The sequence below is a fragment of the Peromyscus maniculatus genome, chromosome 10 (genome assembly GCF_049852395.1).
Source record: "Peromyscus maniculatus bairdii isolate BWxNUB_F1_BW_parent chromosome 10, HU_Pman_BW_mat_3.1, whole genome shotgun sequence".
NCBI classification, from domain to species: domain Eukaryota; kingdom Metazoa; phylum Chordata; class Mammalia; order Rodentia; family Cricetidae; genus Peromyscus; species Peromyscus maniculatus.
Genome location: NC_134861.1, coordinates 100,325,769 through 100,875,995, shown reverse-complemented (window position 1 = coordinate 100,875,995; position 550,227 = coordinate 100,325,769). Strand labels below are relative to the sequence as shown.

Sequence of the window (550,227 nt, the reverse complement as noted above, 5' to 3'; positions counted from 1 at the left end):
ATGGAACAGCAGTTAAGAGAGCACCTGTTCTGCAGAGGACCTAAATTCAGTTCCTATCACCCGCCTCAGGCTGTTCACAACCACCTGCAACACCAGTTTCTGTGGGAATGGTTTTTCTGAGAAATGCTGTTGGAAGCTTGTCTTTACAAATCAGACTTTCAATGTGTAACCAATTTACTAATGTGCTTCGAGATCATTTATGACTATGTACTCATTCTGCTCACATACTGTGTATTCAACTTATACAATAAAGACTAATTGAGTTCTAAGAGAAGGATTGTAATCAATCTTACTATTTTTTGGACTTCCCATGTAGTTCATCCCTACAAACTCAAACAAATGCACAGCTTTGACTGCACCATGCTCCCTCTTTTTCCTTTGGGACTCTTTCTCTCGTGAGATGTGGTGACCAGGCCTAAGACCCATGTAGATAGATACAAAGTGATCACGTATCTAATTGTGGCTTCGTGTGCTGCTCTGAGTTAGGAGGGCCAGAAAGACATTATTCTCCCTTACGAGACTCCTGTGAAAGATTAAGAAAAAGTTTCCTCATTCCTCCTCATTACCATATTTCAGTCCTGCTCAAACAGAGAGAGGATGCCTTTGTTCAGCACTACTTTTTAGATCAGGACTCCCTTAGATTAGAACATGAGAGACCAAAACTCTTCTGAATAACTCAGACCCACCCTTGGGTAAATGAAACCAAGAATTAGTCTTCCTTTACATGGCATTGCCACATATTCAAGGGCTAGATTTAACATCCTCTTCTAATCTCAGGGGGCATCTGCACACATGTGCCGTTCACTCACACAGACCCACACATGTACACAAAAATATAAATAAAACTTTAAGACAGACTCACAGCACAGCGCTTAATAAATATTTTAGCTTGGCTTTTTTGTTTGTTTGTTTTTGTTCTTGTTTTTGTTGTTGTTGTTTTAACACAGAGCAGTTTAACGACCCACCACCATCCTACATTGTCGTTCCCAAATGAGGCTGTTGAAGGCAGGTTGGTCTCAGACTAGTGTCTCCAGTGGGAATTCCCCTCCAGCAGCTCTCAGGATTCCCAGAGTCTCTAAAAATTAGCTAGTGTTTTTAACTCATATCTAATTGAATGGCCTTCATAAATAGAGATCATCTCCACAATTATCTAAGAGAAGTATTTAAATAGTATTTTATTTTGTTAGTGGGATCTTGTCCTAGCCAGCCGGAAAGTCTCCCATAGACCAGGCTTGCCTTAAACTTGTTTCTTAAGTCCTGGGACCACAGACATATGCCGTCATTTCCAGCTCAGTAATAAGTTCATTATAATGCTACCTAACTAGAAAATACTTCCATTAGGTTCATTTAATAAAGCAGAGAACAAGCGTTCTGTAACTGTCATAGAGGTCAAAAGCATTTGCGGGGCTTGGGAGGCGGCTCAGTGCATAGAGACACTTGTCACTCTACACCCCAAACCCACCAGAAGCAGGCCATGAGGACTTGCATCTGTAATCCAGTCACCTCGACTGTGAGCTGAGACAGGAGAGTTGCCTGTAAGTTGGTGGGCCAGCCTTCTTGGAATACTCAGCACAGAAAAACCTCAACAAGGTGGGAGGTGAGAATCAACTCCTAAGAGCTGCCCTCTGACCACCACATGTGTGCCTTGGTGTGAGTGTATTTCCCCCTCATAATTTAAATAAAGAACTGATATAGTTTGTTTTTTTTTTTTTTTTTTTTTTTGTTTGTTTTTGTTTTTCGAGACAGGGTTTCTCTGCGTAGCTTTGCGCCTTTCCTGGAGCTCACTTGGTAGCCCAGGCTGGCCTCGAACTCACAGAGATCCGCCTGGCTCTGCCTCCCGAGTGCTGGGATTAAAGGCGTGCGCCACCACCGCCCGGCAAGAACTGATATAGTTTAATGCAATATTTACTGGTTTTAGAACTAGTACTGTTGTGATTTGAATGTGAAATGCTCCCAAAGGTTCCCTGTGTCTGAACGCTTGGTCTCCAGCTGGTACTGCTAATTTTGGAAGGCTGTAGAACCTTTAGGAGGTAGAGTGCTATGGGATGGTCTGTATGTCTAATTGCTCTGATTGGTCAATAAATAAAACACTGATTGGCAAGTGGCTAGGCAGGAAGTATAGGTGGGACTAACAGAGAGGAGAATTGAGAGAACAGGAAGGTGGAGGGAGTCACTGCCAGCCGCTGCCATGACAAGCAGCATGTGAAGACGCCCGTAAGCCATGAGCCACATGGCAAGGTATAGATTTGTGGAAATGGATTAATTTAAGCTATAAGAACAGTTAGCAAGAAGCCTGCCACAGCCATACAGTTTGTAAGCAATATAAGTCTCTGTGTTTACTTGGTTGGGTCTGAGCGGCTGTGGGACTGGCGGGTGAGAGAGATTTGTCCTGACTGTGGGCCAGGCAGGAAAACTCTAGCTACAGGTAGAGCTTTACTGACCAAAGTGCATCACTATGCAAAAGACGACTCCAGGGTTCATAGCAGGGCCCCAGTTCCTGTCTACTCTCTGTATCCTAACTGTAGACACAATGTAACCATCCCCTTTCCTTCCTACCACCATGTTCTCCCAGCCAAAATAAACCTCTCCACACTTAAATTTCTTACCAAGTGTATCATTACAGCAATAACAAAGGTAATAAATAGAAGTATCGGTTTTTGCTGTTGGCTGGTTGGATACTTATGTTTGTGGCACAGAGGTCACAGAACACTTGCAGGTCATTATATTTGGCAGCAAGCACCCTTACCTGCTGAGACATCTTGCAAGTCCTGATATTTTTACTTTTAGACCCTTTCTCTTTTGTGTTTATAAAGTAAACTTTTATTGTCTTCCTGTGTCATAAGCCCTTCTCTAAGAACAGCCTAATCTTTTGATAACCACAAGGTACAAGTGTAAATTTTATCCCTGGGCAGATGGTTGATACACTACTGATTACAAAAGGGGTGGATGCAAGGGAAATGCGATCTCAGATCAACTTTTACTACTTTAGGCACAGAACAATCAGCCCACCTGGGATCTTCTGCACCAGGACCATTCACTGTAGAGATGATTGACTTAGCCTTTAAAACTGATGGTGCATTCAGCATGGTTGATTTTTTTATTTTTTAATGATTAATGTCAAAAATTAAGATTTTTTTTTTTTAAATCTACCTCTCAAATAAACTTCCTAGGGATCACACTGTAGGTTTTCCTACACCTACTTTCCTATTTCCTTTACTTGATTTGTATGAATTCTCATGGTATTAGAGCATGTGTTCAGGGACTATTATTAATTATTAGTATTTATTATTAATTTAATAATAATAGTAATCATTAATATGATAGTAACAGATGTTATTAATTCGAACCTACTCATAAGATTCCTTCTAAATACTTTAAAAATTCCACGTATGTATTTATTTGTGAGTCCGTGTATGTGTACTGAGGTGGGTGGCATAGGTGTTCAGAAATTAAACTCAAGTTGCTGGCTGTGCTGGCAAGCACCGCTACCCACTGCGCTTTCTCTCCGGCCCCCATGATACACTTATTTCTAAGACTAGAGTACTGGGTCTCAGCAAGGTAGGAGGCACCTAAGATTCTTTACCGTAAGAATTAAGCCTAGCTGGGCATCTAGTCACTACTGTAATCCTAGCCTTTGGGAGACAGAGGCGGAAAGATCAGAAGTACAAGGTCATTCTCAGCCACATTATGAGTTTCAGGCCAACCTAGGATACATGAGAGCCTGTATCAGAAAACAAAGAAAGAAAAAAGAAAAGAAAATGCACACCACACACACACACACACACACACACACACACACACACACACACACAAATAAGTAACTAAAAATCTTTAGAAGAAAGAAAATAACAAAAATGGATAGGGCTCTGGTGAAAAAAAAGCGTGGTGGTGGAATGTGATTTGTACATGCCTCTAGGACTTCCCAGAGCTAGATTAGGAAACTCCCAGGCAAGGCTAATAACATTGGCTAAGTGGATTTTTTTAAAACATTTATTAGCATAGTCTAAGTGGGGAGAGGCTCACACACGCCACAGTGCATATGTAGGGCCCGGGACAACTTGAGGGAGTTGCAGGGCAGTGACTCAGGTCATCGGTCTGGGTGGCAGCTGCCTTCACCTGCTGAGTGAGTGCTTGCTGCCTGGCTGACTTTCCTCAGCATCCACTGTCTCCGGTCACTGTGCTGCAGGTAGCCACCTGTCTCAGGTAGCCACCGTTTCATCTTTCTGTGAGAAGGAAGTCCTTATCACCATAATTTTGTAGATAAACTAAAGTTCGTGATCACACCACAGTAAATAAGGTAGCCTGAGTACTAAGGTTTCCTGACTGAGAATTCAGGAGTGGGCACTGGGGTGAGCAAAGCAGCCTGACTCCCAGACATCCCACCTAGACGAAGTACTCTGGCCTGCTCTCTACCCACCGACCCCTACAGCCTACACAGCCCCCACACGTCTCCATCTCTTGTTTCCTCCCACTCACCTCTCCCCTTTCCCAGTCACTCATCTGTGGCTTCTTTTCACAGTAAGCCCTTTGATCAAACTTGACGCCTTGTGGTTAAAACACAAGTTTTACTCCGTGATGTTCCCAGCACCTCTCTGATGGAATTAGATACTTTTACTTCTCACTCATCTTTTTTTTTTCTTTCAGTTTGGTGATGTCCCAGGTGTATAGCCACAGAATGCCAGGTGTCGGACAACAGTTGGTACTACAAAATTAAAAGTGAGCATCAAATGTATTCTTATTATTCTCATCCTCTTCCTCCTCTCCTTCTTCCTCCTCCTTCTTGACAGAATCTTACAGTAGCCCAGACTACCTTGAACTCACTATGTAGCTGAGGCTGCCCTTGAACTCCTGATCTTCCTGTTTCTACCTCCCAAATGACAGAATTACAGGCATATGCCACCATTCCTGTTTTCATGTGATGTTGTAGAATATTATTTTAAAGTATGTTATTTTTGTTTATGTTGCATTTGTTTAACTCTGTGAACCCATGTTACTTTGCCTGTCTAAAACACCGACTGGTCTAATAAAGAACTGAACTGTCCAATAGCAAGGCAGGAGAGAGAGATAGGCGGGGCTGGCAGGCAGAGAGAATAAATAGGAGAGATCTGGGAGGATGAAGAAAAAAAGAGATGGAGGACTGAAGAGAGAGAACTAGCCAGGGAAGGAGGAGAACTCCAAGGGCCAGCCACACAGCCACACAGCCACATAGCCACACAGCCACACAGCCACACAGCCACACAGCCACACAGTCACCCAGCCACACAGCCACACAGCCACACAGCCACACAGCCACACAGCCACCCAGCCACACAACTACACAGCCACACAGCCACACAGCCACACAGCCACCCAGCCACACAACTACACAGCCACACAGCCACCCAGCCACCCAGCCACACAACCACACAGCCACACAGCACACAGCCACCCAGTCACCCAGCCACACAGCCACCCAGTCACCCAGCCACACAACCACCCAGCCACACAGCCACACAGCCACACAGCCACACAGCCACACAGCCACACAGTCACCCAGCCACACAACCACCCAGCCACACAGCCACCCAGCCACACAGCCACACAGCCACACAGCTACACAGCCAGCCATGGAATAAAAGTAAGATTTACAAGGGCAGGATGGTGGTGGCAACACCTTTAATCCCAGCACTCAGGAGGCAGAGGCAGATGGATGTCTGTGAGTTCAAGGCCAGCCTGGTCTACAGAGTGAGTGCCAGGGCTGTTACACAGAGAAACCCTGTCTTGAAAAACCAACCAAAAAAAAAAAAAAAAAAGAAGAAGAAGAAAAAAGGAAAACCAATACACAAAAGATTTACAAATGTAAGAAAATGGGAAAAGCTCAGGGACAAAAGGTAGATGGGATAAGTTAAGTTAAGTAAAGCTGGCTAGAAACTAAGCCAAGCTAAGGCTGGGCATTCATAAGTAAGAAAAAGCCTCAGTGTATTTATGTGGGAGCTGGGTGGCAGGCTCCCCAAAAAAAGGCCCCCCAAAAGAGGAAAAACTCCCAACAACAATGTGGTGCTAGGTTGAACCCAGGGCTTTGTGCTTGTTAGCATGCTAAGCAAGCATTCTACCTGGTAAGTTAAAACTACAATGCCATATTTTAAACTATTTTATTGTATGTGTACAGGTGTTATTGTTTTTTGTTTAATTTTTCCCTTTATTTTTATTTTATGTATATGGGTATTTTGCCTACGTGTGCCTGTTCATCTGTGTTTTGCCTGCATGTGTCTGCACATCTGTGTACCACACTCATGCAGTGCCTGAGGATGCCAGATGGCTCTGGAACTGGAGTTACAGACAGTTGTGAGCAGACATGTGGGTGCTGAGAATTGAACCTGGGTCCTCTGGAAGAATAGCAAATACTCTTTACCACTGAGCCACCTCTCCAGCCCCCATTTTTTTTTTTTTTTGTTTTGTTTGTTTTGTTTTGAGATAGTGCCTGACATAACATATCCCGGCTGGCCTCAGACGGCCCCGGTGTTTCCATTTGCCTTTGGCAGCCCTCTTGCTTTGCCTGTCATTAGGGTGTCAGGTTGTATAACAATAGCATTTCCAGCTTGGAGCTAGTGAGGAGAAAGATGGAAGAGTATGGCAGGAAGAAAGCCAAATGTCACCTTAATTATGGCAGAGGCTAATTGAAGGTTGCAGTTTAGCAGACAGCTGTACAGACTGATACAGCCACTCACAGGCAGCCCTAGGTAATCCTGGGGTTACTGGGTAAACTTCAAGACTCACACCGCCCAGGAGCAGCTCAGGATGTGTACCCTCTCTGTAAAGAGAACTAATCATGATAATTTTATTTATTATCAATTATCTATTAATTACCAATCAGGTAGTTTTGTCTCCTCTAGAGAAGGGGGTAGAAGGAACAGGATATGAGGTGAGAACCTATGCAGATGCCTGGAAGCAGCATCTGTCAGGAACTTGAGGGGAAATGACTGGGAAGTTGGAGACACCAGAGCAGGAGCATATGGAGGGGCACAGAGAGTGAGCACCAATGTGGTGAGTTTCTGGTCATGCGTTAATAGCTACTAGAAGCATAGAAATGCTGAGCAAGATTTCTAAACTGGTTAATGTTAGCCTGCCTTAGCCTATGTTAGTGCCAAGAGAGGCCTCACAGATACAAATACAGCCTGGAGCCAGGCTGTAGTGGCGCATGCCTTTAATCCTAACACTAGGGAGGCAGAGCCAGGCGGATCTCTGTGAGTTCGAAGCCAGCTTGATCTACAGAGTGAGTTCCAGGAAAGGCCCGAAGCTACACAGAGAAACGCTGTCTTGAAAAACAAAACAAACAAACAAAAACAAATACAGCCAGGCCCAGATGGACGAAGTATGGACCAAGGCATGGACTCCTTATCCCCAGGGCCAGTTACATTTTCAGTCACATAGACCAAACTGGGGTCTCATAAGGAGCTTTATGGAGGCCAGGTCTCTTCTATTCTGCAAGGGTTAATGAGGTATCCTCACAGAGAGATGCTCATTTCAGAACTGGGTTTGCCTTTCCTGACCTTAAACCTGAATCTCATCCAACAAGCCTTTGGTCAGGCAATTCAGTGCTTAAGGGCAGAGGTTGGAAAATGGCCTGTGACTTTGTCCCTGTTCGGATGGATGGTCAGAAAATAACATGAATTTTTTCATTTTCTGTTGCCAAACTAGACATTGTGGAGTTTCTACATGTTGTTTTTCTTCTTGTAAATTAAAGTTCTCAGAAAAAAAGGCACACATTTGATAAAGATTTCACAAAGCCAATTGATTGATTAGAGCTTCATGATTTATGATTGTGGAGAGTTGGAACACTGCAAATCCAGAGCCACATTATCTTGGACTACCTTTGTTTTTTATTTTTGTTTTTTGAGACAGGGTTTCTCTGTGTAACAGCCTTAGCTGTCCTGGAACTCACTCTGTAGACCAGGCTGGTCTTGAATCCACAGAGATCCACCTGCCTCTGCCTCCTGAGTGCTGGGATTAAAGGCGTGTGCCACCACTGCCAGGCCATCTTGGACTATCTTTAACCCCCTCAATCCCCAAATCTGTCTGACCTAATATCCTTGTGACTACCACGCAAAACCTGGAATGTATTAAATGTAACAGATCCTAGCTTCCACCAATCCAAAAGTTAAAAATGCCAGATACAGATGGCATCTGAGACCTATAATAGAGATTCCTCTCCACATTGTAGTTTGATCTTCTAACCTGATATGCTGTCCAGAGTATTTGAAAAATTTATGACTTCCTTGTTATGTAACTAAAAACTTAAGCCATCACCATGTTGGAACATGTTGCTTGGCCATGGTATTCATATTTGGCTCAAAAATAAACTCTCATATTGTCTTTGAGATGACAGCTATGTTTTCTTTTGTTTTGGTTTGCTTTTTTCAAGACAGGGTTTCTCTGTGTAGTCCTCGCTGTCCTGGAACTTACTCTGTAGACCAGGCTGGCCTTGAACTCACAGAGATCCGCTGCCTCTGCCCTCTGAGTGCTGGGATTAAAAGCATGAGCCACCACCACCACCACCGCCACCTAGAGAAGTTCTCTGCCAGCTGACAGCTGTGTTCTATGTGGACATCATATACTATTAAAGCTGCATTCCTCAAAATCCATATGTTGAATTCTTCTTTCTACTTCCTCAGAACCCCTATGCTTCAAGAGTGGGCTTGAAAGGCTTAATAAAGGTAAAATAAAGTCATGTGGGTAGGCTCCAATCCAATAGAAGCTGTTTTTTCTTTCTTTCTTTTTGTAATGTGCATTGGTGTTTTTGCCATGGGTGTGTGGTCCTCTGGAACTGGAGTTACAGATAGTTGTGAGCTGCCATGTGGGTGCTGGGAATTGAACCCTGATCCTTTGGAAGAGCAGTCAGTGCTCTTAACCACTGAGCCATCTCTCCAGCCTTAAGGTATTCTTTCTTTCTTTCTTTCTTCCTTTCTTTCTTTCTCTCTCTCTTTCTTTTTTAAATTACACTCATGATATTCATTAATTACACTCATGATATTAATTATATGTGTGGTATTCATAGATTACATTCACAGTATTCATTCAATTATATATATATATTTTAATTTTAAATGTTGAATGTCATTTCTTGAAGGGGTAGGAGGTCTTAAATACAGGCTTACAGCACAATAGGAGGACCCCGGAGGGCAGAAGTTCGCTACTGATGTTTTACAATCTTGCATCTAAGCTGTTAATGCCCATTATTCAGGATACACAGACAAGGAACTTCCCTTAAGCATTCAGGAGGGTGGAACCTGTCAAGGAATTAGCATAGGGAGGATATCAAGGTCAAAGTCTGCAAGCAAGGCAACAGTTACCCAAAATAGGGGCCAGGGCCCTACAGGTCCCCCTTTTATTACAAAATGAACTTCTGACTTGGGTTGCGTGGGACACCAGCAGGTCACCTTACCCATCACGGAGACGCCTGCCCAGGCCACACAGGTGCTCTGTCTTAGGTTGGTGAGTACCCCCCAGGCATTGCCCGTCTCTGAATACTCATTATCATACCGGCTCAATCGTGTGTGAGCTGCCAAAGATCTCAAAGTGGCACTGGGCTTGGTCTTTTCTTAAATTACATGTATTTATTTATTTGGAGGAGGGGGCTCAGAGAACAACTTTTGGGAGTTGGGCTCTTTCCTGTCTCCATATGAGACACAGGCATCAGGCTTGCTGACGAGTGCCCTTACCCACTGAGCCATCTCAATGGCCTAGCCGTCTTTCTAAGAAGCACAGGGTTAAGACACAGGCATATAGGAGAGACTATTTGCAGATTGATGGAGAAGATGAACTGTAACACGAACTGCTAAATGATCCTTTAATAAAAAACTCTGAGCTTGATGTTGGGGAGAATGCTGAAAGACCAGAGAGACAAAGGAACAAGCCACCTCTTACCTCTAGGACTACTCAGCCTGAAAAGCTTTCCTCAGCGGAAAGACTTTAGCTCCTGTCTCCTCACGCCTTATATACCTTTCTCTACCCACTCATATCATTTCCTGTCTCAACTTACCTAGTGCTGGGATTAAAGGTGTTTGACACCCAAGAACTGAGATTACACTGCCTGGCTCTGTTTCTCTCCTAGGCTGAGTCAATCTCATGTATTCCAGGGTGTCTTTGAACTCACAGAGATCCAGACATATCTCTGCTTCCCTAGTGCTAAAATTAAAGGTGTGTGTCACCACTGCTTGGCTTCTGTGTTTAATCTAGTGGCTTGTTCTGTTCTCTGTCTTCAGGCAAATTTCTTAGGGTACACAATATATCACCACAATGAATATCCACAAGAATGAAATCTGCTGGTTAACATCTCAATCTCAGACTTCCAGACTAAGAACTTTGAGAAAATACATTTCTATTGCTTAAGCCACCTGGGCAGTGGTGTCTGTGAGGAAAGTCCTAGCAGACTAATACATATGCTAACTTAATAGTAACTGGCATTCATGGTTAGCGTTATACTCCAAATGCACTTTCAGTGATACAGTTTGCTGGTATTTGAATCATACAAACCTCTTATCTCACAATTCTCTGAAGTGATTTGACAGGATGCATGAACTGAAATTTTCAGGAAAAAGCTACACCTATTGTGATGAAAAACAATGACTGTGCAGAGTTGGAATGTCACAAGACCAGAGACAAATTATCTTGTTCTATTTTAGCCTCCTTAACAGCGATTTATTGCCTGTCTCTGTTTTACCCGGCATTCTGGAATGTACAAACAGACTCCTGTTTCCACCAACCCAAAAGCTAAGAAGGTCATCAGATAGTATCTGAGGCTCCATCTCTCTTTGCTGCAACCTCCTTACCTAATATTTCCACCAGTTATCTGAAAAGTGTCTGGATTTATGCTTTCTTCTGTTATTATGGAAAACTTCATAAAACTGTTGTTATATTGGAACATAGCATTTGTAGCAATTTAAATTGTGTTCATGGGTCATGGTCTCTCTGCATCTCTCTTCTGCCTTTGTCTCTCTGCTTCTCTAGTTCTTGACTTTTTACACAGGGTATGACTTTATAGACCAGGATAGCCTTGAACTCATAGAGACCTGCCTGCCTGGGCCTCCAAAGTCCTAGGATTAAAGGCATTGCCACTATGCCCAGTATAAATTATCTATTATTCCCTTTAAGATAAGAACTGTGGGCCGGGCGGTGGTGGCGCACGCCTTTAATCCCAGCACTCGGGAGGCAGAGGCAGGCGGATCTCTGTGAGTTCGAGGCCAGCCTGGGCTACCAAGTGAGTTCCAGGAAAGGCGCAAAGCTACACAGAGAAACCCTGTCTCGAAAAACCAAAAAAAAAAAAAAAAAAAAAAAAAGATAAGAACTGTGGTTTGATTTTAGTTGTGTCTTTTTGGTTTTTTTTGTTTGTTTGTTTGTTTGTTTCTGTTCATGTTGTATGTTTTGCATGGCAATATGTACCATTTTCATGTAGAAAACTAAGGACATGAGAATCCCTAAGATCACCCAATCACATAGCAAACAACAAAATTAGGTCTTGAAGCCAGGCTTGGTGGTGCACACCTTCAATTCCAGCACTGAGAGACAGAGGTTGGCAGGTCTCTGGGAGTTCAAGGCCAGCCTGGTCTACATAGAGAATTCTAGGCCAGACAGAACTATATAATAAGACCGTGTCTTAGGAAATAAAAATTTAGCCAGGCAGTGGTGTGTAGGAACCCACAAAATCTTCCTACTGAGATTTGAGCTTGCTTTACACAGCAGGGCTGCATTAGCGGATGGCTTGATCAAGTGCATGGTTACCAGGTGTCTGGGATGGTTTGCACTTGGCTGTGCTGGGGGAGGTCTTTTGTTCCACCCTTTGGCATTCTTTTAAAAGCCCTTTAGAAGAGACAGAAGGGGCTGGTGGGTTTTGACCCAGGCCCTCCCAAGGTTATCCTGTGTCTCTAACTTTTTCTCTCCTCTATATTTCTATCTAAATCTCTTATCCCTCACTCCTCAAGGTCCCTGGAGTAAATAAATGGAGGAGCTGGCCTCCCACAGTGGTGGTGCATGCCTTTAATCCCAGTATTTAGGAGACAGAAGCAGGCAGACCTCTGAGTTTGAGGCCAGCCTGATCTACACAGAGAGTCCCAGGACAACCAAGGCTACACAGAGAAACCCTATCTTGAAAAACCAAAACCAAACAAAAACAAAACAACAAAAATCCAGAAAAAAAGAAATATAAATTTAGGTATTGAATTGATATATTCCAATTCCAGTCCTTTCTACCAAAGTGAGGTATCTTTGTTTAAAACTGTCAATAGATTTACATCACCCCAACTGCTTACTTCAAATACTGTACAAGGTCCTTATATTTTGGTGTACCTTAGCTTTCTGGTTCTATCTATTATCATTAATCTCTTTCAACCTATGCTTGATAATGGAATTATGCAGCAGTCCTCATAAATCAAGCGCACCTTGCTCTCTCATTCAGTATGGTGAGCTGTTTTTCATCCTTCAATGCTTTCTCAAGTCGGCAAATTACTATGCAGACATCAAGATCCATCCCAAATATCACCTTCCCTGTGAGCCTCATCCTGACTTTCTCTTGTTTGAGCTTCCATGTTTTGTGTCCCTATAATTGTACCTATAAGATTGGGGAAACAATTTACAGTGTAGGAAGGACAAGATTCTGGTATGACAGAAATACCAGAGCTCCAACTGTCACAACAAATGCCACTGAGCAGAGACATGAAATGGATGGTTTTTAAAAAAAATTAAAAATTCTATAACTTGACCTTGTGTTTCTCCAAATGTACAAAATTAAAATCAGTTTCTTCATAAAAGGAAAAAATCAAGCAAAAACATTTATTCTATCTATCTATCTATCTATCTATCTATCTATCTATCTATCTATCTATCTATCTATACACACACACACCTTTGTGTGTGTGTGTGTGTGTTTGTGTGTACAGCTTTCAGGAGCTGGTCCTCTCCCTCTACCTCATAGATGCCAGAGATCAAGCTCAGGTCGTCAGGCTTGGCAGCAAGTGTCTTCATCTGTTGAGTATTCTTCCAAGTGTCTTCATCTGTTGAGTGAGTATTCTTCCAAGTGTCTTCATCTGTTGAGTATTCTTCCAAGTGTCTTCATCTGTTGAGTATTCTTCCAAGTGTCTTCATCTGTCGAGTTTTCTTCCAGACCTGGGAAAGGAATCTTTAAGCCAAGTTTTGTTCAGAGAGCCAGCCATCAAGGAAAGTAGAAGATGGTCACTCTAAAAACCATGCCTTAAATCTTATCCCCAGCCAGCAGCTTCCTGAGCAGTCCCTTCTGGTCAGTGGTCAGCTTTGTCCTTGATGTTGCCTGTCTCACTGTCTGTTTATACTCTCCACTCTTCTTGAAACACTGCTGAGTCCAAGCAGCATCTGCCAGGGTCAACCTTGTGCTCCTCCAGGGACATCTAGACTGGAGAGTTAACTCAAAACAAGCAAGCCATCAACAGTATGTATGTGCTAAGCTATCAAAGCATTAACAATAGGCGGGTGATGGGATGGCTCACTGGGTTGATGTCCCTACCTCCGAGTCTGAGGATCTGAGTTCGATCCCCAAAATGCTCATGGTTGAAAGGGAAACCAACTTCTAGCAACTTGTCCTTTGGCCACTGCACTTGCCCCTCAAAACATACACATACACACACACACACACACACACACACACACACACACACAAAATAACATAAGTAATTGTAATAACTAAAATAAAAGACCTTTAACAATATTTGTGCGTAGATTCCTTCTCACAGTATGGTCTGCAAATGTGCTCCTGCGGGGAGCATCACATCTGAATTCTGATACATTTTATTTAATCAAGTAGCTTTCATTGGGCATGACTTACATGAAAGGCACAAAACCATGCTCTAGGAGAGAAAGGCAACAAAGCTGATCTTCTGTGTTATAATCCTTGTGCAATTTAGTTGAAGGTGCAGACAAACAGGAAATTAAAATGTAGAAAGGCAAGCATGAAAATGTCCCAAGGGAGAGTGACAGAAAGGCAAAGCCACTCCCATCTGCAGAAGGCTGGTGTGCAGCTGTCTCAGGACTGGTGGTGGATTAAATGGGATGGCACATGGAAATTGTCTACAGTGCCCACAAAAAGTTCCCAAATACTGGGGCTATTGTTACTAGGCTAACGTTATCTCTGTGTCAGTGTCTATTTTTTTTTAAAGATTTATTTCTTTGTTTTATATACAGTGTCCTGCCTGCAGGCCAGAAAAGGGCACCTGATCTCATTATAGATGGCTGTGAGCCACCATGTGGGTGATGGTAATTGAACTCAGGACCTCTGGAAGAACAACCAGTGCTCTTAACTTCTGAGCCATCTCTTCAGCCCTGCAATAGGGCTCTATAACCCCAAGGCTATTTCTGTTTCTCTCTTGCTTGGCTGTGGAAATTCCTCGAAGCAAAAACAGACTTCTTCATCTTGGTTTTATTCTTATCTGTTGCATGAGCTCATGAATGCCTCAGAGAGGAGAAATGTGTTTCAGGCTATTGTATTCTAAAAGGGATGCAACAAAGCTATGACATCCAAGAAACTCTAAAAAGTCCTCAAAATACTCTTTTCTAAATTCATAGAACACACGGGGCGTTGGGGAAGGGGAGGCGTGGTTTTAATATGAAAAGGAATAATACGTTGTGTGAATTAGACCAATAATTAATACAAATTCCCTGATCTTTTCCTTTCTATCAACTACCAATACTTGTTATAGAGATCTCAAACAAATATTTGGGGGTTGGGGAAATGGTTCAGAACCCACATCAAAGCAGGTGGGGGTATCCTCCTGCGTGTGACCCCAGAACTCAGGATTGGAGATGGGTGTCTGGGACAAGCCAGCTATCAAGACTGACAGTAAGCTCTGGCCTGCACAACATGTGCACTCACATGCATGCCAGCACACGTGTGTATGCACACACATCATGTACAAAATGGAAAAAAAAAAAAAGAAAGAAAGAAAAAAATAAAAAACATATTGAGGAATCCAGAGGAGAGATGGGTCATCAATTAAGAGCACTGGCTGCTTTTCCAGAGGATCCAGGTTCAGTTCCCAGCAACCACATGGTGGGGCACAGCCTTCTGTAACTCCAGTTCCAAAGGATCTGACATTCTCTTCTGACCTCCAAGACCACTGCATGCATGTTGTGCACAGGCATACATGCAGACAAAACACCCATACCCATGAAATAATTAAATAAATAGAACCAGAAAATAATAATAATAATAAATTCTCCCCTCCCCCATTTGAGACAGTGTTTCTCATTACATAGTCCTGGCTGTCTTGGAACTCACTATGCCCAGCTAAAAAACAAAACCTTTTTTGTTTTGTTTTTTTCGAGACAGGGTTTCTCTGTGTAATTTTGGTGCCTGTCCTGGATCTTGCTCTGTAGACCAGGCTGGCCTCGAACTCACAGAGATCTACCTGCCTCTGCCTCCTAAGTGCTGGGATTAAAGGCGTGTGCTACCACTGCCTGCACAGCAACTCTTATAAAGGAAAATATTTAATGGGGAGGCTTACAGTTCAGATGTTCAGTCCATAATCATCAAGGTAGAACATGGCAGCATGCAGGCAGACATGGTGCTGGAGAAGGAGTTGAGAGTTTTACGTCTTGATCTGCAGACAACAGGAAGTGAACTGTGTCACTAGGTGGGGCTTGAGCAAATATGAGACCTCAAAGCCTATCTCCACAGTGACACATTTCCTCCAACAAGACCGTACCTACTCCAAAAAGGCCTCACCTCCTAATAGTGAGGGCCATTTTGGGGGCCATTTTCTTTCAAACTACCATAGTATGTATAGAATTTGTGTTTCTTTTTAGTTTTGTTTTGTTTATGTGACAGATTATTTATGTAGCCCTGGATGGCCTAGAACTCACAGAGATCTGTTTGTCTCTGTCTCCAGAGTACTGGGATTAAACCATTATGCTTGACAAATGCAATATTTTTGTAGTTCTCAGTTAACCAATGTTTCTAGACTCCCCCTTAGAAAGGGCATTCTCAGGTACTAATACTTGACTATGATTGACCAACTCCTCAGTTCAGGATATATTTTGTTTTAAGGTTTTGTTTTAGCTGGGTGGTGGTGGCACATGCCTTTAATGCCAGCACTCGAGAGGCAGAGGCAGGTGGATCTCTGTGAGTTCAAGGCCAGCCTGGGCTACAGAGTGAGTTCCAGGACAGGCTCCAAAGCTACACAGAGAAACTCTGTCTTGAAAAACAAAACAAACAAACAAAAGAGAGTTGCTGTGCAATGGATGGAACTAGAAAATATCATCTTGAGTGAGGTAACCCAAACCCAGAAGGACAAACATGGTATGTACTCACTTATAAGTGGATACTAGCTATAAAGCAAAGAACAATCAGACTGCAACCCACAGAACCAGGGAGGCTACATAGCAGGGGAGACCCTAGGATGACTGTGGCTTATAATAAGTTTTGATTTTACTCAATCACTGGACAAGCCTCAGTGAAACATTTCACTATTAGGATAAGAATTTGTACTGTATCAAGCTGATAACAGAAAAATAAATAAATAAATAAATAAATAAATAAATAAATAAATAAATAAATAAAAATGGAAAAAAAAAGAGCTGCTGTGCATGGCGTCTATTCACAGTAATAGAAACCCTAACTAAGAAAGTTACCATGTGTATAAATATAAGCCTCTAGATTTTCATCACAATCTTTGTTTGCGTTTTCATTGTTTTGTGACAAAGCCTTGTGTAGGCCAGGTTGGCTTTGAACTCCTCTCCTTAAAGGTGCCCCAGCTGTAAGTGTAATCTGAATTTATGCTCTAAATCACCTAATTCAGCTTCTGCTCTCTCCACACAATCTATTTTCTTCAGTTTGTATGCAGATTCTGCAAAGCAGGTGGTTTGTAGCTTGCAAATGACAACATCTACCAGCTGTTAAAATTACACATGGCTCTAATTTAAATGCTTAATTGCTCTCAGAGCACTTAATTTACAGCTCATAAAGCCCTCCCAGATGGCAACACTGAGGATTTTCTTTGAATTTACTTTGGAGAGAGATAAAAGCTTAAGTTCACAATTGTTCCCATAACACAGTTGTGTTTGAATCTGGAGCACCAGGGTGAGACTTGACCTGTATTTGGTGTCCAGGTTAACCAGTAACAATAAATGACTAAGTGATTACAAACTACCCCGGGGTCCTCAGGATTATGACAAAAAACGTAAGTATTGTTAATTCCACCCATTGAGAATAAGACTACTACCACAATTTGAGCCAAATTTGAACCAAGCTTTAATTAAATACTGGCCAGGATGATAGACTCTGGCCAGATCCATTTCGGGGTTCCCAGAAAATGGTGATGAGTCACATTTTGCAGAGACTTATATGCAAACACATAAGGCTATGTATCTTCCACCAGGTCCAATGAGGGGCAAGAATTATCTCCTGCCTATATCCAATCAGGGGCAAGCATGTATCCTGATGTACTTCCTGCCAGATATCTCCTGCCTACATCCAATCAGGGGCAAGCATGTATCCTGATGTACTTCCTGCCAGATATCTCCTGCCTACATCCAATCAGAGGCAAGCATGTATCCTGATGTACTTCCTGCCTGATATCTCCTGCCTACATCCAATCAGGGGCAAGCATGTATCCTGATGTACTTCCTGCCAGATATCTCCTGCCTACATCCAATCAGGGGCAAGCATGTATCCTGATGTACTTCTGCCTGTGAACCTCCTGCCCACATGTGATCAAGAACATTGGTGCAGTTGAGTCAAACAAACTTGTTTAAGGGGAGTGAAAACATGTGGCTTATTTCTTATGTAAACAGCCTCCAGCAGTTCAGGAAGTATCTGTCCTTGGGCAGGGGCCTTACAGGTCAGAGGTACTTTTGTTTCATGGATCTCTTAGGCACAGTAATTAAAACTTAAAACTTGACTTTTTAGCTCTGAGGATATCAACCCTATCAGCTGCATCGGGAGATGGTAACTCTGTGCTGTAGCCACCAGGAATTCTTTCAAAGACCTCTATTCAATAAAGCTGGGATTTGGTACTCGTTGAAACAGGGTCTTGTGCAATATACGCTGGCCTCAAACTCAGTATGCAGCTGAGGATGAACTTGGATTTCAAACTCTGCTGCATCTACCTCCTGAGTGCTGAAATTAAAAGGGTACATCATCTCAAAGAGCTTATCAGGATTCTTTTTTTTAAATTTTGTTTTATATGTATGAGTGTCTTGTTCACATGTGTATCTGTGCCTCGTGTGCATGCCTGGTGCCTGAGGTGGTCAAAAGGGAGCATCAAGTCCTGTGGAACTGGAGTTATGGATTGTAAGCCACCACGTGGGTTCTGGGAATCAACCCCTGTTCTCTGCAAAAACCAGAAGTGCTTTTCACCACTGAGTCACCTCTCCAACCCCAGAATTTTTTTTAGATTACATTTATTTATGTGTGTATGTGTTTGTGTATGTACATACTCAAACAACTCAAGAGAATTTGCAAAAATCAGTCTCTCCTTCAACCATGTGGGTCTTGGGAACTGAATTAAAGTCATCAGACTTGGCAGAAAGTGCCTTTAATGGCCAAGCCATCTTTCTAGCCCCATGATTCTAGAAGCCCCATGCCCTTAAGAAGAGGATTTCAAGCCATGTGTGGTGGCCTGTGCCTGTAGTCCTAGCACTCAGGAGATGGAGGCAGAAGGATTGTAGTGATTCCAGAGCCAGCCTGGCCTGCACAAGCTAGTTTGAGGCCAGCCTGGACCCTGTCTCATAAAATATGACACCCTGCCCATCACCACCACCACCCTAAAAAAGGAAAAGCTTAAAATCAGGCATAATGGCATAGATGCATAATGTCAGCATTGGCTACATTAAAAGAGGGAGGCCAGCCTGAGCTGCATGAAACACTGTATCAAAAAAGCAACATGTAAATAAAAATAAATAAATAAATATTGACTTTTTTAACCTTGTAAGGTTTTGCCGCCCTCTAGTGGCTAATAATAATTCTATCCGCTCATTTTTTTTTCTTATGTCAATAATGGTGGGCTAGACTTTTACTTAAAACCATTTTCCAAAGTTTTCTTTGAGTAAGAGAAGCTATACAATCTAGAAGTAAAGCACATAATCTTTAGAGTCAGACTCCCTGGATACAAGCTCTTATTGGCCGTCTGAACCTGTGCAAGTGTTGTGTGACTAGCCCAGATCTCAAATCTCTGTCTACAAAAAGGCAACACCCTGGCTGGAACTCTCACTCAGTGGTCCAGTTCTTGCATGTACCAGGCCATGGTGCCATTCCCGCATTGGAAAAATGAAAGGAATAATAGATTTCACTAAGTTAACATGTATAGGACACTTAGAATAGTATCTATCACAGCTGAACATCATGGGACCTGCATTTAGTCCAACACTTGAGAGTCAGGCAGATGGATCTCTGAGTTGTCCAGTGCTACACAGAGAAACTTTGTCTTGAAAAACAACAACAACAAAAAAAAAAACAGTTTCTATCCCATAGTAGTATTATATAAATGCCTGTCTAATTAATTAGAACAATTACAATAAGGGCTGAATGTGATGGTTCACCCTTATAATATTTTTAATTTTCATTGAAAATGGATTTTGTTCATACAATGTATTCTAATCATGGTTTTCCTTCCTCCAACTCCTTCCAGATCCTCCCCACCTCCCCACCCATCCAAAGCCACACCCTTTCTCTACCTCTATCTCATTAGAAAACAGACAACTCAGTTCCCACTCAGTTGCCCAGGCTGTCCTGGAACTCACTAAGTAGCTCCAGACTGGTGTCAGACTCTCAGAGATTTTCCTCCCTAGTCTTTCAAGTGATAGGATTATAAGGGTGAACCATCACATTCAGCCCTTTTTATTTGTTTCAACCTAATGTCCTTTTATTTATTTATTTAGATTTTTCAAGACCATGTTTCTCTGTGTAGCTCTGGCTGTCCTGGAACTCACTCTGTAAACCAGGCTCGCCTTGAACTCACAGAGATCAGCCTGCCTCTGCCTCCCAAGTGCTGAGCTTAAAGGCATGCGCCACCTGGCTGGAGGCATTTGAGAGGTTCCCACCTCTCAAATGACTCTAGACTCTATCAAGTTAACATAAAAAGTTGTTCAGCACAGTCTCTCTCAACTAAAGTGAGTTCTCATGAGCAATTGCTTTTGCCTTTCATTTTTGGCTTCTACACATTTCCAAAGCTACTTAAGGTCAGTGCCTTCCCCCACGACCTCCTACAGTGAGAAAGCTTCACATATTTTTAATATGCTAGGATTTACTCATGATCTGCTTTCTTTCTTGGAATTCTCCTACCTTTTAAATAATTCTGTTTTAGTTTGGATACATTAAGTCTCATTTTTCAAGTTCAAGAATCCTACAGGTACATGGAGTGTTGTGGGGCGTTTACCCACCACCCCCACAGCTTCCCAGAGTTTTCTTGAGTGCGAGCAGCAGGAAATATTAGATAGAAGGATTTATAGCGGAGAATCTTGCGGAGATAAACAGATAGAAAATAAAGGATAGCCTCGAGAGGGCCTGGAACCTATTCCAACGGGCCCAGACTGTTTCTGGTCCAGGGTTTTTATAGAGACGCCAAGGGGTGGAGCAAGAGACCTCCTCCCCCAGCACAGCCAAGTGCAGACCATCTCAGACACCTGCACTCAGGCCCGTGGTCCTGATCATCCTCTATTTGGACCTGCTGGGTAAAGCCACGAGGAACCCCAGAACGGGCTCCCACAGGTCCCCCCTTCTTAATATATAAAAAAATAACTATTAATGGCTTACAGCAATCTCCATAGCTGTTACACCTCCCAGTATGGGAGTAGAGGATGATATAAATGGCATTTCTCTTTTGAATTAGGTCCAAGGTGACCACAGCAGTCTTAGCTGCCTCAAGCCCTTTCTAAACCAAAACTCTTAAGGCGACTACAAACTTAAAGAATCCCTTAGCTTCATCATTACCATTAACAGGTTAACATAAATATTGCTATACATAGTCACAATTCTCTCAATCTTACAACTCAAAGCAAACTCTTAACAGAACCATTAGAATTAGCATATATGGTGCTATATATAGTTAACAATTTTCTCTGTCTTACAACTTTAACTCAGGAAAAACTTCAATGTATTCACATCAAACTTAAACATTTCCTCAATTCCACCAAGCCAGGGTGCATTAATATCAATAGGTTTCTGCAAACATAATTCAATCTCATAGCTCCTCCTTTTCTTTATAATTTTTAAGCAAAATCTCAAGCCTAGTTAGAAAACCCAAACTTTTCTGTTTAAACAGTTCCATTTGTAACACAAAACCAGTTCCATAAATAATTTCATTTTTACATAAACAGTTTCACAAAACTCATAAATCACCAGTTAATAAAGCATATACGCATACACAAAATTGCATCTTGATTCTAAGTAGAAATACATTTCTTCATTTAAACAGTTTCATTTTTAACCCAATTCCAGAAAACCATTCCTAGGTCATTACTATAAGTAAGCTCAAAATTGTCCCATTGCAATGAAATCTCTATTGTTCATTTCATTTAAGTACCAAAATTCAAATGATAAATATTGGTACTAGCCTTCCAAATTTGAAGAAATCCATAACCAAAATGTTTTTGTAATTTTATCTCATTTTAAGTTCAAAAAGTTTAAATAAGAAATAAATTCTGGTATCAGGCTTTTACTTCCAAATATGAAGAGACTTTTTTAACCAAAACTTTTTGCAGTTAATAATTTTTGTTCAAACAAGCGTCTCTGCAACTTTTGTTCTCACAGACAGACCTTTTTAGTTATAGTAAGATTTTAAACCGCACCGTTTTTGCTGTTAGCTCAGGTTTTTCTGTGCTGCGTTGATATTCCACGGATCTCAGCTGCGGATGCCTTGTGCTGGTTCTGGCGTCCGCCATTCTTAGCTTCTTAGCGGCTTCTGGAGCTTTTGAAATCATTTAGACTGCCTACTTTGCAGTCTACTAGGACACTATTCTCCTGTGTCTCAGGTGTTTTCACCATATACATTAATAGACTCACACTTAACATTTACACTTTTTCACAAACTCACATATAACATTTTTTTGCCTTGCAAAGCATTTAGACTCATATTCAACATTTACACGTTTTTACAAACTCACATACAACATATTAACATCTACTTATTTATACTTTATAGAACTACTTTAGCAAATATATTTCCTATTAATTCTTATATACTTATCTTATTTCTTATTTAAACTTACATTTACAACTAGCATCTTACAAGCTTATTACTACATGTCTTAAGACTACCTTAGATACTTCTTACAAGCTTATATTCTTAAAGGAACTCTATTGATCTATTTTACAAACTTATATAGGCTACCATCAGCATATATCTAACTTAGCAAACACCTAAAGATTTCTTAACACAGATCTAACAAGACAATTTCTACAAACTCACATATCTTATTTTTGTCTTTCTACTTCTTACTCTTAATTATTATCACCATCTCTATCAGAAAGATTCTCTTAACTAGACAGGAAGTACATACATCATTTCTAAAGTTTCCAGTTTCTAGTTAGCTTTGTTATAAAGCACTGGGATTTAGTGAGTGTTGTCATTATAGAGTTGTGATACTTGTTGCTAGGGGATTGTAACATTCTCCGGACGACGCCACACTCCAAAGTTGCCATTTCTGTCAGCCGTTTGGACCGGCAGAGATGCACTGTCAGTGGTAAACGGTTTTTAACTAGAGGCTGTCCCTTCACCCAAATTCATAGTAGTTCCCCTAAAAACTTCAATTCAAACAAACGTTTCTATCACAGCAGTACTTTTGGTTTATTCTACTGAAAAACTTTATGCTGAGGATGAAATTATCATATTTAGCTGTTGTAAAGCTCTTCGCCAAAAACTGCACAGCTATTAGGTGATATTTTAAGGATTTTAAAGTGACTTGTTTGCGCTTATAGGTAGCTTTTTGTCATCCAACTACCGTAAAAACTTTGTACAACTATTAGGGTAAATAAGGCATTTTACCAACAGAGCCCCAAACTGCGAAGCGCCTAGTTCTGTACCCTTTCAAATTTTCACTGGAATTGACACTTAAACTCTTAGACGATTTTTCCTCCTTATTCTTAAAAAAGCTGTATTTTAAGTTTACCATGAACGTATTTTCGAGCTGACAAAAGTGTTTCAGGGCAATGTCGCCATCTTTAGCAGAAAAACTACCTTTCCCAGAATGCATTTCCCTTATATCAGTCCATAATAATATCAGTCCCATATCAGTCCCTTATATCACTTCCCATAGTTCTTTTTGGATCTGAGAGTCAACGGGTTCTCTTTTACCAGACTTGTTTACAAATTCTTGCCCGGGAGGTTTGAACAAAGTCTCTTGCTTTTGCAACGGGAGATTTGAACAAGCATTTTACATTTTCAGCTATGGCTCATTGGGAGATTCCTATTCTCCTCAGCTGGCTTCAACAGGTGTCTCTCCTTCATTTGACACTGGCCCAGGAGCAGAACCACACCTGCCTCGTTAGCGCGCATTGAGGCTGGCATTTCTGATCGCAACTTTCCTCGGGGCTTGTGTTTGTCTTAGCCAGTCAGTGAAAAACAAGATCATGTACAACAGCTTTTCCATAGCTCCTTCAGAGAGATTTTCTCCCACTGATCTTATTCTCATTTTGCTTGTTCCTTTCCCCTCAGATGCAGAGCTTCAGGTATCTGTCTGCGGCTCTGCACCTCTGCTAGCTGCGTTTGGAGGTAGGGGCTTCTTTTTCTCCCCCCGAAACTGCCTCAAACTCTAGCAGCTTTGTCAGGTCATGCATTTTCTGGGGAGGAATCTGTTCCCTTTGTTTCTTCAGAGTATTTCTCCCTGACAGTATCCAGTTTGGTCTCAGTTTATCCCCTCTACCCCAGAAACAGTTTCCGAAACTACAGTGGTGGCTTTTTCTGCTACTGAAGGTAGGGGCTTTTTGTCCGTTTCTGTTTTCAGGGTCTGTGTGGTTTGCGTACAGACTGAAAAATTTAACAAGGGAGGTTTTTGCCATTTCTAAACTCCCATTAGGACAGGTGCTTTGCCTCATCAGGCCTTCACCTGGCCCAGTCCCCCAGTGGGTTGTTTTTACTTGTCTGGGTGCTCAAGGACAGAGCTTATGCCAGAGGCAATCACCCCCCTTAGGGCTACACTCCCTCATCTCACCGGGAGTCAGTTGAAACAAAGCTTTTCTCAAAGAGATGCTTTCTCTGACAGAAAAGAAAGCTTTACTCCTGGATAGTTCTGTTCTGCCCTGGCTGGGCTCTTTCCCCAGACAGCGTTCTGACTCGGCAGCACGACTTCTTCAGACCCAGTTCAGCTTTACTGTTTTCCCAGAAAGGTCCTTTCTCTGATAGGAAAGCTTTTTCTCAGGTTTCTTTTTGTAGTTGTGGACCTTTCAACCCGGGACTTGTAGGAGAGTGGACAACTGTGCCGTTCCCACCGGCTTTAGCTTTGTTTGTTCATTAGCAATCTTCCCCTGGGTCCTGCACCTTCCTGCCTCAGCTCTGTGCTCCAGGAAGTTTACCACTGCAGGAACCCTAGTATCCCCGAAATGCACTCCAACTCAGAGACGCTGGCCAGTCGCCTCTGGGTTTTTGCTCAGGAGCGAGGATACAATGCTAACAGTTTCAGGGAATCTTTGCATAGGACGATTAGGAGCACCTTTTCATTCTGAAACGCTCACTCAAAACCTTTGCTGCCTCAGCTCGGCTGTAACTGAAAAGCCTGTTTTTTCTGCTTTTTTCAGGTAAAGTTTCCTGCCCTTTTGGGCTCTCTATAGCTAGCTCTTCACCCTTACTCTCCCCAAGCGTTTCCCTCAGGGTACTCTGACCCACTGTCTTTTACTAGCTTGAAGAGACAGAGCTTAGAAGGGGTTTTTAGAAATTTGTCCTTGCCTCCTGCATTGCAGGGAGGATTTTTAAAGCTTGAAAGAACTTAGGTTTTGCTGTCTTAAGAGGTTTGTTGTTTTCCCTTAGAGCTAATCACAGGTGGTCCCCATATTAATATCTTCAGGTGATTCTAATTTTTATCATCTCCCAGAAGGACAAATTTAGTTTTTAAGTTTAAGAGAGCTTTTGAGAAAGATTAAGGCTTTTTAGAGAGATTTTTTCCCCCAAATTTTCCAAGAAAAGCTTTATAGTTCAAGAGAAAGATTTTTTCCCCCCCAGGAGAAAGACCAACTTTTCCCAAAACTTCCCAACTTTAAACTTTGACTTCTTACACCCCCATTTTTGCCTCAGGGAGAAATCACTTTCTCCTGCCACTTGGATTTAGCATTTCAGCTGTCCCCAGGTCAAAAGCTTCCATAGGAAACTTTTTCTTCCCCATAAGCTCAAAGAAGAGCTTTTTTACTACCCGTAAAGCCCAAAGAAAGATTTTTTCCCCAGTTTGCTTTCAAAGCCCCCAAAGTTAGAAAATTGAAGAGTTTTTCTGTCTAGTTGCCTTACTTATTTTTTCCTACACAATCTTATACTTCTAAGTTTTCCCTAAACTATATTACTACCCTATATCTTATACTTATCACAGATAGAAATTGAGAAAGGGATAGAAGATAGAAAATTTTGACAGAAGAGAATTTCGCTGCAGCATCGGACATCCTTCCAGTCCGCTTTCCTTTTCTCTCGAGGATAAAACCCCTGCCTTCCCAAAAAAAATATATATAAAAATATATATATTCCATAACACCGGCATGCCTTTCCACTGGCAGGGCTGACTCAGCACTTTCACCAAAAACTCTGTAATAAAACTATTATTTTCCTTTATCTTTAGTCCCTATTACTTTGTCTTAAGTCCCTGTTCATTTGTCTTTAGTCCCCCCTTTTTTTTGTCCCTTTTTTCTTTAGTCCCTTTTTTTCTTTAGTCCCTTTTTTTCTTTAGTCCCTGTTCACGGCGCCATTCTGTGGGGCGTTTACCCACCACCCCCACAGCTTCCCAGAGTTTTCTTGAGTGCGAGCAGCAGGAAATATTAGATAGAAGGATTTATAGCGGAGAATCTTGCGGAGATAAACAGATAGAAAATAAAGGATAGCCTCGAGAGGGCCTGGAACCTATTCCAACGGGCCCAGACTGTTTCTGGTCCAGGGTTTTTATAGAGACGCCAAGGGGTGGAGCAAGAGACCTCCTCCCCCAGCACAGCCAAGTGCAGACCATCTCAGACACCTGCACTCAGGCCTGTGGTCCTGATCATCCTCTATTTGGACCTGCTGGGTAAAGCCACGAGGAACCCCAGAACGGGCTCCCACAGAGTGTACTCACAATAGCAATAGCACACAGAGTAGCTCCACCTGATCAGATACTTCATGCACTTTGTCTCTCTCTTCTGTCCCCACGCTTAACTCCTCGAAGCAACTCAGGTTTTCCTGTCTTTATAGTTCTTTGTTGGTTTTATTTTTGAGACAAGTTTCTCTGTGTTGCCCTGATTTTCCTGGAACTCATTCTGTAGACCAGGTTGGCTTTGAACTCACAGAGATCCACCTGCCTCTGCCTCCTAAGTGCTGGGATTAAAGGCATGTGCCACCATCCAGTTTGTCTTTATAGTTTTGTCTTTTTATTTTTTTTATGTGTGTAGTGTGTGTGTGTGTGTGTGTGTGTGTGTGTGAGATGAGTGCATTCCCCAAGGAGACCACAAGAAGACATCAGTTCCCCTTAGAGTTTTATGTACAGGGTATCATGAACCACTTGATGTGGATGCTGGGAATTGAACTTGGGTCCCCTGGAAGAGCAGTAAGAAATCTTAACTGCTGAGCCATTTCTCCGGTTTTGTCTGTCTAGAATATCATATAATTGGAATCATACAGTGTGTAGCCATTTTGCACTTCTTTCATTTAATACATACTTACTTAAAGTTCTTCCATTTCTTTTCATGGCTTGATAGCTCATTTCTTTTTATCTCTGGGTATTGTCCCATTGAGTAAAATTATAGTTTATTCAGTCAAGCAATGTTTTAATAATTGAAAATGCAAAGGTAAAGAGGAAATTATTCTTCTCCCCAGTGAAATTCACACTCATTAGGCTGTGGCACATGAGTAAAGTACAGTTCTTCTCTTGCAGCCTAGTAAGAACCTTATGCACCTGCAGGTAGAAGCAAATTGCCATGGAAACTCATAGGAGATGATGGAGATCTTCATGGGAATGTGATGAGTAGATGTCTAGGACCTGGGAGATCCAGTAGGTGTTTGAGGTGGGAAGATAAGAGGTAGGTGGTTGGAAAATGAACCAGCCAGCAGGCATTGCAAGACAGTGACAGATTGTTTCATGTCCTAAATAAGTGCATTTTTGTCATCTGCATATATGACTCCACAGCTGGATCTGCACCAGGAAGAAGGATGTGGTAGCTTCCCTTTACTCTTACCACTGTCACAAGCTACACTGGGTTCTAGGCACACATGTTTCCCTTTCAGAAGGAGATAGATATGTGTGTGTGTAAAGTGGTGGAAGAATTCTATCATTCTCTTGGCTGGGAGCTGCCACTGCTGATGGGATTGCTGCTCACAACTGATAGGGTAGGGAGTAGGGGCTGACTGAAGAGACTAGCTGTCACTTTCTGTCTATCTCACCCCAGTTCCTGGTCTCAGGTCCCAGAACTTTAGAGATGCTATTGTAGGGTGGGAGGTTTGTGTCTTAGTAGAGATATTCCTTCAGGTCCTGTAACTCAAATTCTAAATGGTCTTTTAATAAAAAAAAAAACCCAGAGCTTGATATTTGGGGTAAATGTCATTTTAAAGGCAGGGCTGTTGGTGTCTTTGAAAGATCAGCAGCTGTTGTGCCCTGTTCTTGGATGGTCTGTGACTGTTCTTTATAATACCTTCTAATATTTTTCTCAGAAACATATGTTGTTAGTTTATGGTTTGTTTCAGAGACTGAAGGAATGTTAATCTGAGTATTCCATTGTTGTAATAAATCTCGGTCCCATAAATTCATGGCTATATCAGCCACATATGGCTTTAATTTTCCTCTCTGTCCTTCTGTCCCTATACATTCGACCCATCTCCTGCTCTGTTTCACTTGGGATAATGTTCCAACCCCTAAAAGCTGAACATTTACCTCCTGAAGAAGCCAATTTGGATGACAAGATTCTGGTGCAATTATTATTATATCCACACCTGTGTCTAAAAGAACTTCAATGACAATGTCATGTATTCATATTTTTAATTTTGGTCTTTGTTCATTTATAGAAGTTTGCCAAAACATTCACTTTATGGTTTCTCCTGAATTTTTTGTTCTCTCTTCTATAGCTGTTTTATCACTCTGAGCAGTATGGTTTTTTACACTGGGTATTAGGTTCTTTAATTGTTCTGGGAAGGAGTTTCTTCCGTGGTAACAAGAAAGGACTGAACTGCCGGGCGGTGGTGGCGCACGCCTTTAATCCCAGCACTCAGGAGGCAGAGCCAGGCGGATCTCTGTGAGTTCGAGGCCAGCCTGGGCTACCAAGTGAGTTCCAGGAAAAGGCGCAAAGCTACACAGAGAAACCCTGTCTCGAAAAACCAAAAAAAAAAAAAAAAAAAAAAAAAAAGAAAAAGAAAGGACTGAACCAAATTTGACATGGTGGTCTGTGCCCACAAGAGGCCCCTCAGGAAGTTTCCTGACAGCAAAGGCAAAGGATTACCTTGTCTGTCCCTTGCTGACCTACATTCGTTAGTCCAATGTCTCCCTTTGCCACACCTTGCTCATAATCCAGAAGGGAGGGGCATTCTGTTGGGATTATTCCTTGAAAAAAAAAAACAACACTGTTTCTAGGAACCCCCTGGTTACAGTCCCTGTTTAGGTGACCTTGTTTACCACAGTTGAAACATTTGACATTACTATTTTTCTTCAAACATCATCATAGTCATGAGATTCAATATTAATTGTATCTCAGATCCATTCCTCTAAGGGTGCTTATCTTGCCTTTAATGGCCTAATTACCCTTTGGATTGTGCATTAGCGTTTTCAAAACCCAGAGATTCAATAATTATTTGTGTAGCTTCTGAATTTTGGATTATTCTATTTACTGCTGAAGTCAGTCTTTATAACAAATCAATGAAAGTTTCTTTTGGACCCTGTATAACTTTTGTAAATGACTTAGTTTTCTTTTCTACTTCTTCAATTCTGTGTCAAGCATTCAAGGCTGCCATGTGGCATAAAGCTAGGGTGTGGTTATCATATAAAGACTGTCTTTGTATACCAACATTATTGCCTTCTCCAAGAAGTTGATCTTGGAGATTTCCATACCTCTAGCTCTACTTTGTTGTTCAAAGATCTTAGCTTCATCCTTGTACCAGGTCCTCCAAAATAATTGTGGAGAAGCCTCTAAGACTGCTGTAACCAAATCTCTCCAGTCTTGAAGGATAATTCTGTTACAAGTTGACCATGAGTTTTTTTTTTTTTTTTTTTTTTGGTTTTTCCGAGACAGGGTTTCTCTGTGTAGCTTTGCGCCTTTCCTGGAGCTCACTTGGTAGCCCAGGCTGGCCTCGAACTCACAGAGATCCGCCTGCCTCTGCCTCCCGGGTGCTGGGATTAAAGGCGTGCGCCACCAACGCCCGGCTGACCATGAATTTAACATCTGCTTCACAAAAGATGAGTGGATGCCATATGAGACTATTGCTTCTTTGAATATCCTCAAATCTAGCATTTGCACAGGAATGCAGTCATCTTGAACACCGTTTTGGGGATATCTATCATTTGGCAGTTCCTGTAAGGTTACTGGATTAATTAAGGTTGGCTGTTTGAAAGCCTTAGGCTGTTTTTCTGTAACCTTATAATGCAATGCTGAGATTGGTTCTCCTTTAAATTCCTCTGTCTGAATCTGAATATCTTTTTTGTTGTTGTTGTTTTTGTTTTTGTTTTTGTTTTTGAGACAGGGTTTCTCTTATGTAGCTTTGCGCCTTTCCTGGAACTCACTTGGTAGCCCTGGCTGGCCTCGAACTCACAGAGATCCGCCTGGCTCTGCCTCCTGAGTGCTGGGATTAAAGGTGTGCGCCGCCACCGCCCGGCCTGAATATCTTTATGATCTGTTTTAAGAGAGTTTTCTATAACTTTTGTCTTGGCACTCATATTAACCAACTTTTTAAATGCTAAAACAGAAATGATCAAACAAATAATATTTATAATTGACATCACATAAATCCCATCAACATTAATTATCCTCTCATTTAATTGTTCCTTTTTTTGTTTGTTTGTTTTGTTTTTGAGACAGGGTTTCTCTGTGTTGTTTTGGTGCCTTTCCTAGATCTCGCTCTGTAGACCAGGCTGGCCTCAAACTCACAGAGATCTGCCTGGCTCTGCCTCCTGAGTGCTGGGATTGAAGGTGTGTGCCACTGCCACTGGGCTTGATTTCTTATCTTAATTAGGTCACAAATATTACTTTTTTCCTGGTTATAAACAAAGTGCTATGCCTGGTTGTTGGGAGGGCTTTCATTCCAGTGTGGAAGCAGACACACAAACAAATCCCAGTTCAAGGTAGAAAGTGGTAACACTGTGACAGAGACAGAAAGTGTAACAGGTTCAAGGGATGGAGTAATAAGCAGAGGTAGTATCAGGCTCTCTCTTTCTCTCTTTTTTTCCTGTCTCTCTCTCTTTTTTTTTTTTTTTTGGTTTTTCGAGACAGGGTTTCTCTGTGTAGCTTTGCGCCTTTCCTGGGACTCACTTGGTAGTCCAGGCTGGACTCAACTCACAGAGATCTCCTGTCTCTTTTTTAAAGCTAGTTTTAAGTTATATTCCAGGCTGGCCTCAACTTACCAAGTAGTCAAGGGTGACTGAACTTCTGATCTTCCCGTCTGCACCTCCAGAGTGCTGGGATTTCTAGGCATGTGTCACCACATTTGGCTAATTCACTGCTGGGGATTGACTGCTGGGGGTGAACCCAGGGCCTCCTGAATAGGGGTCACTTTACTATCTGAACTACATCTTCAGTTCACACCATTCATTCATTGTTGCTTGTTTTTTAGTTATTGTTGTAGATCTTGGTGGCTCCCATTTATAATTCCAGCAGCTGGGGAAGGAAGATTACTCCAAATTTAAGAGCAATTTGGGCTATAAAGCAAGACCTTTTCTAAAAAAAAAAAAAAATATTGCAAATGGTGAGATATCAAAAACAAACAGGTTGGAGAGTTGGCTCAGCAATTGAGGGCACTGGCTGCAGCTGGGTGGCAGCACACGCCTTTGATCTCATCGTTCAGGAGGCAGAGGCAGGAAGATTTCTATGAGTTCCAGTCCAGCCTGGTCTACAGAGCTAGATTTTGGACAACCAAGGCTACACAAAGAAACCCTGTCTCGAAAAACCTAAATAAATAAATAAATAAATACCCCCTAAAATACAAAACAAACAAACAACCCACTGGCTGCTCCTCCAGAGTATCCAGGTTTGATTCCCAGAAGCCCATGGGAGCTCACAGCCTCATCTGTAACTTCAGTCCCAGGGGATCCAAAGCCTTCCTCTGACCTCCCCAGGCACGAGGCACACATGTAGTACTCCTACAAAATAATCAAGCAAAACATTCATACACATAAAATACTAAGATAAATAAACCTAAAAAAATAATAAAAAGGCAAATGAGACCAAGGAGCTTTAGAGCATTAGGGAAGAGATACATACAAGAGGACGTCTCGAGGCAGTGTAATCCTGAACTTGTAGCTGGGCAGGTGGCACATGACATAATCTCAGCACTTGGGAGGTTGATACAGGGAGATCAGGAGTTCAAACTACATAGTGAGTTCAAGGTTGACATGAGACCCTGTCTCAAAACAAACAAATGAACAATAACAACAAAAAATCCAAAGCCAAAAAGTTTTCTTACAATACTCTCAAAGGTCAAATATATGCCAGGCGGTGGTGGCACTTGCCTTTAATCCCAGCGTTCGGGAGGCAGAGGCAGGTGGATCTCTGTGAGTTCGAGGCCAGTCTGGTCTACAGAGCGAGTTCCAGGACAGGCTCCACAGCTACACAGAGAAACCCTGTCTCGAAAAACCAAAAAAAAAAAAAAAAAAAGGAAGAGCAGGAGAAAATGCTCAAGGCATTGAACCAACTTGGCTGCCCGCATACCCCAACCCCAGTCATTATTTTTCCCATTTATCTATTTATTACCGTGTGCACTTATGTGTGAGAGTGAGTGCACACGTCATCACATGAGTGTGGAAGTCAGAGGACAACTTTCAGGGGTCTCTCTGTCCCACTGTGAGCTCTGAGAATTGAACTCAGTGTTTCCCTGCTCAGCCATCTCACCTCCCTTAGACATTATTAATGGAGGAAAGAGGGTTCCTTCCAAGCATCTGTAGTGTAAACCCTACAGGGTTTATTTTGTTTATAACAGTTTTTCAATATTATTATTTTCGCAGTGGTACAGGGTTTTGTTTAAATGAAAAAAAGGAATAAGAAGGAAGGAAAAGGATATGACTGCTCCTAGGTAGAGTGGAGGAGAAGGTTTACTGTAGATATGTGGGAGAGCAGAGCCAAAAAGCAGGGATATCTGGTTGAATTCAGAGTGGACGTGACCAGACTGAGCTAGGCCATGTGGGAAGAGTGGGAAGAGATGGGAACGGGGAGAGGGGGGAACCAGGTACAGCAGCCAGGAGGTCAATGGTACAAAATAAGGAGGCAGGTAACCAAAATGTCTGGATCATACAGGGAAGAGCCTCTGGGGTAAGGGAAGGCCAGCCTCTGGGCTGGAGAGTTCAGGGTAAGGGGCCGGGTATGCCAGCCATACCCTGTAACAGGTAGGGACTGAGGGATGCTGGAAGAACCTGGAGATCAGGTCCAGCTTTGGTGTGTTAAATGCACACCTCAGCCATTTGTTCCAGGCTTGAAACTTAATACTGTTGTTGTTTATATGTTTCTGGTTTTTTGGTTTTGTTTCTTCAAGACAAGGTTTCTCTGTGTAGCCCTGCCTGTCCTGGAACTTGCTCTGTAGACCAGGCTGGCCTCTAATTCAGAGATCCACCTTTCTCTGCCTCTAGAGTGCTGGGATTAAAGGTATGTGCCTGGCTGGATCACTGAATCTTGCTGGCCAAGGGCTTGGCTCTTGGTTCAGTGAGAAATTTGTCTCCAGGAATTAAGGTGGAAAGTAATGGAGCCGGATACCTGAAGTCCACACCTGTGTTTCTGGTTTTAGTTAATTAATTAGTATGTATGTATGTATGTATGTATGTATGGGTCTGTGCATATAAGAGTGCAGGTACCCAAGGAGTCCAGAGGACAGTGTTGGATCCCTGGAGCCGGAATTATGGGTGGTTGTGAGATGCCCCACATAGTTACTGGGAACTGCACTTCGGTCCTTGAACTCCTGATCCTCTCACCCCCACCTCCAGAGTACCGATGTTACAAGTGTGCACCATCACAACCAGCCCTGGACTCTGCCTCTTCAAAGTTACATTCGTTCTCTCAACATCACCACCACAATGAAGTCTTGGGAAACACTCAAACCACATCCAACCTGCCTCTGTGACACTGGGTTGGCTCCTTTTTTTTTTTTTTACTATTATGAATAATACTATGGATAAACATTTTATCTGGCCCTCTTTATTATTCAACCAGGAGCAAACTGCTTGGTCATAAACAGACCAATTGCAAAGCCAAGCTCCAGAAGGGTGTAAGGGCCAAAGTTAACCTGTGAGCCCTGCTTGCCCAAGGACAGACGACTTCCAGCAATGCCGTGGTTCTTGTGAGATAACAAGCCACGTGTTTTCACTCCAGGTGTGCTTGATCACAGGTAGGCAGGAGGTATGTAAGCAGGAAATACATCAGGATGTATGCTTGCCCCTGATTAGACCTGATTGGAAATACGTAGTCTTATGGGTTTGACTTTTTAAGCCTCTGTAAATGTGACTCATGGCCATTTTCTAGGAACCCTAGAATGGTCCTGGCCAGAATCCATCATCTTGGCCAGTATTTAATTAAAGCTTGTTTCAAATTTGGCTCAAATGTTGTGGAACTGGTCCTTCTCCTGTGATTCTCAGGTTTAACAGGGGCTCTTCTGTTCTTCTTCTTCTTTATTTTCTTTTCTTGTGAGGTTTTTTTTTTTTTTTTAACTATGTATCTCAGTGTATGTGATTACAGTGCCCTCAGAGGCCAGAAGAGTACATTGGATTCTCTAGGTCCCCTGGAGATGGAGTTTCAGGCCATTGTGAGCTACCTGATGTAGGTGCTGGGAATCAAACTCTGGTCCTCTGCAAGAGCATTAAGTGCTGTTAACCACTGAGACACCTCTCCAGCTCCTTTTCTGTTTTTTATTTTTTTAATTTAAAAACACTTCTTGTATACCGTATTATTTAGAACAGTTTAAGCTCACAGCTCCCTGTTTCAGCCTGTGCTCATCTCCCTGTTATCAACAAAGAGAAACTTAGGAGTTGCCTCTATCTCAGTGTGAATTACTCTTGTAGCCAGTTGGGTTAGTTTCTCCCAGGACTTTAGAGAGGAATTTTGTTTAGCAAGGGAAGAGGGAATTTAACTTAGAACTTGGGTCAGGGTAGAGGGAGATCTTGTACTAGGACACTTTTCTCAGGACAGAAATGCAACTAGGTTAGGCACAGGGAGGAATTTGGCAGCTTCTTAGAATCGCAGTAGAGTTAAACAGGAATCCAGAGATCCCGGAAACTGGAGAGCTAGCTCCACTCCCTATCTTTGAGATCCCGGAAACTGGAGAGCTAGCTCCACTCCCTATCTTTAGAATCTCTCGGCTCTTTTCAGCTGCAGGCCTTGTACTGGGCCCACACTAGAACAGCCCGAGTGTGTGGCCCTTAGAGCATGTAAGAGACTTGGGGGTGGGGAGAGGCAGAAGTCCTGAGAGAGGGGTAAGAGTACAGAAAGCAACTCCCAATAGCTATAGTTGTTTTCTAGCTCTGGAAATCTTTTTTTAAAAAAGATTTATTTTCACCAGGCAGTGGTGCTACATGCCTTTTAATTCCAGCACTCAGGAGGCAGAGGCAGGCAAATCTCTGTGAGTTCAAGGCCAGTCTAGTCTGCAGAGTTAGTTCTAGGACAGCCTAGACAGTTCTAGTTCCAGACAGAGAAACCCTGTCTCCAAAAAAAATTCTTTTTTGTTTTTTTATTTAAATTATTGACGTGTATGTCTGAGGATATGGCACCTGTGTAGGTGTCCACAGGAACTAGAACTGCATATCCTGGAGCTGGAGTTACAGGTGGCTGCAAACTGCCTGATGTGGGTGCTGGGAACCAAACTCAGTTTCCTGCCCCCAGGCCCTAGAAATTTTAGCTCAATTCACCCTCCTCCTCCAGAAGTCATCATGGTTAATGCCCCAGGTAGCATCACAAACCATGTACTTCTTGAGCTGCGTTCCTCAGAGACCTCTTACCCTCTTAATGTCCAAACAGTTGAGAAGGTAACTTAAGAAGATGGTTCCTCCTTGCTAAGAGGAGTCATTCTCCTCATCACCACAAAAAGGACATATGGCTCTTCCATTAGCCTATGCCTGTAAGTGCTCTTTGGCATATCAAGGCCTACACTAGCCTCTAGGCTCACAAGTACCTGTTACAGGGTCATCCTGGCTGGCATAACCCACCCCACCCTAAACCCGTCCAGCCCCCGAGCTTCCCTTCCCTTCCATTTTGGCCATGTGCACTCTTGTTCTGTTTAAACACCCCCACCTCCTGCCCCCTTCTCATGGTCGGGTTCAGTCTGTACCCTTCCAGATGCCCCTGGCTGTGATCTCCCTCATAGCTACAATAAAGCTCCTCAACCATAACTTGGAGCGGTCATGTCCTCATTTTTCATTCACCACCAAGCCTGAGTTTGATCAATAGATATGCATATAAGTATATTTATTATCTGCTGTGGGGCATGAGAGTTAGTAATTAAAATTGGAATAGAGAATCAAGAAACTGCATCTGCCTTGGTGAGGTTACCAAGCTGGTGGGATTATATGCCAAATCAATTGCTGTCATCAAAGCCACTGAACATTTTTTTTCTGACATCCTGGAAAGATACAAACACGTTCACCTATGTTACTGGCAGTGGATGCTCACGACAATAAAAATAAAAATCACAGTATTTGAGTTTGCTCTGTATTCAGGATCTTTTCCAACTCCTTCTTCACCTGGATTCACAATATTTATTGTGTTCATATGGAAGGTTCTCTCTTCCAAAAACCACCCCTCTCCCACCCAGACACACTCATCTCATTCTCATGCCTGATTAAATTTGCTTTGTCCCACTTATAATTAGTTGATACCTACCTGTCTCTTAAAACACAGGCTCCATGAAGGCAAAGAGTTGGTTATCAAGCCCTGAACCCAGAGCAGTGTCTGTGTTATGGTGAGACACAATGAAGGCGTCTCTGTAGTTGGAAGTTTTCCTGTGTTCTGCCCAGTCCCACAGCTGCTCAGACCCAAGTAAACACACAGAGGCTTATATTACTTACCAACTGTATGGCCTAATGGCTCAGGCTTTTCACTAGCTAGCTCTTATAACTTAACCCACTTCTATTAATCTATAGGTTGCCATGTGGCTTCCTGGTACTTTCACATCTTGCTTCTCCTGGCGATGCTGGTGTCTCCCTGCCTCTCTGCCTTTCTTCTTCCTGTCTCTGTCTTCAATTTCCTGCCTAGCTATAACCTAACTTACCATAGGCCAAACAGCTCTATTTATCAACCAATCAGAGAAACACATATTCACAGCATACAGAAAGACCTCCCACAGCACATCTCCGTGGCCTTCATACTCATCCAGGTAAGATGATGGGAAATCATGATTTTCTTTATGGAGTCATGAGGTATGCCATTTTATTTTATGGGAGAGAAGCAGTTTTCTTACAGAAAAAAATGGCTGTATGCATATCCTTTTGGTGGGGATCTGAGCCTGATCTAAATTGTAATTCAGACATAGCATCAAGGCATGTGTATCCTACAATTGTCCTATCGTATCTGAGATCAGCTTTGGGTAAAAGATGTAAGGATATATTTTATTTCTGTACACACATAAAAGTATACAAAATAGAATAAATTGATGCTCTTTAAACTTGAAACAGATATTACCTCTGGCAACCAAGAAGGATAAGGTTCAAAAGGGAAATTAGCATCAGTTTAATTTTGGGGGTGTTTTAAGACAGGGTTCCTCTGTATAGCTCTGGTTGTCCTAGAACCCTCTCTGTAGAACAGGCTGGCCTCAAATTCACAGAGATCTGCCTGCCTCTGCCTCCTGAGTGCTGGAATTAAAGGTATACACACTATTGTGCTGTGGGATGGTCTGTATGTCAAATTATTCTGATTGGTCAATAAATAAAACACTGATTGGCCAGTGGCTAGGCAGGAAGTATAGGCGGGACTAACAGAGAGGAGAATTAAGGGAACAGGAAGGGAAAGGGAGTCACTGCCAGCCGCCGCCATGACAAACAGCATGTGAAGACGCCGGTAAGCCACGAGCCACGTGGCAAGGTATAGATTTATAGAAATGGATTAATTTAAGATATAAGAACAGTTAGCAAGAAGCCTGCCACAGCCATACAGTTTGTAAGCAATATAAGTCTCTGTGTTTACTTGGTTGGGTCTGAGCGGCTGTGGGACTGGCAGGTGATTTGTCCTGACTGTGGGCAAGGCAGGAAAACTTGCTGCGGGCCGCAGGAATATCATAAGAACTCAGCTGGTTATGGCAAAGTCACTACCTGAAGGAATCAGGGAATTCCTCCAGAGGAAGCCAAATCCCAAGGAGTTTTTGGTGTTACTTGGCTTGTTATATATCAGCTGTATTCTGTTATGAAAATCATGTGTGCCTTCATAGCTTTCCCAATTGACTTTTCCCTAAGTAGGACTAACAGTGTAGACTGAGCACTCTCTGGACATACACATTCCAGGTAATTTGGAGAACAGCCTCAGGGAAAGGCTTTCTCTGGAATCAGATATCTCCCTTGGCCACTTTCAAGGACTACAGGAAACACCACCCAGGTGGGCGCCCATTGTTAGTTCCAGGTGGACTAACAATGATAACAACTCACAGGCGAGTCTCCTGACTTAAGATAAATTCCACAAGGGGACACCGCCTAGGTCAGGTAGACATTAAGTAATAGCTTTACACAATTTAGCTCAGACCCCTCCTTTCTTACAGCCTTACTAACTTTATAGACCTCTAACTCCTTACCTAACCACTTCTAGGAATATTTAGATAACCTTCTGTGCTAACAGCTATGCTCAGCCAGAACTCCCAGTTCAAGCCTCCCTGTAATTATCATTATTGGATAGCATCCGGCCAGGTCCATCACCGGATGGAGGAAAGTACCTTATCAGAGATACCTCTGTACTCTCTAAGAACAGACTTAAGCATCCAGGCTACCTGTTTGAGAAGGCCTGGTGGATGTGCTAATTAAACTTAACTTCCTCCTTTCCCAAATCTTACCTCCAGTTCCAGATCTCCCTTTAACTATCACCAGGGGCATCTAGCTGTACACAGGTTGCCTAGAGACTGAGCACACCTTTCCCCACTCTGCAGAAAAACGGCAGACAGCTTGGACAGATAGGAGCCACAGGAAAAAAGAAGACAGTTTTATTTTCTCCCATTGACCTAGCAACTTATAGATTTTTAACATCCTTTACCAAACACATTTAAGATTATAGTTGTGCACGTAAGATCCCTCTTCTTAGATATTACCCATATTTAGCCTTTAGTTAATTCATTAGTCACTTCCCCTTTGGGTCACAAATGGTAATTAACAACTAGTGCCCCTCTTTGTAATTCTTATCAACCCTCCATTTGATCCTGATAGCGGACAATCACTGCCTGAGGAAGTTCAGGCTGAGTGTCCTGGGTGGAGGGGAGGATTGTGATTTTGGGGAGATATATAACTGTAAAGCAGAGGACAGGAGGAGGAGAAGAGAATGGAAGAACTAGATGGGTAAGAACTTGAGAGGAACAAACTGAGATGGGAGAGAAGTAGATTGAAGGGCTACAGCAGAGTACTAGAGGAACGAGATGGAAGATGAGGAAGAGCCAGATGAGAGAGAAGGAGACGGGAGAGGAGATGATATGGGAAGGAACAAGATGGATGAGAACCTAGAAGGGGCAGAACTAGACAAAGGAATTAAGATAGAACATAGAGGGGACAGTAGATAAATATAGAGAGAAATCAGGCAAGAAAGGAGCTAGACATGAGAACAGAACTGAAGCTGTTTATAAAGGATGCTATGCCAGAGGAATTAAAGCAAGTGGACTATAGAACTCGGTGTGCTGAGATTCAATTTACAGAAAATAGTCCTCGCCGTCAGTAGTTCTCTCTCCTGAGCCCCTGGGATGTATAATATTGAGGCTGGTTCCTCCAATATTATACAAGAAAAACTCTAGCTATACTATTGCCTGGCTATCAGTTTAATTTTTGTGTGTCTTGTCCTCTCAGGCTCATCCTCCAAAACAGGGTCTCAGATAGCTGAGACTAGCTCTTAAATTGACTATTTTACTTCTACCTTTCAAGTCCTCCAACTACTGCCATGCACCAGCACATCTGGGGTTTGTTTGTTTGTATGTTTTTAATTTTTAATTATGTGTGTGTGTGTGTGTGTGTGTGTGTGTGTGTGCCTGTGGGGACATGCATGTACCTTAGTTCATGTGTGGACAACTTGCAGGAGTTGGTTCTCTCCTTCCACCATGTGGGTCCCAGGGGTTAAACTCAGGTCGTCAAGCTAGTGGAAAGTGCTTTTACCTGATGAGCCATTTGGCTGGCCCTCTTCTGGGTTTTGATAGACTGGTTGATCTTGTTTCATTGGCAATAATAGGTCTCACTATGTGGACCTCGGCTGGCCTGCTTCTGCTTTTACGTGCTGTGTGGTTACATCATGTACCACCATATCTGAATTTTTTCTGTTTTTTTTTTTTTTAATAATTTACTTATTTTTATTTCATGTGTTTTCACGTTTTACCTGCATATATGTTTGTGAAAGTGTCAGATCCCCTGAAACCAGAGTTACAGACAGTTATGAGCTGCCATGTGGGTGCTGGGAATTGAACCCAGGTTCTCTGGAAGAGCAGCCAGTGCTCTCAACCACTGAGCCATCTCTCCAGCTCCTTTTTCTATTTTAATTTTTTGCACTGAGGCTTAAACTTATGGCCCTATGAATTCAAGGCAAGCACTCTGCCCCTGGACTATATTCCTCATCCCTGCTTTAGTAGATTTTTGTTGTTGCTGTTGCTATTGTTTTTTTCATTTTTATTTTATATGTACAGGTATTTTGCATGCATGTATGTCTGCACACCACTTATGTGCCTAGTGCCTGTAGAGAAAGCAGAGGGCATCAAATCCTTTGAAATTAGAGTTACAGATGATGTGAGCTGCTATGTCAGTGCTGGGAATCAAACCTAGGTCTTTTTGGAGAGAAACCAGGGCTTTTAAATGCTGAGCTATCTCTCCAGCCCTAACTTTTAATAGTTTCTAGAAAACAATACTCAGATGGAGACAAAGAGTGAGAAAGGCACAGGAGATGGAGAAATATTTATTAGAAGTACCACAGTCATGAGGAAAGACTGAAGGCAAATACGCCAAAATAGAAATAGGAATTAAGTTTGCCAGGCATAGTGGCGCACATCTTTAATCCCAGCACTTGGGAGGCAGAGGCAGCAGATTTCTGAGTTCCAGGCCAGCCTGGTCTACAGAGTGAGTTCTAGGACAGCCAGGGCTAAACAGAGAAACCCTGTCTCAAAAAGCCAAAAAATAAAAATAAAACCTCTAAAACTTACTAAATAAATATTTAAAAAAATAAATAAATGAGCAGGATAACGTAACCATCTTTTTTTTCCTACAATACCAAACCCATATTTGAGTGATTTTTGTTTCTAAACCTTGAATTTCTTGTTCTCTCTTTTTAGACCATTTCTTTTTAATGGAGTTCTGGTATTGTGAAAATATCTGGAGAGGAACGATGTGCGTGTGATCTTGTGTTGCATCTGCAGTTCCAGAATCATTTCAGATTCTGAACTGTTTTTTTTCCCTGAACTGTTTATATATCATTTCTAACCAGCAGGGTGATTCAGACCTTGGAAATAACAGAGTTTTAATGTCTCTTTCTATTAACCTCTAGCATTTTTAATATGCCTTGTAGAGTAAATTAGCCTTAGAATCCACAAAATCCTTGGTAAAACTTACTTGATCACAGAAGTCTTTGATAGAACCAGTAGATGCTCGTACCTCTTTTTAGGTTGGTTTTGTTCTGTGGCATTGGGTATCAAACGCAGGGCCTCGTGTATGCAGATCATGTGTTCTCCCACAGACCTGTAGCTCCACCCCTGCACCTTCCTTAGCATTGAACTTGAGCGCTCCACGGTTGACGATGTGGACAATGTGACAATGTCTGAGCACAGACAGGGCAGGTCTCTTGTCAGTTCTTTCCTTGAGTCCCAGAGCATTTGAGAAGTGGTATAAAAAAAGTGCTAAATAAATGTTGAATAAAATCAATGGACTTAGCCGGGCAGCGGTGGCTCATGCCTTTAATCCCAGCACTCGGGAGGCACAGCCAGACAGATCTCTGTGAGTTCCAGGCCAGCCTGGTCTACAGAACGAGATCCAGGACAGGCACCAAAACTACACAGAGAAACCCTGTCTCGAAAGACCGAAAAAAAAAAAAATGGACTTGAAGCATTTTAAGAAATCCCTGTGCAGGAGGCATGCCTTGATGATACTTACCTAGCACATGCAAAGCCCTGGGCTTCATGGCCAACACCCAAAGGAAGAAAAAAAAAAAAAAGAAGAAAGTAGAGGAGAGGCAGGAAGTAGAGAAGAAAAGAGAGGAGGGAGATGGGGAGAAGGCAGGGAGAGAGAAGTCATGGTATGACAGAGCCACACAAGATGCCCTAGGTCCACTGAGGAGTAATGAGTGGGACCAGTAGCAGACCCAGTAAGAGAAAGTCCCAAGAAAAGGAACCTCGAAAGAATTGTAATGTTTGCTCAGCAGTCTCAGTGGAAGAAGCCAAGGGAAGAACCGTTCTCACCTTTTGGGCCCCTGTGGGGGTAGGAATTCAAACATTTAAGTTGGGAAACAGCTGGCTAGGTGTGTCATTCACACCTGGAATCCCAGCACAGAAACAGAAGGGTCAGTGATTCAGTCACGCTCCACTGCATAGTCAGTTCAAGGTCAGTCTGGGTTATATGAGACTCTGTCACAAAAAGCAAAAAATTATGCAATGAAACAAAATAACCCTGGAAACAAAACAAGGAAGTGTCAGAAGCAGTCTGTCTTGCAGTCAGCGCTGTGAGAGAGTCTCCTGTAGTTTATGAGGCCTCAAACTTACTATGCAGAAGGGACTGGCCTTGAACTCTGTGATCCTCTTGCCTTTCCAATGTGTTTTTGTTTCTGAGACAGGATCCTGCTAGCCCAGAACGCACTGTACTGCTTAAGCTGTCCTCGAACTCACAGAAGTCCTCTTTCCTCGGTTTCTTTGGTGCTGGGATTACAGGTGTGAGCCATCATGCCCAGCTAAAGATGACCTTGACTCTTGATTTTCCTGCCTCTAGGTCCAAAGTGCCAGAATTGCAGGCTTGTTCTTTTGTTTATTTGTTTGTTTGTTTTCTAGAGACAGTGTTTCTCTGTGTAGCTTTGGCACCTTTCTTGGAATTGCTCTGTAGCCAAGGCTGGCCTCAAACTCACAGAGATCCGCCTGCCTCTGCCTCCTGAGTGCTGGTGTTAAAGGCTGCGCCACCACCGCCCAGCCTTGTTTTTAATTAAACTGTAGCAGGACTATCCTTTTGTGACCTAGTGGTTAGGATTCTGTCCTCTCACTACTGTGTGGTCCACACTGGATTTTGATTAGGGAAGTCTCTCTTCTTGTCTCAGACTCTCAGGTGCCTTCTGACCACTCACACACACAAATAAATACACATGAAAAAAAATCCATTAGAGGCTAGAGAGATGGATGGCTCAGCAGTTGAGAACACTTGATGTTTTTTTAATGAAAAAGTATTTTTCACTTATATGGTTATTTTGCCTGATATGTATCTGTACCGCATGAATGCTTAGTGTCTGTTGAGGTCAGAAGAGGGTGTCAGCTTCCTTGTGAACTACCATGTGGGTGTTGGGAATCTAACCCATGTCCTCTGGAAGAACAGCAAGTGCTCTTAACAGTTGAACCATCTCTCCAGCACATAAATGCTTGTGGCTCTTGCAGAGGTCCTGAACACCCACATCAGGTGACTCACAACTACCTGTAACTTCAACTTCAGGGAATCTGACACCTCCTTCTGTCCTCTGAGGGAGCCTGCACACATAAGCACAGGAGAATACACACACACACACACACACACACACACACACACACACACACACACACACATAAATAATATATATTTCAAAATTTCACTAAAGTGCAGCTGGCAAATACAAATTATATACATTAATATTTGTAGTGCACAGTGTGATGTTTTTGCTTCCTGCATGCTGGGATTACAGACATCTGCCTTCACATCTAGTTTAAGACAATGTTTTTCATTGTGAGCTCTTCACCTATCCTTATGTTTTTCAGGAGATTTTGTCCTAAATTCTGATGAAAGTTTGGGATCTGTATCTTTCCCCAAACATGCAGTTCACAGCCTATAAAAATGTGACTTGTTGCTTGCAAGGACAGTTGAGGCAACTCCTTGTAGCTACCACCCTGTAAGGGTGGGGACTCCTAGTGAGATCACAAGATTCTGCCGTATTATTAATCTGGATTGCCTAAACTCTCTGCCTCTGTTTGCGCATTATCCTAGTTATGGTAATATATGTGATTCTAAGCACATTGTCTTTTTAAAAAAACATCCATGACAAATATTGGGAAATGGTAATTTTTGCTTAAAATCCAGTGGGTCCTAACATCTTCTATCTGCCTGAAACAGGTTACACATGTATCATATTTCTTTGTCCTTGAAAATTTTATGATAATGGAACAAGCTTTTAATATTTTCCTTAATGGCTCTCGCTTCCACAGCAAGTTAACAATGATTACTTGTGGGCTGACAGTGTCCTTGGCACCAGACCAAAAACAGAAGCAAGAAAGCATCTTCTCAGCCAAAGAGACTTAACATCTAAGCCAAAGGTTCAGCTGAGAACCCAGATTACTTCTCTCCTGTCCCCCTCCCTCCCTTGAGAAAAAAATGTCGTCTGGCAGGTTCATTGGTTCCCTAACCCCAAAAAGCCGTTTGAGACTCATAATTCCCCAAAAGAGTCACTGACCTTTCAAGTCGTTATAAATGTTCATCTGTTTTCTATGGTAGAATATTTGTCTTCAAGTTAAAATCCTCTAGAAAACTAAGGCTGGGGGCACAGCTCCATGTTAGGACGCTTTCCGAGCATGTGCAAAGCCTCGGGTTCAACGCCCAGAAGAAGGGGGGGGGGGGACACGAAACGGAGTGGTGGCACACACCGCTAACCTAGTACGCAGTTCAGAGTGCTGGCTGCCCTAGAGGACTGTGGTTTCATCCCCAGCATTCACATGGCAGCTCACAACTGTACTCCAGTCCCAGAGGCTCCAACATCCTCTTCTGTCCTCCTCAGGCACCACACACATGTGGTGGACAGACGTACACGCAGGCAAGACACTTATACACATTAAAAAACAACACCACCAAAAAAAAATAAATAACCCTCCACACATGGAATCATTTTATGGGTGAGATAAACTCAAACAGGGTCCCTTTCCCTCTCTTGCATGAATTCAACTTCAAAATGCTAAGAAAGCTTGCAATCATCTTTGGTTTCTTTCACGAAATCTGAATATCCTCAGGCCTCTAGCTTGTAAGAACAGATGAAGTCATAGATATTCTTATGTACTATGTCATGATTCTCACCTATCCATGACTTCACCCCCCTATAATGTCTTCCGTCCAACCCTCACACAAGAGTTTCTAGACGTCTCCAGACCTCACACAAGAGTTTCTAGACGTCTCCAGAAAGTGTGCCATGTGTACTCAGGAATAAGTTCCCAGTTCTGGCCCATTAGGCTTCTCTGGGAATTGCCTATCATTTGGAGGCACAATGGGCTTCATGTGGGCTCTGGTTTCCCTCTAGATGACTAGAATCAAATCATTCTCCCCTCTTCAAGAATCTAGATGGGGAGCTGGAGAGACGGCTCGGTGGCTAAGAGCACTGTTTTCTCTTCCAGAGGACCCGAGTTCAATTCCCAGCATCCTCATGGTGCTTTACACCTCTCAGTTATTCCAGTCCTAGGGAGTCCTACACCCTCCTCTCATACACGGTGCACAGACATACATGCAGACAAAACATCTACACATATAAAATAAAAACAAATAAAAGTTTCAAAAAATTTTTTAGCTGAAAAAAAAAAGAAAGAAAGAAATCTAGGTGGTTGTGTGGTCATGTGTGAGCACTGCCATTTGGGCTGTTCTGCCCTTGGAAAGCCCAGGAGGAAGATGAGTGTCGTGGAGGGAATGGTGACTGGGTTAACAGTGAAGAGGAGCCCTACAGGAAGGGCTTGGGGCTGGCTCTCCTATTATGACAGGAGAATAAAGGAAACTTTTGTAGCTTCCTTGGCTTTAGCACAGCTCATGAGAGTAACAGACAAAGTAGATGGTGGTATTAAATTCTGGATCAAAGCCAGGGCGAGTTGGGCTGGCTTCATGCCCTAGGCATAGGTATTTCAAGGTCTTATCAGGGCCATGTAGCTAGGCAGTGGGCCTCACAGATTATACACAACACAGCTGACTTTGTATGGCTTGTGTCAGAGATTCCCTTGAGAGAAAGTCTAAGTACCTTTTTTCATTATTTTACTTTAAATTTCCAGCAGCAACCTCAGAAGTCTCTCAGGACAATTGAACACATTGATACTAATTCCTCCAACCATGAAGCAAGTAAGCCAAGAATATGAAAAGAAGTTTTATTTAAAAAAATTTGAGATGTGGACTCATGTATCCAAGGCTAACCTGAAAGTTGTGGGTTATCCAAGGGGGCGGAGGGTAATCTTATTGATCCTTCTTTCTCCATTTCCTGAGTGCTGAGATAAGAGGCAAGTGCTCTGGTGCCAGGTTTGTTTGGTATTGGGGCTGAACCCAGAGCTTTGGGAACACCTTATACATACAAACACATATGCACACACCAATAGGAATATATATATATCACCTACACATAATTGATTTTAGGGCTGGGTATGTAGCTCAGTTGGTAGAATCCTTGGATACCATTCCCAAAGCTCTGGGTCTACACTGCTTATCTACCTTGTTTCTGGATTTTCTTTGGTTTATTTGTTTGTTGGTTGTTTTTTGTTGTTGGTTTTAGAAGGGCATCCTGTATTCTAAACTGGTCTAGAACTCACTTTGTAGCCCAGACTCACTTTGAACTCTCAGCAATCCCGTCTCAGCCTTTTGAGTGATGGGGTTATAAGTGTAAACCACCGTGTCTGGCTCATGCCTTGCTTTTCTAGCTCTCATTTGCTTACCCGAGTTCACTGTGACACCTAGGTCAGCTGTCACGTGCGGGAAGAGTGGCCAGAGTCCACAGACCAGTCGGTGGATATAGTAGAGGCATATGTACTTCTCTACAGGTCTAGAAGTGAAAGAGTTAAAAAACCAAATTACAGAGCTCAGTCTCAAAATGAGAGCCAGTCTGAACCAGAGATGTGGGGCTACGGAAGAGACGGTATGGATTTCAGAGGGATGCTTCTGGGATGTCCACATGCTTTGCAAAGTTTTGAACCAGCAAGGACTACCATGTAAGGGAGCGTTGTGGGAGAATCAGTTTTCTGACTCTCATTCTCCACCCACACATTCTGCCAATTTACCAACTAATCAGCTTCCCAGAGATTTTGATTATTTCCTAACTCCATCAACCCTCAGTTTTCCCTTTTGTCAAATGTGGACAATGAAATCACTGTGAGGATTATTTAAGACCCTATTCATAAAACAAACTGCATAGTATTTAGCACGGTGGTTATGTTTTCTCTCCCTTCTTTCCAATCTATCCTACAGAGAGAAGTGAGGGGTGAAGGCTTTGTGGGTGTCTACAGCTCTGCTTAATATCTCTCCAGGAAGAGAAATGGGATTCCCTTGGTTGATAAGCCATCTAGTAACTGAAGTTCCTGGCAACCGGTGGGTCTTCAATGTCTCCGTCTCTAGATTGAGAATCATAAGAGAAGCAGTGTCTATGAGGTTACTCAACACCACTGGGACCTTCAGTCAGATCTCAGTCATGATGCCTTGCTCAGAGTCCTTTTCTTTTTTCACTTGGCAAGCTGTTGTGGCCTAATTTTTTAGAAAGGGACTTGGATAGAAGAAGAAAAACCTTGAATATTAATCAGTTCCCAAGCTTATAAATAGTAAGTAGAATTAAAATTGTCTGATGAAGTTAATTCACTGAGAAACAAACCTCTTTCAAGCTGGGCTTGGTGGCACAAGCCTACAATCACAGCTACATTGAGGCAAGAGGACCAAGAGCTAAAGGCCATCCCGGGCAACTTACTGACACTGTCTTCAAGTAAAAAGGTCTGGGCATGTAGCTCAGGAGCAAAGCACTTGCCTAGCACGCATGAACTCCTGGGTTCCATTACACCACCACCACTGCCACCGCCACTGAAAAAACAAAACAAAGATGGGCCTGGTGGTGCACATCTTTGATTCCAGATCTTGGGAGGAGAAGCAGGTGGATCTTATTCTACAGAGTGAGATCCAGGACAGGAACCAAAACTACACAGAGAAACCCTGTCTCAAAAAAAAAAAAAAAAAAAAAAAAAGTATGGCCGGTTAGGAAGGCAAATAAAGGCAAATGTGTATAGTAAGCTTTCTGAATATGTTGTGTATAAATTGTAGTCAGATAAATAGAGAAGGATCCATCAAAATCACACAGGCACAAAGACCTGCCTTAAGGAGGCATTTGGTGCCATGTATGGTGGCACACTCCTGGCACACTCCAGGACTTTCCAGGCAGAGGCTGGTGGATCTCTGTCTATGGCCTATGTAGATGGTTCCAGCTGGGGCTACACAGTAAGACCCTACCTCAAAACAACAAATAACAACAAACAAGAAAAAAATTACGTGCTAAAGGCAAAACAAGGTGGCTCAGAACTCAGAAAACTGAGGCAGGAACATTGCCAAGAGTTTGAGGTTGACTTGGTCTACATAGTGAGTTCCAGACCAGCAAGGGCTACATAACAAGATCCTGGCTCAGAAGCTCCAACCAAAACAAAAGGTCTTGTTTTGTTTCAGACGCTTCTTACATAGTGCAGGCTGGCCTCAAATTCACTACCCTGTCAAGGATAACCTTGAACTTTTGATTCTCTTGTCTCTACCTCCCAAGAGCTGGGACCACAGGGGTATACCACCATGTCTGCTTTTATGTATGGCTGGGAATTGAACCCGGGGCTTCATGAATGCTAGGCAAGCATTTACCAACTGAGCCAAATCCCCAGACAAAAGAAGTTGTGCTGATGGAACTGGGATATGACAAAACCAGTTTAGGCGCTCCTAGGTCTCAGGTCTGATCAACAGAAGCTTCCTGAATGCCCCTGTGAGAAGGTAGGTCCTCTTCTGCTCTCCTTGCTTGGTCTTACGCAGGAGAGCCTGGTTTCCCAAGCCCTGTTTAGAAGTCAAGATCCTGCTTTCTCACCTCATTCTTGTTATCTTATTTTCCAAGAGCAGGGAGCCTGAGTTTTGAATAGATTACTTTGAATGACCCTATTCTGCCTAGATTACCTGGAAATCCATGTTAAGATTAGTGAATCCCATAAACACAGCTTCACTTCTTTTGCTATAAAATGCGTTTCTCAGAGGGATGTGCTGGTTAATTTAACCATCAACTTAAAAACAACCCAGTATCATTTGGGGAGAGAGTGTGAATGAGAAATTATCTAGATAAAGTATACAGGTATGCCTGTGGGGAATTGTCTTGATTGTGTCTTGTAGAAGAGCTAGCCCATTGTGGGAGCACCATTTAATAACAGGCTGCCCTGAACTGTGTAAGAGTGAAGGAAGCTGGGTGGGCATAAGAAGCAATCACGGGACTGGAGAGATGGCTCAACAGTTGCTCTTGAAGAGGACCTGAGTTCAGTTCCCAGCAACCACACAGTGGTTCACAACCATCTGTAACTCCGGTTCTAGAGGACCGGATGCCCTCTTCTGGCCTCCACAAGCACCAAGCACAAATGTGGTGCACAGACATGCATGATGGCAAAACACTCACACTTAAAACAAAATGAATAAATCTAAAACAAAAATTGAAAAGGGAAAAACAAGCAAGCAAGGATCCATGCACTTGTCCTTCTGCTCATCTGTGGATGTCATGCACTGAGTTTCTGTTTGACTTTCCCACAGTCATGGACGGTGACCTGGAATTGTAAGTCAAACAAACCCTCTCCTGCCCTGTGTTGCATCTTGTTGTGGTATTTATCACAACAACAGAAATGAAACTAGAACACCGGGGATGGTCGTACACACCTGTAGTGTCAGTATTGGGGGGGAGGCAGAAGGGTCAGGAGTTCAAGGCCGTCCCTAGTCACATAGAAAGCACAGAGCCAGTCTGGGCTACATGAGATCCTTTAAAAAAAAAGTTTCTTGATATTTAGCAGTATGGTTTGGGGAGATGGCTCATTGGTTAAGAGCATTTGCTACTCTTCCAGAGGACCTGAGTGCAGTTCATAGTACCCACATCAGTCAACTCACAACCATCTCTAACTCCAGCTCCTGAGTAATTAATCCAACTCCTTCAAGGGCAGCTGCACTCGTGTGCACATACCCACATACGCGCACACATAACTAAATTTTTAAATTAATTTTTTTAAATTACAAATTACTTAGTAAAAGGTGCATCACTACCCACCTGCCACGTGGTGGCAGGCTTTTCCTGGTGAGCATGGTTATAACAGTGGGCACAAGGTGGATGGTCTTGAGGACTCAAGGTCAGGCTGACATTTCAGTGTCAGTGAGATAAGCCTTGTTGAAGGGAAGACTGCAGAAAGTTCATGGATAATTAAATGTGTAAGTCGTTGAGAAAGAACTCTGAGAATCATCAAATAGGTAATCTTGACCCCCACTATTTAGAACATCTCAACCTCTAAGGGGTGTGTGTGTGTGTGTGTGTGTGTGTGTGTGTGTGTGTGTGTGTGTGTGAGAGAGAGAGAGAGAGAGAGAGAGAGAGAGAGAGAGAGAGAGAGAGAGAGAGAGGGAGAACAGTCAAGCACTGAGCACAAGCCCAAGACTGGTCTCATGTGCCTTCCTCAGTTGTTTTCCACTTTATTTTCATTTATTTGTTTCTTGTGGATGTGACTGATTGTTCCAGAGAACATGTGTGGAGGACAAAGGATGGCTTTGTGGAGCTGGTTCTTTCCTTCAGTCTTTATAGGGATTGTGGTGGTATTCTAATTGTACTGAAATGTGATTTTGATTGTATGTTAATAAATAAAGTTGCCTGGGGGTCAGAGCTATTAGAGCCATAGCAAGAGTGTGGCGGTGGTGACACACACCTTTAATCCCATAGATCTCTGTGTGTTCAGGGATACAGCCAGCATTGGAGACATCTCTGTCAAACTGAGGAAGCAAATATTCCAAAGCAGATGTTCTGATGCCTCCTATTAATTTTCTTAGGGTATAAATTGTGATCCTATGGGGATGTTACTCATGGCCTCTTGTTTCCTTTGAGGCCTTGAGGGACAGGCAGATTTCTTCCCAGCTGTCTTACAAAAACACAAAAAAGCAAGCAGCGCTTTCTATACTAAGAAGCTTAAAGTAAGGATTTTGTTTTTTATATTAGCTGTTGCCATGTAGCCCAGGCTATCTCAAACTCATGATCCTCCTATCTCAGTCTTGAAAATGCTAGAGTTATAGATGTGTGCTATCCCTCCCAGTTTAAGGTAGGATATTTATGGATATTTGAAAAATTCTTCTCTCTTTATTGTGTATAGTGGGACTGTTCAAGTTTCAGTGCCAGAATAGGCTTCATGAGTCCATGACTCAAAAATAAAACAAACAAAAATATAACAGCTACCGTTTGTTCATCTCATCTGCTCCCCACAATCATGAATCCTTGCATAACAGTGTTAGGAATATCAGGTCCCTCACCAGGTGATAACTGCCTTAAAGGTCTGGAAGTAAGGGTTGATGAGGTGGCTCAGCTGACATTCTTGCCACCAAAGCCTGATGATCTGAAAGGTAACTGTTACCAGAGGAGCTGTTAGGGTCAAAGCCTGGGCCCCAGCCGTCCTAACAAACGGGGTTTGGCTATCCATTCTCAACTGGCTAATTACAGAAACGGAGGTTTATTTGATATGGTCACCTTGGGAAGAGGAACAGAATCCACCTTCAGGGATGAGGTTCAGGTTTAAATAGAAAGCAAGGCGCAGGCATAACTAGGCAGCCTGGTCAGGGTGTAGTCCGTACAGTCAGTCTCAGCTCCTCTCTCTTGCAAGGTGGTGTGACAAGTTGTCAGCAGAGTGAAACTTCTTTCCAAGAAGAAAGTTCCCCTCTGCTTGGCACTGGGCTCCAGGCTTTTCCTTTTCCCATCATGAGATTCCTGGGGAAATTCCAACTTCTTGGGGTCCATTGTTTCAATAGCCAAAGGGAGGGGGACCAGTCTTTTTAGAGTTTCTTTACTCCCACCAGGGCGGCTGCAGGAGCCAGGGTCAGCATCAGCCAAGGCACAAGGAGCAGCCTGATTAAATGTTTGGGACAGGGTTTCATGCAGCCCCAGCTGACCTTGAAATTGTTATTCAGCTAAACATAACTTTAAACTTCTGATCCTCCTGTGTCGTCCCCCCCTCCAGTGCTGGTGAGCCACCACATCCATTTTATTTGATGCTGGGAATCGATCCCAGGGCCTTATGCTTGTTTGGTAAGATTGTCTAGATTTCTAAATTCCACCTTTTTGAAAGCCTTATCTTCCTCATCCATCTCTTTTGCCTCAGTGGGCAGCTCCAGGGGCTTCTTGGACCTTCTCAGGCACACACAGCACCTGCTGCTCCTCCCTTGATCCCAATTCTTGCTTCATTTTTATTTTCTGGACACTGTGAATCTTGTAATAGATTTGTTTTTCCTTGGCCACTAGGAAATGGAGTCATAGTTTTGCTTCTCGGTGTCTATTCAGTGTCTATTACCTTTATTAAAGATTGTGTTTTGTGCAGCCGGGTGGTGGTGGCGCATGCCTTTAGTCCCAGCACTCGGGAGGCAGAGGCAGGTGGATCTCTGTGAGTTCGAGGCCAGCCTGGGCTACAGAGTGAGTTCCAGGAAAGGAGCAAAGCTACAAAGAGAAACCCTGTCTTGGAAAAAAAAAAAAAAAAAAAAGATCGTGTTTTGTATTGTGGTGTGTGTGTGTGTGTGTGTGTGTGTGTGTGTATGCGTGTATGTTCCCATGTGCCACCATGTGCATGTGGCGGTCAGAGAACCGCCATATGTGGGAGTCTGTTCTCTCCTTCTACCATGTAGGTCCCAGGGGCAGAACTCTCAGATCAACAGTGTTAGTTCTGATACTTTGTTGTTGTTGTTTGTTTGTTTTTAGAGACAGGGTTTCACTGTGTAGCCCTGGAACTCAATCTGTAGACCAGGCTGGCCTTGAACTTACAGAGATCCACCTGCCTCTGCCTCCAGGTGTGTGCCACCACTGCCCGGCTTCTGAGCATCTTAAAGAGACAAAAAGGCAGAAATGGAGAGGCACATCTGACCTTAGCTGGGTCCGTGTTTATTGACCACACGGCGAGGGGGCATAGTGTCTCACCTACAGGAAATTGTGCCATATACCCAAAGCCAAGCAAGTGGAGGAGAGGACACCAGTGGGGAGAAAAGGGGGAGTGATCCTTTAAAAGGAAGGAAAAAAAGGATAGGAGGACATTTCCTCCTATAGTTCCTGCCCTTCCAGCTAGCTGCAAGGGAAGCTGGGAAAGTGTAGTCTTTTAACAGGAAACTAACATGAGACTTGACAGAAACGCTTTTAACCATTGAGCCATCTTTCTAGCCCAAGATGCTATGTTTTTAACCCTAGGTATTGTTTTCAGCAGTGAAGGGATAAGGCATAGCTCCACACTGTCATCCTTAGCATCCTGACGTTCTCTCTTGATTATTTTGGAACCTCAACTTCAACCAAACAGAGCTTTATGGTTCTGTTGTAGAAAAGAATTTCAGAACTAGTGGGCATGAATCAGAGTTGGGGTTTTACTAAAAGTAGAAAGAAAGACACCCCAAAAAGAGATAAAGGCACACCTAAGAGCAAGGTCATAGCCTTCGCAAAGAAAAGCAGAGGAAGTCCCACATACAAATGGGGTTCCAGGCTCCTCAAGGGAGAGCCCCATGTGACGGTTTTTAAGTGACATCTCAGAAGATCGATAAGAACTGCCCCCTACCCTGGCCCCTTCCCTTTTTCTCCTTCTTGATGAGTGAGATTATAGGATGGCTCTGGATATGCCTTGGGTGGATTATAATCTGATAAGGTAAAGCCAGGAGCCCCTGGGACTGCAGGAATTCTTCTCTTACTGTAAGTGGAGTTTTCAGTGAGATTCCTAGAAAATGGCAGGTTTACAGCTGGGAAGGGAGGAAGGTCTTAAACGTTGTTAATTGTGCTGGGAATTCTTGCTTGTCCATTGGTAAAATGAAGCTTCAACCACAATCTGTGGTCAAGAGCTCCTTTCCTTCTCGTGTTCCCATTATTTTCTCTCTTTCTATCCACGCCTCTTTATCACTCCTACCTTCTAACTTTCCCTCTGCCTAAGGTCTCCTTTCTATCATCACCTCTAACCTTTCAGAATAGTTTACTATGTTGCTATTATTGGTATGTGTGTATGTGTGTAGGTGTAGGAGAACTTTCGGAAGTCGTGCCTCTCTATTTTAGCACTGGTTCCAGGGACTGAACTCACGCCGTCAAGCCTGCTGGGCCGACTTACCGTTCCTATCTTAACTGTTAAAGGTTTTGTTTTATTAACTTAACACATTAATTATGTGTATCAAACAGATGTAGCATGATCTTCTCCTGCTTCTCCCTCCACAGCCGTGCTCCAGCATGATAGGGTGTCACATTATAGCCCAGGCCAGCCTTTAACTTGTAGCAACCCTCCCACCTCGGCCTCCCTGGAGTAGAGGGTGTGAATCGTTACACCCTGCTGACACATTTCTTTTTTTAAGTCAGGGGTGGAGCATCAAGTTCAGCAGTGCTGTGATGATTTTCTTAGCTCCCCAAAAACACAAGTCAAATTATGTATTATGATAAGACAGTCTCAGGGGCAGACAGCCCTGTGATCAAAACACTCAAGGGACAGTTTTGATAGAACATTTACAATATGTAAGACACTCTGTATTCTTTTTTCATGGTAGAAGTGGAATCCAGAACCTTGTGCATGCCAGGAAGTGTTTCTCCAATAAAATGCATCCCCAGCTCTTAAGACACTTTCAGCTGCTGCTTGGGATTTAACAGTAACATTTTAAACTAGTTTAGAGAATAGAACACTAGAACCTACCTAAGGTTACCTGGTCAGAAAACTAGAGCTGGGCTCCAGGCTCAGGTAACCTGATCCAAATCCATTTAAAGAACCCTCACCAGGGATCTGAGAGAGAGAGAGACTGCTGGTTGACCAGAACTGCCTTTTAGAGTTTGCAGCAGAGACAATGTTAGGAGGGAAAGATGGGATTCATCAGTCTTCATCCGTAAATCCTATGGCAAAGGAATCTTACCTTGTAAAGAAATGTCCTCACTTTTGCAAGTAAAGCAGGGGTAGAAAATAATTTCCCTATCAAATAAAGATAGGTTTTTGAGATAGGTATGAAGACTTAAGCCTGCAACCTCAACACTGCAGAGGCAGGGGGATTACTGAAAGTTTGAGGATATCAGCTACATAGTAAGTTCCAGGGATACAGCCTAAGACCTTGTTTCAAAAGACCAAACAAAATGAAACCTAGATCCCCTATACTATAGTGGATAAAATGAAAAGCTCTCAGCTTTAAGTCAGGAAATAAACATGCATCCCTCTGATTTGGGAGATGAGAGATTTCGTCCCCAAATGGCCTGGGAAGGGATAGTGTTCTGTGAAATTTGTGCTTCTCAGAAAGAGGAATGTCACCAGACTTTCAGAACTATATGACTTTGTTAGTCTTTCAAGAGGAAGAATATAACACTATACCAGCTGTCACTACTTCTGTTTCAATATGAAAGTCACCTCTGGAACAAAACCAGACCCATAGATAGATAGAATAGGATGTCCTCGACACTGACGAGTTCTAACTTGTTGTAGGATTAAGAAGCAAGTCCTCCTGTCCTGCTGAGTCAATGGGCAGGATCTATTTCCAGTTCTCAACTTGTCCCCAGATGCTCGGAGTCTCTTGCCAAATTGAATCAGTGCAGAAGCATCTGCCGGTACCAATTAAGAACTTCAAGAACTCTACAGTACCCAGGAAGAGAGCAGCAGACAGTGTCCAAAAGTGAGGGAAATCAGCAGCTCTCATGTCATGTAGCCAAACCATTTGTTAGCAGTAGGAAAAGGAAAAGCCAGTCCTGGGAGCCTAACTACATGCTCCTTGCGCAAGAAAGAACGTTATTTCCAGACACTGTTTAGCCTGAGAGTCAAGATTTCCGTGGAGAATTCTCTGCCTGGTACTTAACCTCTGCTGCCTAGACCTCTTGCTGAGACTACACTCAGACAGGATAGAAATACGGGGGAAACTGTAGGGCACAGCAAAGAAAAATCTGGTTGAACCTCTTCCTTCCAGCTGACGGGCAAAAACTGAGACACAATTGACAGCTCAGCCTTCTTCCTCTCAAACCTGCGATTGTCTAAAAATCTCACCAGAAAACCTCTTGACAGGGAAAGGACACACAGTGAACCCCTGGCAGCCCTACTGGCTCCTGGTGTTAGTCTATCAGATACAATCCATCCCAGACCACTGGAGACACCTATAATCTCACATATCAAAAAGTAAAAGAGGGGGTTCGGGATTTAGCTCAGTGGTAGAGCGCTTGCCTAGCAAGCACAAGGCCCTGGGTTCAGTCCTCAGCTCCGGAAAAAGAAATAAAGAAAAAAGTAAAAAGATGACTCAGGAATAGCTCGGTGAGTAAAGACCTTTTCCAGCAAGCCTGATGACCTAGGTTTGATTCCCTGGTCCCACAGGGTGGAAGAAGACAGCAGATTTCTACCAGGTGTCTCTGGCACACGCTGGTATCCTGGTGCAAACATACATGTACACAAGATAAAAAAATGTAAAGGAAAATAACTTTTTGAAGTATTTAAAAAAGAAAAAATTGAGGGTGGGGAGGTTCAAAACCTTTCTGAGACATGATTTGAGAAGCACCAACCACAGAGGTCATAGGGCTAACACAGACATTTGACTGGGACTACCCGTCTTATTTCTCCAAATGTTTCTTTCTTCTAACCCCTATATTTTAAAAAAAAATTGTGTTTAGCCTGACAGTTGTGGGACACACCTTTAATTCCAGCACTCAGGAGGCAGAGTCAGGCTGATTTCTGAGTTTGAGGCCAGCCTACTCTACAGATTGAGTTCCAGGACACTCCTGAAAAACCAGAAAACAAAACAAAACCTATGTTTAAAAAAGTCTTTTGATAACTGTGAGTCTTCTCTGAGGAGTCACATCCATGCTCTTGGGATGCTTCATTTCTTGGTGCCTTTCTTTCTATTAAAAGAAAAATACACATATATTTGTTTGGCTTTTCGAGGCAGGGTTTCTCTGTGTAACAGTCCTGGCTGTCTGGGAACTTTCTTTGTAGACCAGGCTGGTCTCGAACTCAGAAATCTGTCTGCCTCTGCCTCCTGAGTTCTGAGATTAAAGGCATGCACCAGTGTAGCCTGATGTTTCTCTGGTCCTGCCTTGCCCAGCAGTCCAGAGGAATCTCTCCCATCCGAGGTCCCACAGCCACTTATAAAATAATCAATTAGAGGCTTAATATTAATTACAAACTGTATAGCCTATGGCTCACGCTTCTTGTTAGCTAGCTCTTTCATCCTAAATTAACCCATTTCTACAAATCTATATGTTGTCATATGGCTGTGCTGTTACTGGTCTGCTGGCTTCTTGTTGCTCCTTCGGTGGCATGCTCACATCCCTTCTTCCTTCTCCTTCTCCTTCTCCTTCTCCTTCTTCTTCCTCCTCCTCCTCGTCCTTCTTCTTCTTCTTCTTCTTCTTCTTCTTCTTCTTCTTCTTCTTCTTCTTCTTCTTCTTCTTCTTCTTCTTCTTCTTTTCTCTCTCTCTCTCTCTCTCTCTCTCTCTCTCTCTCTCTCTCACTCTCTCTCTCTCTCTCTCCCCTCTGTCTTTCTGTCTCTCTCTCTCCCTCTCTCTGTCTGTCTCTATCTCTCTCTCTCTCTCTCTCTCTCTCTCTCTCTCTCTCTCTCTCTCTCTCTCTCCTTGGATTTCCCTCCTAGCTGTAAGCTTTCTTGCCATAGGCCAAAACAACTTTATTTATTATCCAATGGGAGTCACATATATTCACAACATACAGAAAGACATCCCACAGTACACCACTATGCCCAGCTTATTTTATTATTTTAAAAATTATTTTTGTTTCTGTTTATGCATCTGTCTGAATGAATGCCTAATTTGGGTGGATGCCTACAGAGGCCAGAAGAGGGTATCAGATTCCCTGGAGCTAGAGTTAACAGGCAGATGTAGATGCTGAGAACTGAACTCCAGTTCTGTGGAAGAGCAGCAAACACTCTTAACTACTGAGCCATCTCTCAAGCCCCTTTTCTTTCTATTTTGTTTTGTTTTGTTGAGACAGGGTCTCACCGTATAACTCTGGCTGGCCTGGAACTCCCTTTGTAGACTGGGTGGCCTCAAACTCACAGAGATCTGCCTGTCTGTGCCTCATGAGTATTGGGATTAGAGGCCTTTGGCCTCCTAGTGTCTTTGGTCACCATCTGCATGCCTAACTTCTGGCACACACAGAATTCTGTCTGTCTTTAGTTTCTGGGTGACTCTTCCTGTCACTGTTTCCTGAGTGCCTGTTGCTATATTGTAAACAGTACTGAAGATTGAACCAGGGCCTCACGCATGCTAGGCAGGTGCTCTGCCTGAGTGACTTCTGTGGCCCTTTGGTGTCCTTCTTGACTCTTATTTTACCAGGCTGGCCCAGTGCCTAGCCAAGACTCTTAGTGACACAACTTGATTCCTTCATGTTTTTAATTGTATATATTTTTTTAATTTTGGAAAAAAACACTGTTTTTCACAGTCCCATAAGTGATGTGTATTTAGAGCTTGAGGTGGACCAATTAGAAGGAATGCTTTTTTTTTTTTAAAAGAAGAAATTGGGGATTAGCCTGGAGGCAGTTTAGCTTTCCAAATTTTATTTCCTGTTTTTTCAAAGACAGGGTTTCTCTGTGTAACCTTGGCTGTCCTGGAACTCGCTCTGTAGACCAGGCTGGCCTTGAACTCACAGAGATCAGCTTGCTTCTGCTTCCTAAGTGCTGGGATTAAAGGTGTGCGCCACCACACCTGGCTACAGGAGTTGTTCATAGGGATCCTAAGAGGACTCCCCTACTCTTTTCTGTAAATGAGATGATACAGGATGATAAGGCCACTGGGTCAAAGAAATCCTCACTGCACTGAGCCATAAGGAGGGTAAATGTCTTTCTATTATCCCTTGACAATTTCCTATGTGCATGTAATGCATTTGGTTCACTTCACCCCCTTTCTCCCATCCCTTTCCCATGTGCGCTGAAGCTCTTCTTCCTTCCCAAGTGCTGCTCCTAATTGTATGTCTTTTGTTTGTGACCCACTAGTTTTATTAGGGATGCTTGAATATACGTGGGGATGTCATTTACTGGAACACAGGTAACTGAAAAGTAGCAAGTGTTATGACTTATTACTCGGGGGTAGGTGAAGGGGTGGGGAGTCCTGAGAGTATCCCGCACATGCAGGGAAACATGCTGGCATGCTGGACAGGGCAGCAGGTAGACATTCACAGCCCAGAGGCTGCATCTGAGGGGAAATAGGATAGGAAAGAAGAGAAAATGAGAGAGGGAAAGAGAGAGGGAGGGTTGAGGGGTGCACATCTTGTGGTAGTGGAGGGAGAGAGAGAGAAAGGGGAGAGAGAGAAAAGGGGCAGAGTTTTTCCTTAAAAATAGACTTTTAAGTCAGGACACAGGGTGGCACCAAGGGGCAGGATCAGAATATTAATAGCAAGACCATTGAAGAAAATGATCGAGGTGGGTGCTGAAGAGATAACAAGATAAACAAGAATGCTTGTCGTCAGACATAAGCATCTTAGTTTGTACCCCAGCCCTCAGGTGAAGCCGTGGCCTGGCAAGTGTACACACTGCAACTCCAAAGTCATGGGAGACAGACAAGATTATCTCTAGGGCTTGCTGGCCACGTGTGCAATCATGGGACACGCTCACCACACCAAGAGCATGGGTGTAAGTCCTCAGAGAAGAGTCACTGTTATCAAAAGACTCTTTCAAACATAGGTTCATTTTGTTTTGTTCTGTTTTGTTTTTGTTTTTCAAGACAGTGTTTTTTTTTTTTTTGTGTAGCCCAGGCAACTTCAACTGTATTGATCTTGTTGGTCGCCACTATATTCTGTTTCTGATAACAGTATTAAAAGCTTGATTGCTCTCAATGAAATTACCACACCCTTAGTTTTGCCGTGAACCCTCCAACCAGCCTGGTTTCATTCTTCTCGGCCATATCAGGTGACCTTGCTCCAGCAAGTAATCGTGGGCACTTACAGGACAGCATGGGCTTCAGTGTCAAGAAAGAGACTGTCGGCTGGGCAGGGTGATGGTGGCTGCCTTTGTTGATATAATTCCTGATGAATCCATGTGTGCCTCAGGTTTCTCTGGCTGCTGTCCTCTGGATCATCTGCCTGTTTATCACATACAACAGAGAATTGCTGTGGGTGTCATTGAGGCAGTAGACCAAAGGCTGCCGGAGTTGTCACACTAACAGAGGTGTCAAGGAGCATCATCCTTGACACTTGCCCGCCCCAGTCTTAGTCAGTGATGGAAGCGTGGTCTCAGAACTACTTGACTCAGTTGGATACTTAGAGCTTGAGGATGCAGCTCTCAGCTACTTCTCCAGCACCAGGCCTGTGTGCTGTCATGTTCCTGCCATGATGATGATGGAGTAACCCTCTGAAGCTTGTAAGCAAGTCTTCAAATAAATGCCTTCTTTTATAAGACTTGCCTTGGTCATGGTGCCTCCTCACAGCAACACAACAGTAATTAAGACAGCAACTAACTAGTTTTATTTGTTTATTATTTATATTTTTTTGAGATAGGGTTTCACTATGTAGCTCTGCCTAGCCTAGAATTCCCAATATAGACCAGGCTGGTCTTACACTCATATATAAGTCCCCCTGTTTCTGCCTCCTGAGTGCTGGGATTAATAGACCAATTTAGACAATATTTAACCAGAAAAAATGTTTTTATCTATCACCTATCAATCATCCATCTATGTGATGTGTGTGTTCATGTGTGAGTTTGGGTGCAAGAGTGCCTGCTGCATATTGACATCCGAAGATGACCCCTGGGTATTGACCCCTGCCTTCCAGCATGTTGAGCCTCTTTGCTCTCTTCCTGCTTCCTTGCCCACCATAAGTTTCCAAAGACTCTGTCTCTGTATCCCTGTATGGGTGCTGGGATTATAGATACAGGAACTAAGGGTCTGGGTGTGTTGGTTTGCATCTGTGAGTCTCGCCTTTAGGAGGCTCAAGTAGGATCATCTAGGAGCTCCAGGCCAGTCCAAATCACATAGCGTCACCATCTCTCTCTTTTTAAAATTGTATTTATGTGTATTTGTGTATATGTATTACATCTGGTGCCTAGATGGTGTTGGAATCCACAGAGATAGAGTTACAGGAAGATCTGAACTGCCTGATGTGGGTGCTGGGGACTGAGCTCAGGTCCTCTGGAAAAGGAGCAATTGTTTTCTCCAGTCCAATACCTTGTCTTATTTGTTTGTTTGTTTTTTGAGGCAGGGTTTCTCTGTGTAGACCTGGTTGTCCTGGAACTTGCTCTGTAGACCAGGCTGGTCTCAAACTCAGAGATCCACCTGCCTCTGCCTCTGAGTGCTGGGTTTAAAGGCATGTACCACCAATGCCCAGGACACTCTCTATCTTAAAAACAAACAAGCTGGGTGGTGGTAGTTCATGCCTTTAAGCCTAGCACTTGGGAGGCAGAGGCAGGCAGATCTCTGTGCTTTCGAGGCCAGCCTGGTCTACAAAGTAAGTTCTAGGACAGCTAGGATTGTTACACAGAGAGACCGAGTCTTGAAAAAAAAAAAAACCCAAACAAACAAACGGGCCGTCATGATTGCTATTTGGGTAAATACACCTGCCGCACAAGCCAATGACCTGAATTCAATACCTGGAACCCACATTAAGGTCAAAGGAGAGAACCTACTCTTCAGAAGTTGTCCTTTGACGTTCACATGGGCGCCATGGCACATACATGTACACACATACAAATAATAATTAAAAAGATCGAGAACTGGGGAGATGGCTCCGTGGTTAAACTGCTTGCTAAGCAAGCAAGAAGACCAGAATTTAGATCCCAGAACTCATGGAAAGTCTGGGTGGGCATGGTGGTCCTAGAGCAATTGCAGTCCTAGAAAGTGGAGGCAGGGGATCCCCAGAGCAAGCTGGCTGCCAGAGACTAGCTATATCAACAAGCTCTGGGTTTGACTGAGAGAAATTCAGCCTCAAAGAATAAGGTGGAAGATACATTCAGGAAGAGGCTCAGTATTAACCTTGGGCCGCCACATGCACACACACACACATGTGTTCCCATATAGTGTGCCCATATGCATTGGAGCATGACTACACTCACATACATCATATATATGTACACTTGTGAAAAAGAAAAAAAGGTAAAAATTAATTTATGTGAAAATATAAACAATGGGAATCATTTTAGAAGGTTTCTCTGGCTGCTGAAGGCCCTCCATGAACTTTTTTTGTTTGTTTGTTTGTTTGTTTTTCAAGACAGGGTTTCTCTGTGTAGCTTTGGAGCCTGTCCTGTATCTCACTCTGTAGACCAGGCTGGCCTGGAACTCACAGAGATCCACTGGCTCTGCTTCCCAAGTGCTGGGATTAAAGGCATGCGCCACCACTGCCCGGCTCCATGAACTTTTTTACAGTAAAAATAGTAATCATGTGTGGCATAGGAGGTGTTTCAGAGATGTGTTTGTTACCTGAAGCAGGAACCTGAAGGACCATCTCGCCTTGTTTTGGCAAAGTTCAGTGGTCACCTTCCTAGGGGTCCTGCTTGTCCAATTTATGCAGCATCCTGTCTAGCATTTGAGGCAAGAGCACTTTTTTGCCCACTGGCTACCTTTTGCCACAAAGAAAGCAAACTCCATAATGAATTTCTTCAATGCCCATCATCCTCTTTGAAGTAATTGGTGTTGCCAGGAGCAGACATGTCTCACTGTCTAGAAAAATCTAAGTTCTTAAAATATTTTAAATGCCATATTCTGCAGGTCTTTGAAGTGTTTGATTACCTACCTAATTGAAATATATCTTTGAATGCCTAAAAACTTAACTGACATGACTATAGGTTTTAATAACTTAGACTTTTCATGACCGAGACATGTCCGCTCTTGGCAGCACCATTATAGTCCAGAAAAGATATGGGTATCAAAAAAACTCCATATGAAGTTTGTTTTCTTTATGACAAAAGCCAGCCATGTGGGCAAAGAAACTTCCCTTACCACAAGTGCTGACAGTTGCTGTCCAAACTGGACCAGCAGGATGCAAGAAAAGTGACTGCTGAACTTTGCCAAGACAAAGAAGGACAATCCTTCAAAATTCCCTGCTTTACAGAAAAGTCTGTCAGATATACTAGGCCTATGGGCCAAAGATGGATGCCCCAAAGTTACAGAGAAACTCTGAGTGACTGTCCAGGCAGCCAGCTGTTTCTGTCATTTCTCACATTTTTTGGAAGTCACTTGCCTGAACTTCTTACTTACCCAGGTAATATTATTCTTTCTCAGGTCTTTGATGGAGTTGAAGACTAGATAGTTATAATTATATTTTTCCTTAGTTATGATAAAAAGTAAGTTAGATATAAAACTTTTAAGCTCACCAAAATAAGATAATTGGATGTTTTCTCTGAGTGTTTTGTCAAATACAAATAGAGTAGATATTTAAGTATAATTTTTGCTTGATCACTGTTTTGTTGTATGTAATTTTACTATGTTAAAGTTAAAACCTTCCTTTTTGATGAGACAGCCCCACCTCCCTCAGACAAAGCAATGGGGCATGGAAATAGCTATGTAAACCAGGAAGGTCCTGAACTCACAAACATCTGCCTCCCTCTTTTTCTCTACTACACCTGGCCTTATCCCCTTTCTTGATTAGATCAATTGTTTTTATTTATTTATTTTGAGACAGGGTTTTGTGTAGACCAAGTTTGCTGGGTTGAGGCCGGTCTTGTATTCTTGATCCTCTTATACCTCCCAAGTACTATGAGTGCAGGCTCTTACCAAACTTTTCTACATTCACTGTGTTTATTATTTATTGCCTGTGTCCCATCTCCAAAATGTAATACCTATAAAGGTAGGGGTTTTGCCTTTTTTGTCTTTCTGTGTATACAGCAGAACAAGTTGAAGTGTCTGGGTACTAAGAAAATATTCATGAGGGGCTGGGACGATTGCTCTGTTGTTCTGAGGGCTTCCTGCTGCTTCATAGTTTGGTTCATAGCACCCAAGTTGGGCAGCTTAAGATCAACTGTAATTCCAGCTCCAGGTGATCTGCCACCTTCTTTTGGCCTTTGTGGGCAATCACACACATATTCACATATAAATAAAACAAATTTAAGATATTAAACGAAACCAGTAGGATCCATCCTTCTTTCCTTTTCTCCCCTTCTTCCCTGCCTCCCTTCCGTCTCTGTCTTGAGTAGCCCAGCTTGGCCTTGAACACCTGGTCCCATTTACACTTCCCAAGGGCTGGAATTGGAGGCACAAGTCACCATGCCCTGCTCATATTCATCTTTATCTTAGAAATTACTGAAGTCACTTAATTAAAAATGTAAGTCAGTGGATAATGTATTTGCAAGCAACAGATACTTCCCAGGTTAAAAACCTGTCTTTAGAAACTGAAAGCACTGGACACAAACTTAGAGGCCATCAAGGGAAAGCATGGCTTACAAGGAATAAATAAAGTAGGAACTGCATCTTCCTGCGTTAGTTACTCAGATCAATAGCTGTGCTCCTTCAGGGGTGACTTTTTCCCTTATTTGGCCCTCAGTGTCAAAGAAGGGCGCCACGCCCTGCGTTGTGTAGCCTTAACTGAGTTGCTCTGCCACGTCCCAGGGCTCCTGCCTTCAGCACTGTATTTAATTCGCCATTTATTTATTTACTTTTTTAACCTTCAAATCAGGATTCTGTGTCAGGGGCAAGAAAACTCTGAAGCTGTTTTGCAAACAATGCAAACTTAAAAAAAAAAAAGTCGAATTTGTAAAAAATAAAAAAAAAAGAAAGAAAGTTGAAGGTACGCAAAGCGGCGAAGTGGTGCAAGGCCACGCAGCACTGAGCGGGAAGGAGCCCCGTCCTCCTCCTTTCCCTGGAGAGGGACTATGAGCCAGTCCCCTAGCAAGCAGCTCCAGGCGTCCTCGGAATTCAGACGCAACCCGCTCGCGCAGGTCCCGACTCGAAACAGGAGTCCAGAAGGGAGCGCGGACCGCGGCGGGCTCAGCCCGGGGAGCTGCGGGCCCGGCACAGCCAAGAGGGCGCTCCAGCGAGCCCACGCTCCGCGCACCCCCGCGCCGCTCGCGCCCGCGCCCGCGCCCCTCCCCCGCCCGCGCCTCCCCTTTAAGCGCCCGGGCGCAGGCGGATTTGTGTCGGCGGAGCCCGGCGCCCGCGCCCTGACAGCCGCGGCGGCCGGGGTGGGGGCGGGGCTGCGCGCGCAGGGCCGGCCTCCGCCACCCGCCGCCCTCGCCGCAGCGCGGCCGCGGGGAGCGCGCGCCGGGGGCGGGCCGGGGGCGGGCCGGCGAGGCAGGGGCGGGGAGGCCGGCCGGCGGGCGGCCGCGCTCGGGTCCGCCTCCGACTGCGGCGCGGCGGGGCGATGTGAGTGCCATGGCGAGGAGTCTCTGCGCGGGGGCCTGGCTGAGGAAACCCCACTACCTCCAGGTAGGCCGGCCGCGGCCCCGCCACGCGCCCCCCGCCACGCGCCCCGCGCCACGCGGGACTCCGCGCCCCGTTCTCCCTCCGCGCGCGCGCGCGCCCCGCCGCCTCCCGCGGACCGGCACCTGGCGGCGCGCCCTCCTCGGGTCCCGGTTCGCCCCGCGTCCCGCTCCCCGGGCGCCGCCCCAGCCCTACGCCCCCTCCGAGTCCCGGTCCGGGACGAGCCGCGGTCCCTCCTCTGCGTGCTCCCCCTGTCCTCCAGGGCCCCGAGACCTGCCATTCCCGACTCCGCGTCTGGAGTAGGAAAAGGTGGTGTGTCATCCCTCCATATTTCAGAGAATCGCGACCAATGGTTACACCGGTGGGTTCCCGGGTCCCCGCCGGCGGCGGCGCCTCGTGCAGAACCCCCCGGGTTCGGTGTTCCCATCGCAGCCCCGGTTTAAATGGGAGGGAGGAGTCGGCGAGCCGAACCGAGGCGATGGGCATCCCGCTTTGGTGAAAGGAAAGGCGATAGTGACCGGCGCGCGGCTCTCCAGCCAGCTCCCCAGCAATGCGAACGCGATTCTCAGTCACGTCGTGTGTACTGTTGGCGTGTTAATTTTTCATGATTTTCTGTTCCGCTGCCAGCCGGCTTTAGAACCCCGCCGCCGCCTTCCTGCACTGTTTGGTCACCAGGGGGACCTAGTAGACATCGTGAGTAGCTGATCGCAGATCCATCACTCCGATGGAAAAACAACTACAAATCAGTGCCGCACACACTGCCCACAGGGATGTGTTTCCACAGGACACTGCTTGCACGAAAAGGCCTGGCGGGGTATGGGAAGGGTATTTTGGGTCAGCTGGTGGTGCTGCTTACAAGTATGAAAGAAAAATAAAAAGTTGAGGAGGAACCATCACAGTCCAAGTGAATCTTACATTTTTATTTGAAATTTGCATGTGTAAGTCATTACTCTGAAACGAGTGACGTGCTGCAGATTGAAAAGATGACTGGACAGCTCGTGGTATTAAGAGTGTGAGACTGAATGTTCTGTTTGTAGCAGCGACCACCAGAAATAGTTGTGCCTTGAGCGCCAGTGTTAGAACCCAGTTTAGAATTACACCCTTGCCAGATGACCCTTGATTGTTGAAGTATCTTGTCATATTTAAATCTTTTAACTTAAACTACCTAGCTTTCTATTATTAGCCTTTTTTAGGTCTGGTAGAGCTTTAGACTTGAGTTGTTTTGGCTCTAACTGCTTTCCACAGATGTGAACACAATGACAACCCTGTGGCACTACAACACAAGGGTTTTCTGATTTGGTTGAGGCTGTAGCTCAGAGGCACCTGGGTTCAATCCCCAGCAGCACAAAAAATTAGTTTTAGAAATAGTTGTGCTTCCATTCATGGCAAACAGCATTTTTAGCTTTCTGAATTTGCATCATTGTCAATAATCAAATTAGAGTAAGCTTGCCAGTGGGAAAGAGAGACCTCATCTCAAAAAAAAAAAAAAAAAAAAGGTAAACTCAAGATTTCTTTTTAAAGACAAGTTCTCATGTAGCCCAGATTGGCTTAGAAGTAGGCAGGTAGCTGAGGATGACCTTGAACTTCTGATCCTCCTCCTCTGTTAACGGTGTGTGTGACTACAGGAGTGCAGAGAGCACAAATCGGCTTTCGGTGTTGTTCCTGAGGGGACACTTTCCGGGCTTGTTTTGTTTTCCAGAGGGTTTCTCTGTGTAGCTCTGATTGTCCTGGAACTCACTCTGTAGACCAGGCTGGCCTCAAACTCACAGAGATCCGCCTGCCTCTGCCTCCCGGGTGCTGGGATTAAAGGCTGTGTTTTTGAGACAGGGTCTCCAGTAGAGCTCTCCAAATAGGTTAGGCTGACTGGCTGCACCCAGAGGTCCTCCTGGCTTACCAGCCCTGGGATTTCTAGAGTGCAGGTGCTGGGCGTCAGTTCAGTTCCTCATGTTTGAGCAGCAAGCCCTTTACAGACTGAACTAGCTCCATAGCCTCAATGTCTTCTCCCGTTTCTCCTCGGCTTTCCTTCTTCCCAGTTGCACATCACCCCTAGCAGTGGATTAACTAACTAAATTTGATTTGTCATGGAGAGGGTTTATTGTGCACTATCTCCTTTAGCAGAACAAAAATAAAAACACGTTCCCCTCAACAGCTTGTCTACCCCTCCCTCTGTCTTCCCCCCCTTTCTCCCTGCCCTCTCTCTGCCTCCCTTCCCTTCCCTCTCCCCCCCATACACAGCTAGTAACCCAGGCTGGCCTTGAACTCTGACCTTCCTGCTTCTACCTCCCAAGTGCAGGGATTACTCGTGTGCCCCACTGTATCTTGCTTCAGGGAAACCAATTCTGATTCTATGTTTTGAGAGAATGTCTTATAATACAAATACCTTTTTTGAGGGGTTTTCATTTTCACTTCTGTGTTCTTTTGAAATAAGGTCTTGCTATGTATCCTTGTAGGCTGGCTTGGTACCTGATATATAGTTCAGGTTGGCCTCAGATTCATGGTGGACCTTCTGCCTTAGTCTCTCAAGTACTGGGATAAGTCATGCCCTGTCACACCTGGCCAGATCCCTGATAGTAGTAACATTTCTGCACACATACATTTCAAGCACAATGAGGTAATCATTCAACAGGTATAAGAGATACTCTTCCTTTGTGGGCAGGAAACAGCAGGGTACTAGATTTATTTCTAAGAGGAAGGAAGAGGAAGAGGAGATGGAGTTTTTAGAGACCAGTTTTATATACTTGATAGTTTTGCTGTTTGTCTCAACTTGGTGGGGTTAAAGATGATTTATGTTCCAATTTAGACCTTAGGGCTTGCAAAGTTTCTTCCCCCTATTTTTTTCTTAGCAATTTTCCTTTCTTTCTTTCTTTCTTTCTTTCTTTCTTTCTTTCTTTCTTTCTTTCTTTCTTTCTTTCTTTCTTTCTCTCTCTCTCTCTCTCTCTCTCTCTCTCTCTCTCTCTCTCTCTCTCTCTCTTTCTCTTTCCTTTCGTTTTTTGGAGACGAACTTTCTCTGTGTAACCACCCCGGCTGTCTTGTAACTCTCTCTGTAGACCGGCCTGGAACTCAGAGATCCACCTGCCTCTGCCTCCCGAGTGCTGGGATTAAAGGCATGCGCCACCAGCCGCCGCCACCACCACCCAGTGAGAACATTTTTTTTTATTTTATGTGTATGATGTTTTGCCTGCATGTGTATGTGCAACATGTATGTACCAGGTATCTGTGGAGGGTAGAGGAGGGTGTCATATCACCAAAACTGGAGTTATGGGTAGTTGTGAACCAATATGAGGGTTCTGGGAACTGAACCTGGATCTTTTTTGCAAGAGCAGTAAGTGCTTTTAACTGCTATGTCTTCAGCCCTTTTCCCGATAATTTAGAAAGGGAAACCTAATCATTTGACTTGCCAAGGAGCTTCACTCAGTTTCCATTAACCTTGATGTCAATGTGGTAGCTGCTGCCACTTCTAGAAAATTAAGCATCTTGAGCTAGTTAAAAATAAAACAAGGGCTGGAGAGATGGCTCAGAGGTTAAGAGTACTGGCTGATTTTCCAAAGGTCCTGAGTTCAATTTCTAGCAACTACATGATGGCTCACAACCATCTGTAATAAGATCTGGTGCCCTCTTCTGACCTGCAGGGATACATGCACGCAGAACACTGTATACATAATAAATAAATAAATCTTAAACAAACAGACAAACATACAAACAAAAAACAGGGCTGGGGATTTAGCTCAGTGGGTTTGGTCTTCAGCTCTGGGAAAAACAAAACAAAACAAAAAAACAATAATTGAGTCCCTCCCCTCACCCCCAAAAACTTAGTATTTTGTGATTAATGTTATAATTTCTGCCATAATCTATAATAGGAGTCTGTGAGTTCCTAACTACTGTGGTCATCTTTGTTGATACAGCCAAGAGAGTCTACTACTTTCCAAGAAAAGAGCTTAGGTGCCGCGTCGTGCAGTGAGATACCATCTAACAGTAAAGACTGACATAGATCAGAGGTTTAGGTGCTGTGTCGTGCAGTGAGATACCATCTAACAGTAAAGACTGACATAGATCAGAGCTTAGGTGCTGCGTCGTGCAGTGAGATACCATCTAACAATAAAGACTGACATAGACCAGAGGTTTAGGTGCTGTGTCGTGCAGTGAGATACCATCTAACAGTAAAGACTGACATAGATCAGAGGCTGCTTAGAGTCGGGTGGAAAATGAAGTGTCTACTAATGGGGTAGTTTTTTGTTTTTTTTTTTTAATTCTGTGGTATCTGAATTTCAAGGAGTAAACTCTATAGTATATGGATTATAGTTCAGTAAAACAGAACAGAAGGAAGAGAGGAAGTGAAAGGGAAGTGATCCATGGAGCTGGTCCTGTGGACACTGGCCTTTTCCTTCCTCCTCGCCACAGCTTCCCCGGGGCCAGCTTTGGTGAAGGCAGTGGTTGCTTCCAGGACAGCAGTGCAGGCGCAGTGCACAGCCTCCGCGTGAATTCGCTAATAACCACGCACCTCTCACCGGTCAGCGCATCGTTCCCAGAGCAGTCTAGTGTACCGTAGCGCCTTTTGCCACTGTTTTGTTGAAAAATTACCCAGGAAATAAATAACACTTCCTGTATGTGCCAAGTGTTACAGTATATTCAACAGAGTTAGACTCTTGGCTCAGAAACTTGTTCTGTCACCAGCTTAAATAAACCACTCTTGGTTGGTGTTTCTCTTTCATTTGCCATTATAGCTCGAACGTCTCAGGACCTGCTGGTTGTGGTAACTGCTTTGCACCTGCACGTGTTTTTAGCGGTGTGTTTTTTACAAATTGGGATCTATTTTTGTTTGGGGTTTACTCCGGTTGACTAACCTTATAATTTGTTGGCTTTAGAGTAAGGATGATAACACAGTAGACCTATAATTTGTTGGCTTTAGTTTAGAGTACTTGTTTTCTTCTATCATTAAGCTCTGGAAGAATGAAAGTTAAAACAGTTTGGGACTGCTGGTCGGTGGTGGCTCACACCTTTAATCCTGGCACTCATGAGGCAGAGGCAGTCCTGTTCTATAGAGTGAGTTCCAGGGCTGCACAGTGAAACCCTGTCTTGAACCCCCCTCCCCACCCCCCCCTCCCCAAAAAAGGTAATTTAATATGCTTAGATTATAAACATTCTCCATTCCAGTCATTCTGCTCATACTCTGTAACATAGGAAAAGATTGTTCAAGTCTAATGATATTTGAAATCCAAGACTTCTTCCTTTGAAGATTTTCAAGCCCTTTAGGTAGAAAGGTTTTAAATTTCGACTGCCCTGGCATTTTTAGTATGTGTTCAGTCAGGGCTGTCACAAATGAATGGACAGACATTTTTGTTGTTGTTGTTGACTCTTTGAGAGAGTCTCCTGGACCACCGTAATTATATATCAGAGTGGCCTTGAACTTGTGGCAGCCCTCTTGCTGCTGGGATACACCTGTGCACCACCATATCAATGGCCTGATCAAATAAGACTGTTAATACTTATTCAACATTTCTTTTGTTGTTTGTTTTTTTGAGACAGAATTATATGTTGGCTGTCCTTGGTTGTCCTTCCCTTACTTCCCAAGCGTTGGTATTATAAGCATGTCTTCTATCACCCAAAATTTCTGATAACCTGGAAATTTGGCTTACATTAGCACCATTTTTCAAATAGTTTGGTTCTTTGTGCCTTAATATGGGTAATTTGTAGGACTTGGTTCCAGGGAGAGTTACTGACATGTCAGTGGTAGCTGTGACAGTGTTGAGAAATGCTAGAGTAAAAGTGATAAGGCCTCCAGAGACTTGTGAATCAAAGGGTGTTTGGAATAGGTAGTTCTGTAATCCCAGAAGTTGGCAGCAGAAGCCCATGCACTGACTTTAGCCTGAAATTAAATCTCTAGAGCTGTGATTAGCTCTCTGAAGTTTAGTGTGTACAGAGACCAATAATGCTTTAAATTCAGTGTATACCTACAGTTCCAGGATTTAGGAGAATGAGGAATAAGATTAAGAGTTGTAATATATTGTGGGCTACCTAGTGAAACACCGTCTCAAAAAACCAAAAAAAAAAAAAAAAGAAAAGAAACCCGACTTAAGCATAGAGGTGGCATGTAGTCATTTGATATTACTATGCTTCTTGAGATCTTTAAAAAAATGAAAAAAAAATGATAAATTTGCTGGGCAGTGGTGGTGCACGCCTTTAATCCCAGCACTAATCGGAGAGGCAGAGGTAGGCTGATCTCTGTGAGTTTGAGGAGACAGAGGCAGGTGGATCTCTGTGAGTTCGAGGCCAGCCTGGTCTACAGAGTGAGTTCCAGGACAGGCTCTAAAGGTACACAGAGAAACCCTGTCTCTAAAAACCCAAAACAAAACAAAAGGAAATGATAAATTTTCTAGCAAATTCCATTCTTACTAACTTAAAAACTATTTTATTTTTATGTGTATTGGTGTTTTGTGCCTAGTGCCTGTGGAGGCCAGAAGAGGGTGTTGGATCTCCTGGAACTGGAGTTGTGGATGGTTGTTAATCACCATTTGGGTGCTGGGAATTGAACCTAGGTCCTTTGAAATAACAGCCAGCATTCTTAGCTGCTGAGCCATCTCTTCAGTCCTCACAATACTTTTTTTGTTTATTTATTTGTTTTTTGAGACAGGGTCTCACTATTTAGCCCTCGATGTCCTGAAACTCACTATGTTGTCTAGGATGGCCTTGAACTCACCAAGACCAGCCTGCTTCTGCCTCTTGTGCTGGTATTAAAGGTGTGCAACAAGACATCCAGCAACCTAAATATTTTTGAATGTACTTTATGCACTTTGAGTGTATCAGATCTCAGCCTTTTCATCTTGCAAAGCTGAGACTCCACCCACTGGACTACTCCCTATTTCCTTCTGGCTCCTACCCCACCCTAGTCCTTGGTAACCACATCCTATTTTCTGTTTCTATTAGTTTGACTCTTAAAATACCTCATGTAAATAGAACCCTGCAGTATTTTTCCATCCATTATCTCCCCTCCCCCCCTCTTCTCTCATCTCTGCTCCTGTTTCTCCCTCCACGTCTTTCCTGCTCTCTTCTCCCTTGCCTTCCTATCTCTCTTCTTCTCCTCCCCTCTCTTTCCTTTTTCCCCTCGAGTCTCACTGTATCGCCCAGACTTGTCTGGCACTCAAGATCCTTGTGCTTCCACCTCCTGACTATTAATGATAGTAATAATAATGATTCTTAATTTTAAGTTTTATCTTTGAGAGTTTCATACATGTATGCAACAAAATATGGTCACAACTACCTCTTACCCCCTATTTTCTCCTCCAACTCCTCTTATATTTTCCCCAACATGGTCCCATCCCGGATTTTTTTTTTTTAATAACTCAATAAATTCAGTTGGTGTTACCCATATGTACATGGGGTATGGGGCCATCCACTGAAGCTCGGAAACCTCCCAGTGGCCACTTCCTCAAAATAGAATGAATAGCTCCTCAGTAAGAGTTGGGATCTGTCGATCATCTGTCCCATCTATGATGAGATTTGGCTGGCTTGATCTTGTCCAGGGCTTGTGCAGGTGACTACAGCTGCGGTGAGCTCCTGGGTGCAATGGCCATGTCATGTCCAGAGTGGGCATGTCTCAGACCTCTTCCCATCCTCCAGCTCTCACATTTTTCTTACTCCTAACGTTCCCTGAACCTTGCTGGTAATAGGGTTGATACAGATGTCCTGGTTAGGACCGAGCAGCTCAGCCTCTTAGTCCCATCACTTTGATCAGCTGCACATCTCTTCACTGTCTGCTGTCAGCTGCAAAAAGAAGCTCCTCTGACCAAGGCTGAAAGCAGCCCAGCTCTGTCGGCACCAGAAACTGGGACATGGGGTGACTGTACTAGTTCTGTTCTGTTTTTTCCTTGTGGTACTTGTGCTTGAACCCAGGACCTTACACATGATATGTAAGTTCTCCTAGTACTAACTACAGCCCCAGCTGGCTGTGGTGGTGCATGCTTTTAATCCCAGCCCTCAGGAGGCAGAGGCAGGGGAACCTCTCAGTTTGAGGCCAGCCTGATCTACAGAGTAAGTTCCAGAACAGCCAGGACTATACAGAGAAACCCTGTCTTGAAAAACAAAACAAATAAAAAATAATAACACAGCCCCCTATTTTAATGCCTTTGTACATAGTTAAAATTTAATATTTTAGTTAGCACATAGAATAAAAGGTTTCATTGTGACATTTTAATCCTCATTTATCGTATGTATAATTTACTTTGTTTATATCTTTCCCTCCACCAGCCTTTTTTGTTTCCTTCCTTCTCTTCTGTTTCCTTTTCTGCCTCCTAAATATTGCCTCTTTTGCTTTTGTGTGTGTGTGTGTGTTTCTGTAATCTGAATATGAGGGAAAATGTGCAATACTTGGTTTTTCTTGTCTCTCTAGTTCCCCTCTCCTTGCTTCAAAACCCTCCTCCCTCTTAACTACATCACAGCCCACATGTAATAAACCTTCATGCTGTACTTCATAGTGGCCACGTATTTTTTGCATACCTACCAATAGTGTGCAAGGATTCCATTTTTTCCATACTCTCTTTAGCACTTTCTTTTTGTTTTGAGCATAGTAGCCATCCTAGTGGTCGTGAGGAGATAGCTCATTCTGGTTCTGATTTTGTTTCCCTCATGACTAATGATATTGAGCATCATCTTGTATGTTTGCAGAACATTTGTAGATCTTTTTTAAGGAAAAGTTCCTTCTTGATTTATTGTTTCAGTTTGATATTTTTCAGTGAGGTTATGGGTTACTGTAAACATATTCCTCTTTCTTTGCAAATAACAGAATAACTATCTCTGGACATTCCTGAAAGAAAAATTTTAAATGTACTTACAGCCTTCTGAATTAGTGCACAGACATAACAAGTCAATTACTAGGTTATTAGATCTTACCATTAGTGCCACATTTCACTCCTTGCTCTGTGTTTTTTGAAAAATCAGGCAGGCAGATCTCTGAGTTTGAGGCTAGCCTGTTATAACACAGAGAAAGGAAGAAAAGAAGGAAGAAAATCAGAACTTCCTGGTCAACATGCCAGTTTACAACCCTTAGATCTAATTTATATTTTAATTTTTAAATTTATTTACTTTTATGGGCATTGGTGTTTTGCTTGCAGGTAAGTCTGTGTGAGAGTGTCAGATCTGGAGTTACAGACATTGTGAGCTGTCATGTAGGTGCTAGGATTTGAACCTGGGACCTTTGGAAGAGCAGTCAGGCTTAACCTCTAAGCCATCTCTCCAGCCCTATATTTAATTGTTTTTAAGACAGGGTTTCTCTATTATGTAGCTATGGCTGTTCTGGAACTCACTATGTAGATCAGGCTGGCCCTCTGGGATTAAAACAATGCACCACCACCTAGCCTGCTTTGGTGGGACATGTTTTTAATGCCAGCACTTGGGAGGCAGAGGCAGAGAGGCAGTCAGTTCTCTGTGAGTAGGAGACCAGTGTGGTCTACATAGTGAGTTCCAGGATAGCCAAGGATATGTAGAGAGACCCTGTCTCAAAACAACAAAACAAAACAAAAGCAATGTACCACCAAATTTGGCCAAGAGCAATGTTTCTTTTTTCTTTCTGGTTTTTTGAGACAGGGTTTCTCTGTGTGGTTTTTGTGCCTGTCCTGGATCTCGTTCTGTAGCCCAGGCTGGCCTCAAACTCACAGAGATCCGCCTGCCTTTGCCTCCTGAGTGCTGGGATTATAGGCGTGCGCCACCACGCGCCACCACCACCACCCGGTGTGCAGTGTTTCATAATGTGAATATCAGTGACATTTTGGACTAGGTATTTTGTGTGTGTGTAGAGTTCTGTACTGTAGAATATTTAGCAGCATTCGTGGTTTATATCCGTTGTATGCTACTGACATCATCCAGTAGGGGCAGTCACATTTCTTCAGCACTGCTAAATTTCTTTGGTGGGAGAAAAATAGCAATTGAATATAGTTATGAGAATAAGAGGATTCACTGTGCTTTTCTTTTACATTTTATGTAGGTTTTTTATACATTTAAAATTTTGTATGTTTGTTTGTTATTTAGCTCTGGTTGTCCTGCAACTTACTTTGCAGACCAAGCTGACCTTAAAACTCAGAGATCTACCTGCCTCTGCTCTCTGAGTGCTGAGATTAAAGATGTGTTCTACCAAACTTGGTTTATGCATTTTAAAGATAAATTTAGCTGAAAATTAGTTTCATAATAACTAAGCCCCACCACACACACACACCCAGGGTTTCTCTGTGTAGCCCTGGCTGTCCTAGAACTCAATTTATAGACAAGGCTGGCCTTGAACTCACAGAGAGCTATCTGCCTCTGCCTCCCGAATGCTGGGATCAAAGGTATGTACCACCACCATGTCCACCCCACAATAACTTAGTATGACTAGAAATGTATGAACTGTCGAGTTATATTAAAGGACAGAATGAGATTGAAAGGGCCTTTTTTTTTTTTTTTTTTTTTAAAGATAGAGTCTCTCTGTGTTCGTTACCTTTCTGTTGCTGCAACTGTTGCTGTAATAAAACCCACCATAACCACCCTGGCGGTGGTGGCACACACCTTTAATCCCAGCACTCGGGAGGCAGAGGCAGGTGGAGCTCTGTGAGTTCTAGGACAGCCTGGTCTACAAAGTGAGTTCCAGGACAGGCACAAAGCTACACAGAGAAACCCTGTCTCGAAAAAACAAAACAAAAACCCCCACCATAACCAAGGTGATTTATAGATGGAAGGGTTTGCTTAAGGTTTCAGAGGGAATAGGAGTCCATCACCATCATAGAGGAGATCACGACAGCAGGCAGGCTTGGTGACAGGAGTAGCTGAGAACTCACATATGGAGAGAATAAGATCAAAATGGCAAAGGTCTTCAAGCTTTCAAAACCTACTCTACAGTGGGAATCCCCCCCGCCCATGACCTGGGGCTATCTGGTCTGATAGAGGCAGTACTTCTTATCTGCCTATGTGACCACTTAAAAGGGAGGAGAAAGGGGGTCAAGCTCTTTTGGGTGGTGAAGACCACATCAGGAGGCGTGAAGCAGCATGTGATCCGTCCCCAGCTTTCCAAGTACTCTGCAACTGGATTTACCTTATCCTGTATCAGTGAGTCTGTTTTTCTCATAGAACCCCTTAATAAATTGATGTATATAGATCATTGAGTTTCTCATTACAAGTGGCACCCAGTGTGACCTGAACCTGAACCTGATGCCTGTGGCTAGTCCACATGGCCTGCCTGAGCTTCTGTGGCTACCTGCCTCCTGCCTGGCACTTCCTGGCACACACACAACTGTGCTGTGTGCCATTACCACCCTCCAAGCCAGTCTGCCCAGCTCAGCTCCATTCCACCCCACTCACATCTGCTTGTGGTGCCTGCGTTCCAACGCCTCCCAAGTTGCTTTCCGCCCCATCAACAGGCAACAGTCAGCTGCAGCAGGCTCACTCAGACTCACCTGAGAGGCTCGAGCACTCAATGCATGGAGCTGCAGGTCCAGCCGAGCTCCCAGCAGTTAAGATAAGCTCCCAAGATAAAATAGATAAATATTTTCTCTAGTTTTGCAAAATGCAAATGGATTAGATATTGTTACTGTAATTCTTACTTAATAACTGTTTTTGTTTTACTATATTAAGGTTAAAACCTTCCTTTTTAATTAGACAAAAAAGGGGAAATGCTGTGGGATAATGCTCTTGTACACTGTAAAGATTTGTCACTCAAATTGGCTTATAAAATGTTGATTGGCCAGTGGCCAGGCAGGAATTGTAGTTGGGGTGACCAGACTAGAATTCTGGAAAGAGGAAGGGCGGAGTCAGGATTCACCAGCCAGATGCAGAGGAAACAAGATGAGAATGCTGCACTTAGAAAAGGTGCCAAGCCACGTGGCTAAACACAGATAAAAATGCTGGGTTAATTTAAGTAGAAGAGCTAGTTAGTAATATTTGAGCTGCTGGCCAAGCATCAGTAAGTAATGTTAAACCTCTGAGTCAATTATTTGGGAACAGGCAGGTGGGAGAGAAACTTCCACCTACACACTCCCAGTGACATACCTCTAGTAAGGCCATACCTCCTAAGCCTCCCTGAACAGGTGAAACAAGGGCCAGGCACTCAAATGCCAGCGACTATGGAATATATCTGTTATTCAAACCACAGCTCTCAAAGCCCAGGCTGACATTGAAGTTGCAGTGTAGCAAATGATGACCTTGAACTTCTGACCTTCTGCCTTTCCTTCCTGAGTGCTGGGTTATGCTTACGGTTTGTGAGGTATTGAACCCTAGGTCTCATGCATGCTAGGTAAGCATCCAGCTGAGCTACATTCCCAGTCCCATGAAAAGTTACATTTGAAGTAATTTATGGAAATGTGTGTAACCAATCACCACAGATTTAGCCACTGAAAGATCAGTTATTTGTACCCTGATGTCACTTCTCCCATGTCTGGGCACAGTGTGACTCATTTGGCTCTCTGCTCCAGGTTTCACAGGGATGAAGATCTCTAGGCCTGTTTCTCTCCGAGTTGTAAGAATAAATTGGTTTTCAGACTCCGGTTAGCAGTTGTCAGAACTTATTTCCATGTGGTTGTGGGACTGAGCTCCCCAGTTCTCCATGGTGGCTGCTGGGTGGGGGTTCTTCACCTCTACATTCATGATGCTCTCATCTTCAAACTCAGCAACAGTGGATGGGACATTGTTTCAAGTGTCTTCAGCTTCCCTTTCTTCCTCATCTTTTTTCTCCCTTTTCGTCTCACTAACTCTTCTTCCATAGTCCTCTGCTCTCAAGGCTTGTGTAATTCTGTTGAGTCCACCAGAATAGTTTCTTTCCAAGTCTTCTGATTAGCAACTGCAGTTCATCTGTAGAGTCCTTCCACAACAGTTCCTAGATTGGCGTTTGGTTGAATAACCAAGGAATAGGAATCCTGGAGGACATTTTTGGAATTCTTTCTGCTAAAGAAAGATGTGAGTGAATGATAACAGTTTAAAAGAAAACATTCATTTCCAAAAATGTTTTGTTTCTTTCTCATTGTGGTAGCAGGACTAGGGATGTAACTCTGTAGTAGGGTGCCTGCTAATCATGCACAAGGTCCTGTTCCTTGAAGCATTGAAGGGAAAGGTAGTACTAAAGAAGAGATTTTAGAAGAGAGCTATGTATTTTGCAATGCTGTTCACAATAACTAAGTTATGCAACCAGCCTAGATGCCAACAACAGATATACAGATAAGAACAAATTTGTTATGTGTATACTGATTTTTTTTTTTTTAGCCATAAAGAAGAACCAAGTCACCAGGTGTGGTGCATGCGTTTAGTCCTAGCACTAGGGAGGCAGAGGCAGGCAGATCTGAGGTTGAGACTAGCCTGATTTATAGTGTGAGTTCTAGGAGAGCAAGGACTATACAGAGAAACACTGTTCAAAAAAATTGAAGAAGAGGAGGAGGAGAAAAAGAAGGAAGAAGAAGAAAGAAGAAAAAAAGAACCACCACCACCAAGTCATATAGCTTGTAGGAAAATGGATGAAACTAGAGGTCATCATGTTAAGTGAACTGAGACAGTCTCAGAAAGTCAAATATTGACTTTTTTTCTCTAATTTGTGGTTTCTAGATCTTCTATAGCCATGTAAAACCATGTATGTATTGTTTTAAAAAGAGAAAGAACTGTATGTTTATCAACCTGGCAATTACTATGGGAAAGGTTTGGGGTATTTATTACAAGAGGAAAAATGCAAATACTAAACTTGGAAACTCTTGTTTTTTACAGTAGTCAGTGCTCAAGTCTTTTGTGTATCATGCAGACTAAATCACAGATGAATGCATCGTAGCGTTTTGTTCTTTTGCTGGCCAGCCTACTAGAAGGGCCTGCTCTACCAGTTCAGAGCCATCCTCCTTACATCCTGCTTCAGCATCATCTTTACCAAAGTGCAGATCTGACTGGGCCTCCCTCCTTTTATACTCGTCCTTCAGTGGACTCGCTTTTCTCCCCTCCTTTAGTGGCCTTCCTTTACTCTCAGGAGGCCTGTTCTGTGGAGAGCTTGGCCTTTATGCCTGCCACTGCCACCACAGATGCCATTTGTCCAGCAGTCTCGAGACACTTGACTTTTCCAAATATACCAGCATGCACTTAGCTCTCATGTCTGCCCTATCCTTTCTCTTTGTTTTATTTTATTTTATTTTGCAGTGCTGTGGATCGAACCCAGAGCATGTACATGCCAGACAAGTGCTCTATCATATAACCACTTCCCAGTTCTACCATTTCCTCTTTGTCCCTGGTGCTCTTTATATCTGCTTATCTGTTTTTTTGTTTGTTTGTTTTTCAAGACATGGTTTCTCTGTGTAGCATTTGGAGCCTGTCCTGGAACTCACTACCACTGGGCTGCTTATCTGTTTTATTCTCACTTATCTTTTAAGTCTCAATTCAAAGAGGAAGTGACCTTTGAATAGTCCCTCTCTAATACCTCCCGGTGTTAGTCATCTTTTGTTTGTCCCAGGCTCTAAACAAATGATAGCCAGCATCCGTGTCTCTTACCTGATCCTGAAGCATCATCAGGGATTTCCTACCTTTTCTCAAAGTTGTCAACTCCTTGAGAGCTAAAATGTCAGTTTCCTCTCTGTGTCCCTTATGCCTGGCTCAGAGCAGGGGGCCAATAAATGTTTGTAGAGTGCAGTGAATCTGCTTAAACGTTTACAGAGATATGGAGGGGGGTTTCCTGGGGAGTGGAGCAGGGGTGTTTTATTTGTTCATTTGCTTGGTTGAGAAAGGGTTTTGTGTGTATACCAGGCTGACTTGAACTCTAAGTGATCTCCCGCGTTGGCTTCTTGGTGCTGGGATCACACACGTGCACCACAGCAGCAGGCTGAAGACACAGAGTTTCATGGAACTGGTTAGATACATTAATTCCTTATGTCAGAGACTGTGGATATAGTAAGGAAAGTGCGTGGCTGATCGTATACTGCAAGCCATGAGTTCTTCCTTCCTGTCTGACCTGCTTTTCTCCCAGACCATTTGTCTCACTTGCCTGGTAACTACACCGCTAACTTCTGTGTCTCTAAAGAATATTGTATGTATCCTAAGAGCTTCCTAAGATGATGAATGAGGACACTGGAAGAAATTAATAAGATACACAATAAGGAAATTTTCAAATACTTTTATGATAGCTGGTTTTATGTGTTATTTTATTAATTTGGGGGTTCCGATTTTTTTTTGAGGCTGGATATAGCCCTAGCCCTGGTAGTCCCAGAACTTTATGTATACCATACTGACTTTTAACTCACAGAATTCCACCTGAGTCCTCCATGCTCATGTGAACAATGCTACTTAATTTTAACTTTTTATTATATTTTTATTCAGATATATTTGTGTATATATGTGTGTGTGGTTGCATACATGCAGTAGCATAGATATGAAGGTCAATTTGTTGCAGGATGTATTTTTTTCCTTCCACTTTGGATTCAGAGACTCAAACTTAGATTATCAGTCATGGTAGCAGGCACATTTATGTGTTGAACTATCTCACCAACTCCAGAAACCTTAATTAGATTCAACGAGGCACAAAAAAACATTGAACAGATATGAAAGGTAGCAGGGGGACTTGGGAAGAAGGGGCTTGGAAGGTAACGGAGTGGGGAAATGATCAAGGTATATTATGTAGCTGTATGAAGTTGTGAAAGATAAATATGAAAGCTAAAAATGGTATTACATTATCATAGGTTTTTAATTTTCCATGAAATAAAACCTCCCTTTTAAACCTGAGACCAGTAGACTAAAGCTTGTAGTAGTCACCTGAAGTAACGGACCTTAACAGTTGCCTCTGTTATTAAGCCCATTATTAGGAGGATTTTTCCCTTCCCAGAGAACACCACACATCTGCCACTAGGGAAGAAAATATGGCATTTGCAAATTCCCTAGATTTGCTTGCTTTTTGACATTTCTGTTAAAGAATAATGATTTAAAACTAGTCCTAATAAAATACAAGTTATGTTTGAGAGCATCACAGGCCTTTTTCTCTGAGTTTTCTTATTGGATGATTACCTGGTTACACTCAGTGTAGGTGAAGACATTTTTTTCTTTTATTTGCCCTAACTCCAAATGAACTGGGCTAGTTGAAGAGCATCAACCATTTTAACAATGAAAATGACTCTCACCTCCAGAGAGAGAGAGCATCGACAGGGAGACCTGGGTGTCAGTTGATATTGTACATATTTTAAAAAGGCAAAGTCAATGTTCCTAGCACACTGTGATTTATGTCTTAAGACCCAACATAATCAAAGTTTGTTCTGGCCTAAGATGAAAGCCATCTCTAATTTTAGAATCCCCTAAAATGTGATCCTATAAATACTATTCAGTTCAGACCTAGTTTGCATGCTAAGATTACATTTCTTCTCTCTAGGGGTAGGGTAATGGCCCTTGGGATCCCAGACTTCCAACATTAAAAGCAACTGGATACTCTTTTCTCATATACCATCAATTCTTCATAATCAGGGTAATGGTTGTCTTGCTATAATGTCTTTATTTTCTTTGGGTGTGAAGTGCGGTTTTGTTTTGGTTCATTTTTTTAAAAAAATGAAAAACAAAACAAACAAACAAACAAACCCAAGGTATTACTTTGTAGTTCAGGCTGGCCTGGAACTCATGAAAAATGGTATTACATTATCATAGGTTTTTAATTTTCCATGAAATAAAACCTCCCTTTTAAACCTGAGACCAGTAGACTAAAGCTTGTAGTAGTCACCTGAAGTAACGGACCTTAACAGCCTAGGCTGATCTCAAACTCCTGACAGTCCTGCCTCTGCCTCCTGAATGCTGAGATTAAAGGAGTACATCACCGTACCTGACTTTCCTTAAAAACAAATCCCAATGCCTTGCCCTGTGCTGTAGACTGTACTCGGGTTGCTGCCCAGCTCTTCTGTCCTCTTTCAGTAAACTCAGTAAGTACAAATTTTTTTTTCTAGATATTTTCTGATTGCCTTGATTCTTTTTTTTCCTGGCACAGCATGCCTTTGTCAAAGTGCCACTTTCTTTTCTGTACTCTTTCTTATATTTTATGTTTTGAATAATCCCCTCTTTTTAAAATTAGAACCAATACTCCTCCATTTTTCAAATCACATGGATTTTCTGGGCTTGCAACACATCGTCTTCCTGGGATTCCCTCCTCCCTCTGTGTTGGACTCACTGTTTTTAGGATCCTGAGTTTTCCTCTGTCCTGGTTTATGCCGTCATCTTGCTGGGGCACATCCTGAAGTAAGTTCTTTAGGAAGGATGTGAGGGAAGTGAGCCTTCTGAGTGCTTTCATGTCTAAAATCGAGTCCGTTATATTCTAGTTCCTATTTGTTATGGAGCTGGGTGCAGAATTTGGGGCCAAAAGTTTTGGTTTTTTTTTTCCCTAAAAATTTGGAAACACGGCTTCTTATCTACTAATATCATCTTTGTTGCCAAGAAGCCAGTTTGAGTCTCAGTCCTTTGTATGTGATCAGGTGATCCCTTTTCCTTTTTTATAGTTGTTTTGAAATTCCCTGAGAGTTTGGTACAGGCTCTGTATTAGTTGTATTGGGCTTTAGCTGTGCCCTTTGGATAGTCTTTTTGTTTGTTTTTTTGAGATAGGGTCTTACGATGTAGCTTTGGCTGGCCTGGAACATATGTCAACCAGGCTAGCCTTGAACTCACTTCTGTGAGTTCGCTCATTTTTGTCTACTTCTACCTCCCAAGTGCTGGGATTAAAGGCATATGCCATCTTGCCCAACATCCCTTTGGGTCTTGAGACTTACAACTTCCTTTCCTCAGCTCTAGGATATGCTGACTGAATAGTTTATTGTATTCTTCTGTTTCCTCTAAGGCTTTTGTCAGATAGTATGTCTCTTGTATTACTTCCATGTGTCTTATGTACTTTATTATGTCCGTCTTTGTATCCTTTTTCATAACGTGTCCAAAAGTAACTTGGGGAGGAAAGGGTTTATTTCAGCGTACAGGATTAAGTCCATCGTGAAGGGAGGCCAGGCCAGAATTCAAGGTAGAAATCTGAAGGAGGGCACTAAAGCAGACACCACGGAGGATCGCTGCATCCTGACTTGCCTTTCCTGGCCTACTCAGCTTCTTTCTACAGTCCAGCGCAACTGCTTAGACATGGCACTGCCTGCATGCGCTGCACCCCTCCTACATCAAAGAGTAATTAAGAAAATGCCCCACAGATACGCCCACAAGCTAATTTCATGGAGGCAGTTCCTCACCTGAGGCTCCCTTTTTTCGGTGTGTCAAGGTAACAACCAAGAATAACTGTCACACAGGGTCTCATGAATCCCAGGCTGGCCTTGAGCTTGCCATATAGCTGAAAATGACATGAATCCTTTTCTTTAAAAAAAAAAAAAAAAAAAAAAAAAGTGGGGGGCTGAAGAGATGGCTCAGAGGTTAAGAGCATTGACTGCTCTTCAAGAGGTCTGGAGTTCAATTCCCAGCAACCACATGGTGGCTCACAACCATCTATAAGATCTGATGCCCTCTTCTGGTGTGCAGGCAAAACATGCAGACAGAACACTGTATACATAATAAATAAAATAAATCTTTAAAAATAAATAAATAAATAAAAACAAAATAAAATAAGTATGTGTGTGCGCGCACTCGTGTGCATGCTCTCACATCACCATATGTATGTAAGTGGAGGTCAGAGGACAATTTTCAGGAGTTGATTCTCACTTTCTACCGTGGGTTCTAGGGATCAAACTCAGGTTGTTAGTCTTGCACTTTGTAAAAAGTGCTTTTACCCACTGAGCCATCTCCACAGCCAGACTTCTTAACCTTAACCTGAACTTTTTAACCTCCTGCTTCCACCTCTAGATGCCGATTTTATATGTGTCAGCACGTCTGGGTTATGTAGTACTGGGAATCTAACCAGTGATTCATGCATGCTAGGAGAGTGCTTACCAACTGAGCTAAATTCCCAGCACTCTGATTGTTTTTAAATTTATTTCCAGATCATCTCTTTGCTTTCCTTATTTTTCTTTTTTTGAGACAGGGTTTCTCTGTATAGTTTTGGTGCCTGTCCTGGATCTCACTCTGTAGACCAGGCCTGCCTCGAACTCACAGAGATCTGCCTGGCTCTGCCTCCTGAGTGCTGGGATTAAAGGTGTGTGCCACTGTCGTTCGGCCCTTATTTTTCTAAATGCTTCTGAAATTCCAAGTATTTAAAATTTGTTAAAAAGGGTTCTTCCAAGTTTGTTTTGTTTGTTGGAATACTGGGGATTGAACCTAGGTCGTCACATGCCACTGAGCTACATTTCCAGCCCTGTTCTTTTTTGTGGATTTTCCTCTCTAGTATTTTGATTACAGATGTTCCTGCTCTCCCTCCGCTGAAGACCAAAGCTCAAGTTTGCTAGGCAAGTACTCTACTGCTGAGTGTGTTCACAGCTTCCATGGGAGTTTTTTTTTTTTTTTTTTGGTTTTTCGAGACAGGGTTTCTCTGCGTAGCTTTGCGCCTTTCCTGGAGCTCACTTGGTAGCCCAGGCTGGCCTCGAACTCACGGAGATCCGCCTGGCTCTGCCTCCCGAGTGCTGGGATTGAAGGCGTGCGCCACCACCGCCCGGCTTCCATGGGAGTTTTGAAGAATGTTTTATTTCCCTTTATTTTAATGTTTGTTTTCCTAACTCTTCTTTTTCATGCCCCTGGATTTCCTCGTGTGCCTGCTGATCTTTGGTTGTTGGTTTCAGAAAGGGTTGGGTAACTGGTGTGGTAGAGGTGGTTCTGTTCTTTCAGTAGACTCTTGACTGTTGGTGGCTGTTGTTTGCTGTATGGTCTTAGGCCCTTTGTGTTACTGGAGTACTTTCCTCTGGTCATCCTGCACCCACATAGAAGCTTTGGCTTTCTCAGATTCCTGTTTTCTTCAGAAAGTCCATTTTTCTTTTCTTTTCCTTTTGGTTTTTAGAAACTAGCTTTCACAATGTAGCTTACCCAGAATGGCCTGGTATTTACTGTGTAGCCCAGGCAGGTCTCAATCTCCCAGAAACTACTGTCTCTGTCTGCTGAGTACTGGGGCTACAGGCATGTATTACCAGGCCCAGCCAGAAATCTGTTTTTTGTTTTTGGTTTTTTTGGCTAACCTCTTGAGTCGGGGAAGCAATCAGGCTGCCAACCAGCAAGGTCCAGGTACAGCTCCTCAAACATTCCCACTGTCATCAGGCTCACCTGCTCAGTCCTGTCATCTTTGCTGCTGGTTGGCACCAAGCCCAGCGCCCTCAGGTGTCCTAAGGAGCCAGGTTGGCTCTGGATTCCTTCAGGCTTCCCACAAGCAGTCTGGCTTCCAGTCCCTTTAGGCTGTCTGATGGAGTGTTCTGGGCTATGGCTTTCTCTACTTCACTCCTTCATCGGCAGAATTATGTTTGCCTTTTGAATTCTACCATTTCATTAGGCCTTTTATACAAGTGAATGTCCTGCTTTCTCTTTAATGTTAGCAGTTTATTGCTTCTCTTGCTTATTTGAATATAGTATGGCAAGCTGTGTAAATAGCAAACATATATCTTCAGTCTAATGTCTTGAACTGAAAGTTCTGAGATAAATTTTAGTCTTCCTCCTTGAATATTTACCTGCCCTATTTATCCTCATGCCTCCAGTGTGTTTAGTTGTTACAGATTTAGTAAGGTTTTTCAACAAGATAAGGCAAGAGAATAGAGTAAATAGCCCTAGATTACATCAGACTGGAAAGCTTGATAGCTAGGGGACTGGGGAGGTGGCTTAGTGTGCAAAGTACTTGAATGATGGCCTGAGTTCAGATCCCCAGCCCCACATTAAAGCCAGAGGTGGCAAAGTGCATCTTTCACTCCGTGCTGGCGTGGGGGATGGGGTTAGTGCTGGGGTTAACTGGCAAGCAAGTCTGGCTAGAACTGTGAGCCTCAGGCTCAGTGAGATACCCTGACTAGAAAAGGTGGGGATTGATAGGAAGACACCAGATGTCATGTCAACCTCTGTGTTCCAAATGTGCATCACGAGGGCACACACATGTGCTTTCTCTCTCTCCCAACCCCCCCCCCATGGCCCCAAACTCAAATAACTCAATAAACCTAAATAGATATTTTTCAAAAGAGTATATACAGGTGCCCAATAGGTATAGGGAAAATGCTCCATGTAACTAAATGTTATGGTTAATACTGATGTCAACTTGACAGGATCTAGATAGAATAACCTAGGAGACAAACCTCTGGGCATGTCTGTAAGGAGTTTTCTAGATGGGTTAATTGAGGTGAGAAAAGTTTAAATGTGGGCAGCACCATTCTGAATACATTGACTAAATACAAAATAGAAAGGAGAGTGTGAACTGGCACCAGCATTCACTTTTCTCTGCTTCTGACTGTGGACACAATGTGATAAACTTCTCCAGCCTTCTCTGCCATGATGGACTACCTTCCAACTGAAGGTTAAAATAACCCTTTCCTCAAGTTAGGTATTTGATTACAGCAGTGAGTCATAATACACTAACGCCAGAGAAACATAAAACAAAAGCACAAATGGGATATGACTTCACTTCAGGATTGGGGAGATAGCTCAGTGGTATCTTGCTTGCCTCACAAGCATGAACACCCAAGTTTGATTCCTAGAACTTGTGTAAAAAGTTGGGCGTGGTGATGTATACTTGTAATCCTAGTAACTAGGAAGGTGGAGACAGGAGGATCCTTAGAGTTTGCAGACTAGACATTTTAGCTTGGTCTGTGAGCCCTATGTCCCAGTGAGCAACCTATTCCAGAAAATAAGATGGGCAGTTCTGAGGAGCAACATCCAAGATTGATCTCTGGCTTACACACACACACACACACACACACACACACACACACACACACACACACACAGTAGGGTCTTAAATTTTTTTTTAAAGATTTATTTATTTATTATGTACACAGAAGAGGGAGCCAGATTTCATTACAGATGGTTGTGAGCCACCATGTGGGTGCTGGGAATTGAACTCAGGACCTCTGGAATAACAGTCGGTGCTCTTAACCTCTGAGCCATCTCTCCAGCCCCCAGGTCTTAAAATTAATAGGAATGTTCTGCCTTATTTCTATGGGCAATAGTACAGCAATACTTCCCATTTTACTCATAATGCTACTTACACTTTGGTTCATATTTATCCTATGAAGGATTTTTATATTAATAGAATGAATTGTTTAAGCATTTCATCACTTTTAAATAGCACTGAATGAAATGGACTCATGAGATAATTTATTCCCCCAGGACAGAGAAGGAATAAACAAACCTTCTTAGTCCATTATAGCAGGGAAGTTTGGTGAATTTATAAACTTAATTATTATAATTTAAGCAACAGTCTAATTTGCTTCAGTCTGATTCTTAGCTTTCAAGTGGAGTTGCTCCTTTGATGGATATTGTTTTGCTATTTTAATGCACCTACTTTTGAAGTTATCCTGTCCTCATCAAAAAAAATTCATTGTTCAACTGCTCACTTGCATGGATTCCCTGTGCAAGTGTACCTTGACTTTTTTTGTTTTGAGATAGTCTCTAGTCCAGGCTGGCCTCAAGATTAATATAGCAAAGGATGACCTTGACCTTCTGATTCTGCTTTAACCTCCCAGGTGCCAGGATTACTGGTGAGTGCCACCACACCTGGTTAATGTCACTATGCCAGGTGGTTTATATGGTACTAGAGGTCCAACCATGGCCTTCCTGCATGCCTAACACCCTGACAGTTGATCTGCATTCTCAACCTACTTTGACTTTTTTTGTGTTTTAGACAAGGTCTCACTAGGAAGCCCTGCCTGGCCTGGAACTCACTAGGTAGACAGGCTGACCTGGCTCTCACAGAGATCTGTCTACCGCTCTCTCCCAGGTGCTAGAATTTCAGGCTTGTAATACCTCACCTGGCAATCCTACTTTGACTTTTATCTTGAAATATGGGTGTACTTTTCAGCAGAGAATGGCGCATGAATCGTTTACAGAAATCAGTTTCCAGATCTTGGAGTTCCCTGTATGCCTTTCCCCTGAGTGTTTAGGCCGTCCTAATGAACATTTAGGCCGTCCTACCCTTCTCCTCTGCAGTTGCTGCTTTCCCACTTTAGCAAAAAGAAAGTCAAGAGATGTACCAGGGTCTTATAGAAAGGTTCCTTGCCCTGTTGAAAACTCTACCAGAAAGTCAAAGGGCAACTGAAAATATTATTGTGGGGTGGGGGATGATTCAGCAGGTAAAAGCACTATCTGGGAAGCCTGATGGCTTGATTGGGTGCCAGGAACCTTTGTAAAGGTGGAAGAAGGAAACTGACTCCAAAAAGATGTCCTCTGAACATACGTACACAAAAAAATCTCTGGACTTGACAAAGCATGCTCTATAAAAAGAAAAATTGGTAAGTTAGATTTTATCAAAATTAAACTTTTGCTTTGTAGCAAACCTTGTTGAAAGGATAAGAGAGCCAAGAGTTGTGACCCATGTTTACTGAGGCAGGGAGATGGAGTTTGAGACCAGTCCAGACCCTATAGCAAGACCTTGTCTCAGTTAATCAGTCAATGAAAAGACAAGCTACAGACTTAGAAGCTACATTTCTGACAAGGGACAGTGTACTATATGTTATTCATGGTGTGGAAGTTTGAATGAAAACGGCCCCTATAGGTTACATATTTTAAACAGTCCTCAGCTGCTGGAATTGTCTGGGAAGGATCAGGAGGTGTGGCCTTGTTGGAAGAGGTGTCACTGGGGGTGGACTTTGAGTTTTCAAAAGCCCACACAATTCCAGTTGGCTCTCTCTGCCTCCTGCTTGTGGATCAGATGTTAAGCTCTCATCCACTGCTCCACAGCCATGCCTGCCTGCCTGCTGCCATGCTCCCCACCATGATAGTCAAGGATTCATTCTCTGAAACTGTAAGCCCTTAATTAAAATTTTTTTATATAAGTTGCCTTGGTCTCTTCATAACAATAGAAAAGTAACTAAGACCAAGACCAAAACAAGGCATGGAGCCTTTTTAAGATCCTAGTGGATCTCTTGACTTTGTTTTGCAAAAGAGGAAAACTAGTAACTGCACAGAGGAAGGGAAGGAGAGCCTAAATGTTCGTTGCATTCAGTGAGGAACATGGCAGCAGGCAGGCAGGCAGGCATGGCACTGGAGGAGTAGCTGAGAGCCTATATCTGATCAATAAGCAAGAGGCAGAGAGGAACAGAGAGAGAGAGGATAAGAGGGTGGGAGGGAGGGAGAGAGGTAGAGAGATAGAGACAGATGGATGGAGGGGCACATACACACACACACACACACACACACACACACACACACACACACACACACACACACACAGAGATTGGACCTGGTATGGGTTTTTGAAAACTCAAAGCCCACACCTCAGCGACCCACCTAGTCCAACAAGACCACACCTCCTACTTCTTCCCAAACAGTCCACCAACTGGAAACCAAATATTTAAATAATACGAGCTGACAGGGCTGTTCTCAAACCACCACAGTTTTAAAGCTCTAACATATTGACAAATGTGATTTAAGTTGGCCATGGTGACACATATGTATAATCCCTGATATGTAAATCTAATCTTGTCAATAAAAACCAGGAGTCACATATCAGGGTAAAACCTGAAAGATCAGAGAAGTAGGAGAGCAGCCACAGTCACATCCTTCCTCTTCTGTTCCTCCAGTCCAAAAGGGCCCAGATCCTGTCTCCGCCTCACCTTGTCACTTCCTGTTCCTCTCTCTACAGACCTCCAGACCTCTATGGTTATCTAGTGGCTAGCTCCACCCTCTAACTCCAAGCAAGCTTTATTTGTCAGAACACAAACAAAATATCACACAACAAATCCCAGCACTCAGGAGGTAGCCTTGTATGAACATAGCTGAACTTACTCATTCTACTGGTAATGAGGGTGGGTAGTTTTCAGTTTTAAACTGTTTAAGTTGTGGACATTTCTGGGTTTTTTGTCTTTGGTGAAGGTATGTGAACATTTCTGTTGGAATGGAATAGCTAGGTCACAGATATTCCATATGTGTATGGTTTTTGGTTTTTGAGACAAGATCTTTTTTGTTTTATTTATTTGTTTTTAAATTTATTCTTCTCTCATATATTGCATTCCGACCTGGTTTCTCTCCCTTCTCTCCTCCTAGCCCCTTCCTCCTATATCCCTCTACCCCAGATCCACATCTCCTTTCCCTTTAGAAAAGGGCAGTCCTCCCAGGGGTATCAACCAAACATGGCATGTCAGGCATTCACATCCCCTCATTAGGGCTGGACAAGGCAAGCCAGTGGGAGGAAAAGGGCCCCCAAAGCAGACAGGAGAGTCAGAGACAGCCCCCGCTCCCACTGTTAGGGGTCCCATAGGGACACCAAGCTACACCACCATAACATATATACAGAGGACATAAGTCAGACCCATACAGGCTCCCTGATTGTTGCTTCAGTCTCTGTGAGCCCCTGTAAGCCCTGGTTAGTTGATTCTGTGAGATGTTCTATTGTGGTGTCCTTGACCCCTCTGGTTTCTACAATCCTTCCTCCCCCTCTTCTACAGAATTCCTCAAGCCCCGCCTAATGTTTGGCTATGGGTCTCTGCTTCTACTCCCATCGGGTGCTGGATGAAGCCTTTTAATGATGATTATGTGTGGGAGTCTATGGAGATCAGCTCTGACCTGCCCCCACCTTTCAAAGGGTTCTTGGGTGGAGGAGAGAGGAATTAGAAAATATTAGGTAGAAATGTAATTGGAGACCAGAAGAAAGACAGAGACACAGGATAGCTTTGGGAGGGCCCTGGAAAAATAGCCAGCTGCTCAGAGGTTTATTCAGAAGGGCTTTTTATAATATGCCAAGGGGAGAGGTGAAAGACCTCCCCCTTGCAAGATCAAAGCACACCATACAGCCAAGTGTAGACCCTTCCAAACACCTGGTAAACACACCTGTGGCAAAAATCATCTCCTTATGAAGCCCTGCTGGGTAAAGCAAGCTCAGATTCTCTGACCCTGAGTAAGATCTCCCTGGGAAGCTGGGTTTCCACAATTATCTAGGCGCTAATCTACAAGTATAGAGAGTATCATTAGGAATCATTTCATTGACTCACCTCTCCCCTCCTTGATTGTGTTTGGTTCTGTCTTGGGTCTCTGGGCTATCCAGACTCTGGGTCCTGGCCCTCAAGGCAGTGACTGGCATGGTTTCCCTCTCATGGCATGGGTCTCAATTTGGACCAGTCATTGGTTGGCCTCTCCCACAAGTTCTGCTCCACTTTTCCCCAGCACATCTTGCAGGCGCAACTGATTTTAGGCCAGAGGTTTTGTGGATGGTTGATGTCAATCCCTCCACAGGAAGTCTTGCCCGATGGCAGAAGACGGCCGTCTCAGGTTCTGTGTCACCATTACTGGGAGTCTTTGCTAGGGTCACCCTTGTGGGTTCCCGGGAGTTTCCATTGCACTACATTTCTACTTCGCCTCCAAAATGTCCCCCAATACCAGTCATCTCTCCCAGGACTCTCTCCCTCCACAGCCCCCCTGCCTAATACATCCTGTTCTCATCCCCACTCATCTCCAGCCCACCCACAAAATCTATTCCATTTTTCCTTCCCAGGGAGATCAGTGCACCCCCCTAGGTCCTCCTTGTTACTTAGCCTCTCAGGGTCTGTGGATTGTAGCATGATTATCCTTTACTTACAGCTAATTGCTACTTTATAAGTGAGTACATACCATGTTTGTCTTTTTGGGTCTGGCTGGGTTACTTCACTCAGGATGATTTTTTTCTAGTTCCACCCATTTGCCTATGAAAATTTCTTGATGTTATTTATTTATTTATTTATTTATTTATTTATTTGAAAACTGAGTATTCCTCCATTGTGTAATGTACCACATTTTCTTTATTCATTCTTCGGTTGAGGGACATCTGGGTTGTTTCCAGTTTCTGGCTATTGTGAATAAAGCTGCTATGAATATAGTTGAGCAAGCGTCTTTGTGGTAGAATAGAGCATCTTTGGGTGTATGCCAAGGAATGATATAGCTGGATCTTAAGGTAGATTGATTACCAATTTTCTGAGGAATCTCCATATTGATTTCCATAGTGGCTCTGCAAGTATGCACTCCCACCAGCAGTGGAGGAGTGTTTCTCTTGCTCCACATCCTCACCAGCGTGAGCTGTTGTTGTTGGTATTTTACTCTTCTGGAGGGTCCACCACCCAGCTCCCAAATAAATCACAGAGGCTTATTCTTAGTTATATATGTCTGGCCTTAGCTTGACTTGTTTCTAGTTGTAGCACAAATCTTAAATGTTCTTATTAATAAAAACAAACCCGCCGGGCGGTGGTGGCGCACGCCTTTAATCCCAGCACTCGGGAGGCAGAGCCAGGTGGATCTCTGTGAGTTCGAGGCTAGTCTGGTCTACAGGAAAGGCACAAAGCTACACAGAGAAACCCTGTCTCAAAAAACCAAATAATAATAATAATAATAATAACAACAACAACAACTGTTGATCTTAGTACCTGCCCTAGTGGTGTTCTTCTTAGGAAGTTGTCTCCCATGCCAGTGTGTTCAAGGCTGTTCCCCACTTTCTTTTCCATCAGGTTCAGTGTATCTGGTTTTATGTCGAGGTCTTTGATCCACTTGGACTTGAGTTTTATGCAGGGTGATAGATGTGGATCTATTTGCATTCTTCTACACATCCATCTAGACCAGCACCATTTGTTGAAGATGCCTCTTTTTTTGCATTGTATGTCTCTGGCTTCTTTGTCAAAAATCAGGTGTCGTAGTAGGTTTACTTCTAGGCCTTTGATTCAGTCCCACTGACCAGTGTTTCTGTTTTTATGCCAACCCCATGTGGTTTTTATTACTGTAGCTCTGTAGTACAGCTTGAAATCAGGGAAGGTGATACTTCTGGAAGTAATTTTATTGTACATAATTGTTTTAGCTATCCTGGTTTTTTTGTTTTTCCATATGAAGTTGAGTATTCTTTCAAGGTCTGTAAGAATTGTGTTGGAATTTTGATGGGGATTTCATTGAATCTGTAGATTGCTTTTGGTAGGATGGCCATTTTTACTATGGTAATCCTACCAGTCCAGGAGCATAGGAGATCTCTCCATCTTCTGATATCTTCTTCAATTTCTTTCTTCAAAGACTTGAAGTTCTTGCCATTAAGGTCTTTCACTTGCTTGGTTAGAGTTAGACCAAGATATTTTATATTACTTGTGGCTATTATGAAGGGTATTGTTTCCCTGATTCTTTCTCAGCTTGTTTGTCATTTGTATATAGGAGGACTACTGACTTTTTTAGTTAATCTTGTATCCAGTGACTTCGCTGAAGGCACTGATCAGTTGTAAGAGTTCCCTAATAGAAAATTTGGGGTTGCTATCGTATCGTATCATATCATATCTGCAAATAGCTTTTTTTTTAAGATTTATTTGTTTATTATGTATACAATGTTCTGCCTGCATGTATGTCTGCAGGCGGGAAGAGGGCACCAGATCTCATTACAGATGGGTGTGAACCACCATGTGGTTGCTGGGAATTGAACTCAGGACCTCTGGAAGAGCAGTGGTTGCTGAGAATTGAACTCAGGACCTCTGGAAGAGCAGTCAGTGCTCTTAACTTCTGAGCCATCTCTCCAGCCCCCTCAAATAGCTTTTTATATGTGTACGGATTTTGGTTTTTGAGACAAGATCATTTTTTAAAGTTATTTATTTATTTTGGTTTCTCTGTGTAGTCCTGGTTGTCCTAGAACTTGCTCTGTACACCAGGCTGGCCTCAAACTCACAGCTTCCTCTCAGCCTATTAACTGGTCACTTAGCATACAATTTGTGCATGTTACTTGGTAAGCTATATTTCCTCTTAATCCATGGGACTTTCAGTGTGTGGGGATCTTAAAGGAAACCCCCACCTCTTTACTTAGTAGAACCAAATGGTGAATCAAGAAAGAGGCCTCTAGACATCTGTAGGCTTCTCCTGGGGCCAGGACTGAAACTTACTCTAGAGATGAATGACTCAGTGACTGCTGTGGTATTGCTGTTGCTTAAAAAAACTCTCAGCCCAAGATCATTGTATTATTTAATGGGGCATGGTGGGGGGCATCTCTAACTCAAATTATACATTATAGTTTTTTGACAGACTATAGTACTGAATGTGAAAGAAAAGCAATAAAGTTTTGATAACTATAGACAAAAGTTGTAGACAAAAACTCTACTAACCACAACAGAAAAACTGATAAATTTGATTACATTAAGAATTTATGGGGGCTGAGGCAATGACTAGGTGGAGCACTGACCTGAGTTTGAATACTTGGCACCCACATAAAAAGCCAGGCATGGGGACAAAAAAAAAAAGGCAACCTAAGAGCTTGTTGGCCAGCCAGCCTCTCCAAACCTGCAAGCTTCCAGTTCAGTGAGAGACCCTGCTTCAAGGCAACGAAGACAGGGAGAAATAGATGATATCCACGTCCTGTTCTGGTTGGTCTCTGTATGCAGGCACAGGCAGAGGCACCTATACATTAACATGCACACACCACACCCACATCACACCACAAACAATAAACTACCAAGAATTTATGGCTAGCAATTGTTTCGAGAATTGCTATAAAATATGGTTGATAAATTGAGCTGATTAACAAGTAAATTTTATGTCTGTTCTATGCAAAGCACTGTGAAAAAAAAAAGAGGAAGAGGAGGAGGGTAAGAGGGAGCACGAAGGGCTAGAGAGATGGCTCAGTGGTTAAGAGCACCGACCGCTCTCCCAGAGGTCCTGAGTTCAATTCCCAGCACCCACATGGTGGCTCACAACCGTCTGTAATGAGATCTGGCACCCTCTTCTGTGTTCAAAATAAATAAATAAATAAAAAAGAAGAGGGAGCACGAAGAGAAGGGACGCAGAGGCAGCAATGGGAGAAGGAATGAATGAACAAAGTATAATGACAGTGAAACCTGCTACTCTGTATAACTTTAAAATTGTTTTAAAATTGTGTGTGGCTGGAGACATGGCTGAGCTGTTAGGAACCCTGGCTGCTCTTCCAAATCACCCGGGTTCAACTCCTAGCCCCCATCAGTCAGCTTCATCAGATAGTTCTGGGCAGACTGACCCAGAGGGACAAAGACCCCAAAATTACAGCTTAGTCTAAGAAGGGTTAGAAAGCTTTAATGTTTATTAAAAAACAAAACTTTAGGTCTGACAGATGAACTGGGCTTGCTGGCAGTTCCTGTTTGGCTCACAGGGCAGGGTAACCACTGTCCTGTCACCTTCCTCTGCAGCGTCAATTAGATTTCCTTTTTGTCACCTGAACCCTTTCCTCTAGTGCTTTGCAGATTTTCTGCTTTGTGTCTGGTAGGTAAGAAACTGTGGTGGTTTGGATGCAGTTGGCCCCCATAGTCGCAGAGTCCCATAATCTGATGGGGAGCAGCACTGTTAGGAGGCGTGGCTTTGTTATTAGAGGAAGTGTGTCACTGTGGGGGCTGGCTTTGAGGATTCTTCTGGTTAGGACACCACCCAGGGAGGCAGTTCACTTCCTGTTGCCTGCCTATGAAGAGGTAAGTACTCTCAGCCCTAGCACCATGTCTGCCTGCATGTCACCATGCTCCCCGCCATGATGGCTGAACCTTGAACTGTACACAATTAAGTGTTTCCTTTATAAGAGTTGCCGTGGTCATGGTGTCTCTTCACAGCAATAGAAACCCCTACTAGGACAGAAGTAAATGTCTGAAATACAATTAAATTTATTTTAAATAAAAAACCAAAGTATGAAAACTAGAAAGAATGTAACCATGTACTTCAAGGTTATCACATTGTATATTGGCACTCAGTTGGGAAGTCTGGGTAGCTGGTTTGGTGCAGGGACTGCATTTTACTTCTTGATTTTCCAAGGGGACTCCAACTGTGAATTTCAAGCAACATGTACTATAATTTGTGGGAACCAACAATGTATGTATTTACATATGAGTTTATAGTCATGGAATTAGAAAGGAGATCATGAAAGGGGATGAAGAGATCTTAAGAGTGAAAATAGGGAGGGTAGTGGAGTGTATGCAGTGGGAAAACAACAGGGGAGCTAATTAGGAGAAGAAGGGGAAGAAACTTGAGGAAGTGGGGAGGGTAGAAGGGACATGATAGAGGGAAAGAATGGGGACCAAGTGTATTGAAATATAATGTATAAAGAAGTCACGGTGAAACCCATTCCTTTCCATGTTAACTTTTTTTTTTAAGATTCAGGGCTCAGGGGCTGGAGAGATGGCTCAGCCATTAAAGGCTAGGCTCACAACCAAAAATATAAGATTCAGGGCTCAGAAGATGGTGTAGTGGGTAAAAACACTAACTGGGGTTTGGAGAGATGACTCAGCAGTTAAAAGCACTGGCTGCTCCTCTAGAGGACCCGGGTCCAATTCCCAGCACCCACATGGCAGCTCACAGCTGTCCAGATGGATCCAGTTCCAGGGATCCATTGCACTAGGCATGCATGTGGTGCACATATCTGTGCATGCAGGCAAAATACCCATACACGTAAAACTAACAAACTAACTACAAACAAAAAACCACTGACTGATCAAGCCTGACAACCTGAGTTCAGATCCCTGGAACCCTACCACATGTGATGGCGTAACCCCAGCATTTCTGTGTTGGGATGGCAGGTGGAGACAGTTATTGTCAGGATTTTTTGCACACCAGCTAGCTTGCTTGTTGTGTGTGGTACAGAGGAAATCAGAGACCCTGTCTCAAATGAGGTATGGTAAGAAACTGTCCCCAAAAGCTGTCCTCTCTCTTCCACATGCCCACACACATACACGTCTCTTAGGCACACATATACAAAGATCTAAATGACTTACTCACTAGACAGAATCAAACGTAAACCATTAGGTTCCACATGTGTTGGCACTAATCAAGTCAGGACACAGGTTCTTGATACCTGGAGCTATGGCTGGTACTTGATGTGATTGGACGCAGACAGCTGACCTGACCTTCTTTACACTTTTCTGTTTCTCCTTCAGAGCAGCCATACTTAGGATTTAAAAAACCGTCTGCTTAGATAAATGATTGCAAAAAGATGAGATTCAAATCTCCATAATGCCCACTATATATTATGTTTTTTGTCAATTTTTTTCTCTCTGACTATGCAGAGCTAAGTCTGTAACTTAAAAAAAAAAAAAAACAAAACGAGAGATGATATTTCCTGATCAGATATGGAACAAGGATACAAGATAATAAGGTTAAAGTAAAAATCTTGTCCTTGAATTATCTGGGACCAATTTTAAAATAATGCTATTAATTTTCATGGTTCTGTTTCTGTTTGTTCATTGTATAGATGAGGAGGAAATGGCTCAAGTTACATAGCTGGTCAGTTACCTAGGAATTTAAGTCTGTATTAGCCAGTTTTTCATCACTGTGACCAATACCTGAACTAAGCAGTTCAGAAAAAAATATGTTTAGCTCACAGTTTCAGGGATCTCCATCCATGGTCAGCAGCTTCATTATTTCTGGGCCATGGTGAGATATAAAGTGTGTGAAGAGCAAAATTGATCACTTCATGGTGGTCAGGAAGAAGAGAGAAGATACAGGAAGGGGAGAAGGACAAGATGTAGGCTCTAGGAATTCACGCCCTATTTATTTATTTATTTATTTATTTATTTATTTATTTATTTAGGTTTTTTGAGACAGGGTTTCTCTGTGTAGCTTTGTGCCTTTCCTGGAACTCACTCTGTAGCCCAGGCTGGCCTCGAACTCACAGAGATCTGCCTGCCTCTGCCTCCCGAGTGCTGGGATTAAAGGCGTGTGCCACCACCGCTTGGCCTTCACTCCCTTTTTATAACTATGTCCCATCCCCTAAAGGTCAGGTGCCTTAGGCAGGCAAGGTGAAACAGCAACACATCTTTACATAATTAAACAAATGCAGCATAAACAAATGTAACACATCTTTGTCTAGTTAAAGTGATATTTCACAATAGAGACAGGGTTTCTCTGTCTATCCCTGGTGGTCCTGGTACTCAGCTCTGAGTCCAGGCTGGCCTTGAACCCAGAGATCTGCCTGCCTCTGTCTCTTGAATGCTGGGTTTAAAGGCATGTGCCACCACTGCCTGGCAGATTTTCTTGCTTTTAAACCAATTCTGATTTGTGTGTGTGTGTGTGTGTGTGTGTGTGTGTGTGTGTGTGTGTGTGTGTGTGTCTAGAACTTAAAATACATAGTCTATTTCTTCATTCATTCATTCAATTATTTTCAGATATGGTCTTGCTATATAGCCTAGGCAAGCTGTGAACTCATGGTCCTGATACACAGTCCATTTGAAAGCTGTTGTGAGCATCAACTGAAATAACCGAGCAGGTAAGGCAGCTAAGTAAGACTGGCAACCTGAGCTTACTCTCTAGGACCCATGTAAAGGTGGAAGAAGATAACCACCTCCACAAAACTGTTCTCTGACCTTCACACATGTACTGTGGTATGCACATTCACACCCAATCATCATCATTACTGAATAAAATAAAACAAAACTAGTTTGAGCCAGGTGTGGCGTTTCACACCTGTAATCCCAGCACTGGAGAAGCTAAGACAGGAGGATTGCCACAAGTTCAGATTTAGCCAGGGCTACATAGTGAATCCCAGGCTAGCTTGAGGGGAATCTTATCTTTATTAAACTGATATAAAATCCAAACCAAACAAAATAGAAACCTGCTGCGCACAAGGTCTTGCCAAAGTAAAAGTTATTTTGAGTATTAATAGGAAAGAGTCTGTGACTTGGGGTTTTGCGGTGACTAAGATGAAAAGTGCTTTTATTTAATATATGAACATCATGTTTTCTTCTATTTTTGGTTATGTATATTAACCCATGCATTGCAAGCTGTTGCACACGGTAGCACTTTACTGGTCTTTCCCTTCCTTCAGCCCTCTGGTGCAGACCTGACTGTCACAGAGGATTGGTGGTGTAGGTCAGGGGCCGCCAGCCACGGTTTCCATTGTGGAGCCACAGTGCCAGATGCCAGCGACTCATCCTCATCTTGCCACAGATGGAACAAGCATACTTGGTGTGTTCGCTGACTTCAGTTTTCTCCACCGTTTCCCTAGGGAGGCACCGTAGCGGGTCCCCTGTTGGTGATGGTCCCGACCTTCTCGGCTTTAGCCATGTCGCTGGAACCCGAGCCCAAGTCCGCAGAGTGCATGCTTTTTTTAAATGATCATCTGGGAGGCAGTACTGCTCAGTAGAGAGGTTAACCGTTACTGAGCTGACTCTCAAGACCTGTATTCTGTCCTGACACAAGCAGGTGTGTGATGTGGGGCAAATGGCCTGTGCTTTGGGGCTTCAGTCACCTTGTCTGTAACACAGGAGCAGGCCAGGGATGCACCACCTCTGCAGTAAAAAACCCTCATTATTGGTGAGCCTGAGAGGTCAGGCAGAGCAAGTCCATGTCGGAAGTCTCTGGGCACCAAACGATATGTGCCTGATATCCTTCATCCTGACACTAAGTAGCCACAGACCAGCCGGTCATCCGTCTCCATCTGCAGTGTAGCTGACTGGAGAAGAGCCAGGTTTTATTTTTGCCAGGAACTCTCTTGACGAATGGGTTTCCCTAGAGACGACTGTTTAATTTTGTGGTGTAGTGCATGGCTTGGTGTGGGAAAAGAGGGATGCAGAATGCTCATTTGTTCTATACTACCTGTATCTCCAGATACATTTAGAAAATAAGAAAATACATAGGAATTTAAATTAATTTGAATTAATTAATATATTCATAATATCTCAGTTAACATGTATATTTTAATTTGTTTAAAAATTTATCTTAGAACCAAAAGTTTGTTGTTTGTTTGTTTGTTTATTTGTTTTTCAAGACAGGGTTTCTCTGTGTAGCTTTGCGCCTTTCCTGGATCTCACTCTGTAGACCAGGCTGGCCTCGAACTCACAGAGATCCACCTGCCTCTGCCTCCCAAGTGCTGGGATTAAAGGCGGTGCCACCACTGCCCTAAAACCAAAAGTTATGAGTTGAAATTAAATATTTGAATTTCTTTTCCTTTTTGCTTTTTTGTGGGTGGGGTAAGGTAGGGGGACAGCAGCTCACTTTGTGTCCTAGGCTGGCCTTGAACTCAAGGTCATGCAGCTGGCTTCACTTGTGGCGATCCTCCTATCTCAGCCTCCTGAGTGCTGACATTTCAGGCATGAGCCACCAGGCCTGGCCGAACACACCTGAAGTTCTTACATTGTAGGTTAGATCCAGCTTAGGTTGCATCTAATTAAATGTCATTCTTCTACCACTGACCTTATCCTTCATTATCTTCATTTTAAATAAATATTTTAAATGCATTTAACATCCTTTGCTTCTAATGTCCATGTCCACGTATTTGCAAATCATAATAGTTTGACTTTAATGATGCCTCTGAGATCATTGTTTGCCTCTATTGAATCTGACACATCCTAATCCAGGCAAGGTCTGGAGTGCGGCAGAGCTTCCGCACTAGTCCTCTGTCCTCACAGGCCTTTCAAAGCTACCACATCCACATCTGGATTAATTTAAAATACCAGTTTTTCCAGGATTTGTTTATTTATTTAGAAATCTTACAGCTTCTTCATTCTCAGTACTGTCAAACATATAAAGTCATATTTATACGTATATGGTTATTTCTTTTTTTATCCAATTTAATTAATTAAACAAATATTGTTATATGTAAGATACTGTGAAAACGTAACACATAAAATCTGCTGGGTGGTGGTGGCGCATGCCTTTAATCCCAGCACTCAGGAGGCAGAGGCAGGTGGATCTCTGTGAGTTCGAGGCCAGCCTGGTCTACAGAGTGAGTTCCAGGAAAGGCACAAAGCTACACAGAGAAACCCTGTCTCTAAAGAAAAAAAACAAAAAACAAATAGAATCTAGCTTTTGAAGATATCTAATGTCAACAATATTGTTACTCTACCCAGGACCTATTCCATTTGGAAGTTTGTCCTACTTCACTGCATTCTGCTGAAGCGTGCTGAGGCTGTGAATGATCTTACTCCAGACCCTTCAGGCAGTTTTCATCCTAACAGCCTTTGCTTTATGTATTAGTGACTGTGGTGGTTTGTAGGAAAATGCCCCCAGAGGCTCAGGCGTTTGAACATGTGGGCCCCAGCTGGGATACTCTTGGGGAGGTTTAGGAGGTGAGGCTTTGCTGGAGGAAGTTTGTGTCACCTTTGAGAGTATATAGCCTCACCCTACTTCCAGTTCACTTTCTGTTTCCTGCTTGGGATTGAGATGTGATCTCCCAGCTTCCTGCTTCTGCCCACATGCCTCCCTGCCATGATGGACTTTTATCTTTTTGAAACCATAAACTCAGATAAACTCTTCTTTCTATCGATTGCTTTGGCCATGGTGTTTTATCACAGCAATAGAGAGGTAACTAACACATTGACCATCCTGTCTCCATATCCTAGCAGCGCAGAGGTAACTAACACGTTGACCATGCTGTCTCCATATCCTAGCAGCGCAGAGGTAACTAACACATTGACCATCCTGTCTCCATATCATAGCAGCGGAGAGGTAACTAACACATTGACCATGCCTGACTCTAGAGTTTTTAGGTAAAGAAACTTTACCTACACTTTTCTTTTGTTCTTGGAATTTTTAAAGGAACAAAGTATTAGTTTTGTTGATCTTTGTTTTTGGTCCCTCCCCTGTCCTAGGTTGAATTCCAGATCACTATGTGGCTATGGATGGCCTTGAATTCCAAAACCCTTCTGCTTCTACCTCAATTCTTGGGATTACAGAAATGTGTCACCATGCCTGGATATTTTAGGTTGTTTTCTGGTTTGTTAGTTTCTGTCTCTATTATTCCTCTCATTCTACTTTGTTTTGTTTTTGTTTTTCTGCGTCTTTTCTGACTTCTTGAGTTTTACAAACTCTTTAATTTTAAAGATTTGGTTTTTTTTATTTTATGTGTACAAGTGTTTTGCCTGAATGTATATAAATGCATCATGTGTATGCAATACCCATGGAGGCCAGAAGAGGATGTTGCATCCCTTGGAACTGGAGCTATAGATGGCTGTGAGCCACTTGTGGGTGCTGGGATAGAACCCAGCCCTCTGAGACCATCAAGTGCTCCTCAGCACCAAGCTGTCTCTCCAGCCTTGAGCCTCTAATTAAAAAAATACTTTTGTTCAGCTGTGTGTCTGTTGCATACGTGCAGGTGCCATGCAGGCCAGAGGAGAGTGCTGGTCCCATGCAACTGGCATTGTGGGTAGTTGTGAGCTGTCTGATGGAGGTGCTGGGAATTGAACTCTAGTCCTCGGAAGATTTCACACCAACATGTACAGCAGCAGTGATATGGAAAACACATTAGAGATGAATCAGAGGGGAAAAATAGAGGACATGGTAACTGTGGGAGTGATGGCAGCTACGGATGACAGACTTTTCTAGAAATGAATGTCAGGAAGAGTTGTAAGGCATGGCTAGAGTGATGGCTCAGTGGTTAAGAGCACTGGCTGCTCTTCCAGAGAACCCAGGTTCAATTCCCAGCACCCACATGGCAGCTCACAATTGTCTGTAACTCCAGTTCCAGAGGATCTGACATCCTTACACAGATATACAGGCAGGCAAAACACCAATGCACATAAAATAAAAGTCTTTAAAAAAAATTATGGGGGCTGGAGAGATGACTCAGAGGTTAAGAGCACTGCTTGTTCTTACAAAGGTCCTGAGTTCAATTCCCAGCAACCACATGGTGTCTCACAACCATCTATCATGAGATCTGGTGCCCTTTTCTGGCCTGCAGGGATACATGCAGACAGAACACTGTATACATAATAAATAAATATATTTTTTTAAATTATGAGACGGGCTGGAGAGATGGCTCTGAGGTTAAGAGCACCGACTGCTCTTCCAGAGGTCCTGAGTTCTGGTCATACATGCTGTATACATAATAAATAAATCTTTAAAAAACACACACACACAAATAAACAAAAAGAAGAAATACCTTTTTTCCCTTTAAAAAAAATTATGAGACAAAAAGGTTGTGACTAGAGAATATGGCATGTAGCTGCATTTTTGTGGACAGTAAAACAAACAAAATTAAGTTTGACTGAAAAACAAATGAAAATGAACTTAAGAATAGAATATATGTTGGGAAAGACCTGCAGACTTCAGAAAGACTACCAGGAGGGAGAAAGCCATCAAGTTGTTAGTAAACGTTTGCCCAGCCACACAGTTAAACCGAGTCCACTGTTGAGTCGGCAGAAATGTGTACCAGGCATCTGGGTTAAATTCAAATGCAGTTTCCTCATGGCTGGTTGTTCCCTGTGGACAGATTGTGTAATCAGGCACAAACAATTCATCTGGAAAATCTTCTCCCTCGGGCCTGGTTTACCACAAGATTCAGAAGTTCACTTCTGAGAGGGTAGCAGAGTTTTGTTAAACAAAACAAAACAGAAAGAAAAACTTTAAAAACAAAACACTGAAAGGAAATACTTTTTTTTTTTTTTTGGTTTTTCGAGACAGGGTTTCTCTGTGTAGCTTTGCACCTTTCCTTGAACTCACTCTGTAGCCCAGGTTGCCCTCGAACTCACAGAGATCCGCCTGCCTCTGCCTCCTGAGTGCTGGGATTAAAGGTGAAAGGAAATACTTTTAATGATTCAGGAAGCAGAGGCAAGAGGATCTCTGTGAGTCCAAGCCCGTCTGGTCTACATAACAAGTTTCAGGACAGCCAGGGCTACATAGAGAGACCCAGTTAAAAAACATTTTTTTAACTTTCTTGTGTCTTTGAGCTTTTAAAATTACAGTAAATTTTTCTCAATGGGAAAAAAAAAAATGGGTGAAAGAAATTGATGAAAATGTCATTACTAAGCAAAAAGAACATGGAATAGTAGAGTATGAGAAAGCCGAAAGTTAAGATCTATTGTAACAGGGTCTCTCGTAACCCAGGCTGGGCCCTTTTTTTTTAATTTTTAAATTTCTTTTGTATGACTATGTATGTTTCTCCCACATAATGCAGTGCCCATGGAGGTCAGAGAAAGTGTTGGATCCTCTGGAACTGGAGCTATGGATGGTTGTAAGCCACCATGTGGGTGCTGGGAACTAACTAGACATGAGTCTTTTGCAAGAACAAGTGCTCTTAACTCCTGAGCCATCTCCAAGCCCCACATCTTCCTTCACCTCCCAAGTGCTGGAGTGACAGCCAGCATGCTCAGGCTCCATTATTAAACATTAATCTTTTTAGGTGTGAAATGCTTTTTGTTTATTTTTTTATGGTGGTGGTGGTGGTGGTGGTGGTGGTGGTGGTGGTGGTGAGGATGATGGAAATCAAGTTTAGGGCTTTGAGCATGCTGGGGATGTGCTACAATGTTACACTAGCCCCTGACTTAAGGTTTTGGGTCCGCGCCCCCCCTCCCCCAGACAGGGTTTCTCTCTGTAACAGTCCCCTGGCTGTCCTGGAACTTGCTTTGTAGAGCAGGCTAGCCTCCAATTTACTGAGATTCACCTGCCTCTGCCTCCCAAATTCTGGGATTAAGACGTGAGCCACCACCACCCGGCTAACTTTTTGTGGTTGTTTTCTTTTTTCTTTTTCTTTTTTTTTTTAAAACAAATTGGCAAGATTAACATGAGACTTTAATATTCTTGTGCAATAACTATCACCCAGCTCATAATAAGCACAGTCTGGTGACCAGCAAGCCTTGTGATGTTCTAATCAGTTCTCTGTCAACTGAGACTAGAACTCTGTTCCTTGCCTTGAGCATTTTATAGATGACTTGCTCAGTGTCTGGAAACTGAGGCTCTTCCCCTGCCTTGTGCATTTAACAGATGACTTGCCTGCACTTCTTAGTCACCATCCCATTTGAAGTAGGCAGGTTCATCATCCCTGTTGGGGCCCCCGCTAGCCCACCCAATACCTTTTCTCTATAGATACCTGGAGAGAAAAGTGGAAATCTGAAAATCTTGAAGGCTCTGGACAGGTGTGTATTCCCTGACTGTCAACACTGAGTTACATAAAAGGGATTCCACTAAAGTGCCTTCCTGGTGCTGGAGTGATTACTCATCAATTAAGGTTCAAGTTTGTTCCCATGTTGGCCAGTTCACAACAGCCTCTGCTCCAAGGGATCTGAGACCTTGTTCTGGTATCCATGGGCACCCCCCCCACACACGTGCCTATATCAACATATATACGCATGAATAAAGATAAACTTTTTAAAATGTCCCTTTTTGGGGAGCCTATGACCTGTGCAAGCTGGGACCTTCAACAGTGCCTGTCCCTTACAGATGGCTTCAGGAGTTCCCTTTATGTACAAATCCTGAACAAATCTTTACTCTGGATTTTGTTTTTACTTTCTTCCCTACCCTAAGGAACCATCCTTTCTAGACTGTTGTCACCCTTGAGACATCATGCTCAAGACAGGTACCTCCTCATGAATCTTTGTTTCTTAGATTCCATTGCCCTGTCCTCAAGGGGACTGAAAGTACAGCAGCTTCAGCAGTGGCGCACACCCGTAATCCCAGCCCTCGGGAGCAGAGGCAGGCGGGTCACTGTGAGTTCCAGGCCAGCCTGGGCTACAGAGTGAGTTCTACAACAGCCAGGGCTACACAGAGAATCCCTGTCTTTGCACTCCACCTCCCAAACACCTCTGCCTCACTTCACAGCGCCCTACCTCACTTCACACCTTCCTGCCTTACTTCACACCGCCCTACCTCACTTCATACCGTCCTACCTCACTTCACACCATCCTGCCTCACTTCATACCAACCTACCTTACTTCAAGGTTTTTGGTTTAGCTTTTGCACATTATATTGTATGTCTGCTAGGTTTAATCTGATGTGCTCATTTTTAAGAATATTTTTTTCCATGTTCTTTGTCAGGGAAGAATTTGTCTTCTCTGAAATTTCTTTCTTGAAAATTTCACAATTTGTCTGTCTAGAGTGTTTTTCAGTCACACTTAAAAACTAGAACACAGAACTGCTTTCTCAACACAATTGTCAAGCTCTTGAGATTATTACACAATTTAGGACAAGCAACCTGGTATTTTTTTATTTAATGTTTTTAAAATTTATTGGTAACAACAGCAAGTAATCATTAGTCTCTCAGTAGTGGAACTCTGGCTTCCTCTAAACCCTTCCAGAAATGGCTCAGATCAATGTCTTCCCGTTCTCCAGGCTACCCTGTGTGTAATTACCTCCCTAAGCATGTGTCCGTGAATGTTTTCTTCATTTGCCATGCCCTACGCCCTTCCTTCCTTTCACAGGCTACTGCCTGTAGGAGAAGTTCCCACCCCCATGCTTGGATGCACAGTGTGTGTGAGGTCTGGGCTCTCAGCTTGGTTCTCTAGCTGGTCAGTGTAAGCAGCATTATTGCCTTACCTCTCCAACACCAACCCACCATCTTTATCCCTGGCTTTGTACTAGGGTTTACTCCCTTGGAATGTGTTCTCTCCTACTACAAATCATCCCCTTCATCAAAGACTGAATTCAATGACCATCTCCTCTATCACCTCCAGATACATGATTTCTTTAGAGATCCTGTCCTGAAAATGGTTTTTATTATGTGCTTTGGTAATTGTTTTTACATCCTATCTGGACTGTAAGCTCTTTGAAGGAAAAGCTTATGTCTCATGCAGAGTCTTAGGCGGGGCCCCTTATACCATTTGTGTCGTAATAGACTTGGCTCAATAATACATTATTTTGATGGATGGCGGTCTTCCTTCAGATGAGAATTTTGTGCTGAATTGTCTGATACTTTTTTATTTTAAGATTGCTGTTAAATCAATTTATCAAACACTTGGTGAGTTCCTATGTGTCCTAATTATCACATAATCCCATATATATAATATATATTATATATTATATGTGTATATAATATATAATATATATTATATATATACATATATAAATACATATGTATGTAAATGAATGGCTCCTTCTCAAAGGTCCAGGCACTTTCTTGGGTCTCCCTCTAAACTGGATAATTTTAACTGTTTGCTTGATACAACCTAGAATTAACTGTGAGGAGAGTTTTAATGGGAAATTATCTAGATCAGGTTGTCCTGTGGGGATTGTCTTGCTACTTGATGTTGGAAGACCTACCTCATTGTGGGTGGTACTGTTGCATGGGCTAGGCCCCACACTGTATTTAAAATGAAGAAAGCTGCCTACATAAGCAGGCAGCATGGCTCTTTTCTCTCTGTTCTTGACTGTAGATGTGATGTGACAAGCTAGAGTTCCTATCTTACCCTCTTTCCCCCTCCCACTTCTGCTGATCCCCTTTCTCTTCCCAAGTAGTCCTTTTCTACTTTGATATTTGTTTCTGTGTTGGTCACCCAGTGAGTGTAAGCAGGGTTATCTACAGGAGCATGAGCAAATTACCAGTGGTTACAACAGTGAAGAAAATGTCTCTCCTTCCCCCAGCAACCAACTTTGTGAGTCCCTTTATGCCCATCACAAGCTGATGAGCCTGATATTGTACGTCTTATTCAGATCATTACTGCTGTTGCTGCTGGTAGTTCAAGAGTGCAGTGGGCATCTCCTGCCCAGAAGACAGGGGTCTGTAACAGTCTGTCTCCTCTCTACTCTAGCATTCGTTCTGCCTCTGTTCTGTGTGGTTCTCTGACCTTGAAGGGGGTGAATGAAGTAGTTTTCCCACTTAGGACTGAGTAGTTACTTATCAGAACTTTGACTAGTTATGAATCTCTGCAGTAACCACTGCCTACTAAAAAAGAAGTTTCTTTGATATTGGCATAAACATAATTATTTAGAAGGTAATTATACAGACACATGATGTCCATTTGGCAAAACAACGGTAGTTTCCCTAATATGGCCTGTGACTTTCCCAGACGTGTGCTTTTGACCAGGTTTACAGTGCTAAACATGAATTCCTTCCTGTGGAATGGGCATCAAATACAACCATAAAGTGGTTGGTTATCCCCACCACGGTCACACCACTGTTGCACAAGCGGGCACATCTTGCTTGAAGTTGGCACACAGAATCCGTTGTTGAGGAAGACTGTTGATGACAGTTCTCCCATAGCAGCCTGCATGTCACCTTCTAGAACTATGAAAGGTATGGCTGAGATTGTTATATTATTGTTTACATAAAAGGAGTTCCTAAATGGACACCCAGCAAATACAAACCCAGCACCCAGGACACCTGGGAAACTGATGCTTAAGAATTGCCGGTTCAAGACCAGTTTGGACGAGGTAACAAAGTGGTCGGGAGGGGAGAGAAAGGCTTTACTGTATTTCTGCTAAGCTGCTCTCAGTCAGACCATACTGGAACTGTTACCTCCTCCATCTCTCACTCCCAGAAACACTCCATGTGTGCTGTTTTCTTTCTTTCTTTCTTTCTTTTTTTTTAAAAAAAGATTTATTTACTTATTATGTATACAGAGGAGGGCGCCAGATCTCATTACAGATGGTTGTGAGCCACCATGTGGTTGCTGGGAATTGAACTCAGGACCTCTGGAAGAGCAGTCGGTGCTCTCAACCTCTGAGCCATCTCTCCAGCCCAGTGTGCTGTTTTCTTATGGAGAGCACTGTCATTGCCCTCTGTTTGAATCTTCTTTCTTCCATCAGCTGTGCAGAATTTCCATGAGCCTTTGATCATCAAATACATTTTACACTTAGATAAACTCAAATTTAGGAGAAGTATGTTTTAATCAACCCTCCCAACCAGGAAGACTTACCTTTCACTTCTGTTTGTATACTTTATAAACTGTTCATTTTTTACAGTGAGCCTTTGCAATTTTTATAATTAAAAGGTGGATATAAGCTGGGTGGCGGTGACACAAACCTTTAATCCCAGCACTTGGGAGGCAGAGCCAGGCGGATTTCTGTGAGTGAGGCCAGCCTGGTCTACAGATCGAGATACAGGACAGGCACCAAAACTACATAGAGAAAACTTGTCTCAAAAAAACTTTAAAAGAAAAAAAAAAGGTAGATATAGATCTATTAGGAAAAATAAAATTCAGCAATAAGACTTCAGTGCTGTTTAAGTCTGTTTAATTAAACTATCTTTGTACATGCTCCCACATCATCCCTACTACTACTGTTAACAACACTGCAAAACAGTGTTGAAAATATTTTTGGAGAGTAAGAGTCATGTTGCATGACTTGTAAACTGTTGTTAAAAGACAGCCTAAGAAAACAATTGAATGAAACATAGTTGAATAAAAGAATGAAACAAAAATCTGTGTAATCCTTGCCTATACACAGCAGAGTGAAGGAAATAAAACAAAAGTTAAGAAAGAGAAAGAGCCGGGTGGTGTTGGTGGTGGTGTTGGTGGTGGTGTTGGTGTTGGTGTTGGTGGTGGTGGTGGTGGTGGTGGTGGTGCTGCATGCCTTTAATCCCAGCACTCAGGAGGCAGAGCCAGGCGGATCTCTGTGAGTTCGAGGCCAGCCTGGGCTATAGAGTGAGTTCCAGGAAAGGAGCAAAGCTACACAGAGAAACCTTGTCTGGGGGCGGGGGTGAGAAGAGAGAGAGAGAGAGAGAGAGAGAGAGAGAGAGAGAGAGAGAGAGAGAGAGAGAGAGAGAGTTAGTTAAATAGCCATCACTTGGCTGGATAGATAGTATATCATCAGCGCTGAAAACACTGTTAAAGACTAGGCTCACATCATTTATGGTGCAGGAAGAGTGCGCACTGGTTATAATTGATGGCTAGAAAAGCAAATGAATAATGAAAACCACTTTTCTAGTATAATGAAATTATAGACACATTTTAAAATATTACTGTAATATAGTAATTTTAAAATATTACTGTTTTTCAGTGTCTAAAACTGGAAAAATCTAGAATTTCAGATTGTCTGTTAATTCAGATTATTGTTGCCCTGGGAAATTTGAGTGAAAAAGGAAACTCTGGAATCTGAACTCTTTCTCCTTTCTTCATTGGCTCAAAAATTGTGCCCTAGGAATGAAGAAAACCTCTACTTTCTTACAGTTATAAAAACAAACATGCTCGGAATGTATGATATTAGAATGGTCTTCTGGGGAAATGCAGGCTCCATTCTCAGAAGCAATGAAGACAAACTACAAATTTGTCCCCACTCCAGCCCCTGACAACTACTAATCCATTTTATGTCTCCAAGGATTTGCCTATTTTAGACATTTCATATGAATGGAAATCATACAATACGTAGTTTTTTGAACCTGGTTTCTTTCACTTGTATAATGTTTTTAAGATTCACCCTTGTAGTATGCACCAGGATGCCAGGGTCTCTTGTAGCCCAGGCTGACTTTGAACTTACTGCGTAGCTGAGGAGGATGAACTTTAAATGTTGATCCTTCTTCCTTTGCTTTTTGAGTGCTAGCATCATAGGCATGTGCCTCTATTGAATCCAGAGCCTGTGCGTGGTAGGCAAACACTCTAAGCTCCGTCTGCATCCCTTCATTCTTTTATGGTCAAGTAATGGCCCATCAAATCGGAGAGCACACTGTTTATCTACTCACCACTTGATAGGCATTTGGATTGTTTCCATTTTTTAATATTATAAATAATGCTGCTATGGGCACTTGGAACACATCCAATTCCTATGTGGACATTTGTTTTCAGTCCTTTTAACTGTATACCTAGAAATGGAACTGCTGGGTCATATGCTAAGTTTTTCTTTAACCTTTTGAGGAACTGCCAAATTGCTTTCCAAAGCAGCTGCTGCAGTCTTTGTCTCTGCCAGCAATGTACAAGAGTCTGGTGTCTTTTGACATCGTTTCCAGCTCGCGGCGCAGTGCTTGCTTTGTGGTAAACACTGAGTAGATGCCAGATTTCTACTGATGTCCTCACATCAGGGAAAACTGAAGTAAGTAAAGTGGAGGAGGATATCTTCTAAGATCTCCAGTAGGTAACTGAAACCTCAGGTACTATTAAAACTCTGTGGACATGGCCACAGTTTGGGTATGGCTGGCCCCTGAGTTTCATGAACTGTGGTCCCCACTGCACTGTCATGGTGGCAGGGGAATGGCAGTGCTGATGTGTCATTTATCTGTCTGTCTGTCAGGACTGGAAGAATGGTGCAGCTCAGAGAAAACAAGCAGAGAGGAGCAATGTCAAAAGCTCTGCTAGAGCGGGAGCTGTACGGCACGGCTAAGGCCTCTGGTACATACGTGTTCTACCGTGTGACAGCCTTTGAGAGCAGTGTGGGGTGGGCTTGGGGGTTCCAGCAAGTGAAACCCTTTTGCAGGTACCTAATGCATTGTAATGCTTTAAAGTTACTCTTAGGTGCTAGGGAGATGGCTTGGTGGTTAAGAGCACTTGTGCTTTTGCGGAGTGCCAGGGTTTGGTTCCTAGCACTCACGTGGCAGTTCACATGGATCTGTAATTCAGTTTCAGGGAATAGACCTCTTCTTCTGGCCTTACATGGGCACCAAACGTACACATGGTGCACAGATACGCATGCAGGCAAAATACTCATGCACATGAAATTTAAAAATTTCAAACAACTTAAGAACTTTCTCTCTCTCTTTATAAAAATATTATTTGCTGCTGGGCAGTGGTGGTGCATGTCTTTAGCACTTGGGAGGCAGAGGCAGACAGATCTCTGTGAGTTGGCCAGCCTGATCTACAAATCAAGTTCCAGGACAGCTAGGACAGTTACACTGAGAAATCCTGTTTGGAAAAAAAAAAAATGTGGTAAAACCTCTCTGCAAAATAGTTGGGCAATTACTTTAAAAGTTCATCATGTAAATATCACATGACCTAGCAGTTATACTTCAGCTTTTTATTCCAGGGAAATGAAAACTTGTTTTGACACACAAGTCTGTAAATGAATGTTGGTAGCAGATCTGTGTGTTACCCAGTACTTTCAGTAGGAAAGCATAAGCAAGCTCCAGTGCATGTAGATGTGGGGCACCTCTCAATAGTAAAAAGGAAAGGTACACCCAGGCTCCAAATCCAGTCATGCTTTGTAAATGGCGGTTATTTCTCAGGGCTTAGAGGTCTGGGAAGCCCCAGATGAAGGTGCCAGCAGAGGCGAATTCAGTGTCTAGTGGAGGACTGCTTTCTGAACAGTGGAATGGTGCCTTCCAGCTTTGTCCCCACATGGAAGGAACTAAAAAAACACTCCAGGGCCTCTTATAAGGATATTAATCCCATAATGAGGGCTCCAACTTCATGGCTTAGTTGCCTTTCAAAAGTTCTTTCCCCTGATACCATCAGCTTGGTTGAAATTTGTAGGGATGGGGGCACAAATATTTAAACCAGCATGACCATAATCTCCAGAAAATTATGCTGAGTGAAAAAAAATTAGGAGCCGAAGAGATGGCTCAGTGGTTAAGAGCAGTGGGCACTCTTCCAGAGGACCTGGGTTCAGTTCCTATCACCCACATGACTCCACACAACTCCAGCCTGCAACCCCAGTTCCCGGCCCTCCAACATTCACTTGGGCACTGCATGGGCATCAGGCATGCACATGATTCACTTACACACATAAAAAAAATTACCAATCTCAAACACTTTGTCAACTGTATGAATCCTTTTATATGAACAGTCTTGAAATTGTAGAGATGAGAACTGATTAATGTTGCCAGAGAGTGGGAGGGGGTTAGAAGTAACTGTGATTATAAAAGGCTGCATACTTCTAATGACAGAACTCCTTCATGTTTTGACTATAGTAATGGATTCCCATCCTGGCAGATCATAAAATTGTATAGAAATAAATATAACTATCCCCATACCATCCACACATACATGATGTATATAAGTAAAACAGGAAGTCTGGGACTAGCAAGATGGCTCAGTGGGTAAAAATGCTTGCCCCAAAGTTCTCTCCTTGGAACCCACATGGTGGAGGTGGTTTTTTTTTTTTTTTTTTTTTTCCCCCCCCCCGAGACATGGTTTCTCTGTGTAGCCTTGGCTGTAGACCAGGCTGACTTTGAACTCACAGAGATCCACCTGCCTCTGCCTCCTGATTGCTGTGATTAAAGGCAAGCACCACCACCTCCCAGCCACAAGGCAGAAGTGTGTCTCATATATGCAAATAAATAAAGCAGGTGCAAGTTGGGTGTGGTAGCACTTACACCTTTAATCCCGCACTCTGGAGGCAGAGGCAGGTGTGGATATCTATCTCTGTGAGTTCAAGGCCAGCTCGGTCTATTTAGGGAGTTCCAGAAATGGCCAGGGCTACATAATGAGACCCTATCTACAAAAACAAAAATAAAATAGTGAAAGAATTTAAAGCAGGACATCTGGATAAATTCACTGGATTGTATCAATATTATAGTTGTAATAGTAGGATTTTGCAAAATGTTATCATTGGGAAAAACTGGGTTAAAGGATTTTTTGTTATTTTTCAGCAGCTACAAATGATCCTACAATTATGTATAAATCTTAAAATCCAATATTTAATAAAGTATTCAGACTTGTAAAAAACATTCATTTATATGAGGACACATGGAGACAGGGGTCATAGAGGATAACTTGTGAGAGTTAGGGTTCCTTCTACCATGTGCGTCCTTGGGATTGAACTCAGGTGGTCAGGTTTGATGGGGATCCCCTGTACCCACCCCGCTGTCTCACTAGCCCACAGCACTGTGTGCCCTGCGTTGTCATTAGCAGTGATTTATTACTGTAAGTCATGTGTTACTAAGTGAAATGTTGGCATGGGAAGGACTAAGGTTGGTCTTCATCCTGTTGCAGAGGCCCTGCCCACTTCTTAACTATTCAGCCCAAATGATCCCTCACCATTTCTTTGTTATGAGCAAAACAGACTCCAGCTTAATTTCCTATACTGTGTAAAGGCTCTGCTAGGGTTAAAACGCAGAAGCTCTTTTATAAGCTCTGAAAACAACATGCTCTTTTAATTCCATAGTTTTGGGAAATGGAGTTTAGTAGACTAAAGCAGTTGATTCTTGTTCTTGTTATTATCAACTCCCCCTCCATCACTACCACCATCACCTCCATCACTAGCACCTCTCTTCTGTCCCCACCCCCTCCTCCTCCATCACCTCCATCAGCTCCATCACTACCACCTCCTCCATCACCTCCATCACTACCGCCTCCTCCATCTCCTCCATCACTACCACCTCCTCCATCACCTCCATCACTACCATCACCTCCATCACTACCGCCTCCTCCTCCAACACCTCCACCACTACCACCTCCTCCTCCATCACCTCCACCACTACCACCACCTCCTCCATCACCTCCACCACTACCACCACCTCCTCCATCAGCTCCACCACTACCACCTCCTCCTCCATCACCTCCACCACTACCACCTCCTCCATCACCTCCACCACTACCATCACCTCCATCACTACCGCCTCCTCCTCCAACACCTCCATCACTACCACCTCCTCCTCCATTATCACCTCCATCACTACCACCTCCTCCTCCATCACCTCCATCACTACCACCTCCTCCTCCATCACCTCCACCACTACCATCACCTCCATCACTACCGCCTTCTCCTCCAACACCTCCATCACTACCACCTCCTCCTCCATCAGCTCCATCACTACCACCTCCTCCTCCATCACTACCACCTCCTCCTCCATCACCTCCACCACTACCACCTCCTCCTCCATCACCTCCACCAACCACCTCCTCCTCCATCACCTCCATCACTACCACCTCCTCCTCCATCACCTCCATCACTACCTCCTCCTCCTCCATCAGCTCCATCACTACCACCTCCTCCTCCATCAGCTCCATCACTACCACCTCCTCCTCCATCACCTCCATCACTACCACCTCCTCCTCCATCACCTCCATCACTACCACCTCCTCCTCCATCAGCTCCATCACTACTACCTCCTCCTCCACTTCATGCTCCTTATTTTTCTTTTTCTCCTAAAGCCTGGTATTTTCTTCTGGGTTTTTTGTTCAGGGGTTTTTGTTTATTTTTTTTCTCTGTTTTTTAAGACAGGGTCTCTGTTGTCCAATCTGGCTCATACCCACTTGACTATGAACTCCTGGTCCTTGTTCCCTATCTTTCAGCCTTTCTCCTTCCTTCCCTTTCTTACTGCAAAGCTCTAGTGTAATAACTTCCTAACTGGCCCTTCTTTCTTAACTCTAAGAGATAGACATTTTTCAGTATTTGAAGTTTAGATGTGTTTAAATCTAATAGTATTTCTTTTTTTTTTAAAGATTTATTTATTTATTAATGTATACAATGTTCTGGCATGCATCCCTACACACCAGAAGAGGGCACCAAATCTCATTATAGGTGGTTGAGAGCCACCATGTGGTTGCTGAGAACTGAACTCAGGACCTCTGGAAGAGCAGCCAGTGCTCTTAACCTCTGAGCCATCTCTCCAGCCCAAATCTAATAGTATTTCAATACTTGGTATATTTTTAATATTTCTTACTGAGTTATTCTTTTATTTTTTAACTTCTTTTTTTTTATTCTTTGTGTCTTTCACATTATGGATCTTGATCCCATTCATTTCCCCATACCTTCCTATTCAGCCTCTGCCCTTGCAACAACCCCCCACCCCCCAGAAAATAGAATAAAATTTAAGAGAAAAAAAAAAGAGAGGAAAAATCTCATCATGGAAGCTGTAGTGTGACACAGTGAGTCAGTCACACAGTGAACCCTTTTGTCCATATGTCTTTACTTGCAAGTGTTCATTGCAGAGAGTCATTGGTCTGGTTTAAGTGAGGCCTCTGGTGTCTGCTACACTATAGATGCTGGACGCTCACTGGAACTCCTTGGTTATCCTGCTGGTGTCCTGTGTTATGGAAATGCGGCAGCTTTGGGTCTACAGGACCAACCCCTTCATGTGCTCCCGCAGATCATAGATGGGGTGGATATCGGGGTGGGCTAACTCATAACCCTGGTTCTGGGCCTGGGTAGTTGCAGGGTTGGTCAGCCCGCCAGCTCTCCCCTGTCCTCACCACCAGGGTGAGCTCTCCAGCACTGCCCCCGGCTAGTTCACCTCTTGCACCAATGAGCAAGGGGCAGGGGCAGTTCTGCTTTCATGCCCTCAGGGTCGGCTCTCCCATACCTGAACCACCAGGGCCAGCTCTACTGTGTTGCCCAGGCAAGGTGCAGGGGTCACTGTCCTGAGTGCTGCAGCTGGTGAGAAACAGGAACAGCTCTCCAGCTCTTATGACCTCAGGGCCAGCTCTCCTACCCGCTTCAGGCGTGGTGGGTGGAGGGCATCTCTTCCCTGCCCATGCTGCCATATGGTAGGTGAGGGGCAGGGCCAGATCTCTCATGCTCATCTTCTCGGGCCAGCTCACCTGCACCCCCATAAACAGGATCAGCTTCACTGTGCTGCTCAGATGAGGTGCAGGGCCTTCTTTCTTGAGTGTTGCAGTTGGTAAAGGGGAGGGTCAGCTCCCTCGCCATTCTTACCTAGTTATGATTAATGTACAATGAACTATTATAGTATGACCAATTTAGACAAATGCATTCATAGTATAACCCACACCCAAATTATGTTGATATTTCCATCTTAAAAATTTCTCATATGACCCTGTCAGTTACCCCTGCAAAGCAACCACTCAACTGATGTGAAGAAATGTTTAGTAGGCCAGATGGTGGTGGCACACGCCTTTAATCCCAGCACTTGGGAGGCAGAATCAGGTGGATCTCTGCGAGTTCGAGGCCAGCCTGGTCTACAGAGCGAGATCTAGGACAGGCACCAAAACTACACAGAGAAACCCTGTCTTGAAAAACCAATTGAAAAAAAAAATGTTTAGTATCATTTTTAAATTAGTAACACCCCAGAATAAAACACAAAGTAGTATTTTAAAGCTTAAAAATAGGGAGAGGCTACTGGAAGATGCCTCATTCAGTAATATCAAGAGATATACAGAACCCACATATCTTAGTGTTTCTATTACTGTGAAGAGATACCATGACCACCAAGACACCAGCAACTCTTAGGAAAACATCTAATTGGGTGGCTTACAGTTTCAGAGGTTTAGTCCATTATCATCATGGTGGGAATTGTGGTGGCATGCAGGCAGACATGGTGCTGGAGAAGGAGCTGAGAGTCCTCCATCTTGATTTGTAGGCAGTAGGAAGTAATCTGTCTCACTGTGTGTGGCTTGAGCCTATATGAGACCTCAGAGCCAGCCTCCACAGTGACACACTTGCTCCAATAAGACCATGCCTACTGCAACAAGGCCACACCTTCTAATAGTGCCATTCTCTTTGTGGGCCATCTCACCACATTAAATAAATAGATAAATAAGTAGATAAACTATGGGGATGGGGATGTAGCTGTTGGTAGAATACTTGCCTAACAAGCATGAGGCCCTAAATTCAATTCCCAGCATTTCACAAACTGGACTTTGTAGTGCTCACCTGTAATCTCAGCATGTGGAGAATCAGAAAGATTAGAAGTTTAAAGGTCATCCTTGAAGGCCAACAGAGGATACTTCATCTCTTGCTCTGTCACATTCTGTCTTTTGAGACAGTCTCACACTAAATGTGAAGCTCACTGATTTGGCAAGGCTAGATGGGGAGCAAACTCCTGGGGTCCCTTTCTCAACCCCTCAGCACTGGGTTACATGTACATAGCCATGTCCAGCTTTATGTGGGTATTGGCAGTTCGAACACAGGTCCTCAAACTTGTTCAACAGGTGCACCATACTTCCAGCCCCTTGATTCATTTTTAAGTCTTTTGCCTATTAGACACATGCTGCATATTTAAGAAATTTATAGCAATTCAGATTTAATTTATATCTATCCATTACCTTAATTAAGCATTATAGATGTATTCTGTCAGTGTATTTTCATGAGGGATCAAAACAACTCTTTTTTTTTTTTTTTTAAGAACTTTCTCTAGGTTTTATTTTGGTTTTGGCGTTCTTTAGAATTTGAGAATTGAGAAGGCAATTTTGGATTAACACCTGTCTTAAAAGTTCCAAAATTAGAGAGGACCATGTTTGCATGGTTTGAAATATCTCAAAACTAAGATTTTGTTTGTTTTGTTAGAGTCTCACTGAATAGCTCTGGCTGCCCTAGAACTCTACATGTAGACTAGGCTGGTGTCCAACTCACAGAGATCCCCCCTCCTTCCCAAGTAGTGTGATTAAAGGTGTGTGCTCCTATCCCTTACTAAAAATACTTTATCATTACAAGCTGATTTTCTTGTTGTTGTTTTCTCTGTGTAGCCCTGGCTGTCCTGGAACTGGCTCTGTAGACCAGGCTGGCCTTGAACTCAAAGAGATCCGCCTGCCTCTGCCTCTTGGGTGCTAGGATTAAAGGCATGTGCTACCATGCCCAGCTTACAAACTGTTTTTTAAAGATTAATTTTTACTGTTTTTATTACATGTATGTGCCTGTGTGCAGTTGCCCACTTAGGCCAGAAGTGTCTGATCCCATGGAGCTGGAGTTTTAGGCATTTGTGAGCTGCCTGACTTCGTCCCTGGGAACCAAACTTAGGTCTTCTGCAAGAGTAGTATATGCTCTTTTAGCCCTACAGACCGAATTTTTTAGCCTATTCTAAAAATTACTGCCACTATGAACATTTTTTTTTACAAATGTCAAAATAGATAGATGTGAGTGATAATCACTCCAAGAACTTTGAAGAGCTGTATATGGGCAGGGTTGTGTTTTTATTCCATGGGTCCCTATAACTTAAATAAGGCCCAGTTTAGATTGCTCTGTATTTTCATTATTCTAGTCAAGCACAAAGAATTCAGCCTTGGTAGCTCTGAAGATATGCAATGTTGACCTAGGTCAACCTTCCTTTGAGGGTACTTTAAGAGTGAGCTCTGTTTCTTACCTTCTTTGCAATAGTTTTCTAGATATAGCCCTGGCATACTCTACATTTTAGAAGTCCTGAGGAGGTTATTCATGAGGTCTGTTTAGTGTCCACTTAACCTCAGTGTCCCTGGACTTTTGTCAGGCTTCATGCTAAAAATTCAGAGAGCATATTTTAAAATATGCCATTGTCAAAGAAATGAAACTGTAGCTGCTTGTAGACCTGGATTCTGGTGAAAGTAAAATAAGTACATTTGAAAAAACAGTGAATGTTAATTTTTATAAGCTTTTGGGAAAACAGAGTAACATTATGTTATCATAAACCTCTTAAAACTGCAAAGCTTTTGACCTAGAACTGTCACTTACTGAAATCTCCTCTGAAGAAATAATCAAATACTCAGGCAAAGATTTATATATTTAATAGACTGTAGAGGAGAGCAATTACAGGTCCTGAAGCCAGGTTGCCTCCATTCAAATTCAAGGTCTCTTACTTGGAGCCATTATGGTTTGCTTAATCTTTATTTGTTTCTCAGTGTCTCTATCTGTAAAATGAGTAATAGTTCCAACCTTGTAAAGGTCTTGTAAGAGAATAATGGTGGTCCCTCAGTCTCAGTCAGTTACCACAGCAGGTGTGTGTAACACCACCCCCCAAACTCTGTGGCATACAACAAGCACTTATTCTCCCTCACACATGGACATACAGCAGATATTCTCTGCTGAGCTTGCCTCTAGGACATGGGTATGGTGTCATGTTTTGTTACTCTTTAGAGGTCAGTAAACTACCAGGGATGTGTTTTTCTCTTGGCAAATCTGCTGCACACTGTCTTTGCACTGCATTCACTAACAAACACTAGTCAAAGCACATCACATGCTGAACCAACAACCATGAGGCAGAGGAGAGAATGAATCTTCCAGGCAGTATGAGGTTAGCAGTTTCTTTCTGTAATGATCCAGTGATTTGTAAACATTTGCTTTGCTGGCATATGGTCTCTACAACCACTGGACTCTACTGTTACAGAATAGAAGCTGCCTTAGTTAACATGTCAGTGAATGGGGTAATGACTGTAATTTATAAAATCATGTTTATAAAAGCAGGTGGCACCTTGGCTAGTAGGCCAGAGTTTTCTAATCTTGACTAACTTATTCTAATGGTTCAGAAATTTTAAGAGGATTAAATAAATTAGCATATCTAAAGTGTTTATCGGTTCCAGATGTGAAACAACACTAGCAAATATTGATCATCATTAATGTTGGTTTTATGTGGTGGCGCAATGATATTCAGTAAGCAGTGCTGTTACCTTTCGAGAAAAGCCACGAGGCACGACAAAAACCACTATCAGAGTTTTATTAGGAGGAGGGAGGGACAGGACAGAATGTGATCAGGCCTATGGAAGAGAGAGAGAGACAGAGAGAGAGGCAGGGTTAGAGAGGCAGAGGAAAAGAAGAAGAGGGAGGAGTCTGTGATCTGCTTTTTATGGATTCCCCTGCACATGTGCATAAGGGCTTACAGAACTACGCCATGCATGTGGATGGATTTCGTAGGATGTAAAGCCCTGGAATGACTAAGCATCTGAACAGCACATGTGTAGTCATGTAGCTGGGAGTGGCCAGGAATTCCAACAATTAATAGTATTGTTTTTGTTACTACAGCAGATATTGGAAAAAATAAATGTCCAATGTACAGATAGGGTCAAATACATTATGTTACACCCATACTTAAATGGTTATGCATTTATTTATATTTAAATAGCATTTAAAAATAACTAAGGGGAGGGGCTGGCTCCCTGGTGAAGCATATTTGCTGTGCAACCATGAGGGCCCGAGTTCTAATCCCTAGAACTCAAGTAAAAACCTGGGCATGGTTGCGCTCACTCCTGGAACCCCAGCCTAGGATAGGAGAACAGAGATAAGAGGGTTGTTAGGGATTGCTGGCTCTAGCCAAGCCCCAAGTTCAGTGAGAGACCCTGTCTCAAGGGAATAAAGCAGAGCGTGACAGAGCAAGACACTTGGTGTCTTCCTATGGCCTCTGCTTAGGCAGGCACACACACACATGAATTCACGTGCACGCACATTCACAGCATGTATACACTACACACACAGACACATACACTAAAAAAATCATTTTTTTAATCTAAGAGGAAGGCTGGAAAGATTACTCAGTGGCTAAGAGTGTCTCCTGGTCTTCCAGAGGACCCCAGTTTGTTTCACACTGCTCACATCATCAGAGGGCTTACAATCACTTTCACTCCAGCTCCAAGGAATTCAACACCCTCTTCTGGCATCCAGACTTGTGGGGGGTCCCTGCAGGTGTCATGGGGGAAGCAAACCACAAACCACGGCAAGAGATAAGAGTAAAAACCCGGTGTAGATTGACTTCATAAGCCTGGATCAGACTTCAGGGAGTCCAATGCCAGGCAGTTCAGTGTCAGCATATTTAAACACAGCACAATTTGGGGGAAGGTTTCCAAGCAACAATCAGTCCAATCAGTCCAGTTCCAGGTGCACAAAAAAGCTTGAGGTGTGACTACACAGAGACTCTTTCACACAGTACATGCTTAGAATCTAGTGGGGTCTCTGGCCGAAAACATAGAGGTTAACAGGCCATAAAGTACTTGTGACATCTACCCTCCCTGCCCTAATGCTGTAGGGAGGGAAGAATCTGGCATAGTCATCCCGGGGAATTAGGGTGAGGTCTGTCCCTTTAGATAGCAAAAAGGTCAAGAGTACATTAACAACCTCTGCTCTCACCTCTCTGGATGGAATGCAGGTATTTGATTTGTATCTCCTCCATTGAGGAGACACCCCTGCATAATTAACATTCCTGGTTCTCCTAGTGCTTGTCCATGAGTATGAGGACCTCTGCGCCCCCAGCACAGACATGCGTGGCACACACTTACACCGACGCCCTCAGTGAGCCGCCCTCCTGGCAGTCGTGCCCATATGTGATTCTGTCCTTCATTTTCTTCTCAGCTGGTCTTGTGTAACCAAAGAATGCTGCACACATGGTATAGCTTCCACTTGGACGTTTTAGAACACTTGTTTCAGGAAAATCAGCTCTCATGTAAGAATTTCTTTAATCCCAGTACTCTGGAGGCAAAGGCAGGCAGATCTCTTAAGTTTGAGGCCAGCTAGGTCTATATAGTCAGTTCTAGGACAGGTAGCTATGTAGACCCTGTCTCAAAAACAAACCACAGTAATGTCAGCAATAGTTTAAAGAAGAAGCAAATTGCTATTTTTTAATCCCTTTGGGGTTTGTGGGTTTTCTGTTTGGCGTTGTTGAGGTGTGTGTACATACGTGTAGGCATTCCCCACCATGCGTGCCCTTTGTGTGGAGGTCATAACATGACTTGTAGGAGGGAGTACATTTTCTCTTTCTGTCATGTGGGTTCTAGGGCTTGAACTCAGGTCAGTGGCAGGCTTGGTGGCAAGCCTGAACCATGTCACCAGCCTTGCCCCCCCCTTCATTTTTCTTTTATTGGATGAGTGTTTTACCCACACACATCTATACACAACTTGTACACAGTGCCTGTGAAGGTCAGAAAACGGTGTTGGCTCCTCAGACAACTGGAGTCACAGATGGTTGTTACCTACCACGTGGGTGCTGGGACTTGAACCTGGGTCATCTGGAGAGCAGCCAGTTCTCTTAACAGGGTCTCATGTCACCCAGGCCCCAAACTTGCTGTATAGCTAGCTGAGTTTATCTTACACTCCTGATCTTACTGCCTTTACCTCCTCAGGGCTAGGACTACAGAGGTGCTGGGGATGGCTATGGGCCTTGTGCCCAACCACACCACTGTGTAGTATGGGACTGACAGAGAAAGGTTGTTTATTATGTGCATATTTTCCATCTCCAGTGACTTCTTTTCTTTCTTTCTTTCTTTTTGGGGGGGGGGGTGGGGTTTCAAGACAGGGTTTCTCTGTGTAGTTTTGGTGCCTGTCCTGGAACTCACTCTGTAGACCAGGCTGGCCTCGAACTCACAGAGATCCACCTGATTCTGCCTCCCAAGCGCCTGGATTAAAGGTGTGCACCACCACCGCCCAGCCTCTAGGACGTAATTTTAAACAGTTAAGCATAAACAAAAATTTCCAACTATATTTCTTAATCAAAGTCTAGATTTCTAGGTAATTGTTATAAATCAGACCACCAGAAATATTTTAGCAAATGCCACGTGGGGAAAATCAGTTTAGTAGAGATGTAATTTGTAGCTATTTCTATGTTCAGTCATCATTTTAAAACATAAGGCTGCTTATCTGCAGATATTAAGGGATACATAAAGGTCATTGCACTATTTTTATTCATAAGACCCAGTAATTTCTGGAGCATGCTGGATAAAAACGTGTTCTGCTTCTTTGGTCATGATGTCTACAGCAGGTGATGGTCAGCACCCTGCTGGGGACACCATTAGTCTGACTTCCTCTACAGCATGCTTGGCCTTCTGTGTGTGGTAAGCATTAATACCTCAGCTCGAACATATGCCAGGGCACGTGGGAAAATATAGCTCATGGAGCCTTCTTTTCACATCATTGAGTATTGTGTCATTCTTCAAATTACCACTTGTCTCACAAGTATTAGAGGTGCTTTGGTGGGTTTGGAGGTTAGTTTGGGGACAGAGTGCTTGTCTAGCAAACACAGAACCTGGGTCTAGTCCCCAGCATAAACAATTAGAGTGGAGGAGAGGGGCAGGGGGGAGGGAAGCATGCTGGCAGAATGGCTTGGCCAGTGCAGGTACCTGCTGCCAAACTGAGGACCAGCCCTGGACCACCATCCATGTGTGTGGCACTCAAACACACATGCACACTCTTAATGGGGAAAATGTAGAAAAAGGAGAACCTTTGACTTGTCTCACAAATACCATTTTATCTTTGTTTCATTTTGTTTTGTTTTGAGACAGGGTCTCACTATGTAGCCCTAGCTGGTCTAGAACTCTCTATGAAGACCAGGCTAGCCTTGAACTCAGAGATCAGACTACCTCTGCCTCCCATGGGCTGGGATTAAATTGTGTTTAATTTATCAATACCGGCCTTCAAATTTAATTTTCTTAATTTTTTTAAAATTAAAATTTTACCATTTTTCCTTTTCCCTTACCTCAGACCCTTCCCATGTACAACCCCCCTCAAATTCATGGCTTCTTTTTCTTTAATTGTATACATATATGCAATATATTCCTAAATATATAACCTGCTCAGTCTGCATGTTATGTGTATGAATATGATTTCAGGATTTACCATGTGATATTGTGATAACCCATCAATGTAGCTGTTCCTGGGGAAGACTGTTTATCCCACCCAGCATTCCTTAGCTGCCTGTAGGTCTTTCTCTGGAGCTTTCCCTTCAGGGTTAGCACGTCTGTTGGTGTCCTCCTTGTTCAGGTCTTTGTTCTTTGGTGTTTTGTTTTTTTGTTTGTTTTGTTTATTTGGTTTTTTTTACAGTTTTTTTTAATTTGAGTCAGAATTCTAAAAAGATTCCTATGTTGTAATCATTTACTGTATATTTGCTTAAATATCTGCTTAACAATTTTTTCTTCTCTCTAAGTTTCTCCTTCTCTTGCTCTACCCCTTGTGATTTGTTGAAGAAATTACTTCTCTGTATTGCGATATTTCCCACATCCTGGAGTTTGCCTCAAACTGTCACTTGCTTCAAGTTCTACCTCTGTCTCCACCATTTCCCGTGGACCGGTGGTTGCAGCAAGAGACTTGATCAGACCCAGATCTTGGCTTCTTTTTGGCAGGTCAGAGAGAAGGTTGTAGCCAGTGGCAGCATTGTTGGTCTCTTGCACTGTGACTTGAAATAGGTTTTAGCTTATGTTTTTTTAGTATTTGCTCTGTGCACAGCAATGTGCTCATGTTTTGCAGTCATGTGTATTTAATCTTAGTGGAGTCTAATGCTAGCACATGCCAATTTATAGCTGATGATCAGACTTCCTGTTACAACCAAGTAATCTCAAAGTTTTTTAGACAGACCTCTTGGTTCCATTGTGTTGCATGTGATCTAGCTTTTTTATGAGTCCACCTAGTGCTACATAAAAATATTTTGCGTTAAAAGCTCTCTTATACCATACTTCTTTAATCTCAGAGAGGCAGATGCAGGCAGATCTTTGTGAATTTGAGGCCAGCTTGATCTACAGAGTTCCAGGACTATACAGAGAAATCCTGTCTTGAAAAACAAAAACAAACAAACAAAAATCTCTTTTACATTTAGTATTAAGACCCAAAAACCTACCATCTAACTGAATTATTGTGCTCAAGCTTTTGGTACAAGGATTTTCACTGTCTGAAAACTCATAAGGACAGATATGTGACAGAGTTTGGTATTTTTCTTTGAACTCACTGTCTTCTGCAGGTGCACCTTGGCTCTCTCATCTCGCTCTGCTTTTTTTTTTCCATGCTCATAGTGCTCACAGTATTCTATTGTTTCCCAAGTGTGAGAAACTGGCTTGGGATTGTAAAAGCAAAACTAGCTTTTCATTGTCTGTGTGCGTCTTTAATTTATTATGCTCAGTTCTCTCTGTAGACCTCAGTTCTACTGTTTATTAAATCAAGCCGAAGGAACTCTCGATCTAAAAAGTAAATGTCAAGCTATGTTGACCAAGTGCCACATTGGAAGATGAAGCAGCTTGATCTGTGGTGATGTAGAAAGGCACCAATAGCTGCGGCCAGATATCAGAGCAGTGGACACAAAACAACGCAAAGAGGATCCTGTTGTGTGGCTTTACTAGTTGACATGCAAGGAGTAATTTATGCTTTTCTATTCATTTTCCTTTTTTGTTTGTTTATTTTTTCTTCTTTTGAGTCAGAATCTTATATAGCCTAGATTGGCAACTCAGTGTAACTAAAGATGACCTTGGACTTCTGATTCTCCTGCTTCCTCATCCCAAGTGCTGGAATTACAGGCATACACTGTACCTGGCTAACTCATTCCTTTTGTTATCATTGTTGTTTTTTGTTTTTCAAGACAGTTTCTCTGTGTAGTCCTGGCTGTCCTGGAACATGGTCTGTAGACCAGGGTAGCCTTGAACTCACAGAAATCAGCCTGTCTCTGCCTTCTGAGTGCTGGGATCAAAGGCTTGTACCACCAGCAGCTGGATAAAATATCTTACTGTTACTATGTTTATTCATAAAGCCCTTTAAAATTCTCATATGAAACAGTGTTTGGTCAGTTTCTAATAAAGGGAAGCTGTAGCTCTCATTTCCTGGTCTCGGAGTATCACTATGCTGTGCTGAATAAGTCGCTCTGGTAGTGACATTTGAAGGCATCCTAAAGGGTATTTTGTTCCCTTTTCCTTGGCCATATATGGGAACTTGCTTTTCTCAGACCTGTGTTTGGGCTCCTTGAAAATACACTTTGTTCTAGAGTGCCATATGAAAGCCTAGACTGTACATTGAGCCTCTCTAAGCAAGGAGAGTGCCCGTTCAGGGCGTGAGTGCTGACTTGCTGCCGAATGAGTGATTGTCACGTGTCCTTCCCTTGCAGGCTCGTCTCTCATACGTGCGGGTGAAGTATCTTTTCTTTTCCTGGTTGGTGGTTTTTGTGGGAAGCTGGATCATATATGTGCAGTATTCAACCTATACAGAACTGTGCAGAGGGAAGGACTGTAAGAAGATCATAGTGAGTATTTTAAATTTTTTAGTTTTTTGAAAAACCTCCTGTAACCAACTATAGTTACTACGTAAGGACTGACTAATAAATGTCTTTAACAGTAAAGGAAATTTGATCTAACACTTGTGCTGAACTCCCTAACTTTTTGATAAATTTAGTACTCAATTCTAAATATATAGTACAGGTAAGTCAGTGTATCACTGTGGAAGCAACTTCAATGTAAAAAGGGGTTTTGTTTTAGGTTTCAAATATATTTGAAATTTGGGTTATTATATATTAAATTTTTTAAGTGTTTAGGGTGTAAGTGTGCTATGTATAGACTTTCTAGAATACTTTTGTTTGTTTTTTGTTTGTTTTTGAGACAAGATTTTTCTGTGTAGCCCTGGCTGTCCTGGAACTCACTCTGTAGACCAGGCTGGCCTTGAACTCAGAGATGTGCATGTCTCTGCCTCTCAGATGCTGGGATTAAAGGCATGTGCTGCCATGCTCATCTTAGAATACATATTTTTAATAAATGGAATCATATCAAGCACAAAATTTTATCTAAAGGGTATATATTTATCACTTATTTTTTCTCCTAGTGATTTAATATAGTTTATGTAAATAATTTTATCAATTCAAGATTAATAGCAGTATTTACTAGTTGTAGAGCACTCATTTTAAATACTTGAGGTTTTGACTAAGTTAACTCCTTATTTTCTACTAATACCTTTCAATATACATCAAAACACTTATTTCAGAACCATATATTTATTTTTGTTCTTTTTTATGGGACTCTGGCTCAAACCAAGGACCTCAGGCATCCAAGCAGGTGCTTGCCTCAAACTGTACCCATCTTATAAAACTGCAAAATTTTTAGAGGTGGGGGAGCACACACATGCGTGCGTGCGTGCGTGCGTGCGTGCGTGCGTGCGTGCGTGCGTGCGTGTGTGTGTGTGTGTGTGTGTGTGTGTGTACGTACATGCATGTGTGCATGCTCCTGGGGGTGCAAGCATGTGGCTTTGAATGTCAGAGGATGACTTTCAGTTTTCTCCTTCCTCCATGTTCCTGTTTCTGCCGTTGCTCTATGCTATGCTGTCTGTCTGAGCTTCTGGCTAATTCTCCTTGTTCTCCCTTAGCTCACCTTAAGAGTGCTGAGGTAACTGATGAGTGAGCTACTGCATCTGGCATTTCACATGTGTTCTGGGATTGAACTTAGAGCATCAGAGTTATTTGCCAAGCACTTTTACCCACTCTTTACCCATCATTGCTGGCCCCATCATATAACTATATTTTTAATAATAATGGCTTGCGACTGCTGAGCATGATGGAGACTGAGGCAGGAGGATCATAAGTTCAATGCAAGACTGGGATACATGATGAGAAACTATCTCAAAAGAAGAGGAAGAGAAGAAAAGGAAGAAGGAGAAAGAGGAGGAGGAGGACTAATTCTTAAGATTCCAGTAGTTATAAGTCATTAAAGGTTCTGTAATAAGTAGATGTCACTTTACCCAGGCCAGTTGCCTTGGTGTGTGTGTATACAACAGGAACAGTATATATTGCTCTTACAGAGCTAGTAGTTGACCAGAGATGAAAATAAGTAAATGTAGTGAAATAAGTTATCAGGCTGGGAGATGGCTCAGGGGGTAAAGCTCTTGAGTTTGGATCCACAACACCAATATAGAAAGCCATGCACAGAGATGCAGGCCTGTAATCTCAGTCAGGGAGGCAGAGAGAGGACTCGGGAGCTCAGTGGCCAGTCAGTCTAATCCATGTGATCAAATAAGGGAGGGAATGATAGGAGGAGACGTCTAATGTCACTCATGGTCTCCGTATGCAGGCATACCCACACTGTTTAGTCTAAAGTACATCCTTTTCTTACAGCTTTTTTTAATGTAGTTACTTTGCATTTAGCTCCTGAGGAATAAAACTTGAGGTAGTTTTCTGGCCTCCAAAAGTATGCACCTGCGCACACACACACAGAACTCTGGAGCTAGGATGACCTTGCAAATGTCCTTCCAGCCCTTTAACCCTGTTACTGGCCAGTTTGTGGACATGGAGTTCCACCCTCACAAAGAGGTGTGGAGTGAGCAAGGTCCCACTCTAGCTGAAGCAGGTCCTAGAACAGAGAAGGTACTACTTCTACTCCAGCAGCTGTGTGGTTAACTGCTCAAGTACTGAAGGAGTTTTGTGTGGCTCACTATGGGATCATCTGCAGTATATTTAAATTTGCTGTTGGTAATTACATTAAATGTAAATGGACCAGGTATTTTCAGTACAAAGTTTGTCGGATGTATTCTAAAAATCAAAAATCTAAAGTTCAGTGTAGTAGTGCTAGCCTGTAATTGGAGCACTTAGAAGGATCAATGTAGAGTGTGGAGCAAATTCAAGGGCAGCCTGAGATACAGAGTGAGACCCTGCCTCAAAACAACAAAAAACAAATAACTGTTATTTGAGAGACATATCTTAAATGTTTTAAAAGTTGAAAGTTAAAAAAAAGAAGAAGAAGCAGCAGCCAGTCAGTTGTGGCACATGCCTTTAATCCCAGCACTTGGAAGGCAGAGAGAGGCAGGCAGATATCTTTGAGTTTGAGACCAGCCTGAACTACTAAGCGAGTTCCAGGACAGCTAGGACTGTTACACAGAGAAACTCTTTCTCAAAAAATAAAAATAAGAAAAGAAAAAACTATTCATGCAAATATTAAAGTTCTAACAATGTATATGTAGAAAAAATCTGAACCAGGCCCTCACTGCCTTAAAATGTAATACATTTTAGATTTGTCCTCCAGTGTTTTAGTTGTACAGTATTTGCCTAAGGAGTTGCCTGGTTTTTCAAAATTTTCAGCAGTGTATACACCTTATTCTGTCCTGGTCATTCTTATTTTGAAATGTGGCATCTAAGAGGATTGTCTCTCTCTTGTATATTACTACAACTGCTGTTCTTTTACTTAAGTAGACTGAACTGAGCCTGGGATGGATGAGACTCTGTTTCAAACGTAAACAAACAAAACCCATAGGGTGGGCTGTGAGGAAGGGCAGGCTGGAATTCAGGTGTGGACTGAAAATGCTGTCCACAGGCAGAACTTCCTCATCACAGAAGGTGCAGAATTGCTTTTAAGTCCCTTCATTTGACTGAATCAGGAACACTTTAGTTAGATAGAACAATACCCCAAGGTCAAATGATGACGGACTTACCTACAACTAACCTTCACAGTAACACCAAGACTACGTTAATAGCTAGCAGCTGTAGACTGGCCAAACTGACCAAAAAAAAAAAACCCACCATAGTCAGGTATGGTGGCACCCCTGTAATCTCAGGACTCAATACTGGGGCAAGATGATTTCAAATTTGAGCTAGCCTGAGGTACAGTAAGGCCCTATTTTAAAAGTGGAGTTTAGGTAGGGAGGGGTATAACTCAGTAGGGAAAGTACTATCCATGTAGGCCTAAGAATCTGAGTTCAGAGGGCCGGAGAGATGGCTCAGAGGTTAAGAGCAATGCTTGTTCTTCCAAAGATCCTGAGTTCAATTCCCAGCAACCACATGGTGGCTCACAACCATCTGTAATGAGATCTGGTGCCCTCTTCTCGCTTGCATGGATATGTTCAAGACAGAAGACTGTATACATAATAAATAAATCTTAAAAAAAAAAAAAAGAGAATCTGAGTTCAGGGCTGGAGAGATGGCTCAAAGGTCAAGAGCACCAACTGCTCTTCCAGAGGACCCTGGTTCAGTTCCCAGCAACCACATGGCAGCTCACAACTGTCTGTAACTCCAGTTCCTGGAGACTCAACACCCATGGCAAAACAACAATATACATTAAATAAATTAATTAAAAAAAAGAAAGAATCTGAGTTCAATCTCTGGGACTCATGGAAAGATGGGAGGGGAGAATTAAATTCACAGTTATCTTCTGACCCTCACACAATTGCCATGGTGCTCATGCACCTACCCCCCTCTCAAATAACAAATAAAATATATTTTAAAAAGCACTTGGAGAGTGAAGGCAGAAGAATAGAAAGTCTATCTACTTGGCTCCATAGTGAGTTTGAGGCCAGCCTAGGCTACATGAGATCCTGTCTCAAGCACCAAAGTTCAGCAACAAAAGACCATCAGGTTAAGATGACTTAGTTTGTACTACAAATAGTTGTACTATAAAAATCTAAAGAAAGAAGGCTTTGCAGACAAAGAGACCATTGTAGATAGAAGGGTAAAGAAAAGCTTATAGAGAAGGTAGTAGTACCTCTTGGGAGGCAGAGGCAGTGGATGTCTGTGAGCTGAAGGCCAGACTGGTTTATATAGTAAGTTCCAGGACAGCCAGGGCTGCATAGTAACACCCATCAGAACAAAACTTCCCAGAGCCTTACAGAATAGGAAGGATCTGGAGTCACAGTAGGGAAGCCACTTCTAAAAAATGAGAGCAACCACTAACCCTGGTCAGAAGGAGCCTCTCCTTCTCCAGTTAGGCTCCCTGTCCACTAATATGAATTCTAATTCCCTAACTGCTTTATATTTCAGTCAGTCCTGTTTGGTGCCCAACCATACAGAAATCTTGTGTAACTGGACTCTGTAGGCAGGATTTCCTAGACATCCCCTGTTTCATTAGCTGGAGCAGGAGAAGTACTTCTCTTCTGTGCATTTCTCAGGACCACAGAGCTCCGTCCTGAGTCCTCTGCTGGGAGTTCAGGGTCCTGTCTGGAGTTCTTGAAGTGTGCCCCGGCACACTTTAGTGGGCCTCTGTGAGGTGTTTTTGTTGTTGTTGTTTTGTTTTTGTTTTTTTTGTTTGTTTGTTTTTTGAGACAGGGCTTCTCTGTGAAGCTTTGGAGCCTTTCCTGGAACTCACTCTGTAGACCAGGCTGGCCTCGAACTCACAGAGATCCACCTGTGTCTGCCTCCCAAGTGCTGGGATTAAAGGCGAACACCACCACTGCCCGGCTCCGAACATACCTTTTAAACAGAAGCACTAAATGATAGCAGGGACTCTAAATTTAATCAGTCTCTTTTGAGATTCAATTCCCAAGGATAATGGTTTGTTACTTAAAACAATAATCATAAGATATACTAAATTGAGGCCATTAGGAGCCATATTATGCATAACAGTATTTCATTTAGCTTTGCCTTGCTTGGGCATCTTTAATGTGTGAGAGGAAGTCAGTAGAGTTAAAAATGGAAAAGCTCAAGACAGAGTACTGGAAGTGGTGAAGACTGGCAATGCTTAGACAGAGGCTAGAGAAAAAAACCTAGCTCTGCTTTCTGTGTCTGTGTGTCCTTGTGCTTCCTGTGTGTGTCTGTGTGTCTGTGTGCCATTTATCTATGTCTCTGTGGGGGTGGTTGGTATCTATCTGTATTTGTGTATATGTGTGCCCATATGTGTCTGTGTCTTGTGTGTATATGTCTCTATGTGTGAAATATGAAAGTGACATCTGAAGTACATTTTTAGAACATAGATTTTTGAAAATATTTAAAAGCCAAGTACTATACATATATTTCGTGTTAGTGCCTCCTTGTGGTCCAGTCTGTAGTTTAGGCCAGGAATCCCTGAAGCCAAGTGGTTTTTATAAAAAGAAAGGTAAATAGTGCCCTCTTCTGGTACTATGAGATATGTGCAAGCAAAGGCAAAATATGCTGTTTATTAGAATAGTAATTAGTCTTAGGACTTTGAATTATTTAAAAATTATCTAATAACTTGGTTATTTTGATGTACAGCTGAACACTTTTGTAGATATTACTTACAGTGGTTGTAGTTTTATGAAGCCAACTGCTTTTTCACACTGTGTGTGGGACTTTGCCTTTGATTTATGATAGGAAACCACAAGCTGAAGAGCCTGTTCTCTGTGACTGCCCCTTTGATGCAGGACTGGCTTGAGGCCCGTGTTCACAACAAGAAATCTGATTCTTACAGCTGAATACTGGACTAGTCGCTGCTTAGTGATTTACTAATGAGAGACTTTGTACTAAGAAAACAAAAAGGAACTTAGATATTATGGGAAACTAATAAATTTTTCTTAGTGATTTTTTAAAAAGGGAATACAACTATATTGTCCCTTCTCAGCTGTTCACTTGAACTCCTCAGGGAACAGCTGGGACTGCAGGGACACACCCCTGTCTTTGACTCCCATGGAATTTTAAAGTCAAAATTACTACATTCTTTATGTTGGAAACTAAACAAACATTTGCTGAGTACTTCCAGGATTGTGCAGTGCACTCCAAGGGCTGGGGTTCTTCAGAGATGCCCGAGACAGTTTGTACCTTTAAGTTATCTTATGTTCCAGTAGACAAGATAGCCAGGCTGCAAATGATGTTAGGTTTGGGGATGCAAATAAAAAGGGGAGGTAGGACATAGGCCCAGGAGCATGTGGCGATTATTCATTTGGAAAGGGAAGTGTTCAGAAAGGGCAATATTTTAAACTGAGTGACCTTGGGATTGGAGAATTGAAGGTCAGGACAGCGGGAGGAGGCAGCTGTCAGTCCTGCCCCAGAAGTTCTCTGTGATAGAATTTGCTGTGCCTGGGGAAAGCACAGCACGTGTTCCTCAGGTACTTCCGTCTGTATTTGAGGATGACGTCAGGTATGGCACAAAGCCCTGAAAGACAGCTTGAGACTTGTGGCTCCATCTCGGGTGGCTTGTGTGAAGGGAGGGAGGGAGGTGACCAGAGACCTTCTGTGGAGACTCTAGGAGGGGCGCCTGACTGAGTTGTCAGCCTAGCTCTTTACCTTGCTGGTTAAAAGCACAGGCTCTGGAGGCTGACTGTTCCAGGCTCCATTTCCCATGCCCCCAAACAAAACTTTGTGGCAACAGACAGAGGATCTCCTCGACCTGTTTTCTTTGGAGCAAAAGAAAGAGTTTTGGTTACTGATACAGTTTTTGTTGGGTATGCAGTATTGGGAATGACTCCTCATACATGCTAGGCAAACACTTCACTATTGGTTCAGGTCTGTGTGTGTCTTCTTTTTTTTCATTAACTTCTTAGGGTAGTTTCTTAGTTACCTTTTTATTGATATTATAAGACACACTTATCACATGACCAAGGCAATTTATAGACACGTTTATTGGAGTTTATGGTTTCAGAGGGTGAGTCCATGACTTCATATTGGAAGCATGGCATTAGGAAGGCAAGCATGGTGCTGGAGCAGTAGCTGAAACATTACAGTCTTATCCTTGAGTAACTAGAAATGGCATGGGCTTTGAGATGTCAAAGCCACCCCTACCCCCCGCAGTGACACACCTCTTCCAACACAGACACACTTCCTAATCTTTCCCAAACAGTTCAATCAGCCGGAGACCAAGTATTCAAACGTGTGCATCTATGTGGCTAGGTAGCATACAAAGTAATAGGTTTCTCATGGCATCTTCATACAAATGTATCATATACTATGTGCTAATTCTTTCCCCTCATTACTTCCTTGTGCTTACTCCTTCAGCAATGCCCTTTTCCCTGCCAGTTCTGATTTCATTATTGAAAACATTCATTAGTAGCAGGTTGATCGTGCCTATAGCCCCAGCACTCGGGAGGCCAATCAGGAGGATTGCCCCATGTTCAAGCCTGGGTATTTACTTAGCTCCAGGTCAGCCTGGATTACGGAGTGGGAATCTGTCTAGGACAGATTTTCTTAAATGGTTTATTAATTTTGTTCAGCTTTGCTGCTTCTTGTGGCATTGTTTTTGTTACTTATTTTTTTCTAAAAAATTGTTCAAATATATTGCTGTAAAGTCATTTGTATTTTTCACTACTGCTACCCAGCGCTTCCCTGTTCACGCTTATTCTTCCTCCTCTCCTGTGTTCATGGTCAGTCTTGCTAAGGCTTCTTTATTTTAATTTTTAAAGATGGAGCTTTGGATAATCATGGGTTTTCCTGTACTTGTTATTTCTTTGCTCCTGTACCTCTGCATCTTGAGGAGTCTACTCTGCTGCCATTAGTGCTGGGGTTTTGTGAGCCTCTTTAGACTTAACGTAGTTTAAGCTTAAAGTTTGAGCATCTTTTTTTTGCTTGTTTGTTTGTTTTGTTTTGTTTTTTGTTTTTTCAAGACAGGGTTTCTCTGTGTAGCTTTGCGCCTTTCCTGGAGCTCACTTGGTAGCCCAGGCTGGCCTTGAACTCACAGAGATCTGCCTGGCTCTGCCTCCCAAGTGCTGGGTTTAAAGGCGTGCGCCACCACCGCCCCGGCAAGTTTGAGCATCTTTAATGCTTAAATTTAGTTTCATGTTTTTTCAGCCTTGCATTTAAAGCTGTAAATTCCCCTCTAAGAGATGCTACTTGTATCCTACAAGTTTTAATTTTGTTCCATTCTGAATATTTTGCATTTTCATTTTGAATTCTACCTCAACCCAAATTATTTAGGAATGTGCCTTGAAGTTTCCTTTTAGATTTCTTCTTCCTCCTTCCTCCCTCCTCTCCTTTTCTCCTTCCTTTTCCTCTTCCTCTTCATTTTCCCCCTTCTCTTTAAAAGTAGGGTCTCATTCTAGTCCGGACTGGCCTAGAAGTCACCTTGTAGCCCAAGTTGCCGTGATGAACTCTTACTCCAAATGCCCATCTTCCTTTACTTCTCTCTACATAGCCTTTCAGTAAATTTTATTTTCATCTCTTTTTAAATATTTATTTATTCATTTATTTACTTAGTTATTTTTGCATTGGGCTATATTTGAACTATGGGTCTGTTTTGTTGAAACAGGGTTTCTCTGTATATAGTCCTGGCTATCCTGGAACTCATTTTATAGATCAGGCTGGTCTTGAACTCACAGAGATCCACCTGCCTCTGCCTCCCAAGAACTGGGATTAAAAACGTGCGCCGCCACGCTTGGTGAACTACGGGTCTTTAATGACTTCTGTTTTCCCTCCAATATATTTATTCATTTGTGGTCAGAGGATATGTGGTCTACATGGTTTAAATCCCTCTGTAGACTGTTCCTGAGGAGGCTTCCTTCACTTTATACTGTGAGGCCTCAGAGTTCCCACACCTTTACGTCTGCATCAGGAAGAAGTGTGCCAGTGAGATGGTTGGCTATCTCCTGCCAAACAGATACCCATGCAGATGTCTGCATTTCCTAAGAAATCTCCAGAGGTTGACCAAACCAAAGAAGGGTATTGAATGTCACTCCACCTCCATGGCCTCCCAAACTTGAGGCAGGGACTAGATTGCATTACTCCTTCTATGAAGGTAGAACTCCACGTTCTTAGTTACAGCTAGAGCCAAAGGAGAAAGCAGGACACAGCCAAAGGCTTATCTCAAAATCTTCTGCTGTTGGTATCTAAAGGTAACATATCCAGGTACTAGCACTTTGCTCTGCACGTGGGAAGGGCTCTCAAGCTCTTTTAGGACCATCCTTGTCTTCACAGCAAAGTGCACCAAATGCTGGTGGTAGTGAGAGCAGGTATCAGGAGCCTGGAGTATTCCCAGTTGACACAGGACTGGTTGAGAGCTAGGCTGCTATGTTGGGATCCTGGCTTTTAAAAGTTCCTTAACTAACATTTCTGTTTCCTTAGCTTTACAGTGGAAGTGGTAATAGGTTCTGTGTCACATAATTTGTCACGATAAAGACGCTGTGTGGTCCCGGGGCAGTGCTTGCTGCGCAGCGGACACAGGCCTGGCAGGGCTCCATGAACAGCTCCTGGTTTGTTGCCGTGGCTGTTTTCATCCCAGACCTGCTTTTCAACTGGCTGCCACGTTCCGTTTTCCCATTCATCCCTTTATTGGCTGAAATTTATCCTTAATAACTTCAAGAGACACTAGTGAGAACTCTCTTTTGTGAAACTTAAATGTTCAGAAATATTTGATGCCTTTTTGGCTATGAGCCTAACCTTCGATGGCTGAGCCATCAATCCAGCACTGATGCTTTTTACTTGGAAGAAAATTTGTGTAAAGTAAGGTTAGGTATCATGCAGTACTTATTGAAGTTCCAGTCAACCTGTAGTTACCATACTGTTCAGTCTTCACAATGATGCCATGAATCAAACACTGTTGACATCAGCTTTTACAAAGAACCAAGACACAAGCAAATCATACTACCTTTTCCAAAGCTTCCAGCATTGCCCTACTGCTGTCCACCCCTAAAGTAGCCTGGGAGACACTTGACCCCATTCCGACTCCTTCCCCGTGAAGGAGCTTTGATCTTTTTGCACAAGTCCTCAAAGGATTGATTGATGCTTTATTTATATGTTTATTTCTTTACTTACTCATTTATATCCATAGTCTGAATTATTCTTTTTTTCTGTTTGTTTTGTTTTGTTTTTTGTTTTTTGTTTTGAGACAGGGTTTCTCTGTGTAGCTCTGGCTGTCCTGGAACTCACTCTGTAGACCTGGCCTCAAACTCAGAGATCCGCCTGCCTCTGCCTCCTAAGTGGCTGGGATTAAAGGTGTGCGCCACCACTGCCTGGCCCTGTATGAAGCTTTTGAAATCCACTTAAAGTATGTTTCCCACTTTCCCACTGTTTCCTGTTCTCCCTCGTGTAGTATGTTCTTGTCACGTTTGTGTCAAGGCAGGTGATAGTGCACCCAAGAACAGCTGAGAGGAAGGAGAGTTCTTGTGATTCACTGCTTCAGAGGCTGTGGTCCATGGTCCATGCCTGTTGAGATCCACTGCTTTGGGCCTGGCTGGAGGTAGAACATCGTGTTGGCGGAGCCTGTGGTAAAGGAGGCTTCATAGTTGCCAAAGAAGCAAAGAGTGGGAGAGAAGGAAGGACAGAGAGCAAAACATTCCCTTCAGAGTCTCTGCCCGGTGGCCTGTGTCCTCCAGCTCAGCTTTTCGTTGTTTGTTTGTTTGTTTATTTTTATTTCATGTGCATTGGCATTTTGCCTGCATATACATGTCTGTGTGAGGGTGTTGGATCCCCTAGAAATGGCATTACAGACAGCTGTGAGTTGCCATGTGGGTGCTGGGAATTGAACCCTTGTCCTCTGAAAGAGCAGCCAGTGCTCTTAACCACTGAGCCATCTCTCTAGTCCCCAGCTCAGCTTTACCATCTGACATTTCCACCACCTTCCAGTGGCCACCAGCTGGATACCATGCTTCCAGCTCATGAGCCTTTGGGGGTGATCCAGATGCAAACTCTGACACGTGAACATGCTTTTATCTCCTATGTCATCTACAGATTTATCTCTAATTCCTTTTCATTGTTTTCAGTCCCTATTCCATTTCCCCCAGTTTTCTCAATATAGCTCCCATAAGTCTTTCTGTATTTTTTCTCTTATTTATCCTTCTGCACTACCTTTTACAATGTGCCTCTTTTTTTTAATGGGTAGGTATGTGTGCCTGCTTGTCTGTATGTATACCGTGTACATGCAGTAGAAGCTAGAGAGGATATCAGATCCCCATGGTTGGTGTTAGTCAAGGCTTGAGTCACCATGTGGTCCTGGGAACTGAACCCAGGTCCTCTGTAAGAGCAGCAAGTGCTCTTAACCACTGACCCATCTCTTAACCACTCTCCAGTCTCTACAATGTGGCTTTTTTTCTATGTTTTTGTTCCTTTCCTTTCCAAGTTCCATTACTGTATTTTACATTTCCTTCTGTTGTTCCATTGTTTCTGATGCTTTGAGGTCTTATTTAAGGGACATCAGTAAATCCTTTGAATTCATAGCACTATTTCTGCTCTGCCTCTTCACAGCAATGTTGTGGATATTTTTTTATTTGACATTTGCTTTTTGTATTCTTTCATAAACAACTGAGCAGTAAAACAAAGTAGAAGTGAAGCTGTGTGTGCATATTCATGTGTGCGTTATATATGAAAAAGAAAAGGTGAGGCCAAGAGACAGCTTGGCTACCCTGTGTGTCTCCAGCAGCTGCAGGGCTGCCTATGACAGTCCCTCCCAACTCTAGTCCACCAACTGCTTGCGTCTAACAGAGACAACAGTTTAAGGATTTTGCCATTCAGCCTTGCATTGAAGAAGCCAAATGGAATTCTGGACATTCCAACATCTTGTATCCCTTAAACCTTGCATACCACAGTGATGGTTTTGCTCCTTAGCTGAATTCCTGTATGGTGCCCTCCCAACTTTGATGCCTAGCAGGAGTTTAATCTCAGCTACTTCTGGCCTCTGACATAATCTTTGACTTTAGGAGGTCATCTTCATTTATTGTGCTTAGGGTTACATTCATGTATTTTTGTTTGTTTTGAGGCAGGGCCTTGCTGTAGCCCAGGCTGTCCTCAGACTCAGGGTCCTCCTGCCTTTGTCCTGTGAGTGCTGGGAATACAGGCACATACCACCAACCAGCTTTGAATATGATTTTGTCAAAGATAGAGTAGATGCTTCTTTTTCTCATTTTCTTTCTTGTTTTTGTGTGACCTCAAGGATGTCAAATTATTAAGGTAATACAATTTTGTTTTTTTAAAACTTTTAAATTTGGTTAAAAATCAGAACTTTTTAAAAAAAAATATAGTACTTCTCTTCTTGGATAGAGTAGAAACCATACTGCTTCAGACCATGTTGAGTGGGAAAAATACTTCCAAAATTCTATGTGCACTCCAGTAGCATGCAGCATGCTTCTCACAGAGCTGGTAAATAACAGCACCTGGGTTCAAATCCTGGTAGGTCTGTCTAAATCCAAAACCTGAGTTCCTTTCATGAGATCTCTCTCTCTCTCTCTCTCTCTCTCTCTCTCTCTCTCTCTCTCTCTCTCTCTCTCTCTCTCTTTCTCTCCCTCCCTTCCTCCCTCCCTCTCTCTCCCCCTCCCCCCTCCTCTCTGCGTGTGTGTCTTTTTCTCTTTTTTTTTTCTTTTGAGACAGGTTTCTCTGTAGCCCTGGCTGTCCTGGAACTCATACTGTAGACCAGGCTGGCCTGGAACTCAGAGATCCTCCTGCTTCTGCTTCCCGAGTGCTAGGATTAAAGGTGTGCAACATCACCTTCTGGCTTGAGAACTTTCTCTTAAATACTGTAACTATTAATTACTCAGAACCTTCCGATATCTCTGCCTATGAACACTTACTGCTTTTTTATTTCCTGGTCTCCAGTGTGATAAATACAAGACAGGAGTTATCGACGGGCCTGCATGCAACAGCCTCTGCGTCACAGAAACTCTGTACTTGGGAAAATGTCTGTCCACCAAGCCCAGCAACCAGGTATGGACAGTAAATAAGTACTCCAGAACGTCAGTAGCTCCAGCCACCACCACCATCATGAATTACTGTTTTGCTACAGTCTTGTGCAGCCAGACTGGCCTTTGACTCTGGCTGTAGCTTTTCTTAGTCATTCTGTCTCCATCTTCTGAGAATTGTCCCTTCCGTCGTGGACCCTGTACCTGACCAGTAAACCCAAAATTTCCCTTAAACGAAAAGCATTATTAAGAAATTCTTGAAGCTCCAGGTGTTGGTGGTGCGAGCCTTTGTAGCAGGAATCTTAACAGGTCTTATTAATAAAAACAAATCCAGGCTGGGTATTGGAGTGAATGCTGGAAGATGAGAGAGACAGAACAAGCCACAGCTACCTCACCTCGCCAGTTCCTCAGCTGATCCTGTTTCCTCAGACTGGATGCCTCTCAGCTGAACTGTGCTGCTCTAAGCCTAAAAGCTTAACCAGGCCAAAAGCTTCTAATTTCTGGTCTTCACGCCTTATATACCTTTCTGCTTTCTGCCATTACTTCCTGGGATTAAAGGCGTGAGCCGCCATGCCTGGCTGTTTCCAGGGTGGCCTTGAATTTACAGAGATCCAGAGGGATTTCTGCCTCTGGAATGCTAGGATTAAAGGCGTGTGCTACCACTGCCTAACCTCTATGTTTAATATTGTGGCTGTTCTGTTCTGTGACCCCAGATAAGTTTATTAGGGTGCACAGTATTTTGGTGAACACAATATCACCACAAGCCTTTAATCCCAGCACTAGGAAGGCACACGTAGGCAGATACAGAGTCCCAGGACAGGCAGGACTCCACAGAGAAACCCTGTCTTGGAAAGAACAAATTCTAGGAGAGAGAGGACTATATAGAAAGATCCTGTCTTAAAAAACAAAACATCTCGCCGGGCGGTGGTGGCGCACGCCTTTAATCCCAGCACTCGGGAGGCAGAGGCAGGCGGATCTCTATGAGTTCGAGGCCAGCCTGGACTACCAAGTGAGTCCCAGGAAAGGCACAAAGCTACACAGAGAAACCCTGTCTCAAAAACCAAAAAAAAAAAAAAAACAAAAAAAAAACAAAACATCTCAAAAACATACACAACTAAATATTCTTGAATCAAAGCTTGAGGAATTTTATGTATTTCCATTTGTATAGTTTGATACATTCATTCAGTAGGTATTTATTAAGGAAGGCATGGTGGTGCTTGTCTATGATCCAAGTACTTGAGGGCTGGACTACCTAGAAAGACCCTGACACAAATGAAATAAAACAAAGACTTCTCAACTCCCTTCCCCAGCATCTTAGACACCATTTGAGCTATGAGGAGTGTGATGGTGATGAAGACAAGTGGGATGACTTTCCTTAAGCACCTTGCATTACCCAGAAGGGTGGGAGACAAACAGCTCATAGATAAACAAATAATAAATACATAAATAATAAAATCATTATAAATATAGTATGTCCTATCTGGGAAAACACAAGGTGATGTAGCAAAGGAGGTGGAGACGGGTGTCCTTGGGAGTTGGTACTCAGTGCTGGGAATGTGGCTCAGTCATTAGAGTGAGCATTTGCCTACCCTGCACAAGGCCCTGGGTTCTGTCCATAGCGCTGCAGATTCCTGTAATCTTAACTCTCAAGTAGGTAGAGCCAGGAGGGTAAGGTTACCTTTGTCTACATAGCCAGTTTGAGGCAGCTTGGGATTCATGAGATCTTGTCTCAAAAATAAATAAATAAATCAGCACCATAAATCAAGTTGGTATTCAGGAAAGATTTTTTTTTTTTCAGGGAAGCTTTTTAAAGATAATGTTTGGGCTGGAGAGATGGCTCAGTGGTTAAGAGCACTGGCTGCTCTTCCAGAGGTCCTAAGTTCAATTCCCAGCAACCACATGGTGGCTCACAACCATCTGTAATGAGATCTGGTGCCCTCTTCTGGCCTGCAGGGACACATGCAGGCAGAACACTGCATATATAAAAAAAAAAAAAGACTCTTAAAAAAATAAAAAGATAATGTTTGAACTTATACTTCAAGAGGAATTAAACTATAGGGATAGGAGAATGAGCTTAATCACAAGTAAACCACAAAGAACTGATAAATACAATGTAGAAAAACTTATCATCACTTATCATCAAAGCAATATAAAGAAAAAAATAAGATTATGGCAGTTTTCCTGGATGAGGTTCAGGACAAGTGACTGCCTGTGCCTGTCAGGCTTCAGTCTTGAGGTTCGGCTTTTTTGCAGTCCCCTGTGAGGAAGGACTTCCACCTGGTGTAACTGAAAGTCCATCTGTTTAGTGTTCCTACTATGATTTGGTGTATTGTGATGTGCCATTATTTATTGGCACACACACAAAAAAAAAAAACCTGATCGATCAGTTGTTGCCTCCTTGAGTGCTGCAAATGGTGGTCGGTTATTTGTAGGAATAATATGCAGAATTATTCTTTGTTAGCACTTGCCCTCAAGCTGGAGTAACTCAGAGCAAGGCTTTATAAAATGGAATAATCCAAGGGTAGTCACAGCCTGAGCTGCTGTTCCATAAACTCAGCTCTCCAGGGCAGATCTCTTCTGTTCACCTTATAGTGACATCCACAGCCAGAGTCCCAAAGCCTCAGCTGCTTTAGTGAAGAAAACTTTAGGGGCCCTCTGTTAAAATCATATTCAACTCCAAGGGTATAATGTCCTGGGGGTGAACATTCCCATCTGTGCCGGGTGTGTTGGAGCACACCTTTAATTCCAGCGTATGGGAAGCAGAGGCAGGCAGATCTCCATGAGTTCAAGGCTGGGAATTCAAAGTACTAGGCTGCTAGTACTATGTAGCATGTTCCAGGACAGCCAGAGCTACATAAAGAAAAACCCTGTATCAAAAATCAAACTACAGGTCGGGTGTGGTGGTGAACGCCTTTAATCCCAGCACTAGGAAGCAAAGGCAGGGGATCTCTGAGCTTGGTCCACAGAGCGAGTTCCAATAAATTCAGGGCTACACAGAGAATCCCTGTCTTAAAAGGGAAGATAAAACAACAGAAAATACAAAAAAAAAAAAAAAAAAAAAAAAAAAATCCCATCCCAAATGGAGGAATGAGGGGACAGAAAGACGAGATTGGACATTATCAAGGTTAAGTCCTACAGCTGCTTCTCTGGCATTCAGACACACTGACCTGCGGGCTCCTGAGGGCTCCAGCAGACCCACCCACCTGGAGTCACTGGTAGAAGACTACTTGTTATACTGCCTGTAAGACCCTCAGCACACATTCCTTGTTCTTCGCTGATGTCTTCTTTGAGTTTCCATTGCAATTGACTTTACTCCAAGCTTACCACACCATTTAGGGAGCTGTTGCAGGGAACTTAGCCTTGCATAAATGTAGTAAATACTATATAATGTTAATTTGATACATACCCACTTAATGTCCATTATTTGCCACCAGCCTAAACAGCTTAGGGAGACCCTAAATCTTAGCTGCACATTTTTTGTGCATTATACAAAAGTACAAAATCTCCTCCCAAACTAGGGACCAGAGAAATAGAACATAGTGGACCTTACTTTTGTATCCTTCTAATTCTACTTTCCAAAAACTGTATTTAGGTATGTATTATGTTCATCTTTTAAGTCGTTTAAAGAAAAGGCTTTGGGAATATTTCAGATTTGCATTTAGAAATGAAGTCAGGAGCTGGGTATGCTGTCATGCACATAGTATTCAGGAGATTAAGGCAAGAGGATATGAGTTTGAGGCCAGCCTGGGCTACACAGTGAGAGTCTCAAAAAGATAAAAATACAGTCACAGATCTAGCTGAGTGGTTCAATGCGTGTTTATGTTTTGTAGAGAAGGGGGCCCTGAACAAAATGCAGCTGTATGCTCTGTACAGTCTCCTCTCATATGACACTAACTTGCCATTCTTTTTCACAAAGATGTATTTAGGAATTTGGGATAATCTACCAGGTGTTGTGAAATGTCAAATGGAACAAGCTCTTCATCTTGATTTTGGAACTGAATTGGAGCCAAGAAAAGAAATAGTGCTGTTTGATAAACCAACCAGGGGAACTACTGTACAGAAATTCAAAGAAATGGTCTACAGTCTCTTTAAGGTGAGTGTGTCTAGTCCTACACCTCCAGTATGAAGCTGCATTCTTACAGAGGAACCCACAGGCCCGTCTTCCGTCATTGTATTGTTGACATTCTTTTACTTCCATTAGAGACTCCATCCTGAAGAAATGATTCCAAAGAAAGGGGGAAAAATTGAAGGATGTTAACCTTTATATTTATAATAGGTATAAATAGAATTGAGGGACACTAGATTGCTGCACATTTTGACATTCAACTGATAACCAGAGCCAGGCACAGTGGCTTATACCTGTAATCTAAGCTACTTGGGAGACCAAGGCAGGATAGTTGCCTCAAGTTTGAGGCCGGATTTGTTGGGCTACATAGTTAAGTTCCAGCCCAGCCTGGGCTACAGTGTGAGGCCACGTGCATAAATAATAAATCTGATACCAAAAAAGTGAAATAAAATTAATGTAGTCTAGATACCTGGATTCCCATCCTGTCCTTTCCTCTTATATGGGGAATGAACCAAGGACCACTAAACTATATCCCTAGCCCTTCCTTTTTATCTTTTTAAAAACTTATTTTGAGCCTTTAATCCCAGCACTCGGGAGGCAGAAGCAGGCAGATCTTGTGAGTTTGAGGCCAGCCTGGTCTACAGTGTGAGTTCCAAGACAGGCTCCAAAGCTAAACAAAGAAACCCTGTCTCAAAAAAAACAAAAAACAAAAAATATCAACAACAACAACAACAAAAAAAAAGAGCAAAAACTTATTTTGAAATAGACTAAATTGACCAAACTTACTTTGAATTGGAATCTTGCCTCAGCCTTCTGAGTAACTAGTACTATAGGTGTGTGCCATTACACTGGATTTGAAATTATTATTTAAATCTAAAGAAATTCATGTTGGGGAATGCTTATAATCCAAAGTCTTGGAAGGGAAGAGGCAAGAGAATCAGTTCAGAGTCTGTTGGCCTACATTTGACCGTCTCAAAAGAAAGGAAAAATACCTGTTTAGGTTTTTCTTAGTTTCAGAAATCTTTAGGTTTTATTTTCAAAACCAAAAATGGTAGTTAGAATTTACTGTTTTATTCTAGGGAGATGACTCAGAATAAAGTCACTTGCCACCAAGTCTATTAACCTGAGTTCAATCTCCAGAACCCACAGGGTGGAAAGAAAATTGATTTCCACAAGTTGTCCTCCAGCTTCCATCACCCCACCCCCACACCAAATTCATACATACTGCCTGTGTGCACAGACATACACACACAACGTACGTGTGTAATAATGTTCAGTATTTGGGATATAGGGAGTTCTTTGGTTCTATAGCAAGAGAACTGCTAGCATGGTGACATGACCTACAAGAACTCTTTTACATGGATACCTAGGGATTAAATTCAGGACCCTGGCACATAGTACTCTAGACTGGCAAGGAAGAACTACTTTTCAGCATGTTTTTTAGACTCAAGACTTACTTGCTAAACTACACAAGCTTAAAATCAGGATCCTCCTAGTTTTTATTTCTTTTGCATAACTCAACAAATCCTTATCTTGACAGGCCAAATTAGGTGACCAAGGAAACCTCTCTGAATTGGTTAACCTCATCCTGACAGTGGCTGACGGAGACAGAGATGGCCAGGTCTCCTTAGGAGAAGCCAAGTCAGCATGGGCGCTTCTCCAGTTAAATGAGTTTCTTCTGATGGTAATACTTCAAGATAAAGAACACACCCCCAAACTAATGGGATTCTGTGGTGATCTCTATGTGATGGAAAGTGTTGAATATACCTCTCTCTACGGAATAAGTCTTCCATGGGTCATTGAACTTCTTATTCCATCTGGGTTCAGAAGGAGCATGGATCAGTTGTTCACACCGTCATGGCCTAGAAAAGCCAAGATAGCCATAGGACTTCTAGAATTTGTGGAGGATGTTTTCCATGGCCCCTACGGAAACTTCCTCATGTGTGATACTAGTGCCAAAAACCTAGGATATAATGAGAAGTATGACTTGAAGATGGTGGATATGAGAAAAATTGTGCCAGAAACAAACCTAAAGGAACTTATTAAGGATCGCCACTGTGAGTCTGACCTGGACTGTGTCTATGGTACAGACTGTAGAACTAGCTGTGACCAGAGCACCATGAAGTGCACTTCAGAAGTGATACAACCAAACTTGGCAAAAGCCTGTCAGCTCCTCAAAGACTACTTACTGCATGGTGCTCCAAGTGAAATCCGGGAAGAGTTGGAAAAGCAACTCTATTCTTGTATTGCTCTCAAAGTCACAGCAAACCAAATGGAAATGGAACATTCTTTGATATTAAATAACCTAAAAACATTACTGTGGAAGAAAATTTCCTACACGAATGACTCTTAGTTCATTTGGACTGCATTGCCATCATTAAGAATCTACTTATGACTTTAAGAGCATTTAAAGGATGGCTTCTGTCCCCTGGGCCCATGAAGCCATTATCTTAAATTTGTAATGACAGTAATGGCAGGTATAGGGCCAAGAGATGTCCACAACTCACTCCTGTCCTTCCTGAGTTCACAAGTACATCCACTGTTAACTGTTTTGACTGACTCAAAATTAATGCTGTGAAAAGCCTCATTCCATACAGTGAGTGCTCTGTAGATATGTTAGCAAATCCCATTGCTGGATACATTTGCATTGAAGCTGCTGTCTAAACAAGGAAATTTATATGTGAATTTACTAATGTTTTAGCATGGTAAGAGTTTGCACCTTAACTCAAATTAAAAATGCCACAGGTAAATTAAAATGACTCCTTCTATTAAAAGGTTGGGTTTTATAGCATGGTTTATTATATTGTACTTACATATTTTAGCTTCAGATGGAGGAAATGGTTGGAGTGACTTAGCTTCACCATGTATTCCACATGTCAACATGCAGTTACCACTGTGACTGAAATTAGATCTGATGGTACCATCTTAGAAATCAACCAGCCAACAGACATCTTAGGCTGGGGATGTAATGACTGTTTTTGTGAAGTCCCAAGTTCCACAAAGCAGAGCCTGACATTTTAAGACCAGAGGTGATCAAAACCCAAACCACCTCAGCTAAATCCAGACTGGTATAAATCACAATTTTTACTTCTTGTGGGATGAAGGGCTATTTCTTAAAAGGCATAAATGTATCACCTAGTCCTTTTCCTTGTAAATTCAAGGTTTAGTATTTGACCCTTCCAATTTATTTTCCTATGTATATTCAAGTCTGACACATACCTTTCAACAGTTGCATAAAATGAAAACTAGAAAAGCCACAACCCTTTCAGCTCAAATTGTTAAATCTGTCAACTGCATTGTCATTCAACTGCATTGTCATGGGTCTGTTGCTTACCAGATTTGACAAGCTAAAAGACAGTGACTCCTTCCAGGAAGACTAGAAACCCAAGAGCTCTGTCATGTAAGATGGCTTTTTCTGGGGGCGAGGGGGAACTAAGCTTGTTTTGTGGGAGGAAAAAACTTCTCAGCCAGGTATGGTGTTACTTGCCCTTGATCCCAGCAAAGGCAGATGGATCTGAGCTCCACTCCTTGGCTTCCATGCCTTCACGCTATCCCCTAAGGTTTCGTAATAACAGCTGAACCAACACAGAAATGGCTGCTTAGTCAATAAGTTTATTATCTTTATGAAAAAATCTTCATAGAAAATTGCTTTAGCTCTCAGCAGCCCTTTCCTGAGCTCTGAGGAAGCTTGCCTTCTTTTGAGCAACCCGATCTTTCTTCTGAGCAAGAGACATTTTGGGTCGGTTCCACCTACAAAGCAAAATAAAAAGACAGGAATGTATCTCCCAAGTTCAGCTGAACAATGACAGATTTTGTAACTGGGTAGAGGTTGAAAATCTCTATTTGGAGGGATGATTTTCATAGATACATCCATCCTTTATGTGGCCTTGAACTCATGGCAATCCTCATGCCTCAACCTCTAGGGCGCTGAGATCACAAACAGTGCCACCATATCCATCTCAAGCTCCAAGCCCACTATTCAAGACTGGGAGGCACAATTGTTATGAATGTTCTGTGGGCTGTGAAGAAGCATCCATAACTACACCTCTATAGGTAGCCAGTAAAACATGCATGACTGTTCTGGGACAGAATGGGCACCTCAGTCGTTTCTGAGGTTGGTACATTGCCATCACCACAATTGCTCTAGCAAACCTGGTTCCCTTAGCCGCTGCCACATTATGCAGAGCTAGTGATCGAGTTTGCACAGCTGCTTTCAAAATCTGACCAGCAAGATGAAACTTGTTTCCCAGAGAATGGTAGCACACACACCTCTTCTTCTTCACTTCTCTCTTGGGCTTCTTCTCATAGACTGGATTCTCACGGATAGCAGCATGAGCTTTCTTATACATCTCCTCCATCTGGAACAAAGCAAAGCAAACAGTATTTGCCTTCACTTCAGATGCCCTATTATTAAGGCACAGTACTTTATTGCCTGCTCTAGTTTGTCCTGCTAAGTTCTCTAAGGAAGCCAATGTTCCCAGCTTAAACCCCAAAGTATAATCCACCTTTTCCTTACAGCATTCCCAATGTCTATCGATGTGAGAAAGCAGCCATGCCTAGAGCCTACAATAAACTTTTTATAGAAATACACCGTACTCTGTAGTCTACTGCCTGACCTACATTCTTTCAAGAGAAGGTACACACCCAAACAAGAGGATGTAAGATGCTAAACATACAGGGATAAGGAAGACACACCGATCGACAACTGAGTCTAAGGACAAGGACATGAGGTGGGGGACCCCACCAAATATGGAAATTACTAATTTTATCTCATATACCCTAGATTTACAATCTACTTTTACATGACAGACCTTTTAAAGCAATTCCCAGCACCAAAGACATACTCTACCACTGCCAATTTTTATGAGGCAGCAAGTACAGCCTCTAGAACCCTGAACATTACACCTATTTGATTAGGTTTTGTTGCGGAAACTTGGTTCTAAAGCTTGTTTAAAAAAATGAAGTCCAAGGTTGTAACCCTGAATGTCTAGTATTAACTGCAGCCCCCTGAAGTAGGTGTTCATGAGCTTGATCCCCAGCATGTTTGTTCGAGTGACTGTAATCCAGCTTTCTACACTGACTCATTCCATATGGACAAAGGGGTTTAAAAAGGAAATGCAGGAAGGCCCAACTGCACTTAGACCCCAACAATTTCAATTCATTCCCCACCCCTTTGAGAAAGTCCCCTATGAAGTGCAAACTGACTCAAACTCCAAATCCTGCCTCAGTCTCTCTAATGTTGGGATTATAAGGCAGGTCTCAAAATCCCCTCTAAAAGTTAATTTCTTGCCAGGTGATGGTGGTGCATGCCTTTTATCCCAGCACTTGGAAGGCAGAGGCAGGTGGATCCCTGTGTGAGGCCAGCCTGGTGTACAGAGTAAGTTCTAGGACAACCAGGGCTATACAGTGAAACCCTGTCTTAAACAAAAACCACCACACACAGACCCCCCACACACACACAACCACAACCACCACCAACAACAACAACAAAAACCACCACCACGACAAAAAAAAAAAAGTTAAATTTCTTGGCTGAATGTAGTGGCCCAAGCATGTGATCCCAGTACTCCTTATATATGCTGAGATTCCATCTCAGAAAACAAATTCCCCCTTCAATCCTCCATTATACAGTCCACCACAGCTAGCAAGCCTATCTGAAAACTGCAAATGGTCAAAGTTAATAACCTGGTTCTTCCCAACAGAGAAATGTAAATACAGCTTCACACATAGCTGAGACTGATTTAGGTAAAAAAAAAAATCACTCACACTGAAAAACATGCCTGCAGAGAATTCTACAGGCACACAGGAAGAGAATGCTGCAGATAAAATGAACTACAGGACGCAAGCTCAGTGGTTGAGCATGTATGCTTAGCCCTGCAAAACACTCCGGGTGTAATTCCGACCACCACAAAATAAAAAGTATTAGCCAAAGAGCAAAGTGGCATGAACACAAGGCGGCATTAAGAAATACACATCTCAGGGCTGGAGAGATGGCTCAGGCTCTTCTAGAGGTGAATTCAATTCCCAGCAACCACACAGTGGCTCACAACCATCTACAATGGGATTCAATGTCCTCTTTCTGTCACGCAGGCATCCAAAGCCCAGAAATCTGAAGTTGTGAACAAATATAACGTAAGTAGGTCAGTACAAGACCCAGGAAGACTGAAGTATAATATCACTGTTCATGCTTTTCCTGTCCTAAAAGCTCAAGCTATGAATTTAGTCTTAAGATGATATCCAAAGCACAGAGGACAGAAAATGATTTTCCAACCGATACTTCACAGTTATAATAGCTTTGTAATGACAATGTGATGTGCTCTGTATTTTTACTAAAAATTCAAAAACCATGGTCTTCAATTATTCCACTGTCTTAATATACATCATCCCAATTTTCTAATATCAAATTCACTGTTGCAAACACAATTCCTCCCGTGAACCCTACAGCTCCCTAGGATTTTAATAAACTCTAAAATGTATTGTACATTCCATCTAAAAAGTAGCTCATGCTTTTAACTCCAATACTAGGGGTTTGGGAGGTGGAAGCAGGCCTATCTTAAGTTCAAAGGCAGCCCTGGTTTAATATCAACTCCCTGTTTAATTGTTTAAGTTCAGGAGAAAGTGACACCCAGTCTCCAAAAAAAAAAAAAAGCAGAACTGTTCTGGGACAGAATGGGCACCTCGGTCGTTTCTGAGGTTGGTACATTGCCATCACCACAATTGCTCTAGCAAACCTGGTTCCCTTAGCCGCTGCCACATTATGCAGAGCTAGTGATCGAGTTTGCACAGCTGCACTGAATCTGACCCTTCTGGCTACACCTGTTTGCATCCAAGGCTTTAAGTGCTGGAAGCCCACTTACATCAGCACCTAAAAATCCTTTTCCCACCCAACATGCTAACTCCACTTAAGGCAGAAGCAGCTCAGGAGCCTGTCCACCCACACAGCAACATGCAACCTTCCATTCTGCAACTGAAATAAGCCTACGTTTAAGAACAACCCACTGAAACAAGTATTTAAGTGAACAGGCATGCTCAGGTAAATTTTTACCACGTCTGGAGTCACGTTGTTCTTGAGGTACTGAGAGAACTGTTTCTTGTAAGCATCTTCGTCTTCCTCCATCAGGTAGCGCATGTAGTCTGCGACATTCTGACCCATAATGTGCTTTCGGTGTACTTCTGCGTTGAACTCCTTGCTTTCAGAATCATAACCAGGGAATCGTTTGGTACTAAAATGAAATTTCTGTATTTTAGTGTATGGACAAATTACTACACTCCCAGGAATTCACCTCTGGAGCTGCCGTCAGTCCCGTCTTGAAACAATTATTGCATCATATGCAATCAAAGGACCAACTACTAACTGCTCAGTTAGTGGGATGTCATCACTGGCAGCTCGTCTCTAATTCCCCAAGATAAAAACTCCATAAACAAAATTTTGCTTTTCATCTTCATGGGGTCTAACTATATTGCCCAGGGCAGTCTCAAACTCCTGTGCTCTAGCCCTCCTCTTTCCCCCAAATATTCACAAAGCCAGATCATCACTTTTAAAAAATTCAACCCTCAAATCTTTTTATTTCTCAGTGGTACATAGAATAAGGGGAAATTAGTGATTTATCTAAAGTCACAATCGATGATGCTATTCAAGAAGAATTTTATAAGTGAGTATGCACTAACGTTGAGGAATTACACATTAATTACTTAATTTCCAAGAATGTCCAGCAATCTTATTAATGGCTGAAAGCTTTTGTCCCTAAATGTATATTCTTTTTTTTTTTTTTTTTTTTTTCCCTGAGACAAGGTTTCTCTATATCACAACTCTGGCTGTCCTGGAACTTGAGCTGTAAACCAGGCTGGCCTGGAACTCACAGAGATCCGCCTTCCTCTGCCTCTGGAGTGCTGGGAGTAAGGTGTGTGCCACCACTGCTAGGCTTAAATGTGTATTCTAAAAGCCACATTTCCCTATAACTCAATAAATCAACTTCTACTCTAACCAGAAAAACAAAATGCACAGGGCCAGGCGGTGGTGGTGGCGGCACATGCCTTTCATCCCAGCACCCAGGAGGCAGAAGATGATCATCTCCAATTCCAGACTAGCTTGGGATAGACAGGAGACCTTGTCTCCTCTTTTCTAATACCGTTACAGAGCTCTTCCCGTTCTCAGGTTCCTGTGCACAGCACCAAACACAGAGCACATACTGAGTGACTGCCAGAGTCCAACAGGAACAAACAGGAAGTACTGGGGTCAAGGCAGAAACCTTGAATACTGTTTATTACCTATGAGGAATAGACAAGCCTCCATCCACAGCTCCCTTCAGGGCCCCAAAAACTTTATTGCCAGTTGTAGTTCGGGCAAGACCTGCATCCAAATAGCAAGTGAAGGCACCAGGCTGACCGTCAATGCTTTCCACATTGTATTCATCTCCAGTCACCTCCACTTGGCCTTCATAGATCTTGTCCATACCAAACCTATTGAGAAGCTATGAACAGAGAAGTCAACATCAAACCCTGTCTCAAAACATTCAAACCACTAAATGTATTTCACGTCACAACAATGTAATGATTTAATCCTTATATTTAGTCATGTGATTTCTCTATTTCTTCAGTCTTATTTTGTTACAATTTCAACACCTAAATACTGAATGTCATCAGTTGTAGTTTAGGAATACTAATACTGTCTGTAGCTCTGTGATTAATTTTGGGGACTCCTCTGCTGGTACACTATGTGGCTATGGTGAAACCACAAGCCAAGGCCTTACACCTATCATAGCAACCTTCCCCCTAAAAAAGCATATTTTAGCAACCCATGATGATGGGGTCAACACCGATGCATATGCTTGCCAACTACATGGCCAAACAGTGAGCTCCAAGAACACAAAAGTAAGGCAAACTTTGTATTTTCACCTCCTGCTAGTAGATATGTCAATCTCATCAAACAAACCTTGTTAATGTCCACCCCCAAAGTGGTGAGGATATTTTCTCAAACTTTAATGTCCATATAATATATAAACTTCCTGTGGTAGAGATCCCATCGAAACAGATTCTAAGGATCTGGAGTACCCCCAACCCTACATTTTAATCCACCAGGCCTACTGATCAAAGACCCATCCCTGGAACACACAGGGTGGAAGCGAATCAACTCATGCAGTTGGCCTAACCTCCAGTGTGTGTAACAGGCATGTGCCCCCACACACATGCACACAAATAATTAAAGTTTAGTTAACCACATAGCCCCACCACTGAAGAAAATTCTATCAGAGCTGGTCTAGACAGATCCAGAAACAATAAAAAATGTAAGACAGACAAAACCCCATCCCTTGCCAACAGTTGACACTCTCCAAAAGCCATAGGGGTACATACCCTGCGGGCCAGCAGCAGGCCAGTGCAATAGGCGGCAGCATAATTTGTCAGGCCAACCTTCACACCGTACTTGGGCAGCTCGTGTGCATACGCTGCGCACACGATCATGTCCCCTTCTATGCGGGCATAGGCGATCTGCAGTGAGAGAAAAGCCAGGTTAGTAACTGGGCGCTTCAGTACTTGTCTAAGCGCCTCTCAACAAGACGTGGGGAGAAGAGACAGCTCAATGAACACCCATCTGCGTGGGTGTCGCCCTTGCGCACCTACAACTACACTCAGTCAACTACACAGACGCTTAGCAAAAAAAACAGTACGGCTAAACACACACACTAGAACCTAATTACAATAAATAATGAAAAATAAAAAAGCAGGGCAGTGGTGGCACACGCTTTAAACCCGCACTGAGAGGCAGAGGCAGGTGGACCACTGAACTCAGGCCAGCCTGGTCTAGAGTGAGATCCAACTCAAACCCCCTAATTCCAAAAATCAAGGCAACAACAATTACTTAAAAATAACTAAGTCTTAATCCATGCTCAGTTATCAGAAGACAACCCCGCCTTCACAGCCAATACATTTGCACAGAAAGCAAGTGTACCTATCTCCTAACCAGCAAATTCCAGCTCCCTATCAGCTAAGCTCTGAAGATTCTGAATACAGGAACTGCTACTGGCTTCCAAAACAGAAGACATTTTTGTACATTTTTTGTTGTTTTTTTTTTTTTTAAGCTAAGGAACCCAGGGCCTTGCGCTCTACCACTGAGCTAAATCCCAACACCATTTCTGTACATTTAAAACCCGTTTCAAACAAGAAATAGCAAGCTCGTTTTTTCAAACCAGGCTCTCACTCTATAGCCCAGGTGGTAATCACCCTAACAATTACCAGCCTTGGGGGCTGGAGAGGCGGTTCAGTGGTTAAGTTATTCTTCCAGAGGACCTGGGTTCAATTCCCAGCATCCATATGGCAGTTCACAGCAGTCTGTAACTCCAGTTCCAGGATACCTGACAGCCTCATGCAGGTAAAACACCAATGCACATTAAATAAGTAAGTAAATAAAATTTTGAAAAGTGGGTCTTCCCACTTTGAAACAATTACTGGAGCCTCTTTAATGAGTCAAGTGGCATAGAGTAAAAGCCAGGGGCTAGTGCATGACAAACTCTACTCCGTAGTAACTGGGAGACTAGACCTCATACAGTTAAGTTTATTAGCATGCACAATATTTGGGGGAATACAATGCCACATTTCCTCTCTTTTTGTCTAAAATTTAAAAAGCTTATAACTAATACAAGAAAAATTATATCCAGTAAGTATATACAATATACACAGTCAAGACTACATTAACGATGTCTAGTCCATTAACATCTGACAGATTCAGATAAAAACTCCATTATATATATATATTAACAATGTCCAGTCCAGTAACATCTGATAAACTCAGACCAGCCTTTCTCCTCAACTCAATAAAACTGAGTCAGGATTTCCAAACCAAAATAGCAATTTTGAAGTCTCAGCTTCAAACTTACTAACTGCAAGAAAATCTTCTCTAGCACACGACTAAGAGCTGTGGAGTCGGATCACACAATGCTCAAATCCAGAACTCACCTGGCAGATGATATCTCTGTTGGTTACACGAACTATCATCCTGTATTTGGGTGTGTTGTACTTATTTTTGTCTTGGATCACCAATCGTTTCCGAGCATAGTAGTCAGTTTTACCCTCTGCAAGAAAAAAAAAAAAATTAAGAAGGATGTTCCACCATCAAGTTGATTCAGAAACTGAAACAGGAAAAGCTGCTCATACCTCGCCGCCTTCTAAATCTCACTTGGTATCTCTTAAAGTAGGCCTTATTCTTGACAACTTTCACAAACCCCTTTAAAGGAAAAACAAAAATGTTGTCAGTTTTACTAAATGTTTCATTCAATGATTTTTTTTTAGATAGGTTGTCACTATATAGCCCAAGACGACCCAGAGGTTGATAGCTTTTGAGTGCTGTTAATAGGCTTTAGTCTATACCTCTGACTTGAGTTAACCATGTAACAATATAACATTCAAGAGCAAATTAACACAACTGTCAACTTGTAGCATGTTTCTAAGCTGACTGGAGTAAGAATCACTCTAGAGCAGTGGCTCTCAACCTTCCTAACGCTGTGACCCTTTAATATGTTGTGCTGACCCCAACCACAAAATTATTGCTGCTACTCCGTAACTGTTACTGTTATGAATCGGAGCATTAAATATCTGATATGTGACCCCCAACACACAGGTTGAGAACTGCTGCTCTATTTTCCTCGTGAAACACACACAGCCAAGCTTTAGAGAACGTGCAGATGGCTGGCAGGCGCAAGGCCCTGACCTCAGCCCTCCACAACTGCAGGTTCCTACCGACACTTGACAGGTACCAGCTCTCTTTAAACAATCTTCCAATTCCTGTACCCGCTTTCCCGTGCACTGGTACCAACTGATCCCTGTGCCCACCTTCTGGGAAGAATTCACCTGTGCAGCGACCTGAGCCCAAAACTGCGCCTCACCTCGAGACTTTAACCTCACCATGCTCACTTCCCCGCTGCCGTTTGTGAAAACGCAAACCGAGGGCTTGGGTGCTACCGCCGGGCGCGTTCAGGCGTCACTCCCCACTAACCAGACCTGCACGCCAGGAGAGGCCACGTCCGCCCCCACCCCACCCTGAGAACGAGGCCCGGCCACCAACTAGGGAGAGGAGTCGCCGAGTCCCCAGCGGCGCGAGCTCCCTTCCGGGACGCGGGACGCCGGCCTCCGACCTCCACTGACGTCCCCGGCCCCGGCCCGGGACGGGCTTGCACACCGCGGCCCTCCGGGCAGGCGCGGCGGCGGCCGGGGCTCCCCCGCGGGCCGCCGCCCCTGCCAGCCGGGCCCCGGGCCCCCTCCGCCCCAGCAAGCCGGGCCCCCGCGGGCCGCCGCCCCAGCAAGCCGGGCCCGGGCCACCTCCGCCGAGCCCCTCCCCCCGGCAGCCATGCAGGCCACGCTGGGAGCGGCGGCCGCGCAGCGGAGGATCCAGTGCCATCCGCCGCCCAGGCCGCAGCAGACGGGCCGCGAGCGGGCACCAGCGAGGGGGCGGGCGGGCCCCGCGCGCGCGCGGCCCCGGGGCCCCAGATGCCCACTCACCATCCTGCGGAACGGCAACCCGCGACCGCGGCTCCACACAGACCTGCGGGCCCGGCGGCGCTAGGGGGAAAAAGACCGGAGCGCCGTGCGCATGCGCAGTATGTAGCGCCGCCAACACGCAAGCGACGCGGGGAAGAGAGCGGCTGCAGGCCTCAAGGCGCGCGGCCGGCCTCCCCCTGCTGGCCGGAGGATGAATGTCAGCTTTCTGCCTTGTCTTACTCAACCTGAAATCCCAGTGCACAGGCAGGAAGCCCAGCCTGAGAGCCTCAGACTTGAGGGAGGAGAGATTCCCTGACTCTGCTTCAAGCGCACTTTTCATTCTCCGGCGCGTGCAGAGTGCCGACCTCCAGTAAGCTCTCAGTTACACGGAAAAACAAACGAAACCTACGGCACTCTCCAGTTGCCTTATACCTCCCTTGTCCGTCTCCCTGGATTCCTGCCATAACCACTCGTTTTCTCTACCTCCATCTCTCTGAGCTAGTAATCTGAGTTTATTTAAGCCCCCTTCCTCAAAAGTTTTCCTTCTAGGGCTGGGGATGTAGCTTAGTGCTGCTGTCTCCACACTTGGAAGGGAGAGGAAGGAGGGTCAGAAAAGTTTACTCTGGGCTGCATGTGAATCGGAAGCCAGCCTGGGTTGCGTGATACCTGAAGGGAAAAATGTAAACAAACATTAAACATATGAAAAGAACAGTTACAAGGGTGAGAGATTTACAAACTCAACAAGAATGCAATTTGATGGAGAGGATGTGGAGCAAAGGGAACACTCCTCCACTGTTGGTAGAAATGCAAGCTTGTACAACCACTGTGGAAATCAGTATGGCGGTTTCTCAGAAAATTAGGGATCGAACTACCTCAAGACCCAGCCATACCGGTAACTCTTGGGCATATACCCAAGGAATGCTGATTCATACCACAAAGATACATGCTCAGCTATGTTCATAGCAGCACTATTTGTAATAGCCAGAACCTGGAAACAACTTAGATGCCCGTCAACTGAAGAATGGATAAAGAAAATGTGGTACATATACACAATGGAGTACTACTCAGCAGAGAAAAACAATGAAAGCATGAAATTTGCAGGCAAATGGATGGAACTAGAAAAAAATCATCCTGAGTGAGGTAACCCAAACCCAGAAAGACAAGCAAGCATGATATGTACTCATAAGTGGATTCTAGATATAAAATAAAGAACAATGAAACAATCAGACTACAACCCACAGAACCATGGAATATATATATAGCCTAGGGGACTCTAGGATGACTGTGGCTTATAATAAATTTTGGTTTTACTCAAAAAAAAAAAGAAAAAGAATGCAATTTGAAAACTGCTCCCCATAAACAAATTCTATGTACCCAATTATTTTTAACAATAGCATTTTATTTACGTGTTTTTTGGTTTTTTGAGACAGGTTTCTCTATGTGACCTTGGCTGTCCTGGAACTTGCTCTTTAGACCAGGCTGGCCTTGAACTCACAGAGCTCCACCTGTGTCTGCCTCCCGAGTGCTGGGATTAAAGACATGTGTTAACCACTGTCCAGCATAGTAATAGCATTTTATGACTGACTCTACTACCCTGATTTTGCCGGGGTGGGGGGGTGGGGGGGTGGGAAGGCACCTAAAAATATTTATATCTTGCTGGATATGGTAGCACACACCATTAATCCCAGCACTTGGGAGGCAGAGGCAGCTGGATCCTCTGTGAGTTCGAGGCCAGCCTGGTTTACAGAGTGAGTTTTCTCTCCCCCCTTTTATTCTCTCTCTCTCTCTCTCTCTCTCTCTCTCTCTCTCTGACATTTATTTATTTATTTTGTGGAGGGTGGACCATGTATGCCATAACAAACATTTAGAAGTCAGAAGATAACTTGCAAGCAATACTCAATTATCTCCTTCCACACAGTTCTGCTGATCAAATTCGGGTTATCAGCCTCGGGGACAAGGGTGTTTATCTGCTGAGTCACCTCATTCCTGTCCCTGCATTGAGTCAGGTGCCCAGTGCTTCAAACTGGCAGTAATCCTCCTGCCTCTACCTAGTCCTGAGACCACAGGTGTGCAACACCATACCCAACTAAATTTAATTCCTTTTAAAATTCAGATTCTATTTAGGTTATGAACATTTGTATTAACGTAATTCAGAGCAAGCAATACTACATAAGTAGATATCATTAACTCAAAATTCATTTTTCTGAAAAGACTGATTTGCTCTTTATTTGAGCAACTTTATCGTCTCTATGTGTGTATGTACACGAGTGTACATGAGTGTAAGCGTAAATGTGGCTTCTGTGTGTGGGTGTGCACACAAAGTTTATAAGAGGGTGCTGGGTGTCTTCCTCTGATACTCTCTACCTTATATACCAGGCTGGCCTCGAACTCAGAGACCCACTTTCCTCTGCCTCCTGAGTACTGTAATTAAAGGTGTGCACCACCACTGCCCGGCCTCTACCTTATTCTTTTGAGACAGAGTCTCTTACTGACTCTGGGACTTAACTTTTTTTTTGCCTGGGCTGACACCCAGCAAAGGCTAGTTATCTTCTTGTCTCTGTCCCCACAGTGCTGAGGTTACAGGATGCCTGAGACCATACCTGGTTCCAGGTTCAGGCTCAGTAAGAGACTGCCTCAAAAGAATAAGGTAGAGAGAGTGATGCAGGAAGACACACAGCATCGTCTTGCAGCCTGTGTGTGTACACCCACACACATATGCACGCTCAAGCTGACACTAGCAAGGCAGTGAAGGTGTTCAAGTAAATAGAAATCAGTCTTCACAAAAGGGAGTTTTGAGGACGTGGGTTCCGTCAATGGTAACAAACTGGTCCTGGCAGCACACTTCTATAATCCCAGCACTTGGTAGTGGTGGCAGGCAGGTCATTCAAGGAGGCCTCTGGCTGCACAGGGAATTCAAGGCCATTCTGGGCTAGAGATAAAACAATAACAACAACAGAGGTGGGTTGTGCTGTTTCGATATGACACTTGTTATTTAAAAATCTTTCCCACGGGGATGGAGAAGTGGTTCAACAGTTAAGAGTACTCACTTACTGGTTTGATCCCCAGCACCCACACAGTGGCTCACAACACCCTCTTCTGACAGACCACGGTGGTCATGTGTGCAGGAAGTGCACATTCATTCATACACACAAAACAAAAATAATTTTTAAAAATGAATCTTTTGCATTCATTGTCAGAAAGAAAGAATTCCAGAATTTAATTTTCTCTCTTGTGTTAAAAAAAAAAAAGTATTACTCGAGTCCTGCTGCATGAAAAAGCAATTTTCAAATGTCAACAACATCAGAAACCAAAGTCTTCATGACCTTCAGAAACAATTGCCTTCTGTTTTGAGGACACAGCACAAGAAATCTGTGTTAGCGTTTTCCTGGGGCCTAGGAGGTGTCAAATCCAGGGTAGATGCTTGGAGCCTCTGGTTCAGTGTATTCAGTGATAGCCATGGCCATAACCATGTGTTGTCACCATACATTATTTTATAATGGACATTTTTTTATATTTGTTTCTGTGTATGGATTTGTAAAGTTCCAGGCTGGAGCAAGATGCTTCCCTGCTGCCTGGGTCAAAGGGAAGTTCTTCTTGGAAACATACATACTCCAAAGATCACAGGATGTAAAACATCCGTGCTGTCCCATGCCTGCTGGACTTTCACTGGCTTCCATTGATCTATTGTTGATCTCAATGACTCAGATTTGAGTGGGAACTAGAACATGAAAAAAGAAAATGGGTCCCTTGGGTTTCTGTATATTAAAAATAGCATAAGCAAATGTACAACTCAATGTTAGGGCATTTACCTAGCATGTGTGGAGCCCTGGGCTTGATCAAAACCACTACCCTCTGCCCTGGATAGTTTTATGTCAACTTGGCACAAGCTAGAGTCATCAGAAGGAGGGAACCTTAATTGAGAAAATGCCTCCCTAAGATCCAGCTATAGGGCATTTTCTTAATTCAAGACAAGGTCTTGAATGCCATTTGTGATGGAGGATGACCTTGAACTTCTGATCCTCCTGCTTCTGCCTCTTAAATGCTACAATTATAGGCGTCTTGTTTTATGAAAGACTGAGGTGTTGTGTGAGAGACTTCCTTCAGAGACATAGCATACACACATCTATTTCTCTCAGAAAGAGAACCTACCACAGAACAAAGTAACAACTGCATTGTGCTGGATAGTTTTATGTCAAGTTGACACAAGCCAGAGTCATCAGAGAAGAGGGAGCCTCAGCTGAGAAAATGCCTCCTTAAGATTGGGCTGCAGCCTAGGTGGTGGCGGCACGCCTTTAATCCCAGCACTCATGAGGCAGAGCCAGGCAGATCTTTGTGAGTTACAGGTCAGCCTGGTCTACAGAGCGAAATCCAGGAAAGGCACAAAGCTACACAGAGCAACCCTGCCTCGAAACCCCCCCCCCCAAAAAAAATGATTGGGCTGCAAACACCAATGCTTTGCAAAGCATTTTCTTAATTAGTGATTGATGTTGGAGAGCCTGCCCTACACTCTCTCCATTCTGGGTGGCACAACCCTGGTCTGTCCCAGGTTCTATAAGCAGGCTGAGCAAGTCATGGGAAGCAAGCCAGTAAGCAGAACCCACTCATGACCTCTGGATCAGCCCCTGCCTCCAGGTTCCTGACTGCTTGAGTCCCTGTCCTGACTTCCTTTGATGATGAACTGTGATGTGCAATTGTAAGCCAAATAAGCCCTTTCCTCCCCACCAATAGTAACTGTGAGTAAGACATGACTGATGGGTGGTGGTGGCACGCTTTTAATCCCAGCACTTGGGAGGCAGAGGCAGGTGGATCTCCGTGAGTTCGAGGCCAGCCTGGTCTATATTGTGAGTTCCGGGAAAGGCGCAAAGCTACACAGAGAAACCCTGTCTTGGGGGGGAAAAAGGTATGACCAAAGTCCAGTTTGGAGTCACTGACAGGATAATGGGTGAGGGGACTGACAGACATGGGTGAGGGAACTGACAGACAGACATGGGTGAGGGGACAGACAGACAGACATGGGTGAGGGGACTGACAGACAGACATGGGTGAGGGGACTGACAGACAGACATGGGTGAGGGGACTGACAGACAGACATGGGTGAGGGGACTGACAGACATGGGTGAGGGGACTGACAGACAGGACATGGGTGAGGGGACAGACAGACAGGACATGGGTGAGGGGACTGACAGACAGGACATGGGTGAGGGGTTGCTCCAGGCACAGAGATAACTTGAAAGCAGCTCCTTCACCAAAAAGCCCACCCACCCCCCAGAACTGCTTACAACCCAAGAGCACTGCATCCTTCAAATTCTCTGAACAGTGGCCCGAGAGGTTTTCTCTCCGCAGCTCTGTAGCTCTGCAGGTCAGCGTCTCCCCGCAGCTGTTCACTCTTTTCTATAAAGCTAGGGGAGGGGCCTTCAACAGACAACCTTGCAACTTTCTCAGACACGTGGCGTTTGTCAACCTGAACCTCACTGAGCCTCTCCCTCCTCCTGGAGGAAGTATTCCAGTTAGGAGGAAACTTCAACAGAGATTGAACCCACCGCCTCATGCATGTATGCTAGCCTGACTTTGCCAACTGAGCCACATTCCCAGCCTTCCTAGACCCCACCCCACGCCCCGCCCCACGCCCCACCCCGCCCCACCGCCTTTTTTGCTTTTTTGTTTGTTTGTTTGTTTTTTGTTTTTTGTTTTTTGAGACAGGGCTTCTCTGTGTAGCTTTGCGCCTTTCCTGGAACTCACTCTGTAGCCCAGGCTGGCCTCAAACTCACAGAGATCCGCCTACATCTGCCTCCCTGCTGAGTTTTAATTGGGCACGTTAATTAGGTGAGCCAAAGGGGGCTTCTGATTGCTGGACTTTGGTAGTCAGCCTCTGGAGGTTGAAGTGGCCGAATAAGGGCATAGACCTTGGTGGCTAGCTTTAGGAATGTAATCCAAGGGTTTAGCCAGGGAGAAGGGATGGGGGAGAAGGGCGAGGCCTGCCAGAGCCAATGCTCTAGTGGGCCGGTGTCTCTTCACTCAGTTCACAGCTCAGGGTGGACTTGAATTTGAGACAGTCCCACCTTCGCCCCCCAAGTGGAGGCATATAACTTTTTTTTTTCCTCTCTTAGATTTGTAAACTGGATGTGGTGGCACATGCCTTTAATCCCAGCACTTCGGAGGCAGAGGCAATGGATCCCTGAGTTCAAGGCCAGCCTGGTCTACAGAGAGAGTTCCAGGACAGCTATACAGAGAAACCCTATCTTAAAAAAACAAAATATGGGCTGGAGAGATGGCTCAGAGGTTAAGAGCACTGGCTGTTCTTCCAGAGGTCCTGAGTTCAATTCCCAGCAACCACATTGTGGCTCACAACCTTCTGTAGTGAGATCTGGTGCCCTTTTCTGGCTTGTGTACATAATAAATAAAATAAATCTTTAAGAAAAACCCAAAATATATGTATATATATACTTTTCTCTTATGTGTATGAGTGTTTTGCCAGTATGCATGTATATGCATCACATGTGTGCCCTAATGCGGAAGAGAGCATTGGATCCCCTAGGACTGGAGTTACAAATGGCCACGAGCTGCCATGTGGGTGATGGGAATCAAACCTGGGCCCTCTTGTTGTGTAAGACTGAAGCAACCCATCATGCAGGGAAGCTCTGTAAGTAGGAGGTAAACAACCCAAAATAATTTCAGGAAGTCCCTGAAACCTACCAGATTCACTAGGCTCCTGCCCTCCAGAGTAAACAATAAAAACTGAGAATCCCCCTCAGACTAATTTGAGGCTGAGCTGCTAGGAAGAAGCAAGAGGAGAAAGCAAGAGGAGAAAGACTGTACAGAGGAGGACTCTGAGACCAGACCAGCCTTCTGGAAGAAGCAGAAGCCAGCTGAGCTGCCTGGAAGAGGTTTAGATCAACTGAGGCACCTGGAAAGGACGCTCTCCAACCTGTTGAGTTGCCTGCAGCTGTGCGTTCCCAGCTTTGTGAGCTGTCATCCATGCTGGGGTGGGCTTTGGTGTCCAAGACAGGGCTTCTCGGTGTAGTTTTGGTGCCTGTCCTGGATCTCTCTCTGTAGACCAGGTTGGCCTCGAACTCACGGAGATCTGCCTGGCTCTGCCTCCCGAGTGCTGGGATTAAAGGTGTGTACCACTGCCACCCAGCTCACCCATATTCTTGTAAGTAATGCAAATAAAACTCTATGGTTCACCAAAGGCTGAGGGGCCCCCAACTGGATCAGGCCCTCTGAATAGGTGAGACAGTTGATTGGCTTGATCTGTTCAGGAGGCATCTATCTAGGCAGTGGTACCAGGTCCTGGGCTCGTTGCATGAGTTGGCTGTTTGAAACCTGGGGCTTATGCAGGGACGCTTGGCTCAATCTGGGAGGAGGGGACTGGACCTGCCTGGACTGAGTCTATCAGGTCGATTCCAGTCCTTGGGGGAGACCTTGATCTGGAGGAAGTGGGAATGGGGGGTGGGCTGGGGGGAAAGGGAGGGGGGCAGGAAGGAGGAGAACAAGGGAATCTGTGGCTATTATGTAGAACTGAATAGTATTGTAAAATAAAAAAAAGAATGAGTATATAAAGAAAATAAAAATAAATAAAAATAAAACTGAGACAAAAAGAAAAAAGAAAAAAAAAAACTCTATGGTTCACTCTTTTTCTTCTCCTAGAAAAAATTTTGTCACACAACACGAAGGAGACAGAATAGGGTGTCAGATTCCTGAAATTGGAGCGTGACAGTTCTGCCCTTATTCTGGTTTTCCAACTGTTCTTTCCTGTCTTCTCTTGGATCTGCTCTAGCAGCCTTCACTTCCACCATTTCATGGTGATGGCTCTCATCATAGTTCCAGGAGATTATTGTTCCTGATATCTGTGGTCATTTCTCTTGACTTGTGACTAAAAATCAACCCAGTGCTCCTTTTTGTTGTTTGTTTGTTTTTGTTTTTCTGAGACAGAATTTCTCTGTGTAGCCCTGGCTGTCCTGGAACTCTCTCTGTAGACCCGACGTGGCTCAAACTCACAGATTCAAATCACCTATCTCTGCCTCTCCAGTGCTGGGATTAAAGGCACATGCCACCACCGCCCAGCTTTGTACCCACAGTTTATGTAATTAATATGGTATGGTCCTATAAGTGGATTTTTAAACAGATGAAAGGTGTAGAAAAAACTCACCCAATAACCATACAGTGTTCCCTTCCCACCCGAAGCCTCGGAGCACAATGGAAGGGAGTGTGAAGCTCGAAAAGTTAGTTTTCTAAGGGTGGGAAAAGACCTTAGTCTACAAAAACTGTCTCACGTTGCCTGCATGGTCTAGGATGGAGTCAGTGAGTGTCAAGGCTTTCCCTAAGGCAGTGGTTCTCAACCTGTGGGTCAAAACCCCCTTGGGGGCCAAACCATCCTTTTATAGGGGTCATATATCAGATATCCTGCATATCATAATTTACATTATGATTCGTAACAGTAGAAAAGCTTCAGTTATGAAGTAGCAATGAAAATAATTCTATGGTTGGGGGTCACTACAACATAAGGAACTATATTAAAGGGTCACAGCATTAGGAAGGTTGAGAACCACTGCCCTAAGGTCAGCAGGAGGCCCTATGACCCGAGGGCCCTGGTTCTTTAATCTTTAGTCTCTGGGATTTTTGTTTTTTTGTTTTTTGTTTTTTCGAGACAGGGGTTCTCTATGTAGCTTTGTGCCTTTCCTGGAACTCACTCTGTAGCCCAGGCTGGCCTTGAATTCAGAGAACCGCCTGGCTCTGCCTCCTGAGTGCTGGGATTAAAGGCATGCGCCACCACTGCCCGGCCTTTTCTTTGAAGTAAATTTTAAAAAAAAAAAAAATCACTAAATGTTTTTTTTAATCTTTTTTTTTTTTTTTAAAGATTTATTTTATTATGTGTACGGTGTTCTGCCTGCATGTATGCCTGCAGGTCAGAAGAGGGCGCCAGATCTCATTACAGATGATTGTGAGCCACCATGTGGGTGCTGGGAATTGAACTCAGGACCTCTGGAAGAGCAGTCAGTGCTCTTAACCACTGAGCCATCTCTCCAGCTTTTGTTTCATCAGCTTGGATGTTTTGGGTATGAAATGTTTTCTGGAAAAAAAAAAGAATATTTATGTGTAATGAAAGTTAATGAAACAAATGGCCTTGAATCTAGAACTGACTTCGTCCCTCATTATGACCACCATTACTGCACCTACCTGGGCCATTCTTTTCTCAACTTCCCTGGAGTCAAGAAGCACTCATTGAACATAGGTATTCTCATGTCTTTTCCCTATTTCTTTCTTCCTTCCTTTCTTCATTTTTCTTTTCTTTCTTTTTTGAGCTGGAGTCTCATGTAGTCCAGGCTGGTCTGAAATTCACTATGTAGCACAGGCTGGCCTTGGCATCCTGATCCTCTTGCCTCTACCTTCAAATATTACAGACATGTGCCACCATGTCTGGCCCCATATCCCTTTCAACAGTTTGGTTAGGTAGTGTCTTTCCCAAGGTGTTACTTAGTTCTTTCTAAAACATTGTCTCGGGCTGGAGAGATGGCTCAGAGGTTAAGAGCACTGACTGCTCTTCGAGAGGTCCTGAGTTCAATTCCCAGCAACCACATGGTGGCTTACAACCATCTGTAATGAGATCTGGCACCCTCTTCTGTATACATAATAAATAAATAAATCTTTAAAAAAAAAAAAAAAAAAAAAAAAAAAAAAAAAAAAAAAACATTGTCTCAGGTCTTTAAAAAGTCGGTCTGTCCTGTTTGCTTTCTGTTGCAGTCATAAAACAAGGACAAAGAGCAACTTGGGAGAGTACAAGTTTCATTTCAGCTTACAGATTGTTATAGTCTATCATTAAAGGAAGCCAGGCAGGAGTCCCAGGCAGTAGAGACCGCAGAGAACCCTGCTTACTGGCTTGCTTCCCCTGGCTTGCTCAGGACCACTTTTTACAGCAATCCTCCTTCATAAATTAGTGATTAAGAAAATATCCCACAGCTGGGAAGTGGTGGCACATGCCTTAATCCTAGTGCTCAGGAGGCAGAGCCAGGCTAACCTCTGAGTTGAAGGCCAGCCTCATCTACAAAGTGAGTTCCAGGACAGGCTCCAAAGCTACACAGAGAAACCCTGTCTCAAAGAACCAAAAAAAAAAAAAAAAAAAAAACCATATGTATTTTTTTAATTAGGAATACAAGCACACACATAAACACATATGTAACAACAAGTAATGAAAAAAAGAGGTCATAGAATTGAGAATGGGGTATATAGGAAGGTCTAAAGGGAGAAAAGGGAAGGGGGAAATGATATAATTATATCATTATCTCAAAAAAATGTGTATGGTAATCATCAAGTACAGGAATCACCTAAACAGTCTGAATAAAAGAATGAAGTGAAGTGTGATAAATTAAAAAAAAAAAATTAAGAGGAAATCAGAGAAAATGCCTCACAGTCATGCCTATGGACCACAAAGGCATTTCCTCAACTTATTCTCTTTCCAGGTGTCTCTAGGTTTGTTGACAAAACTGACCAGCACAGTGACCTCACTTGGTTGCCCAGATTGCCTCTGAGTCCCGGGGTTCAAGTGATCCTCCAGCCTCAGCCCATAGAATAACATGGAAGAAGCTTGAGTCACCATCACTATTTAGTTTTCAGATCTTGAGACCCTTTCTGCAAATGGCTTTGCAATTCCCTGCTACATTTCTAAGATTCATTAATGATGTCGGTTGAAGCTTAGTATGTTTTTACTGTTACATAATATCGTGTTAATATAACACACACAATCTGTCATCAATGAGTATTTGGATTGTTGCTGCTGTGAATATTCTTGAGCCTATCTTCTAAAACACGGGAAAGAATTTTTCCAAAGCAATTGTTTTTATGCAATTTCCACTACAACCCAAATGACCACTACATTTTGTCCCAATTATTTCATGACACAGGCAGCTAGCAATCATACCCTTCCATGCTACAACTACCCTTCCATTACTACTAAAAATGGTAATTATTTAGTTTGCTTTCAAACATCAAGATGCCTAGAGATTGAATTGGTAGCTTTTCTTATGTGTTACGGTTTGACTCTGAAATGTTCCTCATGGTTCATATTTTGAATACTCAGACCCCAGCTTGTGGGGAGCTTTTAGGAGGGAGAGCATGGTTGATGGAAATAGGTCACTATTAAACCCTACCCTGGTTGTGGTTTAACTCTCTCTGCTTCCTCGTGCTTCTGTAGATACAAATGAAGTTGCTTCACCCTAAACTATGAGCTTAACAAATGTTCTCTCCCTTTTGTTGTTTGGTCTGTGTTCTGTTACAATGACTCCAAGTCACTAGTATACTATCTTAAAAAAAGAAAGATATAAAGAGATAGACAGCCTTTGTTGTTGACTTCTAATTTAATTACACTGTAGTCACAGAAAACATTTCATACAGTGCTGAGGAGATGCTCAGTGGATAAAGTGCTTGCTCTGAGAGCCTGAGGACCAGGGTTCAGATCCCAGCACCCATGTGAAAAGCCGGGCATGGCTGCACATACCTGTTCCAGGTTCAGGGAGAGACCTGAGCTACACAGTGATTTCCAAGTCAGTCGGACTGCTGAGTTAGGCCATCGCAATAAACAAACAAACAAACAAACAAACAAATAAAAGAAAAGCATGAAAGCTTGTGTGCAATTTTGCCTTGGAGGAAAATGTAAATGGAAAATTATCTTTTTGCTGGGCGTTGGTGGTAGTGCACGCCTTTGATCCCAGCACTTGGGAGGCAGAGGCAGGTGGATCTCTGAGTTCGAGGCCAGCCTGAAACCCTATTTTGAAAACCAAAACCAAAAAAAGAATCTTTTCGGGGATTATCACAGGAGAGAAGGCAGAAGGATCATAACATCCAGAGAGAGGAGACATCTGCTGGCCTGACCACACAGCGGCACACATGAACTCATGTGCTGGGATTTCATACACAAGACCCGCCCACCCAGGATCAGGATGGCCAAAGTCTCAGCATAGATGGGGGGAGGGGGAGGGCAACATGTGAAGTCCTACCCTTATTGAGCAGTTGATGGCTTCTGGGGGTGAGGAGGAGTCGGTTTTCTTCAGAGATGTGGGTGGTCTCTGAGAGGCTACACCTGCCCCAGCAGATGATCACACACCTATGCACACAGGCAGACTTAGGCTGGGCGGTGGTGCACGCCTTTCATCCCAGCACTCGGGAGGCAGAGGCAGGCGGATCTCTGTGAGTTCGAGGCCAGCCTGGGCTACAGAATGAGTTCCAGGACAGGCACCAAAACTACACAGAGAAACCCTGTCTCAAAAAAACCAAAGGAAAAAAAAATAGACTTAGTGGATATTTTGAAGAGAGAGAGCACGTGAAATTGGGAGGAGAAAGTGGTGGGGAGACAAGAGATGCTGGAGGGGATGAAAGGGAGGGTGGACTTGATCCAAACACATTATATATGCATATGCATAGTAAATAAAGCAGTTTTTAAATAGACTAGCAGCGGATGAATCAGATGGGAGTTTTTCAAAATGAGTCCTTGTTGATACAGCTGCTACAGTTTTCTTCCTCCAGGATGATCTTCCTCCAGGAGCCCGGTGGTGCCACAGATGGATGCACATATGCTATAGGCAGCCCGGGGTCGGTGAGACCATGGAAGTCCAGCCAGCCATCAGTTACCCACCACATCCTTCATTCCACTACAGAAACGGTGGCTGGCATCTGCCTCTGATGCCACCTTGTGAAAATTCCTCCAACCACCTGCGTATCAGTCAAGTCTCTTGACTGCGGATAACAGAAACTCAACACTTGGTGCTCACCACTCCCTGAGAGGGGTCTTAGTCTTCTCTGTGCTAGGAAATGGGAATTCTGTCTTGTAAGTGTCTGGGCCACAAGTTTCTCTTACCCTCTTATCCAATAGCCCATCTGAAGGAAATCTTGTTGGCTGAAGTTCTATTCACATTCGGTAATTCCTCAGCACTGGCCCTGGGCTGTCAGCAGCTCTCAGTGGCTGCTGCTGGTCTCTGCTTCTGCCCTTGCCTCTCAGTGTCAGTTCCCTGTGGAGCAGCCAGTCGTAACTTTTAATCCTTATGGAATCAGATCACTGTGTCTAGAATAAAAGCCAAAGTCCTAAAATGGCCTAGAGTCCCTGTGTCATCTGGCCGTTCTCTGACGTGTATGTTAACAATGTTTCTAATCCTGCTCATTCCGTTCTCACCAGACTCTTGTCTGCTCGGTGTTCCTTGAATGCATCAGTACATGGGTGCTTCCAAGCCTTTGTGCTGTGTTCTCCCTGTAATGTGCCCCCCTCTCTCTGTAGACAGAGAAAACCAGCCCCCCCATATACATATGCATAAATATATACATGAATATACAACTTATTTCAACCAAGTCCAGTTAAGACCATCTTTCCGGGCTGGAGAGATGGCTCAGAGGTTAAGAGCACTGCTTGCTCTCCCAAAGGTCCTGAGTTCAATTCCCAGCAACCACATGGTGACTCACAACCATCTGTAATGGGATCTGGCACCCTCTTCTGGCCTGCAGGGATGTGTGCAGACAGAACACTGTATACATAATAAATAAATCTTTTAAAAAAAAAACAAACCATCTTTCCATTTTCTCTAAGTTATCTAAATTCTCAGGAAGTGTTTTGTTCCCTCCCCTTCCCTTCTTAAAAAAAAAAAAGACTTATTTTCACTTATGTGCATATGTGTGTATCTGTGTAACTGTATGTCGTGTGTGTGTGTGTGTGTGTGTGTGTGTGTGTGTGTGTACTCCAAGAGGCCAGACAAAGACGTCAGATCCCCTTGAACTGCACCTGAAGGCAGCTGTGAGCTGCCTGATGTGGGCACTGGAAACCAACCCTGAATCCTCTGAAAGAGCATCCAGCACGGATAGCTGCTGAGTCATCTTTCTGGGTCCTCCTCCTTTCTTTCTGCAGAGGAAAGTTAGGCATGTTAGGCAAGTGCTTTATTATTTAGCTGCTGCATCATGACTACCTTTTTATTTATATATCTGTGGTGGGGAAATAAACATAATCTGACGTTTACCGTTTTAACCACCTTGTGTTATAATTCAGTAGCACTGACTGCACACATCGTTTTGTATAATTCTCACTACCACCTAGTTCCAAAGCCTTTTCATCATCACCCCAAGCAGAAACCACACCATCAAACACCAACTCCTCACTCCCCTCCTCTCTCCTGTAGTACCTTCTAGTCTTCTGTGTCTCAAGCCTGACTAGGTAAGGGAGATCACATGGTGTTTGCCCTTCTGAAAGGGGGGACAAAGGGCAAACTCTGAGCCCTCAACCCGTTAAGGATTAAAAGCACAATGTGTGTTTTCCTCTGCTTTCTTGGTGCTTGTCCTAAAACACAGATTAAGTCATGAGGTCGAGTGTTTACTAAGAGCCCCTTATGACCAAACCAAGATAAAGCTAGGGTGAAGATGACTAGACAGATAACAAACAAAACGGAGGAAGAATTATCACCAGAAAACCAGTTCAAACCAGACCAAGCATACTTAAACCCTCTAACTTCACCACCTCTTAGTCAACTTTAAAGTCACAAGTTTGGGGGAACTGGAGAGAGAGCCCAGTGGTTAAGAGTACTCATTGCTTTTGCCGAGGACCTGGTTCAGTCCTAGCACGTGTGTGTGTGTGTGTGTGTGTGTGTAGTATATGTATAATACATATTATATATGCTAATAAACACAAACGTGACATCCAGACGTCCTAGGAGATCCACCACTCACTTTTTTTCTTTAATAATCAAATAATTTATTAGCACATAGAAGCCTACAGCAAGAAAATACAATTGCTTTCTGATCAGTGTTGGGAAGGAGCAAAGGCAGTGTGTTCTCGGTGTGCACGTGTAAATCCCAGCCCAGGTGTGTGCCGAATTCTCACAGCTGCAGAATTATGGCACGGGGTCTGATGGGAAACTCTGGAGCCCAAGCAGTGGTTATTACTTTAATCAAACTCAACAAGCAGGCGCTAAGCTCTCGGAGCTGTCTAAAAAGTACCCTCTCCCACGGGAGCAGTAACTAGAGCACTTCTGTGGCCACTTTCCTGGTCGGCAGGAGGAAGAGCAGACAGGCAGGCATGAGGCACCAAGTCTTTACTGGGCTCACACCAGGAGTCCACTGGTCTTGAGGACCTCTGCTGCTTCTGATAGTGGATTAGTGGAAGCCTTTTCCTTCCGTTTCTCCTCCAGAGTGGCTGTTGCTGCCGGCTCCTTCCTCCCGACCTCGTGAGCCGGGCGCCCCGGGTAAGCAAACTTCCTGGTAGGCTTCAGCGCACAGCCTTGAGGGCGGCAGGGACCACCGTCCGCTTTTTCTTGTCTTAGGGTGGAGGGATCCCATCCAACACCTTGAGGCGTCCCAGGGCAGCCTGGCCTCGCTTGGTCTGGTGGGGCAGCATGCCTGGCACAGTGCGCCAGAAAATGCGGCTCGGGGCTCGGAAGTGGTAGGGGCCTCGAGGGGGCTCGGTGTTCATCCGCCTTCGGAGAAATGCCAGGTACTTTGTTTCTGTAGACATGTCCAGAAATGTTGGTGCCCTCACAGCGCACAATCACCACCTTCCGGCCCAGCAGTACCTGCTTGGCCACAACGGCCGCCAGGCGGCCCAGAAGATGGCCCGGGCCATCCAGCACCTACCCCTCCAAGCCGCCTGGGGGAAAAAGCTCTAACCGCCTCAGGCAAGCTGGGCGGCCGTGGTGGCACACGCCTTTAATCCCAGCAGCACTCGGGAGTGGGAGGCAGGTGGATCTCTGTGAGTTCGAGGCCAGCCTGGGCTACAGAGCGAGTTCCAGGACAGGCTCCAAAACTACACAGAGAAACCCTGCCTCGAAAACAACAACAACAAAAACCACAACTCCTCAGGCACCAAAGAGGTGCATGGTGCATAGACACACATGCAGGCAAAACACTCAGACACATAAAATGAATAAATCTAAAAATAAAAAAAAAAATTTAAGCCACAAATTTTAGAAGGCATGTAGCTGAGCAATCAGTAAGTTTCCCACGAGCTTCCCTGCAGATAAGGTCACTGCGGAGTGGGCGGCGATGCCAATTGTCTGTGTTACTTTACAGAAACCAAGGCCATTTTTGCTTAAAATATTGAATCTTTTCTAGAACCTAAAGATATCGAACCTACAGCTCAGGAGGGTTTAAGGCTCCCTCGGCATCTCCGTTTCCTTTCCGTGGTCTTGTGTAGCCCAAGCTGCCGCTGAACTTCTGAGCTTCCTGGTTTTACCTCTGAAATGCCGGGATTGCAGATGTGCTCTACCACATCAGCTGGCACCTTCCTGTTTGTATGCGATCTACTCCTCTTTTGCCTCAAAATCTGAGTCGATTATATCCAGCTCTGCACATAGATGGACGAATTACCAACCGAGAAATGTTTCACCTAAAATGGTAATCCAGGGTTGATTTGGCCCGATGGATGTGTGTTTCTCCTGTTGTTGCAAGGTGACAATATTAGCTGTAATTTAGCATTTCCCAGATGTAGTTAACTGCTAGCACAGTGTAAGCCAGGATGCTTGCACACAGAACATCTTCTAAAACTGCTCATGACAAATGGATAATTAACCAAACTTTAGCCCTCCCAGGAGAACAGTAAAAGCCTACTATTTACTTTGTTCAAGTAAGCAGCCTGGTGTCTCTGGTCTGTGCTAGCTCTCTTCAGCTCAAGTTGGCTGGCTTCAGTTGAGGTCATATGAAGGAGTCTTGCCTATTATGGTTGGGTCTCATTTCTTTTGTATGCTGCAAGATCCAGTCATCTAGTGTCTCTTTTATTACTGGTTTATTATTTCACTTAATGGGGTGTTTTCAGCGTTCATCCATGTTGTAGTAGGTATCAGAACTTCACTTATTTTAATGACTCAGTAACATTATATGGATGTTTTACATCTTGTTTGCAGGGGGTGGGTAGGTAGGTTATGCCACGGTGTATATGTAGAAGCCAGAAGATAACTTGAGGGAATCACTTCTCTCCTTCTACCATGTGCATTCTGGGGACTGAACTCAGGTCATCAGACTTGGCAACAAGAGCCTTTACTTGGTGAGTCATCTCCCCCGCCTTGAAATTTTTCATTTTCAAATAACTATCCTAATAAGTGTAAAGTACTGTTTTTGTTTCCCTAACCATGCACAACTTTTCATATGCTTGTTACATATCTTCTCTGAAGAAATGTGTGTTCGATTTTTTTTTTTTTTTGGACAGAGTCTCTCTATGTAGGCCTGGCTGTCCTGGAATTAACAGAGATGCACATGCCTCTGCCTCCTGAGTGATGGGATCAAAAGTATGTTCGAATCCTTTGTCAGTGGATAAACCTACCTGATGATCTGAACACAATCCCTGGGTCCCTCATGGTGGAATGAGAGAGTCAACTCCTGCAAGTTGTCCTCTGACCTCCACATGCACACTGTGGCATGTGTGCACTCTTCACACACACACACACACACACACACACACACACACACACACACACACACATCCACACAAAAAATAAAATGTAATTTAAAAATAATTTGCCAGAGGGGGATCTGTGGTTGGTATGTAAAATGAATTAAAATTTTTTGTTTGTTTGTTTGTTTGTTTTTGGAGACAGGTTTTCTCGGTGTTGTTTTGTGTCTTTCCTGGATCTCGCTCTGTAGACCAGGCTCGCGTCGAACTCACAGAGATCCGCCTCCTCCTGCCTCCTGAGTGCTGGGATTAAAGGCATGAACTGCTGCCGCCGCTGCTGCCGCCGCCGCCTGGCTTAATTTTTTTTTTTTTTAATAAAACAAAAACAAACAAACAAAAAATCAGTTGCCAGCTGTGCATGCTGGCTCACACCTTTAATCCCAGTACTCCCCAGAGGCAGGTGGATCTCTGTGAATTCAAGGCTAGCCTGCTCTACAAAAAGACTTCCAGGACAGCTGGGGATGTTACTCAAAGAAAGTATATCTCGAAATGCACCCCCCCCAAAAAAAGTTGCCATTTTTTGATTAAATTGCTTATTTGTGTGTTTGTGGAATTATTTAAATATTCTAAATATTATTTTCTTATCAAATATATGACTTGCACATATTTTGTCCCATTCCATGGGTTGCCTTTTCATTCTCTTGATAGTGTCCTGGTTAAGTTGTCCACAAACTGTCCTCTGACCTCTACACACACACACCATGGAATGATATATATATATATATATATATCATTAAAATATATATATATATATTACAAATCTCTAAATGATTTTTTTGGGTAAAATTATTTTATTACTTTACAAATATTAAGAAAATTGAGGGGGCTGGTGAGGTGGCTCAGAGGTTAAGAGCACTGACTGCTCTTCCAGAGGCCCTGAGTTCAATTCCCAGCAACCACATGGTGGCTCCCAACCATCTGTAATGAGATCTAGTGCTGTACGGGCATATATGCTGTATATATAATAAATAAATAAATCTTTAAAAAAATTAAACTTTAATGACTCCTCAAAAACATATATTCATATGCAAATACTTTCTTTTTTCCTTTTTTTTTTTTTTCTTCTTCGAGACAGGGTTTCTCTGTGTAGCTTTGCGCCTTTCCTGGAGCTCACTTGGTAGCCCAGGCTGGCCTCGAACTCACAGAGATCTGCTTGGCTCTGCCTCCCTAGTGCTGGGATTAAAGGTGTGCGCCACCACCGCCCGGCTTCCTTTTTTATTATTAAGAAATTTTCTATTCATTTTACATACCAACCACAGATCCTCCCTCCTCCTTCCTTCTGCTCTCCCTCACCCTCTCCCCCAAATGATTTTAAAGGGAAAGCACTTATTTCACTCATCATTTCATCTCATAGTTATCTGGTGCTATTGTCAGGAGGACACGGTGGAGCAAAAAGCAAGGGACAGGAAAGGGTTAAGGAAATGACCACGTCTCAGTAATGCTATCTTATTATGAATCCAGGGAGGGATTAAACCACTGCCTGAGTCAGAGCCTCAGGAACAGCGCCTCTCAGTGATTGGTCCCCACCTCTTTGGAGGATGTTTCATATTCAAACCACATTTTCTTATAAAAGTCCTATAATTTTGACTTTTAATTTTAAGTCTTTAATCTGTCTTGTGTTAGTTTTTGTATATAGTGTAAGGTAACAAATGGTCCAACTATTCTTTTGTACATATTTAATTTTCTTTTTTTTGAGATATTTCATCATTTATTAACATTTATCAATTGTTCTTTTTTTTATTTTACAAAAATATGGAACACTTCACAAATTTGCGTGTCATCCTTGCGCAGGGGCCATGCTAATCTTCTCTGTATCGTTCCAATTTTAGTGTGTGTGCTGCCGAGGCGAGCACGTATTTAGTTTTCTAACTATGTTTTAAACGTCCGTATTTGTTCTTGTCTCTTTCCTTCCACTGTAATGTAAGCATCGTCAAGGCAAACAGTTTCTGTCACTGGCTGGTTATGGTAACAAGTCACCCTGACAGTTAATGTACTAAAACAACAAGAAGCACGTATGTACCCTTAAAGTTTCTAAGTCAGGAAGTGGGCATCAGCTTTCAGATTCCTTCTTCCTCCTGAGACGCAGCCAGTTTGGGGCCAGGACTGGAGTCATGGAAAACATGACCCGGACTGGGTCTGGTTCCAAAGTGCTCATTGACACAGCTGACATTTTTTTTAGATTTATTTATTTTATGTGTGTCTGTGTATCACGTGTGTGTGTGTGTGTGTGTGTGTGTGTGTGTGCTGAGGATGTCAAAAGAGGAAGAGACATCTCTTGGAACTGGAGTTATGCTTAATTGTGAGCATCATGCTGGGGAATTGAACCAGATTCTCTGCAAAAAACAAAACAACAAAACAAAGCAAAACAAAAAATCCAACAATCCCAGCACTCGGGAGGCAGAGGCAGGCGGATCTCTGTGAGTTGGAGGCCAGCCTGGTCTACAGAGTGAGATCCAGGACAGGCACCAAAACTACACAGAGAAATCTGTCTAGGAAAAACAACAACAACAACACCGCCCACCCCCCCCAAAAAAAACAACCAACCAACAAACCAAGTGCTCTAAATTGTTGAATTGTTGAGCCATCTCTCTTAGCCCAGATTTTGAATGAAAACAAGATTATCTTCAACATCTGTGTATGTGGGGCACACATGCTGTGGTGTGCATATGGAAGGTCCAAGCACAACTCTGGGAGTCAGTTTTCTCTTTTCATGGTGGGATGTGGAGAGGACTGGGGTCGTCAGGATTTCCTGGCATTGCCTTTACCCGCTGAGCCATCTTGCAGGACTGATTGTAAAATCTGATGGGATCTCTGTGTGTTCTTTTCTCACAGAGCAGGTCCCATGTGCTGAACCTAAAAGAACAGGCTGAAAAGTACAATAACCCTTACCCTCATCCTTCTGCCATGTTTCATTTGTCATAAAGACTAGCTTTTATTCCATGTGAGACACTATACAAGGATATGAATAATGAGCAACAAAGATTACTAAAGGCTGGATTAGAGGATTGTGTCATATGTATCTAATCCCAGTGCCTAAAAAAATGCCTAGTGTAGCATATTAAAAATATTTGGTTGGGCAGTGGTGATGCTTGCCTTTAATCTCAGCACTTGGGAGGCAGAGACAGGTGGATCTCTGTAAGTTCCAAGCCAGCCTGGTTCCAAAGAAAGCTAAGTTCCAGGACAGCCAGAGCTGTTACACAGAGAAACCCTGTCTCTCTCTCTCTCTCTCTCTTTTTTTTTTTTCAAGACAGGGTTTCTCTGTGTAGCTCTGCACCTTTCCTGGAACTCACTCTGTAGCCCAGGCTGGCCTCAAACTCACAGAGATCTGCCTGCCTCTGCCTCCTGAGTGCTGGGTTTAAAGGCGTGCACCACCACTGCCCGGCGAGAAACCCTGTCTCAAAAAAATGAAAAAAAAAAAAAAAATGGATAGGGGCTGGGGAAGTAGCTCAGTTTGTAGAGTGCTTGCCCAGCATGTATGATGCCCCAGGTTTGATCCCCAGCAATGCATAAACTAGGTGTGGTAGCTCAGACCTGTTATTCTAGCATTTGAGAAGCGGAAGCAGGAGTTTAACATCATCCTTAGTTACATAATGGGTTAAGGCCAGACAAAGCTACATGAGACTGTTTGAAATATCAAAGCTATAAGTGTTACAGCTCTGAGGGGAAAGGTATCCTGATAGTGGGGAGCCAAGAAATACCACAAAGTTACACTGCACAACAAACCTCACGTGAGACTTATTGGAAAAGACAGCCAAGAAATACCACAAAGTTACACTGCACAACAAACCTCACGTGAGACTTATTGGAAAAGAAGCAAGAGGGTGGCTACTTCTGCTTGGATGAGAAACAGTGAAGAATTGAACAGGAGACAGGCTTTATATAGGGCTTCGTGTGTGTGTGTGTGTGTGTGTGTGTGTGTGTGTGTGTGTGTGTGTGTGTTTGTAGTTTTCCAGGGTGGGGATTGGTGGGATTCCAAGTCCTGAACTTGGGGCAAGCCAGGGATTGGTGGGTTCTAAAAATTCAGAAGTGAGTTTGGTTACTCTTTAAAAGCCAAACCAACCAACCAAACAAAAAAGCCCATAGTGAGACCTCATCATAAAACAAAAACGACAAAAAATAAAAATTACAAAAAATAAGCCTGGTGGTGGTGGTGGTGGTGGTAGTGGTGGTGGTGGTGGTGCATGCCTTTATTCCCAGCTTTCGGGAAGCATGTGATTCTCAGAGTTCAAGGCCAGTCTGGTCCACAAAGTGAGTTCCAGGACTGCCAGGGCTACACAGAGAAACCATATCTCAAAACAAAAAAAAACAAAAAAAACCAAAAAAAAACAAAACAAAACAAAACAAAAAAAAAACAAAAACAAAACAAAAAAAAAAAAACAACCAACAAAATACCCACACACACACAAAAAAAAAATAAATAAAATAAAGAGTGGATTAATGAGCCATTCAAAGGTTGTTGGGATGTTTATGGCATTGAACAAAGAGAAAAGCAAGGAAAGCGTAGGAAAGACAACTGTCTGGAACCAGGTAGCTTGTGCTGTTTTCCATCTCGTTTTGCTTCTCTGAGAACAGCTGGGATGTCTGGGTTCACATCCTTAGCTTTTCCTAATGAGAGGACAAGGAATTCTATGTTTCTAGCTGTGGTTTGCAAACCTTCAGAGTAAGAATCTCCCAGGCTTCCATCACACCTTCTCCTAGCACTTCAGTTCCGGCTTGTCATTGGTCTTCAGCCGCCACCTCCACTCGCCATGGACCCTAACTGCTCCTGTGCCACAGATGGATCCTGCTCCTGCTCTGGGTCTTGCAAATGCAAAGAGTGCAAATGCACGTCCTGCAAGAAAAGCTGCTGCTCCTGTTGCCCGGTGGGCTGTGCGAAGTGCTCCCAGGGATGCATCTGCAAAGAGGCTTCGGACAAGTGCAGCTGCTGCGCCTGAAGTGGGACCCCCTCAGCCGCGTGTAAATAGAGCAATGTGTAGAAACGTCATTTTTTTTTTACAACCCTGGCCTATTCTCCACACCTTTCTATGAAGGCATGTAACTGATAATAAAAAGCGTTGACTTAAAAAAAAAAAATAGAATCTCCCAGGCTTATTTCCTAGAACCAACTGTTGTGGACAAGGAGCTAAGGTTCTGTGTGAGGCAGCTGCACCCATTACAAGCACGCAGAAGGGATGTAGACAGGTGAATAGTACAACTCTCTCTTCCAGGGGAGGTGCTCCCCTTCTGTATTCCCCACCATATCAATCCTCCACATTAGAGAACATACATGCTTTTTTTTTTTTTTTAACTTATGAATGCCCGACCTTAGCTTGGCTTAGTTTCTAGCCAGCTTTTCTTAACTTTAAATTATCTCATCTATTCTGTAGCTCAAGCTGGCCTCGAACTCACAGAGATCCACCTGCCTCTGCCTCCCGAGTGCTGGGATTAAAGGTGTGCACCACCACCACCACCACCACCACCACCACCACCACCAACCGCCCGGCTGGGAGGAGGTCTTAAATACAGGCTTACAGCACAATGGGAGAACCCCGGAGGGCAGAAGTTTGCAATTGAGAGAACATACATACTTTTATCCATTTATTTCTTAACATTTGTCTTTTATAAAATATTTATTTTATTTGTATGCGATTCATGTTCTGCCCGAGTGTATGTCTGTGTATTATGTAAGTGCAGGAGTCTGTGGAGGCCGGAAAAGGGTGTCAGAGTCCCTGGAACTGGTCTTACAGGTGGTTGTAAGGTACCATACAGGAAGTATAACCTGGGTTCTCTGCAAGAACAGTAAGTGTTTTTAGCCATCTAGCCATTTCTCCAGCCCCTTCTATTTGTCTTTAATATCAAATTATATTTTCTTATATCAGAGTGTGAACCCAGGTACCACATTTTAATAACTCCAAATGACACAGATTTTATAGTCCAGGGAGACCTAAACTTGGATTCTGTGCTTCCTTTTACTATCAGTTGTGACTATGGGTCAGCACAGTTTTCTCACCTTTAAAAAGTTATTTTTGTGTAGGAGTGTTTTGTCTGCATGTATGTCTGTGCATCATGTGTATGCCTGCTGCCAGAGGAGGCTAAAAGAGTGTGGGGTGTCTCCTGGGGCTGAAGTTACAAGAGGCTGTGAGTGGCCGTGTTGCTGGGAATTGAATCTGGGTCCTCTGAAAGAACAGCCAGTGCTCTTAACCACTGAGCCACCCACCACTAGAACACAACCTAAGATTGGCCATTTTGTGTGAATGCTTGTAATATTACTACATTATTATAGAGCTGAAAATGTAGTCACTACTGCCCTTTCTCTTAGGTCAGTGTTTGGCACAGCTGAACAGCATATAGATACCACACACACACACACACACACATACACACACACACACACACACACACACACACACACACACACACACACACTCATACATCTTCAACAAGTTTATTGGGGTAATTTACAGAGGAGCATGGGCGACTTAAAGGTAGCTAAAACATCAGAACTTCCCTCCTCACACACAGACCTTTACAGGCATCTGCAACATCAAAAGCCCTGCCTCAGTAAATAGTTTGTGTCTCCTGTCATTTCAGGAGGGTCACATGGGCACTGGTGAAGGATGCCCAGCCTCTCAAGCCTCCCCTTCCTTCTAGGGGGAGAGACACAGAGACAGGGAGAGACTCAGAGAGACAGGGAGAGACACAGAGAGAGAAGTTAACAATTTTATCTGAGGTTAAAATCCAAGCTCAGAGTAACAAATTAGAGAAGCCTCCAGCCAGCGCCTCAAAATCGGCACCTCAGACTTGATCATTCTGACCCAAGTCAAAAAGGAAGGAGGGAGGGAGGGGAGGGAGAGAGGGATGAGGAGAAACCGGCATCTGTTAGCATGCCTAGATTCTCAAAAGGCTTTGCTTTCCTAATCCTCCACATTCCCAGCTTCCCTTAAAGTTACTGCCTCACAGACGCACAGGCTGGAGCTGAAAGGGTGTTAAATGGGTGGAACCCAGTGGCAGCATCGATGTAAACACTCCCTATGAGTCAGCTGTAAATTCAATTCAAATCCCCAGTCTCCTTGTCTTCCCGGCTCATCATGGTTACCACTAAAATGACTGCTGCTTTTAGAAACCCCAATAGGAGACAGGTAAATGTATAAAATTTTTTTTCTCCCTTTTTACTATAGTGCTTGTGAAAATGCAATTATTGCAGCAGGGAATTTCAGTTTTTACTGAATTGGAATTTGCGTACCTCGCTTAATCTTTAAAGCACAGTAGCAGTTGGTGAATATGTCTTCAGTTTTATTTTAAGAATATTATCTCATTGTAGTGTGGCCATTCACGTAAGCAACTAGGAGTTATATAAAGTGGTAGGTTTAAATTCCACACCTTCAAGAGAGGTGTTTTAATAATTAGCTTTTGTACTTCAATACTTTCTTTCCCTGCTGTTATTGGCTGCTGGTATTTATTCTATTTATTCAGTGAACAGAGGCCTACTTTTTCTGTTTAGGCTCTTAATTTCTCACACGGAGAGAAAGATTAGTCAAGGAAAATGGTTGCCGTAATATTTATTCACAAATTCTAGCAATCTTGACAGTTGTTTCTTTCCTTACTTGTTCCTTCTGCTTAAGAATGCAGGCCACTAAAAAAGCGAAGTTTATTTTCCTGTAAGGTTATGAGGCATGGTGGTACCTGCCTGGGAAGCAGAGGCAGGAGGATTAGTTCATCAAGGTTATCCTCAGTTACACAGCAAGTTTGGGGCCAGTCTGGGTTGTATATGGCTCTATCTAAAAATACTACACAGCGACAGTGGTTTTGATGGAAATGAAGACAGGGCTAATTTACATTGAATAAATTTTGTCCCTGGCATTACCGACACAGACCATTTCATGTGAAGTAGAAGCATATCTCTCAACACATCTGTCACTGGGGACTTAACTTTTTATTTTTTCAGGCTTCCTTACTTGTGGATGATGTGTGTATATGAGTGGTAAATGCAGGTGAAAGAGCGCCACTGTGCACACATTGGGTCAGAGGTCAGCTGCGTTCTCAGCTTCACCTTGTTTGTGCAGCTGTTGTTCCAGGCTAGCTGGTAGGTGAGCCTTCTGGGCGACTCGCATCTCTGCTTTCCATCTCAGAGCAGAAGTTCAGGGATTACAGATGCATGCCACGGCTTTTTGTGTGGGTCCCAGGGATGCAGGCTGTCAGGCCTGTGTGGCTAGTGCATCTGTCCACTGAGCCATCTCCCTGGCTGGGCTCTCAGCTCTAATTGGCTGATGATGAAACAGAACTGTACAAGATTAAAATCCAAATGAGTAGCATGTGGTAGAGTCAGGATTTTTTTTTTCTAATTCAGAGTCTTTTTAATATTTGCACTGGTACTTTGTGACTTTGGAAAACAGCAATTGCAATAACTACCACTTGGTGAGTGTTTACATGCCTTGCATATTCATTCCATTTAATGATCAGTTCAGTGCTTAAGTAGATATTAGTAACTGTTTTATGGAATAGAAGAGGAGGTTAAACATACTTTTGCCAAGTATGCTTAAAATTGTAGATTATAGCTTCCAATCATTTGCTGTATGAAACATGGAAGTTACTAGTTCTCAGAAAATTTGATAGTTTAAGTGAAATTACTAATTATAGTTGCATCAAATTTTATCTTGCTTTAAAACAGATACTTAAGGAAGTCAAGAAACAGACTTCTCCTTTTATCAGGTGATATAGAAACTGGCACGGCATTGGTGTCCTATTTGGCAGAATGCTTTCAAAAGCTGTTGTTTTGTTGGATGGAGTTGAAAGATAGAGATAAAGTGGGGCTGGGGCTATAGCTCAGTAAGCAATGTTGTTAACCCTCAAATGTGAAGACCGATGTTCAGATCCTTAGAACTGAGTGCCTAGGCAGCTTGCCGGTAATTCCAGCTCAGAAGGCCCAGACAGGATCCTGGAAGCAAGCTGGCTAGCTAGATTAGCTGAATCGGAGAGCTCTGGGTTCAACCAAGAGACTGCCTCAATTATTAAGGAAGAGGGTGGTTGAAGAAGTTTCCCAATAATCAGCCTCAGGCCTCCACATGCATCCACACACATGCACATACCCATGTGAACAGGCGTATAGACAGGCACACAAACCACATGGACACATGCAGAAAGAGAGGGAGAGGAGAGGAGGGGAGTGGAGGGGAGGGGAGAGGAGGAGAGAGGTCAAGAGGTAGCCACAAGAGTGTGTGCCTTGCAGCATGCTTTCCTAAGGTGGTGCTCATGTCTTATAATCAGTGGATGTGTGGTGATGGTAGCGTGGTAAAGCTGCAGCCATTTTTAGAACCCCAGTAAGTGGAGAGGCCCCAGCTTTGTGCCATGAGTATCTTAGATTCCTGTTGTGGTAAGTGAAGAGCCTAATGGGGCGTGCTGTAACTCTTTCAGTATGAGCCTTCATTTTTTCCAAAGCAGAAAGTTTTGACTGACCGCTGTCTGGTACTCTTGGTGGCGTGTCTTCCTCTTCCTCCTGGAACAGTGCCACGGATATAACTTCCGACAGACGGCAACGTGCTGTGTCTGTGGGCTCCTGGCCACAGGTGCTGTTACTGCACTTGGAATGTGTGAGTGTGACTGAGAATCTGAAACTGTTGAGATGTGGCTAGTGGCTCTCATGGCCCCCGAATTAGACAGTGCAATCCTAGAATAGAAACGAGTGCCCTGCTTTTCTAAGGAAACTCAAGGTGCTAGCTGCTCAGGGTGACGATGGTGGTGTTATCTGTGGATTTGACCTGGCTGATGAGTTCTGACCTCTCTGAAGAATGCCTCCCTTGTTTGCTTTGGTGACCAATGGGTCTCATGTGGCCGGCTTGAACACCTTCAGCAGTTAACGTCATGGTTTTTTTCTGTGACTTAACTCTTGGCAGGTTAGAGGAGTTTCCTTCCTAGATAGTGACCTAAATCCATGCTGAGAGTATGCAGCATGGAACACAGAGAGCTTTGAATCGCTACCTGAATTGACTGTAAATGAAATGGCCTCTGAAGACAGTGCTGCTGCCCACGGCCACACTTCCTGTCTCCTCCCCGTGGGCATCTAGACTAGACTCTGGAGTGTAAGCGGCAGAGGGGCAGGAGCAGAGGCGGTGTCAGAGTAGAAGTCACACAGTGGAATATCACTTACGAAAGTGCCTGAGCACTCGGTAGTGTTAGAATTAGCAATTAAAGTGGGGCATTAATGTGTAAGCTCTTCTACCAAATAAACTGGCACATTTGGGGCAAGAGAAAGAACGGCACAAGCCAGCACATGCTGGAGCACAGAGCCAGTGGCTCTCTTCAGGACCACTATTTAGAGATCAGTATCTCAAAATGATTACATCGTGACATGCTGAGCACAGTAAGATGTACCTCTAGGGCTGATATGTTCTCACTGCATTCAGTTTTGCCTTTTCTGGAATTTTGCATATATGGAATTGTACACTATACATCCTGTTGCCATTCATTTTAAAATTGATAATCCATTCACATACTTAAAAATGGAAAAGTACGATTTTAAGCCTTTTGGGTGTTCGTAAAAAAGTCCTCTTCCCATCTCTGGAAATGCTTCACTCTTAATCCCCGCCCCCTTCCACTTCTGAAACAACAAGTGTTAATAGTTTCAAATAGTTTCATGGTGTCCACAGCTACAGCTATACTTTTGTTTGTTTGTTTTTTGAGACAAGGTTTCTCTGTGTGTAGCCTTGGCTGTCTTGGATCTCGATCTGTAGACCAGGCTGGCCTCGAACTCACAGAGATCTGCTTGCCTTTGCTGCCGAGTGCTAGAATTAAAGGTTTGCACCACCATTGCCTGGCATATCCTTCTTAACTGAGAGGTTTGAGCACTCTGTTTTAAATATTATCCAAGGAATCTTAGGACACCCCAATTAAGAGAACTTAAAATCTATTTCTATAATAACTAGTGTTCTGACTCCAAGTGTGAAAGTGTGACATTACCTGTGACATCAGTCACTTTTTAAGCCATATCTAGTTCAAGTTCTCTAATCTATGATAGTAGAATTCATTGAACAAATATGAAAATATGACCACAGATCAAGTAAAGCCAACCTCCTCTTCTTATGGAGCCAGGTGCTTAGTAGGAGAATCAAAAATTCCCAAAAGACAACAAAAAACAAACCAAAAAAATTCCCAAAAAGAGTCCTATAATTACCGTTTCCTGGAACGTGATTGAGAGGACTATCAGGGGGGCAGTCAAAGAGCCCGCTCAGACCCAGAGACCAGGGCCTGGGGAAGATGAGGGCCAGAGAACTTTCCAGGCAACCCAAGTATGAGAAAACTCTCGGGCCGAGGCGCTGAGTTTGCTCAGGATGGAACGTGGGCCTGGCAGAGAGGAGAGAGGTGGGCAAGGTGCTTGGCCCTGAAGGGCTGGCTTAGGAGCCTTTGTCTAAGGGAATAACGCGGGACAGGGACAAGGTCACAGGACACAGTATTCGGAACAAACATTCTTCCTGAAATAGGAGGAGATTTAGAGAAGGGTCGGAGGGATGTGGATAAATTAGGTCAGCGTCCTTAGAGTCTACCTGCAGGAGAGAGTAAGTTTGGCTAGGGTGGTTGGAGATGGAGGACATAGGGCAGATTCAAGGAAACTTTAGCAGATAAGAGCAACAGGATCTGCAAATAAATTGGAGACGTAGTTTTAAAAAAATGTTTCGTTTTGTTATGCAAGATGCATTAAGTTACAATGAAGCTGTTAAATTGACTTTAATAACATGACCTGAAGTTATGCAAAAAATTGCCTCAGATTATTTTGAAATTTTTAAAGGTTTTAGCTGGGTGGAGGACATGGTTTTACTTCCCATTTCTTATTTCCTAGTTTTGTTGAAAAATACTCTTTTCTAGAAGTGCTTATAATAGTGGAAATTTTTCTGGACAGGCCTTACAAATACAATTAAACAAAAAACAGGGGTATCCGATTAGTAGACAATTTTGGAGCTTTTTTGACTGCACGATGATAATTACTATAATTATGATCACTTCTAAGTGTATAACAAAAATGACTTATATTGCCTTTATTATTTTTCTTGCCTGCCTCTTTCGGAGACAGGACCTGAATGAACAGGCTGTTTTTTTGTCCAGAACTAAGTAATTTCCTTCCAAGAACTTGGCTGGTGTTGGGTAACTGCCCGCCTTCTGCCCTCCGTGGGACTCCGAGTGAACCCACGGTGTCCAGAGGATGGGTGGAAGACCCGTTTAACCACCGCGAGTGCCATTTGAGTAACGTTTTTGAGAGTTGGACGCGGGGCAGCGGTCGCCAGGCTGCGCGTCCGCTCTGCGCGCCCCAGGCCTGGAAGCCCGCAGCCAGGCGCGGGGCGGCCGCCGCGGGGGCTCCGAGGGGGCGGCGTGCCTTCGGCTGCCCGGACTGGCACCGGGCGGTTCTGGCGGCCGGGGAAGTCAGCAGTTTGCAGGGCCGAAGTCGGCAGGGTGCTTGGACAGAGGGGCGGAGGACAGGGATCTCCCCGCCTCCGCTCCCCGCGGTCCAATCCCTTCGGTTTCTGCTTTGGCTTCGCCAACCCGGCCGGGGCCCTAACCTGCTCGAACCCATTATGCCGTAGAGGCCGGCCGGGGCTCTTTAAGGCCCTCGCCGCGCCTGCGCCCTGGGCTTTCCTGAAGCGGCCCGGCCGGAGCCGGGCGGAGCTGGCGGGCGGGCGAGCGAGCGAGCGCGCGGACGAGGGGCTGCGCGAGGTTCGCCCGAGTCGCGGGCGGGCAGTGCGGCGAGCCGCTTTCCTGAGGGTCGCGGGGGCGGCCCCGAGGTCCCGAGCCCCGGAGCGGGAGGCGCGCGCCGGGGGACGCGGGGGAGCGCGGCCCGCCCAGGCCGGCCCGGGCCGAGGCGCTGGGAGGCGGCGGCGGCGGCGGCGCGGCCGCCGGCTGGATGGGAAGTTCATGTTGACGGCGACGTCCACCCCAGGTTTCCAAGGTGAGCGGCGTCGCGCCAGGCCGGGCGAGGGACGGGGCGAGCGCGGCGCCGCCGCCCGAGGGCCGCGCCGCCGCCCCGGGCCGCTGCCGAAGTTGCGGCGGCGCGAGGCGAGCCCGCCGGGGCCTGCGTTCCCCGCGCCCGCCTGGCCCGGGCGGCCCCGGGGGCGCTTCCTCGAGGACACCCCGGTCCGCCTGCGCCCTCGGCCCCGCGGTGCCTTCCTTGGGAAGTTGGCGCCGGTCTTTGGCCTCCCGCTTCTGCGCGCGGCGGTGGCTGCAGGCAGGTGATGGGCAAGCCAGGTGTGCGGAGCGGGGCCAGCCTCGCAGTCACCGCGCGTTTCCGGCGGTCGGCTCGTAGCGGTGGAGGTGTCGGCGCCGCTTTCCCTGGCCCGAGGTCATCTCAGGGGGCGTCCTTTCGCGGGAGCGAGAGTTCGGCCCCACTTTTGGACTGGTTCCCTCACTTTCCTCCCGTTTTTGCTGGAGGGAATTTTAAGGAGCAGCAAGCGGTTTCCTTTGAGCTGCGGGGGAGAATGGTAATCGCTCTTCCCCGCTGAGGGAAGAAGGAACCCCAGAGCTTCCCGAAGTGAGGGAAACACCATCTTTTGGTAGTTTTTAATCTTTGCATGGTGTTTTGTTTTTAAACTTTGTAAGTTAGAATTCCTTAGTGTTCTAGGAGTTTGCTTTCTGTAAAGCAGATGATGCTCGCCTCCTCTGAGAAGTTTGTGTCAAGGAAATTGTAGAAAATGTATTCAAGTGTATCTGCAGAAAGAGATCACAGTCCTCTAAGTTTGCAAGTGAAACACCAGAGACCAAGAAGAAATCGACATTACTAGGCATTACTAAGTTGGGATATATTCCTCTGAGGCGTGGAATTTGTTTGTTTTTTTGTTTTTTTTTCTGGGTGAGAGTCTTTCTGTGTGGCTCAGGCTGCTGACAAACTCCTCCCTCCTCCCCCCTTCCAGGATATTGCCACTATTACTGGTAGATACTGTTTTGTTTTTAAATTTCTAACTTCAGGTACTCTGGGGTCTTTCCCAAGGCGGTTGTACCACTTAGTACTCAAGTGAAACTCCAGTGAATCCAGTACTTCCTGATGATGCTTATCATTTCTTAAAAAATTCTGCGATTTGGGCGGTAGATACAGTACTTTATCAGTGTGTGGGTTTATTTTGTATTTTTGTAGTGATTGAAGTTAAGGTTATTTTATTAGCCATTTTTCTATTAGAAGTGCCTCTTTTACGGATTATGCTTAGTTTTTCCTTTTTCCTTTTTTTTTTTTCAGTGCTGGGGACAGAACCTAAGTCCTTGCATGAGCAACTGTGTTACTTTCCAAGGTTTCTTTTATCAGTGGTATGAAAATATCTGCAGAATTCCAGTAATACACAACTTAGAAGTCTTAAACTTTTTTTAAATTGAACTTATTTAGGCACTCTGGCTGTCCCCATTTTGAGCACTTGATACACATACACTCCTTAGTGTTCAAGTTTTAAATTACATGCCATTTTTGAGAGGCTGAACACTATCCAAGTGGGATGCCACTTACTCTGTTGTCCAGGATATCTAGTCTGTCACAGAAGTTAGTCAGTAACCCTTGGGGTCATCAGGTAGGCTGCATTGGTATTCCAGCGCTTGTGTTCAAGTATCTCTTACTTTACTTAGAAATGGTTCCAAGTGCAAGAGCACTTCACTTTTGAATGCGCCAAAAGTGGGGCTGTAAAATGCCTCTTTGAAGTGAAAACGTGAATGTTCTTGACTTAATAATTAAAACACAGTGTAGTGATGTTGCTGGGATCTGCTTAAGAACAGTCTTCAGCCTGTAAAATGGTCAGGAAGGATCCAGGGGTTGTGATAGTTTGCAGTAGCACTCAGCCTGCCCAGCACAGCCGCAGTGTGATGAGTGGTGGCGAGAAGGAGCTTCTGGATATCCACTGGATGTCTTGGAATGTGTCCCCTGTGGGTAAGGGGACCTGGTACGCCTATCTGGCTGCCAGTGTTCTGAAAGCTGGGCAGAGGAAATGGGCAGTGGGTGGCTGCTGTTTGCCAAAAACACTTCTGCTTAATCCCTTGGCTTTCAGCCTTCAGCCTCACTCTACTTGAGTCTGGAGTCGCTCCAGGTCAGTGTTTCCAGGAATAAATTATGAGAGGATAGGAATGAGAACCTAGAAAGTCTAACTGTACCCCTTACACAGACTAAGTGTCTTAACCTCCTTACCGCTGACCTTGAGTCCTGCAGGTCCTTAGTCTTTTGGGGCTTTTGTGAGTGGCCCTAGTTGCTTCTTGGCCACATTCCCATTTGTAAGCGTGGGCTGTGTTCAGCTTCTTCCTCTTGTCAGTCACTGATTCATCCATCTCTTGTTTTGTGGATGCCCTGTCTTCTCTGGTCTCTCTGAGGACGTTAAGGTTAGTTTTATTAAGCCTTCTTTTCTTTGCCTGATTTGCTTCCTCCAAGTTAACTTTCAACTTAATACAGCTTGATTAGTAGCAGATCTTCTCAAGACTGGCTGGCAGTAACTTGTTTTTCTGTTCATGGTTAAGAGAGAGCACCTGATAGCTAATTGTAAGATCCAACAAGTTTATAAGTAGGATTTACTAATGTCCAGTGCTGTGGTATGTCATCTGTATGCTGTGAATATGTGTTGTTCTCATTAGTTGATAAATACAATGTTTGGCCACTGGTGAGGCTGAATAAAGTTAGGTGGTACATTCAGACTGAAGACAGATGAAGAAGGGCGGAGTTGGGGCAGATGCCAGCCCGTCACTGCAAAAGCAAGACTTGTAGAAAATGAGGTGACAAGCCACAGACCACATGACAAAGCATAGATAAGAAATATGGGTCAATTTAAATGTAAGAACCAGCTAGTAATAAGCCTGAGCCTTCGGCCAAGCATTTATAATTAATGTAAGCCCCAGAATGGTAATTTGGGAAGCGACTGCTGGGTATAATTATGTGTATGGGACAGAAAGCTCCGCCTCAGGTTACAGTCCAGGTTTACCCTATAATCTATTCTCAGGCAATAGTTCTCAGCTTTGGCTGTACATTAGAGTCTCATGGACAGCTTAAAAAAATTATCCTTGTCATTGCTAGACCGAATACATCAAGTATGCACTAGTACCTCTAAAACCTGATGTTATTACTTATGATAAAATTAACAGTATTAAGCCTAGTGTGGTGGCGTACGCTTTTAATCCCAGCACTTGGGAAGCAGAAGCAGGCAGATCTCTGAGTTCCATGTCAGCCTGATCTACAGAGTGAGTTCCAGGACAGCCAGGGCTACACAGAAAAACCTTGCCCCCAAAAAACAAAATAAATAAATAGAATAAAAAATAAAATTCGGGGTTGGGAATTTAGCTCAGTGGTAGAGCGCTTGAGGCCCTGGGTTCGGTCCTCAGCTCTGGGAAAAAAAATAAATAAATAAAATTCACAGTATTAAGTACATGGTTTGATGATTTCACCATGTAACTGACACAGAATCAGAGCTTGGTGGGAATTCTTTTGTGCACTTTTATTCAGTGTATTTATTCTCTGCCTAGTGGTATATGCTATTTTGATTTCTATTTCAGACATTAGCATCTGGATTTTTTTTTTTAATTTTTATTGTTTTGTTTTTTGAGACAGTTTCTCAGTAACAGCCCTAACTGTCCTGGAACTCTTTATAGACTAGGCTGGCCTTGAACTCCCAGAGATCAGCCAGCCTCAGCCTCCTGAGTGCTGGGGTTAAAGGGGTGCACCACCACACCCAGCAGCATCTTGATTTTTTTAATTAAATTATTGTTAGAGTTTGTATGTCTGTTTGTGTGTACATGGGTATGCATGCCGTGGTGCGTGTGTGGCAGTCCGGAGGGTAGCTTTGTGGAGTGGGTTCTCCCTTCTACTTTTGCAAGGGTTCTGGGGCTTTGAACGCATGTTGCCAGGCTCGCATGGCACACATTTACCACTGAGCCATCTTTCAGGCCTGTATCAGTGGGGTTTTATGTTTGTTTGTTTGCTTTTGTTTCTTCAGACAGGGTTTCTCTGTGTGGCCTTTGCTGTCCTGAAACTAGTCTGTAGATCAGGCTGGCCTGTAACTCAGGGATCCGCCTGTCTCTGCCTCCCTAGTGCTAGAATTAAAGGTGTGTGCCACCACCGCCAGTTTTGGGGACAGACTCTTTGACTAAATCTGGAGCTTGCTAGGCTGGCCAGCAAGCCCCAAGGGATCCTCTTGTTTCCCATCTCCAGTGCCAGGATTATAGGCTCATGCTGCTTTGTGTCCAGCTTTCTATGTGGGAGATGAAGGTTTGAACTGAGGTCCTCAGGCTTGTGCTGCAAGCCGCTTGGTCAACTGAGCCATCTTACCAGCCCCAGCATAACTAAACATCAGTGTTGTAGTAGTGTTTGTATGAAGAAGCCAAGGAGGTTGTGTGTGCAGTCTGCACTTTAGCCTGTGTTCTACACGTGTGTTCTCATCTGCCTCCACTGCTGTCTCGTGCTTCCCACAGTTGATCACTGTGTGTCCGCTAGGGTGCTGGGGAGATGACCGCCTTTTTGATCAAGCTGAGACGCACAGTCTTCATTGTTTTGTTTGAGGCAGACTCATAGCCCAGGCTGACCTTGAACTCCTGATCCTCTTCATCTCCCACGACTGAGATTACTGGCTTTTGTCACCAAGACCATTCATCTCTTCTCATGTTCCTGCTAGAAGTGCTCATTGTTCCAGAATCATACAGTGTCAGAATTGGAAATTATTTTTTTCTTTAACATATTTATTAAGTGAAAATTTACCCATCACCAGTGCTTCAGATCAATTGAATTTTATCTCACTTTTTTCTTTATTAAGAAATATTTTATGCCGGGCGGTGGTGGCGCACGCCTTTAATCCCAGCACTCGGGAGGCAGAGGCAGGTGGATCTCTGTGAGTTCGAGGCCAGCCTGGGCTACCAAGTGAGCTCCAGGAAAGGCGCAAAGCTACACAGAGAAACCCTGTCTCGAAAAACCAAAAAATAAAAAAAAAAAAAATAAGAAATATTTTATTCATTTTACATAACAATCACAGATCCCCTCTCATCCCTCCTCCTGCTCCCCCCTCCAGCTTTCCCTCCAACCCATCCCCCATTTCCTCCTCCAGAAAGGTGAGGCCTCCCTTGGGGAGTCAGCAAAGCCTGGTACAATCAGTTGAGGCAGGTCCAAGCCCCTCAGAATTGGGATTTTTTTTTTCCTTTCTTTTTCTTTTTTTTTTGAGACAGGGTTTCTCTGTGTAGTTTTGGAGCCTGTCCTGGATCTCGCTCTGTAGACCAGGCTGGCCTTGAACTCACAGAGATCCACCTGTCTCTGCCTTCTGAGTGCTGGGATTAAAGGCATGCGCCACCACCGCCTGGCAGAAATTATTTTAAAGATAATTCAGCCTAATGAACTATTTGATACTTTTTCTCTAAACACTTGTCCATCCTAAATGTGCAAAAGTGGAGGCCAGCCTGGGCTACAGAGTGAGCTCCAGAACAGACTCCAAAGCTACACAGAGAAACCCTGTCTTGAAGAACCAAGGGGAAAAAAAGTGTACGTCCCGACGCCAAATGATAGTTTTTGAGTTAGTGTTTTTACTCGGTAGTTCCTGATAAAGTGGACATAATATATTTAGGTTAAGCTTATATAATTTAAATATACATCTTTTGTGTGTATGTAGTATGTGGGTGTGTGTATCCATGTGTGCATATGTGGGCGCGTGCGTGTGTGCGTGCGTGCGTGCGCGTGCCCGTGCGTAGCTTTGGGGGCCCTCCTCATCACTTTCCACCTTATTCCTTGAGGCATGGTCTCCACTGAACACAGAGATTACTGATAATGGCTAGTCTAGCATGCGGGAATTCCGTTTTCTTAGAGTACTGAAATTTCAGGCAGGCCTCTGTGCCCACCTGGCATTTATTTGGGTGCTGGGGATCCAAACTAGTCCTCACACCTGTGGTAGGCATTTTACCACTGGGCTTCTCCCCAGCCCAAGATACACCTTTACATTATGTCTTGTCATTTCCTATATCCAATGCTAAGTAGATTTTTTGGGGGCAATATTTAGCCACAGAACCTGTGAGTCCTCTGCCACTCTTCATAGTATTTTTAAATAAGCTTTAACAACACAAAGGTGCTTACCACTGCACAAAATCCTTACTTTTTTGCTACATCACAATTGCTTTTCTTTTATGTTTATATATGACGTTCAGGATGTCAGTCAGAAATGACCTTGGCAGTTACTGTTATCGTGGTGGTATAATAGTCTTTCCTCCTTAGAAAAGTCAGATGGTTTTGTGTTTTGCAGGTAGGACATGTTCACTTTGGTCTCTCATCACTGCAGCTCGATTGCTCTGATTACTTTTGTATTTCCAGCTGTCTGTTGTAATTGTACTAGATCTTCCCCTGCTTGTGCAGTCTACAGTTGTTTGTCGCTTGGCACATGGTAGCCAAGCATTCTGTCATTGCAGTTCATTTGCCCTTTTAAGAGACTCAAGACAATGCGGGTTCAGTACTTGTTCATTGTCCTTTGTACTCATCCCACACTCAGCTGTGTTCTGAAAAATGTTCCTAAAAGCTGGTTAGACTGGCCTTGATCTGGGCTTTCTTTGTTGGTTTTACTCTTGATTGTCTTGCAAGCTCATTATTAGGATTCCTAAAGGACCTACTGGTTCTCTGTGTTCTAGATCAGTGGTGAGAATTAGGATTGAACTGACTTTCCTGTGGATAATTGCTTTCTGACTTTTATTCATGGGGGAAGTCCCCTCCCTGCCAAGGTTTCTTTGTGTAGACCTGGCTGTCCTGGAACTCACTAAGTAGATTAGGCTGGCCTTGAACTTAAAGAGATCCGACTCTGCCTCTGAGTGCTAGGATTAAAGGCATGCCTCACCACTGCGGGGCTTATGGGGAAGTTTTATAAAGCACTGGTTAGAAATGCAGATGCAGATTTTGACTCTGATTGGTGCTGAGATGATAAGTTGTTACCTTTGGCTTGGTGTAGATATTTTGTCATGTTAAAGATAAACTCAAAGGTTTTACAAATGAATTTGTTGGAACAGTGTTAGTGGATACTGGATAAAATTGTAGCTTTAATAAACAATTATGTAACATATCTTGTGAAAGATAAATGTATCTTCAAATATAGCATAGTAGTTTAGATGACTTAACCTATAATTTGATAGTGAGAAGACAGAACTTGAAGTTTATTAAGTATGGGTTTTAAATTAAAAATATTTAAAATTTTATTATTTGTAAGTTGTATGTATGTGATGTATGTGGGCATGTGTGTTCTGTGGCACATTTATGGAGGTGAAGAGCTGCGTGGATTCCATGTTCTCCTCCACCTTTATGTGGGCTTCAGGGATTGAACTCAGGTAGTCAGGCATGTGCAGCAAGCACCTTTATCCTTTGAGCTGTTTCACCAGCCCGGGGATGATTTTGAGAGACTAAATGTATGGGAAATATTCTTGGATAGTTATTTGGAATTCCTGTAATGGATGAGAACAAAATTAAATACTCAACTTTATTGCTTTTTTGAAAATATGAAGGGCTGAGATAAAAGAGGTTATAGATGTTGTTGAGTAGACATTTGTAGTCACATATAGGTTAGACTAGTGTGTTAGGAAATGTGGTCAAGCTCAGGAAAGCCAAGCTGTCTCAGCATCATCTGTTTGTCAGCACAATGCTAAGTGTGTGTGTGGTGGGCTCTGTATGCATGGACAGAATTCCTTGTTCACAAGACTTAGAAACTGAGGGAAGACACTGTTCATGTTGTATCCATGTTTCTAAGCAGGAGGATGTGTAGATGTAACCAACCGTCTTATTAAAAAAAGAAACACAGGGCCAATGTAAAAGAGAAAGCTGAGAGGTCAGAGCTCAGAGCTAAAACCTTACCTCCTGCAGTGCTCCTAGCTTCCCCGAAAGAGAGCTACTTCCTGTGTCTGTCTCTAAATAGTCTTTCTGTTCTGCCTTCTCATTGGTTGTAAACCCAAACACATGACGGCCTCGTCACTGCCTGTAAGTACCGCCCTCCAGGTCTTAAAGGCATATGTCTCCAATGCTGGCTGTATCCCTGAACACACACAAATCTACCTAGCTCTTCTACCAAGTGCTGGGATTAAATCCGTGCGCCACCGCCACCACCACCACCACCATGCTCTTGCTATGGCTCTAATAGCTCTGACCCCCGGGCAACTTTATTAACATACAATGAAAATCACATTTCAGTACAAATAAAATACCACCATAAGGATGACTTTTTTTTTTAAAGATTTATTTATTATGTATATAGCATGTATGACCAGAAGAGGGAACCAGATCTCATTACAGATGGTTGTGAGCTGCCATATGGTTGCTGGGAATTGAACTCAGGACCTCTGGAAGAGCAGTCAGTGCTCTTAACCTCTGAGCCATCTCCAGCCCCCAAGGATAACTTTTTAAAGTGTGATTTAGGGCTGTTCTTCCAAAGGTCCTGAGTTCAATTCCCAGCAGACACATGATGGCTGAAAACCATCTGTAATGAGATCTGGTGCCCTCTTTGGGCCTACAGGGATACATGCAGGCAGAACACTGTATACATAATAAATAAATAAATCTTTAAAAAAAATAAAGTGTGATTTAGTGTTTGTTTGATTTTATTAAGGCTTTCTATAACTAGTCAAAGAAAAAAAAACCAGTGAACTAAAAGTTTTACATCTCTTTTTAAATTTTATTATTATTATTATTGTTGTTACTGGTTTTTTTTTTTGAGACAGGATTTCTCTGTGTAGTTTTGGTGCCTGACCTGGATCTCACTCTGTAGTCCAGGATGGCCTTGAACTCACAGAGATCCACCTGCCTCTGCCTCCCGAATGCTGGGATTAAAGGTGTGCGCCACCACCGCCCGGCCAGCAGGGTCTTTCTTGTTTTGCCGTTCTCTGTACTCCAGGGTGGCTGACCTGGGGCTTCCAGGTCTTCTGTTCCCAAATCTTGTTTTAGGAATTCTGGGGTTAAAGATTCAAGCCACCAGATCTGGCTTTTTGGGGTGGAGCTCAGGTGGTTAGATTGACTTGCTGAGCCATCTTACCAGTCCTGAGGAGGCCTTCTCTAGATGACAGTGTTTATGTCTTCTGAGTAATATTTTATTTCTTAAGGAATAATAACTAATACAATAGTACAAGTACAATACGAGACATACCGCATTGTGGGGATTAAATTAGGAGATAATACCAAGTAGCATATAAAAAGCGCTCATTTATGTTTTTACCATGCTTGAATTCAAAGTGTTAAATATAGCCAAGAAGTGTCTTGGACCGGGGAGGAAAGCGTGACAGGAACAAACAGCTCAGAGAGCAAATGCTGATAGACAATAGCTTTTCCAGAGTAAGTTTTTCAGGAAAAAATGAAAAAAGGATTCCTGATTAGACAGGTTTTGAAAGTACAACATGCCTTTATCTTCTACTTGTTTTTATTTAATTAAAAAACTCACTTGTCTGGAGAGATAGCTCAGTGCTTTAGAGCATTGGCTGATCTTCCAGAGGACCTGGGTTTGGGTCCTAGCACCCACATGCAGCTAACAACATCCGTGACTTCATTTCCAAGGTCAGATGCCCTCTTCTGGCCCTTGGGAAACCAGTCAAAACACCTGTACATACAAAATAAAAGTAAAATATTTATTTATTGAAAAAATGTTCACACAATATATTCTGACCACACTTTTCCCCTCCCCGACTCCTCCCAGATCCATCCTGCCTCTCCCCATCTGACACCTTGCCTTTTCTTTGTTTTTCACTTTAGAAAACAAACCAGCCAACCAGACAAACCCAAACAAACCAAAGAGGGTGGGGAGGGAAGGAAAATAAAATTTCAGACCCATACACATACTACAAAAACACACCAAAAAGTAGACACCAAATATGCAAGCGTAGGACCAATAAGAAAAGAAATGCCCAAACAAAGCCATTTGAGACAAAAAGTCTACAAAAATACCATTGAGTTTATTTTGTGTTGACCATCTATGGAAGGGCTTGGGGCCTACCCTTAAGTGAGATTAATATACCCAGTGAGACTGGAGAAAACTGATTTTCCCTTCACAAGTGCATGTCAGTTGCAGATAGCTTCTTGGTTGTGGTGGGGCCTATGCACACCTCCCTCTGACAGTGGAATCTCTGCAGGCCCTGTGTGTTGCCACAGTCCTGTGAATTCATGTGTGCATCAGTCCTGTTGTGTCTGGAGGACACTTTTTCCTTGGCATCATCCATCCCCTATGGCTCTTAACATTTCTCCACCTTCTCTTTCACATATCTCTTTGAGTCCCGAGAAGGTTTGATGAAGGCATTCCGTTAGGGCTGAGTGCTCCAAGGTCTCTCACTCTGCATATTGTTCAGTTGTCCATTCTGACTGGTATAAGATGAAGTCTCAAAGTAATTTTCCCTGATGACTAAGGATATTGAACATTTGTTTAAGTGATTCTCAGCCATTTTATGTTTCATTTTTTGAGAACTCTCTATTTACTTCTGTACCTCAGTTTTCAGTTGGGCTATTTTCTTAGTGTTCAGGGTTTTTTTTTTTAAGTTCTTTATATATTTTAGATACTAGCCTTCTATTGGATGTGTTAATTGGTGAAGATTCTTTCTCGTTCTGTAGCCTGCAACTTTGCCAGAATGATGGTCATGCAGAAGCTTTTCAGTTTCATGAGATCCTATTAATTGTTTTAATGTCTGTGCTAGATGGAGGCAAACACCTATACTTAGAAAATAAAATCAAAAACATTACAAACTTGATAGGACTTTAACTCAGTAAAATAGTTATTGGGAAAACTTTTGTTAAGGAAGGGAGCACATTCTTTTATATACAAAGTTGTATTTTCCCCCCTTTTTCTTTTCTTTTTTTGACAGGGTTTCTCTGTGTAGCCTTGGCTGTCCTGGAACTCACTGTAGATCAGGTTGGTCTTGAACTCACAGAGATCCTCCTGGCTCTGCCTCCCAGTGCTGGGATTAAAGGCGTGCACCACCACCACCGCCTGGCTTGTTTTTTGTTTTTTTTTTTTTTGTTATTTGTTTTTTTTGGAGGTGTGATATAGATGTAACCAACCGTCTTATTAAATAAGAAACACAGAAACAATGTAAAAGAGAGAGCCGAGAAGTCAGAGCTCAGAGCTAAAATCTCACCCTTCCTCCTGCTGTTCCAGCTTCGCGTAAAGGAGACCTACTTCCTGTCGGTTCGTTTTTTTATAGTATGTTGTTCTGCTTTCTCATTGGTTGTAAACCCAAACACATGACTGCCTTGTCACTGTCTGAATGTACAGCCCCCTAGGTCTTAAAGGCATATGTCTCCAATGCTGACTATATCCCTGAACACACAGAGATCTTATGGGATTAAAGGCGTGTGCCACCACCGCCACACTCTTGCTATGGCTCTAATAGCTCTGACCCTGAACACACAGATATCTATGGGATTAAAGGCGTGTGCCACCACCGCCACACTCCTGCTATGGCTCTAATAGCTCTGACCCCCAGACAACTTTATTTATTAACATACAATCAAAATAATATTTCAGTACAATTAGATTACCACCACATTTCCCCTTTTCTATTTTAATAAAAAGAAAAAAAAGCAAAAGGTTATAACTAACAAAAGAAAAACTATATACAAAAGTACAATAACTATATACAATATATACAAGTAATAAATACCTAAACAGGTATTTGACAAATCAGAGAAAATAATTCCATTATCTATCCTATTTTGGTAAATCCAAGATGTATCTAATGCACTTTCTATCCTAATTAATTTTCAACTATAACTAACTAATCTTCAACCATAACTAACTAATCTTCAACTCCCTCAGAGACCCAAGAAGGGAATAATATTAGCTAACAAAAATAAAAACAGGAAGTGCATGCAAGCAACTTCCAAAAAATTTTTGTGAGTTGACAGAAACAGCCAGCTGCCTGGGCAGTCACCTGAGGTTTCTCCGCAGTGTTGGGGCATCATCTTCAGCCTATAGGCTTAGTGTATCTGACAGACTCATTTGTGAAGTAGGATGTACACAAGGTCAACAGTTCAACCTCACATTGGGTGAGAGCAGTCCACGTACCAGAAACACCTGAATTCCACTAGTGTCCTGTCATGATTCAGGATTTTAAATTCTGGAAATTGTTGACAGTTTTTTAATTCAGCTGTCCATTCTTCTTGGCTGTGTATATATGGCTTCATCTCAGCATCCCCTTCTTCTCCACATCCCTCTATTAAATGCCAGTCTACTATTGAGAGGCATGAGCTTTCAGCTGCTGTTCCATTGTACAACAGAATCCATCGGCCCTCTGCCTGTTAAGCTGCCTTCGAAGAAAAGGGCACCGTACCTTTTCCGGATGCGAAGGCCACTTCAGGGATGGGGCCATATTGTCCTGGCCTCAGAAGATGCCTTTTGATAAAGCCATAACCACACTTGTTTTGGCAAGAATCAGTAGTCCCTTGTTTCGTGATCTGTCTGTCCATTTTGTCCTGTTGATTCGAGGATACTTTGTTGTCCAGTGGCTAACTTTTGCCAGAATGAAAGTTGACTCCATATGCAGTTTCTTCAATGCCCATATTTTCTCTAAAGTAGATTGGTACTGCCAGGAGCCGACATGTCTCAAAAAAGAAAAATTTTCTAAGTTATTAAAACATTGTAAATGCCATATTCTGTAGATCTCTGAAGGGTTTGAAGATGACCTGTCTAAAACATCTCTGCTCAATTTTTAAAACATATCTAATATGACTACAAGTTCTATTGTAATGTCTAACTACTAACTTTCATTTCTTTATATCCTAATAGTTGATAATAATAACATTCAAGGATCAGAAATTTGCATTACATTGTTAAATGAATGGTATAAATACAATTAGAAATATACATATAGCATTTTCTAACAATATCAATTTCAAATTTGTATACAATATAAAACAATCCAATCCATTGTAAAGTATTTAAAATTAGTAATTGTCTTTTTCTTTTCTTTCTTTCTTTTTCTTTTTCTTTTTTTTTTAAACAAGAACCTTAAATCTAATCTCCTTTGCTTAGCCTTTTTCCTAACCCTTGACAATAACTTGTAACCAACCCCCCTAAACACTGAAAATTATCCCAGACCCAAAACCCATTAAAAAGACCAAAAAACCACCCGCCCCACACCACCTCTTTGGGAATGTGGGCGTCGTATTCTTAAAATTGCTTCCTGCTGGGTATGGGCGAAGTTTTCTTTATCCTGAAAGAAAAATTTTAGGTTAATTGTCAAATTCTAGGAGAGGTAACTATATCCTTCATTATCCAGTCTGTGTATAATGCCAAAGTTGAGGGTTTATCTCAAGTCCTTATTCAAGTAGTCTTTGAGACTGGATCATCTCAGCTAGTCATCTCAAATTTGCTCTGAGCACCTTGTAGTTCAAAGCTGATCTATGGATGATGTTTGTCAGCTTAATGATATTATTATTGTCCAAGTGGAATTGTTGTTGTTGTGGGGCCCCATCTTCTTTCTGGAGACTTCAGTTGATGTTAGGCCTGGCCATGATTTCCTGCAGAAAACTGATAAGAGACTCGAACACAAAAACATATATATGCAGCTAGCCTTTTTTCTAGAATTAGTTAGTACTCTATGTGACCATTCATATCTTAACAAAGTTTAAAATGTATATATATATATATATTAATCTTGTAAATTTTGATATAAAATTTATACTTGGAGAAAAGTTTAAAGAATCAGAATAGAATCAAAGAGTTGAGATTAGTAATAGAATAGTCCCTTAATTAATTTTGCTTTTGTCCTGTACCATAGCAGAAGATGGCTCTTATTCTGGCATGATACAGGGAGTTTGCATTTTCCTTTTAACAACATGCTTGATTTTAAAGAAGGAGAGAGCCATTCTCCAACTCCAAAGTCAGCTTTAAATTTTAATTGAACTGGGACTATTAGAAAACCAAGAGTGTTAAATCTTTAGAGAAAAGCAGAAACAAACATTTAGGAAGACATAAAATTTTTTTAGATAATATATACCCATACACCGTTTCACTCTGTTTCTTGGGATAGATGATTTGTCCCTTTTCTTCAGTTGTCTCATTTGTCCAGTGTTCTTCAGATTCCTTAACCTTCATTCTCCTAAAAGACAAAAACAAAAACCTTTCCCCAAGACTAATTTTGGGGATGTTCCTTTTTGGCAAGTTATTATCTGATGAAATGAAAAGGCATGTTTTATTGATACAAGTTAGTTTAAATTGGATGTTCATGCTGGTTGATGAACTATCACCTCCTCTAATTAAGAGGTCTCTCTTGTTCAAATCGAACCTTTATCAATTTTGATGGTACCCACAGCTTATCTTCTCCTGTAGAAACAAAAGCAAAACCACGTCCCCAATGTAATACATACCCTGGTTTCCATTCTGAGGTCAGCACATCCTTAAAGTATATAGGCTGATTTAATTCTGTAGTTTTTTCTATTATCCAATGTCTCTCTGCAGCTGTTGTTCCTTTCTCATTGGCATTCAGAAAATTCAAAGTTAGAAGAGCATTATGCAGTCTATTTCTGGGGGTTTTTGTTACCCATTTCTGTTTATTTAGCATATCCTTTAGAGTTCTGTTTGATCTTTCTATAACTGCTTGACCTGTAGGATTATGTGGTATGCCTGTAATATGCTTTATATTGTAATAAACAAAAAACTGTTTCATTTTAACAGAGACATATGATGGAGCATTGTCAGTTTTGATTTGTGCAGGTATACCCATGATGGCCATAACTTCTAGCAAATGAGTGATTACAGAATCAGCTTTTTCAGAACTCAAAGCAGTTGCCCATTGAAATCCTGAATAAGTATCGATAGTGTGGTGTACATATTTCAATTTTCCAAATTCTGCAAAGTGAAACACGTCCATCTGCCAGATTTCATTTCTCTGAGTACCCTTTGGGTTACATCCTGCTGGTAATGGCGTCTGATTGTAGAAGGAACAAGTAGGACATTTCTTTACTATTTCTTTGGCTTGTTGCCAGGTTATGGAAAAATCCTTTTTTAAACCTTTACTATTAACGTGATGTTTTTTATGAAATTCTGATGCCTCCAGCACACTTCCTATCAATAATTTATCAATCTCATCATTGCCTTGTGCTAGAGGGCCTGGCAGACCAGTATGGGATCGAATGTGAGTTATATATAAAGGATGATTCCTTTTCCTGATTGTATCTTGTAATTGAATAAATAGTGAAGTTAATTCTGAAGCATCAGGGATAAATTCTGCAGTCTCAATATGTAATACCACTCTTTCAGCATACTGAGAGTCAGTTACTATGTTGAGAGGTTCTGAAAAATCCATTAATACCAACAGAATAGCATACAATTCTGATTTTTGAACTGAATTATACGGACTTTGAACCACTTTACTTAAATTTTCTGATTTGTAACCTGCCTTTCCTTCTTTGTTGGCATCTGTATAAAATGTACGAACTCCAGATATGGGTTTTTGCCGTACAATTCGAGGCAAGATCCAATCAGCTCTCTTTATAAGATCAATTCTATTGCTTTTGGGATATTTGCTGTTAATTTCTCCCAAAAAATTAATGCAAGCTCTTTGCCAAGGTTCACTTTCTGTCCATAATTTTTCAATGTCCTCCTTAGTTAATGGTACGACAATTTCTGCTGGGTCTATGCCTGCTAATTGACGAAGTCTCAGTTTTCCTTTGTAAATCAAGTCAGAGATTTTTTCCACATAAGTTTTTAATTTTTTATTTGGTTTATTTGGTAAAAATATCCATTCCAATATAATATCTTCCCTCTGCATTAATATTCCAGTAGGAGAACGCCTAGAAGGTAAAATAACCAAAATGCAATCCAGCTTTGGATCAATACGATCCACGTGTCCTTCATGCACTTTCTTTTCTACCAAGGCCAATTCTTTCTCAGCTTCAGGTGATAATTCTCTTGGACTATTTAAGTCCTTGTCACCTTCTAAGGTTCTGAACAAATTAGTCAGTTCATCATTTTTTACCCCAACAATAGTTCGTAGATGAGAAATATCTCCAAATAATCTTTGAAAGTCATTAAGAGTCTGTCGTCTATCTCTCCGAATTTGCACCTTTTGGGGTCTAATTTTTTGTAGCTCTATTTTATATCCTAAATAATTAACAGAATCTCCTCTTTGTATCTTTTCAGGAGCAATTTGTAATCCCCAGCAAGGCAAAATTTTCTTTACTTCTTCAAACATTATTTCTAAAGTATCTGCATTTGAGTCAGCTAGTAAAATATCATCCATATAATGATAAATTATAGATTTAGGAAATTTTTTATGTATCACTTCCAATGGCTGTTGTACAAAATATTGGCACAGAGTTGGGCTATTCAACATTCCCTGTGGGAGGACCCTCCATTGAAATCTTTTAACCGGTTGAGAATTATTATAAGTAGGCACTGTAAAAGCAAATCTTTCTTTGTCTTTTTCTTGTAAGGGTATTGAAAAGAAACAGTCTTTTAATTCAATAACTGTGAGAGGCCATCCTTTTGGTAACAGAGTAGGCAAAGGCATCCCAGATTGTAGAGAGCCCATTGGCTGAATTACTTTGTTAATTGCTCTAAGGTCTGTTACCATTCTCCATTTACCAGATTTCTTTTTAATAACAAATACAGGAGAATTCCAAGGGCTGGTTGATTCTTCAATATGCTGAGCATTTAACTGTTCTTCTACCAGCTCTTCTAAAGCCTGGAGTTTCTCTGTTGTTAAAGGCCATTGCTGGACCCATACAGGCTTGTCTGTTAACCATTTTAAAGGTAGAGCTGTTGGTGTCTTTGGAAGATCATCAGTTATTGTGCCCTGTTCTTGTATAATATGGATGGCTGGTGACCACTCATTAGAACAATATCTTCTAATATTTCTCTCAGTAACATGTGCTAGTTTATGATTTGTTTCTGAGATTGGAGGGATGTTAATCTGAGTATTCCATTGTTGCAACAAGTCTCGACCCCACAGGTTCATAGTTATGTTAGCCACATATGGTTTTAATTTTCCTCTCTGTCCTTCTGGACCTATACATTCGAGCCATCTTGCACTCTGTTTCACCTGAGATAATGTCCCAATTCCTAACAGTTGATCGTTTACCTCCTGAAGAGGCCAAGTTGGATGCCAAAATTCTGGTGCAATTATGGTAACGTCTGCACCTGTGTCTACCAGACCAGACAACAAAACACCATTTATTTTTATCGTTAATTTTGGTCTTTGTTCATTAATAGAAGTTTGCCAAAAAATTTTCTTTATGTTTTCTCCTGAATTTTCTATTCTCTCTGTTTCATCATCCTGACCAGCATGATTTATTCCAATAGGCATTTGGTTATTTAATCGCTCTCCAGAGCAGGCATTTCCTCTATGGCTGCAGGAAAGGTTTGAACTGGATTTGCACTGGGGGCCTGCCTGAGGCCCCTCTGGGAGTTTCCCGAAGACTGAGGCAAAGGATTACCCTGTCTGTCCTTTGTTGATCTACATTCGTTGGTCCAGTGTTTTCCCTTACCACACCTTCTGCATACTCCAGAAGGAAGGGGCATTCTGTTGCCATTGTTCCTTGAAGAAACATTGTTTCTGGGAATGACCTGTCTACAGTCCCTTTTCAAATGTCCTTGCTTTCCACATCCAAAACATCTAACACTCCTCAAACCTTTTGAAATTACTTCTCCTACCCATGTATCATCATGCTCATCAGCTTCAACATTAATTGTTTCTCTAATCCAATCTTCCATAGGTGCAGATCTTGCCCTTAATGGCCTGATTATTCTTTTGCATGCTGCATTCGCATTCTCAAAGGCCAAAGATTCAATTATTGCCTTACCAGCTTCTGAATCCGAGACCATTCTCTTTACTGCTGAAGCCAGTCTTTGTAAAAAATCTGTAAAAGACTCTTTTGGGCCTTGCTTCACCTTTGTAAATGACTCAGATTTTTTTCCTGGTTCCTCAACTTTGTCCCATGCATTCAAGGCTGCCGTTCGACATAAAATTAGGGTTTGGACATCATATAAACATTGTGCTTGTGCTGAAGCATATTGGCCTTCGCCCATAAGCTGATCCTGGCAAACTTGTACTCCTTTATCCCTCCATTGTTTTTCTATGTTTTTAGCCTCCTCCTTAAACCAAGTCAGAAATTGAAGTCTCTGGCTGGGTTCCAGAACACCTTGTGCAAGGTCCTGCCAGTCCTGTGGTACTATCCTATTATATGTTGACCAAGTGTTTAACATTTGCTTTACATATGGGGAATGCATGCCATAAGATACTATTGCCTCCTTAAACCTTTTTAAATCCAACATTTCAATTGGAGCCCAAGTATTTTGTGTAGCCATTTGATCAGGCATCTGCTGTACAGTTACAGGATAAATTAAGGGTGACTGTGTGAAAACAGGCTTTCTTTCTGCAACCTTATGATCCCGACTTGAAACAACTTCACTGTTAATTTCTTCTGTCTGAATTTTTACAGGTTTAACAAGTTCTTCTAAAGCTGTTATCCTGGCACTTAAATTGACTATCTTTTTAAATATTAAAATGTGGATTATTATAGTGATAAGGTGCATAATTCCACCAATACTAATATTATATAGTTGTTCCATTGCCAGACTGCCTAAAATTTCGAACAAAAACCAATTTTCTTCCAATGTACACAAAAAACCCATTTGTTTTTTAATGTGGAAAAAATTCTCTTTTAGATAGTTTCCTTTAAAATATCTGATATATTATGACTTACCAAATCTGCGTAGAACAGTAGAAATCCGAGGGGATTTTCAAAGCAGCCACCTAGTGTCCCAGGTGTAAATCCAGAGAGAGAGAGAGAGAGAGAGAGAGAAAAGAGAGAACGCACAAGAAAGCGTAGCCGGCTAAAGCTTAAATGCAGCCACGTGTTCCCTCTTGTGCCGAGTCAAGGCTTGGGTCTGGCTTCCTTAAGCTCCGACCACGTGCGTTGGCTTTACAGGCAGGGCCCTGTTCGGCAGGGCAGGTCTGAGTTGTTTGTAGCACCGGCTTTAGGCAAGCTGCTCACAGACCTAGGCCCGGGCTAGAAGTTGCTACCCGGACTAGGAAGCTGGCAGCTCAGACTAGGAAGCTGGCAGCTCGGACTAGGAAGCTGGCAGCTCGGACTAGGACGCCGGCAGCTCGGACTAAGACTCCGGCTGCTTCCTGCCGCTTCCTCCGCCGCCTGCCACCGCCTGCCGCCCTTGCGGGAAAGCGGACCTGCCGTCAAGCCAAGCAGTTTTTAATGGATTCTTGTCACGTTGGGCGCCAGATATAGATGTAACCAACCGTCTTATTAAATAAGAAACACAGAAACAATGTAAAAGAGAGAGCCGAGAAGTCAGAGCTCAGAGCTAAAATCTCACCCTTCCTCCTGCTGTCCCAGCTTCGCGAAAAGGAGACCTACTTCCTGTCGGTTCGTTTTTTTATAGTATGTTGTTCTGCTTTCTCATTGGTTGTAAACCCAAACACATGACTGCCTCGTCACTGTCTGAATGTACAGCCCCCTAGGTCTTAAAGGCATATGTCTCCAATGCTGACTATATCCCTGAACACACAGAGATCTTATGGGATTAAAGGCGTGTGCTACCACCGCCACACTCTTGCTATGGCTCTAATAGCTCTGACCCTGAACACACAGATATCTATGGGATTAAAGGCGTGTGCCACCACCGCCACACTCCTGCTATGGCTCTAATAGCTCTGACCCCCAGACAACTTTATTTATTAACATACAATCAAAATAATATTTCAGTACAATTAGATTACCACCACAGTGTGAGATCTCATTATGTAACCCAGGTTGGTCTTGAATTTGGGATCTTCTGCCTCAACTTCCAGAGTGCTGGGATTACAAATTTACACCACCATGCCTTACTTATTTGCCTTTTGGACTTTGTTGAATAATCAAAAGAAATTTTAAGTAGCTATATTAATTTCAGACAAAGCAGACTTGAGGAAGTTACCAGGAATAAAGACAGTCCTTACATAACAAAATACAGCCATTTCTTCAAAAAGACATTGCAGTAAGTGAGGCAAAGCAAAACTGAGGTAGAGGCCAGCCCAGCCTCCATATGACCCTGTCTCAACACAAAGCCAATCAACAAGCAGAACCTGGAACTTGAGTAGAATATCCAGACCCACTCCTGGAGTTGTAGACTCCAACACCATCTAAGAGTGGGTTAACTGATGAGTGCAGAAAACACCGTCTTCTAAGCTTGTAAGGATTAGCCCAAAACAGACCACGTTCTGGGACATGAAATGGCCTTGACTTGTGCTCACAGGCCACAGTAGAATTAAATTAGAAACTTAAAGTTAGAAATAGCTGTATCATTGTATAACTTACATTGTAAAGTTAGAAAAATAGTTGGAAATTATAAAAATTTCTGGAGATTAAACAGTATCCTTCTAAAATAATATTGGATAAAGAAATTTCAAGAGAAAGTAAAAATGTTTCAAAGGAAAATTAGAAGCAGTGAAAGCAGGCTAAGAGATAAGCATGAAGAATTGAACACGTGTCAGAAATGAAAAGTGTCAAGTCACTGGGCCAAGAGCTTCTAGTTCAGAGAATGAGAAAAGGCCTCAGTGTAAGCCTAAGGCAAGTGGAAGAAAAGGGTAAGAGACGTTATAAAATTGAATACAAAGATGTAGAAGCCATTTTAGAATTTTGTTCTGTATTTTTTTAAATTTTATTTTACAATACCATTCAGTTCTACATATCAGCCACGGGTTCTCCTATTCTCCCCCCTCCCACCCCATCCCCTTATCCCCAGCCTACCCCCCATTCCCACCTCCTCCAGGGCAAATCCTCCCCTGAGGACTGCGATCAACCTGGTAGACTCAGTCCAGGCAGGTCCAGTCCCTTCCTCCCAGACTGAGCCAAGTGTCCCTGCATAAGTTCCAGGTTTCAAACAGCCAACTCATGCAATGAGCACAGGACTTGGTCCCACTGCCTAGTTGCCTCCCAAACTGATCAAGCCAATCAACTGTCTCACCTATTCAGAGGGCCTGATCCAGCTGGGGGCCCCTCAACCTTTGGTTCATAGTTCATGTGTTTCCATTCATGTGGCTATTTTTTTTCAATAATTGAGTAAAACCGAAATTTATTATAAGCCACAGTCGTCCTAGGGACCTCCATGCTATATATATAGCCTCTATGGTTCTATGGGTCTGTATTTTTTTTTTAAAGACAGAGTTTCATGTATTTTGAGGTTGGAATCCTGGGCTTGAACTCTGGTCATCAGGTTTGTGTGGTAAGCACTTCTACCTGTTGGTTAGCAGACCTGGAACAACTGTCAGATGCTGCTGCTAGGCCAGGTCTTGAGCAATGGACAGTGTCATGCCCACTATGGCTGTTTGGATGCAGAACATCCAGCTTGTCCAACCTGCCCCTCAAAGGCAGCCACACTGACAGTGTTATAATAACTACATGTTGGCCTCCATGGTCTGGTTCATCATTCTGGTCCATCTTACCAGCAACAGTTGTTGATCACATGAAAGTGTGACATTCACATTGAGAACATGTTGCAAGTCTTTTAATGTATGGACTTGGTTTTTCTTTTGGTTGTATGTTTTAAAATTTTTTTAAAAGGATCTGTTTATATTTTATGTACATCGATGATTTGCCTGCATGTCTGTCTGTGTGAGGGTGTCAGACTCCCTGAAATTGGAGCTACAGACAGTTGTGAGCTGCCATAAGGGTGCTGGGAATTGAACCCGGATCCTCTTGGCACTCATGTGTCTGCCACTTCCATACCAGGGGCATGCCATCTCTTTTAGCAGTATTAGGGCAAACTAGGCAGTCATAGGTTTGCAGTCCTTGACTGTTACCCATTTGCTAGTTGTGCTGGTCACCTAGAGCCTATTGGTCTCTTGTCCTGATGGGCTAGGACCTGGAGCCTTTACTTTCCACAGAAAACACTGGCTTCCTCTTTTTGTTGCTGGCATCTTATTTGTTGATACTCATATTGAACTTGAAGGAAGGTGTGAGGTTAAGGTCAATTGAAACCCTTCAAGATGGGCCAGGTGTTTGCTGTGAGTAGCACGAATCTTAAAAGGTATTATTAATAAAAACAAACTGGATCCAGGTATTGGAGTGAATGCTGAAAGATCAGAGAAGCAGAACAAGCCACAGCTAACCTCACCTCGCCAATTTCTCAGCTGATCCTGTTTCCTCAGACTGGAAGCCTCTGAGTCCTCATCTGAATGGATCTCAGCTGAACTGCTGCTCAAAAGCCTAAAAGCTTAACCAGCTCTAGTTCCTGGTCCTCACTCCTTATATACCTTTCTGCTTTCTGCCCTCACTTCCTGGGATTAAAGGCATGAGTCACCATGCCTGGCTGTTTCCAGTGTGGCTTTAAACTCACAGAGATCCGCATGGATCTCTGCCTCCAGAAGGCTAGGATTAAAGGCGTGTGTGCCACCACTTTCTGGCCTCTGTGTCTGTGTAGTGGATGTTCTGTTCTCTGACCCCAGATAAATTTATTAGGGTGCAAAGATATATTGGGGAATACAATATCACCACAGGTGTGTTGAGTTAGTTCTTCCAGAGCTGATCGAGCTAGTTGCTGTTGATGGCAGATTTGACCAGTACAGATTGTAGCTCTCAGTACAGAAGTTCAGATCCCCAGACCAGAACACAGGGCTGTTCTGTGGTGGGAGTCAATGTGTTCATGATGTGTAAAGACTAAATCCATATCCTTCTTGGCCCTCATCCCAACTGACAGCTCCGGTGCCTTTAGGGAGGCCAGGGGTGGTGGGAGGTTGACACAGAGTTAAACCATCAAGAAGTAGAGGGGAGTGGAGGAACAGGAAAGCAGGTTTAGAAAATTGAGCTAATTTAAAAATATTGTGGGGCCAATGGGTACTGGAGAGATGGCTCAGCAGTTAAGAACACTGGTTGCTTTTCCAGAGAACCAGGGTTTGTGTCCAGTCACCCATTTGTGGCTTACAACCACCTGTACCTCCAGTCCCAGGGCATCTGACACCCTCTTTTGGCCTCCATAGGCTTGCATACATGTGGTGCACAGCCACACATGCAGGCAAAACACTTACCATACACATAAAATAAAAATATAGGTTAAAAAGTTAAAGACAAAGCAGACCCCGATACTGTGTATGTCGGCACACACTGTGCTGCCCCAGCACTTGTGTGGAGTCGGGTTTATTCTCTCCTTCCATCTGTACAACTCAGATCTCTAGGCTTATGCAATAGATGCCATCACCTGTTGAGCCTTTTCTTCCGCCCTTCACGCCTGTAAAGTATATTTTGCAGTGCCGTTTACCATGTTCATTGTGACGCTCTTCACCGTTAACTTAGGGTGAGTGTTGCAGCAGCCTCACCAGGGGCCGTTCTTCAGTCCCTCCTCTCCTGTAAATTGGTGACTTTCTGACTCTGGATCTCCCATTCTGGAAGGATTATACAGATTGAATCATAATATGTATCCCTTTATGCATGAGTGTCCTTTTGATATTTTTAACATTTTCTGTGTTCACTTTTCAGAATAAATGTTTAGCATGTCTATGACGTGGACAAGAACTTCACAACATGTTTGGGTTGTGAGGTTCATGATCTAGGTAGGGTTAAAAAAAGAGGTTCAGAGGTGGGAATTTGAACAAGTAGAGCCAAAGGGAGAATAGAACATGGTCAATATGAAAGATAATTAAGTCACATAAGATGTGTGAAACCATGAAACTAGTAAACTATAGTAATGCGTTATTTAGTGCTTAGGCTGAATCTCATTTCTTTAAGGTTGAGTGGATGTCAGAATTATGCCTTTGGTTGTTCCAAACTCTAAATGGAAGCCTGTTGCTACAGTGTACAGAAGGGATATGATAAACTAATTCATTTTAATAAATCAGGGTAAATAGTAGATTGCTTTTGCCTTTGCAGTAATTAACTTTAGTGAGGGTCTTCTAACAGGAATATAAAGATTCAATTTGGATTGGAATTTACTAAGTATATTCTAAGTTAATGGTTGGCATTAGTGAGATATTCCATCTATGACAATTTCATACATGTATATAATGAATTTTCTTTCTTTTTTATAATTTATTTATTTGCATTGGTGTTTTGCTGCGTGTATATAGACTGTGTAAGGGTGTCAGATCTTTGAGTTACAGACAGTTGTAAACTGCCATGTGGGTGCTGGGACTTGAACCCAGGTCCTCTGGAAGAGCAGTCAGTGCTCTTAACCACTGAGTCATCTCTCCAGCCCTGAATTTTATTTCTTTTTAATCCTCCTTTACCTCTTCTTACCTCCCCTGCTTAAGTCCTTCCAGCAAGTCCTCCTCCTCCACTTTGACATCTGTGTGTGTGAGTGAGAGGAGAGCGATTGAGAGAGAGAGAGAGAGAGAGCGAGCGAGCGAGCGCGAGAGCGAACGAGCGAGCTGGAGAGAGTTTAATATTTATTATTTAATAATAATTGAGAAAAAGAGTTTAAATATTGTTGTCTGTATGAGCATGAGTGTCAGATTATTTTGTGGAACATGCACAACTTATCAATGGCTATACAAATAAAGAAAAGGACACCTTCTTCCACCTACAACCATTAGTTGAACCCTGAGTGGTGGATCAGCTTCATGAGCCCCTCCCCCTGCATGATGAAATGCTGATGGGTGCGATGTTGGGCAGGCCTCTTGTAGGTGATCACAGCGGCCCTGGGTTCATGAGCGCAATGACCGTGTCTAGAAGACACTTTTTCATACTGAATGTGTTTTTTATATGTGTGTGGGTGCACACGTGACACATGGCCTGTATGGATTTTAGAGCTTGAACTCAGGTTGTTAGGATCAGTAGCAAGCAACTTGACCTGCCAGGCCATCTCACTAGCCCTGGAAAACATTGTTCTTCAGAATGTCCCTTCTCTGCCTCTTACATTTTTTTTTTTTTAAACCACATCTTTCATATGTTCCCTGAACTTTAGAAGGGATTTTATAGATGTCTCCACACTTAATTATTCCCAGCACTTTGACTAATTGTGAGTTTCTGTATTACACTGTCCACTGCAAAAAGAAGCCTCACTGACAAAGCCTGAGATCAGCACCCTTCTGTGGGTATTAGTATTTAGAAGGCAGTTGGGCACTATGTCTGTTTAGCAAAATAACAGTCGTAGGTTCTTTGCTAGGGCCTCCCCAGCCATGAGCTCTTGACCAGATTTACAGTGTTAGGCATGAATTCTTTCCTGTGGAGCAGGCCTTAAATCTAATTAGAAAGTGGTTAGCTACCCTCATAATAGTCATGCCAAGACTGCACCGGTGGGCACTTTCCCTGGCAGGTTGGTATTGTAGCATACAGGTCCACCCCTGGGTAAAGCTGTTGATGACATTGTCTCCACCCCACAGCAGCGTACACACCACCTTCCAACTGTGCAGGTGAGCTGCAGGGAAGCAGCTTCCAGCTCATTTCCAGCTTCAGTTCTCCGTCCTGCTGCCCATGTGCTGTCTTCAGCAGTAGGTTCCTACAGTTGAGCTCTGGTGGGTGATCAAGAGCAATGACAATAACCATAAGTTAAGTCTCCTGATTTTAAATATTATTCTGTGCTTTTGGAATGCAAATTACTGTCCTTTTCACAATTAAATTTGTATATTTTTCTTTGTAGATAGGGTCAATAGGATAACAACATTTTGTCTTGTTGCTTAGTTGGGTTTCTATACTTCCTTGGCTTTAGTGGTTGTCCCCCCCCCCCTTCTTCCTAAGACAGGGTTTCTCTGTGTAGCCCTGGCTGTCCTGGAACTCACACTGTAGACCAGGCTGGCCTTGAACTCATAGAGAGCCACCTGCCTCTGTCTCCTGAGTGCTGGGATCAAAAGTGTTTGCCACCAATGCCCGTCTGGCTCTAGTATTCTTTGATTTCTCTAGTGAACTGGGCTGATCTGTGAATTGGCAACAGTTGTTTGAAGGTGAGGGTGAGATATCTGAATAAATAATCTGCTCTATACTTCTTTCCTTTGGGTCCCATACTTCATCCTTCTTGTTTTTCTTGTGAGCTTTTCCTCAATAACCATGGCCATAAGGCCTCTTCTGTAATACTATTCCAAATAAATTCTAGTAGGGAGGGGTACTAAAAGCAAGAGGTAGCTTGGGGTGAAATCCTTGCCCATCAGTACTTGAAGCTGGATCTTTGTTTTATTAGATGCTTCGCTGCTATGTTGAATGGCTTAATATGTCTTAGGATTTCTTTTCCATATTATCCTTTCCCTGCCTAGAATTTTCACTCTAGGTTGACATATAGGATGTGGGGAGAGACCACCATTTTATAGCTTTGGACAATCCATAATGAGAGTTCTGTCTACTGTCAGAAGTTGGAGCAGATTTTTGTGTATGCATTGGCGTTCTAGTGTCTGTGAATGAATTAACTGTACATAACTTAAGGGTGGCTGGCCTTATGTTAATTCAGAAGTGTGTGTGTGTGTGTGTGTGTGTGTGTGTATACTCATGGGCATGTGTGCCATGGTACATGTGTGGAGGACACACTGGAATTTTGTTCTCTCCTTCCATCTTTTATGTGAGCTCTGAAGATCAAACTCAGACGCTTGACCTACATGGCAAGTCTGTTTACTGGCTGAGTCGTTTTGCCAGCTCAGAAGCTCTTCCTAAGAAACATTATTTGTGCCGGTAGTGGTGGTGCACGCCTTTAATTCCAGCCCTTGGGTGGTAGAGGCAGGCTGATCTCTGTGAGTTCAAGGCGAGCCTGGTCTACAAAGTAGTTGCTGTTTTTGTAGAGAACCTGAGTTTGGTTCCCATGGCTTACATGGCAGCTCACAACCATCTATAACTCCAGTTTCAGGGGACCTGACACCCTCTTCTGGCTTCTGAGGGCAACAGGCATGTATGTGGTGCATGTACATATATGCAGGCAAACACATAAGATAGATCTTCAAAAAAAAAAAAGATAAGAAAGTCCCCAAATCTGGATATTAGAATAATGGTAACAAAAGCAGGTGTAGTCGCCATCACCTCATTGAGTTTTGAGTAAAACTTAGCAGGATTGCCAAGTTTGTGGTAATAACTTCAATACAACTAAAATATGCCTTCTGTTCTATCCTTAGGTGGCGACAGACAAGGTGGCAGAGAAGCTGAGTTCTACTCTCTCATGGGTAAAGAACACAGTGTCGCATACAGTCAGTCAGATGGCCAGTCAGGTGGCAAGTCCATCTGCTTCATTACACACTACATCCTCGTCTACCACCCTGTCAACACCAGCGCTTTCCCCATGCTCCCCATCAAAGTTGAGTCCAGACGACTTAGAACTCCTGGCTAAGCTGGAGGAACAGAATCGGTGAGTGAAATTCAGTCAGGTTTAAATATTCATTCCTACTGAGACTGTTTCCTGGTTTCTGACTCCTTGTTTATCAGAATTACTAAACAGACATATTCAGGCATTTCTTTGAGGAGGTTCGTCTAGGACTAGGATTTACCTTCAGCTAATAGCACTCCAGATTAATTTTCTTGGTATAGCAGACTAAATTCTCCTGGAGTTTTATGAATTATTAAGGCAAGACTATCATTTTTACTTTATTTTTCAGAGCTGGGAATTGACCCCCTAGGCCTTGATATACGAGACAGACGCTGCCTATTGGCCTATGTTCCTCCCAGTGTATACAGCATGTACACCTGCAGTCCAGAAGAGGGCGCCAGATCCCATTACAGATGGTTGTGAGCCACCATGTGGTTGCTGGGAATTGAACTCAGGTCCTCTGGAAGAGCAGCCAGTGCTGTTAACCTCTGAGCCATCTCTCCTGCCCCTTATTTTCAATATTTGAAGTAGTTCCCTTTGGTTAAAGTATAAAAGAATTCAGTCTAGTATGGATATGTGATTTGTATTTTAGAGTAGGAAATTGCATGAGAGACAGTCATGTTCCTTCTTTTGTCCCTGTTTAGTCTGTTGTTAAACTTTGAGCTCTTTGGAGCAGGGTGTGGGTGCATGCTTGTAATCCCGCACTCCAGGAGGCAGAGACAGACAGGTCTCTGAGTTGAGCCTGGGTTGCTCTGCGTAATGTGTTCTAGGACTCTTTGGACCATCATCCACAGAAGAATGTGAGGAACAGCAGTCTTCTGTGCCTGGCCAAGATACATAATGCTACAGCTTTAAGGGTGACAAGGATCATTTTGAATAGCTTTCTTTGATGTGTAACTCATGTGATACACACATATTTAAAATGTACAGTTTAAGGTTTTATTATTTATTTGTTTTTTTGAGACAGGGTTTCTCTGTGTAGCCCTAGCTGTCTTGGAACTCACTCTGTAGACCAGGCTGGTCTTAAAATCAGAGAGATCCACCTGCCTCTGCCTCCAGAGTGCTGGGATTAAAGGTGTGCACCACCACCGCCTGACTGACAATTACTTTGACATACTTTCTTCAGTTATTTTAGTTCATGTTCATATAAACATTATTTTTGTTAATAGAGCTGAATCATGATCAGGGTCATGGAAATCCCTAATGTGTTTCCAAGGCAGCCATCACTGTTGTGGGGTAGAGGGCTGAGAAGTGTCTGAGCAGACCCAAATGGAGTCAGGACAGGATGGCTTTGCCTTAGTCACTTCAGGTATGATCAGACATTTTTTTTTTTATTTTTATTTTTTTTCTGAGACAGGGTCTCATGGAGCCCAGGCTAAGGGGGATCTTGAACTTCTGATTCTCCTGCCTTTATCTCCTGAGTGATGGTATATAGGTGTGTACTACCACAATTTATGTGGTATAGGAGGCCAGAAGAGGGCATTGGATCCCCTGGAACTTGAGTTAAGATCCATCTTGTAGGTGCTAACCATGTTCTCTGGAAGAGCAGTCAGTGCTCTTAAGTGCTGAGGCATCTCTTCAGCCTCTTTCTCAGGAGGTTGGTTCTCAAATCTTACTTTCCTGTTGGTGGCTTATCATTCTCTTAAAATATCTTTTGGGGGCAACAGAGATGGCTCAGTGGTTAAGAGCACTGACTGCTCTTCCAGAGGACCTAGGTTCAATTCCCAGCACCCACATGGCAGCTCACACCTGTCTGTAACTCCAGTTCCAGGGCTTCTGACACCCTCACACAGAATACATATAGGCAAAACACCAATGCACATAAAATAAAAATAATTATTTTAAAAATGTTTAAAAATATTTTTTGAAGAAGTTAAATTTGTGTGTTTGTGTATTTGTGATATGTGTGTGTGTCTGTGTGTACACATGTATGGAAGTGAATGTGTGGAGGTGGAGGCCAGAGATTGATGTTGAATGTTTTCTCTGTTGCTTTCCACATTCCTTCCTTCATTCCTTCCTTCCTTCCTTCCTTCCTTCCTTCCTTCCTTCCTTCCTTCCTTCCTTCCTTCCTTCCTTCCTTCCTTTTCTTTCTTTTCTTTTTTTTTAGGTTTTTCGACACAGGGTTTCTCTGTGTAGTTTTGGTGCCTGTCCTAGATCTCACACTGTAGACCAGGCTAGCCTTGAACTCACAGAGATCTGCCTGGCTCTGCCTCCCGAGTCGTGCTGGGATTAATGGCGTGTGCCATCACTGCCTGGCTTCCACTTCTTTTTTTTTGGGTCAGAGTCTGCTGAACCTGAAGTTTATTGATTATCTAGCTAGAAATTTCCAGGGATCTGCCTGTCATTGCCCTTCTTTACCCACCCTCCACTGGGGTTACAGGCAAATGGCCACATGCCCAGCTTTTACATGAGTGCAGAGGATCCAAGCTTAGGTCCTCCTGTGTGCACAGCAAATGCTTTACTGCCTGGGCTGTCTTCTCAGCACCTAGTTTTAAATTTGATGAAGGACTAATGTAAAGTTGTACTTCTGTGGGTTGTGCATTTGGTAACCCAAGATCACACCACCTATCTGCTGTATTTTCTTCTGGTTTTACTTAGTTGTGAAAAGAGATGGCTCCTCACTGTATTGCTAGGCTGCCCTCAAACTCTTGGGTTCAAGTGATTCTACTGGATTTACTTGTATATGGTACAAGATCAGAGTTTGAGAAGTTCTTTTTAATTTTATTTTTATTTTATTTTATGTGTAATGTGTATGAGTATTTTGTGTACATGTATGTATGTGTGCCATATATCTGCCTGATGCTCACTGAGGCTAGAGAGGGCCTTGGATCTCCTGGAACTGGAGTTACAGACAACTGTGTGCGTGTTTGATTGTTCTATGGCATTTGTTAAAATAACTTTTTTTTTTTTTGAGACATGGTCTCTGTTGGGTAGCTCTAGCTGCCCAGGAACTCCCTATGTGGACCAGGCTGGTCTCCAAGTCTCAGAAATCCCCTGCCTCTGCCTCCCCAGTGCTGGGATTAAAGGTGTGCGCCACACCCAGCTCCTTTCTTTGCCTAATCATTTACTTTTTTCATAATTACTCAGATACTCTAGTTAAATATCAGTTATTTATAGGTGTTTGAGTCTGTATCTGCACTCTATTTCATTCTGTTCATCTATTTTTTTTTTTTTTGGTCTTAAGGTTGTACTGTATCGCCTTATTTATTATGGTTTTGTAATAGGTTTAGAAATCAGGTATTATTGGTCTCCTATGGTAGTTTAAAAAAGAATGTCTTACAGGTTCATATATGTCAATGTTGGTCCCTAATTTGTAGAACTGTCTTAGAAAAAATTAGGAGATGTATCACTGCAGGTAGCTCTGACTTTTCAAAAGCCTAGCCTAGCAGAAAGATATATTTAATTTTATTAAAAACAACAAGTTTTTAATAACCACCCAAGTACAATGTCGTACCTGAGGATCTAGCTTTCTTCCTCCTATTTGGCTTTACCACCCTATCATTTCTCTGATCTCTGCAGTAGTTGGTAAGGAAGTTGTGTATTTTACAAATCTAAAGTAAAAAGTACTTGACAAAATTGCTACTTTGATACCATAGTAGACACTCCTGTTTATCACGTATGATTCCCTTCCTCACATGGAGATACCACTCTGATTGTGTCTGTAACTGTCTCATTTAAGAGGTAGAAAAATGGGGGCAATGTTTTAGAAAGTTAAAATGTAAGAAACATGAGAATAGAAATTATTTTCCTTTACATGGTTGCAACTATTTCTTTAGAAAAGTAAGTGTGTGTGGCAACACCAGGAAAATGTGAAGAAAGGTGCAGTACAATATCAAAGATTTGTTTGAAGAAAGTTAATAATTGATGGACTTGGGTTAAAACAGCACAGCTTTTTTTGGTTTGTGTTGAAATGTGTTTTTCTTTTTCATATTAAAAATACAAAGGCATTGGCAGAGATGAATTTAAGGAGGTAAGTTTCAAATGTGATGGTGCATTTTAGTTCAATGGGGAGTATTACTGTTTTAAAGTGTGAACTACCTATTTGTGATGTTTATTTCCCTTTACTTAATTTTGCTTTTTAGCATATTCTTCAAGGAGAGATACTACAATGATAAACCATTTTTTTTTTTTTTTTTTTTTTTTTTTTTTTGGTTTTTCGAGACAGGGTTTCTCTGTGTAGCTTTGCGCCTTTCCTGGAGCTCACTTGGTAGCCCAGGCTGGCCTCGAACTCACAGAGATCCGCCTGGCTCTGCCTCCCGAGTGCTGGGATTAAAGGCGTGCGCCACCAACGCCCGGCTATGATAAACCATTTTTATACTAAGTATATTTTATGTTTTTAAAATATAATGACCATAAATCTTTGATATCCTAGTTTAAATGTCCACATTAGATCTGCACTGTGGAGTGTTTTAGCCACTAACCCCATGGCTGCCAGGCCCTCGGAAGGTGCCTCATCCGACTTAGACATGCTGTTAAAGGTAGAATATACCAGATTTTGAAGGCTTGTTCTGAAAAAAGTAATATAACATTAATTTTAAGAAAACTTGAGTACATTTTAAAATGACATTTTTCTCTTTTGAAATGACATTTCTTTATATTGGATAAAGCAGCTCTAAGTGCTGGTTCATGCTTTTGTAATCCTAGCACTTGGAAGGCAGAAGGATCACTACAAGTTCCAGGTCAGCTTGGGCTATAGAGTGAGACTCTATTTCAAAATAAACAAAGAAACCCAAATAAATAAAACAATATATCATTTCCATTTTTAGTTCTTTGTGTAAAGGAGTCTTGAACTTGAGCCATCATTTTAAAGAAACAAAGCAAAGAAAGAAATTGGTTTTTCAGATCTATCATTTTGACACTTCTTTTGTGTTGTTTTCTATGCTAAACTCTTGTGTTTTCTGTTAATTCTCTGTTATTTTTTATTGATCAGGGGAATTTGGATGTGTTGATAGGAAAGCATGTGACTTCTCTGAGTCAGGCATGTAGTTTTGCTGGGGTCTGAATGTTTGTGACTACAGAATTCCTGTGTTGGACTCTAATCTGAAATATAATAAGTCTTTCGGAAGCTCTGTTCTCATGGATGGATTTAATGTCTTTTAAAAAAGAGGTTTAGGAGCCTTTGGCAGCATCTGTCATGTGTGAACACATCAGTAGAAGGCACCATTAGTGAGACATGGCCCTCGTCAGACCTGAATCTTAGTGCTTGGATTTTGGACTTCCCAACTTCAAAACTGTGAACAATAAATACCTGTTGTTTATAAATTACCTAATGTAATTTTGTTATAGCAGATCCAGATAGACTTTAATGAGCCAGATTTTACTGATTTGCTAACTATTTAGTTGACAAATTATTCTCTTTCTCCCAGCATGCTTCCCGTCTTGTTTTGTTATTATATTATTAGAGACCTTGAAACCTTAGACTGGATACACTGTTCAGTTTGTGATAAGACTCTGCTTGAAGTGCCAGGATATTTAGCTTTCCATACAGTTTTCTAATACAGCGTTTTCCTGCCTGAGTTCTTTATAAACTATCTTGGCAACTTACAGATGACCGGTTGGTGTGCTGACTTGTTGCTGTTGTATTTTGCTCTGAAAACCACAGGGAAACAGTGAGCCAAATCTCATCTAATATTCAGAGTGTTTAATGTCATCTGTTCACAGTTGCTGAATTTCTGTAATCTTTACCTTTTTCTTCCCTCAACTTTATGTAGGCTTGTGTTTCAAACTGCCGTTGGTTCTGTCTATAAGGATGTCTTCCAAGTACGTCAAAGCCAAATACTGACTCCTGAAAACCTTTCTTCTGTTGATGCTGTTTTAATTCTTGACAGTTTCACACATGTATGTAGCATAGCTGCACCACATGTATCTCCTCCTTCACTAACCCTCTCTCCTAGACAGGTTCTCCATCTACTAGAGTTTCTGAACTGCTGAGGAAAGTGACTCCCTTGCCCTGTAACCATCACCTGCCAGTGGCTCCTGGGGGAGTGCAGCCATGGGCACCTCCCTCACCCTGGGGGAGTGCAGCCATGGGCACCTCCCTCACCCTGGGGGAGTGCAGCCATGGGCACCTCCCTCACCCTGGGGGAGTGCAGCCATGGGCACCTCCCTCACCCTGGGGGAGGGCAGCCATGGGCACCTCCCTCACCCAGTCTGCTGTGCTTCACAGCACGCCCTCTCCCCTTGTCCTGCCTCCATAGATCTCTCTGCTCTTCACAGCGCGCCCTCTCCCCTTGTCCTGCCTCCATAGATCTCTCTGCTCTTCACAGCGCGCCCTCTCCCCATTGTCCTGCCTCCATAGATCTCTCTGCTCTTTTCTGTGGTGTTCCCTGGGCCTTAGGAGGGGTACTAGAGACATCCTGTTAGGGCTGAGCACTCAGTAGTCACTCATGCTAACACTTGAACATACATGTTTCTCATTGCTCACGTAAACATGCTCACGTGCATGCACATGCACACACAGTAGAAAGAAGTTTCTCTAAGGCTGAGGGCAGCAATAGGCTGGTTGCCACCTGCAGGGTTCTGGTGGGATGAGAGTGGCATTGCCAGGGCCCTTTGTACTTTTCAGTTACACAGTGTTATATGAGTTTTTGTTTTTAATTTTTTTTTTTGCATGCAGGCTTCCATATGCAAAGTAAACAGCCTCTGCTTTCAAAACAAACAGACAAACAAACAAACCTAAACCAAAGCCCAAACCCCAGAAGAGCCCAACAAAACAAAAACTGCTACTGTATATATGGCCCACGAAGCCTGTGTTGTATACCCCTTTCCTGAGGAAGGTAATAACTTGGTGCTGTTCAGTTCTCAGAACCAGAGATATAAAGTTCATCTGTTAGAGAGAAAACCTAAACTACCTTCCATTTTATAGTATTTCCTGATTCTCTACTTCATGTAGGATGGTGAACCCATGTGGTGAAGAAAATAACTGAGTAAGTTTTAGAGGAACTTTCAGTGGCCACAGACTTTTATCTGATGCTGCATCCTAGTTTCCAGGCTCCGGTCTAGAAATTATTGACTTTCAGGCAATATGTCCTTTACCACTAATGTAATTTCTTAATTATGTTGAAGTTGTTAACCCCATTTAACAATAAGAAATGAGAATACTTGATTCTAATAGTATATATATATATATATATATATATATATATATATTTTTTTTTTTTTTTTTTTGTTTTGTTTTGTTTGAGACAGGGTTTCTTTGTGTAGCTCTGCGCCTTTCCTGGATCTCACTCTGTAGACCAGGCTGGCCTCGAACTCACAGAGATCCACCTGCCTCTGCCTCCCGAGTGCTGGGATTAAAGGTGTGCGCCACCACCGCCTGGCTCTAATAGTATATTTTTATAAAGTCTGCATATTAAGGCATTTGTAAATGCTTTTCTTGAATGCCACATCCAAATATAATCCTGTGTCATTTGTGATGTAGATCTAGGAAAGGCTCTGTTGGTGGTTTTCTGATGTGTGAGCATTAGCGTGTGCTCATACAGACTCGCCTGCTGCTCCCTGGCTTTAATCTGTATATTGTATAAATCATATAGTTAATGATAAGAGGCTCTAAATCTGTATATTGTATAAATAATGTAGCTAATGATAAGACAATGGTATTTGTGTTATTCCAACAGAAAAGGCACACAGAAAAATGCAGCATCAAAGTTAACAGTGGTATGCTTGTGTATGGCATTTACCACAGCAGATCTTGCAGGCTCTGAGCCAGTGAGTAGATGTGAAGGCGCAGTATGCTAGCTGCATTGTTGCAGGGCCTATGCACACTTACTACAGCGAGTGCTAAATGCCTTTGAAGGCCCAGGAGGCTACAATGCAGTTGGCTATATGTAAATATATATATTATACTATATACTATATAATAAGGTTTAGGGGTTTTTGTTTTGTTTAAAAACAGTCTCACAGCCGGGCGGTGGTGGCGCACGCCTTTAATCCCAGCACTCGGGAGGCAGAGCCAGGCGGATCTCTGTGAGTTCGAGGCCAGCCTGGGCTACCAAGTGAGCTCCAGGAAAGGCGCAAAGCTGCACAGAGAAACCCTGTCTCGAAAAACCAAAAAAAAAAAAAAAAAAAAAAAATAAAAAAAATAAAAAAAAAATAAAAACAGTCTCACATATAGCCCTGACTGGCCTGGTGCACTCTATACAGGCTGGCCCTGAACTTCTATTGATCTTTCTGCTTAATTTTTTGACTCTTATGCATGTAAAAACTGGCTTAAAACAATGTGCAAGTTACCAAAGTACCTTTTTTATTTACATAAACTTTATTTAAAATTTAAAAATTTACTTAAAAACTTCAGTTAAAAAGACACATATGTGCACATAAGCACACAGGCATACATGCATGTATACATCTGTTAGTCTAGGCCAAGTCAGGATTGTCATCATTTCTTTTATTTGTATATCCTGTCCCACTGGAAGGACTGCAGAGGCAGTTAAAGCATGTGAAGCTGCCCTTTCCACACTCACAAACACACACATTAAAAAACAACAACAACAACAACAAAGCAGTGCTTTTCTTCTGGAATCTGTCCTGAGCTGAGGCTGTTTTACAATCAACATTTTCCCCCTTTTACAAAGGTAAGTAGGAATAACAGTGTGCTTTAAAATGATGATAAAAGGGTTTAGTGTATTCAGTATATAAGCCACCAGCACAGCTTCTGTTTTGCCTCTTTATTCACAGCGATCAAAAGCAGTGGAGTTTATTCAGGTTGTTTTTTTTTTTTTTTTTTTTGTGGGGACAGTGTAAAGATTGACTTGGTATTTACAATTACAATAGGAAAAGAATCATGTTTCAGACAAACACAGTTGATATGTTTTAAACAATGTTTAGTAAATGTAAGAGTGTGAATGGAGGAAGACTTTAAAAATTAACATACACAGCACAATTAAAAATTGGATGAACATCCTGTAAAAGTTAGTGCAAGGTAATTATGTAGACATCTTACTGTGTGATGCTGCCATTTTCTAAGTTTAGTTAAAAATATTCTTTAACTCAGTACCAGTAATGTTCCTGTGTTTATGTGTGTGTGTGTGTGTGTGTGTGTGTGTATTTATGCAATGGCTGAAACACACACACACACACACACACACACACACACACACACACCCCCCAAAGAGTGTCACAAGGTTTTGGTTTAATGCAGCTTAGTTTCATTAACAAAGCAAGTTTCTGATTTAAGTTTTATTCCTGGGAGACTGTATATTATTTCATAAGCCTTATGCCTCTATTATATTTAATACAATTACTTTTTTTTTTTTTTTTTTTTTGAGACAGGGTTTCTCTGTGTAGTTCTGGTTGTCCCGGAAATCATTCTGTAGAACAGGCTGGCCTCGAACTCATAAAGATCCACCTGATTCTGTCTCCCCAGTGCTGGGATTAAAGGCATGCACCACATTGCCTGCCTAAAATTACTTTTAAACTGTCTTTTAAACTGTAAAATGGAATTGTTTCATGATTTAAAAATGTGACCAATCTAAATAAAAATGTCAAGGCTGAGTGGAAATCTACTAGTTTCAGCCAAACAAGTTTCTTAAAGCAAAAAACATTCACACAAAATTTATGTAATGGCTGGAGCAGTTGGTTTATTACACAGGTTATTTATGTAATGGCTGGAATAGTTGGTTTATTACACAGATTATCATTTATGCAATGGCTGGAATAATTGATATATTACACAGATTAACATTTATGCAATGGCTGGAATAGCTGGTTTATTACGCAGATTAATCATCTTGAATTTGTACAAGCTCCAGAAGAGCAATTGGGTCTTTATACACATTTTTTTCAACAAATGAAATTTTTACCCTTACATCCAAATGGATTAATCAGTTAACATAAGAAAAATAAGAGCTATTAGTGATGTATCTACTGAGAAACCACAAATAAATCAAAGAATATGGAGAGAAAGACTGAGAGAAAGGAGGTTGCAGAGTCGGGGGGAGGTATAAAGGATTTAGGAACAAAGCTAATCACACTTTATGGACTAACAGCACCAATCTATTTTTTCTTGACCGATTAGACCTTAAAATAAAGGAAGTGGATTTAATCTGGTTGGCTTTAATGTTCATCTAAATTCTAGGTGTTATAGAATAAAATGAGTACAGAAACTTTCATGTTCTTCACCTAGCTTTTCATAACTTTTAAAATGTAAATGGCCTCCACTTAAAAGCAGTCTTACAATCTCCTACAGGTTGGTGGCACTTTACCCCTTCTAAGCAGTGTTGTGTACCCACCACCCCTCACACTGTGGTTATTCAGATTTAAGTCAGTTAGGAAACTTTTAATCTCACATCTTGGTTATGCCTGGAGAACGCTCCTGTGCTAGGAGAGAGTGTTGGAAGGAAGCACAGTATTTCTGGTGCGTACAGCTTGCAGCAGTCCTGTGTCAGGTGACGAACACCGGGAGGAGGAAGCGGTGCAGCGTGGGTCATAGCAGACAGTCAGGTGGGAATCAGAAGGGCTTTCTAGAGTTCCCGAGCTTTTATTTGTAGAGGATATCCAATAATCTCTTTAGTCACATGGCGTACTTCTGAGTCCATTCCCGAGCTGTCGTGTTGTACTTTTCTCTGTCTGTTTTGTAGATCTGAGCAATCTCAGGCACTAAGGGATCATCTGGATTGGGATCACACAACAGAGAACTGATGGACAAAAGTACTTTTGAAATAGTTAGTGCTGGAGACCACTGTGAGCGAAGAATATCAAGACAAATGCTGCCATTACTGTTAACATTTGGGTGATAAATTCTTGTTGTAAATTCAACCTTGGGTGGTTTGAAGGGGTACTCTGTTGGGAAGTCAATTGTCAAGAAAAACGCCCCTCCCTGATAGGGGCTGTCATTTGGCCCCATGATTGTAGCTTGCCAGTGGAACATATCTTCCCCGACAGGGCCTGCCGAACACTGTGCTGGGGGATCCTGCGCCAGGTCGTTCAGTTCCTTATGGATTCTCTTCAGAGCCATGGTGGAAGGCTGTCTTGGTGGCCCTAGTGGAATGAGGCAGGGCCTGAGGGCCCGAGGCTGCCTTGTTGGTTGTGGATCAGCTGCAGAAGAGGAGGTGGGCACTTCTGGCCTGGCCCTGGCACGATGTGCTGAGGGCCGAGGCCCACTCAGCTTCCGGGCCAGCCACTGTGCTCACAGTGTCCGTCTTCACATCCGTTGGCACATCACCCTGCAGCCGCCCCTTTTTGTGCCGCCGCAGAAGCGGTCTCGTCTTCCGAGACCGTAGCCTCCGCGGATCCCTCCGCCGGAGCCTCTGCCCGGGCTCGAGCCAGACAGCCTGGCTGCAGCCTGGGACCTCAGATCGACGCGGATGGACAGCCTCGGAGGGTGACAGTTGACCAGGGATGATGGGATTGGCAGGTTTTGTAACATCGCCATCATCACAAACTCATAATAGATTGTGCTGTGATATCATGATGCAGCTGTCACCGGGATACCAAGTACACCTTTGGTTCACTTTGAACAAACTATCGACGACTGCAGTTCACTGAGAAGAGACTTGATGTATCAAGTATTCCACAGATGCTTCAAGTCTCAGACAAAAGGACTTTTCATTTTTTAAGCAAAAAATTTTTTTAGAATTTTTAAGAGAAATTTTCTGGAATATACCAGAAACTTGAGAAAGCGGATAAATGTTCACAATCTTCTCTTTACAAAGGGTACCAAAATAATCTTTCACCAAGTAATTCACATTATTTCAAACACATTTTGGAAAGTTTATAGTAATAAAAGGCAGTTCTGCATGTACATTCCCAGTGTCAACTCCATGCCTTCTCCATTTTTTTTTTTTTTTTTTTGGTTTTTCGAGACAGGGTTTCTCTGTGTAGCTTTGCGCCTTTCCTGGAACTCACTTGGTAGCCCAGGCTGGCCTCGAACTCACAGAGATCCGCCTGGCTCTGCCTCCCGAGTGCTGGGATTAAAGGCGTGCGCCACCACCGCCCGGCGCCTTCTCCATTTCTTAGGAAACAAACAGGCAAGTAAAAAAAGGAAAAACAAACCAGAATAAACAGCAGCAAAAACTAAAAGTCACAAGAAATACAGATTCAAAAACAAAACCCACAATAACACAAAATTGGAAGCCATGATACATAAGCAGAAGACCGGTAGGGTAAAAATGCTCCAGGCAGCATGAGACAGATGAGACCACACGACATCGTAAGTCAGTTTTGATTGCCCTGCTGCTGAGCATGGCCCTACCCTTATGGCCCTACCCTTACGTTTGGTGATACACCCAGTGAGATTTCTTTGTAGAAACTAATTTTCCCTCTGCCAGTGGTTGTCAGTTGGAGATAGCGTCTAGGTGAGGGATTGGAGGTCATGTCGCTCTCAGCCTAGGACCTTATCTGCAGACTGTGCGTGCTGCCAGAGTCTGAATTGACATGTGCATCAGTCCTGTTGTGTCTAGAAGGCCGTGTTCCCTTGGTGTCCTCTATCTCCCGTGGCTCTTAAAATCTTTCTTCCTCCTCTTCCTTATAGCTCTCTGAGCCCTGAGCAGAGGGGTTTGATGAAGACATCCCATTTAGGACTGAGTGTTCCAGTGTCTCTCAGTCTTTGCACATTATCCAGTTGTAGGTCTCTGTATTAGTTTCCATCTACCACAAGTGGAAGCCTCTCTAATAATGGCTGAGTGAGACACTGATCTGTGTGTATAGCAGAATGTTGTTAGGAATCCTTTTGTTTCTGTGTTACTGTAGCAGAACAACAGTGTTTGGTTTTCCTTAGGCCCATGGCCTATCTAGTATTAGGTTCTTGGCCACCTGAGCAGTGTCAGGCGTGGGTTCCATCTCATGAAGTGGGACTTCAATCCAGTCCAGTAGTGGCTGGTTACCTCCACAGCTTGTGCCACCGCTGCACTAGCATTTACACAGGCAGGTCACTAGTGACCAGCTACATGTGACCCATTCCTGGCACTCCATTCATATATATTACTTGAAGTAGCTTCTATATGACCCTTCAAATGGCTCTTAATGTTAGGTGTCCTTCCTCAGCATTCCCTCCTTTATCCCACTCATCCCTCCATGTTCAATCTTTTCGTTTGAGCCCCCTACACACACACACACCGACTGTCTGTCTCTCCATAACTATATATCTTGGTTCTACTTGGTGTAGAGTTTTGTGCAGGGGACTAACTATAGATTTATTTGTTTTCTTCTGTATACAGCCATCCAGTTTGACCAGCACCATTTGTTGAAGATACTGTCTTCCTTCAATGTGTATTTTTTACTTCTTTGTCAAGAATTGGGTGTCTGTAGGTGTGTGAACTTATGTCTGGGTCTTCAATTTGATTCCGTTGATCAGTGTGTTTGTTTGTTTTTTTAAAGATTTATTTACTTATTTATTTACTTACTTATTTATTTATTTATTTATTTATTTATTTATTTATTTATTTATTTATTTATTTATTTATTTATTATGTATATAGAAGAGGGCACCAGATCTCATTACAGATGGTTGTGAGCCACCATGTGGTTGCTGGGAATTGAACTCAGGACCTCTGGAAGAGCAGCCAGTGCTCTTAACCGCTGAGCCATCTCTCCAGTCCCCAGTGTGTTTGTTTTTATGCCAAAACTGTTTTTATTACTATCAGTCTGTAGTACAACTAGAAATCTGGAATGGTGATAGATACCTCAGCAGTTCTTTCATTATTAAGGATTGTTTTAGCTTTCCTGGTGTGTGTATGTGTGTGTTCCTATGTAGGTAAAAGTTGTGTTTTCAATTTCTGTGAAGAATTGTGTTGGGGTTTTGATGGGGATCGCATTGAATTTATAGATTGATGTTAGCAGGTTGGCCATTTTCACTATATTGATTCTACCTATCCGTGAATGGTGGAGATCTCTCCTTCGTCTGATATCTTCTTTGGTTTCTTTCTTTGAGGTCTTAAAATTTTTATTATACTGGGGTTTCACTTCCGTGGTTAGAGTTATTGTAAGGTAATTTATTTATGTATTTATTTTTTGAGGCTATTATGAGGGTACTGTTTCCCTGATTTCTTGCTTAGTCTGTTATTTGTATATGGGAAGACTTCTGATTTTTGTGTGTTCATTTTGTATCCTATTACTTTGCTGAAACTGTTTATCAATTGTAGAAATTTCTTGGTCATTTTTTAGGGTCATTTGCATATAAAATCATACCTTCTGCAGATAACGATACTTTGACTTTCTTTTCCTATTTGTGTCCCCTTGGTCTCTCCTCCAGTTGTCTCATTGCTCTAGCTAAGACTTCCAAGTACTGCCTTGAAGAAGTGTGGAGAGAGTGGACAACCTTGTCTTGTTCCTGATTTTAGTGGAAATACTTTGAGTTTCTCTCCATTTAAGTTGAGGATGACTGTGGGTTTACTGTAAATTGTCTTTATTGTGTTGAAGTATATCCTTTGTATCTCTACTCTCTCCAGGACTTTCACTATGAAAGAATGTTGGTTTTTTGTCAAAAGACCTTTCAATCTAATGAGATGATCATGTGTTTTTGCCTTGTGTTTGTTTATATGGTGGATTTTATATATTAATTTACATGTGTTGAACCATCTCTGCATCTCCGGGATAAAGCCTACTTGATAATTGTGAATGATCTTTTGATATGTTCTTGGATTTAGTTTGCAAGTACTTTATTGAGAATTTTTGCATTTGTTCACAAGGGAAATTGATCTGTAATTCTCTTTGTTTGGTCTTTATGTGGTTTAGGTATCTGAGTAACTATGGCCTCGTAAAAAGAATTGGGCAATATTCCTTCTGTTTCTCTTTTGTGCAATAATTTGAGGAATATTGGGGTTAACTCCTCTTTGAAAGTCTTGTAGAATTCTGCACTAAAACCATCTGGCTCTGGGCTTTTTTTGGTTGTGAAACTTTTAAAGACTGCTTCTATTTCACTAGGGGTTATAGATCTGTTTAAGTTGCTTATCTGATCTTGATTTAACTTTGGTAGGTGGCCTGTATCTAGAAAATGATCCATTTCTTTTAGATTTTACAGTTGGGTAGAGTTCTGGTTTTTAAAGTAAGTCCTTAAATTTTTCTGGATTTCTTCAGTGTCTGTTCTTATGTCCCTCTTGTTCTCTAATTTTGTTAATTTGAATCTTCTCTCTCCACATGGCAAAGGGTTTATCTTACTGAATTTTCACACAAAGCAACTCTTCCTTTTATTGAAGTTCTGTATTTGTTTGTTTTTAATTGGATGATTTCAGCTCTGAGTTTGATTTAATCATTGCTGTCTATTTCTTTTTTGTTATTTCTTCTTTCTGTTGTAGACCTTTCTAAGTTGCTACTAATTTGCTAATATGAGATCTTTCCAATTTTTTTAGAAAGGCACTTAGTGTTAATGAAACTTGCCTTTTAGGGACTGCCTTGATTACATCCCCTAGTTTTGTGTATGTTGTATTTTTATTTTCATTCACTTCTTAAACATTTTAAATTTCCTTCTTGATTTCTGTCTTGATCCATTTTTCAGTAGTGAATTATTCAGTTTCCACAAGTTTGTATACATTCTGTTGTTGATATCCAGCTTTAGTCTGTGATAGTCCATAGGATGCAGGGTGTTATTTCAGTTTCCTTATGTCTGTTGAGACTTGCTTTGTGTCCAAGTGTATGTTCAATTTTGGAGAGCATCCCATGGGCTGCTGAGAAGAAAGCATATTCTTTGGTGTTGAGGTGAAATGTTCTGTAAATATCTGTTAAGTATATTTGGTTTATGATGTTATTAAACTCTAGCATTTCTGTTTAGTGCTGTGGGATGGTTTTTCTGTACACTGTGAATATGTGTTGCTACTATTGATTAATAAAGAAGCTGCTTGGCCTATGGCAAGACAGGTTATAACCAGGTGGGAAATTCAAGCAAAGATACAGGGAGAAGAAAGGCGGAGTCAGGGAGAGGCTGCAAGCCACCCAAGGAGCAAGATGCAGTAGAACACAGGTCAGGCCATGAGATGTGTGAAGATACATAGGTTAATAGAGATGGGTTAATTTAAGATGTAATAGCTAGCAGTAACCCTAAGTCATGGACCAAATAATTTGTAATTAATATTAAGCCTCTGAGTGATTATTTTATAAGCTGCTGTGGGCCAGGTGGGATACAGAAAAGCTTCCAGTTACAGTTTAGTTTTCGTCTAACTGGCGAGAGTTGGATATTGAAGTTACTCTCTATCAGTGTGTGTCAGGGTCAATATGCGATTTTAGCTGTAGTGGTCACACACAGAGGGGAAAGCTGTGTCTGCTGTTGTGTTTGTGGGGTCCCCAGGACATGGAGGTAGAGTGAAAGGAGGGATCTGCAAGTCCTTTTTATACTTCTGATTCTGGTTTGTGAGAGTCACGTTAGCTCCGTGCTGGCTGACATTGTGTATGCTGAGACTTTAAAGTTGTAGCCATGCTGATGTGTAGTCAGTGTAGTTTACACTATGTTTCTGTGTTGTCTGGAGACATTGAACCTTCTTCAGGTGCTTATTGCCCATTTCATTATCTTCCCTTCTCCCTTTCTTCTAACAATATTAGGGAAAAATTTAAATTATTTAACTTATTATTGCTATGGAAATACATTAATTTTTCTCCAAATAAGGACAGAACTTGTTTTTATAATATATAATATAGTGTGATTTGCTGTGGCATATCTAGAATACACAGGGTTTTTAAAACTCTAGGATTATAACTTTCTTTTGGCTTAATGTGCTTGCATAGGGCTAAATGTAAGGGACATCAGCATATGTTATAGCTCTGACTTCCAAAAGGTACAGGAGTTGACTCATGGTTTTATATTTCTTAAAATAGTACTGAGAACATTTGTACACCCAAAAAAAGATGATTGTTCTTGAGAATTTACTGAAGTGACATTAAATAAACAAATACACATTTTAGGACTCTTCTTATCTGAACCATTTATAATTTTTATTTTTATAGCTCATTTTCTAGACTTCCTTTACAGCCTGTGCATATGTAATTGAAATTAGGGACTTACTAGTGTAATGAGTTATGGAATAGATATTTTACATTTCCTTTACCATCTTTCTTTGGAGAGGAGCCTAAAACAGGACTGCAAGCTCAAAAGTCAACAGGGATCTTAAGAGAAAAATCCCAATTTGACAGGACTAGCTCAGTGGTAGTCAAAGCTGTCAGTTATCCTAGACTGGGCAGAGGGACTGTGGAAAGTGGGGGCTCGCTACACCTTCTGCTTGCTGTACTATTGCTGCTGACTAGGAATCCGGGCTGGTTTGCCACATCGTGGTAATGTATACTTGTGAGCTTGTATGTAGATACTTTGTTTGGATAGATGAGTTATACATGTGTGAAACAAGAGAAAAGAAGGGATTTGGTTAATACTTTTTAGGTCTGGTCACACAGTAAACTTGATAGGATTTAAGGATTAGTAAATCAACCAATTTTCTTGAGTCTTTACAAATATATGTTCTTTCTCCCTTGGAGCCACCCCCCTTCCATTTCCCTAATTTGAATTTAAAACATTTATTTATTTATTTATTTATTTATTTATTTATTTATTTATTTATTTATTTATTTATTTATTTATTTATTTATTTATCTATTTATCTATTATTTATTTATCTCTATCATTTATCATCTATATCTATCTATCTATCTATCTATCTATCTATCTATCTATCTATCTATCTATCTTATCTATCTATCGGAGGGGGGGCATATGTGTGGAGAGCAGAAGACAATCTGTGGGAATTGGACTGAACTCAGGTCACCAGCAAGTACCTTTACCTTGAATTGTTTTTGAGATAGGTTTTTCATTTGTGTTACCCAGACTGGTCTTAAAACTCTTGGGGGTTTAAGCAAACTTCTTGCCTTAGCCTCCTGAGCAGCTGAGCCACCTATGTGCTGGGCTCCCTTCGTTGTTTTCTTTTTTTTTTTTTAAGTATTTGTGTGTGTGTGTGTGTGTGTGTGTGTGTGTGTTACAGCACACATGTGGAAGTCAGAGGAGAGCACTGGTCAGTTTTGTGTGTGCTGGGGATTGAACTCAGGTTGTCAGATTTGGCAGCAAGTACTTTTATCCTCTTAGTCTTCTTACTGGCTTCTTTGTTATTTATTTTCAATGTAAATGCATATGAATGCATAGAGGAAAAGTGCAACAGTTGCTGATTTTAACCAAACAAAAATTGTTGAAACTGTGTCTGAAAGCCAGCATGATGGCACATGCCTTTAATCTACTTGGGAGGCAGAGGCAGGAGGATCTCAGAATTTGAGGTTAGTCTGGTCTATAGAGTGAGTTCCAGGACAGCCAGGGCTACACAGAGAAATCCTTTCTTGAGGAACTAATCAACCAACCAACCATCCAACAACCAACCAAACAAACAAACAAAAGAACCCATGTCTTTTTTTTTTTTTTTTTTTTTTTTGGTTTTTTGAGACAGGGTTTCTCTGTGTAGCTTTGCGCCTTTCCTGGAGCTCACTTGGTAGCCCAGGCTGGCCTCCCGAGTGCTGGGATTAAAGACGTGCGCCACCACCGCCTGGCTAACTTTTTTTTTTTTTTTTTTTTTTTTAAGAACCCATGTCTTAAAGACTAATTATTGTAATGAAGCTTTTAATGCAATCCCTACTTCATCTAGTTTCATGTGAGATGATACCTTAAACAATTTTAATTCTGTTTTAGATTGATAGAGACTGATAGTAAGTCTTTAAGATCTGTAAATGGGTCAAGAAGAAACAGTGGCTCTTCTCTTGTATCAAGTTCATCAGCCTCCAGCAACCTCAGTCACCTGGAAGAAGATTCTTGGATTCTTTGGGGAAGAATTGTGAATGAATGGGATGATGTACGCAAGAAGAAAGAAAAGCAAGTGAAGGTATTTGCATTATTTAATGAAGTTCTTTTTCTTATCCCAGAGAGTATCAGGCATGGATTAGTATGGCATATGGAAAACAAGTATTCTAGTAATTTCTGAGCTATGTTATGAACAGATTGGTTTTATATGTCTTTATCATCTGTGCTTGATAGATGTTCCAGTTTGTGGGTTGTTGTAGGGGTCCTGAAAATGTAGAAATTCACAGTTAAAAATATTTTTAGAAATTAGTTAAATTCCCATTTTGTTAATTCAGAAATGAAATCAGGACACTCTATATCAGTATTTTGCCTTTTCTCGTCAGCAGCCCTTTGGATATGACGGGTGTGGTGGTGTGATATATAGCTCTGTGGGCTGTCAAGTCCTAGGACCTTTAAGGGCCACATGCTCAGTGAAATGACAGCTTGTCCATGGCTTTGTAGCTCCTAATCAGAACTGACCCAAGGGCCAATCTTAGACTTCGTTAGAGAATTCCATAGTTTATTATTAAACAAGCTTTGTAAATTATAAATTTGATACATTTTCCATTCCAGCACTCCCCTCCCCAGAATGCTTGGATATCTAGGTATGAGACATTTAAAAGTTTTGTTTTCCTTTTGTTTTTAGGAGCTTGTTCGTAAAGGAATACCCCACCACTTTAGAGCAATAGTTTGGCAACTTTTATGTAATGCACAGAGTATGCCAATTAAGGACCAATACTCAGAACTCCTGAAAATGACTTCACCTTGTGAAAAATTGATCCGAAGAGACATTGCTAGAACTTACCCAGAACACAATTTTTTTAAGGAAAAGGATAGCCTTGGACAGGAGGTTTTATTTAATGTAATGAAGGTAAGCTCTATTTATTCATTTTTTTCAAGTGAAATGAATTTGTAAGAGGTTGAAATTACACATTTCCATAATGAAGTATGAACTCCCATTGTAATAATCAGGTTCTTGGGCAACAGATTTAGTTTTAGCATACTTTCTGCTTTCTTTCTTTCTTTTTTTTTTTTAAGGTTTATTATGTATACAATGTTCTGCCTGTGTACCAGAAGAGGGCGCCAGGTCTCATTACAGATGGTTGTGAGCCACCATGTGGTTTCTGGGAATTGAACTCAGGACCTCTGGAAGAACAGCCAGTGTTCTTAACCTCTGAGCCATCTCTCCAGCCCTCTGCTTTAATTCTGATGCTTCATCGTCAGTAGTTTGGGGAACTAATTAGAAAATTCATCACAATATTTAGCATTAGTTGATAAATCACCTACTCTCACCGACCATTGCAGGTTTCTTTATTAGAGTAGATAATTCATACTGTATCAACTTCATGATCTGTGATAGTGGCCCTACTTGCTAAGCATGCTCAACCCTTTAAAAATTTCCTGTTGCCTCTGTCATATTGCATTTTCATAGTTTCTTTTTCTGCCGTCTACCTCTGTGAAATATCAATTTCTTAAGTTACTTGAATTTTGTTCTTTACCTTAACTGTACTGTGTTTATCTCTATCAGATACCTATCACTTTTCTGAGTGTAAATTGCTTTATTTTCTTTGTCCTTAGGAGCTGCCACTTTCTAATTGGGAAATTGTCAAAAGAAATTTTATGTAATAAACCATTTGCTTTTTAAATATTTATAGAATAACATCTGCAACAAGTAAGCAAGAGCTTTTCTAAACAAATAAATGGACTTTTAATTTAACTGTTTCACCAGTTTTAGGTTTTGGAGAAGGAAGATGCAGTATGCACGTTGAGGTATTTTGAACACCATGTTTTACTTTTTAGGCGTACTCCTTGGTGGATCGTGAGGTTGGCTACTGTCAAGGCAGTGCTTTTATAGTTGGATTGTTGCTTATGCAGGTGAGTTAATGGATGTAAGTAGTAGCTGTTTACGTGTCTTAAAGTCAATTGGAGAATTAAAAAACCATCCTCGGTTTTACCAAGTTAAGCAGATTTGTGTCACCTTTCTAAACATAACGTACATATTGCACATTACTTTTGTGCTTTGATGTAAAGCGATGCACGGTGATACGGTCTTGCCACCAAATGGAACTGCAGCTCTTGTGCTCTTCCTCCCTTCTCCCTCTGTTCTTCCCCTTCCTCCTACTTCCTTCTTTTTTGGAGATGCAACTCAGGCCTTCTATGCTGCATCCCTGAGCTGCAGGCCCAGCTTCCTGCAGCTTCAGTGGCTTTCATCCACCTTGAGTAGTGAAAGCAGAGCAGGGGTCAGGATCTGTTTCCTGGTGTTTCACTTCAGTTTCCTTACTGTCTGACTTTTAAAAGCTCTGGGTCAGGACTCCCTCCTGTTTACCCCACTCTCTTCTTTGTGTCTGTCTTTTGCTGAGGTGCTCGGGATGGAGCCCAGGCTTCGTGCACACTAAGCACCTGCTCTTCTCTTGTTGCCCCCTGGCCCCCACCCCTCCTTTCCGGGCACACTGGTTTATAGACAAGCTGACGGCTACTTACTGTGTGTGATAAGAACTGCTAGCAGTGGTGATTGTAGGATGTTTTCCTGTGTTAGATAAATCGGGGATATTTTATATTATATTTATATTTACAGTTATATATACCATGAAAGTAGATATGTTAATGTTGATGTATTTAGAGCTTCCACAAAGTTCTGATTTTCCTATTTATAAATGGTTGTCACTAGTAGATCTTTTTACTATTAAAGTCAAATATCATTATTATCAATCCAGTGATTTTTTTTTTTTACCATAAATCTGTTCCTTTTTCTTTTATATTAACTTTACAATAACAGTATTCATCTCTGCTGAGTATCTAGACTCTAGATTCTAGAGAACAGTGTTTCCCTCCTTGAAGAATGAGTCTTGAAACAGCTTGCAAAGCTGTATTACTGGAGTTTCCTGGGACGCAGCTATACCACCAAAGTCTGTTTGTGCTCCAGTTGTTTACTGATTGTATAACATCGGGAAATATATAAGTGGCCTTGAGTCTTCTGAGTTTGTTTCATGAGACTCCTGCCCACCCCACAAGAGAATATTTTAGAGTTGGAGAAAACAGCCACACAAGAAGTAGAAAACAGGTTTCAGCCTTTGGTGTGGCTGTGGAGCCTGAGATAGTAACTTCCCGCCAGGCTCACTGGAGGAAAGGAAGTCAAAAGCTAGAGAATTTATCTCAATGAAAATGACTAAGGAGTTGTTAGAGCAGTGACCCAGAAGTTTGTGGAGGAGCAAATGAGTAGCAGTGGTTGGCATGAGTTTTAGGGAGCAGAGGTTTATTCTGTGGAAGGGCCCTGAAGTTCAAGGAGATACTCTGCTAACTCCTGCTCTTTGAGGTGGTAAGGTAGAAAACCACAACTGCCCTGAGGTTAAGCGTCTTTCTACTTAAAGATGAGAATCCTGGGGAATGAGATTGAGGATAGAAGTGGGAGTTTGGAAATAGAGTCAGATGAGGGGACCAAGAGAACTGTATAGGATGGAGAGTTCTGGGATCTCAGACTTCTTACAGTGACTGACAAGTCAGTGGGGCTTTAGGACTTGTATTAATAGGGATGATCTCCACAGCATCACTATGGCTGTGTTAGGGCAGAGGAAGGACATGGAGGTTTGCGTTCTGTCCATGACTGTGTTGAGCTTGGGGAACATGTATTTTGTCATTTGCAGATCTCTTCAGTAAGAGATCCTGAGCAATCTTTTAGGGATATCCTCTTTTGAAATGCATTTATAGACTGTAAATGAAGAGTAGAAAACTATTATTTTGAGAAAGTTATCTAGCCATGTGGGTGATATTGTCTAAATATTTTGAATGCCTTTTTATTTTTTTAATGGATATTTCCTAGTGATTTATACTTTTAAAACCCGATTACAGATAATTTTACAACATAGAGGTTCTTTTGGTATTTACATCATGTATCACTTCTGTTCAGACTCCCTAAAGCTTTCCAGCTGTTTTAAGGTAAAAGTAAGAAATTACAGAATGGCTTTCAAAGCCTGTATGTTTGGTTTCATTTTTTTCCTTCTTTATAACTTTTTTACTCATGACATTTTTTATCCCCAAGACAGGGTTTCTCTGTGTAGTTTTGGTGCCTGTCCTGGATCCTGCTCTGTAGACCAGGCTGGCCTCGAACTCAGAGATCCGCCTGGCTCTGCCTCCTAAGTGCTGGAATTGAAGGCTTGTGCCACCATCACTCGGCTTACTCATGACCTTTTTAAATCAATATAAATTTAATCTGATTAACTTTATATTCTCTGCTTGGCATCTGCTAAGTACTTCTTGTGTAGATTTTACTTTATTCAAGGGATAACTGGACTTCCACTTTAGTGGTCTCCTGCTTGTTAATCAAGCATGCCAGCATCTTTTACTTTTCTATTGCTGTGAAGAGACACCATGACCAAGGTAACTTAAAGAAGTGAGGGGGAGGGTGGAGAGGGGAGGGCAGGAAGGAGAGAGGGAGAAAGAGAGAGAGAGAGAGAAGACATGACAGACCTATCGACCGACCAACCGACCGACCGACCGACTGACTCTGGGTCTGGTGTGGGCTTTTGAATCCTAAAAGCCCACAATCAGTGACACACCTCCTCCAACAAAGCCACATCTTCTAGTCCTTTCCAGATAGTCTACTAACTGGGACCAAGCATTCAAATGTATGAGCCTATGGAGGCCATTCTCATTCAGACCACCATAGGGATCTTCTTCCATCTTAAGGCCTTTGTAGTCTGTCTTCCAGGACTGTTTTTACCTCAGATGTTCCCTAATTTCCTTCTCTTGTTTACTTAAAATTTACTTTATCAAGTTTTCATTTCTGACTTATATAAATAGCAGTTTGTCTCCCCAGCATTCCCTCTTGTTCCAATTTATTTCCACAACGTTCATCACCACTGACATAAATATGACTTAGTCCATATATTACCTATTTATCTCTAGAAAGTTTTAAATTCCTTGAGAGTAAAGTTTATATGTTTTTTTTGTTGCTGTTGTTCTTATATTTAGAAAGAATATAATGAATTCTTTCTGTAAATAAATACTTATTGGTTAGATGAGATAGGTTCAGTTCAGGGTGGTATGGCCACATACATAGATACGTATATATGTTAATTAAGTTAATGAATAAGACAAGTTGAGGCAGTTAGTCTCAGAGTTTGCAAGAGTCATTGTCTGATTCTCAGAATGGAAGCCTAGAACCTCCTGATTCTTATTTCATTGCTCTTTTTACTGTACTCTGTAGCCACTGAAAGCATTATTGGTAGGGCTAAGTTCAGTGTCCAGAATCCATGTGAAAAAGCCTAGTGTGGTGGTGTGCATGTGCAATCCCAGTGCAAGGAAGACTTACTCAGTGAGTCCTGGGACAGTGAGAGATCCCGTCTCAAGAAAACAGGATCTATAGAGACCAAGGAATAGCACCTGGGTTATCTCTGGCCTCTGTGAGCATTGTACACACAAACACAGACACATTAAAGGAAAGAAAGAAACAGCACTTGTTATCGTGTGGTGCTTTGTTTAAAGTGATTTGGCTTATTTTGAACTGTGTTACTATTTTTTTTTTCTTAAAATAGATGCCAGAAGAAGAAGCTTTTTGTGTATTTGTTAAATTAATGCAAGACTACAGACTTCGTGAACTTTTTAAACCAAGTATGGCGGAATTGGGCCTTTGTATGTACCAGTTCGAATGCATGATACAGGTAAAAGTTCACTTTTACCTTTTTTAACCCCCTTTTCTGAATGTCATCTCAGCAGATTTTGTGTCGCAGTCATAGAAGCAAGTGCTGGAGAGAGAGCTCAGTGATTGAAAGCACCTTTGCTGCTCTTGTAGAGAGTCTAGATCAGTTCCCAGCACCCACAGAGTGGCTTACAACCTTTATAACTCCTGTTCTCGGGGATTTGGTGCCCTCTTCGGATCTGTATGGGTAGCAGGCACAACAGTGCACATAGGTACACGCAGGCAACAGTGGTCTGAGTACTCGTGGGGAGAGCCGGGGCCCTTATTGCTGAGACTGTCCGTGCTCTGCTCATTCTTTCCCTCCTTCCTCTTGGCCTCTTGTCCCCACCCCCAGTCTGGTGATTTTCTGCATGTTTCCGTAGTTTTATGTAACCAGCCTCAGGTTCAGAGTGTCTAGAAGCCACCGCGTAAAGATGAAGAGAAGCGGAAGACTGGAGTCAGAGTCAAGTGGAAATCGATGAGTGTTTTTTTTTTTTTTTTTTTTTAAAGACAGGGTCTCACTAGGTAGCCTTGGCTGGCCTAGAACTCACTCTGCAGATCACAATGGCTGTAAACTCACAGTGATCTGCCTGCTTTTGCCCCCTGAGTGCTGGGATTAAAGGTGTATGGCATCATACCTGGTAAAAACATTTTTGAAAAGTTTTACTTTTCTGGATTTAATTTTTATTTTTTTAATTTAATTTTAAATTTTATAAATAAATAATCTTACTGTACTATTCTTTAATAGGAAGGTAGGAGTATTCTCCTTTATTTATATTCCAATTAGATGGAAAGAATTTTAGACTGAGTCATCATTTTGGCTGCACAAGAAGCAATTTTCAGAGTCACCTTTCTCTGGAATTATGAAAACCTGTGTTATATAAAGAATGAGAGATGAAAATGTTTTTGTGTTTTAAGAAAATCACAATACATCATGTGATAATTTTTTTTTCTGAAATAGTAATTTTGTTTGTTGATACAAACCTTAAACTCTCCGTGCTATGAGTTAAGACATTGTTGAAGATCTTGTATTTTTCCTACTCCGTAGGAGGTGAAGATGGATTACTGATGGTATACGGTACTTGAAAGTTTTCAGCATGGCATTTATTTAGAAATTTTAAGAAATATTATAGTTAATTAAAAATAGAGACAATATTGGACAACTACACTCACCAGCAAGATAAAAAAACATTTTATTTCTTTGCTGCTCAACACAGTGATTGGATGGGTATTTGATTTAAGTTTAATTTGGCTATGATGCAGTTTTCTTATTAGTGAATCAAATGTTAAGATGTGTCCGAGGTTCCCACTCCAGGTCATTTCTTTGCCCTTCACTGTTAAGGTCAACATTTCAGTTTCTGTATTTGAGTTTTTCCTGTGACTGTAGCTCTTGGTGTTTGCCATAGGCTCACCTACAGATAACCTGGCTTGAATCCTCAATTTTGTTTTATTTTAACTAATTCTCTTCTCTTCTCTAGGAGTATCTTCCAGAGCTCTTTGTGCATTTTCAATCTCAGAGTTTCCATACATCAATGTATGCATCATCCTGGTTTCTGACTGTCTTTCTTACAACTTTCCCACTACCAATTGCAACAAGGATATTTGATATCTTTATGTCTGAGGTAAGCTAATGAGCAGATTAGGAATGAAAACAGAATAAAGGAGTCATTGGGTTAATTAGAGCAGGGCAGTGGAGTAGAAAGGAGAGGGCTGCCTCTGTGTCTCACTGCACTGCTTCCACAAATCAGTCTCCTTTAAACCTCCTGACGGCCTTCCTGGTTGGGTTCTGGTAATATCCCCATTTGTTGGATGATAGATGAGGAAGCTGAGACTTACAGGGAGTTTAATGGCCTGTCTGTAGATGATATAGGTACTTAGGGACCTTCTCCAAGTGCATCCTCTTTATCACCTTTGATACAGTGAGGGTAAATGAGAAGGAAATTCTGCCGCACAGTTAATACTGTCATAGTGCATCTGTTTCTCAAATAATAAGACATAATTCCTATAGTTGAGTTGCCTCTGTTCTGTGAAGGCTTTTCCATTGTTCTTGAGTTGTCATTGACATGGTAGTGAGTGATCTTTGTCTTCTGTTGTCTGAACATAGTATTGTTAGTTACTTCTTGGAAGGATCAGTTTATAAGATTTATCTAGTTTAGTTTGGACTGGAGTCGGCAAACAGTTCATCGATTACTCAGCTCTGTGATCTCCATGGCCAAGCTGTCCTCTCCTTTGTTTTCAGGAATACAGCCCTACCTATTTGTGCGTGTGTTTGTGTCGACCGTAGGGCCTCGTGGTCGGGATGAGTGGCTGTAAAGGGACAAGGGGCCATCAAGTCTAGATGTTTGTCTGTGTCTGCCAGTTCTTAGTTAGACCCTTAAATGCTTACCTGGGTATTATTTTGAATGATTTTTTTTTGATGGAAGAATAAACAAATTTGGCTTTATTTTATTTGTTTCATCAGGGTTTAGAAATAGTGTTTCGAGTAGGATTAGCGCTTCTTCAAATGAATCAGGCAGAATTAATGCAACTTGACATGGAAGGGATGTTACAGGTAAGTCAGTTTGTGATTTCTTGTATGTTTCTAGATTTGCCACTAATTAATTATTTGTAGTAATAATGCTGCTTTTCATTTGTTATGTCTTAGCATTTTCAGAAGGTCATTCCACATCAGTTTGATGGTGGCCCAGAAAAATTAATCCAGTCAGCTTACCAAGTCAAATACAACTCAAAAAAAATGAAAAAGTAAGTATTTTGTATGATCTCATGTAGTTATGGAGCTTATTGAAGCATGTAGGCAGGTCAGTGGACATGCGAAGCATTCTTGTGAAAAGTACCACGTTTTTCCTCCTTAGGCTATACAATTTTTACTTTCTTTGGTAGTAATAGCTTCAGTACAACAAAGGTAATGTTAGACTATCATCCCGCTTTTAATAGTAATACACAGGACCACTGCACACTACTTTGAAAATACCCCTTCCTTTCCATTCTGATGGGAATTAGGAGTATGGCATGAATATGTGTGTAAGTGTGCTATTATTTTTAGTAGTTACTATTATTACTCTTGGTGCTTGGCATTGAACAGAGGGATTGAGCATGCTCAGTACACACTCCACCACTAGGTTGTACAACAAGCCTCCCATGGCCCAGCCACTGCCTTAGTGTTCCTCTCCGCCCTTCCCAGGGTCCCTTAGCAGCACAGCTGGCAGCACTGAGGAGAGGTTTTCATCTCTTTATTGTTATTTCCTGGAGACGATTTGTGTGGCACAGGTTCCTTAAAAAATGTTCAAGATAGGCAGTCTCAGTTCCTGGCTTAATTTTTTTCTCTCTTAAAAATAAGGTTAGGGCCAGGCGGTGGTGGCGCACGCCTTTAATCCCAGCACTCGGGAGGCAGAGCCAGGTGGATCTCTGTGAGTTTGAGGCCAGCCTGGGCTACCAAGTGAGTCCCAGGAAAGGCGCAAAGCTACACAGAGAAACCCTGTCTCAAAAAACAAAAAAAGAAAAAAAAAAGGTTAGTATACTAATGAAGAATTATAGCGATTATAATTCTTTTCTAGCTTCTACTACTTGAATGATTCTTAGTCTAAGGTCATAGTTAAAATTCACGTCACTGGGGCTTCCGTGGTATAAAGTGTTCTGAACTATAGCATGCTTACAGTAGCAGGATGTTTGTTGTTCTTTCGAGACAGTGTCTCACTTTGTAGCTCAGGCTGGCCTTGAACTCTGGCAGTCCTACCTGACCTCCCATATAATAGAATTAAAGGTATATGCCCCCTTTGTCTGACTTCCTCCCTTTTTCTAAATAAAATATATTTTGTTCCTTTATAGTATTAATTCTGAGTAAAAGATACTCCCATCTCCTCCAGGTCCTAGCTCTATTAATTATTACTTCTGTATTTTATCTTTAACGTCTATTTAGTTTTTTATTACATTTATTTATTCTGTGTGTTTGCACTCATAAACAGGTCATCAGGCTTGGTAGTGCCTTTGCCCACAAAGCCATGTCACTAGTCTTCTCTCTCTCTGCCTTATTTGTGACATGGTCTTACTGTGTAGCCCAGACTCATCTCCAGCTCACTGTTCTGAGTCTTCCTCTTGGGTGCTGGGATCCCAGGTGTGTGCCACCACGCCTGGCCTTTTTAACCTCTCTTTTATTGTATTTCCTCTAAGAAGGTCAGTTTGTACTGAGTTTTGACTTAAAAGTACCAAAACAAAACCAATAGAGCTTTCCATTCTTTTTATGAAGTTTAATTCTAAAGAAATGAATAGTGGGCTGGAGAGATGGCTCAGAGGTTAAGAGTACTGACTGCTCTTCCAGAGGTCCTGAGTTCAATTCCCAGCAACCACATGGTGGCTCACAACCATCCGTAATGAGATCTGGTGCCCTCTTCTGACATGTAGTCATACATGCTGCATACAAAATAAATAAATGAATCTTTAAAAAAAAAAAAAAAGAAGAAATGAATAGTTTATAGTCATTAGCTTAGCTTCATATCATATATTAACTATCCTTTTTTCAATCATGAAAATACTCAAATATACAGAAAAATAGATTAGAATGATAAAATCCATATTTTATATCTAGCTTTAACAATTGTTAATACTTTGCCACATTTATTTTCCTTCTTAGAAATTATAAAGCAAAGTGCAGAAACTATGATGCCATATTCCCGGGTATCTCATGTCTGTTGGTATAAAATAAAGTTGGCTGCTTCCTTGACTTTCACAGCTTACCAGTGATGTTAAGTGTGTATGCCAAAATGTTTCTGCCTATATCTGCCTGCATCACATGCAGTGGTCCTGCATTTATCCCTGTCCTGATCTTTCCTCCGCTGCCCATTTGACTATTCTGCTGTTTTTTCTCATATAAATTATTTCAGGTTATACCTTGAGGAAAAATAAAGAAATTGTGTTTCATGTTAATATGTCCTTTTAAATTAAATAATTACTTTTGAATGAAAATATAACCAACTTTCTCCTTTGTTTTTAGACTCGAAAAAGAATACACTACAATAAAAACAAAAGAAATGGAAGAGCAGGTTGAAATTAAAGTAAGCATTTTGGGTTTTTTAAGATTGCTCTGGATCAGAAATTTGATAGTAGATGTTAGAATGAAATTTGTATTTACTGGCATCCTCCTGTAGTTGGAAGTAGGATGGTTTGACTGCTGTCCGTCAGGTGTGAAAAGAAACAGATCTTTCTTTCCTTGACTTGTTCCTCTTTAGGAGAAAACAGACCCATGGAAATTGCATTCTGCTTTAACATAACTGTCAAACTTGCAGAAAAGGTAGTTGTGTTGTGTTCTGGAGTCTAGAGCAGAGTCATCTGAGGCCGGCTACGTGGGACAAGTTATCTATGAACTAATTGTGCCTGTTGTCGCATGCGGGAAGCCTTTGGCCAGTGCAAATTTTTCTTCTTTAAGCAGAGATTATACGTTTGAATTATCCTCAGGAAAACAAGTAGATTTTCAATTTGAAGGACAAATAAATATATTCTATGTACTCTGGAATTCTTTTTTTTTTGTTTGTTTGTTTGTTTTTCGAGACAGGGTTTCTCTGTAGCTTTGGAGCCTGTCCTGGACTAGCTCTGTCTCCCGAGTGCTGGGATTACAGGCATGCGCCACTACCGTCCGGCCTGAAATTCTTATTTGTATCTCTTGTAAGCCAAGAAATTCCCTTTTAATTTATAAAATACTAGTTTCTGTAATAATATAGATAAGATCATATATATCTAGTACAGTGAGTTGACCTGTACCAGTAGAAAAACTAAGTTTGACATCTTTAGACCAATATAACAATTAATATCTATCTGTACAATGCCAGCTCAGCACAGTAAACTCAGATACATTTTCTCAAAGTTTTGAAAAAGCCTGGAACTTTTGTTTATTTGAGATAGGCTGGCCTTGACCCCCTCTGACCCTGCTGCCTTCATCCCCAAGTGTTGAGACTGTAGGCATTTGCCACCAGGCCTGGCAAAGCCAGACAACCCTCCTTCTTACTGTACTTGTGTATTTATTTATTTCTGTGTGACTGTGTGTGTGTGTGTGTGTGTGTGTGTGTGTGTGGGCATGTGTGCATGCACACATCATGGGCGTACTAGGGGATGACTTGCAGTTGGTTCTCTTCCTTCTACCATGTCTGCCTCAGGGATTAAACTCAGATCATCAGGCATGGTGGCAAGTGCCTTTATTGAGAGAGCCCATCCCTCTGGTTCAAGCCAAAGAATTCCTAAGAGCCGTTGGTGCTCTCAGAGTTGGAGTTTTGGAAGTTGGATTTTCTTCTGATGCTACAGGGTAGGAATAAGTGAATTATGCATTCCGATTGGCTGATCCAGTATCTAATCACCTTACATGCAATCTTTGGAAAGCCAAAATTCAAGCAACTTGAAGAAATGTTATTGTGTGCTTGGCAGTAGTTGGCACATGACTTTAATCCCAGCACTTGGGAGGCAGAGGCAAGCAGATCTCTGAGTTTGAGGCCAGCCTGGTCTAGAGAGTGAGTTCTAGAACAGCCAGTGTCTCGAAAAACAAAACTGAAAAAGAACAACCATAAAAGAAATGTTATTTATTTATTGGCAAGAGAGACAGCTTCATGGGACTCGATTCTTTCCCTCTCTTCTGTGGGTCCCAGGGATTGAACTCAGGTTATCAGACCTGACAGCAAATGCCTTACCTGCAACTATTTCCCCACCCCACAAAATAACCTTTTTAAAACAGACTTATTTATTTCATTTATGTCTGTGAATGTTTTGCTTGCATGTGTACGTCTGTATACATTGTGCATACCTGATGTCCTCATGGCTCAGAAAAGGGTGTTGGATCCCCTGGAACTGGATATAAAGCCAGTATGTGGGTGCTGAGAATTGAACCCAGGTTCTCTGAAAAAGGAACAAATGCTGTTAACTGTTAACTTGAAATAATTTTTATGGAATATCTTCTTTCCCCCTTTAAAACCATTTAAGTGTGTTTGGGTTTGACTTGGACCTGGTAAGGCATCAGATGATTACCATTAAGTGTTATTGAGCATGGCTCTAATACCACTTCACCATCCTGGGCTCTAAAGGGCTTCAGTTGAATGAGTGCTCATTTTTGGTTTAGTTTTCCTCAGAAGCCTTTTGAGTATGATTTTACTGTTTGCTAGGTGATCTTCCTCATGTCAGCTGTCTTCCATTTTCTAGATGCCTTATTCATATTGCTGCCACCTAGTCCTTACTAACAACAGTCTGAACATTTTCATAAAGAGAACTCTATGGTTCTCCTCCTCCACCTTTATTGTTACTAAGCTGCTGCTTTGGAGTTTGCTTTGCTTTTAGGGCCACGAGTGATGTCATACCCCACACTGGAGCCTACTGAAAGGAGAAGTTTTTTGTTCAGATGTGTGGGCATAGAATGTGGGTTATCACATATTTCAGACATTTGATACTGCAAATCAAGGTTCTGAGGATGAGGACCAACTTGTATTTCACCATGTTAATTTATTCATAGTTCTTTGAAATTAAGTCATGTAATATAGAATCAAAATGGCATTCACAGAAAAAAAGATCATTAGCTGTAACTGGAAGGTTCTCTCCCACCCACCAGTTCTCAAATAACTGCTCAGAGGCATATATTAATTGTAAATGTTTGATTGATGGCTCAGGCTTATTTCTAGCTAGCTCTTACATTTATATTAACCCATAATTCTTACCTTTGTTTAGCTACATGGCTTGTGGCTTGTTACCTCATTTTCTATATGTCTTACTTCCTCAACGGTTACTGGAGTCTGCCCCAACTCTGCCCTTCTTCATCTCTGTCTTTAAAGTACCACCTAACCTTATTCTGCCTTGCCACTGGCCAAGCAGCTTTATTTATCAACCAGTGAGAGCAACACATATTCACAGCATACAGAAAGACATTCCATAGCATTTCCCCCTTTCTGTCTAATCAAAAAGGAAGGTTTTACCTTTAACATAGTAAAATTATATACAACAAAAAGTTATCAAGTAACTATTTATATTTAGCAAAATTAAAGAAAATATTCTTTTATTATAACTAAGGAAAACTATAACTATCTAGTCTTCAACTCTATCAGAGACCTCAGAATGATATAATATTACCTGAGTAAACAGGAAGTGCAGTGCAAGCAACTTCCAAAATTCTGGAAATGACAGAGACATCTTTTAGCTGGAAGATTTCCTGTCTCGGCTGGGACAAATCTCTCCTACTAGCATCCCCCAAGTAAACACACAGATGTTTATATTCATTATAACTGTTTGGCCATTGGCTCAGGCTTTCCACTGACCAGCTCTTACACTTAAACTCAGCCCATTTCTGTTAATCTGTATGTTGCCACATGTTCCGTGGCTTTACCTGTGTGCCATTACATGCTGCTCCCTGGATGGCAGGATAGCATCTCTGTGTGTTCAAGGCCACACTAGGGAACAAAGCCAAGCGTGGTGACACACGCCTTTAATTCCAGTACCAACCATAGAGTCCTGGAGGTCTGTACAGACAGACAGTGACAAGGAAGTGAAGTAGCTGGGCTAAGATAGCCAATGAGAGGGCAGAACAGCAAGGCAATAAAGGTGTGGGTAGACAGGAAGTAGCTCACTTTTGGAAGCTGCAGAGCTGGAAATTTAAGGTTGGTGGCTCTCACTATTTCCCTGATCTCTAAGGCTTTCACCCCTATATTTGGCTCTGTTTTTTATTTAGTAAGACTGTTTAGAAATTTGTCTACAACATCTGGCTGCCTGGACAGTCACCCAAAGTTCTTTTGTAAAGTTGGAGTATTCGTCATCAGCCAACAGGCCTAAAGTATCTGGCAGACTTTTTAGTTAAACAGGAAGTTTGAAGGACTGTTCTACCTATTGGCAGAGTTCAGCAGTCACTTTCATCTGTGTCCTGCAGAATGTCTGGCAGTTTGTTCTATGAAGCAGGAACCTGAAAGACCATCCCACCTTGTTTTGGCAAAGTTCAGCAGTCACCTTCCTATGGGTCCTGCATGTCCAGTTTATACAGCATACTGTCAAGCAGTCCAGGCAAGAGAAGTTTGTTGCCCAAGTGACTAGCCTTGCCACATTAAAGCAAACTCCATAAGGGGTTTCTTCAATGCCCATCATCCTCTTTGAAGTAATTGGTGCTACCAAGAGCAGATGTGACTCACTGTCAAGTAAAGTCTGAGTTCTTAAAACATTTTAAATGCCATATTCTGTAGGTCTTTGAAGTGTTTTGAGATTATCTAATTGACATATATCTTTGTTTACCTAGAAAACTTAACTAATATGGCCATAAGTTTGACTATTAATCTGTATTTCTTAATTATACATTATATTTTTAAATGAGCTTCTTAAACAAGATAGAAATATACATACAGTATAACAAAATTGATCTTAAATTTGTATCAATAAACTAAAATCCATATCAATGTAAAATATTTTGAAATTAACAGTTGTTTTTTGGATTAAAGCAGATTCAATAATCTCTTTTTTATCATAATAATCTACTCTTTTCCCTATTATTTCTATATCATATCCCCCTTTCTTCTTTAGAACAAGATTGACTATGACCATTAACAATTTATAACCAATACCCCTTAAATGAAAACAAACATTCATAAACAATATTTTGGGAATTTGGGCATAGTTATTTGTTGATTGAGAGTGCTGAGAAAATTTAGAAGTATGGTCAAGTCCTGATTGAGGTATGCTGTACAGTTGGGCCATCTCAGCCGGCAGCCTTGAAGCTGTTTTAGATGTAGAACTCAGAGGAAACTGTAATAGAGGTGTATTGAAACACTGGATCATCTGGGCCATCCATTTTTATTAGTGTCTGGCCCCCTTGTTCTGAAAATACATAAACTTTTAAAGGTAAAATATATATATCTGTACTAATATAAATATGAACTGTATATTGTACATAAATCAGCCAAATAATTTTTTATGTCTGAGCACGTAAAATACACATCACGTGTTTTGTAGTCACTTTGGGTTGATTTTTCCCATGTCTGTAGTCAGGATTTTCAGGAGTCTTCCTCAATCAAACCTGATTTTTCTTAACTCAGAAAGAATCCACAACCTCTTACTTTCTGTGGAAACGAAAGCAGAACCTCTTTCCCAAAGCAACACATCCCCAGACTCAAATTTTAGATATTTCTAAAGTGTATAGGTTGGTTTAATCCAGTTTTTATAACCAAATGTCTCTCAGCAATTATCATTTGTTCATTAGTTATCAAAAAATTTAAAGACAATGCAATAACATACCATATCCAGACTCTGTATATTTTCCATCCTTAGGTGGATTTTTTTTTCTTAAAGTTTTTTTTTTTTTAAATGGTTTTTATTATGTATACAGAAGAGGGTGCCAGATTTCATTACAGATGGTTGTAAGCCACCATGTGGTTGCCGGGAATTGAACTCAGGACCTCTGGAAGAGCAGTCGGTGCTCTTAACCTCTGAACCATCTCTCCAGCCCCACCTTAGGTGGATTTTTAATATATATTTTTTATCCTGTTTCTTTTTAAAGTACTTTATTATTTTGTTCTTAAACGATTTTCTATATATTCTCTCTCTCAAGCCCACGCATGTTCTTTAAACATACTGTGACCTGTTCTTACTGTGTATTTCTAAATCCACCATGAAGCTTGTGGCTATATCATGAATCCTAATTGGTCTTAATAATAAAAATCTGGAATCAGATATTGGGTTAAATGCTGAAAAATCAGAGAGGCAGAGCAGCCAGCCAACAGAGAGTTCTTACCTCTACAACTCCTCAGACTGAAAAAGGGGTGAGCTCTTGTCTCCTGCCTTACATTCCTTTCTTGGCCCAGCCATATCACTTCTTGTCTCCACCTCCCTAGTGCTGGGATTAAAAGTGTAAGCCACCACTGCCTGGCTTGTATGGTTAACCAGTGCTAGCTCTGCACTCTGATCTCCAGGCAAGCTTTGTCGGAGCACAGAGTGTCACCACACATGGCTGATTCACCACTTTGTACCAAGGCCTTTGTGAGACTCTGGAAATCCACCATGCAGCTTAACTCATGGTAGCTGGCAGCTGTCTAGAGACTCATCTCTGCTCTGTTGCTGGCGCCCAGTGTGGCTCCATTCCTGTGCATTTAGAACCTTTCTTTTTTAAGCTTCCTCAGGTCTTATGTGGAAATTCCTGCCCTGAGTTGAGCCCCATAATTCTTATCTGTATTTAGCCATGTGGCTTGTGGCTTGTTATCTCATTTTCTGTATGTCCTGCTTCCTTGGAGGCTGGCTGGAGTCTGCCCCAACTCCGTCCTTCTTCATCTCTGTCTTCAAAGTACCGCCTAACCTTATTCTGCCTCACCATTGGCCAAACAGCTTTATTTATCAACCAGTGAGAGCAACACATATTCACAGCATACAGAAAGTCATCCCACAGCAATTAGCCAATGATTTAATCTCTATATTTTCAGAATTAAAGAAAAGCTTTGTTTCTTGGGGAAGTTGTATCATGTCTCACATAATATTTTTTAGTCTTAGCTACATGTGTGCTGTGCAGGTGGTAGGTAATTGTGGATTGAGAACCAGCTGGGTTAAAAAGTGGAACATACTAAGTAAATAAAGTATATGAAAGGAAAAAAACAAGTAAAATATGTTGATCTTTAAGGTATTTTTATCTTAAAATATTTATTGTGTGCTTGCATGTGTGGTAAATGCACGTGAGTGTTCAGGAGGAAGACAGAGGACAACAGAAGTCTTAACCCACTCTCCACGTTACTTCCCTGGGTCTCTCACTGAGCTGGAAGCTTGCTTACTGTTCAGCTAGCTGGCTGGTTAGTAAACTCTTGGAATCCATCTTCTCTCCAACCCCCAGTTCTGGGGTTATGGGCACATGCAGCCATGTCCAGCTTTTTACATGGGTGCTGCGGTTCAGAATGTTTCCATAGCAAGTGTTTTCACCCATTTCACCAACCTTAACTTGTTCTTCTCCTTCATGTTTGGGCCCTTCCTTTGTCCTCTTACTTCCTGTTACTTCCATCACTGCCTTCTTGTATGCTGGCTATTGCACCCAGAGCCTTACAAACTCCAGGATTCTTGCACTACCATGGACTGAGCTAGATCCTCAGCCTTTGTGTTTGGCTTTTATTTTGAGGTAGGTGATCACTGAATTGTCCATACTGGCCTTGGACTCACTTTGTAGCCCAGACGGCCTTGAACTTGTAGCTTCCCTGTTCCCAGCTTCCTGAGTAGCTGAAATTATAAGTACAAACCATAGGTCTGCCTGGCTCACATCCTGTTTTCACCTCTTCATCAGGCAGTGAATGGTCTTGTCAGGGGAATAAAGCAAAGAGTGGGAGAGCAGGGCACCATTTGTCTACATGTGCACATGGGTGTGCGCGCACACACATTTATGTATTACATTTAATGTTTAAAGTTTAGTCACAGCTGGGATGACAAATGGGATTGTTTCCTTTGCCATGATTCTTATACTAAGCCTTTGATAGTTCAACACAGGATAATATAACAGTTACAGTTATTTCTTACTCCTTTTTATTTTGTATGTCCATTGGTGTTTTGCTTGCATATATGTCTGTGTGAGGGTGTTGGATCCTCTGGAACTGGAGTTACAGACAGTTGTCCACTGCCATGTGGGTGCTGGGAATTATTAAATCAGGGTCCTCCAAAAGAGCAACTAGTGCTCTTGACCTCTGAGCCTGTCATTTCTTATTGTAAAAGGTGCTACATTATCAACACTGTGACTTAGGGGTCTGTTTTTTCTCTCTCAAGATTGCTTGCAAACAAACATTTTTTTTCTTTTTCTTGGCAGAGGTTACGCACAGAAAATAGGCTTTTAAAACAGCGCATTGAAACATTAGAAAAAGTAAGTAAAATGACTCTTGCAAGTTTCTGTTGAATGCTTATTGTTTAAATATAACAACTCGAAACAGAATTTGGCGTTTCCACCCCTAAGTTGTGGTGCTGACCTCAGCCTTCCTGGCTTACTGTGCTGGCTAGTTATTAATAGTGAACATCCGTGGTAAGGCTGAACTGAAGTTGTTATTAGAGTGACATACTGATATTGTTTGCTTTTTTTTTTTTTTCTTTTCATGAAACCTCTGGAAGTATGACTTAGTTGGGAATACATTCTGACAGAATGTTTTAAAGATGAATTTCAAATGTTACTGAGTTTTGAGCCTCATGTTTTCATTGAAGTGGCTCTTTTAGGCCTATAGCAGCTTTATATTTCGTCCAAGTGACTGATTGCCCATTTTAAAATCTGTTTTCATGTTGATTTTCAACACTAGGTAGTTTTATAACTCTTTGGTTTTTAGAATTGTCTTGTTATCTACTCATTAGTGTTTCCTTTTTGTTTCATGTAAAATAAATAACAAGTAAGAAAATTTTCATATTTTTCTTATTGTGCTTTTGATAGAATGTGTTTTGTAGTTGTGTTTTTCAGAGTGAATTGACTAATATAGTTTAAGAGTCTTCTTGGACTAGGCATGTAGCACAAAGTCCTGAGTTCAATCCCAGCACCATGTAAACTGGATGTGGTGATGCATGTTCATAATCCCAGCACTTGGGAGGGGGAGGAGGGCGGGTCAGAAGTTCAAGTCATTCTTGGCCGTATTGTGAGTTTCAGGCCAGCCTACTGTCTCACACAAAAACAACCAACCCAACAGATTTCCTTAATTGAAAACAGCTGAATCCAGAAGCTAAAGGTTGAGAGTAAGTTGATGTGAATCTGCCCCTCAAGATATTACCAAGTATATTTAAAATCTCTGAAAATTTATAGATTAATATCCAAGAAAGAAATAACCAGAAAGGGAGATAGTTGCAATGTTTGTCTTCTATTCTAGAAGCCTCCATGATTTTATATTAAGTAGTGGTGCATAAGGACATGATATTCATTACAGGTCTATTGATGGTGTAATGATTGCACATACTTTATACCAAGTCAAATGTAGTTCCTCTTGTAAGATTGGATTGAAGTGGCTTGGAAGGCAATTTTACTTTTTGGTGATTCTACACGTATATTGAGCTTATTAAATCCTTTTAATTTATATTATCCCTGCCAGCACCAAATACCCAGCTTGCAGTAAAATATGCAACTTAAATGATTTTCATTATTAGAGTTAGATATTTTCACAGAGAAAGTGATATTTCATCAAATCTTTAGAACAAGAAAGAACTAAGAAGGTGTAGTTTAGTTTTATGTCTAGAAGGATAAGTACCCATTCTCACTGGCATGGGACCTTAGTTTTGACTTAGCATTTAGAATTCTCTAAGTCCATAGGTCTCAGTTGAATTCTTGAACCAAAAGTGTACTTCCTTTCTTATTGTTAAGAGTTTAAGTTGAACTTACGAATTTCTGTTACCCTCTTTCCTGCCTTGTTTCTTGGATACTGACGTTGCACCCAGTTGCTGCTGCGTTTTGTGGGTTGTGTATTGTTGTGTATTCCTCCCTTTCTGGAAGTGGTTTGATGATTATGATTAGGCCTAGAAATAAAGATTTACAGGTATATTAAAAAAAAAAAGTTGTTTGTCTTAAGTAATAAAAGATTTATCTCTTCTAGAGACATGATTGTCTGTAATGTCCCTATTTTGATTTATTTTAAGATTTAAAAATAAAAACACATTTATTAAAAAGTTTTAATTTAAATGTCCATTTTAATTACCAATGAAAAGTAGATGAAATTTGGGTCTCGATGTTTCTTCTTATTCCTAATTTTAACACTTTGATATCCTGTCTTTTATATTTCTATCTAAATTTTTCCTTTTATAGGAAAGTGCTTCCTTGGCAGATAGATTGATACAGGTATAGTTTTTTTTAAATTTTATCTTTTTTATTTATAGTGTTTTCACTAACCTCTAAAGAAAATCCTAAACTTAGAAATTCATACTTAATGCATGCAATTTTACATGCATTTTCCTACAAATAATTCTTTGGGCTGGCATATGGATTTATACTTAATGTTTTGATAAATGTATTGTTAATTGGATGCCTATCTCTCTGCACGTTTTAAAGCTAACCTTATTTTTAAAGTATTTATTTCAAATAGCAAACAGTGGATTCTGTGACATTAACCACTGTTTATTGAACATTTTAGCCCTGCATGTACAACTCAGTAATATTGCATGAATTGCATTTTTTATCAACTAAGAGAATTATTCTTAAGACTGTCAGATGAAAATTTCATTTAGTTTCCTCAAATTTGCTAGAGCAAAATAACAAGCTTCTAGCTAATAATTACCTAGGCTATTCTGTTCTCTGAGGTTTTTTTTTTTTTTTTTTTTTTTTAACATTTCAAAAAATAACTAAACCTCACAAAGGCAGTCTTTCTTAAATCTATTCTAAATTGCTTTATACACACAAAAAAACTTATGTCCTAAGGGACAAGTGACAAGAGCCCAGGAGGCTGAGGAAAACTACCTCATAAAACGGGAGTTGGCCACCATCAAACAGCAGAGTGATGAGGCCAGCGCTAAGCTGGAGCAGGCTGAAAGCACCATCAGGGAGCTCCGGCACCATCATCACTGGGTAAGGAGTTGGCAGCCTCTTCATCTTCCCCGTAGATCACATTTGTGGAAGCACAGCGCTAAGAGAACTGTTAGAGCACTCCTCTGTGTGTTCTGTAATTCAAAGGAGTCCTATTGTGGCCACAAAGATTTCTGTTCTTTCTTATTTTTTGTCTGTGGTTTTGTTAGAAATAGATAATATTTTCTTTTATATTATATTCTAAGTCATAGAAAATAAGTAATGTGCAGCTGCTTTTTAGATTTTTAGATATCTTTTATAGGAGGTGATCCTGACATCAACTAGTTTTTGATCATTGTAAAGTGATTACTCATCATTTAGAATATGTGCACTTAAAAACTTTCATAATGTTGACAGTTTATATTTTAGCTTAAACTTCCCATATCAGAACATTGAATTATGAGTTATAGTAAATGCTTACATTTACTTGAAGAGGAAAAAAGTTGTCAGATGGGGGAGTAATTCTTAAAGAATATAAATTGCCACTGGGTGGTGATGGTACATGAAAGAGCATTACTTCCCCCCCACCCCCAAGACAGAGTTTCTCTGTGTAGTTTTGGTGCCTGTCCTGGATCTTGTTCTGTAGCCCAAGCTGGCCTCAAACTCACAGAGATCCACCTGGCTCTGCCTCCTGAGTGCTGGGATTAAAGGCTTGCACCACCACTGCCTGGCTCTAGGGCATTACTTTTATTCAGTAAAATTAAGAAACATCGTCATTTGTATTCAGAAGTTAGATGACTAGAAGTGAAAAGAGCAATGAAAGCCATAAACATGTATTTTTTTTTTTTTTTTTACTATTAGTGAAGGCAGTTAAGAAAAATGGGCATGTTAAAGTAGTATTGAAATGACCACAGCTGCAATAGTTTGTGAAGCAGAAAAAATGGAATTCTTAACAGTGAGACGGAAATGATTGGTCAGTGCAGTGTGGTCTGTTTGGAAGGAAGTAACTTACTGTGTGTGCATTGGCTCCAGCTGCAGCTCTGAGGCAGTAAAGCCACAAAACATAAAAGACCAAATCAACAGAATGCTGGTTTATAGTAAGAGTGGCATTTGTAGACTAAATGTGACAGAGAATCTCCAGACTCAGTTTTGAAGGCTAAATAGACCTGCATTATGGAGCTAAAATTTACCAACGCAAAAGCAGATCCTCACTTCAGAGTTTCCCTTTCCCCACAAAGAGGATGATCTCTCAAACTACAGTAAACTATAGGTCATGGAGATAAAGCTATGAGGGTGTACAGAATAAGTGAAATTTAGTAGCATAGCCTTGAATGAACTTCCAAGTTCAAATTGTATATCTGAGATATTAAAATGCCTTGCAAAATAATTGTAGAAATTGCATTTTCAGAAAATGAGAGATACAGCGGGCTTTGGTGTAGACACGTGCATTTCTCACAGAAAGCAGTAAGTGAAGGTTAGGTTTGTTAATGTGGCTTTGCTTATATGCTTCATTGAGAATTCAAAAAAATCTATTTTATGGCTTAGTAAAAGCTAATTTTCTGTGTCAAGACAGAAAAATGTTATTTCTAGAGCTATAGCTGAAGCTTTATAAGTTATTTGATAAGTTATTAATGGACCTTTTTCTAGTCAAGACAGAAATAAGATGAGAGTAGTCAATGTAAGTGGTTAAATATATCAGAGACTCCTGGGGGTTAAAGGCTTTGTTGCTCAAACCTGTGCACAGCACATCATATCAGACTGTCCATGCGCATAGTGTTCAAGAACGTCATACACGTTTAGTGAATTATTTTAAAAATGGAGCCAGTGTTTTAGATGATAAGCCAAGACTAATTCTAATATTAAGTGTGGTGGTATTGTGTTCCCCGAAATATTGTGCACTCTAATAAATTTATCTGGGGTCAGAGAACAGAACAGCCACAATATTAAACATAGAGGTTTGGCAGTGGTAGCATACACCTTTAATCCTAGCATTCCAGAGGCAGAGATCTACCTGGATCTCTCTGAGTTCAAGGCCACACTGGAAACAGCCAGGCGTGGTAACAAGAGCCTTTAATCCCAGGAAGTAATGGCAGAAAGCAGAAAGGTATATAAGGCATGAAAACCAGGAACTAGCCTGGTTAAGCTTTTAAGGCTTTTGAGCATCGGTTCAGCTGAGATTCATTCTGGATGAGGACTCAGAGGCTTCCAGTCTGAGGAAACAGGATCAGCTGAGGAATTGTCAAGGTGAGGAAGCTGTGGCCTGTTCTGCTCTCTGATCTTCCAGTATTCACCCCAATACCTGGCTCTGGGTTTTGTTTTTATTAATAAGACCATTTAAGATTTGTGCTACAGTTAAATATTACAAACATTTCATTTCTATTTAGAATAAGAATAAGATGAAAGATTATTTCACAAAATTGATAGCCCTGCCCTTAGAATTAAGATTGAAATATTTATCAATGCCTTATGTAACAAAAGTATAAGAGATGTGAATTGAAAGAATCAGAATCTTGACGTACATTGCAAAGTAGTAGATATGCTAGTGATGGGAAGTGAGTACAGTGTGTTGCTAGATATTTTGCTTATAGTCTTCCTTTAAATACAACTTTTTGAATGTTTGAATTCATATAATAGTGTTTAAAATCCATATCCCAACAGGAGATAATGAGTTTCTAATACAACTTCCTACTACTTACTTCCGTGTTAGTAGCATTTTATATGACATGAAGAGCTTTAGGTTTTATATATGGAACTAGGTTTTAGTCCTATTTTGCTAACTGTGATCTTTGATATTGAATGTACTTTTGTTTACTTTCAGAAATGATTTAAGTAGAGCTAGACAATTCCAGGTCTCTGATTTTCCCCCTACATAATTTGTCAAATTTAAGTATGTAATTTGATGTGTTTTAAATGTAGAGGCGTTGTGTAACCACTACAATAAAAATGACAATTCCATCACTCTCATAATGTCCTGTGTGAGGGTTCATTCTCCACCCTCATCCCAGCAACCTGTGCCTAAATACTTTGTTTGGACTCCTCTAGAGTTTTCTATAAGTGGAATTGTAAGATAGACTTACATGTCTAGTTTCTTTTAGTTAGCATATCCATTTACTTTCATTTGTATATTTTGTGATTTTTTTTCTTGTGATAAAATATATACAACATAAAATTTACCATTTAAGTAAGTGTGGTTCAGTGGCATTGAGTCTGTTTCCATTGTTAGTAACATTACCACTGTTTATAAAAATTTCTCGTGGTTTTAAATTCTATACTCATTAAATAAGAAACAAATAAGCTTACTGTAGTGAAAAGGCTTACAAAAAAAGGATACATCGGGTTGGGAATTTAGCTCAGTGGTAGAGCGCTTGCCTAGCAAGCACAAGGCCCTGGGTTTGATCCTCAGCTCAAAAAAAAAAAAAAATAATAATAAAAAAAATTTCAAAAAAAGGTTACATTTAGTCAGCATGACTACAGTAAATATGTACTGACAGAGCTTGAGAGATGGCTCAGTGGTTAAAACACTGGTTGCTTTTTATAGGGGATACAGATTGTATTCCCAGTGCCCCCACAGTAGCTCCCAGCCATCTGTGATTCCACTTCAATTCCCTCTTCTGTTTCTTCGGGCACCTGGCATGTGCGTGGTGTGCATACATACATGCAGGCAAATGCTCACTATTTAAAACAAAAAACAAGATGTGCTTACAGGAGCACCCAGAGTTCCTGTGCTGGAGCAGCAGGGTGATCAGGGTGGGATCAGAAAGAAGCAAGTGAAAACCCCCTCAAGGCTGGCCTTGGATCCACCTTAGTAAGGACGTGCTTCCCTTTAAACTAGGTGAGAGGTCTGGGACTAGAGAAGTGAGTTGCAGCAGGTCACCCGTCCCAGGGCTGTGGGACTATAGCCCCCAGAGCATTTGAGAAACAGGGAAGGTAAGGATTTGTAGCATCTGGATTTTCACCGATTGATGGGGAGAGAGTATATTTGGCAACTGGTGGCTATAGAGGCTATAACTCACAGCCAAGCTTTCGTGTGATTTCAGGATATGATACTTGAATAGGCCAATTCAGTTTGTTGTGCAAGAGGACAGATTTTATGTTCACCTACTTAGGAATGTGGTGAGTGTATTATCCAACTTTCAGGTTACTGTGACAGGTCAGGTGGAGCATATTGACTCTCAGGGAGGAAGATTATTTGGGTCATGGTTTTAGCTCATAGTTAATTGGATCTGCTTCTTTGGGACAGTGGCAGCATTTACATCATGATGAGAACTCAAGGTGTAGAAAGCCTGTTACTCAGGGGCTGGAGAGATGGCTCAGAGGTTAAGAACACTGGCTGTTCTTCCAGAGGTCCTGAGTTCAATTCCCAGCACCCATATGGTGGCTCACAAACATCTGTAATGAGATCTGGCTCCCTTTTCTGGCCTGTAGGGTTACATGCAAACATAATACTATATACATAATAAATAAATAAATAAGTAAATCTTAAAAAAAAAAAAAAAAGCCTGTTACTAGCAGCCAAGAAGCAGAGAGAGACACCCGGAACCCAGTGTCTCTTTGGAGGGCACACCCCTAGTATACCTCCCCTGCCCCAACTGTAGCCCTTTGGTTGGTTTTTACTCTTTGCTCTTTTGGGGCCCACCCCCAGCTTCTGAATAAATCCACATGAAGACTTATTCTTTCTTATAAAAGCCCAGCCTTAGCTTGGCTTATTTCTTGCCAACTTTTCTTAAATTATGCCATCTACTTTTTGCCTCTGGGCTTTTCCCTTTCTCTATTTCTGTATTTCTTTTCTTTCCTTTTTATTCTATGCCTGGCTATGTGGCTGGGTGGCTGACTCCTTTTTTTGCTCCTCAATCTCTCCCAGATATCTCTTCTTATTTATTCTCTCTGCCTGCCAGCCCCACCTATCCTTTGTCCTGCCTTGCTATTGGCTGTTCAGCTCTTTATTAGACCAATCAGGTGTTTTAGACAGGCAAAGTAACATAGCTTCACAGAGTTAAACAAATATAACATAAAAGGATATAACACATCTTTGCATCATTAAAACAAATGTTCCACGGTATAAACAAATGTAACACATCTTAAAATAATATTCTACAACATACCCCATTTCCTAAAGGTTCCATATTCTTCCATGTCATTTTCTCTGAGGGACATTCAGGATCTAAACTACAGCACGTGGCCCCTTAGGTGAATGAGGTGGGTTTAGTTGTGGAGATCTGGAAGGAACAGGCTTAATAGGCTGCTGTATGGCCACTGAAAGTTTGTGTAACTTGACAGCTGAGAATGACTCTTGCCCACTATGAATTTTCAAGAGTTAAAGATAGAGCCAGTGTGCCCACAATTTTATGCACAATGTGCTAATTAATTAAATGGTGGTTTGAATGAGAATGGCCCTCATAGGCTCGTATATTTGAATGCTTAGTTCCTGTTTAGGAAGTATTTAGGAGGTGTGGCCTGTTGGAGAAGGAATGGCAAGGGGTGTGGACTTGGAGAATTTAAGCCTAAGCCAGGTCCAGCCTCTTTCTCTGCCTCCATCTTGCTGATCAGATGTGAGCTTTAAGCTACTGCTCCAGAGCCATGCCTGCCTGCCTGCCCCCATGCTTCCCTCCATGATGATCATGGACTAACCTTTTAAAACTGTAAGCAACCCCCAGTTAAGTGCTTTCTCCTTTAAGTAGCCTTGGTCATGGTGTCACTTTACAGCAATAGAATGGTAACTAAGACGTGTGTGTGTGTGTGTGTGTGTGTGTGTGTGTGTGTGTGTGTGTGATGGAAAGTCATAGCATCTGTATCAAAGTAGACTTCAGAATCAGATAGTATCAGGACTGTTCACAAAAGCAAGTGTCAGCTCTCTAGTGTAACAGTGTAACAATCTAACTTAAGATTGTGTATATTTAGGAATATATAGCATTCAGTGTTCCTATAGAGGGTTTTTGATTCTTAATTAATAAAACAGGTGATATGAACAAACTCACAGTTGTAGTCCTTAAGAGTTTGTTTTTTAATTATATATACTGTGTGTGACTCTGTAGGTTTGAACATATGTGTACAGTGTCTACAGAGGCCAGAAGAGGGCTTCTGGAGTTGGAGTTACAGGCAGTTGTGAACCTCCTGATGTAGGTGCTTGGAATTGAACTCAGCTCCTCTGGAAGAGCAGTGCTTACTTTTAAACCACTGAGCCATCTCTCCAGTGCCAACACAGTTGTAGTCTTTAAATACTCTGTTCCAGTAACTGGTAAAAGCCAGTTGGTGACAGATCATTACTGAATAGTAAGTCTGAAGAGTTCTGTCGCTACATTGAACTGATAGGCATTTATAAAACAGCATCAAACAACTCAAAATACACATTATAGTATGTGAGGAGTGTTTATAAATCTGGCTCATAAAGTTTAAGATATTATATTTAATATTTTTACATGCATATAATGTGCTTTGAACTCTTAAATATTTAAAAGAATTAAAATATCTTCTACTTTTATCAGTATTCAGTTAGAAATTAGTAATAGAGGGGCTGGAGAGATGGCTCAGTGGCTAAGGTATTTGCCATGCAAGGGTTTGGATACCTGGAATAAATGCTGGGCAGGAGTAGCATTCTGTCTGTAATTCCAGCACTTGGAAGAGGGAGGTGGAATCCTGGAAACAAGTTATAGCCAGACTAGCTTGTATTGGCACAATAAGCTTTTGGTTCAATTGAGAGATCTTGCCTCAGTAAATAAAGCAGTCAAGGAAGGCTCCTGTCGTCAACCTTGGGCCCCTACACGCACACACTTGTAACACACAACACTTGTAACACACACACACACACACACACACACCACTTAGTAATGACACCTGGGAAACATTAGTAATAGACACCTGGAAAATCCCTAAATGTTTGGAAGTTAATACATCTTTACATATGAGTCAAGAGGGGGTCTGAAAAGAAACTGGAATATACTCTTAATTAACTGAAGACATAACATATGTACACTTGTGAGCTCCATCTACTGTAGTGCTTAGTAGAAAAATGTAAAACAATGCTTGTGTTATGAGAGGCACTAGGTCTTACACCAATACTTTGTTTTTCCCTTAAAAATATAGGTATATGAGAGCAAACTGAACTTAAAGCAAACAAACAAAAAATAAAAATATCAAATAGAAAGCTACACAAAGCAGAGTCCAGAGAATCTGTGTAACAAAAAGCCGAGTCTTTGAAATGATCAATGATGTTGATAGTCCTCTGTCTATAATGACTCAAGAGGAGAGAAACAGTAATCAGGATCTAGAATAACAACAACTTTTTGCAGATAGAGCTCAATTGTTTTATTTCATATTCAGAATTTTTCTCTTTCCCAGAGTGTCATTGTGTGTGTGTGTGTGTGTGTGTGTGTGTGTGTGTGTGTGTGTGTGTGTGTGTGTTTTGGTTTTTAGAGACAGGGTTTTTCTGTGTAGCTTTGCACCTTTCCTGGATCTCACTCTGTAGTCCAGGCTGGCCTCAACTCAGAGATTCGCCTGCCTCTGCCTCCTGAGTGCTGGGATTAAAGGCATATGCCATCACTGCCCGGCCATTGTGTTTTTTATAAACAAGATTCATTTAGACGTTTAGATGAGAGAAAACATTGTAGACTAATTCATCTTGTTTTTAATCAGAGAGTGAGTTGTGTCCTAGACCAGTAATGAATTTGGTGACCAGGCTTAGGTTGGTTCCTGTAGCTTCCCTGTAAAGATGTGTCTTTGTCTTTGCAACTGTTAAGCGGTCTGTTGCGAATACTTTTGTACCAAATAACTACAGCTAACTACAGCTGTTTCTTGGTATCTTTAGGATTATTGATTCTAGGAAGTCCACTTAAATTTATGGCTGCTCAAATCCTTACATAGCATGGCATCATATTAGCATAAACCCTTCACATACCTTCTGTGTACTTTAAATGGTTTCTAGGTTACTTATGCCTAATTCAGTGTAGTTAACATGTAAATAAATAGTTGTTATATATTGCTTAGAAAATAATATTAAAAAGATATATTTAATATAGTTGCAGATTTGTGAAACTTCCCATCCTTGGGTTGTGTCCATAAATACGGAGCCCACTGGTGTGGGGCTCCATCTATCTGTCTCCAACTGTCTTTTATCTAAATGTTTGGACATCCGTGGATCTCTCTAAAGTTGGTTATTTCATTAATTTTCCAAAGTGGTGGTTTTCATTTTTTCCTCACTTGTTCTGCACTTATGAGTGTTCTTCTGAAAGAATATATTTCTTTCTTCCTTTACCTCTTTTTTTCCCTCCCAACCCTCACCAGAGCCTCTTTTGTATCACTCTAGGTTCATAGACTTTTGGTTATTCAATATTTCACATGCTCTTTAATGGTTTAATGCAATTGGTATAATGATATGTTATACTCATTTAAATTTAAAAAGTGTAAGGCTTGCCTTTTACTTGTTTATCGTTGGAAGTTGTGAATTTTCCTTAATAGTTTGAGAAAATATGTTCAATAACACATCGGGGTTTCTCATTCCTGACTTGTTCATTTGATTTGTTTTCTTTGTAAAATTGATGCCCTCTTCTGGTCTGTGAGGGCATGCACACATACGTCATGTATTTTTTTTTTTTTTTTTTGATAGGGTGTGGGTTTTATTTTTTTATTTTTACTTTATTTAAGATTTATTTATTATGTATACAGTATTCTGTCTGCATGTGTCCCTCCAGGCCAGAAGAGGGCACCAGATCTCATTACAGATGGTTGTGAGCCACCATGTGGTTGCTGGGAATTGAACTCAGGACCTCTGGAAGAACAGTCGGTGCTCTTAACCACTGAGCCATCTCTCCAGCCCACGTCATGTATTCTTAGACATACACATGTAAACTTAAAAAATAATCATCTTTTAAAACAATTTTGGCTTTGATCCAAAGGTTAAATATTTTATATTTATATATAAACTTTGTCTTTCATTTTTAATAACAAATAAGAGGTCACCACAGTGAGAATATTTGTTTCCTTAACATTTCTTTATCATTAACAGCAATTAAAAATAACTGGAGATAAATTTCCATTTTAGAGGATTTATGATTTTTTTTAAGTATTAGAAGGAAATCATATTTAAATGATAGATTTTTTTAATAGTATTGGGATTTGAATGCAAGGCTCATGCATGCTGGACGTGTGGTCGGTCTAACCAGCTAGCAGTATCCCCAGCCCTCTTTTTACTTTTTGTCTTGATACATGGTCTTACTAAGTTGTACATAGTGACCGGAATTTACTCTGTAGCCCCATCTAGCTTTGAATTTTTAATTCTCCCCCTTAGCTTCCCAACTGCTTCAGTTATATAGGCTTGTGGCACTATGCCTGATAGATTCAAAACATACGCACGCGCGTGCGCGCGCGCGCACACACACACACACACACACACACACACACACACACATTTTGGGCATATGGATAGCAATGATTGTGAACATTTTGGGGGGCCATGTATTGGAGGAGATCAGAATATGCATTTTTGTTACAGAAACCTGTTGTGTAGTACTCTGCCTTTTGTAATTGTTTATTTCTTCCCAATGTTTGTGAATGTGACAGTCACATGTATTATCTTACTATTTTAGTTTGTATTTACATGTACTATTATATGTTGTCTTGGGAATAAGTAAAAACAATATATCATTTTTAAAAGTAGCTCTAAATTGCTAGGTGGACATTTGAATAAAATTAAAACATAGAAATGAGGGTGTTTACCAACACCCTTAGCTTTATTTATTTATTTACTGCTTTTCTGCTGCAGCTTTTGTATGGAGTGGGCTTTAAGAAACTGCAGGTGGCCTCCTGGCGCCTGTGACACCAGTGGAGTCGAGAGGGGAGGGAGGAGTCAGGCCTCTGCTCTTCTCCTCTTACACTAATCCATGCACGTGTTGTAAAGAAATTGGCATGTCTAAAGCAAATGCAGTTTTGCTGCTTTAGGGTTTAAGAACTTCACCTTGTTTGATGTGCCATTTTTTACTTTCAGTTCATTTAAATAGAATTTTTAGGCTTTAAATGCTTCTGTAGTCTAGTGAACTAAATAATCAGTCTTAAGATACATTATCCATACTGAAAAGAGTAAAAGGGAAGTTAATGTTTTTTGTTTACCTCAATTTTAAATAATATTTCAAACATGCCATCCACATGAAAATCATTGAGTTATTTTATGTGCTTATTTAATTTGGTCGTGGTGCTGGGAGTTCAGAGCAAGGGACTTGCACTGAAAGCCAGTTTGTGTCTTTTAATAACCACACTCAGCAGGGATTAGGCAGATTTCAAGTACTAAGTGACCATGTGAAGCTAATGGTTACCCTGCTGTCTATAGAGTCAGAACAAATTCTTAGTATCTGGAGAGTGGACGGAAAGAAGATAGATGCTTTGTATGAACAGGGTTGAGGAGTTGGATAGCTTGTTACCAAAACCAAAGACACTAGAACTGGGCTTTTTTTCCTTTCTTTCCTTTTCAAACTCATTTGTTGGGAAAAAGGAAATAATTTGGAATACTGGGTAGATCGAATTTTACTTTTTAGTTGCCCATGATACCCACATTATGTCATTACTTTTCCTGTATGTGTATATTTACATGCTTGTGTTCCCATAAGGTTTCAGTCTATGTCTGTACCTTTAGCATAAATGCAGCTCCACCTACAACGAAGATTTTGTGCTGCAGCTGGAGAAGGAATTGGTCCAAGCCAGACTGAGTGAAGCCGAGTCTCAGTGTGCACTGAAGGAGATGCAGGATAAAGTGTTGGAGATAGAGAAGGTAAGAAATGGCATAAGTACTTCTGCTTCCACATCTGACAGGAGCCGTGCTAGGTACCTTACTTGCTGAAGAACTGAATTAGACTGGATGGGAGGAACTATGTATTAGTTACTGGATCAACAAATAAGGAGATGTTGCTGGTTGGTAGATGGTAGAGTGCTTGCTTAGGACATGTGAGGTCCTGGCTCCAGGCCCCAGCTCCACATAGAGCAGGTGTGGTGGCCACATCTGCAGTCCCAGGACTCAGGATGCAGAGGACATAGAGCAGGTGTGGTGGCCACATCTGTAGTCCCAGGACTCAGGATGCAGAGGACATAGAGCAGGTGTGGTGGCCACATCTGCAGTCCCAGGACTCAGGATGCAGAGGACATAGAGCAGGTGTGGTGGCCACATCTGCAGTCCCAGGACTCAGGATGCAGAGGACATAGAGCAGGTGTGGTGGCCACATCTGCAGTCCCAGGACTCAGGATGGAGAGGTAGCAGTTCAAGCTCAGCTTTGGTTATGTGGTGAGTTGGAGGTCAGCCTGGTGCACATGAGACCCTTTCTAAAGGGAGAGTGGAAAGGCAACAAATAAAAATAACTTTAAAGCTGCCAATTCAGAAATTCCTTTCATGTGTCTGTGAGTTCAAGACTGTTCTTTACCTCCTCCTCTTCAATCAGGTTATTACTGTAGCTCTGAGTACAGCTTAAGAAGGGAGTGCTGATACTTCAGCAGTTCTTTATTTTCAGTATTGTTTTAGCTCTTCTGGGATTTTTTGTGTTCCCATATAAAATTGAAGATGGATTTTTCAATTTCTTTGAAGAATTGTATTGGAATTTTTATGGGGATTGCATTGAATCTGTAGATTGCTTTTGGTAGGATGGTCATTTTTACTGTGTTAATCCTACCAATCCATGGGCATGGGAGACCTTTTCTTCATCTGATGTCTTCTTCAATTAAGAGTGCCAGTTCTTCCTGGTAACTTTCATACAAATCCATACAAATTTCCATATTTAAGAATACAAAATAGAGATGAATTCTATCCCCAGAGTCCACATGGCGGAAGGAGAGAACTGACTCCTGCAGGTTCTCTTCCCACCTCCACAGATGTATGCGTGCACACACACACAGGCATACAAAACTCGTTTTTAAAAAAAGTGGTAAGTTTAAAAAAAGAAATCTCAATTTTTCTCTGACTTTAGAGGAACAACTCATTTCCTGATGAGAATAACCTTGCGAGGCTCCAGGAGGAGCTCATCGCCGTGAAGCTGAGGGAAGCTGAGGCCATCATGGGTTTGAAAGAACTTCGGCAGCAAGTCAGAGATCTGGAGGAGCACTGGCAAGTATGTCGGACTGTCTGTGCTCTTCCAAAGGAGCTGGAGCCAGAGTACTGAGTTTGTGGGGATTTGAAATACCTGGTGACCAGTAGTGGGTGATGAAAAGCAATCTTGCTTAGTGTCACAATTGAGAACATTTACAACTTGAAAGTACATTAAAGATGTGCTTTATGTAATTCTTAAAGTGAAACAAAGGATAAAATAGAAACCAAATCATGTTTTTATTATTGATTTGAACTCTTGCATTGTTCTACTTTCCCTAGAGAACTGTAAAGAAATATTCCTCTTACATAGTACAAACTTTTCTTTTTTAGTAAATATAATTTTTTTTTCGAGACAGGGTTTCTCTGTGTAGTTTTGCGCCTTTCCTGAGTAAATATAATATTTTTATTCTTTGAGAATGTCATACATGTGTGCCATGTGTTTGACCATATTTACCCTCGTGACTCCCCAATCCTCCCAGACACACAGTTTACCTTCCCGTCCAACTTTAGATCTCATTTTTCCTTTAAACTTACTAGTCCAATTTATGCTGCCCGTATACTCACGGGTGTGGGGTCATCCATTTGAGCATAATTGACCCACTAGGGGCTACATTCTTAAATGAAACTGACTCGCCCTTATCCAGGAACAGCTGTCAGTAGTTCTTTAGCTGTGAGTGGGAGCTCAAGAGCCTGCCCCTTCATGCTGGAGTGCTGACTGGCTTGATCTTATACAGGTCCTATGCAGGTCATCACAGTTGCTGAGAGTTCATGACTACAGTGCTCATGTCCAGAAGACACTGTGTTGTCCTGGGTTTCTCCAACCTTTGGCTCTTAGGTCCTTCCCATCCCCTCTTCCACAGTGGTCTCTGAGCCTTGAGGGGAGGGGCATTGTTGCATGAATCCTAAATGATCTTACAGTAAAAACCTAGAGCCAGATGTTGAGGTAAGTGCTGAAAGATCAGAGAAAACAAGCCACAGCCACTTCTCACCTCACCAACTCCTTAGCCGAAAAGAAAAGATCCTGTCTCCATAAAACCTCAGACTGAATGCCGCTGAGTCCTCAGATGAAAGGGACCTAATTCCTGTCTCCTCCTGCCTTATATTTCTTTCTCTGTCCAGCCATTTCACTTCCTGTCTCAACCTTCCTAGTTCTGGGACTAGGTGTGAGATTCCCAAGTACTGGGATTAAAGGTGTGTGCCACATTGCCTGGCTGTTTCTCTTTTAATCTGGATTAATCTCGTGCAGTCCAGGGTGGCACAGCACTCCATCACTTTGATCAGTCCTCAGTTTCTGTGTTGTTGTTGCCCACTGCACAGACTAACCCTTGGCATAGAGATGGGACTTAGAGGACAGTTTGATACTCTGTTCATTTAGCAAACAAAGACTTGGGAAGTGTGAAACAACTGAAGGGGGACACCAATGTGTATTTTTAAATTTCTGACTTCTTTTGAAAATGCTTATCACAAAATAAATGACACTTTAGGTATAGTCCCACAGAAGTATCTACTAGTAAGGGAAATCTGATAAAGAACAAAGTGTAGCAACATGTAAGAAGGAAGGAAATTAGTCCCTGATATTGTCATGGCTTTTAAAAAAATGTATTTTGAAAAGTACCCAGCTGCAACAAAATATCAGTTAAGCTGAGCATGGTGATGTGTATCTGGAATCCCAGCACTTAGGAGGCTGAGGCAGGAAAATCATAAGCCCAAAGCCTACCAGTAGTACAAACCAAAAGCTTCTCTCAAACAAATAAAATGATCTTGGACAATACTTAAATAAGTGATCTGTAAAGTTAACTTTTATTTTGATAAAGTATTTGCTGCAATATTATGTTTTATGCTTTAGCGGCATTTGGCTCGAACTTCTGGAAGATGGAAGGACCCACCCAAGAAAAATACTGTGAATGAGTTACAAGATGAACTAATGAGCATTCGTCTTAGAGAAGCAGAGACTCAGGCAGAAATAAGAGAAATGAAGCAAAGGATGATGGAAATGGAAACACAGGTATGATGGGCAGGCCCAACTGGATTGAAAGTAGCGCCAGATTGGAGTCTTACACAGTTGTTTTCTCAGATTTTTTATGTAACTAAAAATAACATTGAAGAGATACTATGAAGTTATGAAGAATGAAAATATAGGCTTTAAATGGGAAATTTAAATTTCATGCCATTATGTTTAGGGGGTGGTAAATGAGTCAAAAATTTAACATTGTATCATCCTTAGAATTAAGGTAAAAAGTGAAGTCTAGACAGCAGTTTTCTAGTCCTCATAGAGAAAGCTAAAAGTTACCTGTAGCTTCCTGCCATTCTCTTGAGATAGGGTCTGTCATTGAACCTGGAACTCCAGCAATTTACCATGTTTTACAATTAAGCTCCAATGATCTTCCTGCCTGTGTCCCCAACCCCCCAGCTCTAGGGTTACAAATTTGAGCGCGCCTTCACCTGAGTGCTGGTTATCTGAGTCTTCATGCCGGTACATCAAGCACTCTTGCTCACCGCCATTGCCCGAGCCTTGTTTTGTTTGTTTTGGGTTTTGTGGGATTTTTTTGAGAAAGGGTGTGCAATATCCCTGGCTGGCTTTGTTACTTACTCTGTAGCCTGGATTAGCTTCAAACTAGTAACAAACCTACCCCAACCTTCCCAGTGCTGGGATTATAGGTATAAATACTTTTCCCAGAGATTTAATCTCTACTTTGACCCATCAACAAAATTCAAGCAAACCAGACTCCATTTGGGTTTATTAGGGTTACCTTATTGCACAAATTAAGAAGGGAAATTTGTGTAGAACAGGGTTCCTCAACCTGAAAACATAACATTTGGGCTAGAAATTCTTTGTTTTGTGTAGCTAGCCTGTGCATCATAGGGTGTTTAGCAGCACCCTGGCCTCTGCTCTTCAGATGTTCTTCTCTGCAGTAACTAGAACTGTCTCCATACATTCCGGTAGAGAATCACAAGTGCCAACTATAATGTGCATTTTACCTTTCCAAGTTATGTCATGTGATACTGAGTAATAAGTTTAAAATTTAAGTCTAAAATCATCCCCTCAGGTCCCTTTTCAGTGTTACATCCCTATCTTAAATGTATTTGGCCTAAGATGTGCAGATTGTTTTGCTTACAAAACTTGTTTGCATTGTAAAGGTAAATTTGGCTTTTCTGAATTACATTTATATGAGCTGTATTTCATGTAAAGTTGTCCTGTTGGGATCCATGGTACAGATTGTAGGATCTCTGCTGATGCTGAAGTGTCTTCAGATGCCCAAGTTCCTTAAATAAAATGGTTTATTATTTGTGTACAACATATGTACCTTCTCCAATATACTTCAAACCATCCCTAGGTACAATGCCTAATATAGCACAGAAGCAATAGAAATAATTGTTACACTATATTATTTAGGGAATAATTACAAGAAAAGTCTGCACATGTGCAGTACAGATACAATTTAAAAAATTTCAGTTCTTATCAGTTTGAATTCAAGGATACACAGGGAAGAGCAACAGTGCATTTTACTGATTTTCAAAGTATTCATTCAGTCAGTAGGGGGCATAGTGTACTCATGTCTCTGTATTCTAGCGAACAGATAGGGTCATTCCATGTCAGGCATGCCAGTGTGAATATGCAGTGTCTCTAGGATAAACATTTATTGTTTCATATAATCCAATTACTTTCTCAGAAAGTTTTATTGATATTAAAAAATATGGAAGAGGTTAAAATTATGAAAAGTAAAAATCAGATTTTATAGTGGGAAGTTTTATTTTTTTTTTATTTTTTTTTTTTGGTTTTTCGAGACAGGGTTTCTCTGCGTAGCTTTGCGCCTTTCCTGGAGCTCACTTGGTAGCCCAGGCTGGCCTCGAACTCACAGAGATCCGCCTGGCTCTGCCTCCCGAGTGCTGGGATTAAAGGCGTGCGCCACCACCGCCCGGCTGGGAAGTTTTATTTTTATGAACAAAATTTATATACATGTCTGTGTATATTTGTGTATGTGTATATATATATGGGGGATGAATCAAATTCAAAGCATGGTTTGGAGAACCTTTGAAACCTGAAGCATTATCCAGCCATTGAAGGACTGACCGCTGAGCAGTTAGACACCAGACCACGTTAAGTGTGACTCAGAAACTGAATCCAAGTTATAGTGAGAGAGAAGCTGCTACCCCAAACAGGAGAGAGCATTTAGCTACAACTGGGTAATTTGGGGAAATGCTTTCTAAAGGATTTGTATTTCAAACTGCTGGACTAGTAGCTGTGACTTTTGCTAGATTTTTCCATGAGTCACTGGTTTGAAAATGCTAGATCTTGGGCTGGAGAGATGGCTCAGAGGTTAAGAGTACTGGCTGCTCTCCCAGAGGTTCTTAATTCAATTCCCAGCAACCACATGGTGGCTCATAACCATCTGTAATGAGATCTGGCGCCCTCTTCTGGCCTGCAGGCAGAACAGTGTATACATAATAAAAATCTTGAGAGAGAGAGAGAGAGAGAGAGAGAGAGAGAGAGAGAGAGAGAGAGAGAGAGAGAGAGAGAGAGAAGGGGAGGAGAGGGGAGGGGAGGGGAGGGGAGGGGAGGGGGGAGAGGGGAGGGGAGGGGAGAGAGAGAGAGGAGAGAGAGAGAGAGAGAGAGAGAAAGAAAGAGAAAGAAAGAAAAAGAAAGAAAGAAAAAGAAAAGAAAGGAAGAATATGCTAGATCTTGGACTGGTAGTAATCATGAAGTTTTATGTAAAAAAAAAATCTGAAAAGTCAAAACAATAAAGCTGTGGTATAATGGTAGTAGTATATAGTTAGCTACAGTGTTATTTTACAATAAAGCTGTGGTATAATAGTAGTGGTATATAGTTAGCTACAATGTTATTTTAAACACCAAGTCACTGTCCAGAAGTTTGTTCTTGTTGGTTCGTGTAACTTCATTTCCTTAGCTAAAACACTTTCAGAACCTTGACTACGGAGTACACTCCAGTTTATTGAGCTGCTCTCTTCTTGTTATATGCACATTTTATCTGCTGCAAATAGTTCTACTCTGAACATTCATGCATATGTTTCCTTGTATTTTATCTAAGAGTTTATTGAGTGTGGTGTTCTCTTGTTCTCTGTGCTGTTGACACTGTTGCCATCTGAACCATTTGGAGCTCTTACCTTGTCAGTGATTTTTGAATGCATAGAGCAAGATACATGATTGCAAAAACAAAGCACTTACACTGAGGTAGAATTATCAAAGTACTAAAACAGTTGTGTGATATAGAACATATGTACAGAAATACTCAATAAGCAAGAGTCCCTATTTCTGGATAAAATTTTCCGAGTTGGGGAACTTATTCATAAGTCAAACTGCACTGTAATTGTCTCATCTTTTGTCTTTCTGCCTTACTTGCATGCTGACTTTTCTGGTAAACACACAGGTACTTTATAACACTGAGTTTGACAAGTTTTTTTTTTTTTTTAATGCAGTATTTGCTAAAAACTGCCAAACTCAATGTATACTTGAAGTGGTGAGTCATATAAATGAGTTTTATCTTGGTAAAACTATAAAAATCCGACCTCACAGTTTCTTATAACTGCCCTGCTTAGTCCATATTTTGTGGTTCTGTTTTAATTAATTCCTGTCTGTTGAGTCTTTTTATTCTTTCCTTTTCTTTATCTCCTGGGTTTATTTTGGTTTGACTTTATCTTCACAGATGACTTGTTTAGTGTCCCTTCAAGCAGACTCTTAGTGGTTGCTTTGTGTTTTACAATAAACATCTTTAAATAGCACTGCCTTCAAATAATAAACGTTGAATTAGAGGCAATAAGTTGTCTGCTTTGAATTCATACGTAGTAACTACAGGGACCTTCCTCACCTTTAAACTATTATTGTCATATATATTATATGAATAATTTTGTCTTGATGGTTATATTGCCCTAGTGAAATGCATTTTTCTTTCAATTGATTCCCCTTCGTGTAAACTGTGTTTCTGTCTGGTGTGTCTTTATTTCTTAATTTCTCTTGCTTATAGACTTTGCTTTTTGAGACAGGGTCTCTATGCAGTCCTGGGTCTCCTGGAACTTGATACTTGATATATAGACTAGGCTGGCATCGAATTCACAGACATCTTCCTGCCTCCCAATTACTGGAATTTGAGGTGTGCAGTATTACACTTGGTTTTGAAGACTTTTTGTGCTCCTCTGCTGGTAATAGATTTTTCTTTGTTTTTTGTTATTTGAGGAAGTATTCATTTATCCAAGTTTTATGGTTTTATTTAATTGTGTATATGTGCATGTGAGTGCAGGTACTCATGGAGGCCAGAGGTATAGGATCCCTTAGAACTGGAATTACAGGTGGCTGTGAGCCACCCAGTGTGGGTACTAGGAATTGAATTTTGGGTCCTCTGCAAGAGCAGCATGCACTCTTAACCTCTGAGCCATCTTTTTGACATTTATTTCTCCGATTTTAAAAAGGACAGACACTGCTTTTCATTTGCAAATGTTTTTCTGGACTCTCCTTTTCCTGATGGCATTGCTGGTGTGTCTGTACATGTACCTCTCTCTCTCTAACTCGTAACTCCATATCTATGCTAAGCTCCCCGTTATCAGGTAATTCAGTTTCTGTGTCATATGCAGTACTGCTTCTGTGCGTTGTTCTGTCTCTTGTTACATTTTTTTCTTTGCTTTTTCACATGCTTTGTAAATTTTTGCACATATTTTCATCATGTGCCCCAACAAATATACACCAAAAAAGATTGGCTATCTTGAAAAAGTTATCTATAGCACAGGGAAGGGCACAGCAGCAATTGGGTATTCTGTATAGGGCAGTAACTAACTAAGTTGTTTCTATGCCTGAACATGGGTGCACACTTCTTCTTGCCAGGCCTTTCATGTGGCATTTTGAGTTAATGCAGTCAGATGCTGAATTGAGGTTTGCTCCGTGGTTATATACAGTGCACCGCAGGGTTCAAATCCCTTTGGCAATACCTCATTTTTAGAAGGGCTGGTTTCCCAGAGGGCTCTTCTCAGAAACTTCATGTCCACCACACCCTGGAGTTGGGACTATCTCCAGCACTATTCCTCTATTGTTGCTGGGAGTTGGAGGGGCAAAGGTATTTCCCATTTCCCGATAAAACCTCGGCCTTAGCCTCCATTTTACATTTACATTTACATTTGTATCAGAGTGTTTGGCCTTCTAATGCTTCTGCCCACCAATGGCTGTAGTCCTTGGTCCAGAACATATTACTGCCTCTTCTTCCAGATACAACGTGTTTTATAACCCCAGAGACAGCAGTGTGTGCTGGTCCTGTACCAGATGAAGCTTTCATTCCTTGGAAGAGATAGGTAAGGTCAGTGCTTCTTCCTACAGTAGCTGCTTTCCCTCCCTTCAGCCTATCCTGTGGGTATATTTCTAAGACTGGCCAGCCTCTGTTGTGTATACCCATGGGATATATGACAGGAATGTATAAGAGAATCTGTGACTCTTTCTAGGCCAACACGTGGCCTCCATTAGTCTGATGTTTATTCTAGCTGAATTTTCTTTACAGCTTCTGCCTTGGTAAGAGCTAAAATCCCCTCCCTTCTTCTCTAGGAGGCTTCTGGGTAGAACTTAGAGTTCAGTCTTGGTCCCCATCCCATCCCTGCCCTTATTTAATCAGAAGGTTGGAATCAGCATTCTAGCTCTTCTGATCCCCAATCAAAAGTCCTCATTATTTGTTGGTTTGTACCTTCTGTTTCTGTTCTTCATTGACTTTTTTTTTCTCCTTTCCTGGTTTTAATTTTTTTCTTTTACTTTCTCTGTATTAGTTTGAATTTTATAATTTTTTTTTAAATTTAATTTTAAAATTAATTTATTTTTTATTGGTGTTTTGCCTGTATGTATATCTGTGTGAGGTATTGGATCCTGGAGTTACAGAGAGTTGTGAGCACCATGTGGGTGCTGGGATTAAACCCAGGTCCTCTGGAAGAACAGCCAGTGCTCTTAACTGCTGAGCCATCTCTGCAGCCCTATAATTATTTTCTATTAATGTTTATTACCTGAAAAATTCTAAGTAAGGCCCTCAGAACTTGCTGTGTTCTTCCATACTATACATTATTCTGTAGACGTCTTTTAAGCCTCTAGATTAGACACTTGCTGTCTTAGAGTAAGTGCTCATGTGAACTTGGTACAACTGCTGTATCCTTTCTTCCTTCTTTCCCTCCCCCTCTCTTGCCTCTCTCCCTTTTCTTTCTTCTCTCTTCTCTGTCCTGTTTTGTTGCCCAGGCTGGTGTCGAACTCAGGATCCATCCCAGTAGCTAGGATTACCATTGTGTGTGTCCTGCACTTGGCTTTCTTTCACTTTCTTAAATTGAGGTTGCCTTTACTCCTTTTTTCCCTTTAAAAACAGATCTTGCCTCAAGTTTATTTGTAAAAACAGCATGGGGTCCTGATCATTTGCAAATAGTGTGTAGGTGTGTCACACCAGTCCATCTGTCTCCACAGCAGCAGACAGAAACCTTTTCTATGGGGCTTTCACAGGGGCCTGTGCACCTCTGGGAGCCTAAGCTGGAACTGAGGCCTGGGCCTTGGTTTAATTCTTGTACTTTGGTTGGTAGCTTCTAATCCGATTCCCAAGCTTGGAGTGAGCAGTGAAAGCAAGATGGCTGAGTTTGCGGCTAGAGTCCTGTGGAATCTTGGGCTTAACCACCTTGGGCTTCACAGGGCCTTGACCTCTGCACACACTTCATAGCCTTTGCACTGTGTGCCTGCGTCTTCTTCAAGCCTTTTTCCTGTGCTTCTTGGCAAAACTTAGGTTCCTCAGGAAGTTGGGGTTGACCCCCTTAAGAGATTGTTATCTTTATGATGGGGTTTTCTTGATGCGGTTTCTGTGCCATTTTTGGGATTGGTTGTGTGTGGTGTGGTTCTTGGACTTGGCCATGTCTGAACAGTAACCCATGGCTCCTGAAGTGCTGGAGACCCGAAGAAAGTGCCTTTACTCTATATGAGCACTTAATTGAGTAAACTTTTGTAGGCTGAAAATTTTTTTTTAAAAATCATTATATACATTTGCTGGTAAAATGCTGTCATTATCTTTCCTTCATATACACTGTGTTTTCCTTTACTTGCCTGTTTCTTCAGTACTCTGAGTCTTATTATAATGTATCTTGGTGAAGATTTATTTACCTTTATCATCCTTGGGATCAAATGTGCTTCCTGACTGTAGGCTCACACCCATGTGTTTATTTTTTGTAGCATTGGAGATCAAATCCATGATAGTCAAGTGCTGTACCACTGAGCTGCCATCCAGCTCTCTTCTTATTTTGAGGCATAATCTCACTAAGTCATCTGGGCTTGCTCTCTTTCACATTATAATCCAAGTTGGCCTGGAATTTGTGGTCTCCCTGCTTCAATCACCTGTATTACAGCCTTATATAACTAGGCTTGCTCACTGTGGTAGTTTGGATGTAATTGGCCCCAATAAGCTCATAGTGAGCAGCACTATCAGGAGGTGTGGCCTTGTTGGAGTGGGTGTGGCCTTGTTGTAGGAAGTGTGTCACTGTGGAGGTGGGCTCTGAGGTCTCAAGCCAGGCCCAGTGAGACAGACCACTTCCTGTTGCTTGTGAGTCAAGATGTAAGAACTCAGCTGCTTCTCTAACACCACGTCTGCCTGCATGCTGCCTTGCTTCCTGGACTAAATCTCAGAACTATAAGCGAGCCCTAATTAAATGTTTTCCTTTATAAGAGTTGCTGTGACAGTTAACTCTGCAGCTCACACACGATGGAGCCTGTATGATAATGAGTATTCAGAGACGGGCAATGCCTGGGGGGCACTCACCAACCTAAGACAGAGCACCTGTGTGGCCTGGGCAGGCGTCTCCATGACGGGTAAGGTGACCTGCTGATGTCCCACGCAACCCAAGTCAGAAGCTCATTTTTTAATAAAAGGGGGACCTGTAGGGCTCTGGCCCCCGTTTTGGGTAACTGTTGCCTTGCTTGCGGCCCTTGACCTTGATATCCTCCCTATGCTAATTCCCTGCCAGGTTCCACCCTCCTGAATGCTTAAGGGAAGTTCCTTGTCTGTGTATCCTGAATAATGGGTGTTAACAGCTTAGATGCAAGATTGTAAAACATCAGTAGCGAACTTCAGCCCTCCAGGGTCCTCCCATTGTGCTGAAAGCCTATATTTAAATAAATGACATTCGGCATTTTAAAAAAAAAAAAAAAAAGAGTTGCTGTGATCATGGTGTCTCTTCACAGCAAGAGCCCTATAGAAACTCTAACTAAGACTCATATATTTTTTGTGGGGAGAATAAAATTTTCTCAAATATTAACATACCTTACCACAGCTTTTTAAAAACATTTTGTCCTGAAGTTTTGGATCTTCTTTTCTTTTCTGTGTCTTATGAACTCTCCTGGAACTCTGATATTTTCCAGTATTCCAAATCTTGTATTTCATCCTTTCAGTGTATGTGTGTGTACTACACACATATACATGTTTGTATGTGTTTGAGTGTGCATGTGGAGGCCAGGGATTGACTTTGGGTGTCTTCCTTCATCATTCTCCACATTATTATTTGGGACAGGTCTCCGTTTGAACCTAGAGCTCACCTGTTGGCTAGGCTAGATGCCAATGAGCTCTAGAGGTGTGTTTATCTCTGTCCCCCCTTGCTATTAGCTCCCCAGTATTGGGCTTGCAAATATGTGTCACCATGTCCTGCCTTTACTTGGATACTAGAGATGCGAACTCAAGTCTCCATGGTCTTATATGACCAGCGTTTAACCCACTGAGCCACCTATATCCAGTTCCTCACTGAATTTTTTTTTTTTGTTTTTTTTTTTTTGTTTTTCGAGACAGGGTTTCTCTGTGTAGCTTTGCGCCTTTCCTGGAACTCACTTGGTAGCCCAGGCTGGCCTCGAACTCACAGAGATCCGCCTGGCTCTGCCTCCCGAGTGCTGGAATTAAAGGCGTGCGCCACCACCGCCCGGCTCCTCACTGAATTTTTAATATTGGCAGTTATATTGATTTTTTTTTTTTTTAGAAATTTTATTTAGTTAGCTTTTAAATTTGTAAAATTTAGCCAGGCATGATGACACACATCTATAATTACAACACTCAGCAGGTAAGATCAGGAAGGTTGTGAGTTTCAGACCAACCTGGGTTACATAGCAAGACTCTAGCTCAAAAACCTAAAACCGTTCTTTTGGCCAGTGTTAGAGACCACTAGGTTTCCTAGTGGCTGTACCCAGCGGGACTGCATGGGAGGTTGATTGGACCACAGGCCTGAGTACCAGGTGACTGTAACTATCAAGGGGGAGGTCTTTTGCTCCACCCCCTTGGCATTGTTATAAATAGACCTTTGGAATAAAGTTCTGGGCCCATGGATGAGGATCCAGGCCTTCCGAGTCTATCCTCTGTTAGATAGACTCTCCCCCTCTATTTCTAACCCAGTCTCTTTCTTATCCCTCATTCCTCAAGAGTCCCTGGGGTAAATAATAGTGGGGCTGGTCCCCCACAAGCTCCTCTTCCTCCCCTCCCTACTCTCACTTTAAAATGGCACTATGTACTGCAGGCTGGTCCTCCTGACTTAGCCTGTCAAGTACTGAGATATGGTAGACGTGCTCCACTGTGCCACTTCTGGGTGTTTCTCCTAGTGACTTCTAGTTTGCTTAATGCTTTTTCTCCTTTTTTTTTGGGGGGGGGGCAGGGGTTGAGACAGGGTTTCTCTGTGTAGCTCTGGCTGTCCAGGATCTCACTCTGTAGACAAGGCTGTCCTCAAACTCACAGAGATCTACCTGCCTTTGCCTCCTGAGTGCTGGGATTAAAGGCGTGCACCACCATGTCCAGCTCTTCTTCTTCTTCTTTTTTTTTTTTTTTTTTTTGTATCTTTAATAATTTTAAGCATTTATTTTATGTAAAGTGTTTACATAATTTTCTCATTTCCTCATGAGGAATTCTTTTATTACTATTATTAAGAGATTTTCTATTCATTTGACATACCAACCACAGATCCCTCTCTCTTCCCTCCTCCCTCCCCCCAGCCTTCCTCCTCAACCCACCCCCCATTTCCACCTCCTCCAAGGCAAGGTCTCCCATGGTGAGTCAGCAGAGCATGCTACATTCAGTTGAGCCAGGTCCAAGCCCCTCCCCGCTACACCAAGGCTGTCTATGTGAGGTGTCCCACCATAGGCACTGGTCTCCAAAAAGCCAGTTCACGCACCAGGGACAGGTCCCGATCCCACTGCCTGGGGGCCTCCTAAACAGTTCAAGGTAAACAACTGTCTTGCCTATCCAGAGGGCCTAGTCCACTAGCATTGGGGCTCCACAGTTATTGGTCCACAGTTCATCAGTTTCCACTAGTTTGGCTAGTTGTCTCTGTACTTTTCCCCATCATGATCTCGATGTCCCTTGCTCATAGAATCCCTCCTCTCTCTCATTGATTGGATTACTGGAGCTTGGCCTGGCACCCGGCTGTGGGTCTCTGCATCTGCTTCCATCAGTCACTAGATGAAGGCTTTATGATAACAGTTAGGGTATTCACTAATCTGATTACCAGAGTAGGCCAGTTTAGGCACCCTCTTGACTATTGCTAGTAGTCTAAGGTGGGCTCATTTTTGTGGGTTCCTGGGAACTTCCCTAGCACCCTGTTTCTCCCTGTTCCCATGATGTCTTCATTTATCATGGTATCCTTTCCTTGCTCTCCCACTCTGTCCCTGTTCAGCTCAAACCTCCCGTTCCTTTATGTTCTCATCCCCCATCCCTTGTCCTCCATAGCCCCTCCCCCCATCCCCAGTTCGCTCATGTAGATCTCATCTATTTCTCCTTTGCTGGGCAATCTCCTAGGGTCTTCCTTGTTAGCTAGCTTCTCTGGAATTGTGGGTTGTAGTCTGGTTATCCTTTGCTTTACAGCTAGTATCCACTTATGAATGAGTATATACCATGTGTGTCCTTCTGAGTCTGTCCTTACCTCACTCAGGATGATATTTTCTAGTTCCATCTATTTGCCTGCAGATTTCATGATATCCTTGTTTTTTTACTGCTGAGTAGTACTCCATTGTGTATATGTGCCACATTTTCTTTATCCATTCTTAGGGCATCTAGGTTGTTTCCATGTTCTGGCTATTACGAATAATGCTGTTGTGAACATAGTTGAGCATGTATCCTTGTATGATTGAGCATTCCTTGGGTATATGCCCAAGAGTGGTATAGCTGAGTCTTGAGGTAGATTTATTCCCAATTTTCTGAGAAACCACCATACTAATTTCCAAAGTGGCTGTACCAGTTTGCACTCTCATCCAACTGTGGAGGAGTGTTCCCCTTGCTCCGCATCCTCTTCAACATAAGCTGTGATCAGTGGTTTTTTTTTTTTTAAATCTTAGCCATTCTGACAGTCATAAGATGGTATCTCAGAGTCATTTTGATTTGCATTTCCCTGATGACTAAAGATGTCAAGCAATTCCTTCAATGTTTTTCAGCCATTTGGTATTCTGTTGAGAATTCTGTTTAGCTCTGTAGCCCATTTTTAAATAGGATTGTTCAGTATTTTGATGTCTAGTTTCTTGAATTCTTTATATATTTTGGAGATCAGCCCTCTCTCACATGTGGGGTTGGTGAAAATCTTTTCCCATTCTGTAGGCTGTCATTTTGTCTTATTGACCATGTTCTTTGCCCTACAAAAGCTTCTCAGTTTCAGGAGGTCCCATTTATTAATTGTTGCTCTCAGTGTCTGTGCTACTGGTGTTCTATTTATGAAGTGATCTCCTGTGCCAATGTGTTCAAAGATACTTCCTACTTTCTCTTCTATCAGGTTCAGTGTGACTGGATTTAGGTTGAGGTCTTTGATCCACTTGTACTTGAGTTTAGTGCATGGCAACAGATATGGATCTATTTGCAGTCTTCTGCATGTTGACATCCAGTTATGCCAGCACCATTTGTTGAAGATGCTTCCTTTTTGGTCTTTTTTGTCACATACTTACTGTTTCTAATCCACAATTCAGTCTTGAATTATGGTTTTGTATTTAGTTGTGGGAAGCGTGTTCATCTTGAGAATTCTTCGCAGCTGTGTTGAAAGAATATCTGTCTGAGGTGTAGTCACTTGTTTGAGTTGTAGCACATAAAGACAAAGGCTGTAGGACATTTTCAGTTCAGTACTGCAAAGTCCATTTAATTTGTAGTCAGAATTCAGTGAATAAAAATTAGAGTAGACTCACAGGGGATAGACTTGATAAGTATTCTTCTGAGCATGGGAGGAAGATAAGAAAAAGTCAAGAAGTTAGGAAGGAGTAGGAAGTTTTAGAGTCTGTGCATAGAATTATCCACTTTCTTCCCCATTAACACCGGAGGCAGTGCCCTTTTTCATAAATGAGGTAGAAAGAATCAAATGACATGCCAACTGAGCATTCATTGTGCCTGTAAACTTCTTTTTGCAATATTCCTTTCTTTTTCTAAAAAATTATTTATTTTTATTTTATGTGCATTGGCGTTTTGTCTGCATCTATGTCTGTGTGAGGGTCCTCTGGAACGGGAGTTACAGACAGTTGTGAGCTGCCATGTGGGTGCTGGGAATTGAACCCAGGTCCTCTGGAAGAGCAGCCAGTGCTCTTAACCGCTGAGCCATCTCTCGAGCCCCCATGCAATATTCCTTTCATAAGCTTTTCTTGCATAATCTTCCTTACACAGCCAGAAGGCAAGTGATAGTGTCTACCTATTTTTCCAGTATACTGAAATTTGGTAGGATTAAGTAGCTTATCAGAGAACATATGTTCATAGAGATCTTGCCACATATTTGCTGTTCATGTATCATCTCCTTTAGTTCTGGAGACATCCAAGTGAAAAACAAGTAGTTCTGTGTGGACAAGAAAACTATAGACTTGGAGATGTTACCTTCTTAATCATCAAGGGGCAAAGCCAGACTCACAAGCAGCCTGTGGCTGAATGCTCAGACACTGAAGCAGGAACATTAGCATGAGTTTGAGGTTATATAGTGAAATCCTATCTCAAAACATAAAGCAGGAAATCCCACTAGGTGTCCTTGTAAAGAAGCCATACTGGACATTGGGAAATGTAGGACACATGACTCATAGGGTGATGGGAGAGAGTTTACAGTTCACTTTTTGCTTTATTTCCCCATGTGTATCCCCAGTGTTTCAGAAATAACTGTCTCTAGGTTGTATGTGAAAGTCCTTATAGTTTATAGATTTTTTTTTTGTATAAATGGTACATATAGGTTTAAATTTTTACTTATTTAAGTATTTAATGTTTTGAGGTAGAGTCTCATGTAGCCCAGGCTAACCTCAAACTCTGTGTTATAGAGACAAAGCTAGCCTAGAACTCCTGGTACTCCTGCATCCACTTTTCAAATACTGGGATTATAGATGGATGTCACCATGCCTGACTGATATGTTGATTAAGAATTTTCAATATTCTTTGTAGAATTCAGTTTTTTTGTTTTAAAGAATTTTTGAGACAGAGCCTTACTGGGTAGTATGGGCTATCCTCAGATTCACAGTGTTGCCCAGGGTGTCCTTAAACTCTTATTGATCCTCCTTCCTCATGCCACACACTTAGCTGAGGATTTGTTTTTATATCTTTTTTCCATTTTTAATAAACATTTTATAGATTGTTGAAGTATAAGATTTACAAGTAGAAGTTTATTAAAAATTTCCAGTCTCATCTATAGTGAGTCTATTTATATTTCTCATTAGAACCAGATTAATAGTAACCAACTTCGAAGAGCAGAACAAGAGGTGAACAGTCTTCAGGAGAAGGTGCATTCTCTTTCTGCGAAGAACAAAGGGTTGCTTACCCAGTTGAGTGAGGCAAAGCGCAGACAGGCAGAGATTGAATGCAAGGTAAGTGTCAGTGTAATGATATCTTTTATATATTTATTTACCATGAACATATTTTGTCTTTTTGAGACAGGCTTTCAGTATATGGCCCTGGCTAGCCTGGAGCTTGCTATATAGATCAAACTAGCCTCAAAAATCTCATTAATTCTTTTGCCTCTGCTTCTCATTGCTGGGATCACAGTCATGTACCACACCTAGCTTAAAATTTCTGACAAGATTAGATTAGCTCATCTTGTTCAAAGGGTGATTGAAGAAACCTCATTTTTAACTTTGGATTTGGTTAAGTTAATGTCTTCTTACATTGGCATTTACTAGTATGACTTTTCGATGCTTCTTTTGACTAGTGTCTCTTTAAAACTTAGCTTGTGATGTCTCACCTGAAAATGCAGGTGATTGGAGAGGGTGAAGCTCACTCCCTTGATTCACATCATGTTAGCAGGCAGTCAGTACTGATAACGCTTTCTGGGTAACAGAGAAAGAGAAATGTGTATGTACAGGTAGATTAAGAAAAATGAGTACAGTTTCCTCTCTTTTAATCAGTTTTTGTTTATATGAAGCTTTGTGTTCAAAAAGCATTACAAGTATTTGAAATAAATTGAATTTTTTCATGAAAGGAGCTTATAGTAGCTTTAGCTAATGAAAGGGACAGATGGTTGGGGACATTGGATAAGAGGAGAAGAGAAGTACGGATGTACATACGTAAATGTGTGTGAGAATAACTAAAGTGATGCGTGTAGTCTTAGCCTTAGAATAGATTACTGGAGAGAGCTGTGATATTTAAAGGGGAACTACTCATATCTTTAGCATAGCTCCTTTAATCGTTACAGTGCCCTTCATGTATTCAAGCCTATGAGAAATAAGACTTTCAGTGGCACATATAAAGCTGTAATTCCATCAACTTGTTCTGGTGTCATTAAAAACCAAGAGTGAAGCTTGAGTGGTTTATCAGTGTCACTGAAATCCAGAGATGAAATTACATCCTAATAAATATTCATGGCTGTTAGAATTTAGACTGAAGAAATCTGTAGGCAGTACTGACAATTGTATTAACTCAAGAATTGACCCTTTTAAAAGATACAGCTGGACTAGTATAAAAATAAAGGGGTATGCAATGAGGTACCCTATGATTTGTCACACTTAGAGCTGATAGACTGTTTAGGATTTCACATTGCCTTGTGATCTGTCTTTAATAGAGAACTAAATGTAATCTTTTCTATATGAAAACCAGTTTTCCTTAAACATTTTGATAACAGTATTTCTGAATTTAATATTGTTTTGGCACCTATTAGCAAAATAAAATGTTCTTTGGAAGTATTTGTGGAACTTGACCATGAAGATACTTGTTTTGAGTTTTTCTAAGTAATGGATACTCAGAACAGTAGAGGACTGGGCAGACTGATGCGGGATTTTCACTTAGTTTGTATTTGTTCATTAGTACCCTGTAAAGGGTACCGAGGATACTAACGCTGATGTGCCTTTTGCAGATCCTGGTCACTGTATTAGTGTACTAATTGTTACTCTAGCTCCTAGTCCTTGGTCACATTCCCTGTTAGAGTACAACATTTCAGTAACAACTGTAACATTTTCAAAGAAGCCAGTCCCTTAGTTACATAAATTAGATTTGTTTTCATTAAGTTTTATATAATTAAAGCTTATGATTTGTTGATGAGTAATTTTTAAAGCTCGTTTTATTTTTCATTTACATAAACTATCTGAGTATTATCTGTATTATCAACATTATTTTTACTCTGTAAACAAGTTTGAATAGTCTCACTTAAAATAGTACAAGCCTATAATCCCCAGTTTCAATAGCAAACACTCTGAATCCCAAAAGTTTTTTCATAATTTTCACACAGGTTCATTAGGAGGCAACAACTGATTTGAACTGATTTGAACTTGAAGTTTTTAATCCCTTTGGGTGTGTGTGTTTATAGCTGACTGCTTCATTGTAGATGCCATCTCAGACACTGATGGGTAATACTAATGTGCAGCTTTTGTACCTGAATATTTTGTACAGTCTGAAAAATCTCAGTTCCAAACTCAGCTGGCTTCTCACTGTGTTTTGCTTGGTGCTGTAGAACAAGGAAGAAGTCATGGCTGTGAGGCTCCGGGAAGCTGACAGCATCGCTGCTGTGGCTGAGCTGCAGCAGCATATCGCCGAGCTGGAGATCCAGGTACGGCGTGTCCGCCTCCTGCTGACTGGAGTTCTGTTTTCAATACTTCATCCATCTCAGAGTGCTTTGTGGAAGCCAGAGGTTGAAGTTCAATGTCTTCCTCAGTGCTCTCCACTTTATTTACTGAGTCAGGGCCTCTCATTGACTGGGCTAGTCTTGCTAGCTGGCCTGCTCCAGGGATCCCTCATCTCCTCCTGCTTGGAGTCTCTGTCTGCATGGCATTACAGGCAACTGCCATGCTCAGGTGACACTTATGTGGGTGCTGAGGATATCTAAACTCTGGTTTTCTCACTTGGATGGTAAGTGCTCTACCCACTGAGAAATCTCAGCCCTCAGGTGCATTTTTATTTATACATAACATAAAACTTAATTTACAATTCTGTTACATTAAGAATATTTATGGTGTTGTATGGCCACCAACACCATCGACCTCCAGAACATTTTATTTCCTGCATGAAACTGCGTGTGTCCATTAAATAATAACTTGACATTCCTTCCTTTTGTAGCCCCTGGCATTCACCATCTAGCATCTTATCTCTATGAATTTGACCACTGTAGGTGCATTCTATCAAGAATTATGAAACATATGTCCTTTTGTGACAGACTGATTTCACTTTGCATGAAGTTCTTAAGGTTCATTCATGTGGTGTAGATCATAATTTCTTTCCCTTTTAAAGTTAAATGCATCCTTCATTTCATGTGCATACTACATTTTTCTTATCAATTCATCATTTATCTGCTTTGGATGTTGTGAACGGCACTGCTATGATCAGAGATGTGCAAATACCTGCCAGAGTCCCTGCGCTCTCTTCTTTGGGGCATATGCATCATCTGGAAATACTGGGTCATAAAGTAATTCTGTTTAATTTCTTGTGGCATTGCAATGCTGTTTTCTGTAAAATGTACCATTTTGCATTCCTAACTGCAGAGCACAAGAATTCTGTCTTTTTCACATCTTCACCACTACTTACTAATTTTCAGGAAACCTGAAATCCTGGTGTGTTTTAGGTGGCATCACCTTCTTATTCTGATTAGCGATTTCCCAGTGGGTAGTAGTACCTAGCATCCCTTTACTCGATATTTAGCATTTACTTATCATCTTTGGAGAAAAGTCCATTCAAGTTCTTTGTCCACTTTTGAATCTGTTTTTCTGGTTGCTGATGAGTTGTAGGAGTTAATTGTGCATTCTCAGTAGCAATCCCGTGTTAAATGGTGTGGTTTTATAAATATTTTCTTCTGTAGGGTACTCTTTTCTTTTTAAGATTTATTTTTGTGTATGGGTGGTTGGCCGACATGTTTATCTGCACCATGTGCACCATGTGCATGTAATGCACACAGAAGCCAAAGAGTGTGTCGGATCCCTACAGATAGTTGCTAGCCACCATATTGGTGCTGGGAACAGAATTTGGGTCCTCTGCCAGAACAACATCTGTTCTTGACGGATGAGCTGTCTCTCTAGTACCAGGTCTTTCTTTGGACCGCCAGCTCCTGAATAATGACACAGAGACTTTTTATTGATTATGAGAGCTTGGCCTTAGCTTAGGCTTGTTCCCAACTAGCTCTTAAAACTTAAATTAACCTGTTCAAATTAATCTGCGTTTTGTGACGTGGCTCATCACCTCTCCCCAGTACCATATGTCCGACTGCCACCTCATCTGGCTGGCGAATCTCCCGCCTCAAGATTCTTTCCCAGAGTTCCTATCTCTTCCCCAAAGTTCCGCCTGTCCTCTTTTGTCTAGTTGTCAGCTGTTGAGCTCTTTATTAACCCAATCAGAAGGTGCCTTAGGCAGGTGAGGTAAACAACAACATGTCTTCACATAGTGTACAGAAAGATTATCCCAGCACCAACGGTGACCCTTTTGCTTTGTTGATAATGTCTTTTGATGCACAGAAGATTTTTATTTTTCTGAAGTTCAGAATCTTAGCAGAGAACTTGGATTTTGCTTTTGTCAGTGTTCTAAGTCCATTTTGAGTGACACTTCATATTTCTGCACTGTCACTTCTATTTTAAAAAGAAAATTTAGATTTTTAAAAGTAAATGTGGGCCAGACATGGTGGCAAATATTATTCCAGTCACCTGAGAGGCTAAAACAGGAGATTGCAAGGTTGATGTTAGGCTGGGGCACCATATTGAAGTCAGGCCCCACTCTCCACCCACAAAATAATTTTGAATATCCTACTTTTTCCCCCTTAGGAATATTTTGTTTTGTTTTATGTTTATGAGTACTTTACCTGCATGTGTATCTTTGTACCGTGTACAGACAGTCCCTGTGGAGTCAGAAGAGGGTATTGGATGCCCTAGAATCAGAGCTACAAATCCTTAGACAGGGTTCTGAGAATGAACCTGAATCCTCTACAGGAGTAATAAATGCTCTTCACTGCTGAGCTGTCTCCTGGCCCCATGTCCTACACAAGCAAAGTATTACAGGGTTTGTTTGTTTGTTTATTTGTTCTGTTGCTGTGATAAAACACTGTGGTCAAAAGCACAGTGGAAAGGAAAGAGTTTATTTCATCTTATGGCTTGTTGTTCATTATCTAGGGAAGTCAGGGTTTGTTCAGCATGCTTTCTCATAGTACCCAGGACCACCAGCACAAGGGTGGCAGTACCTACAGTGAGGTGAGCCCTCCCATATCAGTCACCTATCAAGAAAATCTACCACAGGCTTGTCCACAGGCAAAACTGGTGTGTGTGTGTGTGTGTGTGTGTGTGTGTGTGTGTGTGTGTGTGTGTGTGTGTATGTGTGTTGTATGGGGGTATCTTCTCAACTGTAGTTCTTTCTTCACAAATGTCTCTACCTTGCCACCTTGTGTGGAGTTGACATAAGACTGGCCAGCACAGTTAGTTTTTTGAGACAAAGTCTCCATATGTAGCCCAGGTTGGCCTGAACTCACTGTGTAGTGCTGGCTGGCCTAGAACTCCCATAAGTACTCCTTTCATGCATCCAGAGAACTGTGATTATAGGTGTGAGGCACCATGCCTGGCTTTAGTTACTTACATCATGCTGTTATATGCAATTCTGTATTGACTTTTCCAACATCATGACGATTATAAAAAATTGCCATCTATCTTAGTTACTGTTCTCTTCTTGTGAAGAGACACCATGACCAAGGCAACTCTTATAAAAGAATATATTTAATGGCAGTGGGGGTGGTGGTGTAGTCAGTTAGTGGTTACTATGGTGGGAAGTGAATAGGCACAGTACTAGAGTAGCTGAAAGCTTTACATTCTGATTCACAGGCAGGGAGACAGGGGAGGGGATAGAAAGTCAGAAATCCAGAGATCCTGGCAGGAACTTTTGAAACCTCAAAGCCTACCCCCAGTAATGTACCTCCACTAGGACCAAACTTATCTTAACAAGGCCACACCTCTGGATCCTTCCCAAACAGTTCCACTAACTGGGTACCGGGCATTCAAACCTAGGAGCCTATGGGGGCCATTCTCACCCAGACCACTCACTATCTTTTTAAACACCCTGATTACAAAGTAGCAAGGTTTAAATCATAGTTTTCAGCTAGGTGTGGTGGCCCATGCATGTAACTTCAGAGCCTCTCTGTGTGTTATACACATGTGCATGTGTAGGTGTTCATGCACACACAGAAGCCGGAACTACACATTGGGTGTCTTTTTCTATTGCTCTTTGTGTTTATTGCCTTGAGACAGGGTGTCACACTGAACCAGAGAATCACTGTTTTGGTAGATTGACAGGCCAGTGAGCTCCTAAGATACGCTTGTGCCCCTCAATGGTGGGGTCACAGGCATGTGCTTTTTAGGTGGGTACTGGTTTAAACTGAGGTCTTCATCATGCAGAGCAAACTGTCTTATCCACTGAACCATTTCCCCAGCCCTCCAAATCAATTCTTGTTGATTTTCAAATACTTACTAAAATGAAGAACCTCATTCTGTATGTTTTGTTTAAAGTGAAAGCTACATATTGCATCATTTTGTGGAAAATGAAATAAAGATGCATGGAATATTCTTAAACTTTTCTCTGACTTGCTGTGCCAAGTCCTTGGTAATCATTGTATTGTTACACTGCTATAAAGTCGGTTTTCTTAGATTCCAGAATAAGTGAGCGCATGGGTTTACCATGTCACAAATGACAAAATTTCTTTTTGTTACTATTTATTTATTTTTGGTTTTCTAGGTGGAATCTTACTGTGCTGCTCAGACTAGCCTAGAAATTTCTGTGGCCCAGGCTGTCCTCTAACCCATGATCCTGCTGCTTCTGCTTTCTGCAAGTTAAGATTGCAGGGTGCACCCTCACAGCTAGTGCAGCTCCCATCGTTTTAAGGTTAAGTAGCATTCCATTGTATACATTGACATTTTCTTTATCCACTCATCAACTGATCGACATGTAGGTAGGTTCCATGTTTTGACTTCTGTGAAATCAGATGTTTTACTATTCTACCCCAAACCTTCTGTGTTTGTATCTCGAATCTTGGTGACTGGGCCATTTGTTAGCACATTTTAAGCCTGGAGTAACTTCAGGTACTTCTTTCTACCATCTAATCTATAATGCATGCCAAAGATGCACATGTAAGGTGTTCAGGTTTTCAGCTTCAGCAGCTGACATCGTTTTACACCTTGAGTTCCTTCCCTGACAGTGTTTGCCTGCTGCGGGCACTAGTGCTACCGAAGGCGAAGCAGTCCTTCCTCACACTGCTGCTTTCCCCGCCGTCCCGAGTTCACCTGCTGACTGTCTTTTCTGAAGTGGTAAGGATTCTCCCATCCAGTTTCCTTTCCCAGCCTCCACTGTTGCTGTCTCTCCAGCAGTTACCAGAGCTGCCTCTCCAAAACAAAAGCATTTGTTGGTTGCTTTTACCTACCAGTCACGTCAGAACTCTTCAGCATGAAATGCTTGTCTTTTTATTATTCCCCCAAACACGTTTCCACTTTATCTCTCACCATCACGCCTCCATCTCCCACACAACACTGTGCCCCTGTTCTCCACAGTGCCTTGTGCCCTTCTGCATACTGTTGTCTTCTTACATTTTTGTAACTTCTGCTACTTTTGAGGCAATTTCCTTGTTCTTCCAGGACTGAGGCCTGTGTGCTCTTGATCTGACTTGCTGTTAATTCACTCAGGAAATATATTTTCAGTAAATGTCTCAGTGGCTCAATGTTTATTTATTTAATGCAGATTAAGATCCACAGATAGGCAGCAATTCCAGTACTCTGTAGAGAGTGGCATGGAAGATTGAAAGTTCAAGGCCAGCATGAGCTACTATATAGAGATGTGTCTTAAAGGAAATTAAAACAAAAAATAAACAAACAAAAAAAACCTCTTAAATTATTTTTGTTTAAGTCTGAAACTCCTTTTTCACTTATAAAACATTACACTTTAGATCATTTACAGTTGTGGAAATATGTTGAATCATTTTTTTTAAATTCCACTAGGGGGGGACTAAGACCCTGTATTTTGTATTTCTCCAGATTAATGCTTCCACTTGATGTTATATGTAAACCTTGGCTAGACTGAAACTCACAGAGATCCTCTTGCCTTTACCTCTAGAGTGCTGGGATTAAAGACATGTATACCACCATTAGGATTTTGGCATTTGTTAACTTCTCACAAACTAAGTTCTCTGAAGTTCTCCATATATATATATATATTGTTATATAACATGGCTTTAATTTTGTGATTATATAATATATAATCTGTTATTCTTTTTTTTTTTTTTAAAGATTTATTTATTTATTATGTATACAGAGGAGGGCGCCAGATCTCATTACAGATGGTTGTGAGCCACCATGTGGTTGCTGGGAATTGAACTCGGGACCTCTGGAAGAGCAGTCAGTGCTCTTAACCTCTGAGCCATCTCTCCAGCCCATGTTATTCTTATAGTTAAAGCCTATTTTTTTAATATAATTATGAAAATATACTTTGGGAAATATACTAGAGGAAGAAATACTCATCTTTATAAATTCTTTAACATTCTATAAATATTTTAACACATATATATATGCATGTATGTATACATACATACCTATGAGACTAACATTTATTGAATTGATTTTAAAGATTCTTCAGCCATTGTGAATCTTATGAGTCGATCTGCATGTTATTGACATCATGACATCTGCATTTGTCTATTATTGTTTGTAATACTGCCCCTACTTTTGAAGCAACTTTTAGTTTAGAGTTTGACAGTGAACTTAAATTAAACCTTTTCCTGGAACTGTTTTGTTGTTTGTTTGTTTGTTTGTTTGTTTTTCAAGACAGGGTTTCTCTTTGTAGCCTTGGCTGTCCTGAAACTTGCTCTATAGATCATGCTAGCCTCTAACTTGGAGATCCACCTGCCTCTGCCTCCCAAATGCTGGGATTAAAGCATGTGCCGCCATGCCCCTGGCTCCTGGAACTGTTTTAAAACTATTACTACCTACATTTCTTGTTCTTAAACAGAATGACACTTACTAATTGGTGATTCTAGTCACTATTCTGCTATAGTGCTAATCTGGGAACAATATATTTTCTATCTATAAAAGTCAGATGTTGAATTCCAGAATGGCATCAGGTTTAAGAAGTTAGTGTATCATGTATGTCGTTTTAATGTTTGGGCTGTCATTAGTCATTATACAGTGCTCTCACTTTGTTCAAGTCTCTGTTACCTTCTCAGATAAAGCTCATTTGTTTGTTTTTCAGTGCTAAGGATTTACCCCAGGGCTGTGTGTGTGTTATAGTCAATCTGTCATGAAGTTATACTGGTCTAAGCTCTTTTAAAACTTAATTAGGACGGGGTCCTACTGCGTTTTCCATCATGGCCTCTGACTTTTGATTCTACCGCCTCCAAAGTGTCTGGGCTTACCAGGTGTTCAGCACCAAGTCTGGGCCCAACCTTCTGTCTTAGTAACAGTCCCATCTTAAAAAGTAAAAGGGTTTTGTGCTTGAGTATTTTGCTTGTATGTATAGATGTGCACTGCATGCCTGATGAGGCCCTGAGTGGGACTAGAGTTACGGAGTTTTCGGATCTGAGTGAAGCAGGGTCTGCAGGATGATACATGCTTTTAACTACTGAGCTGCCTCTCCAGCCCTTAACATTCCAATCTGAACTGCTGTGCTTTAAGCTGCTTTATTTATCTTTTAAACCATTAGTTATTATAGTTTTAAATCAAATTTATTCTTATTGGATACATAAAACCACAATTGAATTATATTTATGGAATACTATGCAATGCTTCCATATGTGTACGAAATCAAGTTAAACAATCTATATTCTCAGACATTTATTTGTTCATTTTGAGATAGGGTCTCAAAAGGTCTCAAAAGCCCCAGATTGTAATTAAAACTAGGCATCCCCTTGTCTCTGTATTCTGACTGTTGGCATTACCGGCCTACTTCACTGTACCTGACACATGTTCTTTCTTTATGGTGAAGATTTTCAATGTCATTTCACCCCTCTAGGTTTTAAAAGCATACAGTGTATTTTTATTATCTGAAAGTCCTGTGCTGTGCAATAGCACATAGGGATTTAGTACTTCTTCCTAACTATAGCTTCTCTCTCCATTTTTATTCTTTCCTCCTTTTCTTTCTCTTGTCCTCCCACATCTGTACTAGCGGTCAAATCTTGGGCCTCAAGAATGCTAGGCAAATATTCTACCACTGTTACATCCTCAATCTTCCCCACTTTGGCTAGGGCCTCAAATTTACTAGAGGATAACCTTGAAGTCCTGATCCTCCTCTACCTACCAAGGGCTGGAATTATAGGCATTTACAACCATACCAGGCAGCCCACTCCTTGGTCTGTCTGTGTATGTGCACACCAATGCCAGCAGACACCAGAGGATTGTGTTGGATCCCCTGAACTAAAGCTAATTTCTGAGCAGTGTAAAACACTGTTTTAGCATTTTGTTTCTGGATTTATTGTACTTTGAAATGTATTCATACTGGTAACTCTAAATATTTCAGCATACCAAAAATAAAAATACTAGTAGCTGGCCCTTGTGGACACAGTTGTGTCCAGCTGTGCTCTCATCTCCTTAGTATATTCTCTAGTTTAATCTTCATAGAAGCTATATAAGACAGGAATTACTAAATCTTTGTAGTTGAAGGAACTGAGACATAGAAAAGATTTTAAAATGAATTGGTATATATAAGTGTGTGTGTGTGTGTGTGTGTGTGTGTGTGTGTGTGTGTGTGTGTGTGTGTGATTTGGTATATATAAGTTCTTTTCAATTAAGACAGAATTTTTCTTTAGTATAGAACATATTGTTAGGGTAGTTGAATTTTTTGTTTCCTTCCATCAGACAGTGGCTGTAGTTCTCGTCTTCTTTCCTCGGGGTATGTATGCTGAGCTCAGGTCTCAGTGTCACGCAGCCTCTCTGATCTGTCTTCCTGCTTCACTCCTCTGCTCTGACCGCCTCGGTCATCAGCATGTCTAACTTGCTGTGAGTGATGCCTGCTCTTCTGATACCCTGGGTTCTGTAGCTCCCTTACACTGTCTCACACCACTGTAGTTAAATGTTTTTCAGCTTTTCTGTCCCACTGAAGTTCATTGTGAGGAAGAACTGTTACTTGGTTTCATTATTTCCAACATCATATAGTGATAGTCAAAATAGTCTTATTTATTGAAAAAGTGTAACATTTTATTTCTTGAAATACCATTGTTTATCTTAAATGTTCCCATTTAAAAGTGTAATGTGAAAAACAAGTTAAATTATGAATTTGAATGGGGTATTGACTTTAGTTCAGCCAAGATTTATGGAGTGTTTATGATATGCCTGTCAGTATTCATATCACTACCTGGATTAGTAATCAAAATTCAAAAATTTCTCCTCATTTAACTTAATGGTAGAGAAAAAATTAAAAGAAAAAAAAAAGTGAATCATACAGTATACCATTTAGAAGATGATGAATGCCATGATGAAAAGGGAGGTGTTGGTAATATGACTGTTGGTCCACCAGGTAAGGTTCATAGAAGGGCATTAAACAAGGCTTTAAAGTAAGGCATGCAGGGCTAGAGAGCTCAGTGTAAAGAGCTTGCTGCTCCTCCAGAGGACCCAAGTTCAGTTTCTCGACACCTCTGACCTTCATGGGCACCTGCACTTACACGCGCATGCGCACGTGCACACGCGCACACACACACACACTCTTTCTCTTAAATATAATAAGAAAGAAAGTAACACTCACTCACTCACTCACTCACTCTTAAATATAATAAGAAATGAAGTAACACACACTCACTCACTCTTACATATAATAAGAAGCAAAGTAAGACAGGCAGATTTGAGCAAAGAATTCACTGCTAAGAGTAAGGACAAGGGCCCTTCCAGAGTAAGGAGCATATGTGAGCAGCCTCTGGTGTAGGACAGGGGAGAAGGAGGAAGTCTGAGAAATAAATGGGACCTGTTACATCGAACCTAAGAACTTCGGCTTTTCTCTGAGTAATATGGAAAGTCATTAAAAGGCTTTCAGTGTATGAGTGATCAGTGAGGTAACGTTTAGCCTAACAAATGCTTACTTAGCCTCTAAGCCTCGCTCAGATACCGCGTGTAAGAAACCAGCTTTCCTTCTGTTGTTAGTGCCGTCTTCGCAGGCTGTTGATCCAATGTTGTCTGAACTCAGGTTCTGCATTGACACTGTACAGAACTGTCTGCTTTTCAAGTAGTGGGACAAAGCATAGAAAAGTTTATTTTCGCTCAGTTAGTTGAGGAAAATAGGTGAGGATTAAACCCGTGTGATACTTAACCCTGGAGCTGAATTTTATTTGGTTATTAAAACAATAAGCATGTTGGTTTATCGAAGACACATTGAAGACGGTGCTGAGTGAGTCTTTAAGTTTGTGTTGCTTTGTCACAGGTGACGGAGGCTGGTCATTTAAAACGGGGTGGTTCCACTCAGATCCAGCATGGGTCCTTTTCCTGGTACTTCGTAGCATTTACCACTTTTGCTAGTTTGCCCAACAGATAACCTCTAGGGATGCCTCAGATGGGCAATACCCCAACCACTGATGGCTTAGAAAACGCCCACTCAGAATTCTGTTCTGACGGCGAATGTGGGATCTAGGTTTAAATCAGTGTGCCCAGAGCAGTATGCACTTTTGACAGAGATGGAAAGGAAGTGATAAGGTCTTTACTATCACCTTTAAAATATTAATTGTGTGAGATATAGTGAGGTTACTGAATCATGGAATTCACCATAAAGCTTTGAAATAGATTTGTACTTTCCAGCTTCCTAAATTAATAGCTACATAGCAGGTGATAATTTAAATGCTGTGTGTTAGCTTTGTTTGCTAAGATACCATTTGACCCTCAAAGTATATTTATTGTTTCCATTTTGAACAACTTAATTAAACAAGAAAATATTTGTCTTTCAGGACTTTTTTACTTCGGGCATTTTTAAATTTGGAAATAGCTAGTTTGTAACTGTATCACAACAAAGAAAGTTGGGTATAGAGACTGTTCCTCTCTGCTTGCTATCTAGTTATTAGGGTTTGTATATGACACAGAATCCTCTTCCTGCAGACAGATTCCAATGTGTACATTCTGCAGACACTTGACTAGTATAGCTCAAAACCATGAAAAACACAAAGTCTGAGAAACTGTCACAGCCAAAGGAGCCTAGGGACATAACTAACATAAGGCAATGGTAAAAAGGGCAGGCCTAGAAACAACAGGAATTTAATTAAACATGGATTTAATTCATGGTTACGTGTTATACTGACTCATGAATCTTTGTAACAAACATAGCTCATGAATGTAAGATGCTAATGGGAAAGACACTGCTTGGTGTATGGAACTGTCTTCTCAATTTTTCTTTAAATCTAAGACTATTCCAAATAATGTCTGATGTAAATTATGTGGTTTCATACTTTTTAGGAACTCAAAATTATGTAGAATTCTAAATATCTGTAACAAAATTAATTCATTACCAGTTCAACTGCACTTTATTAGAAACATTTTCCAGCTCTGTGTATGAAGGCTGGTCTTTTTACATGTATATTTATTTGTCCAATATTGTCAGAAATACTACTCTAAAATACTCGGGTGTTTCTCTTTGTAAGTCAAACTTAGCACTGAAAAAAAAATGCCAAAATAATGAATGATTTCTTTTCTTCCTTCTGTACTTTTCAGAACATTATTATATATATATATATATATACACACATTTCAGGACATATATCTATATTTTATAGATATATAAATGTATTTTCATTATCTTCTGGTTACTAAAAAGACTATTCAAACTTTGTCTATGACTTTAAATTACAGGAAACTGCTTTGAAGATTCATCAGTTGTACATGAGATTAGTGTGATTTGTTTTTAGATGTTTCAAATGAGTCATCTTGAAGTCATGGAGAGGCTACCACTTACCACATTTACTGTTCTGATTAATTTTTTCTTGGGGGTGAGTTATAAATCAGTAATAACTTACTAAAGTCTAGTGGTTATTCTTGATGTTTCAGTATTACTCGGTTCATTAATCAGGGCGCGACTTGTCAACTGTCTTATAGTCATTTCATATGCAGTTACAGTTCATGAGACCTTTGACCTTAATAGACGAATTGAGAATAACAGATTAGAACTTAAGAATTCAACCATGCTGTAAGCAACATTGTGGCCTCTCTGACCGTTGAACCTAGTTTCATAATGTAGCCATTAAAATGTTATTTAACCTTTAAAATGGTAAGGAGATGGCTTTTGAAAGGATTCTGTGAAGGAGTTTGTCTTTAATCAGAGACAGGGCTTGCCTGTCTTGGTGTGCTCCAACCTCTTCTGTCCTCGAGTTTTTCAGCTTTAACATAAATTACTTTTAAAATGTAAGCTCTAAACTTGCATTTGAGACTAAGTAACCTGCATTGTGTCATGACCCTGCTAATACCACAGACCTTCTGTAATACTACTCCCAGAGAAAACCCACATCCTATGCATAACCTTAGATTTATTTTGAAATCTTTATGAAAAGAACAAGGGGAGATTACTAATTGTTTCTGTTACTTCCTTTAGGGCTGTGATGTCTACTTATAGCAATGTTTTTCATTGTAATTAACAGGATTAAAATGTCAAAGTCTATTAAGTAATTATTTCAAATTCTAAAAGTAATACATAAAATATTAATAACTGTTTCAGGTGAAAAATTTAATTGTGTGTTAGACATCTGATGAAAACTCAGAAAGGGGAAAGCCAGTAGGACTTAGGGCAGCCAATACACACATGTAATCTGGAACCATCGGCTGGTGTGGACTTAGGGCAGCCAGTATACACACGTGATCTGGAGCCATCGGCTGGTGTGGACTTAGGGCAGCCAATACACACATGTAATCTGGAACCATCGGCTGGTGTGGACTTAGGGCAGCCAATACACACATGTGATCTGGAACCATCAGCTGGTGTGGACTTAGGGCAGCCAGTATACACATGTGATCTGGAACCATTGACTGGTGTGGACTTAGGGCAGCCAATACACACATGTGATCTGGAGCCATCGGCTGGTGTGGACTTAGGGCAGCCAGTATACACATGTGATCTGGAGCCATCGGCTGGTGTGGACTTAGGGCAGCCAGTATACACATGTGATCTGGAGCCATCGGCTGGTGTGGTGCTAGTGAACCACTGAAGGCTGCACCCTGAAGCTGTTTTTTTTTTTAATGTGCATTGCTGTTTTGCCTGCATGAGGGTGTCAGGTACCCTGGAACTGGAGTTACAGACGGTTGTGAACTGCCATGTGGGTGCTGGGAATTGAACCCAGGTCCCCTGGAAAAACAGCCAGTGCCTTAACTGCTGAGCCATCTCTCCACCCCCCCGCCCCCTTTTTTTCCCCTGGAGCTGAGGATCGAACCCAGGGCCACTGAGCTAAATTCCCAACCCCCTTTTTTTTCCTTTTGAGACATGATCTTTTGTAGCCCAGTCTGGTTTTAGACTCAGGATCCTTCTGCCTCATCCTAAGTGCTGAATTCAGGCATGTGTCACCATGATCGTCTCCAAACATTTTTAAACTTATTACTAATCACTGTCTATATTACTCTTTCTATTTTAGGTTTGTTTTGTGTTCTTCTAAGATTTTTATTTACTAATTTATTGTGCATGGGTAGGTGTGAATGTGGGTGTGTGCATACCACAACATGCACATGGAGAACATGGAACAACTTTGTAGAAACAGTTCTTTCCTCCTACCAAGCTCAATCCCAGGCCTTCACTGCAGACACTGTCACTTGCTGGGCCATCTTGCAAGCCTTTTGCTTCCTTTATGGGAATTCTTTTTTTAAGATTTATTTATTGCCGGGCGGTGGTGGCGCACGCCTTTAATCCCAGCACTCGGGAGGCAGAGCCAGGCGGATCTCTGTGAGTTCGAGGCCAGCCTGGGCTACCAAGTGAGCTCCAGGAAAGGCGCAAAGCTACACAGAGAAACCCTGTCTCAAAAAACCAAAAAAAAAAAAAAAAAAAAAAAAAAAAAAAAAAAAAGATTTATTTATTATGTATACAGTGTTCTGCCTGCATGTATGACTGCACACCAGTAGAGGGCACCAGATCTCATTATAGATGGTTGTGATTCACCATGTGAGTGCTGGGACTTGAACCTGGGTCCTCTAGAAGAGCAGCCAGTGCTCTTATCCTTTGAGCTATCTCTCCAGCCCTTTTTCTGAATTCTTAAGATAGATGCATAGATACAAAATTAATTTTAACACAATGTTTTTATTTTGTTTTGTGGTATATATGATACCTAGATACTTTTAACACCATATTTTTATTTTGTTTTTATGGTGTGTATTTGTATGTATATAGGTTTTAGTGTTAGAAATTGAATCAAGTTACCATATTTTTAACAATTGGTAATCTTACCCCTCAGAGTGGTTCGATTTCAGTATTCTCTGAAATCTGCCACATCTTTTAGGAAGAATAAATACTACTGACATAATAAATGGAAAAGAACAAAATTGAGACAGTGTATTACCATTTAATGTGTTAAAAGTGTATTACAAATGTTTCATGAGCACAAATGTTAAATATGTGCATACTTACGTGATCATTTAAAAGTTGGCACACTTGGCTGGAGAAACGGCTCAGCAGCAAAAGCACTTCTTGCCTCTTCCAAGAACTGGAGTTTGAGTCTCAGCACCTTCATTACATTAGGCAGCTTTCAGTACCTGTGACTAAAGCTCCAGGAGGTCCAGCACCCTCTTCTGGCTTTTGTGGGTGATAGCACACATGTTGCGTATGCAAACACAAGCATACTTTTTTAAAAATTGTATGTATTATGTGTATATGAATGTACATGTTTAAATAAATTTGCATATGACCATTCATTTAAAAAAGATGGTGTGTTTGCCCTAAAATTAATTTGAAGTGTTTATAGTGAACTCCATTAAAAATGTTGCAATATTGCCTCTTAGGAAAACAGAAGGCTTGATGATATAAAAAAAATAGAGACTAAAATGTCTCTTTTTACTGTGTATGAGTTATCTGATGCTGTAACTTTTAAATATTCATATATTTGTTACTTTAAGATAATCACTGCTAGAAAGAAAACAAGAATTATAACCTCCAAGTGAAAGGAAAAGCAGCAAAGGAAACTGTTAAAAGCAAAACTGCCACACTCCCTCTCTTATCTAAAGTCCTGGGGTTGTGTGGCTTCTGCCTAATTCTCTGGTATGTGTTTACCACATTTACCTTCACAGCTTAGTCCAGGAATGCCTGCCTTCTCTCTTCTTTGTATTTATTTATTTATTGAGACAGGAGCTCACTGTATAGCTTTGGCTGTCCTGGAACTCACTATGTAGACCAGGCTAGCCCCAGACTCACAGAGATCCATCTGCCTTTACCTCTCCAGAGTTCTGGGATTAAAGGCATGCACCACTATGCCTAGCTGTTTTCATTTTTATATGAAGGCTATTTATTTGCTACTTCTTACAGTTTCAATTCTTTGCTGCTTGATTTTTTTTCCATGGCTGATTCCTTTTCATCATTGACATTTCAGCCTAGGGTCTCCCATTGACTCATAGATTTCCCCTATCATCTTTGTAAAGTAGCCTGTTCCCTCCCCCAGTTATTTTTTTATCTCATCATTATGTTCTAACTGTGTGTTAAGTGTGTGCTCAAATGTGCTACCTTACATGTGTAGGTCAGAGGACAACTTGCAAGGAGTCTGTTTTCTTGTCTACCCCCTATGGGTTCCTGGGGTTGAAATCAGTCTGCAGCTTGGCAGCAAACACCTGTACCTATTGCTGTCTCAGGGCTCTATATTTATTGTATAGGCCCTTATCAGTATTTGAATTATCTTGTTTTTTAAAATTAGCTGTTGTCCAGCATGGTGACCACACCTCTAATCCCAGCACTCAGAAAGCAGAGGCAGGCAGATGTCTTTGAGTTTGAGGCCAGTATACTCTACATAGCAACTTCTAGAACAGCTAGGGCTATATAGTAAGACTCTGTCTCAAAAACAAACAAAAAATAAATAAAACAAAAAGCCCTCAGGTACATAAATTAGAATTTCATCTCATTGAATTCCGACTGCCAGTTACCCTAGTCTTCTGAATGTTGAGATTACATCTGTTTGCCTCCATGCCTGGATACCAATCTTTTTTTTTTTTTTTTTTTGAGTACCTGCCATGTAATAGGCATTATATTTGGTTTACTATGGTTTCTCTTTGTTTTGAAAGATGATTTCAAAACAGTATTTTATTTGGAGTTTTATTAGAATTCAGAGTGCTATTTTAACTAAATAATGCACAGGTTTGCATTTAAACTCTTTTGAAAGTTAGCAATTAAGAATTAAAAATGCAGAAGGACTGTTGTAGATTTAAAAAAAGACTAAAAAGTAGTAAAGTACCAGCTATAATTATAAACTTTCGTTTGATTCTAGACAGTAATGAGGCATGTTTAGTCCTTTCAGGTAAATTTGAATAGGAACAGGTTTGATACACAGAGTTACTATTAATTTAGAGATTTGTAATGTGTGTAGGCCAAATTATATAGAGCAGTTCCTTATCCTCAGACAATGCATAATAAAGTATGTGATAGTAAATGTCATAACAGCTGCTATTTATGTCTGAAAGACCCCCGCTCCATTATGAGGATATGGGGCGTTGGGCCGATGTTATGCCCCCCCAATAACTTGGCCTTAGAAACGCCATTCTGCAGGAATCAGAAAAACAGGAGTTCACAGCCATAGCCAGCTACCCGGCCTTGACAGAGATAGCTATGGCCAGCCTTGAGAGAGATAACTGTGGTCAGCAGCCTTGGGAGTAAGACAGTTGATATTTTATGGCGGGCCCCTGGCCTTGAGGAATAAGCAGCTGGCCTGGACAAGGCCAAATCAGCCACACACATATGACCCCAAGTTCACCCTGGCCTTCTTTGAAACAACCAATAGGGACCCTGTAACTATGCTTCTCGCTTCTGTAACCGCGCCTCTGCCCCTGGGATCCCATAAAAAGTCCCCCTTGCCCTAGGAAAGGGCGCAAGTCCTCCAAGAGACTTCGCCCCAGGTACCTGGTCTAAATAAACCCTCTTGCTTTTGCATCTGATCTGTGGTTTCGGTGTGTTCCTTGGGTTTGGGGTCTCTCCCGGAGAAAGATCTCAGCCGGGGGTCTTTCATTTGGTGGCCCGTACGGGGAGTGAGACCCCTCCCTGGGACCACCGACCCACCATCAGGAGGTAAGCCGGCCGGCCTTGATTTATGTCATCCCTGTCCAGTCTGAGGGTTGTCTGTTTGTCTGAGTGTTAAATGTTGTTTGTTTGTCTCCGCGCCTGCGTCTGATAATCTGTCTGTGTCAGTGGATCTGAAAGGGGGGACCGACGGGTCTGGACTTCGCCACTGAACCCTGGGAGACGTCCTAGGGGAATCTGGGAACCTGGAAGACGTTCCACGGTTCATCTGAAGTGCCCTCTGTGGCACGGTCTGAAGACCCCTCTGGGGGCACGGTTTTTCTGGTTTTGCTTTCGGTTTGGAACCGAAGCCGCGCAGCGAGTTTTAGTCTTATTTATATTGGTCTGTCGTTTTTTTTTGTTTTCTGTTTAACCGTTCTCCTCTTAAAAACAGCCATAGGACAGACTGTCATCACCCCCTTGAGCCTCATGCTTAAACACTGGTCAGACGTAAAGAAAGACACGAGCCAACAACAAAGGAGTCGTAATCAAGAAAAAAAAAAAAAATAGATCACTCTTTGCGAGGCCGATTGGGTTAAAATGGATGTAGGATGGCCTCGTCAGGAAACCTTTAACCTCAGTCTTATTTCACAGGTGGAAAAAAAAAAAAGTTTTTGCTTCCAGTCCCCATGGCCACCCGGACCAGGTCCCATACATTGCCATGTGGAGACTCCTGACAACAGAACCTCCCCCATAGGTTAAGCCGTTTCTCTTCCCCTCAGCCCCCCGGCGGCAGCAGCGCTCGCCGAATCCCGGGGCCGAGGAAGCCAGATCGGCGGATCCCTCCCACTCCCTGTTCCTCCCTAACCCCACACCAGCGAGTCTTTTCCTCTCCCCGCGGGCCGCTGCTCCGGCGCAGGCGGGCGCGCGGGCAGGCTTGCAAGCGGGTGCGGGAGAAGAGAACGCGCAGGCGGGGCCGCCGGGAAGCTAGGGCGCCGGGACGCCCCCTGCCCAGTCCCCGCAGGCCGTCAGCGGTGATGGCGGCGGCGGAGGGCGCCGGGGTTTCCCCGCGCCTCCTCCCGTCCGCGCGGCCGCGGCGCGGTCGCGGGGGCCTGGGGCGGCGCGGACATGGGCGCCAAGCAGAGTGGCCCCGCCGCCAACGGCCGCACCCGCGCCTACTCGGGCTCGGACCTGCCCTCCGGCGGCGCGCGGCAGCCCCAGGCGCGGCCGGCCGAGACCCGGGCGGCGGAGAGCCTGCGGCGGCAGCGCCCCACAGCCTCTCGCTCGGAGGGGCGGTGGATAGTGCGATGGGCGGCCGAGCGGCACAGTCGGCAGCGGCGGCGCAGGCGGACACGGGATGTGGCAGGGGCACGCAGGCGGGGCCGGGGATGGGGTCGGCGAGGGACCGCCCCCTGGCCGGCGACCCGCAGCGATGTGCCACGACCGGCTCCGGCCCAATATGGGGAAGGTGACTAGGGGGCGGCGTCACCCATGGACGCCGAGTCACCCCGCCCCGAGTGTTACAACCCCCCCGACAGCGCTGGAGGGACCGGCGGCTCCTGCAGCGGCCCCCAAACAGCGGAGGATGAGTTCCTGCTTCCTCCCCAATTGCCGGTCGCCTACGAGGAAGGCGGGACAAAGCAGCGAAGGTAGGGAACACCTACATCTCTGGCCAGTTGCTCTTAGCGGGTCTCCAGGGGCTCTAACCCCCTACCGATTGGGCTCAGGTTACCAGAAAGAGACGCCGGCAGCGCGTTTTTAAAAAAAGAACTTAGAGAGACACGGAGGGAGAGGAAAAACAAACAAAAAAGTCCTGGCCACTGTAATGTCTCAGGGACAGGTCAGAGAGGGAGTTAGGAAGTTAGGACGGGAGATCAAAAAAGGACACTGCTTGACAAAGACAAAGTGCTTACTGTAAACAGAGAGGACATTGGGCTCGTGACTGATCAAAAAAAAAAAAGCCTCAAGGGTCTCGGAGACCTAAGCCAAGGGTCCTCAATCTGGAAGATTGGGAAGGTCACGGCCAGGAGCGCCCCCCCCCAGCCCAGACTAACTCTCAAGATGGGGGGGCAGCCAGTGACCTTCCTAGTGGACACCGGGGCTCAACATTCAGTCCTGACCCATACCGGAAGCTCTCTCAGTGACCGCACAGCTTTGGTCCAGGGGGCCACAGGTAACAGGAGGTATCAAAGGACCACCGAGAAAAAGGTTCAGCTGACATCTGGACAGGACCCAAAGGGACCCCCCTACAAGTCCTAGCCCTTTAAACTGTTCGTGGACGAGAACTCAGGCTTTGCAAAAGGAATGCTGGTACAGAGACTGGGGCCATAAAAGCCCGGTAGCTGCAGGATGGCCCGCCCCCTGTCTGCGCGGGGTAGCCACTATTGCTGTTTTGCTCAAGGATGCAGGGAAACTGACTTTGGGACAGCCATTAACTGTGTTATCCTCCCATGCGGTGAAAGCTCTGGTCCAGCAGCCCCCAGACCGAGTGATGTTCAGACCAGTTGTCTCCCTCAACCCCGCAACCCTGCTGCCTGGCTCACGGATGGGAGCAGCTTCCTCCAAGAAGGAGAACGGAGGGCCGGAGCAGCCGTCACCACCGAATCGGAGATAGTTTGGACCTCACCACTGCTACCTGGAACATCGGCCCAAAAGGCAGAGCTGATCGCGCTGACCCAGGCCCTCCAGATGGCGAAAGCCCGGAGGACCAGGAACTAACAAAAGAAAATGGGGGCGGAATGGAGCCCCGAGCGACAAGCTTACATCATAGATGGACAGAGGCCTTGCCTACCAAGAAAAAGACCGCTAACGTGGTAACCAAAAAAAAAAAAAAAACTCCTAGATGACATCTTTCCCAGGTATGGAATACCCCAGATATTGGGGTCAGACAATGGGCCCGCCTTCGTCTCCCAGGTAAGTCAGGAGGTGGCCAGGCTACGGGGGATCGATTGGAAACTTCATTGTGCATACAGCCCCCAGAGCTCAGGACAGGTAGAACGTACAAATAAAACCATTAAGGAGACTTTAACCAAATTAACGCTTGCAACTGGCACTAGAGATTGGGTGCTCCTACTCCCCCTAGCCCTTTACCGAGCCCGGAACACTCCTGGGCCTCATGGCCTAACCCCGTTCGAGATCATGTATGGGGCTCCCCCACCAATTGTAAATTTCCTTTACTCTGATATCTCCTCTTTTGCCACTAGCCCTCCAACTGATGCAAAAGACGGTGCAAAAACCCCTGCCTGCCGGGAGCAACTGAACCGCCCGGTGGTGCCTCACCCATTCAAGATTGGGGACTCTGTCTAGGTCCGACGCCATCAATCCAGGAACCTAGAGCCGAGGTTGACGGGATAGCGGCTTGGGTCCACGCGTCGCATGTAAAGACTGCCAAGGAACCCGACGAAGCTGAGGGCACCGAGACATCTAGTTCAACGCTCTCCAAACCCACTAAAGATAAAACTCACCCGGGGGTCCCCTTGATCCCCCTAATAGTCCTCCTGACATTGGGAGGGGCATCACCAGAGAGCCTGTTTCCCTGACGCTGGCCCTGTTACTGAAAAAAATTACCATGGGCGGAATAGCTGCTGGGGTAGATACAGGGACTGCAGCCCTTATAGAGACCGGCCAATTCAGACAGCTCCAAGTAGCCATGCTCAACAAAAATGATTTAAAAGATAGTTCCAAAGGTCACCGTGGTTTATGACCCTTGTCTCCACCATTATGGGCCCCCTAATCGTCCTCCTGCTCATTTTATTGTTTGGGTCATACATCCTCAACAGATTGGTGCAATTCATCAAGGATAAGGTTTCTGTTGCCCAGGCTTTGATCCTAACCAAACAATATCAGAGGCTCAGACAGTCAGAGATAGAGCTAACCCCTTATTCTCCATCCTAAAATGAAAGATTTCATTTGGTACAAAAGAAAATGGGGGAATGAAAGACCCCCGCTCCATTATGAGGATATGGGGCGTTGGGCCGATGTTATGCCCCCCCAATAACTTGGCCTTAGAAACGCCATTCTGCAGGAATCAGAAAAACAGGAGTTCACAGCCATAGCCAGCTACCCGGCCTTGACAGAGATAGCTATGGCCAGCCTTGAGAGAGATAACTGTGGTCAGCAGCCTTGGGAGTAAGACAGTTGATATTTTATGGCGGGCCCCTGGCCTTGAGGAATAAGCAGCTGGCCTGGACAAGGCCAAATCAGCCACACACATATGACCCCAAGTTCACCCTGGCCTTCTTTGAAACAACCAATAGGGACCCTGTAACTATGCTTCTCGCTTCTGTAACCGCGCCTCTGCCCCTGGGATCCCATAAAAAGTCCCCCTTGCCCTAGGAAAGGGCGCAAGTCCTCCAAGAGACTTCGCCCCAGGTACCTGGTCTAAATAAACCCTCTTGCTTTTGCATCTGATCTGTGGTTTCGGTGTGTTCCTTGGGTTTGGGGTCTCTCCCGGAGAAAGATCTCAGCCGGGGGTCTTTCATGTCCAGTGGGTCACAAATCCTGTGTGCATAAATACATAGGTAGAGAAAGACGGAGAACAGCTGAGACAGAATGTTCATTGCATGTAGCTGAAGGACAGACACACATTTATGTATCCGCTCTTTTGTTGGTTTGAAAATGGGAAAACTAAGGTAATTCAGGTAGATGTAAGTGAGAGACTAGTGCCTTGCTATTTGCCTCCTGGTCTTTGAGCTTTCTGCTACCTAGGCTATTGGAGCTAATGGATCAAAATCCCAAAAAACAAAAACTTGGTGATCTGATTGTGTAGAATATTTTAAAACCTTTAGATTGAAACATGGCTTTTTAAAATCAGCTATCTTCCTGTCTAAGGAAGTGCCCTTCCTGTGGCAAGATAGGGTAAGTTCTAACCAACATTGAAACAGATAAAGAAACAAACAAGAATGGCCTTTTAGGCATACCCATTGAAATTTATCTTAAAAATCGGTCTGGCTACATTTCTAGAGTTGAACAAGCTTGAAGCGCCTGTTTTTTCTTTCTCTTACCCCCCAGTAGTTTTAGTTTTGCCTAAAACTACTAAGCTCACCCTTTTCCAGCCACTTGTCAAAGCAACTTAATGCTGTCTCTTTGTTTTGCTGCACTGTGATGTGCAAACTCTTGTCACCTTAAAACATTCTTTTCAACATGGCTTGATGCACCACATTTAATTTTCAATTTTGAATGATGTGTTGGTGTGCAACAGGTACAGGTGACGATACTTCTGAATAAAACATCCACTCTGTGCCTGACATTATACACAACTGAATGTACTTGTTTTCTCACTTCTAGTGAACTAGCATTTGTTAATTTTTTCCCAATAAGCTGTGATACATCCTTCATTCTGTCTCTTCCTCATGCTTCCTCTGATTAGAGCTTCCTGTCATTAGGGGGATAAAATAAGGGAATGTGTGGTTGAGGTCACCACCCAGCAATTGGGGGTTGAACATCAGCATCACATCGTAGTAGAGTAACCCATCTAAGACACCTGGTGTGTTGTACTGTTCACTATAGCAGTCCACTGTGTATGAGTTAGACTGTCCCCTTCATTTATTGTCATTTACACGGACACTGGTGCTTTTGTGTGACCAGAGAATTATTTTGTTTATCAAATCTTTGGTTTTTCTCCATTCTTTAGACTAGTTCTTAATTTTTAGTCACAGGATTCATGTGTGGACATTTCTTAGATCCTAAAACAATTTTTTTTGTACCTCATTTTATATTATCAAACTTTAATATTTTCCGAGCTTGGCTGGGTGGCTCACACTTTTAATCCCAGCACTCAAGAGGCAGAGGCCGGTGGAGCTCTGTGAGTTCAAGGCTAGCCTGGTCTACAGAGCAAGTTCTAGACCAAGAGAAACACTGTTGAAAGCTAAGTTGTTAACTAAGAGATTTGAGTTAAAAATTGAGCTAACTCTGTAGAGAGGGAACTGACACGAAGTGAGACTAGCAGCAGAACTGGGAGAGCATCAGTTGCTAACAGTGACTGGAGAGTGTTAAGAGTGCATTTCTCAGTGTAGCTAAAAGAAAACCCAGTCAAACTGGCTTAAGTAATAAAGATTTATTTCCTCTTAGAACTGAGAAGTCTAGAAGCAGAGTGTGCTTCAGGGATCTTGATTTGGGGTCCACATTGCTGTTAACCATGGTTCTGTAGGCTCTGCCTTCTACTTTAGATGAGCTTTGTATCTGTGTACACAGAGTGTTCGTCCTCCAGTTACATGCATTTACAAGTAGAATTCCCCTTGTAGCTGCATGTTAGTGTTCAAAGAGGTCAATTTTGGAGAATTTTGGGTTTCAGGTTTTTTTGTTTTTTGTTTTTTTTTAATTCATTTATTTATTATGTATACAGCATGTATGACTACAGGCCAGAAGAGGGCACCAGATCTCATTACAGATGCTTGTGAGCCACCATGTGGATGCTGGGAATTGAACTCAGGTCCTCTGGAAGAGCAGTCGGTGCTCTTAACCTCTGAGCCATCTCTCCAGCCCCCTGTTTTTTTTAAGTTTAGGGATACTTAGCCTGTATGATGACTAAACTATATAAATTAAGGAATTAAAATTTCTTTAGTGTGTGGTGTTTGTTGCTTTTCTTAAAGCACCGCTGAAGCTTGAGCTAGGCGTGCACCCAGCTAGTACGCTGCACATCCAGCTCCCCCGAATTTAGTTTTAGAGTAGGCTGTCATACTTCATCTCTGTAATATTTTGGAGTAGATTTTATGGTTTTAACTTGTTCCCATTAATGCAGTGTGGGTGGGATTGGCATTATCACATCCTAACCTCGTACGTAGGCTGGTAGAGTCTAGACCAGACACATCCATCACACCTGGGTGGCAGCGATTGGTTCAGTGGCTGCTCACATAGTGTGACTTTCAAACTTTGGCTGAAGGTTTACACTGCATCTTCTTCTTCTGGGTGTTTGATACAGGTTGGGCATCTCTAATCTGAAAATCTAAAGTAAGAAACTTCTTTGAAGAAGAGTAACAATGCAACAAATGGAAACTTGTGCATGTGACCTCATGACAGGTCTTAATCAAATGTAAATGCATTAAAAATAACACTGAAAAGTATTTTCAGCATAAGTGAATAATGAGTTTATAAAGTGTGTATGACTGAGGTGTAGTGGTATACTCTGTAGTGTAGACGAGTTTCTAAACAGTCTTATTAAATAAGAAACACAGAGCCAAATACAGGGGTGAAAGCCATAGAGATCAGGGAAATAGTGAGAGCCACCAGCTAACCTTAGCTCATCATGCTGCTGTAACTTCCCAAGGGAACCAGCAACTTCCTGTCTAACTAACCTGTCTAACCTTTATTGCCTTGCTGTTCTGCCCTCTCATTGGCTCTTAGCCCAGCCACCTCACTTCCTTGTCACTGCCTGTCTGTACAGACCTCCAGGTCTCTATGGTTGGTACTGGGATTAAAGGCGCGTGTCACCATGCTTGGCTGTTCCCTAGTGTGGCCTTGAACACACAGAGAATGTACTGGGGGATCTATCCCAAGTCTTCTCCCCGAATGCCAGCCAAGTACTGTGTCACTGAGCTGTATTAAACTCCCAGCCCTGTGACAGGGTCTGTCTACCCCTGTCTGGTCTTACACTCTTGCTTCCAGCTGCCAAGTGCTAGGATTATAGACATGGGCCGCCATACTTCACACAAAAGGTAGATTTTAAATACAAAGTCAACACCATTGGAGGGTAGGTATTTTTTCACCAATGTAAACGAAATATAGTGTAAACCATTTGTACTTTTTTAGCAAGTGGTGTGAGGAAATAAGGAATGAATTGTTCTGAATTAGAGTGATTTCTTTCCTCTGAGAATTATGAAATGCACAAACATATAGACAATGAACACATCGTGTAATTATCACACACAAGTCACCACCTCCATCCTGTTAATGCTTTGTTTACTTAATTTCTCTGTTGCTTTACCAGATACTCATCTATCTATCATTCTAGCCTCCTTATTTTTTGATGCATTTCAGAGTAAGTTTTGTTATTCTTTGCTCCTAAACACTTAAGCACTCATATTATTAACAAAGTGATTGTTGACCCTTTTGTTAAAAGCTTCATACACAGATTCTTTGGCTTAAGGCTTAACTCAAATCCTGATGTAGATGTTCTCATGGTAAAACTAATGAAATGTGTATCTGTGCCTGTTAACAAATACTACTTTATACCCTTTTGAACTTCATTTATGATCTGACGAAAAGTGTGTGTGGAAGGTATCCTTGGTGAATGCGTGGATTACTGATACACCAAGCTTCTTTCTTTACCAATTAGTTTTACTTAGTAAACCAATGAACTGGAAATCTGTTGTTATCAGCTAGACCAAAAGAAAACCTCAAGAATGCAAGTCTCTGGGAAATTTATTAGTGTAGCTGACATTTTCCACTTGCTTATCAGAAACAAACATATGACACTACTTGAAAGTAGGAAGCCGTAAAAATACTTGGAAAAAACATAAACATTAGATAATCGAATGAACTATTTCAGCAGTGATATTAAATTTATATGTAATTCTTAGAATATGTAGTTCTTTAATATATTTTACATTGTGAATATATGTTCTGCTTTTATACTGAAAGAGGTTCTTTGCTAAAAGTGCTTTAAAGTAATACTTAAATGAAAGCCTGTTTGTAGAACATTAAAAATCAAGAATTTATAGGTTATTTATACATCTGTCATAAATAGCACTTAGGATCTTTCTGACTGACTCTTTGTTTCCACCTTTATTTATTCACCCATCCACCCACTCATTCATTCATTTATGGTTTTTCAAGACAGGGTTTCTTCATGTAGTTTTGGTGCCTGTCCTGGATGTTGCTCTGTAGAGTAGGCTGGCCTCAAACTCACAAAGATCCGCCTGGCTCTGCCTCCCGAGTGTTGGGATTAAAGGTGAGCGCCACTGCTGCCCGGCTGTTTCCACTTTTAAAGCATCAGTGGTTTCTCCTCTAAGTGGACTATTGGATCCACCTGCCCAGTAGAGCTCTTTGACAGGTGTCTGTAATGCTGGGCACTGTTGATATGTGAAAAGTGTTTTGAGATAAAAATGCTTAATCACTCTTTTCTCCCCTGAGTTTACCCTGCTTGCATTAACAGTTGTTACTCATTTTCTAAGTCATATTTAAATTTAAATGTTATCCACTGATCCACTATAGACATTAGATTTAACTGAATATAGTGTTTTGTTTTGTTTTTCTTGGAATTTCTTTTTGTCTGGTAAGCACAAGTTCCAGGGACGTGCGTTTGGTTTGGTTATTGTTTGGTTTTGTGGGACTGAGGATTGAACCTAGGACCTCACATGTGCTAGGCAAGCACACTATCTATCACTGAGGTTTATCTTCACCCTTTGTTTTTATGAATGTTTTGCCTCTATGTATGTATGTAGCCCATGTGTTTGCATGGTGCCTGCAGAGATCAGAGAAGGTGTCAAATTCCCCTGGAACTGGAGTTACAGATCATTGTGAGCCACCTTGTGGGTATTGAGAACCAAACCACAGTCCTCTGCAAGAACAAGTGCTCTTAACCACTGAGCCATGTCTCCATCCCTCCATCTTTTTTATTGTAAAGATTTTTCAGATGCCCTATTTTTCATCAATGCTGTCTTTCCTTCAGAAAAATCAACTTCTCTAGAAAATTTATTTTTAGCTAAACCCTAGTGCCCAACTTTGGATGAAATATCTTTGGACTCAATTGTTTTAAACTGACTGACTGATTCTTGCCTGGCCAGAAGAGTTTCTCCCTTGCAGGTGTCCCCATAGGGGAGGGTAGATGAAAATGACTGTTCATGCCCATTCTCCAACCTTTCAAACCTAAGATCTTTTTGTATTCCTCACCTCCTTCCTCACACTGTAAGAGCTTATCTTGGGTTAATCATCTTATTTGTTTTGAATTTTATATCAGCTCATATCTTCCTACTTAGGGAGTTTACTTCTTATTTAATCAAGATTGTAAATATGATAGGATATGAAGATTAGACACACACTCCAAAGGATTGCTGAAGACATCTGACAGTGACTGTTACCAAGTTAGTCTCCTGTGGATGAACAGCGGCTCCCCCCAGTGCTGCTGGAGTTGGGGATTACTTTCTCTAAGAGCGGTGGTGTCATTGACTCATCTTAGTGAGCACTGGCCCTCCTTACAGCCTCTTCTCCAGTGCACTTCTTCCTGCTCGCTCACTGGCTCCCCTTTGCTCCACTTTTTCCTACTTTGAAGAGGTAGCAGTTTGAAGTAAAGTTAATGTGGAAGATGACCCACTGGACTGATTCAATGTAACTCATACTCAGATTCAATGTAACTCATATTAACTTAAAACTTAGCAATCTCAGTTTGAGCCAATAGCCAGAGAAAAGACAGACACTACACAGAACAGCAGAGACACTAAGTCAGAATCCCAACAAAATCATTTCTGAAGTCTTCCATCTTTTCCCATTTAAGTAAACAACAATGCCTCTTCATTTCTGTTACTTTTCAGTAAAAATAGTAGCTAATACATTGAATATATATGAGCCCTTCTCATTTGAGGTTCTCCAAGGGAATTGAGCTCCAACGCCTACAGCATTATCATATGTAAAGGTTTAATAATGCTCCTGGCACCTGGGCTGGTACTAAGTACCATCAAGAACTCATTCAGATAGTTAATGTGGAGCCAAGGAAGACCTTAGGATAAGGTAGCTATGTAACGCACTGAGTTTTAGTGGTATATTCACCAGTTGTTTTTCTTTTCTATGTTGTTTTTGTTCTGTGCCTTTGAAATATTTAAAAAATGGAATGAATAAAAAAGTGATTAATTTAAACATTTATAAATTATCAAATGCCATGTTTTCATAATATTTAATAGCACAATCTATATGAAATATTAAATAAGTTTAGTAAGCATAGAGTATGATCTATGTTTTAAATTTATATTTTAAGCATGAATTTGTAGTTGTAGATGTGAAAATATTCATATGTGTCTGCATATAAGGTTACATTTCGAAGGCTGCAATCAAAATGACATTGTCTTTGGAAGTTCAAATTATGTATAAATTGTTCATTTCAATTTGTTTTAATTTTGAGCAATGAGAAATCAGTAAAAACAAAACAGGTTTAAAAACAAACTTTAAGAGCTAGAGAGTTGGTTTAGTGGTTAAGAGCACATCTAGCTCTTGCAGAGGAGCTGAGTTCTGTTTCCAACATCCACATAGCGGCTCACAACCACCTGTAACTCCAGCTCCAAGGGATCCAACACCCTCTTTTGGACTTGGTAAACACTTGTAGTCATGTGTATATACTCACACATAGACCTGTAAACATACAAATTGTAAATAGTTCTCATTGAGAGAGGAGGATGGGGGACTAGGTTCCTGACTATAGGATAGCTACCCATTTTTGTTGTTGGAAGTTATAGTTATTTCTACTTTCTGCCAAGGATATTTGAGGAACATATATAGGCATAAAATGGAAGGTGGGCTGTGTACACTTTGAGGTCTGAAGAAGAGGTCCAGGGTCTCATCTTCTTGTGATTTTGAAAGGTAGCAGAAGGGATTGCTATACTGGAAAATTTTCTTCCATGTGACCCTTTTTTCTGAAGGTGCAATACCTAAGACAATATTAAAACTGACTTTAAAAGCCTATAAATACCCAAATAGCATTAAGGCAGCTTACAGGGGCTTGCAGAGTTCTCTGAAAACACAGTATATGCGTTGTTGCTCTGTTGAATGTCATTCAGCTTGTACTGCTACTCTCTGTAATGTGGTAAAAATAACTGTGTCCATGCATGTTGATCATATGTGTACAGACTGTCATAGGAAGACTACACTAAAACTGTTCCAATGATGGTCTCCATTGACACAGAAGCAGGAGGATCTCTGAGTTTGAGTCCAGCCTAATCTCTATAGTAAATTGCAGGCCAGCTGGGGTATGAGAAGAAAAGGAAAAGATGGCTTCTCCCTAATAGCAGTAGCCTTGGAAAATGGCCCCATTCCTACTCAGCAACTACTAGGACCAGGAGCACTATTAAAGACTTACTCCACTGTGCTGTTTGTTCCTGGTTCTGTGTGTGCGTGTGAGTCTGCGTGGGTGTGTGTATGTGAGTCTGAGTGGGTGTGTGCATGTGAGTCTGAGTGGGTGTGTGCATGTGAATCTGAGTGGGTGTGTGCATGTGAGTGCGGTTGCCTGGAGAGGCCAGGGGAAAGTGTCCGGTATGTCAGATCTTCTGGATCTGGAGCTGCAGGCTGTTGTATACCACCTGACATGGGTGGTGGGAATTGAACTCAGGACCTCTTTAATGCAGTACATGCTCAGAATTGCTGAGCCATTTCTTCAGTCCCAAGAGCATTTTTAAAAATCAGCTATATCTAGGATTCCCAGTGCATAGTCCTGAGCAAATGTAATAGGAGACTCACAGTTAATTATCCCTTTGTAAAGTTAGAGGATTTTTTCTGTTTCTTCAAAACAATTTCAAGTATAACTGGGAGTCTCATCAGCTTTTGACTAGGCACTGGCTTTTATGGTGTGGGTAGAAAAACAACTGCATATGAAAATAATTTCATAAATGGCCTTGAAATTCAAGGGTAATTTTGTCATCAGAGGACCTGTTTGGTCATTAATTTCTAAGACTTTCTCAAGGGTATATTTTATAAAGTGTATGCTTTGTCATCATTAGGCGTATTTTAGAAACACTCAATTTACTTCATTAAGAATTACTTTTCAGAGATAGAATGGATTTGATCATAATTTAGCTCCCTAAACTACTGCCCTGTGTTTTAAAATACTTTAGTTCATGATGTAAAATCGTCTGCTGATTTTTCTTTTGCCACAAAACAGAAAGAAGAGGATGAACTACAAGGACAGCTCAGCAGGTCCGACTCTCACCAGTACGTTAGGGAGCTGAAGGATCAGATAGCAGAGCTGACTCATGAGGTGAGTGATAAATGTTGGTCTTCACATAGTTCTTCCTTCCTTCCTCTCTTGATGTAACACTTCATTACTGACCTTTTCATGCTAAATGTTGACTCTGAATTCATGAATTCATGATTATAGTTAAGAGCAGCTTAGAAGATTGCCTTTTTAAGCAAAGATTTTTGTGTTCAAATATTAAGGATTTGCCTTTCTTAAACTTTTAATAACTGAAAAGGATCAGTTTCTGGCATGTATCTTATTTTTTTAATTGTGATCTGAAAACACTTGGTCGTCACCCACGTCTTCAGTATCCTGCAGTTATATTAAAATTTCCTTACACCTAACTGACTGGATCTGTGGTGCTTGCCGTTGGGTGGAGGGAAGTCTTCTCTCCCTTCATGGTGCTCCTACTGAGATTGCAAAAAAGGACACTTGCCTAATATCAGTTAAACAGATTTCTTAGTATTTTAATGTTTTTTAAGCTGGCATCTAGAATCTCTGACATTCAGCCAATGAAATTTCCCAGAATTTGACTAGCTCTTAGGCTAATTTAAGTTATTTAAACTAATCAATGTGACTGGAGAGAATCTTTTTGTTAGTGCAGCTTAGGTACAATTTTCTGGTCTTCACTATTTTCTCATGATACATATTCAGCAATACAGATAAAACTGTATTTCTTATTTTGAATATTTGTAAAATAATATTTATTCACAGTAAAGAGATTTGAAAGGATAATATAAACTTGATTTGCTTTTAAAATGAAGAAAGGAAACTCCTTGACCACTAGATGAATCTAAACCTCCAAGGAACAAGTGTGGACATTTGCCCTTTCCTGACCTTACATCCTTCAGTTGAGGCTGAGTGTTGGCGAAATAACTTCCTGCAGGTAGTTAGTTTATGAGTGAATTCCTAGTGAAGAGGAAACAAAACTTAAAACAAAGCTGACAGATTCACATGTGGTTGATTCAGTCCAGTCTCCTGTGGCGTATCAGGGCCATTCCTATCAACATTAGTATTATTATGCATGGTAACATTGGAGGGGATCTTATGTATGCCTTTAACTGTTAGTAAACCTTTAACAAATAACATGTGTTTTATCTCTGTCACTATGGGTATTCTGCAAATCCTCCCTCTGGGAACTTCTCTTTGTTCCCAAAGTGTGTTCTTAAGAAATTATGACAGAAATAAAGCAATTTCCCGTAAAGTGTAAGAAAACTAATATTGGATTAAGAAAATTATATGTAAATTGATTATATTTCTAAAACTAGCCTAAATCAACAGGAAATAATTTTGCCTGTCACATGTGACAAAAAAAAGTTGTTTTTTTTTTTTTTCATCAAGACAGAAAACTACCTGAGATTTAGCTGTAATGTATTGATTGTTCTGTGGAAGCAGGATCTCAAATTGTCATCTAGATTGATATCAAACTTTCAATCCTTTTGCTTTAGGTTCTGGAACACTAGAATTATTGAGTGCTCCACTGACTAATTATGTATGCATGTGAAAGGGGTGTGTGTGTGTGTGTGTGTGTCTATAAATTAATAACTTTGAAAGCAATTTATTGTATAGACTTGAAGAGAAAACTAATTTTCAGAGTAGAATGTTCTGCTAAAGAGCTAGATAGATCCAAATTAAAGACTATAAATTTGTGATGAGAAATAGTTCAGAATAGCCAAAATCCTGAGTTTAAGAAGGTCCCTGGTAAACCGGGCATAGTGGTGCACACCTTTAATCCCAGCACTTGGGAGGCAGAGTCAGGCTGATCTCTGTGAGTTCAATGGCTATTGATTTTGATTTCTAAGAAAATTGTAATGTTTAAAATTAATACATAAAGTATAAGTTGTCATTTGTTTTTACTATAAAAAAGATTAGTTTTCCCAGAGTAGCAGCTTCTAACTACAAAGAAGTAAAACCTTAAAATTGGCCTTTCTTTCATTGGATCAGTGTAGGAGCTCATGCCAGTCTCAGGGCAAGTGAGTACTTTTTCTTTGCTGACTAAACCGTTTCAGGAACAGAGTAAACAATCATATTTGTGCCTGTGAAAATTACCTTAAAATCCTTAAATGTTTGTGTGGCTTATAAGTCTTAGAACTTGTATTTATACTTTTTAGATTAAGTTTAATTATTGTGTCATGTATAATATTTTTATTTAGAATAATATTGCTATATGAAATGCTCGTTTTGCATTGTTTGGACCTGGGAATCAGACCCAGGCCTTGTGTACAGTAGTCAGCATTCTACCACTGTATTACATCCTAAAAGACTGAGGTTAGCAGGTCCATCACTAATGAAATGCCTAAGGATAATGAGCTTGTGAAGACAGAACAGTTATTTTAGCTCAACAGATGTGTAGGTACCAGTCAGTGATGGTTGGTTCTGTTCCTTGGAGCCGTGTTGAAGCAGCACATCATGGCAGCAGTGTGTGGTGGGACAGAATCCCTCATCTTGTGGCCAGGAATGCCAGGGTACCACATTCAGCATGCCTTTAGGGACACTCCCACAGTGACCTTCTGGCGTTTGGATGTGCTCTCTCCATCTCTATTTCTGATTGTCCCCTCTCCTCTGAGTATGTGTGTTTGGCATTATGGGTACTAAGCAAGCACTGTATCACTGCTACATCCTTAGTCTAACACCATCTCATAAAAGTTATAGAACCACCTGTTAGCGTCATCCCTGGAGACCAAGCCTTTAATACATGGACCTCTGGGGAACATGTAAGACCCAAACTATAGCAGTACTTAAAGCCAAGATTTAAGGTTCATGTATTTTTAGGCCTGAAGTGTTTTTAAAATTTATGTAGCATTTCACTAGATATGTGAAAAAGTTAGGGCCAAAGAGTCAGGGAACTTACTCATAATTATACAGTTGTTGGTATATGAAAGAGACCAAATTAATGTCCCTGCAAAAGGCTTGACATGGAGCATCATACCCCTTCTATAACCCTGATGATATGACTGTGCATGTCATTAACCTACAAAAAGTTCCCTGTTTGAATTAAAAATGAACCACTTCTCTCAGGACACATTATATCCAGGGAATAGAAGTCTAGTTTCACTTTGTATTCTTTCCTTTTCTTCTACAGATTTTGGATTTTTATTTCATTCAAAGCAAGGAAAATTATTTAACTTGGCCTTGCACATTCCTCAGTTTTTAGTGGAGTATCCTAAAATCTTGAAGATAAGGTGACTTTCTAGACACAGGCAACTGTTGTTTTCTAGCCAAATCTGATATTGTCAGAAGCAGAAATAGATGAAAATAGTCACCACAGTTCATATATATCTGTTACTTAACAAATAAAAGCATAACTGCAGATGAGTTAGACAAATTAGTTTAGCTGTTGACTATATTCTGTATAAAGAGTTCGCATTTTAACTGGTGGCCAAACTCCTGCTAGATAGTTCTATTTCTCCCTTATACAGGACTGCATATCTTTCTGCTCATTCCCTGCCTCAAAAAAAATAGCATAATTTACCACATTCAAGGAAAAACTATAGTTCTACACAGGCAAGCTTGTCTTAACCAATTTTCAGACTTACATTCTATTGTGTGAAAAGAACATCTGCCCCGTTATGTACACTGTGCATCTCATTCATGCTGTAGGTCACGGGGACTTTTAACTTTGTAATGAAGTATGTGCATCTGTGGTATTGATCTCATTTAAAACTGGGGTTAATTCATAAGAATTTTTAAAAATTAGGTCTGGTGGGAGGGGCTAAGATCATCTAAAAACCACTTAAGATTCAAAATCAGAAAACAAGAGGAAAGGTGCCAGAACTTAGAGAAAACAAGGAGATCTCTTGGGAATATACAGATTTGCTGAGGATTTCTAGATAGGTCTGGAGAGATGGCTTGGGTTAAGAGCACTGGCTGGTCTTTCAGAGGCCCAGAATTCAATTCCTACCACCCACATGGTAGGGTATAGCCATTTGTAACTTCAACCTCAGGGGATCCAAACACTCTTCTGACTTTGGAGAGCATCAGGCATGCACATGGTGCACATACATACATACATACATACATACAGAAAACATATATATAAAATAATATAAATCTAAAAAAAATTTTTAAAGAAATCAATAGGATAAACTCTGAGCAAATGGCCAATTTAGAGAATACGGGATTTGGATCTAATACTTAGATTTAAAGGGTCAAATAAATACCTTCAAAAGACAGCACACTAGTCATAGAGCAGGACAAGTAAGTGTACATGGACTAGAATGTTGAGCTGTTTTGATGGGCCAAGGAAGGGGAGACACAGCATTTATTTCACTACTATACTTGCCTGTGTATATTCCTAAAGTGGAAATTAACAGCGAAAAAGAGTCTTGATCAGCTTTCTAAGTCTACTGACTTGTGAAGGTCCTGCCATTGTAGTAGCAACTTGTTTTTGTAGCCACTTGTCTTGGAGATCACATTGTCCCAAATTTGGCTAATGGGAATTCTCTCAAGCAGGTTCTATGTTGAGTCTCCCCCCTACCCCTCTACCCACCTTTCCCCCATAATCTGTCACTTCTGAGTTTGTGAGCATCTAAATAGTATTTTACACTACATGGGAATATTTATTCTCCAGTGTATAGTACCAAAGCAGTGTTTATTAGTGCTGATCAATAAATGTCTTAAGAGATGTTCCTAAAATTATCTGTGATAGTTAGAATGGCAGTGTAAAGGTTGAGAAACCTAGGATAGGTGTGGTGACTTATAACCCCAGTGCTCAGGAGGTTGAGGCAGCAGGATCACTTCAAGTCTGAAGCCAGTCTGAGCTACAGAGTAAGATGAGAGAGAGAGAGGGGGGCGGGGGAGGGGAGGAGAGGAGACAGGAGAGAGAGAGAGAGAGAGAGAGAAAGAAACTAAGGCACATCACTTAGAAGGCTGGGTGCAGTGGTTCACATCTGTAATTCTAGCACTTGAGATTGAAGCAGGATTGCCAAAAGTACCAGGCCAGCGTGGGCTACAGAGTGAAACCTGTTTAAAAAAATAAAAAATAAAAAGATATGGCAGTCAGTATTTTTTTGTAAGAAAACATAGTCATCTCTCCAGCCCTCACTTTGTTTTTAAATGGAACTGAAAAGAGCTCTCATAGAGAGTAATTGAGTAAAGGCAGACATCTTTCTTTCATCCCCCACCCCTGAGCTGGAGCTGGCACCCAGGGTCTTGTGTGTTCTGGGCCCTACCTACCCCTGAGCTACATCCCCAGCCCAAGCAAAGCTCCATAAGCAAGAGGAGATCCACAGAGGCAGCCTATTTCCTGGGTTACACTCAGAGGATTTTGAGTTCCATTCCTTTTGAGATCTTGGTCCACAGTGTGAGTTAGAGAGTCTCAGAGCCAGTTTGAATCTTTTAAATTTAATTGTGACGTTGTTACCATTATCCACTAAACCACCTAATACTTGACACTTAAAGTTTTTTTCAGTGTTTGTTTATTTTTATCTTATGTGCATTGGTATTTTGCCTGCATATATTTCTGTGTGTTAGATCCCCTGGAACTGGAGTTACGGTTGTGAGCTGCCATGTGGGTTCTGGGGATTGAACCCGGGACCTCTGGAAGAGCAGCCAGAGCGATCAACTGCTGAGCCATCTCTCCAGCCCCCATCCTAATTTCTTCAATGTTTATTTATTTTTATTTTGACACTTGTTTTTCATGCTGTGTTCTTAGATTAAGGGGCTGGTTTCATGAACTTCGATTTTGGAATATGATTAGTCGTTTTTAAAATTTTGTTTTCTTTTAGATCTTGAATTTATGGAGATCTGCCTACCTTTGCCCCTCTAGTACTGGGATTAAAGGCATGCAGCTCCACGCCCAGCAAGTAACTTAATTTTTATGTTACTTTTAAAAAATAAATTGCATAGTGCTAGCTTTTTTCTTTTCTTTTTTCTTTTTTTTTTTTCAAATTAAGAACATTTACTAGGAGCTGGGGAACAGTTACTAAGTATCGGTTAAGGAGCTTTGGTAAAAGCTGAACTGCTGGCTCTCAGATTTACTAAAACACAAAGTTTTCAACTGTGGCTAAGGCTTTTAAAACAGTAAATCATGTGCTTTTCATGAACAGTATCTCACAGATGCAGTTGGACGTGAGATAATCAGATTTTCTCTCCCCACAAACAGAACAGCTGGAAATGTCGACCCATACACATATCACAGACTTTATGCTGCTCTGCTGCCTGTCTGATTTAAGTTGTGGTCAGTGTGAGGAACCTGTGATGTGATAAGATAGCATTCATGAGGTCATGTGGTTTGTGAGTACCCAATCTTCACTGAGCAGCCTGCAAGCCTCAGGATGAAGAGGAGTCGGATGCTGACCCAGCTGAAGGAGGAGGTTTTGTGCTCCCTGGTAGCGGGAGGGGTGGATGTGTCTTACATGTTTGAAAATTACATGATCAGGAGTTATAGCTCCAGAAGGAATGAGCACTACAAGCCATTCATGAGCCCTTCTTTATACTTAATACCTCAGCCTAAAACATTAAGGAAATGCTACTGCAGCATTTCCTTTCTATTTAAGACGAAGTTGAAGGAGATAGCCATCATTTAATTTTTATTGAGAGAAGAACTATATATAGAAGAAGGTTTACATTGTTGGTGATTTTTCTTTTATCAGTTAGAAATTGCTTTCCAAGTAGACTTACTTATTTTCAACCTGTCAGTATCTGTGTTTGAATCACACACAGACAAAATGACTACCTGGTTTTAATCAAATAAATAAATCATTTTATCCAGAGTCGTGTGTGCTCAAGTTTACCTGTGTAAGGTCTATAGTTCCTTGGACTTCCGGTATATTCACAGAGTAGTGCAGTGGTCGTCACAGTCAGCTCTTAGAACTCTTCCGGCCCCTGTAATCGTTAGCGCTCACTCTTCATTACCCCAAACTCTTTCCCTACCCTAGACGGCCACTGTCCCTTACGTCTCTGGAGAGTTCCTTGATGCTGGACATGTAATATAAATAGAAACGTATGTATACTTAGCATAATATTTTCAAGAGTTATCCATATCATATTAGATGTCTTTATTTCATTCTTTTAGATTCCCTAATATTCAAAAGTATGAATATACCACGGTTTTTTTTTTTTTTTTTTTTTTTTTTTTGGTTTTTCAAGACAGGGTTTCTCTGTGTAGCTTTGCGCCTCTCCTGGGACTCACTTGGTAGTCCAGGCTGGCCTCGAACTCACAGAGATCCGCCTGGCTCTGCCTCCCGAGTGCTGGAATTAAAGGCGTGCGCCACCACCGCCCGGCGAATATACCACGTTTTATTCATTGACTAGTTGATAAACATTGGCTGACTTCTCTTTTGACTTTCATGAATAATGTACTGTAAATATTCACACATAAACTTCCGTATGAATCTTTACATTTGAGCATATACTTAATAGTAGATTTGTTGGGTTATAAGTCAACTCCACAGCTGGGCAGTGGTGGTGCACGCCTTTAACCCCAGCTCTCAGGAGGCAGAGGCAAGTGGATCTCTGTGAGTTCGAGGCCAGCCTGGTCTACAGAGCAAGATCCAGGACAGGCTCCAAAGGTACACAGAGAAACCCTGTCTCGAAAAACAAAAAACAAACAAAAAAGTCAACTCCATGTTCACCAGCTGAAGCAATGCCATATTGTTTTCCAAAACTAACAGCTCCTGTCCTGCCAGGTGTCTGTGAGGTTTCTGATCTCTTGCTAACCCTAATCCGTCTTTGTGGTGAGGCCATCTTGCTAACTATGAAGACTAGTCTCATGTGTAGCCCAGATTGGCCTCTAACTCAAAATTCTTCTTTGGTCTCTCAGGTGATGAGATTCACGGTGGTTCTTATGGGCATTCCTTGCATGGCCTAAAGAAGTGGAACATCTGCCGGGCGGTGGTGGCGCACGCCTTTAATCCCAGCACTCGGGAGGCAGAGCCAGGTGGATCTCTGTGAGTTCGAGGCCAGCCTGGGCTACAGAGTGAGTTCCAGGAAAGGTGCAAAGCTACACAGAGAAACCCTGTCTTGAAAAACCAAAAAAAAAAAAAAAAAAAAAAAAAAAGAAGTGGAACATCTTTGAAAAGCCCAGTTGGCCATTTATATCTTTCATGAATTTCTGTTTGGGTTCTTTTCCCATTCTGAACCCTGTTTCTGGTTTTTTTTTGTTTGTTTGTTTGGCTTTTGGATGTTTTGTTTTGGTTTGATTTGGTTTTTTTTTTTGGGGGGGGGGTGGTTTCAAAATTGAGTTTTCAGAGTTTTTTGTATTTTAAGTATACTACTATTGTCAGATATATGGTTGCTGGTTTTTAAATGTATTTTTAAGCATATTTGTTAAAGATGAGCAACTTTATCTCTAGAATAGTTTTCAGGCTGTCTTCTGTAGAATATGTCCAGTACCTGCTTTTCTAGATTAAAGCATGATTTTCAACAGGAAAAGAAAATGGAACTTACTTTAAAGCTTAGTCTCAAATGTGACACCATTAGCAAGGTGATAAAGAATAGGTAAGCTATTAACTGTGACCTGTGACCTTCACATGTACATGCTTGTGCACACCTGTGTACACGCCACACACTTGGATGGATGGATGGATGGGTGGATGGATGGATGTGTAAACATTTGTCTGAAAAATATACAGAAAGGTTTCAGTTTCAATATAAAAAGATTAATACCTCACTAAGCAAGTAAAGAATCTCAGACCATTTTTTAAAATATCTACAAATGGCCAATAACCACAAGAAAAATATATTCAGCATTGTTAACCATCAAGGAAATGCAAATCAAAACAGCAGTACATTTCCACTTCTTACTAACCAGATAATAACTAAGCAGATAATAACATTGTCACGGATATGGATAAATCTGAACTCTGCACACAGTAGGTAGGAAAAGAAAATGGTACATACACTTCAGAAGATAATGTTTTATTTTCTTAAAAGGCTAAACATATTTACCCTCTGCCTATCAGTTCCACTTCTGTCTTTATACCCAAGAAAAATGAAATGTCCACACTGAAACATGTGTATGAATATTCATAGCATTGTTTATAGTATTTAGAAAATAAAGCCAGTTCAGACATCTGTCTGCTGACAAGTGGATAGATACAGCATATCCATATAATGGAAGGGGACTGGGCAACAAAAGAACTCTGATGATGTATGTATGCTGTAACAGACAACAAAAAGAAAAAGTCACAAATTCAGTGTTACAAGTTACCTAAGAAGCACAGGAGAGGGAAATCTGTAGAGACAGCCATAGATCCATGGGTTGTTGAGAAGGGGGAGGGGGACAAGGGCATGACAGTTGAGAGGGTGTGGGTGTGTGGGTGTGTGTTTGTGTAATGAAAATACCCTAAGGTCGATTGTGGTGATGGTTACACAGCTCTATGGGTGTAGTAAAACCTATCCAAATACTTGGGCTATGCTCTGGGTTGCAGTAGACCTGTCCCCTTTTTTTCTTCATTTTGAGACAAAGTCTCACTGTGTAACCAAGGCTGGCCTCTAACTCACAAGCCTCCTTCCCAAGTTCTTGGGTTACAGTGTGTGTGCCACAGGTACATGACTGACTCAGTAGCCATATTTGAAAAATGATGCTATTTGTCTTTTGGAAATTCTCTGAGGTCCACGAATTGGGCCTATTACAGTGTTTAAAGATATTTTGTGCATAGAGATATGTACATCTTTTGAGAATGGATTCATAAGTGTACCATGTATCTTGAGTGTAATTGACCTACTAGAGGAGACCATGGCATTGAGCAATTGAAATATGTCATCCTCAGACTTGGGTCTTGATTTTCTGTTAACTTTGTTTACCATCCCATATCCCATTTTATTTGTAGCTCTTTAGCTGTTTATGCCTGTCTGAATAGACAGTGTGTTTGTGCCTGCCAAATAGAGAGTATGGGACCTGCAACAGAGCCAGGGGTGTAGTTGATGCCTAGCTGTGTTAGTGTGGGCAAATCTTTTTGTCCCTCATTACTTTGTAGGAATTAGTGGTGGAATTAAATTCATACCAGAAATGTACTGCAAACAATTCCAAGTACACTGTAAAGGCCAATAGGTTCCTATCAAGCCAGTAGACCACAAAGAAGTAAAAATTATATTGTCACGAGCAGTGTTACAGGTGATTATGTAGACATAATGATATGACTCCCCAGCTTCCATGGCTCCTCAGAGCTTTCATCAAGTCATTCTTCAGCATAGATTGAGATTCTTCCTAGTTAGTCCCTGCTTCTCTTGTTTACTCTCTCAAGACCTGGACCAGCCCCACCAAACCACTTGTAGTTTCTCAACACATAATACATTCTCAGGCGTCCCGGTCACTCACTGTGACACCTATACCTGGATTCCCCTTTGACACCTGCTTATCCTTGAAAACCCAGCTCAGGCACCATCATCTTGCTTCCTCCTTCAGCTTCTCCCTTTGGGGCAGTACATGGCTTCTCCTGTGGGTTTGTTGTGCACCGGTGTGACACCCTGATAACATGTGCAGGCTCTTCCTCCAGACACAAGGTCACTGATGACAAGGGCCGTGTTTGCTCTGTTCTTAAGCATCTAGTGTACTGTTGGTCTTGATTTGATGGACTGAGAAAAACCCATCATAAGGCTTTAGCAATTTCTGTTAACATAATTCAGTTTGAGTGTTCTTTAATGCTTCAGCTAAAGGTTAAATCAAATGAAATGTTCGTGGTACTTTGATCTAGCCTTAAAAGTTCAGAGTGAAACAAGTGTGAAGTGATTTATTTCCTGTGATTGGTCATAATTTACATAGAACCTCATATATTCCTAGCCTCATTGCCACTGGCATTAGGCTGCCTAAATATTGCTAATAGTTTCAATTTTGTTAAGATCCATCAGCTGCCAGGAAGAAGACGCTTAGCAAGTCTCACCTTGCTTGCCCACAGGACTGCATACAGCTTCCCCTCTGGGACAGTCAGGGTCTCTGTGATGGCTCCCCCCCTCCTGCTCTAGAAACACATGGACAGGATCAGTTTCTCCAGCTCCAAACTCCTGCCCTCTCCACATGCTGGTGCACACCTAGCTCTTCACTGCTTCTGAATGTGAATAAATCACTTCATTTATGAAATGCTGAGTGTTTCTTAATGACTTACTTACTGCTAATTCTTTTTTAAGCTTTAAGTTACTTAGTGTTTCAGTGAAATGTCTTAGTGTTGTAACTTAGACTACTTAAGTACTGCATGTTAGGATTTTGGCTTACAATGATTAAGAAGTCATGACCTCCAGATGATCACTTTTATTGGTTTCCTGTTTGAGTTCTCTGGAAATCTTTTGGTTTGGGTGCTTGTTGCTAGTTTTAATCTTTGTCATGTTTATAATACAGCTTTTTTTTTTTTTTGGTTTTTTTGAGACACGGTTTTTCTGTGTAACCTTGGCTGTCCTAGAACTCACTTTGTAGACAAGGCTGGCCTCAGACTCACAGAGATCCACATGCCTCTGCCTCCTGAGTGCTGACATTAAAGGTGTGCATCACCAGTCCCAGCTATAATACAGCTTTTTAAAGAAGCTGGTAGAAAATTTTAGTGCCTGGTGGTACATACACTTGTAATTCTTGTGCTTGGAGGACAGAGGTGGGAAGATGAGGAGTTAGGGTCATCCTCAGCTTGACAGTGCTGAAGAGAAAAGAAAGAGAAAATGTAGCATGTCATTTCCCATTTTCATCTGTTTTAAATTCTAAAAGCTGGAAAAACTATTGAAATATTCTATAAAGAATTCAGAGTCAGGCGGTGGTGGCACACGCCTTTAACCCCAGCAAGTTCCAGAACAGGCTCCAAAGCTACACAGAGAAAGAAAGAAAGAAAAAAGAATTTGGGCCAGGTGGTGGTGGCACAGGCCTTTAATCCTAGCACTCAGGAGGCAGAGCAGGCCAGTTTTTGAGTTTGAAGCCATCCTGATCTCCAGAGCAGCTCAAGACAGCCAGAGCTGTTACACAGAGAAATTCAGTCTCCAAAAACCAAAAACAAAACAAAACAAGGAATCGAACAAAATTATTGACCAAACTTTTAGGGGAAGGGAGTAAAATGTTTATAATTTAGCAATTTGTGACTGTTGGGCTTCACCCCGCCTTCCTATATGAAGCATAATGTATAGCTAATTCTTGGTGTTATGTATCACCTACAGAAATGTTATTCAGCTTAAAAAGATCGGTGCTTTGCAGACGTTGATGTACAAACACAAATGTACAGATGGAGCTCTACAATCTGATGTGACTCAATCTTGGAAACTTACTGCAACTGTTTTGCAGTTCACTCACTATCACATGACTCACTTCAATAGTTCAGACCTTGTCTAGTAGTGATCAAAGTTCATTTGGTTAGGGGTTTTTTTGGTGTGTGGATGGCTTTTTCCACTTTGTTGTGGATTGATTTTCTTTCAAAATACCCAATGCTCTTTCCTCTTTTTTGAATCTCAGAACGTGGTACTTGTCTGCACCATGCAATCTCTGTTCACATACAAAAGATATTTTAACTTGAAGTAATATGCATCATTATCTATAAAGTGCCATGTAAATATATTTTTATTAATATCTTCCTAATTGTATGAATTGCTTTGTTCAGATGTCAAAATTAGAAAAATCACTCCTGTCTCTTTAAAATCAAGTGTAAAAATGAACCTTAACCTTTGACAAGCTAATGATCTCCTATAATGTGCCTAGATGAAAGCAAACACATAGAGAACGTGTTATCTCCTTTGACCCTGTGGGCACTTGCCCAGGTGATCAAATTTTCTCAGCACGGATTTTTCTGATATTTAGTTATGGTCTATATTTAGAAGCTTCAAGACTCTGAAATTAGGACATTTATTTGTTTCACAAAAGAAATGTATCTTAACATGTAGTGCTCTAGTTTAGTCTAGAATAAACTAATGTCGAGTTTCAGCATACTTACACACACTCAATGACTATAGAGTCCTGTGGAGCTTTAGCATGTCCGTCTCAGAAGCCCCTTCCTGCTCCGAAACCTTAGTGGTGACTTTAATGTGAAATGGCTATAGTGATTGCAGTAGCTTTTGTGTCTGAATTTTTGCTATCATGCAGTTAGAAACTCGCTGTTTCCTGTCACAGCCTGCATTCATCATACGAACATAACAGTTTCCTGTTTTCTTATTAACTATAAGCATTTTGAGCCATATTCTTTGCTGGTTATATATCTTACCACTTTCCTTTGCCAATTGCCAAATGGTTGGAGTTTCCATGCTTACAGAGAAATTCTGAATTCTGATTTCTTTATTGCTAATGCAAGGCTAAAGTTTTTCTAATTTTTGAAGTGGCTAAGTATATTCAGTGTCATAGTGCAATTTACGTACATTCTACACGGTCTTACTTTCCTTTACTCTGTTTCTTAATGCATAACATGGTGAAGGCGTCCACATCAGGTAAGAACCAGTGCCCTTGGTCCCCAGTTAGTGCTCACCTAACTACTTACTGATATTTGCATCTAACATGTAAAAGTGAATGAGTGGAAAAGTGAATGAATGGTCAGGGTCATTTCAGAATCCTACCAGCTTTTAGTGTAGCTCCTGAACATTGTGTCTGTCTTTATTGAATCAGAATGCTGAATTACTCAAAGCTGATTTTAAAATCATCTCTGCAGTCTAAGGAATAAAGATAGAGATAGAAATTATGTTCAGCAACCATTACTCCATTTTTCTGGAGTTGATCCACCCTCAGACCTATCTATAAATATGTTCTGAATCATGCACAAGGCCCCAGGTTCAATCCCCAGGAGCTAAATGAGTAAATGTAGCTTTTTATTTTTTGTTTGAGGTAGGGTCTCACTCTATTGCTCAGGCTGGAATTACAGGCCTGCGCCACTGCCCTTGGCTAATAAGTGGGTTTTATTTGTTATTTTGTTAGTTGGGTTGCATGTGAGCAGTCAAAGATCAAATTACAAGTCAGTTTTGAAGCATATTTGAATATTTAGGGCTTAATTTCACTATTAAGGAATTTTTGTTGCTTGGTGTCATAAGGATATTTGTGTTATGTTTATCCAAGAATTAATAAAGACAGCCTCCAAATAGTTTGCTTAAACTATGTGTACTTTTCAAGACACATAGTGCCAGGTGTCGTGATCCAGCCTGTGAATCTCAGCACTTGGTTGGCAAAGGCAGGAAGGTCGTGAGTTCAAGACCACCTGAGAAACATAGTAGTGTTTATCAATTGTTTTTATTCTGTGATTGGTCCAAAAGACTATCTGGTAAGACCAGAAACCCAAAGGGAACACATTGCCCGGAGCAGCAGTGTGTCACTTTGACATTCATTCCCAGGGCCTGCCTGAGTCTCCAAAGGAAACAGCTGGTGCTCCTGGGGCCCCTCCGGGGGTTGAAAAGCTCACAACAGCCTGCCTGGGCAATGCAAGATGCCGTCCACGGAGGTGTCAGCCAAGACAAGGCAGGCTCTCATTGTTTGGAAGCATGAAAATCCTGACATTGAGTTTCCTCTCAGCCAGATCAGCTTCTGGTTAGCTCAGCCCCACTGGGTGTGAGCCGAAGGTCTGCCACAGTGGCATGAGTTTTCATTCATTCTCCTGTCTCTCAGGATGGAACCCAAGGCTTCCTGTGTAGTAGACAGGCATCCTACCTCTGAACTACACCGCCAGAACTCAGCAGCCATCCTCACACTTTGAATATATCAGGCTCTCCTGAGACATTTACAAGGAAAATACAGATCTCAGTTCCTTAGATGGGAGGGGTCTCTGTTTCTAAGATCATTTTCTTGGGAAGAGTGATGGGCTGTTAAATATTGTTAACTTCTGAGAATCTGATAAGGAGGGTCACAAATACTGTGTTTACAACAGAAGACCAGTGCCTCTGTGCTGCAGGAGGCCTAGGGTTGGCCTTTTACCCAAGCCCCTGGACATGATGGAGCCTTCCAGCAGATTTGTGTATACTCAGCCCTTTCGAAATCATACTCAGTACCCCGAAATTCCCTGCCCGGGTGCTCACTTACAGTCCCCACCTAGCCCTTCATCATAACCCAGTGTGCCCGTTTCTTAGTCCAAGAGAGAGGTGAGGAGTAGCTTCAGTCTCGTAACGTCGTCCTGTACCTTTCTTGGTTTCTTTACGCAAACTAAAAATTCCTTTCCTTCATTATGTCAGCAGTTCTCAAGAGGCATTAGGCGTTACCTTTGATGTTGAGAAACTGAGTCCTCAGCCCATAGTTAATTTTCTGTAGTTACATCATCTGATAAAGGGCTACAACATGTTAATTATAATACATTTTGTTAGAGCAAAGGAAAACCACAGCTTTCCAAACAATTGAGAAGTTGTGGTTCTACCGTGCCCTACCTCTGTAACAGCCGGGAAGAAGGAAGCCACGTGCTCCATAGTATTTCCTCAGAAGGATCTGGGGAAGAAAAGAGAAAGGAAGAGATTAACTGAACTGAACTCAGCACTCAGAGCTATAAATCATGTGTCGCAATGTGACGATGGGATGTTGCCTCAGAGCATGGCGGTTGTCATAAAGCTCTGGGCTGCACACCGAGAAGTGGCTGTGGCGTTGGGCACCTTTTTGCTGAAGATTAGGTGCTGAGTTTAAGTTCCCTGTGTCATGCCAAGGGGCAACGTGTTTCTTCAGTTCCCTTGCCCCTGTGTGATTTTCTTCTCTCGCTGTAGGGCAGGGACGTTCTTTACAGCTGAAAGAACGCCTGTGCCGGGCGATTGCGGCACGGAACCCAGCTCCCTTGTTCCTGTCGTTACGTGCAAGAGGGAATTGCTAACGTGTCTTCACTTCTTGGAAGTCTTGTCAGGAAAGCTGGGAGGCAGCGTGGCAAGGCTGTAATGGCTTTCCTCTCAGAGCCGTTAATTTTGAAAGTGTTTGTAACATTTCCTGCCTATTTCGCATTGCCTTTATCTCAAGATTTGAAAGATAGTGACTAGGGGTTTGTCACGGAGAACAAGGATAAAGGCTGGTAGGAGAGATGAGGGTCAGGGCGTGAAGTGTATGTCAGCATGCCCTTTAATCCTCGAGATATTTGGTGGCTAATTAGTTGTTTTTTTCTGTTCTTAATTCTGCTTTTTTATAGGGAAAAAATGACCGAATGTACAGGACAAAAGTAAAAATTAACTTTATATTTGCAGCAGAAATTCTCAAGAGCAGGACTGGTGTCTAATTATATAGTAAGGATATTCGTGCTCAGGGTGGTGCTGAGTGTGGGGCTTTGATGGTATTTAAGCAAAGCAGCAGCAGACCTCCGAGAAAGACACTTTGGAGAATGTAGTTTAGGGCTAGAAGAGCTAACAGTTTCCCAACACTGAACTCAAGACTTAGACTTGATGACTTTTTACTTTCTCAGCCTCCATATGAGACTGACCCTGAAAATCTCTAGGGAGAGAACAGAGGCCTGGTTGCCAAAGAAGAAAGAAAGGGGGAAGAACTAACCCCTTGAGAAGCAGTCATTCTTCCTAAGGAGAAGCAGAGACAGATGACACACAAGGTGGGCATTTGTGCCCTGAATTTGATTTGAATATTAGTGTGTGGTGGCCTTTGGAATTGGAGACAGTCTCATATGTTCCAGGCTGGCCTCAAGTTTGTTATGTAATTGAGAGTTAACATTAAACTCCTGATCCTCCTGCCTCCACCTTCCAGTGCTGCAGTTATGAGGTACACCACCAAGCCTGGTTTATGCAGTGTGGGGATAGAACCCATAGCTTTGTGTATGCTAGGGAAGCACTCAGACAAGTGAGCTATGCCAGCTCCAAGACTCAAAAATTTAATGATTTCTGAATCATTTTTATCATTTACAGAATTGTGGTAACATGTTTTCAAATGGTGTATGTAATAGTGAAGAGTATGGTCTTTAAGTTCACACCTCCTAGAAATACAGCTGGTTATGCAGGTGAACTGACAGGGCATCTGTGATGCCTCAGGATAAACCAGGGACAGAATGGTGTAATTTATGATGCATCCAGACTGTCTCTCTGTGTGTGGATATCAGGTGATGTATGCACAGAGTTCATATTATCTCTAGTAAAGTTTTAGTCGAAATTGAAACTCTGCTATTAGCTGTGAAACCTCAGCAGGTTCCTCTCAGGTTTCTATTTCCTAATCTGTAGAATGAGAATAATAAAATCTAGTACATAGGACTGTCAAAGTCAGTTAGTGAGTTATGTCCCATTAGAAAGCATTCAAAATCATTATGTCTGTAGGTAAAAAGATCAAGGCATTGTCTCCCTTGAATACAAACTATATGCTTTTTTAGGGGCAGTTGTGTTTGCCTCTGTTTGAGTATGTCTAACAATCTGGATTTTGTTTTCAACAGCTCAGGTGCCTAAAAGGCCAGAGGAACTTCTCCAGCCAGCCACCTTTTGATGGCATCCACATTGTCAGCCATTTGATAGGAGATGACGAATCCTTCCACTCCTCGGATGAAGACTTTATAGACAGTTCCTTGCAGGAAAGGGGCATTGCTTTTCCTTCGCACAGGAAACCTGGCTCGACGTCTCTGGATCCCACTTTGGCAGATGGCAGTGAGAGCGAAACAGAAGAGAGTGTGCTGGGAGCGCAGCGAGGTGACCGCGAGCTCCCAAAGGAGCAGCCCCCTCAAAGAGAGTCCTACTCAACTACTGTCTGAGTGTCACTGTGACAGCCTGGGGGTCGTAGGACAGCGGTGTCCCGTGAGGAGAGTCCTGCGTACATACATGTCTGATTTTTACAGCCTCCTAGACTGTCTTTGCCAAATGTCCGCGGAGTTTCCATTACCACAGTAGACTGGGGTGTGCTAGTTGTTGGCAAATGGGTTGTAACCGTATTACAGAATATTAATTTTTCTTATTTAGAAAATACTGCTAGGTTTAATTGTAAGAACCATTTTAAAATTCAGGACTGTGGGAAATTGGATTTTCTTTAAACAAAACTGCTCTTGTGCAATATTTTATCCTCATTGAACAAACTGTACATTTGTGTTTATCAATTTGTTTCCAAGGTGACTGTCTCTAGACATCTGACCAAAACATACAGGTGATTGAGCTTGTATTTTGAGTTTTTTTCTTCGCTAAAATTGCAGCTCTGTTAGTAGGTCATTGAATATTGTCAAACACAAATAATTTTTTTCCTGTATAATTTCTAAGCACAAAGTAATTGTTGTCTATTCTGAAAGTTTTTGTTTCAGTTTCTAAGTTTTATGTGTATTATACTTCTGTGTGTTAGTCAGAATAGTAGCAGGTTAACTACAGATATATTATTTGTACATATTTATAAATCTGTGTCACCCAGCATTGGACATCCTCTACATGAGGAGCAAATGTTGACAATGACTGCTTTCAGCATTCTAACAGGACTTCTGTAAATAGTAGGTTAAAAGAGAACTAAGTAGGGACCGGACACTACTGTTGTAGCAGCTGTAGTAACCTTTACTCGGCATTCCACACTAGCGGACTCGTAACTGATTGCTGTTCAAACACTACTGGTGAAGCCCTTTACTCCATCTGTAATAATAAACTTGGAGATTAAAGAGGTCTAGCGCGTGCTATGTCACGGTAATCTATGTAATATAATTTAGCTCTAGGATAAGTTCCAAGATTGGAAAAATATCTATGAGTATTGTATTTAAATTCTCTAGTTTCTAATTGACAGGTAAAGCCATAAGAACTCTTCTTCTTAGTCCTTTCTTTGTATTAGACTTTTTCTCTAGAAAACTGAATGCTTGTTATTTGTAAACTGAGAAACAGCACTCACCTGTGGAAAGGCTGCCAGCGTGTGTTGACTGGGTGTTTTCCACCCACATTTTTTGTTAGTAGCCTGAGCCATGGAGGAAAAGAGAATTTAGTATGTATGGAAGTACATTTTTGCACAGAATGTTGCGTACATAGAGAAAAATATTTTATGGAATGGAGAAGAAGAAATGGAAGTAGTTTTCGTTCTAAACCTGTGTAACGCCTTACGCTGCACTGTGGCCAGGCTTTCCCAGCAGGGAGTCCTAGCTGCCTTCTGTGTCCATAGCACCCACTTACCTGTAATTACAAGCTAGTTAATTAAGATACTAATTCAGATCTCTTTCTAGACTTCTAAAGATCTAGCAAATGAGTTTTTCAGTTCCCTGCTCCCTGGCGGTGTTACTTAAATAATTTGCATTTAAATCTGTTTCCCAAGTATCTCCTGTAGAGATGGGTGCTCATTAGCAGTCAAGTTTCTCAGTCAGTGAGAGAGGACACAGCACTACCAGAGGCTAGTCCTTTAGGGTTCACCCTTGTGGTCCAGTACTGTGATTCCAAGAGACTGTCAATAGCCCAGTGAAGGAAGAGGACTTGTAGCCCTGTGCTTTTTTGTTTTTATCTAGACCCTCTCCCTCGTCAAGAAACCTCAGTGGGCTAGAAGTATAGCTTGGAAGTTAGAATGCTTACCTAAAATGCCCAAGACCCTGTGTTCAATCCCAAGCACCACCGAAAGACAGACGAGCTCAGAGAATTTTCTAGTACTCTTTCTGGTTTGGAACTAGGTGTAAAAGAACCCTGGTCATTGAACCTTAATTCATTGATGCTCTTGTGCTTTGTACAGTGGAAAATTAGAAGCAACATCCATTCAAGGTCTCTGAGTCAAGCCAGGTGCAGTGGTGCAGACTCAGCTACTCAGGATGCTTGAGTACAGGACCACCCTGGGTAACACAGTAAGATTCTGTCTCAAAAATTTTTTAATTCACATACACCTTAGACATAAATCTTTCTGGGTTCAGTAGGATGCTGTGCCTCGATCTGACTCCATTTCATTCAAATTAATATAAGTATATTGTTTAAGACTTTGTAGCATTGGACTGATGAATTTGTTTCATTGAAGGATGTTTGTGGGAGTAGATGGGATGGCAGGTGATGGAAAACCTGGCTCTCTTGGGATACCTGGTCTCCTTACCACTCCAGGTGACACTAAGACAAGACTGTAAGCCCAGACATGAGGATCAAGAAAGCACTTCAGCAGACTTTTATTTTCCTAGTACTGGGGATGGAACGCAGGGCCTTACACAGGGTGGGCAAGCTCCGCCACTGAGCCACACCCAAGTCTGACTTCTTCAAAATCAATGTATACATTTTTTTTTTTTTTTATGGAAAATGAGGCCAAAGAGATTGTTTTATACAACTTCTACTCTAGTTTTTGTTGTTTGGATTTTTTTGTTTGTTTGGCCCGTTGGTAGCCCCTTGGCATTCCCTGATTGATTGAAACATTGTATTCCAGCTAACTGGCCATTTATGTTTAAAACAAAACAAAAAAACCTTCCCCAGCCCTGAACACAATGCAGCTTGTTAATTTCCAGGCAGTGCCTTTGATTGAAAACAACGTCTGCTTTTGAAGTATGTCATTCCTGGCATCACAAAAAGTCATCTGGTTCCTCATTCACCATTTGTATAATGCACTATAATATTCAAATTTTTAAAAATTAAGGATATCGATTATTTTTTGTTAAGCTTTTCATGGCTAGCGTGGTTATCACATAGTACCAAGTCACTGATGGCCAACGTTTGTAGAATCAGTAGTTTCCTTTCTAAAGCAGTGAGTTTTAGCCTGAAAGTTTTTGCTGCTCTAGATTAGCAAGCAATTATAATTTAAAATTAATTTCTTTTTAATTCTGAAATTAGTTAAAATTTCTGATTGAAAGTAGGGTAGATGCTATTTAAAATTCAAATTTTTACCATCCATAGATCTGCATACCTCTTCACTTCAGAGAAGAGATAACACAGTAATACAGTGATAAACAAAGTTATAATTGTGTTTCATTGAACTGTTGGATTTTTTATTGTAACACTGTATGATAACCTAAAAATGTTTACTTGTGCCTTTGCTTTAAACAATTAAAGTTTCTCGTTTTACAAGACTTTATTTCCTTAAATTATTAACTTTAAGAGGGAAGGGGGGTCAGAGGTCTATTGAAGAAGAACATTTGGCCACAGAGAAGATTAGCACTGCTGAGGTCTGTGCTCTCCGGTGAGGGTGTCACATCCACCTGCTCCACACACACAGTAACACGCAGTCTGGATGAGTCTGACATCCAGTAGATGTTTTCAGTTTCATAGACAGCCAGATGTCTAGACTTGTTTCCTTCCTGAACATGCTATTTGTTTTAATTATCAGTGGCAGTATTTTCATCACAAATGTAGTTCATGTTATTGAAGGCATTACCAGTGAGTTCAGTAATGCATTCGAATATGTGTGTTTTAGATACCACGCCAAGGCTATTGCAGAATGAGCTTTGTGACTTCTGCAGTGTTACTGCATGTCAGTTTCATTAATTCAGAAGCAGCGATGCACTGTTCTGGCACTTCATGAAGATACATGAAATTTACAAGAGTTATAATCCAGGCTTCTCTACCTTGGAACTGTTAGCATTTGGATTCTGATCTTGGTTACAGGACATCCTGCCTACTGCAAGATGTTTGCAGTATCCACAGCCTCTACCCACTACATGCCAGTAGCTCCCATGCCTTCAATTGAGGCAAAATATCTCCATGTGTGGGGAGTAGAGGAAGCCCTAAGTGAGTGAAGTACCGAGTGAATGTGTGCTGTTGACATGGGCACCTTGTTAAGGACCTTAAGGACCCCAAACCATTAGACCCATAAGAAAAAGGCAGAACTTCCTCTGTGGTGTGAGGCTCAGAGAAGTGGAAAATCTTTCTCTGGCTCCAAGTGTGGACACTGACAATGCATACAGAACACATCACCATAGCCTTCTCCCCACAGTTGTTTATGGCCTCAGATGGCTTCCCTACAGACTGTTCCTAAGCCTGTTCTTTGATCTGTCTGTATGTCAAAGACCATGCCTCCTTCATCTGTGTGTAACAACCCCGCCTCTCTGTTCAACTGTGTATAATAAACATGCTGAGCTTCCAGGGTGCTGAGGTTTCTCCATCAGAGAGCTCAGTCCACTTGGCCCCAGCTTTTCTGTGTCTTTTTCTTCATTTTCTTACCACCCAGTCAGGTCTGTCCCTGGAACCAGATCAAGGATGTGGCTTCCAGACATTGTCACAAAGAGGACAGAGAATGAAGTCATTATATGGTCAAGAAATGCTTAGGAATTTAGAAGATGAAGAAAATCAGTAGACTCCAGTATAAGAACATATATACACCTTGAAGACACAGCGAAAATTTGAATCTATTTTTAGTAGTCAGTGATAAAGAAAATGTGAACCACAGTAGGTACCATTTCACATCTGTTAGGATGGCTATCCAAAAAGAAAAAGAGCTAGGCATGGAGGCATGTACCAGTCCCAGCTCTCAGGGTTCTGAGGCAGGAGGATTGTTCCAGCCCAGAAATTTGAGACAAACCTGGGTAACTTAGGCAAATCCCACCTTGAAAAAAAGAAAAAGAAGAAAGGGAAAATAACTAAAAGGTTGGCAGTGGTGTAGAAAAATTGGAGCCTGTGAATCACTTACTGGAACGACTGTGGAGAACAATTCGGTGCTTTTGGAAGAGTTCAGCAGTGTTACTATGCAACCCAGCAGTTCTAGACAAATGCTTGGAGCAGGGACTCCAATACTTACGTCCACAACATCCACAGCAGGAGCATTCACAGAGGCGGAATGGTGACAGCAGTGGCTTCAGCTGGAGGAAGGTTGGGTGTGCACGATGTATGCCTACAAGGCAACTCTGTCCATAAATAATGATACGTGTGCAGTAAGAGGGGGACCTTAAAAACATTGTAGTGAAGTAGCCAGTGATACCTAGTCCTTTTGGAGGAGACACTTGACTAGGTGATGGGATAGCCCAGGAGGTTATTATCTAGTGGCTGCAAAGCTGCTGTTTGGAATGACAAAACGTTCTGTGAGTGGGTGATGCTGATGCTTGTCCAGGCTTCAATGTGCCTGTTTGGGTTTGTATGTGAAATTCTCCCTCCCCATGCTTGTGTGTTTGAACACTTGGTCCCTGGGTAATGGTACTGTTTCAGAAAATAGTATAACCTATATGTCGTGGGGCCTTACTTGAGGAAGCTGAGAGGCAGGACTTGAGGATAGAGCTGGTGTCCTATCTAGTCTTGATCCACCAAGATGTGAAGGAGTCACCAGCCACACTTGTACTGCCTCAGTGGACTAATCTGCTCTAATTGTGAGCCTAATACACACTACTTCCCTTGAGTTGCTTATTTAGGGGTATTTTGGTCACAACAGTGTGTAAGTATTAAATACAGAAATTTGGCACCAAGAAGTGAGGTCGTTGCTGAGATGAACATGATCATGTGACTTTTAGGCCTTTGGGATTATTTACAGGAGGAACATAAGCAAGACTGGAGCTGCAGGTAAAATGCTATAAGCAGGGCCTGATGGCCATGGTGGGAGCATTTAAGACCAGCATGCGAATAAAAACGTGAACAGGAATGGTTGCCAGGCGTGGGGCTTCAGAGGGGAGCAAAGACTCTTAGCCAGGACTGGACTAGGGGCCATTCCTGTGACAGGCTGGAGCAGAACAGGGTCACATGCCACCATGTTCTGAATGAATGGGGAATCTCAAGGCAGCATAGCGTTCAGGTGTGGTGTGGTTTTTCCTCACTCCTTTTAGCCAGATTGACACAGGGAGAAAGAAGTAGCGCAATGTGGAAAATGGGCGGTTTTGTTCAAACGAGTGTGAGCCCAGTAGCAGACGAGGCAACTGTGGGCGAAGCTGTAAGTTCTAAAGGGACGTTGCAGGGACAATGGAAATGGGGTCTTGGGGACAAGGCTTCACCAGTAGAAGGTATGAAGAGTACAATAGTATAAACCCAATTTTTAAAATTTCTGTTTAGAAAGAGTGCCTGAGAAGACAGCTTCCAAATGCCCTGCTCCAGCATGGCCACCAAGGGAAATCTGTTACCTGCTTCAGCTGCACAGGTTCCTAAAGGCCACTGCAATTATGGCCCAAGGAGGCCAGGCACCACCTCAGACTCTCAGGAGAGCTTGTTGTCATCCACACAGTGCTGGATTTGCAGGTTTGCAAGAGTGATGGGATAATGGAGATTGTGTCTTGGTTCCACAGAAGCAGCTGGGTGGTACGTAGTAGGATGGCCCTACAGTAAGAACTTACGAAGCTGTGCAGGGGAAGGGTAAGTTCAGCGGTGATAACAGGACAGTGCACCAAATGGAGGCAGCTCAAGAGTTAGAGGCACCTGTACTTCAGGCCAGAGGACAGTGGGTTGCTGGCTCTCCCTAAGCTCTCAGAACCCATACGACGCCACCAAATCCAAGACACTAGACACAGAGGTTTGTTATTTGCCCTGCAAAGGCCTGGTCTTGCTTTATCAAATCTTTCCTTGCTGTGTTTCCATCTCCCTATCTTGGAATAAGAATGTTTACACCATGCCATTGTGCATTGGAAGTATGTAATTTGTTCTAACAGTGGCTCAGAGCTAAGAAAAAGATTGTCTTAGGTCTCAGAACAGACTTTGGATTTGGAATAGTGTTCGAGTTAGTACTTCAGGGAATTTTACCAATGAGTAGTGGCACATCCCTGTAATTTCAGTAGAGGCAGGAGGACCACTGCAAGTTCAAGGCCAGCCTGGTTTATGTAGTAAGTCTCAGGTCAGTCAAGGCTATGTAGGGAAACCTTGTCTTGGGGCAGGGGCTGGTTGGGGGAGACTACTGTGGGGATCTTAAAAGTTGAGTTGTATGTACTTTTCTTTAAGAGATGACCATGAGCCTTTGGAGGCCAGAGGCCAAACATTACAATTTGGATATGAAAATGTACCCCATGGGCTCACATGTTTGAACACTTGGTCCTCAGCTGGTGGTGTTGACCTTAGTCACCTGCCTTCACTACCATGGGCTGTACCTTCTCATCTGATGTGCATGTGGAAGACACAGTATTCTGCACTGTCATTGTCTACCTTATTCACTTATAACACGGTGTCTCACTGAACCTGGAACTCAATCTGTAGCAGGGATCTTAAAAGTTCTTATTAATAAAATCAAACCCGAGGCGAGTTATTGGGGTCAATGCTGGTAGATCAGAGAGACAGAACAAGCCACAGCTAACCTCACCTGGCCAACTTCTCAGCTTGTCCTGTTTCCTCAGACTGGAAGCTTCTGTGTCCTCATCCAGAATGAGCCTGAAGCTTAACCAGCCACATGCTTAACCAACCAAATGCTGCTAGTTTCTGGTCCTCACACCTTATATATCTTTCTGCTTTCTACCACCACTCTCTGGGATTAAAGGCGTGTGTCACCATGCTTGGCTGCTTCCAGTGTGGCCTTGAACTCACAGAGATCCAGAGGGATTTCTATTTCTGGAATTAATGGTGTGTGCTATCACTGCCTAACTAGTGGCTTTTCTGTTCTCTGACCCCAGATAAGTTTATTAAGGTACACAATATTTTGGGGAACACAATACCACCACATCACTCCCCATTGAACCTCCTGTCTCTAGTCTCCAGACCACAGAAAAAAGATCTGTGGCCCCTCCAGGACCTTCCATCCCTCTCCCACCAGATCCCACAAGGCTAGCTCCTGCTCCCTTCAGGACCCTGCTTGGGTATCTCTTCCTGCTTTCCTATTGGAGGGATGGCACCCACATGCCACAGTACCTGTGTAGAGTTCAGAGGACAACCTGTAGGAATTGGTCCTTACCTTCCATTTTCTGCATCCCGGGAATTGAACTTGGGTCCTCAGGCTTTGCATCAAGCACCTTAACCCACTGAGCACCCTCCCTGGCCCTCAGCTTGACCTTTCTCTGCAATGCTGCTGGGCCCTTTTATCCTTCGTTTCTATGTTGACCCTTCCCATACTCGAATGCAGAGTGTTCCATCTGCCCCTGAGATTCACAAGTGCAGTGCCTTTCAATCAGTACTCGTGAATGAAGAAATACTTGAATAGTTAATTTTACCTCGGTTTCTAGGAAAATAAAATAACATCAGTGAAAGGGAGAAAGCAGAATTCCAGTACAACTGGTCTACCTCTGAGCTGTGTGATCACTAAATCCTGCCCAAGCCACAGCTGAGAAGATGAAGGTAGGCCAGACTCCTGCCACTCAGATAGCGTGGTAGATACGGAGGTGCTGTTGTAAGATTAAATCCACAGGATTTCAGAGATTGAATCTGGTTTGCCAGGAGGCTGGGGGTATAACTCAGTTGGTACAGTTCTTGTGTAGTATGTATGAAGTCCTGGGCCCCACCCTGTGGTGGTCTGAATGAGAATGGCTCCATTGGGTTCATATATTTGAGTGTTCAGTTTGAAGTTGGTGGAACTGTTTGGGAAGGACTAGGAGGTGTGGCCCTCAGTTGGATTTCTTCCTCTATCTGTTTGGTACCTGAGGATCAGCTGCAAGCTCTTAGGTGATGTTGCAGCATAGTGCCTGCCTGCCACCATTCTTCCCACTGTGGAGGTCATGGACTTACCCTCTGGAACTGTGAGCCCCTAAATTAAATTCTTTCTTATATGTTGTCTTGGTGAAAAGTGACTAGGCCACATTCCCAGCACCTCATACACCAAATGTGGTAGTATAAATCTGGACTCTGAGCACTTGGAAGAAAGAGGATCACAGGTTTGCTGTGGGTCGATCTTTCTGTATGCTGTGAATATGTGTTGCTCCCCTTGGTTAATACATAAAGCTGCTTTGGCCTAAGGCAAAGCAGAATAAGAGCCAGGCAGGAGATCCAATCAGAGATATGGGGAGAAGAAGGGCAGAGTCAGGGAGAGACCATCCAGCTGCCCAAGAAGCAGAACACCAGCAGACAGGTAACACCACAGCTACATGGCAAAATATTGATGAATAGAAATGGGCTAATTTAAGATGTAAGAGCTAGCTAGCAATAAGCCTGAGCCATAGACCAAACAGTTTCTAATTAATATCAAGCCTCTGAGTGATTATTTTATAATCAGCTGCAGGACTGAGGGACTGGGCAGGACCGAGAAAGGCTTCAGGCTACACAGGTTCAAAGTCATCCCCCACTACATAGCCAGAGACCAGTCTGGGCTACGTGAGCCTGCCTCAAAAAGCAACAGAATACCCAGCAGCTCCAGGTGAGTGGCCTCTTCTGAAGTGTGCCCAGCTGCAACTACACACCGTATCTCATTCACTTTGTATGTAGATGCTGACATCACCTAATTGGGTATGTAACTCTATTTCCAATGTGTTGGAAATATATCTAAGTCCAGTGTGTACTGAGGGAGGGTTAGATTCAGAGAGCCTTCCTCAGATGTCCCTCAGAGAAGCAGCTGCTGTGGCTACAACGGCCCCTACCCCCACATTGCCAAGGATAGCCACTTTTTCAGACCATCCTCACCAAGTGGAGAATGGAAAGCCGCTGGTTGATTTGAAAGATGTTTCTCTGATTTGTTTTACAGGAAGTGCATTCTGTACACATGAGAGGCTCTGGGGTGAGAGGCATGTGGCAGTTGAACTGCACCTGGAAGCTTCTAACTGCTCCTGCCTCTACCACAGTGCACAGCCCTGCAGAGCAGGCCGGAGCAGGCAGCCAGTCAACTGCTGTGCCTAGAACCATGTCTTCCCTGACCGTGGGGTTCCTCCTCCTCAGGTTGTCTGGGCTCTGGATAACCTCTGCCCTTCCACTGTAGGTCTGGGCTAGGTGTTCCTTCCTGGTGCTTTCTGAATAGTCAACCTCCAGATACACGGTAGGGCCCACCCCAGCCAGACTGAGTCTTCCTTGTGGGTAGAAAGGACAGCATCTCAATCAGTACTGACCTCTGTTTTATCTTCCTGGAAATCCAGACCTTGAGGCAGTTAGTGGAGTATGGGGTTAGGCCAACCATACTTTGTTAAGAGTTTTGGCCTGCAGACACAGCTCAGCTGCTAGAATACTTGCCTAGCATGCACAAAACCCTGAGTTTGATCCCCAGCACAAATAAACTAGGCATGGTGGTATGTATGTACCTGTAATTCCAGCACCTAGGAAGTGGAGGCAGAAGAATCAGAAGTTCAAGGTCACCTGTGGCTACATATTGAATTGGAGACCTGCCTGGGCTAACTGAGACCTTTTCTCAAAAACAGTGAAAAGGGAGTTTTTTAAAATCTTAGATGAATGAACAGTGCGTCTTGCAGCCTCTCTGCCACTATCCACTCCAGCTGCTCACCCTAGATCCTCTGAGCCACATTCTCCTACCTGCCCACCCCAGCATGGCTGAGCTCTCTTCAGAACTGAGCATTTCAGGTGAACTGGTGGTAACCACATGTATGCAGGTGCCCACAGAAGCCAGAGGTCATTGGATCCCCTGGACCTGGAGTTACCGGTGGCTGTGAACTGCCCAGTGTGGGTGCTGGGAATTAACCCGGGTCCTTTGCAAGAACATCTGGAGTTCTTAACTGATGAACCATCTCACAAGCTACCGAACCATGCCTTTGGGGCTCATCCATGTTTGGATCCACTGCTTTTTTTCTCCATTATTTCATTGTGTAGGCGTACTTGGTTTGTTATCATTTATTTGCTAATGTAAGTGATGTTAATGCAATTACCCATGCACACTTCCTGTCAGGACATAGACTTTCAGCTCGGTGTGTAGGAGGAGTAGAATTAATGGGTCATATATAACTCTATCTTTAGCATTTTCCAGAAGTTTCGAGCTAACCTAAGTGTCCCCAGTGCTTCGCAATGCCACAGCTACCATGAGGTTTCTAGCTGCCATCTGTCTTTGTTATCCTGTGGTGGCATCTCCTGGTGAATTTGCTTTGCTCTGTGGCTGGCCATGCTGAACACGCTTCCATGTACTTATTGCCCTTTGTTTATCTTCTTTGGAAAGTGTGTACTCAAGTCTTTTGCCCGCTTTGAAATGGGTTGCTTTTTTTTTTTTTTTTTGGTTTTTCGAGACAGGGTTTCTCTGTGTAGCTTTGCGCCTTTCCTGGAACTCACTTGGTAGCCCAGGCTGGCCTCGAACTCACAGAGATCCGCCCGGCTCTGCCTCCCGAGTGCTGGGATTAAAGGCGTGTGCCACCACCACCCGGCTTGAAATGGGTTGCTTTTATTAGTTTGGTTTTCGTTTGTCTTGTTTTTGACTCTTGTCTTTTGATACAGCATCTCACGTAGCTCATGCTGGCCTCCATGAAGCAAAGGGTGACCTTGAGTTCCTGATTCATCCCTGCTTCCACCTCCCAAGTGCCGGGATTACATATGTGTGCCACTTTGCCTGGCTTGGTTGTCACTTACTGCTGAATTGTAAGAATAATTTATATATTCTGTATACGAATTTCTTTGTCAGATCAGTCCCATCCAAATTTAGCAAATATGCTTCCTGTTCTAATTAGTAGTTTTCCCACTTTCTTAATTCGTTCTTTGAGCTACAAAGTTTTCATTCTAATGAAATTCATGCTGGTCCATTTGTTTTGTTTTTAATTAATATTTTTAAGTGTATGTGGAGAACGGAGGAGGACCCCTTTCCGGCATTGGTTCCCTTTCTACTCTGTGGTCCTGGGGATCAGCCTTCCATCAGGCTTGCTGGCACACACCTTACCCACTGAACTATCTTTATGATGGAATCGTTTCAGATTGGCAGGGATTTGCAGCCACGGTGCCGAGTACCTTGTCCTTCACCAACCCCTTGTCTCACATGCACAGTCTGTCAGTTATGTGTGCCAGCATTAACAGGGCTTTATTCAGGCTTACACTTGCCCACTAATGTCCTTTTTAAATTTATTTTTTTCTGTCCCAGGCTCTAATATAGAATAATACATTGTATTTAGATAGGTGCTATCCTCCAACTTGAACCTTCCCACCTGCCTCCAAGTGCTGTAGGTGTGTGCTATCATCCCACGTTTTGAATATGTTGAATCATTCAATCCTCACGTGTAGCATGAATCTTAACAGGTCTTATTAATAAAAACAAACCCAGGGCCAGGTATTGGGGTGAATACTGGAAGATCAGAGAAACAGAACCAGCCACATCAAACCTTACCTTGCCAGTTCCTCGGCCGATCTTGTTTCCTCAGACTGGAAGCCTCTCAGTCCTCACCTGAATGGATCTCAGCTGAACTGCTGCTAAAAGCCTAAAAGCTTAACTAGGTTCTAGTTCCTAGTCCTCACGCCTTATATACCTTTCTGCTTCCTGCCATCACTTCCTGGGATTAAAGGCGTGAGTCACCATGCCTGGCTGTTTCCAGTGTGACATTGAACTCACAGAGATCTGGATCTCTGCCTTCGGAATGTTAGGATTAAAGGTGTGTGCCAACATTTTCTGGCCTCTATATCTAGTGGCTGTTCTGTTTTCTGACCCCAGATAAGTTTATTAGGGTGCACGATATATTGGGGAACACAATACCACCACACTCATGACAGTATCATTATCTTAACTTTATAGTTGAGGAAATTAAAGAGCAGGGTTTAAAAAGCTTGCCCAAAGTTTAGAGCTAATAATTGGTGACTTTTTTTCTCATTTTATAATAAATTCCAAATTCTGGGTCCTATATGTTCAATCATTCCTTTTCTGAAAGATGGCCAGGGTGTAGTTGGATGCTTTCGGGCATAAGTGACTGGAAACCCAACCCAAAAATTAACAAGAAGTGGAAATCCGATGCACTCTTGGGATTTTGACAAAAATCAGCAAATCTCTTTTGCCTGCTCTACTGAGTTCAGCAATGACTTGTTACAAAATCCTCTTGGTGTCATCAACCATGTTGGTGGCTTTTCTTCTTGGTGAAAACATCTGACAAAAGCAACTGAAGAAGAAGAGTTTATCTGGGGTCACCGTGTGAGGGGTCGGTCCGTGGCAGGAACACGGCTGGGGTCGGTCCGCGGCAGGAACACGGCTGGGGTCGGTCCGCGGCTGGAACACGGCTGGGGTCGGTCGGCTGCAGGAACACGGCTGGGGTCGGTCCGCGGCAGGAACACGGTGCTGGCTTGGGAGTCGTGTTTCGTCCCCCGCAGGAAGGAATGGGGGATTTTCTGCTTTCTGTTTAACCCACGACACCAGCCCATGGATGCTGCTGCCCACATCTGGGGTCTTCTGTCCTCAGCTAACTCTCCGGAACGCCCTCACAGATGCTCGGCAGTCTAGCCAGGTCGGCAAGGCTAACCATCCTTTGCAATTCTCCGCGGTGTGGTTCTCTTGTCGTGCTCTCTCTGCAGGTTCTCAGTACAGTGTTCTGCATTTGGGTTGTAGCTGTAGCTCAACTGGTAGAGTAATTGCCTAGCACGCAAGTCCTGGGTCCAGTCCCCAGCACTGCACCTACTGAGGATGATGGCAAGCGCTTTTAATCCCACCTGTAGGGCTAGTTCGAGGCCAGCCTGGGATACAAAAGAAGACGTGGCTTTCTCTAAATGTGCTCTAATAAATAAAACTGCGGAGGAAGGTGCCTGGTTGTCATGGGGTGTGTGCTGTTTCCTGTCTGGAAAGAGTTTTATTTTACTTGATTGATGGTTTGGAAGTGTAGACAAGACTTCCTACTCCTTAGGAGCTCTACATTCTGAAATTTCAGTGCTGTTCCTGCATAGAGGATTTCCCCCCACCAGAGCCTTTCAGTCAGGACTGTGTTAGCTCTAGAGACACTCCCTTAGTTAGGGTTACTATTACTGTGATGAGACACCATAACCAAAGCAGCTTGGGGAGGGAAGGGTTTATTCAGCTCTCACCTCCACATCATAGTCCATCATTAAAAGAAGTCAGGGCCGGGCAGTGGTGGCGCACGCCTTTAATCCCAGCACTCGGGAGGCAGAGCCAGGTGGATCTCTGTGAGTTCGAGGCCAGCCTGGTCTACAGAGCGAGATCCAGGAAAGGCGCAAAGCTACACAGAGAAACCCTGTCTCGAAAAAAACAAAAAAAAAAAAAACAAAACAAAAGAAGTCAGGACAGGAACTCAAACAGGGCAGGAACCTGGAGGCAGGAGCTGATGCAGAGGCCATGGAGGGAGCTGCTTACTGGCTTGTTCCCCATGGCTTGCTCAGCCTGCTTTCTTATAGAACCCAGAACCACCAGCCCAGGGGTGGCACCACCTACCATGGGCTGGGTCCTCCCCCATCAATCACTAATTAATGATTACATTACAGGCCTGTCTACAGCCCAATCCTATGGAGACATTTTTCTCAATTGAGGTTCCCTCCTCTAGGATGACTTTAGCTGGTGTCAAGCTGACATTAAACATCCAGGACAGACACCTAGTCAGGACAGACACCTTCTTCTCCTTTCCTCTCCTTCTCCCATCTTTCTCCATAATTTTCTTAATGGGATTTCAAGACTTCTGAATTACAGTGCTAATTTTCCCAGGATATTTTATCACAGCAACAGAAAAGTAACTAATACAAAACCAAAATATATCCTTTCTTAGGCCAGGCATGGGGGCACATGCCTTTAATCCCAGCATTTGGGAGGCAAAGGCAAGTGGATCTCTGTGAATTCAAGGCCAGCCTGCTCTACAGAGTGAGTTCCAGGACAGCCAGGGCTACAAAATGAGACCCCCCCCCAAAAAAAAATCCTTTCCTTCCTCTTGGATGTTTTGGCCTAAGCAGTGGATGAGTTATATCATGAATTATTTGTTCCTCTGTTAACTAATACAGAAAACTGGTCATCAGAACTGCTGTGAATTTGCAGGACTTGAGAATGGTTTTATGAGGCAAGCATGTAAGAGTTTGGACAAGGGGAACCTAAATCCCAGGAAACAGAGATTAATGCAGGAGACTGGTGGGAGTTCAGAAGACCAGATGCTGACGGAGAACTGGCCTTCAAGCTGTTTACTCTGGTTACACTCTGGAGAATCCAGCTGTGTTCTGCCTGTGTCCTTAAATTTTTTTTTTTTTTTTTTTTTTTTTTTGGTTTTTTCGAGACAGGGTTTCTCTGTGTAGCTTTGCGCCTTTCCTGGAACTCACTTGGTAGACCAGGCTGGCCTCGAACTCACAGAGATCCGCCTGCCTCTGCCTCCCGAGTGCTGGGATTAAAGGCGTGCGCCACCACCGCCCGGCGTGTCCTTAAATTTTAAGTAAAGGTCAAGATGCTGAATTCAACTTACTTTTTGGCAAAAGAGATTTCATGATAACAATATGGTATTGGGAATGTGCCATGGCTATTACTCACCACCTTTAGCCAGATTTATGGTGAAATTTGAGAACAATAAACAGAAAGATGTAAAAAATGTACAGTTTAATAAGGAAAACTTTCATGGGCAGACTTTTATTCACAAAAGGAGCATCCTGGACAAAGAGGGACACATGGGGAAGTGTCTTGCCTGGTTTAGCCACACAGAGGCTGCTGTAGCCATGGTTCTCTGTTGCCTGAGTATATCTCAAGCTGGCAGCAAAAGCTGGCATCGTCCAAGTGGTGCTGACTTTGTAGGCTTGCCAAATGCATGAGTTCTAGGGTCAGGGAGGCTTGTGCCAGGACACCAGGATGAAAACCAAGAAGGCCCCTCAGAATGGGCAGCAGAGCTGCTAGCTTGGTTTGATATCTGTTGCTGTGATAAAACATCATAACCAAAAGCATGCCTTCTCTACCATGACAGGCTGTACTCTGTAAAACAGTGAGCCCAGTAAACCTTCCTCCCCAGCCCCTTGGGAAAAGGGAGATTTTCATAGAGATCTAACTGTGCAGTCTAACATATACTTTGGAGTTTTGTTTAGTAGCCACACAAAAATGCTAGGTTACACACAAAGACCAATATTAATGGCTGTCAAAGGTCCTCCTAAAGTCCCATACACTAATGTTCTAATTCATGATACTCCATCTCCCCATGGTATCACAGAGCCCCTCCCAGTCAGTGAAACAGAAATGATCTGGAAGCTTGAATGTGGCCTTCATGAAGAAACCATTTGTGCCTGGGAGAGGTGCTACCTGTTGCCATGCTTATCGAGGAGGAAACCAAGCCACAGAGAAGTAAAGCCATGGTCCCCAGCACCTGCCAGCCTGGCTCAGTGCCTGCCCCGTTACCATCCTCTGCTGCCTCTCAGCCACCCTGAGATTAATCATCTTTCCTGGAAGAGGCACAACAAGTACGTGCCTTCGGGAAGATGACTCAGCGGTCTGTGTTCACAGACCTGAGGGGGTCTCAGCCCTGATCCCACAGTGCACTCACCTCCGGTGAGCAACCTTTTAAAATACCTTTAAATTTATTCTTTGAGAATATATGTATAGGTGTATATATATTGAGATAAAGTTTCTTTGTGTTGCCTGGCTGTCCTGGAACTTGCTCTGTACACCAGGCTGGCCTCGAATCACAAAAATCCACCTCTGCCTCCTGAGTTCTGGGATCAAAGGCATTTGCCACCACTGCCGGGTGGATACATGTATATTTTGGTCCACTCCTTATTCTTCCCTCCCCAGCCAACTCTGTGGTGGTATTGTGTTCCCCCAAAAGACTGTGCACCCTAATAAACTTATCTGGGGTCAAAGAACAGAACAGCCACTAGATACAGAGGCTAGAAAATTGTGGCACTCACACCTTTAATCCTAGCTTTCCAGAGACAGAAATCCCTCTGGATCTCTGTGAGTTCAAGGCCACATTGGAAACAGCCAGGCATGGTGACACACGCTTTTAATCCCAGGAAGTGATGGCAGAAACAGAAAGTTATATAAGGCGTGAAAACCAGGAACCAAAGCTAGTTAAGCATTTGGCTGGTTAAGGTTTTAGGCTTCTAGCACAGTTCAGCTGAGATTCATTCTGGATGAGGACTGAGAGGCTTCCAGTCAGAGGAAACAGAATCAGCTGAGGAACTGGCGAGGTGAGGTGGCTGTGGCTTGTTCTGCTTCTCTGATCTTCCAGCGTTCACCCCAATACCTGGCTTCAGGTTTGGTTTCTATTATTAAGACTGTCTAAGTTTCATGCTACACAACTCCTTCCAGATCCCTGCCTTACTGAATCCCCCTCCTAACTCTCTCTCTCTCTCTCTCTCTCTCTCTCTCTCTCTCTCTCTCTCTCTCTCTCTCTCTCTCTCTCTCACACACACACACACACACACACACACGTGTTAGTGCTGCCCATAAAAATGTGGGTGTGAGGTCATTCACTGGAGCATGGGAAGCCTAACGGGGGCCAGAGGCCCTCTTCCAGGAGCCATCATTGCCAACAGGTCCTCAGATAGAGGTAGAGCCTTGTGAGCCCCTCTCCCGGCCAGTCTGGAATTATTGGCTTGATGCCAGCAGGTAGCCACAGCTGCTGTGAACGTGTAAGCACAAGGCTAGTCATACATAGAAGACACTGTTTCCTGGTGATCAGTCTTAAACTTTTACAAAATCCATTAGGAACAAAAGAAGTAATGCTGGAGGTATCACAGGACTTAATTTTGGATAATGCAGCTGAGTTCACAATGACAGAAACCAGCATGGTACTGCCATAGGCAGACATGAAGGTAGGTCACAACCTTATTAGGCATGTATGTGGTGCATATTCATACATGCAGGCAAAACACTGTGTGCATAAAATAAATCTACAAAAAAGGAAGGCAGGGGGATGGCGGGGATGGGGGAGAAAGATGGCCTCTTTAACACATTGTGCTGGGAATTCTTTATGCAAACATGTAAATGACTGGCATTAGATCCCTATTTTTCACTATGGACAAAGGTCATTTTTGAATGGGCTAAAGACGGTAACAAACTTGGAAACACAAAAATATGGGGGAAGGATTTAGGATGCAGGTATTGGCAACAACTTGCTGAATAAGACTCCAGTATCTCAGGAAGTAATTAGAAGAACTGACAGGTGGGGTCGTACCAAATTAAAAGCCTCTGCACAGAAAGGAAACGCCGAGTGAGGAGACTGTCGATATAATTTCTCAGAGTGAGAAATTCTCCCAGCCTTTTATCTGACTGGGATTAATATCCAGAATCTATATAGGACTAACCAATTAAACAGCAAAAGAACAAATAATTAAATCAATAAACGACAAATGAATAGACAGCTCACAAAAAGTAATTACATGGGAAAATGTTCAACCTCTGTAATAACAAGAGGAATGCAGACCAGAGCTACATTGAAATTCTTTCCCTCTAGTCACAGCGGCTGTCACCAAGAAAAGAAAGCAAAAGACGAGACAAAAATGCTGGCGAGAACACACGGGGCTGGGACATTTGCAGATGACTGGTCAGGATAGGAACTGGTTTTGCCATTATGGAACTCAGTATGGAGGTGCCTAAAAAAAAAAAAGCTGAAAATAGAACTACCAGCAATGCCATTCCTGCATATATGTCAGAAGTAATAAAAGCATCACACAACAGAGACACCTGCACATGCATGTTTATTGATCCAACGCCCACAGTGGCCAAAGTTATGCAATCAGCCTGGGTTTCCATCATTAGTTTAAGAAATGTGTTGCAATTTTACCATGGACTATTACTCAGTCATAAAGAAGAATAAAACTATGTCACGTGCAGAAAGATGGATGGAGTGGGAGGTAGTTACATTAAGCAAAGGAAGCTAGACTCAGAAGACAAACATCAAATGGTTTCTCTTGAATGCAGAATTAGGACATGAGGATAGAGTAGGGAGAGGAGAGGGAAGAGGAGGGGACCAATGGGGGGGGGCGCTAAGAGAGAACCACAGGTGCAGGAAAATGATCTAAGTAGATTACATACGAGCATGAAAACGCCACAATGAGACACATTAAAATGAAAACATTTAACATTTTAAAGTTCTACTTTCAGAAAAACGCAAGCACACTTTTTTAAAGTCACAGTATAATTTATAGTGGAAAAAGAGAGAGAGACTCTAACGTCCCAGTAATAATAAAATCCCAGCACATCATCTAGATGGACAAGTATATAACGTAGTCACAGTGTATGAGATATGTATCTAGATGTTTTTATAAAGACAACACTCAAAAATGTCCCAAGTGTTCGAACTAAGATAGTGAAAAATGGGTGTATGTTTTACATTTTCTCTTCTCTCTGCTTTGAAAACAAATGTTTTCCTGGTGTTCAGGATTAGATCAGTTGGTAGCATTCCTTCCTAGCACTCATGAAGCCCTAGGTTTAGTCTCCAATACCGAATAAAATCAAGCATAGTGGCACACAGCTTCAATCCGCGCACTTGGGAGGTGGAGGCAGCAGTATCAGAAGTTCATGGTCATCCTCAGGTACACAGCTCATCTGAGGCCAGCCTGGGCTTCATAAGACACTTTTTTCAAAGAAAGTAACAAAGAGAACGTTCTATCATATAGCTATGCTGTTTTGGGAAGTTTAATGCTATTATTTTCTGACCTGTTGAGAGTACACAGAATAAGCCTGTGTGGCTGGGGTCTTTGTGGGAGCAGAGAAAAGAATTTCCTCTGCATATCCATCCTCCTCATCCCCTCTCAAGCTCATGATGGCCACATGACTTTGAGTGTAAACCTTTTCCACTCTGGTACAAAGAAATGAGATTTTGAACTAGCAGAATCTGTTAGACTTTAAAAAGTCATTTTATTATTTTTTTAATTTTAATTTTTTGGTTTTTTTTGAGACAGGGTTTCACTGTGTAGTTTGGTGCCTGTCCTGGATCTTGCCTGTAGGCCAGGCTGGCCTCGAACTTACAGAGATCTGCCTGGCTCTGCCCTTCAAGTGCTGGGATTAAAGGCGTCATTTTAATTTTTTAACTGAACTAGAAAAGTATAAAGATGCACATGTTTACAGGGCTCTGTGTGTGTGTGTGTGTGCGTGTGTGTGAATACACAAACCAGGACTTTTAGACCACTTCTTGGTTAGGGATCCATGAAACAGAACTGCTAGATCCCTTGCTTGGGGAGCAGCCAGGCATCCTCTTCATGAGGCAAAGGGCAGTTGGAGCGGGAGGGGGCTGCATCTGTGGCCACTGGGCCCCAACGTCCTTCTACTCCAGTCCTCCTTTCCGAAGGTAAACCTGGTGTAAGGGAAGTTCAACAGGGCTGATCCCCAGCTTTGGGCAGTGCCTGGAAGTTCTCAGAACCCTGGCTTCTAAGTCATCTCTAGATACTGGGTCAGACATTCCTTCCAGAGGAACTAGGCTTTGTGAGTAATTTTTTTAAAAGTTAAGATACCATAGACTCTTTCATTTAGAATACAATGTTTCACCAAACATCCTTAGAGGAAGTGATGAAAACTAGAAAGGAAAACAAATGCTTTTCTCTCTCGTTACTTTTTCCATTCACTAAATAAAATTGACTTTTTTCCATGAGAGTTCACACTGGGTCTATCTCTATAAGAGTCACACTGTTCAGCCCACATGTTTTGTCATATGTTATTTACTCAGTCTCTCCTCAGGAACCATGCTCACACGTGAATGCTGAGCACCAAAGCTAACAGCACCCCCCTTCAGATGTGTGAGATCTGTGGTGTCAAAATTTACGTGATATCATATTTTATAAAGTAGTGAGATTTAAACATACAGTCAGAAAATGTTTGTTAAGGGAAAATAACATTTTTTCTTCATGTTTCAAAGATTCATAGCATTGATATATGATGGGGTCTCGCCCAGCATGGCAGCTCATCCTGTAACACCCGCACTGGGGACTGGGGCTGTCATCACAGTTTTGAAGACAGCCTGGTCTACAGAGTAAGTTCCAGCCCAACCCGGGCTACATAGTAAAAACTCATCTCAAAAAGGGGGGGGGTCATGGAGGGGTCTGTTAGACAAACTAATTGTAAGGTTTATAAATGGAAAAAGCTAAGATTTGTCAGCAAATAAATAAAGTTGATTCTATGTTACAAAGGACAAAGGGGGCAAGGGGAGAAGTGTGTAGATGTGGCTCAGGAGTAAAGGTGTCTGTCTGTCTGTCTGTCTCTCTCTCTCTCTCACACACACACACACACACACACGCACACGTCGGGGATATACAGTAAAAACATTTACGAGGGGCAGGTCTCACTAGTGGTGGACATGGTGTATTAATTTGTCTATTGCTGAATTTCTCCTTAACTTACTTCCTGGCTTTGCATTGCCTATGGACCATGAGTGATGACCATCAAGTCGTACTCTGACTGATGTCATTATTTGAATATTACTTTGATATGTTGCTGCTCATAAAAGGAGGGTTTTTAATTATATATTTGTTTATTGTAGGGGCATGTGGAAGTCAGAGAACAATTTGTGGGATTCAGTTCTCTCCTTGCCCCATATATGTTTCAGGGATTAAACTCAGGTGTGGCCAGCACCCTTCTCCACTAATCTATCTTGTTTGCTGTGGGTAATTACTTATCTGGTGTCTAAGTTCAGGCATCACACAATTATCACTTTATATTTAATTTCTTTGAATTTAAATATTTTAGAAAAAACATGCACTTTATATTCTTTCTGACTGCACTCACTAAGACTGTTTATTCAAAGACAAAAATCAAATAGGCTTCTTTTTTAATACCAGAGAACAGCTATAGCAACATGACAGGGTGTGGCCACTGTTATAACAAACACTTACACTAAAATAAGGACCAGTTCTGCAGTGGTTTCTACAGTGGACTTTCACAGTCTTTTGGCTATTTATTGAATATGAATTCTTTAACTTATGTATCACCCAAGATTCTACCTAAAACACTCTTTGTATTTGTCAAAGGCCACTCAAATATTCACTGTTGGACTTAGAAACTCCACTCTTTAAAAATAGATCCTATAGAAAGACTTTGAAATGGGTTCATCCCCAGCACCATGCACAAAGAGAAGTGGGAAACAGTGTTAAGAAAACTTACATCATATTACTTAAAAATAAGGAGGGAGGGAGGGAGGGAGGGAGGGAGGGAGGGAGGGAGGGAGAGAGAGAGAGAGAGAGAGAGAGAGAGAGAGAGAGAGAGAGGAGAGAGGAATCTTGAGGACTTATGAGGAATAGGATGGGTAATGCAGATTAAATGTTTGTGTGTGTGTGTGTGTGTGTGTGTGTGTGTGTGTGTGAGAGAGAGAGAGAGAGAGAGAGAGAGAGAGAGAGAGAGAGCTAAATGCTTAGGCAAGAGTGGTTAAGAAAATTACAATTAACAGGTCGTTTACAGCATTTAAAATGATAGCAGATTATTATAGTCTAAAAATGTGTTTTTACTGACACATAAAATATAACAATTATACATATCAATAATATACTATACAATGTTTCAATGTCATAATTTTTTAACTTAATAAATTTAACTCTAAAAAGTTTGTGTTGTATAAAATAAATATGCTAGGGTAAACAACAAAAATGATAGCTATGACTTTTTGAAGTTATAACTATGAGATTGCTTTCTTTTTTCAAGAATGGAGAAAAACACCTGGAGAGTTCTTTGACTGGGTTTTGTCTTTTCCTTATCAGATTGCACATAATACACTTTACAATGCTTTTAAACATCTTCTTAAGCCTCAGGTGCTCTTACAGCAAGTAGCTTTCATTCTCACTCCCCACAGGCACCCGTGAAGACAGAACATTAAAGGACTTTCCCAACACCATTCTGCAGTACAGGCTGATGGTCTGACTTCCTGGAGGGAAAAAGCTGGCGAAGATGAGCTAGCTTGCCCACGGTCACACGTTGTTTTGGGGAGAATAGAGACTGATAATCACATCTGCCTGCAAAAGGCATGAAGTCTTCCCCCCTTTCTTAATGTTTCTGAGCTACTCCAAAGAGGCAAAGGTACCAGAATGCATGCTGGGAGAGCGAGCAGGGCCCTCTCTAGGGTTTCTCTATTCCCACTCTTCTCAAGCCCTCTAGCAGAGCATTATAGCAGTAAATCTTAGGGAAAAAATAAGCAGCGACGAATAATATCATCTCATTGCTTTTCTTTATGTCTCAAATCTTTTGTTGTTTGAAACCAAGTCTAAATTTTTGCTTGTGGCCCTCCTGCCTCAGCCTCCTGACCACCGAAATGATTTTGGGAGCCAGATCCTCACTGTCTTTATTACCAATAGACATATGAGATGTTCCTTCAGATAAACAGTAGTCTGGCCAGACACCTGAAATGTTTGGAAGATGAAATCATTTGGCACTAGGCATCTACAGGCACATTATTAATGTTACTTTGTAAAAAGTCAGTAAATTTGCTTGAAAAAATAGTAAATGTATTTTTTTTCAAGTATCTTTTGTCCTCCATCAGATCTCCGTTTCTGAAGGAAGATGAAGGGGAGGATTCCTTCTAGCTCTCTCTGTCTCTGTCTCTGTCTCTCTGTCTCTGTGTCTCTCTCTGTGTCTCTCTGTCTCTCTCTCTCTGTGTCTCTCTCTGTCTCTCTCTCTCTCTCTCTCTCTCTGGTGTGTGTGTGTATGTGTGTGTGTGTGTGTGTGTGTGAAGCTCGTGGCAGGTTGATACTTTCTTAACCTTCAGTTTAGTATAAAATAAACAAGAGGTGATTGTAACATTGTAACATCACAGACAGGTCCAACTCCCAGTAAACCCCTTCATCTCTCTGGGTCCCTTCTCCCTGCCTCCTCCTCTGCTCCCCAAGTGTGGGTGTCATATCTCAACATATACACCTCAGAGGCATCCTTTCCTCACATGTTAGCTGATTTAATGTGTATATTTAGATTAATCATACAACTATGCAGGTGATTCAATGCCACTTGCCTCCTACCCGCTCCAGAGGACCCCTGCCCCAGCTCCCAGTTTTATTTGCCAAGTCAGAAATCCCAAGAGGCGACTGACAGCAAATGGAAAGTAAGACCACCCAGGTTAGTCAAAGGAATGGCTTCAGTGTTGCTTGAGGTGGTAGTGTGCCTTCCTGGATCCTCCAGCAGTACTTAACTAAACTGCTGACTAGTCATAGAGCCTGAATGGCAAAATTTGACTTTGAGCTTGCTTCTATGAAAAAAGTTTCACCTTTTTTTTTTTGTAATTTGGTTAATAACAAATACAATTTTGCTACATTTGTCATTGTCTTCTAGAATGTTGATTTTCCATTGTCAAAAATAATACAAAATAACAAGGGAAAGATTTGTCTTGGAACTGCTCTGAGATATTCACAACAGGATAGGACAAAGCATGCAATAAATAAATTATTAATAAAATATGCCTGATTTCCTTTTATCCAATTCAGTATGTGTGGCCCTTCTAAGCTAGCATACCTCTGCATTCATCTATAAAGAAAGGGTGTGTTGAGCATCCTGTACCTGAGGGCAGCTTAGCAGACAGGATGTGTGTCCTAGTAGATAGCCACGGTACAGGCCCAGGAGGTAGATAAGATGCCCAGTTTGTTAAAACACGGGAAGTAATGCTATGCTAACCAAGTGTTTTCCACATTTTACAGTGAAAAATATCACTTTTTTTCCTATGAAAAGGGATTTTTTTCCTTATAACAATTTTGGATTAATCTAAAACATGATAGTTACAGAACAGGGTTAGTTCATGGTCACGTGCTTGGCAAGTGCAAATCCCAGGGCTTCATTCTCAAAGAACCAACAAGACAAACGCGTGAACATTTTTTTTTTTTTTTGCAAGGTCTGCGGGGCATCCGTGGCCCTCCAGTGTCTCACTGCAGAATTATAGTGCACGAAATAGCGCTCAAAACCCAGCCCCACTCACTTGGAAGAGTATGGAGCACTCAGCGGCTTCACCTCTGCAAGTGTGCGCTGTGCACACCCCACTACACGCCTCCATTGACATTATTCTGAAGCCCTCACTTTGCAATCACCTTCGGGGCTGTCCTTTCAGGACAGTGTCCCCCAGGCTGCGGCCCCAGGAGCCAAATCAAGTCTCCCCCCTCCAGCCTGGGCCCCGCAGGGAGAGCTCAGGAGAGCCGCGGCCTCGCCGGCCCCCGCACCGCACCGCCTTTAATTTCGCAGCTCCGACCACCGGAAGCTAGCGCCAGGCGGGGGCCGGGGCAGGGAGGACGCGCCCACCGATGCCACCGGCGCCCGCGGGACGCGCCGCCAGCCCGGCCCTTCTTCGCCGGGCTCGGCGCTCGCCCACCTCTTCCAAATTTAACCGTTACCTAAATCCGAAGGGAAATGAGCAAACCTCTGGGATTGGGTGTCAAGGTATTTTCAGCTTCGTTGGGCGTATTTATCCTCAAGTGTTTCCATAACAAGCTATTTCGGGGCGCGGCGCAGGTTTCGCTCTGCGGACGCGGTGGCCACCAGCCGGGCTCCAGGCCGGCGGCACCGGGGTCCGGTGATTCACGGCCGCGATCCGGGGGCGACGCTGCCCAAGCAGGCGACAGGGTTGGGGTGCCCACAGCCGGAGGGCCAGGGAGGCCCAGTGCGCGCCCTCCGCTCCCGTCAATCTGTGTCCTGAATCTGTGACTTCTCGCTGCGGAAGTCTCCAGGAGCCAAGAATACTTCGATTTTCTTTCTAGTTATTTCTAGGGCTGGGTACTCAGACCTCTGGGGTCCTCCATAGATCACCCCTGGCCCCGCAGACAAACAAACGGGGAGGGCTGCTCAGGGGTGCCCAGGAAGCTCGCTGCAAGAATACCCCCCCCCCCCCCGCCCCGTCGCCTCCTGACCCCTTGCGCAAAGGAGGCTCGTGGCCCGCCGCCCCACTGGGGGATGGGGATTGGTCTGAGAGGGCTAGCGAGCGCCTCTAACGCTCAGGAAGTAGAAGTTTGTGGTTTTGGGGGCTGAGCTCGGAAGGAGATTAAAAAAAAAAAAGTCAGAAAGACAGATCAGTCTCTCCCGAAAGCAAGATTCAGTTTGCACACTCTCGGAGCCCGGTGCCCGCGCCCTGACCCCGCAGGTAGGTCTGCTGAACTGCTGTGCCTCCCGCCCAGGCGGGGGTGGACTGGTACACGTCGGGGACGTCCCGAGGGCGCTGGCGGGTCCCCACCTGCTGCAGAAGTCCGGGGGCTGGGTTTTCTCTCCAAACTGGTGGAGAGAAAGATCGGGATAGGGGCACACGGTTTGGAGGCCACATCGGGGAGTGGGGTCCACGTGGGAAGGGACCATCTGGTGGGCATGTGGCGGCAGCTGGGCTCTGGATGCCGGTTCCTGAGCGCCTTGCCTTCAGGTCCCTAATTCCCGGCCTCAGGTGACCAGGGGAAGCCTGGCGGCCGCGGTGCCAGGACCGTGCCGCCCCGCCCCCTGGACGCCAGCTGCCGCACGAGGTTGCCTTCCCACGCGCTGGGCCTTGGGCCTCGCCATCCCCCTGCCCCTCCTACCCGGAACCAGCAAAGCCCTCCAGGGTGCTAGAGGGGCGTAGGTTTGTGGCTGGAGCGGGGACGTGTCTGCCGTGTCCTGCGAGGTTGCTGACGCGCAGACCCAGCGCGGGATCACACAGCCCTTCTGCTTCCCACGGGTCTTGTTCCTGGCCAGCGCGGGCCTGAGCGTCACCGAGGCCCCCGGGACCCCTGCTCTGTTTCCCTTCTCTTCATGCTTTGCTCTGAGAATGGCCCTTTGGTTGGAGCGTCTGGCTGTACAGTCAGTCAAGGGGGTGCAGGAAAACTTGAAGCGGCAGAGCCCGGGTCCTGGGCGTGGAACCTGGCCGAGGAGTGTGACAGGCTGGCCCCAAGGTCCTCTGGAGTCTAGGTCCCTAGCAGCAATTCCCTGCATACTTTTCTCCCCACTCCTCGGGGAAGGCCACACACTAGGGTTGGGGATCTGGAGCGGGGATCCCTAGGCTCCTTTTGAGTGGGGGTGTCAGGAGTGTTCTGTACCATGCCGTGGGAGCGGAGCGGCTCCGGTTCCGCCGTCTAAACCGCACGAAGCCCAAGGACCAGAGGCGTACATCAGCCTGGACTTCCCCGTGCCCTGGTCTCTCAGCCCGCCGCAGCCGTCCAGGCGGGCTTGGGAATCGACCCCCCATCGCCTTGGACCTTGGAGGCAAGCAGATTCGTTTAACTGAGGCCTCCTGGGGTCGGGCCCCGGAGCGGACCTGGAGCTGGGACGCAGGGGCAGCCCCGCCTCCCGCCCGGGCTCAGGTTTCGACCCGAGATTAGGTGAACTGATTGGGGGTTAATGAGACCGACGCCAGCGCTCGGTCGTGCTGGCTCGAGGACCCCGGCCTCCTGGCCACGGCTCGCTCGTGCGCGCTCCGGTTTCATCTTGCTGGCTCCCTAAACCGTTGATTTGGGGCGCCGCAAGATTGGCAGTCTGTGCACACGCAGTTCAGACTCAACTTCCCTAGGACAAGATAACTGGTGAGCAGTTATCGAAAAATGCTTCTTCCCGGGACACAGTTGCCCTGGCGGGGCCTACGGGGTCTGGGAAGCTTCACAGCGGTCGCTCCCCTGGCCAGTGCCCGCACCACCGCTGGCTTTGAGGCTAACTTTTTCCAGTGGGCGTTTCTCCTGGGGCAAGTGTCGGTCCTTTGCCACCCCCCTCGCTTTCCTGTCCCTCTGGCTTCCTGCCTCTCTGCTCCAGCCTCAGCTGCACGCAGTCCTTCGGTCCTGCCTAGTACGCCCCTCTTTCGCTTCTGTTTGTCCCGGGGCTCTTGGAGGTCTTGGCTCCATGCGGCTTCCGGGTGCCAACCACTGCAGCAACCTTACCGCCTAAACCAAGCTAATCCAACCAGTCGCAGTCGCTCTCCGCAGCCCCGAAGGGAGCTGGCGAGCATTGCAGGGTTGCGTTGGGATAACGGGCCAGTTGCGGACTGCCGCTCTCTGGAGAGTGATGGGAGAGCTTTGCTAGGGAAGGGGAGGGGCTGGGGCGTGGGCAGGGCCGAGCAAAGGGACCCGAGCCAGAGCCCGGGGACAGGTTTTACCACTGAGCCGCGGCAGTGGCAGCGGAGGCCCGGACTCGCGCCACCTGTCCGAGTGCCACCTGGTGAGCGCGGCGCCTGGGGGCCAGGCCCCTCCTCCCGCGGGCCTCCCTCTCTTCTCCCTGGCCCGCGCTCTCCCTTGGCCTGGGTGCGGTCTACAGCCGCCATCCGCGCCGACCCGCATCTCTACCGGTCCTCCCCTCCTCTCAGAACTTGGAGCAACCTCAGGCTGACCGAGGGTCCAAGCGTTCACCGAGCGGCCGGCCACCATGCCGCGCTCCTTCCTGGTCAAGAGCAAGAAGGCGCACAGCTACCACCAGCCGCGTTCCCCGGGGCCAGACTACTCCCTCCGCCTGGAGACCGTGCCCGCGCCCGGCAGAGCAGGTGCGAGGCGCGCAGGGCCGGGACGGGCAGCTGCCGGTGACGCCGCCGCCGCCTCTGCTCCAAGCCACCTCGCTTCCCAGAACCAGGGGAGGCTACCCCAACGCCCCTGGGGTGCTTGCTTGCTTGTTTGCGTCCCGGTGCTCCGGGGGTTCTGCCCCTGCCCCTCAGAGCCGGCCCTTGAACCCGGGAGGGCTCCCTGGGTCTGAGTGGACAGAGGAGGACGCGGCCCCCGCAGTGCAGCGCCTTCAGCTCGGCCAGGCTTAGGTTGACTCCTCTCCCGACTCCTCTCCGCAGACGACCCTGTGAACGCAGGCGGAGCGGAGGTGGAGCCCCGAGACCGTTCGTCCCCCGACTCTCAGCTAACCGAAGCTCACGACCAAGCCTCCGCGTCCCCCAACAGCTGCGAAGGCAGCGTGTGTGACCCGGGCTCCGAGTTCGAGGACTTCTGGAGGCCTCCCTCTCCCTCGGTGTCTCCGGGTAAGGACCCGTTTGTGGGGTCTTATGGCAGAGATCGGGACCCCGCAGTGCAGTGGGAAGCCCGCAAAAGAGAAGCCTGCTTAAGGGAGCCGGTTCCTAAGAGGACGGGGTCCGGGGGGCGGGGGTCCCAGCCCCTCTGTACTGGACACCTCGTCCTAAGTGTCCTCTGCTTCCTTCCAAGGCTGTTGGCTCCAGGCTGGCGCTTAATTCGTTTGCCTGGAACTGACAGGTGCGACAGATGAGCGGGTCCTCTCATCTGGCTGGCATTTCTTTTTCTGACCAGAATTCATTGTTTAGAAAGTGTCAGAGCCCAGAATCCAGGACGCAGACACGAATAACCTCAAACAGGACACCCGGGCAGTCTGAGCCGGACAGAGCTGGGTGCCACGCTGGAGAGCGAGGTTGCTGAGGAAAATCTCAGCTCCTGGCTCTGTTTTCAAAGTTTAACCCCCCTCCCCGCCCCCCGCCTTGCTAAAAAGTCCCAGAAGGAGCCAGCAAACAGGGGTTCATTTCCAGGGAGCAACTGAGCTTCCTGTAAACCACGTGACTAGGGTTGAGTAGGAGTATCTGGGGTCCGGGTAAAAGTAAGAAGGGAGCAGATCAGTCCAAACCCTGCCAAGGGTTCTTATTTTCAGGTCATGGTGCTGGTTTTAAAAGATAGCTCATCCATCCCCGCAAGCAAAGGGTTCTTCCCGGGAGCGAGTGACCAGCGGTCCCGCACCCCAGAATGGAGTGTGCGGTGCATTTACTCATATCCATCCAGTATCCAGTCTCAGCAAAATTCACGTGTGTGGGGCGGAGGCAGGGGAGTTCTCCTGAAGGTGGTGGCTAACTCTTAACTGTAAAATATTTTTCTATCAGAAATTTACCAGGGATGGGCGTACTTGGAGCCTTGCTCGCTGCCCCTTCTAGCCACATTAAACAACTTCACGGCTTTGAGAGCTTAAGCCATTCTAGTTTGTTCGGTCTGATACTTCTAGACAGCCTCGGCCCCAAGTTTTTTTCCCCCTTCTTCATAATTTATCGCAAAAAAGATAAAAAGAAAAAAAGATTGAGTGGCGACATGAAGGGATCTAGAAGCAGGACCCTAGGCCTGCGTTCCAGGCGTCTTTCCCAACAGGACTGGCAGGTGCTGGGGATGGGGGTCCAGCCAGAGAACCCTCATCACACCGAATTTACCAATCTTCTCACCCTATGTCATTTCAAGCATCACTCTGCTGTCCTGCCACTGGCCCCGGAAGCCCCGCGGGGCCTACCTGAGTTTTACCCAGGGTGTCCCGGGTACTTAGCGTTCTAACCATCTAGGAGCCTGACCGTAGTGACCACGCAGTGCGGGCTCCTCCGCCCAGCAGCCTCGAACCTGACCCCACGGCCTCCTGTGCCTCCGCAGCCTCCGAGAAGTCGCTGTGCCGGACCCTGGACGAAGCTCAGTCTTACACCCTGCCTTTCAAGCCCTACGCGTGGAGCGGCCTGGCGGGGTCCGACCTGCGGCACCTGGTGCAGAGTTATCGGCAGTGCCCCGCCCTGGAGCGCAGCGCCGGCCTGAGCCTCTTCTGCGAGCGCGGCGCCCCCGAGCCGGGACACCCGGCCCCGCTGTACGGCCCGGAGCCGGCCGCGGGCGGAGCCGGTGCGGGGCCACCCGGGAGCTGCGGCGGCGCCGCAGGAGGAGCCACCAGCGGCGCGGGCCTGGGGCTCTACGGAGACTTCGGGGCTGCGGCGGCGGCCGGGGTGTACGAACGGCCGAGCGCAGCAGCTGGCCGGCTGTACCACGATCGCGGCCATGAGATCCACGCAGACAAGAGCGTGGGCGTCAAGGTGGAGTCGGAGCTGCTGTGCACCCGCCTGCTGCTGGGCGGCGGCTCCTACAAATGCATCAAATGCAGCAAGGTGAGGCTCCCGCGCGCCTGGCCTCGTCAGCCCTGCGCCTGCGCCCCCAGCCCGTGACCCTCCGGCGTCCACACCCCGAGACCCCCCCTCAGCGGCCTTCTCCCTGGCCCCACTCGCCCCCAGGTGTTCTCCACACCGCACGGGCTGGAGGTGCACGTGCGCCGGTCCCACAGCGGCACGAGACCATTTGCGTGCGAGATGTGCGGCAAGACCTTCGGGCACGCGGTGAGCCTGGAGCAGCACAAGGCCGTGCACTCTCAGGTAAGCTGGGCCCTGGCGGCCTGACGCTGCGGTGGGGACCTTTCAGCCACGTTCCCATTGCCTCCGGACCCCTCTGCTGCCCCTTCTGCTTGCCCTGATGTAGGTGCCCAGAGAAACTTGGGTGATACAGGGCCGGGGGTTGCAGCGATCTTAGACCGTGGTGTCCCACCGCTGTGAGCTTCCAGCGGGAGAGTTCTGTTGGGCATGAGGAAGGTTTGCTGGACCGCTGTTTGCTGCTCATGCATTGGCTTTACTGTTTATGTCCTCATCATCCTCCCTGACTGGCAAGGAAGGGTCTCAGCTCACATACAACATCCGGTGTACGTGATAGTCGTTCATTCGTTCATTTATAAGTAACTGTTGCCCAAGTCCAAAGCTTCAGGCACCCGAGAATCACGTAGCGCGCGCGACGTCCTTGACGGATGCGTGTATGGTGATTAAAGACAAGAAAAATACTGCCCAAGTGTCTGTGACAACAGGCCATCTCCTCCAAAACCCACAGTGACTAGGGGGGCATCTTCAGTGGCTTAAGGTCCTGCTGAGGAGGGTGCAGAAATCTGCCGATGGGTGTCAAAAATGCAGGGTGGAGCTATGCCTTTGCCCTGGGGTGTGGAGGGTTGTGGCTGAAAAGTGTTTTGGTAGAAAACATGTTAATAAGTAGGTGTTGAAGGATGGGTGGAGATTGAAACTAAATGGAGGGAGGGAGAATCAGAGGACTCCTGGCTTTGAGGGGTTTGTCCGTGGCATTGAGGGCAGCAGCTGCAGAAAGGGCAATGCATTCCTCCTCTCCCTTCCTTCGCCTCTGCAGGAACGAAGCTTTGACTGTAAGATCTGTGGCAAGAGCTTCAAGAGGTCGTCCACGCTGTCCACACACCTGCTCATTCACTCGGACACCCGGCCCTACCCCTGTCAGTACTGTGGCAAGAGGTTCCACCAGAAGTCAGACATGAAGAAGCACACCTTCATCCACACAGGTGACGTGAAGGGCCTGGGCTTGTAGGAGATGCCTGGAGGCCAACACGGCTCCCCTCTGATATTTTGGCTCCAGCGAGTGGTAGATGAGGTGCCCCCCCCCCCCGACCTTGCTTTGGCATTGGGTCTGAAGGAGTATCTTCCTCTATGTTAATGTTAACAGCTTTGCTGCATCAAGCCCTCCCAGAAGGTCACTGTCAACGTTTACTAGAGCTATCGGGATTCGTGTGCGGCATCCACATGTCATTTTTATAAGAGCTTGCTTTGTTTGGGTAGAAAAAGAAACGCAAATGCTATCAAGCTTTCTGCTAAGTCTGTGTTGACAACTCCAAGAGACAGGAGCTGTTCTTTAGCCCCATTTTAGAGATGAGGAAATCAAGGCACTGAAGGATCGGATAACTTATCCAGGGTCACCTGAGGCTCAAATCCAGGTCCATTGGTCTGAGCTCTCAAATATATATAGTCTTGACTTGTTATATTAGACTTTCAGTTGTGGGTGTTGGCTAATGTGGGAAGCGTCTGTTATTTGTTGTTCTTTTCAAAACATCAACAATTTTCTTCGCTAACAGTGACAATTCCTAAGCTATTATAATGCTTTAAAAAATACCCAAGTGTTTCAGATTGTCCATTCCCTTTGGCCTTTTCCTGCTGCTCCATACAGTAAAATGAGGTCCCTTTATTGTCCGGACATCCAGTGATCTTTCAAAGTCAGTTTGAGTAAATCTCAATGCTCTAGCTTTCCTCCTGGGCTCCTTCCTTAACACTTCAGGTGCAGATGGGCACCTTTAATGTGGAAGCTTGTGAACTAAAGCAATTCTCTTGCACTAAGAACGTTTCCTGTAATAGTCAACATGACAGTTACATGAGACCATATCTCTGACTTCACTGAAGGACATGAACATTCCTTTAAATCAAATCACATTGGGCGTGGTGGCACATGGGAGGTAGAGAGACAGGCAGATCCCTGGAGATGGAGAGGAGCCCTGGCTTCATGATGAACTGTAGGCCAGCTAGGGCTTTGTAGTAATATCCTGTATTTTAAAAATATCAGTAAGCAGCTGGGTGGTGGTGGCGCATGCCTTTAATCCCAGCACTTGGGATGCAGAGGCAGGTGGATCTCTGTGAGTTCAAGGCTAGTCTGGTCTACAAAGCAAGTTCCAGAACAGCCAGGATTGTTACACAGAGAAACCCTGTCTCGAAAAACCTAAAACAAAAACAGTAAATCAATACATAAAAATACAAAAAATAAAATATCACAGTGCCTTCCAGGAACCCACAATCAATGTTTGTAAACATTCGTGAACAATGTAGACATTTCTATCAGAAAACTCAGGAAAAATCCCCTTTGATCATGCCCCCTTGCCCAAAACTTCCATTTATTAGTTATTTAAGACACATCAAAAGCGACTAGAATCTTGACTGAATGGCACATTTAAGCCTTTAATTAAACATTTGTATTATGGCTAGAATTCATCTCTCAAATATGTTTGACTCTAGAGGGACAGGGTAAGTTTTGTTGGGTGAGTCTTTATCAGGAAGTCTTAAGTATGAAGAGTGAGGGAAGAACACAGAGGAGTTCCTTAAAAACAGACAGACAGACAGACAGACAGACACTTTTTGTTTGTTTGTTTGTTTGTTTGTTTGTTTGTTTGTTTTATCCCAAGGCCAACTCTCAAGCATAGAGCCATGAGGGGACTATTTGGGAATGTGTTCATTTACCCCAATTTTAACCAGTGCAGAAGCCAGGGAAAGACAAAAGCTGTTGGTTTTCTTCCCTTTACCTATCTTTAAAATTTCCCCTCCTGTTATCTACTGATCTGTCGTGAAGAGTTGTTGGTATATTGAGAATCCTGTGATTTAAAACCTCGAAAAAGGGAAGAAAGTAAAAGATAGAAAAGAATAGACAATCGTAAGAAATGATTTGTGGCTCTAATGTGGATTTTAGAAAATTAAGACATTGGACAAACCTGTGTTCTTCAAGAGCGAGAAAGAAGACAGCTTCATTGGCCACACAAAACAACACCCACTTGGAAACTAAGATTTGAAAGCTTCCTCTGACGAAAGCAGTCACAGGGTCTGTAGGGCAGCCCCCCCACCTCCTGCCGAACATCTGCTGGGGGCCCTGTGCTTCTAAAAGTCTGGCGGGCATGTCCTCCGGGGCGGATTCAGCTGGGGAGGGCACGTGGCCTTTGCTCAGTTTCCGTTTAGCAGGAAACCGTTTGAGAGCTTTGGCTGGGAGCCTCCACTCAAAAAGTCTCCCTTCCACCTGGTGTACCCGTGTTTTACGGGTACCAAGATGCAGCCCAGGAGTTGGTTCGTGTTGCAGCCCATCACCCTCCAACGTCTTGAAGGTTTTTAGCCAGCTGCTAGCAAGAGCGTGTGGGTAGCAACGGGTCCTTCCCGGCTTTATCATCGGCTCTTACTTCCTGTCCTTGGTCCTTCCATCCCTGCAGGTGAGAAGCCCCACAAATGCCAGGTGTGTGGCAAAGCATTCAGCCAGAGCTCCAACCTCATCACTCACAGCAGGAAGCACACGGGGTTCAAGCCCTTTGGCTGTGACCTGTGTGGGAAGGGCTTCCAGAGGAAGGTGGACCTCAGGAGGCACCGGGAGACTCAGCATGGACTCAAATGAGCCCCTCGGCCGGCCGTCTGCGATGCCAGCTGTGAACACTACTGCGGAGGATGCCTTTCCTGCCTGCCTCCAGCCCATTCTGAGTCCAGTGTGCAAAGCTCACTCTGGCTATTCCCCTTCCCTTCTTTCCCAAAGCTGCTGGAGGAGATGAACTCCCTTTTCAAAGGTCAGCCCGGAGTGGGAACCACAGCAATTGTCTGGGCTCCAGCTGAAGATGGGGATCAGATGTAATCTGTACCTCCCAGTCCTTCCCTTTTCTGCCCTGTCTCACAGGCAGGAAAGAACTCTGGGCAGCTGCTAAAAGCAGGCATCCCCTCTTAGACTTTGGACAGTAGCTGATGCTTTACTTAGAAGGAACGAGCATTATTCTTCTGGGGAGCCTGCTGACCCCTTTCTTCAGACACCGGTTTAGCGAAGGGGCTGCATTCCTTTGAGATCACCAGATGCACCATCAGCTTGTCAGAAGGTGGGCTTGGTGAGGAGAGGGAGTCAGCGGTCCTCTGAGGTGCCATCAGAGGAGGCGGGACTGTGCGCAGGCTCCTGGGGACAAGCTGCCCTTCGTTTACTCAGCAAGTGTTTATTGACCACAAGTTATCAGAGTAAGGAGCCATGCCAGGTACTGGGGAGCCAGAGATTAAAGTCACCGCCCGTGACCCTCAAAATCTTTAAAGTCACCGCCCCTGCCCCTCAGAATCCATCAGTGGGACCTCAGAGAGCTAAAGCCTGTGTTCCTGCCAAGGGAGTTCTGAAAAGGCCACACAAATGTTCAGACTTCCTTTTTGACACGTTTGGAGCTTTTCAAGTGTAAAGAGCAACTGGAGGGGTATTTCAAAAATTCATGAGCAAATCCAGTTTTTATTAAGTGGATATTTTATAAGATGCCCAGGCTGGTAGATGTGGGGCAAAGGCTATGACCTCAACCCTGCTCTGTGTACCATGTAGGAAAAAAGCATTTCTACCGAGAAAGTTGTAAATATTTCTAAATCTTCTTGAGTGCATTATGTATGTTAGATCATATTTATTAGAATGTTGTTTTAACTTAATAAAACATTAAGACTATTACAAATCGCCTTTCTTTAGGCCAGGAATTCAGGGGATGGACACTGGTGTTTTTATTTTTTCTCCTGTGGGGGAAGCTGGGACTGGAGGGCTGCTGAGGCACAGGAAAGAGCAAATGCCGTTTGCTCCAGCTGCCATGTTTCTCCCTTTCCTTGATGCCTCAGAGATACTTATTTCTTTTAAAAAGAAGATTTATTTTTATTATTTTAAGTTGTGTGTCATTGTTTGTGATGGATGTGTAGACGTGAGTGTACATGCCCACTGAGGCTAGAGAGGGCACTGACTCTCCTAGGACTGGAGTAGTTATGAGTGGTTGTAAGTTGCCAGACTTGTGTGCTAAGAACCAAACTCAGGTCCTCTGGAAGGGCAGGAAGCATTCTAACCTGCTGAGCTAGCTCTCCAGCCCCCAATCAGTCCTCAGTCAGTCAGTCAATCAATAAATCAATCAACTTTTCTCTCTTTCTTTGAAACAAGGTCTCACTGTCTCTCTATAGTAAACTCATAGAGATCTGTCTGCCTCCCAAGTGCTGGGATTAAAGGTGTGTGCCACTACACTTGGCTACTTTGTTTTAAATTAAAACTTAGGAGGTGTGTAAAACGCAACCCCTAGCCATGTAGAGTACTGGATGGTCTCATAGGGACATTGGTTCTTCCCTCTGAGAATTTCACTTAAAAAAAAATAGGACATAGGCTCCTAGATGAAAACTCATAGGCCTTTGATTTAGATATGAGTGTTTTAAAAATGTTTTGTGTGTGTGCCATAAATGCACGTACATGAGTGTACAGGGCCTGAGGTGGCCAGGAAAGGATGCTGGAGCCCTTGAGGCTGGAGCTACAGGCAGTTGTGAACTGTCGGACATGGGTCCAACTCAGGTGCTCTGCAAGGGTAGCAAGCGCTCTGAACTTCGGAGCCATCTTTTCAGCCCAGGTTTGAGTCTCGCTGCCAACTGATGCATCCTGAGAATTGGCAAATGTTTTCACTTCCTCGTTTCCTTGACCATAAAACATAGCTGTGGTCCTACCACACCAAGCTAATTCTGACTACTCAGATTCCATGGAGACTGGAGAGGAGAGGGAGAGAGAGGGAGGCAGGGAGGGAGGAGGAGAGAGAGAAAGATTGATTGGCTGACTGCTGTGTCAGAGGCAAATTACAAATCTAAAATGTGTGAGGAAGAGTGAAATGGGGATCTGGGTTTGTCTTAGGGTTACGATTGCTGTGATGAAACACCACCAATAAAAGCAACTTGTGGAGGGCAGGGCTTATTTGTTTATTTGGCTTACATATCCCAAGCTGTATTCCATTGAGGAATGAGATGATGCAGAGGCCTCCGAGGAGAGCTGCTTACTGGCTTGCCCAGTCATGGCTTGTTCAGCCTGCCTTCTTATAGATCCTAGAACATCAAGCCTAGGGCTGAGACATCCCCCCTGCTTCCTCCTGCAGTCAGGAATCACACAAGACTTTCTAAGTGGGGGTTCGAGGGTCTTTGGTGCTGCTTCTCCTGGGTCTAAGTCCTTGGCCATCCTTGTTTGTTTCCAAGACCAATCTTTCCATGTGGGATTATTCTCATTCAAAGTTTACTCCTGTATGAGGTTTGAGAAGGTAGCTTCTCAGAAACTGGGGGTGATGAAGAGTCCAAGGGTGGGGCACTTGCTTCACAGTATCTGGGGAGGTAAAGGCCTTTCTGAATGAAGATAAGAAGATATCTTGCTCACAAGTCAGTGTGTACACTGGTCTGTTAGTTCCAACCTGATTGGAAAGTAAAATTATAATGAAGGGGAGTGGAACTGATTGAAACCTATGGGTTCTGTCTCCTCCTCATCTTGCCTGGTGACATTTGGAATATTTGCTGCACTTGTTATTTTCCATGTTTATGCTGTTAGGGGTGTTCTCTTTCTCTCTGTTTTTGTTTGTTTGCTTCGAGATAGGGTCTTGCTAGGTAACACAGCCTGAACTTGAACTGGCAATTCCTCTGCTTTAGCTCCTCAAGGAGCTGGGATAACAGGCATGTTCCACGACGCTTAGCCTAGAAATTATAATTTTGATGTTAACTATGTGCTCCCCCCCCCCAACCGGGAAAATACTTATCTCCATATCCCTCAGTTTAGAATCAAAACAAATTACTGTGCCAGTTGCCCTGTGAAATTTGAAGATTGCAAATATCTCTCTTAATGTTATTACTTGGCGCCATTAAAAATGGATTGTGAATATTCCATGTCACATTATTCATGAGGTGGGCTCTATGCCTTTTGTCTGCCGGGGTAACCGTAGAAAGGGTAACAAGAGACGCCCAGCACACCTTTGTTTCTTTCACTAAATTTTTAATGCCACCTCCAGCCAGCCAGTTGGTGAAGCTCAGCTCTTGCACAAACGTGGAAAAGCACAGCTAACTCTGAGAAGCGGAGTCTTTCAGTAGCTAATTTGAGTTTGTGTTCATCTACACCAGACATGATTAAATTACCTATCAAGTGTGCTGAGCTATCAGGATTCAAGCGCGGTAAAGGTGAATTCCATCTGATTTGAGACACAAATGGAACAGCTGAGTTTTCCAAGTACTGCCTTAATTAAAGGGACAGCGGAGGATCGCTCTCCTGTGACTCGTGACGGCCACGCCCTTGAAACTTGGGTGTGTATAGTCATTTTGTTGTGTGCCTATACGTTTAACCAGATCATTTAACCCAAAGGGCTCCCCTGTGTTTTCCTTTGCATCTCTAGAGCTCTGCTTGGTTAAATCTGCACTTTTGAATTATTACCAAAGTCAAACTTTCTATCAAGTTCATCACATATTTGTTTAAACAACTCCTTCATCCATTAAGCCAAATCTAAAACATAAAAACTTCAAAGACATTTCACCCAAAGCCTTTTGTAACTTTAAAGTTCATGGGTTTGTTTTTAAATTGATTTCCAATCCACCATTCTGTTGTATGAAGCATTAATCTAATTAATCTTTATTAATAAAAAATCAGGACTCGGATATCAGGGTAAAAACCTGAAAATCAGAGAAGCAGGGGAGCAGCCACAGTTGCTTCCCACCTCTCTCATCCCTCTGACCAAAAGGCCTAGATCCTCTCTGTTGTGCTTTACCACTTCCTGTCTCCTCTCTGTACAGACCTCCAGACCTCTATGGTCAACTAGTGGCTAGCTCCGCCCTTTAACTCCAAGCAAGCTTTATTTGTCAGAACACAAACAAAATATCACACAACAGTTGTATTTACTTCACACTTTATTTTATTCATTTAAAACTTTTGTTATGTCTTTATTTATATATGTGGGGGCATGTTAAGGTCAGAGAAAAATTTGTCTTTAAACTCTGTAGATTCCGACATCAGGCTTTGTGGCGAGCACATTGACTGGCTTTGTTTTTTAAATAAAATATCATAGATAGGATCCAGTGTCACTGGACTCTGCCCCCTATCTTCCAGTCAATCTGTTTTCTCCTAAGAGGCATCCACTATACCTAGATTGAGATATATAATGGGAATAATGTGATGCTTTTAATTTCTTTATATTGCCATAGGCTTTTTATTATTATGTAGCATATTTCCTCCCCATAGAAATGGCATCTTGGTTTATAAATCTTTCTACATTTTTATTTTAGCTCAATGTTTTGTTTTTGAGATTTTGTGTTGTTGCTTGTGGATTCATTTTAACTGCTACATATGGAGTCCCATCACTGAATGTTTGATGGTTTGTCTGTTTTGTGTAAGGAGAGTTTGGATCAATTCTGATTTTCTATATTTTTTATTTTGCAGCACCTACTTTTTTTTTCTTGGTCTGTGCTAGCATATATTCCGATAGGTTCAATGTGACCTTTCCATACATGTGGATCGTGACCTTTCATCAGTTTATCCCCTCTGTTCATGATTGTGTGGTCTTCCCTTTCGTATCTCCTGTGAAGGAGATGTTTCAGGTCGTATGCCTAGGAACAGGAATACTGGGTCTCTGAGGAGGCTAAACCAATTTCTATCCCCAAGACAGCATGGGAGAATTCCTGCCCACGTCTTCCAAAATTTAAAAATCTTTAAAAATTGGTTGTAGAATGCCGTTGTAATCTGTATTTCCTGGCTATCTCTTCACAAGTTTATTGACTTGACAGGTCTCCCTTCCTGAGAAATGTTTGTTCGTGTACTTTGTCTGTTTTTCTACCAGGTTGCCAGCTTTTTATCAGTTTGTTCTTTCTGTGTGCACTAACCACTCAGTTGTTAAAGCATAGGCTATCGGCTGAAATGAATCTGCCAGCCAACGGTGCCGTGTGGATCCCAAGTGCCTTTCACTTGAAGAGAGGGTCAATTGTTTTGGTCTTGTGTTAGTGTAGCCAGATGTACTGGCACATCCTGTGCTGGTTAGTGTTTTGTCATCTGGACACAGCTGGGGTCATCTGGGAAGAGGAAACCTCAGCTGAGAAAATGCCAGTACCAGACTGGCCTGTAGGCGAGTCTGTGGAGGCATTTTCTTGACTGATGATTGGTGTGGGAAGACTCAGCCCACTGTGGTCGGTGTCACACTGGGCAGGTGGCTCTGAATTGTGTGAGGAAGCAGGCTTCTCAAATCACAGGAGAAAGCCAGTAAGCAAATTTCATTCCAGGTCTCTGCCTTGAGTTCCCAATGTGCTTGAGGGACGCCTTGGATTCCCTTACAACGGCCTGTGATCCTGACATGTAAGCCAAAGGAAACTTTCCTTTCCTACATTTTCCAGTCACAATTATACAGCAAGAGGAAGCAAAATAGGACAATTCCTCTGTGGTTGTTTTTGTTGCTGCTGCTTTTTGTAACTTAGTTAAGAATTTCTGGGGCAGGAGAGACCGCTCAGTGCTGCAGAGCACCTGGGTTCAGCTTCCTTCCCTCCAGGTTGCGGTACCTGGTAATATATAAGCTTCTACTTCCTTCCTTCCAGGATCACACCCTTCCCTAACGACACACCCAGCCCAAGTTTCTGTCTCTGGGTTTGCCCGTCTGGGCCACTGGGCCTTCTGTCTACCTCTGTGCTTAAGCCACGGTGCCATAAATAAAATGATAATGAACTGCTAACAACTAGAAGAAGAAGCCTCCCTCTCACCTGCTTAATTCTCTTCAGGAATAACTTGGCTGGAATTTTGGTGTGTGTCACTGTTGTGACTCTGAGACAAACAACTGCCGTCTTTGGGGTTCAGTTGTGCCCCTTGGCAAAAGGATGATCCCGTCTGAGCGTGTTGACTGTTTACCCCTCCTCGTGGAAGTGTGGGTCATAACCGAGAATACTATTATCTACGGTTTGCAGACCGAGAATACTATTATTTACGGTTTGTAGTGCTCCCTTAATTGTTGGTGGCCCCAGAGTATATAGGAGGAGCTAGAGCATGTAGGTGGGGAGACTAGGGGACGTGGGCTTCATCTACGCATGTATGGGAAAGCCATCACAGCTGGGTAAAGACGTCCCAGTGTAGGGGCCTCAGGAGCACCCACACCCCTGTACCTCACCAATGCTCTGTAAGGAAGTTCAGTAAACTCACTGATTTCCCTGAGTGAATCTTGGTGGAATCATACCTCAGTTAGTTAGTTTGTTGTTGGGACCTTGAGAAGAATAGTAAATGTTGTTTATAGCTCCACTTGGGAAGGAATTTTCATTAATTGTTTACCTTGAGAACAGAAATCATTGATACTAAATGTGACATAGCAATCATTTATCTAGGTTTTTAAAAAGCCTTTAAAATGTTTTCATCGTATCTGTATTTATTTATTGTTCACTGCTCTCCTAGCACTTTTTACTATGCCTTATTTGTTTATTATTTGTGTGTGGCCGTGTACACATTGGCACATGTGTGGGAACAGGACAACTTCTTTCCACCATGTGGAACCTGGGGATTGAGCCTGTCAGGCTTGGAGGCAAGTGCTTTTCCTGGGAACCATCTTGTTAGCACTCATAATCCTTTTTAAAAATGGTATTTTCTGCCCAGCACTCGGGAGGCAGAGCCAGGCGGATCTCTGTGAGTTCGAGGCCAGCCTGGGCTACCAAGTGAGCTCCAGGAAAGGCGCAAAGCTACACAGAGAAACCCTGTCTCGAAAAACCAAAAAAAAAAAAAAAATGGTATTTTCTGCATCAGAAGTTGTGGCTATTAAACCCAGCACTTGGGAGGCAGAGGCAGGTGGATCTCTATGAATTTGAGGCTGACTTGGAATAGCAAGTTCCAGGTTAGCCAGGGTTACATAAGAAAACCCTGTTTCTGTCGGGTGGCGGTGGCACATACCTTTAATCCCAGCACTCAGGAGGCAGAGGCGGGTGGATCTCTGTGAGTTCGAGGCCAGCCTGGGCTACAGAGGGAGTTCCAGGACAGCCAGGGCTACACAGAGAAACCCTGTCTCAAAAAAGGGGGGGGGGGCGGGGAAAGACAAAGAAAAAGAAAAAGAAAACCCTGTCTCAACTGAACCAAGCTCAAAGGAACTCACAAACTTTAGACCCACAGCTGTGGAACCTGCATGGGACCAGTCTAGGCCCTCTGCATACCAGAGACAGTTGTGTAGCTTGGTCTGTCTAAGAGGTCCCTGGCTGTGGGATCAGGATCCATCCCTGGTGTATGAACTGGCTTTCTGGAGCCCATACCTATCATGGGATGCCTTGCTCAGCCTTGACGAAGTGGGGAGGGGCTTGGTCCTGCCTCAACTGTATGTACCAGGCTTTGCTGTCCCCCCATGGAGAACTTACCCTGTTGGAGGAGGGAATGAGGGGTGGAGGGGAAAGGCAGGGGAAGGGGAGTGGGAGAGGGATGAGAGAGGGATCTGTGGTTGGTATATAAGATGAATAAAATAAAAAAAAGAAAACCCTGTCCTAAAGAGAAAAAATGTATTTTCTAACTATCTGCTACAAATGTATAGGAATATATATTATATTAATAATTAATTTATTTTGTTTTTTTGAGACAGGGTTTCTCTTTGTAGCTTTGGAGCCTTTCCTTGAACTCACTCTGTAGCCCAGGCTCACCTCGAACTCACAGAGATCCTCCTGGCTCTGCCTCCTGAGTGCTGTAATTAAAGGCGTGCGCCACCACCGCCCCGCGGGAATATATGTTATATATTCATGTACTTACCTATGTCTATAAACATATGTAGATATGCTGATCTCACAACTTTTTAAAAGCTTTTAAGTTTGCTGTATATAATTTTAAATCCCCTGTGTAATACTAAGATACGCAAATGATTATAGCTTTTGTTGCCCACCTTTTAAGTTATTCTTCCTGTCTCAGTGGCAGCAATGGCCAGTGCCGTGTTGAGTGGGAACAGGCAATGCTTTCAGTTTCTTGAGTTTATTGTGTTGGTTTTGGTAGGCGGTTGTCAAATAACCTTTAAGAAATCAAGCTGAGGGGTGGTGAGGTGGCTCATTGGTAAACTGCTCTCTGTGCAAGCAGAAGGACTTGAGTTCAGGTCCCAGAATCCATGGAAAAGCCGGGCAAGAACCTGGGGACTGGGAAGTCCCTGGGGCTTTCTGGTCAGCTTGTCTTGTACAACCTGTGAGCTCCAGGCTCAGTGACAAACCCTGTTTTAAAATAATAAATAATAGTAATAATAATAATAGTGAGGGTAATAGAGGAGGCACATGGTGTTGCCTCTGGCTTCCATACTCAGGCTCATCTGTGTGCACATACATACGCATATAACGCATACACACATAAAAATAAACAAATTGTGGTGGCCGATCTTGATTGCCAGCTTGACACAGCTGGCCGGAGGGAACCTCAACTGAGGAACTGCCTCCAGCCGCGTCTTAGTTGTTGATGATGCAGGCGGTCCCAGCCCACTGTTGGCGGCACCATCTCTAGGTGGGGGTGCCTGAAAGGTACCTGGATGTGGGCCAGGTGGCCAGCCAATGAGCAACACTCCTCCACGGTCTCTGCTTTAATTCTTACTTAGGTTCCTGCCCTGACTTTCCTCAGCGATGGACTGTAATCTGTGAGATGAAATAAACTCTTTCCTTTTCACGTTGCTATTGGTCATGGCGTATATCACAGCAACAGACACCAAAACAGAACAGAAATAAATGTTTAAAATATTTTACTTGCACCAGTCACAGTGGCGCACGCCTTTAATCTCAGCACTGGGGAGGCAGAGGCAGTGGATCTCTGTTCTAGTCTAGCCAGAGTTACATTGTGAAAACCTGTCTCAAAAACAATGTTCTGTTTGTATTACGGTAAGAAATGCTATTTCTCTTCTTTGTCAGTGTTGGGAATGGAATAAGGGTTTTTGTTTGTTTCTTTGTTTTTGGTTGGTTTTCTGAGACAGCCCTAGCTGTCCTGGAACTCACTCTGTAGACCAGGCTGGCCTTGAACTCACAGAGATCCACCTGCCTCTGCCTCCCAAGGGCTGGGAGTGTGTATGTGCCACCACCGCCCAGCAATGAATATGGGGTCTTATGCTGTGGAATAATCCTTCTGTACACTGTGAAAATGGGTTGCTCTCCTTGTTTATTAAAAACTGACTTGCCAATAGGTAGGCAGGGGCAGAGAGAATGCTGGGAAGAAAGGCAGAGTCAGAGGAGTCGCAAGCCAGACTTGGAAGAAGCAACATGGTAAGTTCATAGATGAGGTAAATGAGCCTTGGGGCAGCACATAGACAAATAGAAATGGGTTAATTTGAGTTGTCAGAGCTGGCTGGAGACAAGCCTAAGCTATCAGCCGATCATTTATAATTAATATTACGTCTCTGTGTGTTTACTGGGGAGCTGGTCGTCCCAGAAAAAAATGCCTGGAGTCTTAGATTTGCAGCACCCACTGCTGAGCGACAACCAGCCCTGGAGTATGTTCCCTTACTCGATTACATTCTTAAGAGATATGACCTTCTCTGTAGCTCAGCTGGCCTTGAACTCTCGATGCATCCGACTTAGTGATGAGAGTTCAGGTGAACAATTGCCAGACACATGAGTTCGAATGAGTATTTTTCTTATTGTGTGGTTTTTATTTATTTTCAAATTTCTTGAAAAGTTTTATGGCCCTTTTCCTTTAATTTGTTTATATAACAGATATTTACAGACTAAAAAATATTAAATTATCCTTACTTCATTATGACCACCCAAGTGTTGGCTGGGGTTTAGGGGTGTGCTAACATGCTCCACTAAAATGTTAGTTTTTTTTTTTTTAACTCTGTTTGATTGTCTATATACATGTTTGCTGTTCTCTAATTTTTAATGAGCATTTACCAATGAAATTTACACACATGTGAGAAAGAAAGAGAGACAGAGACAGAAAAGGAGAAGAGAGAAGATTGGTACTCTGAACTATTTTGTCCAGCCCTAAACAACTAGACAATGCTTTATTATGCCGGTTCATGTTCTGGTATTTTTGGAAGGATCCTAATTTGCAAGGCTTTTTAGTGCCTGATTTGTTGTAACTGTGGAGAAGCAGTGAAAACAGGAAGCCAGATTTACTTCTTAAAGCTTTACAAACTTCATTGAGAAATTTCTTATTTGGTTAAATTAAGAATCCTAGTTTCAATTCTGTTTTTTTTTTTTTTCACATGAATCAGACATTTCCTAGGTGGCCCTTTCTGAGAAGTAGAGACAACTGGAATGTCTGTCTAAGATCTGCAGAGACAATCTTCAGGTGTCATTAGGGTCAGCCAGTTCTGGGGAGAGTCAGGAGCCATTCTTTCTTTAACATTTAGGAGACTTGTGTATATTTCACCTCTTGAATTTACCTTCCCTGAGATTTCACAGAAACTCGACTTCCTCTTTCCCTGCACTGACACCACTATTCATGGGATGATAATACTCTCAGCCTGAGGGAGGACCACCACAGCATAGCGCTTTTCTACAGCGTGTTTGTGACTTACTTTTGCCTGGTGTTTGCTTATGCCACGCAGGATATAAAAGAATGCATAAAATAAAAAGTAAAATGAAGTTAGGACTAGATGATCTTCAAAACTCTTATTTATAAATCCTCCCCCTTTTTAACCATCTAAACATGACAGCTATCAAGGCATGCTCAAGATGTATTCAGTCAGGTCCTCTCCCCCCAGAAGCTGTGGAAAAAGAGACTGACATTATTCTGTTGTTCTGTCTCCCCATGTGTGGTCCACAGAGGAATGAGCAGCAGATGCCTATACATTTTTGTGAAATGGTTGTGTTCTGTGTATGTATCACACATTTCTTATCGATTTTTTTAAATAAGCTGTTAGCAAAGGCATAGGGCACTAAACATTGACTTAGTATTTATTTGATGATTCACACACTTCAGCCTGTTGTGCGACTTCTCCAGAGGAGCTGTGAGCAAGCATCTGTTCACCCCAGATATGACACCAAGACAGGCCAAAGGAAGGATCCCACTAGCTCAGGCTTGTGAATCTGAGCTTAGCTTGCTTGCTCACAGGCATGTGGGTGGCCTGGGCAGCTGCATCACTGAAAAGCCCAGCACGGGTGACAACTCCCCTTTCAAGCTGTGTCCCTGGATTTGCCAGCGGTGCCACCCAAGAGTCTTTTCTCCCCTCAGATTGTTTGTTGATTATATGATCTCTGGGAGGCTGTTGGTCTTGCTATTGTGAGTTCATATAACTTGCCTGTTAGTCTCTCCCTTTCCTGTACTGAGGAATGTTTCAGCAGAGGAAATATAGAGTGCAGTTCATTTCAGTTCATCGTCAGGTAAGGCAGGCACTGGTGAGGACAGATTTTGGCTGACAGACCCATACGCACTCATTTTCAAATCAAGTACATGGGAGGTAAATCAGCAGTGGACTGTGAGATACTTAAGAGCCCCAAAACTAGGCCCAAACAGCTAACTGGCCCAGGAAACTCACGAATACCCTCTGTGCATCACTAGTAATTCCCGTGTGAGTGTGTGTGTGTGTGTGTGTGTGTGTGTGTGTGTGTGTGTGTGTGTGTGTGTGTGTTTTGAGGACTCTTTTCTGCTAGTCATCATCAGTCCAAGACTGGGAGGTTTCAGGTCTAGGAAGTAAATCTGAAATTTTCTAGGAAATTTTCCATTAGTTTGGAGGAACATAACTGTTTGAGTTAAAGAACATTGAATTGTGCTGGGTATGGTGATATAGGTCTGTAATCCCAGCAACTAAGGAGCTGAAGTAAAAGGGTCATTATTTCAGGGCATGCCAGGGCTACAGAGTGAGTTATGCAAGACTGATTCAAATAAAAATTAAAGATGTCTGAGGATGTAACTCAGTGTCAGAGTTCTTGCCGAGCATCCAGAGGACCCTGGGTTCAGTTCCTAGTACCAAAAAGAAAAAGTGCAAAACGGCATTGAGTTGGAAGCAGGAGGATTGCCTTATACTCACTTCTGTAAGTAACATTATATTGGGTTGGCTCGGACGATTATGGAGGATGGGCCGACATCTGCAGTGAGGGGCCAGAGGCCTGGGGTTGCCACTGGAGGCTGAGGGCTGAGCGCTGACGTCTCAGATCTTGTAGACCGGTGGGACCAAGATTCCTCCTAACTGTTTTACTCTGATCCTTAGCTGATTGAGTGAGGCCCACCCACAGTAGAGAGGACATTAGACCTTTGCTTGGTATAGTATAGATCTGAGCCTTGATCTCATCCAGAGAGGCCCTCGAAGACACACCCAGAGTAATGTTTGACCAACTCTCAAGCTGGCATGCAGAGTCAATCATCATGGTCTTCCAACTGCCAATGTGCTTGTCAGAGCAAACAGCTCCCTGGTTGCTGTACTACATGCCTCCAAATCTCAGAGGCTTACACAATAAAGTTTATTTCTCAAACATCACGGTGGATTTGGGTTGTGTGCACACAGCTGCCTTCACATGCCGTTGAGAAATCTTGACCTCTTCCTTCTTGTGGTGCTCCTAGGGAATTCTGGGAGTCCTTTGCTGGATTTCCTGCATTTAGCTAGCTGAGAAATGAAGATGGGGAGCATGTGGAGGATAACATGAGACCTTTGTCAAGACTGGATGATGCTTGGGTAACGCACGCTCACTTTCCTTGATTGGGCTGCAACATTAAAGGGAGGCAGCAAAGTGCACCCCTCTGTGCTAAGAGAAAATCTAACTGGTAACCACACTCTTCTGAGGCCTAACTGGCTTTAAGTGCAGGCTCATCCCTTCTGGTAAGTTTCCTTTTTTTGTAAACTGAGGAAGATGGACCAGTTGCTCTCAGGGGACTTTCCAGCTCTGACCATCTAGTTCTGTGATTCTATTAAAACCCTGACTGGGCCCTGGAAACACCCACTGCAGAGATTGACTTTTCCCAGACTCAGAGGAAGGAACATTGAGCAGAGGCTACCTAGCGCCAAGGGTCCTTCTTAGGCTACGTCTGCAGCCTCTGGGCTGAGTCTGCCCTTCCTGACGTCCCCAGGATTATGCTGACAGCCTGACCTAGGGTGCAGCCTTACCTGAGGTCATAGGGTCCTCACCTTTCTGGTCATGTGTGAGTGGAGACTAATATGGCCATGATACTTCCTCTGTTTCCTTCCCTTCTCTTTTTCATGCTGTGAAGAGTGATGATCCTCCGGGGTCCTTCCTAAGAAGCTTTTTAGAGAGGGGTGAGTGTCGTATACATCCTGATCCCAGACAGACCCGGAGAGAACACCATGATAAGCTGGCTGTGTCGGAGTGATTGTGTTTACAAGCTGCCTTTATTTTCATGATGGTTTCTTTTGTTTACTTTTTGGCTACCTGACTTATAACTCAAGATCCTGTCTATCTTATCTATTACTCCATCTCCAGGGTCTTTATCACCGCAAGGCGGAAAGTAAATACTTTGCATGACTATTGCCGGGGCTGGGGTGTAGCTTAGTGTGTATAAGATCCTAGATTCAATCCCCAACACCCCTGAAAATTACCTTAAAAAGTTTAAGTTCAGAGCAATTGGATTTCCAGGACGGTTATGTTAGAAATATATACACACATTTACTTACATATTAATGTTTGTGTCTGTGTGTGGTGTATACACATATACTATATATGTGCACAAATGTATGTGCAAGCCCTGTGCAAAGCCAGAGGCTGGTGCTGGGTGTCTCTATCACTCCCCACCTCCTTCTCCCACCAAACCAGGAGCCCATCATTGGCTGGGCTGGCTGGCTACTGAGCCCCCAGGATCCCGTCTCTGCCCCTTCGCCGACAGGTGTTATACACGCCCACTGCATGTATGCCAGCTTTCTCATGGGCGCTGGTGTTCTGAACACGACAAACACTTTAGAGATGTCTCCCCGGCCCACTGATGCTTTGATATGATCTAAGCCTGACCTGTTGGCAGTAGGACTTTTGGAAGAAGGAACAAGAGGCCTCCACTTAGGGTCTCAGAAAGGTTAGAACTAAGAGTTTGGCTGCAGTTTCCGCATATCACAACACCTCTGTTGTGAATTTGAGTGGTGTGTGTGCCTCACGGCCAAGGCAGGGATGGTCCAGCCTGCACTCAGACAATAGCTGACCATAGCTGATTAGGAAGAGACAGGAGCTGATTTCAGAGTCAAGCAGGCAGAGTGTGGCTGTCTTGTTTTAGTCTCACTTTTGTTGCTGTCCTTCGGGTCTCACAGATCCCAGTCGGTCCTCTTGCCTCCACCCCAAGTGCTGGGATTACATCAAAGTGTTGCCATGCCCTGCAACTAATTTCATGTTATCAAATAAAAAAAGATCTGAGTGTCCTGATGCTCACTGTCCCTGAAGCAAATGGTACGATAGATCTTTCCTTAGCTGGTGTTTTCAGTTTCACTATGACTGTTGGCTCTCTAAAACATCTGGTTTCCTTCACTCACCATCCCACTTTAAAAATTAAACACAGTTCAGAAGCTGATTCTGCAGCAAAAAAAAGAAAGAAAAGAAAAAGAAAAAAGATTACCACATCACACATGTCAAGAGTCTGATTGATGCTAGCCAAGTCTAGGCTCCTACTGTAACCCAGCACTTGGGAGGCTGAGCACAGTAGTCATGAGTTTTAGGAGACCTTGGGCTACAGAGTAAGACCATCTCAAAAAAAGAGAGAGAGAGAGAGAGAGAGAGAGAGAGAGAGAGAGAGAGAGAGAGAGAGAGAGAGAGAGGAAAAAAGAAGGGAAAAGAAATGCAGGAAGATAAAGAGAGAGGGGGGTTCTGATAGAGAGTCGGCATTCAATGAATGGTCCATCATTATGATTTTTGTTATTGATGTCTTTTTAAAATTTGAGACAGGCTTTAATGTATCCTGGCTGGCCTCAGATTTCTTCATCACAGAGGCTGACCTTGACCTCATGAGCCTCTGGACTCCATACATCGGGAGACCTGGGATTATAGGTATGTGCCAAATGTCCAGTTTATATCTCCTGATATCTGTAAATACTACCACTTATTGAAACTTATGTCAAGTGACAGGGGCCTACCCCTGGGTGTGGCCCTCACTCACATTAATGGCCCCATTCTTTAAGGTTAGCACATGTCACTAGTTGATATTATTTCTCAATTAGATTGTGATAAATTTTAACACTGATCAACTTAGCAATAAGTCACACACACACTCCAATAAGTCTGCTCTATATTCTTCCTGTCAAACAACTCACAAGGATTATTTAATAATCCTTACTGATGAATTCATTGCTAATGAAGCCCAGAACTATTCTGTCTTATCACCTAAAGTACCCTTACCTGTGTGGTGGAGGCCGGACAAGGAACTGGATTCTCTGTGTCCTTGAAGAAATGCAACTGCCTGAGACACCTGGTCCAGCAATGCACTGCTGTCCAGAGACAAAGCTCTTCTTTCTTTGTTCACTGAGACTGTATTTTTTCCTCTGCGCTTGTTTGCGTGATATGCATGTGTATATGCATGTATGTGTGTGTGTGTGTGTGTGTGTGTGTGTGTGTGTGTGTGTGGTTGATGTGCACCTGTGTGTGTGGTTGATGTACGTGTGTGTGTGTGTGTGTGTGTGTGTGTGGTTGATGTGCACCTGTGTGTGTGTGATTGATGTGCACCTGTGTGTGCACACATGTTGATTTCATGCGTCTTTCTCAATCACTCTCCACTTTATATATTGAAACAGAGTCTCTCACTTGACCCAAAAGCCCATGGGTTTAGCAAGTTTAGAAAGCTCTCTTGTCCCCAGGGTCCCTTGTTTCTCCCTCCTGAGATCTAGGATGACATATGGATCACCACACCTGTCTGGACTTTACGTGGGTTCTGGGGATCCAAACTTTGGTCCTCATACCTACTGATACATCTCCTCAGGCCCTAATCTCTGATTCTTAAATCAGAAAAGCAAATACGTCTCCTTACTGACTCTGGGGACTGGCAGTCTACATCCCCCACCGACAGCAGAGTGTGCTCTTTCAGATAGTGACTTCTAATTTTATTGTGAAACTCCTTTCCTTAATATCGGTCTCTAGATTTACTTAGACATTTTTTTTGAGGTCTCATGTAGCTCAGTCTGGACTTGAATTCACCAGTGTAGCTGAGTGACTTTGAATTACTGCTCTTCCTGTCTCCATCGTCTTCGGAGTACTGGGATTACAGGTGTGTGACCATGGCTGGCACAGAATTTTATTCCATAGCATTTGCCATGTGTGAAGGAATATGTGTCATGAAATTATGACTATGACATATCATTATTAGCTATGAGTATGCTAATAACATCAAGCAACCCTACCAGTTTGAGCTTAAAAACTAGAATTTGATTGGGGCTGAAGAGCTGGCTTAACAGTTAAGAGTACTTGCAGCTCTCCCAGAGCATCTGACTTCTGTCCCAGCACATATCAGTCAGCTCGCTATTTATTGCCTGTAACTCCAGCCTCCGGGGATCCGATGCCTTTGGCCTCTATAAGCACTGGGGCTCCTGTGCACAAACCCACACACAGACACATAATTAAAATAAAATCTAAAAACAAGACAATTAGAATTTTATCAGTGCCCTTGATTTTTGCCTATAACACCTAGTCTGGCCTTGAATCCTCATGATTCTTTTTCTTTGTATTATCATTATCTTATTATTATTACTTATTTTGCTAAGACTGGAAAGACCTGAAATGTTTTCTAACAACAACAAAATAATCAGTTTTGTTTCTCACCCCAAACTTGGAAATAAAAAGCACCATTTCCACGGAAGGCACCCTCCTTCCCAAGCTCTTGCTTTTGTATGACTGAAATATCAGTACACTGTTACTTCTCTATTTAGAGATTATTGTGGTTTCAGTTTTCATTGTGTCCTTGTGGGTTTTTCTGTTTTGGTTGCCTTAAAAATGCCTCTTTTAGCCGGGCGGTGGTGGCGCACGCCTTTAATCCCAGCACTCGGGAGGCAGAGCCAGGCGGATCTCTGTGAGTTCGAGGCCAGCCTGGACTACCAAGTGAGTCCCAGGAAAGGCGCAAAGCTACACAGAGAAACCCTGTCTCAAAAAAAAAAAAAAAATGCCTCTTTTATTATTCCCCCCACATAGTCACTTTCTTAGGTGCCTTTGTTAGCATGTCTTCAGCAGAGCGTGGTTTGACTGTTGATGCCTGTGGGCCTCGGGATGTTCTGACACTTGTTCTACTCCAAGTATAGAAAACGCAGTAGTTTGGGATGTATGAAGAAAGAGGACATAGACGTCTTAAACACCTATTATGTGTCACATGAGCTGCTAGTGTTTTCCCAATTCAGTATTCCTGTTCGGTAACTTGTCATTCTGTTTGCATTGTGGACGGGACACTGAGGTGCAAAGCGGAAGAACCCTTCCCATCATCAGCAGCCTTATTTCTAGACGCCCCCCTCCTTCTCTCCCTCCCTCCCCACCCGGAGTCAGTTAGAAAGAGTAACTCACTTCACAGTAATGTAATTCCTATTCACAGGGCCCTTGTGGGACTCAGGGAGACAGCCTTTACACTTCAGAGGACAGATAACGATAGTCACCAGATGTGTTATTTATATTATTTGCTATTTTTAGAATGCTCACAGAGCCAGGCGGTGGTGGCGCATGCCTTTAATTCCAGCACTTGGGAGGCAGAGGCAGGCGGATCTCTGTGAGTTTGAGGCCAGCCTGGGCTACCAAGGGAGTCCCAGGAAAGGCACAAAGCTACACAGAGAAACCCTGTCTCGAAAAACCAAAAAAAAAAAAAAAATTGAATGCACACATGTGTATATGTTAATGTGTGTGTGGGTGCGTGTGTGAATGTGGAAGCCAGAGGACAGAATATGTCTGGTGTCATCTTCAGAGATGCTGACCTCTTCCTTCAAGGCAGGGTCTCAAACTGACCTGTCCAGTGAGCACCAGGGACGCCCTGCCTCTGCCTCTGAGCACTGGGATTATAAAACGTCATCACCATGCCTCACAGTTTTACTTAGGTTCTGTAGACTGAACTTGGTCCTCATGCCTGCAAGGCACCTTACCCACTGAGTCACCTCTCCAGCCCCATTTGTGTTATTAAATGACCCTCAGGTGAGTGGACACTTGGTTCTCTGTGTCATTGTTTTGGAGATCAGCAAAACTCATCAACCTTAACTCGTGCATGATCCCAACCCCCAGGCCAGCCCTGTTCTCAAGCGTTTTCGTTTTCCAGATCTACTCACACACTCTGACTTGCATAGTTGCCCCTGACAAAAAGACATGACTCTGGAAACAAGATTCCCAATACACAGGCTCAGTAACAATGTCATGACACACAATATCTTAAAGGGAGATAGAACATTATATCAATAACCACAGGTTAACTTATCAGAAAGGTGTAAGCTGTGGCCAGCAAGGAAATTACTTGTAATTTATTATCTATTTCTCTCTACGTGTGTGTGTGTGTGTGTGTGTGTGTGTGTGTGTGTGTGTGTGTGTGTATACCCGTATATTCTCTCTCTCTCTCTCTCTCTCTCTCTCTCTCTTTCCGGGTGGTGGGCATATGCGCAGGTACCACAGCACAGATGTGGAGGTCAGAGGGCAATTTGTAGAAATCAGTCTTTCCTTCCACTATGTAGGGTCCTGGGGACCAGCCACAGGCTATCAGGCTTGGCAGCAAGTATCTTTACCCACTGACTCATCTTGCTTGGCCTAGTTGTTGTTTTTTAAATAAATAAACCAGAGTTTCCCTGTGTAGCCCAGGCTGACCTGGTAGTCATAGCAATCCTCCTGCCTCAGCCTGCCGAATGATGAGGTCACAGGCACAAATCAACATCCTGAACGAAGAAATAACTTTTAAACGAATGGCGAGGCTCACGGCTTGCGGATGGGGGGGGGGGGTAGCAGTGAGGGAGCCCTGGGTTGTACGAAGCACCCTTGCTGCGTTCCCGACTGTTTCATAGTCGGAGGCTGCAAATCGCCAGAGATAATGATTCTCTTGTGACTCCTCTCTTCCCTCTTTCCTCTTCTGCGGGTTGAGTTCTCTTGCAGCCTGTTGATTGGTCCTGGCAGTGAGAAAGTGTGCGAGCACCTGTTAGTGGCGGGAGCACAGTGTGGAGACTTCCACCAAGTTGGTGAATGCCCTCCCTGCAACATCCTCCCCCACAACGGTTTTCTAGATTCCAATCCCAATCATCGCCTTCTTTCCAAATTCTCCAGCCACACTGTTCAGGAAGCGCAAGCAGTGAGAAACCACAGGGAACTGTTGGACTCCACCTGTAGAAAACTGGATGGAGGTCGGGCCAACTCCAGGGTGAAGAAAGCGAACTCATGTTGTGTAAATTGCACCCAGCGCTGTCTCAGGAAGTCCCATAGCTTCCTGATTGCGAATGCAGATAATAAACGTATAAGGCTGTAGCAGCTAAGGATGAAAGCCTCCAACCCGCCAAAACGTAGAAAAAGACATCTTTAAGCCACAGGTGCAAGAAAGGCCTCCAACAAGGGATTGGTTTTGTGACCACTGGGAGCTTTGGGAAAGACTTAACTGCTGATGTCACAGGTGCTGGGTTTCCAGGGATTCAGGTCGACCACTCGCCACTTCTTCCCCTGTTTTCCAAGAGAAATTATTAAAAAGAACCTCAAAAAAAAATATCCACTTATTTACAGTTTGGTAAAACTGGAGAGAAAGAACCTTGTTTCTCTCCTCCGTGTTTGTGATTAGGATTTATCAAAAACCCTGAGACACAGGCCAAAAGGTTGCAGATTTAGCTTTGACAGTTTAGCTGGTTTTGATCTAGGGGCAGAGTGAATCAGCCCCGGGTTGCCTGTATTCTCAGCAGGCTGCCTGGTGCTACTGCCTCCTTCATCTGCACAAGCATTCATGCATACGCATGTATCATACACACATGGGTACTGAACATTTGAAATAAGACAAGAGTGACTGAGGAACTGGATTTAAAATTTTAAATTAAAAATTTATCATTTACAATTTTAAAGCAGTTTATTTTTGAGGAAATATCTTGCTTGTATATCTCTAGCTGGCCAGATGTTGTGTGATAAAACTTTCCCTGGGGAGATGCAACAGCTGTGCCTACTCACCCCAGCTAAGGAACCCATGACAGACCAAAGTACGAATCCCACCAAAGTCCAACTTAGTGAACCAATGAGTTTTATTAGAGTTACTTACAGGAGCGGAAACGATTCAAAGGCAGCTGCATTACCAAAGCCCACCCCAGCATGAGTGACAGCTCAGAAAGCTGGGGGCCTGGAGCACAGTGCACAGCCTGCAGGCAGCTCAGCAGGCTGGAGAGCGTCCTTTCCAGGTGCCTCGGTTAGGCTAAACCTCTTCCAGGCAGCTGGGCTGGCTCCTGCTTCCTTCAGCTGGCTGCTCTGTTCTCAGAATCCTCTTTGCAGCTTGACTGGTCTAGGAGGGAGTCTAGCTTTGGTCAGTTTCAGGGACTTCCTGAAGCTATTTGAGTAGTTTGCTTTCCTTAAGGAGCTTCTCTGCAGGATGGAATGTTTCAGTCTTGGAAGAAACTGTTGCACACACACCAGGTTTCCCACTGTAGTCTGTCTGGCTTTGTTAATATTTTTATAATTGCATTTTAGTGTGTGTGTGTGTGTGTGTGTGTGTGTGTGTGTGTGTGTGTGTGTGTGTGTGTGTGTACGCAGGCTCATGAATGTGCACAGGTAGAGGTTAGAGGGCAATTTATTAGAATCAGTTCTTTCTTCTCATCATGTGGAGCTTGAGGATCTGAACTCAGCCCATTGGGCTTGATTGCAATCACCTTTACCCACTGAACTATCTTTCTGGATCCCATAAAAAATTCCATTTAAGCATACAAGCAGATTAAAATTAAAAGGATGAAAGAAGACGGGTTGGGGAGATGGCTCATCGGGTAAATTGCTTGTTGTGCAAGTGTAAGGAACTCAGTTTGAATCCCCAGACCCACACAGAGCTGGATGTGTGCTCTCCTGCAGCAAGGCAAGAGGCAGACAGGTGCATCCTTAGTGCTCACTGGCCAGCTCACCAGACATACACAGCAGCTAGCAATAATGAGACCACTTTCAGGTCTGTAGGATGGCTCAGCTGTTAAGAACACTTTGGCAGAGGACCTGAGTATAGTTCCCAGCATCTACTTGGCACCTCACAACCTTCTGTAACTCCAGTTTCTGATCTGATGCCCTCTTTTGGCCTCTGTGGGCACCATGCATGCATGTGTACCACATGCATGCATGCAAGCAAACACCCATACACATAAAATAAAAATTAAAAAAAGAATCACACACACACATATGTATACACCACACACACACACACACACACACACACACACACACACACAGAGCTTTTTTCAAACAGATTGGTGAGGAGAGACTCTCCAGGTTGTCTTCTCACCACTGTATATATGCTCTAGCATGCACCACCATCCCCATGCACACAAGAATAATTCAAGGGTAACACCACCTACAGCCAGGTTGGAGTATATCAGTATCTGACAAGACAGTTTGCAGAGCCAAGTGTTGCCAGTGATAAAGAATCATTTTATGAAGACAACAGGGGATGGCGGCTAGAGAGAGGTCCCAGTGGTTAAGAGCATGTATTTTCCTCCAGAAGGACCTGAGTTCAATTCCCAGTACTCATGTTAGGAAGCTCACAACTGCTGTGGGATGTTCTTTGTGCTCTGAGTGTGTTGCTCTGATTGGTTAATAAAGAAAGTGCTGATGGGCCAGTAGCCAGGCAGGAAGCATAGGTGGGACAAAGAGAGAAGAGAATTCTGGGAAGTGGAAGGCTGAGGCAGGACACGCTGCCACCGCCATGAGCAGATGTTAAGAGACCGGTAAGCCATGAGCCATGGTATAGAATTATAGAAATGGGTTAATTTAAGATATAAGAACTAGCCGGTCGGTGGTGGTGCACGCCTTTAATCCCAGCACTTGGGAGGCAGAGGCAGGTGGAGCTCTGTGAGTTTGAGACCAGCCTGGGCTACAGAGTGAGTTCCAGGGCAGGCTCCAAAGCTACACAGAGAAACCTCTGTCTCGAAAAACATATATATATATATATATATATATATATATATATATATATATATATATATTAGATAGCAAGAAGCCTGCCACAGCCATAATATAAGATTCTGAATGATTATTTGATATTTGGGCTGTGGGACTGTGGGGGTTTGGCGGGCCCTGAAGAGAAACTTTCCAGCTACACACAACAGCTTGTAACTCAGCTCCAGGTGAACCACCACCTCTTTGCAGGTACTCCACACATGTGGTGCACGTGCACATGTACACCCACATATGCCAATTGAAAATAAAAACAAATCTTTAAAAAAGATATAGAGGGCAATTCCTCAAGATAACCTCACAATCTCCAATATGTTTTAATCAATTTTTTTGAAGTAGGATTGACATGAAAAAAACTATACACACTTAATGCATACAAGTGTGAGTTTAGAGATAAGGGTTCACCCCTGAAAACATCACCACAGTCTGCCATTCCCATTCTCGTCACCGTCAGAAATCCCTCCCTCCTTCCTCCCCTTCCTCCTCCTTTAGAGCCTGTCGGAAAAAACTTTTGACATCGGTTGACTGAACCCTTGACACGTCTTTAATGCGGTACGACACTGGTCATGGTGGCATGATACCATATGCTAGATCTCTAGGACATACTCATGCTGCATAAACAAAACTGCACCCATGACCGGGGCTTCCCCACTTCTCCATCCCCCCTGACTTGGGAACTCAGCTTTCAGACTCCATGCTGCCATCCTCTGGCTCCCATATTGAAGGTTTGGTGCCCAGTCTCTATGGTAGGAATGCGGCAGGTGGAAGGAAACGAGATCGTGGATGTGCCCTTGAAAGGGATTTTTGGAACCCTGACCTCTGTCTGTCTCTCTTTGCTCTCTGGCATCCGTGAACCGAGCAGTCCTAAGGTCCCACCATAACCCCAAAGCAACAAGGACAAATGACTTTGAAACTTTGATCCCAAACAAGCATGGTTTGTTGTTTCTGGCTTTGGTCTGAGATTGTTCTCACTTTATAGCCCAATCTGGTCTTGCCTCAAACTCAGGACCCTCCTGCTGTCTTAGCCTCTGAGTCTCTCAGGTGCTGGGATTACAGGCACACATCATCATGCTGCCTAAATTTTCCTGTTTTTAAGTTGATTATTGTCACAGTGATGGAAATCACATATAATAGCATTTGTGCTTATTTATATCTTGCTTAGTATTATGTCCTCCCAATTCACTCATGTTATTGCAAATGCTAAGATTCCCTTCTTGTTTGAAGGCCGAATGCTATTCTGTTGTGTGTGTACCACGTTTCCTTCACTTGGTCATCCCTCAGTGGTGTCTATTCTGGCTCTTGGGAATACTGCTGCAGTGAACTTGGCTTGCAGAAATCTTTTTGAGAACCTAATTTCAATTCCTTTGGAAACTGTGGTGATATTTGTAATCTAGGAAATAAAGCTTGCCTGAGGACCAGAGGACAGAGCCAGCCACAGAGTTAGCTACAGAGCCAGGCAGTGGTGGCGCACACCTTTAATCCTAGCACTCCAGAGGCAGAGATCTGTCTGGATTTCTGTGAGTTCAAGGCCATACTGGGCTACATGAGTTTAATCCAGTTTAAAAGAGAAACAGAGCCAGGCAGTGGTGGCACACTCTTTTAATCCTAGCACTTGGGATCACACACCTTTAATCCCAGCACTAGGAAGGTTGAGACAGGAAGTGATATGGCTGTGCAGAGAAAGGAATGGAAGGTAGGAGGAGACAGGAACTTGCACTCTTCTGGGCTGAGGAGTTGGTGAGGTAAGAGCTGGTGGCATGGCTGCTCTGCTCCTCTGATCTTTCAGCTTTCACCCTGATGTCTGGCTCCGGGTTTTTATTATACGACCATTCAGGATTCGTGCAACAGGAAGTAGCTCCAGGAGTGGGTTTCTGGGCACATGGCAGTTCTATTTCTTGTTTTGTGAGGAACCTCCATGCTCCTTCCCACGCTGGCTGCACTGCACGGCCAGCAACATGCAGCAGGTCCTTCCCTCCACATCCTTGACAACATTTATCTTTTGTTTATTGATAATAACTACATTCTCTGTGGGGAGGTGTTAGTGTTGTGGTTTTGATTTTCATTTCCCTCATCACTGGTGATTTGGGCATCTTTTCATAGATTACTTTAAATAGAATAATAATTTTCTGTGGTTCAGAATATTATCTATCTAAGCAAATAGTTCCCTTTGTCTTTTAAAAGAATGCATATTCACCCTCTGCCCCATTTCCCCATCTCTCTCTCTCTCTCTCTCTCTCTCTCTCTCTCTCTCTCTCTCTCTGTGTGTGTGTGTGTGTGTGTGTGTGTATGTATGTATGTATACTGAGGATCAATTTCAGGGCTTCATACAGGCTAAACAAATGCTCAACTCCCGAGTTACAACACCGGTCTTCGGTATGTACTTAACAACAATATGTGTTTTACTACTGTTGGATAGAATGTTTTGTATTTATTAATTAGGAAAAGATTGTTGCCAGTCTTACATCCGTTTGCTCTATCATGTACTGAGAAAGTAGTATTGAACTGTGAGGCTTTCAATACTCGTTGCAGTTTTATGAGTTTTTACTTCACACACATTGAAGCTGCATCAAAGCAAATTTTAGCTGGCAATCAGAATGGGAAAGAACAATATTTCTCAAGTGCAGGAAACCAGTGAATCTCAAGCAGGATATATGTGTGTGTATACAGTTCTCACCTAGACACATCATACTGAAACTGCAGAAGACTCACATTTATATAGAACCTTCAAAGCAACCAGAGAAAATACCAGTTTAAAAAGTAAACACTAATAGGGTGACAAATAGCTCACTGGGTAAAAGTAATTGCTGTATGTCCCTGATGACTTGAGTTTGGCACCTGGAATCCATGTAAAAAATGTTAAATTTAGTGACTCACATTTGTAATCACAGCCCCAGCACTCCTCTGGTGAGAATGGGGGTGGAGGCAGGAGAATCAGAAGGAAACTCTCATAGCCTCACAGCAGCAGAATAACAGGAAAAACTGCCGGAAAACCAACTTGGACAGAAAGAACTGATTCTTGAAACATTGCCCTGTGACCTTCATGCATGTATTGTGACATATGTGCATCTGAACACACACACACACACACACACACACACACACACACACACACACACAGAGCAAATAATTATTTTTAAAAACCTGATAGATAGTTCACATTTTTCAAAAATCGTTTGTTGGGGCAATGCCATCTCACTTTGTAGTCCAGGCTGACCTCAAGCTATAGTCGATTCTCCTGCCTTGACTTCCCAGTGTTGGGAGCCACACACCTGGCTAGTTCACCTCTCGAAAACAAACAACAGAAGAGGTTGTTTCACAGTATCTAATGCATGAAGAGAAAATAACTCTCAAGCCGGCACTCAGCTACAGTGAAGCTGTAGTAAGTCAGGTAAATAAAACACCAGAAGCACCTATTCTGCCCAATAACCAATGTTAAGGATTTGGCACTTGGATGGGACAGGACAGGTGGCTCACTGATTAGCACTTGTTCTTGTGGAGGATTGGGGTTCAGTTCCCAGCACCCACATGGAGGCTTACAACCATCTGTAACTACAGTTCCATAGGTTCTAACACTCCCTTCTGTGAGGATCAGGCACACATGATACACATACAGACATGCAAGGCAAGCACTCATATACATTAAAAATCCACCAATAAACAAATAACAAAACAACCCAGGAGTATTTCTCAATGGCACAGGCCTAGCCAAATGTGGGTAAGGCCCTGGGTTTAATCCCTAACAGTGCAAACAAGGCTTCATTTCTACAAGATGTTTAACCTGAAACTAGGCGTGTCATGCTCTGGCCTCATCTGGAGAATGAGAGAGCTTAAGTTCAAACTCAATGGTTCCTATGGCTTGTTAACCAAAAGGAAGAGGAAACCCGTCTCTGGCTAAGAGAGGATGCGAGGAGTACTCAGAAAGTTTGTTGAGTGAGTTCTGGGTTTGATCGAGAGACCTGCCTGGATAAGTAAGCTGGACAAGTGATCAGAAAAAAAAAAAAAATCCAACACCAACCCCAGGCCTACACACACACACACACACACACACACACACACACACACACACACACAGATATGCATATATACCCATACACATGCAAAATCACACAGACACACATGCACACTACACCTCACGTACAAAAACAAAATGGGGAAACATTGCTCTGGTGGCGAGCCTAGACGTTGCTTGGCCCTCCATCCTCAGAAGCTGTGGAGGAGGTTCAGCAGATGGCAGTGATAAAACAATCAGTGAGAAGAGAGTCTTCTAAAGCCAGATTAGATGGAGACTGGAAGGAATCACAGTACAACCAAATTCCAGGTTGTGTCCCCCCCCCCCCCAGGTTAGTCTTGCTAGCCCGCTAGGACTGTGAGGATCCTCGGTCTCTGCCTTCTGGGATTTAAATCCCAGTCTGCTCACCTGGGATTTAAACGGGCTTCTGAGGATCCGAACTCTGGTCCTCATGCTTTCATGGCGAGTTCTTAACCGCTGAGCGGTCTGCCCAGCCCCAAGAGCATTGTTGAGAGCAGTGGGGTACAGGGAAGAGCTCACAGGAGTCATCAGACATTCAGCTACTGTGGCTAACAGACCCTAAGAAGCCGCTTTTGCTAATTAAAAAACAAAAGGAAGCACTCCTCACTTGGGCTCACAAGATAATGAGAAGCTGGAAGGAAGCCTGACATCTGTGCCTTCATTTGGTGCCTGTTTCCATCACTGTGGGTCGGACTCCCTATGGACTCTGCATGAGCATGATAAAGTGGAGAGTCTAAAGCCCAGTGATCCCTACCCTCTGTCCTTACTCATTAAGACTAAATGCCCATGAGTAGTCACCCTGGAGTACAGAATAGCAAAGCAGGATAGGCTGCCCCCAAGATGAGAAGTTATGTGTGGGAGAGATACACCTCGGCTGTCTGACTAGCAATTACTTCTTGACAGCCTTGTATGACTAGGCTTGGACAATGATGAGCAGAAATGTGCCTTGACCAGGACTGCTCAATTGTGAATACCTCTTGTCCCCAGTCCTAGCTTTTCTTTTTAAACCAAAAGTTCGTGTTGGTATCCTAAAGACAGACTTGGGATTATTGGACCCCTTTATCTGCCTCTCTTCCCAGTGGATGTTGATTAAATTTCCCCTTTCTTTGGTTTAACTGATGCACTGGGATGGGTGGCAGAACCTAGATGTTGGGGCTGCTGAAGGCAGGGCTTCTGGACAAATACTCTAGATGTATTTTGAGTATAGGAATTTGACATTCGGCAAGCTGAATAGTAGTATAGAAAGTCTGGCCTCATTCTGATAAAAATCAATGATCACAACAGTAATGCGAGAACACACAGGGAAAATTCAGAGAACCGTGTGTGACATGTACTTAAATGTTTATGATTTGGGAATAGGGTGAAGCACAATGGAACTGGGGGAGGCTTTGATGTATGTATTACAAATTTTTACAGCGTTTAATTCTATATGACTCTGCATTTCTTTTGGATCCTACAGGAGGGAAGGAAAAAGGACAGCTTCAAAACAGTCATTCTTGGGCTGAAGATGGCTTAGTGGTTAAAAGTCTTGCTGCTCTTGCAGAGGACCCAGGCTCTGTTCCCAGCACCCACAATGGGCAGCTCACATCCACCTATAACTTTGGTTCCAGAGGTCTGATGCCCTCTTTTGGCCCCTGAGGGCACCTGTACACAAGTGATGCACAGACACAAACTCAGGCACACACATGAACATATAAAAGACACATTTAAAAGCCACCCTGGGTCTTCTTGTCTGATGCTCTTACCTTTTCTCTAGCCAGGGTGAGCATTTGACGCAGTTTGCATTCATAGCCAATTGCTTTTTGTTGAGACACAGAGACAGTGTCTTCCCGTGGCTGCTGATCTGACTCCACAGTGCATGCCAGCCGCTGAGTGCTTTTGTTCATTTCCGATGGCTCTGTTTCCAAGGGCATGTTGTACTTGTAGGCATTTATATATTAAAATACTTGAGATATCTCAATATAATACTTGGTCACTGACCTTAAATTTATTTACACATCACTTTAAATTGATAAATGAATCCAACTTTTTAGATATTCTTGGGTTTCATCACTTTGAGGTTATTTATTGCAGCAGGAAGAATGAAGAATTTCAAGGTGAGGAGATTAAAACCTGATGTAGACTGATATTCAAAACTTTACTGTTCCTACCTTGTTCTTAACAAAATCCCAGCACTTAGGATGGTGAGGCAGGAGGATTAAGACTAGCCTGGGCTATATAGCAAAACAAAACAGAATTTAAAAACTCCCAACACATACACAGCTTTTCTCAGAATACCTGATGGTATATAAATATGGCCTATTGATCAATAGGGGATAAGACTGTTGATCATGCCGTTCCTTAGCTGAATAAATGACAGTACCAAGAAAACCAAGAAAGCTTCCTCTGAGAGTTGGCATTATATCTGAGTCTTTAGAGGAATTCTCAAAAAAAAAAAAAAAAAGCAGAAGGCAGAGGTGGGGATGTGCAGGGCCTCAGGAGGGGGTAGGCATTGAGACTGCAGCACATGCTACAAGGAAAAGCTACAGCCATACATATCAAGATAGCCAGCTATAAAGGCCACCACCTCATCCCAATGACCTTATTCCAAAGACAAAGGGGAAGGAAGCCTTCCCAGCTCCCAGTGGTGGAGAGTCACAGACCTGGGGCTCCTCTGCATCTTGCTTGAGTTCCTGGAAGGCTGACACAGATCTCGAAGCCTGGAAGCCAGGTAAGAGTGAGGCAGTAGCCTCAGTGTAGGGTTGCCTTGCACAGGATGTATGTTGAAAAGGTGAGGCAGGAGCTAAAAGATGATTTCTACGGCAAGTGACTGAGGAGCTGGAAATCCATTTTGGTAACTCTAATTTTATATTACAGAGCTTATGTTAGCACAGAGAACCAAGTGTTGGGAGAAGACAAACCGGTCAGCCAGATGGTTCAGCGGGTAAGGTCCTCACTCTAAGGTCCTGAGTTTGATTCCCAGAAACCACAATGTGGAAGGAGAAAACTGACTCTCAAAAGTTGCTTCTGGTGGTGTTGCATGCCTTTTAATCCCAGCACTCAGGAGGCAGAGGCAGGTGAATCTCTGAGTTCAAGGCCAGCCTGGTCTACAAAGTGGGTTCCAGGACAGCCAGGGTGGTTACACAGAGAAACCCTGTCTCAAAACAAACAAACAAACAAACAAACAAACAAACAAACAGTTGTCTCCTGATATACACACATATGAAATAACTAACTAAATAAATGAAGTGTTTTCAAAAAGCAAAAACAAAACCAAAAACAAAAAAACAAAACCAAAAACAAACAACAAAACCCAATACCAATCAGGAGCCGAGATACATATAGTTCAGTAGCAGAGTTCATGGTTATTTGATATGCACTAGAACCTGGGTTTTATCCCTAACACTGAAGATGAAAAATGTCAGCGGCTTTCACAGTTATCATTTAATAGAAGAGGACTAGGCACAGATTACAATTTTATGAAGAGCATTAACCAGGGCTGGGGAATTCTCTCTAGTGAGCTCAGCAGCTCAGTTTGCCTCCGGTGAGTCTGTCTCTGTCCTTGTCAGAGTGGCACCATCCCTTGAGGCCACACCCCTGATATATCTTTTATTTATTTACTTTTTCTATAGGGAGGAATTATTTGTTTTTGCTCATGCCTTGTATTCTCTTTACCTTGGAAAAAGTCATCAAACGATGCATTTCCCCTTTGGGTTCTTCGTTCAAGGTTTATGGAGTTGCGCTTGTCTCCAGTCTCCTTCCCTGACAAGCAGCTTGTGTTAGCATGCCCATGACAGTAACATCACCACCTTCAGACACACAAAACAGGCCGGGCAGTAGCAGAGTCCCGCCGCCCTCACCTGCAGGTTCTCCATTAGGAACAGAGCCAGTGAGTCCTGCTAGCCGCACTGGCTGGGCAGAACAGCGCAGCGGCAGGCTTGCAGGAGGGACCCGGCCATCGCTCCCACCTGGCTTCCTCAGACTTGTCAGTATGCAAGGATTCCTTCCTCAGCTGAGAAAGACAAAACCACCTCCCGGTGAATTTCCCCACGGGTAATTGTTTTGAGAGCATTTCTGAGAGCTTTAAGGAAGATGTGTATTTCCACATCTCTGATTTATGTAAAACAATCCGCCCTAAACCAAAACAGACCCTTTCCCGCTGCGGGCCTGGCCTGCCTCCCAGCTGTTGGCATTCTCGGGGATCATTCGCAGCACCGGCTGCTCCACCGGAGCTGGCGCAAAGTCAACAGCTCCGCCAGGAAGGCGCCCCGCCCGCCATTTGATTTTGCTAAATCACTCCTTTGGCTAATATTTCAGGGACAGACACGCGACGCATCTGGCTTCGGCTAAATATTTTCAGTCACTCGGATCCCAAGGTAAATATTTGCTAGGTCGATGGCAGCAACGTAGGCGAGCGTGAAGCGGAGCCCGGCACCAGCCTTCAATCAAAAGAGGCCTGCGCAGCTGCCGCAGGGCCCCGCCCACTTCCCGTGAGCCCCCGCGCGGGCCCCGCCCCCTCGCCTCGTGTCTGCAGCGCGTGGCCTGAGCTCCGCTCCCGCCAGGCTGCTCTCGAGGTGAGGCGGGTGTGACCCCCGTTGCTCCGTCGTCATGCTCCTGTTTGAACTTTGGTTTGTTTTCAATCTTGTATTTTAGTAGCTGCCACCCTTGTTCTCTTCCCACCTCTGCCAAGCAGGGTGGTGGGCGTGGTCAAGTGGTGACGGGCGACGCCAGGGAAAGTGGTAAGGAAGCGTCCAGAGAAACTGGGACGGGTTTGGTTTGAGGGGCCAGGCAGGGAGAGAGATGCTCCCGAGTGTTTGCATGCATTACCGAGTGTTTGCATGCATTACCGAGTGTTTGCATGCATTACCGAGTGTTGGCTTGCATTACCGAGTGTTTGCATGCATTACCGAGTGCTTGCATGCATTACCGAGTGTTGGCATGCATTACCGAGTGCTTGCATGCATTACCGAGTGCTTGCATGCATTACCGAGTGCTTGCATGCATTACCGAGTGCTTGCATGCATTACCGAGTGTTGGCATGCATTACCGTGTGAGGAGACTTTCCTGGGCAGGGCTTCCACCATGCCGGCTTTTCCTACAGACTGAGGCACATTTTAGGAAGATAATAAAAGGGCTTGGGACCCAGGAGAAGGCAGATTGGGTTGGGAATATATCAGACATAATCGTCTTTATTCTGTGGTGGGGTAGCCAGTCTTTCAGGAGTAAGGGAAGGAAGCCCATGTGGATACCCCTGCAGTGTGGATGGTAGGTTCATGCAAGGAAAGCTGCTAATCCAGGTTTGGCGTGCCCGAGACCTACACTTCTTTGAATATATAATTTAAGTGAATATTTAAATGTTATAATAAACAGTTCTGTAATGATAGGCTTGTGGTTTGTTGCCCCCCCCCCACACACACACACTGTTTTGGAGGGCAGGATTAGGGTGAGATGGGTGATGTGGAGTCAGATGCCATCCTTATGTGAATGTTCCTATTTTGTTCACCATGGATCCTATAAAACATTTAACGATGTACCTACTACACCCAGCTAGGGAAGGGTATTCTCAAAAAGTGTTAGCAAAAGTAAATAAATAGAACGTGTACACGTTCTTCTGGACTTAGCAATGAGGTTGAATCCCAGGCATCCAGACTCCAGGCTCCGCCTTTAACCTACACTGAGTGGACGGATCTAGCTAGGCCATGTACTGCAGCTAATACATTTACTGACCACAGGCCCGGGTCCTGCTCCTCCTCGGCTGCTGGGCCCTTCCCGGGAGGCCCTCCGCTGTTCTCCTCTACAGCTAATTGACTTCCTAACTCCCCAGAGCAGCTGCTGGGAACCTTTCCCACTCTCCCGCTGTTGACAGAACCAGTGGCAGGTAGCTTGTACTGGCGGCCGGTTCCGGTTCCCACCAGTCTCACCCGATTTCCCTGGGCCTTCAGATCCCCCCCCCCCCCCCGCATCTTTATAGTTCTAATGCTCCCTTTTCCTTTTCCCTGTAAACAAGCTCAGATCTTCCTCAGCCTGTAGGTGCTCCAACCATATTTTCCTCGAAGCTACTAATTTTCTCCTTTCCTCATTGCCAACCAAGCTCTTAAGGTTTTTCCCCATTCTAAAAGTGATGTATATTTGTAGTAGAAAACACTATAGAGTGGGGGAGCCTGGGGAGACGGCCCAAGTTCAGAACCCCAGCAACCGTATGAAAAACTAGGTGTATGGCACAGGTCTGTAACCCCAGTCCTGGGGCCAGAGACAGACAGATCCCAGGGGGCTTGTCTAGTCAGCCCAGTTGAAATAGTAAGCTCCAAGTTTAGTGATAGACCCTGTCTAAAAAACGGGTGGAGGAGCAGTTGAGGGAGACATCCCGATGCCAGCCTTCCTCCACACACGCCCGTATAGTGAGTATACACATGCGCATGTTACCTCCACACACGCCCTTATAGTGAGTATACACATGTGCATGTTACCTCCACACACGCCCTTATAGAGAGTATACACATGTGCATGTTACCTCCACACACGCCCTTATAGTGAGTATACACATGTGCATGTTATGAATACAACACACACACACACACACACACACACACACACACACACACATCAGAGAGCATAAACATGTTTTATAGACAGAATTGTACTTCTCGAATTAGCCACCACTATCAACAGGCTTTCTATAAACTGTAAGATGGTTACAGGCAAGGTGGAGAGATATGTAGGCTTTATTGTCTCCTGTGTGTGGAGGCCAGGGGACAACTTCAGGTGTCATTTCCTAGGGGTCTTCCATCTTTTTTCTTTTTCCTTTCTTTCTTTTTCTCTTCCCCCCCCCCCCTCTCTCTCTCTCTCTCTCTCTCTTTCTTTCTTTTTTGGTTTTTCAAGACAGGGTTTCTCTGTGTAGCTTTGGTGCCTTTCCTGGAGCTCACTCTGTAGCCCAGGCTGGCCTCGAACTCACAGAGATCCACCTGCATCTGCCTCCCGAGTGCTGGGATTAAAGGCGTGTGCTACCACTGCCCAGCCCATCTTATCTTTTGAGATGGGGCTCACTAAGACTTGGGGCTCACTGGTTAGGGGTAGGCTGGCTGACCAGTGAGCCCCAGAGTCTACTTGTATCTTCCATCCAAGCACTGGGATCACAGGCGTGCACCAGTACAGTAACTTGTTTGTGTGGATTCTGGAGATCTACTGAACCATCATCCCTAAACTCTGTTTTGAGCTCCTTGTATTGGTGTCTCTCACTAGAATGTTGCCTCATAGAGACTCCTTCATTTCTTTTGTTCTTTGCAGGTAGCATAAGAACTGACAGAGAATAATCATTTCATGGTTGAGTGAGTGATCAGGGCTCAACTGACTGGTTCTCCCTCTCTGAAGTACAAGTGCCTTGTGTTGAGAAACTATTTCAAGAAGTCAGGACTCTGCAGCTTCCTCACAGTTCAGTACACAGCAATAGGAGACAGGACATATGGGGGGCAAAATGACCCAAGAGTAGAAAAGGAGCTGGTGGCATGAAATGAAGGGAAGGGGCTGACATTTATGAAGAGTGTGCACACTTACCACTTGGCACATTTCCATGCCCATTTTGCAGATGAGAAAGTTGAGGATTAGTATGTTCAATACTTTGCTCAGTCACATAGCGAGTACTAGAACAGAGGTTCAAACATAGTACTGTATGAGTTCATACACTAGGAGCTCTTGTGTCTTTTGCACATTGGTGATTAGGCAAGTCTCGTCTAGATACTGCCCAGAGTCCCTTAGACCCTTTAAGGGCACCTAGAAAGGGTCTGTGTTCAGCAGTTTCTGAACAGACACACCAAATGGCCTTCAGCCTCTTGGCATGAAGACAGTAAGCGACAGACTGGCACCTAAATCTTCTAACACTGTGAACCTTCCAGATGCCCTGCAGGGGTACTGAGGATGTACATTTATGCTAGTCTCCTGTACCTCTGGAGGAGGCCAACAACAGCCACGTTTGGGGGCATTCTGCCCAGCTTACTCACATCTCTTACATGACCGTTACCCATCTTTATCCCTCCTGGTCCTTCCTCTGCCTGTGTCAACCCTGGTTGCTGTGCCACTTGAGGACCTGCCAGTTGTTCTCACCACAGGATCAGAGCTACAGGGCTGGGTGACTGGCACTGAAACCTCCGGACCTGTGAGCAGAAGCAAACCTTGCCTCGTTGTAAGCTGTGGTCACAGGTGTTTTGTCCCAGTTACCGCGGACTACAGGGAGAACTAATGAGACAGTTTCTGAATGGTGACTAAAAACTCGTAATGTACTGGTTGGGTACGAGGATCCACACAGATTTCTGGGGTCAGATTTATCGAGAGAAGACCTGTGCCGTGCCCTAGAACAGCTCCTGCCGTGAGGCGAGGCTGCTGCCTTGTGTGCTGACTTAGGGATGGGCCCTTGTAGTCAGAGGCTACACTAATTTCCAGAGAACTACGCACGGAGCAGTTGTGGGCCATAAAAACATCCTCCTCCTTGCACCTCACAAGCCTTTCTTGCCTTCCTCCTAAAGCACCCCAAGCTCTGGCCCTACACACCCACCACCCGCTCTCCATCGCGGAGACGGCTCTGGTACACAATAGTGCCAGGAATTCTGCTCTTCTGACATTCATTTTGATTTAAAATCTTTCGTGTTTGAGATGGACTTTTCTCTGTTGACAATGGGCAGGGTTTGGCCTACTCCTTAGGTGTGGTGCTTCTGGCTTGTGGTAAATCCTGATTGGAATACAGTATAAAGCCATTTCCTTGTAAATGTATAAATGTATATGGATGTTGGCTGTTCTCCTCCTTGCCACCAGCATACCTTGGAGAAGTAGCAATTTAAAGCAATTCAGACATGCTCCGCATCTGGCCCTTATAAATGGGTGGGTGCGTCACGAGTCTGCGCCAGTTCGTCTTGCTTATGGAGAGTTGAATCCACCTATATGATTTGCCTCCGAGTTTGGCTGTGAGCTCCCTATTTCTTTATGACAATCAGTGTGATTTGTGTACAAAGACACAGGCAAGTAAGAATTTGGGAAAGGGGAGCAAGGAAAAGAGGAGTGAGAGCCAGCATTTCCACACCAAAGCAAAAATAACAGTTTTGAAGACCACAGACTTATTTTACTTTCAAGGAACAGAGGGAAGGGAGAATTGTAAAACAAACAAAAAACAAACAAACAAACAAACCCACTTGGTTTATATCTGTGGGGACCAACGACACAGGCTTGGACCACTTCTGACAAGTGGGCCAGTAATGGCTGCCATATGAAGTGGGCAGAAAGTAAGCTCTTTGTTTCAGAATACCATTGAGTGCTGGTTCTGAGGTGAGTTCCTTATATAGGAAGATTACATTAAACCCAACTCCTTCTTAAAGACCTGGGAGGCTGAGTGCTTAGTCCAAGGGCACAAACATTAGGACTCAACACATGTCTGTCAGACTCCCAGTTCCAGTTCTCCCATTATTTGGTGAGGACATTGATTTCAAAGAACAGACACATGGTTTCCCCTTGGTCCACAAGATGGCTTCAGTACTCCAAGGCCAGGGACATCCCTGTGTGCTTAGCCTCTTACAGAAGGGTCAGCTAAGCCTAGTTCTGTCACCGTCTGCTACGGGAGCAAACAGGTTGTTAATCTGGTAAACAGCTTCCTGCTAACGTGTGTATGTGTGTGTGGGTGGTGAATGTAAGTGTTGCTGTATCGCCCTGGCAAATAGCATGTGGGAGAGAGGATGAGGTCAGTCAGCCCTGGGTGGGAGTCTTTGCTCTGCTTCTTGTTAGCAGTGTGACCTTAAGTTGTATGAAGTTCAGCTGCTTCTTCATTAAAACGTGGATAAGAACATTTACTGTGAAGGGTGAGTTGTTTTGAATATTAGATGAGATACTGTGGGAAATATGTCTAGCACCATTATAACAACCAAGTTAAAAGCAATGTTTCTGTGGTGGTGTGGGCACACCTCCAGGGAAGTTATTTTAATATTGGGTAGTTTTGAGTTCCATCTCCCAGATTCTCATTACGTCCAATCATTTATTCATTTTTTTCAGTAAATGCATTGTAAATATTCACTGTACCTGCTACTGGGCATAGTACTGTGAGAGTGTGTTCACTTTTTTATCGATCAGTGGAAGTGGGACCATATAGCAGAGAGAGTACTTGTATGTCATAGAAGGGCATTAAAGTATAAGCCTCCCACTTCAGTGGGGTCTGTTAGAGCCTGGCACTTAGTGGTTGTATGTGGTGGAGCAGCGTAGGGCGGGGGAGGAATGAGGAAGAGGAGGGACAGCTGGTACAGCTCAGCCACAGCTTTCGGGTGGGTGGTCAGTCTGGGGGCTATGGATACAGATTTCCGACAGTGTTTGAAAACAAATATTTCTGAATATCCGCATGTCAGTCCTGAACTCCTACTTACAACATTTTCCACAAAAATGGGTCCAGAGAGTTTCTCTCATTCTACCAAATATTAAAAAAATACCAACCCTTCATCCATGCAGAACTTTTAGAAGACAGAATTGAATAGTATACTTTCCAACTCAGGTTTTGAGGCCAGATCACATTTATGACAATTTACACAGTGATATCTTTAATGAACATGAGAAAAACTCTTAGTAAAGTAACAGTGGATGAACAGCCATATACAAAGAAGGAAGCACATTGTGTCCAGTACGGCTATTTAAGGTGCAAGATTACGTGAAACATCTATAAGAATAGTTTTCAACATTAACAGAAAGGAGAAAAAGAAAGATTGCAGATGTATGAATAGGCTTTGGTAAAATTCAACAGTCACCTATGATGTAAAGAGAAAAATCTCTCCCACAAACTATGACCACCAGGAACTCTCCAATTTGATAAGTCCCTTCTCCTTCCATTCCTCCCTCCCTCCATTTTTTTCTTTTGAGACAAGATTTCACTGTGTTGCCCTGGCTGGTCTGGAACTCACAGAGAACCCCTTTGCCTCCTAAATTCTGGGATTAAAGGTGTGCATCACCACACTTGACAGGATAAAAGATAGTTACTTAAACTTACTGCTGATGTCATGTTTAATAGTGAAAGGCTTTCCCCTGAGAAGGTCTAGTAATTGAGTTAATTTTCCAAACTCTGAAACCTTTCAAACAAAAATCAAGAGTCTCTGGGCTTCAACTAACTCCCTGTGTATTCTGACTCAAACCCAGACCTGTCTCTCAGCTCAGCTTCCCTGTGGCCACACCCCCTGTGCAGGGGACCAGAGAGAGGGAGACATTCTCAGTTTACCTCACCCAGACAGGATGGCTGCCCTGGTCCCAGGGGAGTTTGATTGAGAGAGTCCTGTCTTGAGCTGCTTCGTTTTCAAGGCTCATTGGGTTTTTGTTTTTTGTTTTTTTAAACTTATGCATGAGAACCTAACATTTTTGTACATACTAATGTAGGACCATGAGATTTTTGTTGCGTAATGTTTGAATTAGGTTAAATATAGCTATCGTTTCAAATAGTTTTCTTGATGATATAAGTGAAAACAGGCTGTCTTGTCTTGTAGCCTTTTGAGGTGTACAGAAGCCAACTTATCCTTAGTTATAACACTTATTCCTTTTTCACTGTTAAACTTCCCGATCCAGCTCCTCCCCGCCGCCCCCAGGCTCCCTAGAGTCTGGTACTCACTATTCTGTTTTCAACTTCTGTGAGATCAAGTTTTGAATATGTCACAGGTGGGTATGAGATCACGCAACACTTGTCTTTCTGTGCTTATTTCACCTCACAAATTACAAGATTGATTCCCCTCCCCTCCATCCTCCTCTTCATCCTCTTCCCCCCCCTCTCCATTTATGTGTGTCTCTGACAGAGTGTCATATAACTTAGGCTTTCCTGGGACTTGGTATGTAGTCACAGGTGACCTTGAACCTCCGACCCTCCCCGCTGCTGGGGTTACAGGTGTGTGCTGAGGACTGTACTGTTTCCTACACGCTGGGCAGACGGTTCTACCAATGGGGCTATGTCCCCAGCCAGGAGTCCATTCTTCAAACGACTGAACAGTGTAATTGTCTTTCACTTTAAATGACTAATACTGCATTTTCTTTGTCCATTCCTCCGTTGATGGGCACTTTGGTTTTCGCCACCTCTTGGTTTATTTATGAATAGTAATAAATGTGGGAATACGGGTGTCTCGACAGTCATTTCATTTCCTTTCGATATAGATCTTGTAATAGGACTTAGATCAAATGACCATTCTATTTTTATTTCCATTTTTTTTGAGGAATCTTCATGTTGTTGTCCATAATGGCTATGCTATATTTCCAGAGTAATGTTGCCATTGCACCTTACCCCCTTTTATAATATCTATTGTTTCTGGAGTGAGGCAGTATCTCATTGTAGTTTGTTATGTGCTTGTTGGCCATTTATGTGTCTGTCTTAGAACTACTGCCCATTTTTTAAATTGAGTTAGAAGAGAAATCACTATCAAGCTTTTAGAGTTCCTCCTGTGTGCTGGGTATTAACTTGTTAGATTTGTCAGGTGTATAGTTTGTAGATATTTCCTCCTGACCTGTAGTTGTCTCTACTATTTTCCCCCTGCCACTTAGTAGGGTAAAGCCGTAGGCAGGGAGTGTAAGAACTGGGGTCTAGCAATTGCTCTCGTGGAACTGGCTGACCTTGTGTCAGATGAACCTCTGTGGTTCTTAGCTTTCTGCTCTTTTCCAGTGAAAGATTTAGACTAGAGCTTAATGGCTTTCACTCTTCGTCAGCAGCAAGACTCTGGACAAAGTGGATGTTACCAGATGTTGACTGGAAAGGGGTTGTAGAATTCTGGATAACCATGGCCATGTGACCACAGTGAAAAAGGCTTTGTATAAAATGCTGTGCATTCATTTCCCTAGCTAAATATAGATGTTGTGTTAATAGGGCAGTGAGAGGAGGACAGGAACTAAGGGGGTGTGTGGGGTGGTGATACCGTTTTTCCATCTTAATAAAATGAAGATTGAGACTATTGCAGATATCATTAGCAAGGGTTTGCTCTGATTGAGAGTATTGCAGACAACATTAGCAAGGGTTTGCTCTGAAGATCTTACTGTCATGAAATTGTGTGGTGGTTTGTGTGCTGATTCTTTTGTTTCGTTTTCTTGTTTTTTTTTTTTTTTTTTTTTTGAGACAGGGTTTCTCTGTGTAGCTTTGGAGCCTTTCCTGGAACTCACTCGGTACTGTAGACCAGGCTGGCCTCAAACTCACAGAGATCTGTCTGGCTCTGCCTCCCGAGTGCTGGGATTCAAGGCGTGAGCCACCTCCCCCTAGCTTTTGTGCACTGATTTTAAGATATTTTTATTATTTAGACTAGCTTTACCTGGTGATCTAAGTAGTAAGAGCTCTCACTGTGGCCGAGTGTGTCTTGTTGTTATCTTATTCCCGCACAAGCCTCGTGAGGTTGGCTGACTCAGGTCAGGCAGAACATAACTGGCTTCCACTTTCCTTACTTATGCAAACGAGAGGTGGGTGACTGAGAACTTGCTTTTGCTCTACAAGATAAGGGGGGTTTCGCAAGCCCTAGGGGAGTGCAGAATTTCCTGAAGATGTTGTAAGGTGGCTGGCTGACTTCTGAAATCATGTAGTATTCTCTTCTTTGGTTATGACTGCAAAGGTACTAGGAAGCAAACTCAGAACTAGTACCTCCTTGAATTGGGATTCTCTCCATGGACCCCAGGGTGAGGCTGGCTCATTGATGGGAAGTCTCCTGTCAATGCTTTCATCCACAGTTCAATTGGTAATCAGTTTTCCAAAACAAGTATTTTTCCTGGGGGAATGACAGGCATGGAGGGTTTTCATAAGTTCCTGTTTTGCTAGCTTCATTTGGAAAAAGAACTTTATTGGAAATGCCATGTTTCACCAGGATATTGCCTGGGGAATAAGTCTGTGTTCCCAGGCTGTGCTGCATGAGACTGACCAGGACCCTCCACTATGGGCTCTGCTTCCCAGCCTGGATGGCAGTTTTAGTACTGACCTCAGACTTAGGCCTCTAGGTGTATCACGTCTTAGAGAGACGTCACCTTTGCCCCACACCTGCCTTCAAGCTCTCAACCTTCCTGACACTGTGACCCTTTAATACAGTTCCTCATATTGTGGTGACCCCCAACCATAAAACTATTTTGTTGCCACTTCATAACTGTAATTTTGTTACTGTTATGAATTGTCATGTAGGTACCTGATAGACCGGATATCTTCTGATATGAGTCCCCTAAAGAGCTTGTGACCCACAGGTTGAGAACTGCTGGCCTAGTAGCAATGTGAGCTTCTAGACACCCATATTCTTTTTTTAAAAACCAGGGTTTATAGCATGAGACAAAGCCAAGAGTCAGGATGGTGTCACTTTCCTTGGGCATAGGTGAATCTTTAGAGACGTGACCCTGTCCCTGATGTGAACAACAGCTGCAGTTGGCCATGACTTGCCCCAGGATCCCACTAAGTAGGTTGGGTCTGGAACATTGTTCTGTTTAAGAAAGGGTCTTGTGTGTTAGTTTTGGGTTCTTTTCCTTGTTGCTGGGGATTGAGCCCAGGGCCTTTCCACCCCAGGAAAGAACTCTACTGAGCTCCGGCTCCAGCCCTTGCCAGGCTGCCAGTTATATAAGCCAGGCTGGTGTTACACCTATACTTCCCTGCCTCATTTGCTGGAGTCCTGGGATTATAGGCATGTGCCCCTACTCTTGGCTTCTAGAAGGGTTTTTAAGTTTGAGAATATCACAGGAATGGGAATATTCAAGATTTCTTACAAAAAAAAAACCTCACTGTCTGAATTTTAACAGTATGCACACTTAGTTCCTAAAGCATTTAGAAGGAAAGTGAAAATCACTGTCAAAACTACCCAGAATTCAAGACTTCTTCCCTGAAGGGCATGGGGTTTTTCTGAAACATTTCTCCCTGTTCTCTGCAATCTTGAATTACAAGAAAACTAGATGCTGTGCTTGCTGAAGACCACAATGCTTTAACAGTGAAGAATGGCACACAAGACCAGGGTTTGGAGATGTGGAGGGGAGACAGTACAGGCGCCAAGTCCACATGGCTGAATGACACTGTGTCACCCACCTGGGATCAAGAGCTGGCTTCTCAGACCTTGTCAAGGTTGAGGTCTCAGCAGTGGCAGACTTAGTGTTTAACGGGATCTCATGAGTCCTTTGGGAGTTAGGCTGGCTTAGCTGGACTCGAAGCAAAGTTATAGGAAAATAGGAAACCTTAGGGAGATAATGTAGGGGGCAAGGCGGGTCTGGGGGGAACCAAAAAAGTTAATTTCTCAAGTTTTATAGTTTCGTGTAGTCATCCTCCCCATCTGCTTGAAGGTGCCTTGCTCCCGCGAATCCCTCTCCTTTTGGTCAGCTCCCAGCACGGACTGGTCCTCTTCTCAGTCGTGACCACTGCTGTCGGTAGTCTTCTTCTTCTACAGACTCTTGTCTCTTGAAAAGAACAAACCCTGGTGACTCCTGAGAGTTCTTGGGCCTGGGCTGACCCCTCCCTGTCCTGACTCGCACCTCATGACCCTTGACCTCACCTCTCTTGCCTTTGCAGAAGTCCCTTGCCATCTCTGTCACTAGAGTCCTGCCTTTTAGTCTGTGCCTTTTAGGTGATGTGACTATACAGGTAAGTGTCCAAACCAGAATGCTTTTGGGAGTAAAGGGGGGTGCCTTTAGACTGACGCTGGTAACAGGTGTACATTAGGACTGCACCAGCTGGAGCAGGGAGCGTGTCCCTCTTCAGGGCATTTCCCTCATCTTTGCAGCCAATATCGGGGTCTGGCCATTTTTGGCGTGCACTATGTGTATGCTTGGTGGATACAGAAAAGGACATCAGATCCCCTGGAACTGGAGTTACAGATGGGTATGAGCTACCATGTGGGTGCTGGGAACCAAACCTGGGTCTTCTGGAAGTGTAGCCGGTGTCTTCAGCCTCTGCTTTGGCTTCCTAAGACAGACTTAGGGTTCACTGCTTCTGTCCACTGATGTCTTCCTTCTGTTCTAGTTCTTCCTTCTATTCTTGAGCAGTCTACCATATTCTGTTTGGTTGATATGATAACAAGCACTCTACTGCTGAGATAACGTCTGTAGTTTTTTTTGTCAGGGAGGGGCCCATGTAGCCTAGACTGGCCTCAAACTCACTGTGTAGAGAAGGATGGCCTTGAACTTCTGACTCCCCTGCTTCCATTTCCAGAGTCCTAGGACCACAAGTATGCTCCACTAGTGGTCCTATTTTATATGGACCCATTTTTATGATGCTGAGGATCAAACCTGGGGCTTTGTGTATTCTAGGCAAGCACTCTGCTAACTGAGCTGTATCCTCAAATCCTTCGATGGTGACTTTATTTTTTTTCCTGGTGCAGAAGTTTCATGTTTTGGTGAGGTCTCACTTGGCCTTATATCTGTGGATTCCACTTAGAGATTTTTTTTTAATTGTAAAAAAATTACTTTCTTATTTTAAGTGCATCGGTGTTTTGTCTACATGTATGTCTGTGTGAGGGTGTCAGATGTTGGAGTTATAGGCAGTTCTTAGCTGCCATGTAGGTGCTGGGAATTGAACCTGGGTCCTCTGGAAGAGCTGCCAGTGCTCTTAACTGCTGAGCCATCTCTCCAGCCCCCCTCTTCAGAGATCTTAAGAATTCTTTTTCCAAGACAGTTTGTTTTCTCTTTTCCCCTAAAAGCTTTGTAATTTCGGCTTTTACATATATGTCTCTGTTCCATTTTGAGTTTATTTTTGTGTAAGGTAGTCAGGGCTTAAATCTTTATTGTATCCAATAACCAAATATCCTTGTGTTATATGCTGAAAAGGTCATTTCCCTCTCATCGAACTGTCTTGGCATCTTTGTTGAAAATCAGTTGACTAAAAATGTGTGGCTTCATTTCTAGAATCTCCTGTTCCACTGATTTCTGTCAATATATACTATTGCAATTACTGTAACACAAATATTGTGACAGTATAGTAATTTAATAGTGATTTTATTAGAGTATATTATTATCCATAATATAGGTTTAATTTATTATTATTAATTTATGACCTTTTCTATATAATTCATACATTGATATATTTACCCCATTACCTTGTCCTCCAAGCTCTACCCCTTTCTTCTAAAAAAAAAAAATCTCTCTTCAGCTTCCACTCTCTTCTCTCTCTCTTTCTTTTGAGACAGGGCTTCTCTGTGTGACTTTGGCGCCTTTTCTGGAACTCACTCTGTAGACCAGGCTGGCCTCAACCTCACAGAGATCCACCTGCCTCTGCCTCCTGAGTGCTGGGATTAAAGGCACCCGTAAAGGCATGCACCACCACTGCTCGGCTAAAGTCAATCTTTGTTTAAAAAAAATCAGTGAAGGTTTCTTTTGGGCCCTTTATAACTTTAGTTCTCTTTCCGACTTCTTCAACTCTGTCCCAAGCATTCAAAGTGGCTGCATGACATAGAGCCAGGGTGTGGCCATCATATAGAGACTGTCTTTGTATATCAGCGTAATCACCCTCTCCAAGAAGTTGGTCTTGGGAAATTTCCATACCTTTAGCCCTGCTCCGTTGTTCAATGGTCTTAGCCACATCTTTCCACCAGGTTATAGGGAGCAGACACTTAGGAATGGGGATGAGCTAGGAGGAGGGCTTAAGAGGTCCACAGGAGGGAGAAAGCAGGGTGTTCTGAATAGTCCCTTGGGAAAGGAGGCACAGAGTGTGGAGGGGAGAGGTAAAGATCTGCAGTTAGCCTACCTGCTTCCCTTGGTTGTTGACCTCTCTTGGATTTAATTTTGGTGATTTGGGTGAATCTAGAAATTCATCCATTTCTGTTAGGTTTTCCAGTTGCTGGAGTACAAGTCTTTAAAATGCTCCCTTGTAAAGTTCTGAGTTCCTTTTGTGTCTGTTATAATGTTTCCCTTCGTTTCTGTTCATTTGGGTCATTGCTTTCTTTTGGTTAGCTGGTTGAATGGTCGGTCAGTCTTTTCAAAGAAGCAGCTTTTAGATTCATTGATTCTTTGTGGTGTTTTCTGTTTCTATTTCGTAGGTTTCTGCTCTGATTTTTATTATTTCTTGCCTTAGTGGGTTTGCATTTGTTCTTGGTTTTTCCAAATTCTTGAGTTGTATCATTAGGACATTTATTTGGCTCTTGGATTAAAAATTTTTTTCTTTCTGATTTTTTGTTTTGTTTTGTTTTTCAAGACAGGGTTTCTTTGTGTAGCTTTGTGCCTTTGCTGGAACTCACACAGCTCCGCCTGCCTCTGCCTCCCAAGTACTGGGATTAAAGGCGTGCACTACCACCGCTCAGCATCTTTTCTGATTTTTTTTAATGTAGGCATTTAGAGTTACACATTTTCATCATAGGACAATGTGCCTCAGAGGTTTTGTTGCGTTTTCATTTAGTTCCAGGAACCTTTTTTTTTTTTTTAATTTCTTGAATTCTTCTTTGTCCCATTAATCATCCAGCAATGACCTTTTTTTAAATTATTGTTTTTTTACATCCTGACCACAGTTTCCTCCCTCTTCTCCTTCCAGCCCCTCCTCCCCCAGAAAAGGGCAGGCCTCCCATGGATATATCAAACATGGCATATCAAGTTGCAGTGAGACTAGGCACCTCCCCTTGTATTAAGGCTGGGCAAGGCAACCCAGTATGAGGAATAGGGTCCCAAAAGCCTGTAAGAGTCAAGAGACAGCCCCGCTCCCACTATTAGGAGTCTCACAAGAACACTAAGCTACACAACCATAACATATATGCAGAGGACCTATGCAGGTCAGCCCCATGCAAGCTCCCTGGTTGTCGGTTCAGTCTCTGTGAGCTCCTATGAGCCCAGGTTAGTGGATTCTGTGTTTTCTTGTGTCCTTGACACCTGTGGCTCCTACAATTGCCTCTCCCACTTCTGCAGGATTCTCCAAGCTCCACCTGGTGTTTGGCTGTGGGTCTGCATCTGTATCCATCAGTTGCTGGATTGAAGCCTCTCTGAGGACAACTGGGCTAGGCACCAATCTGATATAGCAGAGTATTACTAGGCATCATTACACTGACTTTTTTTTTTTCCTTTTGCCAGTCCTGTTTGGTTCTATCCTTGGTCTCTGGACTGTCCAGCCTCTGGGTCCTGGCCATCCAGGCAGTGTCAGGGGTGGGCTCCCTCTCGTGGCATGGATCTCAGGCTGGACCAGTATTAGTTGACCACTCCCACAGTTTGTGCCCCCTTTGCCCCAGCACATCTTGTAGGCAGGACAGACTGTAGGATGACAGTTATGTGGATGGGTTGGTGTTCCAATCCCTCCATTGGAAGTCTTGCCTAGTTACAGGAGATGGATGGTTCAGCCTCCATATCCCCTATTCAGCAGTAAATTCTTAAATCTCTATTTACTAGATGTTTTTGCTGTCAATTTTAAGTTTTACTGTATCATGGTTAGATAGGATACCTTGAATAATTTCAGTCTTTTTGAATTCATAAAGATTTACTTTGTGTCTAAGGATGGTCCATTTTAGAAAAATCTTCCATGTGCTGCTGAGTAGAATGTGTATTCTTTGGTTTGGGTGGAATATTCTGTAGATATGTTAAGTCCATTTGATGTATAATGTCAATTAATTCTGATGCTCCTGTTTTGTCCAGATGACCTGTCTGTTGGAGAAAGTGGGTATTGAAATGACCTGCTGTTATGGATTGAAATCAATCTTTAAATCCAGTAGTAGATTTAAAAAAAAATAAAATTGGGAGCATCACAGTTTTGTGCATACATGTTTAAGGTAGTAATGTATTCTTGTTTAGTCTCTGATTAGTTCAATTGAAGTCTTATTTCATCAGATACTAGGACAGCAATGCCTGCTTGCTTCATGGTCCCATTGGGTTGTAGTACTTTTGTCTACACTTTTACTCTAAGGCAGTATCTATCTTTAAAACCAGATGTGTTCCTTTTTCTTTTCTTTCATTTTTTCCCCTTGGTTTTTCAAGACAGGGTTTCTCTGTGTAGCTTTGGAGCCTGTCTCAGAACTCACTCTGTAGCCCAGGCTGGCCTGAAACTCACAGAGATCTGCCTGTCTCTGCCTCCCAAGTGCTGGGATTAAAGGCGTGCGCCCGGCACCAGATGTGTTTCTTTTTTCAGATGTGGTGTTTTTGTTTTGTTTTGTTTTTTCAAGACAGAGTTTCCTGGATCTCAATGTGTAGACGGGGTGGGTGTGTGTTGATTCTTGGTGTTCTCAGTGGAAATTTGTCTTTTAATTATCATGGCTCTGTATTTTTCTACAGGCTCTCTGTTATGCTCAGTCCCCTCTCTTCAGCATGAAATAATGCTTCCTGTATTGTCCTTAGGTTTGGTTTGTTTAGCATAATTTTTTTTTTTTTAGGCAATTTACTGTTGTGGTAATTAATTCCATTCAGCCAATGGCTTTTAAGGCATGTGACCTGATGGGCATGGTCTTGTCTGCGTATGTGACTGCTTAGGAGCGAGGGGCTGTGCTCTCTCATGGGTAGTGAGGACCAGGTCAGCTTGCAGTTGGTGCCCATCACCCTTGGACGGGATGGAGCCAACAGCTGAATAAGTGGTGGTGTTTATTTCATTCTGTATCCGTGAGTGTATTAGTCCCATTTCATACCTTAATAAATTCTTGAGATCCTTTAATAGACTCTTAGGGATTCACATAACAGTTTACGTTATGGAAAGATGTTTTTTCCTTCAATCATGGCAGATAGTTTGGCTGGGTATATTAGTCCCATTTTGGCCATAATAGTCTTTTAGGACTTGGAATGCATTGCTCCAGGCTCTTCTGGCTTTCAGAGTTTCCACTGAGAAATCAGCTGTTATTCTGATGGATTTTCCTTTATATGTGACTTGTAGCGTTCAATACACTTTGTTTTGTATACTTAATACTTCAATTATGATATGCCTATAGGGATTTTTTTTCTGGTCTTATTTGGTGTTCTGTGTGCTTTTCTGTATCTGTCTTAGTATGTCTTTGCTTAGTTTGGGTAAATTTTCTTCTATGATGCTGTTTAAAATCTGGTATATGCCATTGACTTGGGATTCTATGGCTATATTTCAAGTTTGTTTTTGTCATGGTGTCCCACCTAACCTGTTCCTTTCCTCTGTGTGTGTGTTTAATTTTTCATATTCCCTGCTTATTTGGTCTAAATCTTCTACTTTGAATCCTGACATTCAATCTTCTGCTTGATTCATCCTACTTGTATGGCTTTCCTTTGAGCTTCCTAGTTGAGCTATTGGGTTTTTCAATTCCATCGTCATTTAACCTTGAGTCTTCAATATTTTTATCTCCTGATTGAATTTCATTCTCAAGTCTTGGATTGTCTTTGTCATTTCGATTAGCCTTATGTATGTGTTTTCTTGGGCATCACTCTGGCGTTTATTCTCCTTAGCTCTTTCTCCTTAATTTCATTTGAGCTGTTTGTATCTTCTGTAAATTCCTTGAATTCTTTGATAAAGGTTATGATTTCTTTAAATTTCTGTGTCTTGGAGTTCATCTAGGTAATTCTCATGGGCAAACATTTGTACAGGAATGATAGGATTTGGAGAGAAGATACTGGTTTGATCTTTCAGATTGTTGGTATTTTTTTATTTTTGGTTTTTCGAGACAGGGTTTCTCTGTGTAGCTTTGTGCCTTTCCTGGAACTTGCTCTGTAGACCAGGCTGGCCTTGAACTCAGAGATCTGCCTGCCTCTGCCTCCTGAGTGCTGCGATTAAAGGTGTGCGCCACCACCGCCTGGCGATTGTTGGTATTCTTGGGATAAGATCTGGCATGTGGATTTCTCTTGTTCTGGACAGTGCAGGTTGGGGCAGAAGAGAGGAAATGCAGGTGGGTTGAAATGGGTGGAATGAAGTCAGGCTGGAGAGCGGGGCCTGGGTTGGCATGTAGGATGTGTTTCCTTTTCCAAGCATGGAGGCTAGGGGGTAGCTCTGGCTGTGTCAAAGGGTTGGATATGGCCTGGGAGAGTCCTGTGGTTTGAGGGATAGTTAAGAAAGATCCTGGCCCAAGTCTAGAGCTCCTTTGCAGTGCAGGCAGGAAGATCAGACTAGGCTGGCGCACTGGTTGTGGGACCCAGGCTAGATTTGGCCAGTTGTAGAGGAGGAATGGATGGGAGGTCAGGGGAACTCACCTGGTTAGAACCTGGAAGGAGGTCGTGGGAAATTTGGGTACTGAGTTGGAAGCTGCTCAGAAAGGTTCTGTGGGTGGGTGCAGGTTGGGGCAGGTCCTGGTGTAAGTCTAAAGCCTGGCTGTGGCACAGGCAGGGCATGGGATGGGGACCTAGGCTAGTCCTTGGAGGAGATGTGAGGAGTCTGGTTACCAAGTAGGGTGGTTGGAAGCTATGCAGAAGAGATCTGTGGGTGGGTGCAGGTAGGTCAGGTTGGAACACAAGCTCTGGCTGCATCGTAGGTAGGAGTGGTCAGGACAAGGGATGTAGCACCCTGTGGAAGCCAAGAGAGTAGCTGCCGTGCAGGTGGGGGTCAGACTGGGCCGGGCACTGGTTTCAATACTCTGACTAGATATGGCAGGTTGTGGAGAAGGTGTGGATGGGGAGCTCTGGTACTAACCGGGCTAATCACGGAGGAGAACATGACATGTCTCAGTACCACGTGGGGTGGCAGAGGCGTTGAGGGAGGGTTCTGGTGGGAGCTTAGCAGCAGGCAGGCGGGTGGTCAGCATGGTCAGCGTTTGAAAGTGACCAGACTTGTAAAGGACTCCATTGAAGGTCACATTGAGATCACATTTATTGACCTAACCTTTGCTGTTATTTGTATGATAGAGTTAACAAATGGCCAAAATTAAAATTTTTATTTTCTTTGCTGTAATCAACCAGAAAAAAAATAAAGGTAATTGCATTTTCTTGAATATTCCTTCAAGTTTCAATTTATTTTTTCCTTTGAAAATAAAAATCCTGTGTTGTAAGGGCTTACTTCTTCCTGCTGGAGTCACGGCTCTCTTGTGCCTGAGGAAGTTATGCTCTTAGTCAGCAGTCACTCATGACCCTCGTTGGCTAAGATTCCAGGTATGGTGAGTAAAAATTCATCTTCTATCTTCCTGAATTATATCTGGGAAACAAAAAGAGCATCTTCAACAAATGGTGCTGGTCTAACTGGATGTCAGCATGTAGAATAATGCAAATAGATCCATATCTATCACCCTGCACAAAACTCACGTCCAAGTGGATCAAAGACCTCAACATAAAACCAGATACACTGAACTTGAGAAAAGAGAAAGTAGGAAATAATCTTGAACACACTGACTCAGGAGACAACTTCCTGCGGAGAACACCAATAGCACAGTCACTAGGATCGACAATTAATAAATGAGACCTCATGAAATTGAAAAGTTTCTATAAAGCAAAGGACTCTGTCAACAGGACAAAATGGCAGCCTACAGAATGGGAAAAGATCTTCACCAACCCAACATCCGGCAGAGGGCTGATTTCCAAAATATTTAAGAAACTAGACATCAATCAAATGAAAAAATGGGGTACAGATCTAAATAGACATATTTCAACAGAAGAATCTCCAATGGCCAAGAAACACTTAAGGAGATGTTGAACATCCTTAGCTATCAGGGAAATGCAAATCAAAATAGCTCTGAGATTCCATTTTATACCTGTCAGAATGGCTAAGATCAAAAACACAAGGGACAGCTCATGCTGGAGAGGCTGTGGAGCCAGGCGAACATTGCTGCTGGGAGTGCAAACTTGTGCAGACATTTTAGAAGTCAGTGTGACGGTTTCTCAGAAAACTGAGAATCAACCTACCACAAGACCCAGCTATACTGCCCTTGGGCATATACCCAAAGGATGCTCAATCATACCACAAGGACACTTACTTGCTCAGCTATGTTTATAGCAGGTTTAGTTGTAATAGCCAGAACCTGGAAACAACCTAGATGTCCCTCAATCGAGGAATGGATAAAGAAATGTGGTACATATACATAGTGTAGCATTACTCAGCTGTTAAAAATAAGGACGCCAGGAAATTTGAAGGCAAATGGATGGAACTAGAAAAGAATCATCTTGAGTGAGGTAACCCAGACCAAGAAAGAAAAAACATGGTATGTACTCACTCAAAAGTGGATAATAGCTGTAAATTTATAATCCTTTATAATATGAGAAAGTTTGGGCCAAATGAGCAATGTACATAAAGTCTACATGAAACATCCTTACTTGAATGTCCTTAAGCTACTTGAATACCACCTGCTTAAAATATGCTAATTAAATCACTTTTAACTGGCATCCATTAATTAAAGGAGGTCCAGAAGGACCTCTAATTAAGCATTCTGTATTTTCAGCATGTCTAATAAGCCTTCCCACCAATGGACGTGGGTATAATGAATTGACAACTGGACTTAAAATTCCAAATTAACCGTATTTTTAAGAACTTCTGAAAGTGGTGCTTATGCAAGCCAACCTGAGCTCCTCCCTTTAAGTAAGAGCCCTCACATCAATCACTTGAACAAGCACTGAGTATAAGCTGGGACGGAGTGACTGTACCAATTCCTTATATTTGTTTTTTTTAACAGATTTGACAACGGGTTACCAGCAATCACTCCCTCCTTTGCCCAGGGCTTCACACATAATGAGATACCTTACCACTGAGCAACACTTCTAGGCCCTGTTCTTGCTTTCCTGCCAAATATCCTTCTTGTGTATTTCACAGTTTGTTTGAAAATTATTTGATAAAAATCAAATAATAAAAAATAGACACCTATAGGCCCTACCTCAAGACTGTGGCTTGCGAGCCAGCTTTGCCCAGTGAGTACTGCCAACTCCCATCTGTCCTTTCTGCCACTTCCACACAAACAGGCCTAGCTCTAGACCATGGCTTGCCTGGTCTAGACCCAATCAAACAGGGCATGGACCAGCTTTATGCCATGCAGTTCTTACACTGGCCCAATCAAAAGCTGGCTGTATATTTCATACACACATCCAAGGTCAGATATCCAGGCCACATTGCAAAAGCAAAACTGATAAGAAAAGCCAAGACATGATGCCTCCCATAAAACCTACTACTCTAGAAATGTTCTCTCAAGAGAATTACTTAGATGAACCCCAGAACACAGAACTTAAAAGAACAACCATAAATTTTGTCAAGGAATTTTAGTAGTTTAAGAAAACACAAAAACACCTCAAATTCAAAAAGATAATAAATGCTTGACTGTTGGCCAAGAAAATACATAGAGCTGAATAAGTGGAATCAAAAACTCAAGAGAAAGCCATACAAGTAGAATACAGAATATCAGGACTCAAAGTAGAGGAATTAGACCATACAGCAAAGAATATGATTTTTTTTTTTTAAAGCACAGGAAAGGAACACAGAGGAACCATGGGATGCCACTACAAAACCAAACCTGTGGTGATATTTTAATTGTGCTGAAATGTGGTTTTATTTGTATGTTAATAAAGTTTGCCCAGAGATCAGAGGTCATAGCGAGCCAGGGACAGCAGTCAGGCGGTGGTAGCACACACCCTTAATCCGATCACATGGCAGGCAGAGTCTCTGTGTGGTCAAGTACACAGCCAAGCGTGGTGGCACCAACCTTTAATCCCAGTACCAACCATAGAGACCAGGAGGTCTGTATAGACAGGCAGTGATGAGGAAGTCATGTGGTTGGGTTTAGAGCCAATGAGAAGGCAGAACAGAAAGGCAAAAAAAGGACAAGTCAGACAGGAAGAAACTCTTTCGGGAAGTGAGGGCAGCGAGTGGTAAGATAAGGTGGTCTTGGCTTTTCGCTAGTGCTCTGATCTCTTGGGCTTTTAACTGTGTATTTGGCTCTGTGTTTCTTATCTAATAAGACTGTTTAGAAATTTGTCTACACAAACCTTCAAATAATAGGCATAGATGAGGAAGAAACATCCTAGGCCAATACACAGACCAGATCTTCAAGATCATAGAAAACTTTCTAAACTAAGGGAAAACATACTTACACAGATATAAGAAGTACATGAAACCCCAAATAATAAACTCATGGCATATCAGTTAAAACACCAAATATGGAGAACAAAGAATATTGAAAGTTGCAAGAGAAAAAACACAAGTAAAATATACTAAGCAAAACTATCTGCCATAGTTGATGAAGAAAGAAAACCTTTCCATGATCCAAATTGTATGAAAGAATTCATATCCTGCAGACCAACCCCACACAGAATACTGGCTGCAATACTTCAGACTGAAGAAAGGAATAAGCACACCCAAGAGACTGTAGAAAGAAAACAAATGAAGCTATAAATACTGAAACATTAAGAAAATACAAGTAAGAAAACAACAGAAGACAGAAACCAACATACACCTTTGGATAATAGCTTTCTCAATTCTCAAATCAAATGACAGGTTGGCTGAAAGAATTAAGAAACTAAATCTATCTTTCTGGTATTATTTATTATTATTATTATTATTATTATTATTATTTTTAATTTTTTCCAGAGCTGAGGACCGAACCCAGGGCCTTGCGCTTGCTAGGCAAGTGCTCTACCACTGAGCTAAATCCCCAACCCCTCATCTTTCTGTTGTTTATAAGAAAATCAGCTTTCAAGACAGGTACCACATTAGACTAAAAAAAAAAAATGGAAAAAAGTACTTCAGTCTACTGAGACTAGGAAACAAACAGTATTGCTATCCTAATATCTGACAAAATGAACTTCAAACTAAAACTAATCAGAGATAACAAGAGATACTTCATTCTAATCAGGAGTATGGTTAACTAAGAAGACATTACTAAACTAACAATCATGCATCAAACACTATGTCACTCACTTTCATGAGAAAATCTACTACTAAAGACAGATTAACATCAATCCATTAATAGTAGGTGATTTCAATACCCCCTTTCTCCAATAGGTAGGTCATCTGTACAAAAAAGTCAGAGAAACATCAGGTTAATTGACATCATACATCAAATGGACTTAGCAGATACCAGAATATTCTACCCAAACACTGAAGAATATACATTCTACTCAGCACTCTCCAAAGGCATATTTATAATAGACCCCTCCGGGGATACCAAACAAATTTAACAAATTCAGAAAATTTGAAACCACTCCTTATACTCTGACCATTGTGCAGGAAAACTTAAAATCAATAGCAAGCAAACTCATGGAGCTTAAATAACTCATTACTAAATGATGAAAGTTCCTAGAAGAAATCAAGGAAGACAATTACCGTAGCTAAATGAAAATACAGCAGAACCTCTGGGACACATTGAAAGCAGTCCTATGAAGAAAATTTATAGTTCTGAGTTAAAAAAAAAAATCAGAAAGACCACACATAAATGACTTAATGATACAACTCAAGAATTTGGAAAAGCAAGAACAAACTAAACCTAAATCCCACAGATGGCAAGAAATAAAAAAGATGAATTAATAAAATTGAAGCAAAGAAAACAATACATAGCATGAGCCTAAGAGCTGGTTCTTAAATAAATATGCTCCACAGACCATTGGCTCAGCTAACCAAATGAAAGAAATGACTCAACAGAATCAGAAATGAACAGGGAAGCATTACAACAGACACAAAAATTCAGAATGCTATAAAGGTATACTGTAAAACCTGTACTCTGGCCAGGTGGTGGCACATGCCTTTAATCCCAGCACTTGGGAGGCAGAGGCAGGTTGATCTCTGAATTCAAGGCCAGCCCAGTACAGAGTGAGTTCCAGGACAGCCAGGGCTACACACACACACACACACACACACACACACACACACACACACACACACACACACACACTGTCTTGAAAAACGAAACAAAAAATCTCTACTCCCAAATCTCCATCTAGGAAGCTAGTATTTCCCTAATACTAAAACAAAGATCAGGTAAAGACAGAACAACAGAAAAGAAAATTATAGGTCAATATCCCTGATGAACATTCAAAAATCAACAAAATACTTGAAAACCAAGTACAGATAGACATTAAAAAGATTATCCTCCATGACCAAATTGGCTTTATTCAGGAGATGCAGAGCCAGTTCAACATATATAAGTCAATAAATGTAGTAAATGACATTGATGGATTTAATGACAGAATTCACATTGGCCATCTCAACAGATGCAGAAAAACTGTTTTTACAGTACTCAAAAGTTCTAGTTGCAGCAATGAGTCAAGATAAGAAAGAAGTCAAACTATCCCCATTGCAGATGATACTATACATTAGAAATGATCAACAATTTCAGCAAGTGGCAGAATACAGAATCAACTTGCACAAATCAATAGCTTTTCTATACACCACCAACAAAAACACAAAGACAGTACACACATTCCAATTCACAACAGCCATAAAGAAAAATAAAATATCCAGGAATAAACTTACTTAATCAAAGAGGTAAAAGACCTCTACAATTAACACTGTGAAAATTAACATTCTACCAAAAGCTATTTTACAGATTCAAAGCAATCCTAATCAAAGCCCCCATCTCATTCTTCATAGCAATAGAAAAAACTATCCTAAAATTCATATGGAACCACACAAAACTCTGGATAGCTAAAACAATCCTGATCATAACAACACTGGATGGATTATGATTCCAGATTTCAAGATATATTACATAGCCATGGTAATAATATGGTACAGGTACAGAAACAAACAAGTAGACAGGTGGAACAAAAATCAAAGACCCAAACATGAGTACATGTACCCTCAGCCACTTAATATTTGACAAAGATGCCAAAAAGATACTGGAGAAAAAGCATCTTCAACAGATGGTGCTGGGAAAACTAGATGTCCACATGTATAAGAATGAAATCAGGCCCATATCTATCATTTCACACAAAAACTAATTCCAAATGGATCAAAGACCTAAAAGTGAAACCTGAAATTCCTAGAAGAATACACAGGTAGTACTCTAAATGATATAGGTGTAGGAAAGGACTTCCTGACTAGGACTCCATTTGCCCAGGAATTAAGGCCATAAAACGGGAAAGCTTTCGTAGTATTGGGAGGTACTATGCAAACTGCCAGGGAGGGAAGCAATCGAGGTGCTACTCGGCTGTGATGCCTATGGTGAACTACAACAATCACCAGCATGGCAAGTTATCCCTGAGGGCAATGGAGGCACTCTCATCTTAGAGGTAACTAGCAGCTGCCTAATTAGACTTAAGGTCCATTCAACAGGAGGGAAATCAAAATCATGTCTGGTAGGTGATACCCAGCCAACTACCCAGGGTTAGTGAGGTCATGAATCTCAAGGGAGAACCTATTACTGGTACTTTTAAACCAACATAATCCCTAAAAGCATTCTAAATACTTTTACCACAGGTAAGTATAGCTTCTTATTTCTCACCAAAGAAAACTTTTCTTAGCTGTAGACAGAGACTATCCAGAAAACCACAACTGCTCAAAATACAGTAAGCAACGGATCATGGGGTGCCCAGCCCCAACAGCTATACCTACAACACAACTGCACTAAGGCTCAGGGAACATCTTGGAGGAGGGCATGGGAAGGCTATAAGAGCTGGAGGACCAGGAGGGATTGTGTCTACAATACGGCAGCCAGGACAAGAACAGCACCAATAGACATGCTAACATGGAAGGGGAAAAACTGAACAGGGCCCCACCTGTACACAAAGAACTGCTCAGAGAGAGTGAGTTAGTCTTCCTCACCTCCAATCGCCAAAGCAAAGGTAAGGAAGACTTTCTTTTCTTATTACATATGCTTATTTCTGTGTTGCTTAGCTTTTATAGTCAAGACAATTTTGAGTTAAGAAAATACTTCTCAAGAAGGTTTTTGATTTTAATACTAAATCTGTATCTAGCTGAGCTCATGAAGTGGCATGTGAAATGAGGAGGCAGGAAGAGGTGCAGTTAAGGGACATTCTGATGGCCAGCTTGCAAGAGACAAAGACTTGAGCTGTGTCTCTGGAAGCAGGTATTCAACACAGTCGGGCATGCAAATTTACCTGCTTGTCTGCAGAGAGGTAACTAAGATGCTGGCTACGAAGAGTTTAACTCCACTCTCAGGGACAACAGTATGAGAAGGCTCATGATAGGTCACTGCAGTGAACTCCTTCCTGGGAAGAAGCCTGATTAGGTGGGACAAGTGGGAGGGCCTGAGAATAGCCGGGAATGTAAGAACCAGAACTGCTAGTCTTCAAAGGAAGATCTGCAACAAGGATGGGCAAAAGTAAAAGTGGACAGGAAGCAGCAGGGGCAGCTGAGGACTAGTGGATAGCTGAGTCTTTAGTAAGCTGAAGTAAGCTTGAGGTTTGCACCTAGTTTTTAAATTTTTAAACTTGTGGCTAGGGCATAGTTCATTGGGAGAACACTGTCCGAGCACTTATCAAAAGCTCACACAGGTAACAAAACAGATACAATCCAACTCACCATGCTTGTTAGCAGCTGGTTCTAAATATAATGGTTAAATTTTCAAGATCTTCACATTTCAAATGCAGTTCTGTCAGCAGGGTGGCTATGAACTGTGTAAATACCACATTTTTTGGAGAATGCTTCTGAATGCCAAGAATCGGTGTCAATCTGAAACCAATAATAGTAAATGTGTATGAGGAAATGAGAAGGGCGGAAGGACGCATCTTCAACTTGCCACGGTGAATCTCCTGACAAGGAAGATGTTTCTCTAAAGTAACAAAATTCCTAGAGAAAGGCTTTACTAAGGTAAAAGTCTCAGAAGATTGAAAGACCAACAAACTCTGTTCAATAAGGAAAGAAGTCTATATACCCGTACTTATTAACATGCTCATTAAGCCAGCAAAAATTCTTAGGATAAAAGCAAAATGAATAAAATTTTCATTTGTAGAATGGAGGTGATAGGGGAGCTCTGGAAACAAATCTATATAGAATGTTTGGATTATACCCCTCCCCCCAAAATAACTGGCAAAATGCAAGATTACCTTTTCGGATGAAACTTTTTAACATTTTAATTTTTAAAATATTAATATTATCCATAAGGCATTTAATACCAATTGCACGCTTTTTTCTTTAAAGCACTTCTGATATAGCTCTCTAAAAACTGACATGAAATGGAGACTTTAGTTTTCAAATGTAATCAACTGTAATGTGCTGTGACTGAACTCAAGGCTCTGTACATGCAAGACAAGCTATATTCCAGGCACTAAGCTTTTAATAAAGCACACAATATAGAAAACCCAAGACCACTGAGTACACTGCTGCCTGGCACTCAGCCCCTCTTCCACAAAGAACCAAAGCAACAGCTATACACATACATTAAAATGAATGGTTGTGGGAGAGCAGAGGAAATCAAGACTGAAACTTGGAGGCTCAAGATACCTGGAACAAGAGCACAGTGAGGGAAGGCGCATATAAATTCTCTTGTACCTGCTACCACAGCTCCACTGTCCAGGAGGAAGGAATTTTTGCAGAAGGAAGGGTCAAAGTGTCCCAGCAAACTAGCCATGAGGATGCTGCCAATTCTAGCTACTGGGAAGTTTACCATGCTCCTAGGCTAGCAACCCACTTAGGTAAGCAATCTAAAATATGCACAGTAGAGTCTCATACCATCTTCCCCCCGTTCCTTCAAGGTGCCGTGACAGGGGCCATTCTGGGAAGTGAGATAGGAGTCTGGACTAATAGGGAGTTGAGAGAGGCCTGCTATTCTCATGTCTGGGCTTCCACAAACATTCTGTTGCACTGTATAGGGTTTAGCTGCCTTGCCAATTCAGCTTGGCTCAGCAGGATAACTATTATCTAAGGCTGCGGAGTACACTGTGCTGTGGAGGATAGGTATTGGGACCTGCAGAACTGAAGGTGCTGTCTTTGAGAACCAGGATATTAAAGATATATATGGATTTGTACTTCTTCCAAGACTGAAGGCCAATGCCCACTTTCCCCACTGTGTCAAAGCTAGGTGCCTGTTACTGTCAGGACAGGGAACATCAACATCGTTAGCCTGGGTATCATGAGAGAGTCTTGAGCAATTCTGGTCCCAGCTGCTGCCCCATCCCCAGGTAAGGGGGGTCCGAGGAGAACACTGCCCAACTTTGTTAGCCCTGCTCTCCTCAGTCAGACACTGCCACGGAAGCAGCTGGGAGCAAACGTAGACTTTGTTGTTACCCTTCTTGGTAGCTCCCCCTACGACCTGCATCTTGTCTGCACTGCAGTCAGGCCTCCATGAGTGCCGCAGAGGAAGCACTGAACCCTGTAAGTGCCTCTATGTGGTGTTTGTTGGAGATTGGTGGTTTCAGACACCTCTTGCTAGTAGTGGAGTTAGCACTGAAATACTCCGGGAAACCCTCACTACTGGGAAGGGGCCATTATGCCCACTGTAGGAGTCGTGGACACTGGAGAGCCACACCCAGTGTTCTCTATTGCTGGCGCGTGGCCTGTAGAGACAGTGGCTCTGTGACAGTTACACCCTGTGCCCAAACTCACTAACCACAGTTAAAGAAACTAGAGTGAAATGACAGTCTGGCCTCCAGCCAGACAAACCATCAATGACTGTGTAACAAATGGCACCCCAAGACTCGTTTTCAAGAGAAAGCTTCTTACGCACTTCATAAAAACGGTAGAGATATCTATCTCTACTAGATATATAAACCCCAGTGAAGGAATAAAACGAATACGAGGGACAACACACACCCCAAGGTGATATAATGGCACCAAAAGAATTTTTTTATAACTTTTTTTTTGTGTGTGTGTGAGACAACTCACACAGCCTTGAGGCAGGGGGGATGTGGTGATATTGTGTCGCCCAGAATAGTGTGCACCCTAATAAACTTATCTGGGGTCAGAGAACAGAACAGCCACTAGATAGAGTGGCCAGAAAATGGTGGCACTCACACCTTTAATCCTAGCATTCTGAAGGCAGAGATCCGTCTGGATCTCTGTGAGTTCAAAGCCATACTGGAAACACCCAGGCATAGTGACACATGCCTTTAATCCCAGGAAGTGATGGCAGGAAGCAGAAAGGTATATAAGATGTGAAAACCAGGAACTAGAGCCTGGTTAAGCTTTTAGGCTTTTAGCAGTTCAGCTGAGATCCATTTGGATAAGGACTCAGAGGCTTCCAGTCTGAGGAAACAGGATCAACCGAGGAATTGGCAAGGTGAGGTGGCTGTGAGTTGCTCTGCTTCTCTGATCTTTCAGCATTTACCCCAATACCTGGCTCCGGGTTTGTTTTTATTAATAAGACCTGTTAAGATTTGTGCTACATTTGGTGCCCAACGTGGCAAGAATTCATTAAAAAACCCGTTGGTGGCCTTACAGGCCAGGGGTTGCAGGCCCCAGGCCCAGCCAGAGCTACAAGCCATCCAGCTGCACGAAGTCAGAGCTGCACTTGACCATAGCTATAAGCAGTCATTACACACAGCTGGAGCTACTTTTGGCCTGTTCACTGACTCACATGGTTGGAGCTTAAAGGAGCCGGAGCTCAGGCCTGAATTGGCTGGACTTTAGCTTTTGGCTTTTTTCTCTTCTCCTGGTAGGTAGTAGGCGCTTTCTTTCAGGGAGGGGCTTGGACCTGCCTCTGAATGTACCAGGCTCTGCTGACTCCCCATGGAAGGCCTTACCTTCTTGTAAGGAGGGGTTGGGATGGGAGGGTGGAGGGGCAGGAGGAGGGGAGAAGGGAATCTGTGATTGGTATGTAAAATGAATAAAACATTTCTTAATAAAGATTTCATATTATTATTGTATGTACATGCATATACATGGTATGTGTGTTTGGGAGCATGTGCTGTGGCATGCATGTGGCGGTTAAAGGACAACTCTGTAGAGCTGATTCTCTCTCTCCACCTCTTACATGGGTTCTGGAATGGAAAAGTTGCCAGGTTTAGGCAGCAAGACTCTCTACTCCCTGAGCCACCTCAACCCCGAGAACAAAGAAGCCTTTATCAACAGATTCCAAAGAATTCAAATGGATGAAATGCTTGATAAAGAATTTAAAAATAATTATAAAATATTTCAATTAAAAACCTATGGGAATAAGGTTAATAGCTAAATATAATTAGAAAAACAGTACAGGATATATATTAGAAATATTGCAAAAAATTTTTGGAAAAAAAACAAAAACCTCAAACAAATTTTGGAAATGAAGACCTCACTAAGAACAAAACACACACCCTACAGCAACCAACTACCCCAAACCAGCTAAGACCCAAGAGCTGACCATATAAAAATGGAACCTGAACTTGGGTCTTCTCCCCCCCACCCTAAGTCCTGACATGAGGTTAAGTTTGAACAGAAGGCAAGAAGTATGCATAACTAGGCAATCCTGGTCTAGGTGTAATCCGCCATTACCAACCCATGTCCTGGCTCCAGTATTTCCTGTAAGGTGGTCCAGCCAAAGTCATCAAAACTATGTGAGATCTCTTTCTAGGAGATGGGCTCCTCCTCGGGCTGGCGCGAGGGTTAAGCCTTTTCCCTTTTCCCAGCATCAAGTTCCTGGCAAACACAGGCAGGGGACAGCTGTCCCTAGAACACCTCTGTTCCTGCCAGAACGGTTACATGGGAAGCACAGATTCTGCCACGAGGAAAGAAACAGTGCTGAGTGTCACTGGGCAGGCTTAGTCTGCAGCTTTTCATTTACTTCCTGCTGGGTGGTGGTGGCACACGCCTTTCATCCCAGCACGCTGGAGGCAGAGCCAGGCAGATCTCTGTGAGTTTGAGGCCAGCCTGGTCTACAGAGCAAGTTCCAGGAAAAGCACCAAAACTACACATAGAAACCCTGTCTCGAAAAACAAAAACAAAAACAACAACAAAAAAATTACTTCCTGTCTTAAAACCAGCCAACCAACCAACCAGTTGGCTCCAACAAGAACAACAGCCATGAACTGACTATGTTGCTCAGGCTAGACCCAAACTCCCAGGCTCAATTGATTCTTTTCTTGCCTTTATAATTGAGCTGGGACTACAGGGCACTTATGACCACCACTGTGGTGGAATTCAAAGTCTCTCTCTCTCTCTCTCTCTCTCTCTCTCTCTCTCTCTCTCTCTCTCTCTCTCTCTTTTTAAACACTTAAAAAAATGGTCTTTTGGGTGCTAAAGCGATGGCTCTTGTTCATGCAGAAGACCCAGGTTTGGTTCCCAGTGCCTACATGTGATCCACAGACATTTGTAACTCTATTCCAGGGCTCGGACGTCTTCTTCTGACATTTGAGGGCAAACAAATGCTCGTTTTTGTGGGTTGGGGTTAAGCATAGGACTTCACTTACTCTAGATAAACACTCTACCATTTTCTAGCCCCAGCCCCAGCCTCTCGTCCCCCACCCCTCCTTTTCCAAAACAAGGTCTCACTATGTAGCCCTGGCTGCCCTGGAAGTCACTCTGTAGACCAGGCTGGCCTCGAACTCACAGAGATCCACCTGGCTCTGCTTCCCAAAGTGTTGGGATGCCATGTAACTACTCTGTATAACCCATGTTCTTTCCTATACTCCCTTCAAGTTTCTAAATGTAGTGAAATAGTGTCCCAGGATACAAGTATTGTCTAAATCTATTACTGCAAAAATATATCATAAACCCAGAGACTACACTATGAAATCTTTTACTTCTAAGTTTTCTTTGAAGTATACCTGCAGGATCTTACCAAATACTTAACCCCCTTTTGTAAAACTGACTGCCATAAACTTTGAGATAGGCTATGTTGTCCAGGCTGGTTTTGAATTCCAGGGCTCCTGATCTTCCTCCCTTAGCCTTCCAAGGGTGAGATTATAGGAGTGTGCTCTATCCCCAGATGACATTATCCTGTTCAATCTTTTCATTAAAAACAACCTGCCATACACTGAAAGAGACTAGAGTCTCTATTTTAATCCCTAAACTTTTAAATAACTTCTAGTTAATTAAGCGATAGCAACACACCAAGTTGATATTTGACAATGTGTTTCTCTATGAAATATCTTTAAAATCATTGAGAATGTGGATGGCAGTGAATTTTTAAAAAATTTAATGCTTAAATTTGTCTAAGTGTGAATGAGAGCAGAGGTGAGTGTTTCACAGTTCCATACCAGAGGGTAGTGCTCTGTAACAGAATCACATGTAAGAGAGAGACTTCTCATGGAAACTCCGGGCTTCAAATCTCAATGCTGAAAACAGGCATCTACAGCGTCTTCAGCCTGCGGCAAATGGTCTGACAACAAAGCAAGGCCAAGTGCGAAGCAGCACCTCAGTGATAAGCCCTCCGGCCTGCTGCTCCACATATGTTACACATCAAAAGGAGGGCACCGTCAGGCTGGAACGACAACATCTGGTCAACAGGGGCTAGGAGGAGCAGGATGAGTTTCAAAGTCTGGGCATGACAACGGAGGGATTTCATAAAGCACTGTGTTCAAGGATTCAGAGCTCGGAAAACTGCTGGTTAAACCTCAGAAATTACCCACAGGTCTTGGGTTTGTTTCCTATCACCAGAGAGAGCCATATAAAGAGTTCAAATCTTGGTTTATCGAACAATTAGAACTAAACAACAGATTCAATGCTACATTATCCATCTGTCGGGCAAAGAAAGCCGGTACTGAACTTGGATTTTTCAGTGGCTTTCGCCATTCTGATCCCTACTGCCTTGGTCACTGCACCAGGTTAAAGCACTCAGGCGCTCCAAGGACACCAGACATCCAGCAGTCTGAATTAGCACTTCCCAAATATCTATGGGCACGTGCATCGGAGATATCCCAGAACTGCACCCTCAACACTGATCTGAAGCAGGAGCATTCTCTCCTAGGAAGTGCTCTGAGTCAGGCAGCCTGTTCTAAAATGGCACTGGACAGCACATCTCCCTCACACACAGAGTGATCTAAGTGAAGAGAGAGCTGTGAGAAGCTCTGTGTGAGTAAATGTCACCAGAAAGCACAATGCTGTATGGTTTAGGGGTGGAGGAAGGGACAGGAAGCAAAAAGCCACACTTTTTTACCTATCAGATTTGAGAAATTACTGAGTTCATACAGAGTTCTGCTGCAGGGAGGGAACCCATTCTGCTGCTCACTGTGCATAAAGGCCATGGACACAGTGACTGTTAAATGATAACACTGGGCTTTTTCAAGAAAAACTCCAAACCCTCGCCCTCTTATTCTCTGTAAGTTAGAGCCAGGGAGGGGGAGGTACAAAGAGAAATGCCGCCAGTGTTCGCAGACCGTGTCGGGAGACACAGGAAGCCTGGAGTGGAGGCTCACATTCAGAATCCCGGCACTTTGGAGGCAGGGCTATCAGATGGGACCCTATTTTAAAGTACCACGTAACAAACATAATACCTGACAGTCTATGGGATTACAGTCAAACAGAAGCAAACCTGTTGGGACAGACAAGACAGTTTTGTTTTTCAGAGGTTTATCTAGATTTTAAAACGAGATAGGGTCTCACTACGAAGGCCAGTCTCTTGCCTCGGCCTCTTGAGTGCTGGGGTTACAGGTGTGCACCACCACGCTCGGCTGAAGCACGTCATTAAGAACAGTGCAGGTGAAAATCTAAAAAGTTTAGCTGTGGTGTTATTTTATGAGGTTACACCACTGATTTTTCTCACATGTGATTCAGTCTATTTTGCTGCTCTATATACTGAGCTAGGATTTATCCTTCTCTCCAGAACTAAATGACAGAGGATTAAACCAGAATTCCTGTCTTTACCACCCTATGCTCACACTCAAAAATGAAACATCGGCAGCCTGTGATTAGTAACACAAAAGCTTAAGACTTCGTCTATCTTCAGAAAGTTGAGGATTCACACAAACCCTAGATATAATGCAAAATGTCTCTTTCAAAAATGAAAAAATAGGGTATATATTTTCAAAAGGAATTCTGAATTCTGCCTGTATATTTAAGGGCTCTTCAGGATGTAAATAATCAGAATTTCAAATTTCAAGTTTCATATTTAAAATGAACTTTCTTTACCCTGTGGTTTCTTGGACAAAAGGCAGAAAGTCCAACTCCAGGGGCAGCTACAAATCAGGCCTATGGATCTGATTTCTTCCCCACAATAAAACAATAATCAGTTGAACTAAAAGTCCAAAAAGTCACCATGCTGCAGAGCCTCCCCCTTCCTATACGATAACACAGGCGTGGGCATGTGCTGGGGCAACTACTTCATGGTAGTCTTCTGTTTTGTTGACCCCTGACAAGAAAACAAATACCAGGAGGTCAGAGCTGAGTTTCACGTTCAGACACCCCAGCCCTCTGGTCTACTTGGCCCCCTTGTGGGGGATCCAAACACAAGTCAGTGATTTACAACTTTCTAAAAAGATTTTTTTTTTTTTTTTTAAATGAGACAACTTCTTGGTCTTTCTGTGAAGTTGCAGCAGGTGTTAACTCCAAGATGAGGCCCAAGCAACTCTCTTAAGGTCATGTAATTAACAAGTCAGTAACAGATGAGCAAAGAGCCCAGAAGCACCCACAGTCTGCACTTCTAACCGCGAGACCACAGCAGCTCACACATCTGATTCATTTTAAGAACCGAGCAGGTCTCATGATTTTCAAAGGCCATTGTGTATGCTCTTCAAATAAAGCATGAGGTCTGCCATTACAAAGTAAACACCCCTTCCACTGTGTGCCTCTGCCTAAGCAGCCTGGTGGACACAGCTCAAGCAAATGAGAAGGTACCTTTCTACTCAGCACCCCAATAAACCAGTTAAGACACTGGTTCTTGGTTCTCTGTGTACAATTAGCCTCTTAGGAAACTATAAACAAAACTTCTGTTAGGTCTTACAAAGACCACTGAAGCAAAACTTGTGAATCAGTCATCAGTAAACATATTTTTTAAAGTTCCTGATGTGATTTTAATGGGCAGCCAGGATATAGAAACAATAATTCAAAGTTCCCTTGATTTTTAAAACTGGATCTTATGGTGTTGCCTGAGCTGGTCTTGAACTCTCAGGCTCATGTTCTCTGGTCCTGGCCTGAGGAGCTGGAACTCTAGGCACAGACATCCATATCCTACATTTTTGAATTGAGTAAACTGGTTAAATGTGATCACGTTGAAGCTGTGGGTGAAGCGTTACTACATTCTGGATATTCACTATGCTGAGAGAAACTCAACATAAAGGGAATCTTTTTTGCAGGTCTTATTCATAAGTGACTACATAAAAGAGGTGAGGTAGTGACAGAGCTTCCAATGTCAGACATACACAACAAGGAAACTCACTTCGCTCATAAGCCACAGCACCAAACTGTGGACATGATGATGGCCCCAATAGAGAAATGTTAGCCATGAAGATGAGGCCACCTTACAAGTTATGTGGATGGATTTGGGAACTCACTAGATACTTTAAAAAAATTAATTTGTTCTTAGAAATTTTGCACATGTACACAGTGCATGCTGCCATTTCTCATCCCCGCCGCTCTACCACCTCTCTACCCACCCCACCCTTCCTACAATCCCTCTCCTGTTCATGTCTATTCATTTTATTTTGTGATTTGCTGAGTTTAATTAGCTCAGGCCATCTTGTGTGACCATGGGTTTGGAGTTATCTGTTGGAGCCTGGGGGGCTTAGGCACACAACTAAAGACTGTGATTTCCCCTCTCCCAGAGGCTTGAGTAGTCAGCAGTTCAGAGGTAAAGGAGTGAGCCCTGTGAACCCCTCCTGCTTCCATGTCTGATTGTTGACGGCTGGTCCTTGTGTGGGCCACTGCAGGTAACGACAGCTGTGTATTAGTGATTGCAAAGGTTGTATCTGGTGGGTTTTTTTTTGTCATCCTCCCACTTTGTTGCTGTTGTTGTTTTAATCTCTCTATCCAGGACATGGCTCAGTGGTTAAGAGCATGTACTGCTTGCTCTTTCAGTGGTCCTAAGTTCTGTTCCCAGCATCCACATCGGGCAGTTTATAGCTGCCTGTAATTTCAGCCCCAGGGGCTCTGATGCCCTCTTCTGGCCTCACTCACACATGTGTCCACACACACAGACACACATAAATAAAAATAATAAAAAAAAAAAACCCTCTATCCCAATCAGGATTTAAACGTTAATGAGGAGAATATAATAGCTGGGTGGATGCATGAGACACAGCAAGCAGACCTGTTTAAGAAGGCGTCTGGGCTGATGCACTTTAGTAGCAGTGGACTGGAGAAAACATCACATAAAACAAGCTGTAGCTTCTAACCCCAGCACTTGGGAGGGAGAGGCAAGTGGCTAGTCATTTGTGAGTCTCAGGCCAGCTTAGTCTGTACAGCAAGTTCCATATCAACCAGGGTTTCACAGAGATAGCCTAACTCAAAATAAAGCGAAAATGACAGACGGAATAATCAGATATGAAAAGTAAAGGGCCCCTGGCACAGCTCCGGGAAATTTAAAAAAAAGAAAAGAAAAGGGCAAGTGTATTGGTCAGGCTTATCAGGAGAAACAGAACTTATAGAATCTCTATCTATCTATCTATCTATCTATCTATCTATCTATCTATCTATCTATCTATCTATCTATCCATCCATCCATCCATCCATCCATCCATCCATCCATCCATCCAGCTATCTATTCTATGTTGGGGATTTACTGGAATGGTTCACAGACTAGTCCTTCTAGTCCAACAATGGCTGTCTACCAAGAAGGCCCAACAACCCAGGAATGGTTCAGTCCATGAGGTTCAATGTCTCATTTGGTCTCCAGTATACTTCAGAATCCCAAAGAAGTAGGCTCCAACACCAGTGAATAAATGGAGTTGCTGGAGAGAGTGAGGGCAAGCAGGCAAAATGCAAGAACTTCCTTTTTCCAGGTCTTTATATAGGCTGCTAGCAGAAGGTGTGACTCAGATTAAAGGTGGATCTTTCTACCTCAAAAGATCCAGATTAAAGGTGGGTCTTCCCAGCTGGGAAGTGGTGGCATACATGCCTTTGATCCCAGAACTGGGGAGGAAGAGGCAGGCAGATCTCTGAGTTTAAGGCCAGCCTGGTCTATAGAGTGAGTTTCAGGATAGCCAAGGCTACACAGAGGAAACCTGTCTTGAAAAAAAAAGGTGGGTCTTTACACTTCAAATGATTTAATTAGGAAAAATCCTTCACAGGTATACCCAGCCACTTGGGTGTTAGTTAATTTCAGATGTGGTCAAATTGTTGGCCAAGAATAGCCATCATATCAAGAGAAAAAAGCACTCCTCAATTCCAGCTTTTTAGATAAGGTCTCATTGTAGTCAGGGCTGGCTTTGAACTCTTAGCAATTCTTCTGCCTCAGCCTCTCTAGTTCTAGGGTTGACCACTGTGCCTGGCTGACAAGTCAGTTTTCAATGCTGGATAATTAGGAAGACACAAAAGAAACAGGGGTCATCTGAAAGGGAAGACATGTTGGATCTCCATTTTGAGTCTCAAGTGCCCAAGGGACATTCACCTAGAGATGATCAACAAAACAATCTCATCTGTACTGTGGGAGAGATGTCAGGGAAGGAGACACAATTTTGGGATGAGGACACGCGAAACACTGGGCTGAGAAGGACAATTTTTGTTCCTGAAGTAACTCCATCCCAAATACATTTGCTGTAAGTTCTTTGTGTGTACATGTGTGTATGCACATGCGTGAGAATGCATGTGTGTGCATGCTTGTGCATGAGAGAATATGTGTACAATGTATGTGTGCACACAGTGCTTACGCAGAGTCTGAGGACAACACCAGGAGTTGGTCCTTGCTTTCCATCTTGTTTTGAGACAGCGTCTCTTTGTTTTCTCAGAGTGTGCTGGCCTGTCAGCTTCCAGGAATTCTGTCCTCCCATATCCTTGTGAGAACCCTGGTGTTACAGACACAGTTTAAATCAAGCTTTTTACATGGGTGCTGGAGATTCAAACTCAGGTCCTAATGCTTGCACAGCTCCTTGGTCTCTTTCTGGACCCAATCTTGTTATTACTTTCTGCATCTCTGTCCCCTTTACCTTAGCTATCCTATGCAGCAGAACTGCAATCCAAGATCAGTACTGTTTTCCACACCACAGGGTGACTGTGAACTTCTAGGGTGGAGTTTAGGAGTGAGGGCTGGGGAGAAAGGAACGCTGGTTGGTAGCACTACAAATCCATGATCATTGGCCTCATCAAGATAATATATGTTAATCTCCTGTCATTCGTGGCCAGCTCCTTTTCTGGATCTCGAGGACCACTGTTTAGACATTTCATCCAGACTCCACCTCAATAGCCTCTCATCCCACCTCACCAAAAACAAAGTGTCCTATTAAAAATCTCTGTCTTCAGCCGGGTGGTGGTGGCACACGCCTTTAATCCCAGCACTTGGGAGGCAGAGGCAGGCGGATCTCTGTGAGTTCGAGGCCAGCCTGGACTACCAAGTGAGTTCCAGGAAAGGTGCAAAGCTACACAGAGAAACCCTGTCTCGAAAAACCAAAAAAAAAAAAAAACAAAACAAAAACAAAAACAAAAAAAATCTCTGTCTTCTATTTACAAACCTACGCAATCATCACGCTGTTCTTACTGTTTTCTACCTGACTAGAACAGCTGGTACTGCTCTCCCACTCAGGCTACCCTCTCTGCTCATGTCCACAATCCCATTTCTCTGCAGCTGCGCTCCGCCATTCACATACCACTCTCAGCTTCAAATTACTCATTTTGTTTTTGTTTTGTTTTGTTTTGTTTTTTCAAGACAGGGTTTCTCTGTGTAGTTCTTGCTGTCCTGGAACTCACTTTGTAGACCAGGTCGGCCTTGAATTCACTGAGATCCGCCTGCCTCTGCCTCCCAAGTGCTGGATTAAAGGCGTGCGCCACCACCACACCCGGTCCAAATAATTAATTTTTAACGATTCCTCCCCCATGCCCTTAACTAAGTTAACAAAACTAACCTAAGCCTCTTTCTAAAACTGTTACTATTAAATCTCTCCTACTCTGCATTTTAGTATAAATGTATTTATTATGTATGTGTGTGCATTTCCAGTATGAAGCAATATGTACCTGATCTTTTATGGCACAGAACACACTAATTATTCCAAAATGGCAGCAGCCGACTCCCAAACTTGTATTTAAGATGGACGGTGGTACGATACCAGCAGAAGGGGGAAAAATAAAGGATTCTAGCCTTGTTCCTCCCTTTGCCTCTTCTTATATGCTCTAGCATTCTGTGAACATATATAAAGAGGAACAGAATGGGATATTTATATTTCAGCTCCAAGAACAGCAAGATTTTACTGTTAACTAAAGTTTTAAGTCTCTATAATACACAAAATAAACAGATTTGAAAGTTAACAAAGGAAAAATTGGCAAGCATTCTACATTTAGGAATAATAATTTTTCTTTTTATAGCTTCATTTAAATTTGCAAGAGTACTGAATAAAATGGACTTCACAAAACTATTAAAGGGAGCCTCTGTGCTAAGGCGAACATTTCCATCAGGACCTCTGTGCCGGTCACCCTGTTTCTGCCACCACAGCTGGGCTGGACGGTTCTTCCAGTGTTTTACCGATTGGATCGGCCACTGAATTAAAGAATTTATTAAGGCTAGGTGTGGTGGGGGCACATCTACAACCCCAACAATTGGGAGACCAAGGCAGCAGACTCTTAAGACTGAGGCTACCCTGGGCTGCATAAAAACACAGCTCTCGAGATCTCTGTGTTCACTTATTCTGTAATCATAAGAACAACAAAACCAAAACCAAAACCCAGGGCTGGTGAGCTGGCTCAGTGTCATGAGGGCGCTTGCTGCTAAGCCTGATGACCTGAGTTCAATCCCTGGAACCCACATGGTGTAAGGAGAGAACTGACTCCTGCAGGCTGCCCGCTGCCTGCTGCCCGACTGTCACTGCTTAGCCATTTATGGCATAGTTAATAATAAACCTAGATGTGTGTGGATGTATCTTTAGTTATTTTTTTAAATTATAATTTATTAGGGCATTTTTGTTGGGGTGTGGGGCATATTTGTGCCAAGCCATGCTTGTGGAGGTCTAACAACTTGCAGGAGTTCTATTCATTCATCTGATTTTCTCAAGGACATTGCCTGAGCTACAGTCAGTGGGCGGCACCAGGAGATGAGACAGTAGCAACCCACACAGCAACTCCACGGTGTGGAGGTTGTTTTTGTAAGAACACAGTTTCAAATCCACTGCACTGACTGTAGACACTTTCCCTGATTTAGTACCATTGTCCAAACACAATATTTAGATAAGTAGAAAGTCTCTTATTTTTATAGAGACTTATGTTTATATCTATACATTTTTTGGGGGAGAGGTGGACTACATGATTATGTCCTGAAGATTGATTTGTAGGCCATGGAAAACAGAAGGGCATGGAAGGTAAAAACCATAAATATGAGAGAAAAGTCACAAGGTTTAAATACTAACAGATGCATAAGCCAAACTTCAAACTTCAGATTGCTGCCTTAATTTTCCTTAGGGCAAATCACCGGTCTGGAGTGGAAGGAGAAAGAATTGGAACCACTAAAGAAATAATAAAATAGTGGAAGCAGAAATACAGTTTATCACAGTTTCAATTTGTGTGTGTGTGTGTGTGTGTGTGTGTGTGTGTGTGTGTGTGTGTGTGTGTGCACTAAACCCAAAGCCAGCTTTGTGCAGCCAAGGCCAACATGCGACTCTACCAGCCCCAGTTCTTCATTTTTGAAATGAAGAGGATGAGTAAACCTTTACCAAGTAACAGTGAATTCAAGTCAAAGAGAGAAACGTGGGGGAGAGAATGGGAAAGAAGAGAGGGTGAAAGGGGAAGGTAAACATGCCTTTGGTGACATTTCCAGTCTCCTGGACATGTCGGCCATCTTTTCAAGTATGGCTTTACTGTGGTGAACACCTCCACAACTCACAGGACTCTGTCCGTCCCTAACCCTCCCTCTCCCAGGTTTAGCTGCCGGGGTATGCACCTGCAGCTGGTGAGACTCCTACACCTCATTACAAACAAGTGTCGGTTCAGCAAAACCCCAAATTCAGTCCCCCTCCTCACACTTCCAGAGAAGGAAACGACACCCCGTGACGAGGCTGAGTTCAGGGCTGCAGGAGGCTCTCGCACAAGCCTTGTCTCCTGGGCATCGGAACTGACGTTTAATGAAATAAGGCTTACTAAAAGCTAATGACATAAATTAAAGTCCTATTAATTCTATCTTAGGTAAGCTGGATGTAGTGGTGCACTCGTATAATCCAGTGCCTGGGAGACTGAGGCAGAGGACTGCTGTCTGTTGTGGTCAGCATGGCAGCCTGGGCCACAGAGGGGGATTATCTCAAAAACCAAAATGCACACAAAAATTTACCTTAGGTAAAAGATAAAATCACCAAACTAAAGAAACTAACAGGTACGTAAGGCTAGTTACGTGATAGTGTTCCGAGAGATCAGAGAGGGCAGATAAGAAAGCACACCACAGAGGGTCATGCCATCATGGGCTTTCCACTCCAGAGCTATTAACTGGAAAACGAAGATAAAAACTTTGATTATAGAAGACCATGGCAGCCAAATAAAATAAAATGTTTTTCTTCTAACAGATGGCTCACGCCCTGATGATGTTTGCATTTAAGGGTTTAGGATTACCTATTAATAAGGAAGCAGGGATGCTTTCCACCGATATTTCTAATTCAAAAGAAACAAGTCCTTTGTAAATCACTGTGGAGTGATATATTGTACGTATGTTTGTTTAGGGGGCTGGGTAAGTAACTTTAAAACTTTATGTATAAATCCTGTTTGTGGCAGGTCTAGGAAGCAGCTGTGGACGAGACGAGACAGCTTTTCTTCAGAACTCCTGCTCCCGGGCAACACTCTCCCCTTTTCAATGCCGTGTGACTGAGTGGAATCAGCAGGGCACCCACACAGTGATTACCATGCTCTCCTCTCTAGTGGCAAACCCCAGGGCTGGGTAACACTACCAGCAAGCGCGGGGAGCCTGGTCAGATATGCAGACAGTATTAGGAAACAGGGGCTGGCTGCTGAAGCTGAGGCCGTGATTGGTAAGGGCAACAGCTATTAACTACCCCACCCTCAAAACTGCTGGTGCCTGGAAAGGGAATCTGGAGAACCCATATTCTTAGCTTTGTTTTGCTGAGGAATCTTGTTTTGTTTTTTTTTGTGGTGCCAGACACAGAACACAGGGGCCTCATCCACTGGTAATTTTATCATGGATTAAGGCAGTAGGTTTGGGAACTCTAGCAAGTTATGGATGAATAAAAGACTAAGTTACAAAATTGCTAAAGATGTAGGAAATTCTAAGGAAAAAAATCTTCGTAGAAAGTAGACTTGGATTAGAAATTTTAAAAAGTGTTATTTATTTATTTTTTAAGAGAGTATCTGAATTTTGGGGTCAAGGAAATAGCTGAGTGCTTATGTGCAAGCCTGCTGTCCTGAGTCAGAGCCCCAGAACCCACGTTAAGAAGTTGGGTGCAGTAGTGCGCATCTGTAACCCAGCCCACGGGAACTGCCTGCCCCCGAGCCTGCAGGTCAGCTAGTCTGGAGTAAGCGGCACAGTGACTCCAGAAGCTGTCCCTGTCTTCCATGCACACCCTGTGACATGAGCATGCCCCTAAGTGAATGTCTACAGGCCTCTCTGCTGGCTAAGAGGAAGGTACTTCAGTTACAAATGTAAGGGCCACAAATTGGTTCTGATGAGTTATAAAATGTTTTTTAAAAAATAACATGTCAGGCAGTGGTGGCACACGCCTTTAATCCCAGCACTCAGGAGGCAGAGCCTGGTGGATCTCTGTGAGTTCGAGGCCAGCCTGGTCTACAGAGTGAAATCCAGGAAACTTCACCAAAACTACACAGAGAAACCCTGTCTCAAACACCCCCCAAAACAAACAAACTAATAAAAATTTAAAAAAAAATTAAAAAAACCCACAAAGTTGGTAGGCAGGGAAGGTGGGAAGATTTGGGGGAAAGGAATGAGTAAGATAAAAATATGTGTATAAAACTGGAGAGAGAGAGAGAGACAGACAGACAGACAGACAGACAAAGAGACTGATTTTGCTTTTTGTGAGATAGGGGCTCAATTAACTCTAGCTCAGGCTAGCCCTGGCCATCTATGTCTTCCCCCCAGGCAGGCTTTGAACTTACAGCAGCCCTTCTTCCTCATCCTCCCAAAGTACTGGGTTACCAGCATGAACCACCATACCTGGTGTGAGCGTGCATTCTCTCTCTCTCTCTCTCTCTCTCTCTCTCTCTCTCTCTCTCTCTCTCTCTCTCTCTCTCTCACACACACACACACACACACACACACACACACACACACACACACGGTGGTATCTGGGTTGTTTAGAGAGCATGGCCTTCTTGGAGGATGTGGCTTTGAGGTCAAAGTCACACACCATTCCCGGTTTACTCTGCCGTCCCTCATGTCTGCTGCGGCTGCCATGATGGACTCCAACTCTCTGAAACTGGAAGCCCAATACCCTTCCTTTTATAAGCTGCTCTGGTCATGGTGTTTTATCACATCAACAGAAAAGTTAACTGACACCCTCCTCCCACCAACTCTTCCCAGATCCACCTCCCTACTTCCCTACCTACCAAGTTTGTGCCCTTTTAAAAAACATTTTATAACTCATCAGGACCAATTTGTGGTACTTCTAGTTTTTAACTGAAGTACCTTCTTAGCCAGAACAGTTAGGGTTAAGGTGTGTGTGTGTGTGTGTGTGTGTGTGTGTGTGTGTGTGTGTGCGCGCACACTCACACCAGGCTCATGCTGGTAACCCAGTACTTTGGGGGGAGGAGGAAGGAGGGCTGCTATAAGTTCAAAGCCAGCCTGAGGGCTGGGGGAGGACACAAATGGCCCAGGCTAACCTGAGCTAGAGTTAATTAAGGCCCTATCAATCTCCATCTCTCTCTCTCTCTCTCTCTCTCTCTCTCTCTCTCTCTCTCTCTCTCTCTCTCTCTCTCTCTCTCTGTGTGTGTGTGTGTGTATATGCATACCTACATAACTACTTAAAATATGTATTTCTTGTATAAACTTTCAGCAATTAATATGGAAGGCACAGAAAGAATCTCTTTTGTTCAGTTCTCAGTAAATAGGAAAATAGTTAAACTTCACAATGTTGAAAGCAATAATAAACACAGCAGGAGAAACAAACCTAGAATTTGCATCGGCAAACAAATTAAGCAGGACAAAAAGAATTTTACATATTCTAAGGAAAACAAAGGAAAGATAACTATTTACAGTTGTCTACAAATTATTTACATGGCCTTGAGTTGAACACTATTCCTTTTTTTTTTTTTTTCTCATGGGTATTCCTAGAAGATAAGACATTGCCATTACAAGCTATGCAAGTCTAATATGAACTACAGCAGGGTATTTCGGCTTTGGAGACATTGTTATTCTGCACAACTGTCCAAAACACCTGATGGGATCCTGAAGGAGGAGCTGTTGGCTGTGCTCACAGTCCCAGTCCGTCGCACAAGGGCGAACACAGTACCTTTCCCGTATGGTTATCCCAACAAACAGAGGTGCAGAAAGTCAGACACACACACCAGAGGACAAGATATGCCAAAGAATACACTCCCATGTCCTCTTCCTCTGGCGAGGTTCCACTTCCTAAAGTTTCCAAAAGAGCAACAGCAGCTAGAGACCCAGTACACACCAAGTGAGCCTGTGGGGATACTGCACATTCAAACAGAAACATTCAGTTTCCGGATCCCAAAGGCTCAGGGCCACTTCATAATGCAAAACGCCTTTGGCCTTCCTCCACGAGTCCTCAAGTCTCAACAATTCCGACACTGTTCAAAAGTCCCAGTTTAGAGTATCTTCTGATTAAAAGCATACTCTTAAATTGTGAGCCCCCCAGCCCCAGAATAAAAAATGTTACATATATCCCACATCCAACAGCACAGGCAGAATTCTCACTCCACAAGTGGAACGGTATTCAGAGAGGAGGAAGGGGTTCCAAACGAGACTAAAAGCCATTTGTTCCAGCAGGGCAAACATGGCATCCTGTAGCTCTGTGTCCAGCATCTGGGGCATGTGATGGGGTGCTGTGAGCTCCAACAGGCCTGGCCAGTGCCCCCCAATGCCTTGTTGGGTGTAGCCCACAACAGCTGCCCAAAGTTTTCCTGGCTGGATGCTGTTATGGGAGAGCAGGGTCAAAAGTCACCGAGCATGGACTCTCTGTGCAAAATCAGTTTTAAGTCCCACCTCCCATGTGTTGGAACACACTAATTTTGTAAGTGAGAAACAATGACGGGTACAGGGAGAGGGAAGCATTGGCCCTTCTTAAAGTTGTCAATACCAAATGGAAGCTACAGAGCAGACAAAAGGCAGAGTCGGGGAGCAAGGCTTTGCTGCGGCTATTTTCTCCCGGTAAAATAAAGCTATTTTTATAGATCCATTATTTCTTTCTCTAATTCTTTTTAATCTGCTCTGATACCAGTTTTTGCTTAAAATAATGGCATCTGAATTCTACCTCTGCTCCTAGGCAGACATGACATCTAAGGTACCCCCAAAAGCCTGAGGTTACTACTTAAGGGGGATTTCTGGTGAAGAACAAAGGTATGAGTTGACCCAGGCAGACTTATCAATCACCTGCACAGGAACCACCCTAGGAAAGCTGCCTGTTCCAGAGATGTTAGGAAATAGTAGGAAGTCTCCCAAGCAACGGGCCCTTCGGTTACTGCCCGCGCTTGCCCGACAGTGTCTCGTGTTATTCTCCAATACATGTTGCCTGATTTTACACTAGGGCGTGTCATTGGCCGGCCGGCCAAGGGGACCCAGGAGCAAGACCACAGGGACAGTCCCACAACCTCGGCAGCCGAAGCACCCTGGGGTCTCCACAGCTTCACGTACTACTCTCATGCAGAGAACTTTGGCAGGTTACACTTGCTTGGCTTCCTGTGTCTTCCTTTGAAAACTCAATGGGAATGTCCCAAGTCCCAATATGCTTGCATCTGAATGCTGTGGCACCAGCAGAAGGTCTAGGTGAGCTCTAGCAGTAGCCAGGTTCCTCCGCATGAGGGACGCTGCAGCCTCAGTGGCAGCATGGGCGGACTTGGGGGCACGTCCCTAGGTGACGGCACAGTGATGGCACCTGGTGGCTCTTCCCAAGAGAGGCTTAGACCCTGGCACCTGCCAGTGGGTAGGGTTTGCTGAATTCCCGAGACGCCCCACAGGCATCCTCTGTCCTGACTGAGTGCCTGGCCTCTTTTTAATGGAGGCAATCTCTTTAAAAACATCCACCTCACTCCTAAACTGTTTTTTGAAATTCTATGTTCCCAAGCTTCTTGCTCCCAATTCTTACTGTTAAGCTTGGCTGGAAACAGTCATCAACAACTATGCCATATCCTGAAGGTCATGCTGTCTTAAAAAAAAAAAAATCCCCTCTACATTAGTCCGTTATTTTTCAGTTTAGCCCCAGACAAATCTTTGCAAGGTCATAGTGTGCATGGCCTCCAGTCCAATTCCCTTCTGAAACACTGTGAGTCTGGCCTCTACCGTCCACACTCCTGTGGGCATTCTGGTCTTCTGAATGACACCACGATTGCTTATTAAGCTTTGCTAACATCATTCTAGCAGCTCCTCTAACCTGCTTCTCAAATCTTTTCCAAACTGCTTCTGCAAACCAGTTCAGTGTAAGGGACAACAACAATCCCACTTCTCGGCGTCAGTGTTCTGTGTTATTTACTCCTACACAGCTGTGACAGAAATACCTGACAGGACAATTAAACGGAGGAATTGCCTTTTTTCCTCGTAGCTTTTGAGTGTGTCCCACTATGACTGGGAGGACCTGGCAGAGCAGTAGAGTTCGGGTGGCTGGGAAGCAGGAGACAGAGGGGGCTAGGAACCAGACAACCCTAAGATCTCTCTGCCCTTGATGATCTACTTTCAGTTAGCTACTACCCCTAGGGCTTCCTTACTTCCCCAAACAGTGCCATCAGCTGGGGACAAGCACGTAGCACACCAGGCCGTGGGGCCCTGCACATATGAGCACCTACACTGCCTGTGGCTGTGAGGATGGGAACTCCCGCAGACAGTCTCTGGAGGGCCTACGCACTGCCAGTGTCTGGGATGGTTCAGCTGCTGCAGTAAAGTTTGGCAGTTTCTCAAAAGGTTAAACATAAGCTAGCAATTCAACTGCAGTGTCTACACCTAACAAACTGAAAACATGCTCATACAAGAACATGCACATGGATGTATGGTACCACTGTACAAACTAGCCCCAGGGCAGAAAGAACTGAAATACTGGATAACTCAGCAGATGAGGGTAGTGTATCCACATCACGGAACAGTACTTGTCACACATGTAACAGTAGTGATATACTATTACATGGACAAAACTTTTAAAGACACGTTCCATGAAAGAAACCAGACATAGCCATGTCACATATGACTTCACTGACTTGAAATACTCAGAATAGGTAAATGGATACGTGGTTATTTCACAGGAATAGATAAGTGGTTGACAGAGGAGAAATCAAGGCTGAACTCATATGAGGTTTCTTTTTGGAGTGACAAAACTGTTCTGTTATTAGATAGCACTGGCCATTGTATAATATAGCAAATATACTAAAATACAGAACTATATATAGATTACAATGGAAATTTCATGTATGAATTTTATCTCAAGAAAAATCAATTACTAAATTCCATAATTATAAAATATAAGAAAAATATTTCTAACAGTCTTCTAATATGGTCTCGAACACCAAACTTGATTTGGAATGGTGAGGGAGATCTGGGATTCAGGACTACTTCTAAGAACCCACACATTTTTAATGACCCATCTCTTTGTTTTTCAAGGTGTGCTCACAGATTTTTATGAGGAAACTCAGCGATGGGTAAGCTTTAAAAGACAGTTGGGTGAGGGTAAAAAGCTTTAGTCACATCTTTCCATTCGTGCCCAGTAGCTCCAGGGAAGTGGCTCTCCGGAGTACCCATCTCTGATGACTCCTTAAAGTGACTGCTGTGTCCTGATGGCTTTTGTTTAGAGATCATGGTCAAGTCGAGCTTGTTTAAAATACCATTTCCCAGGACTTACATGCTGCTCCCTGAACGATGGGAATACTCAGAGCTTTTAGAGGGAATAAACTACTGAATGGTCTCTGACTACAAACAGGCTACAGTTCACTGGAAACAGCCAGTTCAGATAAATAAAATGAAAGCAGACACTTTTGGAGACGGCCTTGAAAGCTTTCCATTAGAGAACACCAAGGGCATCGAAGATGGAACAGCCTGCGTCTATGTTACGATGGGCAGCGGCCACGCTCTACAGCGTGAGTGTTCATCTCCTCCACTGGACAGCCAGAGTTTCAAGGAACCTGGCACACTTTCCGTTACGGAAACTCTATCCTCACTCCCGGCACATGGGACTCAGCCCAGTTAAGCTGCTGTGGAGGCCTCTTCTTTGGCTGCCAGCTGTGGTCAGTACCTTCTCCTAGATTTCTCACCAGCATCGGCTCAGTCCTATTTTGTGTTATAAATTAGAACTTAATGACAATGGTCCAATCCAAGAAAACCAAAGGCAAAGGAAGAGCAGAGGAGTGGGGACAGGGGGGGAGGTGGCCGATGACTGTCACGCCTCTGCGCTGGTAAGACAGGCTCCGAAGAAAGGAAAAGAAGTGTGAGGGAGTTGTGTGCTAGAAGGTGCACTTGGATGCAAATTGTGTTTCCTAATTTGATAAACAAAACTATATAAATACATTAGCAGGTTTTTATCTAATAGAATATACAGGTTCTAAAATGCAGAAAAGCTAATTTATACATATTTTTGTTAAAATCCATATATCAAAGACTGGTATCTTATTCGGGCACATATATTTGGGAAAATCCAATTCAAGCTGTATTGTTCCAATGGACAGACCTTTCCAGGACAGAATCTAATGGGAGAATCAAGTCTGGATAGGTTCAACTAGAATCATTACTAAGGGCTGCATTTGCAATCAGTTCTTAGAAAAAATGTCAATTATCAGCATTGGAGTTCTTGAAAATCTTTAGCACATATTAGGAAAAACTGCAAAGACTACAAGATGGAAACTCATTTGTGTGAGACGAACGCACATTCTTAACCTGCTTTAAGGGGCTCTGTGTGCTCTTAGCAACAAGCTGAACATATAAAATCAATGAATGTTTCAGTCACAATAGCTATTTAAGTCCCATAAAATTAGTAAGAATTCTAAATTAAGTGCAAGTGAGCCATGATGCACACACATCTCAGCAACTGTCCAATTCTGTCAGAGCGAATTTCTTCCTGAGACTATACTGATATAAAAACCAAACACATAGATTGATATATTACATATTATGGCCCCAATTTTTTCTCAGTGGTAATAGGTCTGTAAAAGTTCAAAGGAAATCCCCAGGGAAAGATGGTTTATCTTACTTTTTGAACAAGGGTATGAAAATTTAAGACCTGGCATTTTCTGTTGCTCTGGGCTAGCATGTTTGTCAAAAGAGCACCCCTTGGCACCAGCAAGAGCACCACAAAAGCTCACAATTCTAAGAGCGGCTCTCATGTAGTCAATGAATAACAGTAATAAAACTTTAATATTCAAGGAATTATAGTATACTGCTAGACTATTACACAAAATCATAAATGTCTTACTATACAAGATAAGTAGACATAGTAGCTTTTAAAATATTTATGTATTTATTTTGTGTGTATGTGTACACATGCCACATGTGTGTGGAGGCCAGAGGAGAACCCTCAGGTATCTGTTCTCTCTTGACAAGTTGTGGGATCCGGGGACCAAAGTCAGGCTATGGGCTGAGCCCTCTGCAATCTGACAAACTACTATATATATATATGGTAATATATATATATATATATATCCTCTTTCAGTAAGTATAACTGCTCCAAGGAATTATGTTTGGTTTTGACTATGCATTTCAGAAATGCCCACAAGTTCTAAGTCCCTTGCCCTGGAAGTCTGAAAACAGCCGTGAGAGTTTCTGAAGAGTGAGTGGGACTTGTATGACGATACTCAGTTTAGTGGCAACAAGCTAAAAAGATGGAAGGAAAGGTCACTGTCCACAAATATGCGTGTGGTTCCCCTTTTCTCTGGTTGGGGGATGCCTTTGGATGTCTGTGTTCTCTACCCTTACCATGGTAGGGCTTTGTACAATACTGACCCCCGTATCGACCCTATCCTCAGGGGCAATGCTATCTTCATTAGCAAATATTTTAAGCTATGTGGGAAGAAGGTGGGATGGAATACCAAATATAAGTACACCTTATAGAAGTGAGTGGGGTTCGTTTTAGCATGACACATATTTGAATTTTATTCCTAACATGCTTAGTAATATTTATTTTAAAAGAGTGATAAAAAGACAGAGTTGTAGCCTGGCGGTGGTGGTGCACACCTTTAATCCCAGCACTCGGGAGGCAGAGGCAGGTGGATCTCTGTGAGTTTGAGGCCAGCCTGGTCTACAGAGTGAGTTCCAGGACAGGCACCAAAATCACACAGAGAAACCTGTCTCAAAAAACAAAACAAAACAAACAACCCAAAAAACCAAAAGAAAAGACAGAGTTGTAAACAAAAGGGACTAATAGCTAATCAACAGGTTCCCTAGGGGTAAATGTGAAAAGCTAAAAGGGACTTTCTGAAAAAAGAAATAAGAAAGAAAGTAACATGTACTGAGATGGAAGTCTTGGGAGCTAGTGATAAAGGATAAAGAGAGGCCCCTGAACCTGAGCTGCAGAGAGCAAGCAGACTTGCTGGGGACTGTCAAGGAAACCTGTGGCAAAAGTCACAGTTCTAACACAAGCTTTCAAAACCAAAACCCACCAAGTTCCTTGTGACATGGGATCTACAGCGACCAATGATTTTAAAGGAAGCCAAGGACTCGCTCTAGAAATGACTACGCTGTCTACATACCAAGAGGACCAATGGCTGGGGGTGGTTAGACCAAGCTGTGGGGTCATAAGGAGAGTGACTAAGGACACACAGTCGTGCTTGTCGTGCTTACAGCTACAGGCTTCAGCTGCACACGGGAAACTTGATTCACATCAGAAGTGCACAACTGAATCCAGTGATGTCACCTTTCCAAAGGGTACAAGAAAGAACCAGACAGCAGTGTCTGTTTTGTTACATGGTGCCTCTGTTAAAAACAAAAGTTTCCTTAAAATGTTTTTTTAGGTTTTAAAATATCTGTGTGTGTATTATGGTATATATTCTTGTCTGGATGTATGTACATGTTCATGCTGGTGAGCATGTGCATACATATGTGTAGAGGTCAGAGCTTGATTTTGGCTGCCTTCCTTAATTGCTCTCCACTTTAATTTTTGAGACAGGGTCTCTCACTGAACCTGGAGCTCGTCGATTCAGGTAAGCTGGTTGATCAGTGAACTTTGGGGTCTGCTTGTCTCCCACCCATCACATGTTGGAGGGACAGACGCCGCCACACCTGGCTTCTCTGTGGGTTCTGGGGTCCAGACTCAGGTCCTTCTGCTTGCTCAGCGGGCACTCTGCTGACTGACGCAGCTTTCCAGGCCAGAGCTTTGTTGGAATAATTATATGAATTTTAACAGTATATTTTATTATTGTGTTTCTCATACTTCTTTTTATTCCTTGCTGAACATTTTGGAGATGTGGCAGTGGTTTAATACAAAAAGTATAGGGCCTAGTATGTCTTCAGTTGTAGAAACAAGACTATGAGATTCCTGTTCATGTCTCTAACATGTCAATCCAAACACTGCTTCCCTCTTGGCATAATAAATTACAAAAGTATAGTTAGACAGTTGTCTATGAGCGTTTATTACCAGGCATATGACACTGTGGGTGAGCACAGTTATTGATATTTTCTCTGTCAGTGACCAAAATATTTATACATTTAATAAAGTAGAAAAACCTTTTAAAAATTAATAAGATATTTTTCATGAACTGCCAATTCAACTGGAACACTGAATAGTAGAAATAACAAAAGATTTGTTCTTAGGGTTGATTAAAAATTTATATCAGAGCATTCAAGTAAAGTTATTTTCTGTGTTCTGATTTAATGAATCATGTGAGTTGTATCTGGTTGGGTGACACAGATTCTGGCTCACTGAAGCCTACCTAATCCTGCCCACACACCTGGGGACAGGGAAAGCACATGTCAGACCAAAGCCACAGCACAGAGAGAGCAGGGCCGAGACGCCTGAGGTGACCTGTGAGCATCCCTAAGTTTTCAATTGCCTATCGGCTTCAATGACCCAGCAAGCAACAGTAATGCAGTGAGGAATGATCTCCAAAGAGTCTTCCAATTCATGCTGAAAAACACTCCACCTAATAAATGCCTTTAACCTTTTTGAAAAAATAGCCTAGAAACCACCAGTGGTTTCTTAAAAGGTGAGTGAGCTTTAAATGTTTTATGTATACGTGTGTAGTAAGTGTTTACCTTAGCTCCTTTAAATCTGTTAGATTCTAAAATACACATTTAGAAAATAAAAGTTATTACTTTCCATTACTATTAAAGACAAACTATGTTAAAAAATGGAATATATGTAAAAACACAGATATAAGACAATGGCACTCAGTCTTAGGAGAACAGACATTAACAATGAAATGTAAGAGACTGTTGCATAAACCTTGCACACAGGATGTTCTCTAACAAAAGATAAACAACACTTATGAGGACTAGGTTTTCTTAAGATAGTAGAGATACAAAGAAACAATTACAGCATCTCAAATATAGCCACGCCATCCTCCAAGGCAATGTGTAAACCAGTGACTGCCCAACAGAGACAGAATCTGAAAGTACTTACAATGTCAGCAACACCACAGCGATTAAAGTCCATTCCACTGGCTTGTGGATAATGTTTCGATTGGATAATCTGAAAGACATCAGGATTTACCTTCCAATTTTAGTTCTCGATAAGAATTACGATCTAATGTGTCAAAGAGGTAGTTCTTTTATTTTTTTATTTTATTTTTTGGTTTTTCAAGACAATTTTTCTGTGTAACTCTGGCTGTCCTAGAACTTGCTCTGTATCCCAGGCTGGCCTAGAACTCACAGAGATCCGCCTGCCTCTGCCTCCCGAGTGCTGGGATGAAAGGCATGCACCACCATCGCCCTGCTAAGAGGTAGTTCTAAATACCTGTTCTGTTTCACAGGGTAAGGTCAGTGGTGAGATACTGCAGGTGTTAGTCAAGGTTAGATGCTGACAGTCTCCCAGCCCAGCTGTAACAAGCTTACTTCCCTTCTGAGATCAGCTGCAGACAGTAACAATCTCAACAGGAAGCATTCCAGCCCCTCTTACATAGTTATAGCAATAGTATTATTAGAACAGGATTATGAGAATCACGAGGGAAATGAGATCACATTTATTAAAATAGACACAGATGTCCATGGTCCATATCACCACCCATTGAAACTAACAAGGTAAGTCGCTCTGACCCTGGTTTTACCTAATACTCTAGCACTTTTTGACCTGTTCTTGGTTGGCAGCAAGGGATGCCATAATCTACAGAATATGAGTGCCAGCTCACCAAACTGTAAGAACAGGTTTTTGCTAGAAGAAATTGAAGTTTTTAGCAATATCTAATAAATCTGGAATATGAGTACCTTACATACATATAAAGACTTAAAAGTACTTTCATTTACATATAATGACCTATAGAAACCTTTACCAAAATATTGCTTATAATAGGGGGATATAAATTGTAGCATATTTAGAGTATTAAACAACCATTAATATGAATGACCTAGATTTATATATGCTAGAAAATCATTTTGTGAATGAAACCAAGTATGACATGGCATCATTTTCATTATCAAGAATGGGTGAGATAAGCACTGTCTGTGGACATGTGCAGATAGAACAAAAGTGAAAACAAGGCCCAGACGGACACAGGCATTCACAGTACCAGGTGCTCACACTGTCTTCCTCAGTACCTCTCCCGAGACAAACATCCCCGCCCACCTCTCCTCAGCCTAACATTCCCAATGTTCTTGCATTTCCCTTCCTTTTTACACAGCATATCACCTCCTAACATATTATTACTTTTCTCTTGCCGGAGAAGAAATCTCTGAATTTTTCACGTTTATTACAGGTGCCCAGAACAAGCAGCTTATAGTCTTTCCTGAACATCTGAGAGAAACTTTAAAAAACTTAAAACCTATTATTTTATCAGTCTGGATTTTCTCTACAGTTTAGAATGTTTTTCAAAATTAATAAAAAGTCTAGCTATAAAAAGGCAGCACAGTTTAAGAGTCAGCTAATGTGGAGATTAGCCCAGCTCTGTCACGTACTGGTGTTAGAGACTCCAATACCTACTAATAATATAAAATGTTAAGCTGGGTGTGGTAGTACATGCCTTTGATCCCAACACTGGAGAGGCAGAGGCAGGGGAATCTCTGTAAGTTTGAGTCTAGCCTGGTCTATAGAGCTATTACAAGTCCAGCCAGGTATAGATGGATGGATGGATGGATGGATGGATGGATGGATGGATGGATGGATGGATGATAGGGAGAGAGAAAGAGAGGATAGATGGATAGATAGATAGACAGACAGATAGATAGACAGATAGAGTCCCTGGTACAGAAAGCTCAACAGAACTACGTTTCCTTGCAGGCTTCTACAAAGACCAAGTGTCCCAAAGGCACACGCTGCCAGACCCTCCTCCCTTCACCTACCAGCCGGCTCTGGCACAGCTGAGCAGAGCGGTCCCTCCATGACGGTCTCTACCTGGGCCCCTCCTCCCTGGTATCATGGCAGACTTCCTGACCTGAGCACTCTGGGCTTTCTCTGCAAACACTTCCTTTGGTGATTTTATTCTGCCTTACAGCACCAAGACAACCAAGGCTGACTCAGACCTTCCAGCTCCAGTCTGGACCTCTTCCTGAAGCCCAGTTTCTGTATCGGATGGTCTACTCGGCACATGTGACATGCATGCACACACTCCTGTTCTGGCAGGGGTAGGTCGTTCTATTCCCGACCCCCAGTTCATGGCTCCGCACACAGACTGCTCTCCTCTGGCCATTGCTCACTTTCCCAGGCTTATCAGCATCCTAAATGTTCAATGACTATTCAGGCTCACTCTTGTTTTCAGGTTTTGCTTTTCATTTATTTTATATGTATGGTGTTTCTCCTGCATGTGTGTCTGTGCCCCATGTGTGTGCAGTGCCCGGGGGGGGGGGGCAGAAGAGGGCATCAGATCCCTTGGAACTGCAGTTACAGATAGCTGTGAGTCACCATGTGGGCATTAAGAACTGAACTCAGGTCCTCCAGAAGAGCAGCCAGTGCTCTTAACCACTGAGCCATCTCTCCAGCCCCATTTCCAGGTTTCTTCATTTTTTTACATTTTTATTTCTATTTTTTTATTTATTAGTTTTTTTGAGACAGGGTTTCTCTGTGTAGCTTTGGTGCCTGTCCTGGAACTCCCTCTGTAGACCAGGCTGGCCCCGAACTCACCGGGATCCGCCTGGCTCTGCATGCGCCACCACTGCCCAGCAAATTTTTTTATTTTTTAGTGCGTGCCTATGATGTGTGTTGAGTGTGTGCGCCACGGTGCACATATGGAGGAGGTCCAGGTACAACTCGGTGGAGCTGGTTCACTTCTGCCACCTGTGTGGGTTTAGGGGACCAGGCCATGTCCACAGGTGTGCACAGGCCTGTTTACCTGCTGAGCCAGGGGACCAGGCCATGTCCACAGGTGTGCACAGGCCTGTTTACCTGCTGAGCCAGGGGACCAAGCCATGTCCACAGGTGTGCACAGGCCTGTTTACCTGCTGAGCCAGGGGACCAAGCTATTTCCACAGGTGTGCACAGGCCTGTTTACCTGCTGAGCCAGGGGACCAAGCTATTTCCACAGGTGTGCACAGGCCTGTTTACCTGCTGAGCCAGGGGACCAGGCCATGTCCACAGGTGTGCACAGGCCTGTTTACCTGCTGAGCCACGCCATAGCCGTTTTCAGGCCCTGTGTCTGATGACTTCACACAGAAACAGCGTGCTCCCGACCTCCTGTGAGCCCTTTATTCAAATGCACCTCTCACTGCTGCTCCCCAGGTGATCTAAAACTGAAACCTTACTCTTCAGTTACCGCCCTGCTCCCAGGTTCTTAGAAGAAATGGAGAACATACTGGAAAGGTGAAAGAGCATATGGCTACGTAACATGGCCACGTAATAACACGTGACACGGAAACATGCATACAGCCCCCTGGCAGGATGACGTGCCATGAGAGAGGGCTTTTCTCGTCGCTGTCCTCTTGCAGCAAATAAAATGAAACCCAGCAAGCACATAACCATGAAGAGCTGAAACAGTAGGGTAAGTGTGGACATAAAAATAACAAAATAGTCCAGCATGGCCTCTCCTTTGGATTTTTTTTAAAGAGGTGTCTCACTGTGTATCCCTGAGCTGGCCCAGAACTTACACAGATTGGCCTTCCTCTGCCTCTGAGTACCTGGATTAAAGATGTGCACCATCAGGCCTAAAATTCTGGTTTTTGGTTTTTGTTGTTGTTGTTAAACCCCTCAGTTAACATATATTTAAGATTTCACGAGTTCATTTTTGTCATTCAGGGGAAAAAAAATGTAGCACACATGTAACTCACACCACTGTCGCAGGTACTGGGGAAATACAAGTAAGAGGCTCTTAGTTATGTTTCCATTGCTACGACAAAGCACCATGACCAAGGCGACTTACAGAGAAGTTTACTGGGGCTTACAGCTTCAGAGGGTGAGGCCGTGACCGCCACGGCAGGGAGCATGGCAGAGGCAGGCGCTGGAGCAGCAGCTGGGAGCTCACATCTGACCATAAGCAGAGAGGAAGAGAGAGCCGACCGGGAATGGCCTGGGCTTTTGAAACCTCAAAGCCCACCCTAGAGACACACCTCCTCCAACAAGGCCACACCTCCTAATCCTTCCTAAAAGGTTCCAACAATGGAGACCAAATATTCAAACATGAGTCTATGGGGTCTCATTTACACCATCAGAAATTTTGTTTTTATCTTGCAGTATTATCTATTATATTAGCAGAATAGCAAAATAAAAAGTTCCCTTTTTCCTTTTGGTTTTTCAAGACAGGGTTTCTCTATGTAGCTTTGGTGCCTTTTCTGGAACGAACTCTGTAGCCCAGGCTGGCCTTGAACTCACAGAGATCCGCCTGCCTCTGCCTCCCGAGTGCTGGGATTAAAGGCTGTGCCACCACCGCTGGCTCCACTTGTTTTCATATTGCTGATCCAAAAAGTCTCTGGCATACACGCTAAATAAGAATATTTACTACTGTCTAACTAATACTTAAAAAACCAAAAGGGGCTGGAGGGATGGCTCAGGGTTTAAAAACACGGGCTGTTCTTTCCAGAGAACCTGGGTTCAATTCCCAACACACATGTCATGTGGCTCACAACCATCTGTAACTCCAGTTCCAGGGGGTCCAATGCCCTCTTTTGGTATTTGGTACACCTCCCTGGGTATTAGGCACATATTATTTAAAATTTACACACACTTAGAAAAAAGTCTTGATTCACGATAGATGCAATTTAAAGAAGATTTTGGTGGCAGAATAGAACAGGATTTTAACTTATATCTGCTCAGACAAGCATCTCGACCAGCTGGCGGGCGCCTGTTCTGTGCTGTGACAGGTAAACAGTGAGGATGGAGGGCAGCGCTCCGCTCAGGCGTGAAATCCCCAACAGAGAGCCCTAAACAGGCTCCCCGCTGCACGCTGGAACCACCCGGGGCCTTTTAAGCTCTCCTACTGTGCGAGCAGAGCTCTGACTAACCAAGGGAACCTGGTCTCCAGGGGCCAAGCCACACATTTGTAGCTGTTAGGCGGCTGCCCTACAAGTTCTTAGTACTGGCGATCATTTCAAAGAGAAAAATATAGTTATTTACATCAGCTCTTTCCACTGTCAATATTCACTGAAAGGAGTTCTCCACGCCAGTCACTGCCAGCAACAGGGCATCTTTACAGAAGAAACAGACTACAGAGGCACATTTTCTTATTAGATGCTGGGGACTCCTCATCCCTGGGAGCACCTGACATTTCTTTGAAGGAGCTGGTTGTTGTCAGAATAACAAATAGTATACAAGAGCTTAGTTTTTGCTTTCTCTACTTTTACAGATGCTTGAAATTTAATAAAGGCATCTGTGAAAACAAGCCAAGAAGTAAACAGTGTCTTGGTAGGGTGTACTTCTTACTATTCTGACAACAACCAACTCCCGGCCAAGCATGCTTCACTTTCACAGCCCCATATTTCCTACCACCCCTACTAATGTGGACAATTTTGAAGTCAATAGCATCATTTCATCGTCTTCAGATTATTGTGAATAATGAAAAAATAATCGGAAGGGATCTGGTTGCAAACTAGAGCTGACAGGAAAGTGACCAAATAGGTTTATGCACTGCACTGGACAAAGTCTCCACGTATCTGCAGTCTGTGCGTTAGGACTGAAGAGCCTTGTGTCTCCTGTCCTGGCTAGCTCAGGGTCAGAAGAATGACACTTGATGGGTAACGGAAGTTACGTAGTAGATTCTTACAGAATCTTCTACAGTAATCCCTTTAGGCTCTTTGGGTTTTTAAGTGTTGGTGAGATGACTGTTCTCAACCTAATACCCTTGGAAGTACTCAAGTATGTCCCAGCTGTTCCAGCTGTTCCTTTGTTCTGTGTGTGAGGAAACCAGACAGGCTTGGACTGGACACAGGAAAGCTGCCAGCTCAGGGAATGGAAACTGTAATACAATTCAAATGACTTAAGGGCTTTTGTGTGCTCTAAGAGGTCAAACTTGGGCCTCATGCATGCCAACCGCACACTCTACCACCGAACCACACTCCCAGGCCACACAGCAGACTCACACCAGCTCTTCATGAGAGTGTTCCTGAAATGGCATCCTCCCCACCTGCGAGTCAACTTCCTGCCACAATCTCTCAGAACTACCTTTGTGGTCCTTTCCTAAAGTTCATTGAAGATACGGTCGAATAGAGTGATAACCCTGACCCAGCAGTGCCGACCTTGACATGCAGGGCTGACCCCGATATAGCAGGGCCACAGACAACAAAACTGAAAGTTTCACTCACGCTAGGTGAGTGTTCTAGAAGCCCCCTCTGAGAGGACTTGTTCCTAGAGCTCTGCTGAAGTGACATCACCCGTTCACTCAGAACAGTGAGATACCCACTGCCTGAAGGAACCAGGGAAAGTGTGTCCCTCTGACATTCACTCCTGGAGAAGTCAGAACAAATCCTCGATTTCAGTGTTTCCCCACTGTGGACCTCCAGCCAAAGTTTACCATCACTATATAAAGTTCTTTTTTCCCTTTTAGATGCATGGTTCTCGTAGAGACATAAGATGGAAAGCGTCTGTTTCCATTATGAACAGGGATACCAAAAAAATCAAGTTTTGTAATATTTGGTCTGGGCCCCTTTTTTTTTTCACAAAGCACTCAGTCTTCAAAAGGCCTGTGCCAATCTGAAGACCATTCTAGCACTCCTGAAGTTTTATGATCAATGATCTTTAAGCTGTATTGTCTCTGAGACAGCTGACAATCATGACAATCAATAAATCACAATACTTAGGTTTATTTTTAAACATTCACTTTCAACTATGGACACCCCAGTCAGACTGTTCTCATATGCACGTTTTATCAATCAGAAAACTCTCAACTGCTCCACTTTCCAAGGCGCAAACTCTCCATTCTCCGTCTTTGCAGTTCTCAGTACTCAAGTGTCTTCGCACAATTCAGCGTTCCATTACTCCCTGGGCTCCCCTTATGTTCTCACAGGTGAGGCCCTCCCTGAGGCTCAGCATGCTGCTTGTGTACCACAGGCTTACCACAGAGCTGCTCATCCGGTTCACATCTATAATTTCACTCAATCTGTTAGCAGCTTTGTGTCACAGATACAATGTTCCTTTCGTGTGTGTACATATGTGTGGGGAGGTCGGAGGATATGGGCTTAGTGCCTCAGGTGTCATCCACCATTTCTAAGTCAGGGTCTCCCTCTGGCCTAGAACTTGCCAAGTAGCCTAGGCTGGTTGGCCAGAAGGCCAAAGGGCCTGTCTCCACCTCCTCAATGCTGGGATTATTAGCACACACGACAATGCTAGCTTTTCATTTATTTTTTTAACATGGCTTTTGGAGACTTGTGGTGGTTTGACTAGGAATGGCCCCCACAGACTCATGTGTTTGAATGCCTGGACCACAGAGAATGTCACTGTTAGGAGGTGTGGCCTTGTTGGAGGAGGTGTGGCCTTGTTAAAGAAGCGCGTCACTGTGGAGGTGGGCTTCGAGGTCCTACATGCTCAAGCTAGGCCTAGGGGGACAGCCCTTCTGCTGCCTGCAGATGGGGATGCAGAACTCTCAGCTACCTCTCCTGTACCACGTCTGCCTGCAGATCCAGATGCAGAGCTCCCAGCTACCTCTCCAGCACCATGTCTGCCTGCAGATCCAGATGCAGAACTGTCAGCTCTCTCTCCAGCACCACATCTGCCTGCAGATCCAGATGCAGAACTCTCAGCTACCTCTCCAGCACCATGTCTGCCTGCATGCTGCCATGTTTATTGCCATGTTTACAAAATGGACTGAACCTCTGAACTAACTGTAAGCCAGCCCCAATGAAATGTTTTCCTTCATAGGAGCTGCCATGGTCGTGGTGATAGAAACCCTAAGACAGGACTGAGCTTCCGAGGCTGGCATTCTATGGACAGTCATCTCTCTATCCTGTCATTTCCCCCCTAAATGCAGTTTACTTTATAAGCAAGCTATCCAAAGTAAACTATGTCAAAATTTGAGCCAATAAGGAGTTGTATTCAATAGAAAACAACAAGGAGTGTTTAGGGGAGGAGGAAACAGCACTGAGTTTACAATGTGGGTCCACAAAGACAAAGCTCGTACTTTCCCGTCTTGGCCTACCCATGGACTGTGCAAGAGTCAGTATGGTCAAAATAACAGAGAAGGAAGAAATTACAACATTAACACTAACCTGAAAGTCTGAACAAGGTTTTTAAGTTCAGAGTAAATATCGCCTATTGTAATCTGAAGAGGACCCAAAAGTCCAGGCAATCTGAAAAGAAAAAACAAACAAACAAAACCACACATTATTTAAAGCTAGAACTTCATTACTGTGTAGAGACACTTGGGCGGGCATGCCTGCCTCTGGGGTTTCCATGACCACCGTGACAGGAGGCGGACGTGAAAGTTACGCTGCATTATGACTGGGGAGAGGTCAAAGGAGCGTTATCCTAACTCCAGCTCTGCGTCTGTGCTACTGAGTGTAGAGCCCTGTGACGCAAAACCACCCTGGCTCCTGCATCTACCTCTTTCTGTCCCTGGTTTTCTTACCTGAAGAGCAACCTGTCATCACCTTTAATTCCATAGTTTACTATGAAAGCATTATCCTCTAAATAATCATATAAACACTATCCCAACAAATACAAGAAGATGCCTATAGAAATATTTTAGTGATGAAGATAAGCCTATCAGTAGGTGATTTATATGATAGATACATTTAGTAATCCACTTAAAAAACCTTTAAAACAGTACAGATTAATGTTATTGGAAATGTAAAATGGTAAATGTGGGCAAAAAATGCATATGCCACATAACACATTTGAAACAAAAATACACGATGCTTATTATACACAAAATATATTCCATTCCTTCTTAGAGTAGTTTTTTTTTATAGCAGGAAAGCAAAGGAATGAATATGTACACCATACACAGCACATGGAGAGGTGTCTAGCCTGCCCTCAAACAGGAGTGAACATACACACCATACGAAAGAAGCACACAGAGATGTGTCCAGCCTGCCCTCAAACTTTCTATGTAGTTGAAGACAGCCTTCAACTCCTCATCCTGCTGCTTCCCTTCCCGAGGCCGGGCCATAGGCACGCAGGGCGCCCGGCTCAGACCCCACCATTCCAGAGTCTGCTGTTTGCCTCGTTTTCTGTCCCTTGTTCTACCCCAGAAGTACTTTAAAGCAAATCTTGACATCGTGTCACTGGACCCTTATTTTTACTCATATCTCCAAATACAAACATATTTTTTATACAATTACAATAACAGCACCATACCTAGCCATTACTTTTTTCTGGTGTTTATAAAACAAAAAAGGTCAGCCCAGAAAACTGGCATTTCAAAGCCTTTCTCCCAATCCTCTGGCTCTTAGAGTCTTTCTGCCTCCTCTTCCACAATACCCCCTCAGCCTGGGGTGTGTGTGTGTGGGTGGGTGTTGTATAAATGTTTTGTTTAGGGCTCAGCACTCATCCATCACTTTCATTAGCTCAAACAGCTAGGAAATTATTTCCCATGAAATTCCTGTCCTCTAACTATGTACTTGAAATGATAATCTATCCCAGTACTCAAAACTCAAATAGCCAAAGTTTGATACTGTCTTGTACTGTATCAGATAGGTGGTGATTTATGCTGAATTATTTCACAGATAGAAGCATAAAGATTAGTATAAGAAAAAAAAAAAAAAAAAAACAGGGCTGGAAAGATGGCTCTGTCAGTAACACGTCTCCCACCCAAGCGTGAGGACCTGTGGAGGAGACAGGTCTATCCTGGGCCTCAATGGCCAGCCACTGTAGCCTGTCAGGAAGCCCCAGGTCCCAGTGAGATCCCGGCTCAGAAGCAAGGTGGAGGGCTCCTTGGAAATAATATCAGAGGTTGGCTTCTGGCCTCCATTCCCACATACATGGACCTGCATGCATATGAACACATACGTAGAGTCTGAATATACACATATACCACACACACAGGGCAGAATTAAAGACACATATACAGAACCCAACATATGGACATGCTCAATAAATATTAATTTAAACATTCATTCAAAGGTAAAAACTAAGAATAGATCTTCTTTGTGGTCAATTTTTTTTAGATTGAACCAAACCAAGACACAATGCCATGTCAGGCATGGTGGCACTTCCTTAACCCCAGCACCCACATATACCAAGGCAGAGACCAAGGCAAGAAGATCTCTGGGAGTTAGATGCTAGCTTGGTCTACATAGTGAATTTCAGGCCGACTATAGTGAGGCTGTTTCCAACAGAACGCAAATCAAACCAACAAACCAATCAACCAAAGATCCCAATCAAAGAGGATTTCAGGTGTGGCTTAAAAATATGTATTTTTAAAGTAAAATAGTTGTACTTCCCATTTTATCACCAGGAATATTTTACATCTTGGCTGCTCAAAAATATTATGCTTCCAGAAAATGTTTTTCTTCTTTTCAAAATACTACCAAACTAAGACTTCTCTGTATTTTCAACTCCTTAAATGGTGATTGATACATTTCATGTTTTCTTGCTAAAAGAAGGCAATGCAGGTTTAAAAGTTCAATCTTATACCTTTGGAAAAAAGATTTGGAAACTTTTTTGTTTTAAAGACAGAAACAAGAACACTTTTTAAGTGTTATTTGTAACTGGGCTAATTTTAAGAACAATACTTTCCATTACAGGACGCTTCAAGCCAAGGTGCACGTTGAACTGACTGAAACTCATGTTCTTGAGGGTGAAGTGGGCTGTGAGTATGCAGAGGGGCTGTGGCATCGTCCAGTGATGTGACCGTTCACCACAGCTAAGCGTGCTTTAACAGCTCTCTCTCTGCTGGCTGAGGAAGACGTGGGGTATTTGGTTTTTCTACTCTACAATCTCAGTTTCCCCCTTTATGATATCCTTGTGTCGTCTACAAAAAGAATTTAGTACTGAAAAAATGTCTGAAAAGATACAATGTTAAAATGGGAATTTTTCAAATGAGGAAATTCATGTAAGCTTTTCATATCATCTTTAAAAAATTTATAAATTACCAACTCATGAAAACATCCAGTTAATTTAAACCTCTTACTAAGTCAGGGGGACGCATCCATACTTACACTTTGCTCAATTTTTCAAGAACAATCCGTCTTCTAATCTGGTTCTGGGAACTTGAATCAATCAGTGGGAAGCTGGGACCACGCTGAAACACATTCTTAAATGAAACAAACAGAAAAATAAACTGGTATTTTTTTCTTTTGATGAGTGCAGCAATTAACATTAAACAGAAAAGTTCACTCCTCTAGTATGGAAACAGAGTTAAGAATTAAAACATTTAAACCTGAGCATCAGCTTAGTCATTACCAGGCTGAGGAGCTGGCCTGGTCCATCAGCCCACTTTTGAGGGTAGGTGTCTCTGTAAAATGCTAAACTCGATATAAATGTACATTTAAGGATTAACATCACCAATTACTAGAACTTGTGGGAAAGTCCTGTTTTTAGAAAAGATCATTCAAATGAACTAGGAATGAGAAAGTTGAAAGGAAAAGAAAACAGAATAAACCCAGTTCTCCTGTGTTTGAAAGCATCACAGAACTAACAACGTAGGAAAGAATCTGGATTGAGACCATGGAGAGGTAACTCAGGAGAGTGCACGGGCTAATCCTGGAAGAGGCATTTTTTTTTCCCCTAACAGAAACCTAAGCAGAGTTTTTCTAACAGAAATGACAGGTCAGGGCATGCCAAAAAAGAAGGGTCATGGGTAAGGCTCCCCAAATGGAGGTCAAGACTTGGAAGGAGCACACTCCAGGAGTGAGACAGAACAGGAGGGGCAGGCTCTTGAGGACTGTTGCTGTGACTCGTCACCCCCGCTCCTGACTGGGTTATGGTGATGTGGGGCTGCTGGCAATCTTAAGAGAACGGAACAGATCCATCTGAGGATAACAACAGCCTGCACCCCAGGCTAGGGTCTCCTGTGTGCATCAGACCGGCTCAAACTCACGATCCTCCTGCCTTAGCCTTCCAAACACTGGGTTACAGGCATGTATCAATCACTAAGTTCAGTTTGCAACATTTTAATATACAATGTTTGATATCTAATAAAATAAGACAATATAATAAAAATCAGGATCATTAGCCCATCAAAGTCAAACTCTCAGGGATTCAGATAATGAAATTATATTACTGTTAAATGATATACTGTATAAACTATAGAAAGTTAACATCATCAAAGAAAAACGACATTTGGAAATGCTAGCAGGCAGCTGGAACTATTTGAAAGAGCCAACAAACATTCCAGAACGAAGTGGCACCGCACTTAAAAACACTCATCAGGCCGTGAGCAGCAGGGCCACATTCTCCCAGGGGACTTCACAAGCAGTGTCCACCATGAAGCACAGACCTGGGGCTGGCAGTCATGGCAGCTGGGCCCCTGACAGTGACCAGGGACTGTGAACATTTCCTCACAGAAGGCCTAGACCAGAGATTCCGGCCACCACTTATCCCTCGGGCTCCCGGCTGAATGTGGTCTTGGTGCTAGAGCGTGAAGGAGTTCGTAGGAGGCTGGCTGGTGTTGGGCAGCCTTAGTAATCATCACCCAGTGCTGGGGGCTTTCCAGTGATGCAGCCCAGCCCACCAGCGATGCTAGCTTAGTCTTGCAAGGCCAGACCTGGATGGACTTTTCTTAGATTGTTGGTTTCTATTCAAGGTGAAGAGACACAAAAGGCAGCTCAGAGCTCGTGGGACAAAGCCCTGGGGACTCAGGGGCTACACTACTTACGCAATGGCATACTCCTCAGTGATGAAAAAATGAACTACAGGGACAACACCACAAATGTGTAAAAACCAAACTAAATCAAACAGTATTCTATCAAGCAAATTGGACAGTAAAGAATATAGACTGTTCAAATTGGCAAAAGTAATCTCTATCATATAACAGTAAATCTGGAAGAGGCAGTGGTCAGGAGCAGACACCGGTTTCCTTGTAAGGAAGCACTTCCTGGTGTGGGCAGTGATGTCACGGGGTGCTCACTGTAAACATTCAACAATCTGTACACTTGCTACTGAATGCCAACGAAAAAGCTGTAAAATGCTCTACAACGGAGCCAGACCTCAGACACTGGCTTTTCCTTTGTAAGAGGCTTCTTCGTGTAAAGCTGAAAGGGACGCCAGCGCTCACACAGCTCTCTGGAAGGGACCAGTGTTCCTCCGAGCTTAATGCAAGTTTTGGACGCTAATACTGCTGTGATTTCAAGCATGGTGAGGGGCTGGGCAAAAGTTTTGTAAAGATCCAAGAAATTTCTATATTTTTTCTATTTCTACCTTCCCTCCCCAAATCTCCAAGTGTGTTTTTAATCTCAGGGCAACATCACTTACAACTCTTTTAATAACAGAGTTTTATGCTAAATTAAGACTATTTTCCACTCTTCTCTCCATCTACATGACTCCCAGACAGCACATATGAACCAAAAACACGCACTGGGAATATTACAAAGTCCTTCCTACATCTCAGCAGTGTGCACTGAGCCCTTATGTATAATGGCTTTATACAGTTATGACGTCACACTCTGAACAGATGAACCATGGGAACTACTGAAAGTCCCATTCACAGATAAGCAGACTCAAGAACTATGTTTTTAAAAAGCTGGCAGATGGGCGTGGATCTCTAGATTCATGACTTCCCAGTAAATCCCTTTACTACAGTATTTTCATCTTTTGTGTCTGTGAGCTATGTTTTCTACATGTGTGTGCATGCATTCGGGGCTTGTGAGGCTAGGGGTCAATGCTGTGTGTCTTCCTCTATTACGTTTCTCCACCTTAGTTTTCACAGTCTCTATGAACTTGGAGATGTTTCTTCTAGACAGGCTGAGCAGAGAGCTCCGGAATCCCTGTCTTTGCCCTTCCCCTTGCCTGGCAGTGGGTATCAGATGCACACCACTGTGCCTAGAGTTTATGAGTGCCAGGAATCTGAACTCAGCTCCTCAGGCTTAGGACACCAGCACCTTCTCCCACGAGCCATCTCCCCAGCCACATCTGCAACATTTCAAATGGACACGTGAACCGAACATTACCCCGAGAAGCATTTAACTGTCTAAGCAATCAGTGTATCCTACTGCAAACAGCACGAGGCCTGCTCCCAGATCTGCTCTGCTGAGTTCTCCGAATGTGAGCAGCCTAAAAATTTCATCAGCAGACATACCTCTTCTGGGTGCTGCGACTTGGTAGTTTCGTCATTTAAAAAATAGCGTCCTCTATAGAACTCCCTGACCCTCAGATTCAGCATTTCGGTTTCTTTTTTCAAACTCTCGTAACTGGGCAGTGGCTTACTGGCTGTGTCTGAGCCTCCGGAGGGTAGTGTCTCACCCAGGTTGTTCCGAGGCTGGCTCAGGGCAGGACCAGTGCCACCTGGGTCACAGCTTATGTCATCTTCATCCAATTCCTCATCAGGTACAGGGGCTGATGACGGTTTCAGGCAGACAGAGGCATGATCTGGGCCATACAGAAACTTCAATGTTTCCTCCGTCTTCCATTCAGTCAAAGTGTCCTTTAGAGCGCAAAGCAAGTTCGTCTTTGCAGCCTCGGGACACACCTGCACTGAGCCAGAGGCTGAGCCGGAACCCTGGGCAGATTTGGCAAATTTGCTCCTGAAGTGCTCAGCGCTTTTCTTGCTTATACCTACAAGGGTGACTTCTGACACACTGTGTCTACCGTCAGAAACTGATGAAGTGTGTGGTCTTTCACACGGAGGGCCAGGTGAAGAAATCTGAGTACTTTCTGTCTTTGAAGGAAGTTCCCAGGCAGCTGCTTTCTCCTGGCTGCCCAGTCTGCAGTTACCCAACTGCGCGGCGACATCTGCCACCGTCTGCTCTCTGTGTGTGGAGTTCACCTTCTGACCAGCTTTCTTCTTCTCTATGCCGCTCTCTCTGTGCAGCCGTGGTCCCGTATCAGCCGCCTTGGGTCTGTTTCCTGGCAGGAGCGAAGAAACAAAGCCTTGCTCATCATCACTGGCGGGATCGCTCCCGGTGCTGGAAGCCAGCGGTTCACACTGCGCTTCAGAAGCACCAGGACTGTCAATATCTGCTGCTGTGATGGCCTCACTGAAGAACTGTACGACTTCTCCAGAACGGCCACTGTACAAGGAAAGACAATCAAAAAATTACAATGGGAAGAGGAAGCATTTCCCAGTTACATTCTGCAATTTCCAATCCTTAGGCACAGCTTTACTTACATACACTCTCTCTCTGACACATGAACTTCAGAAGGCTTTAATTTCTCCATCTCTAACACGTTTGATACAATTCTTTTCCAGATTTCCTTTGCCTATTTCTAACCATTTTATAATTTTTTTGTTTTTCAAGATGGGGTTTCTCTGTATAGCCCTGGCTGTCCTGGAACTCGTTTTGTAGACCAGGCTGGCCTTGAACTCACAGAGATCCACCTGGCTCTGCCTCCCGAGTGCTGGGATTAAAGGTATTCACCACCACTGCCTGGCTACATTGCAATTCTTTTTTTTTTTCCCCCCCAAACAAGGTTTCTCCGTGTAGCTTTAGCGCCTGTCCTGGATCTCGCTCGGCAGACCAGGCTGGCCTTGAACTCACAGAGATCTGCCTGCCTCTGCCTCCCGAGTGCTGGGATTAAAGGCGTGCGCCACCACCGCCCAGGCCTATGTTGCAGTTCTTCAAGTAGTACAGCAAACCACCATCATAACACTTTAAAGACACTATCCTGTTCAATGATTTTTGATTTTTGCTTGAAAAAAAGAAAAATATTTTCTAGTTCTGGATGACCAAATACAGAAAACTTCATGGAATGAAAAATACAAATGTCATAACAGAAAATGAAGTTGGTACATCAACATTATTCAATGAAAGATACTTAAAATTGAAGACTCAGGGGTTACAGCAGAATGCAAACCTACAGACCAGCTGTCCCTCTGACGAGGAGCAAACACAAACAGGAAGCAAACAAGTGAGCTGCTGAGCTCAAGCATGTGGCGCGCTTTCCTATTGGCTGAGAACGTGTGGGCGGAGGTGCACACCTGGGAAGGAAAGAGCTCAGGCAGCTGAGAGCTGAAGGCAGTCCTGGTGGGAATGCAGGAGAGGACCAAAATCCTCAGTATCACATACAGTTTCTAACCAGATTTTAACCTGCATCTCCAGGCAAGTGACTGCTGGATACGAAGAAAAGAAAGTACAACGTCAGGAAACTAGAAAGCAGGCTGGAAAGATGCCTCAGTGGTCAAGACCACTTGTTCTTACAGAGGACTAGGTTTTGACTCCCAGGACCCACGTGGTGGCTCACGACGCCCATAACTCCAGTTCCAGGGAATCCAATGCCCTCTTCTGAACCCCCTGGGCAAACACTTACACATATAAAAAATGAAACAAATCTAAAAAATTCAGACTGAAACTTTCATGGTTTTTATAACTCATTCTTTCTTTTGAGGTTTTTTTTTTTTTTTTTTTTTTTTTGAGACAGGGTTTCTCTGTGTAGCTTTGCGCCTTTCCTGGGACTCACTTGGTAGTCCAGGCTGGCCTCGAACTCACAGAGATCCGCCTGGCTCTGCCTCCCGAGTGCTGGGATTAAAGGCGTGCGCCACCACCGCCCGGCCCTTTTGAGGTTTTAAGGCACCTCCATTTCATACTAGGGTAAAGCCATGGGGTGCCCATCAGTAAAAACTGTCTCTTATTTGTGCTGGATACCTTGTGACTAAGGGGGTGACTGACAACCAGGGACATTTAATCTGAGAGTTGAAAGGATCTGTTCTGAGAGATGGCTGCAGTTGAGCAAACACTAAGAAGAGCTATGAGGTGGGGTTAGGAAAAACAAAAGCCCACACCCTGCATTTATATTACTACTTTAGATATTCTTTCAAATAATTAAGTAACACATTCATATTTTAAAATCCTATAAGATCATAAAACCCTTTCTCAAATGTAATGGTCACAACGTCACCAACAAAGGGACAGCATGCGATGGAGACTGTGTTTGTGTCTGTTTCAACAGGTTCAATTAGACCTCCTCAGCGGGACAGCTGTACGATAAATCAGACAGATCAAACAAATCATCTTTCCCTCACAAAAGAGAGCGCTGAACATGTCACACGTCTCTTTGTGCCACGCTGCACAGGAAGTCCAGGGGCTCACGCCACCTGGCCCACTCAGGTCAAACTGATTCCAACCAACCTTTGTCCTTCCTTCAGCAGCTGAAAATCAGGAGGCCTGGAACAAAACACAGAGAGAGGACGCTGAAGGCAACTGACATACCAAACATGTCCAAGGGTTTACTATAACTGACTGCATAGGAAACGCAATTAGAGAAGTAATCCATATGCAGATTTTCTTTCCTTAAGGAAAAAATTAAAGGGCAAAGTACTGTAAAACACATGCAAAAAAATTGGATTTGGTGTTTTGTTTTGTACCTAAAATTTACTCATTTTCAGAATTAAGTTCAACTTCCATGCAGAGTTCCTGTCCAGTTTCCTTTGACCAATGTGAGCAAAAGCAAACCACTCTCTTCTCGCTAACCCCCAGTCACCGTCAGCTCCAGCTAATCAGACTGTTCTTTTCTTACTGTCTGTCAGCACTGTTACCTAAACGTTTTACTGAGCACGTGTTTAAGCTGAGTTCCTAACTGATCCACCAGCTCCTTGAAGGCAGAGACTATGTTGCAATTCTTTTTTGTTTGTTTGTTTTTTGTGTTTTTCCAAGACAGGGTTTCTCTGTATAGCTTTGGAGCCTATCTGAGAACTTGCTCTGTAACCCAGGCTGGCCTCAAACTCAGAGATCCACCTGCCTCTGCCTCCTGAGTGTTGGGACTAAAGGCCTGCGCCACCGCTACGTTGCAATTCTTATCCTATCAACCTAACTTCTGAGACAGCAATTATGTTGTACTATGACCTTTCTTTCTTTCTTTCTTTCTTTCTTTCTTTCTTTCTTTCTTTCTTTCTTTCTTTCTTTCTTTCTTTCTTTCTCTTTTCTTTTCTTTCTTTTCTTTTCTTTTTTTTTTAATACGGTCTTAGCATATATCGCTGGCTGGCCTTGAACTCACAAAAGTCCAAAACTGGGATTAAAGGTGCCACCACACTGGGCATGAATGTTTGTGCACCGTGTGTGTGTGTGTGTGTGTGTGTGTGTGTGTGTGTGTAGTGCCTGGAGATGGCAGAAGTAGGCGTCAGAAGAGGCAGAGTTGGAGTTATAGACAGTGAGCTGCCATGCAGCTGTTGGGAACCAAACAAATTGGTTGGTTGGGAGCAGCAAAATGGTCTTCACCACTGAGCCACCTCTCAGCCCTTGTACAAATCAAGTAAGTTACACCTAATTCCATGAACAACTTGGTTATACATTGTCAGAAGTCACATTTGACCATCATGAGTATTGGAAAGGGAAGAGCTCTTCAAAGGGCTGATACAGGGCTGGGGATATAGCTCAGCTGGTAGAGCCTGCCTAGCATGCTCAAAGCCCTGGGTTCAATCCCCAGGTGTGGCGGCGCATGCCCTCAAAGCCAACACTCAGGAGGTGGAGGCAGGAAGATCAGAAGTTGTAGTGTAGCAGTTTCCTGAGGTGGAAACATTCCACCTGGAGGGAAGCTCCTTAAATCAGATCGCCAACAGGTCACAACAGCTGTGCAGTAAGCTCCAGGTTCCCAGCTTTTGTGAGCGGCGACCCACACTGGGATGGGCTTTGGTGATGTAGCTATCTTTAAGTTATTTCTGCTCCTGTAAGTAACCCTTCAGCCATATTCCTATAAGGAACCCCTCAAAACTCATGGTTCACAATGTTGGACTTGTGATGTTTGGATTTTGGTCTGTCATGGGCTCCCTATCTGGGGGTGAGATGTATGTATTGTGTCTCCCCAGAATGTTTTGTCACACAACAGAAGTTCAAGGTCATCTTTGGCTACCCAGCGAGTTCAAGACTAGGTTCAAAGAAAAAATAAGGCAAATACAAAGAAGGACAAACATGACAGTCAGCAAATCCATGAGGACAGAAAAGAACCCACAGAACCCCTGAAGCGACTAAAGAGACGCCGTCTTTTTTAAAGAAGTTTTGTAGCTCGAGAGACTGAACCTAGGGCTTCATGCATACTGGGCAAGTGTCCACTCCTGAGTTCCTTCCTCAACTTAATAAAATCTAGTGCCTTTTAAACACCAAATAAACAGGTGATGCAAAAAGAAATATAAAGGCTGAGGAGCACACTACAGAGAAATCAAGGCACCAAATACAACCTTATTTAAAGGCCTAAACAAAACAATAAAAAAATAATAAGACCAACAACAGCACCAACAACCCCCACAAAAAACCCAGCTCAATGAATTTCAATGAATTCAAGCTAAATGTCCGGATGAAACTGGGACTTAATTGAATTTTGACATTACAAGGTTGCCAATTTAAAAGTGCTTCCCTCTGCGGTGCTCACAGCACTGACGAGCTACAATCACGAGGTAAGTGTGACCCTCGGCTCAGTGCAGACCCAGGGGGCACTCCGGGGTGGCTCACAGTCCTGTTAAGGGGTCACTGCTGAGTATGGCAGTCCTTCCCATCACCCCGAGTTCTGCATGTGAGAAGGCGCACAGATGAAGCTGGCATCTGCCATTCCTGGCACCACCTGCAGCTTAGCGATTCCTAAGACCAAAACTTAAGAATCAGAGAGTCTTTTGGAGGTGATTTTCCCTTTTGTCCCTCAGCCAATCGAAGCAGGGTGTTCCCCAGCATCTCAACTGTCCCAGTCCCCCTGCCTTCTGCTCACTGAAATCAAGTCACAGCTGCCACATTACTTTAACATTGTTCGAGAAAATAAGTGGCCCTCCTTGTGTGGTAAAAAAACCACGACTGCACTGGTTACTCACAACTCTCAGCTATGGGCTGTTTCCACACATCTACTTTTCTGATCATGCCCTCATCCATCCCCATGTGTCCTGGATAGTTTTTCGTCAGCCTGACACAGCTAGAGTCATCTGAGAGAAGGGAAACTCAACTGAGAAAACGCCTCCTAAGATCCAGCTGTAAGGCATTTTCTTAATTAGTGGCTGATGAGGGGAGGGCCCAGTCCACTGTAGGCTGGTGGTCCTGGGTTCTGTAAGAAAGCAGGCTGAGCACGCCACGGGGAACAAGCAGCCCCTCTGTATCAGCTCCTGCCTCCACGCTCCCTGCAGGTTTGTGTTCCTGCCTTGGCTTCCCCCAATGTCATGTGACTAGTGCTATGTCAGCCAGATAAACAAATAAACCCTCTGCCCCATTGTAGCTGGAATTTTCTTTGGGCCGCCAACCAGCTCCCAAATAAAGACAAAGAGACTTATTAATTATGAATGCTCAGCCTTAGCTTAGGCTTGTCCCACTAGCTCTTTTAACTTAATTCAACCTGTTTCTATTCATCTACATTTTCCCTTTAGGCTTTTTACCTTTCTTTCATTCTGTATGTCCTACTTTCCTGCTTCCTCCATGTCTGGCTGGCTGGCCCCTGGTGTCTCCCTGGTGTCTCTTTTTCTTCCTCACCCTATTTACTCTCCCTGCCCCGAAGACCTGCCTATACCTCCTCCCTTACTATTGGCCATTTGGCTTTCCATTAGACCAATCAGGTGCCTTAGGCAGGCAAGGTAAAACAGCAACACACTGCTGTGGAATAATGCTTCTGTACATTCTGTGACTATATATTGCTATGATTGGTTTAATAAACAAGCTGACTGACCAATAGCCGAACAAGATAAAATTAGGCAGGAAAGCCAAACTGAGAATGATGGGCTGAAGGATGAAGAAGTCAGAGACACCAGCCAGTCACTGAGGAAGCAGGACATGTAGAAAATGAGGTAACAAGCCATGAGCCACATGGCAAAGCACAGATAAGAAATATGAGTTAATTTAAGTGTAAGAGTTAGCTAGTAACAAGCCTGAACTATCGGCCGAGCATTTATAATTTATATTAAATCTCTGAGTCAGTTATTTGGGAAGCGGCTGCCTGTTATTTGGGAACAGGTGGTCAGGACAGGAAAACTCCGCCTACAACACATCTTTACATAGTTAAACAAATGCAACACATCTTCACAGTTAAACAAATATTCTACAACATTGCATGAGTTGCTTTAGGCCTTGGTGTTCCATCATAGCAATAGTAATCCTAAGACAACAGGCTTCCTGGCTACTATTATTATTAAAATTATTATTATTGTATGTATGATGTGTGGGTTTGGGTGTCCAAGTGCCACAGTGCATGTGTGGAGGTCACAGGCAACTTTGTGGAGTCAGTTTTCTCTTTCTGCCTTTACATGGACTCTGAAATCACACTCAGGTCTCCAGGCATGTGGGGTGTCCTGTCTCATTTCTGCTGGCAGTGATGAAACACCCTGACAAAGGTAACTTAGGACAGAAAGGACTCACAATTACAGGCTGCAGCCCAACACCAAGGGGAACTCAAGGCAGAAACTTAAGGCACCACATCCACAGTCAAGATCAGGGAGAGAATATACACATGGATCCCTGCTTGCTCATTTCTCATTAGTACTCAGCTAATCCTCTCTTATCTCTACTCTAATACACTGCAAGATCCCAAACCAAGGAATGATGCTGCCCACAATGGGCTATAGGGTCCACGTGCCATTCCATGTACACATTTTCCTGTCAGGGGTTGGGGAGATGCCTCAGTGGGGAAAAGAGCTTGTACCAGCCAGATGACCTAAGTACAAACCCCTGGCACCCATGCAAAACCTGGGTTAGCTATGTGCTTGAATGTTACCCCCACTGTGAGGAGCAGAAACAGGCTGGTTGCTGGAGCTTGCTGGCTCTCTGCCTAGCTCCATGTTCGGACCCTGTTCCAAGGGAATAATGCAGACAGTGATACCCAGCACACACATGGCCCCTGGCATCTCCCTGGCGTTTCTATTTCTTTCCCCCCCACAAGCCTGAATTCCTCTTCCTACTTACCTTCCCTGCCCAAAAGTCCTGACTATACCTCCTCTCTCACCACTGGCTACTCAGGTCTAATATATCAGTATATCACTATATATATCACACTAGTAATGTATCACTAATACACCAATATATCGCTCACACATGCATATAATACACACGATATATCACTCACACATAAATATCACACATGTATTTCATAGTAAAATTTTTGTCAAATATACTTTTGTAATAAAACATCAGATTCATCATATAATTAAAAAAATATGTTAAGTGCATGAGAGATACATGAACAGCAAATCAGAAATGACACTGAGCCAATCAAGAAAAGACTGAAAGGAATGATTTCAGCTGTCTTACGTATGGTTTATATCTAAAGATGTGTAAAGTTAAACCTATGAATCTCACTCTATATGCCTGCCTTTCTTTTTTAAAACAGGTAATCATGCTTAAATCTACCCACTCTTATCATGCAAACACATCTCTGTCCTTCAGGAGTCTATTCCACTAACCATAACTTTAAAGAAGTCTGCACTCAGGCTAGACTTTGAGGTTAAGAGCATTGGCTGCCCTTCCGGTGGACCTGGGTTTGGTGCCAGCACCTACATGATGGCTCACAGCCATCTGCAACTCCAGTCCCAAGGAATCTGGTGTGCTCTTCTGGACTTGTTGGATGCTGCATGTACATGGTACACATGCAAAACACCCAAACATATAAAGTCTGCACTCATCACATTCGGTTCCATATCTGTCATCCAGACATCAACCCTCTGTCTCCTGGAATCCATACCCATTACTTGTCTTAAATGGATCTTGCTGAGATCACCAATAACTAATGTGGTGGTAAACAATTTTTTTTTATTGTTCTTTTTCTTTTTAAAGTAGAGGGAAAAGAATCCATCTAAAAGAAGAATGGACTAAATCTTAAAGGCAAGCCCGGGAGAAAGAAAAGAAAAACTAGTAACAAAGAGCAAATCACTGTATTTGTGATGAAGAGAAAGAGAAATGAGAGCACAGGAAGAGATCAGTGCTGACAGAGATGCCAACGTGCTCACGGTTAAGACCTACTGGAGGTCGGAGGTTGGCTTCAATGTTAAAAGGGGATAGAAAGATCTGTGTATTAGATAACACAAACGGGAAAATGTGGGTATCGTGATTAGGGCCAAAAGAATGCCAGAGATACAGGCTTTGCTGCCAGATGGACTGGGGTGGGTGGGTATAAATGGATATATGTATGTGCTTATGTATCTATCTTTGAGTCTTGCTATATTTCAGGCTGGCTGGAACCATTACAAAGTTCGGCTAGCATTGAATCTATGCTTCTCCTGCCGATGTGAACCAGCATGCCTACCTGCACACCTGACTTTCAACCCCACACCTCTGTACACAATCCCAGTGCCCAGTGCATATTACTATGAGTTCCACTGTCCCTAAAATAGTAATAAACACCCCAGGTGACCAAAATTAAAGGGACAGTCTACCCAAAATGTTAACGGTCTTGAAAACTTTCTCGATAATGTTCAGCAATCCAAGTACAGGGGAAAAAAGATGACTGGACCTTGGGAGGTGGGAAGGGTAGAAAGTCAAACAAGAAAGAACTTGCAATCATGTTTGAGGGCAATGCTGTAACTGCTGAATGTGGAGTCTGAGAAATGAAGTATGATAAGGGTCTGTCGGCCCAGAAGAACAGGGCTGGAGATGGGTCAGGAGGTCACTCAGCAGGCTGACTGCTGCAGACAAGATCAAAGCTGTGATCAGAGCTCTAACTTACAACCCTAACAGCCGCAGAGTTCCAAACAAGAACAAGGTCCAAATGCTGCTGACTCAGGGGACAATCAGACGGAAACATTTTATATCATCAGTACAATTTAAGCTAGTTTGAATTTCATTTTGTGAATTTATTTTTTTGAAATGGGATCACACTATGTTAATCACACTGGTCTTTAAATTCAGGACTCAACTGATCTTCCAGCCTCAGCCTCTTCAGCAGCTGGTACCACAGGCTCACCTTGCTGTGTGTTTGATTTTTTTTTTTTAAGGAATGAAAGAAATCTCATTTCTGATAGCAGGAGGGGCATCAGCGTATAGTAAGTACCAACTGTGCCAGACAGGTTCCAGTTTCTTCCCTGTTGTGAAAAATGTACAACCGAGGGGAGAAAGGGTTTATTCTGGCCTAGCTCTGGGCATCGCTGTAGGGAGGTGGGAGGCAAAGCTCCAGACACCCGGTGCCACTGCATCCAGTCAGGAAGCGGAGCGCGATGGATGCATGCTGCTGTACAGCCTACCTTCTCCATCCTCACATTCCCAAGATTCCAACCAGGGAATGGGTCCATTCAGTGGGTGGGTCTGACCACCTCTATTAAGGTAAACTAATCCCCACCCCCTCTCTCCCCCAGGAGACTCTAGATTCTCTTCAGCTGCTGGTTAACACTAACCAGCCACAGTAGGTTTGTAAAATTGTGGTAAAGGGGCCAATAATTCAGCCTGGAGGTGGAGCCCACTTAGCAATGTTAGGCCTTGGGCTTAAACTGTAGCAGTGACTCATGAACGGACAGAATAGTCAGATGTGTAGAACATGCAGTTATCATTTAATAGACGTTTTGCTGTGCAGTTCAGTACTTTTCTATTGCTGCTCAGCTGTCACCACAGCTGTGGCTGTAGTCTGTCACCGTTACAGACCATGGTTCACATACTATTTCATCTGCTCTTCCGACTTCCAGCTGTTTTTACGGGTAAGGAAAGGGAAGCCTTGGGACGGCAACTAACTGACCTGAGCTCACACCGCCAACAGTCAATCAAGATTGGAACTTAGGTCTTACTTCAAATTCTGAACTCTTTCCACCAGATGTTGCTCTAGCATCAGGAAAAACAGTAACAACAAGCACCCCGCTCCCCATAAAAAAAAAAAAAAAAAAAAAAAAAATTCCCGAGGAAAACTTTTGGCTCCTCCCTCTTACGCTTTACAAATCTTACTGTCCTTCTGTTTTCTCTGACTTTACACGGAGACTCAGTCAACCCTGTTACTAGGAGGTGTTTTTGGTTGTTGTTGTTTGTTTTGTTTTTTCTCCGAGACAGGGTTCCTCTGTGTAGCTCTGGCTGTCCTGGAGCTCTCTCTGTAGACCAGGCTGGCCTCAAATGCGGAGATTAGAGGCATGCACCACCACGCCCGCTTTACTGGGTGATATTTTAAGTGACTTTAATACCTTTGTTGGTCCCTAATCTATAAAGTGAGCAATGGTACCTACACTACAACTAATAAGAGGTTTATTTTTTGTTATGAGTACTTTTACAGAGAATGAGACAGGACATACTGCCTTTTCTATCTTTTCTTAGATGAAGTTAAAATTCATTTTGTGTGTTAAAATTGCTTTCTCTTGCTAAGTATCTTCTTCATAATTTGCCATGGCGATAGTTCTGGAAGCTCAATTAAAAAAACATAAACCTAGTAACTACTCTACTTAAGACATGCTTCAAAATGATTATTCATAAATGCTTTATTTTGAGAGGCCATGCTGGCACCCAGTACCCCAGGTAAGCCCCACCTTATAGACCACCAACACTATCTCAGAGCCTGCCCAGCCTACCCCCAACAGCTCCTTCTTTCCTCAGTACCATATCCCAGCCCACAACCCATATCAGAAGATGAAAAGATCTCCCATGCTCATGGACTGGTAGGATTAACATATTAAAAATGGCCATCTTACCAAAAGCAATCCACAGATCAATGTAAGCCTCATCAAAAATCCATCACAATTCTTTAAAGACCATGAAAGGACAATTCTCAACTTCATATGAGAAAACAAAAAACTCAGGACAGCTAAAACAATCCTGAACAATAAAAGAACATGCAGAGGTATCACCATCCCTGATTTCAAGCTGTACTACAGAGGTTTAATAATAAAAAACACATGATATTGGCCTAAAAACAGACAGGTTAATCAATGGAATTGAATAGAAGACCCAGAAGTAGATTCACATAGCCATGGACACCTGATTTTTTTTTTTTTTATAAAGAAGCCAGACAGCCTGGCGGTGGTGGCACATGCCTTTAATCCCAGCACTTGGGAGGCAGAGGCAGGTGGATCTCTGTGAGTTTGAGGCCAGCCTGGTCTACAGAGTGAGTTCCAGGAAAGGCACAAAGCTACACAGAAAAACCCTGTCTCGAAAACAAAACAAAACAAGCCAGAAATACACAATTGGAAAAAAGAAAGCATCTTCAACAAATGGTGCTGGTCTAACTAGTTATTGGCATGTTGAGGAATGCAAATAGATCCATATCTATCACCCTACACAAAACTCAAGTCCAAGTGGATCAGAGACATCAACATAAAACCAGCTACACTGAAGCTGACAGAAGAGAAAGTGGGAAGTAGCCTTAAACTCATCTGCGCAGGAGACAGCTTCCTGACCAGAACACCAATAGCACAAGCACGAGCTTCTGTAAGGCAAAAGACACCATCAACAGGACAACATGGCAGCCTACAGAATGGGAAAAGTTTTCATCAACCCCAAATCTGACAGAGGGCGAATATCCAAAATATATAAAGAACTCGGGAAACTGGACATCAACAATCCAAATCCAATTAAAAAATGGGGTATGTACCTAAACAGAGAATTCTCAACAGAGGAATCTCAAATGGTTGAGAAACACTTAAAGAAATGTTCAACATCCTTAGCCATTAGGGAAATGCAAATCAAAATGACTTTGAGATTCCATCTTATACCTGTCCGAATGGCTAAGATAAAAAACACAAGCGATAGCTCATGCCAGTGGGTGTGTGGAGCCAGGGGAACACTCCTCCATTGCTGGTGGGAGTGCAAACTGGTGCAGTCACTATGGAAATCAATATCACAGTTCCTCAGAAAACTGGGAATCAATCTACTTCAAGACCCAGCTTTACCACTCTTGGGGCATGTGCCCAAAGGACGCTCCATCCTACCACACGCTCACTTGATCAATCATGTTCACTGTAGCTTTATTCATAATAGTCAGAAACTGGAAATAACCTAAATGTTCCTCAACTGAAGAACAGATAAAGACGATGTGGTATATTTATACAATAGAGTATTACTCAGCTGTTAAAAACAATGACATGAAATTTGCAGGCAAATGGGTGGAGCTAGAAAAAAATCATCCCGAGTGAGGTAACCTAGACCCAGAAAGACAAACAGGGTACACACTCACTTTTAAGTGGACATTAGCTGTTAAGTAAAGGATCCACAGACCCAAAGAAGCTAAGTAACAGGAGGGCTCAAGAGGGGACACAGATCTCTCTCTCGGAAGGGAATAAGTTTTGCAGGTGGACTGAGGGTAGGTGGGGATGGGAACAGGAGGGATCAGGGAGGGTGGTGTGAGAGTCCTGAGAGAGACACTGAAATTGGGGGCACTGGAGGGTGGTGATACAGAAAACCAGCGCAGTGGAAACTCCCTGGAATCTATGAGAGTGACCCGAGTGAAGTCTGCCAGTAATGGGGGTACAGAGCCTGAACCGGCCATCTTCTGTAACCAGGCAAGGCCTCCAGCAGTGAGACTGGGACACCAACCCAGCCACAACACCTGTCCTGCCTGCAAGAGGTGCTGGGGTAATGGTGGTACAGAACCTGTGGGAGTGGCCAACCAATGACCGGTACTGGTCCAGCCTGAGATCCACGCCACAAGAGGGAGCCCACACCTGACACTGCCTGGAGGGCCAGGAACCAGAAGCTAGGCAGCCCAGAGACGCAGGATAGAATCAAATACAACTGGCAATCAATCAATCAATCAATAAACGTCAATGAAGTGATTCCTACTAATATTCTGCTACACTCACTACACTCACAGATGCCCTAGTCCAGTTGTCGTCAGTGAGGCACCATCCAGCAACCAATGGGAACAGATGCAGAGACCCATAGCCACATCCTAGGCAGAGCCAGGGAAACCCTGCAGAAGAGGGGGAGGAAAGACCGTCGGAGCCAGAGGGGCTGAGAACCCCAGGAGAACATGGCGCACAGAATCAACTAAGCGGGGCTCATAGGGGTTCACAGAGACTAAGTGACAATCACAGAGCCTGTACGGGTCTGAGCTAGGTTCTCTGCATAAGATATGGCTGTGTAGCTTGATGTTTTTGTGGGACTCCTAAAAGTAGGAGTGTGTGTGGGATTACAGGGGTATGCCACTGCACCTGGCTCTAAACCAGTGCTTCTCACCCTTCCTAACGCTGCGACCCTTTAATACAGTTCCTCATGTTGTGGTGACCCCACAACCACAACCATAAAATTATTTTCATTGCTACTTGAGGACTGTAATTTTCCAGTTATAAATCATAATGTAAATATCTGGTATGCAGGACATCTGACATGCGACCCCTATGAAAGGGTCGTTTGACCCCCACATACAGATATGTTCGTGTGTGTGTGTGTGTGTGTGTGTGTGTGTGTGTGTGTGTGTCTTGAAAAGTGTGTATTACATATGAATCAACACAACTGGCAGCCTAAGGTCCTCCTGGTGGGAGGACTCAAGCCTCCAGACACAGTGAAATCTTTTCAGACACTGTGTATTCTGCTCACTGAGCACAGACGTAGCTGCTCAGGAAGAGGTTATAAAAGTTGCTCTGCAGAGGTTTTTGGCTTCCGCCCGAGATTATGCATGTTTACTGCTGAGAAGTGGCATGTGAAAATCCCCAGCTCTAGGCCACATGATGCTTTAGCTCTGTCAGCATTAACCATTCACTCAAATTTGATATTTAAAAACAAAATTTCCTCTTTGACATTTGTCCTTCCTTTTTAGATTTTAACTCATAATTCTAGAAACCCCAGTCTCCCAAGCCCTGCCAGACTCCACTTGCATAAAATGACACAGGATTTATAAACGCAAGCAGACGATCTAGGAAGCACACTGTTCTGGCATCAGAACTGTCTGTGGTCTGTTCCTGGGCACCAGCTGTATATTATGGCGAACAATTTCTAAGTCACACTGTGAGGCACACCGGGCGTTATGAACCACACGGCACTAACTTGTGTTTTGTCCATGAGAAGCACTGGTCCTCAGGATTTAAGGATGTATTTTAACTTCAGATATTTTTTCACTACAATTAATTACTTCCTAACTCTAATACATTAATCAGAGAAGTAGTAAACTTAGGCACAAAGTGAGGGGATTATATAAGAAGTAAATGTATCCTAGTATTCATAGTAACGTATGCGAGATCAAACTGGGTCAGATTTATTGTTCTGTTTCCCCTTGGTATTTAAGACTATGATGTGCCAGGGTTCACACACATTATAAAATACCCCTGGCTTTTCTTCTCATTTAGACTTTGACCCAGTATTCTATCAGCCTTCATCTTTATAAACCAAAGCATCCCGATTCGTCTAAACTAAATCAGACAGAGCCTGTAACAAGGCAGCTCAAGTCTGTCTGGTTTCATTCTCATCAGACATCAGAATGGGACGAACACAGACGCGAACGTCTACTCTCACAAGCGAGGAACCGTGGTCTAGTGCTGAAGTACGGTTTATGATAGCAAAACAACCAAAATCTCCAGTTAGAGAGACCAAGACAGTACTCTTCAAACTGCGGGTGTCAAACAGGACTGGAGTGTCGTAAGAGTGGTAGAGAGTAACTAGTCATTTAATGACTGTTTGTAAGGCTATGTGCACATACTAGACTATAATGTAAGATGTATTAGTCAAAAAGTTTATAATTAGTTGCATGAGATACAAATTACTCAAATGGATTTAAAATTTGTATTTTAAGTTGGCTATTAAATCACTATAGTTAAATTTATGTTTATTATTTAAAATAAAAATCTCTGCATTAAACACTAAGGACTGCTATTCTAAAGGCAACACATTAAAAAAATTCTCAGTGACAACAGTGACCTCTAGTGGATTCATTAAATTACAACACAGCCACATGCCCAAGGGCTGAGAGATTAAACTCACAATGATGTGTCTATAGAAGATAGGACATAGCTGTAACACCAACAAGCCTTAGACACAACAGGCTCTGGTTAGACCAGAGGCGACTGGAGGGTTTATGTTCAGACTCACCCTTCACTAATGCCCATCAATCACGCTGCTGAGTACAGTGGGCAGAATCATGGCTTCATTCAGTCTATCATTAGCTTATGGAATAGGCTCGATTTTTGAAAGGTTGCTTAAAGGAACTGGATAGACTCTATGGATCTTTTAACCTTTTGAGATTCTTTCTTTTTCAATTATCTTGTAGACCAACACCAGATCAAGGTCTGCTCAAAAGACCATGTGGACTGGGTGTATCTGCTGAGCTCTTGATTAGCATGTGAACAGCCTCCGGGTCAACTCCCAACAGTGTGGAAAGACACCTGACACCCCCCAGTACCTGAAAACGACCAAACTCTACCTGGCTTTTCTTCCTCTTGTGATCTTTTTTTCGTGGATAAACAGTAGTGCCCTCCATTCCATGATGCCTAAAATCATGACCTTACATACACTGTCTTCTTTTCCCGTGTGGCTAGTAAGTGACTGACAGGTGAGCATGTGCACAGTGCGCTTATACTGGGAAAAGGGATGATTCATGCCCTGGGCAAGGAGGACCAACATGGTATGAGATTTTTACTGTGCTATTCAGAATGATTTATAATTTAAAACTTATGAATTATTTCTGGAATCGTCCATCTAATATTTTCAGATTATAGTTAACGTTGGTAACTGGAAAAATGGAAAGTGAAACAATGGCCAAGAGTCACTGTAGTTAGCCAACGTCCAATCCCCAACCTACTCTCGAGTTTTTCTTTTGTTTACAGCTTGTCATTAAGTAATGTCACAAAATTTATATCACACACTCGGTGAAGTTATTAAATACTGTTTCACTCACGAATTTACTGTCGTCTCCATGACCACTAAATCCAAAGGTTGACATTCACGGTGCACCGAGTATGCACGTGCCTGTATGTGTCCAGACTCTGTAAATCAAGGTCTAGATTAGGGGAATAAAAGGCTATTTTCACCTTTTTTTCCTTCACTAAAATGTAAGAAAGGTTATATAAATACGCTGAATCTCAATAACCACAAACACAAAGAAACACAGATCAAGGCTTCAAGTTATGAGGAAAAGTAGACAAAGATCAGCTAAGAGCTCGTCACTATGTCTGAGGAAAACGTGTTTGGTCAGTGCCTCCCCTTCCCCTCTTCCTTCCCTCTCTTTCTTTGAGAGAGTGTCTCATGTAGACCAGGCTGGCCTGGGGCTGACTATGTAGACAAGGACAGCCTGGAGCTCGGGATCATCCTGCCTCCTCTGGTGAGTTTGGGGATTCCCGGCATGTACAATCAGGTCCAGTTTGGTAAATGGCTTGGAAGTAGATATAAGGATGCTGCAAAGGGCTGGATTTAAGGAGCAGAGAAGACATCTTTGGAAATAAAAGACAAAGATAAGGTAAGCTAACTGGTGTTCATCAGCGGGAGTGCACTGTGCTGCTGGTGTTGGCCATCTCGGGACAGCGGTTCTGGAGAGGGAAGGTAAGAAGGGCAGTGACAAGTGGGAAGCGTGAGTGTCCCGCTGACCTTGGACAATGCCCACAGTGTAAGGCCGTGGCAGGCAGGCTCTGCACAGGAAGGATTACAGAGGAACACGCCACCAAGGGTCTGTCACTGCTGACAACGAGCTGTGGATTTAGAGTGGTGGAATGTAAGGTTTTGCCCGTTTGTCTTACAGCAATGCTCTTGCGTCAAGTGCATCTCTTTACACCTCGGTCATTGCTCACTGAGCATGTCGTCTCCACTGTCTGACCACACGACAGAGCTTGTGCCATCTCTTCAAATACTCGTCATCCAGGACGACACTAAGGTCACTAGGCCTCTGTTTGCGTTTCTGTACAGTTTAGTTGGATAATGAGGACAGCTGTTGATTTTATGAATACATTTCTTTAAATTCTGTGTCAGTAAAATACTGCAAGTGTTTGTTTCCCGAAGCCAAAGCCCTGTAATGACCAAACTTTTTAGCAAAAAGGTCCTTTTTCCCTGGCTTTCTTGAAACTCGGGATACTGCAGTTACTGTAAGAAAGTCAGTTATCTTAGCAGCAAAATCCGAAATCGCCAGATTCCCAAGAGCCAGTCTCTTCTGAAAAAAGTTACAGTTTAAATTCAGGATTGTTACAGTAGCAAGGGCCAGAATGCAAGTTCCAGTTTTGTGATAAAAACTACAACATCAGAGAAAAACATTTGCATGTAAGGTTTTCCTTTTCAAGTTCTTTATACTTTTTTTTTTTTTTTTTTTTTCCCGAGACAGGGTTTCTCTGCGCAGCTTTGCGCCTTTCCTGGAGCTCACTTGGTAGCCCAGGCTGGCCTCGAACTCACAGAGATCCGCCTGGCTCTACCTCCCGAGTGCTGGGATTAAAGGCGTGCGCCACCACCGCCCGGCTAAGTTCTTTAATCACTGTGCTTAGGATGTGGCCATTCTCCACAGCTCAGCTCTGTAAATGCTGACACTCTGAAGAACCAAGCCTGCTCCCAGCCGGGGCAGAAGCAGGAAGACGACTTGACCGCCAGAGCAAACAAGACAAAGATTTCATTACCTCTCGTCCTCTCGAACCCACACTGGAGTTTTGGGAATTTGTGTTTCAAAAAATTTAGATGCTCTGTAACAAAAGTTGCTGCAGAAAGACTGAAAAGGAAAATTAGTTTATTATTTTTCTATTTTCAAACATAGCCTACACAGAGAACATGAATGTACAGATGAAAGAATAAAACAAAATGCCAAAGGCTTTTACCACACAAGGTTGATAGTAAAGGACAGCACCTTGGATGGCTTCTATGTGCCCTGGCCAACTACATCGCCTTCCGTGTTCCCCGGGGTAAACAGCATCAGATACGCTCTGTTCGCCATTCCTTCTGGTCATCTCCTATCCTCTTGTCCCTGTACGACACCTACCCACTTACCCTACGTAACACCTACAGACTGCACAGCCCGCTCCGCTTATCCCTGGAAAGCACGCAGCTCTGCCATTTTGAACTTTACCTAAATGGGGTACGGCTGTGTGTTCATGTCTTATTTCTTTTCTTCAAAACCACATTCTTAAGATTCACCCAGGTTCTCATGCATTTTATCCTTTGCCGTTTTACCCCCACACCGTCCCATCCCAGAGCTGGGGGCATAACAGAGGCGGAGCCCTTGCCTGGCCCCGCAAGGCCCTGGGTCCCACCCCTCTACCACAGAAGCGAACGTGTTCCTTGCTGGTAATGTACGTTACCCTGTACTTGTGTGCAATCGAACTGTTCGTGACCTTCTGCTATTACCTAGATGTTATAAACTTTAATTTCTTTGTTCTGAGATGGGATCTCACTTTCTATCCCAGGCTGACGCAGAACTGTGAGGCTCAGGGTGGCTTTCCTGAATGCTGGGAGGGTGAGCCACCACAGCACCTTAATAAAAAACATTTTTTAAAGACTATATCTAATACTCTCACTTTTTAATTATGTAAATTAGTAAATGTGTACATGTGTATGTAAGTGTATGCACTCAGGCCACAGCATGCATGCAGAGTTAGGACAACTTGTGGAAATCAATGCTCTCTTTCACTCGGTAGTGATCGCTCTTACTACGTCATCTCACTAGCCCTTTTTGTTTGGGACAGGGCTTCACACAGTGTAAGCGAATTTCATTTTCTATGTAGTCGAGGGTGCTTTTGAACTTCTGACTCTCCCACCTCCGCCTGTTGAGGCCTAGAATCACAGACATATACCTGGCCGACTAATTTTCTCATTTGGTGTGGTGTATGTGTGCACACACAGACACGAGTGGTATATATGTGCTCTGTGCGTGTGCGTGGGTCTGCATGTGCACACGTGCACACAGGCGTGCACTCACTTGTGCAGGCTAGAGGCTGACAGTGGCCGCGTTCCTCAATCACTACCACCTTATGTTTTGCGACAGGGTCTCTCACTGAATCCTGAGCTTGGTGCTTTTGGCTCCGCTGGCTGGCAAGGGATCCACGGGATCTGCCTGCCTCCAACCCCCAGTGCTGGGGTTTTGAACACACGGCGCTTAAACCCCTGAGCCGTCTTCCTGGTCCACTTTTTAAAATACACACACCGTTTGCTACCTTAGTCCTCCTTTCGTTTGTCTGAGACGGTGTCTTGCGGTGCAGCCCAGATGGCTTCCACCTCTCACTTCTCTGGCCTTGGCCTCCGGGGTGCCAGGACTGTAGACAATGCTACCTGCTCTGTTACCTGTCACCACTTTTCAGTGCACAGCTCAGTGACATTAAGTTTACACTGTGCACAACTCTCTTCAGTATTTGTCTTTGGAATTCCTCTCGGGACACAAGACTGAAATTCTATATCCATGAAACAATAACTTCTTATTCCTACCTTCTTTGACAAGCACCATTCTGCTATAAATACAATACAATAACTTTAGGAACTTGTATAAATAGATTATACCGTATTTGTCCTTTTGTGTTGGTTTATTTCACTTAATAATAATGTCTTCAAAGTTCCTATGTCACTCTTTAAAAATTTTTAAAAATCAGATTCTTATTCCACTATGTGCCTATACTGTATTTTACAGCTATGAATACTTTTATACATACACCCCGGTACACATGGCCCAGGAATTTCAAGGCATGTAACAAAGAATAAAAAGGCTCGGTCACGAAGAACGTGAGACGTTTCTGGGCTTGTCCTTTACTCAGCTTTACTTAGAGAGCCTCTCTAACAGGGAAGAGTCTGGGCTCCAGCCTCCCCCACCTTGTGGGGCGAAACTGAGATTCCAAAACAGGCCCTCAGAATGGCTGTAACAACAGTTATCCCACAGCGCCTCAGCTGACACCCGCCTCACTGTGTGCAGCAGACCGGCCTTCTCTCTGATTACTGACGAAAACGAGCATGTTTTCACACCTTCACGGACCATTTACATCCAGTGCATAAAAGTTTCCATTAGTTTGCCTTCCTTTTGCTTACACTACGCATTCTGGCCATGAATTGGTAAGAAATACAACTTCACACTTTTTACTTTTTTTTTTTTTTTTCTTTTGGTTTTCAAGACAGGTTTTCTTTGTGAAGCCCTGGCTGTCCTGGAACTAGCTTTGTAGACCAGGCTGGCTCGAACTCACAGAGGTCCACCTCCCGAGTGCTGGGATTAAAGGGATGCACCACCACACCTGGCTTTGTTTTCTCATTTTTCAATGAATAAAAGTTCCAGATTTTAAGAAGGAAAGTTTGTCAGCTTTACAAACTTTTCTAATTTTCTGTCCAAGTTTATATTCTCCCAGACAGTCTTGAGAGAGGTCTGCCTTCCACACACAGGTCTATCCACCCACTCTGTATACGGACGGGGATGAGAATCTTGAGAGAGGTCCTAAAGTTATTGTATTGTATTTATAGCAGAATGGTGCTTGTCAAAGAAGGTAGGAATAAGAAGTTATTGTTTCAATGTACAGGTCTATCCACCCACTCTGTATACGGACTGGGACGAGTCAGTTCTCACGTCTGGACAGCTGACTGTGCCACCTCCAGCTACTGAAAAACCCGTCCTTTCTCCACTCACCTCTGATACTCCTGTCGCCAAATATTAAGGGTTCATATACGTGATTAATCCACCCTGGCTCATCCTTCTTATTCTGGTTTACTTGCCTATATTTATGCCAACATGCACTTCATGTTTTTAAATGTTCAAATCTTTTTGGGGGGAGGGAGATAACCCAGAGAAGCCTCAAACTTGCTATACAGACAAGGATGGCTGGATCCCTGACTCTCCTGCCTCCATCATGCCTAGCTTGAATTCTTACTTAAAGCTCAAGCAAGAAATTTTCTTAGTACCTTAGTTTTAAATACAAACAATTTGTTAATATAGTTGTTTTCTAACAGAGAAATTTTAAAGTAAGATTTAAAGTTCTATTTAACATCATTTAAAAATTAACCGCTACCATAAACAGCTTTTGAACTTACCTTTCTTTCAGTAATATCATAGACTTTATTGGTTTTGGTAGAAATTTTATATTTCTGTTTCGGTATCTAAAGAAAAATAAAGTATAATTTACTAAAGAATTTAAGTCAGGAACACAAGCTTTATGCCATATACAATTAAGTCATCTATAGTTAATACTTTTGGCCAATCCAAGTTATTAGTTCACGACCTCAGGCCTTACTTCCCATTCTTTCTACAACGTGTTTTGTAAAAACTAACGAACACACTGAAGAGCAGAGTACTCACAACTCCCAGCTTCTTCTGACATAGAGGATAGCCACAGAGTTTGATGATGGACCGCTCATCCACGACATCGCTGTAGTGAGCCGGGGTGATGAACATGCCCTGGAGTGAAATGAAAGGGTGTTTCCCAGCAGATGAGTGGAACCAACTTCACCAGTGTGAAGTCAGAATTAGAGGAGCACACGAAGGAAAAGTATTTCAATAAGTGTCGGACATATAGCAACACTTAAAAAGGAATGTTGTTTTAAAAATTTCTGGGCTGGGCAGTGGTGGCGCACGCCTTTAATCCCAGCACTTGGGAGGCAGAGCCAGGCGGATCTCTGTGAGTTCAAGGCCAGCCTGGTCTACAAAGTGAGTTCCAGGACAGGCACCAAAACTATACAGAGAAACCCTGTCTTGAAAAAAAAAAATCTGGGCTGACAAGATAGCTCAGAGAGTAAAGGTCTCTGCTGCCACGCATGGCGACCTGGGTTCCACCCCTGGGACCCACAACGGCGGGACAGAACTGGATCCACATGTATGTTGTGGTACATGTGGGTCATAGTATGTGTGCCCACCCCCTCGTAATAAAATAAAAATAAATTTAACTATACACTATATGTAACTACAGCCATCTTACTACGTATCTTATAACTCATTTTAAAGTCATTATAAAGCAAGAAATATTATGATAGTTGGTAATTTTAAAACGCAAATCGTACATTATGTATCTAAGGACTGAAATGAAATTTAAAGATTTCGACAGTGCAAAGTTTGATTTTGCATCCATTTGGGGCTGCAGAGACGGCTCAGTGGTTAGAAATGCTTACTGGTCTGCCAGCGGGCCCGAGTTTGGTTCCCAGTCACCCTAACTGCTGGTGACTCCAGCACAGGGGAACTGATGCCCTGTTTGGACTCCACGGGTCACTGAACGCATGTGGCATGCATGCACACATACACACATATACATTTGATGGTGCCAGGGAGACAGCTCAGTAGTTGGGAGCATTTGCTGCCCCTGCCAAGGTCCTGGGTTCAGTTCCTGGCACCCATGCTGGGCAGATCACAACCACCTGTGACACAGTTCTGAGGGATCTGACGGCCACTTCTGGACTCTGGGCACTGCACACTCATAGTGCACATACACACATGAAGAGATGTACAAGACACTCATATGCATAAATAAATCTTCAAAGACTGATGTTTTATCTTAAATCTGGCAGCCTGCCAACTGAATACATACACACTCCTTCAGGAATTCCTCTGTGATGTTCTCTTCCAACAGCTGCTCAACGATGCGCACGGCTTTCCTCTCAAACTCCACCTTCCTTTGCACTGCGGCTTCTAGTTCTGCTCGTCTGCAATTTTAATGAGCAAGTTAGACCACTGAGAAGCCTTCTCCCACCTCCAGCACTCCATGCTCTAAAATCCACCACTAACCTAACCTATCCTTTTGTCAATACAGTCCATGGTTTCTAACCCTGCCACTTCTGATCCAACACCTTCCAAAGAATAAGCAAACTATTCACCAGTGTGTGTACGGAAGCTGACCACAAGGGTTACTTCCAGGCTCAGAGCACAAGGAAGCACTTCCAGACACCTACAGAAAAGGAGTCCATGTCCATAATCACAGCACTTGGGAGGTGGAGGTGAAGATTCAGAGTTCAAGGCTAGTGTGGACTACATAGGAAGAACCTGTATTTTAAAAGAGGATTTTTCCCTTTCAGTTTATAGTTTTGTCATGCATACTCCTCCCCCCCCCCCCGACCTCAGCCATTGGGCCAGAAATCAACAGACTGAAGAATGAAAAGGTAACTTGATTTGTTTTTCTTACAGAAATTTCTGTCAAGAGTTGAGGTTGTGACAGCTCAGTTCCAGAGCAGTGACGTCTGGGGAAAGGCACTCACTTACTTAATTACACACTTACTAAGTACCTAATTGACATGTGGTTGAGGAAGCTTCATCCTAGTGACCAGTGGGAGCCTGTCGGTCCTTTGTGGCCCCGCATACATGGGACGTAAAAGCAAGGCTACCTCAGTAAACACCACTTCCGAAGTTCAGCTGCACAGCAGGACTGTGAGAGACGCCCAGGTCCCACTAGGGGCCATGCAAACCAGAGCAGGAGAGCCCAGATGGAGTCACCGATGTCGTGTTCTGGTGACATCGCCTCTGCCGTCACCAGTGCGTACCTCTCCCTCTCACACCTGACCCGGGAACGTTCTCACGTGTTCTTCCTGCTTTCATTAACTTTTGAGACTTTAGACTCCAGTACTTTGCCTAGAGCAACATGCTCCGCCCCCCACCCCACCTCCCACCCCCACCCCATAACTTGGAAGTCTGGTACAGTTTTGCCAACAATTCATATCTCAAAATACATACATTAAAATGGGAATTTTGAAACTAAACACCTATTTTTTCCTCCCCTTTCATCGAGGTCATTTTATTGTTATTTTGAGATACTAGGGATGGAATTCAGGGCCTTGTAGATGCTGAGCGTGTACTCTACTGCTGAGTTACAATCACCAACTCCATGAAGACACTTCTGTATCAAATACAAAAGACGTAAACGCAGATTACAGCTCTTTATATTAAATGTGAAAAGCTTCATGAAGAATTACTTTTCTCATTTTGCACCCATCAATAAGTCATGTTAACTTGCTGGCTCAGATATTCAACCACACTGACCCTTGTCTTCTAGCTGACAACTACCCACAGCTGCTTCCAGGGGTACCGTCTCAGTGCTATCCCTCCCGTCACAAATGGCGATAGTCAACATGGTTGTGCTGGCACTTTTACATCAATTTGACACAAACTACAGTCACCTGAAGGAGGGAGCCTCTGCAAGACTGGGCTGCAGGCAGGCCTATAGGGCATTTTCTTAATTAGTCACTAATGGGGGAGAGTCTAGCCCATTGTGGATGGGGCCACCCCCGGGGTTATGGTCCAGGGTTCTATAAGAAAGCAGGCTGAGCAAGCCATGGGGAGCAAGTCAGAAAGCAGCACTCCTCCATGGCCTCTGCATCAGCTCCTGCCCTGTTTGGGTTCCTGTCCTGACTTCCTTTGATGAGGAACAGTGATGTGGAAGTATAAGCCAAATAAACCCTTTCCTAACAAGCTGCTTTTGGTCATGGTGTTCCATCACAGCAATGGTACCTCTAACTAAGACAGTGTATGGAGCAGTTCTCAAACATTTTGGTCTTGGATTCTTTTATATTCTTAAAATTAGAGCTTTTGTTCATATGGATAATATCAATCAATATTTACTATATTCAGATTAAAACAAATTTAAAATTATTTCCTTTGACAATATCAAGCTTGTCACGTTAACTTTTAAATGAATTCTATTAAATGAGTGAACTATTCTATATTTTTGCACATATTTTAAATGCCCGTCTTTTAGCTAGATTGAATGTAAAGGTATTTTCAGTTAGAATTAATCAAGAGGGTCACTTGTTATTAATCGCCATTTGATTATCTTATGGAATGCTTTGTCATCCTGGGTTATCTGCTCAAAATACATTTTAGCTGGAGTTGGGAGTATAGCTCAGTGGTAGAGTGTTGGCCTAGTGTCATGCTGCTCCACAGGGAAATACTTTCCAGAGCAGTTCTGGAATCCACCTAGCCCTAAACTAAAACTTACGTCCAATCACTTCCTTAAAGTTTGCTGTTCTGCACTTGGACAAACTCAGTTTCTCACTGTGACATGAGCAGAATTCTGCCTCCTTCCTTCCCTGTTGGAATGCCATACACCTTCCTACCTCAGGGTCTTCTTCATACATATTGTCACCGCTTGCCGAAATTCTGTCATCTTGACTGCTTCACATCTACTATCTTAGGACTTGAGAGAAGCCTTGCCTTGAAAATCCACAGGCCATGCTCCTGCCGATCTAAATCATTAGTCCCTCCTCATATCTCAACCTTTTCCTTTATAGCACTTACTGCAATTTGTGATGACATATTCATTTGTGTTGGTTTAACTGATATTCCTCAGTCCCAGTGAACTAACCCAAATACAGTCTATCTTGTATTTGGAAAATATTTTGAAAGAAGAATTAGTGAATCTTGAAATGATGTCACAGATACTTTTAATCTCTTCACAGACAACTGTCCTAGAGAGTTTTTGTGACACGAGAGAAGCCCCCCACAGTCAAGGGTGGTTTTCATTGGTTTGTTTTTAAACCTGTACCTAATGTTTCAAAGGGGACAAAAGGCTCCAGTGACTCTGGCACATGCAACAGTGAGCATGTACCTGAAGAGCTGGGAAACACACGCTCGGTTATTCGGGATGCTGTTCCCACAGCTCTCCACAGGTGCTCACACAGCTTCCAACAGCCTGAGCCTCCAGTCTGCTCTTCTCAGAGCTGGAGGGTGCAACAGCTGTGAGAATTAATAGAGCTTCCTACATCTTCTCATAAGGATGTTCTCCAGAAAAGGTGCCCATTACTGTTTTTAACTGTTCGGGCTGGAGTACAGCTCCGTAGATGGAGAGCTTTTTCAGCATGTATGAAGCCCTCGGTTCAATTCCCAAATCCTAAGACCAAAAAAATAAAACATCAAAACCAAAAAAATCTGATTCAATTAATGAGATCAAAGGAAAGTGAAAAGCAGTTGTCCACGCGGTTATACCTTCTGGAAGCATCTTCTGGCTTGAGGGCACTTGTCTGTTTAGTACCTACAATTCAAGAGAGAACAGTAAGTGCAAACACACATCGGATGTAGCAGTCTTGCCCAAGTAACACACGGTGGACAGCTTTTCCTTTCTATCACACCCTTCATTTTCAACTCTAACTTGTACAAAAAAGGTAAGCAGGAAGGAAATCCCATTGTTTCTGTAAATTAACTACATTTCAATTTTTCTTGACTAAAATCTATCTCTTTGGGGACTGGCTTTTTTCATGTATCGTACCTACTTTAATCAAGTGCTTCTTTTAAAACACCCTGAACTGGGTAGCTTTAGGATAAACATTTCTCGGTCTCCCAAAGGACAGCTTGCCTAAAAAGAGGAGTCCGAAACCTCAGAGACCCGGTACCAAGGCAGCCCAAAAGGAGGTCCAGGTCCAGTCCAAGGTTCAAGGCGGCCGACGACCACTGTTCCCTGGGGTCCCCAGCACAGCCCACGCAGCGGGAATCCTGAACCACCGGAGTGTGGGACTCTTTCCCCAAAGCACCAGCAGTGGGAAGCGGTCCGCCACCCGGAGTCCTCCCTCTCCGGGGGGCAGCCTCGGAAAGCACCCGCGCGCGCGTACTACTCAAACCGGGGTCTGCGGGTCCACGCCTGGACGAGGCTCCCGTTCGTACCTGCAGCGTTGCGGTGGGCGCTGGAAGCCCGGGCCCGGGCGCCCGGAGGAGCAGCAGGCTCAGCCATGGGAAATGCCGTCAGAAGGCCAGGGGCGGGCGTGCGCAGCGGCCGCCAGGCTCCTCCCCACGCGTCGCCCCGCCCGGGCTGGGGGCGGACCCAGGGAGGGCGGGGCGAGCGCCGGAGGGGCGGGGCCAGCCCAGGGGCGGGGCCAGCAGTGCGGCCTGCGCTGCCCGAGGTGGAGGAGCGAGCGCGCGGTCCGGCGGGTAGGTGGAGGCGCTGGGTCGGGGTGGTCCAGGCTGGCCGGGGTCCGCGCAGCACGCGGCTCGCCTGCTCGGCCCCTCGAGGTGCTGGAGCCCGGACGCTCTGCCCAGCAGGAACCGGGAGGCGGGGAGAAATGGCTGCCCCTCGGCTCAGCCCACAGGCAGGGTAGGGTGTGATTTTCCTATCCGCGCCTGCGGGGCAGCTATCCCCAGTCCCCGGAGCCCCACGGTGTCCGGAGCACCACCGATGGCCTCGATGGCCTCGTCTTGTGTGACTCGGTGATCTCACTGACCAGGATTGGTTACTTTGGGGAGGGCAGGTCCTGGGGAGAGCAGGGTGGAGGGCATCAGAATCTTCAGCTTCTTTGGGGGACTTGTGTTGGATTTCAGTTTTTGTCAATGGGATATTTAAGACATTTCCCTAATGATTAGAATTTTTTATCTCAGGTCTACGGTTTGGACTTTTTTTTTTAACCTTAATTTTAATTTTTATGAAAGGAATACTTTTCCCTTTTGAAAAAAGGTTCGTCTAGGAAGTTCTCTCTAGGGTTCTTTTTCATTTTATTCTCTTCTCATTCTTTCAAAGTTATGCTCTTTAGGCAATACAGCAGGGGCTTTAAAATGCTTTATTAGGCTAGCACACTAACGTTCAATAATATCATTAAGTTATAAAACTTCACATTGTGTTTATTGTGTTTTCTAATAATTCAGAATGAAACAGTTTATAAAACGAATTTACATAATGTCACACAATTAACTGTTGTATTAGTTCATTTCAGCATCAAAACTAGGAAGAGTAATCAGGAATGGCTGTGGAGGAACTTCAGTGCGTAATAAAAAGATGTGTAAGTAATTATCTGAAACACCTTAAAAATATGGGAAGGGCATAGATCACCTTTAATTGCTTTGTGGTCACTCATATTTACCTTATGTAATTCCTGCTTTTTTTTTTTTTTTTTTTGACTTGTAAATAAACAGCATAAGATTAGGAAGGCAGACTGGATTGTGTGTGAGACCTATAATCCCACTACTTGGGAGGCAAAGGCGGGGGAGGGGGGGTGGGGGATCTCTGTGAGTATGCAGAGGGTTGGGGTGGGGGTAGATCGATGGTTCAGTGGTTAAGGGCGGTTGTTGCTCTTGCAGAGGACCTGGGTTTATTTCTCAGCACTCAGGTCCTCTTCTGGCTTCCATAGGCACCAGGCACACGCCCACCTGTAGGCAAACACTCAGACATATAAAATAAAAAGAAATCCTAAAATTTTTTTGCCCCTGCCCATCATGGAAGGCAGAAGTGCTGGATCCACCTAGAGCTACAGTTACAGGTGGTGTGTGAGCCACCTGACCTGGGTGCTGGGAATTCAACAGGTCCTCTGTAAGAGCAGCGTATGCTCTTATCCACCAAGCCTTTAATTTTAGACCCGTGATTGCTTTCATAGGCTGTAACAGGAATCTTAACAGGTCTTATTAATAAAACAAAACTGGAGCCAGGTATTGGGGTGAACGCTGGAAGATCAGAGAAGCAGAACAAGCCACAGCCACTTCACCTTGCCAATTCCTCAGCTGGTCCTGTTTCCTCAGACTGGATGCCTCTCAGCTGAACTGTGTTGCTCAAAAGCCTAAAAGCTTAACCAAGCTCTAACTCCTCGTCCTCACACCTTAAATAACTTTCTGCTCCCTGCCATCACTTCCTGGGATTAAAGGCATGTGTCACCATGCCTGGCTGTTTCCAGTGTGGCTTTAAACTCACAGAGATCCGGGTGGATCTCTGCCTCCCAAGTGATAGGATTAAAGGCCTGTGTGCCACTATTTTCTGGCCTCTATGTCTGTCTAGCGGCTGTTCTGTTCTCTGACCCCAGATAAGTTTATTAGGGTGCACAATATTTTGGGGAACACAATACCACCACAATAGGCTTCTTTGATACAGTAGGTTCAAGATCATTCAATGAGCCATACTGACTCGTGCTTACAACCAGCATGCAGAGGGCAGGGCAAGAGTTCCCAGCTTAAGCTTCATCATGAGAGCCTGTATCAAAAGCCAAAACAAATAAAGCCAGTTTTCATTTTGTATTCATGTGCACTTTCTAGAATTTAAGATTTCCTCTTTTTCCTAGAGACAAAATCAGGAGGCCATTCATACTGAGTCTGTGTTTGCACCTGTACTGTGTTTTAACAGCAAATCCTAGAAGAGCGTGATTTTAAAGAAGAGGATTTTGGCCTCTTCCAGCTAGCAGGCCAAAGATGCATCGATGACGGGCACATAGACCAGCTGCTGGAGGTTATTCAAGATGAAAAGAACAAGGTAAGCACAAGCTTTGTGTCCACTCTCGGTCTTTGTTTGGGAAGGGAATAATCCATTGTTGCTGTTCCTCATTTACCCTCTTAGTTACTTTTCCACTGCAGTGATGAGATACCATGACCAGGGCAACCTCGAGAAGCGAGCGTTCACTGGGGCTGAATCACACCTGAGGACTGACAACTTGTCGTTACCTGGTCTCTGAGGCAGAGTAGTCCCACAGTGGCTGTAGAGCTGCTGGTCTAGGTCCCAGTGAAAGCTTAGAAACTGTTAAGTCTCTGATAGTAGAGGAGGCGGCAGCAGCTGTAGAGGAGTCCTTCTGTCTCCTTTCTGTCTGTGCTGGCGCCAGCCAGTCCAAGCACTTAGGACACCCCTTCATGTGAGGCTCCCTGTTGATGTTAAATTCAACTATAACATACTTTTATAGTCCCCAATATAATCAATTTTGTTTTTGAGACAGATTCTTTTTTAGCCCATGCTGTCCTGGTATTCTTAAACTCACTATGATTTTTTGTTGTTTGGTGTGTGTGTGTGTGTGTGTGTGTGTGTGTGTGTGTGTGTGTGTGTTGTATGTACATGTTTGTGTGAGTCATGTCAAGGTCAGAAGTCGACACTGAGTGTTTCCTCCATCACTTCCCGTCTTTTGAAACAAGGTCTCGCTAAACCCGGAGCTCATAGATTCATCTAGGCTGCGTGGCCAACAAGCTCCAGGGGTCTGCCTGTCTCTGCTTCCCCAGTGCCTGGATTACCAATGCATGCCGGTGTGTGTAGCTTTTTGTGTGGGCTCTGGGGATCTGAACTTAGGTTCTCCCTTGTGCAGCAAGTACTTGATCAACTAAACCATCTCTCTGGTCCCTCACTCAGTATTTTTAAATTTTCTTGATTTTCCCAATCATATTATCAAAGGATAACTTCTGATAATACTTTTAGTTGCTATCAATACTAAAATTACTAATCTTTACGTTTATGCCAGATGCTTTCCATATATTGCCTTATTTAGCACTGCTATTAAGTTCATCTTGTAATACCTACAACTGTAAGCTACTTAAAAGGCAGAGGGGGAGAACTACTTGAGCACACAAGTTCAAGACCACCTGGGCAATATGATGGGACTCTTATTTCAGCAGAGAAAAACAGTCACTTCACAGATAAGAAGCAATCACTGAAAGACACCTCAGCTTTTATGTGACATCCAGAGTTCAGACTTTTGGAGCTTTGGGCTCCTGTGCTGGATTTGTACTTATAAGAAAGTTTTGTTGTTGTTGTTGTTGTTTTGAGACAGGGTGGCCTCAAATTTGCTGTTTCTTCCTCTCCTACTTCCACTTGGATTATAGATGCATGCCACCACGTCTGGTTTTCATGGTACTGGGGACTGAGCCCAGAGCGTTGTGCTGGCTGGGCAAGCACTACCAACTGAGTTATGCCGCCAGACCTACAAGAAAGCTGGGACAGAAATTGATTATGGGGATAAGCACAGGTGCGTCATAAGCAATGACTGGTTGGTTGGTTGGTTGGTTGGTTTTTCTATGTGTTTTTGTTGTTTGGTGTTTGCATCTGCAGTACAGGATGTGATCTCAACAAAAAAGCAGCCTAAGTCGGAGAGAAAGCTTGCAAGATGGAGGCAAGGAAGTTGACTTTGAGAAATAAGATTTTGATTTCAGTATGGAAACAGGAGATTCGGGTGTAGGTTTGTATGCGGCTCTTCAAGGTTAGGTCATAAAAGCATAAAGGGCAGGGGAGATTTTGAGTTCACAAGAGGCAGAAAAGAGGCCTGGGATCTCATCTTCTAAAAAGTTTTGTATAAGAGTGTGATGTACATGTGTGTGTATCCATGCTTATGTATGCGAATGTGGACATAGGCATGCCATGGTGAGAGTGTGAGGTGCATGTGTGTATCCATGCTTATGTATGCGAATGTGGACATAGGCATGCCATGGTGAGAGTGTGAGGTGCATGTGTGTATCCATGTTCATACATGTGAATGTGGACATAGGCATGCCATGGTGAGAGTGTAAGGTGCATGTGTGTGTATCCATGTTCGTACATGTGAATGTGGGCATAGGCCTGCCATGGTGAGAGTATGAAGTGCATGTGTGTGTATCCATGTTTATACATGTGAATGTGGGCAGAGGCATGCCATGATGAGGGTATGATGTGCACGTGTGTGCATCCATGTTTGTACATGTGAATGTGGGCATAGGTATGCCATGGTGAGAGTATGATGTGTGTGTGTGTGTGTGTATCCATGTTTATACATGTGAATGTGGCCAGAGGCATGCCATGGTGAGAGTATGAGGTGCATGTGTGTGTATCCATGTTCATACATGTAAATGTAGACAGAGGCATGCCATGGTGAGAGTATGAGGTGCATGTGTGTGTATATCCATGTTCATACATGTGAACGTATGAACATGTGAACAGAGATGTGTCTTCGTCTTCCACCTTGTTTGAGAGAGGATCTATTTGTTCTTGTGGCTGTATAAGCTGGCCCTTGAGGGTCCCCAGATTCTCCTGTCTTTGCTCTCATCTTGCAGTAGGAACACCAGGATACACACACATACTGCCACACCCAGGTTTTGCTTAGGTTCTGGGGATTGGAACTCAGATCCTCAGGCTTGCCTGTAAGCACTGTCCCCAGTGAACCACCGGCCCAGCCCTCAGCAGCCATCTTAGCTGAGAATATGCCTGTCAAGGTGAGCAGCGGCAGCCCTGCGTCAGCGAGACGGGGGAGGAAGGAGAGGATAACACACTGGTCCTCAGGTATTTCGTGGCTGAGTGGTTTATTTTTAGTATGTTTTAAAATAGCTAATGGGATAGATTTATAGTGAGGCTTAGGCTTAGTGCCTTGAAAATCACCTTTGTGCTCTATAATCTGATAACAACAAGGTTCAGATTTCAGTACAACAATATTTAACACTGATTACAACTTGATTTTCTTGCCAGGTGACAGTTTCAGCACTGGTCCCAATTTACTACCAATCTGTCTGTGTGAAGATGAACTTGTCTTAAGACTCTGGAATGTAGACCTCAACACCTGCTTGTGTCCTGGCCAGGGCCACTGTCCTGTGTAGTGTAGGCCATGCGGCAGCAGCACTGGCCTCTGCCTGTTACACCAATAGCACCCTCTCTGCCAACACTAATCAAGTCTTCAGACCTTGCCAAGTATCCCCCGGGGACTTGAGAGCAAAACTGGCCCAGTGGAGAGCAGCTGGAGTGGGGACAAAGCGTGGGCTTGGAGTTGGAGAGATGTGAGCTCTGGCTCTGCCAGTCTCATGTAAGACAGGGACAGTTATGTTGCTTAATATCAAAACATTGCAAGGTACGTCAGGGTTAGGTCTCGGGAGGCAGAGGCAGGTGGATATCTGAGTTCGATGCCAGCCTGGTTTTTAAGTCTGTATCTAATTCTTTCCATATACTGACTTATTTGCACCCCACCCCCCAAACAAAGAGCATGAGATATTTAATGCTAGAGTCTATAAGTTCCAAAAGACATCATTCTACAGTGCCTGGTAACCTTGTAGCTGATATTTATAAACGGGTTTAGCTAAAATTTTTGGAATTAGGCAGTCTTGCCACCAAGTGCAGTGGTCTGAGTTTGATCCCTGAGACCCACATGGTTAAGAGATCGACAACCTCCAACTTGACTTCTGACCTCTACACACATGCTGTTGCCTATGTACAAGCATATACACACTAAATATTTAACAGTTCTTTAACTCAGATAAACACATTGTTACTCTTAAGGATCTGGCTATTGTCATTCAGAGGATCACTTAAAGGGAAGGAGAGAGAGAAACACCTCCTTAGAAAGTACTGCCTGCAGGAGCTGAGGCTGTTGGCTTGGGTTTTTAAGCTTGAGGACAATTGAATTAGAGTTTAAGAGAAAACCTCTCTGGGCCAGGCAAGCTGTAATCTCAGCAGCTGTCGGGAGAATAGAAAAGAAACAGACGCCTGTGCTTAAGTTAAGCTGGCCCAGAGGTCAGCCACGTGGGGGCAGGCAGCCGTATGACAAGAAGTGGGGCTGTAGGAAAAGCAGGGAAGGCCACAGAACCAGAAATGCACACCTGGGTTCTGGTCAGCGTCCAAAGAGACAGAAGAAAGACGAGTAAGATGCTAAACTCCACGGAGGGCTGTGCTGGCCAGGAATGCTGGGAACGGAAAGCAGGATGTCATTAAGGAAATAATTATCCTGCCTATCTAGGAGACAAATTTTATAAAGTGAATTTACTCTTAATTCAGTAAGTTATGGTAAGATAAGAATTTAGTAATTTTTAAAAAACTTAGTTACTAATTCATAATATGAATTCTTGAATATTAAAAGTCAAGCTATACCAAAAAATAGAGAAAAACAGGACATCAAATCTTTGGAAGCAGGAGTTAGCAGACACCTAAGCTGTATAGTCTGCCTCTTTGTTTACTGTCCTGGTCACAAGACCTGCGTTGTTACTTCGTAACGGGTCTGTGCTTGCTGCGGGCACTAGACACAGTGATGAACGAAATACTCCTTGCCCAGAAGAACTCCAGTAATGGCGTGCTTTCTGTTGGTTTGAAACAGGTCTCTCTGTACAGTCCTAGCTGTCCTGGAGCTCCTACGTAGACCAAGCTGGCCTCAAACTCACAGAATCCTCCTGCCTTTAGCCCCTAAGCGCTGAGTTTAAAGGCATGTTCCACCATACCTGGCTTACAAGATGACATTCTAATGAACAAAAAATATGCATCCTAGGAAAAGTATAGGAAGTGGAAGTGTAATAGAGAGAGAGGAAAATAAATTCACGGTGAAAGAGATTTGAAGGAAGTGGGGTGTCAGCTGTGGAGCTGTCTGAGAGAAAACTCTGGACAGAAGACATAACTAGCATTAGAAGACTGGTCAGTGAGATAACTGGGGGCAGGGAGATGGTTCATGGGCAAAAGTACGTGATGACGTGACCTGGGTGAGGGAAAAGCACAGATTCCACAGGGTTGTCCTCTGACGTCCCGTGTGCGCGATGGCGTGTGTGCCCCCCCCCCCCCCGTCCTCTGACGTCCCGTGTGCACAATGGCGTGTGTACCCCCCCCCCCGTCCCCCGTCCCCTGACGTCCCATGTGCGCGATGGCGTGTGCCCCCCCATCATACACACAGACACATAAACACCCAAGAGTACAAATAATAAGGAGTGGATGTTCTTAGAAAGATAAGTGAATTATTAGATAAAAATGCATGATTTTATTCATTAAAATTTGTACTTCATTTTCTGCCATATTCTAAGCATCAGTTTCATTGAATAAAAAGAGAAAGGTGAATTTTAAAAATTGACATGACTCTAAATCTCTAAAATGAACTTTAGGTCATTTTAGGTCTTAAAACAATGAAAGATAGACCAAGTACCTTTCGCCCAAATCAGTATATTTGGATATAACTTTTAAAGTAATGAGAACCTATACAGCAAGCATGGTGGATGTCCCTAGCCCCAGATACTGTGGTAGCTGAGGGGGAATGACCGCTTGAGCCTAGGAATGTAAGACCAGCCTGGGTAACATCTTAAGACCTTGTCTCAAAGCACCGAGAACAACCAAAGCAAACGGTCTGTCAGAAAGGCAACTCTTTAATATTTATGCTGCAACCTGGTAAAAATACCAACGTGTCTGACGGATAGAGGCGAAGCTGATGATTATCTCCTCCTTTGTGAAGGGTCCTCACACCTTAACAAAGCTCCCTGAGCTCCTCCAAGGCACAGGGATCCTCGGACATACACACTGCTGTTTGAGAGCCTTGAAGGTTCTTTTCTAACCTGTCTGTCTATTCCTGGCTGGTTTGTTTCTTCAAAAAGCTTTAACTTAGCCCCCTGGGAATCCTCTTACCTCTCCCAGCTAAAGATGACTTTTCTCTCGCCGTCTTCACATTGCGTCTTTGTTGTTGTAGACAGCTTGTGTCCAGAGGAAGTACTGTCTTCCTGTCTGTTTTTGTTTTTGTTTTCCTTCCCCAAGAATTTCATAGAATTAATTCCATCAGGATAGAGATTTTCTCTGATTTTTAGAACCTAGAGTATTAAATGGTATGTGTATGGTATGCATTAATGACTTGAAAGAAAACAGGCTACAGAGCTGGGGTACATTGCTAATAATTTTGAAAATCTGTTTTTGATATGAATGTGAATAATTGTAAAGAAAAACTTGTGTGGGAAGTGTTTGAAATGTGCAATGGGGGAGCACACTTCTAATCCCAGCAGTGGGGAGCACCCCTCTAATCCCAGCAGTGGGGAGCACTCCTCTAATCCCAGCAGTGGGGAGCACTCCTCTAATCCCAGCAGTGGGGAGCACCCCTCTAATCCCAGCAGCGGGGAGCACCCCTCTAATCCCAGCAGCGGGGAGCACTCCTCTAATCCCAGCAGTGGGGAGCACTCCTCTAATCCCAGCAGTGGGGAGCACTCCTCTAATCCCAGCACTTGGGAGGTAGAGGCAGGTGATCTCTGTAAATTTGAGGCCAGTCTGGTCTACAGAGTGAGTTCTAGGATAGCCAAAGCTACACAGAGAAACTCTGTCTCAAAAAAGAAGAGAAAAGAAAAAGGAAAAGAAAGTTATGTGTAGGAGAGAACAAAAATGAAGTCATATTCTTTATCTCATATATATATGAGAATGCAGCTGGGCAGTAGTGGCGCATGCCTTTAATCCCAGCACTCAGGAGGCAGAGCCAGGTAGATCTCTGTGAGTTTGAGGCCTGCCTGGTCTACAGAGCGAGATCCAGGACAGGCACCAAAACTACACAGAGAAACCCTGTCTTGGAAACAAAAAAAAAAAAAAAGAATGCTTGTTCTGAGCAAATTAACTAGCTTGTCAGAAATAACCGAACTCTTTAGTTCCTAGGAAAGATCTAGTTGCTGAGTGGAAGTAGAGGCCATTCTGTTTCCCTCAGTGAAAACATTAAAAACATTTGAACACGGTGATGGCTGCTGTGAGCCCCGGAAGGATTAGAGGTGGTGTGCGAGCCTCACCGGTCTCACCGGCGGCCTTGCCTTTGCTACTTCAGAGCAAGCTCTAGCTCCCGTGGTCAGGAAAGCAGGAGCGTCTCTTGATGACTGCCTGCTTTCCTCCGCCATGCTCTGCAGACCATCATCAAGTCTATGGGCTGGAATCTGGTTGGTCCTGTTGTGCGATGTCTCCTGAGGAACGGTGAAGAGGAGAAAAGGAAAGACTGTTTCCTGATGTTTGATTTACTGGTGAAGGTGAGTCAGTGAACTTGGTTCTGTCCATCAGAACACACAGCAGCGTAGACTACAGTTCCCTTTCACGTTTAATTCCTTTTCTTTGGTAAGAACATTTTAGTCTTACCAGGAAAAAACTCTTATGTAATACCCAGTCATACTTGACGGGATGGATGGGCAATTCCATCTCAGGATTTTCCAAAGTTTCTAGATATAAGAATTATCCAGTCTGAGATCCCGGATTCAGAGTTTTCCATAAGAGGGCTGTAAATCTGTAATTTAACAAGTGTTCTTATTATATAGATGAAGTCAGTTTTAAAGAACTGGTTTAATGTCACACTGACCCTTGTGCTGCATTAGACCCAGAATCAAGTACCAGTGCTGCTTGAGACATGAAAGCTGAAAGGAGATTATCAGAGGTGCGAGGGAGGGGAGAGGAGGATAAGAAGTGTGTGTGGGGGGGATCAACAATAAAAAAGTTTGTCTGAAAATCCCATAGTAAAACCTAATACAGGGAACTGAAGATTGGAGGGGTGTTCACAGATGAGCGTTAGGGAAGAGAACTCCTTCCAGATGATCGGGGTGTCGCTCTGGGGGAAGGGCAGAGAAAGTTGGCGGCTGAGTGGTCAGAGGGCTGTCAGGATGAACCATGAATTACCTGTTGACAAAGAACCAGAGACCTGAGCTCTGCGTGGAGAATACAGCAGCCCACAGGAGGCTCAGGCCAAGTTCAGAAGAGGCCTGAGCTCTGGAGATCCTTTAACAACCTACAGGGCATTTTATAGTTAAGCAAATATAACTGTATTTTCTCAGTATGTCTTCTTTAAAATAGTAATCATGTGGCTTTAAATACAACTTGTATTAAACAGGTTCAATTGTGAATATTTTTATAGTTGTGTAATCCAAAGGAATTGTTGTTGGGTTTGCTTGAACTCATTGAAGAGGCTTCTGGAAAACAGATATCCCAAATTATTCTTCTTTTACTTCAACCATTACAGACAGGTATGAGCATTTTGGTACCCCAAGTATGTCTTGTTTTATTTGCATACGTACCTTGATGTTTACCCTAAATGTGAACAGTCTACCAAGTAAAGCGTGTGGTGAGTTACTGAGCTCTGCTGTTAGACTCTTAGAGCAGTGCAGTGTGGAGCTCAAGGTGCTGGAAAGGGGCTGTTTGTATATCCTTGGTTGTGTGTCTTACTGTTTCCATGTATGTAACTTTGTGGTTAGCTTTTTTTTTTTAGTTTACATTTTTTACATGATGAGTTTTTGCCTGAATGCATGTCTGCACACTACTTGCATGCTTGGTGCTGTTGGAGGCCAGAAATGGGCATCAGATCCCCTGAACTGGATTAACAGCAGGTTGTGAGCTGCCACATGGGTGCTGGGAATCGAACCCAGGTCCTCTAGAAGAATTCCCAGGGCTCTTAACCACTGAGCCATCTCCCTAGCTCCCCGGCTAGCTTTCTTAGCTACAGTTTATAGTTAGCATTTTCCCTCTAAGCATATTTAGTGGGTCATATGATCTGACAGCAGTGTGGTAGTCCCATACACGAGCCTCTGAGTGGGAGGTTGGTTAAAAGGTGGTCTGGAGAATGAAAAGAGACGTGCAGAATGAGAAAGCTTCATGGCTTAGTATTGGCAAATAATGGGGCTCAGCAGCCAAGACGGACACTTTTCCTCGAAAGAAGTGATTTTCATTTTGGAAAACATATATACTTCAGAATGTGATAGAGGGACCTAGACATTAGAATAAATTCATTTAAATCTGAATGCTAATCAGCCTTATACTTCTTAAATATTCAAAATCTTCTAAGGGCACACAAAGCTCTGCAATACTCCTTCCATTTATATAGTGCTGTGTAATTTTCCATTCATATTTTGTGCTTAGCATCAAAAATAAGGAAAAAGATAGCCAGTTATAAAAATGCGTTATTAGTTGATTTCCTAATTACTGTGCCCAAGTGCCTGACAACTGGCAATGTGAGGAGGACCTGCTGATTTAGGTCAGGGTGTGTAGTCGATCATGTGGGATGGCCTGGTGGGAGCACTGAGAAAGACCTGATCACACTGCAGTGACAAAGAGCAGTGAGAACGACCTGATCACACTGCAGTGACAGAGGGAGAGCAGTGAGAACGACCTGATCACACTGCAGTGACAGTGGGAGAATAGTGAGAAAGACCTGATCACACTGCAGTGACAGTGGGAGAGTAGTGAGAAAGACCTGATCACACTGCAGTGACAGAGGGAGAGTAGTGAGAACGACCTGATCACACTGCAGTGACAGAGGGAGAGCAGTGAGAACGGCCTGATCACACTGCAGTGACAGAGAGCAGTGAGAACGACCTGATCACACTGCAGTGACAGAGGGAGAGCAGTGAGAACGACCTGATCACACTGCAGTGACAGAGGGAGAGCAGTGAGAACGACCTGATCACACTGCAGTGACAGAGAGAGAGCAGTGAGAACGACCTGATCACACTGCAGTGACAGAGAGCAGTGAGAAAGACCTGATCACACTGCAGTGACAGTGGGAGAGTAGTGAGAAAGACCTGATCACACTGCAGTGACAGAGGGAGAGCAGTGAGAAAGACCTGATCACACTGCAGTGACAGAGAGTAGTGAGAACGACCTGGTCACACTGCAGTGGCAGAGAGCAGTGAGAATGGCCTGATCACACTGCAGTGACAGAGGGAGAGTAGTGAGAACGGCCTGATCACACTGCAGTGACAGGGAGAGTAGTGAGAACGACCTGATCACACTGCAGTGACAGAAGGAGAGTAGTGAGAACGGCCTGATCACACTGCAGTGACAGAGAGCAGTGAGAAAGACCTGATCACACTGCAGTGATAGAGGGAGAGCAGTGAGAACGGCCTGATCACACTGCAGTGACAGTGGGAGAGTAGTGAGAACGGCCTGATCACACTGCAGTGACAGAGAGCAGTGAGAATGACCTGATCACACTGCAGTGACAGAGGGAGAGCAGTGAGAACGACCTGATCACACTGCAGTGACAGAGAGTAGTGAGAACAACCTGATCACACTGCAGTGACAGAGAGCAGTGAGAACGACCTGATCACACTGCAGTGACAGAGCATTGAGAACAACCTGATCACACTGCAGTGGCAGAGAGTAGTGAGAACGACCTGATCACACTGCAGTGACAGAGAGCAGTGAGAACGACCTGATCACACTGCAGTGACAGAGGGAGAGTAGTGAGAACGACCTGATCACACTGCAGTGACAGAGCAGTGAGAACGACCTGATCACACTGCAGTGACAGAAGGAGAGTAGTGAGAACGGCCTGATCACACTGCAGTGACAGAGAGCAGTGAGAAAGACCTGATCACACTGCAGTGATAGAGGGAGAGCAGTGAGAATGGCCTGATCACACTGCAGTGACAGTGGGAGAGTAGTGAGAACGACCTGATCACACTGCAGTGACAGAGAGTAGTGAGAACAACCTGATCACACTGCAGTGACAGAGAGCAGTGAGAACGACCTGATCACACTGCAGTGACAGAGGGAGAGCAGTGAGAACGACCTGATCACACTGCAGTGACAGAGAGTAGTGAGAACAACCTGATCACACTGCAGTGACAGAGAGCAGTGAGAACGACCTGATCACACTGCAGTGACAGAGCATTGAGAACGACCTGATCACACTGCAGTGGCAGAGAGTAGTGAGAACGACCTGATCACACTGCAGTGACAGAGAGCAGTGAGAACGACCTGATCACACTGCAGTGACAGAGGGAGAGTAGTGAGAACAACCTGATCACACTGCAGTGACAGAGGGAGAGTAGTGAGAACGACCTGATCACACTGCAGTGACAGAGGGAGAGCAGTGAGAACAACCTGATCACACTGCAGTGACAGAGTAGTGAGCTCAGACTCCTCGACCTCTAAGCCGCCTCTGGTGACACTTCCTTCAGCAAGGCCCCACCCCCTAAAGACCTGGAACCTTGTAACTGCCGACTCCATCTCGTCCTGTGCAGCACGCTTTGAGGTGAATGCAAGTAACCACCCGGTCTCTGTTGCAGTGGTTCAGAAACTCCCCAACAACAAGGCCTACTCAGTTGGATTAGCACTGTCCACTCTCTGGAGTCAACTTTCTCTGCTTCCCGTTCCGTACTCGGAAGAACAAATGCTGACAGACGATTATGGCCTTTGTCAGTGCTGCAAGGCCTTAATAGAGTTCATGAAGCCTTTTGTGGAAGAAGTAATTGATAACAAAGAAGACAAGGAAAATGAAAAGTTAAAAGATGAGTTACTAAAATTGTAAGTATATTTGAAGGATACCCCACAGTGGAGAGAGTAATGGGTAGCTCAGTTACCTTATGTTTATTTGTACATACAAATCTAGTTTGGGATTTTGACTTTTAGACAGACATAATGTTGACCTGATATATCATGGATATTTAGTGAGGCACTAACAGTGCAAAACCAAGTCCTTCACTTAATTTCCTTTCACCCATCACAGCAAGCAAATCCTGAATGTGGGGCAGTAGATACATGAACGGAAGGAATTCTTTCTGTCTATGGGAAATGGTGTTTGAAAACAGCAGAAGGACCACCAGACAGTTGAACATCCACCCTGATCACAAATCCAACAAAGTGCTCGCCCACTCTCTTCCACACCATGGGTTCTGACTAAACGTCCACTCTTCAGTTTGGCTCCCAATCACTTGGCATATGGATGGTCCAAATTAAGATGTGCTACCAGTATAAAACAGCCTTTAGGTTGAAGACTGGACATTTTAAAAAGGGGGGAAACATAAGCTGGATATGGTGGTGCTCACCTGTCATTCCAGCCCTCAGAAGTTGGGGCAGGAGGATGGCAAGATGAAAGCCAGAGCCTGGGTTACAGAATAACCTGTCTCAAAAAATGAAATCAAAACAAAACCTCGCCGGGCGGTGGTGGCGCATGCCTTTAATCCCAGCACTCGGGAGGCAGAGCCAGGCGGATCTCTGTGAGTTCGAGGCCAGCCTGGGCTACCAAGTGAGTTCCAGGAAAGGTGCAAAGCTACACAGAGAAAATCCTGTCTCGAAAAACCAAAAAAACCCAAAACCTCCAAACAGTGAACACACACCATAAAAAGAAAGAAAAGACAATAAAATTCCTAAATAATCTTCGTATACTTGTGACCTACCGAAATATTTCAGCTATATTGGGCTAATTGAGGAAATTATTTCTCACAACTTTTCTCATGTGACTACTAAGAAATCTTAAATTATAAATTATACATAGGATTTGTGTTAAATTTCTCTTGGATAGTAACGAACTTTTTTTTTTCTAATTTGAGAAACTAATGCTCTTGTTACTTTTCTATTTTGCAGGATTAGGGCATTTAAAGTTGGTTTTTATGAGGGGGTTTGTTTGTCTGTTTACCATTTAGGAAACCTATTACCTTTTTTTTTTTTTTTTTAAAGATTTATTTATTCATTTATTATGTATACAGCATGTATGTCTTCAGGCCAAAAGAGGGCACCAGATCTCATTACAAATGGTTGTGAGCCACCATGTGGTTGCTGGGAATTGAACTCAGGACCTCTGGAAGAGCAGTCAGTGCTCTTAACCGCTGGAGCCATCTCTCCAGCCCTACCTTTTTTTTTTTTTTTATGGCTATTTTAAAGAACTAGAAAAGACTTAGTCACGAATAGTTAGATTAAAAATAAAGTTGCTGGGCTGTGTGGTACACCACAGTTTGAGGCTAGCCTGGTCTACAGGGTGAGTTCTAGGACAGCCAAGGCTACACGGAGAAACTCTGTCTCAAAAAACTAAAGGAAAAAAGTGAATATAACTTTATAAAAAAGGTTTCTGTCTTGAGTTTTCCTTGGACAGATGATAGGTACTATCCAAGATGAGTACTGGTCCTCAGACAGACCTTCAGAGTCAGTGAGAACAGTCTAGAAACGGAATTGAATCTCAGCATATGGAGCCTACCAAGACCATTCTCGTGTTTTCCCCATGACTGTTACTAATGAGAAAGGATTCATATGTCTTATAGACACATTATTATTGATGCTTGCTTTAGGCTATCTCTGCTACTGTAATAAAACACTACGTGATTTGTAATAAAAATATATTAGCTTGCAGTTCTAGACTAGGAAGTCTAAGTTTGGGGTGCTAGGACTTGGTGGATGAGTAGCAAGTTCAAGTAAGCTGAGCTCATCTTTTCAAGACAGCAGAGTCCTTCCCATGAGACTTGAGCCCTCCTGGCCTAACCACCTTTCAAAGGTCCTACTTCTTAATACTGTTGTAATGAATTAAATTTCAGCCTGATTTTAGAGGATAAACAAGCCATGCAGTGCTTATCTTTCACATAAAGCTAGATGTGAAGAACTAGATGTTATGTTTCAGGAGTGCCGACGACATAATTACCTATTTCTTATGTCTTAGTTGTTTCAAAAGCTTGAAATGCCCTTTGCTGACAGCACAATTCCTTGAACAGTCTGAAGAAGTTGGAAATGACCCTTTTCGGTGTTTTGCATCTGAAATAATAGTAAGTACAGCCAGTCTAATCTGCTATAATATTCGCTGTAATCTCAAATTTATCCTGCTATATTCTGATGTATTTCATATGAGCACTTAAATTGATAATTTATTAATAGGGCGACATGTAGCTTTTCTAGAACACAGATAAACAACAGGATGGAAATTAAATAGCAATAATCTCATTATCCAAGGCTTTCCAAATGTTTCTACTTATATGTTAATAAATAAGAAAATGTATATATACATATAAGGTCTTGAACAGTTAGATATATTCCTGTGTATCTTTTCTCTTAATACTATAATATAAATCATTGCTATTGATTTAGTAGTATTTTTTAAAGATTTTGTGTGTGTGTGTGTGTGTGTGTGTGTGTGTGTGTGTGTGTTGTGTGAATGTGTGTCTCTGCACCACATGCATGCAGTACCTGTGGAAGCCAGAAGAGGATATCATATTTTGGTTGTTAGCCAGCATGTGGGTACTGGGAGTTGGAGTTGAGCCTGGATCCTCTAGAGGGCACCCAGGCCCTTCTTAAGCATTTTTAAGTGTAGCATTGGTGTGTTTACATTGTTATGTAGCCACCACAGTCACCTCAAGAGTCTGTCTTTCCCCCTGAAGTCTGTACTTGCGAAGCGCTCACTTCTCACCCTCGGCCCTGTCACTGCCTGGCTACCACCCCTCTGCCTGAAGCACTTACCTTTTTTTCATGTTGAAATTTTTTCTCTCTTTTTATTTTTAATTTTTTGGAGATAGGGTTTCACTATATAACTCTGGCTGTACTAGAACTCTATGTAGATCATGCAAGACTTGAACTCACAGAGATCCACTTGCCTCTGTCTCCGAAGTGCTGGGATTAAAGGCGTGCGCTACCATGCCCAGCTTCATCTGCGTTTCAGACTTACTCATTTTATTTTATTACAAAGTGTCTCTCTCTCTTTTTTTTTTTTAATGTGTGCCTATGTGTGCAGTAGCCAAGGAGGCCAGAAGAGGGCATTGGAGCTCTTGGAACTGGAATTATAGATGGTTGTGAGCCACCCTGTGGGTGTTGTGAACCAAACCTGGGTCTTCTGCAAGACACCCAGTGCTCTTTACTGCTGAGCCATCTCTGCAGCTCCCTGAAATGGTTTGCTTAGCTCACTCTAAAGCCCTCCATCTAGCAATCAGATAGTCTGGCTGTCAACAAAACTCATTCGTGTGTGTATCATTAATTATTTTGAGTCTCAAAATTTATTTTGATGTTTCAAAATAAATAAATACATTAATACATTAAAACAAAGCAAAAAACCTGCCTGAATATGTCAGGGCCGTCCAGGGCAATCTTTTGAATAACTCAAAATCAACTGATCGAGACCTTCATTATACCAGCAGACATCCTCACTCTTCCTCACTCTTCTCCTGCTGTGAAGTGACCATGGCAACTCTTAGGAAAGAAAACATTTAACTGGGGCTTGCTTAAAATTTTAGAGGTTTAGTCCATTGTCCTCCTAGTGGGGAGCATGGCCTCACACAGCAGACATGGTGCTGGAAAAACAGCCGAGTTTCCCATCCAGATCTGCAGGCAGCAGGAAGAGAGGCACCAGACCTGCCCTGTGATTTTGAAGCCTCAAAGCCACCTCCACTGACACACTTCCTCCCACAAGGCCACACCTCCTGTTCCTTCTCAAGTAGTGCCACTCCCTGATGACCAAGCCGTCAAATCTATGAGCCTGTGGGAGCCATTCATATGCAAACCACTGCACTCACTATTGGTATTTAAGACAATCTAATCGTGGGAGTGATATTCAAGACAAGTATCACAAGTTCTATACACGTTCAAAGAGAAGGGATTATATGGGTGTGAATATAGAATAAGGAGGTGATAATATAGTTTATTTGCCAATAGCTTCCCTTTTTTTAAACCCATTTCACAGGGATTTTTATCACAAATTGGACACCCTGTCCCACAAATTATTCTTAATCATGGAAGGAAAAAAAGGACTTGGGATTACCTTGAATTTGAGGAGGAAGAAGACAAACAATTGTCAGACTCTGTGGCTTCTCTGACATATCTAGTATTTGTTCAGGGCATCGGTATTGATCAGCTTCCAATGGTCTTAAGGTAAGAGTCATATCAAACTCTTGATTTACTTAATATCCAGACATGTTTATTAACATACTAGTACACTGGAAGATGGCTGATTAGAGATGCCTAGAATGTTCCGGTATCTCCAGTAGTGTGAAAAAAGACATCACCTAGTGTATGGCTTGCAGGGAGACGTGGGTGGTATGAGAAGTCATGGGGTGCCGTAGCAGTCAGCAGACAGGGACAGGAAATAACCAGGTTTATACAGGAAACAGTACACCCTGACGTTAAGTACTAGGCAAAATGGTTGGGATGGGAGAATTTCCCCCAGTGGAGCTGTAAGAGGAAGAAAAGGAGAGCCTTGTGAGCCCCACAGGTAGAAGATGGTGCTCTGCATAACAAATTCAGTCTAGAGATCTGATTTACACAGCAAACAGCCGGAGAAGTGGGGTTGATGCCTCCTACTCTGCTCACCGATGCTGTAGGGACCGTGAGCGATCTTGTGGTCATACTTTTCAGCTGGGGGAAATAGCCCCAGAATTACTAAACCTGTTGAGTGCTAAAGACTTACCCTCTCTGCTGACCAAAGGAACAACCACTCTGAGAATTGCCATGGGCATAAGAGGCTGATTTTGACTTGAACCCAGATCAGGGGACACAGGGGTTAAGAAGTAGGAAGTGCAGACTCCATAGGAAGCAGAGGGGAGCAGAGGGGAGCAGAAGGGACTTACAGCTGGGAACTGCATCTTTACCTCCGAGGAGTAAAACGCAGTGAGTGAAATCAGCTCGGGGTGCAGACCGGACGAGTGTGGCCGGGTGTGTGGGTCACTCAGTGGCCATGCCTCCTCTCCTCCCAGCGTAGATGCTTTCTACAGTCAGCTCTGCAGACCTCGGTGGAAACAGCTGCTGCTTGGGCATTTCCCACGCCACACCCCCGGTAGAAGAGCATCCACAAAGTGCTTCTTAGTCTCAGCTAGCAGGGAAATGAAAGGAGGTTCAACTTGCCAGGTTGCTGGGCCAACCTGTGGAGAACACTGGCAAGAATTTAGGCCAGCAGCAGTGATAGTAGCATGCGTGGCTAGCAGGAAAGGCAGTGTGGACTCCAGGGGAAGCAAAGACTCCACCACCTCTCAGCAAGATAGGAAGGATGGGTTTCTTTGTCTGATCGAGTTGTATTGCATTCCCTCAACATTACTTTATCCTGTGGGTGTTTCTGCTCTTCCTACAATCCTCTTTCTTACCTTCTTTGTTCTCTTCTTTTTTATCACTTATTTATACTTCCAGCTTTGTAATTCCAACCCTCTAGACATCTAACTCTTATCTATACTTATTTTGGGAGTATGGTTGTTTTCAATGTTTTTCTTCTGTAATTAAATATTTGTGGGTTTGTTGTCATTACTGTGGCCTGTTTGCTGTCCTCCATTGTCACTGCTCTAGTGGGACCTCAGAGAATGGACCCAATAAATGAGGCGGACTAAAGTCTCATGCAATAGCTAAGTTTATTCAGAGCCTCAAACAGTTTATACTCTGAGGGTTAAGTAAAGTTCTCATGAATTCAAGCTGTGTACAGTCACAAGGACAAGCCATATGTGGCAAACAAACAAACATGTTTTTCCATAGAGGTATATAAAGGATGATTTAAACATTTATTTGAATACACCAGCAAACAATAATGAGTGTTCTGAAGTAAACTTACTCCTATCCAGTACACCCGGGAGAAGCAGGAAAACATATTCCAAGAAAAATTCCATGCTTTAAAGAAACTGAGGCCAACAGACTCTTGTCTTGTTCTCTTGGAGTGTTCTCAGAAGCACTCAGACTTCTTACACAACTCTATTCCTGCACCATTTTCCAACACTCCATGTAGTGTAGGGACTGAGACTGGTGGAGACTGAGACTTAAGAGAAAGCCGGCTCAAAAGACCCAGAGAAGTTATCACTTCAGTAAACAGTTCCAAAGATAGTGAAGTGATTGAAATGCCAGAGAATTTAAGTTTTTAATGAGGTTTATAAAATCTATAGAAAGAAAGTTACATCCAAGCACAGGAGGCAGTTAGAATGGCCATACAGGAAACTCTCCATAGGACAGTTTAGCTAAAACACCAGTGAACAGAAGAAGAAAAAAAAAAAAAAAACACAATATAAAAAGCTACAAGAGTGGAGTACCAAGCTACTTCCAAAGGCAAATTCATCAGAAACTCATCAGGCCCCTCAGCAAAAGGGGACAGACAAGGTCATGGAATGATATATTTCAGGCTGAAAGTAAATGGCTTCCAAAAATTTTACTATATCCAGCAAGATTTAGGTTGAAATAAAGACCTTGTGAGCTCATCCCAAGCTAAAGTCAGGACCGTTAGGTGAGCACTGAAGAGGTGCAGCAGGCAACCCTGCACACCGAGAAGGAGGTGACAGCCATAGAAGCATGGGGAAGAAGAATAAGTCACAAGAAAACCAGAGACCAACTGAGAATCACTAAACCTCCAAAACAAGCTAAGTTAAAAAGAAAACAGTACCTTAATCAAGAAAACAACAGGAATTAGCCATACACCTCTCAGTAATTAATAACCCTAAATGTAAACTGTCTTAATCCTCTAAATAAAATACGCAGATCAACTGATTGGCTTAAAGTGATATCCAACTAGTTTCTATCATTTAAAAACATTTTAGAGGTTGGGGATTTAGCTCAGTGATAGAGCTCTTGCCTAGTAAGCACAAGGCCCTGGGTTCGATTCTCAGCTCCAGAAAAAAAAAATTTTTTTAAATTGTGTTTATGTGTGCATATGGGCATGTGAATGCAGGTACCCAAAGAGACCAGAGTTACAGATTCCCCTAGAAGTGGTGGTCCTGGGAGCTCAACTCAGGTCATCTGCAAGAACAATATGTGCTCTTAACTGCTGAACCATCTCTCTGGTCCCAAACTATTTTCTATCTTTAAGAAACACTCAGCACTTGGGAGGCAGAAATAGGCAAATCTCTGTGAGTTCAAGGCCATCCACAGTAAATTTTAGGCTAATGAGTGCTATACAGTGAGACCCTATCTCAAAGAAATAGAGACGGACGGACAGAGGAGGAGAGATTGATGGATCCCACATAGACTTAAAATATGGAAAATAGTATTCTAAAAAAGTGGAATCTGAAAGTAAGCTGGACTAGCTGTTCTTGTATCTGACAATATAGACCCCAAGCCAAAATAATTGAACAAGCCATTAAGAAGATGTAATAATTATAAATATATATGTAACAAATGTTGATACATATAATTTCATAAAACAGACAGTACTATAAGCAGGATAAGTCCTCAATAGGGGGTAGATTTCAGCATCCAGTCTCATCAGTAGACAGGTCACTCAGAGAGAAAAACTAACAGAAATGTTAGTGAAGCTATATCATAGCTCCAAGCTACTTATTAGACCTCAACATTTTCAGAATATACATTCTCAGCAGCTGTGAAACTTTCTCTAAAAAGAAATCACATTCTAAGCTGTAAAACATGTCTTAACCAAATTTAAAAAACAAGAATATCTTTTATCAGATTATAATGTGATAAAATTAGAAATCAATAGCAGAAATATAGAAAATAGGCAAACACCTGGAGATTAATTACATAACACACTTTTGACCAATCAGTGTATCATTGAGGAAACTGGGGGTAATTTAAAATTTCTAGAATCAACTGAAAAACAGAACAGAACAGACGACACCTACCATGCACTTTAGGATATAGCAAAGGCAGTTCTGAAAGGGAAGCCTGTAGCTGTAAGTCCTACATTAAAAATCATAAGGGGCTAGGAAGCTACCTTAGTGTTAAAAGTGCTTGCTGCTCTTTCAGAGGACCAATGGTTCTGATCCCATCACCATGTCAGGTCATTCCCAAACTGCTTTTAATTCCAGTCCTAGGGTATCCTATGTCTTCTTCTGGCCTCTGGGCACCCACATACATGTGTACATACTGTGGGGCGTTTACCCACCAACCCCACAGCTCCCCAGAGTTTTCTTGAGTGTGAGCAGCAGGAAATATTAGATAGAAGGATTTATATTGTGGAGATAAACAGATAGAAAATAAAGGATAGCCTCGAGAGGGCCTGGAACTTTTTCCAACGGCCCCGACTGTTTCTGCCCCAGGGTTTGTATAGAGACGCCAAGGGGTGGAGCAAAAGACCTCCTCCCCAGCACAGCCAAGTGCAGACCATCTCAGACACCTGCACTCAGGCTCGTGGTCCTAATCATCCTCCATGTGGACCTGCTGGGTAAAGCCACGAGGAACCCGAGAACGGGCTCCCACAACATACACATAAATAAAAGTAAATCTTGTTTAATGTGAAGGGAAATCTCAGGTAAATAACTTCTTGATGTATTTGAAGGTCTTAGGCAAACAGAATTAGCCCAAACAAATTTATTAGATGAAACTAAATATCAGTGTGGAAAGAAATGGCGTGGAGTCTAACAGAACAATACAAGAGGCCCTGAGACATCTGGTTCTCTGAAAAGCCGACATTTAACCAAACTAACTAAGAAGATGGTGAAATTTAGATACAAAGTGGTGATGTCACCACCGAAATTCAGAGGATCACTATGAATTATTTTGAAAACTTATAGTCTAATAAATTGGAAAATGTAGAAGTCAGTATACTTCTAGACATCTGTGACCTACCTAAATTGAACTGAGGCAATACTAAGAACCTAAACAGATCAGTAAAAACATCTCCCAATGAAGAAAAGCCCAGGGCTATACAGATCCACTCCTGATGCTTACCAGATGCTCAGAGAACTAACACAAATCATCCTTAAACTACAGAAGTAAAAAGGGAAGGAGCGCTTCTAAATTCATTCTTCTAAAATAATATCCTGATACCAAGACCAGGTAAGAATTCTATTGTAAAAGATAACTGGCTAGGTGTGGTGATACTTGTAATCCCAAAATTTGGGAGGCTGAGGTGGATCATGAATTGTAGGCCAGCCTGGGCTACATAGTGAATTCTAGGGAATCTGAACTAAATATCAAAACTGATTAAAAACAACAAAATAGCTGGGCGTGGTGGCGCAGCCTTTAATCTCAGCATTAGGCAGAGGCAGGCGGGTCTCTGTGAGTTCAAGGCTAGCCTGGTCTACAAAGCTAAGTTCCAGGACAGCCGGGCTGTTACACAGGAAAAGCCTGTCTCGAAAAACCAAAAGAGAACAAACAAACATAAAACAAGCCAGAGATGGGCTCATGGAGATGGATGGAGATGGCTCAGCAGATAAAAGCATTTGTCGTCCAGGCCCGACCACCTGAGTTTGAGTCCTAGGACCTGAAGTGAACAGAACTGACTCCAGAAAGTTGTTCTTTGTCTTCCACGTCAGTGTCATAATGTGCTTGTACCCATGTGCAGGCCTGCACACAATTAACACATTTTTTAAATCCCCCAAAGACAACAACAGAATAAAAAAACAAAAGTAAGAAAACAACCCAGCTTCCTTGCTTAGTTTAGTTCCTGAAATACTCAACAAAATGCTTCCAAAGCAAATTCTTCAGTTATCATAATAAGATCATACAAGTTGGTCTTATTTCAGATATGAAAAGTGGTTCAGCATACATCAGTAAACCTAACACAGGACATGCTTATAATGACTAAAGTGTGGTGGTATTGTGTTCCCCAAGATGCTGTGCACCCTAATAAACTTATCTGGGGTCAGAGAACAGAATAGCCACTAGATACTTAGGATAGGCAGTGATAGCACACACCTTTAATCCTAGCATTCCAGAGGCAGAGATCCATGTGTTCAAGGATACAGCCAAGCATGGTGACTCACGCCTTTAATCCCAGAAATCGAGCCTTTAATCCCAGGGAGTGGTGATAGAAAGCAGAAAGGTATATAAGGCGTGAGGACCAGAAACTAGAAGCATTTGGCTGGTTAAGCCTTTAGGTTTTGAGCAGCACAGTTCAGCTGAGAGCCATTCGGATGAGGACTCAGAGGCTTCCAGTCTAAGGAAACAGGATCAGCTGAGAAGTTGGCCAGGTGAGGTTAGCTGTGGCTTGTTCTGTGTCTCTGATCTTCCATTGCTCACCCCAATACTTGGCCTTAGGTTTGATTTTATTAATAAGACCATCTAAGATTTCTGCTACACTCAAGGACAAATATCACATGATTGTCTAATGTAATTGTTAGATACAGGAAAATCCTTTGAAAAAATTCAGTACCCCTTCATGATAAAAACCCCAAAGAAACTAAAGTAGCAGGTCATACGTTACTAAGAAAGGCTGCATGACTGTCTGCGACAGGCCTATAGCCAGCACACTGCTGAAAGCGGTCAGTTGAATGGCCTTTAGAGTCAATAGGGCTGCCACAGCGAAATGCTGTCAGAATGAAGAAACGTTACTCCAGTTCTAGAGGCTGGACTGTGTGGGTAAAGTGTCAGGAAGTTGTTTCCTTTCGAGGGTTGCTTTCTGAGCCAAGGGTTTATTTGGCTTACATCTTTGACGGAAATCGGGGCACGAGTCTTTCCTGTTTTAACACTGTCATTTAGTAGCTCATGCTCAGCCAGCTTTCTAACACAGCCCGGACCCATGCACTTAGGGAATGGTGCTCCCCAGAGTGGGCTGGGCCCTTTCCACATTAACCAAAGTAACCTCTCACAGACACAGTCACAGCCAGTCTGACGAAGGTACTCTTCTGAAATTCCCTCTTCCCCGTGACAGCTTGGAGGAAGGATCTCCCATGCTTATCTGGCATTTGGGTCTTTGAGGGTCTTTGCCTTCACATTCTTACATCATCCTTCCTGTATGCAACTCTCTAATTTCCTTTTTTAAAAAAGATTTATTTAATTACGTTTATTTGTGTCTGTCTGTCTGTGGGTATGTGAATGTGAGAAGTGGGCACTGGAGCCTGTGGGGCGGGTGTTGGACACAGCTGTAGCCCCCTGACATGAGTGCTGGGAGCTGAGCTCAAGGCCTCTCCAAAGCAGTGGGACCTCCTAACCACCAAGCCATTCCTCTGGCCCCTGAATTCTCCTTTGAATAGACACGAGGTACTGGACTAGAGCTCACCCCAAAGACCTCACTTTATTCTAACTCTATAAAAACCTTAACTCCAAAATTCTGGAGGCTATGACTCCAACGTGTGTTTTCTGGAGGGAATAGAATTCAAATGTGTATAAAACTTCTAAATGTGTGTGTGAGAGAGAGATTTTGGGGCTGTAATTGGAGACCAGTATTGAGTTCTTATCTAGCATGTGTGAAGCCTTGGTTTGACCTCTATCAGTGGTTGAGGAGAATAAATTGCTGATTCTAAACACCTTTTTTTATTCTTTCCTATTTTAGCCCATCATACCTTTTGCAGATGAACATGGAACACATTGACGTGTTTCTGCAAAGGTAAGATCCTTTAGATGAAATCTCAGGATTAAATTGTAACATTGAACAGTCCTTGGAACTGTGGGAACAGGAGGGAACATGTGGGAACAGGAGGATCAGGGTTCAAGCTCATCCTTAGCAACACCAAGTGTTGAGGCCAAGGTGTGCTACCTGAGACCCTGTGGCAAAAAGCAACAAAAAGGGGTATGATTGATTGTTCAACAGAATTTCTCCTTAACATACATACCATTTAATTAATTTTGAAACAGTCTTGCAATGAACTTTGGTTGTTGTCTAATGCTAGATCCTCTTGCTTCAGCCTCCCAATGCTCGTGTTACAGGTGTGCACCAGTCATTCCAGCTATAAAAGACCTTGTATTTCAGTTTTTATTTGTTTCTCCTAAAGTAAGGAACCATTCTTAAAAATTATAAAACCATAGTGATAACTTTTAATGTTTTCTTTCAGAACAGAACAGTCTATTTTCTCCAAAGGATTGGTAAGATTTGTTTGCTACCATTGTGTGTGTGTGTGTGTGTGTGTGTGTGTGTGTGTGTGTGTGTGTGTGTGTGCATTTGTGGAGGTCAGAGGACAACCTGTAGGAGCCAGTTCTCTCCATTGTATGTGTTCTGGGACCTCAGGTCATCAGGCTCAGGTCAGCCCTTTTCTCTGCTGAACCATCTTACCAGCCTGTTTGCAAGCATTATAAATAGTAAAAATCACAAATATCACTGTCAACTTCACCTTGTGTGTATGTGCATCATCTTCATCTGCAGGAACTTCTGGAGAATAGCTTATTGAGACTGGAAGACAACAGCCTACTTTATCAGTACTTAGAAATCAAGAGCTTTCTTGCTGTGCCTCAGGTAAGCAGGATATATATTCAAATACTAGACAGCTGCTTGCCTGTTCTGAACTCTGCTGTGGTAACATACGCCTGCGGTTCTCCACCCTGTTGTCCTTCCCGACTTACACACTCAGTCTGTCTCCACCCTGTTGACCTTCTCCTGACTTACACACTCAGTCTGTCTCCATCCTGTTGTCCTTCCTGACTTACACACTCAGTCTCCACCCTGTTGTCCTTCCTGACTTACACAGTCTGTCTCCAACCTGTTGACCTTCCTGACTTACACACTCAGTCTGTCTCCACCCTGTTGACCTTCCTGACTTACACACTCAGTCTCCACCCTGTTGACCTCCTGTGGTGTACCTGCCTGAGCTCTTCATTTGCTATGTAGGATTTTAGCTGTGAGTGTAGAAATTTCTTAATATTTAAATAGAAAGGAGCGTCTTTTGCTACTACATAAGCTTGATTATATTTAATGAATGCATTATACGTCTGAATATTTTATTTCCTTTTCTTTGTTTTGTTTTTTTCAAGACAAAGTTTCTCAGTGTAACCTTGGCTGTCCTGGAACCCCTCTGTAAATCTGGCTAGCCTCAAACTCATGGCGTGGCCTCTGCCTCCCAAGTGCTGGGATTAAAGGCATGTGCCACCACTGCCTGGTGATTACCTTTTCTTGTTATTCTATACATAATTGAAAATTACCATTCACTTTAAAAATCACACTTAGTCACATCTCATTTTGTGCTGTGAAAAAACTGTAGTTAGTTTGCTGTAGATATAACAGTGAAGGCCAGGGGAGCATATCTCCTCAGCTTGTATGTCTCCTTTCTCTGCTCTCTTTTCTCTCAACTTTTAGTTTGTATCTAGTAGTAATTTAACTTTCTTTGGAGTCAGAATCTATACCTAATTAATTTTTTTTCTTTATTTCTAGGGCTTAGTCAAAGTAATGACACTTTGCCCCATTGAGACATTGGTATGTGTGATTTTGGGGACTAACTAATGAGTCACAGTGAGAAATTTTAATAAATAATTTAATTTTTAATGTTTTGTGTAATAGTATTATTTGTTTCATTTCAGAGGAAAAAAGGTTTAGCTATGCTTCAGCTGTATATTGACAAGTTGGACTCACAAGGCAAATACACATTGTTTAGGTATGTATCAGGCTGGTGAGCTGGACACCTGTCATTGCCCTGACAAAATAATTGAGAAAGCAACTTAGGGAGAGAGGTTTATTTGGGCCCAGTGTGTTGTCTCTTGTTGGATCCTGTGCTGCGGGCCTGTGTGAGATGAGCTCACGTGGAGGAGGTGTATGGAGGAGATAATGGAACAGAGCCCTTCACCCCACAGGAAGGACCAAGGACAGGATAGACCCTTTCACGGCATGCCTCCAGAGACCTACTTCCTGCATGAGGTTCGACCTCCTAGTTTCCATCTCTCAAGAATACCATTCTATTATGACTCAATCAAGGGCTGATCTGTTGATTGGTTTGAGCCCTCAGGATCTAATCACTTCACAGAAGTCTGTCAGCTGCACTCAGTCTTTAACACATAAGCTTTTAGGATACATTTCAAAATATAGCCCATGGCTAATTACTAAGTGTATGGCTGATCAAAACCTACTAATGTCATGTAGTTATTTGAAGGTACGCTATTTGTACAGTATTGTTCAGTATCTGTAAGAGCTAAAGAATCAGCTTATCAAGTATTTTGGAAACATATAAAGTGTATTATGTGAGTAGCATTGTGTAATTTTTAGTTTGATTAAAATACTGTAAACGTAAGCAGTCTTAAAAGAATAACTGAGATTGATTGTTCCTGCTAGAACCTTACAGAGTTCAATAATCTTCCATTATTTATAATTGAAACTGAGGGTGCCACAAAGATTTGTAACTTAACAGGTCAGTCACTCTAAGTTACTCTTAGATCTTACTAGTAGAGTTAAAGATTAGAACATTTTAGGCTAAATAATAAATACAGGCTTTATAAGGCCATACATACACTTTGCATGGAAATTCCACTGTTCTTATATTAGGAAGTGGGTGTATTCTAACAACACTGGCATAAACATCAGGCTAACATCAGCCTGCAGACCTTAGCTTGCTTTACCCTGTTGTAGGTACTAAGAATGAATTGCAAACCAATTTAAGCAATATTGAAATGCTAAAAGGTCTTTGGGTGTATCTAGTGCTAGCATCCTCAAGCCTGTCCAGGCCTTCACTTCTGATAAGAGTCAGGCCTGGCTTACACAGCCCTAGCCTTTAGATCTTATACCAAGTTCCTTATTTTGCTCCACTGTACTCTGTCAGTAGATCCCTTTTCCTTAGTCCTTCTTGGTAGCTTCCCATCATGGGCTCATGGCCTCAGTCTGTGCAGTTGGCTCTGTTACTTTGGGACAGAGCATCATGGTCGTGTGTCGGCAGCGGGAGGGCTACCTCCCTCATGGCCAGGGGCACAGGCACAGAAGGGTGGGAAGGGTCAGAGTCCCGGTCCCTTCTTTAAGCACATGCCCTAGTGACCTACTTTCCTTCCGTGAGGTCCCATTTCCTAAAGATGCCACCACCACTAAGAACCAGGACTTTTGCACATGAGCCTTTAGGGGACACTGAAGATTTCAGCCATTACACTGTCATCAGGTTTCCTTTCTCAAGTAAGCCAGCATTAGTCTACTGTTATAGGGAACAATTCTGAAAGTTTTTAGGTTACACTGGTCCCCATTCTTGCCATGTTAAATTATAATTACATGCATGAAAAGATTAGAATTTGGTTTAACAGAAATTTCTTATCTGATGGCTGAGGAGGTAGCTCAGTAGGTAAGAACACCTTCACAAGCATTGGAACCCGTGTTCAGATCTCCAGAATCAACATGAAGAACCAGGTGTGTAGCCAGTTGGTGGTGGTGCCCACCTTTAATCCCAGCGCTTGGTAGGCAGGGGCAGGAAGATCTCTGAGTTTAAGGAAGGCCAGCCTGGTCTACAGAGTGAGTTTCAGGACAGCCAGGGCTACACAGAGACTCCAAGTCTCAAAGAAAACAAAACAACAACAACAAAGATGGTCATGGTCATATACACCTTTAACTCCGACGCTGGGTGGGGAGGTTAGAGGGGCAGGAACTAGGAGGATGGCTGGGGCTTGCTGTACCAGCCTCGCCTCAGGACCATGAGAGACCCTGTCTCAAAAGAATAAGGAGACCAACAGAACAGACACCCGTTGTTCTCTGGCACGCACGCACGCGCATGCACACACACATACATGTATACACACACACACACATACATGTATACACACACACACATACGACAGATAGAACAGGACACCCATTCTCTAGCCTCTACACACAAGTACATACACACTAAAAAAAAATTTTTTAGAAAGACCCAGTTGTACATAAAATTTACCAGTTAGTGAAAACAAAAACTGTTAAGATAACTTATAGTTAGCTGGCCACATTGATAATTGTCTCCACTGTGAATTTTATATTCTTAGAAGTTATATAAGGTCCAGTTGAAAATTGTAAACTTTTTATCACTAATTATATTGCAGTTTAATATAATTTTATGTGTTATAATTATGCTTTCAAGGTGCTTATTAAATACAAGTCATCACTCGGGTGTTGAAGGCTTTGTAATTCAAAATATCAAAAATCAGATTGATGAGACATTTAAGGTAAGAGTACAGACCCAGGTGAGGGGTCAGTTATTAATTTATTCACATGTAGCATACATCAGTATTGATTTACCCACAGCATTTTTCTGTCTATAATATTAAAGTATAATTCCCTATTTAAAAAGCAAACACCACTGCCCCTCTGAATTTTGAAGACTTGTTAACTATAAACTTAAACCATATTGCTTCTTTTGGCTGATAATATGGCTTTTGTTGTCCTATATACTTCAGAAAAATAACAATTTGAGTTTGGTCTGTATGTGAATATCCATAACCCCATGTAGAAAAAAGACCCCCAGTGTTCTCAAACTGGCAAGATATCCACATATGACTAGAAAGTGAATGGGTACATAGACATGAGAGTTAAAAATGTATGTGTGTTAAACATATTATAGTTTTTGTAATATCATCTTATTATACTATATAAGGTTTATGATGCTATTACATAAACTTCTCATAATCTTTCTTTTGCTTTTCAGAAAACATGTAACAAATGGTTTTCAGGACCCCAGCTGATTTCTCTGTTGGACTTGGTACTGTCTCTCCCTGAGGGGGCGGAAACAGATTTACTGCAGAACTCAGACAGGTGAGGTGACCACCACTAGGCTCTAAAAGAAAACTTCTTAAACAAAGAAAATGTTTTCCTGTGACTTTAGGATCTGTATTTAGTTCATAAATGTATGTAAGCTTTTCCTCTTTGTTGCTCAGTGACTTACATAGAAACAAACCTCTTCTCTCAAGGACAGTGACTTACTGATTTTTCTATCTGATTTTCTATCTTTGAAGTACTCAGCATTACACAGAGATTTGAAACCACAGCATTTGTGACTAAAATTTAAGAGTCTCACAAAAACAGTTTATAAAGGGATTATGTATTTGGGCTTTATTTTTCAGGTCCATTTTTTTTCCCATATAGAACATACACTTTTAATTTTGGTGCATTAGAATTGATGTGGAGGAAAGCTGTGTTTATGAACAAAGGACACAAGAACCAGTGGTCTGGAGGACAGTGGGGCTGTCTCTGGGGCGCAGGGGTCACGCTCAGCTTGTGAACTTAGACCAGACAGGGTGAGCTGAACTACTCCACAGACGGGTGGGGTAGTCTCCACGGCAAACGTGTTAACAGCAGCATTTCCAAGCTTTTAACTTGCTTTATATATATTGCAGTTGTTGATTACATAAATTTATACTGAAAATAACAAATTATCTTTTAATTAACAGGATTATGGCTTCGTTAAATTTATTGAGGTATTTGGTTATCAAAGATAATGAAAATGACAATCAAGTAAGTGAATTATTTAGAAAAGAACCTGTGAGTATATTCAGAATGTCTAAGTTTCTCAGCTTTTCTTGATTACTATCGTAAGCCAGCTTTATCATTTATACCCAGCTGTAAAACTTGGCACTGACTCTGACACCCGCTGTCAGTCCCGGCACACTCAGCCTTCACATCTGCCCTGCTTTCCTGCCCTGTCTCCGCTCTCTTGCAGGAAGTCCTGCTAGGCCCTTGTCTTAGTCAGGGTTTCTATTACTATGAAGAGACACCATGACCATGACAACTCTTATAAAGGAAAACATTTCATGGCAGGCTTAGTTTCAGAGGTTGAGTTCATTATCATCATGGAGGGAAACATGGTGGCATGCAGGCAGGCATGGTGCTGGAGACAGAGCCAAGAGTCCTACATCTTTGATCCCCAGGCGACAGGAAGTGAACTGAGACACTGGGCATGGCTTGACCATATATGAGACCCCAAGCCCGCCTCCACAGTGACACACTTGCTCCAGCAAAGCCACACCTCCTAACAGTGCCACTCCCTGTGAGCTTATATGGTCCAATTACATTGACCCCCAGCCCTGCTGGTGGATAAGTTACAAGTCATGTGTTAACTGACCCTCTGGAGCTCCACAAACACACGGACCTCTTACTCAGCTTCTTCTACTCGTATATAGGTCAGGGTTTTAATCAGAGCTATATGAGATAAAATTATCACATATCACCTCAGACATGACAAATGCATTTGTTCACAGCACTTTTTGAATGGGGTGTAGGAAGTCGAATTTTTTTTAATAACACTTCATTAGAAGTATTCAATAAATAGAAAACTACTTGAGGGAGATGTCATACAGTAAAATCACATTTACGTTTAAGCTCCTTTCTGCCTACTCCATTCTAATAATTGCTCTCCTATTATCTGTAACCACATGAATCATGTTAGTATGGATTTCTTTTTTTAAAAAAGTGATAGGAAGACTTACTAAGTAAGTCACACTTAGGTGAGGAGTCTGAGCAGCAGCAGGACCTTCAGCAAACCTAGTGGACTCAGTACTTTGACCTGTTATTCATGCTTAGTCTGAACTAGATGTTTTTTTATTGTGAAAAGGAAATTGAAATGTCCAGCAAACCTGAAAGAACTTAACAGCAGGCGCTCATTCGACAGACCCACCTGTCCCACTTGATTCCTCATGCATCTCTCTCCTCTCAGTTTCTCGTTTTTTTGGGGGATGGGGTGGGTTTTTTTTTTTCCAAGACAGGATCTCACTTTGTAGCCCTGGCTGTCCTAGAACCCACTCTGTAGACCAGGCTGGCCTTGAACTCACAGAGATCCACCTGCCTCTGCCTCCCGGTGTTAGGATTAAAGGAGTGCACCGCCACGGCCCAGCTCTCGTTATAATTTTTGATGCATTTCAGTGTTAACTATAGACATCAGTATATTTTGTCCCAATATTTCAGCATATATTTCATCAGGCAGAGTTAAGTATTTGCAGCAGTTTTTCTTCTAAGTGAGTTTACATAGATGACGTGCACAGGCTTTACGTGTACAGTCGCTGTTTGAGTAGCTGTGTAGATCTGTTTTATCCAGCTGTGTGTCAAATTTGCCATCATGGCAGATGTGCCCATATGTTCTTCTCACTGGTCTACCACTCACGGACAGAGGTGGCCACTGTCCTGGCCAGGTGCTGTGTGTCATCTTCACAATGCTGAAAGAAAACTACTCTGTTTCCCTTCTCATTAACCCTTCTCTCACAAGAAGGATCAGTAATTTTCTCAAGAGTAGAAAGTAATAGAAATTGGCTGTGCCGGGCGGTGGTGGCGCACGCCTTTAATCCCAGCACTCGGGAGGCAGAGCCAGGTGGATCTCTGTGAGTTCGAGGCCAGCCTGGGCTACCAAGTGAGTTCCAGGAAAGGCGCAAAGCTACACAGAGAAACCCTGTCTCGAAAAACCAAAAAAAAAAAAAAAAGGAAATTGGCTGTGACTCCATGTGAACTGTTGAACTCTCTTAAGAACAGAAAAACTACAATATGTATTGAGCAGCACCAGGCCTTGGGCCCTGGCAGGCGTCCTTAGGGAAGGTATGAGTTTACCTGTCGTAATCAGGAAGGCTGAGCATACACAAGGTGATGGGATTTGCTTGACACAAAGAACCTCACTGACTCGGAATGACAGATGTCCTTGCTGTAGAGTACAGCCTAACACAGGGTCAGAAGTCCCTGCTTAGAGGAGGAAGGTAATGTCTGACTCCTGTAGGTAATGTCTTATAACAATTTTGTGTGGACATTTTATAATGAAGAAAGAATACCCACTTAGAGGTCTGCCTTATTTAATGGTTTATTTTTTCCCCATTGGAACCGAATACTGGTTTTTATTTGTTTTGTGCTGTAAGCCACCATACCAGGGAAATGATAATAGAAGTCCTAAATGCCAGATTGACGCCGTGTATGCAGTTTAACAGCCTGTCTGTAATGGAGACATTCCTAAGAACAGTTACAATGAGGAAAAGCAAATTTAGCCACTGCGGTTAACAAGTCACTGACAGCTTCTGTCCAGGTGTGACTCCTCTGTATGGTGGCACTTACAGGGCTGGGGAGGGTCACAAGTTCCAGGCCAGCCTGCAGTGCGAAGCAAGACCATGTCTAAAACAAGAAGTGCTGTTCTGGCTTGTCGTACAGGTTACAAAGTGATACTGTGTTGATGTTGAATTGTGGGCATTTTACTCAGAGGAACCCTACCAGTTCCTGTTTTTGCCCATTTGGGTGTGCTACAAGATGAAAAGCTAGAAAGTCAGAAAGGCACACAGGAAGAGATAGAAAGCCACTCTCTTATAAAGTCAATAAAACAGTCCATGAGTAATAACCTTTCTTTCTGACCAACTGGAGTCATAGCCAGCTCTTTACTTTCCTAAGTTCTCCCTCTTAGCCCCCTGCAGGTTTTCAGCACGTCTCCCACACTCAGTTTCCTGTCATTTTTAGACTCTTACAGGCGAGTATTTCCCATCTCTAATTTTTATAGCTCACATCCTCTATTGTTGGGTTTCTTTAGATAGTTGTTACTTGTTTTGAATCACGTTTATTCTAAAGTGGAGCTGTAACTGTGCTTACCCTCTGCACTCCTCACTCAGATGTTTTCTGATGCCTGTTTATTCAGAATTAAAATGTGCCAGGACTGGAATTGTAGCTCAGTGGCCGAATAATTGTCTGTCATGAGGTTTGGATTCAATCCTTAGCACCACAATAGAAAAGTGAAATGAAATGAAACATCTCCACTGCATAATCTGTGGAGCCACGTGGCTAATGGTGGTGGACATTCCTTACTATTGAAGGGTAAAGGTTCCGTGATACCATTTAATAAATAAGGCATTCTGTTAGGAGAAGGGTCAAGAGTGGGATGGCCATGCCCTCTTCCATTTCTTCCTTTTATTATGGCTGACTCTGTGCTTGTGAGATTCCCACCTGTTCCAGAACCTATTTCACTGTGGTGTAGAAAGGTCTGGTGGGGTTAGGTAGGCTCCAGTGAATTTTTAACGCATAATTAAGATAGAAAACAAAAAAGTTCAGTATTGTTAAATCAGTGACATGGATATGAAATGAAAGGCAGACAATTGTGAGGATTTCAAAGTTTAATCTTTATAAACATTGTAAAAATCTTGTTACTTTTTTAACATCAAAGATGAAAGAAATCTTAAACTTATTTCTTTTGTGTTTTAAAAAAGATCTGGTAACTTTCATGTAAGACAAAGAATATATTTTTACCTCCATAGCATCTTGACTCCCACATGCTTCTAAAAACAGTATAGTTCATTATCGGAGAGACTGGAATTATGCTGAACAGCATGTGAAAGAACTTTTCTTTAGCCTAATTTTGAAGGGTGTTTTTAATAGTCAATGTTTTAATGTTACGGACTACAAATTAAAATAAATTATTGCCCTTAGCTTGATGCCATAGCTCATGCCTGTAATTACAGCTTTTGGGAGGCGAGGTTGGCAAAGAGAAAGAAACTGGAGTATTTTTACAGTTATACCTTTTTTTGTTATTTGTAAGTTCATGGTTTTGTAATTAAATTACTCATTTGTTTTACATCCCAACTGCAGTTTCCCCTCTCTCCTCTCCTCCCATCCACTCCCTTTACACACACACACACACACACACACACACACACACACACACACACCCGCCGCCCCATCCATTCCTCTGTTTCTGTTCAGAAAGGGGCAGGCCTCCCATGGGTGTCAACAAATCACGGCATATCAAGTTGAGGTAGGACCAAGCTCCTTCCCTTGTATTAAGGCTGGACAAGGCAGCCCATTATGAAGAATAGGTTCCCAAAAGCCAGTCAAAGCGTTAAGAGAAAGCACCTGCTCCCACTGCTGGGCGTCCCACACCAGTGGAAGTCAGAGGACAATTTTGGGATGTAGGTCTCAGGATCAAACTCAGATTGTTGGGGTTGGCAGTGAAGGCCTTAACCCACTGAGCCTTCTTCCTGGCCTATTGTTTTTGTTGTTGTGTTTAAACAGGGTCTCAAGTTGTCCCTGCTGGACTGGAACTCACTATGTAGCCAGCAATGACCACAAATTCTGAGATTGTAAGACCCTTGTATTGGTTGAAGCGGGGAGGGCCAACAGGCCAGGTTGTGAATTCCAGCTAGAATTTGTCTTGCATGGGCATCATGACAACAGGATTGTCAGGATTCCCACCTGCGGGAAGGTGTGTGTGCGCAGGAAGTCTTTCTTAGCTCTAGAGGGCGCTTGAGAGCAGAGGTGGGGGGCTGCCTCCCGCCCCCCCTCCCGCCCTTGCTCTTCTAGGACAACCTAGTAAGACCCAGCCAGTTACAACTTACTGTTTATCTTGATTTTTGTTTCAAATGTGGTTCTCACTATGTGGCTCTGGCTGGCCTGTAATTTGCCAACATCTTTCAATCATTTATATATATAATGTTTTATATTAAGTGATATAGACATAAAAAATGTTAAACACCTGAAGTGTTAGCTAATGGCTACCTCTTGAGTAAGAGGACTTCGACCATAACTAATCTTTTCTTTTATATAGATATGGGAAGTTATTTCCTTTTGATAAAGCTAAGTGTAGGCTACAGAGTGTTCCCCTGGGAACTTGAGAGACGGCTCAGTGGTTAAGTGGACTGGCTACTCTTGTGAAGGACCTGGGTTTGATTCCCAGCACCCACTCCAGTTCCAAGAGATCCAATGCTCTCTTCTCGCCCCTCTGTGCATGAGGCACACATATGGTACACAGACGTATATTAAAAAAATACCTCATACACATTTGAAAAAAGAAGTGTTAAGGGTGTTCTTCGTGAATGCAATGGGTTTGATTGTCATTAACGACTTAATCAGCCTTGAAAGTAGCAGTTCTGGTGAGCTGTGCTTTTAGCTTACAGGTAGCAGAGCGGAGAAGTTCTTAAAAAGGGAACAGAGACAGAGACAGGAGCTGACATGAAAGGACTTGGAGAGAGGTGGAAACAGACGTGAGAACAGTGGCAGCACATGAGTTGTGTAGCAAACATGAAAGCCCCTAAAAGCACATTAAAACCACAAAACAGGTCCTCTGTTTACAGACAAGAGACAATGAGTAACAGGCGGCAAGGTGGCCCGAGTCAGTCTACCCCGACCTCCACACAGGGCTGTGGTGTGCACAGACATGCACACACGTATGTGCGCAGGAGAAACAGCTTGGCAGGTGGAGGTACCTGCACTCAGGCCTGACCATCTGAGTTCGACCTCTGCATCCCACAAAGTGTCGAGAGAAGAATCAACTCTAGTTGTCCGGGGTGTGTGTGTGTGTGTGTGTGTGTGTGTGTGTGTGTGTGTGTTTTATGTAGCCTTGTCTGTTCTGGAACTCGCTCTGCAGATCAGGCTGGCCTCAAACTCATAGACCCCCTGCCTCTGTCTCCCAAGTGCTGGGATTAAAGGCCTGTGCCACCAAATTGTCCTTTTTGACCTCCACATTGGCACCATGGCACAGCACCTGTCCTCATTCATGCACACATGCACACACAAAGTAAATTTACAAAATAAACAAATAAAAGCAGGAATCACTGGCCCATCACCCCTCGTTGATATTATACTCTCTGGGTGCTCTGCCACATTTTTCTCTTTTAAATGAGAATGAAGTCATGCTATATAAAGTTTCTCCCATTCAACAATATTTACTCAAGAAAAAATTTAATGGCTATGTAGTTTTCCATTATGTGCATATACGACAACTTGACATTTTCCTGTTATGAAACATTCTTGCATTCTTTTTCATTGAACATTGTTTTTAAAGGCACCTCTCCAATGCAATCATTACAAAATACATCTTTGTTTTCCTAGAATAAATCCACAGATGTTGAATGAACTGTTAGGCATATTTTTGAAGTTTGAATTCATATCTAGTTTTATTTAGACCTCTGCATTTTCCAGCAGTATAAGAGAAGTTTTTAAAAGATAGTTTGTTGTTTTTTCCTTTTACTAGCATATGTTATCTGACCAATCATGGGTTTCATTGTGACATTTCCACAGAGGCATTAGAATACTTCCATCGCGGTGAACTTCCCTTCACACTCTGCCTGCTCCCTCCCTCCCTCCCTCCCTCCCTCCCTCCCTCCCTCCCTCCCTCCCTCCCTCCATCAGTCCTTCTCTCAAATATTCCTCTTCTATTTTCATGTCTTTTTCTTAGAAGGAGAAAAAAAAGCCTGGATTCTGCATATGAGAGATAACGTCTGAGTATCATATTTCACATAAAATTAACTTCAGTTTCACCCACTTTTCTGAAGTGGCACTTGGACTCCTTGTGACAGAATAATACCTGATTATGTGCACACCACACTCCTTCGTGTCCCGAGTTTTGGGCACCGAGGTTGGGGCTGTAACTTGGGTGTTGTGAATAGTGCATCATGTACCTGGGTGTGTGGGAATCACTACATATGCTAGCTTTGATTCATGTTCTATTTCTAGTTTTTTGAGAAACCTTGATACCAATTTCTATAGTGGCTGGACAAATGAACATTCCTGCCAACAATGTATGAGTGCTACAGAGATTTCAGGGAAAAGATGTGTGGAGTCATTATTATCAGTTGTTACACAGGATCCCTATAAACTCATTATAGAGTAAGTGTGTTCCATCTCATTGATATGGTTAAGGATAACTGAATTCCCTATATAAACTGTATTTTCTGGTGTATAAGGCCTGGAAGTCTTATACCATCAATGTTTTGTATTTATCTCTCTCTCTTTTTTTTAAATTAAGTTAAAAACTTCATTACTGCCCCTTTTTTTGTACCACAGTTGTAAGTGATCTTGACATGAAAACTTCTCAGATACATGACAAAATGCTAAACTGACCATCTGCTGCGGCCATCAAGAAAACACAAATTAATTTAGTTTTAAAAGTCTCCATTAGTAGGAAAGAGAAAAAATCTTCTGGAATGTGACCCATAGCCAAGCACTCCAAGTAATACATCCAGTGATGAGGCCGACTTAAAGTAGAGCCACTGTGGAGATGGTTTGTAGGAGATGGAAAGTGATAGGATGCTCCCGGTTAATTTTGTCACAGACCTCAAAACCAGTAGTTATTCAAGCAGAATAGTGATGAGCAGTGTGCCGAACACTTCTGTTTTAGTGGGTTCTTAGGACCGACACCATAACTTGATGTTAATAGTGGCTTAAAGAGCAGGACCGCGGTACAGTCATTGTTTCTCCCAGCTAGCGCATGTGTATTAACAGAAGGCATCCTGTATGTGCTGAACCAAGTAACTAATTTGTTCATTAAATCTTCTGAACAGACTGGATTATGGACAGAACTTGGAAAAATTGAAAATAACTTTTTAAAGCCACTTCATATAGGACTTAATATGTCAAAAGCACATTACGAAGCAGAAATCAAAAACAGCCAACGAAATAGCCAAGGTTGGTAGCATGCAATTTTATTTTCCATTAGGTCTAAAATTCAGATTCTGAAATGATCATATTGTTTTTAAATATGTGTGTGTGCCTAAGTGTATTTATGTGTACCATATGTATGTATGAGCCACAGAAGTCAGAAGAAGGTGTTGGATCACTTGGAAATGGAGTTACAGATGCTTTAGACCTCCGTGTGTGCTGGGAACACACAGGTTCTGTTAGAGCAGTAACTGCTCTCACCACTGAGCCTGTTCTCCAGTCCCAAACTATCACACTTTAGTGTATGTTCACCTTATATAAAAGTGAAAGCTATTAACTAAACTAATGATTCTTAGCCAATAAAGCTGTTTTTAGAAAGAATCAGTTCACATGTTGCATAATTCTAGTGTTTGATTTTGTTTATAACAAATATTCTATAAGGTGTTACCTCATTGACACATATTTTAAAATTAGTAAGATTGAAGTAGCTTGAAAATGTATTATTAAAATCTGAAAGATGACAAGTGGGTGACTCAGTGGGTATGGGGCTTGCCATCTGTCAAGCCCCAAACCCAAGTTCAGTCTCTGGGACCCAAGTGGAAGAAGAGAGCCAATTCCTCCAGGTTGTCCTGTGACCCCCACAGGTACCACGCCACACATAAACACACAAAGTAAATAAAGACATGAACTAAAATCTGAGATCTGGGGATCAGCTCAGCAGCAAAGCATCTGCCTAGTACGTTCAAGACCCTGGGTTTCACCCCCGCACCACACACACAGAGTGCTGAAACTCTGAGAACAGCTGTAGTGGCTAAATGTGAGATGCTTTCTTCTTCCTGTACAGCAGCCTCGATGTGCCAAGGTGTCTGCTCTGTGACTGTAGGTGGAGAAGAGGTCCCTTCCATGCCTCCGGAGATGCAACTTAAGGTAACTCCCCAAATTTTAAGCTACATCCAGTCTGAGGTCTGTTCTGTGCTAAGTTTTAGAGGCAGCATTAATGACACAGGTGTGTGTGTGTGTGTGTGTGTGTGTGTGTGTGTGTGTGTGTGTGTGTACGTGTGTGTACGTAGGCCTGGAACCCCAGCAGTGGGGAGACTGACACAGGAGGATTGCAAGTTGTCGGCTAGTCTGGTCTGCTTCACAAGACCCTATCTCAAAAAGACTAATTTTCCTTGGCATTTCAGGTCCTACATTCAGCTCTTTTCACATTTGACTTGATTGAAAGTGTTCTGGCTCGAGTGGAAGAACTCATTGAGATCAAAACAAAGTCTACCTCTGAAGAAAGTGTTGGAATAAAGTAAAAGTTTTGTTTCATAAATAAAAACCAAGAAGATGATGTTTTACAGTATATTTTAGGGGCTTGTCAGTTTCTGATACATGGATCAGTAGTAAACAGTCTTTGCCTTAAAAAGCCTGGAGAGATGGCTCAGTGGTTAAGAGCACTTCCTGCTCTTTTGGAGGACATGGGTAGAGTGCTCAGCACCCACATGGAGGCTCACAACTGCCTATAACTCCAGATGCAGAGGATGTGACCTCCATGGGCACCAGGCACCTACATGGTATACATACATACATGCAGGCAAAACATCCACACACATAGAATAATTTTTTTAAAAAAAGTACTACTTTAGAAGACCCAATACAAACTAATTTGTTTATAACATCAAAAAATGTAGTCAAAATGCTGTATTCATCCACATACTTGTGAATTTATATTTTAAAAAAACCAGATACGCTTTCTGCTTTTTGGGTGCTTTTTAACACTGGAGCACCTACTGTCAAGCTGGACACTCACCACTGGAAATGTAGCCATTCTGACTTCAGAACAGTTGACTGGTTTCTTTAACTTTCCTCCCTTTTCATGCCTTAGAAGCAATCTTACAAAATACCCAGTGCCTGTAGTGCATTGGGAGGCAGAGGGAGGAGAATTAAAAACAAGCCTTATCACGTGAAATCTGTCTCAAGAGACTTGAAAAGGTGTCTCTAACAGCTAAATATGAAAGTGCCTGCAGAAATTAGAAACCCCAAATGTACATGGCTTTAACTTTAGTCCAACTAGTCAATTCTGTGCTTCCATTTCTTACTAGATTTGAGCATCCAACTTGGTATCATTAAGAAACTACGAGTTTAGCCAAGTGGTGGTGGTGCATACCTTTAATCCTAGCACTCAGGAGGCAGAGGAAGGTAGATCTCGGTGAGTTTGAGGTCAGCCTTGTCTACAGAGTGAGTTCTAGGACAGCCAGGGCTACATAGACAAACTGTCTTGAAAAACCAAAAAAAAAAAAAAAAAAAAAAAAAAGGAGAGAGAGGAAGAGAGAGAAACTATGAGTTTTACTGTATGTACCAAGTATTTTCTCTTTGTTTTTCCATGGTGTTTATAACATGGGCCTGTATATGCCAGGGTAGCACTGGCCCATGCACCTATACTCCAAAACATTAAGGGAATCAAAACCAAACTCCCAAAATAAAATCATGTTTAATTGTATACATTTTATTTTAAATATAAATGCCCTTAAATAGATATTTGGACATTATAATTTAATAAGTTTAATTATTTTGATAGTTTTCTAAAAGAACACTTATGATCAACACTCTGAATCTGGACTAACTGAATCAGTACTGAGTTTTATCTTTTGGAGAGTCCTCCAAACAGGGCTCTGCTCTATGATGTAAGCTTTGGTGGTTATCATTCTATAGCAGATGCTGTCTATGGTTGGTTTGGAGGTAGTCTGAAAGAAGATGTAAACATGTGACATTTACAGAAACCATATTTTTGTAGGATTATATATTTAAAAATTCATTCTACTGGAGTGGTGGCATGCCTTGGAGCCTCTCACTTGATGGGGATCCCCTCAATGCTTCCAAGAGCCATAAACCATCTAACAAAACCCCCAACACTAGATCTAAGAAGTCCTCTTTTGAGTTGTTGGTCAGGGATGTCCAAGAGATTCCCAAACATTACAGGCTATGGCCTATGGCACTGCCCTTGGTCGCCCCACATGGGGAAGGTAAGTCCCTACTGCTGAGGTTCCACGCAGTTCTGACACTGGGCCTTGAGGCCCGGAGCTGGAGCGGACTTGAAAGCTTTCCTAAGAACTAGTTCATGGTAGCAGAAGATGCCATGTAAGCTTCCAAATGAGAGAAGCAACCAACAATTCTACCTAGTTATGATGCCTATGAACCACAACAATGACCAGCATGACTTGATAACCATAAAGTACAATAGGGGCACTCCTATCTTAGCAGGAACCAATAACTCTAATTAGACTTAAGACCTGTTCAACAAGAGGGAAATCATGCATGCTACTAGGAACTTAGCCAACTACCCAGGACTAGTGAAGTCATGAATCTTGGAGGAAAACCTACAACCACCACTTTACTAAACCAGCATAATCCCTAACTACACTTTAAATATTTGTCCTTCTTTCCACAGATAAGTAAAGTTCTTGTCCCACATCAAGGAGACTTCTCTTTAAAAAAGGCAAGGCATCATTGCAGAAAACCACAACTGATTAGACGCAGAGTTGAGGAACCTAGTTCTAAATGATACAACTACAACACAACTCCTGTAGCTAAGGCTCAGGGATCATTGTAGCAAAAGGGGTCAGGAAGATTTTGTAAGAGCCAAAAGAATGGGGAGTTTGTTGTGAGAATGTGTCTCCTAGAAATGTCAGAAGCTCCACCCATGAAGTCTCATCAACATGGCGGCCTACACATGACCTCAAAGAGATGACACCAGTAGGCATGCTAGCATGGAAGGGGAAAGGTCATGAGGCCCCAGGCCTAGACAAAGAACTACAGGGAACATGGGACACCGAGATGAGAAAAATACCTCTCCAGGGAAAGCCCCATACTGGTTATCTAATACTAAGTGGTCAGCCTGGAAATCATACACATGCAAGTGACATTAAAGGGACGGGACGGGTTATACTTACGTATTTAGGAACACACACATGTAACAACTAAAGAAAAAGGCCATAAATTTGAAAGAAAATGGGGGTGCGGGGGAGGGCTTTAAGGGAGCAAGGGGTGGAAGAAATGATGTAATTATCCCCCAGGTGACTTACCTTAGCAATAGTGCACATAAGGTCAACAGCATTTACTGTGTTGTGTACAGGAAGTATTCGTAAGTTACTGCCCAAGAATCTGAAAAGAAATTGGTTAAGAAACTGACTCACATTTGCTGTCATCAGCAGGACAAGGAGAGACGAGCTCTACTTCTGTCCCATGCTCATCCAATCACATGCTGCATTGTGCCTTAGGAGATCTGAGGTGGCTGTGTAACCAGAATTCAGTGCTCACTTTGGTTTGCATTTGTAGACTAGGTCCATCATAAAATTAACTCTAGTCACCTTGACTTAAGGAACAGCTGTCTGCCCTGTCTGATTATATTTGACAGGTTATAAAGTGTACCTTCTAGCAAAACAAAACTGCCTACAAGCATTGAGAACTGAAGTAAACAAAGCAGTGTAAAAAAAAATAAAAATAATAAAAATAAAAATCTGGGCTGTGCTTTGCTTCCATACCTCTGCTGAATCCTGAACATGAGATTCCATTCTTCAGGCCCATGGAGTGGGGCAAACAGAACCAAAAAACTATTCTGGTGAATGCTAATGAACTTGTCAATTTTGGTTAGAAATATTTCCTCAGCTGACATCAGACATTCTTTAGCATCCATCAATAAAAATGCAGCTCCTAGGAAAGGTGAACATAATGTAGTCACACAAAGTGAATTTTCATAAGCTCAATCAGAGCAGGGACTCATAAGGAATAGAATTTGTTATACTCCTTACATAACAAGATGGTTTGGGCAATTCTTTGACATGCTCTTCATAGCAGAATGACTATTGTAAAAATTGAAAGGAAAAACACTGGCCAGTAATTTTTGTTTTTTGCCAAGGCACTGAACACATAAAGGTGATTCCTAATTTTAATTAAAAGACTAAGTCTATTTTAAAAGTAAACCTTTCAAGCCATGTGTGGTAGTGCACATCTACAATCTCAGCATATGGAACACTGAGACAGGAAGACAGGAGAATTGTGGTGAGTCCAAAGCCATCCTGGGCTATAGTACCAGCCAGGACTATATAAATAAGAACTTGTCTCAAAAGTATTTCATACTAAAGATATTTCTGAAAATATTTCCTGGCTTATTAGAGGGCTATTCCAAAGTATAGAGATAAACAACCAGGGATAAGCGTCTGGGAAGGCGTCATGTCCTCCCCACACCCACCACCTTACAAGCACTCCATGTGTTCAGCAACTCAGAAGATCGTGTATTGAATTGCAAAAGCTAGAAATCAATGAGAAAGGTAGTTTAAAGCAAGTCTTCAATAATTTTATGTTGAAGAAACCTTCCCAGAAGCTCAGGAATCATGTAAATTAAAATACCCAAATGAGCAGATACCTGGTGTCTGGAATGGGATCAAGTCATCACAATGAGGGAAACTTGGGGTTAGTTATAGCTGTCAGGAGATAAGACACACTCTAGAGACAGCAGCATGTGATTACACAGTGGCTAGATGCATTTGTACATTTTACATAACCTCATTTTCCTCTAGAACATGAGAAATTCTTTGTGAGAGGGTTAAACATACAGATGATAACTAAAACATAAAGTCACCAAGAATATTTGACTTCTTTCTCTCTGGAGTGTTTTCTATTCAGCCAAGAGGAATGATTTTAGTAATTTAGGAATGATTTGGGTAATTTTCAGCATGAAGCTCTTTCTTTCTAGATGACTCGGAAAGCACCTGCCTTCCAGAATCTCTGCTAGAATGGTAAACCTAACAGAATCTTCTCTTTCTTTCTTGTTGTGAGATGGTCTCACTGTGTGGTCCAGGCTGGCCTTGGGCAGCCTGCACCGGGATCTGCACTTGGGCTGGCTTGTGTGTGACCGTACACAGGCTGAGACGCCTCCCCTCCCCCACCCTTTTCTCACTTCTGTTACTTCCCAAGCACAGATGGAGCTGTCCTTCCATATTCCCAGCACCTTCTTAGCCTAATTTAATCCTGTACTTTGCCTATGACTCACACACAATTTTAGAATTTCTGGAACATTTATTTTTCCCCATAAAGTTCTTCAATTTTTTTTTTTCAGTAAATAAAACTAAGGGGAAACATCATATATTGGTCTGGGTATGTAAGTTTGGCCAAGGCACACCGCTGGCCTCTGTTAACAATTTATGTTTGTTGTTAGACAAGGGGACTTTTCTAGTTTCACCTCAGTTCCAAAGCAAGTACTTTTCCATCTCTACCAGACTCCACTTCCCAAAGGGATGCATCCTACAGTTGGTCCTGTGGGCTGGCAGAATGCAGTCCATTTACTCTTCCAAAAGATCACACATTAAGCTATTATATTGCTACTGAATTTCAAAACTTAGCATGCGCCTCCACATATTTAAAAGGAACTTAAGAAAGGGCAATTAGCAAGTATACAGTACCAGAGAGAGAGAACACAATCGATCCTCTTTCCAATGTATCCGAATACCGAACCTTGTGGCTTCCATTCTCTAGAGCGGTTGCAATTTCGCAAGTCTTAAAAGAATTTTCAGAAACACAAACATAAGACATGCCTGAAATGATTTTTATTACAGCTAATTTCAAATCAAAAGTGTTTAATGGTTTGTTTTATCACTGTTCCACTTAAAAGATTTGTCCAAAGAAACAAATCTACTCTCTGGGGCAAAAAGATTGAAAAGGAGTGAGACCATTCCTATTAGAGATTTAAAAAAAAAATAGGGAGCTAAATAAAAATGAAGAGTTAAAAACTATGAGAATCAAGGGAAAATTTTTGTTTTATTTTGTTTCGTTTTATCTTTTCAAGACAGGGTTTCTTTGTGTAGCTCTGGCTGTCCTGGAACTCTCTGTAGACCAGGCTGGCCTCAGAAATCCGTCTGCCCCCACCCCCCATCCCCGCCCCAGTGCTGGGATTAAAGGCGCGTGTTACCACTGCCCAGCAGGGAAATTTATTTATTTACTTTTTAATTCATCTATTTATTTTACATCCCGGCCACAGCCTCCCCCCACTGTTTCTCCCCTCCTAGTCTGTCTCCCTCCTCCTCCCATCCCCCCATCCCCTCCATCCAGGAAAAGGGCCAGAGGGGTTGAGGACAGCACAATAAACCCACACAATCAACTAGCCTGGCTCATAGGGGCTTGCAGAGACTGAACTGACAACCAGGGAGCCTGCACAGGACTGACCTAGGCCCTCTGCATATGTGTGACAGTTGGGTAGCTTAGTCCTCTTGTGGGAATCCTAACAGCAGGAATAGGGGCTGTTTCAGACCATTTTCCTGGTTTTTGGGAAAATTCTTTTTAAGAAACGATCTGGCAATGGGTTCTTACATGCATTAGTGAATAACTGTGGAAGAAGCTGGGAGTTATTTCTTAGATGGCTGAGAGGCCCATATATTACACATAGATATCCCATAGATGACAACCAATTTCCTAGTTCATGTGTTTACGTTTACTGTAGGTGAGCCAGAAAACATATAAAGGCAGCACTACTGTATTCTGGTTTAAGTATTACCATTAAAAATAATTACTTTATTTACTATTCTACCTAAAATACTAGATCATATCAGTCAAAGAGCTATAACCTAAGAGGTTAACATATATACTAGAACTCAAGCTCGTTAGCCTCTACATTAAGAAAAAACCCATTACCTAGATGCTGGGGTATAGCTCAACTAGCAAGAGCACTTCCTGGGCGAGCACCAGGGACGAAGTTCAGATCCCTAGAAGTCATCTGGAAAGTCAGCCGTGGCCACACATCTGCACCCCAGTGCTGGACTTGCTGGCCACTAGCCTCGTTCCAGATTCAGTGAGAGACTCTGTATTAAGAGAGTAAGGAAGGAAAGGTAGAGCAGGACACAGGACACCCTCCTCTGGCCTCTGTACTTGTGTATACAGGTATTTGCACCCACACACATGTACACATACATACACACACCCCTTACCTAAACTGACTTTATATTTTCCTCCAGAACAATATAATTTAAACACATAGTCTAAAATATATGCTCCTTTCCTTCCTAAAGAGAGAGTATTTTATGTTACTGAGGCTTTGTCCTGGAGTTCAACCATGGCCCTTTCTTGTGTGGTTTTTAAATTGTACACTGCTTCCAGCAATAGCAGATTCAGTAATTTAGGTCAACTCTCCTGCTGAAGGAACTTGAAAAACGACAGTTTGAAAACAAATCTGTACAAATGCATCAAAGAGCTAGCAGGATAGCGAGAAATTACAAGGCCAAAATCTATCCAGAAATTCAAAGATATGACCCCAGCATTTAGGCCGTTTCTTCCCCAAGGGCACCTGCCAAGAGGGACAGGGGGAAGCCGAGTGGAGCTTTTGACAAAAGTAGAACAGCTCTCACAGGGATGCAAGCAGCTTCAAACCACTTCAGTGCCTGGAACTGGATTAAGGTGATGCTGAACTGCTTACAGCACCTTGGAGAAGCATTTCTCAATCAGGGCTTCTCAAAGCCGATTATGGAAGGAAACTGAGTGTCTGCTTCCCCAATTCTCTCGTAATTAGTACCATTCTAGATGCACACTGTAGGTTAACTAATAAGACACAGCTTAGTTTGCCAAATTTAGCAAGTGAAAATAAACAACACTCAGTTAAATTTGAATTACAAATATAAAATTTGTTTCCAGTGCTAGAAATCAAATCAGGAGCTTTGCACCTGTGCTCTACCATTGACTTGTTTGGTGACGTAATTTTAAAAATATCTTATATAATATTTAGGATTTATATTAAATGCATTATTCATCTTAAATGAAATTTTCTGTTTTGCCTGACAAACAGAGCATCTATTATTACAGAATGAAGGCCTTTGCAGAATAAGAGCATATTCTCCTAAATATATTATAGACCTCAAATTATTTGTACAATTTTTAAAATATAAATTACAACACATACACACCGGCCAGAGGTCAGTTTACATGAAAGAGAACCACCATAAATAGTAGCTAATAAAAATGGGTCCACATGCATATCTTAAAATAGATCTGTTTTCTATGTTCAAGATGAATGATGTTGAAAATTTTAGTAAAGAACTAGAGAAAATACAGAAGGATACAACAGATATGTAAGAGCCAGCAAAACTACCTAAAGTGGTAATCATATCTTTAAAATTAAAAAAGGAATATATCAGGTAGGCAGTGGTAGTGTACGCCTTTAATTCGAGCACTTGGGAGGCAGAGGCGGGTGGATCTCTGTGAGTTTGAGGCCAGCCTGGCCTACAGAGTGAGTTCTAGGACAGCCAGGGCTATACAGAGAGAGCCTGTCTCAAAATGCCTCCCCCCCAAAAAAGAGCTTCATTTTGTTTAAACATCAAAAATAAAAAATATAATAACCACCCTGAATGTACACTATCTAGCAATATTCTTCAAAACTAGTATCTAGAAATTCTCACATGAAAGGAAATACAGATTTAAACAGAAACAGAAAAGATCTCTTACGTGGTCAAGAGTTAATCTGAAAATAAAAAAATTCCACTATAGAAATCTTCCCCATGGAAATGGCAAATTGCAGAGCTCAACCTCACAAATTTAACCTCTATGATATGATGTTTACAAATACATAATTTATGAAAACATATTCTCAACGAAGTATAAAACTTAACAGAGAAAGAAACCATACTTTTTCTACAATTCTTCAGAGATTAGGAGCACAAACTTAACCTTGTACCCCTTTCCCATATTTTTTCCAGTTTAACGGCTTGAACCCAGGGCTTTTTGTAAGTGGTAGGCAAGTGCTCTAAAACTGGACAACGTTCCCAGTACAGGGAAATGTCTTTAAACCTTTATCTCTAAGCTACATATACGCATAAGGACCACAGGACGAGGGCAGACTACAAAAGCAAACAACTCAACTCTGGGCGGAAATACAAAGAGAAAACCATAGCCAATCTTTAGTAAATAATGACTCAAAAATAAAATGTTAGCAAATGAACTTTTAAGAGAGTAACAAGAAAAATCTACTCTTTTAATAAAGAACCACAAAGATTCATTACTTAGGATATTTTGGCAAATAACACTAACACAAAAAATGCATTTGAAACATTGACCATCTCTGAATGCTCTGAGATGACCAGATCACGCGGGCTCTGACCTAATGAATATTTAGTGTACGATGGACTCAAAATCAGAAAGCACGCCGGGCAGTGGTGGGGCACGCCTTTAATCCCAGCACTCCGGGAGGCAGAGCCAGGTGGATCTCTGTGAGTTCGAGGCCAGCCTGGGCTACCAAGTGAGTTCCAGGAAAGGCGCAAAGCTACACAGAGAAACCCTGTCTCGAAAAACCAAAAAAAAAAAAAAAAAAACAAAAACAAAAACAAAAAATCAGAAAGCACTAGCAAGCCATGGCCGCACAACACCTGTATCCCCAGCACTTGGGATGTAGTGGCAGGAGGACCAGCTCAGGAGCTGAAGGCCTTCCTCAGTTACAGCAAGCAGGAGGCTGGGCTCAGCTACATGAGACCCTGCCTCAGAAAAACAAATGGATGAACACAAGAGTAAAAATAAGTAAATAAACAACCAGCCATTTTTTTAAAGAGGCAATAAAGGAAATCTAAGAGCACAGGGCGGGAAACAGAAGCACACACCTGTACTCACTACACACGGGAGGTTGATGTAGGAGGGTGAGAAATCCCGTCTTCAGCTCCACAGCAAGTTTGAAGCCCAAGCTAATGAGACCCTACCTAAGAAGGACACTAGAACATTTCCAACTTTCAAACATTTAGGAAAATGGGGTTTTGAATGTGATGGCAAAACATATATAACTAACTTTGAAATACATTTAGCATATTTCCTTCCTGTTCCCATAACTGTGGATACTTAAGCCAAAGATCTTTCAAAATACTGTCTTATATGAGGTGCTCCACGATTTGTAAATGAAGATCAATGTTCTAAATACCCTTTACCTTAAGAGATGAGCTGATAATAATGGTGGTTGTCCATTTTATTCTTTCCCTTCCTCCACTTGCATCCATGGTATGCCGTTGGAGGAGCCCAGATTCCAACTGTGCCACAATCTGAGAAAATGAAGAACAAAGAAAACACACAGAAATGTTTGATGAGTAAATAAATATAAGACAGCACTAAAACATCAAAGCCAGACAACGGACATGTCTGGCTGCACATCTGGCTACTTGGATCCTATGTTTTACTAATTAATTGTTTTTCTTAGGTCAGGGTCCCACACGGCCTAGGTTGGCCTCAAACTCACTCATCTTCCTCCCTCACCTTCCAAGTGCTGAGATTACAGGTGTGGACCACCATATCTGGCTTTTTAGCTTTCTTTTCACATTTAGAAGCAACTGCTCCTAGAGCACTAACCTAAAGAAAAGATGACTTCTGTTAACAACTGTTTTATCCATTTGTAAACCAGAAAGTTAGCCTACACATACCAGGATACAAATGGAGATGTAAACTCGGAGAAAGGACGTTTTTACCCATAGTAACAACACCAGAACATCTCCAGCTTAGCATTTTCTGGCAACAGCTCTTAAGCCCACACACATAGGGTCACAGGACAAAGGCCAGATGACCTCTGAGCACAGTCGGTTGTGATGTAGAAAGGGAATCAGTGACAGTAGTCCTTTACCTTCTATAAGCAATTCTGAATTCTATCCTGTAGACAAATCCCATCTCCTATAAAACATGCATATCTAGCAACCAAACTGTATAGAATTCTCCAATAAAAGAAACTAGGTTCTTTGGAGAAACAGCTGATTGCAGGACACAGGCAGGAAATATGTAAGAGGAGCCAGAATTCTGTGTTGCCCAGAAGTAAGGACATGTTTAAAAACAAACCACACTGACAGGAATATAGTAGCAGAGGAGGCCAATGAAATGCCAAAGGTGAGTGGAACAGTTTGAATGGAAAAACAAACCAACCAACCACGGTGGTTTGAATAAAATTGGCCCCCACAGGCTCATAGGCAGTGGCACTATTAGGAGGTGTGGCCTTGTGGCAGTAGGTGTGGCTTCACCAGAGGAAGTGGTCACTAGGGGGCAAGCTTTGAGGTCTCAAATGCTCCAGCCAGCCATTCTCGTTCAAACCTCTGCACTGGGCATACTCTGCGTTATTTATAATTCATAATTCATATAAATGTGAATGTTGTGAAGATAGCTTACTCAGGACTGAAAAGAAGGCTCAATAGTTGAAAGTGTGTATTAATGTGTAGAGGGCCCGAGTTTTATTCCCTGAAGTCACAGCAGGGGCTAGAAACTAGTATGGCTCCATCTCCAAGAGGATCTCGTCTCTGGTCTCTTTGGGCAGCAGCATGCACACGCGCATACCCACACACCGACTCACACCTTACGCAAAACTGAAAATAATAGTTTAAAAAAGAATTGTTTTTATTTTATGTGTATGGGTCTTTTGCCTGTATGAATGATTATGCACCACAGGTGTACCTAGTGGCCACAGAGGCCAGAAGAGGGCGTCAGACCTTCTGGAACTGGAGTTACAGACAGCTGTGAGCTGCCATACAGGTGCTTGGAACTGAACGGAGGTTCTCTGGAAAAGCAGCCAGTGCTCTTAATTGCTGAGCCATCTCTCCAGCCTCCAAATAACAAATCTATAGGATGATAAATAAAATACTTTTCCTTCAAAGCTTCTGAAAAATTCTGTCTGCTCCAAGAAAATAACCCTCCAGACAAAATGAGACTTGTTCAGAATTTGCCTTACTCTCCTGAGCACTAGCATATTTTCTGAACAAGACTGTTTAGAGGTGTATTTTATTTCACCAGCTAAACCACACACTTCTTAATGTCAACTAAATTTACATTCCGCATGTTACCTAATACAGAAGTAGTTCAAAGCAAAATTTAGAAACCAACTAATGTGAATGAAAGTCCCTTTGGGTGAGGGTGAGTTAGTATCTCCCAAGGCAGTCTCTTCTACTTTTGAACAGCTCTAATAATTAGCAAGTTCTTCCTGCTGAGTTAAAACCAGCTGCTCCACAATGTCCTCATTTTATTGCATGAAGGAGTGAATGACAAACTACTTCTCTGAGAGGAAAGACATTTCCTGGTACACCTGACCAGCATTTGGTACATGGTGAACAAAGCACATTCACCTCCCTGTCCCCACCATGCACAATGCAATGTGCCCAACGGCAGCTAGTTAATAATACGCCCATACAAGGCATACGCGGCAACGCTTAAAGTCAAATTTTGAGCCCTGGTTGATGTGTGTCAGTAACAGATACATTTGTTTAATCCTTCACACCCTTATTCTTAGTTTTGAAAACAAACTGTATGGAAGTGATTTTGAACACTGACAAGTGGGAGAAGAATCGGGGTCAGTGATTTCCCAAAGGTGCACTGTTGAGGATTAGAAATCAGAAAACTAGGGCTAAGAAAGCAAGGTTTCCTCAGTATTTCCACGGGAAAAAGTAGGCTATCAGTCAAGGCAAGTGCTCATTCGCTCCGGAGTTACTTAACTTTGGCCAAATCACCTAGAGTTGGCCTACTTCCTCTTCTGAAAATGAAAACTTAGACCCATAGGGCTAGAGGGAAGGATGGCCCGGTGGTTAAGAGTACTGGCTGCTCTTCTGGCGGAAGGGGCTTCAGTTCCCAGCAAGTGTACACAGACATACGTGAAGGCAGAATTCCAACGCACAAAAATTAGAAAAACACAAAACTTAGACTCAGTGTCCTCTAGGCCTGGGCTTTTGTTGCTCCTGTTTTGGTTTTTGGTGCCCCCCCCCCAAGATTGAGAATGTTCTTAAATCGGACTGCGTTTAATGTTGCTCGGTGATCTCCGTAAATCCTCCTCCCTGCTCCGTGACCCACAGGATCGTCACGGTGTCTCCTATTCCCCGGATAAGGAAAGAACGATGGGTAAAGCAGATAAAACCTAAACTCGCAGGGCTCCCGCCAGGCCCGAGATCCAGGGGAGGACGGGGAGGACGGAGAGGACACGGAGGACGGGGAGGACGGAGAGGACGGGGAGGACGGGGAGGACGGAGAGGACGGGGAGGACGGGGAGGACGGAGAGGACGGGGAGGACGGGGAGGACGGAGAGGACGCGGAGGACGGGGAGGACGCGGAGGACGGGGAGGACGGGGAGGACGGAGAGGATGGAGAGGACGCGGAGGACGGGGAGGACGCAGAGGACGCAGAGGACGCGGAGGACGGGGAGGACGGAGAGGACGGAGAGGGCGGGGAGGACCGGGAGGACGGGGAGGGCGCGGAGGACGGGGAGGATGGGGAGGACGGGGAGGACGGGGAGGACGGAGAGGACGGAGAGGGCGGGGAGGACCGGGAGGACGGGGAGGGCGCGGAGGACGAGGAGGACGGGGAGGACGGAGAGGACGGGGAGGACGCGGAGGACGGGGAGGACCGGGAGGGCGGAGAGAACGGGGAGGGCGGGGAGGACGGGGAGGACGGGGAGGACGGAGAGGACGGGGAGGACGCGGAGGACGGGGAGGACGGGGAGGGCGGGGAGGACGGGGAGGACGGAGAGGACGGGGAGGACGGGGAGGACGGGGAGGACGGGGAGGACGGAGAGGACGAGGAGGACGGGGAGGACGAGGAGGACCGGGAGGACGGGGAGGACGGGGAGGGCGGGGAGGACGGGGAGGACGGGGAGGACGGAGAGGACGGGGAGGACGCGGAGGACGGGGAGGACGGGGAGGGCGGGGAGGACGGGGAGGACGGGGAGGACGGGGAGGACGGGGAGGGCGGGGAGGACGCGGAGGACGGGGAGGACGGAGAGGATGGAGAGGACGCGGAGGACGGGGAGGACGGAGAGGATGGAGAGGACGCGGAGGACGGGGAGGACGCGGAGGACGGGGAGGGCCCCTCAGGCCACCAAGCCCGGAAGTAAAGATGTCTGTGCGCCGAGGAAGCACCGCCACACAGGAAACAACTGGAGAGACTGGAGAGACGGGCGCCGGGCGCCGTCGCTGCACACACCTGAGGGCCGGGTCCGCTCCTCCGCACACCTGAGGGCCGGGCCGCTCCTCTGCACACCTGAGGGCCGCCCCAGCCGCGGGGCATGCCGGGCTTTGGCCTTTGCGCAGCCGCAGACCCAGCTCTGCGCAGACCCAGCTCTGCGCAAAGGTCCGGCGACCAGCCAAGGCTGGTGGGCGGTTCATTGGCGCCCGGTGTGGTGACCGCGCCTTCAGTCACAGCAGAGGCAGGCGGGTCTCTCTGAATTTGCATCCTTGGATTAGTAACAAGAAAAAAAATCTAAGTGATCTGCTGTTTGTCCAAATTGTGAAAAAGGCTCTCTATGTAAAATATAGGGACTGTGTTAGTTCTTTTGGGGGTCCAGTTAAACGAAGCTTAACAAGTTATTTAAAAGCTGTTGCTCAGAGTGGCAAGTGTTTAAAAAAGAAGGAAAAGAAGTAAGTTTTAGATTTGATTACTGTTCTAGGAGCTGGGGAGAGAGAGCACATACTGCTATTCCAGAGGACCTGGTCTCAAATGCGCTGTTATCTTACCTGGAGATTGTACAGTGTCTGTCCAATCCACTTTGTCACACCCCAGACAACCGTCTCATGTGATCTGAATGTATCTGCGTGTCTGTCGTCATCGGCCCCTTCTCCCCCGCATCGTATGTTGAAACCAAACGTGATAGCATTAAGAGGAAGGGTGTTTGGTAGTGATTAGATCTGGAGTCCTCCACTCTCACAAAATGGGATTAATGTCCTTATAAAAGACCCAGGGCAGAACGTTCTCTGATTCTGCCATGTGAAGCAGAACTAAATGGTGTCATCTGGGTCTTGGAGAGATAGCTACGTCAAGAGCACTTACTGCTCTTACAGACCGCCGGGTTCCGTTCCCAGCATCACCCACGTGCTTCTCCTGCCTCAGCTTCCCGAGGGCCGGGATCAAAGATGTGTGCCACCACCCCTTGATCCAACTCTTACTCTTGAAGTGCCCTCAGCCCTCTTTTCTTCTCTGGCTTATTTACATCTGCAGTGATTGCATACATGCAGAGGTCTAGATGTCACCATCCACTCATAAAGTCTGGATTTCCATTTCAGGTCCCCTGTCCTCCTTAGCCCCGCCAGGCATGTTCTTGATGAAGGGCTCCTGCATCAACTTTTCTGTCCAAAGTACTCTCTCCAGATGGCATCAGAGATCTTATAATCTGGACTTGTCTTCAAATCCTAGTTTATGCATCACATTTTCAACAAAACCTACCACAATGTCCTCATTTAAAATAGAAACCAATTTCTAATCCCACTAAGCATACTTGGTTTTTTCTTAGGACTTGTCACTTTCTGACATACTACGTAAGTTATAGGTGTACTACTTATTGTTTATAATTTTGTACTTCTCACTAGAAGGTAAAAGTCCACCCAAGAACAAGGATGTTTTTGTTTTTGTTTGTGTGATATTTTGATTGCATTCTGACAATAAAGTTTGTTTTGAATTAGAGGGTAAAGAAAATTAACCATAGAGGTTTTGGAGGACTGAGGACAGAGAGAGAGACAAGAAGTAGTAAGGCAGGTCTTAGAGAGGACCTTGGGCCTTCTGGATGGGAGGGATGGGAGAGATAGGAGGCCACTGATGGCTTCTCTGCCATTTCTCTGATCAATCCGGTTCTTGACTCCCAATTTTTTATTAATACAGAATAACTGGATAAACACTTCACCTGGTGTCCAACTCGGGGCATAAAATCATGAGACAGCCACTCACCCCTGCTTTGCAGCCACGGGAGCCACAGCCGAAGCTGCTGCCACCACTGCTGCCTTTTCCTTTCCTGCTCCAAGCCCTCCGGGATTTTCCTGTTGCAGCCTTTCCACCACAGTCTCCAGCTGTGGCCCAAACTGCACATGTGCCTGGGCTCCACCGTGGAGTTAGCTCTGGCCACACGTGCCGCTTCTGCATGTTCCTCTGAGTCTGCTTTTCAGACCACTGGCTCCGTAGGTCTCTCTCCCCATGAGTTTGGGGCTTCCCCTGGACTCCTTCCTGGGGCTGCCACGCTGTTAGCCACCTCTACATCTGCTCAGGCTTCTGTTGTTGCAACCACCACACACTCGCAGCTCACAGCTACACATGAGCAGGTGCCCCAGCCAGGCTGTGTACGCCTGTGGTCTCCGCCCAACTGCGCTACACGGCCACAGCCAGCCTCACGCTTCACTCTCATCGTCAGCAGATCTAGTGAGGCAACTGGGAATTCTTAAGGGGGGCAATTAGTTTTCTTTGTTTGTTCTGTTTTGTTTTTTGTTTTTTAGGTTTTTTTCCCCACATTAAAAATGGAAAACAATATTTCGATGGAAGAAGTTAGGTCTCTGTGTGATTCCACAATGGATGGTTTGAAAATGGAAAAACTAAATGAAGGGATAACTAACTCAGCTGGGATTTAGATAATGTTAGTTATAAATCATTATCAGTTCGGTAATTCATGTCTTATCCCTAAAAAAAGTTGATATTGGTGCCAAATACCAAAAACAAACAAACAAACAAAAAACTGACTGACAAGATATAATCCTTAGAAAGACACACTAATGAAATTAAGAAAAATATTTACATACAAAGGAGTTTAGAGCAGAAACCACTGCACCACGGCATTGTGAAACTGAGAAAGGCCCAAGGTTATTAGAAAACCAAACTTAATTTATCCAGTTACTGTTCAAGAACAACCACCAGATGATAGGCATCCCCGAGACTATTCAGAAGTTAACTGGGATCCTATAGAAATGTTAGATTTGAAGAGATTTAAGGAAGCAATGGTTTCATATGGTATGCATTCACCTTTTGTGAAGCAGATGTTAAATTCATGGGCCACTTGGAACAGAATTATTCCACAAGACGAGAAAGATGTGATTACAGCAGTGTTGGAAGCTGATCCTCAGTTACAGTGGAGAGCCATTGAATGAGGTAGGATTACAGGTTATGAGATTTCCCAAGACCAAATCCTTGGTGAGGGCCCTATGCTGATGTGGAAAGACAGATTACATTTGATGATCACACTTTGGCCTTATGCTGTACAGTGGCTTTGAATGATTGGGACAATATTGAAGAATCGGGAAAGCGGTCTGAGCCATTTACTAAAATTATACAAGGACCCAAAGAAGCCTCCACTGATTTTTTTTTTTACAAAGATTGACTTCAGCTGTAAATAGAATGATATCAGATCCAGAAGTTAAATGAATATTAATTGAATCTTTGGCTTTTGAAAAATGCTAATTCAGAATGTAAAAGGGTGATCAGACCTTTAAAGGCAAGATCAGCACCTATAGATGAATGGATTAGAAATACAGCTGATATTGAATCTCATGCTTATGATGACACCTGGGTAGGAGAAGTGACTTCTAAAATGTGTTACATTGGGGAGGAGGTTTTGCTTTTGTTTCCACTGGAGAAGAAAAGCTATGGATACCATCAAAATTGATAAAGATTAGATTTGAACAGGAGAGACCTCTTGATTAGAAGATGCAATAGTTTATCAAATAGTGTAACCATTCAATCTAAACTGACATATAAGACTAATACATGCCTTTCATTTGATCAGATATAACTTGTCAAAAAGGAAACTCCCCAAAGTTAGGGTTGGGACAGGGTTTTGTTTTTGTCTTTCCAGAATAGTGAAAGTATCCAACTAAGGAATCTGAAGACCACTGGACAAATGAGATATCTGAAGAAAATGGATGAATAATCCAGAGAAAATGTCCCAAGAAAGGGAGTAAATTGGCCTAATGGTATATCACATTTCCAACAGGATAAAATTCCATAAATTTTCTCAATGTTTGTTTCTTGCTGTTCTCTACAGACATATAAGGCAAATTGTCCTTTTGTAGTCCCAGTTCAATTAAAACTTAAACCTGACTTTGGTGTTGGAGCATGGCTCTCTCCTTCTCTAAACCTAAGCATGCTTGTTAAAGGAAAATCCAAAATCTATCTCATGTCAGAGGAGCCACCTGATATGGGACATAAGAAAAACCAGAATTAAGGGACTATTCTATTGACACTAAGCTCATAATTCTTTGGTTTTATTTTGACTCTTTAAAACTTTTCTTAAGGTATAAATATTATCTCAAAAATTATAAGATTATATATTTAAACTTTCTGTTGTGATATTAATAGTCATATAGAGTACTAACTAATTCTAAAAAATGCTTCATCTAGCTTCCCATACATGATTTTGGGTTTGAGCCTCTATCAGGTAACTAGGAACTAAGTTTGTGTACTCTGGGTGTACTTAACAACTTGTGGTCCTTTAACCTTTTCAAGATCTGATGCATATGCCATTTAAAATGTTTGTTTTCTGAAGTGAACCATGACCATTCCTAACAGTGACTCTGGAAGTCTCCAAAAGGAGGATGGGGCCCCACAAATGACGATTCCACATGGATTGTGGTAAGGCCACTAAGCTGACAAATACCACCCAAAGATTGGCTTTGGGCTACAAACAGCTCTGGACAATTTCAAGGTGGCTAGCTGAGATGTCCAGCTTCATGCATTACTCCAGCCAGGACTTCAGATAAGCCCTACACTTTCCCATTACACAGAGATGGCAACAAATGATACAGCTAGCTCTCCCAGGACTGGGCCATTATTTCAATTTTACCAGGGTCCCCAGAGATGCAGTTGTCACCCCCCCCCCAGACAATAGTAAGCAATCTAGAGAACACAATGCCCATATTCCCAAGAGGTGAGGTGGATGTTTTTTGGTCATTCTGTGGGTTATGGATACTTGTCATCATTTAGGGGGGTTGGTTACAAGTTGCTATTGGTAAAGGTCAGGAGAAAAGCTGAATAAAGAAGATTAGATTCAGGGATCTCATTCTGAAAAGATAAAGGGGGAATATAGAAATGATACAATAAAATGGTATGCTATGGGAATATGCTGGGATTATGTGTTGCTCTGACTGGTTGATAAATAAAATGATTGGCCAGTAGCCAGATAGGAAGTATAGGCCAGATAAGCAGACAAGGAGAATTCTGGGAAGAGGAAGTCAGAGTCAGGAGTCGCCAGCCAGACACAGAGGAGGCAAGATAACAAGGCAGAACTGAGAAAAGGTACCAAGCCACGTGGCTAAACATAGATAAGAATTACGGGTTAATGTAAGTGTAAGAGCTAGTCAGTAATAAGCCTGAGCTAATGGCCAAACAGTTTAATTAATATAAGCTTCTGAGTTATTATTTTATAAGCAGCTGAGGGACCGCATGGCTGTGTGGGACACAGAAAAGCTTCTAAGTACAAGGGTAGATTATTGAAATCTACTTTTAAACCAAAAAAGTAGTTACTTGTCTTAAATATTTCACATTGGTACAGATTTCGGTATATTGGTAAAAATTTGAGGTTATTTTTGTTAGAACATACTCTACATACATTTCTACTCTTGTTTAAGGTATTGTACCTGTACAGCTCATTTAACAATATAATATAAATTTCTAGTCCTTGAAAGTTATTATTACAAATTATTTAGGATAATAAAGAAGTGCAGGCTGGTAGTTAGTCACCTATTACAATCAAACTTGTAGTCATGTTAGATATGTTTTCAAGGTCAAGCGGAGATATATTTTAGATAGATAGATGGTCTTCAAACACTCCAGAGATCTACAGAATATAGCATTTAAGGTGTTTTAATAATATAATGCTTTTTATGACAATGAGACGTTTGCTCCTGGCAGCACCAATCTACTTCAGAGAAGATGATGGGCATTGAAGAAACTCCACATGGAGTTTACTTTCTTTATAGCAAAAGTAAGTCACTGGGCAAAAAACTGCCCTTGCTTCAACTGCTGACAGTATGCTGCCCAAACTGGAAGGCAGGACAGTCCTTCAAAATTCCTGCTTCACAGAAAAGTCTGTCAGATATTCTAGGCCAGTAGGCTAAAGATGGATGTCCCAATGTTACAGAGGAACCTTGGGTGATTGTCCAGGCAGCCAGCTGTTTCTGTCATTTCTTAGGTTTGGAAGTTGTTTGCTCTGTACTTCCTGTTTACTCAGGTAATATTATATCCTCCTCAGGTCTCTGATGGAGTTGAAGACTAATAATAATAATAATAATAATAATAATAATAATAATAATAATAAAGTTTTTCTTGTTAACAAATTCAGAAAAGAAACACAAAAAAAGTATAAAGAGTGTAAGGTTGAGAGACATAAAAGAATAGTTTTGGGTTGGTAATACAAGTTAGGATAGAAAGTGTATTTGGTACAAACTTTGGACTCACCAAATTAGGATAGATAATAGAGTGTTTTCTTGGAAATGGACTGGACATTGTGAATGTAATTCTTACCTCATATTTGTTCTTATTGAATATAGTTTTTTTCTGTTAAGAGTTAAAACTTTCCCTTTTTATTTAGACAAAAAGGGGGAAATACCATGTGACATTTTGATTGCATTCTGACAATAAGGTTTGTTTTGAATCAGAGGGCAGAGCTAGCTACTAGCTGATCAAAATTAACCATAGAGGTTCTGTAGGACTAAGGACAGATAGAGAGACATGAAGTAGTAAGACAGGACTGAGAGAGGATCTCAGGCCCTTTGGATGGAGGAATGGAAGAGATAGGAGGTCATTGATGGCTTCTCCACCCACTTCTCTGATCATTCCGGTTCTTACCCCAATATCTGACTTCCAATTTTTTGTTGATAAAGAATAAATAGATAAATGCTTCAGGTTTGTCTCCTCCATAGAGGAGATGTATACCTGTTTTCCACCCAGAACCCTGGGAGTGGATATAGTTAATAGCCTGGTGATCTGTGCTGTCTGTAGGACCCGGCCACATCTGAATCCCCCAGACTATTATGCTTATCCCAGACTTCCCCTCCCTAGACCTTTATCTTTAGCTTTGTTTCTCAATCAATAGAATACATCCTGAGGGGAGATGTCACATGTACTTTGTAGCTTGGTGACCTCTACAATGACCTTGACCAGACCAGATCCTCCTCCTTCTTATGGAAGACGTCACAAGTAATTTGCAAAAGAGTATTAATGTAGTCAGACCTTAAGCTTTATTGTGCACATGGGATTGAGATAATTGTTACCAGTTTTTTCCATAATTGTACTGCACGTAAATGCCTAAAAGATAAACTATCCACTGTTAGACTCTAGAAGTTTGACCTGACACTGCTTAACTAAGTCATGTAGAAGTCAGATTTCCTTCTTGCCTTGTGTGGATTGTTCCTCTGCCAGCACTGGTGTTTGCAGAGACCCTACAATATACTAATTAATGAAATAATGATGATGTATGTCTCATCCTCCTTCATACAGTGTATATTAGACTCCACTGAATGTTAGTAGCTGGAAGATTCATAGTACCAGTGGGACTTCATTTTTATTACAATTCTCGGCTCTATTACTTTTAGGCTTTGGTCTTTATTTCAAACTTTGGTCTTCTGGGTCCAGGCTAATTAGTCTGTCTGAGAGACATTTTCTAGAAATAAATGTTTCATAGCTAACTCCGTTAACCAGGCTTTTATCCAGGATGCTTGTGTGTTACTACGATTTATTAGTTACTAGAACATGGTTGTTGACTTGTGCTTTTCAAAGGTGCCTATATAATTCAGCCTCAAGTATATTGAAATTAAACACAAGAATATATTTGGCAAAAAAAAAAAAAGGAATATATGTGGCAACCCTGTAATGGCCTGACGTTCTGATTCATTATTTCCTAGAATTTCTACATAGAAATAGGTTTGGTTTACATCTCTGATGAGAGTCAGAACATTCCTAATTTAGAAGTTGTAAGAAAAGTCATGATGAAAAATTCCATAAATAAGATTCTTAGGTTGAAAATATATACTTCAACTTGAAAGCATAGAATCAATAAAAGTTATTGTGTGTTTCATAGACCCTTAACATTGGTTCCAGAATGGCAAACTGTTGTGAGATGCAAAAAATAACTGAGTGTTTGGGGAGATGTCTCTGTTCCACAAAGAGCAGTGGACTCCCTACCCTACCGTGGCTTGAACGT

At 43.0% G+C, this 550,227-nt stretch overlaps 9 protein-coding genes, 3 long non-coding RNA genes, 4 other non-coding genes and 1 pseudogene across 41 annotated transcripts; 6 read left to right on the top strand and 11 right to left on the bottom strand.

Annotated features, from left to right (window-relative positions):
* Window positions 1-1,884: 1,884 nt before the first annotated feature.
* LOC143267694 (uncharacterized) lies at window positions 1,885-13,548 on the bottom strand. Its single transcript, XR_013043110.1, has 3 exons — window positions 12,940-13,548; window positions 4,477-4,702; window positions 1,885-4,223 (listed from the first exon to the last, which is right to left on the bottom strand). It is a non-coding gene; the product is annotated as an uncharacterized LOC143267694 (long non-coding RNA).
* A 22,153-nt stretch (window positions 13,549-35,701) lies between these two features.
* On the bottom strand, window positions 35,702-44,252 carry LOC143267685 (uncharacterized). The gene is made up of 3 exons (XR_013043095.1): window positions 44,090-44,252; window positions 41,874-42,038; window positions 35,702-35,885 (listed from the first exon to the last, which is right to left on the bottom strand). It is a non-coding gene; the product is annotated as an uncharacterized LOC143267685 (long non-coding RNA).
* Window positions 44,253-64,755: 20,503 nt separating this feature from the next.
* Window positions 64,756-145,765, top strand: Dipk1a (divergent protein kinase domain 1A). 4 transcript variants are annotated; one of them, XM_076546940.1, is made up of 6 exons: window positions 103,697-103,763; window positions 104,615-104,664; window positions 125,817-125,951; window positions 138,861-138,968; window positions 142,860-143,036; window positions 144,550-145,765. In XM_076546940.1, exons 1-6 carry the CDS (start codon window positions 103,712-103,714, stop codon window positions 145,360-145,362), a joined length of 1,335 nt encoding a protein of 444 aa, XP_076403055.1. In that variant the 5' UTR covers window positions 103,697-103,711; the 3' UTR covers window positions 145,363-145,765. The 4 variants fall into 4 exon arrangements, with proteins under 4 accessions (XP_076403056.1, XP_076403058.1, XP_076403055.1 ...); XM_076546941.1 differs by lacking the exons at window positions 103,697-103,763; window positions 104,615-104,664 and adding an exon at window positions 64,756-64,912; XM_076546942.1 differs by lacking the exon at window positions 138,861-138,968.
* LOC143267684 (uncharacterized) lies at window positions 66,721-74,418 on the top strand. Its single transcript, XR_013043094.1, has 2 exons — window positions 66,721-68,901; window positions 69,087-74,418. It is a non-coding gene; the product is annotated as an uncharacterized LOC143267684 (long non-coding RNA).
* An 840-nt stretch (window positions 145,766-146,605) lies between the features above and the next one.
* Rpl5 (ribosomal protein L5) lies at window positions 146,606-155,643 on the bottom strand. Of its 2 annotated transcripts, none has more exons than XM_076546944.1 (8): window positions 155,499-155,643; window positions 154,158-154,227; window positions 153,960-154,075; window positions 152,361-152,495; window positions 151,278-151,480; window positions 150,055-150,232; window positions 147,279-147,367; window positions 146,606-146,759 (listed from the first exon to the last, which is right to left on the bottom strand). In XM_076546944.1, the coding sequence occupies exons 1-8, from the start codon at window positions 155,499-155,501 to the stop codon at window positions 146,660-146,662; spliced, it is 894 nt and encodes a 297-aa protein (XP_076403059.1). In that variant the 5' UTR covers window positions 155,502-155,643; the 3' UTR covers window positions 146,606-146,659. The 2 variants fall into 2 exon arrangements, with proteins under 2 accessions (XP_076403059.1, XP_076403060.1); XM_076546945.1 differs by having other exon boundaries at window positions 150,058-150,232.
* Window positions 147,083-147,214, bottom strand: LOC121821025 (small nucleolar RNA SNORA66). The gene has a single exon (XR_006061729.2). It is a non-coding gene; the product is annotated as a small nucleolar RNA SNORA66 (small nucleolar RNA).
* LOC121821026 (small nucleolar RNA SNORA66) lies at window positions 149,662-149,793 on the bottom strand. Its single transcript, XR_006061730.2, has one exon. It is a non-coding gene; the product is annotated as a small nucleolar RNA SNORA66 (small nucleolar RNA).
* On the bottom strand, window positions 150,300-150,393 carry LOC121821024 (small nucleolar RNA SNORD21). Its single transcript, XR_006061728.1, has one exon. It is a non-coding gene; the product is annotated as a small nucleolar RNA SNORD21 (small nucleolar RNA).
* A 14,902-nt stretch (window positions 155,644-170,545) lies between the features above and the next one.
* On the bottom strand, window positions 170,546-175,661 carry LOC102918400 (large ribosomal subunit protein uL13 pseudogene; annotated as a pseudogene).
* Window positions 174,631-174,737, bottom strand: LOC121821082 (U6 spliceosomal RNA). Its single transcript, XR_006061770.2, has one exon. It is a non-coding gene; the product is annotated as a U6 spliceosomal RNA (small nuclear RNA).
* A 1,907-nt stretch (window positions 175,662-177,568) lies between the features above and the next one.
* Window positions 177,569-177,962, top strand: LOC143267540 (metallothionein-2). Its single transcript, XM_076545663.1, has one exon. It carries the CDS (start codon window positions 177,633-177,635, stop codon window positions 177,816-177,818), a length of 186 nt encoding a protein of 61 aa, XP_076401778.1. The 5' UTR covers window positions 177,569-177,632; the 3' UTR covers window positions 177,819-177,962.
* A 1,987-nt stretch (window positions 177,963-179,949) lies between these two features.
* Window positions 179,950-332,954, top strand: Evi5 (ecotropic viral integration site 5). Of its 8 annotated transcripts, none has more exons than XM_006985822.4 (20): window positions 179,950-180,002; window positions 212,794-213,023; window positions 231,565-231,754; window positions 232,358-232,582; window positions 233,512-233,586; window positions 237,243-237,368; window positions 238,864-239,007; window positions 239,847-239,936; window positions 240,030-240,127; window positions 242,373-242,433; window positions 250,152-250,205; window positions 252,111-252,143; window positions 252,720-252,866; window positions 263,422-263,556; window positions 264,740-264,880; window positions 266,705-266,863; window positions 280,490-280,636; window positions 282,712-282,807; window positions 312,130-312,225; window positions 329,415-332,954. In XM_006985822.4, the coding sequence occupies exons 1-20, from the start codon at window positions 179,952-179,954 to the stop codon at window positions 329,724-329,726; spliced, it is 2,610 nt and encodes an 869-aa protein (XP_006985884.3). In that variant the 5' UTR covers window positions 179,950-179,951; the 3' UTR covers window positions 329,727-332,954. The 8 variants fall into 8 exon arrangements, with proteins under 8 accessions (XP_006985884.3, XP_042113739.1, XP_042113738.1 ...); XM_042257805.2 differs by lacking the exon at window positions 329,415-332,954 and adding an exon at window positions 319,967-320,029; XM_042257804.2 differs by lacking the exon at window positions 329,415-332,954 and adding an exon at window positions 318,308-318,917.
* On the bottom strand, window positions 222,534-224,311 carry LOC102911202 (ubiquitin-conjugating enzyme E2 D2B). Its single transcript, XM_006985821.4, has one exon. The coding sequence runs from the start codon at window positions 223,933-223,935 to the stop codon at window positions 223,492-223,494; it is 444 nt and encodes a 147-aa protein (XP_006985883.1). The 5' UTR covers window positions 223,936-224,311; the 3' UTR covers window positions 222,534-223,491.
* A 22,522-nt stretch (window positions 332,955-355,476) lies between the features above and the next one.
* On the top strand, window positions 355,477-365,176 carry Gfi1 (growth factor independent 1 transcriptional repressor). Of its 2 annotated transcripts, XM_076546938.1 has the most exons (7): window positions 355,477-355,538; window positions 357,708-357,881; window positions 358,176-358,358; window positions 359,749-360,245; window positions 360,369-360,506; window positions 361,315-361,480; window positions 363,932-365,176. In XM_076546938.1, the coding sequence occupies exons 2-7, from the start codon at window positions 357,767-357,769 to the stop codon at window positions 364,108-364,110; spliced, it is 1,278 nt and encodes a 425-aa protein (XP_076403053.1). In that variant the 5' UTR covers window positions 355,477-355,538; window positions 357,708-357,766; the 3' UTR covers window positions 364,111-365,176. The 2 variants fall into 2 exon arrangements, with proteins under 2 accessions (XP_076403053.1, XP_006985885.3); XM_006985823.4 differs by lacking the exon at window positions 355,477-355,538 and having other exon boundaries at window positions 357,473-357,881.
* A 47,870-nt stretch (window positions 365,177-413,046) lies between these two features.
* Window positions 413,047-488,187, bottom strand: Rpap2 (RNA polymerase II associated protein 2). 7 transcript variants are annotated; one of them, XM_042257802.2, is made up of 13 exons: window positions 487,989-488,187; window positions 487,369-487,414; window positions 483,986-484,100; window positions 482,767-482,865; window positions 482,502-482,567; window positions 479,129-479,217; window positions 463,881-463,916; window positions 460,895-461,825; window positions 457,818-457,912; window positions 454,926-455,006; window positions 446,773-446,841; window positions 420,653-420,802; window positions 413,047-413,392 (listed from the first exon to the last, which is right to left on the bottom strand). In XM_042257802.2, the coding sequence occupies exons 4-12, from the start codon at window positions 482,860-482,862 to the stop codon at window positions 420,661-420,663; spliced, it is 1,605 nt and encodes a 534-aa protein (XP_042113736.2). In that variant the 5' UTR covers window positions 482,863-482,865; window positions 483,986-484,100; window positions 487,369-487,414; window positions 487,989-488,187; the 3' UTR covers window positions 413,047-413,392; window positions 420,653-420,660. The 7 variants fall into 7 exon arrangements, with proteins under 7 accessions (XP_042113736.2, XP_006985886.3, XP_076403051.1 ...); XM_006985824.4 differs by having other exon boundaries at window positions 488,041-488,187; XM_076546936.1 differs by having other exon boundaries at window positions 457,818-457,900; window positions 488,041-488,180.
* A 27-nt stretch (window positions 488,188-488,214) lies between these two features.
* On the top strand, window positions 488,215-528,672 carry Glmn (glomulin, FKBP associated protein). 5 transcript variants are annotated; one of them, XM_006985825.4, is made up of 19 exons: window positions 488,215-488,304; window positions 489,071-489,146; window positions 490,475-490,600; window positions 497,677-497,793; window positions 498,666-498,774; window positions 501,817-502,054; window positions 504,177-504,279; window positions 506,181-506,368; window positions 513,630-513,683; window positions 514,129-514,159; window positions 514,437-514,526; window positions 515,439-515,480; window positions 515,585-515,658; window positions 518,086-518,170; window positions 518,650-518,756; window positions 519,392-519,455; window positions 527,228-527,351; window positions 528,169-528,251; window positions 528,509-528,672. In XM_006985825.4, exons 2-19 carry the CDS (start codon window positions 489,108-489,110, stop codon window positions 528,623-528,625), a joined length of 1,791 nt encoding a protein of 596 aa, XP_006985887.2. In that variant the 5' UTR covers window positions 488,215-488,304; window positions 489,071-489,107; the 3' UTR covers window positions 528,626-528,672. The 5 variants fall into 5 exon arrangements, with proteins under 5 accessions (XP_006985887.2, XP_015859835.2, XP_015859834.2 ...); XM_016004349.3 differs by having other exon boundaries at window positions 488,231-488,304; window positions 528,172-528,251; XM_016004348.3 differs by having other exon boundaries at window positions 488,236-488,304; window positions 489,081-489,146.
* Window positions 528,673-529,794: 1,122 nt separating this feature from the next.
* On the bottom strand, window positions 529,795-542,341 carry C10H1orf146 (chromosome 10 C1orf146 homolog). 4 transcript variants are annotated; one of them, XM_042257796.2, is made up of 6 exons: window positions 542,291-542,341; window positions 538,256-538,366; window positions 533,768-533,861; window positions 531,851-532,019; window positions 531,392-531,470; window positions 529,795-530,053 (listed from the first exon to the last, which is right to left on the bottom strand). In XM_042257796.2, exons 2-6 carry the CDS (start codon window positions 538,322-538,324, stop codon window positions 529,910-529,912), a joined length of 555 nt encoding a protein of 184 aa, XP_042113730.2. In that variant the 5' UTR covers window positions 538,325-538,366; window positions 542,291-542,341; the 3' UTR covers window positions 529,795-529,909. The 4 variants fall into 4 exon arrangements, with proteins under 4 accessions (XP_042113730.2, XP_076403049.1, XP_076403050.1 ...); XM_076546934.1 differs by having other exon boundaries at window positions 542,262-542,329; XM_076546935.1 differs by lacking the exon at window positions 542,291-542,341 and adding an exon at window positions 541,080-541,161.
* Window positions 542,342-550,227: the final 7,886 nt, after the last annotated feature.

What these genes read in the sequence shown, in the direction of transcription:
- Dipk1a (XM_076546940.1), top strand. Translation starts at nt 103,712, where the DNA reads ATGGAGGTCAGAGAAAGTGTTGGATCCTCTGGAACTGGAGCTATGGAT. An exon ending in CCACCAAGCCCAGCAACCAG is followed by an intron (nt 138,969 to 142,859) that starts GTATGGACAGTA and finishes TTTTTCACAAAG; the next exon opens with ATGTATTTAGGAATTTGGGA. An exon ending in TGGTCTACAGTCTCTTTAAG is followed by an intron (nt 143,037 to 144,549) that starts GTGAGTGTGTCT and finishes TTATCTTGACAG; the next exon opens with GCCAAATTAGGTGACCAAGG.
- Rpl5 (XM_076546944.1), bottom strand. An exon ending in GAGATTTAGAAGGCGGCGAG is followed by an intron (nt 154,076 to 154,157) that starts GTATGAGCAGCT and finishes TTTTTCTTGCAG; the next exon opens with AGGGTAAAACTGACTACTAT. An exon ending in ACAGAGATATCATCTGCCAG is followed by an intron (nt 152,496 to 153,959) that starts GTGAGTTCTGGA and finishes CTCTCACTGCAG; the next exon opens with ATCGCCTATGCCCGCATAGA.
- LOC143267540 (XM_076545663.1), top strand. Translation starts at nt 177,633, where the DNA reads ATGGACCCTAACTGCTCCTGTGCCACAGATGGATCCTGCTCCTGCTCT.
- Evi5 (XM_006985822.4), top strand. Translation starts at nt 179,952, where the DNA reads ATGGTTACCACTAAAATGACTGCTGCTTTTAGAAACCCCAATAGGAGA. An exon ending in GAAACCCCAATAGGAGACAG is followed by an intron (nt 180,003 to 212,793) that starts GTAAATGTATAA and finishes TTCTATCCTTAG; the next exon opens with GTGGCGACAGACAAGGTGGC. An exon ending in AGTTCGAATGCATGATACAG is followed by an intron (nt 237,369 to 238,863) that starts GTAAAAGTTCAC and finishes TCTCTTCTCTAG; the next exon opens with GAGTATCTTCCAGAGCTCTT.
- LOC102911202 (XM_006985821.4), bottom strand. Translation starts at nt 223,935, where the DNA reads ATGGCTCTGAAGAGAATCCATAAGGAACTGAACGACCTGGCGCAGGAT.
- Gfi1 (XM_076546938.1), top strand. Translation starts at nt 357,767, where the DNA reads ATGCCGCGCTCCTTCCTGGTCAAGAGCAAGAAGGCGCACAGCTACCAC. An exon ending in CTCTCCCTCGGTGTCTCCGG is followed by an intron (nt 358,359 to 359,748) that starts GTAAGGACCCGT and finishes GTGCCTCCGCAG; the next exon opens with CCTCCGAGAAGTCGCTGTGC. An exon ending in AATGCATCAAATGCAGCAAG is followed by an intron (nt 360,246 to 360,368) that starts GTGAGGCTCCCG and finishes ACTCGCCCCCAG; the next exon opens with GTGTTCTCCACACCGCACGG.
- Rpap2 (XM_006985824.4), bottom strand. Translation starts at nt 488,107, where the DNA reads ATGGCTGAGCCTGCTGCTCCTCCGGGCGCCCGGGCCCGGGCTTCCAGC. An exon ending in CTGCTGAAGGAAGGACAAAG is followed by an intron (nt 461,826 to 463,880) that starts GTTGGTTGGAAT and finishes TTCCTTGTACAG; the next exon opens with TGGCCGTTCTGGAGAAGTCG. An exon ending in GCTGTGGTGTTGCTGACATT is followed by an intron (nt 420,803 to 446,772) that starts GTAAGTACTTTC and finishes TATTGGTTTCAG; the next exon opens with ATTGACACCGATTCTTGGCA.
- Glmn (XM_006985825.4), top strand. Translation starts at nt 489,108, where the DNA reads ATGGCTGTGGAGGAACTTCAGTGCGTAATAAAAAGATGT. An exon ending in CAGCTTCCAATGGTCTTAAG is followed by an intron (nt 506,369 to 513,629) that starts GTAAGAGTCATA and finishes TTCCTATTTTAG; the next exon opens with CCCATCATACCTTTTGCAGA. An exon ending in CTCCGGAGATGCAACTTAAG is followed by an intron (nt 528,252 to 528,508) that starts GTAACTCCCCAA and finishes TTGGCATTTCAG; the next exon opens with GTCCTACATTCAGCTCTTTT.
- C10H1orf146 (XM_042257796.2), bottom strand. Translation starts at nt 538,324, where the DNA reads ATGGATGCAAGTGGAGGAAGGGAAAGAATAAAATGGACAACCACCATT. An exon ending in GATTGTGTTCTCTCTCTCTG is followed by an intron (nt 532,020 to 533,767) that starts GTACTGTATACT and finishes CACCTTTCCTAG; the next exon opens with GAGCTGCATTTTTATTGATG. An exon ending in ATGTTCAGGATTCAGCAGAG is followed by an intron (nt 531,471 to 531,850) that starts GTATGGAAGCAA and finishes ATTTCTTTTCAG; the next exon opens with ATTCTTGGGCAGTAACTTAC.